Here is a 576,716-nt window from a genome sequence, read left to right as displayed (position 1 = left end):
AACATGGGCAACCCTCCCTGTGGCACCAGGCGAAGGCCATTACCAGACACAGGGAGGGATCAGGAGGAGGAGGATTCATCCGACGGAGCGTCACAGACATCGTCACGGACTGCTTCCGAGGGTCCCCGCAGGAAGGTGGGTCGTCCACGAAAAAGACTGTGAGAGTCAGCAGAACATCACCATCTCCCAGGTCACCTGGCCTGGCACCTGGCCCTCTGGCCCAATAGCAGCACATGACATTCTCTGCCACATGGACTTGCTGGTCACTGTCTGACCTATGTTGACGAAGACTGTGGCATGGACTCTGACATTTTGCTACGACAAGGATACCAACTCCCCCAGTGAACTTTGGATTCTACACTCCCGCTGTGCACCTCTTGTCATCCCCACAAACCCGTACCCCACCACAAATAAATTAATCACACTTACAAGATGATGCCGTGATTCTACATTATTACAATACATGTGTGTGTCGTACAGTCAAAGCATGCCTGATCTCAGAATTAACTCCAACCATCCAAACCGTGGGGTCGCAGTCTTGCCCAGGACACACATGGGTCCCAATGTCTCATCTGATACAGACATGGAGTACCAAACTCACCTGTGCTGGGCCCAACCAGCTGAGTGGTTCCCGCACAACTGTGGCTACAGACACATTCAGGGGAGCAACAGTCATGCGCAGAGGTCAGGGATCATGTGGAGTGACCTGGCTTGCCGCTCCCAGGTATGTCTAGACATGTGTCCCTACAATGTGCAGCATGCTTGCGTCAGGCGGATGTTGAGAATGGTGGCTAGGCCAAGGTTGGATGCATGGAGATGCCAGAATGCAGTTTAGGATCACTGTGCCACATGGTTGTGTTGGGGTTGTGGGCTGCATCATGAGTGTGGGCGTGGATCTAGAAGGTCATCCTGCAGCTGGCTGTGAAACATTCCCCCCATCCCGTTAGGACGTTGATGTGGCCTGGTTGCCCGACGCAGTAGCAGAGCTGTGCAGATGCACTCCGGATATGGACAAGTACCATGGGAGTCGTGAGGCACATGTCCGTAGACTGCAGGGTAGGATTCTACACAGATGTTGTAGTTTCCCTGGGGGATGGTCTCTCTTGCCTTGAGGTGGATGGAACTGTGCATCTTGTGCATAATACAGTTCCCACTCCCTGACAAACCCCTAGCATCTTGTCACTCTACACATAGACACATATGCACCACCTATGAAAACTATGCCAGACCTGCGGCACGCACAGTGGCAACAGGGCACCATTGACAGGGAAGAGGCACCTTGGAGACAGAGGGACAAATTTATTAGTCATGTGTGTTGGAATGACAATGATACTCTGTCAACACATACACAGGTCATGTGGATGTACATGTGGGAGCAACACTGGCACCCCCCATTGCAACACAGATGCTGGCATCCCATTGACCTGGCACACAAGTGACGGATAACAGCTAAACACCCCCTGCTGCCACGGAGAGGCCGCTATACACCATTGAGGCCCTGATGGGGCAATCACACACCATGTCAACCCGGTGCAACCTGTATGTTTCCGAGGCCAGTGTTACACACAATGATGGCCTCATCACAATCCCCAATCCCCTGCCACATGACAGTCACCAAGTCTGAGCATGGCTCCAGGTGAAGCCTGCCCCATGTCATGTTCCCCATGTAGGATCACCATGTATGCAAATGGAACACACATGAACCGGAGAAGTGCACACAGACTACAAACAATTCACACACCCAAAACGACGTGAGGCATCCCTTACCCTGAGGAGATTTCAACACTTGCCCGTGCATGTGACGCTGAATCAGCACATGTCGCTGTGTTCATGAGGAGTAGCAGGAGCACAACAATGCCACCAGCAGACAGCATGCACATGGACCTGTGGAAGAGAGACACACAAGGATTCAGCACAAAGGAGCACATCCGCAAGCATGTACTTAACACGTATCATGTTGTTAACATGACAGGTGACAATGATGACCCTCAGACAACATCCTTCCATTGCGCCATCACTTGAGTGACACTTCAATACACACCACTGACTCACTTGGCAGACATGCAGATGGACACACACATTGCAACACATGCCACACACGGCCCAATGCGTGCACACTCAGACACTGGAACTCACCACTAAGCAAAGAAGTTGCGTATGAGCCGACTCCGCATGTCCTCCACAGCCTCCTCCTCCTCCACATCACTTGCCCCGTCACCAAGCCCTTCATCCTCCACGGGTGGATGGTCCTGGTCATCTTGATCCAGTATGAGTGGAACAGCTTCCTCCACTGCCATGTTGTGCAGCATGCAGCAGACGATGATGATCTTGCACACCTTCACCGGGGCATATGGGAGTGCTCCGCCGGTCTTGTGGAGGCACCGGAATCGGCTCTTCAGAAGTCCAAACGTCCTCTCAATGACTCTCCTGGTCCGCCCATGTGCGTTGTTGTAGAGGTGCTCGGCAGCCGTGCTGGGGTTGCGGACAGGCGTCATCAGCCATGGCATGTTGGGATAGCCAGCGTCCCCTACAAGGAAACATCATGGACAGAAGTGTGTCAGCACAGGCAGTGAGATTGGAAGATGACGCCAAACACTGAACTGCCAGAGTCTACCCACCAACAATACATGCTCGCTCGTTCCGCAGCTGCAGCATCATTTCTGGCACCCTGCTACGCCTCATGATGAAGGCATCGTGTGCTGATCCTGGAAAGCGAACACAGACATGTGAAATCACCATGTTGGACAGACACACCACAAGGGCATTAATGGAGTGATAATGTTTGCGATTCCTATACACCACCTCCTGTGCCTGTGGTGGTACCAACGCAACATGTGTCCCATCTATGGACCCAATGACATGGGGCATCCCTCCCAGGGCATAGAACTCACGCTTGACATCTGTCAACTGCTCACGATTTGGGAATTTAATGTACTCATCCAGGTGAACCAACATGGCCTCTAAGAAATCATGCAGAACACGGCTGAACATCGTCTGGGACATGCCCCCGACATCAGCAATGGTATGTTGGAACGTACCCGTGGCAAGGAAATGTAGGGCTGCCATCACCTTCAACTTGGGTGTCAGTGCACTTGGATACCTGTGGCGCGGGAGGAGTTGTGCTTCCAGCCGGCCAGTCAACTCATCAATCAACCGTTGGCTGAATCTGTAGCGGCGTATACAGTCCCGTTCATGCAGGGCAGCAATGTCTGGCATACGTCGAGGGAGAGGCGGAGCCCTGCAGTGAAATGGAAGGAACACCTAAGAGTGAGCACTGTACAACAACATCGTCAATGCACTGAGCACATGTTACACAGCCAATACACATATGCCACGTTGTGAGTCAGGTCTGTGCCACAGTTCCTGGACACGAACGCCAGTCAGGTTACACTCCTACCAAGGGACAGCCACTAACGGAGGGGGGCAAGATCACGATGACATGGCATGAGACTAGCTGTGGGCCAGTGTAAGTGAACATGCACACGCATCACAGGATTCACAGACATCCACACATGTGCAGAGGTAGTATGCGTATGGTACAGACAGGTAGTTGGATGCGATATGCACTGGTCACATGTCATAGGAATAGGACAGGCCACACACATTGCCTTTGAGGAGTACATGTCGAGACAGAACATACATAGGGAGCATGTGGATATGTACTTGTGTTGATACTCCGTGTAGTTGGATACATACACACCTCATGGCAAATCACATATGTGGGCTGGTGTGCGGAACAGTGTGCCATGCCCATCGACACACAGACACATGTTGGCAGCAGCAACTGCTGACACATTGAATCACACACCTACAGCAAAATCATGGAAAGACATGCCACACACATGACATGGTTGCAGCATGCAACGCAGCCATACACGTGTCATATGTAATATTCCGTGTACCTGGCATCAGGGGACAGGTGCGGGTGTCCGTGACTGGGACATGCAAGTGACTCATGGCTCCACTAGTGTGTACGACATGCACACATGTCAAAGGAGTGCAGGGGATGTGTGGTACAATGCGCACCATCACACACGACATGTGTACACAGCTCATCGTACATGTGCTTTGCCCACACCTCAGGGGTAAAGTGCCACATCACATCCTGACACACCTGTGTCACACACAGGTGGTATTGCACAGACAATGCATTGGTGTCCACCCTTGGCAATACCTGTCCGCTCCATTCCTGTCTGTGTGCCGCCTGTCACCACTGACAGTTGTTATACGCACCGTACATACGCTCGGAGCGCGTGTATAGGGTCCCTGGGCCAATATTGCCGCTGGCGTATGCGTACGCCACAGTAGTACGGACTGTACACGCGCTTGTACGGTCCGGATCACAATATGGGCGCTGGCGTATGCGTACGCCACAGTAGTACGGACTGTACACGCGCTTGTACGGTCCGGATCACAATATGGGCGCTGGCGTATGCGTACGCCACAGTAGTACGGACTGTACACGCGCTTGTACGGTCCGTACTACTGTGGCGTACGCATACGCCAGCGCCCATATTGTGATCCGGACCGTACAAGCGCGTGTACAGTCCGTACTACTGTGGCGTACGCATACGCCAGCGCCCATATTGTGATCCGGACCGTACAAGCGCGTGTACAGTCCGTACTACTGTGGCGTACGCATACGCCAGCGCCCATATTGTGATCCGGACCGTACAAGCGCGTGTACAGTCCGTACTACTGTGGCGTACGCATACGCCAGCGCCCATATTGTGATCCGGACCGTACAAGCGCGTGTACAGTCCGTACTACTGTGGCGTACGCATACGCCAGCGCCCATATTGTGATCCGGACCGTACAAGCGCGTGTACAGTCCGTACTACTGTGGCGTACGCATACGCCAGCGCCCATATTGTGATCCGGACCGTACAAGCGCATGTACGGTCGGTATCACTGCTTGTGGGGTGCCCTAGGGCGTGGAACGCACCGTACCTGTGTGTAAATGTATGAAAACACATAGGGGACACATGAGGGACAAGTATAAGGGCCTAAATGCCTGATGGTTGCCATGGAGACTGAGTTAAATTTTTGAATTTGAGCACCAGGTGCACAGCAGAAGTCAGTTTGAAAGAATCTACATTGTTGCAATGTGGATGTTGACTTGACATCATTATCAAAACTGAAACCATGCAAAGCCACACACTGGGGTAGGTTTGAAGGGATTGGATGAAACGTAGGATGCTAATGTGACTGACCAATCAATCTGTACTCCTATACATGAACAGGCCAGCCAGGCATATATAAGGCAGCCAGGTCCCATGAGAGAGCACTTGCCTGCACATCCATTCATCCATGACCACTGCTGCTGATAGTGATTCCTCTGGCACCATGTCCAGGACTGTGGAGAGGTCACAGCCATTCACCCAGGAGGAGAACCTTGCCCTGATAGATGTGATCCTCCCACAGTTCCAGAGCCTGTATGGTCGACCAGGGGTTCAGGTGAGTGCAGACTCCACTAGCTTAGACTGTGCCCCTTTTGTGTGACAGTGACTTCTGGCATTGTGTCCATGTGTGACAGACATGCACTGTTGTTTGGAGTGGGTCCCAGGGTGTGGAAGGCCTCATGTCACCCATGCAGAGCATGCTGTGTTTCCTGTGTGCACTCCTCACTTGCATAGTGCCTACTGTGACAATGAATGCAAGGTGCATGCCACATTCTGCCTGCATACTCCTCCTGGGGATGTTGTTTCCACAGTCCTGATGTGATCCTGTGTTCCCCCCAGTGTGACAGGTGTCAGTACCCATGGATGTGTGTTTGTTCAGTGTACCTGTGCTGTGAGTGTCCAAAGGCCGTGTTCGTCCCCTGCACATTGGTGTGTGTGTTAGTCCCCTGTCATGTGGGTGAGTGCATATGGGGAGTGTTGCACACAAGCAGCATGAGGGATGGATATGGCCTGGCCATCGGATGTGAGCAGGGAGCAGTGCTGTGTGCATGCCGTGCTGAGCCAGCCCCACACCTGTGACACCCCCGTCTACTGGCACATGGGCAGAGTGAGGTGTGTACCCGCAGTTGGCAATGCCATGTGATTGTCCTGTACCTGTGTGTGTCTGTGTACTCTGCTGAGGTAGCATCAGTGTGCTGGGGCAGGTGACTGCTGTGAGGTGCTGTACATAATCCTGGTGTAGCCTGTGAGGCACAGTGTGATCCCTGGTCAGTGAGTGTGTGGTACCCCTCATGCCACCCGTGTGCTTCCACTGGCACGTAGTGCATTTGGCCTTCCACAGTGGATAATGTCCCTATGACAAAGGTGCAATTAGTTGCATGCATACCATGGCCTGTTCATAATGAGGATTGTTCTATATGTGTGTCTCTGTGTCTTTGCTCATGTGGATTAATGTATTCTCTCTTTTGCATCCTCACAGGTAGGCGCCATTGCCAAGGGGGAGATCTGGAGGGAAGCCGTCAGTGCCGTGAGGGGTACAGAGGGTCGGAGGCGGAGCCTGTCTCAGGTGAGGAAACGCTGGCAGGACATCCGGTGCTGGACGAGGAGGATTGCACGGCTCCTGCTGGGGGACTCACCTGAGAGCCGTAAGAACCGTGGCCGCCGTCGTCTGACCCACATCCAGAAGCGTGTGCTGGCGGTGGTCTTCCCCGATATGGACAGGCGCCTACAGGAGAGGCAGCAGCAGGAAGGGGGTAGGTACATGTGTGTCAGTTGTGTGTCCCCAGCCAATGTAAGTGTGCAGTTGCATGGATACACTGCCAGGGTTTGATTGTGCAGTGCGTCAACTTCTCCACAAAGTAGCACAGTGCTGTTCTCACTCCCTCCCTTCCCCTCCTTGCAATGTGTTCCCTGGTCTGTCGCCACTCTTGCACAAGGTTATTTATGCAGGCAGTTCATGCAGGTGCCCTATGCTATCAGCATCATGTGTGGGGGTGATGTGCCACAGGTATGGGGACCTTGCGTGTGCCATGGCCAATTTCAGTCATTGTGGTGTCCATGTCACTTGGCACTGATTGTGAATCACGACATAGGGGTGTGTCTCCAAAATGTACAGCCTTCCAGCATGCATGTCCAATTGTGTGCCCTCTGACATGATGTGCCTGAGTGGGAGGCCTGCTAAGTGCAGGGACGGTTGCTTAATTTGCAGTCATGTCCATCCTGGACCATGGAGGAGTGTGGGCACTACTGTGCCCTGGGGCACCTCTTCCTAGGTATCATGTGCGTCATCCAACAATATGGCCATTCACTGTGTCTTTGCCATGGGTTGCGTAGGGTGGCATTGTACCCTGGGCTCAACTGTTAGGACCTACAGGTTGCTACATGTGTCCACTGTACAGGGGGACCCATTTTGCTTGTGCATACTCACAGTGGGCATTACCTGTGTGTGTTGTTGAGACAATCTGATGATGTTTGCCTGTCAATGATGTGTGGACATGGCCACCAGGGGCTGTGTGTTTACAGTCATGAATTAGTGGAGGCCATGTGTTTCCATCCCAGAGTAAGAGGTGTACATACTTTCTCCGTCTCAATGAGATTGTCTCAGGTGTGGGTGGTTTGTGCGTACAAGGCCTACATGTCAGAAGCTTCATCCTCCTTGCTGGGTTTAGCCTGTGTGTGATGTTTGACTGGACATACGCTCAAGGTGCAGTGACCCTGTCATGTGTGGCCTGGTTTCATGTATTGCCTTTGCAGCATGCGGCAAGAGTAAATGGATATGATTCATGCTCATCCCTTTTTGACGACGCAGTGTGGTGCAGGTGCTGTGCACATTTGTCCCCAGAGGCTGACTCCTCTCTAAAATTTCAGGTGCAGTGATTTGCTGTTGTGTCATGATCTCCATTGTGTCTCAGTGGCATGGTGGGTAGAAAAACTGTGTGTTCCATGGCCTACATGTGTACATTGTTTTGTAGGTGTTACTCCTGTTGCTTTTCAGGCTATGCAATGTGACCTATGTATATTTGACTCATGTGACATAAGTGTACAGGTGTCTGATTTTCTCCTGTCTCTTCACCTTGCCCACAGCATCGCCGGGGGACACGGAAGGAGACACTAGCACGGACCGGGAGGAGAGATTGAGCACCAGTACCAGCAGTGCTGTCCTGTCTGGCACATGGAGTGGCACGGAGGCCGAAGGGAGTGAGGCGGAGGACCTGTTGACTGCCAACACAGACTATGACGCAGACGGGTCCGAGGCTGAGCTCCCAGAGGTGGCGGAGTCTGCCCCCCCAGCTGATGGCAGCCCTCCACATCCCCCCGCCACCTCAGGTTCCATCACCGGCCTCCCACATGCTCGTGGCCCTTCCCTCCGTGCTCGGTCCCCACATGTCTCCTTCCTGCCAGGCACCGCACCCCCTGCCCCTGTCACCACTGCTGCGGTGAGTGCGGAGTCTGTGGACATCCTGAGGCAGTTGCAGGTTGGTCAGACTGCGATGCTAAATGTCCTCCATGCCCACACCCAGGTGCTGACCCAGATGGAGGCATACATGGAGGGCATGTCGGCTGCGCAGTCTGACCAACGGCAGTTGCTGAGGTCCATAGACTCCACACTGACTGCAGCACTGGATCTCCTGCAGCGCTGCGTAACACCCCCTACCCCTGCCCCATCCACAATTCCCACTCCCGTGCCTGTCCCACGCACATCCAGACGTCAGCGTGCACGCACCCCAACAGACACAGGCACCACACCACCAGGGAAGTCGAAGCGCACACCTCCTGTCACGCACACACAGGGTGAGGAAGGCACACCCACTGGGTCGGGGGGGAAACGTAGAACACGCAGCCACAGTGGGAGTCCGCATTCCACACAACCCACTCCCTCCAAATCCACTCCCCTTAGCTCTCCTGGCCAACAGTCAGTGACAGCATCATCCACTGCGAGTGTGCCCCCCAGCCCCAGGATGACACCACCCCGCAAGCGGTGGAGGCGGGACCCGGCCAGGGGAGTTGAGTCCCCCACCCTGTCCACACCCTCCCCCAGTGGCGCTGCGACCCATCCCTTTGCCCCCCCCCCCTCCTTGGGGCCTGTGGTTGGATTGGGTACGGGGGAGTCGCTGGGGGAACTTGCCGACGTGTGCAGCGCCATTCTGTCCTCCACCTTTGGCGCTGGCACCCCCCCTGTGGCAGATTCATCCCTCCCTGCACCCACAACACCTACCCTTTCCCCTCCTGTCCCTGCGGTGCCTGTTTCCACCCTCCCCCCTGATGCCCCCTCTTCTGTGGATGAAATGGACTTGTGAACTGTGCAGGCAAGCTAGGGGACACACGTCCCGATGTGTACCCCCCCCCCGGACATTGCTGCTGGGCTGGCCCATGGCCCTTGTACATAGTGGACATTTTCTCTGATATATTTTCCTGCTGAATAAAGCCTTTTCTTTTTGTTTTGCACACTGATGCTTTCCTGGACTTGCTGTTGGTGCTGGTGCTCCCTGCGTTGGGGTGGTGATAATGTGTTAGGGGTCTGTGAAATGTTGGAGTGTGCTGCTCATGGGGTGTACCCTGCCATCTGCGTGCCATCACAAAGGTCTCTGCAAATGGTATTTGGTCATGTTTGCTCTCACTGTATGGTGACATTGTCCCAAGGTGTGTTCCGTCCTCTGTGGCCCAGGCCATTTTTCCTGCAGGGTGTCTCCCAAATGCTGTGCTGTGCTGTGTCTACATTTCCTGGATGTGTGAGGGTTGCCTTTCAATATAGCCATGCTGGCTCAGCGATGGCTCCGCCTGCATCTGGGGTATCACCCTTGTAGGTCACTGAACTTGTTGATGGGGTATATTGTCCGATGTCTGGGCACTGCTGGGAGTGATAGGTACACACCCCTCCTGTGTCTGGGCACTGCTGGGAGTGATAGGCACACACCCCTCCTGTGTCTGGGCACTGCTGGGAGGACCCTGCACCCACCCCTCCTGTGTCTGGGCACTGCTGGGAGGACCCTGCACCCACCCCTCCTGTGTCTGGGCACTGCTGGGGGTGTTTTGCACACCCCATTCTTATAGCAGGTTCGGTGCGTACATGCACGGGTGGGGGTTTGGTGCGTACATACACGGGTGGGGGTTCGGTCCGTACATACACGGGTGGGGGTTCGGGGCGTACATACTCTGCTGGGGTGGGGGTTCGGTGCGTACATACACGGGTGGTGGTTCGGTGCGTACATACACGGCTGGGGTGGGGGTTTGGTGCGTACATACACGGCTGGTGTGGTGGTTTGGTGCGTACATACACGGGTGGGGGTTCGGTCCGTACATACACGGGTGGGGGTTCGGGGCGTACATACTCTGCTGGGGTGGGGGTTCGGTGCGTACATACACGGGTGGTGGTTCGGTGCGTACATACACGGCTGGGGTGGGGGTTTGGTGCGTACATACACGGCTGGTGTGGTGGTTTGGTGCGTACATACACGGGTGGGCGTTTGGTGCGTACATACACGGGTGGTGGTTTGGTGCGTACATACACGGCTGGGGTGGTGGTTTGGTGCGTACATACACGGGTGGGGGTTTGGTGCGTACATACACGGCTGGGGTGGGGGTTCGGTCCGTACATACACGGGTGGGGGTTCGGGGCGTACATACTCTGCTGGGGTGGGGGTTCGGTCCGTACATACACGGGTGGTGGTTCGGTGCGTACATACACGGCTGGGGTGGGTGTTAGGTGCGTACATACACGGGTGGGGGTTTGGTGCGTACATACACGGCTGGGGTGGGTGTTAGGTGCGTACATACACGGGTGGGGGTTTGGTGCGTACATACACGGCTGGTGGTTCGGTGCGTACATACACGGCTGGGGGGGGGTTCGGTCCGTACATACACGGGTGGTGGTTCGGTGCGTACATACACGGCTGGGGGGGGGTTCGGTGCGTACATACACGGGTGGTGGTTCGGTGCGTACATACACGGCTGGGGTGGGGGTTTGGTGCGTACATACACGGCTGGTGTGGTGGTTTGGTGCGTACATACACGGGTGGGCGTTTGGTGCGTACATACACGGGTGGTGGTTTGGTGCGTACATACACGGCTGGGGTGGTGGTTTGGTGCGTACATACACGGGTGGTGGTTTGGTGCGTACATACACGGCTGGGGTGGGGGTTCGGTCCGTACATACACGGGTGGGGGTTCGGGGCGTACATACTCTGCTGGGGTGGGGGTTCGGTCCGTACATACACGGGTGGTGGTTCGGTGCGTACATACACGGCTGGGGTGGGTGTTAGGTGCGTACATACACGGGTGGGGGTTTGGTGCGTACATACACGGCTGGGGGGGGTTCGGGGGCGTACATACACGGGTGGTGGTTCGGTGCGTACATACACGGGTGGTGGTTCGGTGCGTACATACACGGCTGGGGTGGGGGTTTGGTGCGTACATACACGGCTGGTGTGGTGGTTTGGTGCGTACATACACGGGTGGGGGTTTGGTGCGTACATACACGGCTGGGGGTTCGGGGCGTACATACCAGGGTGGGGTGGGGGTTCGGGGCGTACATGCACGGGTGGCGCTTGGGTGCGTACATACACGGGTGGGGGTTCGGGGCGTACATACCAGGGTGGGGTGGGGGTTCGGGGCGTACATACACGGGTGGCGCTTGGGTGCGTACATACACGGGTGGCGGTTCGGGGCGTACATACACGGGTGGGGGTTCGGGGCGTACATACACGAGTGGGGGTTCGGGGCGTACATGCACGGGTGGGGGTACGGGCCGTACTTCCACGGGTGGGGGTACGGTCCGTACATACCCCTGCCCACGCTCTGCGTGCCTGGGTACGGGCCGTACCCATGCCTTTGGTGTGTGGGTACGGTGCGTCCCACCATTGTTGCGGGCCGTGGGGTCCGCACCGTACACAGGCCTTGGGGGCGTGGCTACGGGTCGTACCACGCGTACCCCTACATGACCCCAGCAATGCTGGTACGAGCTGTACCAAGGCCTTTCTGACGTGGGTACGGGCCGTACCGCTATTGTTGGAGTGACGTAGGGGGACGCGTGGTACGTTCCGTACCCACGCTCTTGCGGCCTGGGTAGGGTACGTACCGGTTCGCGTGACCATCCACTTCCGTTGTGGCGGACGCTTGCGTTGCTGGCCTTGCCCCCACCCCCTGGAAGTGACCAGGCCCTGATGGTCAGGTATGTCCAGGCCATGTGTGATTTGGTACCATGTGTTGGTGTTGTGTGTCCTGCCCCTGCCCCCCCCTTTGCCCCTGGTTGTTGTGCTGACCTTCTGCGGCGTCTGCGTCGGTTCCTGTACGCCAGGTGGACTGCTAGGAGGGCAGGGATGGCACGTAGGTTCGGGTCCATGTCTGTTCGTCGCGTCCAGCTGCTCCTTGCGTGTGTCGTCCTGATTTCCCGGCAGTTTTTGGCAGCCGGTAAATATTTTCCGTGCGGGATGACGTCGGTTCGAATCGTACTTCCTGGTTCGTGAAACGTAGGCTGGATGCGTACCGACGTCACGTCGGCTCCTTTCAGGATCGGAATTGTGTTTAGTTTCTGTTCGGTCGGTGTTTTGTTCGAATCGTACGGAAATGGTGTTTCCGTATGAATCGTACTTGCATTTTCGGATGGATTTCGCACCGGGTACGAGTCGGACGGAGAAAAGGCTCCGTCCGACGGTTCGTACCCGGTTTTTACCGGATCGGAATTGGCACCCTAGTGTCCGTATGCTTTCTCCTCGCCTGCCTGGAAGTGGATGAATGCGCCTGGTACTCGTATATATATATATATATATATATATATATATATATATATATATATATATATATATATATATATATATATATCTTTCCATCGAGAATTTAAAGTATCACTGCCATAGATTTAAGACTGACTTGGAACTGGAGATGTGGCCATCCAAGGCTTAGCCATGGCCTGGCTCAAGTCCTATCTGGAGGACAGATCAAAAATGGTATTTCTCCCCTCTTTGCATTCTCCGCCGAATCACTTGAGTGCGGGGTACACCAAGGATCTGCCCTGAGTCCTACTTTTTTATTATCTATGTGGATCCCTTGGCTAATTTGGTGGCAGCATAGGGCGAAAGGATCTTCTCATATGGCAAGGGCATGCAGTTGATGCTCTTATTCCAGAAGGATATGGGAGCATTGACTGTGTTCAAGGGATGTCTGAGGGCTGTCGGCCAATGGATGAATGTGAGCTGCCACAAAGTGATCTATCAAAAAACAGAGATACCATTTTTTTTACAATGAAATCCACCGAGACGCCTGCAGCTGGTGTACCTCTGAGCTAGGTTGCCCCACCACCCTTTCAACTGTGGTACGAAAACTTAAGTTCAAATTTGACTCCAACTTATCTTTTGAACCTCAGGTGAGAGCTGTGTCAGCCAGCAGTATCCTTATGGTGAAATCGTTCAGGAAGATGATCCACTTGATTCCTCAAATCCGCCATTTATGCCCTGGTAACCCCAAAACTTGACTACGCAAATAGCCTCTACCTAGGTCTTTCATCGTATCTGCTTCACCACTTAATTATGCAGAACACTGCAGCTCGGCTGAATCTGAAGGTTCTGGTCTGCTCCATTGTCACGGCCTGCCTATGTAATCTTCATCGGCTTCCCATGTTAGCAGCCGCATCAAATTTAAAGCCCTACATTTGCCTTCAGAGCATGCGAGCAAGAAGGCCCCTGCTATCTACAGAAAAGATTGCATCCCTACCATCAGAAGAGATCACTATGCTCCAATAGACAAAAACTTCTCTATATTTCTTGGGTCTGCAAGACAAGAAGAGGCAGTAGCTCCTTTTCCTTCCACCAAACTCTGGAATTCTTTGTCTTTGACTCTTCACTTCACTCCCACAGAATCAGTCCTCCATAAGCGTGTGAAACCCTATCTGTTTGCTCTATAGACCTCCCATTCTGGGTTTGATCAACTTCTTGTTTTAGCACCGGAACACATCTTTGGATGCAGCTGCATGCTTTACAAATTCTATTGTATTTTATTATAGTGTAGCCACGCATAGCATAGGTGGCTATGTCAAATGTTTACATTATGGCTTTGCCTTTTGTAATAATAAATGGAGCTTGGACAATCATGACACCTCTTTCATGGATGTGTACCATGGATAGTACCTGGATGGGATTTTCTTTTGGTGCTCTTATTCCCATTAATTGATATTTCTCTAGAATAAGGCATACAGAAAGAGAACCCTAAAACCTCTGTTAGTGAACTTGAGCATAAATTTAGACTGAAGGGTGAGGGCGTGATTGTTTCTATAACAGTACCAGCCCCTCATGCCTGTGGAGAAAAATAATGTAGTCGGTACGTTTAGCCCATAATTGCTGAAAACCAAAACAAACAAGATGACTAACTGGCACTGCAAATTGTCACGTCTTGTTGCGTGTAACTATGATGCCTTTTTATCTTAGTTCACTTTCAGAGTGAACACTAGACTATTGTCTTCCAGTGCACTTAGTTGCCATGTGTTTGGGTAAGTTTGTAAACTTTTTAAACCTACTTTTTTTCAACTGATGAAATATTTGATTAAAATATATCATGTTTAACTAAAAGAATGAACATATTTTTGTGATATATGTATGAGGGACGTTTGTGTGAATATATCCAACTTACTTTATGCTTTGTCTAGCTGTGGGTTTGTGACTGGAACAGCAAGAAAGGTATATAAATAAGTGTGTATAATGTATGAAATGTAACAGCTGAATGATGCAAATGCAACATTAGCGGTTTTAATTGACAGCACTTTTAAAAAGATATTTATCCTCTTCCCAGAACAATTTTGGGTAAGGCATTTGGTTGATAGCTGTCTCTACACAACTGCTTTGTATGTCTTCAGTAAGTTATCAATAATAAAATAACTTTGGTCTTATTGTCCCTTTTACACTACTTTGATTTAGTGTTTGGAACCCTTCGTGCCTGAAAACGCAAGGAGACGAGCAAAGTAAAAGCTTATTTTTTATGTCTGTTTTTTGGCAAATTGCCAAGAGAAAACACACAGAATTCATCTGAAAGCAGTAATACGATACCAAGGGCCTGATCACATGCTTGGCGGACTGGAATTCTCCGTCATAAATGTGATGGATATCTCATTCGCCAAATTACAGTTTCATTATATTGTATGACACTTGTAATATGGCGGACGGGATATCCATAACGTTTGTGACGGAGTATCCCATTCGCCAAACTCATAATCAGGCCCATCATAAACACAAGTATATTTTTATAAGGAACATTAAACTAGGCACAGCTGATGGATGCAAATGTGCGGTCATTATATCGTCACACATATGCCAAACACTGTGGACCATATTCACAAAAGGATATATAAATATTACTGCCCAGTGCTATGACTTGCCTGACCATACTTTTACATTTCTTTCTAAATTACAAAGCAGGTGTCATAGTATGTCTGAAAGTCACACCAGGTGCAGTTTTTCAACATGCAATTGCACTTGTCATGTGGCATTTTATTAGGTTTCCCAGTCCCCTTATGCACAGCTCTACAACATAAAATCCTGCATGATCAGAAGGGCAGTCAGCCAAATCTGCTGAAACACATTTCTCTTTACTTTTAAAGCCCTTCCCTTGTACTCACACCAACTCTGATATTGGTCTGTTGCCCTTCTCTTCCTAGAAATGGAGTTACTCCAGCTCTTGACTCAAACACCCACTCACTGACCTACCTATACAGCCACTCACACACTCACTCTCAAAGATTACAGTTAGGAAATACAATTAAAAACCCCTGTGTAATTCATAAAAAGAATACAAAGTTTACAGGGACATTATAGTTAGGAACTAGCATTGAAAAAACAGAAAAATTCACTACAAAAAACAAAGGTTACTGCAACTTTATGGTTATGCGCTGCTAAACGTGAAAAATATAATTGCCATTTTATTTTTCATGTTTAGCGCAATAGCAGGCGGGAGGGTGACGCCCCCTCGTCTTAAGGAAGAAACCGCTGCTGGGAGAGCATCAGGGTATGTGCCCAGGCAAAGACCAGGCCAAGAGCGGGCACGTCTGAGCCTGGAGGAGGCTAGGTTGGGCAACCCCTCTATCACCTTAAATGTGATTGAGTTTCTTCTTCTTCTTTGTGTACCATATTAACATCTGCAACTATGAGTAATCAGAAACAACCTTCTTCTTTTATTAGGAGAAGCAGTATGGGCTCCTCAATTACAAGTTACTTAACAAACGCTATGGGTGTCATTTATTCTGAGATCAAAAGAACTAGAAGGAATGCTTGTTACATCTAACCAGGCAACAGCAACACTGTTAACATCTGAAGCTGATCGGAAAAATCCTAAATAACCTGTAGTGGGTGTGTCCGCTAGTAACTCTCTACCGCTAAAAGACAGTCCTTGCATTATACTCAAGGACCTCTGCAATAATAGTTATTTAAGTGCTTCATCCACTGTGATTATATCAACCCTCCACCACTGGAAAGAAAGAGAAATAAAGATTTATCCTGTATGACAGCCTGAAGACTAAGGATGTGACTTTCTCTACCCTTCAATTGATAAGCCCTCAGAATCCCATCCAGGTTACTTTGGGGGAGAACTTGGATTCTATAATACTAAGTACATCCCAGCAGCCTAGCAGGGATGACAAGTTATCGAATCTTGAACACTTAGTAGAGATGAATTTTGATGCAGTTATGGGTAAGCTTCTTTGCATGAGATTACTAAAACACAGAGGCTGCACTCCTGTTCATCTTGTGAAACTATTCCTACCAGGGTGTCTTCTGATACTATTACATGCCCAATCTATTCTACATCAGTCACTTTTACAATGGTTTCTGTTCATCCAAATGTGCAGTTACCTCTAGTGGATGAGGGGAGGTTAGCATCAGGGAACCAATGTAAATTAAGAGTTTCCCAGTGGCCCGTCCGGAATCTTGGCGAAGACAACTGCTGCTTATTCAGGGTAATTGTGAAAGAATGGTGACAATCAATGTGTTATGAGCCATCAGGGCTCCATGATGTATAATCATATTTTAAAATTATCCCCACAGGTGACGACTTATGTTTTAATGTTGAAAAATGTGCAACGTCTTCTTCCTCATAATTATAGTGAGTCATGGTCATCATTAAAGAATAAAACTGTCCATTGGTTCTCTAGTAGGTTGGGTGCTACTGATCAGCTGTCTAAAGAGATCTTGACAGTTCACAGAGTAAATTGGGTGGGTAACTCAAAGAAAACACTTGAAGGAGATTTTATTGTTGTGAACTTTAAAAAAATTGTCCTTATTTTGTAAGATATGTTCTTGAGAAATGTAATCCCTCCTATGCTTTTCGTCCAAGTGAAATCATAGTTGTCCCACCTGTCTACTTCTATCATCATAATGATCTTAACTCAAAGAGGTTCTCTCTAAGGCATCAGGTGGCCGAAAGCCTTGAACATGTTTTATATAATGGTGCAACATCACAAAATAAAATGATGTACTGTGCGTTGAAACTTTTCAAACACTCACTGCCAGTCACAAATCTGGGTTTAGTCCATCGTTATTTTGCTCGCCACGTCACCCCATTTTCTTTTGTGATGTTGATATAATGTTGTAACCCATAATCGATTTGATCACTTAAGGTCAATTAATAGTTTAGAATAACTGGGTGAATCAGATATAGTCTTCTTTTACCCCTTCCCACCTATGTTTTGGAAGTTGTTGGTGGGATAGAAGGAGATACTAATATTGATGGTTTGGCAATTTCCTCCTTAATGGAAAAGAATTCTCTATATAAGGGTGATATTAATGTTGTAACCTAGAATGTAGCTGGAACATTGAATACATTAGGAAATCCCAACTGTGTAGTCAAAATAGAAAGGTTTAGGATCATCTGTCTCCAGGACACCTGGGAGTCGGATACCTTCCATGTGAATGAGTTTCTGTATTTGCTATCTTCTAGAGCAGGTAAAGCAAAAGTGGAAATAGTTACACTAATATCCAATTACAGTTTTCTACTGCTATAGATCTAATAATAATTATTATAATCACTGCTTTTTATTATACAAGAACAAAATAGATATAGTAGGGACTTTAAATATCGCTATGTGTAAATATAATACCCCAACAATCAGGATAGGTATTTTCTCTTAGCTGGAGATTGTAGCATCCAGAAATGCAGGCATGACCCTAAGGCAGGTTGTGTGCTGAAGGATAATAATGGGGATGGACTGCCTCACGTTATGCATTTATTTTATGGTAACGCTTTGAATGGTTCACTTTCTTTTTTACTTTTAGATTTGCTAGTGATTTGGTCATACATCAAAGGCTGATTGCCCAACTTTTATGGGAAGGGGTGCTATTAGCGTTATTGTACATATATGTGTCTACTAACTCATTTCCCCACATAAGAGGATCGGAAGTCATGCCATCCTATTCCAGTGACCATAACATTGACAAAGCGGCATTCAATATGGGGATTCCAGCAAGGGTATACATGACTACTGTAGTAGGTAATCTAAGTGCATCTAGACCTGACGGGTCTGAATTAAATGGTATGGGGTTGATTCCAAGAAATATTTCTCTGACTTAATCTGTGAGGATAAGGACACATTTGATATTCGCCTGTCAAATGATTGCAGTCCAAGAGTGAAAATTCCCTCACTTGAAGCTACTTATAGGCCATTGTTCTGAAATTAACTGAAAGTAGATACCCTTGGAAAAAGCATGTGAAGGGCTGGTTTTATAAGGCATGTATTAGAGCTTATTCTAATTTACAAAAGGCATTAGATTATTACCCCAGAGACCCTGCCATAGTGGACTACTGTAGATCTCAGTATAAACTTATTTTGAAAGATTGTAAAGCGGAAATCCGCAGATGCCTGGAAGAATTTGCCCAAATTTGGTAAAAGCCAGTAAACTAAAAGAACATGGTTTGCTTTGGCCACATTCAATTCTTCATATTTCAGAGATGGACATCATCCCACATCAGATCAGGGTGTCCCAGAACATGAATGAAGAGCCCTTTAGAGTAAAATGTTATGGAGAATGAGGTCAATAGACATATAGCAGCCCCTTTGTCCAGTTTCACGCAAGAGTAGGAGCAGGTAGCCCCTGCAACCGGTTTGAACTGGACTATGCACAGGGACACCAAGTGTGCCCCCAGTGCAGGACTTCAAAGCACTAGAGAGTGCTCCCGCCCAGCCCCAATACACATCTGCCTGTCTGGGGAGGTGGTTACACCTCCCTGGGACAGGAAACTTACTGTCCAGGCCTCCCCTGCCGGAGTTTCGGTCAGAAGCAGGAGGCCAGACTTATGTCTGTGGCAGTGACATCCATTTTGTGATGCCAGGGCTGTAGAAAGTCTCTACTGGGTTAGACCAGTGTGAACATGTCTCTCCCTCTATAAGGGTGGAATGCTACCCCCGCCGCCAGAACAGACGGGTGGGGGGTAGTATTCCAAAACGTTTGACACCAAACACGACATGTTTCCGTGCAGCCAGTCCAAAGTTAGCATTTACCGCAAGGTTATATTGCACTTAAGAGTATATGGTCAGGCTGCACCACAAACAGCATCAGAGGAGGTACTCTGAACGCCGCAGAGGGGCTATGCTCATGCAGGGGCACCCTCTCACATAACAGGATTGTTAAGGCCTGCCATAGAAGTGACTTATATGTTTTAAATGTGTGTGCAATGGTAGTGATATAGGTAGCCTATACCACAGTAAGGGGTGCAAGCACCACCATACCCAGGTTGCAGTAGCAGACCTGTGGTGTCATTTTGGAGTGCTTCCCAGGGGTGGCATAATACGTGCTTCAGACCCTGGTAGGCCTCTGAGGTATCTATGCCCTAGGTACATAGTATACCATATTCTAGGGGCTTTTAAGGCAATCCAGAATCCAATTAGAAATGTACCTAATGTACATGGAAACCATTTTAGAGAGGAAGCAGCTAGGCTGGTGTCCTAAATTAATTAGCAGGGCCACAGCCAGACCAAGGTAAAAAAACAGTGAAACACCAGCAAAAAGTGGGGGTACCCATGTGAAGCAGATCCTACTCTCCTACACCCTGTGATCGAGTATCTGCACAATGCACTTTACATTTTTTCTTTTTTTGTAAATTTCATAAACATCCCAGCAATTACTTTTTAAAACAACATGTTTTAGCTTTAGAGTCAGCTATTAGCAATGTGGTTTCTGGTTGTCAGAGTATGCTCCATGCACAAGCAGGAACCACCACTCTATTCAGGGTAAGCTATATACACTAAAAGTGAACCTATGCTCACCCTCTAGTAGGTTGGCAGAAGGGCATTCGGGCGAATCTAAAGAAGCAAAGTGTAAAATATTTGGGCAACACATACACACAGGAACACAATGTAAATACTAAAAAAACTACTCCACACAGGTTCTGAAAAATAGAGAATAATTGTATGAGTAAAACAAGATGAAAAACGACACAAATCCAATAAATAGAACAGGAGTTATATATTTATAAAGACTACATCAAAATTTTGTGCTGAGAGTCAAATAGCGCTTAGGGGTTACTTGAGGTTGCATGGGCCAGGGTAAATCCAAAGTTCAGGCCAATCGCAATGGAGGGCAGGCCGGCTACAGGACTACACAGGTCCCGCTGAAAAGTTACCTTGGATGGAGCAAGTTTTGACGTCAAAGACTCAATGCGAGGGCTGGATAAGGTGATGCTTCATCATCGATCCTGTGAATGCAGGTGATATGTTGGTTCCAATCCATGCAGTAAATGAAGACTTTGGTGTCTAACCTCTTCTCTATGAAGGTGCTGTGTCATCGTCAAGCTGCACTGTCTGTCGTCGTCAAACCACGCAGTGCGTTGAAGTGAAGTCGTCGATCAGCTCCTTTGTCGAAGGGTAAAGCTTTGGTTCCAAACTGTAAAAAGTGGCCACTGCAGCAATTTTGCTGGTTTTGTACAGCAGACATCACCTTTCAAGGGCCCATGACTGGATCGGCACCTCTTGCCAGGGCAGGACTCACAGATGGCAGAGTCCAGGTGCTGCTGCAGGGTTGAAGAAAGTCTTTGATGGCCCTGAGACTTCAGAACAGGGGGCAAGCCTTGTACTCACTCTGAGTTCAAGTGAGATGGACCCAGTCCTTGTCCTCAGCAGGGCAGAGATAAGCAGACAGTACGGCAGCACAGCAAAGCTGAAATGCAGTTCTTTCATAGCAGCAGTCAAGCAGAGTGGCAATCCTTGTAGCACATCAGTCTTTACTCATGCAAGAGTTCTTCAGAGCTCCAGTAGTGTACTGTCATGGTCGGATCTGAGGACCAGTACTTATATCTAGTTGTGCTTTTAAAGTGGGGATGATTTCAAAGCAGGCCCTTGAAGTGCACCGATCCCCCTTTCTTCTCAGTCCTGGCTCCGGACTATCAGTAGGGAGTAATTAGCCCTTTGTGTAGGACACATGACACTGCCTATTCAGGTGTAGGTGTCAGCTCCCCCCTTCTTCCCCAGGAATAGCTATCACAATGCAAATCAATGCAGATGAGTTCTCTTTCACACTTACCCTTCCTGTGTTTGTGGCTGCCTAGAAGGAATGCACAAAGTATAGCTGTCACCCATCCCAGATATGTATTGGAAACAGGCTGAAAGGCACAAAGAGCAGTGAGAGCAGAAAAATGTCCACTTTCTAAAAGTGCAAAAAGAACAATTGATGGACAGAATGCAGAATAATGTCATACAATCACCCCAGTACAGAGATCTGGGCCTAAATCCATCGTTTTTTTGCTCCCGATACCATTCCAGCTTGAACCTGGCCACATGAAAATCAGTCTTAACCCTGCGCCCAATATGAACAGTCCAGCCTGAACTGCCAGGCCAGGTCCTCCCTGGACTGGAAACAAGCATCCTAGGACCGGTTTCGGTTTTCACCCCTCATCAGCCAGGATAGCTTGACTCCAGTGGCATGGAGAGCACAGGACCCACGTCTGGGCATACCCATCCCGCTCGGGGTGACAAATGCAAAAACAACAATTGATGGACAAAATGCAGAATAATGTCATACAATCACCCCAGTACAGAGATCTGGGCCTAAATCTATCGTTTTTTGCTCCTCATACCATTCCATTTTGAACCCGGCCATATGCAAATAAGTCTTGACCCTACACCCAATGGAAACAGTCCAGCCTGAACTGCCAGGCCAGGTCCTCCCTGGACTGGAAACAAGCCTCCTGGCTGGGTCTAAACTGGGGTGGCATGGTGAGCAAAAGAACAACGGATTTAACCCAGATCTATTGACTGGGGCAGAATGTTTGATTTGCTCTGCATTCCGTCCATCATCTGTGTGTCTTTTACTTTTTAAAAGTGGCATTTCTGAGACAGCAATATTAAATCAAACTTTACCATTAAAGAGAATTTATCAGTACCATTGCAAAGATATTAAACATGATGCAGCTACTACATTCTAATCAAGAATTACAACTTAAAAGTGTTTTAAGGAATTCCCAACGCTAACCTATGAGAGGAGTAGGCCTCACTATAGTGAAAAAAGAATGTAGATGTTTGTCACTACAAGGACATGCAAATCTTAAAAGTACATGTCCTACTCTTTACTTACACAGAACCCTGCCCTATGGTCTGCCTAGGGCATGGTTGTATGACATAATTTCGACAGACAGAAAATCGACCTACAAATATATCGCAACAAAAATATCGATGTCAAGAATATCGACATCCTATCTACAACATGGTAAGTACAAAAATATCGAAAATTAAATATCGATGTCAAAAATATCGTTATTAAAAATATCGTTTTTTTTTTACTTTAAAAATATATGTAAAATAAACCAAATTATACTTAGAAATTAAATAAACATAATTAAATATATTGTATAATATTTAAAATGTATAATTAATATATATAATTTAATAAAACTTTAATTAAACATATACATATAATATATATATAGTTGGAACTCCGTTTCGTAAGGATAATATATAATATATATACTTACTTAATAATTAATTTTACTAATAATTTCTGTAACGTATAAATTATTAAATGTTTTTAAAAATTACCAATAGATCTATACACATAAAATAATAACATTAATAAATATTTAATAATTACATATAGCAAATAATAATCAATATTTTTAATGTGAATAATTTTTATTATTAATGATATATTACAATAGGAAAAATAATACAAAACATATGAAATATCAGACACAATAAAACTACTGGTCCAACTCCAACAAAAACAACAGAAAGTAAAATGTTGGATACTGTAGGGGTAAAAATTACTATTCCAACTCCAAAGAGTGCAACAGTAGGGAAAGCGTTGGATAGCGTAGGGTTAAAATTACTATTCCAACTCCAGAGAGTGCAATAGTAGGGAAAGCGTTGGATAGCGTAAAGGTAAAAATTACTATTCCAACTCCAGAGAGTGCAACAGTAGGAAAAGCGCTGGATAGCGTAGGGGTAAAATTACTATTCCAACTCCAAAGAGTGCAACAGTAGGGAAAGCGTTGGATAGCGTAGGGTTAAAATTACTATTCCAACTCCAGAGAGTGCAATAGTAGGGAAAGCGTTGGATAGCGTAAAGGTAAAAATTACTATTCCAACTCCAGAGAGTGCAACAGTAGGAAAAGCGCTGGATAGCGTAGGGGTAAAAATTACTATTCCAAATCCAGAGAGTGCAACAGTAGGGAAAGCGTTGGATAGCGTAGGGGTACAAATTACTATTCCCACTCCAGTAAGTGAAACAGTAGGTAAAGCGCTGGATAGCGTAGGGGTACAAATTACTATTCCCACTCCAGTAAGTGAAACAGTAGGAAAAGCGCTGGATAGCGTAGGGGTAAAAATTACTATTCCCACTCCAGTAAGTGAAACAGTAGGGAAAGCGCTGGATAGCATAGGGGTAAAAATTACTATTCCAACTCCAGAGAGTGCAACAGTAGTGAAAACGCTGGATAGCGTAGGGGTACAAATTACTATTCCCACTCCAGTAAGTGAAACAGTAGGGAAAGCGCTGGATAGCGTAGGGTTAAAAATTACTATTCCAACTCCAGATAGTAAAACAGTTGGGAAAGCACTGGATAGCATAGGGATTCTATAAACATAATAACCAATTAAATAATTAGTTATAAAAAAATAGCATATTAATAATTAATTTACAAAATATGTATTATTAAATACCAATTATTTAAAATAAATATTTATATAAATAACTTTAAATTACATCCCACACTATTCCCCCTTTAACACACAACACACTACACATACAAAATACACAATACATTTAAATATCAGTTTATATGTTATTTACAATTCATAATACATTCTTTATAATTAATATACTTATTATTTACAAATTTATACATATTAACTACCAAATTACAATTATTCACAAATTAATTATTAATTAACAATACATTAATTAGCAATAACAACAAATAACATGGAATAATAAATTATTTATATTTACTATATTTAACATACTAATAACAATGAAATACCAATTAATAATTAATTAACAATTAATTATTATTAATTACAAATAAATAAAAATTATCAGTAATTATTTGAATTACATTCCACCCTATTCCCCTATAAACCCACAACCCACTACACATAAAAATTCACATAATTAATTTAATCATCAATTAATCACTTAATAAAATTAAATCACCAATTAATTAGTAATTAACAATTAATTAATTAACAATACCAATAAAAAATATTAATATTAAACTAATTATAACTTATATAATTAACCAATTAATAAAATTAATTTACAATTAATAATTAATTAACAATTAATTAATCAATTAATATATTTAATTAACAATTAGTAATTAATTAACAATTAATTAATCATAAATACCAATTAAACAATACATATTAATTAATTAATTATAATTAAATTACTTCCCACCCTATTCCCCTATAAACCCACAACCCGCTCTGATACTAAAACGCTAAATTATATTTTACATAATTATTAATCTCTAAACATTTATTTTTAAATGTATTAAAATACATTACAATAGTCTTTAACATACAAATAAAATACATATTAAAATACATTACACTAATAAAATATTGATATTCTTGACATCGAAATTTTTGATTACGATATTACTTACATCTATATTAATGACTTCGATATTATTAACTTCGATAATACTTTCCTTGGGGTCGATATTCTGTCCATCGATATTCTTGACTTCGATATTCTTTACCTACGATATTTACAACTCGATATACTTGTAGTTCGAAATTTAAAACTCGATATTTAGACTGCTCACCCTAGGGCATACCTTAGGGGTGAGGTACGTGTAATAAATGAGGGATTTAAGGTTTATCAAATAGTTTCAAATGCCAACTCGAAGAAGCAGTAAACTATACACACAGGCTCTGCAGTTGCAGGCCTTAGACAGGTTTAAAGGCCTACTTGTGTGGGTGGCACAATTCATTTTGCAGGCTCTCTAGTAGCATTTAATTTACAGGTGCAGGCTATATGGTATACAACTTTTACAAGGGACATACAAGTAAGTTAAATATGTCAAATAGGTATAAACCAATTATACCTTGCTTAGAGAAGAGAGCAAATTCACTTTACCACTGGTTAGCAGTTGTCAAAGTGCTCAGAGTCCTAAAGCCAACAAAACCGAGGTCAGAACAAGAGGAGGAGGAAGGCAACAAGTTTGTGGTGACCCTTGAGAGAGGACCATTTTCAACACCAGCTCTTCTATATTTGCAGTCTTTGTCTTCTTTATCTATTTGGTCAGCTGCACTGATTTTTTTCAATAATGCAGTGAAGATTAGGGAAAGCTTGCCTGATTTACATGCAATGTATATCTAATTCGTTTATTGTTTTATTATATTTGCTGTATTTAATTTGATCTTTTATAGTTTTAATGTATTAACCGAATAAAAAATGGATTGACTTGACTTTACCCCTTTCAGCAATGAAGAGATTTGCTCTGGTGGTATCTTTGTGTAAACTATGGTTTCTGTCTGAGCAGCAATGAAACTTCCAGGGAAATGTACATCCGCTATTCAGTTAAACAACACACCATAGAACCAACACTGTTTATGAAATGAAGGCATTTGTGGTTCGGATCAGATTACAAAAAAAAGAAGAAACATTTAATAACACGTAATAACTAAATGCTACAAAAATAAAGAAACATTGGTGAAGTGTTCAAGAGGCGTTTACTAAAAAGCTGAGGAATAATGGGTAGGTTGTTTTATAGCATGTCAATTGAGAAAATAAAAATGATCTTACAATGATAAACTTCATGGAACGTAAGGTGAAACTATGGATTACATGTAGTTTGACAGGTGCTGATGCTTGGGCCAGCAAGGGTTTTACCTTCAGGATTGGAGAATGGTGCAGATGTAAAACCTAATGGCTCGACTAGCCTGTATCAGGCAAGATGGGTTTGAGGTCAGACGCATGCGATTTGAATCCTTGGTGAACCACAAAAGGCCACACAACAAAGTGCTGGCCTGGTCAGGGTACCTTTTGTCAGCTGTTGTTTGAGGCTTCTGTAGTTTTATTATTCCTTGTAAAGGTTCCAAGTGCTCTCACTTCTTGTCAAAAACAGCACCTGTGGGTATTTGGCCTTTATATGTAGCACAATCCTACTAAAGGTAGCAAGGATGCCTCAAGAATAAACTAGACTGCATATGTAAAATTTCATTTTACGACATGACCAGCTGAAAGACCTATTTATAGTCCATGCTAATGGAAACCTATAAAAAAATACATAGTGAATATAATACATCTTACTCTACATAGATTTTCTTTGCATACTTTCGGGCTCACAAAATAAAACTGCGCCCAACAAGGCAAACAAAAAACATTTTCCTTATGTATTTCTGTGCAACACAATGGAAAAATGACCTAGCAGTAAGCTACACAAACTACTATAAGGAGGAGATGATAATTGTCCATTAAGAAAAAAATACTAATCTTAATTTTCATAACAACAATGATTAGCTTTCATTCACTTTGGGCTTTATATGTAGCTCAATCCTACTAAAAGTAGCAAGGAAGCCCAAAACATGAACTAGACTGCATATGTAAAGTTTCAGAATTACTACATGAACACACACATAAGACACATTTATGGTCACATGATTATGTGAAACAATAAACAAAATATATAACAAATACATTAGATAAAAAGAAAGACATCGCATTAAATCTGTTTGCCACTCTGTAGTTATAGTTAACAGTCCTAAAGATAGGAATTGATCGGATATTGGCTCCCTAATAATTTTCCACCAGTTTGACAAATCACCACAAAACTTTCCATACCTGTAGCATTTTTGACTTTTTGAGAGGATTTCATTTTTTGTGGTGAATCGTTAAAGGGGTGCAAAGATAAAAGGGAGTATTTAAAAATATATTAAAAAACATTTTACATTTCCCTATCTATTTTCACTTTAATAAAGTGGTAATAGGTTGGACCTACAGCTTACCTATATTTAAGGCCATTACACTGAACACAGTCAAAGTGCAGTAAAAACCATGGCTGCCCTTTCATTCTCTAAAAACAGCCATTACCCAAGTATATTCTGGCTTGTCATCCCCGTGTACCACAGTATACTGCAAGGTTATCATGGTATACCATGGCTCAAAATATAACTAAGGCCTACCTGTATTATTGGAGTGTGGTACCCTTGTATCACTCACAATGTCTCATGGACAATGCTATACTGAATTCAGATTTACAAAGAAATGCAAGGCCACCATGCATGGCCCTGCATTGATCGGTAAAAATGGAGAAATGCATGGCAGTGCAATTCACTGTTTTGCGTTACTCTGCACACCATAAACTACCTTGTTGCTACATTCACATGCATTTTTAGAGCACGCCACGGTAGCCACTCCACTATACGCTATTCTACTCAGTGCTACTCCACTACACGACTTTCCACTGTATGAGACTCCACTCTACCCCACTCCACTATACACTACTCCAGCCTACACCATTGCACTCTATGCCACTACACTCTACTCTGTTCTACTCTACCCTATTCCACTCTACACTATTCTACTCAAAACCACTCCAATGTACTCCACTCTATGCTATACCACTGTACGCCACTCCTTTCTATGCTATTACACTGAACACAACTTCAATCTTTGCCCACCTACTGTATGATATTCCACTCTACCCCACACCACTGTACACCACTTCACTGTATGATATAACACTCATCCCCACCCCACAGTGCACCACTTGAGACTAAACCAATTCACTATACGCCACTCCACTGTGTTCTTCTACACTATACGCTATTGCAATTTATGCCACTCCACTGTATCTGCTACAGTTCATGCCATTAACTCTAAGCCACTCCAATTTATGCCACTACAGTCTAGCTACTCCACTCTACACTATTCTACTGTATGTCACTCCATTGTATGCTACTCCACTCCACACCACTCCAGCGTACTCTCCTCCACTCTATATAACTTCTCCCTATAAATCTGTACTACACCGTATGTCACTCTACTAATCTACTCCACTCTATCCCCGTACACTCCTTTGTCCAAATTTGCACTCAACTCTATGCCCATACACTCTATCATACAACACTCTACTCCACTCTACAACAGTTTCCAACACTGTATGACACAGCACTCCACTCTACTGTATGAGATGCCACTCCAATTTAGAAACATTTCCTTGACTCTACGCTATGCCACTTCAGTATATGCCGCCCCACTCTACGCTCATCCACTGTACACTACTCAACTCTATGCTAGTCTACTCCACTCTTCTGCACTCAACTGTACGCTATTCCACTGTATGCTATTCCACTTAACTGTAATTCACTCTACACTATTAAGTGCTCAGTGATGAGTTATAGTTAGTGTTGTCAAGTTAGTAAGCTGAAAAGAGTGTGTAATGAGGTCCGCAACTTATAATAATTCAAAGTGGTTGCTAAATTGTAAATGAAAGTTATACCTATAACTTTAGCATTTTTAAAGTTTGTGCAGCTTAAACTTGGTTTGTCTAGTAACAATAAATGTTTTCTTAACTACAACTAAGCTTTAATCTTTGTTTTTTCATTGAATATATATATATATATACACACACACACACGCACACACACACACACACACACACACACACACACACACATAGAAGAGTTAATAGGTTAAGAATACCTGCCTTAGATTTAAGACTGGCTTGTCACTGTAGATGTCCCTTACTAGTGTTGAAAACGTACAGAACCTAGGGCAACTCACATTTATTAATTTTCAACATGGTAACATTTACCCAATTATGGAGGGACAACACGTGAAAATCGGGTACAAAAGTATTTATTCCAATATATTATCAAAATCCATACAATACAAAAAATAATACATATCAATTCGCATACATATTCCAATCATGTCTACAGTCACACTCAATTCAACCACATGCTAAATGCAAGGTACGCAAACAAGGAGAAAACAAAAAAAGATAGAAGAAAAGCACTAAACTCTGTGATACAATGATATTATATAACATAACAATTGTGATATTTCATCAAGGAGCAGTCGGTGGCAATACAATAAACTGTGTTTTGTCATCTACAGCCTTACTAGTGTTGATACAGTACCCCACGCCACTCTCCTGGATCGGTTATTGAATGTGGGCATCCAAGGCCTGGCCTGGGCTTGGCTTAAAGCCTATCTAGAGGGCAGATCACAAATGGTCCCCCCCCTCCACCCCCCCTTTTATGTCCTTTTCCAAAACACTTGAGTGCTGGGTACCTCAGGCCTCTGCCCTGAGTCAAACTCTATTTATTATCTATTTTGCCCCCCTGGCTAATTTGGTGGAGGCCTGGGGCGTAAGAGTCATCTCATATGCTGACGGCATGCAGTTGATTCTCTGCTTCCAGAAGGATATGAGAGCATTGACTGCATTCACAGTCACCCAAACACCTGCAACTGGTGGACCCCTGAACTAGGTTCCCCCCCACCGCCCCTTCATCTGTGGTGCGAAATCTTGGGGTCAAATTTGTTTCCTCACGCTGACATTGGTCAGGAAGATGATCCACTTGATTTATGAGGAAAACCGCAAATCCGTCATTCATTCCCTGCTAACCTCAAAACCTGACCACATGAATAGTCTCTACCTAGGTCTCCAATCGTATCTGCTTCAGCACTTCCAGATTATTCAGAACGCTGCAGCTTGGGTGATTCTGAAGATTCCTGGCCGCTCCTCTGTCGTGGCCTCCCTATGAAGTCTTCATTGGCTTCCCAAGTTACTCGCATCAAATTTAAAGCCCTAATATTCGCCTGCAGAACGTTTGGGTAAAAGGACCCCTGCTATCTACGTAAAAGATTGCATCCCTACCATCAGAAGAGATCACTACGCTCCAATATACAAAAACCTCTATATGTTTCTGGGGTCTTCAAGGCAAGAAGAGGTTGTAGCTCCTTTTCCTTACCACCAAACTCTAGAATTCTTTGTCTTTAACTCTTCCCTTCGCTCCCACCGAAGCAGTCTTCCATAAACTTCTGAATACCTATCTGTTTGATCTATAGACCTTCCATTCTGGGTTTGATCAACTCCTGGTTTTACTCTAAAGTGATTAGCGCCGGGACCCCTCCTTGGATGCAGGCACATTCTTTACAAATTCTATTGTATTTTATTGTAGTGTAGCCAAGCCCAGCATAGGCTGCCAGGTATAAAAGTTTGCATTGGAACGTTGTCTTTCTTAATAATAAATGGAGCTGGACAATCATGACACCTCCTGCATGGTTGTGTACCATCGATAGCACCAGGGCTGTGATTTTCTTGTGGTGCTCTTATTCCCATTAATTGATATTTCTCTAGAATAAGGCATACAGGAAGAGAAACCTAAAACCTGTGTTAGTTAGCTCGAGCAGAAATGTAGGCAGAAGGGTGAGGACGTGATCGTTTCTATAACAGTACCAGCACCTGCGGAGAAAAATAATGTCGCCGCGACGTTCATCCCATAATTACTCAAAACCATAACAAACAAGATGACTAACTGGCATTGCAAAGTGACACGTCTTGTTGTGTGTAACTATGATGCCTTTCATCGTATTTCACTTTCAGAGTGAACACCGAACTATTGTTGTGCAGTGCACGCAGTTGCCATGTGTTTATGTAAGTTTGTAAACTTTTAACCTACGTTTTTACAACCGATGAAGTATTGAATTATATTATATCACATAGTGTTCCTGTTTAACTAAAAGAATACATATATTTTAGCGATTTCTGTATGAGTGACGTTTGTGTGTTATGCATATATCCAACTGGATTGGTGCTTTGTCTAGCTGTGGGTTTTGTGATATGAGCAGCAAGAAAGGTATGCAGATATGCATGTATAATTTATCAAATGTAACAGTTGAATGATGCGAATGCAGCATTTGATGTTCTTATTGATGGCACTGCTAGAAAGATACATATCCTCTTCCCAGAACCATTTTGGGTAAGGCATTTGGGGGCATATTAACAAGGAACAGGGAAAATTAACGCTAAGGGCTCTTAGCGTTCATTTTTTTAACGCCCGCTATCGCTGGATAATATCGCCTGGTTATCGCGTTATTAACAACGCTAACCGCCTAGGCGATAAAAAATCAAAAACACAAATATATTTTCATATAGAACATTAAACCATGTACAGCTGATGGATGCACATGGAAGGGTCATTACATGATTCCACATATGCCAGACACTAAGGTCTGTATTCACAAAGAAAAGTATAAATATTCCTGCCCAATACTGTGACTCTGCCTGACCATACTTTTACACTTTTTTCTAAATAACAAAACAGATGTCATAGTATGCCTGAAGGCCACTCCAGGTGGAGTTGTTCAACATGCAATTGCACTTGTCATGTGGCTTTTTATTAGGTTGCTCAGACCCCTTTTGCACAGCTGTATAACATACAATCCTGCACGACCAGAAGGACAGCTGAATGTGCAAAAACAATATTTTTCCTAACTAGTCCTTCCCCTATATCCAAACCAACTCTGATATTGGTCCGAAGTCCTTCTCTTCCTAGAAATTGAGTTACTCCAGCTTGACTGGAGTAAATCTCTGACAATTTCCAGGGTGGGAAAGGGATGGATTTTAGTTTTTGAATGTTCACTAACGTACATGTTCGTGGGCCTTCCCAAACAGACAGTTACGCACGCATAGCTTATTCTGTCCACTTTCCCCATTTTGCATGGGTGTTATTAACATGGATGTATCCACACTCGTGACAGAGAAATCCGCAGAAATTCAACTATTCATACCTGTCAGCAATCCTTTTGTGAATTCCTGATAGGTGTAAATGAAGGAATGGTCGGCCATAAAATTGAAATTGCTGAGAATTGTGCCCCAACTTTTCATCCTAGTGTTTCATTTCACAATCCTGTGCATTTCAAGAGATGCAGTCAGTGGCTTCAACCATTGATATACTTGAAATTATACCCATGATTTCAGTTATTTTCATACAGAAAGCATGTGACTAAATATACAATGATTGGCATAAGTGGGGCTGTAGGGGAACTCTAAGGCCCCATGATGAGTGTGTTGGAGGTTTAGGTGCTATTCATTGCACCTAATAAAATCTGACTCCCAGCGGTTCAGATTTCATCAGGTGTGATAAATAGCATCTGTTTAGAGTTTTTGGGGAATAGAAATTGTGATTTAGTGCTAACTGTACCTAAATCCTCATGACAGTGTAAATACCCTCCTGTTTCCCCTGTACCGCCTTGATTATACGTTGGTCAGTATTTTCTGACCCCCTATACAATACGTATTTGCACACAGTCGGAATTCTGAGTTATGTGGTGTTAGACCTGGGATCCTTGGCATGGTTTCACCTGACTTTTTACCTCCTTACGCCCTCTTTTGCTGACACAGTTTTGTTGACTTTAGGACTCTGGGCACTTTTACCACTGCGAACCATTACTAAAGTGCAAGTGCTCGCTACTTAAACCATGCTAACAGTGGCTTATCCACAATTGGCTTATTTAATTTTGTTGGAAAGTGGATTATTAGTGTTGATAAGTTATGAATTTCCACCAGTAACAAGGCCACAAACACAATAAAAGGGTCTCAGTAAATGAATCCCTTGCCCAACACTTGGTGGCTAGAAATCGGCAGGCAGGCTTAACTTAAGAGACAGGTGTGTAAACCATTTATAAACACCAAGACATTAAATAAGTAAGACACAACACACAATAAAAATCCAACTCCAATTTATAAAAATAGACTATATTTTTATGAACAAATAGACACCAATTCAATGTTGGGAACTGGAAATGTGAATCTTTAAAGAATATTCAATTTCTGGTGCTTAAAAACATACAGCCCCACTTCAGGAGATCTGGTCACCCTTCATAGGGACAAAGTCAAAGTTTGAGGCCAACCGCGATGGAGCCCAGGTCGGATACACTAAGCGGGAGGCCTCGGTCAACATTTTACCTTGAGTTGTTTTACCTCGACGTTGAGCAGGGCACTTTATCAGGCCGGATTCGGTGCGGTTAAATACTGGAAGTCTAGAGCTCCAGAGCTTTCAACTGGACGAACCTGAAATCCAGGCCGGGTTGCGGTTGAAGGTAGCCGGTTTGAGTCTCGACTCTTCAGTCATCTTATGGAGCTTTTTCTAAAAGTTGCTCCAAAGTTCTCCAAACTTCTGGAACTTCTTCCTGAAGTTCTTCTTGAGGGTTAAAGTGTCCTAAACACAAATCCAAGGGTCTGGAATCTCCTAGATGGTCCTTGAGATGTCTGGACTACAATTCCCACAATGCACCTGACCAAATTCTTAAAAGTCCATTTGATGCACTTCAGGATCGGGACACTTGGTGGAGATGATGCAGGTGATCTCTGTTAACCTGTAGCTTGCAGGGAGTCCACTCCTTAGACTTTAAGAGTCAGACAAAGTCCTTCTGGTGCTGAGTCCCACAGTGTGCTGCAGGTGCAGTCCTGGTGAATATAGTCCTCTTGATGTAGGACAAGGAGTTAGTCGGGCAGTCCTTCTTTTTCTTCTTGTCAGCGCCAGCAGATCTGAGGAGCTATGCAGCTCTCCCATATTTATTTAGAGTTTCTGGGATTCAAGCAGGGTGGCACCCATGACAAATGGGATGCAGGGTGCTACCCAGATGTTGCATATTTTTAGCTCAGATAGCACCATTCTCTCAAAATCCAAAATAGGGAAAATCTCTCCACAAGAGCTGAGTCAGGCTGAGACAATCTACTGGTGTGGCTAAGTTTTACTAACACTCCCCTTACACCCCTCTCCTTAATATAATTACTAAGGGTCCTTGCATGGCTGGGGGTGCAGCCTGTACTGTCCTCAAGTGTCATTCTCCCTTTGAAGACTACTTTGGCTCCCCCACCCCCTGCCTGCCTTTTGGCTGCTGCAGCTAAAGTTCTCTACCGACAGTAAATCTATTGTCTACTATGACAGGATACTTCACACTTCATCAAGCTGCTCTGGCTCAGCCTCAGGAAGGCTGGCCAATCAGGAGAGGGCACTGAAAATCTGGATTTTGGCTCGCAGAAAAGAAAGTTGAATAAGTTATTTTCTGTAATAGTTATTATACATCTAACAGTGGTAAGTTGTTGGATTTATCTCAGCTATTAATTTGATACATTGAAGTATATTTTTAGACAGCTCCTATTAATATTTATATTTAAATACAATATTACAATGTTAGCCTATGGAGCTATTCACTACAATGGAGGGGAAACATAATTGACAATTTTTCCCTCACCAGGACATATAAAACATCTTTTAGTTACAAAGCACCCTAACGCTGTGGTACCTAGGAGGACCTTAGGGGTGACTTATATGTAAAAATAAAGGTAGAGTAATACCTTGGAAGTACCTTTAAATCCAAAATCAAATTTGCATATAATTTCAATTTAAGAGCAGCCTGCAAGGCAGGCCTGTTTTTTAAAATGACTGCAGGCCACAGTTGCGCGCACTCCAGTGCAGGAAATCTACTGGGCCTTTAAACCTCCCTGCACTATTATAGACTAGGGACTTATAGGTAGTCTGAATCCCCTTGCCTTAATATATACTAGGAACTTTCAGGGGTCTGTCATTGCCAATTGTAATTATTCCAAATTACCATGTACTTTTAACACAGAGCACATGCCCTGGGTCCGGTTAGCAGAGCCCAGGGCAGTCAGAGTCCAAAATCAAGCATCTATTGGTCAAAATGGGGGCAGAAAGGGGGGACACACTGCAAAAAGGTCCTGATTTCTCACAAATGTACTTATAAATCCCCTTTAAAATGCACGATATGTGCCCACTGCCTGTAAATTAAATGCTACTAGTGGGCCTGCAGCACTGATTGTGCCACCCACTTCAGGAGCCCTTCAAACCTGTCTCAGGCTTGTCATTGCAGAATCTGTGTGTGCAGTTTTAAACTGCCATTTCGAGCTGGCAAGTTAACCTACCTGCTTGGCCAAAACCCTTTTTTTAGGTCTCGCTGAGTCAGCACGCATGCACTGCTTGGAGAGTCTTTAGTAGGTGAGTTTTCAAAGTGCTGCTGGCTGGCGGAAAGCTTGCGTTCACGAGAGCGTGCACGCGCGAACCGCCAGCCTTCAGCAGCACTTTGAAAGCTCACCTACTAAAGTCTCTCCGCGCAGCACATGCACGCTGACTCAGCGAGACCTAAAAAACGGCTCTTTCCTGTTGGCTTCATCCTGCTCCTACATCAGAGAATGGAAACTGAAAGTGCTCGCAGTGAGCGCAGACGAGCAGCTGAATGACACCGCATTTTGGGACACTCACATGGCTATTTTGTATAAACTAACGGCGGCAGCGGTGAGGCTGTGGTAGCGCTTGAACGGCGTAGGTGCTTCCGAGCCCCCAGTGCACATGGCGTGCTCTCCTCTGGGGACTGCTCCTGTCCCCAGGCTTCTGTACTTCGTTTTTGTGTTTATTTCATTTTGACACGCTACGTGCCACAGGGGTTGTTTCAAAAGAGCTTAAATAGACTGCGGATAGTTTTGTGTTGTCATCTGCGGGCGGAGGCAGGACCATGTGGAGGTTCCAGCAGGGCCTGTGCTTCTGGCCCTGGGCGTTGGTTGTCTGGTCCTCGGCTTCCTTCATCTTCTCCTTCATCACCGCCGTCCTCCTCCACCACGTCAACCCCCTGGTCCCCTACATCAGGTAGGTGAACGCCACGAGCACAACCAGTGTACAGCATCCTAAGGCTTTGTCTCACTTTCAAGAAGAATAACTACCTTATGTAATGCAAATGTAGGTAGCGGCTATCACGGGCTTGCCGTTTCGAAGCACTGTAATAGGTGATATTAACACAATTCATTGATACTTATGGATACCTCTGAAGATTAACATGCGCTCACTAAGATTAGAGTATGTTACTGCGTGACAGATCTTAGAGCTAGGTGTTTTACATCTTTACCTTATCTCGCCAGATATGTTTTTATGTTAACAAACAATCGAATAATGTATTTGAGAATCCCGTCTTCACAAAATGACTAAACACTGCTCCTGAAGAACTTTTTGCATGCATACATGTCCAGCTTATTTTATAGAGAGCCCGGAAGTCACTGAAGGTAAGGGGTGTCACGACCATGTTATAAAAATTCACTTCTTTGGCTGCAGTGCTTACAATGTAAAAACAATAGAAGTGCGGAGTCCCAAAATATGTATTTGGCAATTTAAACTTTGACCACTAGCACTGCTGCCTTCCGCCACTGCCCCCTTCCACCACTGGCGCTGCTCACTGCCTGCAGAAACTTAAAGCTGGATTGCTACGAGCACCACCTATTTTCAGCTGAAGTTTGGGCGGATTCTCCCATGATTAAAACAAGCATTGGCATAGCCAATAGGTCTCGCCTTTGGGACCTTTTAAGTGTTTAGCCATGCAACAGTTAGGTGCCGATTCTGATCCTGTAAAACCCGGGTACAAATGGTCGTACGGAGCGTTTTCTCCGTACGACTCGTACCCGGGAATTCCACCGTACAAACCAGCAAGTACGATTCGTACAGAAATACCATTTCCGTACGAATCGTAAAAAGCACCGTGCGGCTAAAAAGTACATACAATTCCGATCCTGGACAGCGCGTACGCGACGTCCGCACAGAGTCAGGCAGCATTTTACCGACCAGCAAGTACGATTCGTACCCACAGCACTCCGCACGGCTATATTTTTACGGGAGCCAAAACGTGCCGGAAAAGCTAATTACGCCGCGATGCACGAGGAAAAGGGGGCCCGGTACGCACCGTACCCCCCGCCCCCGTATGTACGCACCATACCCCCAGCCCCCCGTATGTACGCACCGTACCCCCAGCCCCCCGTATGTACACACCGTACCCCCAGCGCATACCCCAGCCCCGTATGTATGCACCGTACCCCCAGCCCCCATATTTATGCACCGTACCCCCAGTCCCCCATATGTATGCACCGTACCCCCAGCGCCCGTATGTACGCACCGTACCCCCAGCCCCCGTATGTACGCACCGTACCCCCAGCCCCCCGTATGTACGCACCGTACCCCCAGCCCCCCCTATGCACGCACCGTACCCCCAGCGCATACGCCCAGCCCCGTATGTACGCACCGTACCCCCAGCCCCCCGTATGTACGCACCGTACCCCCAGCCCCCGTATGTGCGCACCGTACCCCTAGCCCCCCATACGTACGTACCATACCCCCAGCCCCCATATGTACGCACCATACCCCCAGCCCCCCATATGTACGCACGGTGCGTACATACGGGGGGCTGGGGGTATGGTGCAGACATACACAGGAGGGGTGGGAGGCTGGGGGGGGCCGTACGACTCGTACCCCGGGCCCAAGTGTACCCGGGGTAGGGGTCGTACAAAACTTCACTCCGTACAGGATGTTTTCCATACGCTTGTGTATTCGGGACGCCGGTACGGATCGGACTTGTGCGCTCGGACTTCAGTTTTACGACTCGTACGTAAAACTGTCCGGGGACGTGTCTTAGACTTTTCCCGAGGTCATTCGTATGTATTTTTCACGTACGAATCGTACTTCGCCGTTTGTACGGGACTTGTGCGATTCGTAAGTAATAAAATACGGATACCAGTCGGTCGGTACATTTTTTTAACGGATCGGAATCGGCACCTTAATGTTGTTGCACCAAGGACATTGTGCTGCATAACTAAATACTTATAAGGTCCCAAAAGCGAGACCTATTGGCTAGGCCAATGCTTGTTCATATAAGTCACCCTTAAGGTGGGCTCCAGAAAGTCCAAAGGGCAGGGTGCAGTGTATTTAAAAAGTAGGACATGTACTTTTGAGTTTTATAAGTTCTGATAGTGAAAAACTATTACATTTGTGTTTCACTACTGCAAGGCCTATCTCTCCCATTTGTTAACATTGGGATTATCTTATTACCTTTTATAAGTGTAATTTCCAATTTGGAAAATATAGAAAATTCGATTTTGGTGTCTCTGGACTCGGACTCACAACTTAAAAACACAACTTATGGTGAAGTTGGTTTTTAAGTTGTAGGTCTGAAAAGTTCACTTTTAGAAAGTTGTCATTTTCTTACTTTAACCATTCTGTGCCTCTGCCTGTCTCTGAATACACATCTGGGGTGGGTGACATCTGAGCTTTATGCATTCCCTGTAGACAGTCACAAACATAGGACGCTTAGGTGTGCCTGATGGGCCATTCACTTCCTTATGGAACATCACCTGGCTGATGGGTCTTCCTGGGCTGGATTGGAGGGAGGAACTGACACTTGCACCTGAATCGGGCTGTTTTTGTCCCCACACAAAAAGCTGTATACCCCTCTGCAGTGAGTCTGGTGCCATGGCAGGAAGGGCAGGGACATTGTACACTTTAAAAGCCTCTCTTTGAAGTCTCCCCCATTTCAAAGGCACAATTGGGTATAAGTACTGGACCTCTGTCACCACCAACCCAGCACACTTTTGCACCTAGGATGCTGTGCCAAGGAAGAAGGTCTTCTGAGCTGCCAGAAGCGACATCCACTCTGCTGAACTGTTTTGCTGTGTTGGCCTGCTGCCTGCTGACCTCTTGCCTTGGAGAGAGAAGGACTGGACCTGTATCTGTACACTTCAAGGACTTCAAGGGCTTGCTGGTTTGCTCCCTTTTCTGAAGTCTCATGGATATCAAAGACTTCCAACAACCTGTCTTCAGCTGCTGAACTCTAACATCTGTGAGTCGTGCCCTCCCTAGAGGTGCCAAACCAGTCATCGGCCTTGGAAGTGGGTTCTGCAGCTGTTTCTCTTCAAAACCCACTCATTGCCGACTTTGTGCCAGTCAGAACTGGCGTATCCTCTTTGATGCCGATCCATCACCGCTTCAAGGACCTCCCAGTGCCGACAGCTCAGCTCGACAACAATGCATTGCCTTCAAAGCCAGAGGTTCAATGTTGATGCATCCCCAAACTGTGTGACTCGGAACTGACGCATCATCTACAATTCTTCAGATGGACATTGATGCATCGCCTTCGACCCGCCCCTGCAGCTGCTCCTCGACATCAATGCTTCTTCTGTGAAGGTACTGTTTGCAGCGGGCCCTGCCTGGCTCCTTTATCCCATGCTGCATTGCTGCCAGCCTGAACATTTGGATTTACTCCGGCCAAGTGCGACCAGATGTCCCAGCTTTAAGCACTAAATTGCTGCTTAATATTTAAAAAATCATATCTCAAGTTCTACTGATTGGATTTTTGTTGTTTTCGTCTTGTTTTACTTGTACAAATATTAGTTATTTTTCTAAACTGGTGTGGAGTCCTTATGTGGTGTTTTCACTGTGTTACTGTAATCTAAGTGTTGCACAAATACTTTACACATTGTCTCTTAAGATAAGACTGACTGCTCTATGCCACGCTATCAGAGGGTGAGCAAAGGTTAATCTAACCTAGACATGTTGTTAACACTATCCCCTATGGGGAAAATGGTGCACATTAGACGCAATTGCAGCTCTGAAGAGACATTTGTCACTAATATTGAGAATGCAAAGTATCGGTTTCTACATCATGGGTATAAAGCAAAAACATTGTGAAAGGCTGAGAAATTAATTTTAAAAGTGACCAGGAGTGACACGCTGAAAGAAAATCAATCCTTACGGACAAGACCAAACTCAATGACATTTACCACACAGTATAATTGATGCAGTGGTGATATGTATGGCATCTTGAGAAAACACTGGAATCTCTTAATTGATATACCTAGGCTTAAGGATGTCATTCCAAACAAACCGAAGGTCACGTACTGAAGAGGCATAACACTTGGGAATCGGTTGTGTCCTAGTTATGTTGTGACACAAAAACCCACTACCTGGCTTTCTGGCCTTGTGAAAGGTTTTAACACATGCGGAGACTGCAAAGGATGTACTTTGGGCAAAAATAGGACAAAGGCTTTTTGGTTCAATACAGTCAGAATGTATGACATCAGACACTATATAAACTGTAAGACTAGATTTATTACATACATTTTGGGCTGCCCATGTGACAAGATTTATGTGGGCAGCACCATCAGACCACTCAAACTACGCATTCATACTGACCAATTTTGACACCGCCTCCTTAATTGAATTGAATTATTGAATTCAAAACGTATATGGCGCAAAACTGCCACCCTACAGGTATCCTGGCGCTTCGATTGAAAAGTAGCCACTGTAGCAACAGAACCAATTGTCAGTGGGGGGATCTATCATTCACCCCTTGAAAATAGCCACGTTTTTAGACTCTTCCTGAAGCAAGTCAGAGAGCTAACCTGTCTAAGGTTTTGAGGCAGCTCGTTCCATAAGCGCGCAGCAACCACAACAAAGGCTCTACCCCCGATCCTGGATCTCTTAAATCTGGTGGTTGTAATCAGATTTGCGCTCGAGGAGCGAAGCTGCCTCCTGGGATTATACCAAATGAACATCTCCTGCAGGGGGACTGGACCCAGGTCATGTACTGCTCTGTGTACAATACAGAGAGATTTAAAATAAATTCTCTCCTTAATAGGCAGCCAGTGCAGGTCTCTCAAGGCCAATGTCATGGAAGACCTACGCTGTCTATTTAGCACCAACTTGGCTGCCATAGACTGGACTCTCTGCAAACCCTGCAGAATATATTGCAGTGCTCCCAAATACAGGGAGTTGCAGTATTCCAGTCCCCTGAGTTTTCTTGTGTGCACGTCTAGCCCTTGGTTTGGGTGTTTGTGTGCTGCCCGTGTCTGTGGGTTTGTGTAAATGTGCTGGTGTGTGCGTGCTTGGGACAGGTAGGATGCTAGGAATCATGGGTGGGGCAAGGGTAGGAGGGCTGCGGAAGTGTTGGAGGAGGGACACTGCTGCCATAAGGGAGGAGGCCACGGACTGATTGGTCCTCTGTAGAGCAGACATGCCCGATGAAATGCCCTCCATGTCCAACACCAGTTGTGTCAACAGACTGGTGTGTGCATGGAGGACACTCAGCATTGATGTCTGCCCTACATGGATCTGTCGAAGCAAGTCCACAGACTCCACACTCAGGGCAGCAGGGGACACAGGGGCAGGGGGTGCGCTGCCTGGCACAAAGGAGACATGCTCTCGAACATGGGATGGGAGGCGATGGGAGGGTGGTGATGGTGGTGGTGGTGGCAGTGGCGGGGACAGCCTCACTAGCTGGGGTTTGGTGGCTGCTGACACCCGCCTCCACAAGGGAGTCATCCTCCGAGCTGCTGTGCCTCTCAGCTGGGGTGGATGGTGCTGAGGATTCCTCGGTGTGGCTCCACTCGCCCTCCGTGCCACTGGGTCCCTCCAACTCCTCACCTTCTGTCCCAGTCAGGCTCTGTGGCTCCTCCTTGTCTGTGGAGCTGTCCCCTCCTGTGGCCGTGGATGTATCTGGATAGAATTAGGAAAAAAAGAACAACATCAGTCACCTGAACTGACTGCACACACCACAGTGAGTACAGCACATCACAGGGCAAGCCCTGGCATCATCAGCTGAACACTGCTCAAAGTGCTCACACTGTTTAGAATAAGCCAATTGTCAGTCTCACCATCAACCATGGCACTCATATCTCTCCTGGACTTGCACCCATATGTCTGTTGCATGTTGGATGCTAATACCCCAATGTGCAGACATGCACCACCTACACATTTGTTGGACATGCAAGTGAACATGTAGGAGTATGTCACTATACACACATCACATTTCTTGTCACTGACTCTGTACAGGTGTCAGGATGAAGGGATGGCCAGAGTCTAATTTTACATGCTTGTGATTCATACCAGCAACACACACTATGATGTTCTCATGTCCCGATAGTCAATGCCACAATGGGGTGCATGGAGCACATTTGACCTCAATGCAGGATCACTCATAATAAGTTAAATGCCATGGTACTGGTATGCCTGGAAAGTCAGTCATCACTGTCTCCTGTCACAGGGGCAGGGCATCCAGACAACAACAGTATGCACTGTGTCACAATCATAGCTCATGGGTGAAGCAAACTCGGCAGATGACAAGTGCACTTGTCCATCCCCTGCAAACAACATATCCCGGACCCAGAAGACCCCACACAATACAAAACAGACATATGAGTCTCTGCGAACACAACTCCCTGTACATGAGCACATCACAGTCTGCTGTGCATGAAACACAGCTGCCTGAAGTTCACAGTTGCATACAAAATTGTGCACTGTCAAGTGCTCACACACCTATATGTCACACTGGTCTTGTCTCTCATAGTCACATCTCAGATGTCCTGCTGACCCTCAAACTCATGAACACCCCGGTTGTCCAAAAAAGGAAGCCACACCACAATGACACAGAGGCAGACACCTGAAGGCACATGTCACTAAGCACAACCTGTAAATTGATACACAGGAGTGGGATTACAGAGTGTTTCTAAATGCCCTTGAGTAGGCATGAATGCCCAGGTCTACGTGAAACAGTGTATAGCCCTGGACAGTAGTCAGGTGGCTAAGCAAGTGTGACACATTTGATATACATACTCCTGAGGCCCACAAACTGGAGTCCCCTGCTGCATGGGTGTGTTTGGAATACCCCAGGCACATGTGGCGAGTCAGACCAGCAATTGGAACACATATCAAGGGCACACACAGATCATATGTCAGATCTCAGGCATTGTGTAAAAAATACACCCACCCATGAAACCCACAACAGAGTTATGGTAACAGATGCTGTCCGGAACCTGAAGCATATCTGACTGCAGGGACACAGTGCCCTAGTGACACAAGCCACAGACTGTAGGGTCCACACCTGTGGATCAGATGAGGAGGGTGGATCACACAATTGAGGGACATGAGTACTGGACTACAAGACCTAGAAAGACTGCAAATAGCATGTCAGACATAGTACACAGATTAGGCATGGACTTACCCCCTCCTTGCTGCTGTCTGGCCTTCAGCTGCTCATCCAGGTCCAGGAAGACCACCACCAGAATCCTGAGCATGTGGGGGGACAGGGTCCGGTGTCTGCGACAGCTTCAGCTGCACCCTTGTGATCCTCCGAGTCCAGCCCCGAAGGTCCTGCCACCTCTTCTGGCAGTTGCGGATCCGGCGCTTGTAGACCTCCACCGATCGAACTGCCCGGGTGATGGTCAGCCATATCTCCTGCTTCTGGTGGGCATCAATCTGTGAGGATGACAAGGTTAAAAGTCCATTAACACACATGGCCCATATTTGTGCTGCACACAGTTGGATATACATGTCGTCATCACAAAGGAAAATGAGTTACACAGGTAGTACACCCATGGAAATGGACAAATGCCCTGCATGTCTGACATGTTAACAATGCCTGGGAAGTTTAAGCTTGCACAAATGCACTTTAGCTGCATAACACCTGTTCATTACATGTACCTACACACTTTGGGGGATGAAAGTACTCAGTGAGTACGCTGGCCACTGGTGTACACACTGCTAGTACTGCTAGTCAGACAACATGCACAATTAGGAAGGCAGTGGACTGCACACTCACCTGCTCCCCTGGTTTCCCATACAGCTTGCTGTACTGTGGAAGGAGCCCGTCCAGCAGGGCCTGGTTCTCCTCCTCCTCAGTGAATGCTGGGGCCCTCTCCAGAGTTTGTGCCATAGCAGTAGCCAGAGGATGCAGAGACACCAGCAGTGGTAGCAGAGATGTGGTCCAATAGCATGTAGTGCAGGCATGTGATCTCCCTGGGGGCCATCCAGCCTTATATCTGTGCTGCAGAGGCAGAATCTGTGCCATGTGTCCCAAGTGATAGGTCCAACACGGTTTCATTCTATGAATCTGGCCAATCCATGGAATTGTGCGACTCGTACACGTCTTCCGCATCGTTCAAATCTTCACCTTCATAAAACCCTAGTAATTGCAATATTGTTGTAGGTATGCAACTGAATTTCCAGCACACAACTCGTACAAGTTTTGAATCCGCATCCGTCTCCATGACAGTCCAGAGCCAATGGGTGCGCATGGCTCGGTCAACTGACTGTACAACGCGTAGTTTGAAAATACGCACGCCCCCGTCTCCATACGATCAATGGCCAAGGCGTACGCAGGTCTCGGTCCATGCCTGCACGACGCGTATGCATGATAGTCACCCGCTTCGGTTCTCATTGCAATCAATGGCTAAGCATACGCACTGCTTGGTTATGAACTGTGCAATGCGTACGCATGATAGTCACCCACGTTGGTTCGCATTGCAGTCAATGTCTAAGCATACGCATGGCTCGGTCCTGAACTGTGCAATGCGTACGCATGATAGTCACCCGCGTCGGTTCGCATTGCAGTCAATGGCTAAGCGTACGCACGGCTCGGTCATGAACTGTGCAATGCGTCCCTGTAGAAGTCACCCGCGTCGGTTGACATTGGTGTGAATTTTTGACGGCTTCCACACACAATTACTTGCCAGGGACTCAGATGCACACCTACCACACTACAGCATGTTCCACACTGTGTCCCTTGGCATGTTTGGCTGCATTACCTGTGTGTTTTGGTTGGCAGAAATGTGGTTGGTTGTGTGGCACTTTTTTGCAGCCACTCCCAGGCTGTGCACGTGTTCATGAGGACAGAATCCTTTGTGTGTTGTGCACATTACCACTGTGATGTGCAACTGTACAGTTATGGTCATAAGTCATGGGCACAGTTGCAGGTTGGATATGTCTAGGACATGTCACATACACCCTGAGTCCTGGGTATGATGGTATGTACATCACAGTGAGACTTATAGCCCCAACTCTGATGTACACCCACAGTCTGTGTGCATGTTGTGTCTCAGATGTGGCTGATCAAATGTGCTCAACATCCATGTGGTTTGTGCATCAACATTGATGGTGTGTGTGTGTCTATGAGACGTCCATGTAGGGCCTGCAGAGACAACAGTGGCCACTACCTGTGGGACTCACGGTTGTTTTGTGGCGTGTACTTTATACGCCATTTCATGCCAGTGTCCATGTGGCAATACAGGGACCCTGGGTATCTGCATGTCAAAGAGCTGTGATGCCTGGGAGACATCAGGCCTTGTCACTGTGGTGTGTGTTTGTAACGTGACAGCAGTTCATAGGTACTGTGACACATCCCAATAATTGGCCATTGCACTACATGGAACTTATGTAGACATGTGAACTTGAGATGTGAGGTGATGTACATGTAGGTGACATATGTGTCCATACCCCACAGCACACACCTCAGGACATTGTGTATTGTCATGACGTATCATGTGATATTTTGCTTGGTCATAGCCACATGGGTGGATGAATCGACAATCTTCCTTTGTTCATCTCTGTACTGCAGGACACCAGCTGTCCATAGACCATTCCCAGACCTTGAAACCATGCAGGAACGCGACTGAATCCGACGGTACCACTTCACCAGGCCACTGATTGAGGAGTTGGCGGAGCAGTTGGCGCCACATCTGCTACCTGGCCGGACATACCCTACAGCACTGACCCCAGAGGTGAAGGTGATGTCAGCCCTGCACTTCTTTGCTACTGGTACCTTCCAGTGTACTGTGGCTACTGCTGATGGTATGTCGCAAACTATGTTCAGTTGTGTGCTACGCGATGTCTTGGAGGGGATGTTGCATTTCCTTGACCTGTACATCAAGTTTCCTAGCCCAGGTCAACTCACTGCAATAAAGGATGCTTTTTATACACTGGGGAGGATGCTGAATGTCATCGGATCTATTGATGGTACACATGTGGCCCTGGTACCACCACGGGCACATGAGCAGGCATACCGGAACAGGAAATATTTCCACTCCATCAATGCTCTGGTGGTATGTCTTGCAGACATGTGTATCACACATGTGTGAGCACGTTTCCCCGGTTCTGCGCACGATGCCTACATCATGAGGAGTAGTCGTATTGCAACGCTGATGTCACAGATGCCAGGCCAGCCTGCCTGGCTTGTCGGTGTGTACTGACTGTTTACCATGTGTGTGTTTGGCAATGTTGTATTCCACTGTTTTTCTAAACTCAGCTAATTGTTCAATTGTTTGTATGTAGGTGACTCCGGATACCCCAACATGCCGTGGTTGCTGACACCCCTCAGGAATCCTGTGACACCAGTCGAGATGCGCTACAATGAGGCACATGGTCAGAGCAGGAGGGTGATTTAGTGGACATTTGGTCTCCTGAAAAGCCACTTCCGCTGTCTGGACAAGACCGGAGGGGCCCTTCCATATGACCCTGCAAAGGTGTGCAAAATTATCCTTGTATGCTGCATGCTACGCAACATGGCAGTGTGGAAGAAGTTGCCTCTCATCCAGGATGACGATGACCTACCTCCGCCACCTGTGGAGGATCCAGGCCTGGGCCACGATGCCAGTGATGATGATGATGAGGGTGACGTCCGCACACAGCTCATCAACAACTTCTTCACCTGAATGTGAGTTTACAGGGTTGTTATGTCAGTGTATTGAGTTAGCCTGAAATGTGTTGGGGCTGCTTTGTTGCTGATTGAGTGTGTCTGTGTGTCTGTGTGCCACTTGACTGGATGCGTGCAGTGATGTGTCCTTTTCAGGTGGTCTGTACTCCACAATAGTGTCGAACTGCTAACTTGTTTCTGTGTAGGTTTATTTTGACATGTTTTGTGCATGTGTATTGCATTTCTCTCCTGTTCTGCTGTGCTTTAGACTGTGTCTTGTGTCTGTCCTTCCCAGGGTACTTTGCCTGTTGTTTGGTCAACACTGACCCCCAACACCCAGAATCCAACACCAGTGTGGAAGTTGTCAATTCCCATCAAGTGATGTGCCACACAACCCTGGAATTCAATTCTCCGACACTTTGTGACCGTGTGTCCACTGTAACGTACAATTACCTTGCAACTAATGTGGAATAAACATGCTGCTGATGTGTAATGAACCTGTGCTATGCTTTGTTAGGTGTGTTGTCTGTCTTCCCACATCTGACTGACATTTGCTTACCTCACCTGTGGGATTGTTACCACTGACTGTGGATAGGTGTGGTGTCTGTGCATACCAATGTAGCATCCTCCGGTGCTATCCTGGTACGCATCTATGATGCGTGCCAGTTGGGGGTCATCATGCAGTCCAGATCCCTCTGCAAGGCGCGCCTTCTGCCTACCACCCCTCCCAGCACCCCTATCTGCACGGGCAGGACCTGCGGCGGCATGCACAGGTGACACTGGGCCCCCTTGAGTGTTGTTGCTGGTGGTGTTGTCTGTAGCTTCATGGGGGTCCTGTGTCCCTGTGCTGTCGGTGTTCTGTGGCCTTGGTCTGTCCGTGTTGGCGGAGGTGCCCTGTCTGTTGCCAGATGCTGGAGGCATGGGTACAGGGGGTGCAGATGTTGGTACTGCTGGTGCTGCATGATGACTCAGGTTGTTATTCATCATCTGAAAAGGACAGAGACGGATCCACACCAGAGAGCTGAGGGTCCACCAGAGTCTGGGACAGGGACTCCTCTTCATTTGCTGCTGTGTCCCCAGCACCACCTGTGTTTGGAAGAGACACACAATGTAAGTTATGTTTCTACAGGCATCAATGGTTCACATACATGACATTTTCTACTGTACGTCAGGATGCGTGCCTGTACACTGCTTTGTCCAAAGTTGTCACAGACAGAGATTGATACTGTTGTGGCACATTGCCCAGCCAAAATGAAACATTTCAATGTGCTTGTCGAAGTGTGTGCATGCCCAGCTCATGTATAGATGTGGCTGTACATGGCCATTACTACTCAAGGGCCATCACGTTGCTGACACAGGGGTGTCATCCCGGTACACATTTGAGCTTTAACAATGACATACGTGCAATTCCACTGAGGAGATGTTGTAAGATTGGGGCATGTGTGATAGCAGATTTTGCTAGTCTTTGTGTGTCACATTGGTGTATCGGTACGACATGGTCACAGTCCGGTATGCCTGTGATCTCTTTGGAGAAAGTGCTTTTTTCCAGTGTTCCTAGTTCCCATCTCATTTCATACAAGTGATGATGTCACCATCATTAATGAGTCTGGTGCTGAATTTTGTATGTGCATATGTGATTTGACTTGTCAATGTTCTCCATGGTGACATGGATTGGGTAAGGTAGCACTCTGGCTTTTCAATGCTCATGACAATGAGAGCCGGCGGTGTGTGTGTTGCAGTTTGGCTGCTGTGAGTAGCATGTCTCCTCCAATGCAGTCCAGGTTAGACCTTGTGTCTACAGTGTTTATGTCAGTGAGTGGTGTGTTGTGTGAAGGATGCATATGTTGCAGCACGATGTAGGAGTGGAATGCAGCTCACAACAGCACCGAGTGTGAATGAGACCATGCTATGGTGTCAGCTATATTGGTGTGTCATTCCATTCACTGTCAGATGTCCCCTGTCAATGATGTATATGTGAGTTCCTGTGTGATATGTGGACTGTACTATATATGGCTCTCCACTCTTCTCATCTGCAAGACACACCTCCACAGCCAGGCCAGGGGGCACCCCTGAACACTGCATCCCCAGACAGTGAGTTTGAACATATGGATGCAATGGTTGTGTGTGCGACCGTGTTTGGTTTGGCCAGTGTGTATGTGTGAATTTTCAGCCACATCATTTATAGGGCCCACGTGTCCGACATCTTGCCCGGGCATCATCTTTGTGAGTGACTGGTACCACATGTGCAATGTGTTTTAGCATAGAAGGTGTGTGCATGGCCAGCATCGGTGTTATTTGTTTTCAAGTCAGGACCTCCTTCTCCCCGAGGCCAGTTATCCCATCATGAAGCGTGCCACCATTGCAGTGGGTGCAAGTTAACTTTCAGGATGTCAGTCAGTGCAGTCCTGGTGTTTGTTGGTTCACAGTTCGCAGCATGGGCTTGTGTTCCCCACAACAGAGCCTAGTGTCAGATATCTTGTCAGTCCATGTCAAACCTTCACTCACCTGAAGTCCTGAGTGTTCACCTTGAGAGACGTGAAGATTTTTCTCAGCTGCCCCCAAGAACTTACCTCCAGCAAACTGAATATTAAGACAGTTTACTAGACGCAAAAACTTAAGGGAAGGGGGAAGTGGGACAAAATAATAAAGAGAGAGAAACACTCCAGTCTTCTATTCAGTCGTGGTTCTTTGGTCATCTGTAGTGATGTATCTCTGAATATTAAAAAAAAAAGAACATATAAACCAAATATTATTCCTATAGATCAAGCAATTCGATAGAGTATCACTTTTGTCTGCTTATCGCACCTACAAACCATTATACCTCTTAATTCTGGTCTTTTCTCCACCAGAACTGGTTATGGTCTATATACTGTTTTACTCTTGTGAAAACACGCACTACAAGCTGCAAAAGAAAGGTCACATTATAACATTCTTCTTAAGAATCTAACTGATATGCTGTTGCACATTATTTTGGTTTCCCATCTCAAACTTACTAAATAAACTTGTCTAAATTACATTAAATGAGTGTCTTTCTCCTGAAAATATAAGTTCTCCTTTTTCTTTTCTTTCAGTTCTGTGAAGAAAAGATGCTGTTCTCCTTTCTGTGAGCTTGATGCCAAAACTGGCGAAGAGTTGCTAAAAGATAAGTTTTACTGCTTAGCGTTATTCTCTTTGTCTTTGTATAATGTCTTTTCCTTCCGTTTTTTAAAAAAAAAAACCAGAACTTACTTGCATTCTTGTAAGGCTCTGAGCGCAATCGCTAACTCACTCTGCTTTGTTTCTTTTGCAGGTCGTGGCTCCTTTAAGAGCTGCCCACGGAACGAAGAAACAGGTCCTCCGCTTGTTGCTGTTGGGGAAGAAGGACCGAAGGGAACAGGAAGCCCGATCCGAGCGTCCGGAAGCAGGAAGACGGCTTGGTACACTGGACAGATCCGGAAGACGACGATGAACTCCAGGTAAGCGGGGAAAATGACGAGCGCAAGCAATGCCTTGAGCTCGCATGGGGTTTAAATAGGCTTGGAACAGGGTGGGGTTGCCGGACAACGCACCGGAGACATACACGTGTCCTTAACAGTTTTCTGCGCAGCGAGCCGCAGGTGATTTGGAAACGTGTTAACTGTTGCGAAGCAACGTGATTCAAGGGCATATGCTAATTTGAAACGAGGCACGAACAAGTTTCGAGAAAAACATGTGAGCACAATTGCAAAGATGATTACAGAAGCGCCTGACTGCTCATTACTCAAAAAAAACGATCTGATGAATGTCCTTTAAAAACACAGACAACAATATGGAACAGAAAAGCTTTTAAAACATAAAAGGGTATTACAGAGTCATACAGAATGTAATATCATGGAACAATAATTTACAGAGTCACATGGGGTTTAGCCTGATTCTGAAGGCAGACCCTAACAGTCGCTCCCCTCAAAGGCCCCCCTACTGGACGTGGTTTGTGTGGGAATCTTATATAAAATTGTCTTAATAACCTAGGGGCATGCACAAAAGATGCTGGTTCCCAAGAGTTCTCTGAAGCATCATAACCTTTCCAGGCTATTAAATAATACAGTTTCCTCTGTATTCGTTTGGCATCTAATATCTTTCGGACTTCATACTCTAAATGCCCATCAATAGGAAGTGGTGGTGGTGGGGGTTCTGATCTAGTTTCTGGGTTATATGGTTTCAACAAGGAGACATGAAAGGTAGGATGGATTGAATACTCTGCAGGTAAGTCCAATTGCACAGTCACAGGATTTATTACCTTGTTTATAGAAAATGGCCCTATATACTTGGGTAATAACTTCCTAGTCGAGAGCCATACTTTCTGTCCTATTAGGTACTCCTGAACATCAGTTCTATGTTTGTCTGCTTGCTTCTTCATTACCTCTTTGTATTTATTAAGACATTTTGTTGCTTTTTCTTGAATTCTTAACAAAGAAGAGAGTCTTTCAGTGACTTCTGGGGGTGAAGAAGGACTAAGTGTGATTGGTAAAATTCTAGGATGGTAACCGTTCAAGAAGTAAAATGGAGAGCACTGTGTTGCTGAATGTACATTATTATTATAAATAAATTCAGCGATAGGTAATGCTTTATCCCATTCAGAGGTAAAGTCTGCCATTAAGCATCGCAAAGTTTGTAACAAAGTTTGATTCACCCTTTCCGTTTGGCCATCGGTTTCTGGGTGGAAGGCAGTAGAAAGGGCGATTTCCATTTTTAGAGTTTTACATAAATGTGTCCAAAACTTAGAAGTAAATTGACTCCCTCTGTCCGAAACAATTTTCGAGGGCAAGCCATGCAATTTTACTATGTTTTCAAGAAATATGTCTGTCAATTCTACTGCAGTTGGAAGTTTCTTTAACGGTACAAAATGTGCCATTTTTGATAAATAATCCACTACTACCAAAATGGTTGTGTAGGAATGAGTTTCTGGCAAATTGGTTATAAAATCCAAACTAACAGTATGCCAAGGATGTGGTGGAGTAGATAACGGTTGTAACAAACCCATAGGAGCCTTATGCAATGATTTGTTCCTAGCACAAATTGGACAAGCACTCACATACTCTTTAATATCTGCTATCATGGAAGACCACCAAAAATGCTTTTTACAATTATCCAGAGTTTTTTGATACCCTGGGTGACCAGCCAACATAGAATCATGATGCCATTCCATAACCTTTTCTTGTAACTCTTTAGTAGGCACCAACAACATCGTTTTGTGATAAAGTAACCCATCCTGTATGGAATGATTAGGATCTTTCAGCCACTTTTGTGCATTAATTTGTAAGTGTTCGACCCTCAGTTTTGTCATAAACTCTTGATGAACTAGTGGTGCTACTATTTTTTGTGGAGGGATTATGGGAGGTCCTGACAATTCTTTTTTAGAGTCCTGTGTATAACCATACCTTGATAAGACATCTGACTGTACCTGTTGAGTTCCTGGTCTATAAGTGATCACAAAATCAAAAGCACTAAAAAAATTTAACCATCGCATTTGTCGTGGTGTTAATGCTTTTACAGAACTAAAAAACTGTAAATTTTTATGATCACTGAAAATAGTGACTGGAAATCGTGTCCCCATCAGGTGGTGTCTCCATTCTGTGAATGCCAACTTAATAGCCAAAAGCTCCCTTTCAGCTACTGTATAATTCTGCTCTGCAGGAAGCAATTTCTTTGAATAAAAAGCTACAGGATGTAACTGCCCATCATGAGCATCTCTTTGAGAAAGCACTCCTCCTACAGCCATTTGTGAAGCATCTGCCTCTACAAAAAATGGAAATTCTGGATCTGGATGTTTTAACAGAGGAGCAGTAGTAAACTTTTGTTTAAGGGACTCAAACGCTAAAGCTGCTTGTTTAGACCAAGAAAATATCTGACCCTTGTGCAATAACTTAGTAAGAGGCAAGACTGTTTCAGCAAATTGAGGAATAAAGCACCTATAAAAATTAGCAAACCCCAAAACTTTCTGTACTTCTTTCACAGTCGTGGGTTCTGGCCACTCTCTTATGGCGCTCACCTTTTTTGGATCCATCATAATTCCATCAGGTGACAAACAATATCCAAGAAAGTCAACTGTATCAGCATTAAAAATACATTTTTCCAACTTTGCAAATAAGTGATTTTCCAACAATTTGTTTAAGACAGCTCTGACATGGTGAACATGTTGTTCCTTGTCTTTTGAATAAATCAAGATATCGTCAATATATACGATTACACACACATCAAGGAACTCATGCAACACTTCATTAATAAAATATTGAAATGCTGCAGGCGCATTACACAAACCAAAAGGCATCACTGTGTATTCAAACAAACCAAATTTAGTTTTAAAAGCTGTTTTTCATTCATCATTTTCCTTTACTCTAACAAGGTGATATGCCCCTCTCAGATCTAACTTCGTGTAAATGGTTGAGTGACGCAGCTGATCCAACAAGACAGGTATAAGAGGCAAAGGATATTTATTTTTAATCGTAGCTTTGTTTAATCCGCGATAGTCTATACAGGCGCGAAGACTACCGTCAGGTTTTGGAATGAAAAATAGTGGCAAAGACACAGGTGATGTTGAATGCCTTATGAAACCTGACGCCAAGAGCTCGTCCAAATACGTTCTTAAATAGTTAGTTTCTTCCTCAGTAAGAGCATACACTCTACTACTAGGCAGGGGCGCTCCAGGTATTAAATCTATGCGGCAGTCATATGATCTGTGTGGAGGTAAAAAGGCTGCTTTTACAGGATCAAAAACATCCTTAAAGTCCTGATATTCTATTGGGATAGTAGGAACAGAAGTTACAGTCTGTGCACAATGCAAAATAGTCATGAAGTCATTTGACGCTTCCTGATAACATAATTCCCGACATCTTGAAGAATCTAAGGTTACTGTTCTGGAAGACCAATTTATTTTAGGGTTATGTAAAGACAACCAAGGCACTCCTAAAATAAGGCCAAAGGTAGGTGTATCGATTAAATCAAAAGATATTTTCTCAGTGTGACCATTTTGACAAACCATGACAAGAGGAGTTGTTCTTTTGGTTATCATACCAGAAGATAGTGCAGATCCATCAACTGCACACACGGATTCAGGGTGGGTTTTCCACTCTGTGGGTATGTGTAAGTCTTGAGCCAACTTTATATCTATAAAATTACCGGTGGCTCCACAATCCAACAAGACTGGGATGGAATGACGCATATGAGTGCTAAGTATTAACACTACTTGAATAACAAAATGTCTAGGTATCCTTGGTACCATATTGGTCATGTTGGAGATCTGTAAACCTTTCCCACTCGTGCAAGTGACCTCCCTTCTTGACGAGTTTTCTAGTTTTCCCACTAAATCCACAAACTCGGAATAATCATCAGGGAGATCTACGATGTGCGCTAATGCATCTTTCAATTCGTCGCGCAAACCTCTATAGAATAATGAGGTGCGCTTTTCTTCTGGCCACTGAGTCTCGGTCAACAGCCTATTAAAAGTTGTGACATAGGTTAGCAAATCTTGTTTGCCTTGTTTTAAATTGAGTAGTTCATTATCACTAGCCTGAGTGTACGTATGTCGTGCAAACAATTTAGTCATTGTTCCCTTGAACTGAGGCCAGTTATGCAGAATTGGGTCATTTCTGTCGATATAAGGTATAGACCAATTGGCGGCTGTACCTCCTAAGTAAGAAAGTACGAATGCCACCTTTGTTGCATCAGTAGGAAATAGCTGGGGTTTACAGATAAAATGTAATTGGCATTGACTGATAAATACACTGAACTTATTACTATCTCCAAAGAAACGCTCTGGAGCAGATAGTGGAACTACATTTGGTACGGACACTGTGACTTGTACTGGAGATGTTTTGGTGTCTGAATCTAAAAAACCCCTGGATGGTTTAGTTTTCGTGTCATACTCAGAAGGCCCCGAGACAGAAGGGGAAAAAGGAACATCCCATAATGACTCTCTAGGCCTATACCGGACTACTTCTTGTCGCAAAACCAAATTTTCTTGCTTTAACTTATTTATTTCCAATTGCATATTATGCATCAAATTTGTGATTGTTTTATCTTTTTCTACATCTTCGTCTAAAGCCTGAGCCATTGCTCGACCATCGATTCCTTCATCTTCCAAATCCATGTCTCTCAAGGGGAACCCTGTTTGTAAAGGCTTGCACTTCTGTCAAACCTTCACTCACCTGAAGTCCTGAGTGTTCACCTTGAGAGACGTGAAGATTTTTCTCAGCTGCCCCCAAGAACTTACCTCCAGCAAACTGAATATTAAGACAGTTTACTAGACGCAAAAACTTAAGGGAAGGGGGAAGTGGGACAAAATAATAAAGAGAGAGAAACACTCCAGTCTTCTATTCAGTCGTGGTTCTTTGGTCATCTGTAGTGATGTATGTCTGAATATTAAAAAAAAAAGAACATATAAACCAAATATTATTCCTATAGATCAAGCAATTCGATAGAGTATCACTTTTGTCTGCTTATCGCACCTACAAACCATTATACCTCTTAATTCTGGTCTTTTCTCCACCAGAACTGGTTATGGTCTATATACTGTTTTACTCTTGTGAAAACACGCACTACAAGCTGCAAAAGAAAGGTCACATTATAACATTCTTCTTAAGAATCTAACTGATATGCTGTTGCACATTATTTTGGTTTCCCATCTCAAACTTACTAAATAAACTTGTCTAAATTACATTAAATGAGTGTCTTTCTCCTGAAAATATAAGTTCTCCTTTTTCTTTTCTTTCAGTCCTGTGAAGAAAAGATGCTGTTCTCCTTTCTGTGAGCTTGATGCCAAAACTGGCGAAGAGTTGCTAAAAGATAAGTTTTACTCCTTAGCGTTATTCTCTTTGTCTTTGTATAATGTCTTTTCCTTCCGTTTTTTAAAAAAAAAAAACAGAACTTACTTGCATTCTTGTAAGGCTCTGAGCGCGATCGCTAACTCACTCTGCTTTGTTTCTTTTGCAGGTCGTGGCTCCTTTAAGAGCTGCCCACGGAACGAAGAAACAGGTCCTCCGCTTGTTGCTGTTGGGGAAGAAGGACCGAAGGGAACAGGAAGCCCGATCCGAGCGTCCGGAAGCAGGAAGACGGCTTGGTACACTGGACAGATCCGGAAGACGACGATGAACTCCAGGTAAGCGGGGAAAATGACGAGCGCAAGCAATGCCTTGAGCTCGCATGGGGTTTAAATAGGCTTGGAACAGGGTGGGGTTGCCGGAACACGCACCGGAGACATACACGTGTCCTCAACAGTTTTCTGCGCAGCGAGCCGCAGGTGATTTGGAAACGTGTTAACTGTTGCGAAGCAACGTGATTCAAGGGCATATGCTAATTTGAAACGAGGCACGAACAAGTTTCGAGAAAAACATGTGAGCACAATTGCAAAGATGATTACAGAAGCGCCTGACTGCTCATTACTCAAAAAAAACGATCTGATGAATGTCCTTTAAAAACACAGACAACAATATGGAACAGAAAAGCTTTTAAAACATAAAAGGGTATTACAGAGTCATACAGAATGTAATATCATGGAACAATAATTTACAGAGTCACATGGGGTTTAGCCTGATTCTGAAGGCAGACCCTAACAGTCCATTCCCACTCCCTGTGAGGTGAGCATGGTTCAGTGTGAGCTTGCTGGGCCATATGGGTGGGTGGGGAATGTCTGTGACTGCAACTCCCATCATGCTATTGGCTTCACCCCCCTCCCAGCATGCCCATACTTCCTTCCTTTTGACTCTGCTTCCCTGTGAGGGAGTGTGACAGCAATGGCAAGATGGCTGACTGTGCAGTCCTGGTGTTTGTTGGTGCACAGTTCCCAACATGGCCTTGTGCTCCCCACAACAGAGCCCAGTGTCAGACATCTTGTCAGTCCATTCCCACTCCCTGTGAGGTGAGCATGGTTCAGTGTGAGCTTGCTGGGCCATGTGGGTAGGTGGGGAATGTCTGTGACTGCAACTCCCATCATGCTCTTGGCTACACCCCCCTTCCCAGCATGCCCATACATCCTTCCTTTTGACTCTGCTTCCCTGTGAGGGAGTGTGACAGCAATGGCAAGATGGCTGACTGTGCAGCCCTGGTGTTTGTTGGTGCACAGTTCCCAGCATGGCCTTGTGCTCCCCACAACAGAGCCCAGTGTCAAACATCTTGACAGTCCATTCCCACTCCCTATGAGGCAAACATGGTTCAGTGTGAACTTGCTGGGCCATGTGGGTGGGTGGGGATTGTCTGTGACTGCAACTCCCATCATGCTCTTGGCTACACCCCCTTCTCAGAATGCCCATACTTCCTTCCTTTTGACTCTGCTTCCCTGTGGGGGAGTGTGACAGCAATGGCAAGATTGCTGACTGTGCAGTCCTGGTGTTTGTTGGTGCACAGTTACCAGCATGGCCTTGTGCTCCCCATAACAGAGCCCAGTGTCAGACATCTTGTCAGTCCATTTCCACTCCCTGTGAGGTGAGCATGGTTCAGTGTGAGCTTGCTGGGCCATGTGAGTGGGTGGGGAATGTCTGTGACTGCAACTCCCATCATGCTCTTGGCTACAACCCCCTTCCCAGCATGCCCATACTTCCTTCCTTTTGACTCTGCTTCCCTGTGAGGGAGTGTGACCGCAATGGCAAGATGGCTAACTGTGAAGTCCTTGTGTTTGTTTGGCTGCAAGTCCAAAGAGAGCCCCTGTGCTTCACACATCAGCACCCAGTGTGGTGTATCTTTGGGTGATATTCCACTCCAGTGTGAGTCAATGCATTCTACCCGGTGAGTTGTGTGGAGTTTGTGTTGAGGGGTGTGTGTGTCTCCACATGCTGGTAAGTATGGTCAGAGCTGTCAGTCCTCCTTCCAACCTGGCCAGACATCCCACCATGAAACGTGCTTCCATTGGCGGGCGTGCAATTTGTCTTTCAGGATGTCAGGTGGTGGTGTCCTGCTTCTGATTTGCGCACAACCCCTACCAGGGCCTTGTGCTCCCCATAGCAGAACCCAGTGTCAGCCACCTTGTCAGTCATTTTCCACTCCCTGGGATGTGGGCATGGTTCAGAGAGGTCTTGATGGGCCAATTTGGAGAGGGGGCATTATCTGTGACTACAAACCCCATCAAGCTTTTGGATACACTCACTTCACCTGCATACCCACTATTCATTCCTGTCAGTCAGCTGCACTGTGAGGTAGTGTGTTTGTGGTGGCAAACTGTCTGACAGTGTTTATTTGGCTTTGTGCCACTGCCTTGCTCTATTTGTTGGTAGGTTTGTACATGTCATGACACAGTTACAAGTCACTATGAGATAGCAGGTATTGTGTTTGTCTGACTAGCATACACATCTTGGGATGATTATCTATTGGTTACTGTGGATTTGCTAATGGTGCATGGTTTCACTGTCCCCTTGCCACACAATATTGAGTATGTTGGTTGTGTACTCACCAGGTTCTGATATGTCTGCTAGACCATGGACGCTTTCTGGTGGTCGGATGTCCCGCACCTTCTCCTCCCAGGACCTGAAGCAGGAGGGCCACCACCAGTGCGCTGACTCAAGGCGTGATCTTTCTCGATGAGTTTCTTGACCCTCCTGCGCATGTCATACCACCTGTTCTGGATATCGTCCTTTGTGCGCAACGTTGGTGCTTGTGCGTTCACCTTGTCCACAATCCTCGCCCACATCTTTGTTTTCTGTGACATGGGGGTCCTTTGGACCAATGTACCAAACAAATGTGGCTCTACTCTGATGATCTTGTCTACCAGCCCTTCTAACTCACTATCTGTGAACTTTGGATTCTTCTTTGGGGGCATGGTGATGGGTGGTGGTGGTGAGTGATGTATGTGTGAGGGTGCAAGTGAGGGTGGGTGAGTGTTGGTTTTGCTAGCTGTATGTGTGGGTGCTTTTGGTGAGGTGCTAATGGTGTGAAAGTTGTGTGATGGGTGAGTTGTGAGTGTGTCTGTGGTTGCTGTGTTATGGTGTTTTCTGCTGGCTGTTGTATTCAATTTGCAAAGGATCATGGTAGTGATTGGTGTCCTTTATATAGGTGCAGTTGTGGGTGTGTCTTTGTTCCATGTTTTTTTTTATATTTACTGACTTTGTCATTGCTTGTTTGGTCCTTTTTTCTATTTTTTCTTTTGGGTTTTCTAGGCATGAAGGAGATGTTCTTCTGACCGAGATGGACGCTGATGTTGGCTCGTGCGGGCTTCTCCGGGTCTTTCACGCTGACTTTCTTCTGGGTTTCATAAGCGTCGGTCGTAGAGATCTCTATTGCTTCAGGTCCCGGTTTTCTGTGCATGTCGGTCATGCGGCTTGGGCTCCGTGCGAGTCGGTCTGGGTTTATACACATTGCATCGTACTGTGCGGATCGGACATCGCAGGTACGTTTCAATCGGGTTCATTCCTGGTGCGTGTCGATCGGTGACAATCACGTTCGTTTTCCGGGCGAATTACTGTTGTCACTATGGCTCGGTTGTACGGCTTGTATTCCGTACGTGTCAGTTGTAATTCACATGGGTTGCATCGTACTACACGGGTCGCACAGCACCGGCCCTGTGTCGGTCGGTCTCCGTTCCATGTTAGTGTCGGTCGGTGCGTTTTGCGGCCGGAATCGGAATCAGCCCCTAAATGTAATCAATTTTGTTAAAAATAATATCATATCTAATATGTTTAATATATATTATTTTATGTTATATATATTTTAAAATTGATTTTTTTTACATCTATATTTTTCGACTTCGATATTTTGGATTCGATATTTTCGTACTTACCTATCATGGTATAGGAGTCAATATTATGGCAGTCGATAATTTTTTGTGTTATTTAGAACATCGATGTTTTTAGCTTCAATATTCTATCAGTGATCCCTTTTGGACGGGGGAGTCACTTTTGAGTGTTTCCAGCTATCTGGGAAGGTGACTATCTTGAGGGAGGTGTTGATTATGGGAGTGAGTGCAGCACTGATGGTGGCTCTTCTTCGATTGCAGATATGATGGGTGGAATTGGTCTTTGGCCACCCCTGACTGGACTGTCTTCATTATTGCTGTAGTGTTCTCGATGGATAGAGGGTTCCATGCTGTCAGTTGTTCGTCTTTGGTTGATGAGGTTAGCAGGCTGGGAAGGTCGATGGGTGGCGACTGGGATTCGAAATTCCTGTAGATCCTAGTGATTTTTTTGTCGAAGAAGTCAACGAAGTTGTTGCAGAGTTCTTCTGTAGGGGTGATGGTGTTGTTTATGACTGTTTGGTTGGTGAATTCCATGATGATGAAGAAACGTTCCTTGCAATTGTTAGAGCTAGATTTCATTCTCTGGTCAAGGCTTTTTTCTATGTCTTTTTCTTGTGATGGTGTCTAAGTGCAGCCTTGTGGATATTTCTTGCGGTGGTTCCTCCGGTGGTTCATCTTTTCCTATTGAGTTGTTTTCAATCTCTCTTGAACTCTTTGAGATCAGAATTGTGCCAGCTAGCTTGTTTGTTTTGGGGTTGGTGTTTTTCAGGGGTGCCTGGGCATTGGCTCAGATGGTAATCCAGTTGTTGAAGTTTTTGTATCGTTGATGGGGTCAATGGTGGGGTACGGGTAGTTTAGTTGGAGGTCATGGAGCCATTCCATTTCTGTAATTTTCTTGCAGCAGCAGTGTGAGGTGTTGTTAAACTCTGTAGGGGTGGTTGGTGGTCCTGTTATGTGGAAATGGATGATGGAGTGGCCTGTTAATGTGAGTGGAGTGATGTGGCTGACTTTATCCTTGTTGCTGAAGGATAAGATGGGGTCCAGGGTGTGTCTGCCGATGTGGATAGGGCCTTGTAGGAGCTGGTGAGGCCGATTCTGGAGGCTTACAGGCAAGTATGTGGAGTTGGAGCATGTGGGGTTTTCAAGATAAAAGTAGAGATCGCCTATGAGTATGAAGTCTTTGGGTCCCAATGCACGGGGTGCGGTGAGGTCAGTGAGGAGGTTGCTGAAATGGGTGCCAGGTGTTGCGGGCCGGTATGCGCGCTTACCTTTGATAGTGGGTTTATTGTCTGTCTGAAGCTTGAAATGCATGTGATCCATAAAAGTGGCTTCTGGGTCAATGTAAGACACCTTCCTGCACACTAGAAATCCTTAAAGGGAAAATACTCTTTCTAGTTGAACTGTGGTGCATTGAGTGCTGCCTAGTTACACAACTTACATACCTCAAACAAATTGGAAGGGTGACTGCACTGCAGGGTTGTAAGTGTGTGCAAGATAACTTTATACCTCACCAAAAGGTACATGTAGAAAAAAGACACAGAGCCCGTGATACAAACATACAGGGGTTGGCTTGCCTTATACTCACTCTTGACACAGAGCACTTCAGTACCTGCATTTGTGTTACATGTCAACAATGCCACAAGTATGGATGTGTTTTTTAGAACAAACATACTAGTTGATATGTTTATTATGAACAGGTTATGCTATTTGCATAGATGGTGTGCGAGGCAACGTGGCCTCTCTAATTACCTCAAATACATAAACTTTAAGTAGAAACCCTATGCATTTTAAGTTGAGTTGATCTCAATGTTGTCTAATATGTTACATCTGCTCTAAGTTTTACAACTTCATTCAGAAACCAGAATGGAATTTAGGCTTAGATTTATTAATATTTCAGGCAGCGCAATGCAGTGTAGCAACTTGCTGCACTGCGTTAAATGTTGAGAGCAGGAATGCACCATATATACAAACATATGTTACATTCATGATCTCTATCTGCAGTGGTGCCTTTTGTGCTAGTGCCAATGCAAGCACTCTTCACCAGCACTCTTCACCATGGTGCGTTGCAGGCAGGATTGCTTTTGGGCAGGAATGGATTTCTTCTGCAAAAATACAGATCTCAGAGGTGTTAACAATTATGACTCATTAGCAGGTTTACTTGTCTTGGTAAATCTTGGAATGCAACAGAATACATAGGCCGAACACCCACTCTCCACCCATTTACATCCTTCAAGGAACAGAGCAAAGCAAGGCAGTGACTTGTGCTGCCTTTTGTTACTTTGGATTTAACAAGCCACACAGGGCAACACCAGGTGGCTTTGCGTGGCTTGTTAAATCTGACTTGCGAAGTGCGTTGCCCTTGCATCACACCAGCGAGATACAAGGGCAACACAATACATTGAGAAATTTGGCCCTTAGTGCTCCAGTGCAAGTAAGTGTGTGGAGCTTCAGTTAGCACTATTCACCCAAAAACTGTTAAAGGCTATCAACCAGCAAGATGCATCTCTCTGGTTTGGAAGCTGGTAAATATAGGATATCTTGACGAATATGTGTTTCTGTGAGTGTTAAGTTCAGAAATGTGTGTGGATGTCAACAATCCACTTATGTTTCTCTGTAATAATGTTGAAATAAAATCTTGCCTATTGATATGTGAGTGCTACTCAATGTAATGCTGAAGTGAAGGTCGACTATAAGTGTGCTGTAGAATGCAGCACACTTAGAAAGAGGAAACAACAAAGAGAAATGAAGATATTTGTCCTTGTTGGGTCTCTGTTGGAAAGGTGTGGTATTTTGATGCAATGTCAGGTTTACTTGTTTTGGTACATCTGGGAATGCACCAAAAAAATGTGTTACTCTGTATTTACCAAGTCATGAAGGGCCATTCATTATGGCTTTGCGCAACTTGATAAATGTGACTTAATGATTGCATTGCCCTTGCATCACCTAGTGTGATTCAAAGGCAATACAATACTTTGGTAAATCTGAGACTCGGTTGGTACAGAAAAGTTTCTCTACAGGTTTGTTTTAGAATGTAGATCATTTCTGAAGTTTGACCCATGTATTGAGGTGTATGCATTCTTAAAATGTGCGTGTCAATGCGTTACATTGCTGAACTTTAACAAAAATGTCACAGTACAAAAGTGTGTAGTGAAACCATCCAACATGCCCTTACTGATGGCTGTTGCCTAAAATACAATATGGCAGTCTTCACATGTTCGTATACATGCTTGTAATATACCTGTGTAGGATGGAGTGTAATAAATGACTGACATAATCAATGTAAGCTCATCTTCATCAAATACAGCCTCTGTAAAATGCTAACATATCTCATTACTTTTCCAGAGTAAATTACTACCTCTCCTGTACTACAGCCTATCCATGATGAGCAACCAGTCCTTGACTATTGACACTTCTCCTCAATCTTGGCAAAGGAACAAGGCGTTGTTGGGTCTCCAATTGAACCAACCCAGACTGCTCATCAAACATCTGTTTGCCACATTGTCTAATGAGCCCCAAGTCCACTTTCAATAGAGAGTGGCAGAGTTTAGAAACATATTGCAGAAGAAGTCAAGTTGGGAATGGAGACCATAGCGGGCAATCTAGTCTCAGCCCCAATAAGGAGTTGGCTGAGGCAATACGAGAAACCCATTCTTGGATGCGTAGAATTAATGGCTCCTTAGATGACACTGCTGGTGTAATGATGTTGAGGGGCAAGGAAGATGAGCCTTTAATATCTGACACCAATGATGTTACCGACCAGCTAGGAGCCATCACTACCTCTATTCAGTCCTTTGAACAAAGACTGGAGGCCTTAGACAGTCAATTGAAGTCCAAGATGGACTCCTTCATGGTATCACCTAGTGCCCTCAAAAGCAATGTTGTTGCTGTGTTTCAGAACCAGCAAACCCTTGCCAGGGAGTACCATGCAGCCTTAGAGGCGTTCACTAATGTTTTTGGGAAAATGGGCCTTGTATCTTTACCCTCTAATGTTCGTGCATTGGAGCCATGTGCCATCAATCCTCAGCCTCCTATTCCATCCCCAACCACAAGAGCAGCAGGTTGAACATTCATTAGAGTATGAAGATGTAGACTTTCCATATGTAAGTACTAGAATCTCCCAGTGAACATTAGTGAGTGTGTTCTTACTAGTTTATCAATGTGTCATATGTGTGACATTATGCCACCTTTTACTAAACTACTGCAGTCTTCAATTGGTGATCTTTTTGTGCTAATGCCAATGTTTAAAATTGCACTTTGAAGTTTTGTTGCTTTAAGTGTGAGCTCTTTTCCTCTTCACTATGTGATTACTTTTATGTATTTTTGGCTTTCTTCCTCTACAACAAAATTGCATTGAAATAAATTCCCCAATATTGAGTAAAATATAGATTATTCTAACATGAGAAGAGGTTTTGTATTTTACAGGTATGTAATGTGTAAGTTAAGATTCAATTGCACAATGCAGTTATGCCTGAGCAAAATTGAGACTCTGCACTCCACCATGGTGCCCTTGAATCAGCCACATGAAAGTAGATTGTATACATATGTTTTCTCTAAGGGTCACGCCCTACCTCGGGTCCAACATCATTAAAGATCATGAAGATCACAACTGCTAAAAGTTACCTAATGTAAATTGTTAGCAAGTCACTAGTTTATGTTGAATTTAAAGTCATCATGTACATACACTGAGGTCAGTTTTTTGTTTCAAAATACACTAAACATGGAGAGTTTGGTTCAATCAAGGGCTTGTGTTGACTATCGGGTATCCTGTCAGGTCTCGAGATTTTGTCCAAGTGGAAGATCGCCGAAATCCTGCCAATATATAAGAAGGGAAACAGGACAAACCCAACAAATTATCGCAGTTTGATGGATTCAATACAGAAAATATTTTGTAAACAACTACTGACCCACCTGCAGAATTGGATTGTTGAGGAGTGTATTTTATTTGAATTTCAGGTGAGTTTCAGAACAAGTGTTAGTACTTTGGATCAGGTCCTCAGGTTCTTGTGTTTATATTGCATGAGGTGTCCCTTCTTAGGGGAAAGCTGTGTGTTGCTTTTATAGAACTGTGCAAAGCTTTCGATCTTGTCCCTTGGGAAAAAATTGAAAGTATTAGAAAACCTGGGTATCCCCCCCTGCCTTTTGAATATTTTGGTGAGAATCCACATGGGAAATAAGGCACAAGTTCAATGGGGGATAGGCAGGTGGTTAACAAACCCATTTAGGCTCGTACAAGGCGTTAGGGCTGTGTTTAAGCCCCTTCCTTGTTCTCACTGTATATCAATGGAGTGATCGACCATCTTAGCAAAGAGGGGTGTGATGCACCGAGTCTAGGGGGGCGGAGGGTCCAGACCCTCCTTTTCGCTGATGACACCTTATTGATTTCTAGGACACCACAAGGGCGAACTTCAATTGCTCCGTGACCATTTCTCCCTTTTTTGTGAGGGAGGGGCCTTGAGCTAAATGGTCCTAAAATGAAATGCATGTTTTTCTCCAGGACAAGGGATCTCCATTGTAGCAGACAGATAAGGGTTGGAAACACGTGTATTGATTGGTTGTCCACCTTTGATTACTTAGGTATACGTATGACACTGAATATGAGTTGGACCCCCTAGATACAAAAGGTACACTCTATTCTTATCTAACAGTCCTCAAACCTGGTGAAGGTTCACTGCAAAACTTCCTCTAGGAGAGTGGCTCCTGCTCTGGAGATTTATAATCTCAAAGTTATTGGGTCTGTGCTGTATGGTACTGAATTATGGGGCTCGTCAAACACTAATAGCATTGCCAAGGCTGAACATAGGTTCATGAAGTCTCTGTTCTTTGTCCCAATGATCATGCCTCTTGTATCCCAATACCTTGATCTTGCACAGAGGAAGATTCTGCAGAAACTGCATGCAGAATACTATAATTTTGGTATCGTCTGTGTCCGACCGTTAAATTAGAATCCTATCAAGAAGGTGTTAAACATCTAATGGGTCACCCGGGTGTAGGAAAAATTCCATGGTTCTATGCTATTAGGACACTCTTGCAGAGCTTGAGCCTCGATATATATTGGTCTTCCTCTGAGCAATTGTGCCAGCTGTCTAGAGCAAAGAATACAAATCTATATTGGTGGGCTGCCGCCATGGATATAGCATCCAAGAGCACAGGTAGCCTTACATTGTCCTTTAATTATTTTAAACCAAGCATGAATTATGAGGTAACCATGAATGAGATTGAACCCCCTTTGAGGCGTAAACTAAATCTGCAGTTCAGATATGGCATCCTCCGGGTCAAATCTTTTACTACTAATTAGTCTGCAGATAGGGAGGGTGATAACCAATGCCCTGCATGTGGTGAGGAAAAAGAATATTTGGTACAAATTTTGTTCTTTTGCCACTAGAGCAGCAGATTTTGGAAAAAGTGGATGGTACAATTTGCACAAATCTAGGTATTAGGAGGCAGCAGGTTGCTTTTCGAATTTTGAGCACTAGTGCACATCAGCTCCATGTCTTTATTGTGGCAAAATTTCTTATGGCAATCCGGATAAGTTACTCTAAGGGCCTGATTCTGATGCGGTTAGGAAACCTTCCCAATCGCATCGGTTTGGAAATAGTTCCCGACCGACTCGGATCGGGAGAGTCCGACCGACTGAGTATGATGCATCGGGATGTTTCCAGATACAATTTGGTTGGACTTCCATTGGCTTCTATGGGAGCCTATGTTCCTAACCGCATTGTAATCTGGCCATCGGTCAGAAAGACACGTTCTCGATCCGATTTGGAAGGAGCAAATGCCGTTAGGAGGCCTTCCTAACCGCATCGTAATAGGGTGCTAGGTGTCAACAAAATGTGGTAGCGGTGGGTCTCCGCTCCCATCCCATGAGTAAATAACTCAGGAATGCGATTAGGACTACTAAGGATCGGACACTCTGTATTGTATTTATTGTAATTGTGTCCTGCTTTTACAATGGATTGTTAAGTTTTAACACTGCATCTTCTTTAATGATAACAGCTGGTCTGTTCTTTTTTATCTCTTATTATATTATGTATACTTTTTTTATACAATTCTTACTTTGTTGATCTGTGTGATCGAAATAAAGTATTTGACTGACTGACTATCTCAAATAAGGCCATTAAAATAACAAAGAGGGCTAGGTTTATATGACGTTGCAGTGTGACCTTGTTTTCGTCATGACCCTTCCCAATATATCTGAAAAGGCTCAATGTCTCAATATTGTGTCAGTGTAACAGCATGGTACATTTTAAATCACAATTTGTCATTAAATTTACAATCGGGGCAACTATGGCCCAAGAATGTCAGGATTTGCTCTACTCCCTGTAGACATGTGCTTAATTCGTTCAACACACGATAGCTTTGTCATATTCATACCGAATGTGTCAGAACATTAATCATTCTCTTCATGAATAACCCAGATACTCTTTAAACATTCATAACACTAACATATACCAACAATGAAGGTTGGTTTTATCACTGGCCAAGTCACAGTGTAATAGTCCTCTCACAATGTTTAAACGGTACCTCTCCAGCACTGTAATGAAAGTCATCTACTCTACGGGTTACACAATACAGCAATCTAACATGCAATTTGTGGCTGTATTGTCTAACAATCTGCAGAATATATGCATGTGTCCAATGTCAGAGTACGTGTGTTGATAGTAGGCCTGGGTGTAGGTCACAGAGATTTGCTACGTGGAACTCCATGAAGTGACAAAAAACTCTGCAGAGTTCTGCAAGTGGCAGAGTGCAATGCGAACTGCGATTTGCGCTGGTCTTCCTGCCGCTCGGGTAGAGATGCACTAGGCTGAGTAGAGTTTTCTGCACTCCAAGAGCTCGGCGGAGCTCGGAGTGCAGAAAACTCTGCAAATTCCATGAACGGAGCGAAGTTCACCGCCCAGGCCTAGTTGATATACGCCCGTGTACACATGACATTAAGTGGCTACATAAGTGCTCATACAGCAATGTATAATTGTAAATTATACCTTACCATACCTAAGTCAGATACACACCCTAAATTAACCTGTGCTTACTGTCTTCTAGCTTGGCACAGAGAAGACAGGCTTAACTTTGTAAGGTATTTGTGTAACACTTAAAACAGTAAAACAGTGTACACACCACACAAAAATAATCCACACCAAGTTAGAAAAGTAGAGCTTTATTTATTGAACAAAACAAGACCAAGCCGACAAGAATCCAATAAGTAGAACTAGAGTTATGACTTTTTACAGAATAAACTGAAATGTAGTGCTTAAAAGCATAAAGTATCAACCTGAGACATCTATTCACGCTTGACTGAGACAAAGTCCAAAGTTTAGGCCGAACGCTATCGAGCATGGGTCAGATACAGGAGCCACGCAGGGCCCGCTGCAAACAGGACCTTCTCGGAGGATGCATCGACGACGAGAAGGAAGATATGAGGAGCAGTCAGAGGCAATGTGTCTCCATTGTTCCTTAGGAGATGCGTCATCACTGAACCATTTGTCCACAAAAGCAATGCCTCGTCATAAAGCCATAAAGCCAGTGATACAATTTCCTCAAGCAGGCAATGCATCAGTGCTGAGCGAGATGTGTTGGTTCCGTCCGGAGCAACAACGGTAATGAGTGGAGTTTACCAGTTTAGCACAGGAATCCCACTTCCAAGGTTCCAGGACTGAAATGGCACCACTTGGCATGGTAGGACTCACTGATGGCAGAGTCCAGGTTCTGGTGCATGGATGCAGGAAGTCTGTGATGTCCCTGAGACTTCAGAACAGGAGGCAAGAAGACAAGCCCTTGGAGTCACTATGGGTTCAAGTGGCGTGGGTGCAGTCCATCTCACAGAGAGGGCAACAGGCATCAGGCAGGTCAGCAAAGCCAAAAAGCAGTTCTTCAAGAGAAGTAGTTCAGCAGAATTGCAGTCCTTTAGCAGTACAACTGTCCTTCTTCCTGGCAGAAGTTTCACAGGTCCAGAAGTGTACTGAACTGGTAGGGTAAGAGGTTCAGCACTTATATCCAGTTGTGCCTTTGAAGTTGGGGTAATTTCAAAGAGGGGTCTTTGAAGAATACACAGGCTTTTTCATCCTGCCCTGGCACCAGAATTGCTACAGGGGGTAAGTAGACCTTAGTGTTTGGTCAGAGCACAGCCTATTCAGGTGTAAGTGTGAGGCTATGTCCAGCTCCTCCCTTCCTTCCTTCCAGTAAGATTCACAAAGTCACACCCAGCCTTTGTTTGTGTGGAACTATCTAGAGGAAATACACAAAATAAACTGACACCCAGCCAGTTATCAGAGACAGGCAGCATACACCAAAATGGCTAAGAGCAGAAAAATGTCCAACGTTATAAAAGTGGCATTTTCAGAATGATAATTACAAATCCAACTTTACCATTAAAGATGATTTATCATTATGATTCCAGAGGTACTAAACATGACTTCTCTACCTTTTCTCAATCAGAAATTACACTTATTAAATGTAATAAGGAATTGTCAATGTTAACCTATGAGAGGGGTAGGCCTCATATTAGTGCAGTGAGTTTTTCACTATCAGGACTTGTAAAACTTAAAAGTGCATGTCCTACCATTTAGTTACACAGCACCCCGCCCTATGGCCTACTTAGGGTCTACCTTAGGGGTCACTTACATGTAATAAAAGGAGAGTTTAAGACTTGGCAAGGGGATTTAAATGGCAAGTCAAACTGCTCATGCAGTGGCAGGTCTGAGACATGTTTAAGTGGGAGGCATAATTAATGCTGCAAGCCCACTAGTCACCTTTACTTTACTGGGCCCTGGGCACATATAGTGCACTGTACTAGGGACATAATAGTAAATTACATTTGCAATTGTGGATACATCATTTAAACCATGTTCTAGGAGAGAAGCACATGCACTTTAGGACTGGTTGGCAGAGGTAAAGTGCTCAGGGTCCTAAGGACAACAAACAAAATCAGTAACAAAAAGAACCAGCAAAAAGAGGAGGTAAGCAGGCAAAATGTTTGAAGGAAGGCCATTCTATGAAAGTTAGGTCTAAAAAAGTATATTTCCAAAACATAATAAGCACTGAAGTAAAGATACAAAATATTTATATACAAAACACAGCACACTATAAAATAGCTAACTAACACTATCTAAAAGTACTTTATCTACTCTAATCTGCATCCTAAAATTCCTCACCTTAATCTTCATCAAATGTAGCTATGACTAACACATTACATAATAAACATTAACGCCCTACCCTCTTAATACACATGAACTAACACAAGTCCTATATATACTATGGCCTAAAAATATTGCACCAGTTTGGAAAGATTCAGGGTGATCTTTCAAGAAGGTTCTAAGAAAAAGGGGGCTTCCATAACAATAAATCCCCATTCATTTTCCATAGACTTTTTTAAGAAGACGAAGCAGAGTTGGGAAAATCGGTGATCAATGGCGGCCGTGCCGATGTCAGTACCATTGTGCTGATCACGACCTGCCTTTACACCAACCTGTTCTTGGCGGGGACCCTTGCCATCAAAAGGTCAGCAGAAAGGCAGGGAAGGGGCCCGAAACAGGGTCCAAGGGTAAATTTGCCCATGAGGGATTGTGCATGGGGGTGCCCCCCTCTGCTTGCATTGTCCTGCGTGAACTGTGTGCCATGCACAATGTGATGCATGATACACTTTGCATCGACGTGCAAGCAGAACTGCCATGGTGCCGGCATATGTGTCAGGCTCTTTCTGTGAGCCGAAGCATGCCACTGCCATGGCACCAGCCCGGCGGTGTTATTATAATATGGCAGTCGGGATGCCACTGGCTTGGAGGCGGTCCAGCTGGTCGGACCACCAAATGCAGAATAATACCATAAGTCTCAAAACTATTTGCATATCTGGATGGTTGGGGTTGAAAGAGTCCATTGAAACCAAATGTAATAAATAGAGCGTTCTAATTGTCCCAGGGTTTGTTTTTCCCGTGGGCCAATTCACTCCCATGGGAAACATGTTCCAATGGGAGTGAGCACTCTGATTGGCTGCCTGCAACAATGTTTCCAGTATCCATTGTTGGACTCTGGGACTTATTACCCTGACCAGAGCTTATTTTTGAACAATTTTATAAGGAGGCAGGGTAAAGATACCCTAACCCCTCTGCGGGGGAACGCCCCAGGGCCAAAATAATTTTTTTGTTTAAAAAACCCACTGCAGTCTCGTGGGAGTCCTGTTTTAAAAAAAAAGTTAATGCCAGCCTAGGGGTGCGATGAAACTCAAAGAGGTCGCCAGTAGTTAGTTATAGTTTGGGCCATGTTTCCATTGGAAAAGCATTTTGTGACTTGACTCTCTTTGGCACCGGTTGATAAATCTTCACAAAAGTTTTCAAAACAAGTGTGCTAGCGATTCTTGTTGTGCATGGAAAGTTTTGGGGCGATCCGTCAAGCGGGGAAGGAGATAAAGGAGGGGTCAAAAAAAGTGTTTTTCCCATGTTAATTTCCATAGAGATTTTTAGACACAACTGCAGACAAAACCGCTAAACAGAATTACACCAAATTTGGCAGAAAGGTGGCTCTTGGTCCGGAAAGAACTGTTTTTGTTATTTGGTGTAAATCCGTTCAGTAATTTGGGAGTAATTGAAGTAAAACCAAATTTGTATATCTAGGGACATGAAGGCTATCCGAACCATCCCAATCTTGTGCTGAGATCTGATTGGCTGCCAACACTTCAAGTAGGAAGTGTTGGCAGCCATATTGGGACTTGACTTCAACTGAATCTCTGAGAAAACATTAACAAAAAAGAAAAGGGGGCAGGGTAGGAATAGCCTGACCCATTAACTCTGGTTGTCGGGTCCCAGAGGGACACCGGCAGGGCAATGAAGATTGCTTTTTTAAATTTTCTATGAAAATCGCAGCAGAACTGTGACTCAAATAAAAATTCAAAAAGAAAAACAAGTTCGGGCTCCTGTGCTTGTTTTAACATGGGCCCCCACGTGGGCCAGGTCCTGCGGACATATGCCTGCACCTCCAGATGATATTCTGACTACTTATTATGTGTGCAATTTTTAAAAGAGGGATCAATTAAGAGCCTTCCAATTCTCACAAGTGAATTTGAAGGTGCTTCCAAAACAGAGCTCAAGGGGATGGGTGATCACCCCGGCGCTGAAAGCGCTAATGCTATCCCGCTGTGCGGGACAATACACTACCTGGACTTGTGGTCGCTAGCCCCTTTTGACCTCACCTGTGACTGGGGACCCCATTTCCCATCAGGATATGTACCAGGAGGCATGACTGCAGAACAGAGCCCAGGGGGGCATCACACCAGTGCTGAAACTACATCTGCTATCCACTGTCAATCAGTATTAGAGGCCACAAACAGAAAATGTAAGCTTTAGTGGCAGATGTTCCAATTTCTCTGATATTTGTTTACACCACAGTGACTTAGAGGTACCCTTCTGATCTGGGATGCTCAGTGGAAGACAAACAGCGGGTATGTAAGGTGGACCAGGGGTGCCTTACAGGGCGGGATGCCACATCTTCCAGTCCATCACAGGGCCATCTCAAATTATTGACCCCATTCCTTATCCTGGGAAGAGAGGTGGGAAAAGAAATAGTGTAGACCAAGTGCACCCCATGTCCCAAACTCTGTTGAGATCTGGAGACCTATAACATGTCCCCTCTGTCCTCACAATAGTGCAGGTCTGCAAATGACTTGAGAGAGGCACACATGTGGGGGTGCATGAGAGGAAGTCGATGAGAGAGGTGATGGGTGACCTCACAAGACGGCAGGTGAAAACCAACAGGGTCCCGATGACACACTTTGTTGATGCTGTGGTGCTTAACCAAACAAAGAAGCACTTACTTCATATAGTTAAGAGAAGGTATCCTTGTTTGGTAGAGATTTACCTCTTGCTAGTCTTGTTGTCGTCTCTATAGGAGAATTCATATTATTACAGATTTATGGATAAAGATGCTCAAGGAACAAGTACATTGCTGAAACGCTCACAGGGTCACCGGAGATATTTGCCCATGGTCTATTACGCAGACGTAATGTACATTACACACTGGATATTTTACCAAATAGGTAGTTCTTAGTAATTAACCAGAAGAAAGTACTCCAGTTAGGTAGACATTTTGTTGAAAACTGGGTTCTCTTGCAGGATAACAGGACAGGCGAAGTTCTGTTCTGATGCAGTCACTGACACTGCTACTGGAACTTCACACAGGTACTTCCATACTACTCACACACCAATTCTGCTACTCTCGCATTCACTCACAGATCCATACAGCCATTAATATCCACTGATGATCCATACACCACTCACATACCCACTCACACACCTGCAAAACCACTTAAACACCCACTTACAGACCCATACAATTACTCACAAACCCAATCAGAGAGCAATACATCCATACACACAAACACTAAGTGACCTATACAGACTACAACACACTTACTCTCAAAGTTCACAGGTTACAATTGGCTAATAAAATTTAAAAAAAACCTTAGAAATTCACTAAAAAAAACAAAGGTACAGAGCCTTTATAGTTAAGAAATAGAATTTAAAAAATCTTCGAAATTCACGGAAAAACAAAAGGTTTCAGGGCAGTTATACTTAGGAAATAGAATTTAGAAAACCTAAGAAATTCACCGACAAAAACCAAAGGTTACAGGGACATTGTAGTTAGGAAATAACATTTTAAAATCCTTAGAAAATCACTGAAAAAAGGTTAAAGTGATGTTATAGTTAGGCTCAGATTTCACTCGTACAAAACCAGTGAAATTTAGCAGTTATAGTCACCTAAGCTAACTATAACTTATACCCTCACAATGCACTGCTTAAAGATCACATATTACATCACTAATGTCAGTAACATCACTGATGACATCTCAAATGACAACACTAATGACATCACTGATGACATCATCCACAGAACCACTCACACCCCTTAATAACCCCTCATATACCAATCACATACCCATACACCCTCTCACTCAACCATAAAGCCACCCACACACCCACTCACTCACCTATATATTAACTTACACAACCACTCACTTACCCATATACTTACTCATACAACCCCTCAGTCACCCATGCAGTCACTTACACAGTCATTCACTCACCCATAAATCTACTCACACACCCATTTGTGTACCCATGCAGCTACTCACACACCCACTCACTCACAAGCCTCACAACAGAGCTACTCACTCACCCATATGGCCACTTATGCACCCACTCACACACTGATGCTAGCCACTCACCTGAAACTCCATGTGGTTCTGATGGGGTGACATTATTTCCTGAATTCCTGAGGTGGCAGCAATGAAAGGAACACTGCCCCCTCATGAGTTCCCAAGGTAGAAAGAGAATACCAACTTCTTCTTGTGTCAGAGACTACTGTGCTCTGGAGGATTTAGGTTCTTGCACTGGTCACAGGGCTACTGCACTTTGATGTCATCTACTGTGGAGTATGTATTACATCTGTAAGGGAAACTACCAATTAGAATGATGTACACCATAACACACTGGCATATTCACAGATCATTGATTAACATACTCATACAATTCCGTGTTAACTTTGTTAACTTTGGCAGCTCCTCAAGTTGTGAGTTGTATCATCGTGAGTTGTATTCTTAGAATACAAATAAAAACCAGCTTCAGGATAGAAAAGGTGGCCAAACAGCAATGAACCACCAAGTGCAGAGTCACTGATTCATAGTCTTTTGTACCAAACCTTGGCTAGAGTCCTTTGTAGCAATGACATTCTGATTCACCAAATTAGTCTATGAAAAATAATTATTATTTTCAAGGTACACCTTTTATAAGGAATATGGTGTTCCTGCAGAGAGTTCTTAATAGAGTTTTTTCTCAGGAACCAAGGATGGGGTAATGATGATGCCGGTGCAGATTTTAGAGTCCTTAAGCTACATGCATAAAATGGACGTTTATTGGAGAGGTGTGGCTCACTAGGTAGAGGCGGCAGAACCGTAAGCAGAGAATCGGCCAGGGACCAGGGTTCAATTCCCGACGCGGCAGGGTCTGGACCAGGGTCAAAACGGACTCGATAATTCTCGGCTCGGTACCTAATCTAACCAGGAACACACTCGGCAACTCTGGGCATTAAGCTTGCCTCATCTCTACAACGGCCCCCCACAGACGCCGGGGATGCCTGGTTTCACCTTGGAGATACCCAGAAAGGGACCATCTCACAGGGATAGCCAGGATGGGTTCCCCAGCGGTCTACAGCGCCGGGACGCCCCGTTGCTGGGGTAGCTGTGTGCTTTACAAGTCTACAACATTTACATTTACATTTACCTTGGAGGTGACGATTGGCCTCAGCGAGAAGAATGCGTTGAGAGTGCTATGTAGGTAGCAGACTTATTTCCTCTGTGCTTCTCTTACAGGAAATACAGGACTTCTGACAGCACAGTAGAAGGAGTGTGGAGACAAAAGGCAGGAAGACCGAAATAGAGGTACCACCATCATGGTAGGGAACAGGCAGTGACTGGAGCCAGGTAAATGCAGCTTTGAGATGAGGCTAAGCAAGTGCTGTTCTTTCCGCATTACTTAAATAGCCCTCGGTACATGTAGAAATGCATTGACTGTTCCTTACATTGACAACCGCCTCTGCAATTATGCAATCAAGTTGCTAACACTGCTGAAATTATGTTAATGATGCCACACATTGCTAATTACTCTGAAACTGATCTCTTCAAGTCCATGTGCAAATGAAAAAACAGTTGTTGTGAAGAGTGTTCTAATGATGTGCTTGCACAAGGACATGTGAAAACGGTGTTTACTTCTGCAAGTGGCTGCTGGAGCAAGGTTCTGTAGACATACAAGTGTTTATGTAGCATATTAAACGTGCAAGGTGCCTACCACTGCTACCAGGAATGGTACATGTATGTAGGGAAAGCCACAGTGGACAAAGGACATACTGTGCTACCTATAACATGTTTGTTCCCAACAAAGGTTGTGTGCTTATGCAGAGGCACTATGCACTTATGGTTTGAGCAGTAGCATGCAATATGACACACATAACACACATGCACACTAGTACCTAAATACCCATTCACACATCCATACAAACACATCCACAACCACTCACTCACCCATACAGCCACTCACAGAGACACTACCTCTCCAATACAGCCACTGGCACGCACAATCACTCCCATATACAACCACTTATACACACATTCACTGTGCAATACAGCTACTTGCACACCCACTCACTTACTGATACATTCCCTCAAACAGCCACTCACTCACCCATACACCCACTTATATACCTAGTCACTCACCTATGGAGCCACTCACAAAGACACTCACTCACTGATGCAGCCACTCACACAACTGCTCACTCCTCCATACAGCCACTCACACAGCCCACACACACTCATACAGTTGCTGGTATACCATTGCACTCCCCTATACAGCCACCAACACCCATTTATACTGCCACACACACACAGCCAATCACCCACCCATAAAGCAACTCACACACACTCACTCACCAATACAACCATTGATGCAGGCACTGACTCACCCATACAGCAACTCACACACCCACTTTTTTTTACCTATACAGCCACTCAACCACTCACACACAGATTCTGACAGTCTTTTAGTCCCTCAAATGACATATGTTAGAAATAGCATCAATCAATATTAGTACAAAAAGAATAGCATTTAAGTTATGCAGTAGCTTAGTATATATCTTTAAAATTCAAAAACGTTTACACAATGGTCACACTCACTGGATGATGTAATCAGTGATGTCATGAGTGATGTAATTTGAGATGTCATCAGTGACATCATCAGTGATATCACTGACCATGTCCTTATGAGGTCATAAACAGAGCATTGCAGGGGTATAAGTTATTTAGTTATAGTTAGCTCAGGTAAGTAGAACTGCCGAATATATATATTGGCTTGTTGAAGCATAATGAAATGTTATTAGGCCTAATAACCTAGTGTTTGTACAATAACTTTTTTCTTTTTGGCAAGGAATCATTCAGACAGATTAGAGGTGTAGCTATGGGGGCCTGCTTCTCTCCCAGCTATGCATGTTTATATGTAGGATGGTGGGAGGACCAGGTCCTCTGGAAGGCACACTCTGTCTTAATGAATAAACATGTAAAACAATAGATAAGGTTTATTGATGACATTTTTGTAATTTGGCATGGTGATCTTGAAAGTGCTAAACAATTTGTAAAGACTATCAATGAAAATGACTTTAATCTTGAATTTACAGCCAATATCAACAGTATGTCAGTGGCCTTTTTAGATGTCACTGTGTATGAGGCTGACTTACAACTAGAAACCACCTTACACCATAAGACAATGGCAGGAAACTCAACGCTACATGCAAAAAGTTTCCACCCTAGGCACCTTTTCCAGCATATACCTTACGGAGAGTTATTGAGACTAAAAAGAATATTTAGCACGGAGACAGAGTTTACGAAGTGTTAAAATGAAATGTTTACTAGATTTAAACAAAGAGGTTACAACCATAAGACATTAAACCAAGCAGTAGAGAGAGTTGCCACAAATATACCTATCATTGAACAAACCTCCTTGCCAATGAGCAACGATTCAGTGTTGACATACCCCAAAAAATCAAAAGGGAATAAAGACAATGATAATACTGTGAGACACAATTAGGAGTATCATCAACAAGAATTGGCCGATCGTTTTAACAGACACGATAATGGCACAAAAGCTTCCTAATAAACCAACACATACTTTTAGTAGGGCACCCTCAATGAGAACTACTTTGGTGAAAAACAGTCCGGAAATTGGAACAAGCACTTCATGGTTAAAACCCAAGAGAGGTTTTTTTAAATGTAAGACATGAAAGCGTGCAAACTTGGTATTAATACAAAGGAATACAGGACTCCTTTTAGTGCAGAGCCAATTCTTTTGAAAGAAAATTTTAGTTGCCGCACAGACCACACAGTTTATGTGCTGACATGCTCCTGTGGCTTACGCTACGTTGGCAACACAAAGCTACAGGTGCATGTAAGAATCCTTCAGCATCTGCGAGCGATCGTCAATTCAGACCAGACGTATCCTCTGGCAAGACATTTTAAAAGCACACACCACAGCAATTTAGATTGCCTCACATATTTTGTAATTGGCTCTATACCTCCACTTAGACGAGGCAGCAATAGAGAGAAGTTGTTGAGAAGATTGGAATCAAAAATGATTTTAGAACTAGATTCCAAATCTCCACATGGTTTAAACAACAGTGATGAAATGTATAACTTCCTGTAGTTACCATGGAATGACAAGAAGGTAGATGTGAGTAATTGATCGGACTATTATTACACGAAGTTTGTCATCATTTTTTGTAGGACTTTTTCATGAGGAGGAATCAATAATTTCCTTTGGGATTTTATAGGGATTTTATAATATATTTATGATTAATAAAATTTATATTTGTTGCTTAGATAAAATCTTTAGCACCATCTTCCCATTATAATCTTATAGTAATGAAATCAATTTTCTAGCATTTTAGAATGTTTATGTTTGATTTTTAGCTAAAAATCCATAATTATTTATGCTATTTTTGAACATTACTGTGGTGAATTCCTCTTATGTGTATTTATTTATGCATATTTGCACAGGCAGAAGCAGATATAGGCTTATATCACTTCTCTCCCTGAAATCTTCTAGCATATGATTTTTTTGCACATGAATTTCTTTGTACCGAGATGGGTCGCGCTGTTTTACTTAGACTATCCTAAATTTAGCCCATCAATTATATATCTCTGCTGAGTTTGTAAGAGCTGCATTGCATTTTTTAATTTTTTTTATTTGTGTCCAATTTCTGGATATTTGAGTTTTGTTCAATGTATTTATTATTTTATATTAGCACTTTATATCATTTAGCACTTTAGTCAGATTTAGCACATTAGCCCTCAAGGAAAGGGTGACTACGATGTGATTTACTTGTGTATTTAGACAGTTATAAGCATTTAAGCAGAATTATTTCATCATTTGTTTAAGCATTTATGCAGACATAAACAAAGCCAAAAGGCTTATAGAAAGGTGCGTGCCAACATGACCAATTAATCGCAGTGATATATAAAATATAAATAAAATATGGGTGAAACTGAATTTATGCACTGTGCAAATAATAAAACAGGAGACCCCATGTTACTTGGGAAATACCATCAAGTTCATTATGTGAATTTCATATATCTGGTGCACATAATTATAAATCACTTTATATATATATATATATATATATATATATATATATATATATATATATTTATCGCAGTGATGATTTTTAGCATGTTGGTCGCATATAAAACTGTTTTATGCACATTAACATCAAAACAATGGTATTAACTTCACAATAAGCACAGCACCCGGAAATAAGTTTATAATGTATGCTGAGTCTGTTTTCCATTCACATAGTTTTACTCACGTCATGTGATTTGACGTTATGGGGATTTAAGCTCTGAATGGCTAATGTTTCCTCATGTGATCGAGGTGACCGAAACGCGTCATGGCGAGCTGGAGCGGTGGAATTGAAATAAACTGAGTTTGCACGAAAGCGGAGTCTGTACCCCTTTTTCCATGCAAGTGTGGATTGCCTGGGGACGTTTTTTGGATATATATATATATATATATATTTATATATATTAACCAACAAAGTTCCCTTAAGCATTTAAAAGGCACTCGACTGCGCCCTCACCATCAGGTATGTCCATGTGGCTCACCTCGTAGCTCCGATAACTATATTATTTGCCAACGCGTTTCGAGGCTTTGCGCCTCTTCTTCATGGGCAGCTCACAAATGTGACATTGAAGACTCACACATTTTCCATTTCAGGCATTTTATTTCAAAAAGGCCCCCATCGGGCTTTGCTCAGTGCAACATATTGGTGACTCATGGGCACCGCCCACCACAATGCTGGGAATGCACTGTGCGCATTGTCATGCACAAGGTGACAGGCATCACGCAGTGCCTGCCACCTTGTTCGTGACTATGTAGGGGGTACCATAGGTACACCCCATGTGCACCCCCAAACTGTCCAATACCCCGGGGGCCCACAACGGGCCCCCAAAAGCAGACTCCGCATGGGTTTCCATGGCAGGGTCTCCGCCACGGAAAGCCATGCACCGCTGTCCATGCTAATATAGATGGCGGTGTCTAGCAGACACCGCCACCATATCTAGCTCCTTTTCCACCCGGTCGACTGGTGGAAAACCAGCGGACAGTCTTTCCGTCCTCCGGGGTCCCACCGCCATTCTAATATGGTGGGGAGGAAATGGGTGGCGGGCTGGGTAGGATGTAGGGCGGATCGCCACTCCCATGCGGGCGAAGGCGATCCGCCCTACATCCTAATAGACCCCTTAATCTTTTTTGCTAATTTACTTGTTTTGCGCTTGAAAATACTTTTCAAGTAACACATAGCAGCCCATAGCCCTGCTATGCATTACTTAGCGTAAAGGGGGCATACTCTGGGTGGAGCATGGGCGTTCCCCTGCAACCACCCAAGGGTTTTGATGTAAAACACTAATTACTAAAAGAAGTAGACAGGGTTTCTCCTTTCTTTTCTGACTTTGCATGTGTGCTGCAATGTACAGCTCACATACAAAGTGAGAAACATTTCAAAGTCAGTCTAAGTATTGCATTTTGTAGTGGAAAGGTAGTCCTCCAGAACAAAACCTATGCCACACTCATGCAGACATCCTTATACCATAGTGTAAAGGTGTGTGCTTGGTGCACGGCTGCCTGTTTGTACACCAGCACTAGGGAGAGGGGAGGAGAGTGCCATATCTCTGTAAAAATGGCATTCTCCTGCTCTCTCCTTCTCAAGCAGTGCAGCCTTTTTGGCTGCTGCACCGCGGTGCGTGAGAATTTAGTAGATCGACACACACGAACCCCAGTCACACCTGGCTATTGACCCCTTCTGAGGAGCCAAACAATGCCAGGGTAAGCCTGCTGCAATTAGACCAATGTGGTATCTGTGTAAATGGACACCACCTCAACTCATAGCTGAAGACCCTCCCTTTTAATAAACTGGTGTTGTGTCATCACTGGATATAGCATGGGTCTACTTGACTAGCTATATTTCCCCAGTCTTCGAGGCCAGAAATACAGTCACTCACATACTCATCAGCAGCAGAATCAACTACAGCAACGCACTCTTCACCAGCATTAACCAGACACTCCTCAAGAAAGTGTAGAACATTTAGTACTCCTCTGCCAGACTCATACTAAACATCCCTCACCGCAACCGCTTCACCGTCCACCTGAGAGACCTCCACTGGCTCCCAGTCAACAAAAGAAACACCTTCAAACTCCTCACGTATGCTTAGAAAGCTCTACACGACTCAGGACCTGTGTACCTTAACCACGCCTCGCATTCAATGCACTCACCAGCCCTTCGCTCCACCCAACTGTCCCTGGCTACCGTCCTACATTTCTGCAAGACCACAGCCGGAGAAAGATCCTTCACCTACCTCATAGCAAAGACTTTGAACACCCTGTCTCTCCACCTCAGGCAATCAGAGTCACTGCCTCAATTCAGGAAGGACCTTAAGACCTGGCTCTTCGACTGAACCGCAGTGCCTCCGGCGGACCATCTGTCTTCCTGCCCAGCGCCTTGATACCCTTGTGGGTGAGTAGGTACGCTTTACAAGTAACATGATTGATTTGCCCAGCTCAAAGATTTTTGTCAGGGGTTTATGATTTCTACCAAAGGCTTCACCAAGAAGGTGGAGCTGCAAAAGGTGCTGAGGCCTGTTTAGAAGGGATACAGCCCATGACGCCACCAAGGAAGAGGATGAGAAGACAGAGAATGATGAGGAGCTGGATTCAGTGGAGAATCTTGGACTGTCTGTGTGGCAAGGCGCCAACAGCCTGCAATGAGAAATGTTTCCCCAAAGTGCAGGGAGCAGCGTTTCATCCACAGGCCTGTCCCCAGAGGAGCTGGAGGACAGGAGGGAGGCGAGAAAGTTCAGGTTGGTGCTAGCTAAGCTCAAATCTGAGGAAACACAGAAAAGATTGGCTATGGAGGAGGATGAAAATGAAACAAGGGTCCACATCCCCATGGTTTTGGTGTCTGATTTTGTGGTGGGAGAAGACATAGACAGATGGTTTGAGGCCCATGAGATTGATTTCCAGATGCACAAGGTCTCTGAGGAGGATAAGGGAGCTAGTCTGTGGAGGGACATTCCTAGTGAGGGGAGGTACACCTTACTTGCCCAAGAGGGGAGTCACAGGATGAGGTATCCCCTCATGAAGGAGGCCCTAATGAGGAAGTTTGGTCTGACCCAGAAAATATGGATACAAATTCAGGGATAATCAGAAGCTTTCCCCACAGACCTGGGTGGATTGTGTAGATTACTTCTGTCGTGTAGTTCCCACTAGTCCATAAGATCTGTGCTTTTGTAGACAACATAAACTTTGGGTGAGGTGCATAGATTGATTCCATGCACCCCGCAGTACATGTTGGCCTAGAGACTAACTAGCTCACAGTGCCACCATAAGCCCCCTAACCCGAATGGTTTCTGGCAACCAGTGAACATGACAACCTTGACCGCTCAGGGACCGTGGTAACAGATCTGGGACCTTTTTGCTCAGTCACTCATGCATCCGTGCTCTCAGAGAAATATATTTAACATTGTTCTGGTATAGAGTACATGTGCTGCAATACTCAGTAGACAAAAGCAGATGAAGGTGATTACGAGCACCAAGAGAGTAAATAGGAGATACAGTTCCACCATGGTGCTAAGACAGTGAATATATGCAGCCATATAAAACAAGGTAGTAACCAGGTGTACTCCTACTATACAATCCCTACGCTGTCTATGTCTAGAGTGTATGTAGGTGTAGAGGCAAGAATCCCCCCTTTGGAAGATCCAAACCCATAACCTGGTGGGAAAGAATGTAGGACCCCCTCTTGGACATGAACTGGACCCCCCTCATGGAGATGTTAGCAGTTTCTTGTTGAAGCCTCACCCCTCGATGTCAGCTGAAGTGTCTCCTCTGCTAATCCCTGGAAATGCTTCTTTATTTATAATAAAAAGCATCCTTGCGATGTAGATGCAGATTAGCACTGTTATGAATATGTAGTTAGCCCTGTCACCCTGGGGATGAAGATAGAACAACATTTGGACATCATGCGTAAAGGCCTTGTACTCAGTATTCTAGGCTTCGTGGTAATCTTTTGCGAAGCAAGATGTGTAAGCAAAAGCAGTTTCAGAGTAACTAACCCAACATTGTCATGCACACGAATATGTGCAAAAGGTCACAGCAAATAATGTTATTGTGCAGAAAAGAGGACGATGTAAGGAAACGGGCAGTGTTGCTACATAGGCCTAACTCGGGCACATAACACTTCTGCTAGGCACTGGATGGTTGGGTGAAGGGCAGTGAGGTAAAAGATTATCAGGCTTTATACAATTTGATTTCACAAGACCACCTGTTCAGTCTTTGTTTTCTAGGTCTGCCCCAGCACGCTGTTGACAGTAAGCTCTCTGACCCCAGGGAGCTTGCTAAGGAGGAAGTCGTCTGGATCAGCACCAGGCTCAAAAGGAAGGTACCTAGGAGTAACCCCAAGAGAGGTGGTTCAGGCTCACCCTCGGGAGAGTAAGGGGGAGGTCAAGGGAGACACAGACAGGTCCCAGGGTTAGGCGGGAGGAAAGGGTTCACATGCCCCTTTTGAGAAACAGGGAAGAGGTTCTGGGGGGGGGGGGGGGGGTGGCCCAGGTCACCCTATTTCCAACCCGCTGCTTTCAGAGTTCCCAGCTAGTAAATAAACAGGGGGACTCTGTCCTCCCTAAGAAACCACCCACTGGTAGCCAATGTGGCTGTAAGGGTAAGTAGTCCCCAGGGGCAGGTCATAGACCTTGCCATGATCTTCCTTAGTTGAGAGGTGGACTCAGAGGGTGAATTGGTGATCCCTGAGGGTGGGAGTCGTAATTTCCACCAGTTGACAGTGAAAGGGGTCCCAGTCACTGCTCTGAGGGACACCAGGGCTAGCCGGACCATGGGTGTGGAAAAGCTAGATTCCCCAGAGCAGCACACCAGCCAAGTGTGTACGGTAAATTCAGCCCATGGGCAGGATTTGTTCTGCCCTATGGCCCTGGTATCCCTAGAGTGGGGTGGGGAGGTGATCCAGAAGAGGGTCATAGCTAGTCCCCAGATGCCCATAGACTGCATTTTGGGGGATGAGTTACCCCCGGTATCAGGGGAACTAGAAAGGGCTGCTGCCACAGGCACCCTACCTGTTCAGTTTTCTGGAGTAACACTCCTAAGTGGAGGGTGCAAAACACCAGAGGGAGGCACAGGGTGAGGGAGAGTCCACCCCTGTTTCCTGCTCAGCCTCAGTGTGCAGACCCTGGGCTGAGTGACGAGTCTCAGAATACCACCCCTGAACTGGTGGGAGGTATAGTGGAAAAAGGGTGCCAAGCACCCGGGTCTACTACCCTCGAATTTGAGAAACCACAGAAGTTAGACACCACTGGATGGCCTGGGTCCTGACAATGGACACTGACAGCTGCCAGTGGCCTCTGTTGGTTTTTGGCCTTATGGAGAGAGTTATCCCTGGGTTGGGGACAGTAGTCAGACCCAGGGGGTGGAATGGGAACATCACTTTGTTAACCATGGTGGTACTGTCTGTCTAATGGGATGCATCTTTGAGCAAAGTAATGTTTGGTGCTATATAGGTGGGGTCCACCATTGAGGAGAAGGGTCCCCCCGGGTCAGTTCAGTGGCTCAGGAGAATATGCACAGAGGGATCTAACTGAGTTCAATAAGGTGTAGAACTGACAAGTGTCCCTGCAGTAGTGGGCCATTCTCATGTTCTGTGGCCTAAGCAGGGATGTCCTTCAAGGTATTGATGAATTTACTCTGGCTTTTGGCTGGAGGGAGGTCATGTTAAAAATATCCCTTTCTGCAGGGTCAGCCCCAGAAATGTTTCCTGCCTCCTCCACTTTTTGCTGAATTCGTTTTTGTTGGGTCTAGGAGTCTGGGCACTTTACAACTGCTAATCACTGCTAAACTGCATGTGCTCTCTCCCTAAAACATGGTATAATTTGTGCATCCACAATTGGCCAATTTAATTTACTTATAAGTCCCTTGTAAAGTCCACTACATGTACCCATGTTCTGTATATTAAATGCTACTAGTGGGCCTGTAGCACTGATTTTGCAAACCCACTTCAGTAGCCCTTTAAACGTGTCTCAGGACTTCCATTGCATGTCTGTGCATGCACTGTAAACTGTCATTTCAACCTGGCAAGTTAACCCACTTGCCAGTAGCAAACATTAATTTTCAATACACATAAGTCACCCTAAGGTAAGCACTAGACTGTCCCAAGGGCAGGGTGCAGTGTATTTAAAATGTTGGACATGTACTACTAAGTTTTACATGTCCAGGTAGTGAAAAACTCATAAATGCGTTTTTCACTACTGCAAGGCCTATCTTCCCCATAGCCTAGCATTGAGAATACCTTATTCCATCTTATAAGTGTAATTACCAGTTGGAACAAGATAGATATTTCAAGTTAGGCGCCTCTGGACTCACAATTTAAAATCCCGACTTATGGTAAAGTCGGGTTTTAAAATGTAAGTCTGAAAATCGCACTTTTAGAAAGTTGGCATTTTCTTACTTTACTCATTCTATGCCTCTGCCTATCTCTGAATACATATCTGGGGTGGGTGGGTGCCAGGCTTTGTGCATTCCCTCTGGCAGGCACACACAAAGGGAGCTGAGGTGTGACATTTGCATCCTGAGGGCCTATCACCAGGTGATGGACCTTCCTGGGCTAGATTGGAAGGGAGGAGCTGACGCATGCAGCTGAATAGGGCTGTGCCTGTCTCCATATAAAGAGCAGCATGTCCTTATGTAGTGAGTCTTGAGCCAGGGCAGGAAAGGCAGAGACCTTGTGAACTTCAAAGGCCTATTCGAAGCCTCCTGCACTTCAAAGGCACAACTGGGTTTAAGTACTGGACTCCTGACACTACCAACTCAGTACATTCTGGACCTGAGGCCACTCTGTCAGGAAGAAGGACTACTGTGCAGCTGAAAGGACAGTCACTCTGCTGGACTCTGCTGGATTTACTGGGCTCCTGCTCTGCTGTGCTGCCCTGCTGCCCCTTGTGTGGTGGTGAGAAGGACTAGGCCTGAATCTCCACAGTGTGGCACTTTCTGAATAAGAAAAACTACGACGTATGAAGGGTCTTGGGAATTTTTTAAGACCTGCCGTGGATATACTCCCCAGACACAAGCTAGATACAAAACAACAGTATCCACGGGTCTATTCAAACATATAGAACCACAAGAGACCTAAAGAAACTGTAACAGCTAACCTATATAACTCTAGCAGGCTACAAAGAAAAGGCTACAAAGGAAAATCCTTTAAAAGGACGGATTCCCATCACTCACCAATGGTGACATGCTTCATCATCTTGGTCTCCTCCTAGTGCCACTCTAGTGGCACTAAGGGATGCAACCCTTTCAGAGGGAACGGTGAGCTCGTGGCTGTTTCATAAAACTATACAGATGGTTGCGATACAACACGCTATAGTTGGACCTACAGATGTGAGCGATTGATTCACGTGGGAGTGATAAGTGCAGTGCAGAATAATGTAGGATAGTGAGTTAAAATTGAACAGTGAGAGAAAATTTCTTTTATTAATATCTCTCAAAGCTCAAGCTTAAAAACAGTGCAATCGACAGTTTTCAACAAATGACTGTCTATGAATGAAAAAAAGTGGGTCAACATGTTTCACCAGAAAAGGACATATTTATCCTATGCCTTCTTCAGGACCACAAAATCATTGCTACTGCAAGAGTGAAATAAATATGAAAAGGTTGGAACAAATACAACCTTGTCACCTGTAATCAGCATTCAGTCCTCTACAAGTGACGGAATGCTGTTAGCTTCTGCAAAAGAGTAAGATAATGATCCAAATGTAAAGGTTGGCACGATCTACAGTAGGACTCATGAGTTCAAGACATCAGAAATATAGATATATAGTGACATATTCAATCATCATCTATAATTATGAAAATGCTTGTTTTTCATGCTGACCCGTGATGCACGAGGAAAAGACCTCACCTCGCCAGGCCGCGGCTCAGGAAGAAGGAGGCAATGCACTATGAGAGAACATGGGAAAGAACTAAAAATGTTCATGGTAACCTCCTATTCTCTTTACCCTCATTTGTCTCTTGTATAACAGGAGCACCGTGTACACAAACAACAACAGAACCCAGGCCTGACTTGAAAGTTACAAAATATTATAAAAGCAGACTTATGCAATGGTATCCGAAATTCTCCCATGATCTATATTTGGGTTATAACTATTGTTATTTTGGAGTATGAGCGTATACCGTCCAGTGTTCAACCTGTACTGCAAAGCACTTTACACGGACAGGACTTACTATACACCCACTCACTTTCTCTATGTTGATAATCTGATCATAATTCCAAATGCCTCCACGTATATACTCCTGGTTGAGGCTAATTGTTTAGCTCGAACTCATTAACCTGACACAGCCCATTTAATAGCGGACTCACAAATTACATTGCCCAAACAAAGTCTTTCAAGTACTGTTTCCAAATCGTGGCTCAAACTATGTTAATGCCTCACAGGATAGACCACAGCTTAGTGGTGCACTCAGCGCATAGCTGCATGTTTCAGAGCCCAAATATGGATCTATACTCAGTCTCCTCATGGCTCCAAATTTGATCATGCACCTCGCAGCCAAACCCGACCAAGTAGTGAAATGGACGCTTCATTGCGTGTTCAAGAGCCCTGCTCAATCTGCTGATCTACACATGTCACTGTGCTCAATAACGTGGAATACCAGAATCCCTCCCGCAACACGGAAATGGCTTTCCTTTTGTAGTCTAGACAATCATGTCAAACAGGCGTTATGCGCTGTGACCGCACACAAATCTTAAATGTTCACCTGTCCATCGGTACCTCTGGCGGTTCATTGAGCCGTCTGGGGAGGTACCGAACGTCGGGAGCCGGTATTTAAAGACAGTACTTTAAATAGTAAGGCTTAAAGGCAGAGGCCCTGATTTATACTTGGGATATACTCGTTTAGGATGACAGAGTAAAGTACTCTGTCAACCTGAAGTAGTACCCGCCCACCTAATTTAGAGTTTTTCATCAGCCCAGCAGAAATCTTCTGTACTGGCAAGAACTGCCATCACGGCGGGTCCTGTCATTGCATTGGAGGCTTAACAGATGGTTCCATCAACAGAATGAAGCGTATGCCATACCTTCAGTGTCTATTTATTTTCAAAAACAAAACCCTAAAAGCTGAGTTTTGTTAATAAAAATATAAAAAGCAATGACCCCCCCCATGAGAGTTTTCTACCCGGGGGTGGAGCAATTTGTGTAGTTTTCACTGCATCTTACTCCCAGATTTTACCTGATGGTGATGAACAGTAAAAACTTGTCATTTGATCGCCAACTCTAAATAGGGTGGGAGGACTGTTGGAAAAACCTGGTGTATGTCAATAGCAGGTATGGAGTAGTCTCTAAATGAGGCGGGCAGACCTTCAGGTTGGCGGAGAAGGTACTCCGTTGCCTTTATACCCTCTCTGCCAAACTCTAAAGCTACATCTACAAAAGCTGTGAGTTAAATTTAACACTAGAACAAAATGTAATTATGTTTTATTGGGATGTTTAGCAAGATTTTCTACTCCTCTTTATATGACAAGTTACATAGTCTTCTTCAGGATTATATTGTTAGAAATTCCAGATGGACTAATGTAGACATCTGCTCCACTTCTTCATAGACAATTGAAGCATGCTCATTTTATGCCTTTTTGCTGCTGCTTTGACTTTATTATCTTGCTGTCATTTCATGCATCATTTCTCTCAGCTGTACGCTGCAGCCTCCTTTCCTTATTGGCGGAATCTCACATAGCAATTGTCTCCAGTGCACGATGCCCTTATTAGTCTAATGAATGTACTTTTCTCTCACCAGCATACGTGTTTGCCCTTATTGGATAGCTTTGTTGTCTCTTACTTCATATATTAGTAGTGGTGTGCTTTTTCTCTTTGCTTTTTTCGCTGCCCTACACAACTCATAGGACTTTTTTTCATCATATTGCATGGCAGGTTTTTCAGGTTTTTCAGTCTAGCCTCAGCTACACTACTTTTGATATTTTTGCCTCTATGTTCATCATTATCATACAAGCAAAATAAAATTGTATTTATGATTTTGTCACAATAAGAGGCTAAATATTAAAATGGCCAACCACTCACTCATTCGGGCTAAAACTATTTCCTCTGGAGCAAGACTTAAGAGGTGATCCTCTGTCATCTGTTGCCTTATCTAGTCACCCAGTTTTGGACCTTTAATCAATAATACCAATGAAAGGTATAGCAAGTTGAATATAAATGAATCCTTATGGAGACTAGGATGACTGAAATGGAACTATGCATCTGTTCAAGAACTATTGTCTTTGAAACTTAAGCTTCAAACATAGGATTTGGAGTACTGAAATTGTGGCAATAATTTGAACTTGTACGGTTTACCCAAAACTGTCAAAGCTGCTGACTTTCTTAACTTTTTAACGAAAGTTATTCCTAAACATCTCCAACTCCCTTCTAATCAAACTAATATGTGCTCATCATCTGGGGAGACTTGATCCTTACTCTTCACAACCTTGAGGCATAATTATGTTGTTACTGGAAATTTACAGATATTTTATGTGGCCTGAAAGAAGCTAAAGATAAAATGAGAATTGTATAGTCTGGACAGCTACACATCAGATATGGAACTCTTCACCTACTTGTATGCAAAATAACTCATGAGGGCAACACAAAGTATTTCAATAATCCTGTTAAATTACAAGTCTTTCTTGACAGTATTTGTCATGTGATGTAGATGACTTCCTCTAAACAAAAGATTGTTTCATGCTTGATTTTCTCTAAATGGCTTTGTTGTTATGTTTAAATGTTGTCTTTAGTTTCTTGCTATTCCACTTATCTTTTCGTATTTCCTCCTTCCAGATCTGAGTTGCTTCCCATGATCTGCTTTTCCTTTCTTATCTCTCAATATGTCATCTCTTTTCCTCTTTTTTCCTACTCTTATGTCTATATTTTGAATGCTAATTCCTTACATAGTACAGTTTGTTTTCATCAACATAATTTTCTTTATTTTGGATACAATATTCTTTAAAACACAACACACCAAAAATGAAAAAATAAAAGCCATCAATTCAGTTTAGTAAATACCACCAATCACATACTAATTGACAGTGCTGCAGTCCTAAAAACAAATGGCAGGTAACAGGAAAAGACTTCCTAGCAAGATTAAAAACAACATTCAGCATAGTTGCAGATACAAACAGCGCGAGTATGAGATCAAGGCTCCACTTCTTCATTACTTTGACATGACAGATGCAGGTAAACCAAGTAGCATGCCAAATTGTAGTAATTCCAACAACAATCACCTCTCTAGTGTCTGAGCAGAAAGTGCATTGTGCAGGCACATAATGATGATAAAACCAATCAATCAATCAATCAGGACATTTGTAGAGCGCGCTACTCACCCGCGAGGGTCTCAAGGCGCTGGGAGGGTGCCGCTACTGCTCGAAAAGCCAGGTTTTGAGGGGCTTCCTGAAGGAGAGATGGTCCTGGGTCAGTCGAAGGGGGAGTGGGGAAGGAGTTCCACGAGTGGGCCGCCAGGTAGGAGAAAGATCTTCCTCCGGTGGTGGTTCTGCGAATCCGTGGGACGGTGGCGAGGGCGAGGCTGGCGGAGCGGAGCTGGTGGGTAGGTGTGTAGAACGTGAGGCGGGTATTGAGGTATTCGGGGCCCGCGTCGTGGAGAGACTTGTGTGCGTGGGTGAGGAGTCTGAAGGTGATCCTCTTGCTGACAGGGAGCCAGTGCAGGTCTCTCAGGTGAGCAGAGATGTGGCTGAGACGGGGAATGTCCAGGATGAGTCGTGCAGCTGCGTTCTGAATGCGCTGGAGTCTTTGCTGTAGTTTGGTGGTGGTCCCAGCGTAGAGGGCGTTCCCGTAGTCCAGTCGGCTGGTGACGAGGGCCTGGGTGACTGTCTTCCTGGTTCCAGTGGGGATCCACCGGAAGATCTTTCGGAGCATGCGGAGGGTGTTGAAGAAGGAAGATGTAACGGTGTTGACTTGCTTGGTCATCGTGAGGGAGGAGTCAAGGATGAAGCCCAGGTTGTGTGCGTGGTCCGTGGGCTTGGGGGCGGTTTACCTACAGGCTTTAGCCATTATTTGCATGACCTAGCATATGATTGGCTGGACACCAGAATAACTTTTGGCCCTTTGTTATGTTCAGTGGTAGAACAAAAGACTGCGCATAAATGTGTCAAACACGTCAACGCTCCCAGTTTAGGTGGGAGTCACCATGTAAACAGTGTTGGGGCCAACAGACAACCCTGTCAAACACCGGTTTTCATATTAAAAGGGTCTGTGAGCTCATCATTAATACCATACCTAACTTTGTCAGTATCATGCGCATGCAGTCTGACAAGAACAGACAGGATATTGGCGGGGACACCAGTCATTTTTAAAATCTCCCACAGCTTGGCCACGGAAATGGAATAAAGGCTGTTTTCAAATCGACAAAGACCACATACAAGTTACAGTTTTCCAATAAAGGGCACAGAAATCGGAAGATTTGATCCACTCTGCTGACCTTTTTCATAAATCCCGCCTGCATCACAGAGGGAATGGAATCATCCGCTACCCAATCCAGCTGCTGTCTTACAGTATGGTGAGAAAAGAGTTTCTGGGGTGTGTCAATATGGCTGATGGGCATGTAGTTCTCTATTCATCTTTGCCGCCTTTTTTACTTATTGGAACAATCTCAGCAACCTGCCAGGAGCCAGGGATTGGGCCGCCATCTAGAATGGAATATAAAAGCAGCTCAAAATAGGAAGCCCAGATCAGAGGTTCTGTTCTAAGGAGGGCCCCAAGGATAAAATCACGGCCTGTCGCTTTGTTCACCGGAAGCGCTTTAAGTGCCTCCAGTATATCTTTATGCTAGAGAATCAAAGAGGTATATTCACCTGAGAGAGGGGGAGAATCATTTAATGACTCTCTTCTCTCATAGTTGGGTTTGGCTGCATGCATTTTTTGGAAGTGCTACACCCAGGTCTGAAGTTGGAGGTTATAGTCGACACCTGTGGTGGCATTGCATTTGCCACTACTCTCCCCAAAATGATTTAGCATCCCCAGCCCTGACAGCTAAAACCAGACCCTCCCTCATCTTGGTTCATAATCTAGTTCAGCCTGCAAAAGTGCCCCTTTATAATTCTTCCTGGCTCTTACAATGACTTGCCTAATGCCAGCTTTTATGCTCTGAATAGGAGCATATCTTGATTTCGTGCAGCTGCTATTAAACCATGTGCAGTGGGTTTGTAGGCTGGCGCCTTGTGGGCATCTTTACTGAGTGAGGCTTTTAGAGTGATGAATAGATTTTCATGGGACTTGACGATAACATCATGATCAGCGCCAGCATATTTGGATCCTTCCAGACAAGCTTTAATTTAAGGGCCTGCTTATTATTCGAAAGTGTTGGAACGGCCCCAGGAATCAGGGTACCACTCTGATGGGTACCATTCCCAAATCCAGTAAGTTACCGATAAAGAGCATTATGGTCACTGTCGTGGCACTCAACAACCATCATATCTTTAAGAGATTACCACATTGGTAGTTACAAGAATATATAATCAATAAAAACTCTTGCAGCACACGCTTGCAAATGTGGGCACCACAATCATCCAAAAGAAACCTGCCATTACAGGCCCTAAGGACAAGACGGAGAAATAGGCTCAACACCTGGTCAGCAACCACAGAACATCTTGAAAATGGGTCCTGATCTAACTGAGGGACATCCCAAACTGCATCCTCTTCGTTCCTTAGTTGAAAGGGTCTAGGGCCTTATGGTTGAAAGGTAACACTAAAATCACCAGGGCAATGACCTTATCATTGTGTTGAAGAGTGTCTATAGCACCTTCTAAGACATGTGGGGTATTAGATGGCTTATTTGCCTCACTTGGCCTGTTGTAGACATTGAAAACATAACAGGAGGATCCACCCCAACAATAGACAGCCGAAGGACATCTTGGGAATTTATATCAAGCCTTGTGATGAGGAGAGCTAGCAAGTTTTTAATCCACATAATTAAACCAGCTGCTGGCCAGCCCCTACCGCCTGTAGTCGCTGGACAAAAATATGTGGTAAACTCTGATCTGTGAACTGGTTCAACAGCCCACGTTTCCTGTTCCATATATCAAATCAGTAAATGAAAATTCCCCAGTCCTGATCAACCAACTTGGTGTTGAGGCCAGCCACGTTCCACAAAAGTCTATTGCAAGCTTTGTTCTATAGTCTTGGGTTAGAGGATGGTAGGAATCAATCCATCGGGCCAGGCAGAACAGCAGTGCCTGAGAATGACCCCTTTAAAGAGGCCAGGTTTGTGATAGTTAGGTTTCAGAAAGGCGCATAGTACTGAGTCAGCTCTAACAGTGGTGGTCAATAATATCCGTGCTAAGGTCGACAGGGGTCAGACCACTCTCCTGATCCTGCTCGACCTTACAGCAGCGTTCGACACCCTGTCCCCCACTATCTTGGCCTCCCGTCTCAGTGAGATGGGGGTGGAGGGTCTGGCTCTCAGTCTCCTTATTTCCTTTCTCAACAACAGGGAATAAAGGGTTAAATTGGGTGACTTCCTCTCCACCGCCAAGCCTTTGCAGTGTGGGGTCCCTCAGGGCTCTTCTTTGAGCCCTACACTTTTCAACATTTATGTGGCCCCACTTGCTAAGCTTGTCAGGTCTTCTGGACTGGAAGTACTCTCGTACGCCGATGACACCAAAATCATGGTCTCCCTGTCACAACCTGCTGGCTCCACGGCCCTAAACTTTAGGAACTGTATGGGGGCCGTGGCAGGCTGGATGACATCAAACTTCCTAAAACTGAATGGGGAGAAGACTGAGGTCCTTGTGTTCGGGGGAGACAAGGAGGTTTGGTCAGCCGACTGGTGGCCATCGACGCTGGGAGTATGCCCCCAGCCATCCTCCGTTGCTCGAAATCTGGGAGTTCTATTCGACACCTCTCTTGCCTTTGACAAGCAAGTGAATAGGACCGTCTCCACCTGTTGTGGGGTCCTAAGGGTGTTGAGAAAGCTGACCCATTACCTCTCCCCTGACACCCGGAAACAAGTCTAGGTTGCCCTTCTATCTTCGCGCTTGGACTACTGCAACGCCCTTTATTTTGGGATGAGCAACAAACTGGATCATCGGCTGCAAGTGGTCCAGAACGCGGCAGCAAGGTTTGTCGTTAATGCCCCTAGATGCTCCTCAGGAACTGCGATCAGGAAACATCTTCATTGGCTCCCGGTGTATGCCAGAATAAAATTTAAAACCCTGATTATCATCCACCGGGCTCTTCATGACGCGGGGCCGAGGGCATTAGGTCTCTGCTGACATACTACACCCCAGGTAGGACCCTGCGATCCGCCAATCAGAAGCTGCTAATCGTCCCACGTGTTGCGAAAGCAAGGTGGGGTGGCAGGGCCTTCTTCACACTTGCCCCCAGACTTTGGAATGAGCTTCCCCTTGATCTCAGGAATCAGGAATCTCTTACTCTGTTTCGCAGAGGCCTTAAAACTCTGCTTTTCTCTGAAGCTTATCCTTAATGCTTCTTTCTCTCCTTATCCTGGATCTGGCTGATTGCTTTCCATCAGTTGCGCCTTGATGCCTTCGGGCAAAGTAGCGCATTATAAATTCCACTTCAATTAATCAATCAATCAAGGCCTCAATGACTTGTTCACCCTTATGCCCACTCAAGTGTGAGTAAGTTTCATATGCATTTCATGGAATTTGTTACTTTCATTAACTATTGACACTTGGCCCAGGGTGATACTGTTTGCCTTTCTAAGATTAATTATAGTGACTCTTGTGCTGTTGATTCTCTATACCCCGTCCCTTTGGTTTAACATTGGGGTAACTCCCTTTTTTTCTCGAATAAGTTTCATATGCACCAGGCTATGGGGAATTGGGGAGGAAAGGCTCTGTGAAATGGCAAAAGATGTCCTTGGTGGTAACTAGACCGGGAATAGTAATTGAAGCAATGTCAAGGTCTCCCTGGTGAACACTTGTGGGCAAGAAAGCCCAGCAGCACCAGATACCAAGTTCAAATGCCTTCAATCGAGGCCATGCAAGGACAAAAGAGGCTCAAAAGAATTTTCGGACGGAATATTCGGAAATGTATTGCCAGGGAAACCAGATCTACCAACCGTTCTGGGCACATCCCTTATGGACTTCAGAGAGGTGAAAGGCCTGTAAAACAAAATACCCCAATTGGACTACCTTAATTCAGCTTGACAGAGATGCCACCTGGTTTAGTCGACCCAGGAGAAGTTCCACGGTTAGGAGGGTCTTGAAGTTCACCAGTATACAGTTCCCACGGGAAATCTTTAGGATGAATACCAACTCAGGGTGATCTTTGGACTGATGAGACCTCTTGGGCCAGAACATAGGGCCACCTTGGATTTGTTTTCAACCAGAGCACTGTTTTATTCCTCAAGGTCTCAAAGTCTTCACTTGCATTGGGAGATAGCTCGGGAACATCTTTAAGGACGATTAGGTATGGTGTGCAATTTGGAGGAAGTTGTGGGTAACGTGTGGGGAAGGTTGCCATGGTGGATAGTTTGAATAAGCCTCCCACTTCTTCTTTGGTGTTCTACACTGCTATTAGCTTTGCCTTGCTCCCCCAATTTGTCCGCTAAACTCTGGCTGCCACTGGACTCTGGCACGGGTGGCAATTGAGAGGAGGTAGGTAAACTGGTTCTAGTTTGTTCCTGCTGCAGATGTGGATGCAGGATCCTAAGGTAGATAGAGTGCCCTTTCCCAGTTCCCACATCAAAAGTGACAGGGCCTTTAGAGACTTGAGCTTCCCCACGTACAGGTCAAGGTGAGCCACTACTGGAGCGAGCTCCAACCTTAATGTGGCCCTAAAGCTTTTTAGGAAATTCTCCAAGAAACCCTCCAGGAGCTCCTGGAAGGGTTTCTTGGGAATCTCAATGGGCGCCCCCAAGGATGATGGGGAAGTACGGTCATTAAACTGAGAGGATTTCTCTACCAGACCCATTGAATGGTTGTTGTTATCAGGGGCAAGAGAAGTAATCTGCTCGCCTGTTGACTCGCTCAAGGGGGCAGAGCGCTTGCTGCAGGGAAAAACACCATCAAAAGAGACCATGGTTGGAGAAACAGAGACGGATGTTAAAAGTGGGTCTATTTGAGGGATAGAGAGGGGTTCCTGTCCTTGTTTGTGAGATCTTATAAACATCCCAGAAACTCTCATTTGTTTGCACTGGGTGTTATTAGTGTGTGGACTGGTGGCACCAAGTGGGAGTGTTCGGAGCAGAAACTGAAATCTGCTCACATACACACAGTAAGACAGTAGGTTGTCTATTCTATCTAGGATGCAATTATCCCCAGTAGTATTTTGAGATTTATTAGGTTTCTTCGATTTTGCTGCACCTGACCCCCCTCCATGGTCTTTTGTTTCACTATGATCAAGCGCTAGCCGCACAGGAGCCAAAATGCAGACTGCAATTCTTGGACTAACAGTTTGACAAGGACAGGTAGAAAGGTAAAATTGCTCACTTGTTAGGAATCAATGCCAGGCAGATCCTCATAGGCAGTTTTAAGGCTGATATGCAGTGGTTGGAACATGCAGGTAAACTGGACAGCAAACAACAAGCAACAGTACCTTGGGTTGCAGTATCCTCCAGGCTCCGATGAGTCCTCCCTTGTCCTGGGCATAGCCCGTGCATGTCCCTTGCTGTGGGACTGCTGAATGCACTTTGTATCACGTTACTGGAAGCCCGCCACTTGCAGCGACTCTGGAAGGAGGCCTCCTGGTGCTGGGGCTTCTGGGGGCCAGAAACCATCTTGCAGGCAACACTGATGTCCCACGCTGCGGACTGCTGAATGCGCTTTGTAGCACAATACGGGAACAATTTGTTTTCCGATTGACTAATGTCTGTATTTAATAATTAACAGTGTTATTGTGTTTCCTCCCCATGTTTTGCATATTGTCATCTGTTAGAAACTGGGTTGTAGATAGACTTGGGTATGAGCCCTATTCAAGCAACATCCACAATCATAGTCAGGGTAATAAGCAGGCAACCCTAAATTAACGTGTGATTACCCTATGGTAGCTTGGCAGAGAGCAGTCAGACTTAGCTTAGAGGCAATGTGTAAAGTATTTGTGCAACAGTTCAAACAGTAAAAAAGTTAAAACACCACTCAAAAAGATTACTCACCAGGGTGGAAAATTGAACTTGGTTTAATAAATAAAACCAAAGTGACAAAAATCTAATAAGTAGAACTTGAGGTATGATTTTTTAACCCCTTGAGTGCCCATGACGAGATAGTCTCGTCATGGGCCGCGGTTGCGCTGTGCCCATGACGAGACTATCTCGTCATGAACCCCGCCCGCTAATTCAACGCCCGGCACAGGGCGGGGAAAGGGCGGGGCACACAAGGGGTTAAAGAATGAACTGTAAAATAGTACTTAGAATCAATAAGCTCTTACTTGTGGCATCTTGACACTTGGACAAAGTTAGACGCTCAGGCAGACCGCGATGGAGCATGGGCTGGATACAGAGACTCAGTGAGGCCTGCTAAACAAAAGTACCCTGAGCCTGGCTATGTCCACTTCGAAGATGTGGGACTCAGCCACAGCAATACATCTGTGTCAATTTATGCAGTGGGGGTGATGCAGAAAGTTCTGATCTGTGCAGAAGCGATGTTCCGTCTGGTCCGATGAGCAGGGAGCTGCGATGGAATGATTTGTTGTTGTCATTGACGATGCCGTCAATGGAGATGCAGAGACCTTGTACAAGGTTGGTTCCGAAGGATCGACACAGCAGAGGAGATGTGCCGGTTGTGGTCATGCAACAGGAGCGATGTGCTGGTTCTGATCCATGCAACAGGAGTGATGCGCCGGTTCCGATCCACACAACAGCGGCGATGTGCGGGTTCAACAGAGGATGTGTGGGTTTTGCTGAAGCAAGTATATTAGGCCATATTTCCAAGGGTCTAGGAATGGGGTGGCACAACTTGGCAGAGCAGACTCACAGATGGCAGAGTCAAGGTGCAGACGCAGGTAAGTTGGAAGTCTTTTATGTCCCTGAGACTTCAGATCAGGAGGCAAGCCCTTGCTAGTCCTTGGAGTCACTCTGGGTTCAAGTGATGCAGGTCCAGTCTTTCTCTACCAGGCATGAGAACAGCAGGCATCGAGGCAGCACAGAAAGGCAGGAGTCCAGCAAAGCAGCAGTCCAGCAGAGTGGTAGTCCTTTAGCAGCATGCAGTTCTTCTGCCTGGCAGAGTCTTCACAGGTCTAGAAGTGTACTGAAGTGGAGGTGCCAGACGTCCCGTACTTACAACCAGTTGTGCCTTTGAATTGGGGAAGACTTCAAAAACAGGTCTTTGAAGTGCGCAGAGGTTCTCCCTTCCTAATCTAGCTCTAGACTCACTACAGCCCTTTGTGTGGGGACAGGACACAGTCTGTTTAGGTGTAAGTGAGGCTGGGTCAAGCTCCTCCCTCCCATCCTGCCGGGATGATCCATCAAGTCACACTTAAGCTCCCATTGTGTGTGATTGTCTAGGCTGAATGAACAAAGTCCAGCTGTCACCCTCACCAGACATTTATTAGACAGGCACCGGGCACCAAATGGCTAAAGTAAGAAAATGCCAATTTTCTACAAGTGCCATTTACAGAACTGCAATTTAAAATCCGACTTCACCATAAGTTATGATTTTAAATTGTGATTCTAGAGACACCAAACTTGAAAAGTTCATCTCTTCACAATCAGGACTTATAGATAAAACATGTAATAACATACTCCCACTGTTAGCCTATGGGAGAGATAGGCGTTGCAGTAGTGAAGAATATGAGAGTTTTTTACTACCAGGACATGTAAAACTTAAACGTACATATATTGCCTTTCAAATACATTGCACCCTGCCCGTTTGATTGTCCAGGACCTACATTAGGTTTGACGTTTAGGTATAAAAAAATGAGGGTTTGGGCCTGGAAAGAGGTTTATCTTTCCAGGATGAACTGGCACTGTAAACTGAACACACAAGCCCCTCAATGGCAGGTGTGAGCCATGGTTAGAGAGCTAGTTAAGTGTGTGACACAACAAGTGCTGCAGGCCTACAAGTAGCACCTAATGTACAGGCCCTTGGCACATGTAGTGGACTTTACTAGGGACTTATAAGTAGATTACATATGCCAATTGGGGTTTGAGCCCATATTACGATGTTTAGGGGAGAAAGCAAAAGCACTTTAGCACTGGGTAGCAGTGGTAAAGGGCACGGAGTCCTAAAGCCAGGAAAAACGAGGTCAGAAAAGTCTAGGAGGTAGGCAAGTAGTTGGGAGGAAGACCTCTGTAAGGCTATCAGGTCTAATATCATCTTTGATCTCCTATTCGTCCTTCCACATGCCAGTTATGTAAATTTGTGTCTCATGGAATATATGTTAACTTTGAAATTTGGTTTAAAGACAAAGGGTAATTTCTCACTTATCTAGACTTGGAACTAAGATTATGTTTTTTTACAAGAAACACATTATAATAACACTAAATCCATCAAATACAAATGGGTTGGACATTTTATTCCTAGGAAATGACCGTGGAGGTGGGGAAGCTATCTGTTATCATGTGTTAGCCAAATGTTATTCTAGATAACATGGACCTCTCGTTGTTCCATGTTTTTTGTCCCATTAAGTCTGATCCTGACTTCTGGAATGCCAATGTCATTATGGCAGGTTATTTTAACTAGTTATTAGACCCTTTTACTGATAGAAGTATAAGAATACATTTACCCTTGATAAATAACATATGGCTTTCAAATCTACAATCTCCTCTATACCTTTATTTGAAGTTTGGAGGAATTGCAATCCAGATTAGTCAGCATTCCCTTTTTATTAAAGTGCATTACAATTGATTTAAAAGCCAGTAGATGAAGATTCAATAATTGTCTCCTGTTGAATAATTATTTGATTTCTGAAGCCACTACTTTTATTAAAGAATTCTCACATTTTAATAAGTCCTCAAACATGTGCATTGACAATAATTGGGATACCTCTAAAGCTTCTTTTAGATCTTTTACTACTGCTTTTCAAGCTAGAAAGAAAAAAATAACTGAAACAACCAGTCAGAAATAAATAAGATTGCTACTGTTGATGCTTGCAATTTCTTGTTGAAAGTTAAATCCAGATTTCCAAGCAGTCAACATTTGATTTTGGTTAATTAAACACATTTCACTAAATACAATAATTATTAAAAGGAATCACAACAACCTACAATAATTTTTCAATTTAAAGTTCTAAGCAGGCTTAACAATTTGTAGTTTTAAGGCAATTATTAATGTGTTGAAGTAAAGTACTGAGAATATATGTAGATATATATATGTTATTTCGGTCCAGAGACCATTAAAGTGCAATTGCAAAAAATATAGCATAATGATAAAAGGCATAATAAGAGTAATAGTAAAAAGGGAAGAAGGATACATAAAAACATTACAGTAGCAGGTAAACCATAGGCTAGGCATGATTGTACACCTCAGGGGAAACAATTACCCCTATCAACATAAACCTCCAAAGTGGCCTAATTTCATGCCAATATGTTGTCCTCCTTGTTTGATAGCCCAGTCTACCCTATCAAGAACGTATAACAAAGGTATTCTCCCATTCGTACTAACTGTCAACAGTAAGGGGTCCATTAGTATGTCGGGCGGATCGCCACCGCTCGCATGGCGGTGGCGATCCGCCTGACATATTCCCCCACCCGCATGCAAATTTCCCCCTGCTACATTACCATGGCTGGGGGGACCCTGGCGGACGGAAAGACCGTCCGCCGGTATTCCGCCCGGTCGATGAGTCGCCCGGGCGGAAAAGCTGTTAATGTGATGGCGGTGTCTGGTAGACACCGCCATCCATATTAGAATACATGCGGGGACATGCTTTTCTGCCGCCACGGAAAGGCATGCAGTTCTCAACATTGGGGGCCTGCAGCGGGCCCCCAGGTATTCTGGGGTGTGTGGGGTGCACATGGGGGTACCTATGGTACCCCCCTGCATTTGACAGTACAACGTGGCAGGCACCGCGTGGTGCCTGTCACGTTGTACTGTCAAATGTACAAATTGCATTTCTGGCATTGCGGCTGGTGGTGCTTTAAGCACCGCCCACCGCAATGTTAGAAATCCGGGATGCTCCCGCCAGTGTGGCGGGTGCATCCTAATAGGCGGGACCGCTGCATGCATTGCGGGCGGTTCCATTTCCCGGAGGTATGGCGGGCGGACAAAGTCCGCCCGCCATGCTAATGACCCTCTAAGTGTCCTATTCTACGAGTAAAAAGATTTAAAATGAAATAAAAGGTATTATGTGTAAGAAAAACAGCTTAAAAGCAATTCATAAAACAATTTTAGCTAATGATTCTGTGTTCATAAAGACATGATCTTTATATTACATAGCAGCAATGATAATTACAGGTTCACAGATATTAAACTTTGTTACTGAGTAGTTCATGTACTTTTTTGATAGTGCATGAAAGCCATTATTTTATGATTAAACTGGAAGAGTTCTAAAATAAGATACATATATATGAATTTACAAAAATTGGTAACATTAATTGCATTGTAAAAAAAAGGATAGAGGTCCTAAAATGTGTGCAAAGGTTTGCATTTACCAGGCTATGTATCAGGATTACGTAATCCGATCAATAGGATTGGCTTGCTAGCCATATATTGCATAAAGAGTTAAAATAGACAAGTTTAAGACCGATTAGCTAACACATTTAATAATGAAAAGCACAATAGCTAAAAAAATGTTTTCTGATTGAAGTGCAAAGTAAACTTGACAATGTAATATTTCAGGGCATGTACTACTTATTAGTCCATGTGGTTTCATGGCCATCTTTGGAGGGCATTATTTTATGAATAAACTGGGAAGAGTTTGCAAAATGAGATGGATGTGTGCAGTTTCATAAGGTAATTTGGAATATAAAACACCACAGAGAAAGCCCTGATAGCCGGTGTGCTCACTACCATAGTTTGATTGCCTCGCTAGTAGCCAATAAGTATAATGAATGAAGGAGAAGCACACATATGTGAAGTAGTGTATCTTGTTTGATTTTGTAAAAGTGCTGACAGTACAATGCATTGCCAAAAAAATTACCAGGAATCAACCTATGTTTGAGGCTTTTCTATTGGAGTTTCGAATGGTTTTTACATGATTGAAGATCCCATTGAGTGCTAATTGAACTATTACTTCATTGCCTCGCTAGCAGCATGTCTGCATGATTTATGTATGTGATAATTCTAGTACTACAAATGTATAATCTGCCTGTAAACAGAAGATTATGGAATGGCGGCAGGACTGAATACCAAACTGGTTAAAATGGTTTTGTAGCCAGAGTCTGTGTTAATTAGGTAGACTTGTGCAAGTGCCTAGAAGGTGAGCCAGCAATTCCAGATATTGTGTGAATAGCCAACAGTTTTGCGTATAAGGTCTTTCCGCCCATTCCGACGTAAAGTCAAGGGAGGAAAAAGTCCAATGCGAAGCTACATAAGTCTGATTTTATAATAGGCTTTGAAGGGTTCCACTTAGTAGCCTTGTGGTTAGTGATTTCAACATGAGTTCATTTGTCAGCCACTACAGACTTCTTTTATTCAAATTATGTACGTCCTTTGAAAAAGAAATAATGTTGCTAGTTTATTCAGAAGTTTCTTAAAGAGGTACCCACACATATTCAGCTACCAAAGAAAGAAGGCCTGTGGGTGACGGAGGAAGCCCAAGAACTTTTTGTTGGTGGCCCAGCCGGATTTGATCTCCTCCCAGATGTAATTTTTCAAGGTGGAGTCCTGTGAATTATGCATGTATTTTAGAAAAGCAGATTTTTTTGGACCAAAACTTGGTCCATTAGACCAAGTTCAGGTGTTATCTGGGCTTAGGAAGAATTTTGCAGGAGTTTGAATAAAAGTCGATGTTAAAAAAGGACTGGAATTTGTCAGGGTACACTTCGATTCTGTAAGCAATGGTGGGAGTGAGCTTTGCTTTGTTCACTTTCAAGATTGGTTTGAGTGACAGATTTCTAGTCTTAGGTAATAGAGCTTGAAAGGCATAAAGTAAGTCGGCGATCTTTGATTTAGTTGATTTAAATTATGTAAATGGCTTCCTTGATTGTCTAGCAATACGCCCAGATATATGCATCTTTTGTTTTTAGTCAGATGCATTTCTCCCAAACTCCAGGCCCCGTCCTTTTTTATTTTCCTCCAAAAAGCAACTATGTTTGTTTTTTCAAATTTACAGCCATTTAATTTACATTGCAAGAGATGTTAAGGGCATTTAAAACCTTTGAAAATCAGTGCCTGTTATGTTCCTAAGGACAACATCATTGGCGTACTGTGGGGATGTGATACACTGAGGGGCGATTTTTGGCGGGTGGGAATCAGTGGCATCCAATTGGAGAATCAACTGGCTTGATTCTCATTTAATTTGATAATACTATTGCAACTTCCAATGCAGATATTTCGAATTCTTTCTAAACTTTTTAGAAATCCTTGTAAACTGAACACATACACCAGTGTGATCATTTTGAAAATGTTTTGGGGGTTATTCCCAGAATGTCCACTCTACATCCTAACTTTGAAGATCATGAAGCTAATATAACATGACAGCACTAATAACTGCCATTAATTCACTAAAGTAGTAGATCTTGTTGGTTTCTCCATTGAAAGTATTTACATATTTCTCCATTGTCCTATTTTTTGCCCATAAATTGCTGGAACTGCTTAACACCTTTAATTCAGATTCCAGAGCCAGTGGCACCTTCCCCGAGAAAATAATGGTTGTTTCCCCTTTATTTTGATAGGTATTAAACAAGGCTGCATTCTTCTCTTTTTCTTTTTGTGTTATGCTTGGAACCTTTCCAGGGATCAACTTGTAATTCAAATATATCTGTTTTTCAGCATAGTTTGGAGAAAATGTAATTATCTGCTGGTGACATTCTAGTATATATGTCCAACCCTGTTTCGTCTCTGAATCCCTTCTTACAAGAAGCTTAGTTATATTGTAATGTTTCTGGGTACGAACTAAACTTCACTGAAACTGAGATGTATCTGTGGAACTCTCAGGTTTTTAATATATGATTACTAACTCTCATTTTGCATGGTGTCCTTCAAAGATTAAATAGCTCAGCACTTCAAATGTTAAGGAAACCAATAAACTTACATTTTTTACATTCAAATCTAAAACACTGAATTTATCCTCAGCTTACTCTACCATTTTTCCGATCATGGTGTGGTAGGCTCTACACTATAGAAAGATGATTTGTACATCAAATGTATAGGTTATTGTTATGCTCTCATTTAAAAAACCAAACTTTTATTTTAAACAACTCAATACCATCTTTTAATTTTTTTTATGGAATAACAAAACTTCTCATATTGCTATTTCTAACCTAAAGAGACCAGAGAATTAAGGTGTGTGCAATTTCTTGATTTTAAATTGTATAACTTGTCTCCCAAAATTCATGTTTTTTCTTTATAAAATGCTATTATTATGTCTAATTGTACTTATATTTTGAAATACTTCGGAATACTGTTAAATAGAGTATTATTAATAAATGTTGCCCTCAACAGTGTTTTATACTTCCATTAGTTTGGTACAATCAGTTTATGCAGACTCATAATTGGTCTTTTTATTTTAAGCATTGGAAGGAAAAGGGTATTTTAAATATTTATCAATTTTGGTCTGAAAACACTACTGCTACGTTTGTTATTTTACAGGATAAATATTAATTATACTCTTTTTTTAAAGAGCTGAATATAATCTAATATGTGGATTTAACCAACATCATATTTCTAAATCTCCTATAGTCTTTGACTCTAGTTTACCCTTACAGAATATTGCTATTGACTCTATTTGGAATGGACCTATTCCAGAAGCCATTCATATATACTGAAATGTATTATCTATGTTTTGATCAGACCTAAAAGTGAGAGATTCAAATGTTTCTAATTCCATTAAGTTTTGTAACAAGTTATGGTTGCAGCTATTTAACACCTATAGAGCAGCAACTTTTACTCACTTTTATAAGATATATAAGAGCCATATTCACCATAGTTCATGGTAATAAGTTTGACCATGCAGCTTCTTCTCCTTGTTGGTCATGTACTAATGATATTGGTTCCATAATTCATATGGTATTCCACTGGCATTGTTGAAACCTTTTGGGGTTTAGTATTGTTTAAACATTCTGAACGTTTAGATTGTAATTACCTCTGACCTTTTCTACTATATTTTTTTAGAATCTTTATCTCCTTATTTTCATGGTTCTACTAATATGCCTACTTTGTTTTATGTTCTTCTTGCAGTGTTGGAAAGACTGTTCCATTCACTTGAGCGCCCAGAGGGTATTTCATTGACAGTCATATACGAGACAATGATGGCACATAGAGAAGAGAGCCGGGCAGAAAGCCAGAAAACTCAAGACGCATGCAGGAAATTGCAGAATTTGATTCGGAGAGTGGCCAAATCCTGTTCAGAAATTGCGGAAAGGATATCCGAAGCCGAGAATCGAATCTCTACTCTTGAGGATGAGATGGCAGCACAAAAAATAGCCACTGACGCGCTGACAACATACAGGGATGACCTATCCTGGAAGATTGAGGACATGGAAAATCGCCTACGGTGGAATAATTTAAGAATTCTTGGCGTACCTGAAGGGGTCGAAGGTTCTGACCCCCGTAAAACTGTTGTGAAACTTTTTACAGAGGCTTTCCCGGAACTGGCTCAGTGGGTATGGGACACTGAGATACAACGGGCCCACAGATTTCCCTTTCAAATTAAACAGAATCAAACCAATTTGAGGCCCAGAGCTCTAATGATATGCCTGTCTAATTTTCTGTCCAGACAGGCGTTGTATGATTTAGCCAGGCCAGATAGACAGAGGAAAGCGCTTGGTGTAGAGTTTTTTGTTCGTCACGATTTCTGTCCTACAACTGTGGGAAAAAGGTGGCAACTACGGCAGTTAATTACACCGTTCCAAGATAAGGGTGCACAAGCATTTCTCTTAAGCCCAGCTAAGTTGAAAATAATATATAAAGAGAAAACGAGATTTTTTACATCCGAGCTGAAAGCAAAAGAGTATTTGCAAGAGATTAAGCCCTAGGATAGATAACACATAAGTAAGGGAAACCTTAGCTAAACGCCGTCCGGAATGATGTTTGTAGTCTCTGCAGAAGGTTGAAGATTTATGCTGATCTGCATGCTAGTGAATTCCCTGTCTTTTTTTTGGGGGGGGGGGGTTCTCCCCTACACTGTTTAAATGTTACTGTTTGGTTTATGGTGAAGATAGGTGTAATAGGCACTCGGGGGGACACGGGGTACAGAGGTGGGTACGAGGTTCTCCATCACTGTAGACCGTTGGGTCTATCAGCCTCTTTGCTGGGGAGGGCAGGGGGGTTGCCTTCAGTGGTCGAGGAGGCCGATGTGGGGGGAGGGGTGGCACCGCGTTTCAGGGAGGAGGGTGGCTATCAAGGGAGGCGGGGATGGGAGGGTAAAAAGTATAAAAAAGCCAGTAGTAACTACAAGATTTATGAAAGAAAGAGAGATGATGTTAAGAGAGACAGGAAACTATGTCTGTTTGTTTAAACCAGGATAAGATGGCATTTGTAACTGTATGTGCATTTGATGTGCGGGGACTCAACGAGAGGGGGAAATGGTAAAGAGTAGCACGTAAAATAAGGAATATGTCACCCGATGTAGTCTGTATCCAAGAGACACATGTCCCTTGGAGCAAACACATTATATTAAAGGAGCTACGTTATGAGCTATACTACAGGTGTGTACTTCTCAAGGGACTACCACTAGAGGTGTTGCTATACTTGCGAAAAAAGGCCTTTTAAAAATCACGGAAAGGGCAGCAGATAAATATGGGCGATGGGCCATGATCGAATGTATCACAGCTAATGAGAAGTCTACAATCAGTTCTGTATACGGCTCGAATCATGATGAATCACAAATCATTGAATACTTAAATATAGAATTGGCCAACTGGGCAACCCCTTTTATACTTACGGGGGATTTTAATATCCAATTAGGAGAAGTGACTCATAGGTTGGGGGGAGATAAATACGTTGGCAAGAAACCTAAGGTACACAAAGCCTTACAGCAGCCTCTTGACGAACAAGGCCTAGCCAATGTATGGCCCAGGTTAAAACATCCAGAACCAGGGTACACACATTATTCCTGCCCTCATCAAAAGCTATCTAGGCTAGATAATTTTTTTGTAACGACAACTTATCTAAAAGATGCAAATATACCGATTTTTTCCCGAATAACCTCGGATCACAACCCAATATTTTTGAAACTTGTAATGCATGGCTTAATACGACCCAGAAGTACACTCTCCTTTGACAGGAAACTACTACTAAATGAAGAGTTTATTAGTCACGTCCGAAAATGGGTAACAAAATTTCTAGCCATAAATCGTAACTCCACTAAATACGGTATAGTCTGGGATGCAATAAAAGCAGGACTTAGGGGAGAGATATTAAGCTTTGGACTACATGCGCAGAAACAACTCAGACAGCACCAAATGGTGTTATATGAGGAACTACGATGCTCTGAGTGCAATTTGATAGAAGCAGTAGAGGGAAAGCTAGATATTGCACAGGCACAAACAGAGGTGGCATGGTGCAAAGCTAAGATAAATGAAGAATGGGCCAAAGACATTGCAAAGAAATACCAGCTTTTTAAAAACAAGTGTTATGAGTTTGGGGAGGCACCAGGGAGATGCCTTGCGAAGAAGATTAGATCTAAAGAGGTAGGAAACTATATTGCGGCAATTCAGGATTCCGCAGGGAGCATAGTAGAAACATTGGAGGGGATTCTAGAGGTATTTAGGGTTTTTTACGAGGATCTGTACTCAGCAGACACTGACACTCAAAGAGGAGGGGAGGATTTTTATAGAGATCCTCTTGGGGAAACTGTGAAGGAAGAAGATCAGAGAATGCTAGAGGAGCCTATCTCAATGCAAGAGTTGATAGACGCTGTTGGTTCACTAGCTACAGGGAAAGCTGCTTGTCCCGACAGGCTTCCATTAGAACTATATAAACTTTTAATGCCAGAAATACAATCAGACATGCTAGCTGTTTTTCGGGAAGCACAAGAGGGTGCTCCCCCTAGATCTTGGGATGAAGCCAGTATCATTATCTTTCTTAAAAAAGATAAACCTCCCACACTGCCAGGGTCGTTTAGACCGATCTCGCTTATAAACTGCGATGGGAAAATCTATGGAAAGATGTTAGCATCGCGGCTTTCTCGCGTGATTACACCCCTAGTTTCGGTCCATCAACACGGATTCATATCAGGTAGAGGCACGGTGAATCATATAAGTAGAGTTACAACAATGCTAGATATCGCCAATACACGTAATTTGCCATGCGGGGTGATACTACTGGACGCAGAAAAAGCGTTTGACCGTGTCTCCTGGGAATTTCTTTGGGCAACAATGAGGTGGTATGGGTTCGGTGCTGGGTTTATTCAGGCAATTAAAACAATGTACAGATCACCAAAAGCGCGAGTGTGTGCGCTAGGGTTAGAATCGAACCCTGTGTCTATACTAAGAGGTACCCGGCAGGGTTGCCCCTGCTGTCCCCTGCTATTCGCGCTATATATCAACCAATTCTTGAATCTATTGGAACAAAGGCTAAACACATCATTACTAGGCCCTAGGCAAGAACGGGTTAAAATATTTGCATATGCAGATGACATAGCGATAGTCTATCCGGATCCCGCCATCAGGTTGATGGAGACCGAACAACTTGCATCAATTTCTGGGATGAGCTCCGGGTCCAAACTAAACCTAGCAAAGACACAGGTTATATGCACCGATCAGGCACATTTTAATGACCCAAGAGTTGTGGAGGAGGCAATATATTTGGGAGTCCGCTTGAACGCATCCCTTGACACGATGGTCATGTCTAATTGGGAGCCTCTGCTCTGTAAAAAATATTTGGACAGGATGGAGGTCTTCATTTATCAATGTTGGGAATATGTAATGTTCTAAAAATGCTCAATTGTGCTTCCAAAGTTGGTCGCATCCCCATGGGCACTCCGGTATTCCTGATATCAGGACTTAAGAAAGTTTCACAATAGAGAATAGATTTTTCACATATTTCTTTATTTCTACTTCCGTTCTCACTTCATTGAAATTCTCTTCATTTCAATTAATTTATGAAGCTTCCTGAATTTTTATCATTACATCTTTGTAGCTCCTATGCATTTCGGGCTACTCGCCCTTCTTCAGGGAGCATCACTACAAAAAATCATAGCACACATACTTTTCGTGAGATATTATGCATTCTGTTATTCCAGTTATATATACTTCAATCAGCAGCCTTGATATAGTCACATTATATTTATACACACTGTTAAATTTAATCTAAATTCATCAATAACCTATTTCACAGTTAATCACCCTGTGGTATACCCTTGAATAATGCTTCTGTCGACCTATAGTGTAATATGGTGCGTGTTACGTTATTGTGGTGATATGTGGATTTGTCAAGAGTATCCGCGTGTTCACTTGTGTCCAAATCCCATGAGCTTAAATGGTTTACTCACGATACTAAACGTTCAACATGTTGCGCTGTCCTAAAATGTAAGTGACAGCGATTAGAATTCTGGGAGTAATCTAAACACGTTATACCAAGCATATATAATCGCCGAAAAATCAGTTTACTAGTTTTTCTGTAGGCTGTCAGATACTGGCGTCTCCTTCGTAGCGTTCGGGCGTAGTATTAGACCTCCGCATTTCCGTGTTTGGAGAACTTATACTTCTTATTGGTTCTTATACCGAATCAGATGTCTGCACATCATTCGCGGTTGCCAAGGTTTCAGTGAAGCTTGGTAAATGTTAAAAACGGACTGTTCTAATTTCTACTCGCTGCTCGCGGTTCAACGAGTTCATGCAAGGTGTAATTACTATTGAAAACGGACTACTCTAGTGTGTAATGTCCTGACCTACTAGGCATAGATGATAGATTATTTATATACGATGGCGGCCATGTATACGCGTTCAAGTGTAGTCAAGCAATACTATTATCTCATGAAATCAAGCGGGACTATATTTAGATTGTTCAATCAACATATAAAGGTACCAGCAAACAGAACTCAGGAGGACATGAAATGTCCTTTCTACATTAAAGATAACATGCAGATTCAATACAATCATTGAGCCCATATGGCTTGTATGATTGCAGCTTCATTATCCAGAAGTTTTCTCGTCGCAAAAGATGTTTATTGTTGTCTCTTCCTTCCATCTTTTGGACGGTTTCCAATATTAGGAATTTTAGTTGCGATATATTGTGCTGTTGTTCCATGAAATGCGTAGCAACCAATAATTTCATGTTCTTTGCTCTTATGTTAGATTTGTGTTCATTTATCCGCGTCTTAATTTTCCGCTCAGTCTTTCCCACATAAACTTTGCCACATGGGCATTTTAAAAGGTAAATCACGTTAGTTGTATCACATGTGGCAAAGGTGCGTAGTTTGATGTTGTATCCCTTCATCGGGTGTGGTATACTGGTTCCTTTTATGATGTTATTACAATTATTACAGTTCATGCATGGTCTAGTTCCTTTAGCTATTTGTGGAGCAATTAGTTTCTGATTGAGGATTTCTCCAAAAGTTTTACTCCTGGTGTATGCGAACATAGGTGGCTGTACGAATATAGATTTGAAATCTGGTTCTAACCCCAACATTGGCCAATGGTGGTTGATTATTCTCTTAAAGCTGCTGCTTTGATTAGAAAATCTTGATACAATCACCATTCTGGTGTTTATTGGTTTAGTAGTATTTTTCAAAAGATCCGTTCTTGAAGTTGAAAGGGAGCACTGTTTAGCCCGCTCTACAATGGGTTCCGGATATCCTCTATCCAGGAATCTTTTTGCCATTTCATCTATTCTTTTTCTCAATTTTTACGGATCTGATGTTATTCTTTTTACTCTTAACATCTGCGATGTTGGTAGATGCTCTTTTAAGGAAGCTTGGTGAAAGCTGCTATAATGTAGCATGGTATTTTTATCTGTCGTCTTTTGAAATATATCAGTTTCTAATCCTTTGTTGGTTAAAGTGATTTCCACATCTAAGAAAGTAATCCTGCATTCTGATATTTCCGGCGTGAATTGTATTCGGTCATCTATGGTGTTTAATGTCAGCAGTGCCTTCTTTAGATCATTTTGTGTTCCTTTCCATAGGATAAAAATATCGTCAATATATCGCAAAAATAACCTAATGTTATCCTGCCATTCTGGTTTGGATAGTATGTGGTCTTCCTCAAACTTTTGCATAAAGATATTAGCATATACAGGCACAGCGCAATTGCCCATGGATGTACCCGTTAATTGAAAATACCAGTTGTCTTTCCATTTAAAATAACTCTGGTATAGAGTAAAATACATCAACTCCATCAGAAATACTTGCATCAATGGTTCTAACTCTGTGTTTGTTAGAGCTTGTTCTATAGCTTCCATACCATGAAGATGAGGAATTGACGTGTATAAGGATTTTATATCAGCTGTACACAAAATCATCTTTTCTTCTTTATTGATCTTGATACTTTGTAGTTTCAATATGAAGTCTGTAGTATCCTTCACATATGTTCTCATTTTCTTTATGCTAGGTTGCAAGTATTTGTCCAAGAATTGGCCTACAGGTTCATGTAAACTACCACGTGTAGATACAATCGGTCTAAGTGGTGGATCTTTCAGATTTTTATGGATCTTCGGAACCATATACAGTGTAGGACTTTTAGGATTTGATTTCAAATGACAAGTCTTCGTTTTCTCTCTGATCACTCCTGTATCATACGGTTTTTGAACGATTTCCTTTAGTATGCTGGCGAACTGTGTTGTTGGATTTTACTCTAGTTTCATGTATGTTCCAGTGTCGGAGACATGTTCCATTACTTTCGCCTCATATATTGATGAATTCATTATTACCAATGCTCCCCCTTTATCGGCTTTTGAGCATTTGATTTCCGCATTATTGGCTAACTTTTTTAGTGTATCCTGATCCTTCTGTGTGATATTCTTGGTGATTTTTTTGTTGTAATTAAGTTTTGATAGGTCTTGTTTAACCAAAATTTCAAACAGATCCAAGGTTTTGTGACTTATCGGTGCTTCATATGTACTTTTTGTTTTTAGCCCCCGTAGTTGGTTTGGCTCTATTGGACCTTGATCATTTAAAATATTTTCAAAGAAATGTCTTAGGCGCAATTTTCTCATTAATTTGCAGAGACTTACTTCAAGCTCCAATTGGTCTGTTTGTGTGGTTGGAACAAACGATGTGCCTTTTTGTAGAAGTTTGGTTTTTTGTGATGTCAGTTCATAATCAGAAATGTTTATGACTAACTGTCCTTCAGTATTGCTTTCTGCTTGTCTTTCTTGGGCATCGTAGTGCTCCTTGTGTTTGGATGCTCTTTCTCTTTTTCCCCTCCTGGGTCGCCTTTTTCTTGATGTTCTTGTTCTAAAAAAGTACTTGTTTTTGCAATATTTGTCGCTGTCACCTGTTGTTCAGTGGGGACTGTTATTGGTCTTTTTTGTATGGTTTGTGATCTATTGGTTTGAGGTCTGTCAGTTGCATCACTTCCTGATGAGGAGGTGTCTGTTTGTTGTGTATATGGTCGATTCCTCCGACGTTGGGCATATACCTCTGCCCATGTATATACTTCTCCCAGTTTGTAATCCAAAGTATCCCTTCGAAATTTCCCGATCTTTCTCTCATTTACTTCTTGGGAATGTCTTGCTTTTTGTTCATTAATTTCCTCCAACGTTTTTGTCCAATCCTCCGTTGGCATCATATTTGTGAGTTCGTTGGTTACATCTACTATTTCTTTTAATAAATCCTCAAGGAAATTTAACAATTCTTCTATGATCAATAGAATTAGGTCGAGGGAGAATTTGTTCAAAATAGCATACCAACGCTCCTGAAATTTTTTTGCATTCTTGCACAATGATGGTTTTAGTGCTATCCTAAGGCCACAGGGTATGCGCTGTGCTCGATGATATTTAATTAGCGTACTTGCATGTAACCTTTGATTTATTTCCCTCTTCGATAAATATAATAATTGTTTGATGTTCTGCTCCTTGGTACGGTTAGTCCTTGATTGAGTGGTTTCCTCATGTATGAGTGCGTAGATCCTAGATGCCTCTTCATTTGCAAATGCAAAGGTTTCAGCTGTTATATCCGTTGTTTTTGTAATTTCCTCATATGCCATGTTTATATGTTCGTGAGTATGGGTGTGCTGCTTACTGTTGGACGGATTTTTAATAAATACTTTAATGAAATCGTAGCTTGCGCACTACCTCTGTGGTTTTTGAATTTTTGTGTATCACTCTTTGAATTTTTTGGTGCTCCCTGGGTGGCGTCTTCCGTCCTTGAGACGTCTCAGTAAAGAATGCTTAATTGTGCTCCCAAAGTTGGTCGCATCCCCATGGGCACTCCGGTATTCCTGTTCTAAAAATGAACATCTTGCCAAAGGTTCTTTATTTTTTTAGGGCAGCCCCACTTGAAATTTCAAGAAAGCAGATTCAGAGACTACAGTCTATCTGTAGTTGTTTTTTATGGGCACAGGGCAAACCTCGTCGAGCATGGAAATGTATGACCCTTCCGTGTGAACGAGGAGGTTGGGCAGTTCCTAACTTCCAGTTGTATTACGTGTCTTGCCTATTGCAGTATGTGGGAATTTTATTGGTTGGGGCAAATGAGGAATATACAGAGGATACTCCTCACATTTTTCAGCTGTTACTAGGCTCTACAGCAGAGAGAACTTTCTTTAAAATCCTTGAACCCAGCTACTATAAAAAAAACTTGTTTTAAGGTGCTTCAGGCCGCCCATAAGGCCAGGCTCCAAATCAGGCGACATATGAAAATTGGTAGGATTAATTACTATACTCCTACGGATGCCACAACTTTATTGCCAGCAATTTTTTCGGATGGCATTATGAGCAGATGGAGAAGCAAAGGAATTCTGACTTTAGGGAACCTAGTTGACAGTAGTGGTACCAGGACATATACCTCATTAATGGCTAATTATGATCTTCCCAAAGCAGATTTTTTAAATACTTACAGATTAGGGACTATCTGAACAAAAGAGGGGATGCCTCACACTTAGCACATAAAAATAATCTATTAGAAGTTGTGAAGGGTTGGGGAAAAATTGGTAATTTATATCAAGCACTTACGGAAGTACAAAAGGATGATGTGAAGGCGCAAAATGCTAAATGGAATGCTAGACTGTCTGTAGAGGGTAATATTTTGCAAGAATCTATTACATTAGCTGACAAACTTCTAATATCCTCCAAATTAAAAACAGAGCAGTACAAAACTATGTTTAACTTATACTATACGCCGGCGAAAATTGCACGCTGGGGGGGATAAACGAGGACAAATGCAGCAGGTGTGGGAAAGATCAGGCAGATATAGTTCACATGTTTGCCACATGCCCTGATCTAAGATTATTGATTAATAGGATGCAGACTTTTTTAACGGAAGCCACAGGGGTAGAGATTGAGATAACCCCAATAGTTATGTTGCTAGGGGTGCTAGAGGAGGATATGCATATACATGGAATGTACACATTTAGATATTTAATATATATTGCTGTTGCTGTGGCAAGATTATATATAGCTTCTCTGTGGCGACAGAAGGAACCCCCTATGTTTGAGATGTGGAGAGGAAGACTGTTCGCTATATGCAAACTAGAAACCAATCTATATGCTATTAAAGGGCAACAGAAGCGTAAAATGGGCGCTAAAATGTGGGGGGCTTTAATTGAATTTATGACGCCCGCAATATAAGATTACAAGTAGTCCCTGCGGGCTCGGAAGGTACTTAGTCTGCCTGGTGGTAAAAATTGCATACCCCCTCGGTCAATGTAGTCATGGGCTAGTTATAAGACACTAGTTACTTTCTTTAGATGGTCCTTTTTGATACTGGCCTATCCGCATTTAGAACTTAATTCATGTGTAAGGGGCTGAAACTCCCATGTGGGGGCCTATATATGTATCTTCTATTACAGATTCTACAAATGTTATTTATCTCGTATATTCTTTTACTTGACTAATCTCTCGCTGGTGCTTTTCTGTCCTAAGTTTGTTATATGTTGATGCTCTCTGTAAATGTATACTGGCTTAATTAATTAAAAAAAAAAAAAAGAAAAAAGGAAAAGCTGTTCCAAATTATATGTTATCTGTCCTTACTTGCTGGAATTTTGTCTGTGATAATCACAAAATATATATACTGTTTCTGCTTTTAACCCTCGATAAAAAATGTAATCTGGTTTATTCTGGTTACCTTTTACTAACATTTTATCTTTGCACTCATCTCTCACGCCTTCAACTACTACCAACTTTGCACCATTACTCCGTTTCTATTTCTTTCCCGCTTCCTCCTACCTTTTTCATGCACTTTCGGGTTTTTGCCTATCCCACCTTTCTCTTCTCTTTTTATATAAAATCAATATTCTATAAAGTTTTCTGCAACATTTTCTTGGTTAATATTATACATGATTGTAACTTTGATTTCGTATTTGCTATTCTATTTTTTCAATAAAAACTATTTAACATAAACAAGTAAATTCAGACTGCCATATTCATTCTCACTCATCAATTTATTAGCATAATCTCCCACTGCACACAGCCCTGGTAAAATGTTCTTTATGCAGATGATCTCCTGCTGCACATGGTTCAGTTCTTTCTGCACATGTATTGGACTATAGGCTCTTCCTGCTTAAAGCTATGGTAATTTGCTGACCTATTGAAAATATTCTGAGGTACAGGCCTTGATGATTTGATCTTTCAACTTGAAACCATGGTGTATTGGCACATATGGTGTTTTGTTGCACAACGCCCTGTTGACCTGCTGTTTTTGTCCATCATCTCTTGTTGAATAGTGTCTTAGTGCCATCTTGTATGCAGAATTATTACTACATCTGGCCATGGTGACATGTTCCCTTCTCATGCGATCTCTTGCTGCACAAAGCCATTTCACACTACTGAATCTGCACTTGATCTTTTGCTTCACTGGACACTAGTAACCTGCTCTTGATGTGGGGCCACTAATGCCCTTTACTAGGCCCATCATGTGTACACTGTTTGAGGCCACTGGTGCTTTTTAGTCAGCTGATTGATACTTCGTCAAACCATTGACACGTTACTAAGCCCAGTATTGTAGGATATGCATGGGGCCACTGACAACCCTTGTTATGCCCTCTAATGCATGCACTCTGTGTGGCCACTGGTGTCTGTTACGAGGCCAATTAATACATACACTCTTTGGGGAGTCCTTACTAGGCCCATACACACTGCTACTGGGAGCCCTTGCTATGCCTTTTGATGCATGCACTACGCTCAGTCACCGACACCTGTTACTAAGTCAATAGATACATGCACTCTGTAAAGTCAATGAGGTCCCTTACTATGCCCATTTATGAATGCACTTGGTGGGGCTACTGATGCCAGTGCTTGCTTATACATGAAGTGCATTGTAATGATCTCCTCAAGAGCTCAATATACTACTGAAAGTTGAGCACTTTGGAGATTTTCTTTGAAGCAGCCTTCTATCCTATGAAAGAGCTTTAGAAGCCAGGTTTAAATTAGAGTTTTTGTATGTGGAGAATGTCAGTTCCATACTACCCTTGAGTGCTTAAAAGGGAAAAATGGACTAGAGAGTCCAAACTGGTTGGGGCAGGCTTTTTTAGAGCTTCCAAGCAGCAGCATCACTTCTAGTTGAAGAAGGTAGGACAGCAGAGGAGGATGTGGATGGTGGTGGTATGAAGATGCTGGGACATAGCTTCCGAGTGGGTATTTGGGGTGTAACACCCACCTAATAAATGCATTTTCTGGTAAATAGTTGGGTACAGGTGCTTTCAGTCAGGTATGGTGAGATGCCTGTAAGATTTTACCAGGAATGTTTAAATAAATACACACTCTCTCCCTCTCTGCTTTGAAATAATGTTGGTTATTTTACAAAATATTGTGTTTTCTCTATCTTAGCACCCTTACCAATCCGCATTTGTCTCCCTTTCCACTGCCACTTTAGCCCCTCCCATGCACCCTACTTGTCATATAAGGTATTTTAACATTAAATGCCAGCGTGATGGTTGGAAGATCTGAAGCTCACACCCCTCCAATCTTACTGACCAAGCTGCTCCTCTGTGTGGCATGACTCATCAGGAGCTTTGTCTCCAAGCAACCATCCCCCAAGGCTTCAAACAGTTATATAATTACTGTAAATGGTGAACCTTAGAATGTTTATTAATGGCCTGTAAGTATGGACAAGCCAGCTATACAGCATTTTTACTGACAATGGTTGACATTGACAGACATACTATTGTTGGGAACTTCCTCGTCTGTATCGATAAAAGGCACCAGCACAACTCGCTGTGTATTCAGCCCTTGTCAATTCATGAGCAGAGCGCTCTGTAGGTAGGTAACGGATTCATCTTTTTCTGAATAGTGACGCCATAGGACATTAACTATATATATTTATTCTATAAATTAGCAACATTAAATATATCACACAGGGTATGTATTGGGGAGTATGTATTGTTCTATATGGTTTGTTTTACTTGAGGATGCTGTCCACTCAGATGACAGCTGTGCATTTTAGGACATTCATTGCTGACATTTTCTTCTTGACTCCATAAAAGGTGCGACTGCATGTGACAAGCGAACAGAGACCCCGGCATCATGAATGGACACTGGCTGTGTTTTTCCTTGCTGCTGTTCAGCAACACTGGCGAAATGACGACTACAAGTAAGTGACGTTTAGAATATTCACCTTACTCGCGTGTGACGTAAAACACACATATTCTCTCTTTCTCTCTCCAGATATTACAAATCCCTGTGTTATTCTCTCTTACACTCGCTCGCTTCCTTACAGATCGGCGGCTGCAATTATGGGCACAGACTTCCCACTAATATAGCAGTTCCAGATCCTTACTAAAGAAGTATGCACCGCCTATTGCAGGGCTTGGAAATATGTATTCACTCTTCCATTGAAGCGGTCACAAAATCCCTGAATCTTAACCAAACTTAGAATGATGTCATTTAACACGTCATGACTGATGTAATATGTGAAGTCATAAGCACTGCATGGTGGGAATGCAAGTTATAAATATGTTAGTAAATTATAACTGGTGAAGTGGTGAATTTTAGAGTTTTCTGGTTTTTAACATTCGTTTTTGTCTTATTTCAACACTAAACTGTAACATCATTTTAGCTGGGGTGTTTTTCAGATCTCTCTATCTGTAACCAACATAGGGGTATGGTCAGAGAGACAGGAACAGTAAAAGCCATGCTGGTGAGACAAACAGAGAGACAGCTCGCGAGACAGAGAGACAGATAAAGGGAGAGATAGAAACAGAAGTAGAGAAAGAGATAGCAATAACGATAGAGATAGAGACAACGTTGAATATACAGAGACAGATACAGCTATAGATAGAGATAATATATAGATACATTCATAGGCAGATAGATAAATAGGCAGCTAAAGAGACCAGCCCAGATAGATACAGAGAGATAGATAGGAAGAGACAGAGAAAGCCTGAGAAAAGTAGAAACAGATATAGGAGATAGAAATAAACTGATGGAGATATAAACAGAGATACATTAGACACAAAGATAGAGATATAGGGACTGATTTAGGGTTTGGCAGATATGTATCTCTATTGCAAAGGCAGTTGAGTGCCCTCTCTGCCAAACTGGCCTTCTGCCTGCCTCGTTTAGAGTCAGACGGAATTCAAGCCTGCCAACAGAGGAGTCTACTGCGTCTCAGCTGCTGCCATACACCTCTGAGGGCCCAACTGAATAAGGGCCTTCCAAGGTTTGCTCATTTGATCTCCCGCCTAATTTAGACTGGGCAGTCACATTTTAATACCCTAACTCCATGGGAGACAAATCCCACGGTATGGGGGTCCTTAGTATTTTTTATTTTCAAAAAGAAATTCCATTTTGGGATTTTGCATTTGAAAATAAAGAAAAAAGATGGAAATTTTCTGCCAATGTAAGACGTCTGCATAGGTGACAGGCATCGCTAGATTTGGAGGATGGATACTCTGAACGCTAAATCAGCCTCGCATATATGAATGGCCGGCCACATTCATATACAGATAAAGATATAGACAGACCGAGTGATAATTAGACAGATATATAGAAATGGTATTTAGGGTTTGGCAGATATGTATCTCTATTGCAAAGGCAGTTGAGTGCCCTCTCTGCCAAACTGGCCTTCTGCCTGCCTCGTTTAGAGTCAGACGGAATTCAAGCCTGCCAACAGAGGAGTCTACTGCGTCTCAGCTGCTGCCATACACCTCTGAGGGCCCAACTGAATAAGGGCCTTCCAAGGTTTGCTCATTTGATCTCCCGCCTAATTTAGACTGGGCAGTCACATTTTAATACCCTAACTCCATGGGAGACAAATCCCACGGTATGGGGGTCCTTAGTATTTTTTATTTTCAAAAAGAAATTCCATTTTGGGATTTTGCATTTGAAAATAAAGAAAAAAGATGGAAATTTTCTGCCAATGTAAGACGTCTGCATAGGTGACAGGCATCGCTAGATTTGGAGGATGGATACTCTGAACGCTAAATCAGCCTCGCATATATGAATGGCCGGCCACATTCATATACAGATAAAGATATAGACAGACCGAGTGATAATTAACCAGATATATAGAAATGGTATCTAGGCAGATATATAGTTCAACAGATAGACGGAGATGAGAAGAAGATGTGTTGAAAGACAGACAGACAGACAGACAGACAGACAGACAGACAGACAGACAGACAGACAGGCAGATAGATAGATAGATAGATAGATAGATAGATAGATAGATAGATAGATAGATAGATAGATAGATAGTTAGATAGATAGATAGATAGATAGATAGATAGATAGATAGATAGATAGATAGATAGATAGATAGATAGATAGATAGATAGATAGACAGACAGACAGACAGGAAGGCAGACAGATATATAGTGAAATAGTATGACCTGGCTTGGCTTTTCTTAATGATACATGCTTTGTTTTTGTGTTAAGTGCTGCATATATCATTCTGCTGAATCAGTGGTTGCAGGAGAGGTTTATTTGTTTTTTCCCTGCATCTGCAGTAGAAACTAAGGGCCATATGTACTATATACTGTTTGCGGAAAGTTGGTCATAATGAACGGCCAGTATTTTTGTGACTAGAGAAGAATCACCCTATGTACTAACAGATCGGTTCTTAAAAATCTGAATCATGATGAGTTGGAATCTGACCTACCTAATGCATTATAATGCGTTCGGTCACACATTGAGACCCGCTATGATTTGTTGTCATTACAGGGATGGAAGCCTGCTGTGGTCACCAGACCACCATGTCTGTGATTGCCTTTAAATAATGCAAAGGAATTTATTTGATCATTCAAAAAGATGAAGGAATCTTTTGGGGACTACTAGATTTTCCGACTACTGAAAGGTAGAGGTGACCCATTCGCAAACAGTATGAGGCCCCTGTTTGCAAATGGGCTACCACTACCTTTCAGAAGCCAGTAAAACATAAATGATGTACTATCGGATTTTGGACACAAAACATTAATATATACCATAAAGATTCAGTATTTAGGAACAAACGCCCTCAACACACCCCTTCGATATAACAATTCAGTATGGGTCCTAAAAGTTAGTTTGAAATACATATTTACCGGTCCCAAAACCTGCGGTTTGCAAAATAGCAGGATTTGCGACAACTAAAGGCATTTGCAGAGCTGGCCCTTTGTTGATTGTTTTGTTTACTTAGCATTGTTTTCTGAAAATTGTGGGGTCTCTAAGGAATGTTGTGCAATTTTAGTTGTGGGTAACATGGATAGCTAAATATCGTATTTTACTGTGTAGTGTAGGAAGCTTATATTCCTAAATGTATGTTGTTTGTAGTAATATTATTTAAGAAAAAACACTTACTTAGAAAACTTTTAAGGTTTTTGCAGAAAAACTCTACTTGGCCATTTTTTAAATGTGGATTACAGGCAGCCCAAACAACAGTGTGCCCTGGTTGAGCAGTCAATATTGCGGTTCAATGAATATACTAAAATATATTTCAGAATGCTTAAAGCACAGAGTAAGACAAAACAGTAGTTCAAATAAAAATGTTAATAGCTAAAACCTATATGCCACCACAGTTCACCAGTTATGGAGAACGGTGCAATCATAATTCCCCAAACTAATGACTCATGACCTCTCCCATTGCGTGATTTCGCAGATTTCATCACAAATGAATAAACAAGTCAATAAAAAAATGTAGATTTTACACCATAACCGTGACATCGTTTATTGAATATATTTAAGAGGCATTTCTTTGTTTTTAATAAAAAATGTTTTTTGACTTCTGAGTAGTGAACCATAACTTCCCTTTAACACAGTACTTCAGCGATTTTGCTTATTTTTTGAATGATAAACGTTGGCTCCTGGGCAAAGTGAAAATCCACTCTCCATGATCTTGGTGGTGCCTATTGTAATTCAGGTACAAGTCATCCTGTAGGCTTTGACCAGTACCCAGACTTCATACCCACAGAGACCATTGCACCTGGTCATTGGCCATGTGCGGTGCGTTCTAGACAAAGGCATTTGACATTAACCATAGTCTTTACTCCGGCCCAGATATGTTGCAATTTTGCCCATTCTAGGATGCTCATAGCAGAAAACTGTTCATGTTTTTAATTAAATGGTGTTGAAAAAAAAAATCTCTGCATACAATTCTTGGGGTGTTACTTGAGAGAATGCCTGCATAATTTTGTGTAGTTCCCTGAAGAAAAATGAAAGATTAAGTTGTGCTTCCCCTTGCCATTAGATTTTTGTGCATATGTCTGCATGTGAGTTTTTCAGTTTGTGTAGGTATTCTAAAAAAATAAAACTGTTTTGTATGTCAACAATGCCATCATCTTCTCCTGCTTAAAGAGGCAGGTCATATGGTGTGGGGAGCTCCCTTGCTGGGGGAAAATGTCCCTAGGAGCGCCAGTGTTGGGGAAGTTGCCTCTCTTCTAACTCAACCATTTGTTAGTTTTCTAACAAGCCCTTATTTTCTCCAAAGAAAAAGAAACCTTGTCCAAGAAGCAAAAGTAGATCCGAGCCAAAAGGTCCAGAGGTCAACCAATGTAAATATTGAGCCTTTTCTGTCTGAATCAGGTTCCACACTTCTTATCAAGTCAAGTCAAAATAACTTTATTTCGACCATAAAATTATACATTAAATATAAGTTAAAATATGAGAATAAATAGATAAAATAATAACATTGTCAGATCGATATGCAAGTACAACATTGCCAGGCATAAGAGGCCACAGACGGAAAAGAACATCATGAATTAATACAATGCCCCAGTTGATCCAGAGCAATACAAATTAGGATAAAAGCCAATAAGACAGTACAATGTGTAGAACAATCATATATGTCAACTGAATAACAGGACATCCAGCAGATGCAATAGTAGGATCAATATACTAATAGATTGACCCTGGAAAGAAATAGACCGTGCTACTTAGTAGGAAAGAAGAGTCTTTCTTCTTATTAGCCACATTAGACCTAAATATTTAGCAATCATGCAAGCATACACTGGGCAGGGATATGTTCCTAATATTCATAGAGCAGTACCATGGGTGTGTGTGCCCAGTTGCCTGCAAATGGGTAATAACCAGGGGGATCGTGGACGAGCATACCCTGGACAAGCAAAAATAACACGCAAAGGGAGTTTCCTTCAAAGAGTTGCAAGCTGGGCAGACTGGGGATTCCAGTACCACCCATTTGCATGTGAAAGATTCCAAAAGTTCTTATCAAATAAAACAAAAATCTGTTTCTTTCACATATTTGCAGGCTGATTGGTAGTCCTATGTTCCCAAGCCTCAGCAAGGCATTGGATTTATGTCTGGGTTCCACAGTTATGTGAAGCTTTTAATTTCTCCTGGTAGTTGTATCCATTTGAACCACTTGTTCTGTGTTAAATGAGGGTGACAAAGCATGTCATGCACTTCAAAAACATATCTAGAATTCCCATTGGGTGCAAATGGTTTAGTCACTTTCTAGGATACAAATACTAGTGCACAATCTTATTGGTTCCCATTTGGAAATCTAGATGTTTTGTATGTGTGTTGAGGAGGACAAGTGTGTGTTCAGAACTGCACTTATGTGGTCGCTGCACGTCCTTTAAAATGTAAGGGTGTTTGTTCGCAATATGGAGTAGTATGTTTAAATTCCCCATCAAGTCCCTGAAAAAGAGAATGGAGGCAATCTTTAAATTATTGAATAGATGGTATTAGCCCATTGCCTAAATATACATATGACTCCGTATAATTCTTTTCTCTAGAATGTAGGAGATAATGTGGGGGTACATTGTGGAAGCTCTTGGTGAAATAATCACCAAACCCAGTGATATTGAGTTTTTTTCAGGTTTTGTTCTTAACAATAACCCTACGTTTACTAAAGATTTTTAGAGGAGAATTTCTGTGGCTGTCTACAACAAATGTTATTTTCTCTGCTGACTTAGGGACCATAACAAATATTTTTTAGTGAACATTGAATGTTTGCAATTACATACTTTGGATCATGGCCAAAGCAATAAACTGCTGACCATGGCCTTGACAAGCTAATTTCATGGTCAAAGCAATAAACTGCTGTACATGGCCTTTACAAGCTCATTGGACGTTGGGCAAAGGGCAAGACCGTTTTACAATTACTCACATTATATCTGCAAGACCTACATTCCATTTTAGTACTTCAAATGTTTTCTTTCTGCAAATGCATGTGTTTCTATGCAGGTGTAAGATGATAGCTGACATAACTTGTTGCATTTTGAATGCAGAATCAGTTCTTTTGTCATCCCATATACATCCTCCCTTGAGTTGCATGATGAAGTCCCTGCTCCTATTAACTCTCTCAGTTTCTTTTCTGCAGTGTTGGGTCTGTGAATCTTTGCGCGTCCCTCATTTGTGAAATGTTTGCCATGACAAGTTACAGATCTCCATCTACATACTCAAATTCCATAATGTGTTAGTAATACATGGGCATCAAATGGCAAGTGGAAAACAATCCTACCTCATCCAAACAGAATTGAATATTTTTCCTCATTTTGTAGCCTATTATTTTGTTGCTTCATAATTCGCAAATTAATGGTCCAAATATAAAAATATTTGAACCCAACAACGTTCCCTGACATCTTTTTATAATAAAAATATATCCAAAACTTACTCAAATAATTTACAACAGGCAGCACAAAGGGGCAAATTTGACTTCTAGCTTCATGCCAAATTTGGTGTAATTCCGGTCTGAAGAATTTGCTGTAGCTGTGAGTAAGCATTTCTATAGCACATTGTTTTTTTATTATAAAGTTCAGTTCTCCAGAATAACATTGATTTGAGAAGCAAATTTCATCTTATTAATATAATATTAAAACATCTCAACAATCTATACATTCATTTTTTTTACAGAATTCTGTTTACATAGCAATGAAATTGGTGCTGATAGGTTTTTATTATGGTGTGTTCAGCAAATATCGGAAGAAGCAAGTTACCTCTTCCATGTTGAATTATTGGACAAATAAATGCAACATGCATAAAGTCCTACTAAGAAAATGCACATAAGATGTGTTGCTTAATATTGTTAACAGGTCCGTCCTGTATCCAAAAAATGTTCACCAATTAGACGACCATCCATCCTAAAATTCACATAGAAACTTCACAATCCTGGCTCTAAATTAGCTCAGAGATAAAGCATCCAGGAAACAGTCTTTTCAAACAATGGTTTAAATTATTCTATTTCAAATGTATACCCTAATTTACATTTGAAATGATTTATGTGAGGTTAATTGTAAACAACCAACCACTCTAAACCAAGTTTAGGCAAAGAATATTTCAGCAACTGAATAAAATTATAGCTTCCAGCAGTTTCCATTATAACTTCCAGGTGCATGCAATGTTTTATGAAGCCCAGATGATCATGGCTCAATAAATTCCAAATATGCAATAACCTGGACAAATATTTTAAAATAAAGATCTGTAATGCACAGATCAAGACAGAGCTCCTCAATTGAGACACCTTGTCTTGATGACAAGAATGTTTTCCAAAGCTTCTCTTGCTTCATCAAACATTCTGAGGCTAAAATATCTAAAGTCTCTAAAGCACAGTGGAGTACCAAAGGTAATTTCACATTACATACTGTTGGAAATTGGGTTTCTGGTGGCAGAGGAATGTACCCTGTCTAAGCAGGAACCACAATCCTAGTCAGGGCAAGTCAGATACACTCCATACATTGAACTGTGGTCACCCTCTGGTTGCTTGGCAAAGAACAGGCAGGCTTAACTTAAGAGGCAATTTGCAAAGTATGTGTGCAACACTTCAAATAGTAAAACACTGAAAGCAACAAAGAAGACTCAACGGCAGTTTAGAAAAATAGGTTATGATGTAAAATCTAAGACCACCAATGTTTGTCAGCTTTAATGAGCACATTGTTTTTTTTGGTGTTGTCTGGGTATTTTTATTGTAGAATTCCAGCATGAGAAATTATCCAAAGTGCTCCCTGGAATATGGTTGAGCCCATCCTGGTTTTTAGGGACCAGGATGAGAGCCGATGATGAAGCATGATACCAATAGGGGTGTCAGAGTCTACCTAACAACATTAAGTGATGTCCTGACTAAGTTCAGTAATATATGAAACAATGGTCCCCGAAGGGGATGTGTGACCTCAACTTCCACAGAAACATAGTGTATAACCATCAATGGACTGGCTTTACTAGAAATAATATAGTATCTTGATTACTCAAAATTTAGAACATTTTGAGGACACAATCATTTAACTCTGTTAACATATACATTAAAAATTAGAGATGTGTTCCCAAATGACACAACAGTGAAAGTGAAGTGAGTAAGAAGTGTGCTAGTGCTATACAATATATACATAATTAATGACTGTGGGGTATGCACAGTTGTTTGATGTAAACTCTAACATAAAGTTGCAGGCTCCTGAATTTCGTAAACAGTATAGTACACTACTTTAGTGTCAATGGTTTGACCCCTTGAGCTTATTTGTATACAGTCCTCATCAGGACGAGGAATGGGAAACACCCACTAGGTAGTACGCATGCAGCAAATGGATCCATCCAAGCAGATCGGACGTGTACGTTGGTGCTCAGCTTTCATTAGCCAACGCGCAATTCCTATTCAAGCGTAAAGCATTACAATTAGATTGTGGCAGGCAATCCAAATTGATTTTGGGCTAAGACTGTGTTCAATTTGCGTGATTTCAAGACCTAGGATGTGTGGAGCCATTCCTGAATATACTGTTTGTCATTTGCTGCATGTGTGCTATGTAATGGGTAGTACTTCTCATGTTCTATGTAACCTGCATAGTGGCATTGGTGAGGCCAGATTGATGTTGTATGATTCCAGTCTGTTAAGAGCTCAGGGTGCATGCTACAGTTCTTAGAAAGCTACACATGGCAGCACAGGCTGACCCAGGCGGGTTGTGCTGCCTGTGAATCTAATGGTTAAACATAGAGCGAGAGAAGTAGGAGGTAGAAGACACATTGAGCAGATGGTCTGGAGACCTGCATGGCAACAGCTAACAGTAGCAGGGAAGACACTTAGCAGCAAGCAAGTGCAGGAAAAGATTAATACCACGCAGAAAAGCAAATGCAGAAATTATTAAGCTCTGATACCCAGAATGTAAAGATTGAAGTAAACAACACTATGGGGCTCTTAACAGGACTGGGAAGCAACCATAGGGAGCTGAATGTACCACACCTGCAGCCAGCAACCTTCAAGATGCAAGGAGCAATGTGGGAGGATTGCATGTAAAGGTGATGGGTAGGACAACTTTAAGTCACCTTCAGAAGAACGAATTGTTAGAACAGTCATTAAGTGATCAAATCTTTGGGGAAAGGGATCAAAGAGTCATTCGATACTTTTTCATGTCGACACAGTACAGTGATACTACAGAGTCCAATGAATAAATAAGATATCATTTGTTCCTGAGTTCCTGTGTCTGCTTGAAACGTTCAAGCCCAGTATGGCAATAAAAGGAGTTCAGGTTGAAGGACCTGAGATTAAAATCGTAGCATGTGTTTTTAAAGAGTTATTCTGAAACATTGAATATTGAGGGCAGATTTACTAAAATATAGCGTAATGTAGCGCAATTTAGCGCAGCAGCGAAAGTTACTGCACTGTGTTGCACATGAGGGAGAGAAACATAGCTTGCTGCACCTATCTTCCCATGCGTTGTCTCACAAACACCTTGGTGAGCCATCGTACAGCATGATGCCAAGGTGGGCCTGTGATATCTAGCATAGGTTTTGTACTGAAAATATTCCCTTCCGAAACCAAAGCCAATGCCTAAACAATTTTTTAAACATACCACATACTGGATGTGTACAGTAGAGCACAGCACGTAGGCAACGTTTGAGCTGTTTTGCAAAAAAATGATATTTCTCCAATTTTGCACCTTCCTCATTATGAGGCAAAACCTGATCTGACAATTAAAATAGATATAGCTTTGTGTCAAAAAACATGGAGGATAACTCTGGAACGCCCAAGTACAACCATTGTAATGCTCCCTAGCCACAAAGGAGCTTGTGTACAAACCTCTTGCGCCGCCCGTAAGTCACGTTTCCCCATATTAAAAGTGACGCACTGGCGGCGCAAGGGGCTTGGGAATAAGCCCCAAAGTGGCACAAAGCCGCGCAAATCGTTATTTATGCTGAAAGAAGGGACTGTTACCAGTGCAATAAAAGTTTTCTGCTGAAAAGTAAATAAACTTTCAAGTCTGTGCTGCTGTGCGTCTCATTATGTGACTTTTCAGCAACAATTTGATAAATTTGCTCCTATGTCTCTGGGTCCTCCTGCATTCTGTGTCCCCTCCCGAACAAACCCAGTCTGATCCCTTCAAAAAAGGTTTGGCCCTGTGCTGCCAGGGCCTTCAGACACAACCCAGGTCTGAGTACAGGTAAAGTGGGGCTTGTTTTGACTTCCCAAGTTCCATTATTCCAGATGAAGGTGAATTTTTCTCTTCTTGTGGTGTCCTCGATCCATTCTTCAAGGTTTTCTGCTACTCTCAGTGTCTCTAAACCCTTATGGTTCATGTTCAGTTGTCAAGAGGACTGAGGTTTTCTACATCAGTGATTTAAAGCAGGCACTATTGTTAGCTGACATAGTGTCATTTGTTGGTGGTCACTTGTTGGGGTGTCATCAACTCTGCTGCCATCGGAAAATCTATAGTATTGTTGTGCTCTCATTTGATATGTGGCGAAGGAATTCTCTTAAGCACCAATAATATGGAAGCAGTTCAGGACAATTAGAGTAGTCCAATAAGCTAAGTAAATCACACACAACAATGGAAAAACAGGCAACTTTGTTAGCAAGAATGGCCAAGCCACAAATAAAAGAACAAACACAAATCATCATGATAGTTGTCACCATATGCTAGAATACCTACATGTTAATCATGAAATCGGACATGCCACTCAGAACAACAAATAATTTATGCCAAATTGACACACTATTCTGTCAAATGCTCTTCTATGATAAAAGTTAATAAAAGATGAACAACACTACTACCTTACAATTTCACAGTAGCTGGAGTACAAAGACACAGTGCACCATGCATGACATTGTAATTATAGAAACACAAATCAGCAGAAAATGTCAGACTCTGAAGCAATCAAGTGGCCCGCTACTGCATACAGTTGGTCTAGGTCACGTGCATTAGTCTTGATACAAAAACTGAATGTATATCTCTGGTAGAAACTAACTCTCAAGTAAAATGTAATTTACCAGGGTGATACACATTAGAGGATACAGTCAACAAAGGCACAAACATGAGGCAAGTTGTATGATTGCACTAATTTGAATATGAGAAGACTTGTTCTTACAAAAAGACAAAAGTACTACTCCTTAAACAATGTATTTGTTCACCAAGGATCTCCACTGAAAAACTACACTAGACAAACATTGACAAAAAGCCAGTCCTTTGAGGGACATTTTTGGAATGTGAATTTGACAATGCAGAGAATTGACCAGAAGTACGTGTCAGCTGTGGATCATTAACAGCTAAAAATAAAAGCTGTCCTATTGCGGCACATGCTGATTGAAACAGAGATCCGCTGACAAGTAAAAGAGTTTGGGATATATTTCCATGTGGCCTATTACGAATGTCACATTGTGACCTACAGAGAGGAGATGATTTTGTTTTGTAGAAGCAAAAATTATAATTATTAGGGACTTGGGGTACACTGTGATATCCCTGGATCCAACTATCTGCTTTTGCTTGAGTAGTAAATTGAGATGCTAAATAATCCAATATGCAATGCTGCAAAAAACAATGTCAATTCTGACACCAGCTTCAAGAAGTTACACATTTTTAGCGGTGTGCACTAAATTCATGCCCCTCTCAATAACTAGCATATATTCCCTCCCCTAAAGTGTGCAATTATGCAGGCTATCAATAATTGACATTCCCACAAGAATAATAATTTTTTGAAACATCGCTTTAAAATCTACAAAAAAGACCATCAAAATTCACAATAGCACTCGTCATAGAGTAACCTGAGACAAAATTAAGCATCTGCCCGAGCATAGACTCCAGACACTGGTGACAAAGTACTATATTCAGTGGCTCCAAAGAGTCAGGCTCTTGGCCAGAAGTCTAGAGCACATGCATAGTGAAGGATTTGCCAACCAGGTACACCTAGCCTCACATTGTGATGGAGATACCAGTCTTGACACAGACCTAATCAGGTAGAACTGTCAGAGACAGGAACATTGGAGCCACTATTGGCAAAGGAGCATGTTCAAGAGTGGGTTCATTTGGGGTTAATTTGTGGGTTGATTTGGGGCCTCGTTCCGATAACACCATAGATGTAGGGCTAGTATTGCCATGCCCTGGAAAGGACTCTTCTGAAATGGGAGAATCCCTCAGAGCAGTGAATGGGGGCTGAGTTGACTGGGGCACCAACAGAGAGGGCGCTTGGAAGGATGGGAGGACATGTGAAAAGGGAGAGGGAACAACTGCTCAAAGATGGGCGCATGGATGTGGCATAATTGATCTGCATAAACTTTACAAAAATCATTGTAACCAAAGGATTTTATCTGAGTCGGTTACTCTGTAAATAGTGCAGATAGACATCCCATACATTAAAAGGTGATGTCACTAAAGAAGCTGGAGACAGTGTGAAATAAATCTGCATGGTAAAACTACAAGCTGTCTACTAATCTCCCTACCTATATAATCCAAGACCCTCCTGAACCTTAAGGATCAGTATGCATTCTCATCCTGCTATGGGAAAGGGATTATTCATGCATCCTTTCCCTCCAAACACTCACTGATTCATACTACTGAATTGATTTTCTTCCTGATAGTGTGTTGATATCTCCTGTTACTATTCTATCCCATAGAAATCCTGAAATTTTCCTCATCTGTACATATACCAAGCTGTCTTACATTTTCACTAGCTTCAGTGTAGAAGTCAGACCATAGTGAAGAAGTTAGGAGATGTACAATAAATATTACTTTATGCAACTCAAACTTTGTTGGCAAATAATATTTGTGGGGTGAGATTGCTTAGATATTTTTTTCCTTCAGATATTCTCATTGCTAGATTTCATTATGCTTATTCTTTTTTCGCTAGTTACCCTTCAAAAAAGTGAACAAGTGGAAACTGGTTATGATTTTTCCTTGATTGCTTAACTAAAGACTTTGGTAGTCAAATAGGCCTTATTAAGAGTTGAGAGGATGCAGGACATCCACCAAAAAGTGGCAGATGCACCATCAGCCATGTTAGGAGTTAATTGATGTGGTTGATGTTTCCATCATAAAAAATCAATAAAAGTTTATTTAAAAAAAAGAGTGCATTGATGCCAATGGCTTTCTAAATTTGGCAGACAGACCATCTGTTAATTTGTGTTGACAATCCTACTCCACCAAACTCAAAATAAGGCCCAGAGTTTTATTTTAGCCATGATAACGGTATGTAGAGAGAGAGATTAGGTATATCTTAGATAGCTTTAAAAAATAACCATCTTCCATATTAAAACTTATGGAAGATTAAGCATGTATTGAAGTAGTGCCTAAAATCAAAGGCAGATGATCCCATAATTTTACATGACTGTTTTCTGGGATGTCACACCTTCTCCGCTATTTGCTTTTTCATGTGTTGATAATTTCTTGTGCAGTTTGGATTGATGGTTATTTCGTGTTTTGGCAATTCATGTTGCTCCAATTACTTTTCCCCAATAAGCATAGTTTTGTGTGCTTTTATATAGTGCCCAAACTAATTATCACACAACCTGCATGACTGCCATAATTGACGTGGGCCTGGTCTCTAGCAAATAAAAGAGGCTTCTGATCTATTTTTCGGTATGCAAGGCTGCAACCAAAGAGATTTAACCAGAAAGATGTCCACGCTTCCCCCTGTCAGCAAGTAAAGATTGATCCTTAACTTCAGACCAGCTGCAAGTGCTCCCTAGATCTGCAATTGGGGTGGTGCAGAGACAGAATTGCTCTTCCATCCAGCTCTGAAAGAGAGTTCTCATAAAAGCTGAACATTTCCCAGGAAAACTACAGCATGCACAATGATGCCTCACAGATCTGGCACATTTATAGTGAAATAGAAAGTTGGGAATGCTGCATGGCACAGTCTACGAAATGCACTAATCAGGAGTTCACACCAAAATAGACCAAGTTAAGCAGGGACAGTGATTCTTAAGGAAGAGTTACAAAATAGTCTTTTTGACACAGAAAATACCTGCTCACATTAGGCAGCGGCTAGAAGGTGGAAATAAGAAGGTACCACACACACACACACACGCAAAGACACACTCACACACGCACACAAATCTCAGACTACCAGACATAAAGAATTGGACATTTTCTATATTTGGGGCTATGAGGAAACTAAATTAAATCCCATACACTAATTGCCGTGACAGGCTGTCTATTCTGTCTGCGGGACCAAGATCATTTATGTCAGATAAAATAACTTTTTAGATTAGGGATGTGGGGACATTTTCCCTAGTATTGGAGTAAGATTCAGATGCCATTATTATCCTTAAATAGGACCTTGATTGCATAAATACAATGGCTCTTTATTTTTATTGTATCAGGATTATTCTGGTTGTACAGCAATGATTGCCGAAGAAAATATCACCGAAAAAAGATCAAGCACACAAATATCAACTATACAAACTTTGTATCTAAAGTAGCACATATTGGCAACAAAATATCGAAAACCACAATACTCTCTTAAAATCGAAGTAAGTCTATCAAATTGTAACTATTATACATAACATTAACTTTAAGATATGTTAATTAAAAATAATCATACTTTAAAGAACAATACCTATATTATCAAATACAGCAGTTGAAGAAAATCAACGGTTGGGCGATCGTAAGAAGATGCTCCGCCAGCTTGAATCCAAGTACATTATTAGGCTGCGTACTAAGAATCCCAAAGGGATGAACTTAGATGAGGAATATTACGTACACTTATAGATCTGAACCACAAGGTCTAATTGTTATATGCATCCACTTCCTCTCATTGGCACTAGACCTAATAAATTGTCTATGCTCACACATGACCAAAAGGAATCGAGTTAGATATGCACAACAATACCCAGCCACTATGGCATTACCTCACATAGCCAAAAGAACTTGTACTATACGTGAAATATAGCCGATCAACTCAATAGGCACTCGCTACACCTATTTTCCATGATGCAGTACTATACAATGTAAACATCATCACCCAGAGCGATATTGTTGTGCTACATACTCCCTTTGCATATAACTAACTTTGAACAACACCTCTGGTATATCTGACAACAGTTTCAACAAAATACTAATTTCTTTTGGTTTGTTCTGTTTAAGGTGATTGTTGTAAACACATTTTTGAACTTCAACTCCCAGCATTCAATGGGAGTGATTTTTCAACAGGAAATGATATAAAAAGTCAGCTGACAGTAATGTCACCTACCGTGAAAAAGGCCGTCATGGCCGAAATACGTCGGTTGACAGACTGGGCTTTGTAACAATAAAGCTTTAAAAACAACTGTTTCCAGAGTGCGGCGTCTCTTGCTATAAAATTGAACTTGGCCTGGGTTTGGCCCCACGCTTGCACCCGCTGCTGTGCGATCCGGCATTGAACCCCATTGCTGCAAAAAAAAAAAAAAAAAAAGAAATTATCAAATACATATATAAACATAAATATGTGTATCTAAAAGATGAAAATATATACTTTGAACTAATCACAAAAAACACATTTAAAATTCTAAACATTATTTAGACATATATAATAAGAAAATACTAGTACCAAATAATTATGCTTACAATCACTACTGATTATTAAAAAATAAAAACATGTACAATAACAATATCAATATTACAAATAATACAAATAATATTACTACAAAAGCATATGATTCAAAGTAATTTACTTTTAAATGTAAGTAAATAATATGAACTTCAGAAAAGAAAATATCATTTTGTACATTACATAATTTATGTAAATATTGAAAAATGAAAAACACTAAATTAACTTACAAAATGATACACATATTTATAATACAAAATGATTTTAATTAGAAAAATAAAATAGATATAACACACTTCTTAGCCTAGCACCATCAATGTCTAACAAACTCAAAAGCAAATTAAATTAATTATAGAAAACACTAACAATCCATATTATATAAAAAAACTAATACCACTATAAAATTATTATTGAACCCTCACTTAAGTGTCATGAAGAAAGCATGCAGTCCAAAGACACATCTGCAAGGGGTGATTTATTCCAGTAAGTTCATGAAATATCTGCTAACCCAACTCATTTTGATGAGGCTGCCTCAGTCATGGGTGAAATTTGAATACCCAACACCAAAATAATATATAATTAGCATATATATTATTAAAAACAATTGAATAAGTAACAAAATCAATTCCTTAAGTTATCAATCAATGATGTGAAATATTGTTCACACTATTTGTAAAATATTAATAAGATGATGATAAAATACTACAAAATGAATAATCAGTTCAGTTCATAAACTTTATTCGACAGTTTAAAAAACGTCATAAAAGTACACAGATAAAATCATACATGTGACATTACACAGGGAAAGTACATATCATCATATCGGGCATACAAAAACCAGGAAAAAATAGCTAAAAAACCATACTTTTTCTTGCAGCAACAGATTTCAGGATAAAAGTTGCTATAAAAAAACACAAATCCGGGCTAGCAAGTGAAAATAACAATTTCATGGCATTTGAAGTAGAAGACACGGAATATTTTTTAAATAACGGTTTCAAGTAAACAATACGTAGGGCTTTATAAAGGGGGCAGATTAACATAAAATGGAGGGTACTTTGCTTGGTTAGTTCATCACATGGACAGGCAGATGTAGTATGGTATTTCATTTTTGGAAAGGCCACAAGTTTGTGGACAATACCAAGTCTAAGTCTGGATAGGACGAATTGGTGAGATTGCCTGTAGATTATTTTAAGATAGAAAGGCAAACCAGGACCCTCGTTTGCATTGGAGGAATAGGAAGCATGGGTTGAGTAGTTACTTGTATCTGCTTTCCGTTTAACGAATTTTACCCTCATAAATTCATCTTTCACCTCTTTTTTAGATAAAGAGGTTACAATCTCGGGATCTTTGCGTACATCCAAATCAAAGAGATCTCTAAAAGTAGTGGTCACATACTTTATCCATGGTATACTCTTAAAGTTATCCAAAGACAGACAATCTTTAATAATGCTCTTTGTGAAACTTGTTTCATCCTTCTGCCAAATAGACCTCCATACCAGGAGGGGTCTCAATTCGATTAAATCGGCTAAATGGTCCAACCTTAGTTCCTCGTGGACCAGGTAGTTAGATGCCGATGAGGGTAAACAAAGTAGCCGTTTCAAAAACAAATTTTCCAGAATTTGTAAGTCTTTGTTACACCCGTACCCCCACACCCCTGAACCATAAAGTGCTATTGATGAACATCTGTGTCTATAAATATTTAGCATTGCTGGAATCCGTCGGCTGCCCAGTTTGTTGGCAAATCGGAAGACACCTAGTGTAGCCTTCCCCAACCTTGCTTTTATGTTAACGTGTTCAGGTGTCCATGAGCCCCGACTGTTAAAAGTAATGCCCAGATAACAGAAGTTATCTACAACCTCAATTCTGTTATCTTTAAAATAAAAAGACTTGTGGTGATTCACCTTTTTGCCACAGACCATAATGAATGTTTTAGAATTGTTAATTTTGAGTTTCTTGCCCTGGATAAAATCATAAAAACAGTTCATTAGCCGCTGTAGGCCGATTGGGGTTCTAGATAATAAAACGGTGTCGTCCGCATATAACAACACTGGAATTGGTAGGCCACCTGCTTGTAGTGCATCTGCTTGGACCTGTTTTAATTCTTGTTCCATAGAATTAATAAAAAGGGAGAAAAGCAAGGGGGCCAATACGCACCCCTGCCTAATGCCTGATTTTACCATAATCTTTCTCGTACACTCTCCTGCTGGTCCGTATCGTATCTGAGTGGTAAGGTTGGAATATAACCTAGCTAAGAAATGGATAATAGCTGAGGGAGCTCCCATATCGAGAAGGGTTGTCCACAACAGGGAATGGTTCACCAGGTCGAAGGCACTAGAGAGGTCTGCAAAGCAAAGAAATAAGGAGCCCGATTTGACCTTGGTATATTTACCTATTAAAAGGTTGAGGTTAATGCACTGGTCAATGGTCCCCAAACCCTTTCTAAAACCATATTGGGATTGTGCCAGGATATTGTTATTGGTCGCCCACTCCTCCAGACGTAGTAGTAGTACCCGGCTCATGATTTTAAGGGAGGAGTCTAAGAGGGAGATGGGACGGTAGTTTTTGGCCTCCCCTCTATCTCCCTTCTTATAAATCGGGATAATAACGGATTCACTCCAGGTTGCCGGGGTGGAGAGATCAGTGGCAGCATTAAAGACCTGGGTCAATAGGGGGCTCCAAAGGGCCAGATCATGTTTGTAAAGATCTATCGGGACCCCGTCAGGTCCCGGGGCTTTACCTCCTTTACTAGAATTAATTGCCGTGACTACTTCTCGGATGGTGATTCCCAAAGTCTGCGGGGTCAGCTGGGGATTCATACAGATTTTAACATAAGACTCCTCAGGGGGGTCAAATATTCCTGAAAAAAATCGAACCCAGCTATCTTCGCTTACTAATGCGGTAAGTACTGGGAAATCTTCTTTCTGGAGGAATGGAGCATTAATCGTACTCCAAAACAATTTACAATCCCGGAGAGCTGCTGCACAATCCAGATTGTCCCAGGCTTGTTCCCGAAGTTCGTTTTTCCTGCGTTTAAGTTCAGTGTTATAATTGAACCGCAAGGTTTTAATCACTTCCCTGTCTCTTAGGGGGTTAGATAGTGCTTGCTTAAGGGTTTTTAGCGCTATTGTGCAGGCTTGGTCGAACCAGCCAACCTTATCCCGTCTAGAATTCATCTTATTGTTAGTAAAAATTCTATTAATAATAGTGCCTAGATCCTCAAAATCCGCTATAATACCCTTAGGGAGGGCATTGACTTCCAGACAGCGAAATATCTGCCTGGAACCACCTACCACAACTGCACTATGTAATTTTTCTGATTTTTCTGTGCACCACTTTATCCGGGTTCCATTAGGCCTACTTGGGACAATATTGTCAACAACCCTGCCTGTATGCGTAATTCTGGGGCCCCAGATAAGAATAGACATAGTTAGGGCATTATGATCGCTCAGACAATAGTCCTTAATTATTGGCACTGTGCAGAATGGCATCAAAAGGGTTGAAATCAACAAATGGTCAATAACCGACTCAGTGTCCCTCCCTTTGAACGTTGGGACAATGTTGCCCTTTTTATCAAGAGCTGGTTGGTGAATAACTAAATCAAATTTTAACAGAAAATCATTAAGGGAAATCCCATATGGGGTGTGTTGAAAATGTGCTAAATACTCCCCCGAATCCCCATCGAACCCACAAACTGGGGTTTGAGAGTGCGGGCACGTTCTGATATTGAAATCCCCTCCCCATATGATGTCATAAGATGTGTGGGATTTATTACAGATTTTATTTAGGAAGGCTTCCAGCTCGTCCACAACCGAGGTGCTGGTCGGATCAAATGTGTTATTGTAATGATTGATCAGTAAAGTGTTCCTACCCTTTTTGGATTGTAATTCCAGGATTTGTGAATGTGTGCCAACAGTAGAATACGAACCTACAGTTATCGGGAGATCAACTGAAATAAGAACAAGCAGACCCCCTTTAGCCCTCCCCATAGCAGATTCCTGGGCAACACAGTTATAAGAGACAAAACCATCAAAGTGAATGTCTAAGGTGGACCATGTTTCCTGTAAACATAGAATATCAAACCCAAGGATAAGTTCCCTCCACCCTAGAGCCGAAGCTCTCTGACGCCAGCCAGCTATATTCCAGCTCACCATGGAATATCCTTGATCCCTTGGGGTAGATTTCTCTTCCAAGGGAGAAATCATTGTACATCCCCGAGCAGCAATAGCCTCATCGAGTGGTGAAAGGTGGACTTCAGTAGGATTATCGAGAGTTAAGGGGGTCAGATCGAGTAGATCAGAAGTTATTTTACCAACCGTTACTGGTAAGGCATAATGCTCCGCAGTAGCCCCGCTATCGACATGATTAGTCTCGATGGGCAGCGGGGAAACAGTGTTGGAAGCATTGGATAGTCAGTCGACTCCCTCTAGCCCATCGAGACAACTATATCTATTATAATCCCAGAAGGTGTTCTGCGGGGGCTGAAATGGGGGCAATCTGGGGTATCTTGGGCGAAAAGGCCTTCCCCTACGTTCAACCCTAGTCCATTCATTGCTTTCATCATAGTACATGGGGTTAATGGGTGGGGGGAAGAAAAAGGAGACAGGGAGAGTCTGGATAGTGGAATCTAATGACCTATTAACACCCGCACATATGTAAGACACAGTACGTGGATCTCTAAAACTGACAGTGATACAGTCTCCCTTAATGGATTTAGGGGTTTTACCAATCCATGGTACCCTCCTCACCATGATGACTTCATTGTGCAGGTGGGCCGGTAAGGGTCGGTTCCAATTAAGCCATTTTATGACTTGGTTTTTAAGGGAGTTAAAGGTTTCGATTTCACCCCTATCTAATGGAGGTGCTCCTGCCAGAACTACCATGTACCGGTTGGCCTCGGGTGGTAGGTCAGGCCGTCTAATTCTTGGAGTTTTAAGGTCTTCAGGTGTGGGCCCTTGGGTATCGATAGACAAAAGTGCGGATGGGATATGCGAGCCTGGGGGGGGGGCTTGTATATTCTGAGAGGCAACTAGGTTAACAGAGCTAGGAGCTTGGGGATCAAGTTGGATGCTTGTGGGCGTTGAAACAGGAATTTGGGGCACAGTAGTAGGAGGGATAATTAGGGGGGCAGGCATGCTAAGAGGGAGACCAGAACTATTAGGCTTGGAGGAGTTAGCTAAAAGTATAGCGGTTGATTTCTCTATATTAGACATTCTAGAATCCAGCCTATCTAGTTTGGCCTCTAAAGGGAAAATAAACGATTTTAGTAGGGTTGCAATTTTATCCAAGGAGATATCATTGCTAGGTAAACTCCCTCCACCTTCGGAATTCAACGATGCAGATACTCCATCTATTCTAGCTGATTTAGATGCCCTCCCGTTATTTTTACCTTTATTGTAATACTGTCTCTTCCGTTTCTTAATAGCCCCTTCTTTGCCCCCCTGAGTTGTAAGAAGGGTAGAATTTCCATCATTTACAGTTGTAAGGGAAACATTTGCACGATCGGAGACATGGCTAGAATCAGCAATGACGATGGAGGAATTAGATATAACAACAGAGTCTACACTTAGCTGGGGGGCAGAATCGGGAAGTAAAAGATGGACATCCACCCCAGGCAAGCAGTCAGTAGGTCTTTCAGGAGTTTTGGCATTAGCAAAAGGGCCCATACTGGAACGTTTAAGAGACGTTAGTTCCTTGGACAAGCGTTTCTCCAGTGTGACAATTTCTTTGTCAATAATACTGTTAGCCCTAGTAAGAAACTTCTCCATACCTCCTGCGGCAGACTGTGAACCTCCAGCCAACAGGGATTTGCTCCTGGTTTCACGGCCGACCATAATCCACAGGAAATCAGGCAGCAGGCGGGTTAAGGGGGGTAGCCCGGTCCGGTCACTACCGGTCACGAACGGGCCCGCTCTTGGCCCGGTCTTCGCTCCGGGCGCGTTCCGCTGGCGCGTTCGGGGGATAGGCTTATACTAGGGGGAGGGGTCGATAAAGGGGCGGGGCCGGGAAGAGTCACCAGGTGTGCCGAGTAAGTTTGTCAGAGAGCACCCTGGTCCTCGCAGTCCCGGCCTCTGAAGCTCCGCAACGGCCTCTCCGCAGGCAGCGCGACTTCCCCTCCAGTCGGCGTAGCAGCAACAGGACACAGACCAGCTCCGAGGTATCCCACAGTCCGTGACAGGTTCAGCGAGCGGAATAATCAATAATAATAAAATTATCAAATAAAAGGTAAAGAAACATTTTTTAAAGATATCAAAGGAAGGGGCGGGGAGGATAATGGTACAGTATACAATTTCCCTCAATGATTGAAATGTAGTAGCAGTATACAGTTCTGACATGTTACAGCCCAGGGTAAGTTATCTCTAGCTCTCAGCAGGTCCCAAGGGGAGCATATGCTTGTAAGAGCCCTCACTCAACCGAAGGTGATATCATCTGGCGGTGCTCCTCCCCAGGCCAGGGCTGCAATACCTGGAGGACCCTGTGAGAGGGCTCTTTATTGGAGATCTTTTAATCAACATGCTGATAGCGCACCATAGGGCGAAGATTGGTATGTCCTACGAAAGTAAGAAGATTGGTGAATGGTGTGAAATTAAAATAAACTACCAACCAGATGCCTCCAAACTATTAAATGTAGAATCAATGGATAGTTTTGAGCTTACAAAAAAGGCAGGGAAACTCAGCAATAAAATGGTCCTAGTCCCTGCAAGTGAGTGGTAAATCGGTCATCATAGGCAAGCTATTAGGCTATGGTCTATCCAATGGGTTCACAAGTTTCATGCCTCAAGTAGCCATGAAGCGGTCTATTGGCGTTTCATCAGGACCAATGTTATGTGATGTGACCTAATCTTCTCTATAGAGTGAGGAGTACTATAAATCATAGCCCCACTCTGTATGTGGAAGGTAAGGTGTCAGATAACATCCTGCCATTGCTAGAGGGTGCTATGCTATTGAAGTGCTCGGTTATGAGTTACCTGCATTAAAAACATGAATAGAAAGTGAAGGTATAAATGCATCAAGGAAAAAATACCAAATGTATGTGCTCTCACCCCCTCAATCATATCATTAATCAGATTGGTAAGCTGCCACGACAGACTCCATGCGGACAAGGTGGTCTATGCCAGTCAGTAGGACACTGGCAGGCTGACGCTCAAATATCTGAGATGGGGTATTGGCATCCAAGCCGGTGATGGGCCTGGTAATGTCAAGAAGGGAGGATCACTCTAAAAGACTGATGCACAAGTATTTGAGTCGAGGGAGGAACCTCGTGGATGTGTCGCTAATAATATAGTAAATAACAGATGGCCATTACTCTAGACAATCTCAGGGGAAGAAATTCATACAGGGGGTATCACAATGTAAAATGTCCCAGCGTGTTGAATCCCTCTTGGCAGAAGAGGTGGATGGACTCAAGGGAGCAACTTTCCTTATATAGGTAAAAAGAACATATCAAATGTATAACAATGAGCCTGCAGTGTGTGTATTATGGGATCCACGAGGTGTGTCAGAGGGGCCAAGGTGACTATCTAGAGTCAGTCCAGGGAATGTTATCATTCAGACCTGAACGATCCGTCTAGAGGCAGAACACCCAGCGCTGTTCTTTCTCATGCTACCTCCTTGACACATCGTCTCCTTGCACAGTTTTAAAGATAGTCCATTTAAGGTTTGTGCTTATGTGATTTGTGATGACAAAATGGGTGCTAAGTTTGGTGGTTAGGCTCTTACATCTGATATTGCTCTGATGTTTACAGATCCTAGTTTCAACTGCGCGTGTGGCCATCCCTACACATCTGAGCCCGCATGGACAGGAGATTAGATAAACAGTTTTTGGATTGACAGTTGGTGTGTTTTTTTGGGAACCACTCCCTGTTGAGGCCGAGTTGTAGGCTTTAGAGACCTGCATAAGATGGCATACATTGCACCTCCCACAGGGATAATGTCCTGTGACTGGTGCCATCCACCATGCACTTTTGATGTTTGTCTGGGTGTTAACACTGTGGGTTATGGTGTGGACATTTAGATCTTGAATGTTATTTGTGCGTTTATAGGACACAAGAGTTTGGTCCTATATATTGGCAATCAACTACCGTTTCTTAAACACTTTCACAATTTGTTTGGAAGCTGGCGTGAAAGTCGTTATGCTGGTATATTGAGAATTAAGAGGTTTTTCTGTGGGAGCTAGAACGGTTTCACTGTGGTTGTTAGAGGCGTGCTGTCCTGACTATGTGCTGTGGGTATTCTCAGCCCAGGAGTTTTTGCTCCAGGTCGTCTGCATGTTTGTTGAAATGATCAATCTCACTACAATTCCACTGAAGCCTCAGGAACTGTCCATAGGGTAGATTAGTTATTAGGGAGAGAGGATGGTGACTCCCAAAAAGAAGGAGTCTGTTCTGATCCATGGGTTTGTTGTACGTCTTGGTCTTCAGTTGCCCGCCTTCCAGAGAAATGAGAAGGTCCAGGTAATTGGACGTCAGAGACATGCCCGATAAATTTCAAGTGGGGGTCGATGGAGTTGATCCATGCTAGAATATCCTGAACATTTGTGGTCTCGGCCTTCCAGTCGATCAAAATATTGTCTATCTATCTCTGCGACAATCAGATCCTGGTACTGAATGGGTTGGTCTTGGTCAAGATAGATGACTGCTCAAAAGTGTGCCAGAATAAACATGCCAAACTGCATAGATGCTGTCCATCAAAGTGCCCCCACATTGTAGGTACAATGTGTCTTCAAATTGAAAAATAAAATCCTAAGTGCTAGAGTAGCACAAGTCATCACAAAATCAATAGGAGTAGGGGGAACCCAAATTCCCAATTTCATGACCTCCTCAAGTACTTGGAAGGTGGCTTCTTGTTGAACATTTGTGTACAGTGCCTCCACGTCTAATGCAAAGAGGAGGTCAACCCCTCCAGTAATATTGATTGCCTCAATGAGGTTGAGAATGTCTTGGTGTCTTTGAGATATGTAGGAGTTTTAGTGACCACGGGTAGGAGGAATTTGTCACTGAAACGTGAGAGGGGCTCCAGTAGTGATCCGAACTGCTGTGCCAGATCTTCCCTGAACCGTAAACAAGCATTCTGGGACCTGTTTCAAGGTAACCCTGTCATCAGCCAGGCTAGCTTGAATCCAGTGGCAAAGTGAGCAAGGGACCCACGCATACCCAGCCAACTTAGGGGCTTATTAGGATGGTGTGCAGATGGCCACTGCCGGGCCGGCGGTGGCAACCGCGAAACGGCGGCAGACATCCGCCCGCGATCGCAACCCTGAAATCCGCCGGTCCCAGTAGTATGGCGGTGACGACCGCGGCAGTGAGAATCTCCGTCTGCCACTTTTCTGTCGGTACCAGTCCGCACGCATGCCTAGCGGGCGGAACTGGACTGCTACAATGATGCCGGTGCAGGGCAAGGCTCTGTCGGTATGATTATGATGCCGGCAGTAGCCAGCCTTTCTGCGGCGGTGGAACAGCCATGGAAAGGCATGCGGAAAATGTCTCCGGGGGCCCATTGCGGGCCCGCAATGTGTTGGGGGGCGTGTGGGTGCACTGGTGTTCCTGTACCAGGTGGCAGGCACTGTGCAATGACTGCCACGCAGTGCAGTGACATGCATGACATGCTCCTTTTCACACCACGGCAGTGCTGCTGGCAGCAGCAACCGCCGCAATGTCAATCGCCAGAATCCGACCACCTCGGTCGGATTTCGACTGCGGAGCATCCTAATTGGGCCGGCGGTAATGCCGTGGTCCTTGCGGGCGGTATTTTCCCACTACCATGGCGGTCGGGGAGATCAATAGGCCCCTTAGTGTGAACAAAGCAAACACAAGGAGATGATAGATGGAGCGCTGGGACTTTTCAGATACTCACTACCAGTCACAGATCTGGGTTGAATCCATCATCATTCTTTAGCTAACTTGCCCACCCCAGTTCTGACCCAGCCATATGCAAATCAGTCTTGACCCTTTCCCTCATGGGAATAGTCCAGTCCAAAATGCCAAGCCAGGTCTTCCCTGGACCGGAAACAAGCATCCTGGGACCGGTTTCTAAGAACATCCTGACTCCTGAGCAATGAAGATCGTGCCACATCAGGTAGCCTAAAGGAAAATTGGGACAATTTATCTGCACTCAAAAAGAAAATGGTAAAAACAGCTCTACATGGCACAAAATTCACAGAATATTTCAGGGCAAATACAAAAGCCAACTGGCTATTGGTCATCAATGTCCTAGGCATTTCCCTCGAGTATCTGGGCTTCCACAAAGACTGAGCTAAGATTATTTGAAAATGCACAAGGGAATGGTTGATGCTGATAATCAGCACTGCCAAACAACTTTCTGACGCACTCATGATTAATATAACCACTGCTGAAAATGCCTTGAATGCTACAGTTCAGATTATGCAATTTAAATCTAGGTTAGCTGAGATTAATTCCGAAGTGAATGAGACCAAGGAATATCTCACACAAAAGAAGATATCTAAATTGTAAAAAGATGTTAGTAAATTCAGGCAAGAAAAAGTATTCTCCTACATGCAGGATGAATATGAATGGGATTCCCAATGTAAATCTTCTGACGAGGGCTCCGTCCACCGCAAGAAAAACAGGAGCTTCAGTGGGAGCACAGGATCAGGCAACTGGAGCTGAGATTAAAACTGGACAGGTTATCAGGAACCCCCACAATTCACAGGTCCCCCTTTCCCTTACCAACAGCAACTGAATGAGGTAACCACCTTACCCTTTCTTCCAACCCCAGACGCGGAAGCTATATAACCTGACTTTTTTAGGAAGAAGCCAGGTATTTAGAAATATTTATAACCAATGGCAAAAATGAATATTTAAAAATACAAAATACTTTAATCATGTTCCCTTATAAACTAAACGACCTGCCAAAAAACAATTCCTTAAAGTAAATTAACCTTTTCATATGTTACAAAATCACAAAAAACAACTACACAAAAATAATTAAACATAGTTAAATAAAAAATAACGGGCCAGATGTACGATGCCCAAAATAGCGCTTAACAAATTGCGAGTTTTTTGCGACTCGCAATTTGCGAGGTGCTATTTTCGATGTACAACAGTGTGCAACACACTGTTAGCGATTCCCAATGGGGTCGCAAATTGAGAGTCTCATGAATATTAATGAGCCTCTCGCAATTTGCGACCCCATTGGGAATGGCAGGCCCTCCCAGGAATGGTGGCCTGCTGGGCTCAGCAGACCACCATGTCTGGGACTGCTTTTAAACAAAGCATTTTAAAAAGAAAAAATTCAACGTTTCTGTTTCATTTTGTAAGGGCAGGTAGTGGTCCCTGGGACCGCTACCTGCCCTTAAAAAATATTTTCCCATCCATTTGCAAAGGGGAAGGGGTCCCCTAGGGAGCCCTTCCTTTCTGCTAGTGCATTACCACCCTCTTGAAAAGGGTGGTATTTTGCAAGAGTTTTGCGCCCGCAATTGCAGACGCAAAACATTCATACATAGGCTTGCACACGCTATTAGGAAGGGAATGCCCCTTCCTAAAAACCTATTTAGCTAGTTGCTATTTAGCTAGTTGCAAATAAAACGCGACTCACTAAATAGACTTTGTACATGGCCTATGCCATTTTTGCATGTGCAAACGGGTTCGCAAACCCGTTTGCAAATGCAAAATCGATCGTACATATGGCCTTGTAATGCATAAAAGTAAAAATATATAAAAAACAGTATCATGTACAACAACATTTATCAAAAACAAGATAATTCTTACAAATTATATTCTTACCTTCAATGTTTTGTTTTAAAATACTTTTGACATTACAATATTTTTGACATAATATTTGTTTCAATCAATATGTTTGAAACAATATTTTTAAGCAAAATCAGTATTCTGCATATATGCCCATTCTTCAGTTGGCCTTTTACTATTATCTCAATATTGAGTTTGTACAAAAGTCTTTCATTCTCTTTCAACCTATGTTAATGAAACAGTTTAAGGGTCAAGACCAGTGGTCGAAGTCGGGGAAAAAAAGTAGGGGAACTGTGGGCAGAGAATCAGACGGCGGGACTAACCAGTTGATTGGGTCAGTGGGCGAAGTCAGAGGTGTGGCAGAAAGAGCAAAACATCCCAATTTTTAGTATTTGTTTCCCATTTCACTAACCGGTTACAGCTTATTACGTTATTTAATTTAACCATAATCTGAACTTTTTAAACAATCAATTGTTTATAGCTCAAACAGATCAAAAGTTACTAGAAAATGTGACTTGTGCTGCTGTGAAGTGGAGAGCCCTTTGCAAAGGTTGACTGGTCACCTTTCTCACTGCTGCAGTTGTATGTTCCACTGGTAATAGTAAGGAAGAATCTTTGCAGAGACTGTTAGCATGTGTAAAAATGTTTAAAAAATAATGTACAGCACCACTAATACCAGTGTAGGGTTTCAGAGCACTTTACATCACACATATTACACAGAGACAATCAATCATGCGTGTGTAAACCACTATATAGGAAATGTTACATAAGACAAAGGACTACAAGGTGTAGGAGTCACATTACAACCATGCTCGTAGGCAGCATAGTTTAACAGAGATTGGTCTGGAGAAACACAAACTCAGAATTTAAAACGTAATACCATGGTTAGGGGTTCTCTTTAAAAATCAGAATTGATTTCTACCCAAATGAACCCTTTTCTGCAACATTAGGATAATCAAAGAGTGGGGAAAAAAACATACCTTGCAGTTTGCATGCAGCTCTTACGTGACAGTTTGCATGCAGCTCTTACACGACAGTTAATAGCTCACTGTTTTTAACATATTAACTGCAAGTAACAATAGGGTCTCTCTGACAAAAGCAGTAACCCACTGACCTATTTATATTATGTGCACTTTGTGATTTGCATGGTACATGTTCTTAGCAGCAGGCACATTAACCCTCTGCACTTCCTTTCCACCAGTCAAAACGTCCACTGGACAAAATACCATCTCTCTCTACTAAGAACATTAATCAATGGAGTTATCATGACATTTTTATTGCTGCCGAAAATTGTTGGAGGCCAGGAAGGAGGCAGCAAGTGCTTTTGAAACCATATTATACTTGAAAACACGACGCCCACACCTGAAGTCAGCGCCGGCCGCGGTCCGTACAGGTAACAGCGGTGGGGCGCTGGGGACGGGTAAGGGGGGATTTGAAGTGACGATGCAGGGGGAAAATTAATGATTTATTTAATTTTCCCTCTGCATCGTCTCTCGAAATCCCCCCTTAAATGGCCTTTCTATCCCACCGCTGTTATCTGCACGGACCGAGGCTGGTCAGCGCCTGGTGCGGTGCACTTCCCTAGAGCCACCCTGCTCAAGGGTCCTGAGTGAGACCTCAGTGACTGAGTTACTGTCACTCTACGGTGTGCTGCTTTATAGGCCTGCCTGCAAGACTGGATGTGAACTTCAGAATAAATTGTGGTGGAAAGGCCTGCAATGTTACTCCACACTTGCCACTGCTAGGTCCACCTGCTGGTGATAAGACACCAGGGCTTTGAAGATCATGCGGGGCCTTATACGGTCTAGCATGGGAATGTGCTCTCTGAGGGGGGAGTGGCTTGGTGGGCTGCTCATGAAGGCTGAACCTGGTTCCTCAGTTCTAATTCCAGCAGCTCTGACCTTAGTGCCACATCCTCTCTTTGCCACTGAACACCATACTGCCCCACTGAGAGAAACTTCCACTGTACTGACCCGCTATAAACACGTGGATGTGACTCAATTCAAGTTACGCACTAGACAAGAGTAATATGCTGCCTAAAAAAAAATAACAACAGCCTAGAAAATGCAAACACTCATAGGGAATGCAAGATTAAATAAAGCATGTGAAATTTAAGCAGGAACAACATGGTTACCTTTTTCTTTTTACACTCATTATTCAGAAATGAGTGAGTGCTTTTGCCTGAAAAGTTAAGGCCATGACTAGAGGGCCCAGAAGGGAACCGTTTCAATGCCCATTGCTTATATCCTTACAAAATCTTAAGCAGTATGGTTTAAAAAGACCACATTCATGAACAAAGAGTGGCTGTACACATTTTGTTTTCCAATACACCCATCAAGCAGTTATTTCAGTCCCTCCAGGAATCGTGCACTTTCCCACCCAGGGAAAACAATGTTGTGACCAGAAAACAAAAGTAGCGCTTCATTGGCAAACACTGTAAAGTGGCGCTAGGTGTGAATTAGGTAGTGGCATTAGGTAGTGGAATTAGGTAGTGGCATTAGGTGTGAATAAATCAATCTGCCCCCCTTGCAACCAGTCTGTCTTGCTTTAGTTAGTTTTTTATTCATATTTTGAATGTTTTATTTCTCTCCACCCCGAGGCTGCACTTAGAAATTGAGAAAAATGTCAGAAAAAGACTACGTTTCCAGCAAAAGTGTTTTTCTTTTTTGGATCCATTTCACAGGGGAGCAAATAAACGAAAGAAGGAAAGAGAAGGAATGAATGGAAATACCTGTTTCTTGGAGTCTTGGTTTTCACTAAATGAGGAGGAGTGAAACAGAAAGAGATGGACAAGGGGGAACAAAGAGAGGGGGGGGGGGCAGCTGCCAGCAACAGGGGAACTGGACATTCTCCTTGTCTTCTCTGGACACGAATAGAAAGACAGAGTCCTTTTCCTTCTCTGCCCGTTCCGCCCGTCCCCAAAAGCCGAGCCATAACTATCGGCCTTGGCGATTTCTGCCGTCCGGGAGGCATGTTGTAAATAAGAAAGTAGGGGAACGGACTCTATGAAATAAAAGAAGTAGTGGCACACCATGCCCTGACGATCCCATCCACTTCGACCACTGGTCAAGACTGATGTTCACAGATTATTGCTATATGTTGTAGGAAATTCACCTTTTTTGTGTGGTCAACCCCGATTTTTCACCTTTTGCTGGACCCTATATTTTTGCTGGTTTCAGAACTTTACCTTTATTAACCAGTAGTAAAAGTGCCTGTGCTCTCCCTCTAAATATGGTTGAATTGACATACTCCAAATTAGCATATTTATTTTGACTATACATTCCTAGGATGTGCTGAAAGTGAACCCATGGCCTGGATGTTAAATTGCAGTAGTTGATTGCAGCACCTATTGTGCCGTTCTCTACGGTGGCAGTACAAAAATGGTTACAGAGCTACCATTCTATCTTGAATGTAGCAAACAGAAACACTGGGAAGCAATATTAAATACAAATACTGTATCTTTAAGAATGGCAATTACCAGAGAAGTAATTAAACAACTATTAGAAATCCAAGTCAATGATGAATTCGGGGAGGTGGTAGACCCCGGGGCTCAAGAGAGCCCATGGAGTGAAGCCCGCACTCCCCCTCTAATATGTAAAAAAGCTCTGTGGAGGTGGTGGTCCCCATGGCTCTAAAAGACCTCGCCCACTCAAGGGCTTCATGCAAAACAGGCGTGGGAGCCCATATCTATATATCTACAAATCTATCTATCTATCTATCTATCTATCTATCTATCTATCTATCTATCTATCTATCTATCTATCTATCTATCTATCTATCTATCTATCTATCTATCTATCTATCTATCTATCTATCTATCTATCTATCTATCTATCTATCTATCTATCTCTCTCCCTCTCTCTATATATATATATATATATGTATATATATATATATATATATATATATATTCACTTAAAAAACCATAGGTTTCACACATGTTATAGTTAGCTGGACACTTCACTCGTGAAAAACCATTGAAATTCCCCCGTTATAGTTAGTGCAGGCAACTATAACTTACGCGACCGCAATCCTCTGCTGATGACATCAGATATTACATCACTGTATTTAGACACTTATTTACCCATGTCTTCTTCCATTAATTTTTAGCTATACATATATTACAAATATTTTTTTTCAGAAAGACACATATGTCATCAGTGATGTAATATCTGACGTCATCAGCAGAGGATTGCGGTCGCGTGAGTTATAGTTGCCTGCACTAACTATAACGGGGGAATTTCAATGGTTTTTCACGAGTGAAATGTCCAGCTAACTATAACATGTGTGAAACCTATGGTTTTTTAAGTGAATTTGCAAGGTTTTTTAAATGCTAATTCCTAACTATAATGTGTGTGAAACCTATGGTTTTTTCAGTGAATTTGTACGGTTTTTTAAATGCTAAGTTATATATTTATTTATTTTTATTTTTTTAAAAGGTTTTTCACCGTGCACGCACTGTGCGCGCACGTTGCGGGCGCGCGGTGCGCTTTGCGCACTCCGCACCCACGTTACGCAGGTCGCGGAATTTTTCCGTTCCTACCGTGCGCGCACACTCCGCGATTTTTCGTAAAAAAATTAAAAGAAATTTTGGCCCTTGGGGGTCCTTCTGGGACCCCCTGACAAAGGCTAGGGGGTCAGGAACTGTCCACCCTGCCCCCTTTTCACGTTCTCCACCTTTGCTTTTCACCCCCTCAGACTGCGAGAGACAAAATGGCGGCCGACACTTCCTGGTTTCGACCGATTAGAATGTTTACTAAGATCTAACAACCAATCAGAATCGCGCTCGCGCACGGCAGCGTGCGAGTACGGCAAGTTTTACCGTGCGCGCACGGTGCGCGCCTATAGATATATATATGCTTTTAAATGCTATTTTCTCAGGAAATACTGAACAGATTTACACCAGACCTGCAAAAGGCACATCCCTGACCTGAGGACTACCTCTCTGCCAAATTTCAAGTAATTCTGTTCAGCTGTTCGGGCTGTAGCTTGGACTAAAGGTCCTATGGAAAAATGCATGGGGAAAACGCGTTTTGGGACCCCCCTTTTTCTCAGCCCCCGCTTGACGAATCCCCCCGAGACTTTCAGGGTAGGAGCGGAGCGCCCCACCTATTTTGAAAATTTCGCGAGGATTCGTCAATCGGCGCCAAAGTTATTCCAAATAGAATGTTGCGGATTTCCTATGGAAACACGATCCTAACTATAACTATCTACTGGCGACCGCCAGTAGATAATATATATATATATATATATATATATATATATATATATATATATATATATATATATATATATATATATATATATATATATACATATATATGAAAAACTCAAGACACCAGTAACTTTTTAAATATCTGGTAATTACAAAAGTACATGCAAATTCTTCCCAAACCATAAACCTCCATATATATATATCTGAGGTGAAACACTTAAACTGCCAGAAATTAGGAATTCATTTAAAAAAGGTAACATTATATTCTGGATATATTTGCAAAAGAAAGTTATCTACAATAGAGACTGGTATCAACATACATTTTATCAAGCACTTAGGGGCCGATTAGGATGGCGGAAGGACAACCACCGAAGGGCCGGCAGTGGCAGTCCATCCGCCATCACACAGCGATTTACCCACCGCCCAATCCGGATGGCGGTGGGTACCGCGGCAGACGCAATGTCCGTCCGCCACTTCACCGCCAAAGGCAATCATTCCGATTTCCTGGCGGATGGTGCAGGGTGCCTAAAATGGCAGCGGTGCCTAGCAGGCACCGTCCACCAAATTAGGATGTTTGCAAAAAACGGCCTTTCCATGGCAGTGGTGCCCCCATGGACAGGCATGTGGGGATTGGTTACGGGGGGCCGTTGTGGGCCCCCGTTGTGTCGGAGGAGGTGGGGTGCACTTGGGGGGTACCATTTCACTGCACCAAGTGGCTGGCACCGTGTAGTGCCTGCCACGTAGTGCAGTGAAATGCAAAACATGCGATTTTGACATCGCGGCCGGTGCTGCTGTTAGCAGCACCCGCCGCAATGTTAAAATGAAGAATGCGACCACCATGGTGGCGGACACATCCTAATTTGTATTGCGGGACCACCGCAGGCATGGTGGACGGTCCCGGGAAACAACAGGCTGAAGTCCGTCCGCCATCCTAAGGAGCCCCTAAGTCCTCAAAGCAGTTTATTAATGTTCAATTCAGAAAGTACTAGAGAAATCATTGATCCTTTTAAGAAACATATGCTCACCCTTGGGATTCACTATTTGGTTTCCTATCCTCAAGCACAGAGGGCTACTACACATATATCGTATATGTTACATTTCTTTGAAAATTGCTAAATGATACCCATATGAGATTAATCCCTCAGTTTGAAAAGTGTAATTTAATGTAATTACAGGGGTTAATTACAAACGCATTTAATTATATGCTCAATGGTTTGCCTCCTTTTTCCTGGTTTACTTGAATAAACAAAATCAAGAAAATTTGCTAAAATGCAACAAGAACGGAACCTAGATTCATATGATTTGGACCTGTAAATATTTACAACTGTTTTAGGCTAAACCCTGGCAGCTGAGGCCCATGCAGGTAAGAGCTGTGTGGTGGTGGGGCCGGGATGGGGGGATTTTGATGGACAATGACGAGGGGAAATTAATTATTTATTTAATATCCCCTCGTCATCATCCATTGAAATCCCCCCCCCCCACCCCCGACTGGCTCTACCGCTCTTACCTGCATGGGCCACAGCTGAATCCTGGATAATATCTGCAAACGTTTTGCTATTCATGTAACCCTCGATGCAGTGTCAATATTATCGTGTCATTCTAGGCATTTGGGATTAGCTGCTAAAGCATCAAGGAGATGGTGGATTATTGTGATTGCAAGGTCCATAATAACATCCAATTGCCAATCAAAAGATCCACCTCCTTTCGAGCTATGGGTGTGCAAATTTAGGAGAGTCTGTGGTGCATTTGGGTTTCACGCATTAAGTGCACCCAGATGTTTTTGCTTTTTGATCACCAGGTTTTGGACTACTCGCTGCAAGTGAATCTCACTATTTGAGGTTCAACCACTGTAATCAAATGGTAAATGGGCTGCACATGTTTACTGCCAGTGTCTTCTTTTTTAGATGAGGCTGCAGTGAAACAGCTAGGGTAAGAAGCACTTGGTTGGGTTCCTTTTAACACATGTGCACATGCATGCATATACGTGTGTACATGTGTGAAGACTGCATGTGTGAAACTACTGTAGTGCGCAGCCCGGTAACTGCACATGTAGCCTGGCACAGACGGCACTCTGCAAGGTGAGGTGTTGACCTGGGATATACCTTATAATATTAGTGGGCACTCAAAATTGAGGTCAGGAAGGTCCACTGGTTTTTCTGCAGTACCAATATATTATACACATGGGAGGGTCTGCCCTAAGTGCCATTTTGCTTCCCTTCAGCCTGCAATGTCCGTAAGGTATGACACTGGGGTGAAACATATGTGGCAAGTTTCCATATGAAGGTGCTAAGAACCTATCTGCACACCTTGTAGGTCATCCAGAATGTTCACATTTCTTTAACTCAGGATCAGATTCCAGGCTTTTTGTCACCCTGTTGGGCCAAGTTAATTACGCTATTGGAACAGAAGGAAAAAAGGGCTTCTCCTCACAAAAAGAGTAATTGACAGTGCTTTTCCCAGCTTCTGAGGAGGAAAGTGTGGGGAAGAAAATCTGCATAGGGTAATTAGCTCTCGCACAGTACCAAGGTTAGGGCAGCAAGGCAAACTGAACAAAGGAGGAAGCCCAAACTGACAGAGCCACCACAGGAAGGGGCTTCTCTTTAAAGTTTTGGTGGGAAAGTCACTGACAGGGATTTCAGCCGCAGGCGGGGCTGAGGCCCTCAGAGGAGATGCAAACAGAGTCCTGTTGACAGCATCATACTGAATTATCCCAGCTTGCTGTGCAGGAAGGTTGGGACATGGTATAGGGATGACGTGGCACCCTAGGATTGGCCATGCTTCTAGAATTTTCTACGACCCTAGGATTGGCCTTGATTCTAAAACTTTCTACTCTCATTTAAAAACTCTTGCACAAGGTAGAGAAAGCGAGTTGGTCACTGGGACTGTGACAGCAGCAACACCATGGAAAGATGGACAGACAGGCCTCCTGATGCCCTAATGGACTAAGGACTCTGACTACAGCTGACCCCAGGGCAAGTTGGTCTCCCCAGGTCAGTGAGGCTGGTTCCCTCACACCCCTTAAGGACCAGTTAGGGGAATACTTGGACTCCACAATCTCCTAGATTCCCTGCAATTTGGCAAGGAGGAGAGTGGTCTGGTGCAGGGAGCCAGTGTCCCTTTTGAGGCCAGAAAACCTGCTCCTTGTGGCTAGAACTTGCCACCAGGAGTAAAGTGAGCCCAAGATCTTAACAGAGCCAAAGTTATACACATATAAAATATGGGCCTATTTGTAAATGCCACATGCCCAAACCCAGTGACAGAGCACATGGGGCTCAATTGGTATTCTCAAAATTTCCCCCACGGAGGGTCAAGTCTCCTGGGGCCAATGAAACTATCATAAAAAATATTGGTGGGAAGGGCAAGTGTGGGATCCCCCTCCCCCATACTTGAAGGGCCCAGGCTTTCCCCTTTATATCCAAGGGCTGAAGACCAGAAGCCTGGGAATTCCTACCCGAAGAGAAGGAAGACAGCTCTGTACTTGCCAATTTACAGTCTGAGGACCATATCCCCTGGGCTATCTGCATATATTTTCTTGCTGTGTGGTGCCCTCGGATAGCAGGGTCACCACCATCGTAAATAAAAACTGAGGTGGGGGTTGAAGGTGGCTCAGCTGCCCCCGTATAACAGTTAAAATGTGAACCCTAACTCTCCCTTAACTGGAGAGAATTTTCATTCAATTGCAAACAATTCTACAGTTGGATTTTTTTGTTCTACAGTGATCTCCAGAAGACGTTCTAGGGCTGCAGCTTGTGGTCTAAAGATGTAAAAGAAAGAAACAAACAATTGTTATGTTAATTTCAAATGCTTTAGTGACAATATGTTTCTGACTGTGGTATTTAATAAACATTGAAATGCTGAATTGGTTATAATGATTGCTTTTAGACAGGATTATTGATTGTTGTGATATAATGATGGGATTGTTAATATGTGGTTATTGGTCTTTCTAATGTGGTGGCACCTCGATAAAGCCAATAGCCGTTCCTTAAATGCTGTGATGACAGTTTAACAAAGCCAACAGGCCTTTTTACTTAAAGTGATGCCCCCTGCTATATATATGGGTGTGCTGTGATTTAGGGAGTCATGACCCACTAGGGGTCAAACATAATTACAGAATGTCGTCAAAGGTACTTCTATCTGCCTGATGAATTTATCTGTAAATTAGTGCATATTATTGAGTAGTGAATGTGTAATAAATGTGCTTTTCCTACTTCAAAGAAAAAGCAGTGACTGAACAATCATTTATTGAGTGTTATTATTGTGCGCCAGCGAATGGTTATTACTAGCCCACGCCACCTTCTGCTTTGCTACGCTGAGAGAGTCAAGTGCTTCAGTGGGGTGCCTGGTTCCCAGGAAGAAGACATTGTGGACTTATAACTTGCACAGGCCTCACATACTGCACAAATAATAGCCTGATTTCTTACAGTCCATAATAAAGAGAGTTAATTTAATGGGACATGGTTGGTATATGAGGATTATTAACAAAAAACTTGATAATCAGTTTTTGGAATGTAGGCTTGATTATAACGATAGGAAATCTGTATATTTTCAGGAAAAAAAAAGTTTTGTGATATACAGTAAACGGATGCCTTACTTGTGAAGAGATTAAATAAATTTTTTGGCCATGTTCTTTAAATAGAATGCATCTTGAATCTGGGGGGTAAAAAAGCTGTTTTAAAATGCTTTTTGTGTGCCACACTGAGAATTTAAGAAAAGAGTTAAACAGATCTCTGATTGATCATAACTCATTTTATATTTTTCAAAGACTGTCTCCTGGATATATTACTTGTGCCAGTATTAATTTCTTTTTAATAATATTTTTTTACCTGAACACGTACATACAATTCCAATTAATGTACACAGACCTTTCTGAAAATTACATTCAAATGCATGTAATTATATTCAGTTAGTAGACAATAAAAACATTTCTTCATGTGCAATGTGCCACCCCGTCACCAGTGCTTTGTAAATATTTTAACTTTACTGTAAGAAAGTGGAAAATTATGTGGTATGGTTGGGTAACCTAGCCATGTAATATTATTACAATACCCCAAAGATATCGATCGGACACAACCCACCCTCGTCATAGAACTAGGTGAAAGGTTTAGTCCTTAAAAGGCGTCAGTCCTTATAAGGCGTTCAGTCTCTATAAGGCATTCTGTCCTTATTTGGAGTTATGTCCTTATAAGGCTCGTTCATATGAAATGAAGGGCAGATGATGTAGGGAAAGAGTACGATGTTCTCTAAACCTATATTAGGGTACCAATATGAAATATAACACAGTCTCTTGGTGTTCTGGCTGCAGTTGTGCCAGAAGTCACAAGAGATGACGAGCTTGCCTGCAAGATAGGTAGGGGTGCTGGAAGTGATGGCTTTCTAAATGATGCAGGCAGGTTCGAAAGGTAGTGTGGGCCAGAAAGGGAAACCAATTGAGTTCCTGGAGGATAGGGAAAATAGAAAAATAGAAACATTTTTGTCCGATATTGCCCATAAACTATTGCTCGTTTGCTGTGAACATTAATCTGTAACCTTTTGGGGCACAATTAGGAGTGTACAAATACTTCCTTTATGTATGAATGTATTTTAACATAAGATGTATCTTGCTAGGAGATACATAAGTATGAAAGAATGTTGAATAAATGTGATACTGGGCACTAGAAATCACAAGGAGTGTTCTTTCAGATGATTTATGAATAGAGGATATTTACCAAATGGTACCATTACCCACAACAGAGTTGCACTAGAGAAATATATCATATAAAAGCTTAAAACTTTCCACGTGATGGTGATGTGAATATATAATGATAAATGATGAAAGCCATGATTTATTTGAAATATTTTTCTTTTCAGGTTCTTAATATATACAAGTGTTTTTTACCCCCATAACAGGGAACAAAGGACAGTGTTTGTGACTATCAGGCATATGTACATTTATTGCATCACCCATTGAGGTGTAACAGGGATCGTTTTTTTTGGTCCAGAGGAAGAAAGCCAAGGGGATGGATTCTGAAACATGTCGACCTTGTAGGAGGTGACTCATTATAGTACACCATCTACACCTCCCCATTTTTACTATTCTCTCCAGGGAAGACAATAAAGTATTTTCGTTCCACTAGCCAGAGAATTTTTAACCATCTCACATTTTCTTTTCACGATCCCACGCACTACACATACTCACCAATCACTGAATAAAGTGCTCCTGCGTCTACGTAAGTCGTAGTACACCCCGTCCCGTAGAACCCAATGATGAAGCATGACACTGAATCAAGTTTCAGTGTGTGAGGGGTATTTTACAATTTTTTGAAACATTATCCTTCCCACAAATTGAGAGAAGGCGCTCTGATTCTTTTGCATCATTTTTCACGCATGACTAAACACTTCAAATAAAAATACAAATAGCAGCACACATGGGTGCATATATATTCACATAATACATGGTAGAATCCCTATGTTGGATAGCAGTATCAAGAGAGGACAATTCTACCTTTTTCCTCTTCACTCCCTCCTTTGATTTTTGGACTTTCTAAATCAACCCACACTGGAGAATATAATAACGAGGATTTAATCCAGTGTATAGATTGCCTTAATAAAAAATATTTATGATATTTAGGAAAATAGGCAAAGTTCACTCCAACTTCAACCTTGGGACGCTTTATATTGACTAAGGACATACAAGGTTTTTTGTTATTCCAAAGAAAAGAAGATAATATTGAATTAATTTTCTTGTACAACTCAATAGGATCTTGAGAAGAAAGTTAGAGAGGGTAAGGAGGATGATGGGAACTAGCATCATCTTGATAGTGTCAAGTCGACTTAACCAAGACAAATGGAGAAGATGCCATCTACTGGTCCGGGAAATGATTTTATGGATGCCGGTGTCGATATTAATATAGATGACAAAGGTAAAGCAATGGGTGAATTGAAGACCAAGATATTCAAGTTGATAATATTGCCATTTAAAATTGGAGAAGAAGAAATCCTGCTTAAAGGTGAGTTTGTTTAGGGGTAAAATTTTGCATTTGCCGGTGTCCATTTATTACCGGTAACAGAGGCAAAAGAGGAAACTTCTGATGTAAAAGCAGGAAGCAAGGAATGAGGTTGAGAAATTAATAACATGTAATCAGCATTTGCAGCTAATTGAACTTGCAGGGAGTTGTGGGTATAACCATGTATTTCTGCAATTTGACGAATCCTAAACAAGAAGGGTTCTAGTGCTAAGTTAAAACGAAAATGGGAGAGGGGACAACCCTGGCAGACTCCTCTGTGAGGAGTGAAACAGGAGGAGGTAAAATGTTAAAACAAATTGCAGCCAGAGGGGAGGTTTTAAAGAAGGCAAATTAAAGTTGTGATTTTTGGGCCAAAACCAAACCAGGTTACAGTATGAAACAGAAAAGACTAAATAACGTGATCAAAAACCTTTTCAGTGCTTAAGGCAATGGCTGCCATAGATTCACCGGTTGATTTGGAAATAATGTCAACAAGCGAGTATTATCTGAAAGATAGCTACCCTTAACAAAACCGGATTGCTCCTTTCCCAAAAGGTCGGGTGCAGTGGCTCTAACCTGAAGGCTAGTGCTTTAGTGAAGATCTTATAATCTAAACTGACTAGAGAAATGGGTTTATAGTTCTTGCAAAATTGAGTGTCTTTCCCTTCTTTCGGAATGAAGCATATGAGAGCATCCAAAAACAGAGCCTGATTAGGTGGCTGAGTTAGAAAAATATTGATTTAGCGTACAAGGTTTGGGGAGAAGTAATTTGGAAAAATGTGTGTAAAGCTCAGCTGTAAAGCCACCAGACCCTGGAGCTTTGTCTTTTGTAGGGAAACATTACAAGGTGAAGGTCTGTTTCAGTAATGTCTGTCTCTAGAGATAAAAAATCTATTTGGGAGGAGTCTGGTTTTCGAACAGAGGATAGGTATTGTAAACTTTTGTGATCCGAGGGGAGATATTCTAGTGTGTAAAGAGGAGTGTAGAATTTCTGGGATTGACCAAGAATGCCTGGGTTTTGTGATGAGTTGATCCAGAATTATCAATAATTTATTCAATGTGTAATTTGTTCTGCTTAATTTTAAGATAATTTGCTATCAGTTTTCCAGATTTATTTTGGCCCCCTTAATACTTAACACTAGATTTGAGAAGATACTAAGCTGCTCTTTTATTAGAGACCTCGTTCAACTAAAGGATGGCATTAATGAGTTGATTTAGAGAATGTTGTGAGTGAGAAGTGTAATAAGCATGTTCCGGGCCTTTAATTTCTTCAGTAATTTGTTTCTTTTGTGATTGAGAAAGCTGTCTTTTTTTAGAAATGAAATTAGTTATAAAGTCTTAGGCTGAAGCCTTGAATGCGTCCCAAACCATGTGAAAGGAGAGTTCTTCCATTTGGTTAAAGAGAAAAAATTCTCGGGCAAAAGTAGTGAACGAAGGGTGAAAGTGGTGTCCAATAGTAATGAGTTATTAAATCTCCATCTTTTAGGAGATGTAGACTCGGGTAAGATGTCTAAATGCACAGATACCATAGTATGATCAGAGATCAATATGGAGCCAATATCAGCTGAGCGCAAGGATTGGGTGAGATGATGTGAGATGACAAAATAATCAATTTGGGATTGTGTCTGGTGAACTGGGGAGAAGCACATATATTCCCGTAAAGTGGGATTGCATAGTCACCAAGCATCTGTTAGATGGAATTGTTGGAAAGCACCTGCAAAAGCTTTTTGCAAATTGTGTGATATGTAATGAGATAAGGGGTGTCTGTCAAGAAAATGTTCAGGAGGTAAGTTGTGATCCTTTGTGCAAACTAGATTGTCATCTGGGTACTGTAAGAGCTTCTGGGAAATCAAGGACCAAAATCAACAATCAGGAGCATTATGACATATACATTATAAAGAAAAATCAGAATCTTATCAATGTACAATTTGAGCAATAACCATCTTCCCTTCTCATCCTTTTCTTGAGACACCAACTGAACAGTGAAGGACTTGTGACACAATATTGCAACTCCATGCTTTTCCCCAGTTCCAAATGAAATTAAAATGTCATCCACCCACCCCTTCTATAATTACTCAGATTAATTATCGGAAAGGTGAGATTCTTTCAGGAAAGCTATATGAGCATTTCGCTTTGACAAATGAGTTAGAACTATCGTGCCGGAGCAAACCTTGTCGTTGTACTCATTCGTCAATTGTGACAAGCATATCACGGTCCGGCTACAATTGCTCAAATAAATTCATATATTGTTCTTTTAAACCTAACAAACGTACAGAGATTCTGTACACATTTGATTCAGTGAAGATATCCTCAGATGGAATTATGATCTAGAGAATATTATTTCTCTTACATCTTCTGTCAATTACGAAGCCATCTCTGACCTTGTTATACATTGCCCTGAAGAAGTCCTGTATCAGGACGAAACGCGTCGGCTGTATTGTGTTACAATGTCCAATTTTAAATGAATATGGAATAAAGAGACAAAATCAAGGAACTTCCATCCGTCTATTAATTGGAGTTGGACTGTATAACTGTTCCAATTGATCTGTTTTGCTCTAGTGTGGTGCACCTGTGCTTTTGTTTTACTTAAATGAGTTAGAACTGGTTGTCTTTTGATTAGGGAGGGCAAAGCTCTGACATTCCATGAAACCATTGTCAAAACCATTGAGGTAGATCACGTTGAAAAATTCAATCAAACATCAATTGAGAAAGGATACAACAAAGCCATATGTGTAGTGACGATAATATCTCCATGAGAAAGTTGAAAAAAGTAAGAAATCTAAAACGATAAAGGAAAATATGAAAATAGAGGAGTGGGAGACAGTAGAGAGAAAACAAAGAAAAGAAAGAAGGGTAAATCTAGAAATAGAGAAGAGGACGGAAGCCAAACAATTAACAAAAAAGGCGAACATACCTAACAATACATTGATGTGGATGGGGGGAACCACATGGAGTAGCCAGCATGTCCGATCCGTGGTGGGAAAGCATGATGCATGAAGGGAGGTGGGACATAGAATGCGTAACATACAAAACCAGAAGAAAGACAAAACACCTGCAATAGAAAAAGAAAATAAGATAGAACAAAGAACAACGAATGATAACTCATACCTACATAACAATCTGAATTCAAGTAAGGGAGAAAATATAAGTTCAAAACAGTGCAATAAAAGCTCTCAATTGCTAAAGGGTAACATCAATTTACCAACGAGGCAGTATAACATCAAAGTGGCTGATGTGGCAACGTTCACGTATATAGTTTCTGCTCTACAAGTTTTAACCCCTTCGACGCTTATGACGGAACGGTTCCGTCATGCACGTCGGTTGGGCTGTGCTTATGACGGAACCGTTCCGTCATGGCCCCGCCCGCGCTCAGAACCTTCAGCACTGCGCAGAAATCCGCGCAGCGCTGAAGGGGTTAAGAAAAGCTTTTAAATGTGATGGGTCCTCATAGGATGTCGTTTTGTTGTTATATGTGAGTTTGAATGAGACCAGGGTGAAAAAGTCCAAACCGTGCTTTGAGTGCAGGTCTCATACTCAGAAAGTCTCTTTGTCAGTTTGCTGTGCTCTTGGCAGAGTCTCGGGAAAAATATGTTGTGGTGTGACCAGGAAATCCATTTGAGATGCTTCACAGCGGAGCTTACTACATTAATTCAGTATTTTCTGGAAAATACAGGATGACGGATCAAGGTCTCTTGGGAGATGCAGGAATCGATGAAGGGCTGCCCAGCATGTGAACTTGCTGGATGTTAAGTGATGAACTCACTGGTAAATTGAAAAGCTGAGGTAAAAAGGTTTTGAAGAAAGATATGGGGTCTGCCCTCAGGAAGACCATAAATGCAAAGGTTATTGCTCCTATTATGATTTTCAAGGTCCTGGACCTTTTTCTGTAAGGAGGTGACTTATGTTTGAAGGGATTTCACAGAGAAAGAAGTTGCACTAAAGTTAGTGATTTGCTGTTCTGCAGTAAACAGACGTTCATCCACAAGTGACCAATTGTTACTGAGAGTCTGTTGCTTGGCATTAGTGTCCTCCATAAATGGGCGCAAAGCCCTGATCACTTCCAATAAAAGATCCAAAGAAACCACAGGTATACACTTTATGGGAGAAGGCAGGTCTTTTTTTAGCCTTTTAATTGACCCCTTTCTAATGGTAGATTGAGAAGTTGCAGATTTGTAAAAAAAACAGAAGAAGAGGCTGAAGTGGGACCCCTTAGTTGAAGAGGAGTCCTCCATTGTGGTAAATATTAATGACGCAGGAGAACGCTTTATCAATTTGCCTGTAGAGGACTTAATGAGTGGTTTAAGGACTTTTGATCTGCTGATACACTTAAATTGCTGCAAGCAAAGATGTAAGCAGAGATGTATAGCAAGTATCATTGAGAACTGGCATGTACACGCCAAAAGCAGCCAAAACATCCATTGATATGAGACAGAGAGCAGGAATGCCTTTAAGTACATCCTCACATGTTAACATAAAAATTAGTGAGGAGTTAAACAATATGAAGCAATGAGCACCCGCGAGGTCATCAGGACTTACCAAACAAGAGTCTTATCTGTGAGCTCAGGGCTAAAAAACTGCTGCAAGATGAGAAAAACGCCATTGCTGCTGGTAATTTGTCTTGTAATCAATATGGTGGCCGTTTCTGATGAGATTAAGCGATCTGCGTCCTCCTGAGCCTCAAAAAAGAAATGTGCAGTATCCGCTCTACTTCACTGTTGCATTTCGTACCTTAGAGACGGTGAAGGTCTCAGGAGGACGCAACACCGCCTGAAGCACCACTCCACAGATCTTTACACAGATGCTGCAATCTTGTCTGCGCATCAAGCCACACCTCTGCACAATCACGTGCAAGACTGTGTTTTATTGCTATTGTGGTTTCATGTCTCATTGTCACTAAGCATTGGATTGACTCTGAGCCTCTAAGTTTTGAATGTTGGTGGCCAGGATGTGCCATAGATCTGAAATCAAAAATGCTATGAAGCATATTGGACTATGGGAAAACGCTGAGTGGAGGAATTTCGTTACGATGAATGTATGGATGTATTAGGTACTGCTTTATTATTCTCATTGTTATTATTTGTAAATAAAATGAAGAATCAATGATATTCATGAAAATATACAATGTACCAGTCTGCTTTCTTAATTAAAAGTGAAAGAGCAGCAATATCTTGACACCTTAGAAAGTGGTAAATAGTTGTTTGTTACTAGAACTTTAAAAGACAGTTGTAGCCTTTGTTGACATTTCTAAAGTAAGCAACAGAAGAGAGCACAAAAACTGATAAAAATAGCAACACTTCAAAAATGTAACAGGAAGCAACACACAAAAAAAATGCAACGAAGCAATCAAACACAACAGCACATTACAATAATGCACCACAAAAACACAACAGAACAAAGAACAACACCACCTCAACGAAATGCAGCACAACGTGTATGCACAAATATTCTTGTCACACATTACCACCTCCTCAAGTCTACTTTCATTATATGGCAGTAAGATGTGTTGGCATCAGATACTGACTGCCCTACTTACCACTAAATATATGTATTGGCTTCAGTCTAAAATGTTTTGTGGTTTAGCCACTTTCATCTCAGTGCATGATTGAAAAGCTATTTTAAATTATTCTTTGAAATGACAGCCCCCCATTTCTCTAAAAGAAATTCAATTTCACATTACAACCACTGTGTGTCAACCTAAGGGTGTGATTTTGTTGAAAAAAGTTGAAAGATTTGGCAAAAAAAGGCTTCTAATTCTCGGCCCAAGAAAATCCTCTCTCAGGGGTGGGCTGTGTGTTTTGTAGGTTGGGTATACCCTGGAAAACTTGTGTACACTCTACTTCAGAATCATTGATACTATTTAAATCTATTTAAATTAAATTATTATTTTTTAATTTTAAATGAAAGCCACATTAATTTTCTAATCCATTTCACCTTTTCCATCCTGTGAGGTTATCTCTTTTGATGAAATTTCAGGGAAAATTTATTAAAGTTTGCGAGTGTGTTTGTGATCAATAATGCAATTTTATATTGCACTTTCGAGCCTTTTTAATGTGTAGAAAGTGGATAGGACATTTTATTGTGCTATATGCCATGCAAGACCCAAGGAAACATTTAGTAAATATACCACTCCTGATATTTTTGGGCTATGGAAAGTCTGATCATTAGTATCATTGATTACAGGTCTGCTTGTTATATTTTTGGAGTACTAAGACCTTATAAAGTCAAACCTTTGGTGTCATTTATGCCAAAGGTTGTATAATATAACTTCCCATGTTGTTTCTGTGAATAGGAAATACTTCACATTTAGTAAAAAATCGAAAGCTGTATGATTATGCAAAATATGGTATTCATTTACTCTTGCAGTTCCCCCCGAAACTTCAATAACATGGGGTAATTGATGTTGATTTTCGTCACATCAAGTTCAAACTTGCCAATATCTCTATCTGTTCTAGATTTCATGATTAGGCAATAGTAAGTAGAAGAAACAGTATTCTTTCCAGTAAAATTGTTATAATTTCTGGTTGTAGTACCCATTCCTTTTCTGATTTCACAAAGACTCTGAGCTAAGAAACTTGTTTACTTGTTACCTCATGTTTAGCTTAGGCCTGGGTGTAATTTTAAGTACTCTGTAGTAATTTTGGTAATTCCTTATTACTCTTTAATGCAGAATTACCAATAATTATGCGATAACACCTGTTCGCATAATTATGGGAGAAAAAAATTATAGAAACAACAGATTTATAGAGTGTCTGTGGCTGCTCATGCTGCTGTGCGTGTTGTTTTGCATTTGACATTATTTTCTTAGCGCAAAATGCATCCTTGCGTCATATTTGGACATTAGGTTTTTTTTTGCCCTATGAAAACAGGGCTCAATTCCATAAGTAATGGGTGAAGAAGCCTGCAACTATTTGTGTTTTGTTGCAGTTAGAGATATTTCTTAGCACAAAATGAACCCTCTGCTAAAGTTTGGACACGAAGGGGCATTTTTGCGCTGAGAAAATATTGCTAAATGCTGAATTACTCTTCTGGTGTAGTCACGTATAATATTGTATAATTTTGTGGTAAATACCAGTAATTATGCTGCAGGAAATTATGCAAATATGCCCACCGCTAATTTATTTCTGTAGTGTATGAGATACTTACTACATTCTCATTTGCCAATCTTGTATGCAAGCTTATGGAACAAGTAATTTTCATGGTCTAGCAGTAAGGGTGTTTACGTACTGCATGCCTCAGCAATTTATGTATATGAGTAGCACAATAAATTATATCAACACTTGTGTTTCAATTGTCAAATATATTTGCAAACATGTGCTGCACCATGATTCACCTACTGGATTTCCAAAATTTGTTATGGCATATTGATTTTGCCTTTATATTCGGCTTCCAAATCTGCAAGACTAGGACCACACAGGTGATTTTTTGAATGGGAGTTTAGCACATATAAGTGATGTTTCTTAGGAACAATTTCTCACAACCATTCATTCACAGTTCATAAATCCAGTGAACTCTGTTGTATTTTGTCAAAAGGTGTGATTCTTTATATTCAATCCTTGTACAGTTTGTATGCATTAATTTTCCAAAAACATCCATTCCAAAGACAGCAAATATGTGTGGAGAATCCTCTTTGTCAAGGCTTGTTCGCTGGGCAGCCAAGCCAAATCTTGAACTGTTTGATCTCCCGATACCTCGTTGTGGAGGAGAATACTATTACCATTAAGACAATTGTGTTAGAGTTAAGTGAAATTCCTCAACATTACAGAAAATCACATGTAACTTCATGAGCTTTAACATAATCATGAACAAGATAAAAGTATTTTTTAGAAATCCAAGACTTTAAAAATGTACCTATTGTTTTAATGCAAGCATTAACGCAAGACTTGTCAAAGGGGATTATCCTAAAAATATGTGTAGGCTGTCTTTGAAATGGCTGTGTTTGGACTGCCACAATCCACCTGGACCGGAGGAGGGGGTAGAGGAGCTAGTCCTATCTCCTAGACTGCACTATATATCGCAGACTGGTTGCCTGCTGCACGGTACAACACACAACTGCTTGAGAGGGTAACATCCCCACAATCCACATGGACCTGAGGAGAGGCTAGAAGAGCCAGCCCCACCTCATGGACTGAGCTATGTAGCATGAAATGAATGCCGCTGTGCGGGACAACACATGGCTCCTTGGGTGACTACTGGCCCCATAATCCATCTTGACTTGAGGAGGGGGTAGAGGAGCCAGTCCTGCTTGTGGACTTCGCTATATAGGGCAAAATGGTCACCTGCTTCACGGGATGTGCACAGGCAGCGCTGGAAGAAGCCTGGGCCAAGTGTAGGACCATCTTCACCTGGAAGAGGCTGAGCAGGGTCACCCCTCTTGGTCTTTCGTTAAGACAGGTACTATTGTGTTTGAGACAGTTCTTCTTCCCACAGCAGGTAGACTTGGAATATGCATGTAGCAAACTTGTGTTTATTGGTTGCTTACTCTGTTTTCTATATTGTTTTAAATACTGTTTGAAGAGAAGTTGGCCAGGTTCGACTGGGTAGTAAAAACTCTTTTCTGATCTCATACTGCTAACCAGTGCTACAGTGCTTGTGCTCTCTCCTCCAAACATGGTAGAATTGGCTTATACCCAATAAGCACACTTTCTTTGCTTGCAAATCCCTAGTAAAATGCAACTACTCATACACAGGGCCTGTAAATTAGAGGCTACTAGAGGGCATGTAGTACTGACTGTGCCACCCACTTAAGTAGCAATTTAAACATGTCTCAGGCCTACATTACAGCTTGTATGCAGTTTTACACTCCCATTCCAACTTGGCCAGATAAACCTCTTGCCAGGCCCAAACCTTCCTTTTTAATACACATAAGTCACCCCTAAGATAGGCCTTACATAGCCCAGAGGGCAGGGCGCACTGTATTTAAAAGGTTGGACATGTAATTTTAAGTTGTTCATGTTGTAGTAGTTCTAAATTAGTTTTTTTCTACTAAGAAGCCTCTCTCATAGGATAATACTAGGGTCACCTTATTGCTTTTAATAAGTGATAACTTTTCATTGGGAGCAGGTATATAGGTCAAGTTTGGTGTCTAAAGAATTGTAATTAAAATTCCTCTTTAATGGTAAAGTTGGATTTTTAGTCACAGTTCAGAAAATGCCCCTTTTCAGATTGTTGGATTTTTCCTGTACCTGCCTGTCCCTGCCATTTGGTGTCTGCTGCCACATGACTAGGTGTAGTTGGTAGTTGGTTTTTGTGTATTTCTCACAGACAGTGAGACAAACGGAAGCTGGGTGTTTGCAGGGTAGGCCACTCTGAGATAACAAGGATGGGGAACTGTCATCTATCCCACTTGCACATCAAAAAGACTCTGCCTGGGCACTCTCGCGAAAGGTTTGGCACTAGTCTATCGAGACACCAGATAATCTGGGACCAGTGTAGGGAGGCAGGTAATTCCAATCACCTCTGGGGGGTGGAAACCTCTGGAAGTTTATCCTACTTCAATGTGGGCACCAGGTATAAATATTGGACCTCAGACCCTAACGCTTTGGTACACATCCAAACCTGTTGAAAAAACAGTAGAAGGACTGCTGTGCTGCTTTGCTGCAAGAAGGACTGCCACTCTGCTGCCCTGTTGTTCTGCCCTGTTGTTCTGTCGTCCTGCCATAATGAAAAGGACTGAACCTGCATCTCGAACTCAGGACCACCAAGGTGACTCCACGGGCTAGTTGGCTGGTCTCTTGATCAGAATGCTCAAGGGCAGAGAAGGCTTCCTCACTCTTGAACCCAACTCCTGGGCACTTACTGAAGGAAATTGAGTTACTGTTTGAGTGGGGTGAAACCCTACTCAAGCAGCAACTACAATTTTTGTCAGTGTGAGGTCACGAGCAAACTCCAAACTACCCTGTGCTTAACCCTATAGTAGCTTGTCACAAAGCAGTCATGCTTAACTGAGGTAATGTGTAAAGTATTTATGCGGTGCTCAAACAGTAATAAAGTCAAAACACCAAATAATAAAAAATCCCAAACTGAATTATAAAAATAGAATACATTTTAATAAAAAAGAATGATAAGGATCACATGCTCCACACCCATGAAATGATGCACTTGTTAAATATGTTACCCCAATATTACTTTGCATTTTGAATGATAAAAAATGTGCATTATATTTTTGTTTTTATCTCACCAGATTTACCCATGACAACATTTTCATATCCAGAAGCTTTGTCAGTCTCCATGTATAGTGGATGTGAGTCATTAACAGGTACATTGCATAACTGTGTGTAATAATGTCTTATTTGCCAGTTGTTCCTGTTTTATAATGGGAGAAAGGTTTGATTATGATACCACTTGGTACTGGCAGCCACATCTCCGTCAAATACTCCACATTTAAAATAATGGTCTGATTTCACTACAATTGTATTGGCATAAATAGAGTGTGTCACAACTAGCTCTCTCTTCAATCCCTTTTAATTTTCCCTAGATGTAAAACACTGGTCAGGCTGTGGTGGTACAAGAGTCTTGCAGTACATTTTCACATTTATATGCTGAAGTCCAAGGGCCAGATGTATCAAGTGTTTTTCCCATTTGTGAATGGGAAAAAGCCTTTTGGCATGTATCATCCCAAAAGGCATCCTCAAAATAGAGAATCGCAAAAATTGTGATTCCCTATTTTGCGAATGCATTTAAGGAATCGCAATTTGCAATTCCTTAAGTGAAATGCAGGAAGCCCAAAAAAATTGTGACCTGCCTTTAAGGAATCGCAAATTACCACCAACTTCAAGTTGGTGGTAATCATCGAATTCCATGAAAAATGCACTTTTTTGCGTTTTTCAAGGTGCCATGTGGTGTACATCAACAACTCAAGTGAAAATGCTCTACCTTGACGTGTATAGATGGATCAAAAAGATCTCTCTGATATAACAGCCAAATCTGATTGACAGCAGCCACCATTGGGAGAAGAACACAAACACATGAATGGAAATCAGGGGTTGAAGATAATATTTTTATATCTTTATTTTTTTTGATACAAAAGTTCAACTAGTCAATCTACAAATAACTCATAGGTTAGAGATAAACAACACAAAAAATTATTATTGATAGTGATATATACACAAAATAATCAAAAATGGGCCCCCATCAGGGAATAGAGAGAGTATATGTACAATTAAATAACAATCATATTGTCAGGCACACCATACATTCATACACAGTCAATCTTAAAGTGTAAAACATACATTTACTCTTCTTTAAAAAATAAGAGAAAAAAGGTGAGCGGAGGGAAGGTCTCCTCGCAGTGTGAGAGTGTCTCGGAGTTAGACACCGCTGGGTAATTAAGGGGGATGCGCCAGATCAAAAACAACAGGACACGCCGACGCGCGTTTCGGTGCAATCACCCACTTAATAGGGTGCCACCTTCTTCAGGGCGTTTTCTTTAGTTTCAGGGGGCCTGCAGATTAGTGAAAATAGAAAGAGTAAAATAGAACAATAAAAAAGGGGATATATGAACCAAAATAAATCACATTTAAGACTCACATTGTAAGAAATCTAAATTTCTACTTAATAGTAGAGCAATGTTAGGGTGAATCATATTTCTTAATGGTACACGTTAGTTCACAGGTCACCGATAGACCGCAGTTTTGGTGGCATGCAGACAATCACATTGGGTATGAAAACAGAATGGATGGACGCTAAACATTTCGACCACAATTTGGTAGACAGTTTAAATCTGGAGTAAAAATGCACCAAGTTGGTCATCTCTCATGGGATGGGTCGCCCATGAGCAAACCAAAGACAGAAATCTAAGAAACTGAACACACAAAATACATCGGAAAACATACAGGTGCGTAACAATCCCTGCTTGAAAGAAATATGATAATTTAATAAAAAGAAAGGTGTTTTAAGTGAGTTTTGAAGTCTCACCCAGCTCGAATTAGAACGGAACCTCAAGGACGGTGGGGATCAGTAGCAACAGATGAGAGGGATAGTTCCACTTGCGATGGGTATCCTAAATGGTAAAAACAATTCAATAATGGGACAAGTGAGTCGTTGTAGAACTTGCTTAATGTCCGGTCTTAAAAGCAGAGTCGTAGGACCAATGAGGGATTACGCTTGCCTTTCAATTTAGGCGGCCGAGTTTATCATAGGTATAATCTTCGGGGTTCATAGAAATTCCACAAAGTAAGTTGAAAGCGGTAATTGGCTTTGTAGATACCTACAAGATTAAGAACACAAACAAGATAGTGCCAATGAGAATGCAGGCTGAAGGTGTACGAGTGCAGAGCATTAATTCACAGTTATAGATAAAGAGGGTGAATTAAATGGAGTGTAGATCAGTGGGAAGAGGTGCTAAACTAAGGAATTCGCTGAGTGCTGATGGTTTAAAAGAATAATGAGACCAATCAGTCTTACCTAGAGGTAAATATTGTAAGGGTTAAGAGGCGGCTGGATGCTCGATGATAAAAACTCTTAAGTCCTGAAGGGAATACTCCCCCGTGTTTGGAGGTCGGCACAGTGAATTCCGGAGATAGCTGGAAGATTACACCAACAACAAATTATGAATTGATTAATTATATTCGAGAAAACAGAAGAATTACAGGTTGGAGGTAGCTGAACAATGTTGGTAGATTGCCAAAACGCTATGATGAATAATTAAACAGTTTCGTTGTACCTTATGGGAGGAGGTACGATGTTCAAAGACCAGCAATAATCGTGTTCGGATCGCTGTAGAACCGATGCATAGAAAAAACCAGGGGACGGCCACTCAATAGAGGATGGGGTTAAATATCAAAAATGATGAAACTGTCACTGAAAATGAAAAGAAAAAGATAGAAAAGTGACATAATTGAAAAGAGCCTCGTTGGCGGGAAAGACTGCTACGTGGGCGTAAAGGTGTAAACAGGTAAGGTGATGGACTGCATAGCAAGATGCGGGGTTCAAAACGGCCCAAGACGACAAAGAAAACGTCTACGCTTCTAATCGTGTACCTGGATGTGAGCTTCATGATGTCCAGAGCCGACGAGGGGCACACGGGCCGAGGTTCAAATGGAAAGGTTACCGTAGCCGGGAACCGCGGGAACCGCAGATCACAACGTCAGAACTTTAAAAATACCTGTCGGCCAATCACAGGACAGCAGAGCAATGACGTGCATGGGCCAATAGGAAGAAAACATTACAATGCCGATATAGATGAAAACTTTAACTAGGTCGACAAATACAAATGACAAAAAAGAGGGTGTTTTGAATGAATTCACGAGTGTAAGTTATAACCCTACTTAGGGAGGTAAAAACACGACGATAGATCTTTCAGAGAGAGCGCCGATAAATCTGTTTCTACGTAGGCAAAGGCAGGTTACAGGACTGAGATAGAGAAACAGTTTAGAACAACGAAAAGCTTCCAAGGGACCAATGGACCTACCTCTGAGGTTGCGCATAAAACACGAACCCTATTGCATCGAGGGGTGGAAAAAACCAAATCTGCACAGAATTACATCGCTAGAGAAGAACAGAAGGATGGAATTATAAAATTGCGTTTTCCCATGGAAGGGATTCATTCAGGCCGTTTTTCTGGGAGTCTAGAAGAAAAATCCAAAAAACCTCCCGTTTCTTACGAATATTGGTGACGTTAGCGCCCTTATGGCATTGTATTTTTTCCAGAATTGCATAGCGTAAATCGCTTTCATTGTGGTTAGCCTCTTTCCAATGGGGGACAAGTGGGGCTGAGAGATTGTTCCGTCTGATGTTTGATTTGTGCTCTCCAATACGTATCCTGCATTCCCTACCCGTTTCCCCAACATAGGGTAATTCACACGGGCACAGGATAACGTAAATACAATTGGTGGTGCGGCAGTTGGTCATTTCTCCCAATTCAACTGAACGATGGCGGAAGTTGATCCTATCGCCTACCATGGTGTTCGCACGTGCATGGCATGTTCCACATTTGTGGTGGCCACTGACTGGTTGGTTGCCCGTGATGGATCGCTGTACAAGTGATGGCTTAGGGCTGTTGTATTTGGCCTTGACCAACAGATTCCTCAAATTTTTATTGCGTCTAAAGGCAAATAGTGGTTTGGGAATCCTGGGTGAGTTGGCATCAAGATTGAGTAAATGCCATTGGGAATTTACAATATGTCGGATTTTGTTGTTGAATACCGAATGTTTGGTGATACAGATCAGTTGTTCTGTTTGTTTTTTCTCTTTGGGGGTAAACAGAGTGTCTCGGTTGTAGTAGCGTGCTCGTTTGAAGGCATCGCGTACTACTTTTTTGGGGTATCCTCTTTGGATAAATTTAAGTTTCATGGCTTCTGAGTGATGAAGATAATCTTGAACAGAAGTACAATTTCTGCGCAACCGAAGAAACTGACCAAATGGAATGCTGTTTTTTTGACTGGACGGATGGAAACTGTCGAAGTGAAGGAGAGTGTTCCTAGATGTGGGTTTGGTGAAAAGTGTGACATTGAGTTGGGCATTTTCATGTTTGACTTCCACGTCTAGGAATTCCAGACTTATGTTGCTAATCTGGGCAGTAAATCTCAGATTGGGATCTGCTAGATTGATCCAGGTTAGAAATTGATCTAAGACATCTCTTTCGCCCTGCCACACGAAAAAGATGTCGTCGATAAAACGTGCCCAGTATCGGATATTCTCATAGTATGGGGCCACTTCATTATAGATATTCTTTTTTTCAAAGTGCCCCATGTATAGACAAGCTACACTTGGGGCACACGCGGCCCCCATGCTGACTCCTTTAATTTGATGATAGATGTCTCCATCAAATTCAAAATAATTTTCCTCTAGCACCGTTCTAAGGCAGTCAATGAGGAACTTGCTGTTATGTAGTGTCGTCTGGGTTTCCAAAATGTCTCTGATGACAGTGAGGGCATCTTTCTGCGGGATATTCGAATATAAGGATTCGATATCCATTGATACCGAATCAAAAGGGGAAAAAGAACATCAACAACTCAAGTGAAAATGCTCTACCTTGACGTGTATAGATGGATCAAAAAGATCTCTCTGATATAACAGCCAAATCTGATTGACAGCAGCCACCATTGGGAGAAGAACACAAACACATGAATGGAAATCAGGGGTTGAAGATAATATTTTTATATCTTTATTTTTTTTTATACAAAAGTTCAACTAGTGAATCTACAAATAACTCATAGGTTAGAGATAAACAACACAAAAAATTATTATTGATAGTGATATATACACAAAATAATCAAAAATGGGCCCCCATCAGGGAATAGAGAGAGTATATGTACAATTAAATAACAATCATATTGTCAGGCACACCATACATTCATACACAGTCAATCTTAAAGTGTAAAACATACATTTACTCTTCTTTAAAAAATAAGAGAAAAAAGGTGAGCGGAGGGAAGGTCTCCTCGCAGTGTGAGGGTGTCTCGGAGTTAGACACCGCTGGGTAATTAAGGGGGATGCGCCAGATCAAAAACAACAGGACACGCCGACGCGCGTTTCGGTGCAATCACCCACTTAATAGGGTGCCACCTTCTTCAGGGCGTTTTCTTTAGTTTCAGGGGGCCTGCAGATTAGTGAAAATAGAAAGAGTAAAATAGAATTATAAAAAAGGGGATATATGAACCAAAATAAATCACATTTAAGACTCACATTGTAAGAAATCTAAATTTCTACTTAATAGTAGAGCAATGTTAGGGTGAATCATATTTCTTAATGGTACACGTTAGTTCACAGGTCACCGATAGACCGCAGTCCATGTGGTGTACATACATGCCCTTAGGGCATGTATGTGCGCCACATGTGCACACATGCATATTCCAGGGGTGCAACAGGGTATCCATTTGGCCCCCTTGCACCCTTGAAATTGAATGCCCAATTTGCGAGTACCTATTGAGTACTCGTAAATTGAACATGCAATTCCCATTCATTCCTATGGGCCTCTAGGCCCATAGAAATGAATGGGAAGACATTCCTTATTTGCGACTCGAAATTTGCGACTCTCAAATAAGGAATATGTAGGAATTACAATTATTATTGTGAAACTTACATACATTGCATTTTGCGATTCCATAATAGCGAGTCGGTAAAATTCGCTATTATGGAATCTCAAAAGCCAACATTGATAATCTGGCCCAATATCTTTTGCTTTTCAAAAGTAGCAAAAATCCTTCTGTATTGAAATGATGCTGACCCACTGCTGCACTGTTTTTATTATTAAAACCCACATTTGGAGTCTACATTTGAAAATGTTTTTTTTTTCAAAACATGAGACAAATTGCATAGCTTCCAACTTACTCTTTTATGTTACCATAGTGATTCAAAATTCAAAACAGAAGCCTCTCCCATGCAGACTCACATAATTTGAAATTAATACTATTTATACATATTTGAAAATTACGTTGCACAAGTGCATGCACTGCAATTGTAATTTTTCAAAAATGGATATTATTCCGATGGTGTATTTGAGCTACTCCTGGTTAGTGGCTCCCAAAGTTCCATATTACCAACTTTTGCTTAATTTCAGAAGTGTTCTGGTATTAAATTGCATTTTTTAGTTTTCTCTGCACAATGGAGTAATTTCTATGCCACGAAAAGCCAGCCAAGTCAAACATTGCCCGCATAATGCCTTTAAGTCTACTTGCATGTCTGTATCACAAATCTATGGGCGAAAATTCATGCAATTTTTTTTCTACAGATTTATATTTTTAAGAATCTGTTCTATAGACAGTGGCATTGCGGAGGGGATAGAACATTAAAGGTGCAATATACACATTTTTTCAGTCGTTAGTAAATGTGGCTTACTTCTTTCCTATAGTGAGTTACAATCCCGTTCTAATTCACGAAGTAGTTCTGTCTTACTTCTAACATGCAAAATAATGGTAAAGTTCTTGAGGAATCATAAATATATTTCTTCTATGAGCACATTTAAGGAATCAGGCTCTGCATGTTTTCGGCAAAATATATATTGAGCAGAATCCTGATTAGTATTAAATAAAAATATGAAAGTGAAAAATTGGGACTCAAGGTAGTGATGGAGACATACAGAAAAGGAAAAAATGAAAACTATGTGAATTCGGTGATGTAGATCTCACATTAGAATTCAACATTCCAATTAAAATGTCCCTAATAACGTGTACTCTGGGTCTATTTTTCTGCTTCCCTTTTCATTCCAGCATCTACATAGCACAACTCATTATCTTGCTGTCCGGTTAAGACACTTCTACATTGTAGAACAGGATGACATTGATGTACCTCTTCCGCCTACAAGCCTTAGCAATGGTTCTACCACCCTAAAACTGCTCCTTTGTGGCTCGACTCAATTCATTTGCACTCTATCCCATCGAATCTTTAGCTTCCACCTGCCAAACCTGAAACCACTTGTGTAGGGCTTGTTTAGTTGCGGCCCATTTTATCAATTATTTTCTGGTGTTTTGACGACATCACAGATGCTGGTATTCCATTCAGATAAACATATTTTAAATTTCAAAAGCATCCAATGGCACTATTTTCTATAATGACCTTCAGTCATCAGCAGTAATTACTATTATTTGCTCAGTGAGTTTATAGCTCAGGTTAAGTTGCATGACTTTTTTTTCTTGCTTGTCAGTCAGGATGTGAAATTATTTAATTAACTGTTAATGTAGCACATGCAACAGTGAAAAGCCTTTCAAAAACTTAATATTATAGTCTTGCATGGCATTTCTTATACTTCTGAAATCGGGCTACAGAGAAACCTATAACCCATTGGTTTCTTGACTCTTTTATATATGATTCAAAAAATCACTTCAGAGTGGAAATCAAAATTAATTTCTTGTACCTCCCGAAAGAACCTCACACCATTGAATTCCTTGCGCTAAGTTTATTGCTATCAAGTTTAATAGTGCGACCAACCTTGGCAAGACAGGATAGCAACTGCCAACATGATAGCAACTGCCAGTCTTCTCAAATCCAATGACTTGGTCAACATTCCGTTACTTTATTGCATCATCCGGCAAATCAGATCAGCAGGATCTGGTTAACTATACACCAGTTGCCAACTTCCTCCTCCTCTTTACCTTTTTAGGAATTATATGTTTCTTAATAGGATTTGAACAGATTTCTGACTTTAAGCTTGATCATAAAATTACCAAGATTTCCCAAAGAATTCAATGAAATTGTATAATTCCATGCTTAATCCACCAACTCCCTTGTTACTCCTTAGATTGTTCACCGACTGGACAATCCACAGAAATGAATATGTTGGTAATGTGCATTTAGGATGCTAGTTGAAATTAGTGGAAATAAGCCATGGTCAAATATTGACAGATTTACCATTAGCACCCCTCTCGGTTACCCTACATCAGTTACCTGTTAGGTGATCAGTTTTCCTGGTGGCAAAGTCGTTGCCTACATTAATGCTAAGAAAACTCTTGAGAAAGACCCACACCCGTGAGATTGGTTTAGAAGGGCAGCCCTGCTTGAGGTGGCCCTCCATGGTCATTCTACTTTTGCTCATTCTGTCTGGGAAAACCAAGCCAAGTATGGTAGTTTCCGACAGCAAAGGACGACAAACTTTCCACCTACTGAGGAGAGGTCCAATATACAGGGTAGAGTAGTTATCTTTTTCCTACAAAAATACCCTTTATTTGGAGGACTGTCATGAGGTAAAGTTCTAATAGGTCTGCAATGTGGTCTTGTCTAAATGGGCACCTACCCTGGAGGCAGGATAAAAGACTGCATGTCCGACGGCAACTTGTAAATTTGGGGTTAAATGAGGCCGCTTTATTTTTTGTTACATTCTCTATCTGGAATATATACTTAAAAATATCATTTTCCTGCCGTTATGGAACCACATATACTCATAGATTTTGAAGGGGCACATTTACGAGTGTTTCGAGGGTAGGAATGGCCGTGCAAAATGCTTGTGAGAAACCCAAAGAGGTCTGACAACGACAGGGTTCCCACTTCTAGGTACACACGTACTACTGTATAAAAATCCTGTATGCTAGCAGATTTTTTTAATGGTAATAAATGCAATTTGTGGTCAGAAATTAAAAAATTCCTAATTCTGTTCAAGATTCTAGTAATCCAATCTAAATTTTGGCTTTTTGAAGACCTCAAATGCACGTCAATGCTCACACTTGTTATACAATGGACTATTAGTTTGCACAATGTTTACGTTTGTATATTGCTATTTTTTCCAGAAGAATAAGGTACATTTTACTTTATAAAGGATCATGGTACTAATTAGATTAGAATACATTAATATAATTTCTAAGGCAGATTTTAAAATATTAAATACGTATTAAACACAAATTAACATTTTTCAATCTTCAGAGGGATCTTCTCTGACATATTTGGTTGATACGACGGGCTCTATGTCTGACGACTTACAGCAGCTTAAGGTGGTCAATAGCTGGCTTCTGGATAGAATACTAAGAAAGTTCCCATGTGGTGTTCGCACGTACACTATGGTGGAGTTTAATGACCCAGGTAAGATAGATTTGTGTTTTTTGCACTAAATTGGTAACACTAACAGGTCCTACTGCTCCTAATGTAGTTCAATATATATATATATATATATATATATATATATATATATTCTATTGCCTAGTTCTTAAGTGTAATTCTATTGTGCATATATGTTCTATTCATCAATCCGGGCTTTTTTTTGGCACACTCTACAACTGTTTGTATTTTAAATGCATGTTTATTCATCTGGCTGTTTCAATGTGGGTAAGTTGGGACTAGGGAGCAATAGAGGATTGTAATAATAGCTGGGAGATTGATTTAGGATGTGTACAAAGTGGAGGAGGAATTATCTTCACTTATTGACTTGAAAGCATACCATTGGTTGACTCTTCCATTATCTGGATTAATTTCTGCTCCCACAGGGAGAAAAACAAAGCAATACATAAAGTGGTCTACAAACCGCAGCAAGAAAACAGCCCTGCCATTACCGTAGAGCCATCATCAAGAGTTTGGGACAAGTTGGGCAGGCCAAGAAAGCACTATTCTGAAAAGGCTACTAGCAGCCAATCAGAATGGTCTAACCACAGATTCCAGTTCTGATTGCTTGAGGGCAGTCATTTAAAATTGTCTAAATGGTAAACTTGGAATGTGCACAAATTGTCCAAATGAAGTGCACCAGGTTTTAAGTGCGAATACCCGCAGCATGAGTAATTTGCTTCTGAGATAAACGCCCAATATTGTGTGCCTGTAGTAGTTTGTACCGAAGATCGGATTTGCAGGCAAATTAGAATGAGGACATTAATGTTTGTAATATGTGTGATATGATCAATCGTGTTGGACTCTCTGATTCTGCAAGGGTGGTGGTGCTTACTTGCAACAGTGTTGCATTAGTAGCTTAAAATAAAAGCTGCAAATTAGACCATATGTATGGTGCCAGTCTGTGTGTGTGTATCTGCAGAATCATTGCAGTTGTGGCTTGTGCTTTAGGGTGTCTGGGCTGTGCCCCTCAAGTCTGCAAGCCTGTTTTATCATTTTTCTTTAATCTGTTTATGAAAAACATTACTCCTGTGATACATCTGGGTCTAACTGACTTAGCTGAGGTCCAATTGAGGATTAGACAGTCAGAAAGTCACAGGCCAGTCCTGTGGATATGCCCATGTGAGGACTTTCTTTGGCAAGGTGATATCATTACAGAGGGATTAGCTTTTTATAGCTCTTGATTCACATTAGGAGAGGTGGTGCCGTAGAGGTGTATGGTGCAAAATAAATCAAGTATAGGTGGGCACTGTACATTGCAACCCTGCGTGTTGGGTCCCAAATAACTCATGGAACATTAGTCCACTCTTTTCACTTGAGTTAGACTACGATTACCATTGTATTCTTTATGTGATGACTGCTTGCAATTGGAATACTGGCAACCTCTGTGCAATAGTCCTTGGCTCAGGAGAGTACAAATCCACTCGGTTGAAGAGATGGTTGTTAAACAGGCATCATTTCATTGTTGCTTGGAGGAGTTTGACATCATATACATATCAGTTTGCAATCATTCCCTGGAAACAGCACACAGCTAATCCTCAGGGTTAGGAGGCACTTGCACTGTCACTCATGCTGCACTGCCACCAGGGATGCAAGAGCCTTATTGAATAAGCGAGCAACTGACGCTAGACCAAATGCTAATTCCTTGAAAAGCACAAGATATGGTGATGGACATCATTTATTGGAAAGTCTCCAAGGACCAGAAAGGCCAGAAATGGCCTATGAAGGATCCATCATAAAAGGAAGAAACAGGCTGCATTTGGTCACTTCCATGAATCCATGAAAGGATGACATTTTCAGTGAGATTATCAGCAACATCTGCTTAAACTGACATTTTCCAGACCTCTGCAAAAATACTGGAAAACCCTTGTCTTAGACATTCCTAACTGCACTTTATCTTCATATGTTTTATAGGTGGCTGTGTTGCTAGCATTGCGAATCCATTTGTATCCATTATTAAAGATGGCCACTCAACCTCTTGGAATGACTCCACTATTTTTGTCAACAAATATGGCATCTTAATCATTCTGCATCATATTAAACAGGTGCTTGAGTAAAGATTGCATTGTATAGGATGCTTAGATCTCTAAAATGATCAAAACTTTCAGGCCTTTGCAGGTACACTACATAGTCATTTCCTTCCAACTGCATTGGCTGGCATATTCCAGTGCCATTAAGGCCTGAACCAATAAATGATCGCTGGAATCTAACTTCCACACTCCCTAGTAATGCTGTCTCAGAGCCCTCCAGTTGAATACCTTTTTGCCTGAACCTCAGTTAGGTAGTCTTCTTAATGGTCTTTTAATTCTTTCAGGACTGTGGTGCTCCCAGCTCTAAGAAAAGGCAGCAGAACAAATTCATATCTGGCCATTCACTAGCTTTCTCTTCTGTGCACCAGCACTTGCTTTCATAACCAGTTTAGGGACAGGCAGGAGCATTTGATCACAAGCTCCAAGTTTCTCTAAGGCAATGACTATTGCCGGAATAATGATGTTCGTAAGCTCCCATGGAGACACCATCTTTTAGAGGGGCTGTGCAACCTGCTCTTGTTATCAGGTGTTTGCAGTTTCCTGTGTCCTCTTCCATCACTGATTTCTAATTTTGTGCTTATATTTTCACATAATACTTGTTATAGCAGGTATCCTGCATGGATCTGTTTTCGTGACAAGGGAATCCTGGCTTAAAACCTTTTTCTTGCAGTACACAACATTACAACATTGTGGTATCAGCTTCCCAACTGACTTAGCACAGCTTTCTCACTACCACCACGAACTGACCCTTTCCATACCAACAACTCCCATGTCAGGTAAGAGATACAGGGCCAGATAAACGACCACAAAAAAGGGTGGTGGTATGTACAAATGCTATTTTGCGAGTCGGTGACTTGCAAAATTGTGTTTGCGATTCGCTATTAGGAAAAGGTGTGCCGAGGGCATCCCTTCCTAATAGCTAGTCGCACTTGTATGTACTATTGTATGTACTATTGTTTTGCGACTGCAATTGTAGTCGCAAATCACTGGCAGTTTACCCTTCCCCTTTGTGAAAAGAAGCAAAAATATTTTTTAAAGGCAGGCAGTGGTCTCATGGACCACTACCTGCTCTTAAAAAATGAAACAGAAACGTTTCTTTTTTCTTTTTTAAATGCATCCCGTTTTCCTTTAAGGAAAATGAGCTGCATTTAAAAAAAATTTGCTTTATTTAAAAAGCAGTCACAGACATGGCGGTCTGCTGACCCCAGCAGGCCACCATCCCTGTGAGTGCCAGCCATTCCCAATGGTTTGCATATTGCGACCGGCCTCATGAATTTTGATGAGGCAAGTCTTTTGCAACCAAATTAGGAATTGCAAACAGAGTCTGAGACACCATTGTACATTCCAAAATGGAATGGTCCTTCATCTGGCCCACAATTCCGTAGCAGGGTTTTTCCAGTGGTCCACTAGATGAAAGACAACATCAACTTCATGATCTTTGGTGTACTTCTCAGAGTGGGAGTTAGTTGCATGCTGAAGCTATCGATGAATGGCGTCAGGTGAGTACATTCCAACATACGAATAATGAGAATTTACAAAATAATAATAGAAAATTAGCATTTTGCTCTATTGATCTAACTGCAACGGGGGCATTTACACCTGTTTCTGGCAAAGACAGATAAAAAGAGAATGCAGCTTCAGGTTTCTGGTCTTTCTTGTAAGAGGAAAGAGATAAAAAAAAAGATGTGTAGTGACCTGTCTCTACTGTGTGGATTCACCCTTATAGAGAGTAAGCACTAAGAAAGCCCCTTTGCCTTTAAAAACAACAACTTTCTGGCATAGCTGTATATTTATCAAGTGTGTCATCGGGAACATTTGGTTTAATGTACCAAAATCTTTCCAAGACATATGGAGCTTAGTGAGTGGAAGGAGGAAAGTTAAGGACAGCAATACACAAGAGTAGAACTCAGGCCCAGATTCACAAAGGTTAAGCGTGGGGTTAGCATTGCTGCTGAAATGCTATCCCAACACTAAACCTATTTGGGGATTAACAAAACAATGCTAATTGGTTTGCATAGAAAAGTAATACAAAGCCCAGCGAAATGCTGCTTTGCATCACTTTGCGCCAAGTGGTCATTACATGCGTGGTACATGGTCGTTCCCATGCAACCACCCATGCTTTTTGATGCTGAACCCTATCTACTAACATTAGTAGACAGTGTTTAGCACCAAGAATTAACGCCGCTGTAAAGCAGGCGTTAAAAGGAGAAATGTTTTCATTTGTCCTGTATTTTCCAACTTTGTATGTGTTCTGAACTGTGCTGCACACATACAAAGTAGGAGAAGCATTCAAGTGTGTCCATGCATAGTATTTGTTACAGTAAGGGTACACTTCCAGTGCAAAACCTATGCTAGACGCAGGCACGCACCCTAGCACTATGGCGCTAAGGTGTGTGCCTGGAGAATAGCAGCTGAAATCAGCGCTGGCGCTAGGGAGAGGGGAGGAGAGTGCCATATCTTCGTAAATATTTTCTGAATCTGGGCCTCAGTGTATTGAAAATTAGTGGTCACTAAACACCAATTTCTTTGTTGTAATTGTCATGGTAAAATACCATACAGTAGCCGGTTTTTGACTCGACCCATAACAATCAACATATCACAGACAATGCATTGTTACCCTCTCAAAAACAATAAAAGTAACACATTCACAAATACATAAGCAACATATACTGAAACATCTTGAACAACTATGAAATCCAAACCAGTGAAAGGTGATTCCCTAACGCAAGCCTACTGAGTAGATAGATCCATTAAGTATCATGGCTATGCACAGAAAAGTTAGGACATGAAGACCTTATGGAAGTCTTTTCAAGATGCCCCTATAGTAGCAGATGCATAAAATACATTCTTTCAAGATGATAAAACATAGAAAGAATCACCCAAACTAACAGTTCAAGGTTGATCATAGTAACCTAAGGGTGAGCTCTGTCTCATTGAGCCTAGTCATTCCTTTTTCCATTTTGATGTTTCTGACCACTTCCCTTCTACCTAAATAACTTTAATTACTTTTTCAAACTTTCACAGATCTGCAGAAAGTTGGCAAAATGTTCATAATCTGGAGGAAATTAAGAAATCTGCAGGGAAATAATAACTCTGCAAGGGACTAAAAAATCTGTGTTTTCCCCAAAAATCTGCTTTACATTTGGGGACTGTCCATACCCATTACTCCTATTCCTATTCTTCCTCATCATAGCACTCATACATTATAAATAACCCACCTGTCAGACAAGGATCAGTTCTACTAATTCAGAATATGCATGCCCTGCACTCCCAACGTGGGTGGCTTTTAAAAGGGTTGCATTTTAAAGATTCCCGAAAAATAAACAATTCTCTAATGATTCAAAGACCATTAGTTCTCATGGGTGGCTTCAGGCCTATGACTAGAAAGAGTAGTTTTAGGAATAATGTTGATTACAAGTAAATTATCCTGGAATTTCTTTAACATCCGTCTTCTTCATCTCAGTGCTTATAATTGAGACATACCAAAAGGGAATCAATTTGCACCCCAGTATGCATACATAAATAAGTTATGACCAAGGGTGACATATTATGTATAAAATTGATTAAAAACAAGTAATAAGGATGTTCCATTTGCAATCATATGTATAATGCCTGATCCAGGACGGATCACTTTTTAATCCTCAGGCATTAATGTGTTTGCAAATTTATGGTAGAAAGGCTATGTTGCTACACTGCAAATTACAGCGACTGGAGTTTCCACGCTAAGTGAAATGCTATACCCCTGAACGAATATTCACAGATTTAAAGTATCCTTGAGCTAAATGATAATGTGGCAGCTGTATGACCCTGGTCAGAAGCTCCATATGTGACGGACAAACTATTAGTTTTCCTGAGTTAAGTGAACATTTATAAGTAAATGAGGTCTAACCTTTTGACATCAAATATGTGCAAATGCTACTTCTCTGAAGTGCTCATACTCCTTGTGGACTATGAAAGGTGAGCAGTGGAATCTTTGGTAGAAATGAAATCCCATATACAACAAAAGAATTACAACATTTGGCTGAACTGTCAAAAATGTTTTTTCTCAGAGCAAGGAACTCCACTACCCTTTTCTTCTGACTAAGGTAATAAGACTAACCACTTCATTGTCAGAAAATGTAATATTCACTTTATTCAGGGATTTTAAAGGGTAACTGTTCGACTTGACCCTTCTTAGGGGATTTCCTTAAAATTGTTCTGCTTTTTTCCTCTTGGTTTTTGATGACTCTCATTTTGTAGCATTAAGACTCTGGGCACTTTCCCACTGTAAACGTGTTAAAACATGAGTGCCCTTCCTACATATGCTAGGAAGTGGTGCTTACTTGATTGGTTTAGGTGCTGCACCTGTTAGTGCCCTGTAAAAAGTTACACCACATACCCAATGCGGGTAATGCACTGGCTATTAGTGGGACGCAGCCCTGATTATTCCACCAAACACGTAACATGCCTGCCATTGCAGGCCTTTGGGTGCGCAGTTGCGCTTTGGCTCAGGTTACTATTTCTCACTCATTAGCCAACCCTAAGTGGGCCTTCCACGACCAGTAGAGAATCCCAAGGGTAAGCTCTGAGGGGCGGAGCAAGTGGGTTTGCTGATTCTCTTTTAGTGGCCTTAGGGCTCTGGGCACTTTCCCACTGAAAATGCAGTGTGATAGTGCGCACGCCCTTCCTACAAGTTAGGAAGTTGTGCTTACCTAATGGTTTTAAAACATGTCACAAGCCTGCCATTGCAGGCCTGTGTGTGTGCACTTGCACCTATGATGTTTTTAAACTTGTGCCAAGCCTGCCATTGCAGGCCTGTGTGTGCGCAATTGCACTTATACTCAGGTTGGCCTTTCTAAACCACCTACCACTAAAGTGCCCCTAGGGTAAGTCCTGATAGGTGAGGCAAGTGGTAGGTGAAAGGCAGGGCAGGTATACATGCGTGTTCTCTACCCAGGTAGTAAAGAATACCGAGTGTGTTTTCACTCCCTATGAGGTTTTCTCTTTACATAGGTTGACACGGGGAAATGGTTGACATTACTTCAAGCTGCAGTAGTGGCTTGCAGCCTCATAATGTTTCCTATCATTGGATTCACAATGACAAACCCTCTCCCGTGTTAAAGGTGGCTTTCTCCTTATTAGGTGAGAAATGCCACTTCTAGAAAGTGGTCATTTCCCTGCTCTAAAACTCTTTGTGTGCCTTTTAGTTTGACTCCATCCCACACTGGAGGCCAGGGGAGCCTATTTACATTCTCCAGCGACAGGTATAAACATTGGGCATGCAACTGGAATGGCAGACATCTGTCATTTGAGGGCCTGGCTGGATAGATTGGAGGGAGATGTTTTGATACTTGGCCTTTAGAAGCCAGATAGTGTCCTCACTAAAGAATATGATCTGCATTCCATGGTCTCATGTTGAACAGGACTGAAATTTAGGGGAGACATCTGTGGTTCAAAGGGAAACCCTCTGAGCCACCACCAACTTCAAAGGCGCACTACAGTATAACTACTGGTTCCATACTTCAGCATGCCAGAGATACACTTGTGGGGACAGGGGACCAGAGATCCTGGAACTGCGTGGTGCACACTGCCAGAAGAATCTATTGTGCACAAGGAGGATTACTGCCATTGGAAAGGACTGTGCGCTATTCCTGAAAGGTGGCAGGCCTGGGCTGACTATCTGCTGCTGTGTGGAACCCAGAAGTGTGCTCTCCAAGGGCTTGTTGGCTTGCCCCCTGTTATCTTGTGGAGGTCCCAGGGACATCAAAGGCCTCCTGCAAGGGACCCACACTGTCTACTTGTGACACCTGGAGAGGGGTGCCCTCATAAGTGCCCACATCGCCAGCTGGATCCCAACAGACAGTACAGCATGAGCGTGGAACTAAGAACTGTGCCTAGAGACTGGATTGCCTTGTGTGGAGCCTTAAAAGTATTGCCCACATCTAAGGAGTGGGACCCCTACATCATGTGAACCTCATCACGCAAAAGCATCTTGTTGATGGTGAGCGGATTCACAGGTTGCGGGATCCAGCGTGGCGCACTTCGTCGATCCTGCCACATCTTTCTCGTGTAAACCAAAAACATGGAGGTGTGACACGCTGACTGCATTTTCATTTTGTGCACTGTTTGATTCACAGGTTGTGACCTTCAGAGGTGAGGGCATACCCATAGTAGTGCCACATTCTACCTTGGGCTATACTGCTAAACTTTTGCCTTTGTGTTTTCCAGAATTGTCTGGTGCGACCCGTATAAACGCACACTTCACTTTTTGCCTCATTTCCAGGGAGGTACTGAGTTTGCTACTCTTTATTGTGTGTGACTGGAACTGTCTGGTGTGACTCGGAGCAATGCACACCAGACATTGTGCCTCATTTCCAAGGAGGTACTGAGTTTACGACTCTTCATTGTGTGTGACCGGAATTGTCTGGTGCGCCTCAAATCAACACACACCAGAGGTTGTGTACGGATTGCCTGGGTACTACTTTGATTGACGTGTATCTGACAGGGTGCCATCTTCTACAAAGAGGCTCCCCTGCCTCATTCCACATTCCGACATTGTTGCTTTTGTGCTCTCAGTGTCGCAGACCAACTGACTTCTTCTCACCCGGCCCCTGATGACATTGTGTTGCCGGGTAGTATTGCCCGGATTGGGCCTGGGTGGTGAGAGTGATTGACTGGGCAGATGGAACGCTTCCAAGAGCATGCGAAAGTATGTCAAGAGACTGCGTGCCCCCCGTGCTTCACAGAACTGGTTTGGTGCTGGAAGGCACATTGTGGAATCATTTGAGTGAACGACTATCTCCCTCACTGCACTTCTGCTCCGATCCTGAGTGTGAACTTCCCGAGTGGTGACCAAACTCCCTATTTGTTGACTGTCTTCTAATTAGTCCTGCACATATCCCACCTTCTTCCCTGGGACCCTGATTAAGTGTGACCTCAGCTGTGATCGGCCTAGTTTCAGGGAGAGGGTATTTTATCTCCAACCCATGGGCGTAGGATAGTCGGGAAGAGGTGAAGTGTGGAGGAAGGTTTGGGCCACGGGATCTGCACTGTACTATCAGTTGACCTGCCTGATATCAGTTGCTTCGCATTACAGTGCTGTGTGCGTGTGTGTGCGAGTGCACTCCATAGGGACCTGCCTGACATCTGTGGTACCGCATATCGTTGCTGGGATTGACTGCATAGAAAAGGGACAAATGCACAGGGAAACTCATGAGTAACCCAGCTGCAAACAGTCACCTTTCTTCTAGCTCCGCTTGTCCACACACTTGTTCATAGAAAGCCTTACTTGCAGCCCATTAATTGTTCATAGAACCCACTAAGTAACGTACAGTGATGTCAACATCCTGAAAATGCTAAAGCACTATGTGAAGATAATCTAACCACTATTTAGCTAAAAAACATTTTTGAGAAAATTTGCAGTACTTGCAGCTTGATAGATGCCTATATGGATGGATGCAGAGGGGTTCAGGGAGACCTACCTATTCAAGTCCTTAACCAACACACACACTCTCAGGAGAGCTTAACCGAGAGGGGAAGATGTAAAGTCCAGCAAAAGATCTACTGTCTGCCATCTGCATAAGAAGAGAAAACTAAAGGGCCAAAAGGGAACTATCTAAATTATTACACCCAGTTCTGTCCTGAAGAGAATAACTACCTGTTCTATAAGGTCCTTATTCTCTCCACCCTACTATGATAAGCTTGTTAGCTCAGCTTTACTCATTCTGCCCAGAGTCATAACTGGAAAGCCGGTATTGACAGAGTACTTAAAATGTTCTCCCGATCTGTTAATTTAAGCAGTAATTAAGCATCCCCACAAAGACTGACTGAGGTTTTACAACAGGGAAAAAAAATAGAAGAACATGCCTTCTAGAGATACTTCTCAACCAATCTTCCCGGCAGCCAATGGCACAAACATCCAAAGTGTTGCTGAACAGAGCTGAAGATTTCAGTAGCACCACCTTAATCAATTGACTGTAGATAAAACACTAATGAAAATAATTACTGGCTGCCTTTGAGATTAAAATCTGGGCTTCAAAATCCTGGGACTTTCTCCTCCATTTTGCACCCAAGAAGGGGGGTTAAAAGTGGGGATACAGTGGTGCCTGTGGAACTGTGATGGGCACACTACTGTTTGGCCTTGTGATTCATTTCCTCCCTAAGACTCCCTGAGGTTAGACCAAATAAGAAAATTGCATTTTGAGTGTAGAGCCAAACCCCAGATTGGTGCAAAACTTTAGAACATTTAGATCAAGATCTAAGATTGGTACAAGGGGGAAATGTTCCATTTGATCAATAAGTTGTGTTCCTAATGACAATGACAGACATAAGTCAAGTCCTCTTTTCTGATGTTTGTGGTGTCCGATCATGCAGGGGTACCAATTCTTCAGATATGGGTAAACAAAATGCTACAATTGTGCATGAGCAACAAAGGGTGCCAATATGTTTGAAATGCATAATGATATATCTTCAGGATGAATTAAAATATTTAGATCTGTGAATGTTTGCCCTTCACAACCACTCTTAGAAAATTTGATGTGAGCAATGGATGGGGAAAGGGAGGTATATCAATAAGCTCCCACGAGAACCTAGCAGAATAATAGTCCAGAGGTGTACATCATAACTGTATGGTCCTGACATACAAACTCATTTTTTGCATCCAAGGAGGACCTCTTCCCATCTATAGAAACAGTAAACTGATGGAATTCACTACAATCCATTCCCCTCCTGATCTGACATGCCAATAACAGTGCTGGCCTTAACATTTTGCATATCAAAGAGCAGACCAGCAAACCATACAGCAGAGCTGCTTTATACCATTCATACAAAGGACAGGTATTGCCCATAACCCTTAACTCTGGAGCTGGGAATAGACATGATACTAGACTCTCTAGAAATAGGCTTCATGGCTTACAAATATGGGACATATGTTATTCAGATCTCAAGCATGAACCATAGGTAACCTCAAAAAAGACGTTCTGTGTCATCCAGAGTACCAATGACTAATACAAATGAGGGATGATGTGCTTTCCTTGATGATACCTAGAATTTCCTTACCTTAGAAATGGTACCAGAAGGACTCTCGTAGAGAGGATACAGATCACTGATGCTGCCACCTCTGAAAACATAGAGAGGTGTTTCTCTTTTTAAACATCTTATGGTCTGCATGCAAATTAACTCCCAGTGCTCAAAATCTTGAACCATGCGAAGATCTCATTGCCTTCATATGGCTACAGTTTTCATCCATGCCTATTGTGGGCTATGTGCCCTGTGACACAAGTGGGGCTCTGTTTCGATCATGAGAAGTGTGAGAAAGCTGGGGAGTAGGAATTGTATAGATCCCCACATATTCTACACTTCACAGATATGTGAGGAAAAAACCCCATACAAGGCAAGCCAAAAAGAAAATGGCTTCCATGTTTTCCTTTCGCTGGGAGAGCTGGTCACCCCATGCAAGTGGTCCATTCAGCCTTACTAGAGAAAGCAAAACTTCAGAAATGACATTAACAAAGTGAGTCTAGAATCTCAGCCGAGCAGTTGTGGTAAAAAAGCAACCACTGCATGATTCTGAGAATGCTAGCCTCATTGATAGCATCTGTGTCAGATGTTAGGGTTAACATTTTCACAACTAGTAGAATGGGGCTTTCTTGGAGATGGGATCCACATTGTTTCTCAGGACAGATATGATGAAGCAAGATTTTCACATATTATATATCTTGAACGGTTCATTTTCAGAGATAAATCAATATAAGGTCGGAGAAGATGCAGTGGCACAGTCAATATATATCATCTATTGATTTTTTTTCCTTTTATTCAGGTGTTGGTCCCAACTACAACACAACTTCAGTAAGCGAGTTCTCCGCCTTCTTCAATAATCTTGATGCAATTGGCGGTGGTGACTGTCCGGAACTGGCAATTCAAGGGCTTGAACTGGCTCTGATGACTTCTCCGCCTCATTCTTTCATACTCGTTCTCACGGATGCTTCTGCAAAGGACTATGATGACCTTGAGAAACTGGATCATGTATATTCATTGATAAATACTACACATTCCCAGGTATGGCATTATGTCCTTGTTTTCTATACACAGTAAATATACATATAGATATTTATTTAATTAAGTATTCTAACCAGACAAATTTCGGTTAATGTCAACAATATAAATCGGAACATTTTGATTATGACTCATTTTGTCCCTTCCAGATTTTCTTTTTGATTACCGGGCTGTGTTATGGTGTAAATGATCCTCAGTTCCTGGTGTACAGAGACATTGCAGCCAGCAGTTTCGGGCACGTTTTTCAAGTGGATGTCCCAGATTTGGAGAAAGTAAGTCGATACAAGCCCCTGCAATATATATGTTGTTTTGCCTCTCTGCTATTTGAATGTTATACTTATCAACCCATTTAGGTGAATGATCTGTATAAAAGAACTAGAATTTAGCACTAAAGTCATCTTACAAGAACATTTTAAATCTACTATTTACCCTCATTGGCTGCATCTTTTGTTCCAATACTTCCTCACAATGCAATTTCTCCCTTTCAAGATGGATGACTCGCCTTGCTTCACAAACAGAATCTAGGCTATATTTTCATTTAATCCCTTATGTAGCATGAGGCATTTTATTACTCATACATGTGGGAGCAGAACCGTACCTAATATTCTGGGCACCCTCCCCAAAACAGAATAATAATTATAAGTAATTGAGACCACTCAAATATTGAGTCGTAAATCAGTGAAACATTATAGAGTTTTAATATAAAAATTCGCAAAATCAAGCATTACAAAATAAATGCCATAATAGCTCAAATGCAAAGTTATACAGAGTAATCAGAAATTAATCCAAGTACCAAATGAGCAGCAAAATCATAAAGAAATTGAAAGGCATCCCTCATGATAAAAGAATATCTTCCAAAAATCTAGCTCACTCCCAGAATCATGGATTTCTTATACAAAATTCTTGTATAAGAAAATACAGAAAGAATGGAATCACCTTGGCATTATCGGAAGTAGCAACTCTCTTGTCCTCATCTAACTACATAAGCAATATCCCATTTTAAGAAATGCATCCAGCATCTTCCATGTTATTAACATACAGAGATGTTCAAAGTAATATGGAACATTTCAACAATGATACTTGTTAGACCTATCATCCTCAGGGTGGTCTTCCCCCAAATGTTTTGCCTTCTTACCTCCATCTTTGGTGCTGAAATTTGTTATTGTTGGCCTAAGGGCTCTGTGCACTATACCACTTCTAACCATTGTTAAAGTGCTTGTGCTCACTTCCCTAAACATGGATTGATTGACTTACACCTGATTGGCATATTTAATGTATTTATAAATCCCTTGTAGAGTAATATACCTTATACCCAGGGCTGATAAATTAAATGCTACCAGTGGGCCTGCAGCACTTATTGTGCCACCCATTTATGTAGCACCTTGAAACCAGTGGCGGCTCCCCGAAGGAGTGCTGCGGGGCGGTGGGGTGGGACAGGGGCGTGGGAGGGGCAGGGTGGGGGGTAGTAAACTCCAGCATATGGCTGTACCGAGTTAAGTACATAAATAAATAAATAAATAAAACAAATTACATTGCACTTGCTGCAACCCAATCGGCGATGCAGCATGCGCAATGTAATTTGTTTTATTTATTTATTTATGTACTTAACTCGGTTCAACCGTATGCCAGAGTTTACTAATCCCCACCCTGCTCCGCCCCCACCCCACCTCACCGCCCAACAGCACTCCCTCGAGGAGCCGCCACTGCTTGAAACATATCCTAGGCCAGCCACTGCAGCCTGAATGCAGTTTCAAACTGCCATGTCGACTTGGCATTTAAATCCCTTTGTCAAGTCTTAAACTCCCCTTTTATTACTTGCAAGTCATCCCTAAGGTAAGCCCTAGGTATCCCACAGAGCAGGGAGATGTGTAATTAAAAGGTTGGGCATGTACTTTTATTTTTTACATGTCCTGGCATGGAAAAACTCCTAAATCTGTTTTTCACTATTGTGAGGCCTATCCCTCCCATAGGATAACATTAGGGATTACTTATTACATTTAATAAGCTGTAATTTTCAATTGGGAGCAGGTAGCTATGTCACGTTTAGTATCTATGGACTTGTAATGATAAATCCTTTTTAATGGTAAAGTCATACTTTTGATTACAATTTTGAGAATGAAACTTTTAGTTGGCATTTTCTTTCCTTTAGCTTTTGTGCTTGCAGCATGTCTTGGGTCACATGAGTGGGAGTAGCTGACAGTTAGACTTTATGAACTCCTCTCAGACAGTCACACAGTAGAGGGATTAAGTATGCCTGAATGGGCCATCTACTGGCAGGATGGAGGAGGCGGAGCTGAGCATAGACCAACTTGCAACTGAATAGGGTGTGCTCTACCTTCACACAAAGGACCTCAAACTTAACCCTTTCCCCTGGAGCCAGCTTGGAGACAGGGCAGGGTAGGTGGGAAATTCCATGCACTTCAAAGACCCTTTCTAGAAGTTTCTCCCTTATTCCAGAAGAAGGAGACAAGTATATATGAATAAGACATACGGACTCACTCTTCAGTGCACTCCTGGACCTGCGGAAGGCCTCTCAGAGAATTGCCTGCTGCTGTGCATTCTGTAAGACTGCTTTGCTGTAACTGGACGGACTGCTTTGCTGTAATTGAAAGGACTGCTTTGCTGCCTGGAGCCTGCTCCAACCCTCAGAGGACAGCCCTGCTGTTTAGTCCTGCACTAGCACCTGCACCCAGGACTACCAGTATGACTACAAGGGCTTGTTTACTGGCCTCCTGTTCAGAGCACTAGAGACACAAAAGGCTCCCACCCTCTTGTCCTGAACCCCCAAGAGGTGTCCCATCAATCATGGACCCTTGATTGTACCGCTAAAAGTGACCAGATGGCCAAATTCCGAAACAGAGGACTTTTTGGGCCAAAAACTGCTCTGAGAACAAGAAGGAAACCAGAACCAACCTGCTCGCCTAACTGCCCGAGGTGCATCGCCGGTCAGATTGACTTCCGGGCTTTCCCTGCATTCTTCGCTGCAGCAGCAAATCTTTTACAGTGGTCCTTTGCCAAAGGGGTATCCGGCCTTGTGGGACTGTCTTCAGCTACAGCCCTCTGCCTCATCCTACTGGAGATTTTTGGCTTCTATTTCAGAGACTAAGTCCAAATGTAGAAATCTTTTCCGTGACTTTGACCCCAGGTTATCAGACGGCGATGTTCCCTCCTTCAAGCACCTCCTGCATCCTTGCCCCGCTGAACTTTACCATTGCAGAACATTTTTTCTGTATCCAAACTGCACTCCATCGACTTTGAACCAGTCTTGCGAGACTAGATATTGGCAGGTGGCGCTTTGATCTTTCAGGAGTTTGTTTTCACTAATAACTTCAAAAATGTATAACTCCGGTTCTGCTAATTGGTCAAATAATGTATTACAAATGTACTCTATTTTTTTTAATTGGTTTGGGATGTTTCTTGTGTTGTGTTTTCACTTTAATACTGTTTGTGTGCTGCATAAATACTTTACACATTGCCTCTAAGTTAAGCATGACTACTTTTGTGCCAAGCTACCCAGAATCAAGCACAGGTTGATATGGTGACTTTTTGTGGTTCACCCTGCAAGGGAATTGTCTGGGGCTCACATCCCATACACCCAACAACCCTGTTTCTCATAATGGTTCACAAAATTAAATAGAACCAGGTCCAGCAACAGAACTACAGAGGAAGGGCCTTAAAAAATGCAACAATCAGGAACACTAGCAAAAATCTACTACATTAGCTTGTCTTTGTTGTGCAGAACTTGCGAGGAGAGAAGGTGCATAGGGGAACCAGATGGGAGAAGGTGAATATAGGAGTGAATGAGAGAACTGCTTCAGAACAGCATGCATACTATCCATGGCACTACTAAATTACATTAATAAGCATACTTCCATATATCATATTATGCTTGTTTCAACTGCAATCACATTAGTTCATCACTTGCATTTTGGAGAAAACATAAAAAATATTATTAATTTATATTTTTTTTCAGAAAAAATATAAACCCATAAAAATAGTAACCGATACACAAGACTTTGGAAGAAACATAAAATACCATATATGTGCGGGTTGTCAATGGGTTGTTTTCCTCCACAGGTTACAAAGGACAAGTAGCGCTGGTCAGAAATTTCTCAAACAGTAACCAACATGCTGTATTCTTTCCCTGGTGACCAGTATAATCTCCAGACGTGTATCCATACATATCAGCACTGTACATGTTCTTACGCTGCCTAAAAAAGTGAAATTCATTTTTGTCTGGGCCCTTCCTCTATGTGCTAGCCATAGGTACTCACTTAAAATTAGGGACTAGATATATAAAGATGATGAATAGTGATTTCGAAATAGTTATTTTATCTGAATAACTATTTGGAAACTGCTATCCCTTATGTATGAAACTTTTTATTTCAGACTTACGATTCCTAGTGGGTCGCAATGAGACCTACCTCATGAATATTAATGAGGTAGGTCGCAGTTTGCGACCCATTAGGAAAGCCTGCTTTCACAGGGTTGGTGGCCTGCTGAGGCTTGCAGATGACCATGTCTGTGCTTGCTTTTGAATCAAGTTTTTTTTTTTTAATGAAATGTAACCCGTTTTCCTAAAATGAACACACAATGCATTTCAACAACAACAACAAAAAACTTTCTTTTCATGTTTTAAGAGCAGACTGTGGTCTATGGGACACTGCCTGCTCTTAAAATGTTTTGATTTCCATTTTCAAAGAGGAAGGGGTCCCTTGGGGACATCTTCCCAATTGCAAAAGGGTTACCATCCGCTTCAAGGAGTAGTTAAAATATTAATATTTTGCGACCGTAATTCGATCGCAAAACATTCATACATTCCATTCAGATTCAGTATTTGGAAGTGACACCCTAAACGCGCCCTCTCTAAATACCTCATGGCAAACACAAATTGCAATTTAGTAAGGAGTTACTGAATCGCAATTTGTGTTTTGTACATATGTAAAAGCATTTTTGCTGTCAGAGACGGCCTGATCGGCCTAATCTGACCGTAAATACTCTTAATACATGTGGCCCTAGGTTCTTTATATTTTGTGAAATATGAGAACGACTGACAGTTCTTTTGTTACTCTCTCCCGCAGGAACACATCAGAAGGAACAGTAAGCAAAAACATTCATTAGATAGGGTCTGTGAGTTAGTTCCTTGGATCAATGAAGAGCCAGACATATATAGGCAGTCAAATAGTTTAAGGTCTGTATAAAGCTAAAGAAAGGAACATTACTTTAAGGAAAGGGGTTTTCACACAACCCATATGATGACAAGCACAGAGTCTATGAAAACAGGAGCATATGGAACAATTATATATTTTACGATTCCTTGTACCACAACTAAAACACAGCGCCTTATACTTATCAGCAGAAATAACCTGAGATGATATATGTTTATATATTTAAACATTTTATATATAAAATGATATATATTTAAATACGGATTTAGAGAATCTGATCTCAACAGTGTTTCGTTGACTTGTCCTTGAAAAGTTTCCAACATAATTCAAAATACATTCTCCAGTTTTCCTGTCTTAAACAAACCTCGTACCATGAAATAACAAGCATTGGCATTGCCAATAGGTCTCACCTTTGGGACCTTATAAGTCTTTAACCATGCAGTATATTACCCATTACATTAAAGATATCAAAGTTTGTGGTAAATCAATGGGGGAGGGTATAGTGGTTTGTGGTAAATCAATGGCGGAAGGGCAAAGGAAGCACGGACACCTGCACTTTTCGTATGCAGCAGCACCTCCCAGCACTCCGCAATCTCTAGTGCCAGGTTGCGGATAGGCCTGTGAAAATGGCGTTAGTCAGGCCTGGGTGTTCATGAGGCCTGTAGGCCTCTGGAATGGTCAGTGCCTTTGTCAAGTACATATGTCAGGGAGAGAGTCAGTCCCATGGCAGGTTTGTGCCTGTGCCACCAAAAGGAAAGTAAGGCTGGGGCAAAGCAGTCATGTGCCAGACCTATGTCAGGCCTATGTCAGGCCCTTAATCTGCAGTGACACTGGAAATATGAGACAGTGCAGGAGTAAATTAAGTGGCAAGCTTGCTTAAATATATGGAATACAATGTTGCAGCATAAATCAGCACATCACGTGGAAGTTTTCAATCACCATTTTCCTATTTTAACACATACTGCTACTATAGTTTTGGCAAAAGTCTTACTTCATTAATACATGAATGCAGCAATCAAAAACTGTGGGTGACGAGTTAAAGTTTGCAAAGGGTCTGCCAAAACACAGCACCACTCGAGGCACTTGAGCTTGAAACAAAAAATAGTTTTTTTCAGAATCTGCAAATTATGCAGCACATGGAATATGTGGCAAAGGCGGTAAATCCATAATTATGTAGAAATCGCCATGGTTGCAGAACCACACTTTATGTAGCCCTGCTTACATGTCGCCCTGCTCATATGTCAGTCCAATGCCTCTGAATTGTTGATAGGCTGAGCCTGTCTGTGATGTGTGGCACCCATGATCGTCCTTTATCGGGTCGGCCAGAGGAGGGAGCCACAGTCCCTAGCTTGCCCTTTGGTAGCCCTGGCACTGCTCTCAGAGTTCATGTATGTTTATTGTGATAGAAAGAGTCACGAAATTGAGATTAAATAAAAAGTATTTATTAACAAATAAAAGCCTGCGAGCAGGCAGCATAAAAGTGTAGCTTTCAAGTCAAAAGAAATTGCTAAGAATGTTGTCAAGATTCTATGACATCATTTATATACCCAGGCAACATTTTTAATAATGACCTCATAATGCAACCAACATGTTGCTGAAGATAGTACGGAGTAAACAGATGGAAATACATTAGCATTATAGAAAAGATGATAGAGTAGTACAACATCTCCCTTTTATCATGAAATAATTAGAACAAAACAAAGTCCTCAAATTTCTTTGGAATTCTCGAAACCCTTCCAAAAGAGGTCGAAACACATTCAGAAGAGTTCTGTGAACTAACATCTCTGTTATTAATACTGCTAGTACTGTGCAGAATATTGGAACCACTAGCAATACCACTGTCATTTAAATGTACATAAGAATTAGCATTAGGTGATACAACATTTCCTGGAATTTCAAAAGATTGTTGATTGATGACTGCATTGTTTAATGAACCTTTAGCAGAATTAGCATTGTAATTTTCTACATTAACTGCTTGTCCTGTAACCAAATCATCCACTTTTTTTGTTTTTTAAAATCTACATCATGCCAGACCAAATCTTCTCCCTCCTGATGCGAACACGTTTTAAAACTTACTAGCACCTTGTGTTTTCCAGGTTTGAGCTTAATGACATCAGTCATATTCCACTAGCCTTTATCTTTTAACAATGAAGAGTTTTTGGCAACTTGCTCAACCAAAAATGTTTCCGAATAAACAGATTCGTCTTTCCACACTTTTATGGGTTTTTTAATAATCACTCAATCACCTTTTTCAAATTGTTTTTGTTTAGCTCTGTGAACTGTATTGTGATAACACTTAGACTTGAGTTGTTTTTTAACAATACTCTGATGAATCTTAAGTTTTTTGTCATCTAGAACTTCTACTTGTTCAATTCTTTCACAAATTGCCCCAAACTTGGGTGTGAGTACAGTATTACAAAACCTACCCCTCATTGAGAAGAATGGTGTATAACCATTGGTTGAATTGACAGTGTTATTATAACCATTACCTTTTTCCTGTATGAAATCATTAACTGGTAATGTGGATGCTACAGCAAGTTGAATTCCTTATTTTATGAATCTTTTGGCACGATCCACTTGACCATTGGACCAGGGTGAATACAAAGGAGTTTTTTCTTGTTTGATACCATATTTTCTGAAGAATTAAGTAATGTTTTGCTAGGTAAACTGCGTTTTGCTATCAGAATCAATGACAGTAGGAAGTCCCTTAGTTGCAAAACATTTTTCCAAAAACTTGATGATACAATCTGTATTGATTTGTGGTAATAAATCCATCTGCTGTAATAGTCACTTAAGACTATAATGTATCTACAATTACTCCCTAGAATTTAGTATGGTCCAGCAAGACTATAATGTATCTACAATTACTCCCTAGAATTTGGTATGGTCCTGCAAAATCTTGAGCAATCTTAGTCCAAGACATTTTTGGTATGGTGGCTAGTTCTATTTCACTTACACTTGGTTTCCAGTGTTTATTTAACTTCAAATATTCGGTACATAGATCTACATATGTGTTTATGTCAACATCTAAACCTGGCTGTTGCGCTAGACCCAAGAAGGGAGAACCTTCTTTTACGATTTCCACAGGAGCGAAGATGCTGCTCTCCCTACTTTCAGAAGACAATCCTCAGAGGGAGACAGAAAACACTCTCTCATGAGATCTTGTTATCCAAAAGTGAGGGGAATAACCCATGAGTGACCACCACTCTTCCCCTGAGTTTTGGGTGTGCGTGCCAGGTAATGAGGGAGGTTGATCAGGGAAGACCTGGAAAGGAATACAAAGAGAATTTAGATACTATGCACATTATCTCATGAATACAAGTCCACTCTTCTCATATGGCCCACTTACTCATGGTGAGTCCTTAGTATACCCCAAAACAGGAGTGTCTCTTGAAGCCACGGAGAGCTGAGGTAAGACCGAGTATCTCTCTCTAGCATAGGTCTTAGAAGGGGTTAACCCACAAGAGGACACTTACACATTCACACCCACACAGGGGTAACGGTAGAAATAGGGATGGTATGCTCAAGAACCGCTGCTAGAATATCTGGGATAGGTGAAGGGATGGGAGTAGCATGAGGCTCATAGACGGGGAGGAATTCAGGGTTCTCTCTTACAACTACTCTTTTCTACAGGCACAGACAATCCTGCTGACCGGCTCTATAACGTCAGCCGAAGAGCGGAGCAGCTGAGATCTGTCTGATGAAATGCCGTGTTGACCGGCTCCTGTCCAGAGTCTACAGGAGCGGAGCAACCACGAGCATTAACCCTGCTCACAACTGTCTGGGCGGGAGCGGAGCAGCCGAGGTTCCCTCGCTTCCCAGTATACGGGCTGCGCTGACCGGCTCAAAACTAAAACTGCGAGCAGAGCAGACGACATACGCGCTTACCTGGGAAGCTGGTGCACCTCTCTGGCCGGCTCCGGAGGGACTAATCGGACGCAAGGGCGGACGCCTCCAATGGGGTATGACGCTGAGTGTTTGGTCACAGCGAGTTGGAGTAGCGTGACCAACTCGGGCGAAAGAGCGAGGGGGAATTTCTCTCTCTCTAAAATCACGTAACAGTGAACTCAGCTATTCCAAAGGCAACACAGGAACAGTGAAGGTTGAGGGAATTCAGTCGGCGAAGCGATACACAGCGAGGAGCTGGAAAGTTGGGGGCATGGTCACCATTCACACGATGGATCAGTAAGCCAAGCGCTGATTCGTGGCAACTCCTTCGGTTTAAAGGAGTTAGGGAGCATCTCTAAAGTATGTACCTTCAGATCTAGGGATTCTATCAAAAGGCCATACTCTTGTCTACCGAACCAATGAGAGAGTGGTACATGTTTAATGATGTGATTCCTCGTGACTTCAGGGGGAGCTAACAGGGAACCCTAACACTGGCCACCAGTATTAATCTTTCAAAAGTTTCTTGGTCGATGTAGAACCAGGATGTCCCTTATGTGCAAGATGTATTAATCTTTTTCTTAACTTAAGAGGAGGAATAAATAAATCTCCTCTGACCAACAAACCATTCTGTATGTTCAATTCTTCCGAATAGTGCTGTTTAAATTGCAAATGGGTGGGCATTGACTAGTCGCGTATTCCATAACTTTACTTAAAACAATATCCTGTCAGATTCAGTGATGATACCATCTGAATCTTGAATGACATCAACACTGGAAACAACACACTCAGTGTCTTCAATCACATAAATAGGTAATCTTGACAAAAAATCAGCACATATGTTGTCTTTTCCAGAAATATGTTTGATAGTGAAATTAACTCCTGTAACTTGGCCAACAACCTAACAAGTCTGGAAGATACCCTAGCATTACCTCTTCCAGTAGCATCCATCATAAAAGTTAACGGTGTATGGTCAGTGACCAATTGAAAGTGCTTACCCCAAAGATACATTTTGAGTTTTTCAACAACCCAAACACAGGCTAATGTTTCTCTCTCAATAGTGCTATAAGATAGTTCAGCATTGTGTAATCTTCTGGAAATGAAATCAACTGTTTTAATTCTTCCCTTTTTGTGTGAATTTCAATTTCCAATTTCCACACACCTAGCATCTACAGTCACAACATTGCTAACCTCGGAGTCAAAAGGTTGCAAGCAGGGTGCTTCCATAATAGCCTTCTTAACTTCTCTAAAGGCATCATCTTGCTCATTTCCCGAATTGAACTTCACACCTTTTTTCAACAAACATCGTAAAGGTTCAACCTTCTCAGCATAATTTACCACAAACGTGAGTAATACTCACTTAAACCCATGAAGGACTTGATTGAATCCTTGTCTTCTGGTTTAGGTGCTTCAGAAATAGCCCTTACTTAGTCCAGTTTCGGTTTAATTTCAACTGGACTCAAAACATGGCCCAAATAATCAATCTCTGTCTTTAGAAACTTACATTTGTTCAGAGAAACTGTCATTCCTTGTTTCCTTAAGAAATCAAGAACAGTATCCAAAATGTTATTGTGTTCGTCAATAGTGATTGCGTGTATCAGTATGTCATCTTGGAATTTTTCAACTCCCTTTACATCTTTGAATATAATATCCATACATTCCTGAAAAAAGCTTGCAGCTGATGCAAGCCCAAAAGGTAACCTAATGAATCTAAATGCTACAAAAGGAGTCACAAAAGTGGTAAATTCTCTTGATTCATTTGAATGTTTAACCTGATGGAATGCTGATTTGAGATCTATTAATGAATCAGATGTTGCTGCCAACATTTCCTGAATTTTAGGTAAAGGATGACGGTCAACGATGATATTTTTGTTTATTGATCTCAAATCAGCACAGAGACGAATGTCACCAGCCCGTTTTTTAATGATAACAATTGCCAAAACCCATTGAGATTAATTAGTTTGTTCTATGACTTCTTCTTTTACCAGTTTATCTAGTAATTTCTTTAAATCATCTCTAACTGAAAGTGGACAGGTCTCACTTTATGCTTCACTGGAATAGCATCTTTTATTTTTTTTATTCAATGTTCAAATCCATTCACACAACCCATTAAGTCCTCAAAAATTGCTTCATATCTCTTTTAAACATTTTCTAATGTTTTAGATACTATCTCTTCTTGTACATAACAAATATCTGCATCACCCAAAATAATTGGTTCATCCGCACCTGGTTTAAGAATGATACCAAGTTTGGCCAAGTCCTTCCAACCAACTATGTTCCTGCCCTTTTCAGCTACATACATTTTAGTGTATAGTGACCTTCCTTTAAAATTTAAACAGTCTTCAAAATATCCATGCATTACAATATCATATTCCCCAAAAGCTTTAGGCTTCACATCAGATGGTAACAGTTTTTCACCTTCACAAAACTCCTCATACGTTTTGTCAGAAATAATGTTTATTGGTGAACCTAAATCTGCTGTTATTTTAAGATCAATAGATCCTATTTTTACATAACCAAGTGGCCCTTTAATTCTGCCAGTAGCTTCTTCTACAGTTAAAACAAAGTGATTACACATTTCTTCGTCAAATTCCTCTACGTTGTTAACTTTAACTTTTTGAAAATATTTGCATTTTTCGTTTTTGCAAACAGGTGCAAAGTAACCAATTTCGAAACACTTGGCACATTTCCTACCTTTAGCTCGACATGCTATGTAATCAGCTTTATGACTCTTAGAACCACACCTGTAACAAACAATACATTTATATCATTTACACTTCCACTTTTGTAACTTTTTCATTTCTAAACTCTTGCTTCTTCCTATCTTGTAATGCAAAAACACATGCAAAATGCACAGTTTCTGTAGGAAGTACTTTAAACGATTCAAGTGAGCGTTCTATTCCCTTCCCAATGTCTATGACTTCTTGAAGTGTAGGATTTCTGCAGGCCAATAACCTCTCTTGGATCTTTTTTGGTAAACAGTGGAAAACAAATTGGTCTCCGCTGTATGTATCAACCATGTCAATAAACTCACACTTAGTGGCCAAAACTCCCAAACTAGCAATATATTCCTCAATTGTCTAATTCTCTTGTTGCTTTTTCATGCAGAACCAATGTCTTCCTACCATGATGTTTGGTTCCTCACCAACTGTTTATCCATGCATTTAATTGCTTCTTGGTATTTATTGAAAGGAATAAACTGTCCTGGTGGACTTTCATACACTGGTAAACTGTCAAATATCTCTTGCCCTGCAGCTCCTAGTCAACAAAACATAATAGCTCTCTTCCATTCAGGCTCATATGCTTTGCCATCAATTGCAACTAAATAATTCTCAAACGATTTCTGCCAATTTTTCCATCGCATACTAGGTTTTCCTGGTTCATTAAGAAATGCAGCTGGAATACAAATTGTATTACTCTGTGCCATATTTTCTTGTGTAGAGCAGGTATTTCATTAACTGATGAATGATTTAATCTTTGCACAACTCTCAACGTTTTTAATAGAGAATAATAATGCCACCAAACTTGTTTCAAATTAGTCTCACCAATTTTTCCTCAAAATCATTAAAATTCCATTAAGCCGAATCCTTTTCCAGCTTTCTCCTTCGTTGCCGCTAGTAAAAATGCAGTTTAAGTACTTTGTTACGTTTTATGTCTTCTGACACACTCGGTGTAACTGACAAATTACACTGTGCCAATGCGTGTAAATCTGTATTTCCGTCTGACCTAAAGATGGCCTCACGCATACAATGCGCGTCTTATGTGGTGACGTGTGCTCTTCTTGGTATTAGTCTGCACATGTCACAAACAGCTGAGATAGCACGAGAGTAGCACACGATGGATGAAGAACTGTTGGGCCAACTGTCAGTTTACCAGTAAACGAGAAGCGCCGTTGAACTCCTTTAGTTTTAGCGTAGTCACGCAAAGGAAAAAGTGGAATTTTCTCATAAAATTCAGTTTCCCCAACCTCCTTCATCTTTCTTCACTAGAATGAGTCTTTCTTCCTTGACTACTGTGCCTAGTATTTTCTCCGTCAATTTTCCGTCCTCTGCTGCAAACCTTTTTTAACTCAAATTTCTTATATTTCTTTTCTTTTACAAGCAAAAATCGTCACCAAATTGTTGTGATAGAGTCACAAAATTGAGATTAAATAAAAAGTATTTATTAACAAATAAAGGCCTGCAAGCAGACAGCATAAAAGCGTAGCTTTCAAGTCAAAAGAAGTCGGTAAGAATGTCATCAAGATTCTATGACATAATTTATATACCTAGTCAACATTCTATTAGTGACCTAACAATGCAACCAACAAGTTGCTGAAGATAGTACAGAGTAAACACATGGAAATACATTAGCATTATAGAAAAGATGATAGAGTGGTACAACAATGCTGTGGCAGGAACAGATAACACTGCTGTAAGAACCAGGTACACTCTGTGGTTACACTTCTCGCATCTCCTCAATAACCCGTCGGCAGCAACCAGGAGTATGTTGATGGGCTGAGAGTCGCAGAAGACATGAACTCTGTGATATCATCAGGTATCGGAGCCAAGTTGTTTTTCTATGGAAGGCTGGAGTTTGCCCTACAACTAAGCCCTTTTGCCTTCATTCAGTTACTTTCGTGATGAGAGCACGTAAGACTCCAAACAGTAGTAGAATCCATTATCGCCTTCTAAGCTCAGTAAACAACTGTTATGTCTTCAAATATACTTTTGAATTGCACTTTAACCATGTACATATGTTGTGCATATTGTATACCTTTGAATATGTTCTTGCTCTGCTCAGCGCATGCATTACTGGTTCCAGAACCTCGACCTGGAGCTGGAAGGGCAGTTGCTGACAGGTGGAGATCTAAGCAGGATGTTCCTGTGATGCCATGCTTGGGGTTTCAACAATAAACCTTATTCTTGAATACCTGGACCACTTGTACTTCACAACAACATCAAAATACAGTAAATACAGTTACCGCCATTACCCCAAGGCTATTGATCCACCACAACCCCTAATTCATATGCCAGGGACCATGAAAACATGTCACACATAAACCACTTACCAATCAACAGGGCCCATCAGACATTACCCATAAATGATCTCTGAAGAAAAGCGCTGGATTAGGGGGGTTTAATTTTGTCAGTTTTTTGTAAATGTACAGTTCTATACTTCACATTAATAACACGTTTTTATATTCCTAACTATTCTTAATTTCAACTGTCTTCTTCTGGTCGATGGACCATTAGATGACGAGTTGATGGTGACTAGGATTAACTAAACGGTTTAATAGTTTATTTAAATAACCAAAAACTCATTTATTAAATGCTCATTTCAAATCATTAGTACACACACAAGACCGCTTACAAGACAAACAATTTATCAAGCAATGTAATCCAAATGAATATTTGCCTCAACGTCAAAGCGTGCATAAGGATAGGGGAAAGAAGGTACAGCAAAATTACCTTACAGAAATATATTGCAGAATTTAACCTTTTAAGGAGGGTGTTACCCACCAAAGAATCAGGAAACCACTTCCTTGGCTGAGGTTGTGGCAGGGGCCCTCAGAGATAGGCTTGGACGACAAAGTTAACAGGACAGGTGCAGTTTAAGTCTAGCAAATAAACTGGCAAACAAACAATATTCTCCCAATCTATCTACCTTTGATCTAGTTCTCCTCAGATGCAGTCTTCTCACCAGCACTCCTGCAACGTTCTCATACCTAAGGTGCTCTCTGACTTGGTGCCTGTCCGCTTTCCCTCATTCTCTATGTCTCAATATCTCTGTCTCTGTCTCTCGATGCTCTCGATGATCTGCCGCCACACCCACAATTTGGGATATCAATTATACCCTAATTTCTAGCACACTATCTTAAAATGTTGCAGTATCAGTAAAAACTCGGCCTGTGATTGGTTGACATGGGTCATGTTAGAGTATCCTTATCAGGTTCTCATCGAAAATCCATCCCATACTGGTTTTAACAAAGGAAGTATTAAGAATAAATAAATTCATATACTATTAATATTAATTGTTATACATTCTGCAACATTTTAATATTATGACATCCGCTTCACATTCAAATTGCATGTAGTAATGGCAGTTCCCACAGTAGCTGTTGCATCTTGGCACATAAACAATAGGACACAGGTTAACATGGCCTTCACACAGATTACATCAGCTGGTACACTCGACAGTTTGTGAGCAGGCTCTCCACACATGCGTACTTCATACAGACCAAGACAACCACATGCAGGCTCGGACAAGAGGCCATTTTCATGGACGCCCAATCTCGTACTAAAGAAAAAAGACACAAAAGAATATTAATTCATGAAATAAAACCCATTATGTTTACCTCCCACCATACTATTACCCTGTATTAGTTATTACCTAGCGAAAGCTATTTATTTAAAGCAGCTTTTCTGTTATTCATGCACAAGATGCAAAATGTGCAATGTACAATATAGCATAAACATTCACTAGTGTGATTTTCCACAGCGTAAACAGTTAATAAGTGCTCATGCAATCATAGTTTAATATATTAGGTAAAATGTGTTCGCCCCATGTGTGTGTTCAAGGTTGATTAGTCCATGCATTTAATACATTATTATGGAGGTACTTAATTTCATGAGGGTGTAATATTACAAACCTCACTCCATCAATCCCTGCTTTGATGGTTTACCATCATAAAATACCTAAACATGCGATTTGTCAAGTTATATAGCTGTTATTATATCTTCTGCCCCTTGCTCCTTACATTTTACATATCATTTTTCTTTAAAATCTTCTAACTCGATCTCGTCTATCTCTCTTTTTCTTTCTTTGCATTCCTTACTCAACTTTCTTTCTTTCTTTTCTTTATGTCTTTTCCTCATACAAATATCTGTCATTCTCATTGTTAATATTATAATTGCTACAAAAACTATTGGCACTATTATTTTTCCTACCAGGGAACTACCTATAGAAGAAAACCAATTGCTTATAGTAGAAAAACTCTTACTTAATCTCTCCTAGACACAGTCAACCTCCAGTTGGGCTACTTCCTTATGCAAATTTGTAATATTTTGAATATATCCTTCCAGATTCCTACTTGTATCTGGAATGTAAGTGCAACAATGTAGAACCTTCGGCATTCCACAGACGCCACCCTCTTTTGCCAATACTATGTCAAGGGCAAGTCGATTTTGCATAACCATAGATCTTGTTGCAATCATTTGAGTGTCAATCATCATGAATCATCCAGCAGTATCTGTTGATAAACGATCAACCACTGTGGGCAATTGTCGAATTTTATATGCATTCAGTGTAACCACAACTCCAGGTATCAATGCTCCAAATAAATCAACTACAATTTCTGAAAAACTTTCTCTTTTCACACGTTTCAGTCCTTGCTTTACTTCATGGATTCCATTCATTCTTTTATCTACATGTTAGATGTTTGGAAAGACAATTCCAAGATAACACGTTCCATACCAGTGATCTGGTAATCAATAATCAGCTTTCCTCCCACAGACATAATATATACCTGGAAAAACAGGATCAGTTCCTCCCTTTAATCCCCAACCGCCAATAATTTTATAAGTATCTTCACATTCACTGGAACCAATGAAGTAATTGTTGTAGTTAGTCTTTTCCCTATATAAGCATAATTTTCCCTTCTGAAGCCAGTGTAGGGCCATTGCAGCATAAGTCTCGCCTTTGTCATAATTGCCTTCTCTGAAAACCCAAGGTGGTGACTGTAATTTCTCCTTAACAGCTTTTCTCTGCAACTTAGCCCTTCTCTCTTCCACCATCTCTAAAAAGATCTTCTCCTCTTTCTTTGGTTCATACATTAATTATTCTTATAAGTGTACTCTATATCTAAGGGCTTGGCTGTCAGGAAAAAATCTCCCATGACATGTGTAGGTGCTATTTTATTTAATTTAGGTTCTACAGGGACTTTAGAAAAGATTGTATCTACATTGGAATAATAATAATCCATTTTACCTGTTCTATACAACAAACGCGTTAAGACACTACAAGTCACACCATATGTCAAAGGAAGGTGATGGTAGGTCACACCTTCTGAGACAGACGATGGTAATTGCATACACACATAACAGTCACTCACATCCATGGTTTCCACATACTCATAGAGTAATTTGGTGAATACATTCAGAGAAAGATTATGAACTGATTTATTGTGATGAAAACTACTAGCATCTATCTGATCCAAGTGAGTAATAGTAGTTTGCCTAGTATCAGTGTCTATTCTTGGGCTTGTCAAATTGTTAGGATGAGGTGTATCTTCTTTTATCAGATGTAAAGTTATGGCAATTGTTAGTATCACTCAAAACACTATTAGTATACAAGTACGACACAAACAAGCTTTATAACATCTACGCAAAAAAATACATCTAGGTCTTGTTACTTGTGTATCTGCCATAGCAAAATTAACCTTAAGTGAAGTTCTAAGGTAGTGTGATCCCACACTTCAAAGGCTTTCTTCTTTACCCCTTCTTTTATTCTAACTAATCCAATTTTTCCCAGACGTCTTCCGAATCTTCAGAAATGTTCTTCAATTTACCACGTTGCACCTTAATTTGTTCACAGTCTCTTAAGGTGGATTTAAATCACTCGTTTCAACCTGTTTGTTGTTAGTGTTGTGTCTTTCTTTGTTCAGATCTTCTTCATCAATCTCCTCCAACACTATGTAGATCCAGTCAGGTGACTTGAACTTTTGGTTTGGTTTTCTCACTCTCTTTGTTCGCAGCACTGATTCGTCATCTGACTCTCCGTCTTTTACTGACTTGAAACTCCCTTTATCTGTTCTAACCTATCCTCAGGTCTTCTTTTCACTCCCCTATATTCAGCCTTTTAACTCCGCTTGGCCAATGGTCGTCTTTCCTTGCCCTTTTCGGTTAAACTACTTCTTCTTCCTCGCTCAATTCGTATGTTCGTTTCTTTGCACCTACTCTGAATTTGTTTTCTTCTTCACTTTCTTTTTCTTCTTCTGTATTTCTTTCTCTTGTCTCAATTCTAAACTTTCCCTCGTCTACATTTTTTTTTCCTTCTTGTTCAATAGCAGTTTCCTCAGTCCCAGTAGCTGGTGCCCACTTTACTTGACTTGTGCTAGGTTGTTCACCATCAAACTGCTCTTCAGAGTCCTTTTGTTTGGACTCACCAGTTTCACAGTCTATTGCTCTAGCCTCACCAGTCTCTTGTACTTCGGTCTCTGATTCCAAGCTCGGATCTGAAATTTCCAGAGGCCGTTCTACTGGTCTTACAGGAGGACCTGGGACTCGCTGAGTATAACTGGCGTGGATCCAATTATATATGCCAGTACACTTTACTGCTGTAGTTGTCACCAATATGACCTGGTGTGGTCCTTTCCAGCAGGGTTCTAGGCAAGGCTTTCTTTTATGCATTTTCATGTGAACCCACTCACCAGGGCTCAGGTCATAAGCTTGAATGTGCTGTGTGGTGGTCATTTCTGCTCCAACCTGATGAAACACAGAACGCACCACATCAGCTACTCCTTTGCAATAGTCAAGGATGAGATCATCTGATATATTTATCAATTTGTTGGCAGGTATAAATGCTTGTCTCATTGCTCTTCCCATCAAGATCTCATGAGGACTCAACCCTGTCTTTGTTTTGGGAATGCTTCTGAGACTCATCAAAACTAGGGGCAAAGCGTCAGGCCAATTCAGTACTGTGGATTTGCACACTTTTCCTAATCTGTTCTTGATTGTACAATTCATCTGCTCTACTATTCCAGAAGCCTCTGGACGATAGGCACAATGAAGTTTTTGATGAATGCTCAATGCCTCAAAAATTAGTTTGATTGTTTCACTAGTGAAGTGTGTTCCTCTATATGTTTCCATAGTGACTGGAAAACCATATCTAGGAATGTATTCCCTCAACAGAAGTTTTGCCATGGTTAAACTATCATTCCTTCTTGTGGGATAGGCTTTTACCCAACAGTAAAACAAACACACAACAGATACTTAAGCTTGTTACATGGAGGCATCTCGATGAAATCGAGTTGTAGTCTGGTAAAAGGACCGCCTACTCTCCCTATTGTTTCCATACTAACTATGGTTTTCTTCCTGGGTTTTGCTGTTGACACGTCAGGCATCTTTGACCGAGACTCTCTGCAATGGTCCTGGACTTGGTATTAAACCACATTTGTTTGAATGATCTGACCACAGCATGTCGGCCGATGTGTGTCATTCCATGATACATCCTTGCCATGTGAGAAAGCAACTGTCTGGCATGACTGGTCTCCCATCAATGTTTACCCATACATCATCATCTGCTCGTTTCCTATATCGTGCTTTTTCCCATTCCTGTTTGTCTTCTTCACCTGCCTCTTCCTGCAATTGTCTCACTTCATCCCATGTTTCAATGTTGTTAGTAAACATAAGTTGACAAATCATATTTTCTTTTGTTTTTCCCCGATTTATGGAAGTCTCATTCTTTGCACAGTATTGTGCTACTTGGTCAGCAAATCTGATGCCTTTAGTCACATAATCATCTCCTAACTTATGTGCGGCACATTTGACCACTGCAATTCGTTTTGGCAACTGTAAGGCTTCAAGCAACTCTTTTACAAATTGCCTATTCCTGATGGGGCACCCTAAAAAGGTCAGAAATCCACTCAGCATCATAGTTCTCCAAAGTCATGCACAATGCCAAAGCCATATTAGCTATCTGTAATTATAGTAACCTTCTGATTTCTTCACAATTTGCAAGCTCGAATTAGAGACACCAATTTGGCAACTTGTGCAGATTTTAGCCCTTTTAGACAGGACGCTTCCAGGATTGCCTATACAGTACAGACGGCATCGGAAGAACTTAATACACCTGTTTCAGATCGCAAACATGAACCATCAACAAACATCACACAATCAGATTCTTCAAGGGAACCATCTTTTATGCCAGGACTCAGCTTAATGCAACATTCAGTCACATCCAAACAATCATGTTCTGCTTCATCTCTCACTTTTTCATTCAAAACATCTGGCAGTAATGTGGATGGATTCACATTTGTACATCTCACTATGGTGACATTTTGTGCACCCAGAATCACTCTCTCATACCTAGTCAGCCGACTATAGGTAAGGTGTTGAGTCTGTGTTGTTAAAAGGATCTCAACTGAATGTGGCACATACACTCTCACAGAATGACCCATTATGATCCCTTTACTCTCTTCCAGACTCACACATGTAGCAGCTGCTGCTTTCAAACATCCAGGTAATGCGGCAGCTACCGATTCCAAAGTAGCGGAAAAATAAGCTACAGGACGTCTCGCCATTCCATGCCTTTGTGTTTAAACTGCAAGTGCACATCCATCTCTCTCACTGCAATATAATGCAAAATCTTTTGAATAATCAGGCTTTCCCAAAGCATGCACCTGACACAGACTGTTTTTTTATTTTAACAAAAACTTCCATGCTCTATTCATCCAATTCAATTGGGACTTTCACATCATTTCTTGTCAACTTCTGTAGAGGTTTTGTAATTTGTGAAGAGCTACTAATCCACTGTCTACAGTATCCAACCACTCCTAAGAACATTTGCACTTCTCTCTGAGTGTTAGGTGGTTTCATGTCTTTGATCACACGGATTCCCCTGATGTTGCCTTTCTGACTCCCTTTTATATCTTGTGAGCTAAGTATTGGACTTCATGCTGACAGAATTGTACTTTTGCAGGGGACACTTTATGTCCACCTTCTGCCAAATGGTTCAGTAAGGCAAAAGTATTTGCCATACAAGCTTCTCAAGTTTTTGATGCCACCAGTAGGTCATCGATATACTGAACCGGAACTGACCCTTCAGGCATTCTCAGATCTTCCAGACACTTGTTCAAGATCTGGTTAAAGATTGAGGGACTCTCAGTGTACCATTGAGGAACTCTGCACCATGCCAAAACACGGTCTCTGAACTGGAAAGCAAATAGATACTGGCTATCCGGATGTAAAGGAATTCAAAAGAATGCATTACACAGATCAATCACCATATACCATTCTGCATCATGTGGAATTTGATAAAGGATCACTGCTGGATTTGGTACAACTGGGCAACAGGGCACAACAATTTTGTTCACCTTTTTTAGATCTTGCACTATTCTATTTGTTCCATTGGGCTTTTTCAGTCCCATAATTGGTGAATTGCAAGGACTGCTCATTATTTCCTGCAAAATTCCTTGCTCAATCGTTTGATCAATTACAGGAGCAATTCCCGCTATTACTTTGTATTGGGATATTTAGTACCATCTTTCACTGTAATTTTAATCGGGTCTACTTTTCTCACTAACCCAATCTCTTGTCCTGCAAAATCCCACACGTCCAAATTCACTACCGACATCAATTCTTCAGGCACACTTTTATCTTTCAGAAGCGAAAATAACTCATTAACTTCTGTTCCTTGCTTTGCTAGCACCATTTTAAAAGCAACATCCTCATCAAGTGTCTGGAATGCAATACCATCCGGTGTGCAGTAAATAGTGCAATTCATCTTGAATAGCAAGTCTCTCCCTAACAAATTTACTGGACTCGAGTCACACACTATGAGCCAAAGCATTTGTATGAATGGACCAATATGTACTTCGATTGCTTTAGTAACTTGAGTACTAATCTGTTTATTTGAGACTCCTACTACTTGGATAGTTTCTCCTGCAAGGGGTAGGTTTGGAATTCCTGCTGCTCTCACAGTAGAACGGGTAGCACCAGTGTCCACAAGAAAGGTGATATTATTACCTTCAACTTTTACATCAATAAATGGACCTGTCTGATCTACCGCCAGAGTAGAGCCAAGCACGCACTCTTCCTCCCCCCTCATGCACCGTCATTGACTTAGCTCATCATCACTTACATTGCATCCAAAATTAGGGAATCACATTTGTGTTAGTATTTTTAACAACCTGGTCTCCTCCGTGGAACCCTGCATCCGCACTGTATCTTTGAGCATTTACATTGTGTAGTAAATGTGGTTGCGGAACCTGATACTAGGTATTGACTACCTGCTGCTGCGGTGGTTGCTGCACGCCTACCTCACTCTGCACCTGTGGAGTTAAAATTTGATTTCCTTCATTAGTTCTCTGCACTGATCTACACTCATTCTTCCAGTGTCCATACTTTCCGCACGCATGACAAGGAAATTTGTTTTACGCTTCTTCTCTGCTCATTTGTCCTCTGCCTCCACGGGGTCTTTGAGCATTCTGCCTAACTCCTCCCATCCAATTCATGGGCTGAGAATTCAACTGGGCTTCCTGCTGCTCTGCTACCTTTACTTGCACCCACATAATTTTTTCTTTTAATTTGCGACAGCTCGACTCAATATAATCGCTTCAATACTTCGCATACCTTAAAATCTCATCAATGTTCTTAGCCTGCCAACACAACATGTGTTGTTGAGTCATCTGACTAATCTCAGGTCTCAATCCATACCCAAATCTATATACAAAATGGCTCATATCTTTGTCTCCTATGCTATCAAAACCACTGTACTGCTTAAAGACTTGCAATAACCTTTCAAAATACACATGAACAGATTCTTGCGGCTCTTGGGTGGTCTATCTATTTTTACCCAATCAGTTTCCTTGGGGGAAATGTTACTTTTCAAGAAAGTAATCACCTGATTGTACTTTTTCATCACCTCATCAGAAGGTTCTCCTGGTTTAGGATCTCTAGGATATTCTTCTTTTGGCCAATCAACTGTAATTTTACATTCTGTCGATAAATCTGTAGGGACCACAATCTCTAACAATCCATCTTAATCTTTCAGCAACACTTTCGAGACTTTCACAAACCTTTCAAAATGTTTGTACCATTCCACTGACTTGTCTTTCAACCTTGGGAACTCATTTGTAAAAGACAATATATCCTGTCTAGAGTGACCAAGGAACATGCACATAACCTCTTCCTGGAACTTCCCTCATGTTACATTCAAGAGCTACCTTTTCTGCTTCCCTTACTGGATGTAAATGTACTTCCTTAGCAGCTGGTTCTTCTTTCTTCCACATCCATCTACCTTTCCATCTCTCCACATCTCCCCATTTTCTCAAAACAACCATTAACTCTTTTATCTGCACTCGTCTACCATATGTGTTCATATTTTCTATATACTTTTCAGTCTATGTGTCTTCTGCAACTCCTTTGATCTCCCTTTGTCAACTCCTAATTCCTCAGTAGCTTCTACTAACCTTTCATGCAGATTTCTCGCTTTCCAAGTAATACTCTTGCACAAATACATCAGTTCATCATCCTGATAGGTCTTTAATCTATATGGACTTAAAATTTCAAGAATCATCTCTTCCAAATCTACCTTCAACTTACTCACATCTATAGGCAGTGGCTGTGTTTTTCTCCTTTGTAATCCTTTCACCCAATCATCTAACTCTTCTGGTGTCAAACCTGTTGAAACTTCACTTCTCGGAATTTCCTCTAGCTCTATTCTTTTTGGATGTAACTGCATTATTTCTCCAGGTGTTTCATTTACAGTTGCATTAGTCAGAGGGGTTGACCTAGTATATGTAATGGGTTGTTCACTTTGCACACTTACAGTGTTGATTCTACTACTAGTTGATATGCGGCAGAATTTAGTGAGATAGTCAAAGAAGGTTCATGGATCAGTTAATTTTTTAAATACAGGTTTTGCCGGACCTATAGTTACTGGCACAGTTATTGCATCTATTTTCAAATTAATTTGATTTAATTTTTCAACTAATTCTTTGGTTTTTATTACTAATTCCGCTTCCTTTTCCTGCAAATCATTACTTATGTTTGGAATATGTCTTGTTGAAGGTGTCATTGGAGTTTCCATTGATGGTGCATTTGGTGTCACCATCGCCGGATTTTCCTGATAAGGGGGTGGTCATTTGACTAATATATCATCCAGTAACTCGTCATCTGATTAATTAGGATTATATCCATATCCTACTGGTTCTACATGTTTCCTTTTCTACTTGCATTTACTTCCTGCAGTCTCTCCTACAGTTAAAACTGGATACAATCCTACAGTTAAATCTCCATTTCTCTATCCCTTCATCCTGTCCTCATGCATTTCATCAGGAAATCTTCCAAACATAAATCTATTACTTCTGCCACCTCTATGTTTTTTCCTTTCATACATTTCATCTTCCCATTCTACTAATGCTTCAAACTGTGTTGGTCTAGGTCTTGGATCTAATGTCATCATCTTATCTCTCAAATTGCGCTAAACTGCCAAATTAAAAGAACCATGCTCTGGAAAAGCCAACACACCATAATTCATCGTATATTCTACCCAATTTTCTAACCAAATGCATGTGTGATAACCATACTTCAACATCATATAAGACGCTGGTGACTTTGTGGAGGGATAGGAACTCCTTCTCTCGTTATTATGGGTTTGTCCTTTTTAAAGAACCTTTTAATTTTGCCAAACAAAGTCAATGTTTCCTGTCTTGGTTGTTCAAAATAAATGTTTGCTTATTATCTACAAATTTATCTAAAATTCTAATCTTCGTCAACACAATCTGCTATAATTCACCAATCAAATTTCTTCGCTTCTCTAGACACCTGACCAATGTCAGCGCAACACACTCTAACTCTCTAATCAGAGCTCTCTGCGTCTCTGCTATTCTATCCAATGCCAGCGTGGTTCACATCAACCAGCCAATCTGAGCTCACCTTGTCTCCACAGTCTGACCAGTGCCAGCGTGGCTTTCTGTGACGTCAGCCTCTCCTCTTACTGCTGACCCTCCCTTCACAAAATTAGTCGGCACTTTTCTAAGTTCTTTGTCTTTACATTAACCTGTTAGTTACAACATTGTCTGTTTACAAAATAAAGAGATAGTTTTTCACTTTTAAGAATTTTCCTTTCAATACGGGCAAGCATAACAATTCTGCTATCCTACCCTTCATTCAAGCTACTTCTTTAGGGATAAGGCCAAAGTTTCACAAGAGGACCTTTAGTTGAACGAGAGGTCTCGCTACTCGTCTGAGGATAAGGCCAAACTTTCACAGGTGGACCCTTCTCTATCTCACCCTCTTTCTACATACATACTAAATAGACCCTAAAATAACACATAGGTGTTACCACTGTTTACACAGAAAATGCACCTATTTCTGTGTGATTTCACTTCTCACACTTTTTCTCTGCTCTATTTCAGGCTAACTTTATTTGCTGGCTTCCCAGATATCTTTCTGTACCTGTTTTACAAAACTACATAGAAACGCAACACCAACTCACTTTACATGGAATGTTGAAAATATAATCAATAAATCACCAAACTAATCAATAATAACCATCCTCTGCTACCAGTAAAACGGATCCAGTGCAACCCCTAATTCATATGCCAGGGACCATAAAAACATGTCACACATAAATCACTTACCAATCAACAGGGCCCATCACACATTACCCATAAATGATCCCTGAAGACAAGCGCTGGATTAGGGGGGTTTAATTTTGTCGGTTTTTTGTATATGTACAGTTCTATACTTCACATTAATAGCACATTTTTATATTCCTAACTATTCTTAATTTCAACTGTCTTCTTCTGGTCGATGGACCATTAGTTGACGAGTTGATGGTGACTATGATTAACTAAACGGTTTAATAGTTTATTTAAATGACCACAAAGTCATTTAGCCGGTTAATAATTTTATCTTATTAAATTAAATGCTCATTTCAGATCATCAGTACACACACAAGACCACTTATAAGAGAAACAATTTATCAAGCAATGTAATCAAAATGAATCAATTGCCTCAACATCAAAGCGTGCATAAAGATAGGGGAAAGAAGGTACAGCAAAATTGCTTTGCAGAAATATATTCCAGAATTTAGGCATTTAAGGAGGGTGTTACCCACCAAAGAATCAGAAAACCACTTCCTTGGCCGAGGTTGTGGCAGGGGTCCCCAGAGATAGGCTCGGAGGACTAAGTTAACAGGACAGGTGAAGTTTAAGTCTTGCAAATAAACTGGCAAACAAACAATATTCTCCCAATCTAACTACCTTTGATCTAGTTCTCCTCGGACGCAGTCTCCTCCCCAGCACTCTCGCAACGTTCTCGTACCTAAGGTGATCTCTGACTTGGTGCTGGTCCGCTTTCCCTCAATCTCTGTGTCTCGATTGCTCTCTTTTTCTCTCTCTCGATGCTCTCGTTAATCTGCCGTCACACCCACAATTTGGGATATCAATTATACCTCAATTTCTAGCTCACTATCTTACCATGTTGCAGTGTCGGTAGAAACTCGACCTGTGATTGGTTGACACGGGTCATGTTAGAGTCTCCTTATCAGGTTCTCATCGCAAATCCATCCCATACTGGTATTAACAAGGATAAATACATTCATATACTACTAATATTAATTGCTATACATTCTGCAACATTTTAATATTATGACATCTGCTTCACATTCAAATTGCACATAGCGATGGCAGTTCCCACAGTCACTGTTGCATCTTGGCACATAAACAATAGGACACAGGTGAACATAGCCTTCACTCGGATTACATCAGCTGGTACACTCGGCAATTTGTGAGCAGGCAGAGCTCTCCAAGCATGCGTACATCATACAGACCAAGACAACCACAGGCAGACTCAGACAAGCGCACATTTTCATGCAGGCCCAATCTCGTACTAAAGTAAATAGACACAAAAGAATGATAAATCATAAAATAAAACCCATTATGTTTACCTCCCACCATACTATTACCCTGTATTAGTTATTACCTAGCAAAAGCTATTAATTTAAAGCTGCTTTTCTATTATTTGTGCACAACATGCAAAATGTGCAATGTACAACATAGCATAAACATGCACTAGTATGATTTACCACAGCGTAAACAGTCAATACGTGCTCATGCCATCAAGGTTTAATATATTAGGTAAAATGCGTTTGCCCCATGTGTTTGTTCAAGGTTGATTAGTCCATGCAGTTAATACATTATTATGGAGGTAGTTAATTTCATGAGGGTGTAATTTTACAAACCTCACTTCATCACTATCTTCTACCCTACCGTCAACTGGCATAAAAACACGGACAACCGGAAAGGAGGAAAAGGATTACAAATGCAGAAGGACAGCCATCATGTGCCTGTCCTCAGATGCTGCCTAGAAAGAGGAAACGCAAAGGATCATGATGGGACAGCTTGATGGACAGCAAATCAGTGAGAGTCTGGTTGCCAGAGACATCACTCCAAAACAACCCATTCAAAAGTATTAATATTAGCTGACATCTTAGAGTAGTGTACTTTCTAAAATCCTACACTCTCCACGCAGTCCCAGCCTCGCAGGCACAGACGAAGAATGAAAATACCACTAATTTAAACTAGAGCAGCTGATCTTGAAGCTTGAGAAGAGGGTAGAGTCTTGGTGAGAGGGTTAACTTCCTGTGATTCTGGGAAAATCCTTTACATTTAATCTCTCCTTGCCGAGTGTGTTGCGTGTAATGGAATGTGTGGAAAGCCCTCCGCTCCACGTGGCAATACATTAATAACAAATGCAGATTTCTTGCTGCACATGGCGCCCAGACCGGAGGTGTCTGTGTGTTGTAGGTAGGCGCGGGTCACATAAAGTCCTAAAGATGGACAACCAGATGGAACCCTGAGGCTGCGATGCCCATACGGGAGGCAGGACCATTGCACGCTGTGCCAGGAGCTGAACGCATTGACCTAAAAATAATATAAGCGCAAAAGAGGACCGGAATAAAAAATCACTGGCACATTGCAGCGCACAGGAAAAAAGTAGCTAAACAATTAGCCAACATGCTCCATTTAATATATAAAAAAACACTCTCTATGGCGCCAGCTATAAACAGTGAAAACATAACAACACTAAAGCTGCAATGCCCAAACAGTAGGAAAGAGGAGGGGCCATAAAATGCTGTGTCATTAGCTTATGTGTATTTGTACAAATGATTTATTAAGGAATTAGACAGCGAATAAGGCTTAAAACAAGTCACCACGAATGTTAGGGAGAAAGATGAAGTAGTTTATCCGACCCTCCTACACACTCTTATTGACTGGTAGTGTGACATTCATCATAATGGTAGATGCTTCCTTGAAGGGGATGATGTGATTTTTTGCCAAGGTCAATATTTATTGAATTTGATCTGATGATGGCCTACTCGTAGTGGTCAGTCTGCTGCCCAAGAATAAAGCTGAAAACTTGTAAACTCCTCTACAAACAGGCAGAACTTCCCTCCCAGATTGCAAATGTTATTACTTGGCTTCCTAACTTCAGCATGTGGTGACACAGCTAGTGATGAGCCCAAATAACAATGCTTATTGCTGGATGAATGTACTGGTGACTAGGCCTGGGTGGTGTACTCCGCTCCATTCACAGAGTTTGCTGAGTTTTTCACATTCCGCGCTCAGCGGAGCTCGCGGAGTTCTAAAAAACTCTGTTCCGTGTAGCGTAGTGGAGTGTTTTCCTCACTTGCGGTAAGTTGGCAAGCCCAAGCGAGGAAATTACAATGCTAGACTGGTTCCCAGTGAGCAGTGGCAGCTCCTCCGCTATGGTGGAGGAGCGTCGACCCACTACTTTCAAGCAGTGTGAGAAGAGGAAACATAATATGATAATAACTTTCAGTTATTATCATTATGTTTCCTTGGTGGGCGGGAGGGTGGTCGGCGCTACTCTGCTCATGGGGCAGGGCAGGGGCGGAGTGGTTTGCTCACACAACTGCGCAATTACTGTTTGGTTGGTCCTCTTGGGCTGCCGAAAGCAGTCAAGCACACTTTCCTGTTCTCCAAGCAGGCAGCATTACAGCCTGCATGGAGAACATGCCCACCCCTACAGCCCCAGACCAATCACAACACTCCATTTGGGGCATTGCGATTGGCTTAGGGGTGGGAGCCTTGCTGCCTTCTTCCTTTTCCTGGAAGCGGACTCAGGTGAGCAGGAGGAGCACAGAATACGCGGGACCCGGCCTCGGGGTAAGTTTTTTATTTTTTCTAAACCCCGCTTCCCACGCGCGACACCCCTGCGACACTAACTGAGACCCCCGCCGGCGAACCATGCTGGCTGCCTCTCCCTGAGAGATACCTCAACGTGGGCACTGTCGTAGATGGTTGCTACCGCTCGCGTTGAGAAACCTTCTGTTCCTTTGTGTTGATTTTACAGTGTGTGACAAACATTTAGCACTGAAAATCAGTGCGAACGGTGCAGGTTAACGCACTCCGTCACTCGCCTAACTCCGCGTAGCTTGGCGGAGGTTTTTTGTCACTTTAGGGAGTTCCGCATAGCAGAACTCTGTGAACTCTGCCCAGGCCTACAGTGGTGACACCACTCTTGGTTGATGTTTCTGTGCTCAAGATAACCTGATCCTGAAGTCACTTATTTATGTACTTAGTCTGGAAGAGATTGGTAAAGTCAGTCATGAAGAAGATGACATTCTTAAGTTGAACCGAGGCATGGGGTCTGCCACAATTCTTGCAGGCTGAATAAATACACTAGTGCCATAAGGTGAATCAAATGAAAGTGTTTCATAATAAATATACAGTGGGGAAATACTTATGCTATTTAAGAATGCCAAGGCTCAGTTTAGGGTCCAGTCAGATAATTTTTGGATGTGCACTAGACTGGTGCACGCTGCTTGCATAACATGCTAAAGTAAATAAAAAAAGTGATTGACAGAATGCCTGAATTACGCCCAGACCCTGGTAATTCCTAGGGTCCACATCCCAGTTCATCGTTACCTTGCACATCATGCTACCTCAGTTTGGACTCCTGCCATATGCAAATCGTTCTTGACCCCGCTCCAATGGGAACAGGTCCATCCGAACTCCCAGGCCAAGTTTTGCCTGAACCGGAACACAAGCAACCAAGGAATGGGCTTGTCCTTGTTAGGGCTCTTCCGCCCGATATAGCTTGGTTCCAGTGACACAATGTGCATGAGACTCAGATCCGGGAACACCTATCCCGCTTAGTGTGACACACTAAAGTATAGAAAAAAAGTGATGGATGGAATGCTTGAATAAATCTCAGCCACCACTGGTAATTATAATTGATTAGGGCTGCATCCCAATCCATCATTGTTTTGCACACCACACCACCTGAGTTAAGACCTCGCCGTACCCAAATCAGTTTTGACCCTGCTCCAGTGGTACCAGTCCAGACTGAACTGCCAGGTCCTCCCTGAACCACAACACAAGCAATGCAGGCCTATGTATGACTGTGGACAATTTGCTTTGTGTAAAGCAATATATACTTGGCACACATACTAGTCCAAAAACTAGTAGTCTGCATTCTAAGTTAGTGACACTATCACGTTTCCTGGCAAAAAGTCACATAGTCAGACATTGGCTGTAAAGTGCTGACCCATAGCTCAAAATGTAGCAATGAGCCTTGAGAGAATAGTGTTAAGGTGCAGATACGCATGTCGGGGGTTAAAATGGATGATAAGCAGATGAAAGACTTGCGTAGCTGCAGGGGACTGATTCATATGTTGGATGGCTGCACTGGTGAGGAGGGTCCCCCCAAATTGATACCCATTGCGGTTTTTAGCAGTAAGATGGTACAGGACAAATGGAGTTGAAAGATCGAAAATTGTCCACCATTCCTAGATGCATCCAGCACTGATACACTCTGCTTTGCATATATCACGCTCGATTTTGAAAAATATGTTGTTTGTACCTGTCAATGGACGGTGTTGTTTCTATACTTTTCCAAACCAATAGAAATAGCTCGACACAAAAAATACAAACTCAGCTTAGAAATATGTAGAAAGGAGAATAAGGAACAAAGGACAGGACATCTCTCTACATTGAAGCAGGAAAGCAGATGAATCTACATAGTTTTTGAGGATAACGCAGCAAACTCGGACAAATATTTTTTTCAAATTTGCAAGTACCAATAGTTCATGATTAAGTACTTGTACATCAACCACTCCCTTATTTTAGAGAAATGTTCAGCACGAGGGACAAAATGGTTAGAAGGGAAAGAAAGTCACAATAGGAGATCAAAGATGATGAAGAAAATTCTACAGTCAATATTTAGGGTTATCAAACGTCTAATTCAGAAAAGAAGCTATTTTGCAACGGCTTATCTTTCATTCATACTGCAAGGAATACTGGCAAGTAGTCAACGCCGCCTTAGCGGCACTTTTCCAACTGTTTTGCAGCGATATTTTGATCGCCATATGTATAAGCTTTCACTAACCTCTGTTAGCGGCAGTTTTGCGGCAAAAACGTCCATAGAAAAGATCGTCACTTCTGTTAGTAATAATGACACGCATGGAAGGCTTTCCCATGCAAAAACAGCCGATAACCCCAGTGCCATTCTTGAGGGGTGCTAGGGTGTCGGCGCAGTTGGAGATCCATCGGTGGCGGTAGCGCGCTGCGCTGTCATAGTCTGTAAGCGTTGTCGGAGTGGTGGTGCCGAGGGAGTTGACAAAATGTTCATCGGTGGCCTTGATCCAGCTGCGAGGGGGGGATGATGGCGGTGGTGAACGGTGGGCATGGTGAAGACGTAATGTAGACACTGATGGTCGGTCCAGCAGAGTCCGGTGGTGTGGCTGTAGTTGAAGTTCCCGCTGGCGGAGGAGATGTGCTCGACTGTGTGCCCTGCTATGTGGCTTACTGCAGTGACTAGCTGCTTGAGTCTGATGTTGAGGAGCTTCCCCAGGAGGGGGTGATGTTCTGGTCACTGGAGATGTCCAGTTGGAACTTGAGGTCACTGAGTAGTATTTTGTTGGTGGATGGGAGAGCCTGGGGTGCAACGAGGTCTACAATGGTATCGGAGCATGGGGGTCCATGGCCCGGGGGTGCCTGCAGGTGTGGGTGCCGAAGAGGATGGGTTTGTGGTTGGTCCGGATCTGGAAGTTGAGGTGTTTCATGGTCACCGTTGGGTCATTAGAGCGCATGGTCAATCGGAGTGTGTTTCTGTAGGTGATAGCAATGCCTCCTCCTGGACGGTCGGTCAGTCCTTGAGGGTGATTTAGTAGCCGTCAGTGATGGCAATGGTGATGTCCGGTCCGGAACAGGGGTTTCTCCTGGCAGGCGATGTGGCGTCTAGGGTTCATGGCAAGGAGGGTGCTGGGGTCGTAAGAGTGGAGTGTCTGAGAGGAAGGGTGCTTGGTGCTGAGCGCATTCCAGGGGCAGACAGACGCAGACAGGCTTGCATACGGCTTGCCTGTGGCATGGGAGATGTCCATTACAACGCAGGCATTGCATCGTAATGCCTTTATAACGCAATCCCAACAATGCAGGGACCTTTACGTCGCATTCCATTAAGGTGCATTGTGAGGTCAGTAATGAGATATTTTTAAGATTTAGGGTGGGTATGGGTTTTGGGTGTCGGAGATTAAATACGGGGTGTATTATGGGGTAACATTTAAAATTTGGAGTGTGTTTTCGGGTCAATTATGAAATTTGGGGTGTGCATTTGGGTCAAATATGAATTTTAGGGTGTGGTTTTGGGATTCAAAGATGAATTTTAGGTTTCAGGGTTTGCTTTGGGGTGCTAGGGTTAGTTTTAGGATTGCACTCACTGAAGTGGGAATAGTAATATTTACAGCTCCACTACAAAACACCTTGCCTACTTTTGCAATATGCATAATATTAGTATGCATTGTAATGGAATGCGATGTATTAGTATGTGTTGTAACTTCATATATACCTTTGGCACACCAGTGGTACACCTGCCGGCATGGCCGCACAGCAGCCGCCATTGAGAAGTGCTGCGGGGGGGACCGGACAGCTGGGAGGTGGGAAACGCCGGAAAAAGAATGCTAGATGGGACACGGGGGTGTGTGAGCGGGTGTTGTAAATATTTAAATGAGAGAAATCGTACCTCGAGGCCGGGTCCCATGTCTTTGTTGCTCCTGGTCTCTTGAGTCTGCTTCCAGGAACAGGAAGTAAGCAGCCAGGCTCTCTCCCCTAAGCCAATCACAACGCTGCAATGCGGCACTTGGATTGGTCATTTGCACCTGGACAAGGCGTTCAGCCAGGGGCTGGAGGGGTGGGCATGTTCTCCATGCAGGCTGTAATGCAGCCTGCATTGTGAAAAGGACAGTGCGCATGACTGCTTTGGGCGGCCTGAGTGGGCCGACCAAACAGTCATTGCGCACTTGAGTAGGCATGCCACTCCGCACCTGCCTTGCTCCGTGAGTGGAGCAGCCCTACCATCCCTCCTGCCCGCAAAGCAAACATAGCACAATTACATCAGGAAGTTACCATCATGTGATGATTTTTCCTCTTCCTGCACTGCTTGAAAGCAGTGGGGTGACACTCTTCCGCTAGAGCAGATTAGCCACCACTGGGGGTGCGCCATCTACAGGTGCTAGGCCTGGGCAACTCAACCCCGTGCCCCTACACGTCCCACCTTCTCCTTACCTGGACATTGACATTGTGGCGCAATCCACAGCACTCTCTTCATATCTGTGACTCAGCCAGCAGGAGCCTCATCCAAGTGGGATTTCACAAGCCTGGGTACAGCAGTCACCAACAAGTCTTCTGGTGAACCTCCCGATGGAGTTGATGCAGCAGGCCCTCCTTAGGCGTGAAGTTACAGCGCTCCCACCATACAGTTCGGTGCAGCTCAGGGTCCTCACCCTCCACAGTGTCCGGCTAGCGCTACATCATCTGGCCTGTGATGCAGAGAGGCGCCTCCCACCATTGGTAATCCCCTCTGTGCACCCCGGTGTAGTGGTGGATCATATTATGCGATGCAGACTTCCCCATGTTGGTGCACAGGAGCGCCTCTACCATTCACAGCTCCAAGGGACTCAAGGTGGTCTTCTCACACAGGTCAGCAACGTGTCTCCATGCGACCTGCCAGACTTCACCACCAGGTACGGGCGATCGCCGCTCCTCAATGTCTTCTGCCACGGCTCATTGACTCCACAGCTCCTCCGCATCCCACTTCAGGCTTCAGACGCAGGTCCAGTGAGGCATCCAGGCTCCAGACGTAGGTCCAGCGAGGCATCCAGGCTCCAGACGCAGGTCCAGCGAAGCATCCAGGCTCCATGCGCAGGTCCAGCAGGGCATCCAGGCTCCAGACGCAGGTCCAGCACGGCATCCAGGCTCTCATACTGGTCATCCTGGATGTTGGGTGACTTGAGGGGGTTGTTGATGTGTGCTGTACTTGGCCCTGGCTGCTCCATTCTGCATATCATTGTATTTTGTTGCCTCTTTTCTATTGGTGGTTGACTGATAGGCTATTTTTTCCATTTGAGGCAAAAAAAACTCACGTTGGGCTGACTAACAGGCATTGTTTTGCCGCTAATGGGCCTTTCTTTGGTTTTTGCCCACCAACGCTGGAATTCCTATCACCATCATGCTACTGTTACCAGAAGTTTTCGACGCCGATCCCTGAAGCTATTGCCATGTAGCGATGGCTTGTAAATATATCGCTAACATGGCAATAGTTTTCAGTGGTACATGGTGGTAAAAAAACTACTGCTAACTAACGTTAGCGATAGTTTTCACCAGTCATTGTACATATCCCCCTGAGTATTTCCCTACGGTGATAAGAAAACCACAGGTAATCTTTGACAGTTGAAGTTGAAAACTATACAGCATCTTAAAGACTACAAAGCCATTATATTAAAACCTGTTGATGAGGGTGGTGCAACTCTCAATATGAATAAACAAGATTAAATCAAGAAAACATAGTTTTAACTTAGGAACCAAGAAACCTACATGAAATATTTTCTATAACCTACCACGCAATATGTAGATCCTTCTTGTGAAGCCCTGAGTGAGGGTCTGAAGTCACTACACACTCACAAGTATCAATTGAAAACTCATCCTATAGTATAAAAGTATTGGACCTCATTTGGCAGTTTACAAATGTCTGACAAACACACCATGTACAGATTATTTGCATATATGCAATCATCTCAGAAACAACTCTCACTTTTTTATTGATCAATGTTTTGGCCATTGATAAAAGATATCCACGATGTAATGGATTTCTTCAAACTACTGAGAAAGCTTTAAATTCAAATATGCAATATTTGAGTGTTTACCTTGGATGTTGAAATGCTATATAAACTAGCGTGGACGGAACTTGTGAAGTTTCACTCCAAGAAATTCTGCAGAGTCATATGAAAACTGTGAGATTCAGCAGAGTTCCGCAAGCAGGTGGTATTGGCATATTGCATTGAATTTTAGTGGCGTGAGCTTGTTCCGTGCTGTAAAATCAGCACAAATTACATCATACGGTGCAACAGAGGGCGCTGCTACTTTGCTGCCTCTCGAGTAGATTTTCTACTTGAATGGCAGCTTTCTCACGCAAATGTTCCTGACCGCCCATGACCACCTGCATTGAGAAAATCTCTACATCTGCCGTCCTGCCATCCGAAAATCGTGTTGTGCACACCAATTATCGCTCGCCAACTTACCGTACGCGAGAAAAAACTCCACCACATGGCTATTGGCAGAGTTTTGCCGGAACTCCACATTACAAGCCTAACGCAGAGAGGGCGAAACTCTGCAAACTCTGCCGGCGGACTGAAACTTATCACCCACCCCTACTATAAACATCAATAATGCACACATTTATATCAGAAAGCATAGAGTGGCTGTTCATTTCAAACAATTGCGTATGTTTATGAACTACAATGTTTAAATTTTGAAAAAGAGAAATGCATGCCGAACTTCAGGGCAGTCATTGGTGCACAAATAGCCACAGCATATGCAATTATCTTCATGCATTACCCTAATTTTCAACATCTACTCAATACACAGGTTTTATGACAGAACCATGTATGCTATTACAACGCATGCCTTAACAATGCGGCCATTACAACAACCGCGTCTTTACCATGCATGCCTTTACAAACCATGCCTTTATAGATGTATATATATATATATATTTAAATATGTATATATATCTAGATATATATTGGCTTTATAGTTATTGTGAAATACTTACATTTTATTTGAAAAGGCTTGAATGGTAAAAGCATATGCGCTTTAAAATATATATGTTTGTATGTATTTTTTTATGCACAAACCTATAAGTATATATCTTTACATATATATATGTATGTGTGTAAAACATATAATTATTGTAATAAATACATATATGTATATGTAATAACATTAAAATATACATATATATATATATATTCAACCTTTTACAATCCTCAACCCTTAACCCCATACACACCCAAAACCCCAAGAATTCCTTACCACCAAAAACTGATACCCACCCTAAACCCTAGGAATGCATTACCACCCAAAAATCCATACCCACCAGAAACCCTAACAATTCCTTTCCACTCACAAACCCATTCCCACCCTAGATCCAAAAAATGCCCTTGCCACCTAAAAACCCATACCCACCCTAAACCCTGAAAATTCCCTTGCGCCCAAAACCCAAACCCTACCTAAACCCTACAAATTATCTTGCCACCCGAAAACCCATACACACCCTAAGCCCTAAAAATTCCCATCTCAATTAAAAAAACAACACCCACCTAAACCCTAAGAATGCCCGTCCCCTAACCTATATGTGTTATATATATATATATATATATATATATATATATATATATCAAAATTTCACGAAGATTCGTCAACCGGCGCCAGACTTATTGGGAATAGAATGTTGCGGATTTCCTATGGAAAATAGGTCCTAACTATAACTATCTACTGGCAATATAATATAATATTATGTATGTAAACACCACTTTCGAATCCCCCTAGAGAATCGGACACTGACACGGGGGTAGCTTTGGCAATTTCGTCTCTTGTTTGATCCATGTACGCTGTTGCGCGTTTCGACACACCTGCCTTGATGACACAGAAATCGCCATGAACACAATACATTTAAAAAGCAGAGTAACATGGTCACATGACTCGTGGTTTTCAATAGGCAGCAAAGACAGACTCCTAATGGTAAAGATAGAGCAGGTACAAAGAAAAGTTCCTAATAGCTTTTTAGCAAATCAATTTTTTTTTGCCGATCTTTCTGCAATATGCAATGATAAATTATAATAATACCTCATGATTAAAACAACAATTAAAACATCATTGTCATTAATAACCAGCTTATGTCTTTCTTAGAGTTATGATACATAAAGCTTAACACAATTTTTTGTGGCATGATAATAAAGGGCTCATGCCCGTGCTCTCATTTATCTATATTCTCAGAGTATATCATGCAAACAATATGCCGATATAAACTAATGCTTAATATTCAGCAATGTCGAATTATTCCATATAATGATACATCACATTGAGAATTACAAAATGGACCATCCTACATCATAGGTTCCTTACATATACTTCATTAAACACGTTTAACACCGTTGCGGAAAGCTATCCTCAGGATCCCCACTTGACCCTTTGCCTTAGAAAGTGTGGAAGACCTATGGCCAAATGACTTTTTCCTGGTTACGACAGATATGTAATCAGTCCCTGGAAGAAGGCACTGTCCCGGAGGGATGGAAGCAGGCGGTGGTGACACCCCTGATTAAGAAGCCCTCCTTGGACCCGACAAATCCGGCTAATTTTCGACCAATCTCTCTCCTGCCCTTTCCAATTAAAATCCTGGAAAAGGCTGTAAGCAGATCTTTATCATGCTTCTTGGAGGAACATCATCAGTTGGACAAGGATCAGTTCGGATTCCGGCCCGGGCATGGGACGGAGTCAGCTCTGTCCACCATGATGGACAACCTACGGATGCAGGCCGACAAAGGGAATGCCACGGTTTTAGTGCTTCTCGATATGTCGGCCGCATTCGACACAGTGAGCCACTCAATCCTGTTGGATAGTCTGGAGAGAATAGGGGTGAAGGGACGGGCATTGCAATGGCTGCGGTCTTATTTGACAGGGAGACAACAGACGGTAAACTTAGCACCATTTAAATCCCGTAAATCACCCATAGCCTATGGGGTACCGCAGGGTTCTGCCATCAGCCCTATTCTCTTTAACATTTATCTGCAGCCGCTTTTTCCCATCATTAAATCGTTCGGGGTTGACTTGGTCAACTACGTGGACGATACGCAATTGGCGTTCTCCTTGGAAGGAAAACAGGCAGTCTCTATGGATTTATTCCAAGAGTATATGCGTCAGACCGCAGACTGGTTGCGGAGGAACTCCCTGCAGTTCAATGGAGGGAAGACCGAGGTGTTATATCGGTGAGGCTGCCTATGCATACACCGGTGGAGTTTAGGATTACCCCCGAGGAGGATCTGCTGGCTCCGGCCAGTACGATACGTAACCTGGGGGTCCTAATAGATAAGAACCTCCAAATGGAGTCACAGGCAAACAAGACAGCCAGCGTGTGCTTTGGTCTGTTGCGCTTGTTACATCGGATACTTCCGATCCTACCGAAGGATTTGCGCTCCCTGGAAGTAAGCAGCACAGTGATGAGCAGAATGGACTATTGCAATTCCTTGTATTTAGGGGCCCCTCAGTACATCTTTCAGGGTTTGCAAAGAGTCCAGTCTGCTGCGGCAAAACTGGTGCTGAACCTGCGGTGTAATTCGTCTTCTACTCATGCCCTGAGAGAGCTCCACTGGTTACCAATCAAGGAAAGGGTCCTTTTTAAATCCCTCTGTTTGGTGTACAGAGCAATACACGAGTAGGGTCCGGTCCCATTACAGGAAAGGTTTGCCTGGTATCTCCCTCAGAGACAGCTTCGTTCCTCTGGCGCCAGTCTGCTGGTAATTCCGAGATTTAAACGCTCCAGGCTGGGGGGGAGGGCCTTCAGTGTGGTCAGTGCTCAGCTGTGGAATGAGTTACCACAGAGGATTAGACAGATTGACTCTCTAACTGAATTCAGAAAGAGCCTAAAAACGTGGCTCTTCCCGAAAGCTTGATCCTCCATGTTCTCTCTTTCTGATCCCTCACCATGATGGCTGTGTGTTCCTATATCTGAGCGCCAGGATACCCGTAGGGTGACAGCAGCGCTATATAAGAACTATTACAATTACAATTACATTACAATTAAAATAGCACGAAATAATCTGCACCCATTTTGTCCAGTGCAAATACTACATTGAGCTAAATACTTCTAGCTAAGTCATAACAATAATTGGTCCTAAACCAATTCAAAAAAGAAAAAACATATTCGTAATCATAAGTATAAAGTATTCAATAAAGTGCAAGTGACACCCATCAAGTGTCTCTGGACCTACGTTTGCTTCATACAAGCTGAATTCAGGTGTTTTCAATTTTGATTAGAGAAGTATCTTAGAATTAATCAAAGTGCAAATGCTGCATTATTGTACTCCCAATCTGTAATCTATATACTTGTACAAATTTATGCAATGAAGTGCAAGTGCATTACAGTACCTAGATATGTTTACATTTATGCAATAAAGTGCAAATGCATTACAGTACTTAGACATAGGCTTTTTATGGTCCATTAGTGAACCGAAAAGTGCATGTACATCAACCTACTATCTCCATTTGGAATACATAAATGTTCTCATTAGCATTTCATGTCATATCATCATACATAGAGAACCGCCTTGATGGATTACTAAAACCTTACTTTTATATCAATAAAACCTCATGTTCAATCTACATCCATTATTCTTATAGATTTCACCTGGATAATGTCTGTCTGTGCCACTCATAGTGTTTCGTTCTCTGCTAAAATTAAAATTCAGAATAAAAACCTCTGCAATGGATACCTCTACTAAGTTAAATGAACATGCAGATATTTGTCCGCATTTAATCCAAAGGGATTCTTGGAGTTAAACAGCAATACATATTTGGACTCCAGTTGGCGAAGTTTGCCCTCTCGATCACCACCTCTTCTGAGGTTAGGAACTTGGTCTATTGCAAAATATGACAGGTCATTTGTGTTGCCTTTGTGTATCTCATTTATATGTTGTGCAACCACATAGCTCTTATCATTATTTTTTACAGCCCTAAGGTGCTGAAGTATGCGGATATGCACCATATGGATGGTACTACCAACGTACATTTTTGGGCATGTGCATTGTAAGATGTATACAACGTACTCACTTCTGCAATTGAATGAACATCTAATCTTCCATGGGCTGTTCATAAGTGGTGAAATGACCTGCTTTTCGTTCCGAACAATCTTACACACTTTACATTTAAAGCATTTGTGGAAGCCGGGACTTAATTTCAACCAACCTTCCACTTTACTCACTTCTGGGCTATTATTAAACAAATCATTTCTCATTGACTTTGCCTTGTTGAAGGTGATCATGGGTCTACCTGGCACCAAATCATTCGGTATTGGGTCTCTTTTTTCCAGATACCAATGCCTACACAGACTATCTCTCACTTTAGACTGGTAGGCATTGAATCCGGTAATCATCCTTCTTTGGTCTCCTGTGGTTTTCTTCTTTCTCTTCAATTTTTCCACATCGGGCCTCAAGAGTGTCTCCCTTTCAATTTTATTCACTTTTTCACGTGCCTGATTCAATATTTCAGACTTATATCCTCTCTGAACAAATCTTTTTGTTAATGAGTCCTGTGCCTCTGCTAAAGCCAATGCCTCACTGCAGTTGTGCTTCATCCTCAGATGCTCAGCATAAGGAATACTCATTTTGAGTCTCTGAGGATGAAACTGTCCGCATGCAGGATGGTGTTTCCCGCTGTCGGTTTTCTGAAAGTGCGGGTATGGATCCTCCCCTGTTGAACATATACTTCTAGATCTAAAAATGAGATACTGGACTTACTGATATGGTCTGTAAATCTCAGGTTCAGGTCGTTATCATTAATGTCCTGCACAAAGGGCTTAGCTGAATCCCACGAGCCATCCCACAACACAAGCAGATCATCAATAAATCGGATCCAAGTTACAACGTGATTGTTCCATTCCCTGGTGAGCTTGGTTTTGAGCACCTGCTCCTCCCACCAGCCCATATGCAAATTGATGAAGCAGGTGCCCATCACCGTCCCTTGTAACTGTTTGCATGTGTGCTCCTCCAAACATGAAGTGGTTGTTATTCAAACACAATCTGCACATCTCCACTAACATGCCTGAATGTTGGTATAGGCTGATAGGTTGTGTATTCAAATAATGGTGTAATGCACGTAGACCATCTTCGTGAGCAATGCTTGTGTATAAGCTGACCACATCCAACGTGATCAGGAGATAGGATTCTTTCCAGACCACATTAGTAATTGTGTTCAAAAATTCCCTAGTGTCTTGGATGTATGCTGGTAGTGCCTTTGCAAATACCTGCAAAAAGGAGTCGAAGTACCTGGACGTGGGCTCAAACAAGTTTCCGATTGCAGAAATAATGGGTCTGCCCGGTGGAGTTTCCTTATTTTTTTGCAACTTTGGAATCAGATAGAGGATGGGCATGACTGGATTATCTGCCTTCATGAATAAATACTCTGCTTGTGATATCAGCCCTAATCCCCGCCACCGAGCTAGATCCTTCATAAATTTCTGCTTCACTTCCACTAGGTTACTTTGAGGTACATTAAGATAGAAATTGTGGTCCCTTAACTGCATTTTGTCCTCTGCATTATAGGACTCAAGGGGTCAGAGAACCACAATGCCACCTTTGTCCTACTGTCGGACCACAGTATATTTTCTGTTTTTTATCTTAGTTACAACAGCATAGTAATCTTTTTCTAGTTGATTGCCATCTTTCAAAAATGACTAACTAGAGACTGATGATAACTCTTTCAGATCTTTAATCACCAGATCTGAGACTATTTATATGGCATCTTTTGGGATGTTGGGTGTAAAAGTTGATTTTGGTTTAAATTGAGTTGCAGCACTGTCAAAAATATCCAAGCATAATAGATCTACAGTTTGACTCATAGTCACCAATGTAAGTAACCCCTCACCCTAACGTTCAAGCAGTTGTAAATCAAAAAGTACCTCCATATCTCCGACCTCCAAATTCCCTGGTTCTTCTCTTTCAAGTGACTTTTTCTCAAAATTGCCACTCCTATTAAAAATTTCTTGAGCTTTAGCTTCCTTATGAATTTAAAGAAGTCAATGTGGGTTTGCATGTAGTTAAAGTTTGTTCGAATGCAAAATGATAGGCCCAATGACAGTATTCTAGTTTCCTCATCCGCTAGCATCAAATCTGTCAAATTAATAGTTGTGGCGTCTTCCATCCTCTGCGGTGATATGATTCCTTTGTCTTCGTCCCCGACCTTAGTTCCATGCCTGTGCCCTGAAAATTCCCTTGCCACCCAAAAACCATACCCACCCTAAACCCTAAAAATTCCCATCTCAATAAAAAAAAACAACACCCACCTAAACCCTAAGAATGCCTTCCCCTTCCCCTAACCTATATGTGGGTATATGTGTATATATATATATATATATATATATATATATATATATATATATATATATATATATATATATATATATATGTATATTACCTACTGGCGGTCGCCAGTAGGTAGATATAGTTAGGACCTATTTTCGATAGGAAATCCGCAACATTCTATTTGGAATAACGTTGGCGCCGATTGACGAATCATCGCAAAATTTTCCAAACTTTTAGCCAGCTCCGGTCCGCTCCTATCCTGAAAACTTCACGGTGATTCATCAAGCGGGGGCCGAGAAAAAAGGGGGGTCGCAAAACGCGTTTTCCCCATGCATTTTCCCATAGGACCTGTTGACGCAGCTACAGCCCGAACTGCTGAACGGAATTACACCAAATTTGGCAAAGAGGTAGTCCTCAGTTCAGACTCGTGCCTTTTGCTTAAATGGTGTAAATCCGTTCAGTAGTTCCTGAGAAAATCAAAAGTAAAATCATAGATATATCTATGGCCTCGGAGGATCCGCGCACCCTCCCCGCACCCAGCATGCACCCTGCCGTGCACGAGCTGTATTCTAATTGGCTGTCAACACTCCAGATCAGGAAGTGTTGGCAGCCATCTTGTGCCTCGGTAGAACCGAGGCACAAGAAACCTATAACACAAACACAAAAAAGGCAAAAAGTGGGCAGGGTAGAAACACCCTGACCCCCTAGGCCTGCTCAGGGCGTCCCACAAAAACCCCCAGGGCCAAAAAAAGTATTTAAAAAAAAAAACTGCGAGATTCGCGCACCCAGCACGAATTTCGGCCAAAATGTTTTAAAAAAGAAGCACGGGGCTCCCACGCTTCTTTGGTAATTGGCCCCCGGGGGGGCCAAATCCCAGGGGCAGAATTAAAAAAAGTGTGGGGGGGTCCCGGGGTGCCCACCCCCGGGACACTGTAGTTTGCAATGACAGGGCGGGAGCCTCGCGGCTCCCGCCCTGTCATTGCAAACTGCTTTGCTTCATTGGAGCGAGAGCAGGGAAACCTGCTCTCTCTTCAATGAAGCAAAGCTGATTGCTTTTCCACATGGGGAGCAGCATGTTAGCTGCTCCCCATGTGGAAAAGCAATGCCGGCTCCCGCAGGACGCGGGGAGCTGGTTGGGACTGTGGGGGGATTGGGGACTCCCCCACGGCCCCCAACAGAGGCCAGGCCCCGGGGGATGGGGTCCCCGGGGCCATAAGTGGCCTAAGAGGGGGGCCACGCGGCCCCCCTCCCAGATTAAAACATTTTTTAAATAAAAAAAATGGCCAGCCCCGGGGGATGGGGTCCCCAGGGCCTTAAAGTGGCCAGAGGAGGGGGGCTACACAGCCCCCCTCCATAAATATTTTTTAAAAAAGGGCCATGCCCTGGGGGATGGGGTCCCCGGGGCAAATTATGGCCTCGGGAGAGGGGCCACGCGAACCCTTCCCGATTTTTTTTTTATAAACAAAAATTGGGGGCAAGCCCTGGGGGATGGGGTCCCCAGGGCCAAAAAATGGAGAAAGAAGGGGAGCTACACAGCCCCCTTCTAAAAAACAAGGCGAAAAAAAAAGACGGGGTTTGGCCCGGAGGCCACGCCCCCTCCTTACACCACTCTGCAAACGTGCCCCCTGGCGCGTTTGCAGAGGGGGAACTAATTCCTCTTGAATACTGGGGGTCCCTGGGGGCCAACTAGCCCACCAGGAACCTCCAGTATGTGCCAGGGGGCTGCATTGCAGAGAGGTGTAATGAGGCCACGCCCCTTTTCACACCTCTCTGCAACGCAGCTCAGTGGCGCTTACTGGAGGTACCTGGTGGCCTAGTTGGCCGCCAGGGGACCTCAAGATTCAAGGGGACTTGATCCCCCAACTTAAAACGCGCCACCGGGCGCGTTGGCACAGTGGTGATAGTAGGGGGCGGGGCCTGAGGTGATACTGTGCAAACACGCCCTGTGGCATATTTTAAGTTGGGGAATTCATCCCTCTTCATTCCAGAGGTCCCCTACGGGCCAACTAGCCCACCAGGTACCTCCAGTAAGCGCCCCAGAGCTGCTTTTCAGAGTGTTGTAAAAAGGGGCATGGCCTCTGAATACCTCTCTGCAATGCAGCTCCCTGGCGCATACTGGAGGTACCTGGTGGGCTAGATGGCCACCAGGGGACCTCAGGATTCAAGGGGACTTAATCCACAACTTAAAACACGCCACAGGGCGCGTTTGCACAGTGGTGAAGGTAGGGGGCGGGGCCTGAAGGGATATGTGTGCAAACACGCCCTGTGGTGCATTTTAAGTTGGGGAATTAATTCCTCTTCAATCCAGAGTTCCCCTAGGGGCCAATTAGCCCACCAGGTACCTCCAGTAAGCATCACGGAGCTGCGTTGCAGAGTGTTGTAAAAAGGGGCGTGGCCTCTGAACACCTCTCTGCAACGCAGCTCCCTGGCGCATACTGGAGGTACCTGGTGGGCTAGTAGGCCCCTAGGGGACCTCTGGATTGAAGAGGAATTCATTCCCCAACTTAAAACGCACCACAGGGCGTGTTTGCACACATATCACTTCAGGCCCCGCCCCCTACCTTCACCACTGTGCAAACGCGCCCTGTGGCCCCACCCCCTTCCTTCACCATTGTACAAATATTCCTCTAAATACAGCCGAACTACGAATTCCGATTTACTCACCTGTTATCACGAGAGAACCCAGGGCTGCATCTTTTAGCCCAGCACTGACCCTGAAAAGTAATTCTAAGCGTACTTACCAGTAACTTGCATTTCCTTCCATAGGAATCGATTGTGTGGTTTTCCCCAGAAAAGTTTCTAAGTGTCCATTTTTGAAACGTACAAATATTCCTCTTAAATCAGCCGAACTACGAATTCCAATTTACTCACCTGTTATCAGGAGAGAACCCAGTGCTGCATCTTTTAGACCGATATTTCAATTCAATCAATGATTACAAATTAATACGTTTGTAAATTAAATACACAGCATGTATTTACACAGGCCACATTCTGGATCACCATATATTTATTAGAATCAATTGGTGAGACCCAAAACAAAAGGTATTCAATACAAATGGCAATTTAGGAAAGGTTGCTCCAGGGGGAGACGTGCAGAAGACAGGGTGCTCAGAAGTGAGGTGAAAGAAGTGGATATTTCCACAGAAATGCGTAAAAGGTTTAATATGTCAAAGCATAACACAAGAGGACTGGTTGTAAATCACCATCCTAACAATGCCTGGCCAAAATAACACAATAATATATTTAATTTAATTTCAAAAATGGAAATTAATTCCAAGATGGCACGTGAAATCAGGGCTCAAGGTCCAAGCAAAACAAGGGGGGGAGGGGGGCGTCGACGTTTCGATCCGACTTGTAGCCAAAAAGGGGGGGGGTTTTATTCCTCAGCCTTGCGGATCTTCATCAGGACTGTGCAGGGCAACCTAAAATGGGTAAGGGACCAGATGTCAGGTCGATGCACTTGGGGTAAAAAACATACCTAAATTATTCCTATGTATGAATTCTCACCCAGATTATTTGTTTAAAAGGCAGTACTGGGGTCCGTGGTTCATATTGCAGAATCCAACAGAAGAAGGTACATTTATCCTGCGTTATCTTAAAAGAAGGGAAAATACTCAGGTGAGTATGTTTAACAATTCAGGGGTCATTAGGACGCTCATTCACTAATTGGATCGTCTGCATGGTGTCTTTTAGATAGGTAGATGTACTCTCGGCAATGGGTTTCAAAAATACGTCAATGTACTTGCAAAGTGGTTCCAAAATGGAAGCCTGTGAATGCCCTTTTTCCAATGCTTATTCTACCGCCTACAAGTGTGTACTACGGGGGAATTAACATCGTGTCTGCCTCAGGCTTGTAATCCAATTTTTACGGGGAAATAATTCCTTTATAATTTCTTTTGGTTGCCTTATGCCTCCAATCCCTTGACTTTACTTCATGTTTAGCGGAGAGTGACCTTTTATCCAATATAGTAATTACTATCTTTTATTAGTTGTTTTTTGACCTACACATAATCCCTCCTTTTCTCCATATAGAAAAATTCAGCAAGTAATCTGACGCTACGGGGGTAGATTCAATTAACCTTTTTTCAAGGTAAATAACTCCTTATGTAATGGATAACCCTTTATTGAATTCTGATGAAGATCCGCAAGGCCGAGGAATAACCCCCCCCCCCCCTTTTTGGCTACAAGTCGGATCGAAACGTCGACGCGCCCTCCCCCCCTTGTTTTGCTTGGACCTTGAGCCCTGATTTCACGTGCCATCTTGGAATTAATTTCCATTTTTGAAATTAAATTAAATATATTATTGTGTTATTTTGGCCAGGCATTGTTATGATGGTGATTTACAACCAGTCCTCTTGTGTTATGCTTTGACATATTAAACCTTTTACGGATTTCTGTGGAAATATCCACTTCTTTCACCTCACTTCTGAGCACCCTGTCTTCTGCACGTCTCCCCCTGGAGCAACCTTTCCTAAATTGCCATTTGTATTGAATACTTTTTGTTTTGGGTCTCACCAATTGATTCTAATAAATATATGGTGATCCAGAATGTGGCCTGTCTTTGCACTTTTTTAATTCCATGCTGTGTATTTAATTTACAAACTTATTAATTTCTAATCATTGATTGAATTGAAATATTGGTCCGGGACCATTGTCTTTTGTATCAAACAGTACCCAGGTCCTTGACCGGTTCCTTTTGGGTTACCCCGTTCTTTATAATGGCATCTTTTAGACCAGCACTGACCCTGAAAAGTAATTCTAAGCGTACTTACTAGTAACTTGTATTTCCTTCCATAGGAATCCATTGTGTGGTTTTCACCAGAAAGGTTTCTGTCTATTTTCACAAACTAAAAATATTCCTAAAAAATCGTCTGTATGACTTAAACACATTCTTTCAACTGTTTACATGAGATTGGCCAGTGCTGGATCCAGGGCCCACCACTGAGTAAGAAAAAGTAACGATAACACTACTTACCTGCTAAGTGAAGTTTCTGCCATAGGATAACATTGGCGATTCTATGTCACCTTTTAAAATACAATAATATTCCTTAAAAATCACTACTGTAGCCAAAAGGCTTTTACTCAACTGTTTACAGGGGATGTCCAAGGACTGAATCTAGGATCCAGTCATCTGGTTAGAAAAGTAATCCATAATGTAACTAATTGCATTTAACTAGAAATTCACATTGAGCTCAATGTTGCATTGTGTTTGAAATTGTGTTGCCCATTGCAACAACTGTAACTACTGTACTTAAAAGTCTATTGCCTATTTGCAAAGTATTTAAACTAAAGTAATTCATTCTGAGAAAGTATATTTTGTATTGTAATGTATAATGTAATTAAAAAAATAAAATATCTAAAAATAAACAGTTTACAAAATGTAGTAAATCAGTATCAAAATAATCAGTATAACAATTAATACATTAAAAATTGTCATTTACAAAACCTTTGAAATTCACTGAAAAACCATAGGTTTGAGGCCTGATATAGTTAGGAATTAGCATTTAAAAAACATTTGAAATTCACTGAAAAAACCATAGGTTTCAGCCCTGATAGAGTTAGGAATTAGCATTTAAAAAATCTTTGAAATTCACTGAAAAAACCATAGGTTTCAGGCCTGATATAGTTAGGAATTAGCATTAAAAAAACCTTAGAAATTCACTGAAAAAACAATAGGTTTTAGGGGTATTATAGCTAGCTGGACATTTCACTCGAACAAAACCATTGAACTTCCTCCGATATAGTTAGTTGTACTAACTACATCTTGCGCGCCCGCAATCCACTGCTGATGATGTCAATTGATATTTATGTCCATGATATTTCTACATCACGATATTAATGTGTCATGATATTAAAGACTCAATATTTGTGTAGCTCTGTAACTAAATATTATGTCCAAATACTGTTTAATAAGAATGTCTCCAGCCAGTTTCCTCTTCCTATGCAAGTGCCACCATCCTTCCTTCTTGTCTCCTCTACATCCCTCAAGTGCACTATCACATCCTTCTCCATGCCCCTATAGCCTTTGTGCAGCAGAGGAGGGACTGGCCAGTGCCGTGGACTTTTATAGATTCTGATTGAAGAAATGGCAATAGTCTGCAGCACCAAGCCTATCTTGTGCTGCACCCACGGGCTTGGAGAATAATGTCATAGCACATAAGAGGGAATCAGAGGAGGCAAAAGCCACAGCTTCTTGGCTCAACTCGCTTTTGGTTCAAGGGTCACAGAGGACCTCAAGCCTTGCAAGAGTTGGACCCCTGACTCGATCCAGGCTCAATCCTTCAATGGCTCACCTACCTCTAGTATCATAGCCCAAATGTGCTGATTACAAGGAGACATTGTCATGGCTTGGCAGCCCATCAAAGAGAGTTTGAATTATTGAGGACTCATTAGGTGTCAGAGCAGGAGCCACAAAACAGCTCTGATCCATATGATCCTCCACCTCGTGCGGGCAGAGCAGTGATGACAGGTATGAGTTGCACATTGTAGTGGCTAGGAAATAATCATTCTACATCCTTTAAGAAAGGAAAATCAGGCCAGATTTTGGCAACTAACACCTATTTAAATGTCAATTTTTCCTAGTGATATTTGACTTACAGCAAGTTAATTTGTAGTTTAATGTTGTGTCATTCACATTTTGGCGTTTTTTGCTTCGTCTGTAGCACTTATGTTGAGATATGCATCTATGTTAGTCTGAGACTCATATCAATGTCATATATTTTTTTTTAAAGATATCGGTAGGATTTTCTTGGGGGCATTTCCATGTTCACCAACACATGGTTAGAGCAGCGGGTCTGCCTTTAATCTACATGATATTTGACTTATGCATAAACTCACAAGTAAAGAAGTTCTGAGTGATGTTGTGTCTTTTCGCCCATCCATCCTGTGAGTCTCTGTCCGTGCTTTGGTCTGTGTTAATGTCATCATCTTGAGGTTCACTTCACTCTCTGTGTACTCATGATGTGCCACCCCCTACAGCTGAGTCGTATAAAGTGCAACACACAGTGATCATATCACATATCATGTTTGGTCTTTACAACAGTCTACTACCACACAGATCTAGGCATCTCAATCTTGATTTGAGGATGCCAGTGCACTGTTGTTTGATGCTATGTGTCTTTATGTGTGCAGTGTTGCATGCTTCTGCTCCAGTGATAGGATGGATGGATGGAATCATCAGCACTTATCCCAGTTTGTAGCCCTTGTCATGCAAGTGGCGGAGTTCTGAACATATTACTCATGTTGCATGTCAACCGATATCTGCTGTAAAAGTATTATTGTGCTCACATGCCTCATACATACCTAAAAGTAGGCTTCATCTGTTCAGCCCACTTTCAAACTATTGAACAATAGCACTTTGCCTGAAAATGCAGGAATCATGCGTAGTACCTGGTAACTTGGCTACTGCATTTGTAACATAGTAGTTTACATCACAGGTTCTCATCACATTGATGGGGTGCCTCTATTTCTTGTTCCTATAAATGTGTGCCCTACCAGATGTTGATAGAAATATGTCATGTGCAGTGTAGGACACCTATAAAGTGTGGGTAAATGGCTATGACATAAAAGCTAACCTTCGTTTGTTGCATATCGAGGCCTTTGAAACCTGAGGTGTGGTGGTGTTATGGTCACACCTGCCTATAAAAGACTTTACAGAAATGCATATAATGCAGTGTATGAGATCCTAGGTTCTTTGTAAAGGTGCTTTGGAGGGATCTTGAGGACTTCGACATGCTGGAATAGCTTGATAGTCACCTCTTGCTGATTCAATGGATAGTGATATTTCATCAAGGAGCTTTAATATAATTGATTTGTTTGTCTTTAACTATGCTTGATGGCATCCTCTGGTAACCCAAACAGTGGATTGTACTACTGAATATTGACCCCCAGAATATTGTGATGCAAGAATATCCAGGACAGAATATCGAAAGGTAAGTGCATATAGGGAGGTATAGATTAACTATTCCTAACTCCACATCTAAGTATCTTGAAGATATATGTACCGCTTAGGTACATAGAGGAGTTAGGTATGGGAAATTTAGATTTACTTGCCTGTGGACATTTTTCGCAAAATGTTGTCTTCGATATTGTGTCCCATCGATATTCTGTGGCTGATTCCCTCCAACCACCCTCAATCTTAATATGTTTAACTTCTTCTGGAATCATTTGTTGATTCTACAGCAGTGTGAATCTGTGTCAGTGAGTTATGACCTTCATTGTGCTTTGTTGTGGGATTGCAGCAGCAGCTTTATGTAGCATTTATATATCTCTGCCACTTGCTGGTCCCTGTGTAAAGACTTGCTACATTGTGTTAGTTTGGTGAATTGCGCTTGTCGCGTTGCTTATGGAACTTTGCGTCATATGGGCCGGGATGCCCACAGTTTGCTTGCACTATGGGGGATTCCGCACAATACAGAGCAATGCCACGTATTGCAGAGCTAACATTCAATTTCACAGTAATCTTTTAAGTGCATTTCTTTGCTCTGCCCTCGGACTGATTCTTTTAATAGGTCATGCCAAAGTGTCATCTTCACTTGAGTAGCCTAGCCAGCCTACACAAAGGAAGAACTAAAACAAGCTGAGATTTGTGTCTGATTACCATTTTAAGAAATCACTGAATGAGACAGGAACTTTAATGCACCACCTAAGGATTGGCATAATTGCAGCTGGTAGGCTCAGGACATTTTCAGGTAACAAGGACCAAATATACGAAAACATTTTGTGATCATTTTGTGATCATAAACCCAGCGATTCGCAAAATCACTGGGCTTGGGAATCTAAAATGCCTATTTCTGATATACAAATCCCCTTTAAACAACTCAAAAGCATTTTCCAAATCATAAAATGGGGTTTGTGACCTGTACTGAAATGCCCTTTGGATGGGACATAAAAGGGTGTTCCTTCCAAATTGTTATTCACTATACAATATTTCAATGGTTTGAGACTGCAATTCTGGTTGGATACCAATATACAGTTACTGATGCCTCAAAAGAAGTTGTAAATGATTGGCAAAGAAGAAGGACTCCCCTTGAAAGCCCTTTGGGAAGTGTGTGGACAGCCCTGGGGGAGTACCAGTGGTGGAGGGGACCACAGCCTGCTCACACTCATGTGTTTCCAAACAAAAGACTTGCATTTGTTTCAAGCAAAACTGGTGACTTTAAAGTACACATTTGCTTAAAAAAAGGCTTTCTGTTTGGAAATGCAAAAATAGGGAAGTTGGTATATTGTACCCTGTAGGCCATCATCCCTTTGTTTGTAGCCAATCACAGGGGATTAAATTGCGATCTGCTCTATTAATAATAATTAGGGAGGTCATTCTGCAATCACCTGCAAGTGATGATTTAGCAACACAATCTAGAAGTGCACAGGTTGGTTTGCGAAATCAGATACTAGTCACAAAAAGTTAGCACACAATTTGCAACCCCTTTTACCAACTGATTAATTAGTACACCGGGCCCTAAATCATTGGACTCTAGGATATACAAATGATTAGGACACAATTTACAAATTGTTAAATAAGTGTATTCACTGCTTAGACTTGTGGATGGCCTTAAAATATTAAATTAATTCATTTCACTAGCTTCCTTTCAGAACTGCGCCCATTATCAATAGCGTATTGGATCATACATTTTAAAGAATTTGCTACAAAATTCAGTTTATGGCCCTTATTTGAAAGCATAGATATCCTTAGGTCAATTACCCCAATATTACCCTTATAATTGTGTCAACATGATACCTGTGTATGAGAACGACCCATTTGCAGCTTAATGTTCCTGTTGTTTTGCAATGCTAATTCAGACCTTTTTCCGAGCTCTGTATGGGTCTGGGTTCACTGCAACATATATCAACATTAAATTGAACTCAAGACTGCCAATAGAGACCTTGCATCTGACTGCAGAGGCATGCAAACCTGCCAACTCACCTTGTGCCACTGTGTGTCACATGATTTCAGCTCCTTTCATACGGTCACCTGGTAAGAAGCCATATTCACTAGATGGCAGGGAAAACAATCTGAAACCCACTGAACACAGTAGATTTTCAGTTCATTTTCAGAGGAAGGAAGCAGCCGATTTCCATTAAGAGGTGAGAAAATACCCTAGGACATCAGCGACAGCCTCAATGACTGTTAGACCTGTCATCCTTAGGGTGGCCTTCCCCCACCTTTTTGCCTGCTTCCCTCCTCCTTTTTGCTGTATCTTTTTGTTGGCCGTAGGACTCTGAGCACTTTACCACTGCTGACCTGTGTTAAAGTGCATGTGCTTCTCCCCTAAACATTGTGACATTGCCATATTTAGTTTACCAGTAAGTTCCTTCTATAGTGGTATACCATATACCCGAGGCCTGTAATCTAAATGCACTAGGGGCCTGCAGCACTGATTGTGCCACCCACACACGTAGCCTTTTTAATCTGTCTGAGGACTGCAATTGCAGGACTTGGCTGTGCAGTTTACTGCCACTTTGACTTGCCATTTAAAACCACTTGCCAAGCCTTAAACTCCCCTTTTATTACACATAAGTCATCCCTAAGGTAGGCCCTAGGTAGCCCAAAGAGCAGGGTGCTGTGTAAGTAAAAGTTAGGAAATGTAATTTTATGTTTTGCATGTCCTCGTAGTGACATATGCACTAATTTGTTTTTCACTACTGTGAGGCCTACTTCTCTCGTGGGCTAACATTGGGAATTAATTAAAATACCTTTTCGTTGTAATTCCTGATTAGAAAGGAGTGGCTGCATCATGTTTCATATCTCTGGAATGGTAATGAAAAATCCTCTCCACTGGTAAAGGTGGATTTAACATTACTCTCTTGCAAATGCTACTTTTATAAAGTGCAAAAACAACAGTTGATGGACAGAATGCAGAACAATGTCATACATTCACCCCAGTACAGAGATCTGGGCCTAAATCCATCGTTTTTTAGCTCACCATGCCGTTCCAGTTTGAACCCAGCCATATGCAAATCAGTCTTGACCCTGTGCCTCATGGGAACAGTCCAGCCCGTACTGCCAAGCCAGGTCCTCCCTGGACTGGAAACAAGCATCCTAGGATCGGTTTCGGGGTTTCATCCCTCTTCAGCCAGGATAGCTTGATTCCAGTGGCATGGAGAGCACGGGACCCACGTCTGGGCATACCCTTCCCACTCGGGGTGACAAATGCAAAAACAACAGTTAATGGACAGAATGCAGAACAATGTCATGCATTCATCCAGTACAGAGATCTGGGCCTAAATTCATCGTTTTTTTGCTCACCATGCCGTTCCAGTTTGAACCCAGCCATATGCAAATCAGTCTTGACCCTGTGCCTCATCGGAACAGTCCAGCCCGAACTGCCAAGCCAGGTCCTCCCTGGACTGGAAACAAGCATCCTAGGACCGGTTTCAGGGTTTCACCCCTCTTCAGCCAGGATAGCTTGATTCCAGTGGCATGGAGAGCACGGGACCCAAGTCTGGGCTTTAGAAAGTGGGCATTTTTCTGCTCTCACTGCTCTGTGTGCCTTACAGCCTGTCTCCAATACACGTCTAGGCTGGGTGACAACTACACTTTGTGCATTCCCTCTAGACAGCCACAAACACAGAAAGGGCTGGGTATGACAGAACACTCATATTCCTCTGCATTCTGATAGCCTTCTTGGGCATGAAGGGTGAGAGGTGGCTCACAGTTACATCTGAATATGCTGTGTTCTGTCCTCACACAAAGGGATGATTTACCCTCACAGATGGGACTGGGTTGAAAGGGATCCTCGTGCACTTCAGCGAACTGCTTTGAAGTCTCCATCTACATCAAAGGCACTTTTGGGTATAAGTACTAGGGCTCTGACCCTACCAAATCAGTACACTGCTGGACCTGGGAAGAAACCTGCTGAAGAAAGCCTGCTGTGCTGCTGTGCTGTTAAGATTGGCAATTTGCCTGGAGTGACTATTCTGAGGAACTGCTTCTCTGCTTTGTTGAGCTGCCCTGCTGCCTGCTGATCTCTGCCCTGATGAGGACAAGGGTGGACACATCTCATTTGATCCCAGAGTGACTCTAAGGGCTTGCTAACTTGCCTCCTGTTTTCTGATGACTCAGGGACACAAAAGACTTTCTGCAATCCTCCTGGTGCTGCTGGACTCTGCCATCTGTGAGTTCTACCCTTGCTTGAGATGCTCCCTCCAGTCCTGAGCCTCAGAAGTGGGTTCTGCAGTGGATTTCTGCACAAACCGACACTTCAACGCCGACATAGAAGCTTCTCGATAACAGCGGATCAACAGCCTGCAAGGCTTGGCGCTCGGTGCCGCCCAACCACAACGCATTGCATACACTTCAAAAGAGCTTGATGGTGATGCAGGACCCCCTCTGCACGGCTCAACAACTATGCAGTGGGCTTTCGATATTTACAATCACTCCATCCAGGGTATTTATTCAGTGCGACCTGTCTGTGTCCTGTTACTTGCCCGCCCTCCATCACGGTCGGCCTGAACTTTGAATTTGCACCGGGTCCCTCGTGACCTCAAATAGCCTTTTGAACGCTAGTGACTTTTAAGCACTGTTTTTACATTTAAGCTTTAAAAATTCATACCTCAACCTCTACTGATTGGATTTTTGTCATTTTGGTCATGGTTTACTCAGATAAATATTCTCTATTTTTCTAAACTTGTTTGGAGTCTTTTTGCTGCATTTTAATTGTGCTACTCTGTGTGTGTGTTGCACAATTACTTTACACATTGCTGCTTATTTTAAGTATGCCTGCTCTGTGCCAAGCTACCAGAGGGTGAGCACAGGTAAATTTAAAGTGTATTTAGCTTATACTGACTAGAGTGGTGGTCCCTAATTGAACGGGGTGCATACCTCTGCCAACTAGAGACCCCATTGCTAACAATGACTCTTTGCTTTAGTTTTTTTTGAAAGGTGGTTTGGGGGCTTGGTGAGAGGCAAAGTGTCTCTAAATTAGCTCTCGGCATGAGGCTCTACCCCCTCCGGGCCGTGCACTCTCCTCACATGATGTCATTCATTTGTAAGATGGAAGGCATGGGCACAAGAACATTGTCTACCACTAATAATTACAAATCAACTATTTATATGGAGATTCCAGTCACCTAAATGACATTTGAGTTGCAATTGTTATCTGATTTGGGGCATTTTCCACCCCAGTCTGTACCACAGTAAACAAAGTCCTCAAAGCATATTTGAAATTAAACATGGCTTCCCACACCATCAACACTACCAATTTTCAGCCTTAATGCTTTTTAAAATTTCATTGGAGGTAACAGCCAGATAGCAAGATGGGTTAGGGAAGCAGGAAGTCAGATGCATTGAGTGTTGCATCTCCCACCTTTGCTCCTCCCCAATAAAATTGTACAAAGCTGCTCCTCTTTTTTATAATCCCTGTTCCCTGCTCCTGTGGTGGTAGCTGGCAGAATCCAGTCACCTAGTAATGTAGTGACAGAACAAGAACCTACCATATTTTGCCTGCTGGTTGGAGACAGTCCTCACTCTTCTCACCGTCATGAAGGACACATGCAATTCAAGGGGGTATTCATTGGTTTACAAATATGGTTGCCAGGATCTGAGCAGTGATGGGATCTTCATTACCAAAATACATGCTCTAAGTAGATTTCATAGCCTATCTCCAGCCATGTGTAGTGATACTTGTGACAAAGCATGATTTATAATATATCTGTATGACTTACACTAGGTGCGTGATATAAATATCTTCCAGTTTCTTCTTCAGACAGCAGATCAGAATTTGTTATACAGATTGATCTGCAATAACATGATGTACAGAGCCAGAAAAATCTTCATCATCCTCCTCGTCACTCTCAATTTATATAGCACTACCAATACAACCAGTCAACCAGGTGGCAAAAGGTATATAGCAAGAATCTGACACATTGTAAGATATGGAGTCTTAGCAAATCACCTATTCTTTTTGTAATTGAAAAGCAGTGTGTAAACCCTTCGACATCTTGACACCTTGTGAGACAGAATATCTGCCTCTTGTTCTAACTATATTGACTTTAGGCATAGCAAGAGGGGCATGTGTACTGGAGTAGAGTAACCAAGAAAGCTATTAAGGAATTAATCCAGACCTAAAATAATCAAAAGCTGACCTATGTAGTGTCTTTTTAGGTCGGCCAGCAACTTGCATCTATTTTTTGACTTGGTTGGAGACACTGAAACACATCATGGAGAATTTGTCACTTTTGAAGGATCAACATTCTGCATAAATTTCATCTTTTGCTGGGCTTGAAGAGGCCTAACTCGCTCCTACAATTAGATACTATATTACAATACTAAACCCACACCACTGACAGCTTCATTGTTTATAATCCCACATGTCTGCTTGCTGTAAACTTTAAGCATTTCAAGTAAAATCAGCTTATCATCCTCAATTACATCACCTAACTTTGTGAAAAGGGGAACTATGAGATGAATGTAGGTCTCAACAACAACTTTCTAGGGGATCCTTAGTCAATAAAGAGTCTTGCTGTCTCTAAGAGAGATTGCCTTCCCATTGTAATAGACCTCATGTGTTACATGCATCTGTTTTCTGCGATGAGAAGCTATGGAGTCCAGTGCCAGTGGGGTAAATAGAGGGCACAAAATAACTCATAATATACTTCTATGTTTTGCTGCTTGATTTTACCTAATCTGATACTGACACAAGTTCTGAGAGGCCTGTTTTCATGAAAATGAGGCAGTCAGGACTAGACTGGCCATTTATCTCATTGGGCATTTGACAGGAGGCTGTACCTTTTGGAGGCTGGTTTTTGATAGCTCATAGCTGCCACTGATACCATGTCTGCTCTCTGGGCATCATTGCAGCAGGAATACCAGGGACACAAGTGGAGCGAATGAGAGAGAGAGAAAGGGAGAAAAAGATAGATATATGAGGGGAAGAAAGTTGAAGGTAAGAGAAACAGGATGGGGAGACCCTAGAAGGGGTGGATGGAAAGAAAGTGGAGATGGAGGGAGCGGGATGGTTTTTGAACATTTTTTCCAGGGCTGCTCTTGGTTCTCACTCTTGTTTTGGAGGAAGTTTCTTTGAGAGTTGAAGACACGTTTGGAGACAAATATTAAGGGGCACCATAAAGAAAATGTACTTTCTTTAAGAAAGCAAAGCCATCATTATAGTATCTACCTGCACTACAATACTATTTTTTCAACTTTTAGAAACCTCGTAAAATTTGTTTTATTTATTTAAATGTGTACTTACCTCCGTTCATCCATATTCCGGTGTTTACATTTCCCCACTCTGCCCCTCCCCCGCCCCGCCTCACTGCCCCACCGAACTCCCTCCACGGACCGCTACTGTTCCTTGATCGTGTGTCGATTTTTGGAAATTAATATAGGCTACAGATTTCAGAAGAAATCTTTTATTTAGAAAGAACTTCAAGACAGATCAGTTTAACCGGTAACACAGACTTTGCTTTGTTATCAGTCTAATTTCCTTCCTACACTAAAAGACCCTTGGGTGAACAAGCAATCTTCTGAAATGAATTTAAAATAGCCTTATAGCCCGCCGTAGCGGGCTATATCGGCTATTAAAGACCCGCTGCAGCGTTAAAGGCCCGAGCCGAAGGCGAGGGACTTTAACAAAGCAGAGGGACTTTAAAAGTCGGTATAGCCCTGCTACGAAGGGCTATAAGGCTATTAGAACATTCTGCCACTAGAGGGCAGAATGTTCTAACAAATAAAACGAAGCCTTCAGGGAGCGCGAGGGGATTCAAATCCCCTCAGGCTCCCTGAAGCCTTTGTTCACTGCCAGAGCTGTGAACAAAGAAGCATTGGAATGTTGGAGCTCCAGGCTTACACCAGTCATTATAAGCCCGGAGCAGTCCATTGTTTTTAATGGAGCTTCCAACATTCCAGTGTTCTAATATTACATAACCCATTGAAATTCGTATTTATGTTTAGCTCCAAATTATGGCAAAAGGAGGACTTCCCACTACTCATTTTTCACAGCACTATGATTCTTGGAATATTTGCATTGCTTTTCTCTCAGCTCTTTCACTCTTTGGCTGATATTATTTATAGTATTTTCTCAGTGTTCCCAATGGTGTCTGATAGGGATACTGAACCCAATAGACATTGGGGGGAAAGGAGGACCCTGCCTGATGTATCATCATAAATCAAGTTATCAAGAATCGACCTTCCAGGGTTCCCTTTGACGTTCTACACAATAGTTTGAATGTTTTAATACAATGTCTGTTTAGTCTGAATCTGATATCACTCTGCAAAGGTATCAGAAACAGAAAATATTTAATAAATGGGATGAATACAAAATTCAGTTATAGTTACATGTAATTAAAAACAATCTTTAAAATGCATTCACTCAAGCCTGCGTTGTGTAAAAAAGACAATATTTAAAGTGCATATTGAAGTGCGTTAACTGACTATGCTGCTGATTAAGCCTCTACATTACCACATCTAAAAATGCGACTACACTAGATAAAAGTTGTGACTTGTCAGAAAACTAGCGCATATCAAAAGTATTAATTTTGTGTCTAGGAAATTAAAGTCACTGGAGTTTGTAAGCATAATCTGGAATCACCCTTCTTGTCCAGTTCTTGTCCAAATTGCCTTTTAACTCCTGAATCTGGATGAGAAGAATAGCAGGTGTATGATTTTATGTCTTGTGACTGAGCATACTGGTGTTTCTAAATATGCCTGATGCATTCTACATTCATAAGAGGGGATGAGTTATGGTCACTGTCCTTGTTTGAACCACAGTGCACCCTTAACTAGGTGTGTGGACAGAAACATGGGCAGTGAGCCCTCTTACAGAAAATGCCCTGCTCACATGGCAGCCGTGAATTGGCACCTGCCTTGGGAGCAGGAGCGACTTAGTGAAAGGCAGACTAGCTGTGTGAACCAGCCGATCCACCTTTACCAGTGCAGGCGGAACCTGACATGCTTTTGAAAGGGTAACAGAGATTCCCTCCTTCAGGTGGATGCAGTGAACGACTGCACCGAACTGCAGTGGGATGTCTAGGGGATCTATTTTTCACTTTACTCTGGAGCACAGTCAGTGTGCCTCCTCATGGTCTTTTTGCCTCTGTACCAATGTCCAAAATACAGCACAGGCACAGAGGAACATTGTTTCTCCTATTAACATGGGGCCACGCCCCAATGCTAATTGTGAGTAGTTGGTTTGTTGGTTGACTGGGGTGTGAACCCTGGTCAAGCAACAGTCACAATCTCTGGCAGGGTGAGCCATGAAAGTCACTAAATTAACCTGGGTAGCTTGGCACAAAAAGCAGTCAGGCTTAACTTAGAGGCAATGAGTAAATTATTTATGCAGCACACAAACAGTAATAAAGTGAAAACACAACACAAGAAGAATCCCACACTGATGTAGAAAAATACAGTAAGTTTTAATAAATTAGTTGACACCAAAGCAACACAATTCCAACCAGTATATCTGGGGTTTGGCTATCTGGGCATGTTTAGCACCACTTCCAATGGTCCATGACTGGAGGAGCATCACTTGGAGGGTCAGGACTCAATAAAGCTGGGTCCAGCTGAGGGATCAAGATGGAGGGAGCCTTTAGTGTCCCCGAGCCTCTTAATAGAAGGCCAGAAAACTAGCCCTTGTGAGTCACTCTGGAGGTCCCAGGGAGGAGAAGATCCAGCACTTGTACACAGGCAAGAGGGCAGCAAAGCAGCAACCCAGCAGGGCAACAGCCCTTCAGGGAAGCAGTTCATCAGAGTGGCATAACTTCCAGCAGCACAGCTCTCCTTCAGGGCAGAAAGTAGAAGTGGAAGCAGAAGTGTACCGAAAAGGTGGTGTCTGAGGTCCAATGTTTATGCTTGGAGTCAAATGGGACTGTGCTCCGCTCTGGCCTCCCATCCTGCCACTGAAGGCCCATTCAGGTACACCTAAGCTCTCCATTGTGTGTTAGCTATCTGGCAGGAATGCACAAAGTCCACCTACATGCAATCATATGAACCAGGCCGTGCTGTAGGCACTAAATGGATAAGGCAGGAAAAAGGCAACTTTCTAATAGTGGCTTTTTGCAATTGTATTTAAAATACAATACCTTAAAGAAGATTTTCATTACAATTGAAAAGATATTACACATGAACTGACTACCTGGTTCCAATTGAAAGTTACAGCTTATTAAATGTAATAAGCTAACCCCTATGTTAACCTGTGGGAGGGGAAGGCCTCACGGTAGTGAAAAAATAATTTAGGAGTTTTTCACTACCAGGAGAGGTTAAAATTAAATGTACATGTGTCACCTTTTAATCACAATACACCTGCTCTATGGGCTACCTGGGCCCTACTTTACGGGTGACTTATATACAATAAAAGGGGAGTTGAAGACTTGGCATAGAGGTTTTATTGTCCTGTCGACATGGCACTTTGAAACTTAATTCAGGCTGCAATGGCAGGACTGGGACATGTTTTAAGGTTCTACTGAAGTGGATGGCACAATAGGTGCTGCGGGACTACTAGTAACATTTAATTTAAGGGCCCTGGGTATATGATCTATCACTCTACGAGGGACTTATGAGTAAATTAAATATAGCAGTCCATTATAATCCAATTTAACCCTGTTTAGGGGAGCGAGCACAAGCACCTTAGCACTGGTTAGCAGGGATAAAGTATGTCCTAAGGCCAACAAAAACAAATTCAGCAAAAAGTGGAAGGCAAATAGCAAAATATTTAAGGTGATCCTGCCGAGAGGGCCAGTTCCAACACAACCCCCCTGTACCTTAAAGCCAGGGGAGACTAACCAATGCCTTGATGGGCTGTCCTTGCTTAGGTGATAGGAAGTGGACAATGGGCTTCTACTGCAGAGGCACTTATCAGTTCCACACCATTCTGAATTCAGTTGGATCCTTCTGTGTACAGTGTCCTAAGTCACAGAACCGACCCATGGGCAATCCTTCTTCCCACCTGTGGACCCCATCTATGTAGCTCCTAACCATAACTTTCTCACAGATGCATCCCAGTAGGCAGACAGTACCACCATGGCCAATAAAAGTGATGTGGCCCATTCCACTCCTTGGATCAGACTTCTGTCACCAATCAATCAATCAGTGTTTTGTAGATCACGCTACTCACCCATTAGGGTCTCAAGGCACTGGGGGGGGGGGGGGGGGGGAAGCAGCTCCGTTGGGATCAATCGAAGAGACAGGTTTTGAGGTGTTTCCTGAATTGGTTCAGTGTTGAACTTTTCCCGAGGTGGAGGGGGAGCTTGTTCCATGTCTTGGCAGCAAGGCAGGAGAGGGACCTTCCACCTGCTCTGTTCCTGTAGATGCGTGGGATGGTGGCTAGGGAGAGGTCGGCTGATCGTAGGTTTCTCTTGGGTGCGTGGAAGGAGAGGCGGATTGAGGTCTGATGTTGTGGAGGGCCTTGTATGTTTGTGTGAGCAGCTTGGAAGTTATCCTTCTTTCGAAGGGGAGACAGTGGAGGTCGCGCAGGTGTTGGGTGATGTGGTTATGCCTTGGGATATTGAGGATTAGTCTGGCTGCGGCATTCTGGACGGTCTGAAATCTGCAGAGGAGTTTCTTGTTGATTCTGGCTTAGAGTCTGCTGGTGATGAGGGCGTGAGTGACCGTTTTCCTGGAGACAACGGGTATCCATTTGAATGTTTTCCGTAGTATGCGGAGGGTGTTGAAGCATGCGGAGGAGATGGCCTTGATCTGGCGATTCAACCCAATGAAAACTCTTCCATTAAGAACAGCAACCAAAAGAGGCTACTGAAAGCTGCCAGTGTCAAGAGCCAGGTCCCGGGCCATCCAGGGATCCTTGACCTCTGTTGATTCTCAGAGTGGGGGGGCAATGACCCATAGTGGTAGGCACCCTTTTTCCACTGTCCTTATTTAATTTATTTATTTATTTATTTATTTATTTATGTATTTATTTATGTATTTATTTATTTATTTATGTATAATCTATAAAGTGCAACAGCTCCCACATAGGGTTTCCCGGCACTGATCAAGACGGTAAGGTGACATAGCCGCTGTTTGAAATAACAAGGTCTTAAGCTTTTTTTCGAAATGCAATAAGTGAGGTACACTTTCTCAAAGAGAAAGTGTACCTCTTCACTAACGTGCATGTTATAATGATTAGTGTTCCTGTTTTAATGCTATCTCAGCTTCTCTGGAATGTTGTACATGTTATTAGAACCTTAACATGTCATAGTCCTCGATTGTGGCTTGAGGAGTAGAAGGCAGTTGATGCCAGCTGCAGTTTATGTTGGACGGGATCTTCTTGTGATGGAATAAACTTCAAGTTTACATCTTTACCTTGTCCTACATTCAACCTGAATTTCGCATTGGCGTAGTCTGCAGAATAGTCATAAGAAGATCTCAACACATTTGATGTCTTATTTTCTACAAGCAACTATTGGTGAGAGGCAACCTTTTTAGACTTTTATGTGCACATTCCACAGTTTGGGGCCAAAAACAGTGAAAGAATGGCCGCCCATACAGACCATTCTAAACCTAGACACAGTACACAGGTCCTGGGTCATTGATCTTAGCATACATGTGGGCTGGTAAGTCACCACCAGCTCCTGAATATAATGTGGACCCAAACCAGCATTACCCCTGTACATATAGCACAAGGCTTTGAATTGGATGTGCTTCGTGACTGAGAGCCAGTGGAGCTTGTGGAAAAAATGAGAAACAGAAGCATGTTTTGGCAGCTGAAACAGAAGTCTGGCTGCTGAGTTCTGGACAAAGCCTTATCAATGCTTAAATACAACTCATTGCCGTAGTCTAGCCTTGATGAAATAAGGGCTTGAATCAGAGTTCTTTGAGCTGACAAAGAGAGCATCCAGATAATCTTTCTCACCCACTTGAGCACCCCGAAGCAGAAGGAAGTGACCTTGGCTACCTGATGCTTCATAGAAAGACTATCACCCAGTAAAAAGCCCTGGTTTTTTACTTTAGATGAAGGATTGGGGAGGGCCCCTAAAAAAGCAGGACAATGCTGTGGGCCCCAAAGAGAAGTATTCTTAGCCAGGACCATGACCTCCGTCTTATCTCCATTGAGCTTGAGTAGGTTATTATTTATCTATAAGGAGAGTTGGCTCAAGCCCTGGTTAAGAGTGGTGGATCCAGGGTCCTGTGCAGATGTCAAAGAAAAGATGACCTGAGGGTCATCTGCATAGGAAAACAGTGAAGACCACATCTCTCCACTACATCAGCTAAAGGTCGAATGTAGATATTAAACAACATGGGGCTTAACACCGAATCCTGAGGTACTCCTGAGGTGAGAATCCTAGATGCCGACGTCTCATTAGCAGAGAAAAGTTTGAACATCTGATCTTTAAAGAATGATGTAAACCAATTGAGTGCTGTGTTGCAAGGCCCAAGGTCCTCAGTCTTTCAACTAAAATAGGATGAGACACAATGTCACAGATCAAGTAAAATAAACGCAACCATTTACCCTTCATCTAGACATATTCTAAGATGTTCAGTGATGCTTAGGAGGGCAGATTCAGTGCTGTGGCCAGCCCTAAAGCCCACCTGTGAAAGGTGTATACAATTTTGGGCCTCAACAACTGAAGTTAGCCATGAATTAACATGTTTCTCCAAAAGTTTTGAAAAAATGGGCAACAAAGATATCGTACGGAAGTTTGACCAATTGGTCGGGTCAAGATTGTTTTTTTAGAATTAAGACGATCATAGCATGCTTCCAACTACAGAGCATCCTTCCTTCTGAAAGAAAGAGGTTAAGAAGGTCCAGCACCACCTGCAAAAGTTTTGGGTCTAGGAGCCCAAGCTTATTTGGTGGAAGAGGATCAAGTGCCGAGCCCGATTTAATCAAAAATAAGATGGCCAAGAAGGTTGAGCAATCCAACAAGGACCAGGACTCTATTTTAGATGTTGAATCTGAAGTGAATATAGTATTTATTTATTTATTTATTTATTTTATAGTTTATAACGCGCTAGAATCGACTCTATTAAGAGTATCTCTGCGCACAGACGGAAAATAGGAGGAAGAAAAGAGGAAAGCCGTAAAAAGAGACATCAACAGCAGCAGAGAGTGTGTCCTTCAAGTTTGTTAAAATAAGAAAGTTTTAAGTTTTTTCCTAAAATTTAAGTATTCTGGGCATTGCCTAAGTTCAAGAGGAAGAGTATTCCATAGAGTAGATCCAATAACCGAAAATGCTTTACCACCTTTTCTGACCTTCTTTGTAATCGGTATTTTCAGTAGCAGTTGGCTACTTGACCTAAGTGAGCGGATGGGGTTGTAAGGAATAAATTTATCCATCCAATAGGGGGGTCCACATCCATGGAGGCTCTTATGAATCAGACAGTACATTTTAAAATGAATTCTTTTACGAACTGGAAGCCAGTGTAATTTATTCAGGAGAGGCTGGGAGGGTGTTCTCAGAGGAGCATTCAGCACAAGCCTCGCAGCCGTATTTTGCATCACCTGGAGTCTTGCTAGGACACTTTCATTAGCTGACAGCAAGAGTCCATTGCAATAGTCCAGGCGACTCAGAACTAGCGCCTGTACAAGGGTTTTTCTGACAGAGTCTGGTAACATTGGAAAAACCTTTCGTAAGAGTCCGATAACATGGAAGCATTGGCCAACCACCCAGTTGCCGTGTTGCTTGAGAGTAAGCTCTCGATCGAGCCGAACCCCTAGGTTTTTTACTACCTGTTTGGGTTCTGGCACTTGGCCAAGCTCACATGGCCACCAATCAGGTGTCCACAGTGTTCTTACTTCCCCAAAGAGCACAACTTCTGTCTTGTTTACATTACATTGGAGATAATTTGATGTCATCCAATTTGCCACAGCCTTCATGCCTTCTGAGAAGGCCATCTTCACTTCCTGTGTGAGTTTTTTGAAAGGGAATAAGAGCTGTGTATCGTCTGCGTATGAGACGGGGATGAACCCAAAATTTCTCAGAATGTTAGCCAGGGGTGCCACATAGATGTTAAAAAGAGTAGGGCTAAGACAAGAGCCCTGTGGCACCCCCTTCGTAATACAAGTCTCCGTCGACTGAAATGTGCCCATGCTAACAGTTTGGGTACGATTAGATAGAAAGCTTTTTAACCAGGCTAATGCGGTGCTCTCAATGCCGATCATAGCCAGGCGTTCGATTAAGATTTTATGTGATATAGTATCGAACGCTGCCGATAAATCCAATAGGACCAGGATAACAGAATATCCTCTGTCCTGGTACATACGAAGATCGTCAGTCACTGATAGCAGGGCAGATTCGGTGCTATGTTTAGGTCTGAAGCCGAACTGAGAGCAATCTAGCCTACCAGTCTGTTCAATGTAATTTGATACATGTTTGTTGACATGTTTTTCTGTCAGTTTCCCTAAAAAAGGGAGTAAAGAAATGGGCCTAAGATTGGACATATCAGTCCAGGGAATGGAGGAATTTTTCCTGATCGGTCTTACTATTGCTTTCTTCCATTCCTTAGGAACTTGGCCATCCTTCAATGAAAGATTAACAAGACATTGGATCTGTGAGCCAATAATCTTGCCTACTGTTGGTACAATTCTCGCCGGTATAATATCTAGGGGGCTCCCACTCTTGATCTGACTTAGATAGCATTCACTTTCTAACAAAGAAATGGGGGGAAAAGAATCTAAAGTCGCCAATCCTAATTCTGTTCTTCCATCCAGGGGAGGGGATGTATCTACTATGATAGACAGATTTGATCTAGTAATATCATCATGTATCTTATTTATTTTATTGGTGAAAAACTGAGCCACTTCGTTACATAATTGTTGGGATGTTGACTCAGAAGTTTCACAGGCAGCCGGTTTCAGAAACGACTGGAGGGTTCGGTATAGAACTCTAGGATTATTACCTGCAGTCGTGAGAAGGGACTCAATATGGGTTTTTCGGGCACGCCGAATTTCTTTGTGATACGTAGTGAGAGCTGCCCAGTAATGCTTTTTGTCAAATTCATCATGAGTCACCCTCCACACCCTTTCCAGTTTCCTGGCTAATTGTTTAAGTGATTTCAGATGCTCAGTAAACCAAGCTTCTTGTTTACGTACTAAGCATGGTTTAAATGTTTTAATGGGAGCTATATAATCTATCGCTTTCAAAATGGCATGATTATACTTAGCCAACACCATGTCCACATCCTCTGTATAGCCAATAGAGGGTGCAACAAATTGCTCTTGAAACGATTTGGAGGAAACTTTGTGCCATTGCCTGCGTGTGGTGGAAAAAGTTTGTGCTTGCAAGGGAGCTTTACCTAAATGAGACGTATGGAATTCTAGGACATAATGGTCTGTCCAGCTCACTTGAGTAGGAGGAGCACATGTCATAGTAGTGGGTTTATTAGTAAAAATGAGGTCTAGGGTGTGACCTGCTAAGTGTGTCGGGCCCGAGTTCATATGGGTTAATCCAAACAGAGAGAGATCTGACAGTAGGGATTTTGCATCTCTATTATCCTCCAGGTCACTATGCACATTGAAATCCCCTAACAGTACGAATACATTCTCAGGGTCAATGTGTCTGGCCAGCACTTCCAACAGCAGGATGTTAAAGCTGGCACACGGGCCTGGAGGACGGTATACTAAAGCCCCTTTATAATTCATTTTACTCGAGATGTACACCCTAAAAACCATAATTTCTAGATCTGGGGTGCTCATTTCTTCTAACATGGTAATGGATAAGACATCTTTATATACAATTGCAATACCGCCTCCAATCTTGACAGGACGGTCTAACCTGACTATTTTATAGCCTTCCGGAATTCCTAGTGTAATTGCCGGGACGGAATGGGGTTTCATCCAGGTTTCCGTCAAATAGCACAGTTCCGGTTGTTCAGAGGAAATCAAGTCCCAGACTTCACTGTAATGTTTTGACAGTTATCTAATGTTGCACAATAGATTTTTACTATGATACAGGCTCTGTGCAGGAGCAATTTGTGTGGTAGATTCACGTGAAATACCAAGCGATTGCCATGCAGGGGCTTGATATTGGCAGGTAAGACAGGAAAGTGGTCCCTCTGGAGGTTGTACTCCCCCTCCTGAACAACCGTGAGGCGGTGGAGACCAAATACGTAGTAACTCCAATGCTGAATATCTTACCCTAGATTTTATCGGACAAATGGGCAAAGAGTCCATGTCAGCTGGCCCCTGGCCTCGTCCAGTCGCGGACGGGCGCAGACGGGCTTCTCTTTGGCTTGTCTTCGGCGCGTTCTGAGGCACACCCCTGCGCGCTACCGCTGCGCGCTTAGAGTGACGAGCAGCCTATGTAGCCCTCGCAGCTGGCAGTTCTAAACGCTAGAGCGCTAACCGCTCGAAAACGGAACGGTATTATCCTCCACTTCTTGAACGGCATGTGAGATGTCTTTACAAGCAGCAGAATCAGTAGATTGGGTGTTGCCCTCATTATCCCTACAAAAATGACAATGGATAGCTTCCACTTTTTTTATTAAAAAATGTGTAATCTCATCACATCGAGACTGCAATGATAGAGGGGGAGAAGACAATTTGCTTGGGTCCGAGAGTTCTCTGACCATATCGAAAAAAAAGTACCTCAGGACAATTTTGTGCAGTGGTAATTTTATCCTAGTAAAACCACATCTGAGCAGTTTTACAGAGCCCCTGATACATTTTTATCGCCAGCTTATAATTAACATTGGACTCTATATCGTAATACTTCCTCCAACATCTTTCTAGGGCCTTGCAACATTTCTTTTTGAGCCAAAGTGTTTCATTCAACCAAGGTGCCGGGACTGGAGCCTTCCAAAACGTTTTGCTATAGGTGGTAAAGCCATCTCTACAGCATTAGTAATCCACCTAACAACTAGATCCTGATCATCATCAACTATATGTTGGAGAGCAGGCGAAGTACTCTGAAGTTGAGCATTCAGGGTCGGAACGTCTAATTTGGACCAGTTCCTGGTCTTATTTATAGGGTGCAACCATCCTACTCCAGGGAAGACCGGGATACTAATGTGAAAAGGTACCGCTAGATGGTCTGGCCAAAGTAAAGAATAGGCGGATCTATAATCAGATCCTTCACATTGGAAAAGACCGGGTCTAGAAGATGACCTGCTTCATGTGTAGGCCCAGAGTTGCACAAATTCAAATTCAGAATATCCAGATCTTCAATAAAAGTGGTAGCATAACCACATTTCCTTCCCAACAGTCCAGGGTCGAAAGCCTGAGATTGGTCACTCAGCCCAGGATGTGTAACCCTGAGCCTGGGCAGGGGGCAGGGGTGAGTCCTTCCTCCCCTACCGCTCCATCTTGCCTTCGGTACCCTCCGTTTGGGAGTGGTAAACGCAGAATCCTCAGTTTTCAGGTGGCTGCCCTTCCAAGCTCTTCCAGCGCTGGTGGAAACTCATTCCCCAGAATACAGTCAATGGGCATCTGGGGACTAATTAATAACCTTCTATGGGTCACCTCCCCACCCCACTCCTGGAGTACCAAGGCCATGGGACAGGGAATGTTCTGCCCCTGGGCCTGCGTTACTCTACACACCTCACTGTGTTCTGCTCTAGTGAAACCAGCCTTTCAACTACCTTGGCCTGCCTGGCCTCCATGTCCCTCAGAGCAGTGACAGGACCCCATTCAACTTGGCCTGGTGGAAGTGATGACTCCCACTTTCAGGGGTCAACAGTCTATCCCTGATTTCACCCCTCAACTAAGGAGGATTAGGGCATGAACTTCCTTCTGCCCCTGGGGACTACCTACCCCAGAGGCCATATTGGTCATCCCTATAGAGGTCCCACTAGTGGTGGTTTCTTAAGATAGGCAGAGTCCCCCTGCTTTTTTCCTAGCTGAGACCAATCAAAGCAGCAGGGTTGGGAATGTGGTGCCCTGGTCCACCGCCCACCAGAACATCCCTCCTTCTACTCAGGAAGGGCATGGGAACCATTTCCTTACCTCTTGATCTGAGACTTGTCAGTGTCTCCCTTGACCTCACTCTCACTCTGCTGGTAGAAACGTGAACCAACCTTCCAGGGGTCACCCCATGTACCTTTTTGGACACTTTGGTGCCTGCCCAGAGGTCCATCTCCTCAAGAAGCTTCCTGGGGTCTGTCAGCTTGCTCTATATCAGGTGTTTGCGCAACTCTGTAAAACAGGTATTGAGGATGGGCTCCCTCAGAACCAGGTTGTACAGTTGAAAAAATGATCCACTTTGCTGCCCCTCACCCAGCCCTTCAGTGCCTTGCTAGAATAATCAAAGAGGTCCAAACAGGACTGGTTAGGGAGCTGGTGACTGTTTCTGAACCTCTGATGGTACTTCTCAGGAATCAGCCCAAAACTTGTTTTCATGGAGGCATACTTGATCTGATGCTCTGCCTCAAATGTACAAAGTGATTCCCTCAACACTGGGAAGCAAGAGAACACATGATGCACCCCAGGGGCACTTTTGTAATACATCTCCTGGAGCAATTGTTTTGTCTGAGGATTATGTATAATTAAAGAATCTAGATTTGATTGTTAACTGATCTGAGAAAAAGGCCTTAAAGTTTGTTGTACCATGTTCTGTTATGTTATGTTAAAGCGTCTTGTAAAGCGCACGTACACCATTGGTTTCTTGGCGCTGATTATGGGATCTGCTGAAGCCATGTTAATTTATCGTGTGCTTAAGTTTCAGCCACAGGCTTGGGTAAATAACCATGTCTTAAGGAGCTTTCTAAATCTCAATGGGTCCGTGCAGGCTCTAATATTAGCTGGAAGTGAGTTCCAGAACGTGGGTGCCAGCACTGCAAATCACCTTGGTGCTTCAGTTTGTAAGAGGCAATGGTCCTGAACCTATATTTCAAATGAATCAATCAAGGATTATGATTTAACATATTATAGAGTAGAGTACTCAACATAAAAAGTGCAACAAACGACCATAATCTGGATCACCATATATTTATTTAAAGCAATTTTGGTGAAAACCAGACAGTACATAATACAATTAGCAGTTTGAGAAAGGTTGCTCCAGAGGGAGACGTGCAGTGAAACAGAGTACTCAAGAGTGGAGTGATGAAGAGAGATACTTCAACAGAAATATATAAAAAATTCAATATGTCAAGGCAAAAACAGGGGGGACCGGTTGTAAATCACCGTCCTTAGGTAACCTGGCCCAATTATATTCACACAAGATTGTTATATCAGTTCTCACTAGAAATCAATTCTAGGGTGGCACGTGAAGAGACCAGAAAAGGGGTCCAGGTTAGGTTTAATTGGGCGTCGACGTTTTGATCCGACTTGTGGCCAAACGGGTGTTTGGTTCCTCGGCCTGGCGGATCTTCATCAGGACTGGGCTGGGCAACCTAAAATGGGGACCAAAGGTCAGGTCGTTGCACTGGGAAATTAAAAACTAAAGTCATCACACGATTTATATACATGACAGAGTAGTCTCACCCATCAATTCAAAGTGAGGACCGAGGTCCATGGTTCCTTTAATGAATCCAACATAGGGGTATGCGTCTCCAAACGTAATCTTAAAGGAAATAATCATACTTGAAATAAATGTGCTAACCAAGACACATGAGTTAACTGATAAACACTAAAATAGGTGAGGTCAATACCTTCACACTTGGTTTCAATAAATATGCCTCGGTGACCAAAAGGAGATGATTGCGAATCCAAGGCACCTACAGGGAGACAAGGGGATTTTAAATTCACGATTACCAAATAACATCTCTACTTATAGTGAAAAAAACGCCAAGGTTAGCACTCAATTATTATTCACAACCAACGAGAAACTACACTGTGTCCACTCTACTTAGTATATGTCACTTCTCAATTGGAGACTTTTCCCAGAAAAATTAACTAAAAGTAGAGGCTGGCATCTGTCATGTAAGGACTATGTGATCACAGACATGGAGACGGATAGGCTGTATACGATGAATTAATCGGCCATGAAAACATCATGGGTTAAATAACGCGGCTGTCTACAGGCTAGTAATGCTTGTGTGAGCGTTCTCGGAAGGAGTATCTTAAAAGTGCGGCATAACTCGCGTTTAAAATTGACGTATAGAAATTAAAGGTGTCAATTATTGAATAAGCGTCCATATGCTCAGGGATAAGCTAAATATCTGCTTGAACTTTGGCCGATAGAATATTCAGCGGCTGCAAAAAAGGGGGACAATGTTTACCTACTAGCAATAGTCGTACTTCAAAATGCTCCGGGGGTTAATCTGACAATAGTGCCTAAATAACACGGCAGTCTCCAGGCTAGTAATGCTTGCGTGAGCGTTCTCAGAAGGATTATCTTAAAGGGAGGCATAGTTCGCGTTTAAAAATTAGAGGTGTCAATTATTAAATAAGCATTCACACGCTCAGGAATAAGTTAAATATCTGCTTAAACCATGGAATATTCAGCGGCCGCTGAATATAATTGGGTCAGGTTACCTAAGGACGGTGATTTACAACCGGTCCCCCCTGTTTTTGCCTTGACATATTGAATTTTTTATATATTTCTGTTGAAGTATCTCTCTTCATCACTTCACTCTTGAGCACTCTGTTTCACTGCACTTCTCCCTCTGGAGCAACCTTTCTCAAACTGCTAATTGTATTATGTACTGTCTGGTTTTCACCAAAATTGCTTTAAATAAATATATGGTGATCCAGATTATGGTTGTTTGTTGCACTTTTTATGTTGAGTACTCTTCTCTATAATATGTTAAATCATAATCCTGGATTTATTCATTTGAAATATAGGTTCAGGACCATTGTCTTTTGTACCATATAATACCCAGGTCCTTGATTACTTTGGGTTACCCCGTTTCTTATAATGGTCAGTTTGTAAGAGGGTGTGGCCAAGAGGTTCATATAGGATGGGCACAGTTTGCGAGTAGGTATGTGCCTTGGAATAAGGCTGGAGATGAATTTTGGGCTTGTGCCGCAAAGGACTTAAAATTAAGGCAGATGACTTTGAATGCTGATCGTTGTTGGATGAGGAGCCAATGCAGCTTCCTCATAAGAGGGGAGAGGTGTTGCCATCTAGGCTGCTGAAAGATCAATCTTGCTGCCTGGTTCTGCACCAGTTGCAGTCTTTTAGTGAGATATAATGGGATGCCAAAATATAGAGGGTTGGCATAATCTATATGTGATATGACCATGGCTAGGACAGCCTGTATCAATGCCTCCCTAGTAAGGAGTCTACTGATCTTCCTTATTTTTCTCAACTGAAGAAAGCAGGTCGAGGTAACTGATCCAATCTGGATTTTTATAGTCAGGTCGCTGTTGATTATCACCCGAGGCTCTTGGCTGAGGGGGAAGGAATGGGGGAGGAGCCCAACTCACTTGGCCGGAAATGGGGGCTCCGTGGGTTCTGAGTGCCCCCTATCAAGATGAGTTCGGTCTTGTCTGGATTTAGTGTTCTTCCAAACCTCTAACATGTTATGTGTTCTTTTGCGCATTGCATATATGATGCCCCTAGATTATCTACTGTTTCTCTTTCCTGATTTATACAATTCCAAATTAGTTGTTCAAAAGCACTGGTGTGCCCTGTGGATTACTTTCTTAATCCATAACAGAGTTTTAAAACTGAAACCATAGTTACCAGGTCTTTTCTTAATCAGCTGAACTCTAGGGGGATGTGTGATTGGCTTGATGATCTTGCTTGAGAATTTAAATACTCTCTGGTAGATATCACATTGAGCGGTATCCATCCAAACAGACAGCGGACCTGGAAAAGATTTCAACCTGTATGTTACTGAAGGCAAACATTTTGCTCTGATTGCTTTCCTGATTGCAGAGGTTGATAGACTATACAACAGAGAAAGAGGATATGGGGAGAGTATGTAGCCTTACGGATAGAGCAGTCGACTTCGAAGATGGGGAACCGGTTCGAGTCTTGGCAACGAAACTCAACATCCTGTGATTCTGGGCAAATCACTTAATCTCCCGTGCCTAACAAAAATGAATATGTCCTTCTGTAACGAAACTGGTTCTTATGTAAAGCGCTCTGATACCCGATGTCTCAGGTCTAGTTCGCGCTATATAGAACTCTTTAAAAAAAATAAAACTGTGCCTGCACTCTACAATGGGCAAATACTCAGGATCTTCTCTAATACTTTAATTTGAAAAAGTGCTAATGTGGCATTCTAATCCCACGTAGCCAGATTCCCAAATAGATGTAAGTAATAGCAATGCCTTTGATTGTGTTGCCTTCTCTTCCAGTGCCCCAAGATATACATTTCCAGTTGAAGACTACTGTAACCTTTTGTTTCACTTGTCATTGGTAGCAGGGATCAAGATTCATCATCTCCATCTTCTTGAGGAACCACATTTGTTGTGGGTTGGATCACACCTTATTTGGGACCGTGTCTGTTATTCACGTTACTTGATTATTTTCACATATACAGTTAACATCTTTTCATCAAGACAAATATCTTGCACGCTGCAGAAAAGCTGTACATGTTGGTCACTCCTATCTTATTGGATGAGTCCAGAGCTGACCCGGAATTCAAAGCGTAGAAGCGGCGGCTGCAGAAGGTGGGACACAGCACTCGGTGCCCAGAGCTTGGCATTCGGCCGGCAGCCTAACAAATTGATTACTGGGTATCTGGAAGGCCCAGTCGTGCAGGGCACAGAGGGGTCGGGCAAGAGAGTAGAAGAGCCGTAATAAACATGGTGGTTCACCTTTGGATTGCTACACTAGCCAACGCCTCAACTCTAATTCCTGTTTATCAGTACGCTAGTGGCTTGTGGAAGTGGCTGGGATGCTCATGCTCTAGGCATGCCACATCTGCCACGTCACTGTCTCGCCCAGCATCTCTTTGCATCGCTCTGCCTGAACCCCTGCCCATCTTAAATTAGTCCCGCCTTCATTCAGATGTCGAGGCCACCAGTGATTATGGGACAGGTTTCTTGGGCAGAGCAAGTCAGGTCAGTGGGGGCTGTGGTGGAAGTGTTGGGTGTGGTAGCAACTGTTTGCCTTACAGGGTGTCTGGTGTTGGGGTGGGCAGGTGAATGCTGGTGTGTGAGCTAGTCTTCAGCTGACATTATATTTAACAATAAGGCACGCCCCGGCATATGGCCCTGGTGCGACTTGCGGCAGTCCTTATTTAATAGTCTATTCCAGTCCTATTCTAGCTCAATCAAACACCAGCCAGCCCCTGGCCTACCTAGATCATCAGACCACTATACCCCACACTCTACTTCCTGTGGTGGGCACTTTAATCCAGTTGCTTGAAAGCCCAGTGTGGAGAAATAGGACTTGAAAGTGTGTGATAAAACTAAGCAACAGAGCACTCATAACTAAAGTCCAGGTAAAAGGCCAGCCAAAAAGCCTGAGGCAACCTTAAGGTAATACAGGGCCACACAAATTACCTAGTCTCCATTCCTACTCCGTAAGTCGGATAACCCTCAAAACATCATAATGAGATATTGGGAGATCAAGGCCAGCAGCCCCAATGACAGCAAGGAAGCTGAAAAACTTGGGGATTGGAATCCATCCTAAGTCTAAGCCAAATGACCACAAGAGTGACCATACAGCAATCCACAGGCTTAGGAACTGCTCACTTCCTTCAACAATGCTAAACTTTTTCAAAATATTAACAGACAACTCAGTGGAGGATATAGTGGACAGCAACAGTAGACTTGATGACAAACGAGTCAATAACATCAATACCGATAAAATCATAACAAACAGAACTAAAACTATTATTAAGAGTGTAGATGCATGCCGGATGGTGCGACAACCAATAGGTGTGACAACCAATCGGAAATGAGTTAAGTAACGCAAACAACTATGGCATTTGTGAGCCAGTGGCCCATACTTCACCATAAACAACCCTGCAACTTCCTAATAAGCAGTCTACGTGTGTATGAGCAGTGTACTGAAATGACTGCAGGATATCCACCATGTGTTGTGAGTGCTTTGTGAGCGACGCACCTATGTGAATGAAGGATTAACACTGCATTTTTTGAGTGGTGGGTAAGTGGTCTCCAGGATGAAAGTTGTGCCTGTGTGAATGCAGAGTGAGGCATATGTTTGTTGCAGAAATGCAGTACAGGGAGTGTAAGTACAATAGTGTGTGTGTGAGGATGGTAGTGACTTTTGATATGGCAGAAGCAGACTCTGTCGAAAGAGGTTGAGGAGTGATGGGGCAGCAGACAGACTAAAATGTCATCCTAGTAATGGGGCCTACTTAAGGCGGCCCACTCACTTTGCTTGCACTAGGACTCTATGCAACACAGCTACACCACTGCTAGTGGTGCTGTAGCAGAGACGCCTTTAATTTTACCACGTGATGCAGTGACTCAGTCCCAGGGACAGACTGGCCTTTATGGCCATTTGTCTGCTCTAACAGTTCAGTGTGTGGGTCAATATTTTGCTGTTTGGTGTCCTGTTTTTTTATGTGGTGTGCTTGTTTGTACTGTTGATTTCCTGTGATTAACAGAACATTGCCTTCAGCAAGCACACGTGCATGCAGTCTCCTATACAGTGCAAATCACCTATGCAGCAAAGTTTTACATGTGCAATACTGACATGATTTGCAAAATGTGGGCCACTTTTTAGGCTACCGTATTTGCTACTGGAGACCATTTGCATATGTGTGTCCAGTCCTATTTTCTGCCCCAATATGCATATGCCCAGCCCCAGTCTGCTGTCACTGTATTGTCATCCTGCAGGTTACGAACTCGCCCTCTAATTGGTCATCAATGATCTGCATATCACCCTAAAAGTTTATCACTATTTGTTGCACTTATTAGAACTGAATGTCTTACTTCAGCTTTCATAGTGCACCCTCAGTAATGCTTTTTTTCCCATTTGTGCACCATTTGGTCTCTTTCCGGGGCAAAATAATAATTCCAGATTATATATGTTAATTTGTTTTGGGAGTGTAACTCTCTCTAGATGTTCCACCTGTTTAAAATAATCTGCACACCTCCAGAGATGTAGCCAGGACAGAACATGAGCTTCACATGACCATAACTTCTGGGGCCATATCATGATGGGCTTTGCTGGCTCTGTTTATTGCTCCCGCATTACTAAAGGGAAATCACTTTACCAGATATATCTCTGTATTAGTGCCTAAATTTCAGACAGCACAGCTCAGGAATAGAAAGAGCCAAACTTTGATTACTGTTTCCGAGCTATAGTATGTGAAAACAAAGCACGAACTCAGAGTAATGTCGGGTTACATGAATTCACTTTATGCACTACAGGCACATAAAACAGGCGCTATATACGAAGCCATCTTATCCAAAATTGTTCTATAATAACTTTCAGGAATAGACAAAAATGTACATATTTCATTCATTCATCTTTGGTACACAATGCCACTTGATGGGGGTTCTGCATCAATTTATATTCCAGATATGTAAGATAATGAAATGGTTTATATGTTGAAATTTGCATACTGATGGAGTACTGGGTATCACTACTTGTCCAGTCAAAAACTGACATTGTGTCTATCTATGCCCAATTAATGATCTGTAATGTAATGTAAGGTGGATTTGAAGTGCATTGCTTGTCACCCCTAAGGGTATCCAGGTGCAGCGCAGGGGAGCATGTTTTTAGAAACGTCATTTCGGTCCTGTATACTATAGAAATTAGATTCTCTGACTGTGGGTTGGAATTGGCCCTTTCTGTAGGGTCACCCCCAAGCCTTTTGCCTTCCTTCTCCCATTTTTGCTGCATTCGTTTTTGTTGGCTTTATGGCTCTGTGCACTTTACCTCTGCTAACCAGTGCTAAAGTGCTCATGCTCTCTCCCCAAAACGTGGTATATTTGCTTTACACCTGCTTGGCATATTTGACCTACCTATAAGTCCCTAGTAAACTGCACTAATTGTGCGCAGGACCAGTAAATTGAATGCTACTAGTTAGCCTGCAGCACTGATTGTGCCACCCACTTCAGTAGCCCTTTAAACATGTCTCAGGCCTGCCACTGCAGAGCCTGTGTGTGCAGTTTACACTGCCCTTTTCGACTTGGCATTTAAAACCCCTTGCTATTTAAACCCCGCTTTAATTACACATATGTCACACCCAAGGTAGGCCCTAGGTAGACCATGGGGCAGGATGCTGTGTAATTAAATGGTAAAAACAAATACTTTTAAGTTTTACACGTCCTGGTAGGGAAAAACTCCCAAATTCGTTTTTTACTACTGTGAGGCCTACCCCTCCCACAGGGTAACTTTGTGGAGACTTTCTTACATCTAGTAAGTTGTAATTCCCTATTGGACCTAAACAAGTAACCATCTAAATGGTGGATGATCAGCGCACCAATTTAAAAAAAAGCCCATTATGAAAAGAAACAGTACAATAACCTGGCAGGCGCAAAGCAGCATTTTTGATAAATGACAAGTGTATCATGACAATCATTTAAAAACAAGAAAAGGAGTGCAATGTGCAAAGGGCAATGGCGGAATATCGCAAGGTTGCTTCAAATATTGTCTCCTGTCATTCCGCAAAATGCATTATACAGTGCCAATAAAAGAGATCACTTTAAATTGCTTCAGAGGTTGTCACAAAATGATCCGCAAAGTACATTTTAGAGACTGCAAGAAAGCATAGAGTGTCCTAATGCAAGCAGCTAACAACAAGTATGCCAGGAGTATAATGACATTCGTTTGTGATGCACTAAAAAGAAAAGTGTAGTGTACATAGGACAATAAAGGAGTGTGCCCAAGTTGTGGTGCATAACAAGAGTGACAAAAGTATTGCAATATTCATGTTAATGCACCAAGAAAAAAAGTGCATTGTGCAATGAGCAAAAAACAGGAATATCCCAAGATTTCCATGGACAACCTCTCTAGGCATTCTGCAAAGTGCAATATGAGGAGGCAGTGAAACATTGTCCTATGGTTGCTTCAGGTGTAAACTCAGTGCGCTCCACAAGAATACCTTCTGAAGATGCAGGCAAGTATGGAAAGTGCTGGTAGTAGCAGTACACTTATCCCTGAATTAAATAAGGAGGCAAGTAATGTCCTAAGGATGCTTCAAGTATTGCCTCGAAGTATAAAGCAGCAGTTTGTTAAAAGAACCCAAGCAAAGTGCAAAAAGTGCTAAGGCAAGCAGCAGACTGCCCCAAGGTTAAGTGGCAGCTACCCAGAAGTGTTCCACGCAGAGATCCTTACTCTTTGTTGTCATATCCTCTAGCCTTGACAGCTTTTTTGTGTTGGCTGTTGTGAGCTTTTTAAAGACCTGCTGCGAAATATGCTTGCCCCATACCTCCATGAGTAAGAGTTCAGTTAGCTTATCGTGGAGGTAGTGCTTGTAGGAAAAGGTCGTGCATTTGTCTGCTAATTCCAGCCAGATTAAGCTATGCATAGTGTCGTACAGAGCAGGTCTAAGCCTGTGACATAAGTTTAAAAATGAACTGCTTCTGGCCCAGCACTGTTTTACTATATTGAACTCAAGCCTTATTTGCACAGGGGATTCTCTCTTTGGTAGGTGAAGGGCAGCTTTGTAAATTCGAGTGATGTGATTATCTAGAGCAATGGCCTCCCTGCCGGAGTAAATCTGTCATGTTTGGTACCCGTGGACTTGTAATAATACATTTGCTTTAAAGGCAAAGTTTGATTTATTATTAAGACTTTAAAAATGGCACTTTCAGAAAGTTGGCATCTTTCTACTCTTAAGCCCTGTGTGCCTGGTGCATGTCTCCAAAACACGTCTGGGGTGGGTGACAGCTGAGCTTTGTGCATTCCCTCTAGACATCCACACACAAAGGGAGCTTAGATGTGACTGATGGACCATCCACTTCCCGATGAGCCATCCTGGGTAAGATGGGAGGGAGGAGCTGGGCACAGCCTTACATTTACACCTGAACAGGCTGTGGCCTGTCCCCACACAAAGGACTGCTTAACCCCCTGCAGTGAGTCCGGAGCCAGGCCAGGATGGGTGGATCTCTGTGCACTTCAAAACCCCTCTTTAAAGTCTCCCCCACTTCAAAGGCACAACTGAGTATAAGTACTGAACCCCTGACACCACCAACTCAAAACACTTCTGGACCTGTGGATAATCTGCCAGGAGGAAGGACTACTGTGCTACTGAAAGTACTGCCACTCTGATGCACTGCTACTCTGAAGGAGCTGCTGCCTTGCTATGCTGACCTGCTGCCCTCCTGCCTGGGGAAGAAGAACTGGACCTGGAACCCATCTTGAATCCAGTACCTTGTAGTGACTCACAGGGCTAGTCTGTTGGCCTCCTGATTAAGCCTCGGGGACATAACAGGCTCCCCACAGCTCCTGGACCCGTCTTCAATAAGCTCCTCTAAGCTCCTGGGGCATTGGAAGTATTTTTTGGCTGATGAAATCAAGCTTTTGGGCTCTTTGCGAACACAAATGGGCCAGTTCGCTCCAGAACTGCTTGCTTGCAAAAAGGATCCAAGCGAGCTGGTTTTAAGCTTAGCTCTTCACACAACAAGCGTCGCTGCTCACGACCGAGAGACTCCAGCCGGTCTGTCTGTGACACCCGGCTGCTCTGTTCACCCAGCGGAATACCGCCAGAGACTCTCTCCTTACTCCCAGCAAACGTCTTCCCTGCGAATGGGACCAGCGCTCCATCATGTTTGGCTTGAACTTTTAGATTTGACCCATTCTGTGTGACCAGATATGTTTGTCACTTTGGTCTTGTTTTGTTCATTAAATGACGCTCTATTTCTTTAACTAGCTGTAGTATCTTTTTGTGTAGTGTTTTCACTTTTACCATTTACGTTTTGCACAAATGCTTTACACATTGCCTCTTAAGTTAAACCTGACTGCTCTGTGCCAAGCTACCAGAGGGTGAACACAGGTTAATTTAGGGTGTGTATCTGACTTACCTGACTAGGAGTGGTTCCTGCTTGGACAGGGTGCATAACTCTGCCAACCAGAAACCCAATTTCTAAATCTGTGCTTTCCTTGGGATAACAGAGATGTACAAAAAAATTATTGTGTACAATTATTCCTTTTTTTTCTCCTCAGGTGGTCAGGTACTTGGACTTCACACTTGCAAGGCCAGTCGACAGCTCAGTGCCGTTGTTTTCTAGAGATTATAGTGCGTCAGGAGACTATAATTCCCATTTTGAAGTTGAAGACACCTTTGCTGCATTCCTCCTGACTTTTGATGGTCTAATTTATTATTGTAGAATCTTTGGCCCAGATGGTAAGTGTTCTGCTGTCAATCTTTGAGAGTACACTTACACAGATGCACACACAAACACACACACCAAACAACAACATTGAATGGTTACCAGTTGTGGGCGGTCACCATGGAATATCTTGTTATGAAGTTATGTCTCAAAGTTTTGGCATTTTATGGAATGCAATAAAAGAAAATAATATAAAGAAAGTGATATAAAAAAGGAAAATGTATGGTAGGAAGGTGCTCAACTTCATCAGTTATTTGTCGTAAAGAAGGAAGGTAACAATGCAGTAATAGAGATTAGATATTCTCGGGCATGTGGTTCCCCTAATCCTGCCAGAGAGTAAGGGTTTCACATCATTGAGAGGCTCATTAGTGTAACAAAATGAAAGTAAACATGTAATAACATTACGATTCTGAAGCAGGAGAGTCGGAACCATGCACTCCTCCCCTTGTTATCTGCAATCGCACTGATCTTATCGCTGCTCATGAAAGTCACTAGAAACATAGGGGCACATTTATAAAGCTTTCATGCAGCACAGGAAGGCACTTTGGAAGGCACCTTGCTGCGCAGTGCTGCGTGAAAGGGCAGGAAGGAGCCATATTTAACATAATATGACACATTCCTGTCCTTTCCTTGCACCTGCGCTCTTTTGGCCGCCTAGCGCCAATGCAGGCACCCTTGCACCATGGTGCAAGGGTGCCTGCATTGCAGACAGGACTATTTTGGTGCAGGAAGGGATACCTTTCTGCACAACAACAATCCTCTGAGGCCTTTTCCTCTTTCTATGTGTTCTGCAGAATGCAGAAATAAAGATATTTCTCCTTGTTAAGCCTCCCCGGGGAAGGTGTAGCATTTTGATGCATTCCCAGGTTTACCAGTGTTGGTAAATCTAGTAATGCACCAAAACCCATCGTGGATGCATGGGAAAACACACACTCCACGCATGGAATGCCTCCCTGGGGCAGAGTAACACAACGCAGCGAACTGCCCTCTGTTGCACTCCTCTGGATTTATCAAGCCATGGAATGCGATGCCTAACCTTCATAAATATGCCCCATAAGCTTTAAATGGAGCCCATATTTTTGGGGTATTTTGCAGAGCGTTTCTAAATTGGATTTCAATGCACAGCTTGACGCACCACAAGTAAACTGGAAGAGGAAATCTTTCTGTCAGTAGCATAAATGTTGCAAGGTAGCTCTGTGGAGACAGCAAGTAGTAAACACACATACCTAAATACTACTATCACTAGGTCCATCAGGAGAAGCAAAAAATAGAGATTTCCTCCAAAAAGGATTGCTTTTGTGGATAAGACCAACATATATGTGCAAGCATACCCTGGCTACCTCACTTCCAGCACATATCTGACCCCTCATGTATCGCTGGAAGCCTTTCAGGCATTAGGAGCCGGCATAATATGATCTTGTGGGCTTTTTTTTATATGTCACACATAACAATAAACCGAGTGCTATTGGGAATCGAAAGACTCCTTTCCCCTTACCACTTCACTCAATAGATCTGAGACCAGGTAAACACGATGGAACAAAACCTTTTGTATAACAATGATACACCTTTTTTACTATACCTTTGTAAAAAAAAGTCTTCAATATAGGCAGCTCGAGGACACTCAGTGTCTTAGCTGTGTCAAGTAAAAGGTGTCTGTGGATGTCAAATGCAATTAATCCATGTATGTTGCCTGACCTCTAATCTGCCCCATGTCATATAGCTCCTTTTAAACCAGGGTGGAGTCAGTTTTCTATTAATGAAATCTGCTATCTTGTATCCCCCAAAGAAAGTGAGGGTTGATTGTCATCGGTGTTAATGGTGACGGGCAGCTAGCTAAGCTCCTATTTCAAATAACTAAATACCAGTGTTCCAAGACAGTTGAATGCATTGTAAACAGGTCAATAATAAGATTTAATCTATTTATGTATACAGCAAAATGTATATCTCAAGGACTATTTACAAAATTGCTGTTCCACAATGACCAACAGGTTCATCATCTCTGGAACTCACATTCTAAAGTGAGATGATCTGTGTAGCCCATACCGAATGCTCAACATAAGGTAACCCTAAACACAATCACCCACTGCCTGGGAAATAGTTGATCTGTTAACACTTGTTCTCTTTCCTTGCCATGAGATAGGATTTACATTTCTAGCGAATATGTTTGAAATTAAGTCAGGGAATCCTTAATGGGAAGAACTGGGTTACATAAAGGATTCTAGGAAGGACATTACTTTTCATAAAGACAATCCTGCCAAAGCACTGAATTTCTTATAGACCCCAGTTATGAAAGTCTTTAAGGAGAGTATCTAATGAAGTGGGGAAGTCTAAGTTGTAAACATTGGCAACATTTTCCAGAAAGTTAACACCTAGATTCAATCTTTAGTCATGAAAAACCCATGATGGAAAATAGCGTAGAACACTCAACTATAATGACAATGATTGCCACCCCAACAAACTTTGCATAGTTGACTTTCCATTCAGAGAGCAAAGAAAGATAATTTAGCACATGTAGTAAAGCCAGTAAAGATTTGCAATGGTTGGCTAAGAAGGACAAAATATAAATGTTTAACATAGCGGCCAGCAGTGGCCGGATACAGTCCTCACTCCACTAATTCACACTGCTGCAATCATCTTTTGGAGCACCAGTGGTAGGTGGAGGGCAAAAAAGAGGAGAAGATGGACAGCCCAGCCCTGTGCCATGAGTCAGATTTATAGATGGAGACAACATTACATTCGCTTTGCTCTAGCTTGAGGGGCATACAAAATTGAATTGTATCTCATTTGTTCGTTGCCAAGCATGTGCTAGCTCCTTTCTGTTTCATTAAACGCGTTCTCAGTGTCCAGTGATGACAACGGCCTCAAAGGAGCTTAAAGTTTTTGGCTACTTCAACCAACATTATTGCCAATCTATTATTATCAAACAAAGTTCCATTTTTTTTCATAAACCAGATTGATATGGTGAGATAAGTCGAGCCATGCCATGCTGTACCTTGTCACTAGAACCTTCATAAAAATAGCAATTGAGAAGAGTTCTCAGCTTATGCATTTGGATCTTTTTTTTATAACTCTTTTTATTGATTATTTCCATGAATACATCCAAAAGCATACTCGCAATAAACAATACAATGATATGAACAGTAACAGCTTGGGGTCCGATTTAGATGTCGGACAGACCTGAGTCCGTCTGACATCGATTGGGTACTGGGACCGACCGACCTCCTGTTGGCGGTCCCAACCCAGCAATTAGGATGCGACTGAACACTGTTCGGTCGCAGTCCTATTCTTTACATCGGGAGCATGCATTCCGACCAGAATGCATGCTCTTATTTTAAAGAGAAGAGGTGCAGTTCATCCCTGCACCCTGTGGCAGGCACCTCAAGGTTCCTGTCACGGGGTGCAGGGATCAACACGAAGGCACCATAGGTGCCCCCTTGGCCACCATCCGGAGGTCTTGCACCCATGGGGGCCCTGCCTGGGTCTCCCAAAGTCGACTTACAAAAGCCATTCTGTGTCAGAAAGGCCAGCACAGAAAGGCTGTTGGAATCCAATATTGTAATCCCTAGGGTGGAAAGATCCGCCCTTGGGATTACACGAGGCTTTCCAAATGGCAAACGGGTTCTCAGAGCCTGTCGGAAGCCATTCGTAAATCCAGTTTGGATTAATTTCCGACTGGTTCCATCCAAATGGGTCGGCCGGAAATGAATCCAAACTGCTGATTATGATGCCATAGGAACGGTTCCGACCGAGGGTCCCTCGTGTTCCCTTAGTATTCACACATTTGCCAAATCAATAAACCAATTAACTGTGTCAGGTCTGTTCTCCTACCTTCCCCCTCAGTGGAGTATCACATTTTTTATCCTTATCCCAAATTCGTGAATATGTCAAGGTTCTCGACCAACATCATGCAGTCTGGTAAGAATGCATTTGGTTCATTGTCAGCTTTTAATATGTCAATGTTGAATCCATCGTTTTAGGGGTGACTGACAGCATTGTGAAAAGGGAGTTCCACTGTGCTATTTCAAAAGACTTTATTAAAAAGAGGTAGTAAAGCCACTTGGGACGAGAGCTTTATTATTGGGAAGGGTCATGATTGTTTTCTTGACCTCTTCTGGAGTTATCAACCCTTCAAAAGCGTCTATGTCCTAGAGCTCTAAATGGGAAAATTAACATTTGCCAAATCTTTTTCAACTGTGTCATCCATTTTCATGGCATATAGACAAGACTAATTTTCCCCCCCAAAAGAACTGTCATTAAATCTTCATCAATCGCACAGCGAACACCTTCATCATCTTTAACCTAATGTATTTGACTCCGGCTCCACTGTTTATGTATTTTATAAGCTAGAAGTCCGTCAGCCTTATCGCCTGTTTCGTTATAATTTTTTGGGGTTTAAGGAAAATTACCGGGAGACTCTTGTATCTGTACTACTTTGAATACAGTCTTGGCTCACCTAAGGGCTCTGGAGGGCTTTTGAGAGTAATGTACTCGAAGCCTTTCAATTAAGCTGCTAATTTGTTTCTCCATATCTTGCCTTTTCTGATATTCCATATGAGTAAAATGAGTAGTGTGACAGAGAAGTTCACCCCCATTCCCTGCCTTCGCGGTGCCCCAAACTGTTCCCTTGACTCCTTACATTTTGAATTTGCTAAAAAATGATTAGCAATGGCTTCCACTATGGAGTCCCTTAAAACTAAATCTTGAAAACACGTTATTCATGATCCACAGCCATTGGCAAGAGAGAGGCAGAGAGGTATAGTCTAACTTACATTGCAAGGACAAATAGTGAAACGGAGTTGACAAAAACAGTCATTTAGGCTTACGTTTTCACCCTTAACTTCTAACTATGGCAGATTTTCAAAAGCAATATAATGTTATATCTGTTGGACCATTTTGGTAGCAGGGATATATAGGGCTTGTATGCTCAGCAAGCACCTGAGGTACCCAGAGCCAATAATTGAGCTGCACCTTGTAATGGTTTTTCATTGTGTGCCGGGTGCAGCAATTAATTTGGTAAAATATAAAGAGTGTCAAGGAAACCTATGTATTTGCAAAATGGGAACAGGATATGGAGTTTAGAAACAGTGGTTATTTGCACATCTCTGAATTTGTTGGTACGCATACTAGCATGCGAATTGGAGGACATGTTTCATAATGACTTCTTTTTTACACACTGTCTTACATTTGGAAGGCACAAGTGAGGAGAAAGACAATTGGTAATAACACTTGTTCTACTATTATTTGTTCCCCGAACTCTCCCAATAAAAATGATTCCTCACTTATGAGGGTAGAACTAGTGCCCGTGAGAGGAAACGGCCCAAAACACGATGTGGACACCACATTATTTCATTGAAAACTAACCCTTTTTTTGCAATGTGCCTAGCTGTGGATTTGGGCCCTAGCTCAGCCGGCACCTAGGGAAACCTAGTAAACCTGTACATTTTTTGAAAATAGATACCTAGGGGTATCCAGGGTGGGCTGACTTGTATGGCTCATTTTTTTACCCATAATTCCTTGCAAACCTCAAAATTTGACTAAAAAAACTCATTTTCCTCACATTTCTGTGATGGAAAGTTCTGGTACCTGCAAGGTGCCACAAACATCCATCCACCCGGCATTCCCCTAAGTCTCTCTATAAATAGGGTACCTCACTTGTGTGGGTGAGTCTAGTGCCCGTGTCACAAAACGGACCAAAAAGTATTTTGGAGACATCAAAATTATCTATCACGAAACGACCTGGTTTTGCAAGGTAGCCCGCCCACACAAGTGAGGTAGCATTTTTATTGGGAAACCTGGGGGAAAGCTGGGTGGTACGAAATTTTTGCCCGCCCGGGACCAAAATAAACAGGTGACCCCCTTGCAAAACCAGGTCGTTTTGGATTAGATAATTTTGATATCCCCACAATATGTTTTGGGCCCTTCCCTGTCACAGGCACTTTGCCCATCCACACAAGTGAGGTAGCATTTTTATTTGGAGACCTGGGGGAACACTTTGTGGTAGTAAATGTATGGTTTCTTTATGATTCTGGAAGCATATGGCACAGTAATTCAAGGAATATATGTGACTTTAGTAAGAAAACATGTTGGGATCCATGAGAGGCATAGCACTCTGTACTCCCCTGTGTGTTTAGTTTGTGAAAATTCTCAGAGTTAGGAGATTTTCCCTAGAGACAATGTACACCTTGGCAGAGAAAGACAGAAAAGACAAATATTACCGCCCATCCATCTATTCCATCTATTCCTCAAGTACACACACATACTGGTTGGATTTGACACAAGGGTGAGTAAAAGGTTCAAAATGTATATTTTATGAAAAAGAGCTTGTGAGCTGTAAAGACACGTCAAGGCACCAACTGCTTTACAGGCCATTCACACACCTTTCATATGTGACACACACGACCATTCACACCGCCAGCCATGGGCCCAGCACATCACAACACTCACATCAACAGACAGCGCCATTCAAGGGCCTATCACTTTCATATGGCCACATGACTGACACAGCAATTACACCAGCCAGCGGCTGATCGAGTGTGTGCACTAGCGTTTGACTAGCACTGTGTGTAATGATACACTGCCAGCCAAACACCAGTCCACGCACACAGCCAGTCAAGCGTCAGTCCACGCACACCACAAGCCAAACACCAGTCCACGCACACCACCAGCCAAGCGTCAGTCCATGCACACCACCAGCCAAGCGCCAGTCCACACACACCACCAGCCAAATGACAGTCCACCCACAGCGCCAGCCAAGCACCAGTCCTCACACACTGGCATTCCACGCACACCACCAGCCAAGCGCCAGCCTGCACACACGGCCAGCCAAATACCAGCTCATGCACACCAACAGTTAAGCACCATCCATGCACACTGCCAGCCAAATTCCATCCATGCACACCACCAGCCAAACGCCAGTCCACGCACACAACGGCCAAGAGCCAGTCCACACACAGTGTCATAACATTTTTTTTAACAAAAAAACCCACAAACCAATTGGAAGTAGATACAAAACTATAACTGCAAACACGACAGCTCTACTACATATATATCACACTAATGCCATCTGTGGTCTCTGAACAAAAAAATATAAAACGATACAGACCAATCAGTTTACTTTTACGCTCACAGTTACGCCCAAAAACTCTGTTGTGTGTGGTATTATCTAAAACATGTGGGCACACACAGCCCAGGCTTAGACGGACAATCGGGGCAGTACATACGAGTCTCCTTCCACTTTCCACTTCGGGTTCAGACACTACATCTACTACTGGGAAAGGTTTTTTGGCCGTGGGATGAATGTGATCAGGAAAGTGCTCCAATTCTAGGAACTCTTGACTGTTCCTGTACACCAAGGCGGCCTATCACAGACTGCTGAAACTGAACAAATGTCATCTTTGACTCTGGAGAACCATCCTTGAATACAAAAAAGCATTGAAGGTTGCTAAATGAAATAAATAGATAGACAACTTCTAATACCAAGAGTAAGCTTTACGAACTGCAGTATAAGGTTCCAACCTGTGATCTACTCTATATACACCACCCATGTGAACAACAGCTGAACAGGGTGATCATGATTTTTAGGTGTGTTAACAAACAAAGGGGGTAATTGCAGTGGAAGGGAGAAGTGGAAAATATAATAATGAATCTTGTTTTATTCTTGTTGGTATGCAGACGATGTGTGTCTACTAAGGGCAATTATTGCCACCAAAAGGTCCCCACCATACAGTGATAATACCAGGAGGGAAGTACTAAAAAGACATTTTAAGGGATCTGTATCCTGATGAATGCCATCGACCCTATGGGGCGGCAGTCAAGGGCTGAAACATGTTGGTACAGCTGATATGGTAACAGAAACATTGCCTCTCTCATATACCCATACAGTCTTTTAATCCTAAATGCACAACAAAGGACCTGTCTCTGGCGTCAAACTGGATTTCTACTTTTCTAAGCGCGAAGACTGATAGATGTTTTCTATTCTACTTGTAAGCTATAGGTGCAGTACGATATCCTGTAGCTAATAATACTAAAAATAGTAATGTAAACAATTCTATGGTCTCGAGCTCAGCCAATACTTGTGGACTAAGTGACTTTAATAAAGGTACCCCTAGAAGCCTGTGTGGCCCCCCCTATATATGTAGAGAAGGAAGGAAAGGCGGAACAAGAGAAAGCTTAAACAATAAGACCTTCCACCCCCAATGCTTGTTATCTATTTCGATGCCACAGAGGAGAAATATAGATAAAGTGAAAAAAGTGAAAAAAATGAAAAAAATGAAAAAAATGAGGGCGGCAATACCTCACGGACGTAACCCCCACGAGGTGTAAGCGGACAGGTACTCGTCCGTTACCTCACTTTATCATCATTGGTTACTGCCGTCCCCAGTGAAAAACACAAAAGTGACACAACAGGTATGGCGTTTGTCTCTAATGCCTATTGTGGAAAAAACTAATAACTTAACTTTGTGAGTGTGCAACCAAAAACAATGAGTGTCGACCCTAAGACTAGGGAAGGTGAGTCTGATCAGGACCCAACTATTCCCAATTTAAAACCGGGTAGCCCACACTGGCTAACGATACTTTTTATTCAAGCTGTGTGGCTATCCCCTTAAAAAACCAACATGTTTCGTTGCCTGTATGGATTGGCGGCAACTTCATCAGGGCTAGGGTCGACTAGCCTCTTAACTTTGTTAATGCTGGCCAATATGGTTTGTCAGCACCTAGGGGAAACATAAAAAATAGACATATACAGGTTCAGTGCATACCACAACTATACCCCAGCAGGGTAGACACACATTCATCCAGGCAATAGGCTTACTGCCCGATACAATCACAGCAGGTATATTTACCGTAAGGGTGTCCCTCTTACTGCGTACCTCACCCCCACTGATTTCAGTGGTCAGCGTTATCTCAGACACGTCTGGATAGCATAACCGCAACCTGCGGATTCTTATCTCTAAGATATATGGAAAAGGTTGAAAGGTTAGTGCCGCATGTGTTAAAAATGGCATCGAGCATTCCGTTATGAACACTAACATCCACGATGTACAAACCAGATACTTAGTACTTAGGGGTCTGTCAGTATCCCTTCTTATTCCCTGCACTCGAGGTCTGCTTACTCAGTGCCTGGCCTCGTGTGTGGTTACTCTTATGCTGACTTAGTATCGCTGTGTGTATCATTTCCACTCATCAACTTGACCCTCCTTCACTCTCAGTGCCCGCATCATTGTTGTATCATGTTGTCTGGGTCGTCTATGTATCGGGTCAACTATGCTGTGCACCCGCCAGTCTAGCTGTATACATGGATCCTATACAGGCACCCACTGGCTCCCCGTCCCTATCAGGGCTTAGTTCAGTATTTTGCTGACCCAACCACTACTCGTACCGGTTCTCACCTCGTCAGGGTTGCATTGCGTCTTAAAATCAGCCTTCATTACGAGTTCTGCTTTCCTAGACCGATTAAGTACCCCGCACCACGTGATGTTATGTGGGTGTGGTCTTAATCGGACGACTGCCGCGGCCATGTTGTGTAAACCGCACCGGGCTTTCCTATTGGCGGGAAACCACATCCCCTTCCGGGCATGCGCAAATGCGCAATGAGGGTAGCGGGGGCCATCTTGTGTCTACTTGAACTCGTCAACTCAAATTTATATTGAAATACACTTCTGAGATGAGATGTCCTATACTGATGGTATTATAATCGTTCTGAAAGATTCACCATCTAGGCTCGTCTATCATTTATCCATTGGTATGATTAACAATGGATAGTATGTATAGGTATCATTGTCCCCAGTGTACCTCCATTGCCTACACCCACCTGTCACTGGATTTGTAAGGCCCTGTAAGTGTGTTATCACGTTATGACCTGGTTCCATTCTATACAGTCATTCAAGCCCTGTCTGTCTGCTCCCTCTTGGTAAATCCAACGTGCTTCTTTGGTAGTTAGCCTGGTGTTCATATTATGGCTATCACCCCACACTCGTTCCAGTACCACCCATCGTAATTCACGGGGGCCATGTCTAGCCGTTCTAAAATGCTGGACTAGCTTAGTTGTTAGTTTGCCTGTGCGGATTGTACTCAGATGTTCTTGTATGCGCACCTTCACTTTCCGTGTGGTTAATCCGATATAGTGAAGGCCGCATGGGCACGTCAGTCTGTATACTACGTTGTTAGTATTACAGTTACTGAAAGCATTTAGATACCAACATTTGCCATTCGCCAATATAACGCTCTTAGTCTGGCGTGTTAGTTCACATACATTGCAACCTCCACACTGGTAATGTCCCGAGGGCACGCCTGTAGATTTATCATCGCATTTAGGTCGTGTATGCACCAGACGATCCCTCAGACTGGAGGACCGCTTGAAAGCAAATCTGGGTTGGGGCATGGTCATAGTTGCAGTATGGAGTAAGGGCCAATGTTTTCGAATTACTTGTCTGATCTGGGTTGATAGGGGGCCGAATGTGGTAACTACCGGGATACATTCTCCAGATGTTTTAGGTGTTCTCTCCAAAAGGGCTGCTCTGGGTGTATTAAGAGCTCTTTTCTTGGCCTGCCTGATAACTCGGACAGGGTAGGCGCGTGCCTCCAATTTGCCTGACAGTGTGTCTGCTTGTTGTACACACTGTCAGGCAAATTGGAGGCACGCGCCTACCCTGTCCGAGTTATCAGGCAGGCCAAGAAAAGAGCTCTTAATACACCCAGAGCAGCCCTTTTGGAGAGAACACCTAAAACATCTGGAGAATGTATCCCGGTAGTTACCACATTCGGCCCCCTATCAACCCAGATCAGACAAGTAATTCGAAAACATTGGCCCTTACTCCATACTGCAACTATGACCATGCCCCAACCCAGATTTGCTTTCAAGCGGTCCTCCAGTCTGAGGGATCGTCTGGTGCATACACGACCTAAATGCGATGATAAATCTACAGGCGTGCCCTCGGGACATTACCAGTGTGGAGGTTGCAATGTATGTGAACTAACACGCCAGACTAAGAGCGTTATATTGGCGAATGGCAAATGTTGGTATCTAAATGCTTTCAGTAACTGTAATACTAACAACGTAGTATACAGACTGACGTGCCCATGCGGCCTTCACTATATCGGATTAACCACACGGAAAGTGAAGGTGCGCATACAAGAACATCTGAGTACAATCCGCACAGGCAAACTAACAACTAAGCTAGTCCAGCATTTTAGAACGGCTAGACATGGCCCCCGTGAATTACGATGGGTGGTACTGGAACGAGTGTGGGGTGATAGCCATAATATGAACACCAGGCTAACTACCAAAGAAGCACGTTGGATTTACCAAGAGGGAGCAGACAGACAGGGCTTGAATGACTGTATAGAATGGAACCAGGTCATAACGTGATAACACACTTACAGGGCCTTACAAATCCAGTGACAGGTGGGTGTAGGCAATGGAGGTACACTGGGGACAATGATACCTATACATACTATCCATTGTTAATCATACCAATGGATAAATGATAGACGAGCCTAGATGGTGAATCTTTCAGAACGATTATAATACCATCAGTATAGGACATCTCATCTCAGAAGTGTATTTCAATATAAATTTGAGTTGACGAGTTCAAGTAGACACAAGATGGCCCCCGCTACCCTCATTGCGCATTTGCGCATGCCCGGAAGGGGATGTGGTTTCCCGCCAATAGGAAAGCCCGGTGCGGTTTACACAACATGGCCGCGGCAGTCGTCCGATTAAGACCACACCCACATAACATCACGTGGTGCGGGGTACTTAATCGGTCTAGGAAAGCAGAACTCGTAATGAAGGCTGATTTTAAGACGCAATGCAACCCTGACGAGGTGAGAACCGGTACGAGTAGTGGTTGGGTCAGCAAAATACTGAACTAAGCCCTGATAGGGACGGGGAGCCAGTGGGTGCCTGTATAGGATCCATGTATACAGCTAGACTGGCGGGTGCACAGCATAGTTGACCCGATACATAGACGACCCAGACAACATGATACAACAATGATGCGGGCACTGAGAGTGAAGGAGGGTCAAGTTGATGAGTGGAAATGATACACACAGCGATACTAAGTCAGCATAAGAGTAACCACACACGAGGCCAGGCACTGAGTAAGCAGACCTCGAGTGCAGGGAATAAGAAGGGATACTGACAGACCCCTAAGTACTAAGTATCTGGTTTGTACATCGTGGATGTTAGTGTTCATAACGGAATGCTCGATGCCATTTTTAACACATGCGGCACTAACCTTTCAACCTTTTCCATATATCTTAGAGATAAGAATCCGCAGGTTGCGGTTATGCTATCCAGACGTGTCTGAGATAACGCTGACCACTGAAATCAGTGGGGGTGAGGTACGCAGTAAGAGGGACACCCTTACGGTAAATATACCTGCTGTGATTGTATCGGGCAGTAAGCCTATTGCCTGGATGAATGTGTGTCTACCCTGCTGGGGTATAGTTGTGGTATGCACTGAACCTGTATATGTCTATTTTTTATGTTTCCCCTAGGTGCTGACAAACCATATTGGCCAGCATTAACAAAGTTAAGAGGCTAGTCGACCCTAGCCCTGATGAAGTTGCCGCCAATCCATACAGGCAACGAAACATGTTGGTTTTTTAAGGGGATAGCCACACAGCTTGAATAAAAAGTATCGTTAGCCAGTGTGGGCTACCCGGTTTTAAATTGGGAATAGTTGGGTCCTGATCAGACTCACCTTCCCTAGTCTTAGGGTCGACACTCATTGTTTTTGGTTGCACACTCACAAAGTTAAGTTATTAGTTTTTTCCACAATAGGCATTAGAGACAAACGCCATACCTGTTGTGTCACTTTTGTGTTTTTCACTGGGGACGGCAGTAACCAATGATGATAAAGTGAGGTAACGGACGAGTACCTGTCCGCTTACACCTCGTGGGGGTTACGTCCGTGAGGTATTGCCGCCCTCATTTTTTTCATTTTTTTCATTTTTTTCACTTTTTTCACTTTATCTATATTTCTCCTCTGTGGCATCGAAATAGATAACAAGCATTGGGGGTGGAAGGTCTTATTGTTTAAGCTTTCTCTTGTTCCGCCTTTCCTTCCTTCTCTACATATATAGGGGGGGCCACACAGGCTTCTAGGGGTACCTTTATTAAAGTCACTTAGTCCACAAGTATTGGCTGAGCTCGAGACCATAGAATTGTTTACATTACTATTTTTAGTATTATTAGCTACAGGATATCGTACTGCACCTATAGCTTACAAGTAGAATAGAAAACATCTATCAGTCTTCGCGCTTAGAAAAGTAGAAATCCAGTTTGACGCCAGAGACAGGTCCTTTGTTGTGCATTTGTTATTGAGTGGGGGGCGACCTGTCTCTGAGACCCCCTTAGCTCCTTTGTGTAAATGGAGTCTTTTAATCCTGCCAAGTGGGACTCCGAATAAAATTTAGAAGGGCCCCTACTTAGACAGTTTTATCATCCTTCTTTTCTGCAACAGGGATCCCTCTATTTGGATATTTCTTCTCTTTTTCTATATAAAAAAATGTTTTTGCGCTCCAGCCTGTACATTGGTCTGGCCGGGGTGTGTTAGCAGCCCTATGATGAAGCATGCCACTAAATACTGAGGACAGTTTTTGCAACCTTTTGGGTTTTCTCAATTAGATTTCTTCTCTTATTTCCCACTGCTTTCTCCTTTTCTTTCCTTTTACCCCCTTGGGAAAATTCAGCCCAAAACATTTTGGGGCCCATTTCTCTTTCCCCATGTCCGGAGTCCTTCTCCTGTGGTGAGTGATATAGAGCCTCAAATACCCAAGTACCGCTTCAAAATTTTAGGAACAGTCCAATGTACCAAGGCACATTATTGAAAGTCTAATCATAAACGTCATATGTTAGGCACATTCTGAAAAATGACTGGGGTCAGGCATAATCACTCAGGCACATGTATCATATGCCCAAGTATCTCTTTAAAAAGCCATGCACAGCCTCAAATGCAAAGCTGCAGCCTCTAGTGCCCTGTAAGCCTCCAATGCCCATGTAATGACTCATGCTCCCAAAGAAACTTTCATCTTCCCAGGGACAGTTTCATCAACACAAAGAAAGCTGAATGCAGCTTTTACACCCTTTGTCGTAACTTGTATGGAACTTCTGCCCTAAGTCTAGAAGGTGTTAGTTCAGTGGACTTATAAGCATGCAGCAACCCACTAATTTTCACTTATGCTTTAATCCATGGGTCAAAGGTTTGGGGCTGCAGTGAAGTGACACACACACACATCAGGTATGCTCCCTGTCTTCGTGCTGGGGCAGCTGCGAAGACAAAAAATGCTGGATCTTTTTTTCCCATCAAAGGTTTACTTCAATGAGGTGTGGTGCAGTCAGTAGAAAGAAACCTGCCTCGTGGCCCTTCCGGGCTCCTCAAAAGTAAATTGTTTTGCAGAGTTGTTTAGGGCAGAGGAAGATGCAGGAAAAACAACTTCCTAGATCACCTCAGTAATTTTCACTTTCACTGTGAGAAAGTAGATTATTAGTTGGGGGGATGGTAGACTACCACAAGTAATAGGTTTACTATTCTTGTTAGGTCTAGTAAAGATTTCAGTAATTTAAACCTGATCTCAACCCCTGGTAGCAATGGTACAGTGTAGACAGGCTTAACCTAAGAAGATGTGTAATGCATTTAGAAGTAACAAATGTTTAACAAGTCAACAATGCAACATAATAATAATTCCCTCCAGTTTATACAAATAGGGAGCAATTTACTGAAGAAAATGCCACTTAAAAGCCAATAAGAGTAGTCATCATAGTAGTCAAACTGAAGGTCCACCCACATTTAAATCGAGTGGGCGGGCGTTCATGTTGCCAGTACGTATACTCCGTCAATGTTGCAATGAAGTATACACACCACTGACATATAAACCCAGCCCTTAGTATTGAAAATGTTGGTCAAAGTCCCTCAGTGGTGCAAGGCAGCATGCTGTGTCCGAAAAGGGTTCCATGATGTTGGATAAGCATTGGACAATGTCCCAGTGAGGCAGTTGGTTTAGGTGAGAAAAGTTCTGAGTGGGGAAAGTCAACATTCGCGCCCTAGGAAGTCCAGCTGGGTACTTTGCCTGGTCATGTTTTTTACGTTCAGACTTAGTCACTATTTTTGGAGCTCAGCGAGGCAAGGCTGCAGGTTGTAGTCAAAGAAGGTTCCACAAGGCCAGACTCCTTTTCCATGAGGTCCTGCTGAAATGGATTTGCTGCCATGGAATGCTCCAAGCAGGAGAAATCTAAAACCTTAGCCCAGCAGCAGTGCACCTTGATAGGATTGACTTAGGAGGTTTGTCCCACTCCTCTGGAGGTCTTTGGAGCCAAAACGTTTCTAAGTACTAGGTTTTTCAGGATGTTGGGAGGAATACACTTTGACACAGCCAAAGGTCACAAGACCCCAGAATCTAAGGAGCAGCACCTGGAGGTCAAAACTCACTTCAGCCAAAGCCAACAGCAGGGTCCATGGCAGTTCCAGTTGGAACTGGTCAGCTGGTCTCTTCACAAAAAGGTTTCTTGCCACTGGTGTCCCAATAGCTTAACAGGAGGTCAGTCGACTGACCCTTATAGTCCAGTTCTCTGTCCTAGGTACACATGGATGTAGGCCCAGTTGCAGTACTTCCTCTGTCCTTCCACTGGTCAAAGGTGTACTGAAGAAGGTGCCCAGAGGGTCACATTTATGCCTGGCATTAGCCTGTGAGTGGGGTGGACTCCTGCCCACTCCCGATCCAATAGGGTAAAAGTATCTAGGGCTACCCATACCCAGTTTTGCAGCAGTTACTGTGTGCCTCACTATAAGCAATCCCATAGTCCCACTCACTCTCTAAATTCAATATGGAGAATCTCTTCTTCCCTTGGGCAAAGCCTGTGTGTGCTCCCTCCCAGAGATGGTAATGAGCAGTCCCCTCTTCCTTGGTCACTCCAAACCAGTTCTGGGGGCAGCTCCCCTGCCACTTTAATTGGAGATAGCATGGCTGGGTGGGTAAAGGAAAGACCCTGCTCATGTGTCAGCTAACATTTTCCTGTGATAGGGGAGTTTTTTTTAACTTAATCAAGCTCCTGGAACCAACCCCACTGGTCATCCCGTCAAGGTACGGTAGCAAGAACACCTCCCCACATGCAGCCTTTTGTTCTCTGCTCTGTACACAGTTTTGCAACTCATCAGGGCATGAGCACTCAGAGGTCTACAGCTAGAAGATAATGCAAATTAGCCTGCAGAGGCTTTATGCAGTTAGATATGCAGACTTTGCAGTGCATCAAATCAATTAAACAGCACGACAGTTGTAGGTGGGGTAATCCCCGTCAACAAGCTGGGGAGGGGAGCGGGGGTACCTGAGAGGGTGCAATCATTGAAGAGCAAACACCGGCATCAAGAGTGAGTCGTTGTCAGTTACACAGTGAAATATTGGCAAATTCTGCAGAGAAAAGGTAACTTTCTAAAAGTAACTTTTACTTAATCATTATTAAAATAATCGTCTTAACCATGCAATTAGATTTATAATAATAATTCTAAAAAAATACTTGAATTATATTTCTATATGTTTCCCAACCAGAGATAGCATTATTACATATAGTAGTTTACCCTAGTGTTTCTCTAAGGAACAGCTAGTCACTGTGAGGACATATGTAACATTAAGCTTCTACATGTCCTACTTTTAAACACCATTCACTCTTCCTTCTGGGCTAAAATGGCTACATGGGAGTGAATTATTAATATTTAAATGGAAGGTTTTGACCTGTCACAAGGGGTTATTTTGACAAGTTGAATTGCAGATTTTAAAATGCCACAATCAGGGTACAATGGTAGGTCTGAAGCCATGTTTAAATTATCACTGTAATAGTGGCACAATAGGTGCTGCAGTCCACTAGTCATATTTGACTTACAGGTACCGGATACAACAATATCATCAAAATATTCTGCAGCTAAAGGTCTCCAGCCCAGATAGGACCCTGTTCACCAACGTGTGGAAGGTGGCAGGGGCATTCTTCACCCAAAGGGCATTACTTAAAATTGTAAGTGGCCCTCATGTGTGGACAATGCTGATGTCTCCTTTGCTCCCTCAATCAGGGCAATCTGCCAGTACCCGGAAGTTATATAAAATGTGCTGAGATACTTGACAGCCAGTAACCTGTTGATTAGTCCTGCGGTCCTCCTTTTTAGTTGGTCTTGGGCTCTAGGATCACTGGGCTGGCCCAAGGACTGCTGAATGGCTCAATCGCCCCCAGAGACGACATTTTGGAAACTTGTTCCTTGATGCTAGTCCTTACTTTGTCTGAAAACCTGTATTTTTTTTCTTTTTGACAGTTAAGCCGCCACCAGTGTCAGCGTTATGAACAAATCACTTGGTCAGTCTAGGTGTCAGAGGGAACAGTATAGCAAGCTGCCCCAACAATTGGTGACAGTGCCTCAGGTACTGCTCTTTCACTGTAAGCGACAGCACTACTACCTCCACTGACCCATCCTGGGCATTGTTGGATAGGAGGTTTGGTAGACGCTCACTTTCTTCTTCCTCCCCTCCATCAGGGACCATGAACATGGTCATACCTGCTCTGTCAAAGTAGCGCTTCAGACTGTTGACATGGCTCACCCTCTGGGGGAGTCTGGGGGAACCAAGGTCCAGCAGGCAGGTGACCCCTATTCTTGTCCAGTACCATGTAGTGCCCAGTTTCTTTGTCCAGGAGGGCCTTGTGAGTCACAGGCTCCAAACCCACACTTTCGGACCTGACTGGTACTCTACCAAGGTTAATTTTGGTCATACCCATGCTTAACAACCTTCTTGCTGGACCCCAAGTTTTTTATTATTCCTCTTCAGGTACTGAGACATGAGGAAAAATAGGCCCAGTACATAGTCCACAATTACCTGCTTGGGTTCCTTGAAAGATTTCTCCCACCCTTCTCAGAAACGTCGTAAGGGACCTTTGACAGGGTGCCCATACAATAGCTTAATGGAGCCGAAGCCTACTCCCTTTTGTGGTACCTCCCTATAGGCAAATAACAGGTATGGGAATAGGACAGCTCACTTCCTATGTATTTTTTCAGACAACCCCATAATCATACCTTTTAGGGTCTTGTTAAATCTCTCCCTATGCTCATTGGTTTGGGGGTGATAAAGGGTGGTGACCATGTAAGTCATCCCACACTCATTCCGCAAAGCCTTCAAGTATGCAGATATGAAGTTTGTTCCCCTGTCTGAGAATAATTCTTTGGACAACCCTACTCTGGTTAAGATTAAGGGTGGGCAGAACGTTTCAATCTGCTCATGGAATTGTCAGAATTTGGTTCCTTTGTGATACTCTTGTAATGTGGAGTTCCAGCCAAATTCTGCGAATCGCTGCGTGGTGGAATTTATTTCTGCATGGCTCCAGAAATGCAAGCACGAGGTGGACTTGGAGTCCCCTAGCACCTAATGAGGGCAGTCGCGTGCGGTTGCGTTCAGGGGGCTGCTCCTTGAGTAGATTTACTGCCGCCCTAGTAGATTTTCCACTCGAGTGGCTACACAATCAACTTGAATGGCTGCATGCTCTTGTAAACTGCATGGCACTGTTTGCGCAGATTTTTCAGCGCTGCTTGAGCGACTGACACTAATTTGAAGCGCAAGACATGCAACATGCATTTTTCCACCCGTTGGTGGAACTCTACGGAATCTCGCAGACTTTTTATGTAACTTAACAGAATTCCACGAAGTGAAACTCCTTGAGTTCCGTCCACCCCTAGTAAAGATACCAATCCAGACCCTGGTCACCACAGGCACAGTTCCTGTCCTCAGAGCTATGGCTTCAGGGCACCTAGAGGAATGGTCCACAACAAATAGGATTACACTGTTCCCAGAAGCTGTTTTACAGTCCAGGACCCTGAAAATGTCAATCTCCACCATTTCAAAAGGCATCAACACCAAAGGTAGTGGGATCAGTGGAACCTCAGGTTGCACTCCTATCTTGCCACTGGCTTGATAGGTACTGCAGGAGTGACAGAACTCCGTCTCAGACATCTGTGGCCAGTAAAAGTGGTTGCCCAACCTGTCCTAGGTTTTGGTTTGCTTCAGATTCCCAGCAAAGGGAATATTATGGGCTTAGTTTAAGAGGAATGACCTGTATTGCTGGGGGGACACAGGTCTCCTGGTTACTCTTGGTTTTTTGTTCCTAGCCTCACTGTAGAAGACATCCTCTTTCCAGTAGGTCATATGGGTAAAACTGTTTTCCCCAGCTCCTGGAATTCAGAAATAATGCCGGTGCACAAAGCCAACACTCTCTCTGTTCCTGGTAGAGTTCTTCCCTAGAGGGTCCTCCTGCCCCATGCAACTCAGAGAGTTCTAGTAGATCTCACAGGGTGGGCTGTTTTTCCTCTTTAGGCCTCATATCTTCCATTTGGCCGCCAGATTCCTTTTGGGCCACTCGAAGTTTGGAAGTCAGTTTCTTGACCTTCCTCTTATTTGTTGGAACTTCGTCCATTGTTCCAGACTTCTGTCCTTGTTCTCTGCTCTGGAAACAGCTTTCACACCTCAACAGGACTTGAGTACTCAGAGGGCTGCAGCTGGAAGTTAATGCAAATGAGTTGCCAGAGACTTTAGGCAGGTAAAAGATAACTTTCTAAAAGTAATTTTTCTTTAATAGTTAAATAAAAAATTCAACTTTACCATTCAATTGTTTTTCTTAATTAATAAAAAAAATTCTGGAATCATTTTTCTAGCTCTTTACTAGTCGGAAATAGCATTACTAAAGGTAATAGTGCATCACGGTGTTTCTCTGTGGAACAGCCAGTCTTGCTAAACTGATTATAGCATGTTGGGGCCAGTCACTCTAAGGATATGTGTAGCATTACATTTTACATTTCCTACTTTTAAATTTCATAAACTGTACCTTCTGTGATAAAATGTCTATCTAGAGATGACTTATTAATATTTAAAAGAAAGATTTTGAAGTATCAAAAGCATTTATCGTGACAGGTTAAATTGCAGTTTTTTAAACGGCCACATTTAGGCAACAGTGGTAGACCTGAAGCCATACTTACATTGTCAATGTATTGGATGGCACAATAGGTGCTGCAGTCCACAAGTGACATTTAACTTGCAGCCCCTGGGTATACTTGGTACCATATACTGGAGACTTTTAAGTATGATAAATATTCCAATTAGCATTATACCTGTTGCAACATGTTTTAAGAGATCAGTGTGCATGCATGGGGGTTTAGTTAGAAGAATCCCAGTGCACAGCAGTAGCGGCCCGTGGAGGGAGTTCCGTGGGGCGGCAAGGCGGGGCAGGGGAGGGGCAGGGTGGGGGGTTCTAAAAACCGGAATATGGATAATTGCAGGTAAGTAAACAATTAAATAAATAAAACGAATTTCGTAGCGCGCGCTGCATCGATGCAGCGCGCGCTACGAAATTACGCCTTACCGCCCCACGGAACTCCCTCCACGGGCCGCAGCTGGTGCACAGAGTAAAAGAAATAAAAACAGCAGCATCAGTTCACAAAAAATGGGGGTGACCACACAAAAGGGGCACTTTGCTACAGCCACAGCGTGGTCCAGTAAGAGATCAGAGAGGGGAGTCCTTTTGTTTGGATTTGGGATTGCAGGGCAGGGTTGGGCACTGGAGGTTCTGAATTTCATTGTTTGCTATGTTCGTTTTTTGGTATCAAAGATGAAGGTTTGAAGGAGCCATATATGGAACTGTTGCATCTCTGCCACCACACCCTTGTTTACTACCTCACATCCATTTGTAACCAGGTGGGTGCGAGTTCAACTTCCACTCATTCTGCTTGACCTATTTCTGTTATCCTTTTCAAATGACTAAATGCCTAACCCTCAGTTCCATTATCCCAAAAGCTAGGCATACTAAGTAATTCAGTCCCTACCATGTGTTGTACAGGAATGATACATTCTCTACAGGTCCAAATTTCAATGTGTGGGAAGAGTCGATTGTCTGATTTGTAAAGCGTACATTCTGACATGTAAATTCTGTTTCAGTATTTTCTTTTGAACTGCATTGGACTAGTTGAATATAGTGAAAGATTATGACTGGAAACTGGACATTATGAGCGTTGAAAATTGTTCACCTTGGACACATGTTTTTGAGAGTTCAGGTGTTTTTTCCAGAGACCCTTTTCAAAACAAGAGGAATTCACAAATCTGAAAGATTGATTTTAGAGTTAATTCTTATGAGGAGGGGGTCATGCAGGACATACAAAAATAAGCAGTCAAACTTCTCCTGAAAATATATTGGTTTTAGCCTTAATGGATCCATATCTTCAACTATCCATGTTTACTGTTTTGATTAAGAACATTCTGCCATATACAATGCTGCAGTGTGTGCTAAAGTATCAGGATCAACACTGAATTGGGGTTTATTTTCTGTAATCTTATCAGAGTTGAAATAGCAGATCTTCACCTGTACCTTGCATTAACCATATGCCCTTTATCAATGTCAGTGGTAAATGTATTTTCAGAGTAAATAAAATTTTACAAGTTTCAGCCCCATAACAATTAGATCAATAGACTCCATTACTGGCCATTTTTATGCCGATACACCTGCTTACGCTTCACAGCCTTAACTAAAACATCAATTCAGCCCAATTACACTGAATCGCCTTTAGCATTTTCCTCAGACCATGCCACATTATTATGCTTGCCCATCACCTCTAACTGCAATAATGTTATTGGTCTGGTGGGCAAAAATATCCTTCCATCCTAACCCCACACCTTCTACAACCACACATATACTCGAAACACAAAATTCACTGGATGTTATGTTCCAGATCTTTCTTAGAGGGAACAGGATTTATTTTGGGCTGCTAGAACCCTAACCTATAATAGTACTTAATGACATTACCACATCACCATTGACAAAAACAGCTAAAAAAGCTCATCTTGGTGTGGTGGCTCAGTGTTCCATATTAGCCACTTTGGTCTAACAAAATGTGAAATGTTGCTCAGTGAATTAACCTCTTTTAAAGTAAGAGGTATTTTTACAGAATCTCTATTGCTCCTAGTATTGTAAAACTGGAGCATTGCTAAAAGATCTAATTGAGAAAATTGGTATGCAAAGGTCAAAGATGAGTAATGTTCTCTGATGTCCCCGAGGATAGCTGGAGGATACATTTATGCTGCTATAAGATGACTAGTAGTTACAGGCAAAATTAACTATACCACTGATATGCTAAAAGAAAAGATTTAGAACATGGCAGAAAATTGAAAAAGAACAAAACATACTATGTAGAATGCTTCACTTCATTTCAGGAACTGAATAATACTTGAGGTACTTTTCTAGCACATCATAATTTTCCTCAGTATCTCACTGCAAATAGAGAGCAACTTTTTACAGATCAGCTTTGGTCCTTCTGTAATAGTACCTATTTAAATTGACGTACCATGCTACCTCTATTTTGAATGGTACCATAAGCAACCTAAGCCTGGATTCAGCCCTTATTTGGCTTTATTGGTGAGGTGCAGTTGGACTCCTATGCCAAATTAAATACAAGACCCTGGGGTGGGCAATGTTAGACTTGGGGTATCTATCTTATTGTGAATACAAAATAATGATGAACGGATTTTTATCTAATTTAATTGCCAAGGAATATACACTGAGAAGAGAAGATTAGATTTGTTCTTGATTGTCCTTATTGTGAGGCAGAGGATATGGATTGGATACTTGATAGTAACTTGAATTAAACCTCTATCATCAATACTGGTCAAAGATTTAATCCTTCTTTGGTACAAAAATAAAGTGTTCCAGTTTGTGAAACAGATAATACAATTAATCCATTTTGGACCTTCATAAGTATCTCTTTGATTTCTCTGTTAAAAAGTAAATAAGACCAAAATTATTAATTGCACCAGGTTCAATTGGCATGGCACAACCACATTACCTATGAAGGGGAAATCAACAACAAAACACAAAGGGTAATGGGAGGAAAGTTTGCAATTTGTCAAACCTCTGACAATTATTCAGGGTAGCATTCTAATCCATCATTCTTTTGCCCATCATGCCACCTCAGTTCGAGTCCAGTCATATTCTAATGAATCTTGACCTTGCTTCAATAGGAAGGGTCCAGCTCAAACTGCCAGACCAGGATGTGTAGGGTGGATAGTTTCAATTAGAGCAGGGTTGTTGGACCTGGCCCTCTCTGCAGGGTCACCCCCAAACTTTTTTGTCTTCCTCCATCCTGTTTTCTGAACCTGTTTTTATTGGCTTTTAGGACTCTATGTATTTTGTCACAGCTAATCAATGCTAACATACCTGTGCTCGCTACTTTAAACTTATTAAAATTGGCTTCTACCCAATTGCAAATTTAATTTACTTGTAAGTCCCTGGTAAAGTGGTACTGCAAGTATCCACAGCCTGTAAATGAAATGCTACTAGTGGACCTACAGCACTGTGATAATCAGGCCTCCAATGGTGTAAGATTAAGAAAGGTGCAGGGGGTGTCGTCCATGCTGCAGCATGCCTGGCACATGACGATGGTGCCGGATATGGTGCTGAGTCTGACCGATAAGCAAATGTAAAATAAGACAATGTTCTTGTATTGTTTCATTTTGAATTTGCCGGCTCTTAGCCAGTGCTGTGGGAAGGGGCGAGGCCTAAGCATGGGAGGGGGAGGAGGAGTGCTACGTGCACTCCACTCCCTAAGTTCTCATGTGTATTTGGCTGGCTGTCTCAGGCCAACCAAAACACACATGCACACTTAGGTATTCTCCAGCCCAGCTGCATTGAGCCGCCGGGATGGAGAAACCCCCACAGACTCCCTGGTCGGAGCAGTGTGTCTTTTCAGCCTGCTCAGGCCAATCCCCACGCAGGGATTGGACAGGGAGTCTGTCCCAGGGGCTGCTGTGACGAGGCAGGAAGAGGAGAGGCGGCGAACACGCCGCAATGCTAGAGGCGGCTTAATGTAAGTATTTTAAAATATATTATTTCAACTCCCCCTCGCGCCCTCTCCACCTGGCCCACCACCCTTTATTTTTGGTGGTGGCCACTGGGCCATCTTGATCGCCGGCGTGGCCACGCCCTCTCAATAAGTCTATCTTAGTGTTGACTTATATATATATATCAAAAACAAAGGTCTAAACTATGACATTAGTTCAAATGGCAAGGTCGGATTAGCAGTTAAAAAACTGTTCTGCCAGCCACCAATGGCAGGCTAAAAATCTGTTTTTTACTTTGTCAACCTCGTGGTGGCACAGCAAGTACTGCAGTCCTCGAGGTACACTTTAACTTGCACGCCCTGGGTACTTCTGGTACCATATACTAGGCGCATATAAGTATGTTAACTTATGCCAATTGTGGGTGAATCAATCAGACATATGCCTTCAAAGGGTCAGAGCACTGGCACTCAGATCTGGTTAACAGGCCTCTGTGCACTGTCAGAGTTGAAAAACCAGCAGCATCAGAAGGATGGGCCCTCTAGGGACACGCGGGTTATATACATCCACCTGCTATGCCATCCCCAAAATGAAGAGTCGGTCAGACAGTAGAGAATGCAAACTTACTTTATTCAGTATATACAATGCAGAGGAGCCCAGTCAAGTCTTCACCCTAAGATGTCTGCCGAGGGGACTAACTCCCCAAGGTACGCTAATATATAATAAACCCTTCTGGAGACTTCGGCCATGTCTCTAAAGGAAAGTTACCGACTTGAGCCGGGAATGAACAAAGGAGGTACAGAGAGATGAACTAACACCTGCAAGATGGGCGCACCGTCAGTACTCCAAGGCCACTGTGCCAAGTCTCAGCGTCTCCTAACGTGGGAGCAGAGCTACACATTAAGATTGGAATGCAGAGAAAGAATATCAGTTCATTAGCAAGTCGGGTTACAGCCTTGAGCAAGAAAGAAAATAATAACAAAATACAGTGTTTTGCTGAGGCAAGCGAAAAGAAGAATGAGGCCTAGTACGAGCACAGCCCAAGCAGTCCTCTAATAATTGTGAAATACAAAATGGAGTCACACAAGCTAACTAAAACCTACATGTTGCAAGGTTAACCCAGTGGGTTGCATAACATGTATACAAATGGCGTTTATTTAGCCACATATTGCTAACCTAATATAAGTACACAACAGGAAGGGGAATTGCAAACCTAACACATCAGTCCAAATGTTTGGGGTGATCATGGAAAAAGAAGCATTTCCTTATAAATGCCACAATCTCTTTGGTGCTCTTCCGATCTGGTGCGCCACACTGATTTTGGAACAGTTTTCCAGGTGACCAGGACTTCAGAAATGCCAGCACAGTCCAGGTCAAGAATATGTTGCTTGATTGTGCAGTTTTGCACCATCTTCTTCTTGACACTTCCAAGTTCTTCTAAGCTTGTGGTAAAAATTGAACACTTATTCACTGATAATTACTGAGGGCTACACCCTAGTCCTTCATTTTGTTTGCTTACTTTGTTAACCTAGAGAAAAACTTACTGTAAATCAGACTTATAGACAACCAGCAATGAAGTGTGAGGCCATACTTTCTCCAAATGGGAACGCAAGCAACCTTTTTGGGTCTTATCAGTGAGATGCAACTTGAGACCTATGGCACCCAGAGCATGGGACTCACATGCGGGCAACCTACTTACCTATCACACCTAGGACTTCTGAGAAAAACAACATTTTGATAATTAGAGTGCTCAAACTAATCTTGTTCTTTATTACTACTGAGGGTTGCATTCAAGTCCATTATTTTTTGCTCACTTTGCCACTCCGGACAGAAACCAACCATATGCATATTAGCATTGGTCCTGCTTCACTAGGTACAATCTAGACCAAACTGCTGCTCCATATCCTCTCTTAACGAGAGAACAAGCAACCCCAAACCAGGTTTGACTTTTTTTTGGCATTATCAGTGAGAGCGGCAGCTTGAATTTCTTGGCACAGTGACCATGTGACCAGTGTTGCACCTCAAGGATGAGACAGGTCTTGGCATATCCCTTGAGCCAAGCACATTTCACAGTAGCTATGGTACCCATGCTGGCTGTGTTTCTGCTCAGTAGAGACCAGGCCTGGAAATTCAAGTTAAAACCTCCCATTTGGAGAGGGGTCAAGTTTGATTTGAATATGGATGGCCCTGTCTGTAATGGAAGAGACAAACTAAAAATCAATTGTCTGGATTACGGCCCATAGTGATTACCAGGGCGGAGATTAATTTAAGAATTCCAGCCATCAAGTTTTGTCCTGTGTAAGGGATATTGATTTTACATGTTCTGAAAAGAAACTGCATACCTTGAGTTTTGTCAATGGAAACTGCTCAAAAGTACAGCTGGTCTGAAATACCACCATTACATGGCTGGCCAACCAGCATTGCCCATTTTCACTGAACATGCCTCACTGGGCCAATTGAAGCATTTTCCTTTGGCATGTGAGGTGTTGCAGCAGAGGCAATACCTCTGACATTACAGCAGTTTGGCCACCAGACTACAATACCTTAGAAAACCCCCAAAGTGCTTCGAGCTGAGGTAATCTTTGGTCTATTTCTATCATTTTCAGCGTAAAATTGAGACAGATCAAAGAGAGACAGAGCAGCACCAGAAAAAAATTAATGCGGAGGGGGTGGAGGGAAGGCACAGAGCTAAAGTATGTGTGAGGTATTTGGGTGGGAGGGCATAAAACCCAGGCAATAGAATACATAGGAGGAAAGTGGGTGGGAGAAAGGGGCACATTCCTTGCCATTTGCTATATATGCTGCGCTAAGCCTTATCACCTTTTTTCCTTGCCTCTGGATGATATTGGTGGTTTTCGATCAGCTCAGGATGTAATGCTTTACAATACTGTGGCATGTGCCATTTGCTTTAGCCTCTGATTAGGTTGGCCCTCTGTTCCATTGACCCTTTTGTTGGCTGCTCATACGAGCCAAGTGTCAATGCCGATTTTTAGTTTTGAAGTTGAGAGCATGTCCACGATTTCAATGAGAAATTGGTATTGGATCTCCATTGCTCTTAACGTTCCTATCCATTCAATCAATCAGGGGTTTATAAAGCTCGCTAGTCACTCGTGAGGGTCTCCAGGCGCTGGAAGATAATGATAGATAATGAAAGATAATGGCCAACATTTGGCTTTCCTTGAATCCTGGCATAGGTGATGGAAGTAAGGGTGAGAGGTGCTGCAGGACCCCCCCAAAAAATGATGCTGGAGTTTGGACGGTGAATGAGCAATAAAGATGACTTGAATTGAGTTTTTATCTAGTCACATTTGCTGTGCCTTCAAAGACAGAGGTCAAATGTCAGGTTGTGTTTCCTGACAAATTGCTGCTTATTGTTCTAACACTGAGGTTGGTATTTGCCTTCTCTGACTGCAAAATGAGATGACATTCCAAAGTGCATAATGTGATATTATTATTATTAAAATTTTTATAGAGCGCGTAGTCTTGCTGGGGTACAGTGAGTGTGAAAGGAAAGGTTGTAGGATGGCAATTTTGTTAACACATAACAAAATGTAAATACCTGTACGTGAACTCCACAAATATTTCAAAATATATTAATAGTTAGGAAAGCACAAATGAAGCACATTTTTAGGAATACTGAAGTAATGGAATGAAGGACTTTAATAGGATCCAAACAAATTAAGACACTTTCCTAGCTGATGCTCCGATGAACGCTATAACCCAATATCCACTCATCGTTTGGGTGCTATAGTTTTATTAGTAAAACTGCACGTGTGTGCAAATTTAGAGGCCAAGTCAGTGGGAACTATGCTGTCTGTAAATGACAGTGTGCCACCACACCATGCTTTAGTATTATATTTGCAACTGTGTGCTCCAAAATACAGCAGCAACAACATTCCACACTCTTATCACTCTCCTGCTGAATGGGTGTAGCTCACTTGCTACACTTGTGTTTTTGTAGGAGGCTTTGATTTTTCATAATCCTCATGACTTCTTGCGTGAGAAAATTGTTCCAGCACCACTGCATCTTTTTTTTCTGCCAGGGAATAGATATTGCATTTCTGAACATTCATCAGTTTCTCTAAGATGTCTAAGGCCTGCAATTGGTGGTTCACACACCACTCTTTGGGCAATATAAGAAAGCTGTACCTGTGGTGGATCTCAGTTAAGGGCATTATAAAGTAAAGAGACCAAGGACTATGTCCATGTCTTTTAACATTTTCACTAGTTTTAATATGGATAGTTGGATATAAAAATCACTTGTATCTCTGTGCATGTATTTTTGATGGGATGCCTAGGAATCTAGTATTATTACATGATCCACCTGCCATCTGCATTCAGCAGTTGTAGCCTAGAGAAGGATTGCTGTAGAAAGCATTAGAAATACAAGTAACAAGACTGGATCCTGCTAGGATTGCCCCAGACTCCCAAATCGAAAAATTCATTCACTTCGTAGTGCAGATTTACATTCCAACCCGAAGCTTGGTGTGGAAATGCAAATCTAACCATTGACTGTCCTTCTGAAAGATTGTCCTAAAGGTGACCTGGGTACGGTGGGACAGACTTCTAACATGACAAGACGCCTGTCACCTTGCTCAAGCGGCTCATGGGAACGACTGAATAATGGTGTGTCTCAAAGTTGCCTACTACTGTCCTACCCATAAACTGCCATGACAGAAATGTGATACCAGCATATGAGTTCACTACCCAGCGAACCCCATGCTGCACGTCCCTATAGGTTCATTGAGAGATATGGCTATAGAAAGTGTGGAAGCATTTGTGAAGAGCATTTTTCTCCTCGCATATGTAGGAAACATGCTTGTGAACAGGCCCATATGTGTTTAGCTACATTGTTTCTAATCAACATTTAAAAGATGTAAATTGTCCACCACGCAATTTATGTGATTGAAATTGATACAAAGTTTTAATGACAATGTAACACAGAAAACCAGCTGTTATTTATTCCTGACTCCTCAAATCTGCCAATCAAAAACTTAAAGAAATATTAAAAGATATCATGTCCATTTGGAAATGCAGTCTATTTTTGGTGTAATGTAAATTTTTCAACCTTTAGCAACAAGCTATAAAATCCTATTCACGAGATGTATTGTTAAAGTAAAGGATTGTCTTTCCTGGTATAACATTAAACATGCATTTGTTTTCTTCTCAGACACAGAAGCAGAAATCCTGACTATTTTATCAGAGCAATGGGGCTCTATCTTCAAGGTTACAAATCCTCCCTCCGGAAGCTGGTCGCTCAGTGTTGGCGCTGGGAGTGCATTCGCGGTGCGAATTGAGGGTTTTACAGGTACAGTCCAGAGAAAAATAAATCATATTTCTAAATGAATCTTGGAGACCATATGTCTAATTGTTATTTTTTTTCTATTTCAGCGACAAATATATCAGGTATGTAGTCACAGCTATGCCTCATAATTGAACGTTATTTAAAACCAATAATTAACAAAAAAAATTGAACTTGGCTTATAAACATAAAATATTTCGATACATAAACCCATCTATCTGCATTATGTTAACTTTAATACTTTAGCTATAAACACAAGTACTATTGATGTAATTTCTCCCAAATCAGCCGATATCAGATGTGACAACGTCTGGCATTTGTTCCCAGATGACACTTGCGTGGCTTTTGACCCACATGACATCACAATAGGTATTATCAAGCACCTCTGTACCCTAATGACATTATATGAAGTGGATATGGATAAAAAATTAACTGATAATTAGCAAATGTTAAACACATTCAAACTCTGATAAAAGCAGTTGTCCGTTGTTGATTGCTATAGTACGCATATGGGTGTGACATTTATCAGGTGTGTTATTACCTATCCATTCTGAATTCCGCACCACAGGATTGGGTTGTAATGTGGTATTACTGCATATTTTCATGTTCCAGGCAGCAAGGCACAGAATGTGTGGTAGTTTTCCCACACAAACTGCACATGGTGAAATGTGTGTAGGAAAGGACCGCGGTAGCGATGCACAAGTTCTAATCCCAATTCGGGCACAAACTCCAGTTTGCACCCGAATCAGGATCACCACAGGACTCATAACGAGGCTTATAGAATCACAAAAAAATCCAGATGTCTTGAGCCGTGACTTACAGGTGAAAACTTTCTATAAAGCACTGAAGTGAGAGAGGGTCTAGTTACTCAGAAAGAAGGCCTTTCTTATACCACACTGTTGCATAGGGGCTTTTCCATATATATATTTTTTACCTTCCATGGTTGGAGTTATTATTAAAGTATGAGGAGGAATGAAACTAGCCCCAGGAGTGGATAATAGTAATGGTGGTTTATTTCCCTGTGATGTTTTATTTCCTTGTGATATCAGCAGAGGCATCAAAACCACCAGGTTGAACGGCACCAGGAAAAGACTAAAACCAGTTAGATTGCCCTGAATAGAGATGATGGCTCCCGAATCTGTGTTACGAGTTCTGTACAAACTGTAGAGTCGGTGCTCCCACCGATAGTTTGCAAAGTAACCCTGATGTGTGTGGGAAATGCAAGCTCCCAGCACGGAATGGGGGAAACATGAAGCATCACTATATTGTCCCGTTTTTCAAAATGTGGCACTGGTAATGAAATAGTAATATCAAATGTGAGAAAAAACAAAAACTCTTTTATTGGTAATTTCCTATGTTGTATTACCCCAGTCTTTTACTGGAGCCCTCAGAATAAACTGCAAAGTAGAGCATCATTTGTGTGGGATGAGGCCAGTCTATCAACATGTCACCCGACCTTAATTCATTTCTTAAAATGTTTGGTAGGACTATCACAACTCTTTTCGTTGAACTTTCAGTGCAGCCAAGGGTGACAACGGTTTTCCTTGTCCTTTCTTTCACAGCCACAGATGACTGCACTTCCTGTGCTCCCAACGCAACCTGCGAAGTTTACGCTGGCGTTGGAGAATGCACGTGCAACGACGGCTTCGTTGGTGACGGCTTCCGTTGCAGTGACGTCGATGAGTGCGCTTACCCGTGGACCCATAGCTGCTCCTCAGGCTACTGTGAAAACACGGTTGGGTCCTATGTTTGTCGTTGCAGCAGTGGCTTCCAGCCCTTTGATGGAGCCTGTATCGATCTTGATGAATGTTCTAGCCCTGACATGAACCAGTGTGATGAGCACGCAACATGTTACAATTACTATGGCGGTTATAACTGTTGGTGCAATGAAGGGTATTTGGGAGACGGCTACCACTGCCGCGTGCCAGCGTGTAGTCTGAATCCCTGTTCCTCTGACACTGAGTGCATAGATTTCCCTGACTCCTACACCTGCCTTGATCCATGTGAGAACCACACCGCACTGAATGAATACTGGAGAAGCTCGTCCTTTGATATTTCCTTTTATAATTGTGACCATTATTTGAATGGATGGTACCGGTTCACAGGCAGCGGCGGGGTTCGGATGCCAGAGACCTGCGTAGAACCCTCTAGATGCAATACCGCCGCTCCGGTGTGGCTGAATGGAATACACCCGACACCTGAAGATGGCATTGTTAGTAGGACTGCTTGTGCCTCGTGGTATAACGAGTGGTATAACGGGTGGTATTCGTACAGCTGCTGCGTGTGGTCATCCACTGTACAGGTCAGGCAGTGTCCTGCAGGATTCTATGTTTACAAGCTACAAGGTACACCATATGGTATATGTGATCTATCCTATTGCACTGGTAAGTACAACTAATTTAACGCTTTTAATCTGTTTTTAAAATGATTTGACAGGTGATTTGCTATTGTTCTTTACAAACAACACAGCACTTCATAAAATAGTTCGAATGTTTTCTCTCAATACAGTTGTCAACTCAATAAAGAAAACATGCCTATAGTGCGTGACTATCGGTATTTGAACACTGAAATGTTTCTAATACCTATCGGAGGCATCAGCGTAGTGGGAGTCAAGTCGTCTATGGTCAATCTTAACATTTGATTTGTAAAAATGTAAATATCTCCTACATAGCATTTACACATGTGCATCAAACGCATGCTGCCTTTCATTTCTAATGTTGACTGAAGGTAGGGCCCTGACTCACCGTCCTCGTGCGAGCCATGATAATTCTACCCGCCCTCCACAATGTTAATAAATAGCAACATATTTTCTGCGGATCTCCATGCACTGTTCAGTATTCCAGTTTGTCATCTATAAAAATGATGAGTAAAGGGAGCCAACCAGAAAGAGGCACAGGCGGCCAAAGGAATGCAGTGGCATTGAATCCAAGTGAATACACCTCTTCTGCGAGATAAGGTGTTTTCTTCAGTAAAGATGGCCTGCACTGTGGTAATGGGTTCAATTGGACTCTTGGAATGCAGTGATAAAGGTGTGAATGCTTTAATGCAGGTTTATTAGTACAGTTTCCAATAACAGGAGCAATGATGAAGTTCTGCAGAGGCTGACATAATGCAATTTCCGTGAAACATGAAACATATTTCATGGGACCCTTTGAAATATGGGTTGAGATAAATGACTTAAAGAAGCACCAATTGATGTCTCACACATTCAGGTATAGAATTACCTCACAAAAGATAACAACTGGGTCCATACTCACAAGTCTTAGTTATTCTGGTTTGATCTCTTTGTCTTCTGGCTAAGGTTATATACTTTTGTTTATAACTACTGCACATGAGAAAACAGCATGGCATTCATTCTACATATGTATATGTATGTTCTTCCCGGGGTATGCTGTTACCATTGTCCAGGAAGGGGTTGGCCATGCATTGCAAGTCACAACTAGTGAATTTAGGTTGGGGGTTGGTTTTGTGTTTGCAGAAACATATCAAACTCTTAACTGTGTTTTTTCAGTACATTTCTGTTATGTACTTTTGTGTGCATTCAATCGTATTCTTCCCACTCTGAAAGTGGTTGGAAATTTTATCCAGCCACGGGCAGGAGTGACTGCCCTTCCAGGATGGAAGGGTAACATATCATCCTCAAATTTGTTTGGGAGTGTAGGGTAGGGCTTTCTCCATGGGGAAGAATAATTTCCTGTGGAGAAAGACATGTGCAGCAGGCTTATTTCCCCCTGTTTTTAAATCTACACTATGCACAGTGGAATAGAAGGCGATGTCACATTACACCGCCAGCAGTAAGTCTGGAAACCTGCACCTGGTGCAGCTTTCCAGGTGCGCTTCTGGAGTGTTTGTGAACTAAAAAATACAAATGTAAAAGTACATTCTGGCAGTCCTAGCTTTTTATGTGCGGAGTCTCCGCAGTTATAAACTTGCTATTAGTTAACAAAAAAACAGAAAAATACTAAACACAAACGTGTACGTTTACCTTTATGTCTCAGGCCCAGAGATGCCAATAAACTTCCACTCATACGATTTTCCATGAATTTTGTATGTGTAGGTGTGTGATTCTATATAATATATAATATTATTCCTGAGCTAGAGTGATGGGAGGAGTTTTCACTGACACCTGAATAGGGCTGCGTCTGTCCTCACCCAAAGCTGTCTCCTCCCCTGTAGTGTGTCTGAAGCCAGGTGAGGAAAAGTCAGGGGCTTGTGCACTACAAAGACTTTACTTTGAAGTTTGCCTACTTCAAAGCCAGAAAGAGGTATTATTATTGGACCTCTGACACCCCTAAAGCAGAACACTTCTGGACTGAGAACAGTCTGCCAGGAAGATGAGCTGGATGCAGTAGGAGGACTGCCACTCTGCATGTTGCTTTCATGTGCTGGCTTGGTGCTTCTGTCCTGGTAGTGAAAGGACTGGACTTTGCTTCTGTATTCTGTTGAAAAGTCTCAGGGCCATCAAAAACTACACCTACCAGTGCCTGGGCTCTTCTGCTGAGAGCCCTGACTTGCCAAGTGGTGCCACATCCAAGTTCTGGTCTCTTGGAAGTGTAACCTGGTGAGAAAATCAACTCATTGACTCTCAGCAGCCGTTTTCTTGATGCAGCACCGCCGTGCGTCTAAAAAGCCTACACAGCGCCTGCCTTGAGGCTGAAAAGCCTACACAGCCCTAGTCCCAAGCACGGTGTCATGGATGTCCATGGCACCCACTCAGACTCCGACACAGCCCCTGCTTTGCCACTGAAGAATCGACACATTGCCTGCTTCGGGCTGTGAAATCGACACAGTACCTGCTTCGACGCTGCCGCTTCGACGCAGGGCGTCTGGATTTTTGACGCATCCTCCTTTGATGCCGTCTCTTCATTGATGACGTCCACATGTCTGAAGATTGATGCATCACCTCCTCTTGCAGTAAGAAACCGACATATCAAATCACCTGATAGTAAGGAACCGACGCATCACCTTCCCTGCCTAGCAAAAAGGAACCTATGCATCAACTTCCCTGGCAGTGAGGAACCAGCGCATCACCTCCTCTTGCAATAAGGAACCAACGCATCGCTTTGCTTTTCTGGCGCCTCACCTCCCCTGCGCCTGTTTCATCTTTGAATTTTGACACATCTAAGGTACTTTGTGCTAAAAGAAACGCATCCATATTTTTCTATGGACTGAACTTATTTAAGCTTTGAAAAGTGATATCTTAATTTGTGTATGTTGGATGTTTGTCATTTTGATATTGTGTTATTCAGATAAATATTTGTTATTTTTCAAAACTGGTGTGGACTCCTTTTGTAGTATTTTCATTGCATTACTGTGTGTATGTACAGATGCTTCACACATTGCCTCTGAGATAAGCCTGACTGCTCGGGCCAAGGTACCAAGGGGGTGAGCTGGAGTTATGTTAACTGTGTGACCTCCTTGCCCTGAAAATAGTGTGGGTTCCTACTTGGACAGGGTGAAAACCACTGCCATCTAGAGACCCCATTTCCAACAATGCACTTATGTACATGTAATATATGTGTGTGTGCTCATGTGTATATATTTCTATATCTATATATCTATCTATATCTATATTCACTGAAAAAACCATAGGTTTTAGGGAAAGTTATAGTTAGTTGGATATTTCACTTGTACAAAACCATAGAAATTCCCCCGGACAGAGTGAACTCCTGAGGCGGAAGCCGGGAGCTACGAGCATTTTTAAAAACTGAATATTTGTGTTGTCACTCCCTACCTGGCCGCTGCACCTTGCCACCAGTCTTGCCTGTACTTTCTCCCGCGCAGCCATCCCGTGGAAGCCCTCCTGCTCAGGCCACGCCCCCTCTGTGCTAGGCCCCGCCCCCGCCCTTTAAACGGCACGTTATCCTTCGCGCTGCCTGACAGAGTGAACTCCTGAGGCGGAAGCCGGGAGCTACGAGCATTTTTAAAAACTGAATATTTGTGTTGTTGCTCCCTACCTGGCCGCTGCACCTTGCCACCAGTCTTGCCTGTACTTTCTCCCGCGCAGCCATCCCGGGGAAGCCCTCCTGCTCAGGCCACGCCCCCTCTGCGCTAGGCCACGCCGCCCCGCCCTGTAAACGGCGCGTTATCCTTCGCGCTGCCGGACAGAGTGAACTCCTGAGGCGGAAGCCGGGAGCTACGAGCATTTTTAAAAACTGAATATTTGTGTTGTCACTCCCTACCTGGCCGCTGCACCTTGCCACCAGTCTTGCTTGTACTTTCTCCTGCGCAACCATCCTGGGGAAGCCCTCCTGCTCAGGCCATGCCCCCTCTGCGCTAGGCCATGCCCCCCGCCCTTTAAACGGCGCGTTATCCTTCGCGCTGCCGGACAGAGTGAACTCCTGAGGCGGAAGCCGGGAGCTACGAGCATTTTTAAAAACTGAATATTTGTGTTGTCACTCCCTACCTGGCCGCTGCACCTTGCCACCAGTCTTGCCTGTACTTTCTCCCGCGCAGCCATCCCGGGGAAGCCCTCCTGCTCAGGCCACGCCCCCTCTGCGCTAGGCCCCCCCCCCGCCCTTTAAAAGGCGCGTTATCCTTCGCGCTGCCGGACAGAGTGAACTCCTGAGGCGGAAGCCGGGAACTACGAGCATTTTTAAAACCTGAATATTTGTGTTGTCACTCCCTACCTGGCCGCTGCACCTTGCCACCAGTCTTGCCTGTACTTTCTCCCGCGCAGCCATCCCGGGGAAGTCCTCCTGCTCAGGCCACGCCCCCTCTGTGCTAGGCCACACCCCCTCATACTATATCATGTGTCTCTCCCGGACGCGCAGCGGGCGCGCCGACAGCGCGCCGAAGGCGCGCTTAAAGGCAAGCCCGTCTGCGCTCATCCGCGATCGTACGCGGTCCAGGGCCATACCTTTTGTCCCTCGGGAGGGACATATACGGTGGAGCAGGCAGGAACTGCTGACTTTTCGCATGTCTACCCCATGTCTACATAAATTGAGAGTGGAGGATAATATAGGCTGTGAACACTGCCACTTCTCTTTTGATCCTGGCAGGGATGTGGCCCCTAGAGACTATATCCTGGACTGTGGCCTGTTAAACGTACGTTCTCTGTGGAAACACAAATTAGATCTATACGACCTACTCACTGAGAAACAGTGGGATCTTGTGTTTCTTACTGAGACATGGCTAGATGAAGGCTCTACCCCTGATGCCTTAGAGGCACTACCAGAGGGCTATACAATGCTTAGGCAAGATAGACTCACCGGTAGAGGAGGGGGCATTGCTATTATAGCACAGAAAAATCTACATTGTCAATTAGACCACTCCTCCATCCTGGACAGTGAGGCAGGGAGCTTCACTGTTAAAGTGAATGAGAGCTGTACGCTGAAGGGCATGCTAATCTATAGACCCCCAGGCCCTATAGCCAGGTTTGGGGAGAGTCTGGTGGAAGGTATAATGGAGGCTGTGCTATGCAAAGACAAATTTCTGGTACTGGGGGATCTTAACCTACATTTAAACAACCCCACAGATAATGTTAGTAGGGACTTTTGCCAGGCATTGGGAGCCCTCCAACTGAATCAAATAGTAAGTGGTCCAACTCACCTGTTGGGACACTTACTGGACCCCATATTCGTCAATTGCGGGGAAGTAGAAGCTAAGACCCCCATTCCCATCCCTTGGTCGGATCATCACCTGGTACCATTCTCCATACGAATTTCCGGGGTTAAACCCCCGGAGCCAGCTACACTGTACCATCCCAGGCGGAGATGGGCTACCTTTTCCCAGGCTAAATTCAGTGCGGCACTGACTAAAGGAGGAAGCCCTGGGGGGGATGATGCGGATACGGCTAATACCAATCTTTGCCAGCGTATCAACGAGGCGCTTTATTGCACAGCCCCACTTTCGCACGCCAGATTGGGAGGCCGCCTTCAAAAAACTGCCCGTGGTTCAGTGATGAACTACGGGTCACGAAAACAGCATTGAAATGAGTCGAAAGACAGTGGCGGGGGGCTCCGTCTAAGGAAACTAGGGAGGCCTACCTAACGGAGAGGCGAATTTATCACGGGCTAATCAGGAAGTCCAAAGCAGCATATTACACCACTAGAGTTAGCGAAGCTGGTAACTCGACGAGGGAGCTCTTCTTGCTCTATAAAACCCTCTCGAGTGGGAAACCAGCCATGGCTCCAGATGACTGCTCGGTGGAATCCTGTGATAGGATTGCGGACTTCTTTTCCGAAAAGATAGCAAAAATCTATTCGGCATTTCCCAGTCATCCCATTGCTGGAACCGAATTTGCGGAAAGCCCGAGGGAATGGAGGGACAGACATATACTGACCAACTTTGTCACCCCGCCCTCGGAGGACCTCCTAAAAATCTGTATATCCGTCAAGTCGGGTTCCCCGCGGGATCCCACCACGCCGAAACGGCTAGTGGATAGCTTATCGGTGCTAGAACCATATATAGAACATCTACTGGATGTGTCTTTTAGCACCAAGACCGTGCCCAAAGCCTGGAAACAGGCGGTGGTTCTACCTCTCAGGAAGAAATCTAACATCAGCTTTGAGAAACTAGAGAACCTCCGGCCGATCTCCCTTCTGCCCTATCTGGCCAAAGTGGCGGAAAAAACGGTAAACATGCAACTGATGGATTTCGTGGATGAGGCTGCCCTACTACACGATACCCAGTTTGGTTTCCGTCCCCGCCACTCAACGGAATCAGCGCTTCTGATGGCTGTGGAGACCTTACGCCAGGGGGTGGATGAGGGTCATACTATGGCCCTCATCCTATTGGACCTGAGTGCAGCATTCGACACCGTAGCTCACACCACCCTGCTACGGTGTCTGAATAGTGGAGGAATATCTGGAGCTGCCCTCGCATGGATCCAGTCCTTCCTGACGGGAAGAAGCTTTCAGGTCCGCCAGGGCGAATGTTATTCCAGGGATATTGGATTGGACCAGGGCGTACCCCAGGGATCGTCCCTGAGCCCCACCCTGTTTAATCTTTATGTCTCCCCAGTGGCCCCTATTGCTGTGGGCCATGGTCTGCACATCGTGTCCTACGCCGACGACACGCAGCTGGTTATCTCCCTCTCGCGGGCGCCCGGTCTTGCGGCGGACAGTTTCAGAGCCTGCATGCAAGACCTTGCAGCCTGGATGTCCACCAATTGCCTTAAACTAAATGGCAGCAAGACTGAGGTGCTCGTAGTGGGGGGGAACCCATCTGTCTGGTCGTCGGCGTGGTGGCCCCCATGCTTGGGTGAGGCTCCAACACCCTGCCAAGAAGTTCGGAACCTTGGAGTCTGGTTAGATGCTGACCTGTCTTTTGGACCGCAGATAGGACGTGTGGCGGGCGTCTGCTTCAGCGTCCTGAAAAGTATACGGAAGGTTTTAGATCTCCTTCCCACGTCAGCTCGCAGAACGTTGGTGCACGCCCTCGTCACATCACGCCTGGATTATGGCAATTTGCTGTACCTGGGAGCAACTAACAAGGCCATAAATCGCCTTCAGGTGTTGCAGAACGCGGCAGCCCGCCTCATTCTAAAATTTCCCAAAAGAGTGGCCTCCAACACTACCCTTCAGACTCTTCACTGGTTGCCAGTGAGGAGCAGGGTTGAGTTTAAGGCCCTCTGTACCTGCCACCGCATCCTTACTGGGAAGGCGCCAACACCGCTCCAGAACCTGATCACCAGGTACGTACCCACACGCTCCCTTCGTTCTTCCCACGGAGGCCTTTTAAAGGTCCCGAGGATAAGGCGGGCTCACATGGGAGGCAGATCTTTTCGTTACCTGGTGGCTAAGAGCTGGAATGCTTTACCTTTGGACCTCCGTCTTGAGTCATCTGAACCTGGCTTCAGGAGGAAGTTAAAAACATATTTATATACACGCTAGCCTGCACAGACTCCATGGTTGAGTCTGTGGGAGTTCTTCTGTTCTAGCGCGGGGACACGCTTTGAGCGTAACCAAGTGCTCTATAAAATTCCCTTATTATTATTATTATTATTATAGTTAGTTCAGCTAACTATAACTCGCGCGCCCGCAATGCACTGCTGATGACGTCACATATTACATCACTCATGGCATGGGCAGTGACATCACTCATGGCATCACTGATGACATCTCAAATGACATCACTGATGACATCATCCAGTGAATGTTTGTCTTTCTGAAAATTAAATATTTTTATATATGTAGATCTCAAGGTCGATGGAAGAATAAATGGGTATATAGGTGTCTAAATGGATGATTTTTTTTGTAAAATTGATTGTATAACGGACGGATTAAGTGTATCTTAGTGAATACATGGGTTACTGAGTAATGTTTAAATATGTAAATATCTGTTTCAGTCTCTCACTTTGTGTATAAGTGACTGCATGGATTGGTGAGTAGCTACATGAGTGTCTATATGGGTTATTGCTTATTTTTTCGAGTATCAGTATGAGTGTCTGAGTGGTTCAGTGGAGGGTATTACTTAGTGCATAGATGCATGAATGAGTACGTCACTGTTTGTATGTGTTGAAGACAGTATGTGTGCAGGACTGTATGGGTGGATGAGTGTGTGTATGGGTGTGTTAGTGAGTGAATGACTGTCTCAATAGTGTCTTTATAAGTAACTACATATGTTTTAAACTACTATATGTGAGTATTGCTGTATATAAGTGAGTATATGTGAGAGTGAGAGATTGGAAGAGTTCCTGTATGAATAAGTATGTGTTTCTTTAAGTGATTTTTTAAAAGAGTAAGTATGTGTAACTTTCTGTAGAAGTAAGTGTGCTGGTGTGTGTATAACAGAATAGGCAAGTAAATGGATGTTTGCTTCTTTTTTAGCATGAGTGACTATGTGTGTGAGTAACTCTATGGATGAGTGGCAGTGTGTAACAGGATGTATAGGTGTATGAGTACATATGATGAGTGAGTACATGTATGAGTGACTACATAGGACTGTTGGTGTATGAGTGGATGTGTATGTAGATCTTAGAATTACTGAATAGGTTGTTGTAACTGGTATTGGTATGACCATTGTTTAGAAAATGTTAGTTTCTATTTTTGAGTGTGTGTATCAAAGGTTATATTAGGGTGAGAGGAGGTCTGCCACTCTATCACAAGGATGATGTCATCAGTGATGTCATTTGAGATGTCATCAGTGATGTCATGAGTAATGTGACTGACCATGTCATGAGTGATGTAATATGTGACATCATCAGCAGTGCATTGCGGGCACGCGAGTTATAGTTAGCTGAACTAACTATAACGGGGGAATTTCTATGGTTTTGTACGAGTGAAATATCCAACTAACTATAACTTTCCCTAAAACGTATGTTTTTTTCAGTGAATTTCTTAGGTTTTTTAAATGCTAATTCCTAACTATAACATGTCTGAAACCTATGGTTTTTTCAGTGAATTTCAAAGGTTTTGTAAATGACAATTTTTAAATGTATTAATTGTTATATTTATTTTTTTGATACTGATTTACTACATTTTTTAAACTTTTCATTTTTAGATATTTTAATTTTTAAATTACATAATAATTACATTATACATTACATCACAAAATATACTTTCACAGAATTAATTACTTTAGTTTAAATACTTTGCAAATAGGCAATAGACTTTTAAGTACAGTAGTTACAGTTGTTGCAATGGGTAACACAATTTCAAACCCAGTGCAACATTGAGCTCAATGGGAATTTCTAGTTAAATGCAATTAGTTACTTTATGGATTACTTTTCTAACCACAGGACTGGATCCTAGATTCAGTCCTGGGACATCTCCTGTAAACAGTTGAGTAAAAGCGTTTTAGTTACACTATTGATTTTTAAGGAATATTATTGTATTTTAAAAGTTGACACTTTGAAACTTTTCTGGTGAAAACCAGACAATGGATTCCTGTGGAAGGAAATACAAGTTACTGGTAAGTACGGTTAGAATAACTTTGAAGGGTCAGTGCTGGGCTAAAAGATGCAGCACTGGCTTGTCTCCTGATAACAGGTGAGTAAATCGGAATTCGTTGTTCGGATGATTTTAGGTGAATATTTTAAAGTTCCAAAACTCCACACTTAGAAGAATTTCCAAGTGAAACCAGTCAATGTTAGCCTATGGAAGGACATTCAAGTTACTGGTAAGTAGATTCAGATTCAGATTTAGTTTATTGTGCAGTTAATTAAAACCTTTACAATCGTTCATTACATATTTCCATACACTTAAAATTAATCATTGTTAAAAAAACACGTTAAAATGAGAAAAATCTCAGTAAAAGGAAGGCCCAAAAGTAGCATTGAAATACAAAGGACGTTATTGGTCAGGCTAAGGGTGTGAAAAAAGAGAAAGTACAGGGTGCGGACCTAATAATTGCAATTTTGGATGCAAAATGTGGTAATCTTTAACGTTTGCTAAATTAACAGTTCTACAACAGCTGTATAGTCCTTTAGAGCGCAGGGTCTGCTAGTCCTGATAATACTATGTTTCCTATTTAGGCCAACAGTGCATGCGTTAGCCTCTATGGGTTGGCTCAAGGAGCCGCAAACAATTCAGCTGTGATTCAATCTGTGACCAGGGGGCCTGCCTTTTTCTTGGTTATTTCTACAACAGATATGTATTTTACCAACCGACAGCTTAGTTGGACATCCTCACCAGAGAGGGATGCTTTTACTGCTTGCCTGCAGGTTCGAATGGCTTTCGTGTTAAAGATGGGTCTTAGCAGAGTTCGTCAGGCCGATTTTAGGGCCTTGCAGATTGTCAGTAGGTGCACTATGTACTCCTCCCCTTCCCCGCAGAGGCGGCAAATTGCAGGCAGCGGGGGGCGTAGCCAAGGTGACATATGGTATGCAGATGGTAGTATGCCTAAGTGGAGTTTCAGGAATTTCTCTTTAGTCGCTCTTGAGAAGCTAGTGAGGAGGTATGCTTGAGGTGAAGCCGTGTTGTAGGTCTGTAGGGTAAACCAGCCATGGGAGCGGTCTGACAAGTCCGCTTTATCCTGTATAAGAGACTCTTTTTTTATCACTTTATTTACAATTTTTTTAAAGCTGGTAGTCGTTGTTGGTAGCTCCCAGAGTTCCTGCAATCCCAGTTGGCAGAGTGATTTATCCAGATAATTTCGGGCTGGGCATGTCCCCTTGTTCTTCAGTTCTTCCCATAGATGCGTGTTTAGTGAGTCAGGCGGGCCCCTTTTGATTTTAAACCAGCTTTTGATGAATGCCTCTCTACGGGCAAGCTCTTGCCTTTGAAACCCGAACTCCAGCCTCAGTTGTGCGGGGGATGTATACCTTGGAAGCCCAAAGATCATTCGAATTGCTTTTGTTATTGTGTGGTCCAGTATACCTGCGTCTCTCCCTCTCATGGCTTCGCTTCCGTAAGTTATCGACGGTAGAAGTTTAGCCTGGATCACTCTAATTAAGGGAAGGAGGTTTGGGCCAGAGATGTTGTTCTTAAGATTTCTCAGTGCCACAGCGATTATCAGCCCCCTTTTTTTTATGGTCTCAATTTGCACTGTGTACTTCCCTTTGTTATCGATCATGATTCCCAGGTACTTGTAGCTTTGAACTGCCTCCAGTTTCCGTGACGCCAGGAACCATTGTGGTTGTTTCTTTTTTTTGCGCCAATTCACACAGAGTGTTTTTGTTTTTTCACTGTTGATTCTGAGTTTGTTCCCCTCAGAGTAGTGAGATGTTAAGTCAAGCAGGCGCTGTAGGCCCACCGGTGTCTGACTTATTAGTACCAAGTCGTCTGCGTAGAGTAAATTAGATAACTGGAGCCCGCCTATTTTTGGTGCATGCAAATTGTTTCCATTTAGGATGGTTGAAAGCTCTGCCATAAAGAGATTGAAGAGTAATGGGGCGAGTACGCAGCCTTGCTTTAATCCGATGGTTGTTGGGATCTTTTTTGATAGATGGTCTCCTCTGCCCAGTTTGACTTGGACCCAGGTGTTGCTATGCAAAAAGATTAACTGATTTAGGAGTAATGATGGAATGTTCATTTTTTCCAGTTTTTTCCACAGTAAATTCCTATTTATGTGGTCAAATGCAGCGCTATAGTCAATAAAGCATAGGTATAGGGGCTGTTTTTTGGCGAGTGCGGCATCTATCACTAATGAAAGGGTCATGATGTTCGTAGTAGTGCCCATGTTCTTACAAAAGCCTGTTTGGTTTAACGGGATTGCAGATGTTTCCGCCGCCCAAGTTGTTAGTTCTTGTAGGAGCAGTCCTGCGTAGTATTTTGCTTCGTTGTCAAGCAATGCTACCAGCCTATAATTTTTGGGGTTATCCCGGTTACCATTTTTATAGATGGGGGAGATGATCGAGCCCCTCCATGAAGGTGGTATCGTAGAAGTTCGTAGGATTGTTTCAAAGGTTGGTTTTAATATGCATGCCCAATATTCTGGGTCTTGTTTATATAATATGGGCGGGATCCCGTTTGGACCAGGGGCTCCCTCGCGCCTGCCTTTTGAAATTCTTTTGCAGATGTGTTTGCACGTAATTTTGAAAAGTTGTTCTGAAGGTAAATTAATGGATAGTTGAGATCTTAAGGGTTCACTTCCGGGTGAGGGAGCGTTGGTATAAGGTAGGGTTTCCAGGTCTTTATTGAAGTGAGTATGTAGGAAGGTTGTCCAAGCCTCTTCGGTAACATGTGAGTTAATGCCTGGGTTTGGAGAACTGTCAAGTGTGTTGACCTTTAACCAGAATTGAGCGCTATTGTTATTTTTAATATCATACAGGAGTTTTGCCCAGAAGGCCCCTTCAGCATCTTTTTTTAGGCACCATAATAGTTTCCTTCGTTTGGCTTTCAGAGCCCTCAGTTCCTCTAGGGCCGTGCGGTCCAGTTGATCTTTCTTTAGTCTCTGTAGTGTGCGGTTTATCGATGTTCTGAGGTTTTTAAGTTGCACGTTGTTTTCACTATGAAGGAATGGGCATTTCGGTTGGGCGAGGCCAGGCCTTCTCTTTTCGTGTGAATCCTTTTTTACACCATATTTGTTTCCTAGTTTCCTTGTAAACATCTCCCAGCTTCTTAGACTGTCAGAGTCTGCAAGTTGTACCTCTTCCATCAATAGTTTGCGAGGATGAGAAACCCTTCAGGGTCATCTATTTTGCATTTTATTCTCTTTTCCATAGCTGTGATTTCTAAGTTGTGGACGTTTGCTGGCAAGGTGTGTGGTGTGGAAGTTGAGCATATTGTGATTTCCTGTGGTAGATGGTCGCTGTAGTCAGAGGTTCCAATATGATAGTCAATTATTTTTGAAAACATACAGCGAGTAACAAATGTGAAATCTATTGTAGTACTTGCTGTTGTATTATGGAATGTTGCAGTCTGTGGTTGGTCTCCTGGAAATCTTCCGTTTAGTGATCTCAAGCCCAGCTGCTCGAGGATTGCTAGAAGCTTCTGTGGTGTTTTCGGTGTTTTAGATGTTTTTGTGTGACTCCCGCCTGCGTTGTTATCTTTTATTATTGCGGACCATGCAAAGGGGTCGTGCCCCATGTCGGTTTCTTCAGGTGTTCTCCTAAACATGTTTGCGTTGAAGTCCCCGGTAATAATCAGCCTATTGGTCTGCTGTTCCGTTAAAATGATTTCTAGCTTCTCCTTCAGCTGCAAGGTCCCTTTAGTTCTGGCACGCAGATGTAGGTAAAGGTTTATAAGAATTACCGACTCATTTATTTCCTCCCCTTGTAGAGTTAATCTGAGTGCTTGCATAGCATTTGGAAGAGTTAAGTTGTTCGATATTGGCTCCAGGGCGTAGATCCTCTTTATGGAGCTGTATGTTGCAAGCCCTCCCTTGCTGTGTCCAAATTTGGCACTTTTTATTGCAGGTGAGGAGAACAAATTGAATCCGTTCAGAGCTGGCGGAATTTCACACCAGGATTCCTGGAGCAAAATTAAATCGAAGCCTTCTAGATAAAGTTGCAGTTCCTGATCGAAGATCTTCTCTCCAACCCCATTGATGTTCCACGAGCAGATTTTAAGGGTATTGTTATTTGTTTCAACATTGGGTACACAGAGCTTCGAATTTCACAGGTTTTGATTTTTTGTGTTTATGGTCCTCGATAACCAGGACCACTCTTTTGGGGGTGTTGTTTTTATTGCATTGGGTATGGGGTGATGCTGGTCTCTTATTACATTACGCTCTGGGCTTTCGCTGCGGGCTCCACGTAGCACTGAGTAAGATTTATCGCTCAGTTGAGTCCCCCCGGGTCCTGTTTGGTTTAGCAAGATGTTAGTTAGTGGTTCCCGGTATCTTGGTTTGGAGTAAGGCCGAAGCTTGATGCCCCAGGTGTTAAATTTAGCATGTTCTTTTAAGATTTTATCTGCTACCGTGGGCGAGGCCCAATCTGTTTTAGTTGCTTCCACCCCCGGGTGCTCCGAGGACTCCACAAATTCTATTGACTCTAGGTCCTCGGATCTTAGGGTCTTAAGGCTATTGATCGAGTGTATTAGACGTAGTATGTTTCCTCTATTGAGTGTGTCTATTCGTCCCCTGGACTTGTATTCAGGGTGAAACATAATTATTGTAGGATTCAGTTGCGCAGTTTGATCTATAGATGGTTCTTGGATGATTTTAAATGTATCCACTAGTTCAGGAAGTTCTCTTGGAGTGGGTGGAACTGTACCGTCGGTTTTACCCTCTATAGCTTGACCTCTTTTCCCAGGGGGGTGGATCTTTTGTGTTTCTCCCCCATTGATGGATGTTCTAGGGGCGTTACTTCCCTGCGCTCCTGTCCCCTCTTCCAAGTGTTCTGTAAGTTCCTGGTGGCGTTCTGTCGCCTCGCTCACCTGGGCTGAAGTGTCTAGGGGATCTGTACTGAAGTTTTTCTCTGAGACTCGTGCCATAGCCCTGTCAGGGGAGTTTATTTCAATAGGCTCAGTAAGTTTCTGGTTTCGCCTCTTTCTCTTCAGCTTCCTTCGCTGCTTGCGGGTGAGCGAGCTAGATGATGGGGGGTTCGTTTTGTTGCGCTTTGTTGGCCCTGGCGAGGGTGTCCGAGGTCCAGACCTTGTTTGGTTGTTTTCCTCTGTGCTTGTTAGGACGAAGGCCTCTTCGCAGGGGCTAGGGTCTGGTTTCTGGTCTGTGGTGGCCTGCCTCACGTCCCCGGTTGTCAGTCGTAGTAGTTGATGCTCTGCTGTACTTGTTATTATGGCTGGCCCTTTCGGAGTTGCCTTCTGTGATACGGTGTCTTTTATATCAGATAAGAGATTGTCCATTGCCTTCAGAAGGGTAGCCAGCTTATCTATAAGTGTGTCACAGGTGCAGCTGACCTGTGTTATTCGTGTCTCTGCCTGTGCTCTTCTGATCAAACTGGTAAGATCTGCTAGTTTGTCAACTATATTCGCCACAAAAATAGAGTGGGAGTTCAAAACTGACAATTGAACATCCATCTTATCTGAGTGATATTGCATGGCGTTGACTGACATTTGCATCGTATGTAGCAGAGTAGTCCAGATGTCTTGTTTCCCCTGTTTTTCCTGTTCTTTTTCCTGTTCTTTTAAATGTTTTGTGTTGTTCCTTGGCGAGCAGTTTCTTCGTTGGAGTCCAATTTGGGGACCGAGAGAGTATGAGGCAACTAATTCCTCCCATTCCTCCGGTGTCAGATAAGAGCATTCAGGTTCTTCTTCCTGAGTTATTGAGAAGGGTTGCTGTTGTGTATTATTTTGTATAGTCGATTCGTCTTTTGCAGATCTTGTAGTCAGTTGGTCGTCACTGCCTTGCGGGCAATCCTGTGTGGATTGAGGGAGTCCTTCCGATAATGCCTTTGGAATGGTCTGAATTTCTCCCACCGCCAGTTGAGTTGGCCTATGCATAGGGTCTTTATTTCCCGTCATTGCAAACTTGGATCCAGGCCCTGGAAGAGGTGGGAGGAAAATTTATTTTGCCGTGTGTAGATCTGCGTTTTGCCTTTCCGTTGCTTTCTCCTCTTGTTGCGGTTGTGATTCAGGGGTAGCTGAGTCGTCCTTTTCGGTAATAATTTTATTGTGAGTATCAACAGTGCTATTGGCCATGCCACCTGAATCTTGTACCTCACACTCATAGTGAGTTGATCCCTTTTCTCTCTGATTATGTGATGTCCAGTCAGTCAGGGTTTCTTCTTTGTTGCCGCTAAGGAGTGTGTGGATATTGTAGTTTATGTTTTCTCCTTCTTTCATAGCCCTTGTAAGGCTGTGGGTCCAACTTTGGCCAGCTGTTTCACTTACTTTGATTTTTTGGGTATTTACCTGGGTGTTTGGTTTTGGCGTCGGGGTCAGCACTAGTTGATTCAGTTTGATGTTTTTTGCTTCCTCATGTGCCTTGTCCCCTTGTTTCCTCTTCCCTTCAAACATCTTGTGCCTCTTATCTTCTGAGCTGGTTTCGCACAGTCTTGTGGTAACCGGGCACTGCCCTACTGGACAAAGACCCCTCGTAGCTTTTATCTAGCTGCTGCTGTTGCTCATCGGAGTATAATGTTTTGATGGGTTGAAGGGGCGATGGGAGATTCTTCCCTTTGTTGGTGTCTAGGCATAAGACTGATCCTGCTTCTTTTAGAAATGAAAATTTGGTGTATATTTTTGGCTGGTGATTTTTGAGTTTGGTGATCCCGGCGGTTGAACTGTTTGTGTTAGCTGTCGGCGGTGCCTGCGTACTGCTGAAGAATGGGGAGATCTGTTCTGCTCTGTTGAGGGAGCTTCTGCGCTCTCTAAATTCTCCATGGCAGGGGTCTTCTTTGTCCTGCACGTTCTCCTATTGAGATTCGACGTTACCTGCTGTCTTGTCTTCCCTGATCTCATTGTTGCGTTCGGTGCGAAATGCGTTACGTTGCAAGTCCCTGTTTTTTAGAATTTTTCCGCTTTTCCTTAATTTGGTTTGGTTTGATTTTAGTTCCCTTGTGCAGTCCCAGTTGCCTGGTGTCCCAAGTCTGAAGTCCCAATTGCCTGGTGGCAGAGGATCCAGCAACCTGGGGCTTGTTGCTCTGCCGTCCGCTCTCCCTCTTTGGCAGAGACTCGGAAAACTTGGTCAAGGGAAGTGTCTCAAGTACTGGGTTCGCCAGTCAAAAGGTTGAAGGGTGGCTGAGTCCACGTGGACAATGTCCCAGGAGTCGCCCCCCCTGGGAACAACACAGTCGCCACAGTCACCAGCACCGTTCGCCTACCCTGCCCCCCCTGCCTACTGCTCCGCAGCACTGAGTCTCCCTCGCTGAGTCTCCTCCGCTTCCTGCCCCACCCGCTCTCCCCCAACCTCCGTGCGACAAGGGCGGGGGGGCAGCGGGGTAAGCATGCGGAAGGTAACGAGTAGCGCCAGGAGCAACGCTAGGAACAGCGCGGGAGATCAGCAAGCTGGGGTGGGCAGGGGGGGGCAAAGGGGGCAGCGCTCACCGCACGCACATACGCAATCAGCAGTCAGCCCTCAACAGCCAGTTGCCTCCGGGCCTAGCGTCAGGCAGCGATCCACTTCACCTCACCTCCCAGTACAGCATTACAGCAGCAGAGCAAATGGCAGCAGAGCAGATGGCAGCAGTGGAGATTGCCGGTGGCGCTTGCGTTTTGCTGGTAGTGATCGCAGAGCGGTGGCAGGCAAAGCGCCAAGAGGTCGCCAGGAAGTTGCTGATTTTCCACGGAGTCCTCGTTCCCCGCCGCAGGCCACTGCAAGTCCGCAGTCCACAGCCCGCCACGGAGTTCAGGGCTCCCCCACGCCTCCCCACACCTCAACCCGCCTCAACCCGTTTTAGTCTACTCAGGGCACCAGGCGGCCTTGTGGGGCCAGCGGCACAGAGCGGCACAGAGGCGGGTCGGCGGTGATTACAGCGGTTGCAGCAGCTTGTGCAAACTGTTCCGTTCCGCGGCTAGCACAGGCTCCTCCTCCTTCTCTTCCTAGTGCTTCATCACATTTCTGTCCATGTATGTCACCACAAACTGTGACTGGTGTAGAAACAGGCTGCACATTAGATTCTTCCAACAGGAGGTCACAAACGTAATCGCACAATCGCTTCAGGTCGTTCTCGGGCAGGTACTGGTAAGTAGAGTTAGAATTACTTTTCAGGATCAGTACTGGTCTCAAAGATTCAGCACTGAGGTCTCTCCTGATAACAGGTGAGTAAATCGGAATTCGTAGTTCGGCTGATTTTTCTTCGGTCCAGTATATATAGAGCCACTATCCTACACCATATCCTCCCTTCACCACTGTGCAAACACGCCCTGTGGCGCGTTTTAAGTTGGGGAAATTATTCCCCTTCCATCCTGAGGGTCCCTAGAGTCCAACTAGCCCACTAGCGTTGCAGAGAGGTGTAAAAAAGGGCGTGGCCTCTGAACACCTGTCTGCAACGCAGCTCCCTGGTGCATACTGGAGATACCTGTTGGGCTATTTTGACCTCAGGGACCCTCAGTATTGAAAGAGAATTAATTATAGTTGCACCCCAGGCACTCTCAGTATTCAAGGGGAGTTAATCCCCCAACTTAAAACGCACCACAGGGTGCGTTTGCACAGTGGTGAAGGGAGGGGGCGGGGCCTGAGTTCACATGTGTGCAAACACATCCTGTGGTGCGGTTTAAGTTGGGGAATTATTTCCTTGTCAATCCAGTGGGTCCCTGGGGGCCAACTAGCCCACCAGGTACCTCCATTATGTGTCATGGAGCTGCGTTGCAGAGTGTTGTAAAAAGGGGTGTGGCCTCTGAACACCTCTCTGCAATGCAGCCCCCTGCGCATACTGGAGGTACCTGGTGGGCTAGTTGGCCCTCAAGGACCCACAGGATGAGGAGGAACTAATTCTCTAACTTGAAACATGCCACAGGGCGTGTTTGCAGACATGTCACCTCAGGACACGCCCCCTTCCTTCACCACTATGCAAACACGCCCTGTGGTGCGTTTTAAGTTGGGGGATTAACTCCCCTTGAATACTGAGACTGCCTGGGGTGCAACTAGCCCACCAGCTACCTCCAGTAAGCGCCACAGAGCTGTGTTGCAGAGAGGTGTAAAAAGGGGCGTGGCCTCAGCCCACCTCTCTGCAACGCAGCCCCCTGGCGCATACTGGAGGTTTTTGGTGGGCTAGTTGGCCCCCAGGGACCCCCAGTATTCAAGGGAAATTTGTTTCCCCTCTGCAAACGCGCCAGGGGGTGCGTTTGCAGAGTGCTCAAAGAAGGGAGCGTGGCCTCCGGCACGATGCCGGTCTTTTTCTTTTGTGTTTAAGAAGGGGGGCTGTGCGGCCCCCCTTCTTTTCCTAATATTTTGGCCCTGGGGACCCCATCCCCCAGGGCCTGCCCCCTAATTTTTTTTTTTTTAAATACAAAATTCGGTAAGTGGGCCACATGGCCCCCCTCCCAAGGCCATACTCGGCCCTGGGGACCCCATCCCCGGGGCATGGCCCTTTTAAAAAAAAAAAAAAAATTGAATATAGGAGGGGGGCTGCCTTGCCCCCCTCCTTAGGCCATTTATGGCCCCGGGGACCCTATCCCCCGGGGCCGGCGTTTTAAAAAATAAATAAATAAATAAATACTTGAGCCTCCCCACACAGGGTATGTAATTATTTTTAAAAAGCCCCAGGGGTGGCTGTGTGCCCCCTGCAATGTTAATAAACTCAAGCCCCGGGGGTGGCGGTCCCCGGGGCTTGGGGGGGCCTTAGAGGCCCCCCCACATTAAACTATTAAGCCCCGGGTGGTTGCGGTCCCTGGGGCTGCGGGGGAGCTCTGTGCCCCCCCTCATCTATTCATACTTTGCTCCGGGGGTGGCGGTCCCCGGGGCAGTGTGGGTGGAATTGGGCCCCCCCACACTTTCTTTATAACACGCACCCGGGATTTGGCCCCCCCTGGGGGCTAATATTCATTGAAGCGCGGGAGCCTGCGCTTCGTTTTTTTCTTGGTTCGGCAGGATCCGCGCACCTAGCACGGATTTTGCCGATTTAAAAAAATATATAGATTTTTTTTTTGGGCTCTGGGGGTCCCTGTGGGACCCCCTAAGCAGGCCTAGTGGGTCAGCAAGGGTGTTTCTACCCTGCCCCCTTTTTGCGTACTGCGCGTTTTTTCTTCTCTTTTCTTCTGCCTCGGTTCTACCGAGGCACAAGATGGCTGCCAACACTTCCTGGTTTGGAGTGTTGACAGCCAATTAGTATACAGCTCGTGCGCGGCAGGGTGCGCTTAGGCTGCGCTTAGGGTATGCGGACCCTCTGAGGCCATAGATATATATGTACATTTAAATGTCATTTTCTCAGGAACTACTGTATGGATTTACACCATTTAAGCAAAAGGCACAAGTCTGAACTGAGGACTACCTCTTTGCTAAATTTGGTGTAATTCTGTTCAGCAGTTCGGGCTGTAGCTGCGGCTAAAGGTCCTATGGGAAATTGCATGGGGAAAGCACATTTTGGGACCCCCCTTTTTTCTCAGCCCTCACTACACGAATCATCCCGAGACTTTCAGAATAGGAGAGGACCAGAGCTGGCCAAAAGTTTTGAGAATTTCGCCAAGATTCGTCAATCGGTGCCAAAGTTATTGGGAATAGAATGTTGCGGATTTCCTATGGAAAATAGGTCCTAACTATAACTACCTACTGGCGACCACCAGTAGGATATTTATATATATATATATATATATATATATATATATATATATATATATATATATATATATATATATCAAACAACGAAGTTGCTCCTTCCGGATTACCGGGACCCTTGAAGGTTGGCATACACTCCGGCGGAGCCAGCCGGCGATTCAATATCCAATTCAAGCAAAAAGTCAAGTATGCTCTCAGTAACGTGAGACAACAAATCCAAGCGTGGTAGAAAGTCTAGTGATTTATTTCACACAACGCGTTTCGGCACGCAGCCTTGTTCACGTGTGAAGGGAAATGCTGGCAGCAGTACACATATATTGTTACGGTCAAGCAGATAAAATCAAAATAGGACTGATGCAATAAAACAGGTGAAAAACGATCCGCAATTGGCGGCCATCTTAGACTGTGCAAAAAGTAAACATTATCTAGTTTAAGGCAATACTTTAAAGAAATACTTTAAAATAACGTGTGCACATAGCAAAAGTAAATACAGTTGCTCAAAGTCACGTCATACAAATGAGGTCAAAGTAAGACTGATACAATGGGACAATCAAAAAATGATGACGAACCGCAATTGGCGGCCATCTTGGACTGTGCAAAATCAGTGCCTAACGAGAAATACACATACTCTAAAGTGTAGCAAGAAATGTGCAGAGCAAAAGATAAATCAAGTTGCATTCAGTCAAGTAAAATACATATACTGGTGTCTGCATCAAATACGCTGCATCTGAATATAAATAGACCGCCAAAACAACATAAAAGTCAAAAATGTGCAACACTTGTGAGGTATCTGTTATTATGAGCACGTGCCTGACAGTGATCATGTTAGCAGTATTGTACAAGGGTCAGTGTGGTTGTAATCAAAGTCTGCAGTGCAAAAAAGCTAACAGCATAGTGCGTGTGTGAGTACAACAAGTCAATACCAAGCCCTAATAGGCAAGTGAGTGGCAATTGCACCATGGGGTAATCTTGCCCAAGTGGGCTTAGACAGGCATCCTCAGCTAAGTACCACTATCACAGTTGAGTAATGCTGTAGACGTGAATAAAAAGGTTAATTCAATGACCAGATCACTGTCAGAAGGATACTAAAAGGGTGTCACACATGAGACTATAGAAATAAACTGCTGAGCAAAAAATGCAAACCGTGACAACGTATGGAGAGTGCATCTAAAGTCAGAGGAAAAGGGTAGGATGCCCGTGCAGGTGCTGTCAAGTGGTTGGGCCCCTTCCTTCTCTCCTGTAAGAAATACAAAAAAGAGAAAAAATAAATAAAAACTTGGTTAAAACCGTGAAATACAAAATTGCATTTTACATTCTGAATAGGAGGCTGAACATATTGGCATATACATCTGCAGCTAAGAGTCAGAGGTGTTTGAGAAGGTTACCATGTTACACATACAGATACATAACATACATTACTTCTGAGTATGAGACTGGGATTCAGTTTTGAGGTGAATTGACATTTCCTCATCCATGTTAAGCCCTCCAGGGGTCTTGGTTTGGAACTCTATGATGTATCTAGATTCCCTTTGTCTTAGGGCCAGTACTCTGTCCCCACCACGTGGTTTTTTTGGAATGTGTTCCAAAATCAAATAGCTCATTTCAGCTGTATTAGAGTAGTGGTGATCATAAAAGTGACGAGCAACAGGATATTTGGGATCATTATTGGTGATTGCTCTCTGATGTTCTAATATCATTTTCTTTGCTGTACATGTTGTGCTGCCAATATACCATAGATCACATGTACATACAATGGCATAAATTACAAAGTTAGTACTGCATGTCAGGAATTGAAAAATCTTTTTGGTCACCCCTCTGTAATCCAATGATATTTTGTATTTGCTGTACTTACACGCTTTACAGTGGCCGCATGGGAAAAATCCCACGAGGCCATGGTCAGTGGTGGTGGGATAGTTCATAATGTCATTTCTCACAACCCAATCTCGTATGTTTTTATCTCTTCTGTAGGTGATAGTGGGTCTATCTGTGATAAGATCCCCTAATGTGTTGTCCGCTTTAAGAATGTTCCAATGTCTGGACACCATGCGTTTTATTTTGTGTGAATCATTGTTGTAGGTAAGGATGAGACGGGTCCCCGTCTCTCCTTTTTGCACATCTTCTATGGTGGTGTCCTGTAGAGTATCAGTGCGTTCAACTTTGTCTGCCCTATCTCTTGCTTTCTTGAGGACCCAACTAGGGTAACCCCGATTAAGAAACCTGGCAGTGATGTTATCTCTTTCCTCAAAGTAGGACTCAGGGCTATTGCAATTACGTTTGGCCCTCAGTAGCTCACCATAGGGTATACTCCACTTGAGTGCCTCAGGATGGCTACTGAGGGCGTGTAAGACACTATTGCCCGCAGTGGCTTTGCGAAATAGGGTAGTGTTCACCTGTCCATGTTCTATATTGAGGCTAACATCCAAAAACTCTGCCTTCTTAGCATCAATACTACCAGACAAGATGATGTTGTAATCTTTGACATTGAGTTTGTCAATGAAGATGGCAGCTTCTTCTTTGCTGCCATCCCAGACAATGAACAAGTCATCAATGTAGCGAAGCCACATGATGACTTTGGGTAGATGTTCCTGCAATGAGCTCTTGCTAAAGTTCTCACGCTCCCAGTATCCCATGAAGAGATTAGCAAAACTGGGAGTAAAGCAAGAACCCATTGCAGTACCGTTCACTTGCCTGTAGAGGGCGCCGTTGAATGAAAAGATGTTGTTTTGGAGACAGTATTTTATCATCTCCAAAATCATGAGACTGTGGTCACGGTATTTGAGAGGTCTCTGTTTCAGAAAAAATTCACAAGCGTTGAGACCTTGCACATGGTCAATTATGGTGTAAAGTGATGTTACATCTAGAACAATAAAAAGATAGCTGGATTGCTATGTCAAATTATCAATTTTACTTAAGAAGTCTTTGGTATCCCTAAGGTAACTCGGCAGTGATACTACAAATTCCCTCAGGAAATGGTCCACGTATTTAGAGATGTTTTCAGTGATACACCCAATGGAAGACACGATGGGGCGCCCAGGAGGTTTAGTACTATTTTTGTGTAGTTTGGGTAAGAGGTATAAAATGGGTACCCTGGAATGATCTTTTTTCAGGTAACAAAACTCTTCCCACTCTAAGAGCCCCTTGTCTTTCCATGTGACTAGTTTGTCCCAGATGGTGATTATACTTTGATGATAGATATTCCAGTTAACATGTATGTAGAAATTGGTGTCATCAAGTTGGCGTAGCCCCTCCTGAATGTATTCCTCTCTGTCCATAATCACTACGTTCCCACCTTTGTCTGCAGGGCGTATAATTATCTCAGTATCTGAGACTAGGGATTTGAGTGCCTGTCTTTGCGCCCATGATAAGTTATTGGCCTTGATAGAATATTTCTTGTTTTTACTAAACCTGAGTTCCGTCAGTGATTTAATGATACATTCCTGGAACGTATCAATGTTGTCATGTGGCAGAGTGGGTACAAATGTAGACTTGGTTTTAAAGGGAGTTTTGGCTGTGGCACCTGTATTGATTTCCATATCATCAAGTGCCTGTGTCACATTAATCTCAGTTTGTTCATCAATATCATTACAGGCTAATTCAGTCATGGTAATCAGAGTATCAATGTCCCCGATGATAAGATTTTCATTGTTGGACACTCTACTGTCTCTATTGGTGTTATTAGAGCTATGTCTCTTCAATATGTGCCACTTTTTGAGTTTCAATTTGCGTACATAAATATGTACGCAAATTGAAACTGAAAAAAGATCATCCCAGGGTACCCATTTTATACCTCTTACCCAAACTACACAAAAATAGTACTAAACCTCCTGGGCGCCCCATCGTGTCTTCCATTGGGTGTATCACTGAAAACATCTCTAAATACGTGGACCATTTCCTGAGGGAATTTGTAGTATCACTGCCGAGTTACCTTAGGGATACCAAAGACTTCTTAAGTAAAATTGATAATTTGACATGGCAATCCAGCTATCTTTTTATTGTTCTAGATGTAACATCACTTTACACCATAATTGACCATGTGCAAGGTCTCAACGCTTGTGAATTTTTTCTGAAACAGAGACCTCTCAAATACCGTGACCACAGTCTCATGATTTTGGAGATGATAAAATACTGTCTCCAAAACAACATCTTTTCATTCAACGGCGCCCTCTACAGGCAAGTGAACGGTACTGCAATGGGTTCTTGCTTTGCTCCCAGTTTTGCTAATCTCTTCATGGGATACTGGGAGCGTGAGAACTTTAGCAAGAGCTCATTGCAGGAACATCTACCCAAAGTCATCATGTGGCTTCGCTACATTGATGACTTGTTCATTGTCTGGGATGGCAGCAAAGAAGAAGCTGCCATCTTCATTGACAAACTCAATGTCAATGATTACAACATCATCTTGTCTGGTAGTATTGATGCTAAGAAGGCAGAGTTTTTGGATGTTAGCCTCAATATAGAACATAGACAGGTGAACACTACCCTATTTCGCAAAGCCACTGCGGGCAATAGTGTCTTACACGCCCTCAGTAGCCATCCTGAGGCACTCAAGTGGAGTATACCCTATGGTGAGCTACTGAGGGCCAAACGTAATTGCAATAGCCCTGAGTCCTACTTTGAGGAAAGAGATAACATCACTGCCAGGTTTCTTAATCGGGGTTACCCTAGTTGGGTCCTCAAGAAAGCAAGAGATAGGGCAGACAAAGTTGAACGCACTGATACTCTACAGGACACCACCATAGAAGATGTGCAAAAAGGAGAGACGGGGACCCGTCTCATCCTTACCTACAACAATGATTCACACAAAATAAAACGCATAGTGTCCAGACATTGGAACATTCTTAAAGCGGACAACACATTAGGGGATCTTATCACAGATAGACCCACTATCACCTACAGAAGAGATAAAAACATACGAGATTGGGTTGTGAGAAATGACATTATGAACTATCCCACCACCACTGACCATGGCCTCGTGGGATTTTTCCCATGCGGCCACTGTAAAGCGTGTAAGTACAGCAAATACAAAATATCATTGGATTACAGAGGAGTGACCAAAAAGATTTTTCAATTCCTGACATGCAGTACTAACTTTGTAATTTATGCCATTGTATGTACATGTGATCTATGGTATATTGGCAGCACAACATGTGCAGCAAAGAAAAGGATATTAGAACATCAGAGAGCAATCACCAATAATGATCCCAAATATCCTGTTGCTCGTCACTTTTATGATCACCACTACTCTAATACAGCTGAAATGAGCTATTTGATTTTGGAACACATTCCAAAAAAACCACGTGGTGGGGACAGAGTACTGGCCCTAAGACAAAGGGAATCTAGATACATCATAGAGTTCCAAACCAAGACCCCTGGAGGGCTTAACATGGATGAGGAAATGTCAATTCACCTCAAAACTGAATCCCAGTCTCATACTCAGAAGTAATGTATGTTATGTATCTGTATGTGTAACATGGTAACCTTCTCAAACACCTCTGACTCTTAGCTGCAGATGTATATGCCAATATGTTCAGCCTCCTATTCAGAATGTAAAATGCAATTTTGTATTTCACGGTTTTAACCAAGTTTTTATTTATTTTTTCTCTTTTTTGTATTTCTTACAGGAGAGAAGGAAGGGGCCCAACCACTTGACAGCACCTGCACGGGCATCCTACCCTTTTCCTCTGACTTTAGATGCACTCTCCATACGTTGTCACGGTTTGCATTTTTTGCTCAGCAGTTTATTTCTATAGTCTCATGTGTGACACCCTTTTAGTATCCTTCTGACAGTGATCTGGTCATTGAATTAACCTTTTTATTCACGTCTACAGCATTACTCAACTGTGATAGTGGTACTTAGCTGAGGATGCCTGTCTAAGCCCACTTGGGCAAGATTACCCCACGGTGCAATTGCCACTCACTTGCCTATTAGGGCTTGGTATTGACTTGTTGTACTCACACACGCACTATGCTGTTAGCTTTTTTGCACTGCAGACTTTGATTACAACCACACTGACCCTTGTACAATACTGCTAACATGATCACTGTCAGGCACGTGCTCATAATAACAGATACTTCACAAGTGTTGCACATTTTTGACTTTTATGTTGTTTTGGCGGTCTATTTATATTCAGATGCAGCGTATTTGATGCAGACACCAGTACATGTATTTTACTTGACTGAATGCAACTTGATTTATCTTTTGCTCTGCACATTTCTTGCTACACTTTAGAGTATGTGTATTTCTCGTTAGGCACTGATTTTGCACAGTCCAAGATGGCCGCCAATTGCGGTTCATCATCATTTTTTGATTGTCCCATTGTATCAGTCTTACTTTGACCTCATTTGTATGACGTGACTTTGAGCAACTGTATTTACTTTTGCTATGTGCATACGTTATTTTAAAGTATTTCTTTAAAGTATTGCCTTAAACTAGATAATGTTTACTTTTTGCACAGTCTAAGATGGCCGCCAATTGCGGATCGTTTTTCACCTGTTTTATTGCATCAGTCCTATTTTGATTTTATCTGCTTGACCGTAACAATATATGTGTACTGCTGCCAGCATTTCCCTTCACACGTGAACAAGGCTGCGTGCCGAAACGCGTTGTGTGAAATAAATCACTAGACTTTCTACCACGCTTGGATTTGTTGTCTCACGTTACTGAGAGCATACTTTACTTTTTGCTTGAATTGGAGATATATATATATATATATATATATATATATATATATATATATATATATATATACATATATATATATATATATATATACACTGAAAAAACCATTGGTGTCTGGCACGTTATAGTTCGGAATTAGCATTTAGAAAACCTTAGAAATTCACTGAAAAAAAGCATAGGTTTCAGGGGCGTTATAGTTAGCTGGACTTTTCACTCGTACAAAACCATTGAAATTCCCCCGTTATAGTTAGTTCAGCTAACTATAACTCGCGCGCCCGCAATGCACTGCTGATGATGTCACATATTACATCACTCATGACATGGTCAGTGACATCACTCATGACATCACTGATGACATCTCAAATGAAATCACTGATGACATCACTGATGACATCATCCAGTGAATGTGTGTTTTTCTGAAAATTACATATGTTTTATATATGTATATCTCAAGGTCGATGGAAGAATAAATGGGTATATTGGTGTCTAAATGGATGATTTGTTTTTGAAAAATTGATTGTATAACTGACTGATTAAGTGTATCTTAGTGAATACATGGCTTAGTGAGTAATGGGAACCACTGAGAAAATTGCCGCCGGAACAAGGAGGAGGGAGTACTACCACTCCCATACTGCCCTGCTGCCCATTAGCCCACCTGCAGCGCCCGGAGGCGCATAAATCACAGCGCGGCTCCCGCTTCGCGGGAACCGCTGAGAAAATCGCCGCCGGAACAAGGAGGAAGGAGGACTACCACTCCCATACTGCCCTGCTGCCCATCGGCCCACCTGCAGCGCCCGGAGGTGCATAAATCACAGCGCGGCTCCCGCTTCGCGGGAACCGCCGAGAAAATCGCCGTCGGAACAAGGAGGAGGGAGGACTACCACTCCCATACTGCCCTGCTGCCCATTAGCCCACCTGCAGCGCCCGGAGGTGCATAAATCACAGCGCGGCTCCCGCCTCGCGGGACGCGCGCGGGCGCGCGCCATGCCAAGCTAGGGCAAAGGGCGGGCCGTCAGGGGCCAAGGGAGGCCGGGCTGGGCCACCCCCTTAACAACCTGAGCCAGAACTATTACTGTACCCTGCAGCGGTGAGTGTTGTGTTCCTCCATTGGTACTTTTCAGATGTCTGGGGGGTGTTGATATTATGGGTAAACGTAACGCTATTACCCCAGCACGCAAAACTACATCCATAGACACAATGTTGGAGCGGGTGGTGAATATGGTCAGCACCGAGATCGAGCTGACGGAGAGAAGATTGTCCTTGGGCCTCATAAAACCTCAATGCGAGCCACAAACTGATATAAGCGATCCAGAGGTACTGACACAGAGTATTACTGAACTCTCCCCTCACACCCCTATTGCAGATAATACGCCGGGCTTGAAAGGGTTTGACCCCATAGGATCAACTGTAAATTTTGAATCTGGGTGCAGTCCAACTATCTCATTGACACTAACCAGAGCCAACCTGGACACAACCCCTAACCCAGTAGTAAGCGGAGCGAGAAAGAAGAGGAAGGTGGTGAAACCAGCCTGTTCTAAACGGAAACAGCCTCCATCCTTGTACTCACAACGCACAACGTTAAATATGTGGATTAAGGGCCCCATGGTCCCCGCAGATCCAATTCCCAGTAGTGACTCTATTGATCTAGCTGATGTGGATACTCTAAATAATTCCACACAGACAAAGTCCACGCAGACTGCTTTTTCTAATTTTACACTTGGGGATACTGCTATAGACATCATAGTTGACACATTGTATGACCGTATTAAAGGGCTTGTGGATAAAAGTTTTGATAAGTTATGGAAGCGTTTAGATCGTCTGGAATCCCTAACTACTAAGGCAACACCACCTTGCAGGGAACACAATGAGCCAGTTCGACAGGTTAGTACCATGGAAAACCCACCACAGAATGTGCAACCGGCTCGACAAGTGCCCCAAACTGTAAAGTTGTTGCCTGTCCCCCTTGATTCTAATAACAAAACGAAAAAAACCCTAGCCTCTAAGCCATACACTCGATTTGCCAATACTCAAAATGTAAACCTTGATGATTCCCAAGATGGTCCGATAGCTAGCAAAAGTACTGCTGACATTGACTCGGAGGGGCATGCAGAACCAAACAAGGATGTTTTAAATGTACCCCCTGCATCCTGTCCATATGTGCTAACCCTTGCAAAGAAAAATAAATCAGAGTCCTGGGAACAACTACGGAATAAATGTGTGGACTGGTTGGCTAAACACAAAGGGTACAGGAGGTCTGATATACACGAAATTTTAATGGTACGAAGGGTAGGCTGGGTGGGACCTGCTGCGAAAACCATTATGGGTGATTGCATTGTTATCAATTTTTCCCGGCCTAGGACCATCAGACTCATATTAGCAGTTAAAGAGACCAAATGCTTTTCCTCTACAAACATCTGTGCATTACCCCTTGGTTTCTTCTATAAACCGCCATCTATACAGTGTCCACTCCTCAGCCCGTCTTATCAGTCGGCTAATAGATTTTTAGCTATTTCTGACTTAGACACCCTTGACTGACTCCCACCCAAAACTCAAATTACTGGATTGGTCCATGCGGTAGTCAAGAAGACTTCTAACACCAGCCCTGGGGTGGAAATGACCCAATTAATTGATTGCTCCAACTCAATATTGAAGGTGTTGAGTTGGAATGTGGCAGGTCTGGCCTCAAAATTAAATATAGAAGATTGGGCAAATATGATAAATACATATGATATCCTTATGTTCCAAGAAACCTGGGCAACCAAAGAGCTTTATCTCGAAGGGTATGAGTGTTTTAATATTATTTCCCCTAATCCCAAACATGGCAGACCTTCAGGGGGTTTATCAATATGGGTCAGCATCGCCTCAGGTGGTAGAGTAAAACTAATTCCCACCGAGAATGTTAATTTCCAAGTATTGATCTACACACAAGGGGCCTCCATCTGTTTTATTAATTTCTATAATAATGACTTTCTAAGCACACCAAATGCTAATTTTGTTCACCTTTTTCACTTTATCCAGGACCTGGATAATTTATTGGGAAAGTACAAATTGGCAGGGATATGCCTGGGGGTGATTTCAATGCAAATATAGGAGAAGTAACTACCGGGCGTTCTTCCAAAATTATCCTACCCAACCCATGCAAGAGAGGATACAAGCTATTAGACCACCTATCGAGTACCAGTCTTTTAAATGTGATGGATATTGCTGCTGCTGGAAACACTAATGACTACCCATTACCTACTTATAGAGGCCTAGGACGAGCCTCAACCATAGATTATGTCTTCATATCTCCATCATTAGAAGACTACTTAGTTGAGGCAGAGGTCAGAGCATCCACTTTTGGAGATCATAACCCTATTACAATCTCGTTAAGGGTAGCCCCGCGACCAAACATTAGAAGAGAACTGGGACCGGGAAATTTAGAACTCTCAACTGACAGTTTAAGAGTTAAATGGAAGGGTATGGATTGTAGTGAGGTCTTCCAGAAGATGGTAATAACTTTTCCATCTCTCTGTGAGACTTGTCTCACCTTGGCCGACCCCAACCCAGAGGCAGTCTCCGCTTTTATTCTATTATGTGCAGGTATTAAGGAACTGATTTCCAGACCTACAGCCCTACACACATCTGAACTCAGGTGGTTTGATAACACCTGCTCTAGGGCTAATAGGGATCTCAGAGCAGCTTTATCAGTTTCCCCTAGAGACCCCATTCTTATCAGAAACCTAAGGCACAATTATAAAAGTGTAATAAAATTAAGGCGAGACGTGGTCTTAAAAGGGTATTGGAACAACTTGGCCTGTGCAGCCAAACTTAACAAAACAAATAATTTTTGGTCTGCCACTAAGTCCCTGAGAGCTTTTGGGAATATATCTACCCCCCTAAGCTGCAATATAACTAGTGAAGTGTGGGTCGCTCATTTCTCGAAAATATATGCCTCCCCGCCCCAATGCGATGATACCTTGGAAAATTTCATGCCTACCCAAATTCAAATTTCTTTGATCGAGGTCGAGGAGGCAATATTCCAGAGTGCGGGAAATAAAGCCCCAGGCCTGGATGGGCTGCCTATCGACCTTATAAAATCAAGGCCAGTGTTCTGGGCTCCTCTGCTACTTAACGTTTTTAACAATTTAATCACAGCAAAAATCCCAAACACATGGTCCACATCTGTAATTATCCCCATTTTTAAAAAAGAAGATAGATCAAACCCAAGCTGTTATAGACCCATTTCCCTAATCGATAACACCCTTAAAATATTGGGGAGAGTTCTATTTAACAAGATCAGAACTTGTGTTATGTTTCAATGGGGTGACCCGATAGAGCACTGGACTCGGGTGTATAAATTGGTATATGAAAAAACAGTCACAGTGGAACAATTTAACTTAATTAAAACACAAGTATGTGAATATAAACTTAAATTGAGTTATGACAACACCTTATTGAGATACACAAATGACTTCATTTAATCGTATTGAGCATAGAAAAAGGTCAACATGTCAACCTATTAAATAGACAAATGCATGTCAAAATCATCATTTTCAATTACTAAGGGTGTAAGTGAAGTGAAAAGTGCAACATAAATCGGGATAAGTGCAGACGAAGTGAAGGGGAAGGTCGTGTGTTTAAGAACATCCAAAATGAATTTGAAGACCTAACCTGCCACTTGAATGGCAATAACACAAATGCAATAACATTAGCAAGAAAAGCAGTTGTAAAATCACTGTCAGTCTCGTGTATTGAACCAAGGGAAAAGTCGTCGACGTTTCGACCCCTAATCGAGCCAGCAATTAGGAAATCTTGGAAGCGGGGTCTTCTTCAGGACCAGCGGGGGATAGGGAAGATGGACTTACACCTAGGGATAATGAGTAGTATTAATACGGTGTGTCTATGGGATCATTAATTATCATTAGGTAGAAATAAGACAATATTTACCAGCAACAGCAAGGAAAACTCATGCTGGACTATTTGTGGAGTGGGCCCGAACGGCTCCTAAAACAAAACAGAAAGACGGAACAAGAGGAGATTGCACATCTGTATGGGGTCTCAATTGGGGCCTACTGGTCAAAGCAAAATGGTGTATTACTCACCATTCAATGTTGAGAAACCGGTGCTATTGATGGCAATATTCTTATCGGTATATGATGAATCACAATGGGCAGTGGTTCAAACGTAACCAAAGCTGGGGGGGTAAAAAAAAATTTGAATTACAATTCCCACAACCTAGTTTGGAGATGTACCTAAATCAATTAAGGTACAAACATCAAAGGACCCACACAAGTGAAGAGAAAACACAAAAAAAATATTTGGCGGCAAATGTATCTAAAAATATCTAAAAAGGAGTCACCGTGAGGGGACACCAAGGGTAAGTATGGACAGCGCCGCGGGGTTTGTTGAATATAAATCCGCTATATTAAGAAAAACACCCAGCGTGTTACAGACTTAACAAGGAACAAGCCTCAGCCTCTAAAAGCCCGGACAGTTAATATGAGGCAGGCGAAAGCCCATGAGGCGGCGTTAACATCAAGAACCCAAAGATAGGAGATTTGTCTCGCAGCGTTTTACAAAATCAAAATATAAACCCGCCTAACGGCTCTAAAGCATGGAATCTAGTTAAATATGGCGGTTATTATAACTAAACCCAACCCAGATGTGGCTAACAACGGGAGATTACCAAATGGAGAGGTGAAGAGGGGCAGCATTTAATCTCTTGGTGGAGCAAAAAGAAGGTGAGAAGCGCGGTGAGATGCAATCTCTTGGAAAACGCGCGCTTGCTCCGCGGTGTGACATACCTCCCAGGCAGCGTCGACAACATCTGACAGCTAACCCTGGGAAGTGTCAAGTCGCTCGTTAAGTAGCTGACGTAAGCAAGTACGTCAGCGAAAGGCACGTGACGCGCTCATTGGACAGGGGCAGGGGGTGTGTCTGTATCAACGCAGCTGAAAACTCAGATGCTGCAAAACTGAAAGTGTTATCCCACGAGCGGCAGACAACGTTCTGTGGCGCGCGAAGGGCACTTGAATGTGTCAATTGAAACTGCTGTATAACAGCTTACACTCTAAGTTTCTTGTTTACAACATTTGAGGCATAATAATTTCAGCAATGTGCGTGAATGCAAAAAAGGGTAAAGCCACTTAGTCAAATATACGTCAGCTTGAAAACCATAAACATGAGAACCAAATCATAGTGCAGCATATAAAATGGAGGCGAGCTTTAAAATATATGCACAGAGGTAATGACCTGACTGCAAACGCAGCTTACATTCTGAAGCAGAGATAGACTGCCCTCAACGAGTTAACAATAAATATCTAGATAGATTGTAGTTCAGATTTTGAAAGGGAATCAAGGCAATAGTAGGCCAAAGGGCGGAGATAGTGTGTCATGCAGCAAATGGTTATAAATGGTCAAGATTACCCCAAATTTAAAGGCTAGGTGTTATTCAACAAGGATAATTGTGCATATGTAGCGTCAAGTTCGTTAAGACCATTTAGGACAGAATCAAACCTGTCCATCCATTTACATTCACGGGTGTTGAGGATTGCTCCCAGGTCGCCTCCCCTGATACCCAAAGTGATGGCCTCAAGAACTAGCCATTTCATCGATTCAGGGGGGTGGTTAAATGCTGAAAAATGTTCAACCATGGGGGCCCCCGTGGTATTGCATCTTATTCTGCTACAATGTTGTAGGATACAGCACTTGATCCTCTGAGTGGTCTGACCCACGTATATCTTGTTGCAGGGACAGACAATGGCGTAAATGACATTTTTAGTGTTACAGTTTGTCAATGTTTTTAAGGGCACCGTGCAATTGTTGAATTGAAACACTTTAGTTTCAATAGTGAGACTGCAAGCTTTACATTGTCCACATTTGACATGGCCTACTGGTGCCGGTAGTTGCCACATTGATTCGATTGTTGGCTTAGGAGGTGTGTCCAAAAAGGACTTCACCACTTGATCACGGACATTTCTGCCTTTCTTGAAGGAGTGCATGGGTGGTTCGGGAAGATGTAGTTCCGATGATACCAAATGCCAGTGTTTGTTTATGATATGCCGAATTTCGTTGCTCCTGGTGCTGAAGGTGGTAACGCATATTAGCCTGTTGAGGTCCTCAGTACGATTCTTTGGAGTTAAAAGCATGTCCCTATGGTTGAACCACGCTCTCTTGCGGGCTCTCTTAACCAACCGTCTGGGGTAGCCACGTTCAATTAGTCTAACAATCAGATCATCAGATTCATTGAAGAAATCCTCCTTCCGTGTACAATTTCTCCTGATCCTCAGGAACTGGCCAAAGGGTAGATTATCCCGCAGGCCTCTTGGGTGGTGACTCCCATATCTGAGTAGCGTGTTTCTCTCAGTAGGCTTTCGATAAAGGGTCGTATATAGGCACTCGTCCGCAGTTTTGATAGAGATGTCCAGAAAGTCAATGGTGGACTTGTCTTTGTGAATTGTAAACTGGATGTCGCCTGTTCTCTCATTAAGCCATTTGAAAAAATTGTTGAGTTCTGAATCACTGCCTGTCCAAATCATGAGGACATCATCGATGTACCGCTTCCAGTACGCAACTTGCCTATTAAATGGATTTGTAATGTTGTTCACAAAGGTCTGCTCAAAATCGTCCATGTACAGGATCGCCAGGTCCGGTGCAAAGCTGGCCCCCATCGCAACACCTTTAGTCTGCATAAAATACTCATTCTGGAAGAGGAAAAAGTTTTGTGTCATCGCTATAGTGAGCAACTGAATTATGAACTCGGATGGAACATATGTGGGTTGTGTTCTTGTGTCCAAATATTTTGACATCACATCTAGAGCATGTTGTTGTGGTATGCTGGTATACAGTGACACAATATCCAGCGTGACAAGAATCTGGGTATCTGGATTGAAAGACATACCATCAATTAAATTGATGACCTGCATCGTGTCTCGTACATATGACCTGGTTTGTTCAGCCAAAGGTTTTAGAAAGAAGTCCACGTATTTACACAATGGTTCAAGAATAGACCCACATCCGGAGTCCAGTACGACATCTTGTACTGGACTCCGGACTCCATCCTCCTTTACTCCAACCTCACAAATGGTTTCACATCGGCTGCTAACTTATGAGAGTATTGTGCTCAAGGAGGCCCTCAACACGTGTTCCATCAAGAAATATGTAACTCATAACGTTACTAGTGGTGAAAGGAAAGCCCTTGAGAACCTAAAAAACAATCGCTCCATTGTCATCAAACCTGCGGATAAGGGTGGTGCCATTGTGCTTCAAAATGTGGAAGATTACAAGGACGAGATTTACTCTCAACTGAATGACGGTGTTAGTTACACCAGATTAAATTCCAATCCCTCCAAGAAAATCAGCAGCATGATTTTGCGGACAACTCAAGATGGCCTTGCCCAAGGTTTCCTTTCGAATTTGGAATTTGCCTACCTGAACCAGACTCATCCACGCATTCCAACGATTTACACCTTACCTAAAGTTCATAAGAATCAACAACGACCGCCTGGGCGCCCTATAGTTTCTGGATGTGGGTCTATTCTTGAACCATTGCGTAAATACGTGGACTTCTTTCTAAAACCTTTGGCTGAACAAACCAGGTCATATGTACGAGACACGATGCAGGTCATCAATTTAATTGATGGTATGTCTTTCAATCCAGATACCCAGATTCTTGTCACGCTGGATATTGTGTCACTGTATACCAGCATACCACAACAACATGCTCTAGATGTGATGTCAAAATATTTGGACACAAGAACACAACCCACATATGTTCCATCCGAGTTCATAATTCAGTTGCTCACTATAGCGATGACACAAAACTTTTTCCTCTTCCAGAATGAGTATTTTATGCAGACTAAAGGTGTTGCGATGGGGGCCAGCTTTGCACCGGACCTGGCGATCCTGTACATGGACGATTTTGAGCAGACCTTTGTGAACAACATTACAAATCCATTTAATAGGCAAGTTGCGTACTGGAAGCGGTACATCGATGATGTCCTCATGATTTGGACAGGCAGTGATTCAGAACTCAACAATTTTTTCAAATGGCTTAATGAGAGAACAGGCGACATCCAGTTTACAATTCACAAAGACAAGTCCACCATTGACTTTCTGGACATCTCTATCAAAACTGCGGACGAGTGCCTATATACGACCCTTTATCGAAAGCCTACTGAGAGAAACACGCTACTCAGATATGGGAAATGCAAAAACAACAATTGATGGACAGAATGCAGAACAATGTCATACATTCACCCCAGTACAGAGATCTGGGCCTAAATCCATCGTTTTTTTGCTCACCATGCCATTCCAGTTTGAACCCAGCCATATGCAAATCAGTCTTGACCCTGTGCCCCATGGGAACAGTCCAGCCCGAACTGCCAAGCCAGGTCCTCCCTGGACTGGAAACAAGCATCCTAGGAACGGTTTCGGGCTTTCAGCCCTCGTCAGCCAGGATAGCCTGATTCCAGTGGCATGGAGAGCAAGGGACTCACGTCTGAGCATACCCTTCCCACTCGGGGTGACAAATGCAAAAACAACAATTGATGGACAGAATGCAGAACAATGTCATACATTCACCCCAGTACAGAGATCTGGGCCTAAATCCATCGTTTTTTTGCTCACCATGCCATTCCAGTTTGAACCCAGCCATATGCAAATCAGTCTTGACCCTGTGCCCCATGGGAACAGTCCAGCCCGAACTGCCAAGCCAGGTCCTCCCTGGACTGGAAACAAGCATCCTAGGAACGGTTTCGGGCTTTCAGCCCTCGTCAGCCAGGATAGCCTGATTCCAGTGGCATGGAGAGCAAGGGACTCACGTCTGAGCATACCCTTCCCACTCGGGGTGACAAATGCAAAAACAACAATTGATGGACAGAATGCAGAACAATGTCATACATTCACCCCAGTACAGAGATCTGGGCCTAAATCCATCGTTTTTTTGCTCACCATGCCATTCCAGTTTGAACCCAGCCATATGCAAATCAGTCTTGACCCTGTGCCCCATGGGAACAGTCCAGCCCGAACTGCCAAGCCAGGTCCTCCCTGGACTGGAAACAAGCATCCTAGGAACGGTTTCGGGCTTTCAGCCCTCGTCAGCCAGGATAGCCTGATTCCAGTGGCATGGAGAGCAAGGGACTCACGTCTGAGCATACCCTTCCCACTCGGGGTGACAAATGCAAAAACAACAATTGATGGACAGAATGCAGAACAATGTCATACATTCACCCCAGTACAGAGATCTGGGCCTAAATCCATCGTTTTTTTGCTCACCATGCCATTCCAGTTTGAACCCAGCCATATGCAAATCAGTCTTGACCCTGTGCCCCATGGGAACAGTCCAGCCCGAACTGCCAAGCCAGGTCCTCCCTGGACTGGAAACAAGCATCCTAGGAACGGTTTCGGGCTTTCAGCCCTCGTCAGCCAGGATAGCCTGATTCCAGTGGCATGGAGAGCAAGGGACTCACGTCTGAGCATACCCTTCCCACTCGGGGTGACAAATGCAAAAACAACAATTGATGGACAGAATGCAGAACAATTTCATACATTCACCCCAGTACAGAGATCTGGGCCTAAATCCATCGTTTTTTTGCTCACCATGCCATTCCAGTTTGAACCCAGCCATATGCAAATCAGTCTTGACCCTGTGCCCCATGGGAACAGTCCAGCCCGAACTGCCAAGCCAGGTCCTCCCTGGACTGGAAACAAGCATCCTAGGAACGGTTTCGGGCTTTCAGCCCTCGTCAGCCAGGATAGCCTGATTCCAGTGGCATGGAGAGCAAGGGACTCACGTCTGAGCATACCCTTCCCACTCGGGGTGACAAATGCAAAAACAACAATTGATGGACAGAATGCAGAACAATGTCATACATTCACCCCAGTACAGAGATCTGGGCCTAAATCCATCGTTTTTTTGCTCACCATGCCATTCCAGTTTGAACCCAGCCATATGCAAATCAGTCTTGACCCTGTGCCCCATGGGAACAGTCCAGCCCGAACTGCCAAGCCAGGTCCTCCCTGGACTGGAAACAAGCATCCTAGGAACGGTTTCGGGCTTTCAGCCCTCGTCAGCCAGGATAGCCTGATTCCAGTGGCATGGAGAGCAAGGGACTCACGTCTGAGCATACCCTTCCCACTCGGGGTGACAAATGCAAAAACAACAATTGATGGACAGAATGCAGAACAATGTCATACATTCACCCCAGTACAGAGATCTGGGCCTAAATCCATCGTTTTTTTGCTCACCATGACATTCCAGTTTGAACCCAGCCATATGCAAATCAGTCTTGACCCTGTGCCCCATGGGAACAGTCCAGCCCGAACTGCCAAGCCAGGTCCTCCCTGGACTGGAAACAAGCATCCTAGGAACGGTTTCGGGCTTTCAGCCCTCGTCAGCCAGGATAGCCTGATTCCAGTGGCATGGAGAGCAAGGGACTCACGTCTGAGCATACCCTTCCCACTCGGGGTGACAAATGCAAAAACAACAATTGATGGACAGAATGCAGAACAATGTCATACATTCACCCCAGTACAGAGATCTGGGCCTAAATCCATCGTTTTTTTGCTCACCATGCCATTCCAGTTTGAACCCAGCCATATGCAAATCAGTCTTGACCCTGTGCCCCATGGGAACAGTCCAGCCCGAACTGCCAAGCCAGGTCCTCCCTGGACTGGAAACAAGCATCCTAGGAACGGTTTCGGGCTTTCAGCCCTCGTCAGCCAGGATAGCCTGATTCCAGTGGCATGGAGAGCAAGGGACTCACGTCTGAGCATACCCTTCCCACTCGGGGTGACAAATGCAAAAACAACAATTGATGGACAGAATGCAGAACAATGTCATACATTCACCCCAGTACCGAGATCTGGGCCTAAATCCATCGTTTTTTTGCTCACCATGCCATTCCAGTTTGAACCCAGCCATATGCAAATCAGTCTTGACCCTGTGCCCCATGGGAACAGTCCAGCCCGAACTGCCAAGCCAGGTCCTCCCTGGACTGGAAACAAGCATCCTAGGAACGGTTTCGGGCTTTCAGCCCTCGTCAGCCAGGATAGCCTGATTCCAGTGGCATGGAGAGCAAGGGACTCACGTCTGAGCATACCCTTCCCACTCGGGGTGACAAATGCAAAAACAACAATTGATGGACAGAATGCAGAACAATGTCATACATTCACCCCAGTACAGAGATCTGGGCCTAAATCCATCGTTTTTTTGCTCACCATGCCATTCCAGTTTGAACCCAGCCATATGCAAATCAGTCTTGACCCTGTGCCCCATGGGAACAGTCCAGCCCGAACTGCCAAGCCAGGTCCTCCCTGGACTGGAAACAAGCATCCTAGGAACGGTTTCGGGCTTTCAGCCCTCGTCAGCCAGGATAGCCTGATTCCAGTGGCATGGAGAGCAAGGGACTCACGTCTGAGCATACCCTTCCCACTCGGGGTGACAAATGCAAAAACAACAATTGATGGACAGAATGCAGAACAATGTCATACATTCACCCCAGTACAGAGATCTGGGCCTAAATCCATCGTTTTTTTGCTCACCATGCCATTCCAGTTTGAACCCAGCCATATGCAAATCAGTCTTGACCCTGTGCCCCATGGGAACAGTCCAGCCCGAACTGCCAAGCCAGGTCCTCCCTGGACTGGAAACAAGCATCCTAGGAACGGTTTCGGGCTTTCAGCCCTCGTCAGCCAGGATAGCCTGATTCCAGTGGCATGGAGAGCAAGGGACTCACGTCTGAGCATACCCTTCCCACTCGGGGTGACAAATGCAAAAACAACAATTGATGGACAGAATGCAGAACAATGTCATACATTCACCCCAGTACAGAGATCTGGGCCTAAATCCATCGTTTTTTTGCTCACCATGCCATTCCAGTTTGAACCCAGCCATATGCAAATCAGTCTTGACCCTGTGCCCCATGGGAACAGTCCAGCCCGAACTGCCAAGCCAGGTCCTCCCTGGACTGGAAACAAGCATCCTAGGAACGGTTTCGGGCTTTCAGCCCTCGTCAGCCAGGATAGCCTGATTCCAGTGGCATGGAGAGCAAGGGACTCACGTCTGAGCATACCCTTCCCACTCGGGGTGACAAATGCAAAAACAACAATTGATGGACAGAATGCAGAACAATGTCATACATTCACCCCAGTACAGAGATCTGGGCCTAAATCCATCGTTTTTTTGCTCACCATGCCATTCCAGTTTGAACCCAGCCATATGCAAATCAGTCTTGACCCTGTGCCCCATGGGAACAGTCCAGCCCGAACTGCCAAGCCAGGTCCTCCCTGGACTGGAAACAAGCATCCTAGGAACGGTTTCGGGCTTTCAGCCCTCGTCAGCCAGGATAGCCTGATTCCAGTGGCATGGAGAGCAAGGGACTCACGTCTGAGCATACCCTTCCCACTCGGGGTGACAAATGCAAAAACAACAATTGATGGACAGAATGCAGAACAATGTCATACATTCACCCCAGTACAGAGATCTGGGCCTAAATCCATCGTTTTTTTGCTCACCATGCCATTCCAGTTTGAACCCAGCCATATGCAAATCATTCTTGACCCTGTGCCCCATGGGAACAGTCCAGCCCGAACTGCCAAGCCAGGTCCTCCCTGGACTGGAAACAAGCATCCTAGGAACGGTTTCGGGCTTTCAGCCCTCGTCAGCCAGGATAGCCTGATTCCAGTGGCATGGAGAGCAAGGGACTCACGTCTGAGCATACCCTTCCCACTCGGGGTGACAAATGCAAAAACAACAATTGATGGACAGAATGCAGAACAATGTCATACATTCACCCCAGCTATCCTGGCTGATGACGGCTGATAGCCAGAAACCGGTCCTAGGATGCTTGATTCCGGTCCAGGGAAGACATGGCTTGGCAGTTCGGGCTGGACTGTTCCCATGAGGCACAGGGTCAAGACTGATTTGCATATGGCCATGTCTGAACTGGGGTGGCGTAGTGGGCAAAAGAACGATGGATTTAACCCAGATCTCTTGACTGGGGGAGAATGTCTGCATTGTCAGCATTCCGTCCATCATTTGTTTGTTGTAATGCTTTTCGCCCTAAGTGGGATGGGTATTCCCAGACGTGGGACCCGTGCTCACTACGCCACTGGAGTCAAGCTATCCTGGCTGATGACGGCTGATAGCCAGAAACCGGTCCTAGGATGCTTGATTCCGGTCCAGGGAAGACATGGCTTGGCAGTTCGGGCTGGACTGTTCCCATGAGGCACAGGGTCAAGACTGATTTGCATATGGCCATGTCTGAACTGGGGTGGCGTAGTGGGCAAAAGAACGATGGATTTAACCCAGATCTCTTGACTGGGGGAGAATGTCTGCATTGTCAGCATTCCGTCCATCATTTGTTTGTTGTAATGCTTTTCGCCCTAAGTGGGATGGGTATTCCCAGACGTGGGACCCGTGCTCACTACGCCACTGGAGTCAAGCTATCCTGGCTGATGACGGCTGATAGCCAGAAACCGGTCCTAGGATGCTTGATTCCGGTCCAGGGAAGACATGGCTTGGCAGTTCGGGCTGGACTGTTCCCATGAGGCACAGGGTCAAGACTGATTTGCATATGGCCATGTCTGAACTGGGGTGGCGTAGTGGGCAAAAGAACGATGGATTTAACCCAGATCTCTTGACTGGGGGAGAATGTCTGCATTGTCAGCATTCCGTCCATCATTTGTTTGTTGTAATGCTTTTCGCCCTAAGTGGGATGGGTATTCCCAGACGTGGGACCCGTGCTCACTACGCCACTGGAGTCAAGCTATCCTGGCTGATGACGGCTGATAGCCAGAAACCGGTCCTAGGATGCTTGATTCCGGTCCAGGGAAGACATGGCTTGGCAGTTCGGGCTGGACTGTTCCCATGAGGCACAGGGTCAAGACTGATTTGCATATGGCCATGTCTGAACTGGGGTGGCGTAGTGGGCAAAAGAACGATGGATTTAACCCAGATCTCTTGACTGGGGGAGAATGTCTGCATTGTCAGCATTCCGTCCATCATTTGTTTGTTGTAATGCTTTTCGCCCTAAGTGGGATGGGTATTCCCAGACGTGGGACCCGTGCTCACTACGCCACTGGAGTCAAGCTATCCTGGCTGATGATGGCTGATAGCCAGAAACCGGTCCTAGGATGCTTGATTCCGGTCCAGGGAAGACATGGCTTGGCAGTTCGGGCTGGACTGTTCCCATGAGGCACAGGGTCAAGACTGATTTGCATATGGCCATGTCTGAACTGGGGTGGCGTAGTGGGCAAAAGAACGATGGATTTAACCCAGATCTCTTGACTGGGGGAGAATGTCTGCATTGTCAGCATTCCGTCCATCATTTGTTTGTTGTAATTCAGATATGGGAGTCACCACCCAAGAGGCCTGCGGGATAATCTACCCTTTGGCCAGTTCCTGAGGATCAGGAGAAATTGTACACGGAAGGAGGATTTCTTCAATGAATCTGATGATCTGATTGTTAGACTAATTGAACGTGGCTACCCCAGACGGTTGGTTAAGAGAGCCCGCAAGAGAGCGTGGTTCAACCATAGGGACATGCTTTTAACTCCAAAGAATCGTACTGAGGACCTCAACAGGCTAATATGCGTTACCACCTTCAGCACCAGGAGCAACGAAATTCGGCATATCATAAACAAACACTGGCATTTGGTATCATCGGAACTACATCTTCCCGAACCACCCATGCACTCCTTCAAGAAAGGCAGAAATGTCCGTGATCAAGTGGTGAAGTCCTTTTTGGACACACCTCCTAAGCCAACAATCGAATCAATGTGGCAACTACCGGCACCAGTAGGCCATGTCAAATGTGGACAATGTAAAGCTTGCAGTCTCACTATTGAAACTAAAGTGTTTCAATTCAACAATTGCACGGTGCCCTTAAAAACATTGACAAACTGTAACACTAAAAATGTCATTTACGCCATTGTCTGTCCCTGCAACAAGATATACGTGGGTCAGACCACTCAGAGGATCAAGTGCCGTATCCTACAACATTGTAGCAGAATAAGATGCAATACCACGGGGGCCCCCATGGTTGAACATTTTTCAGCATTTAACCACCCCCCTGAATCGATGAAATGGCTAGTTCTTGAGGCCATCACTTTGGGTATCAGGGGAGGCGACCTGGGAGCAATCCTCAACACCCGTGAATGTAAATGGATGGACAGGTTTGATTCTGTCCTAAATGGTCTTAACGAACTTGACGCTACATATGCACAATTATCCTTGTTGAATAACACCTAGCCTTTAAATTTGGGGTAATCTTGACCATTTATAACCATTTGCTGCATGACACACTATCTCCGCCCTTTGGCCTACTATTGCCTTGATTCCCTTTCAAAATCTGAACTACAATCTATCTAGATATTTATTGTTAACTCGTTGAGGGCAGTCTATCTCTGCTTCAGAATGTAAGCTGCGTTTGCAGTCAGGTCATTACCTCTGTGCATATATTTTAAATCTCGCCTCCATTTTATATGCTGCACTATGATTTGGTTCTCATGTTTATGGTTTTCAAGCTGACGTATATTTGACTAAGTGGCTTTACCCTTTTTTGCATTCACGCACATTGCTGAAATTATTATGCCTCAAATGTTGTAAACAAGAAACTTAGAGTGTAAGCTGTTATACAGCAGTTTCAATTGACACATTCAAGTGCCCTTCGCGCGCCACAGAACGTTGTCTGCCGCTCGTGGGATAACACTTTCAGTTTTGCAGCATCTGAGTTTTCAGCTGCGTTGATACAGACACACCCCCTGCCCCTGTCCAATGAGCGCGTCACGTGCCTTTCGCTGACGTACTTGCTTACGTCAGCTACTTAACGAGCGACTTGACACTTCCCAGGGTTAGCTGTCAGATGTTGTCGACGCTGCCTGGGAGGTATGTCACACCGCGGAGCAAGCGCGCGTTTTCCAAGAGATTGCATCTCACCGCGCTTCTCACCTTCTTTTTGCTCCACCAAGAGATTAAATGCTGCCCCTCTTCACCTCTCCATTTGGTAATCTCCCGTTGTTAGCCACATCTGGGTTGGGTTTAGTTATAATAACCGCCATATTTAACTAGATTCCATGCTTTAGAGCCGTTAGGCGGGTTTATATTTTGATTTTGTAAAACGCTGCGAGACAAATCTCCTATCTTTGGGTTCTTGATGTTAACGCCGCCTCATGGGCTTTCGCCTGCCTCATATTAACTGTCCGGGCTTTTAGAGGCTGAGGCTTGTTCCTTGTTAAGTCTGTAACACGCTGGGTGTTTTTCTTAATATAGCGGATTTATATTCAACAAACCCCGCGGCGCTGTCCATACTTACCCTTGGTGTCCCCTCACGGTGACTCCTTTTTAGATATTTTTAGATACATTTGCCGCCAAATTTTTTTTGTGTTTTCTCTTCACTTGTGTGGGTCCTTTGATGTTTGTACCTTAATTGATTTAGGTACATCTCCAAACTAGGTTGTGGGAATTGTAATTCAAATTTTTTTTACCCCCCCAGCTTTGGTTACGTTTGAACCACTGCCCATTGTGATTCATCATATACCGATAAGAATATTGCCATCAATAGCACCGGTTTCTCAACATTGAATGGTGAGTAATACACCATTTTGCTTTGACCAGTAGGCCCCAATTGAGACCCCATACAGATGTGCAATCTCCTCTTGTTCCGTCTTTCTGTTTTGTTTTAGGAGCCGTTCGGGCCCACTCCACAAATAGTCCAGCATGAGTTTTCCTTGCTGTTGCTGGTAAATATTGTCTTATTTCTACCTAATGATAATTAATGATCCCATAGACACACCGTATTAATACTACTCATTATCCCTAGGTGTAAGTCCATCTTCCCTATCCCCCGCTGGTCCTGAAGAAGACCCCGCTTCCAAGATTTCCTAATTGCTGGCTCGATTAGGGGTCGAAACGTCGACGACTTTTCCCTTGGTTCAATACACGAGACTGACAGTGATTTTACAACTGCTATTCTTGCTAATGTTATTGCATTTGTGTTATTGCCATTCAAGTGGCAGGTTAGGTCTTCAAATTCATTTTGGATGTTCTTAAACACACGACCTTCCCCTTCACTTCGTCTGCACTTATCCCGATTTATGTTGCACTTTTCACTTCACTTACACCCTTAGTAATTGAAAATGATGATTTTGACATGCATTTGTCTATTTAATAGGTTGACATGTTGACCTTTTTCTATGCTCAATACGATTAAATGAAGTCATTTGTGTATCTCAATAAGGTGTTGTCATAACTCAATTTAAGTTTATATTCACATACTTGTGTTTTAATTAAGTTAAATTGTTCCACTGTGACTGTTTTTTCATATACCAAGATCAGAACTTGGGCAGAGGAAGAAAATATAATAAATAAATGTCAGCTGGGTTTCCGTAGTCATCTGGGCACTGTGGAACAGTGTTTGAATCTTAATTTAATCATACGGAAATACACTATCGCCCGACAGAGTCCTCTTTACCTGACATTTATGGACCTTTCGTCCGCTTTTGATTTTGTCAACAGATCTAGGCTCTGGCAATGCCTTCTAGATTATGGGTTAGATAAAGATTTGGTGTATTTTTTAGCTTATCTCCACAGGGACTTAAGGGCCAGGTTAAGGATAAGTATGGATGGGGCAGTGTCAGGAGACATAGTGGTTGGGAGAGGCGTCAGACAAGGGTCGTTCTCGCCCCACTCCTATTTATTTTATATATTAATGAACTTCATAACGTCCTGTCTAACCAAACCACCGATGTCCCTATAATTAATGGTAACAAACTGCCCGCCTAACTATACGCAGATGACGCTGTTCTAATGGGCCGAACACCTAATGCCCTGAGAATTTTAGTTAGGGGATTTGCAGTTTTTATGAATAATTTGGATCTTTGCATAAATTTAAAAAAATCTTTTTTCATGTGTTGTGGCCCTAAGAAACGTCTCATTAATACTATTACCTTGGGCCCTGATTCCTTGACATGCACTCGCACTTCCCCTTATTTGGGCATACAATTCTCCGACAATGGGTCCTGGACATCACATTCGGCTTACGGACTGACTACATTTTCAAGAGCCATAAACTCAGTAATAAATCTCCCCCAACCGAAAAGAATTGAGGTGGTACTGTCCCTACTCAAAATCTATAGGACACAATGTGTACCAATCATGACCTATGGGGCTGAAATTTGGGGCCATACAAATTTAAAGAGCGTCCAGGCCGAAGAAAACAGATTTTGTCGGAGGCTTTTGGGCCTACCAATCTCATTGTCCACTTTTGTATGCCATAATGAGTTAAGAATGTCATACTTGGAAGATTACATTAGGTCACGCCCTGTTTTATTTTGGCTAAAGGTCTGGAAAAATCCAGCAGCCCTATTAACAAGGGAGATCTTGGCTGATTGTCTAAAATGCGATAAGGGCGGTGACATCCCTTGGCTGGCTCAAGTACGGGCAAACTTGACTGCGGTCAATCTAGAGCATATTTTTAACAATCCTGAGCAACTAGATGGAACTGACGAAAAAATTATCCGTAAAGTTTTATATCAATACTACGGGGATGCGAGATATGCCCAGGAATCCGCCAAAGTGTCTGTGAAACAATATATCCTAATGACAGGCGAGGGCGGATCCCCATTATGCTCTCCTATTAGTTATCTCTTAAGAGATATTACTCGTTGGGAGCGAAGCCTTCTTTTTCGTCTTAGATCGGGCTCAATAAAGTATCTGTTGTGCTTTCCCATGGGTTATCAACCTAACATTGAGAACTTGGTTTGTCCATGTGGTAACTCAGGGAAACAGTCCACGCTTGTTTTTCTGTTCTTTTTATCAAAAATATAGTATGCAGTTATTGATACAGTTTTTCAGGGCAAAGGGCACAATGGATTTGAAGGATGCATATAAAATTATTCTCCAGCTTAAAGATGATGATTTAACATACAGAGTGTGCACTTTCTTGAAAATGGCCATCCGCTCACTCTTTCTATGAATTAATGATTACTGGATTAGGCTGAACAATATGCATTTTTGGATTTTGTATTGCTTGTATTTATATTTTGTACTTTGCACACTTGCACCTTCACCTAATGCTGCTAACTGTAACCTTTTTGAGATTTAAGGATTTGCTCGTCTTTAGCTGCTTTTCTGTGAAATATTTGCACTTTGCACACTGTCACTTTAACATCGTTGATGATATCAAGATATGAATAATTTAGTAATATTTTAATTGATTAGTTTTAATGTTGAGTTTCTATTTTAATGATGTTGGACTATGTATGTGATTATGAGTAATATTTGTGCTTTTATGGATAATGCATATCCGAATAAAGATAACGATGATGAGTAATGTTTAAATATGTAAATATCTGTATCCGTCTCTCACTTTGTGTTTAAGTGGCTGCATGGGTTGGTGAGTAGCTACAAGAGTGTCTATAAAGGTTATTAGTTGTTTTTTTGAGTACCAGTATGAGTGTCTGAGTGTCTATGGTTCGGTGGGGGGTATTACGTAGTGCACTGGTGCATGAATGAGTGACTCACTATTTGTATGTGTTGAAGACGGCATGTGTGCAGGACTGTATGGGTGGATGAGTGTGTGCATGGGTGTGTTAGTGAGTGAATGACTGTCTCAATAGTGTCTTTATGAGTAACTACATATGTTTTAAACTAGTATATGTGACTATTGGTGTATATAAGTGAGTATATGTGAGAGTGAGAGATTGAAAGAGTTCCTGTATGAATAAGTATGTGTTTCTATAAGTGATTGTTTAAAAGACTAAGTATGTATAAGTTTCTGTAGAAATAAGTGTGGTGGTGTGTGTATAACTGTATATGCAAGTAAATGGATGTTTGATTCTTTATTAGCATGAGTGACTATGTGTGTGAGTAACTCTATAGATGAGTGCCGTTGTGTCACAGGATGTATAGGTGTATGAGTACATATGATGAGTGAGTACATGTATGAGTGACTGTATAGGACTGTTGGTGAATGAGTGGATGTGTATGTGGATCTTAGAATTACTGAATAGGTTGTTGTAACTGATATTGGTATGTCCATTGTTTTGAAAATTTTAGTTTCTATTTTTGAATGTGTGTATCAAAGGTTATATTAGGGGGAGAGGAGGTCTGCCACTCTATCACAAGGATGATATCATCAGTGATGTCATGAGTGATGTCACTGACCATGTCATGAGTGATGTAATATGTGACGTCATCAGCATTGCGGTCGCGCGAGTTATAGTTAGCTGAACTAACTATAACAGGGGAATTTCAATGGTTTTGTACGAGTGAAAAGTCCAGCTAACTATAACGCCCCTGAAACCTATGTTTTTTTCAGTGAATTTCTAAGGTTTTTTAAATGCAAATTCCTAACAATAAAGTGCCTGAAACCTATGGTTTTTTCAGTGAATTTCAAAGGTTTTTTAAATGCTAATTTCTAACTATGCCTACAGAGATAGGACATGTGAAGAAAGAAGAAAAAACAAACAGAAAGAAAAAAAAGAAATGCAGAAAGAAGCAACAGAAGTCCTCAAAGACGAAGAAAAGTGCAGGAAGAAGGATAACGTGCAGAAAGAACAAACAGAAGAGCAGAAAGAAGCCTTGTTGCAAAATCATCCTGTACCCTCAACTTTTTCAGACGGATACTGGTGGTAACTGAGTCTGACTAACCAGTCCTAGAGCCAGTGCTATGTTAAAAGACACTCAGAATACAGTGAAAACACCTACATACACTAGGGAACACTATGCGTTGGGGTCCCCCTGTGATCAGCATGACCTCCTCTGTAAGCCCCTAGTATATAATAGTGCAGGGGATTAAAATTACCTCTTAAAACGCGCCACAGGGCGTGTTTGCACACGTCACCTCAGGCCCCATCCCCTCACTTCCCCACTGTGTAAACACGCCCTGTGGCCGTTTTAAGTTGGGAGATTAAGTCCCCTTGAATCCTGAGGGTCCCTAGGGTCCAACTAGACCACTAGGTACCTCCAGTAAGCTCCACAGAGCTGCGTTGCAGAGAGATGTAAAAAGGGGCACGGCCTAGACCACCTCTCTGCAACGCAGCGCAGTGGCACTTACTGGAAGCACCTGGTGGGCTAGTTGGCCCCCAGGGGCCCTCAGGATTGAAGGGGAATTATTTCCCCAACTTAAAACGCGCCATAGGGCGTGTTTGCACACGTCACCTCAGGCCCCGTCCCCTCCCTTCACCACTGTGTAAACGCACCCTGTGGCTGTTCTAAGTTGAGAGATTAAGTCCCTTGAATCCTAAGGGTCCCTAGGGTCAAACTAGCCCACTAGGTATCTCCAGTAAGCGCCACAGAGCTGCGTTGCATAGAGGTGTAAAAAGGGTCGTGGCATCAGAACACGTGTCTGCAACGCAGCTCCCTGGCGCATACTGGAGATACCTGTTGGGCTAGTTGGCCCTCAGGGACCCTCAGTATTGAAGGGGAATTAATTCCCCAACTTACAACTGGCCAGGGGGCGCGTTTGCCGAGTGCTGCAAGGAGGGGGCGTGGCCTCCGTCGCGATGCCGGTCTTTTATTTATTTAATTTTTTTAAGAAGGAGGGCTGTGTGGCCCCCCCTTCTTTTTCTAATGTACTGGCCCTGGGGACCCCATCCCTCAGGGCCTGCACCCTAATTTTTTTTTGTTGAAAAAAATAAATTTGGCCCTCCCTAGGCCTTAATCGGCCCCGGGGACCCCAACCCCTGGGTAATGGCCTTTTTTTTTTTTATTCTTTAGGAGGCGGCTGCGTTGCCACCCTCCTCAGGCCACTTATGGCCCCGGGGACCCCATCCCCCAGGGCCGGCCTTTGTTTTTTATTATTTCTAAAAAATATATATTTATAGAAAAACCTAGGACATGCTGGACAAACCGTATGTACCTATCACCATTACGATTTGCGTGATATTCATTAAAAGGCGACTATGCATAGAATGAATCCACATGGAATGTATTTACACCGCTAGTGAAGCTCTGACGTGTCTGACGCCCTACCGTGCCTAATCCCGGCACCCCCGCCGGTGGGTACTCTCCAAGTAGACACCCTTGTCGTTTATTTATACAAACATGGGTAGCTATTGACGGGCACATTTAATATACACGCACACCAAGCCATTCAAAGGGGATTCGACAAAAATTCGACCAAACTATGCAAGAAACCCCCCTCACGTTAATAAAACACACATCCCCCGCCGGATGTGTAATACTTTTTATTTTACTCTCTGGAAAGGAGACGAACCTCACTTGAGAGTCACAGCGTGCTTCTGGCTGAGCCCAATGCTATGTTACACCCACCAGTGCCCGCCGAGTGCCTCACACCTCTGTGTTGTATTCCACCAGCTAGTGCGTATGCTATGACACTCTCTAGCCCATGTGCACTGTAACACCACCCCGTGAATATGTCGTGCCACACTTGCCTTCGCACGGGTTATATTGCCCCATCTAACGTGCCTTCCTCGATGCCTATGTTATAAAGCACAGCGCTATGCCATACATATTACAATCTGGGATCCATATCTTTGTCACAGTGCATATGCAACGTTACACTCCCCAGCACATATTTTATATTACAACTTTAGAGACTAGTTAGGTTACACAACACTGCCCTGTGCATATTACACTCCAAGGCGCATATCGCACGCGCTAGTGCCTGTGCTATCTCGCGCTCTCCAATGAATCTGTCATTGCGCACAATGTATTGCATATTATATTTCATACCCCAGTTCATCTTATATCACACTTTTTGGTGCATAGTTTATACCATATACTATATCTAGTTTTCATTTGCAATCGTGCTCTCAGGACTATGTTCTATATAACACTGCGTCCACCTACCTTTTTCACGGGCATTACATTTTGCGTTGGGGGGTGGAGGGTCAGGGGGTGTTTCTGCCAAGTGAGCCCGAAGTCACAGTCACAAACGTCCTCTTCTTCCTGAATAAAAGTGAGATTATGCTGCATACTTGTTCATATTTTAAGTAGTTAACACAGACACACATTTAAAAACAATAAAGTTCCTAATACCCACCTTCTGTGATGATGTGCCAGTCCACTCCTCCTGCCCTCCATTGCCCAATTCTATGGCCCATCATTGACTTCCTGGTTAGCCTCTGTGCTTAGCTTGCTGCCCCATTCTCCTTCCCCCTGCCCTCCGATGTCTTTGTGCATGCCCCTGCTCCATCCTTTTTGCCCACCATGTTCCATGGACCTGCCACTCCTATCTACTCTGAGTGTTCTGTTGAGCTGCCAATCCCCTCCCACCTGCCTAGCATTGTCAGATGACTGTAACCTGTCCCTGCCACCTCCACCCTGCCTGTCCAGATGCCATGCCCCTATCCCCTTCCTCCTGTCCTCCATGGTCCATTTTACTGCCACACCCTTCTGCCCTCCCTGGTCTGTTGTGCTGCAACTGCTCCTCCTGCCTGCCCCACATGGTCTGTTGTGAGGCCCCTTCCCCTGAACTGTCTGGTCTGTGCCCAGGTCCTGACCCTCCCTTCTATCCTCCATGGTCCTTTGTGCAGGACCCTGCACCCTCCTTCTTGCCCATCATAGCCATTGTGCTGCCACTAACCCTCCCGCTTGCCATGCATGGTCTTCTGTGCTGCCATGGCCCCTCCCACCTTCCCTGTGTGGTCAGCTAGCTGCCCCTGACCCCCTCCCACCTTCTCTCCATGGTCTGTGTGTATGCCATCATAGTCTCATTGTTGCTCTCCATGGTGTGTCTTGTTTCTAGTGCCCATCCTGCCTGACCTCACATGGTCATCTTGCTGCTCCTGCCCTGCCCCCTTGCCCCCAGCCCTCTGTTTCCATGTGCAGACCCCTATTCCCTCCCTCCTGGCATTGTAATGCCCCTGATCCGTCCCTCCTGCCCTTTATGGTCTGTTATGCTGCAGCTTTCTCTCCTGTCTGTCCATTATGGTCAGCTAGCTACCATTGCCTCTTTCCCCTCTGTTCTCTGTTGTCCATGTGCATGGTCCTGTCCCCTCCCTATTGCTTTCTATGGATTGTTGTGCTGCACTCCCGTCCCGCATGCGCTGTGTGGTGTATTGTGCTGCTGCAAACCCTGATGCCTGCCCTGTAGGGTCAGTTTGATGCACCTCTCCATGTCCCTCCTGTCCTCTGTTATCCGAGTCCATGTCCCTACCCCAATTCCTCCTGCCTACCAATGTACCATACTTGCGAACATTTTGAACTTGGTCAGAGGGAGATTTTGAAAAAAAACTGGGGTATTGATTTTCCCCTTTGAGTTACATTGAAAAAGAGGAAATTGTAGATAGGAGACAGATCAAATAAAGCCCATTTGAGCTTAAAAACATTGGACGTTTCCTGGCTGAAACGGGTCTGTTGGCATGTATGGTTGTACTACCACTACCACTGCCTCTTCCTTCTGCCCACAATGGTCTATTATATTGCCACAGCCTCTCTTGCCAGTCCTGTATTGTTGGTTTGTTGCCCCTGCCCTCCTTTCCACTGCCCTCCATAGTGTGTTGTGCTGCCACTGCCCTTCCTGCCATCGCAGCAGCTTGGGATTCTCGCCTCTCATTTGCATTAACCACCGCAAAGGCCGGTGGTCGGTCTGGACCCGAAAGTGGGTACCGAAGAGATAGGGCCGGAGCTTCTTAAGGCCCCACACTACCGCGAAGGCCTCGCGCTCGATGGTGCTCCATCGTTGCTCCCGGGGCAGCAGCCGTCGGCTGATGAAGGCCACTGGGCGGTCGAGTCCCTTCTCATCAACCTGAGACAGGACGGCCCCGATCCCATATTCGGAGGCGTCTGTCTGTACGATAAACTCTTTACTGTAGTCAGGGGCCTGGAGCACAGGGGCAGTGCACATCGCGGCCTTGAGAGTCTCGAAAGCTGATTGGCAGCGGGGAGTCCAGTGCACCTTCTTGGGCTGCTTCTTCGAGGTGAGTTCCGTGAGAGGCCCCACAATGCTCCCATAGTCCCGGATGAACCGCCGGTAGTATCCGGTGAGGCCAAGGAAGGCCCGCACAGCGGTCTGGGTAGTGGGAGGTTCCCATGCCTGGATGGCATCGACTTTTGGCTGGAGGGGGGCCACCTGACCGCTTCCCACCTGATGGCCCAGGTAGGTCACCGATCCTTGGCCGACCTGGCATTTGCTGGCCTTAATCGTGAGCCCAGCCCTTTGGAGGGCGGCCAGGACGGCCTTGAGGTGAACTAGGTGCTCAGCCCAGTGGTGGCTGTACACGGCGATGTGATCCAAATAGGCCGCGTTGAAGGCCTCGAGCCCGGCCAGGACCTTGTTTACGAGTCTCTGAAAAGTGGCCGGGGCATTCTTCATGCCGAAGGGCATCACCCGAAAGTGGTAATGCCCATCAGGGGTAGAAAAGGCGGATCTTTCTCGGGCGCCGGGGGTAAGCTGAATCTGCCAGTACCCGGCGGTGAGGTCCAGCGTGCTCAGGTAGCGGGCGGACCCCAAGCGATCGATGAGTTCGTCGGCCCGGGGTATAGGATGGGCGTCCGTCTTGGTCACAGCATTCAGGGCCCGGTAGTCTACACAAAATCGCAGCTCCGGGGGATGGCCGGGGGCTGCGGCCTTTGGCACCAGGACGACAGGGCTGGCCCACGGGCTGTCAGAGGGCTCGATGACCCCGAGGGCCAACATCTTCGCTACTTCGGCCTGGATGCATGCCCGTACTCGGTCGGGTACCCTGTAGGCGCGGTGTCGCACGGGGGGGCTGTCCCTGGTGTCGACGTCATGGACGCACCAGTGGGTCACCCCCGGGGTGAGGGAGAAGAGGGCTGCGTAGTCCTGCAGCAGTTGTTGACAGTCGATGCGCTGTTCCGGGGTCAGGGAGGAGGCGAGCTGGACACCTTTGATGGATCCGTCGTGGACGTCGTTCTGCAAGAGGTCGGGTAGGGGCTCGGAGTCGTCCTCGCCCCCCTCGTCAGGCGCCAGCAGCAGGCTCAGTTCGGTCCGGGCGAAGTAGGGTTTGAGCCTGTTAGCATGTAGAACCCGGAGGGGGTTCCGGGGGGACTCTAGGTCAACTAGGTAGGTGACGGGGCTCTTCTTTTCCACCACATTGAAGGGCCCAGTCCACTTGTCTTGGAGGGCGCAGGGCTCAACAGGGGCCATGACCCAGACTCGCTGGCCTGGCTCGAACTCGATGGTAGAGGTGTTCCGATCGTACCACCGCTTCATGTCCTCCTGGCTGGCCTCGAGGTTGGCTTCGGCCATGGCTCGGAACTTGCGGGTCTGGTTTCGTAGGGTCAGGAGGTATCGGTAGACGTCAGGAGGGGCGCCTTGGAGCTTCGTCTCCCAGCCCTCCTTGACCAGGCTGAGCGGTCCGGGGACCGGATGTCCGTACAATAGTTCAAACGGGCTGAACCCCAGAGACTTCTGCGGGACCTCCCGATAGGCGAACAGGAGGCATGGTAGTAGGACATCCCATCTCCGCCGGAGGGGCTCTTCCAAGCCCTGAATCATCCCCTTCAGGGTTCTGTTAAAGCGCTCGACCAGCCCGTTCCCCTGAGGGTGATAGGGGGTTGTGAATTTGTACGTGACCCCGCACTGCTGCCACAAGGACCGCATGTACTTGGAGATGAAGTTTGTGCCCCTGTCGCTCACCACTTCGCGGGGGAATCCCACTCGGGAGAAGATCCCCATCAAGGCCCGGCCTACCACGGGGGCCGTTACAGTTCTTAGCGGGACCGCCTCCGGGTACCTGGTGGCATGGTCCACGAGGACCAGGATGAAGCGGTGGCCCAGGGCGGTCCGGGGGTCCAGGGGCCCCACGATGTCGATCCCGACCCGTTCGAACGGGGTGCTGACGGCTGGAAAGGGCTGGAGGGGGGCCTTGACCCGACCCCCCGTCTTCCCGCTGGCTTGGCAGGTCCGGCAGGACCGGCAGTGGTTGTCCACGTCTCTCCGCATCCGGGGCCAGTAGAAGTGGGTCACCAGACGGCTGTAAGTTTTGTCTTGCCCTAGGTGTCCGGCGAGGGGCACGTCATGTGCCAGGTTGAGAAGGAACTCCCGGAAGCGGAGGGGGACCACCAACACGCGGCTGGCCCCGAGTTCTGCCACTTTCTGTTCACTGTACAACAGGCCCTCGGTCCAGTAGACCCAGTGGGTGCCGGTCTGGTCCCCGTTGGCTTGTGCGGACGCTTGTTGTCGGACCCCTTCGAGAGAGGGGCAGGACTGCTGTTCTTGCTGGAACTGCTCACGGGTGGGGCCCCCTTTGTGGCGCCATTGTGCAAGTTCTGGTAGGGCGCCGAGGGAAGCAATCTCTTCGGGGGAGGGTTAAGTAGGTCCAGTGTCGGTGTCCGCCTCCCCCTCGCTGCAGGCGGGGGGTGGTGCGAGCCCCTCGGGCTGGGCGGCACCGGGGGCCAGGGACGAGCGGGGAGCCTGGGCGGTCATGGACCGGGTGATGGCGCAGGCCCATTCGGATAGTCCCAGCATTTGGAGGTGCTCTCGTCGCTCCACTTGAGCCCAGGGGGAACTCTCCAGGTCGTTCCCCAGGAGGCAGTCTACTGGTGCATCGTCGCGGACAGTCACTTTTAGTAGGCCTGTCACCCCTCCCCACTCGAAGGGGACCAGGGCCATCTGGCACAGGCTTTCGCTGTTGTCGGCCGTCCGGACGGGGCACAGCACATTGGGTAGGATCTGTTCGGGGGTCACCAGGTGGCAGCGGACAGCGGTGACACTGGCGCCGGTGTCACGAAGGGCTTCGGCCCGTTGTCCATTGACGGTGACCTGCTGCCGGTACTTCTGGGTGTTGCTTGGGATGGGGGTGCGGGGCACCATTTCTCGGCTGCCCAGGCAGACCAGGGACATGGCCGCCGGTTCCCATTCGGTGGTTCCTCGGTCGAGGGTCTCTTCTTCTTCTTCTCCTTCCCCCAGGGCGGCGGCCGCCAGCTGTCGGGGCAGGGGCCCGCCGGCCCCGCTTCTTCGGTTCAGGGGGCAGACCGGATCGCTGGCATAGTGTCCGGTTTGTTGGCAGCCGTAGCATGTTACTGGAGGCCGTGGTCCGGTTCTGGCTGGGGTCGCCCCTCTTCGGGCTATGCTCGGGGAGAGGGGTTGCTGCAGCGGCCCGCGAGGTGGGCTCCTGGGGGCCCCGGCGGGGGGGTCCCGGTTCCTGTTCGGCCCTCCCCCTCCACCGCGTTGGCGGGGAGGTCCGGTGGGGTTCCTCTGGTACTCCCCCATCGAGTTCCGGGGGACTCGGGTGTTGACCCATCGATCGGCCTCTACGGCGAGTTTTCGTGGGTCGGTCATCTTGCTGTCGAGGAGGTGTTGCCTTAGCTCCACGAAGCAATTGTTGGAGAGATGTTCCCAAACAATGAGGTCGACCAGCTGCCCGTAGGTGGTGACTTTGCTACCCTTGATCCATCCTTCTAGGGCCCGGCTGAAAAAGTCCACATATTCCACCCAGGTAGTACCCGGGATCTTTTTGCAGTCTCTGAACCGCTGGCGGTACATTTCCGCGGTTAGCCCGTAGCGGGTGAGCAGGGCCTCCTTCATGTGGTCGTAGGAGGTCATCACCTCCTCTGGTAGCTGAAGCAGTGTGTCTCGATCTTCACTCAGGAACCGACCCCACAGGCCGGCGCCCCAGTCCTTTCGGGGCACCCGATGGGAGGTCATGGCCACCTCGTATGCCTTGAACCATTGACGGATGTCGTCATTCTTATAGTACTCCCTGACGACATCTTTCGGGATATGTACCTTGGCCTCGGCAGGCGGTAGGGTGTCTCTATTACTGGGGGTGTCGGTCCCCCCGTTCTTTGCCTTGATTTCGAGCTCTTTGAGACTTCGCTCGTGCTCAAGGGTCAGTCTTTTTTCCTCCAACTCTCGGTGCCGTCTCTTCTCTTCTATCTCCTCTTGTAGCCGTAGCTGCTCTAGGGCCAGTTTCTTTTCCGCCAGCTGGAGTTCGCCGTCCAGCCGCAGTCGTGCGAGCTCTAGTTCGTGGTTCCGGACCTTCTCCCGCTCTCGTATCTCCTCTTCGGAGAGGCCGGTTTCTAGGCTCTTTCCTCCTCCGGTTGCCGGAGTCGGTGCGGTTGATGTGACCACCGTCAGGGGCAGGGGACCTTCTTCCTGGGAGTGGCCTGCCTCGGCCTCCAGCCAGGTCCTCAGGGCTTTCTGCATCTCCTCTTTGGTACCTAGGCCGGTGGTTGCAAGGCCTTTGTCCTTGCAGAACTGTTTCAATTCTTTGTGCGTGTATTCCTCCAACCGTTCGGGCTGGAACTCCGTGGTCGCGTTGTTTCCTTGGTTGCTCATGACTTCTGTTTGTCTGGATGGGTAGCTAGTGGGTTACTGGCTGGTACGTACTGCGTTCGGCTCGGATCCCGTCGCTGGCCACCAAATGTTGGAAGGCGGACCTCGGGGAGTCGGAGAGACCACCCAGAGGGGCCCCCACACTGTACGAAGTAGCCGAGCGCTGCAGAGAAGCCTCCTGGGAGATCCTTCTCCTATTATGTACTAGCACAGTAACACCACCACACAGGACTCAAGGAGGTTGTCTCAAGACGAGCAATTCTTTATCAGCACTTTACGGGATCAATATTTACACGAAAAGGGATCAAGGGATCCACAAAAGTCTCAGTGTCTCTTTAGAAGGGAAGGGGTAGCGGGACAGTCTTTGGCAGGAGCTTGGTACGAGGGTACCTGGGGCCCAGTTCTTATCCTCAAGCTGGAGGGCCTCCGGTACTCGGAGGGGTCGAGCCGCGACGGCGTCAGCAGGGCTCTGGCGTTCAGTTCGTGGAGAGCCGCGACCAGGTCAGCGGGGCTCTCAAGATGGTTTCTGCTCAGCTCGAGCCGCGACGTCGTCAGCAGGGCTCCGAGGGAGGTTTCAGCGAGGTTGGGCCGCGACAGCGTCAGCAGGGCCCCGATGTTCCGGGGGGCTTCAAGGTTTCAGCAAGAAGGAGCCGCGACGCAGTCTGCAGGGCTCGTGGTGGTTTCAAGCAAGAGTTCTTCTCCGTAGGGTCGGCCGCGATTCAATCAGCAGGGCTCTCGACTCCGGGATACAACTGCCGGTCTGTTGCGGGGTCGCCCCAGATATAGGCCTGGAGCCCTTTGAAGTCCGGACCCTTGCGCCCGGAGGGGCGGAGAGGCCGGGTTGGGAGCGGCCAGACGCCCAGCAGGAGAGGCGCCGGGCCCAGGAGAGATGGAGGCCGATCACACCTCGGTGTGTGGGGACGGTTGGGGGTCCCATCGATACCGCCCTCTGCCAGGGCAATGAGGTGTTCACGTGATACCCCCTGGCCAGTTCTTGGTGCCTCAATGTCTGGGCCTCGCTGGGGCCGAGGCCGGGTTGAGCGGAGTCAGGTGGACTGGTGTGCAGGGTCACGTGGCAGGCAACAAAATGGTGGAGCCCCGAGGTGTATGCGACCTCGTGCGGCTCAAACGGGTGGCCCGTGGAGGCCAGGGCGGGGAACGGGCCCAACCCCAGGGAAGTCAGGACCACGCCACGAGGCCGGGTCCAACAGGATGCATTGAGAAAATCTGGCTAAACGGGATCACCGCGATGCAAACCAACTGCATGCTGGGAGCTGTTGTCTTCAAATGTCGAACTGTTGGTGATTCCCGTGAAATGAACCTCAGGTGTGCACCATACTACTTCAGATGAGCCGACATAAAGAACATACTATGGAGCCTCAGCGTCAGTGGCAATTGAAAAGGAGCAGCATCTGACGAAGGCGAAAGCCGAAACGCGTAGTTCAATTCCTTTTAAAAATTAATAAAACAATGATCCCTTTAACCCCGCCGTGCCGCCTTGTCTGCTTTGATGGAGGAAGACTGGTTTTTGGATATTAGCGTGTAGCTATAACACGCAACGGTGGCCCTTCCGCAAACGTCTTGGGAACTATGGCATTGACCCAGACCGCCTCTCACCCCAGAGGTATGGAGAATCCGCTATCAACGATAGTCCATGACTACATGGAGAGACTGCGTTACTTCAACGACGTCCCGGTTCTGCAACCAACGGGACTGCGAGGTTGGGAGAGAGGATTCGAGAGGTTAATTTTTGCCCAGGGATACGCTGTGACTCTTACCTGACGACGTTTCCAGCCAGCCTCCAACTGGATGCATTGAGAAAATCTGGCTAAACGGGATGACCGCGATGCGAACAAACTGCATGCTGGGAGCTGTAGTCTTCCAATGTCGAACTGTTGGTGATTCCTGTGAAATGAACCTCAGGTGTGCACCATACTACTTCAGATGAGCCGACATAAAGAACATAGTATGGAGCCTCAGCGTCAGTGGCAATTGAAAAGGAGCAGCATCTGACGAAGGCGCAAGCCGAAACGCGTAGTGCAATTCCTTTTAAAAATTAATATAACAATGATACCTTTAACCCCGCCGTGCCGCCTTGTCTGCTTTGATGGAGGAAGACTGGTTTTTGGATATATATATATATATATATATATATATATATATATATATATATATATATATGAAGATAAGCGTTCCTGGCTCGCTCCTTATCAGCAGAGAAAACAGGTAAAACAGGTACGGACCACAGCGTGCGTTTTTCAGTGCAGGTTTATTGCATCATCATTCAGCTAAAATCGTACAGCAAGTGCCCGGCATGACGCGTTTCGACAGCAGAACGCTGTCTTGATCATCCGGTGGTGATTTAATTTTTGTTCGTATGAACAGTGGTCCATATGTTAATAATTCCACTCCAGCCCCTAAAATATACAGTTAGGGAAAGCCCACCGGAGGGCGAATCAATATAACTGTAACTGGGCTTACAATCGGTGAAAGTGTACTTACACCATCACCTGATACCGCATAAGGTGTCGGCCATATAAAAATCGGAGCTCCGATCCCCTCCTTTATGGAGTGGAATTATTAACATATGGACCACTGTTCATACGAACGAAATTGAAATCACCACCGGATAATTTTAAATAATAAACAGAAACCAACAATATCTTATAAAATATGGGCAACAGACTCTTTGGGTTTAAGATGCACACAGGTATAAATCCGAACATTGACATAAACACATATTATACGGAGACGGGTAGAATTTTTCGTTAATCAGAGTATAATGGCTTTGAATGTTAACAACACGGTTGTGTTTTTCAAACATAATGGTTCAGAGGTTTTCCTTACAAAGGATTGATAACAAATGTATTATGATAAAAAGACAGTACTTGTTAAATACATTAGGAATTGGCGTAAAAATAACTTAGATGTGCAAACTACGAGGACCATAAGTCCATGGGAAACAGAGATGTGACATCATCTAACCACGTGACTATGCACCACCTTGTTTTTATTGGGTGATTTGAATTAGGTTCACTGACCGTGACCAAGCTATCGGCTGATAGCGAAACGCATTGGTTGTCCCTCAATTTTGGATGCTTAAGGCTGAATAAAGTAAATTTGGGATATTAATTTCAGAACCCGTGAGTGCGTGCCGATTCATTTCCAAGGAGGAAATTGTATGGTGAATTTGTGACGGCTTGGCTCTGCTGGGTTTCGCACCGGAAAATAGAAGCGCCAGGGGTCCATAACATGGAGCCAGTTTTGTGCAAATATATATATATATATATCTCCACAATACTTCGCCGCCACAATCACCTGGACGAAGGCAGACCCAGGTATCGGTGCAATAAGAGTTTATTAACAGATGCCCTGCACCACCACCATTATGCATTTCAGTCTCGCAGAGGCCTTGATCACATGATACCATATACACATATATATGTCCACTTCAACAAAATCCGGAGACCAGGGCTGTACGTTGCGGCGGTCCTGGATGGGCTCCAGCAGCACTATCATACACACACAAATCCACACAGATGACCATACACTCCGGGATTCTTAAGTACTTTATTATATTTGATGCCTCGTCACCAGCGCATTTCTGCTTTCGCCTTTCTCACGGTGTGCTGCGAGATCCAATACGGCTTGTTACATAAACAGAGTCATTACAATCCATAATGGACTACAAATTTGTTCAGGGTCAAGAGAGTTTTGCATAATAGGCGCCATCTTAACATGTATATTCTGTCCATCCCAAGCATTAGAACTGGAATCATTTTGCTCAATATTATTGCAAGATTAAAAAGTAGTAAATAAGATATTAACATATTCAGGTCACAAATTGTTTTCTCCCTGTTTACATACAATTGTGTAGTAAACATTACCTATTCACTCTTTTTATTTAATTTCTGTCTACTCATACAATGTATGATCGTAGCCTTCCATAAATAACGCATTGCTGGTGAAAGCAGTCGCCAAAACGGGCTTCAGTGTGGTATCAGATGGCACCCATATAAACTAACAGATATTAAGCATCACAGACCTATGGTCTATAGTAGGCATGTAGCCCAAGTGGTCTGGAGTACCAACTGAACTATTTCAATGGAGTTCCTATAATGGCATCCCACATTCAAAGTACACTGGGTATCTGGTCCCATACTGTCTAGGTACTATGTTACTGACTCACAAAATTATTAAATGAGATTTTCCTACCAGTCACCACTCACAGTAGCTCTGTATGCCCGTCTGCCAGCAAAGCAAGCAGATGTCTAGCCCAAGTGGGCTAATCTTGTAATGCTTTCTCAGAACTGAGCTTGCTACAATGTTCTTCCCCCTTGAACAGGAACGTTACTCCTCTCTCTACTCTGCATATTCACTTTAGTGCCCAAAACCTAGTGTAAAAGAATAGAAAATGAAAATTTTATGTGATACCATTTATCTTAAAATTTAATTTCATTATGTCAGCTCTACAGAAAAAAACACAATGATAAGGAGTGCATAAAACTTTACAAAGTGAAAACATAATATTAAAAAAGAGAACAAATTGTATCTTACACAAGCGGATCATATTTACATTGTTAGAAATGGTGGTCTTAAGGCATACATTATTTAATAACCCATACTGTCCAACTGGATTGTATTGTATTCATAATATCTATATACTTATCCCAGGTGCACTGCTAATTCTTTACTGGAGTTAAGTCCTATAGGTGTAAGTGTTTCAAAGTCAATAATAAACCTGGATTCTAAAATCCTCAGTTTACGTTCCCTATCGCCCCCTCTCTCTTGTGTTCCTATGGAATCTAACACAAGAAATGACAAAAGTTCATCATTTTGTGAGTGTTTTTCCATAAAGTGTCGGGCTACTGGGTAATGTTCATCATTCCGTCTTATGGCTCTCTTGTGTTCCAACACCGTCTTCTTCGCCTTGTGGATGGTACTGCCAATGTAGTACCAAGGACAAACGAGACAGTGGATGCAAAAAACTGTGTTGCAATCAAAGCTCCCTCTAATCTCATATTCTCTGTTACTATTTGGGACCTCGATTTTGGAGCAGTTAGAACAGTTTACACAAGCCTTGCATCTCATGCAACACGAGAAGCCTGTTCTCTCTGTATTAATCTGATGGCGGGCCCCATTGGATGTATTTATGTTATGAATAATGTAATCTTTTAGGGATCTACTTCTTCTGAATGTTATTTACGGTGTATCGTGTAGGTATCTGTTCAGGACCTGATCACTTTGTACAATGGGCCAGTTCTTGTTGAAAATCTTTCTAATTTTGAATGACTGATAAGAGTATGTAGTAATAAACCTAATGTGGGCTTGCTCATCTTCTGTGGTTCTCTTGTTCGGGTAGGGAAGTTGGGCCTCGGTAGAGTGTCCCCTCTAGTACTGGCTTGGTGAATGACTTTATTATTGTAGCCTCATTCCCTGAATGTTTTGGTCATCACCCCTTTTCCTGCTCATATTCTTCCTGGGTGCTACAGTTTCTATAGATGCTAAAAACTATCTAGTAAGACTGAGGTGTTATCCTCTAACTTAAAGTATGTAAAAATGTTTGGTGATTCGAAGGATAAAGTCCGGGATGGGGTCCCTGGGACCATAATCGGCTGTATTATGTGCATATTTATGTATATGTATATTATAGAGTGGTGGGAGCCACTCTGTATTTATATTCTGATGGATACATCTGCCAGTGGATTCCTCACCTTGTGAATATCCCCTGCGCCAGCATTCCACGGAACTTTTCTTCCCCAGCATTCCACGTCGACGTGGGCGACGTCACAATACATCGGCTCCGCACGCGACTCCGTGCGACGTCATCGGAGCCATAAGAAGCCCACGTCGGCGTGATGACGTCAGTTCCCTTTTTTCCGCGCCGTCGACGCGCAACGGTTTTTTCCCAGTGCTCTCTAGATACTTTGTAATCTAGTGGTGTATTCTTGTTAAAATCGGTATGTCTTCGACGAGGAAGTCGGGCTTTAAGCCCTGTAGGGAGTGCGGAGGCCTGATGTCCATGACGGATCCGCATCAGAATTGTTTATGGTGTCTCTCCTCTGATCATGATGTGGATGAGTGCGGGTGCTGTAGGAGCATGAACCCTAAAGCACTGAAGGAGAGGAAGACCAAACTCTTCATGAAGAAGATCGGTGAGGAGAAGAGAGGGAGGAAAAAGGAGAAGTCCAGGCGGGAGTCTTCGACTTCGAGGTCGTCGAAGTCGAAGAAACACCATAAGAAGAGGAAGCATTCTTCTCGGCGTCGGTCCTCGAAGTCTAAGAGGTCGAGGTCGGCTTCGCCTCGTCGACATCAGAGCAAGGTCTTGTCTCCTTCGTCTTCTCCGGATAAGTCTTCGAAGTCTCCCTCTCCGAAGCGGACTCTGGCTCGTTCCCCGACGCCGTCGCCGGCGCCGTCCAAGGCTTCGACTCCGGGTCGGGTGGAATCTGATGTGGAGCAGGAGCAGGAAGAGTCTGTCCCGGTGCCTGATGACTCCGCTGTTCTGGTGGAGGATTCGGAGGAGCCGACGCCGGTGGCTCCACAGGAGGATACAGGGGCAGTTCCTTATCCCCAATTCCCGGCTCCAGGTACGGATCCTTCGGGATTTCTGAATGCCATGTATGGCATTTTTCAGAGAGCATCTTTCCCATCCGGAGCACCAGCAGGTCCCGTGGGTCCGATGGCGTTTTCTCTGGGAGTGCCGCAGCAATACGCTCAGGCTCCTTTTCTGCCTTTTATGCCGATGGCGCCTTCTTGGCAGTTTCCGGCGCCGGTTGGGAATCCGGCTCGACCTCGGATGGATGGTCAATCTTCTTAGCCTTCTTTGACGCCGAGGCCGGTTCCATCGACGCCGCATCCGGCGCCGTCGACTCCACCTGTAGCGCCTCCGACGCCGATGCCTTTGGCTCCACCGACGCCGCGTACGACGTCGACGACGCCGGCTCCCCGGAATCGATCGAGGCGTGAGGCCCAAAGGGTTTTGGAGGAGGAAAGATTTCGTGCTGAGGTGGAAGAAGGTGAGGTCGACTCTTCTTCGGACGAGTTTGGAGGTATAGAGGTAGCAAGTGGTTTGGATACCACCCCGGAGTGGGAGCATGCTTCTTCAAGGTCTTCTCCACCACAGGAATTGGCGCCCTACCATGTTGTGATCAAGAAGGCCGCGGAGTTGTTAGATCTGCAGCTGCCCTCTGTGGAGTACAAGTCCAATCTGCTCACAGAGGTGTTGCACTCCCTGACGTCGGCTTCGGAGCCTTTGCTACCTTTCAATGAGGCTCTCTTGGAACCAGTGTTGGAGGTGTGGAAGAAGCCTCTGTCAGCTCCAGCAGTTTGCAGGCAGGTGGCAAGGAGATACAGGGTTGCGCCAGGAGACCCGGATTTTTTATCCACGCATCCTTCTCCGGAGAGCCTAGTGGTGCAGGCTTCATGTTCTAAACATGCTTCGGGCGCTTTCCCCCAATCTCCTGCTGATAGGGAGTCAAAGAAAGTTGATCAGGCGGCCAAAAAGTCTTTCTCCTCAGGAAGTATGGCATTGAAGTCATCAAATGCTACGTGCTTGCTGGGGCGTTATGTTCATGCCCTGATGGACTCTATAAAAACTCTGGCCCCTAAGTTACCTGAGGGGGATAAGTCGTCCTTCATGGAGGTTGTGGCGGACACTCAGGCAGCTGCCAGGCAGGTGATCCAGTCTGGGCTGGATACAGCGGACTCTGTGGCGAGGATTATGGGGTCGTCCATTGCCGCAAGGAGACAAGCTTGGCTCCGTTCCTCAGGGTTTTCTGCAGATGTCCAGGCCACGCTGGTGGATCTGCCCTTTGATGGACAAAAGTTGTTTGGGGAGAAGGCAGATTCTGCTCTTCAACGTTTTAAGGACAGTAGGTTAACGGCGAAGTCCTTGGGTCTGCAGGTTCCTGTGAGAGGTTCAACTTTCCGTAAGGCTAGGGGATTCGGAAGGTCATCCTTTCGCTCCTTCCGACAGCCACAACAACAGCAGCAACAACAGCAGCAAAATCCCCTCTATCGCTCCTATGGAGGGAAGCAAAGGGGTCGGAGAGGTTCTGGTCGTAACCCCTCTTCTTCCTCCTCCTCCTCTGCTCCAAATGAGGCTTCAGGGAAGCAGCCCTAGATCCCCCATCCCGGATCATGTAAGACCTGTGGGGGGTCGGGTGTCCTACTTTCTACGGGGTTGGAAATCTGTTACAACCGACCTTTGGGTTTTGAACCTCGTAGAGACTGGGTACGCCCTTCCCTTTCGGGAGTTTCCTCCCCCTTACCCTCCTTGCCAAGGTTATTGCTCGGAGGACCACCTGCTTCTCCTGCAGAAAGAAGTTCAAGCTTTGTTTCAGAAGGGCGCAATAGAGGTGGTTCCGGAGCAGGAAAGGGGTCAGGGATGCTACTCCCGGTATTTCCTGATCCCCAAGAAGGACGGCAGATTGCGTCCGATTCTGGACCTCAGAATCTTGAATTTTTACCTGAAACAGGAGAAGTTCAAGATGCTGACCCTTGCGCAGGTTCTTCAAGCGTTGCAGCAAGGAGACTGGATGGTGTCGCTCGACTTGCAGGACGCGTACTTCCATGTCCCAATCCTGAAGTCGCACAGGAAGTATCTCCGTTTTACGGTTGGGTCGCAGCATTATCAGTTTGCGGTCCTCCCGTTTGGTCTTACTACTGCACCTCGAGTCTTCACAAAGGTGATGGCAGTGGTGGCTGCTCATCTCAGGAGGTCGGGGATTCCGGTTTTCCCCTACCTGGACGACTGGCTTCTGAAGGCAGAGTCCCCAGAGATGGTGCAGCGTCATCTGCAGGTGACAACTCAGCTGTTATTCGACTTGGGTTTTTCGATCAATGTGCCCAAGTCTCACCTGGTGCCCTCTCAACGCAACCTGTTTATAGGGGCAGTACTGGACACTACTGTGTGTCGAGCATTCCCTCCTCCTCAAAGGATTCTCGACATTCAGGAGATGGTCCCTTTATTCCACAGTGGAGCGGTTGTTCCAGTTCTGAAGGTCCTTCGCCTGCTCGGTCTATTCGCTTCCTGCATTCTGTTGGTCAACCATGCACGCTGGCACATGAGGGCGCTCCAGTGGTGCCTCCGCAAGCAGTGGTATCAGCACAACGGGGATCTCGGGGAGTCGATCAAGATCTCCGGAGAAGCTGCGGCGGATCTGTCTTGGTGGAGCGTGGAGGGCAATCTGTCCCAAGGAAAGCCTTTCCATCTACCTCCATCGGTGGCCACAGTGATAACGGATGCCTCCACCCTAGGGTGGGGGGCTCATCTGGGGGATCTGGAGATCAAGGGTCTTTGGTCTCCAGAGGAGAGGTTGTTTCATATCAACCTTCTGGAATTGCGGGCGATTCGTTTGGCACTCAAGGCCTTTCTCCCTTCCCTTCGCGGTCAGTCAGTTCAAGTCCTGACGGACAACACGACCGCGATGTGGTATATAAACAAACAGGGAGGGGTAGGGTCTCTTTGTCTCTGCAGAGAGGCCCTGCGGCTGTGGTCCTGGGCTCAGGACCATCGGATTTGTCTGATGGCAAATCATCTGGCAGGGGTGCTGAACGTGCGTGCGGACAGTCTCAGTCGGCAGTTCTCCGCCGACCACGAGTGGAGGCTCCATCCGGAGGTGGTTCGTCACGTCTTTCGGACGTGGGGGACTCCTTGGGTGGACCTGTTTACCACCCGAGAGAACGCGCACTGCCCGTCATTCTGCAGTCTCCAGTATCCGATGCAGGGGGCGTTGGGGGACGCGTTTCAGTTGAGTTGGAGCTCACGACTCCTTTACGCGTTTCCTCCCATACCCTTGATTCCTCGGGTTCTGAGGAAGATTCGCCAAGACCGGGCCCAAGTCATTTTGGTCGCCCCGGACTGGCCAAGAAGGGTGTGGTACACGGATCTTCTCCACCTCTCCTCGTGCCCTCCGCTCCGTCTCCCTCTGAGGGCAGACCTCCTCTCGCAGTCGGAGGGGCAGGTTCTACACCCCCACCTCCAGAGCTTACACCTTCATGCCTGGAGATTGAACGGGGCAACCTGAGTTCCTTCTCTCTCCCACCTGATGTGGTGGACGTTATTTTATCGGCCAGGCGACACTCCACCAAGTCCATATACTCCTACAGGTGGTCTAAGTTTGTAAAGTGGTGTGGAGAGAGGTCCATTGACCCTTTAAAGGCTCATCTTTCTGATGTGCTTCAGTTTGCTCTTTCCTTGGCTCAGCAGGGCTGTGCTGTGGCCACGGTCAAGGGCTACCTTTCGGCCTTATCGGCATTTCTGTGCCTTCCAGATCAACCTTCCTTGTTTAAATCTCCGGTTGTTCTGAGGTTCATCAAGGGCCTTACAAACATGTTTCCTCCTACTCCATTTGTAATGCCTCAGTGGGACCTTAATCTTGTCTTAACCTTTTTAATGGGGTCCCCATTTGAGCCTCTTCATAATTGTCCTTTGAGGCTGTTGTCCTTTAAGGTGGTTTTTCTTGTAGCCATAACCTCGGCAAGGAGGGTAAGTGAGCTTCAAGCTCTTAGTTCCAAACCTCCTTTTCTTACCTTACATGCTGAAAGGATGGTTCTCAGGACCAGGGCTGCTTTCCTGCCAAAAGTTGTTACTCCTTTCCATTTGGGGCAGTCTATTACCCTCCCTGTTTTTTATCCACCCCCTCATCCTTCCAAAGAGGAAGAAAGACTCCATCGCCTTGACCCGAAGAGGGCTATGAGTTTTTATTTGGACAGGACCAAGGACTTTCGTGTTGATGACCAGCTTTTTATTGGCTACGTTGGTCGTTCTAAAGGTAAAGCGGTGCACAAGCGCACGCTGTCAAGATGGATAATACTGACCATCAAGATCTGCTACGCCCTGGCTGGTAAGACTCCTCCTGAGGGTATTCGTGCTCACTCTACTAGAGCTAAGTCTTCAACATCTGCTCTGGCCCGGGGTGTTCCTGTGGCAGATATTTGTAAGGCCGCGACTTGGGCCTCCCTCCATACTTTCGCAAAGCATTATTGCTTGGACTCTGAGATGAGGAGGGAGGGCCACTTCGCGCGCTCTGTCTTGCAAGGCTTTCTGGTATAGGAAGGTGGACACCCTCCTCCGGGAGTGGGGACTGCTGTGGGAATCTATTCACAAGGTGAGGAATCCACTGGCAGATGTATCCATCAGAAGAACAAGTTACTTACCTTCGGTAACGCTTTTTCTGGTGGATACAGTATCTGCCTGTGGATTCCTCACCAACCCACCCGCCTCCCCGTTGTCCACCTTTTGTATACCATGAAATTGGTCTTGTTTGAAATGCTTATATTTTCTCTTGTACATTTGTAGGTAATGCTTCTTTGATTAGCATTCCTTTATTTTGTATGCTATGTATATGTATTGGTTTTTCTATATACTGTGTATACTTGGGATTGTCGTTGGTTCACCTGTTCGCCTCGAAGGCACGGAAAAAATGGGTGGAACTGACGTCATCACGCCGACGTGGGCTTCTTATGGCTCCGATGACGTCGCACGGAGTCGCGTGCGGAGCCGATGTATTGTGACGTCGCCCACGTCGACGTGGAATGCTGGGGAAGAAAAGTTCTGTGGAATGCTGGCGCAGGGGATATTCACAAGGTGAGGAATCCACAGGCAGATACTGTATCCACCAGAAAAAGCGTTACCGAAGGTAAGTAACTTGTTCGTTAGGGTTACCAGAGATGGAGATTTCTTGGATTTTTGTCCCTTAATAACTTTGCACCCATTTGACAAAACTCTGTGAAACTTTGCAGACCTGTTGCAACCGCTACATTGTCAGAGAAGTGAAAGTTTCACTGCGTTTGGTTAAGGTGGAGGGGAAAAAAATGGTGGTCCCAAAACATGCTTGAAATCCAAAGCATTTTATATAGACCGTTGTATTTCAGTTAGAAATAAAACGGCTGAACGGATTATAATGAAATTTCACAACAATGTATATTAGACTAAGTAGATGATTATTTTTGCTATTTGAAGTAATGTTATGATGTGGTGATGGAGTTATAAAGGCCAACAACTAAGTGATATCTTGTAGCACAATACTACTAAAAGTAGCAAGGAAAACCAAAAAATAAATTAGAGTACATATGTAAAGTTTCAGATTTACTTCATGAACAGCTGAAAGACCCTTTTATGATCACATGCTGATGGAAACCTATAAACAAATGTTTAACAAATAGAATACATCTTAATCCACATAAGTGGTATTTGCATGCTCTCTGGCTCACAACATAAAACTGTGCGCAACAAGCCAAACAAAAAACATCTTCCTTATGTACTCCTTTGCTACAAAATGGAAAAGTGAGCTAGCAGTGAGCTACACAAACTGCTACATAAAAGACATGATAATTGGCCATTAGCAAAAAAATAATGATCTTAATTTTTATGAGGCAATGTTTGGCTTTCATTCACTTTGGGCTTCATATGTAGCACAATCCCACTACAAGCAGCAAGGAAGCCCACAAAATAAACCAGACTGCATAGGTAAAGTTTCAGAATTACTACAGGAACATCTAAAAACACATTTATGGTCACATGTTTATGTTTACCTGTTAGAAATTGTATTGTTGGTTGACTAGGTATGAGCCAAGTCAGGCAGCAACCACAATTCTAGTCCGGCTAAGAAGCAGGCAAACCTTATATTAACCTGTGCTCACCCTCTAGTTGCTTGGCGCAGAGCAGTCAGGCTTAACTTTAGAGGCAATGTGTAAAGTATTTGTGAAACACTTTGAACACTAAAACAGTGACAACACCACGTAAAAAGATTCCACACCATGTTAGAAACATTGAGCTTGCTTTAATACATAAAACAAGACCAAAATGACAAAAATCCAATAAGCAGAACTTGAGATCTGAATGTTTAAAGAATAAACAGTAAATAACACTTAAAAGCAATAAGCACTTACTGGGGATATTTGGTCGTGCCAGACTGGGACAAAGTCAGAAGTTCAGGTCAACCGCGATGGAATGTAGTCCAGATACAGGAACCCAGAGAGGCCCACTGAACCAAAGCATCTTGATCTTGATTGCATCAGTTTCTAAGAGGATGTGAGAGGCAGACAATGTTGATCTTCGCATATGCGCTGTCCTGACCTGCGCAACAGTGACAATGTGTTGGCTCCAATGAGAGTGTGGTGTGGAGCTGTCAGCGTCGAGGCAGCAGTCGACGGTGATGTGAAGATAAAAGCGCCATATAGGGCTGTTTCTGAAGGGAGAGCGGTGTCTCCGAGCCACACAAGGGCAGCAATGTGTTAGTTATGCTCCGCACAACAGGGGTCGTTGCACCCGTTCTGTCATGCAATCAGGGGTGATGTGCTGTTCAAATTGACGCAGTGGCACCGATGCACCCTTTCGAGAGCGAATGCGTGGGTTTTACTGGAGAAAACACCTTAGGTCTCAATTCCAAGGGTCCAGGACTGGGGTGGCACCACTTGGCAGGGCGGGCTCAATGATGACAGAATCCAGGTGCAGCAGCAGAAGAGTTGTAAGTCTTTTATGTCCCTGCAACTTCAGATCAGGAAGCATGCCCTTGAGCCACTCTGGGTTCAAGTGATGCAGTTCAGTCCTTCTCACCCAGACAGGGGAACAGCAGGCAGCAGGGCAGCACAGCAAGATAGGAGTCCGGCAAACCAGCAGTTTTGCAGAGTGGCAGTCCTTCCGCTGCACAGCAGTCCTTCTTACTGACAGAGTCGTCACAGGTCAGAAGTGTACTGAATTGGTGGTGTCAGAGGTCCAGTACTCATACCCAGTTGTGCCTTTGAAGAGGGGGAAACTTCAAAGACAGGTTTCTGAAGTGCACAGAGGTCCTCCCTTCATGCCTTGGCTGCAGACTCACTACAGGGTGGCATGCAGCCCTTTGTGTGTGGACAGGACACAGCCTATTCAGGTGTATGTGAGGCTGGGTCCAGTTCCTCCCTCCATCACACCTAAGCTTTCGTTGTGTGCAGCTGTCTAGGAGGAATCAACAAAGCCCAGCTGTCACCCTCCCCCAGACGCGTATTAGAGACAGGTAGCAGGCACTAAATGGCTAAAGTAAGAAAATACCAACTTTCTAAAAGTGGCATTTTTAGAATTGCACTTTAAAATCCAACTTCACCATAAGTTGTGATTTTAAATTGTGATTCCAGGGACACAAAACTGGAAAAGGCTATCTCTTCACAATTTGGAATTATGGTTAAAATTTTTTATAAGGTAATCCCAATGTTATCCAATGGGAGAGCTAGACCTTGCAGCAGTGAAAAAACAAATTCAAGAGTTTTTCACTACCAGGACATGTAAAACTTAAAAGTACATGTCCTATTTTTTAAATACTTTACTCCCTGCCTTTCGGGTTGTCCAGGGCATACCTTTGTGGTGACCTATATGTATAAAAAGGGCAGGTTTAGGCCTGGCAAGAGGTTTGTGTTGCCGGATCAAAAATTAAATGGTAGTGTAAATTGCAAATAAAGGCTATCGAATGGCAGGCCTGAGCCATAGTTAGAGGGCTACTTAAGTGGGTGGCACAAGGAGTGCTGCATGCCCACTAGGAGCATTTAATTTACAGGCCCTGGGACATGTAGTGCAGTTTACTAGGGACATATACAGGAGTGGCCCATTCAGGTAAGAGCGGTGCGTCAGTAGGGCGGGGTGGGTGGCACTCAACAGACGACGACGAGGGAAAATTAAATAAATATATAATTTTCCCTCGTCGTCGTCTGTCGAGTCCCCCAACACCGCTCTTACCTGCGTGGGCCACTCCTGGACAATAAAGTAAATTAAATATGCCAAATGGAGATGAGCCAATATTACCATGTTTAGGAGAGAAAGCACAAGCACTTTAGCACTGGTTAGCAGTGGTAGAGTGCACAGGGTCCTATAGCCAGCAAAAAACAAAGCCAGAAAAGTGGAGGAGGTAGGCAAAATGTTGTGGAGAAGACCACCCTAAGGCTCTCAAGTCTAACATTACCAATAAACAAATACATAACAAATACAATAGATAAAAAGAAAGAAATCACATTAAATCCGACTGCCACTCTGTAGTTATAGTTAGTATTCCCAAAGATAGGAATTCCTCAGGTATTAGCTCCCCAAAAACCTTCCACCCATTGGAGGAATCGGCACAAAACTTTCCAGACCTATAGCATTTTCTGCATTTTGAGATGATGTAATTTTTTGTGGTGAATCATTAAGGGGCTGCAAAGATTAAAGGGGGTCCAGAAATGCTTTTTTCCACAAATGCATTTACCATAGACTATTGTAGCTGACATAGCGTAAAAACAGCTGAGTGAATTTACATGAAATTTGACAGGATTATACATTATGGTGCAGAGATGATGCTTTTTGGGTACTTCAGTTAAGTAGAGTATGTCTTTTTTACATTTTAAGGCATTTAAACCCAGCGATAAATGTCACTGTGGTAGTTTCGCTGAATTTCACAAAGTTGTGTGAAACTTTCATGGTACATGGCCGTAAACTTAATTAACAATATATTAACACAATATAAATAAGTTTCCCTACCGATTACCACTTTAACAAAGTGGTAATCGGTAGGGACCTACTATTTACCAAAATCTAACACAGCCAAAGTGTAGTAACAACAATATGGCTGCCTTTTCATTCTCTAAAAACAGCCATTACCAAATTATATACTGGTTTGTCATCACCATGTACCGTGATATGCTACAAAGTTATCACAGTATACCTTGGCTCAAAATATAACTAAGACCTAGCTGTAATATGGGATTGTGGAAACCTTGCGTTAGGCATGGTGCCACTTTGGCAGGTAAATCTTGAGAAACAAAAGGCAGCGCAGTTAGCTGTCCTGTGTTACTCTGCACACTATAATCTATAGTGCTGCTAAATTTTACACACATCAGTATGCCACGCCACTGTAGCCACTCCATTATACGCTATTCCACTCTACACCGCTCCACCCTACACCTCTCCACTGTATAAGACTCCACTAGGCTATTGCACTATGCGCAATTCCACTGTATGCCACTACATTCTACGCTTATACTGTACAAACCTCCACTCTACACCACTCCAGTCTATGCCATTACACTCTACGCCACTCCACTGCACACTATTCCACTATATTCTATTACACTCTACGCCAATCTACTGTACACCACTCCACTCTACTCTATTCAGCTGTATGCCACTCCACTCTACAACACTCCGCTGCATGCTATTCCACTGTATGCCACTCCACTTCAGTTTATGACACTCCAGTCTACACCACTTCATTTTACGCTGTTTGATTGGATGCTACTTTAACGTATGCTACTCCACTGTATGCTGTTACACTCTACACCACAGCACTGTATGCCACCTCAGTCTACACCATTCCATTATACGCCACTCCAATGTATGCTTCTCCACTATAAACTATTACTCTCTACACCTCTGTACTTTTCAACACCTCGCTCTACGCCACTCTATGCTGTTCCACTTTACACAACTCCACTCTATTCAGTCCACTCTCCGCACTGTATGCAACTCCACACTACGCCTCTTTAGTGTACACCATTCCACTGCATGCCATTCCACTATATGCTGCTCCAGTATCTGCTATTCCAATCTATGCCATTCCACTGTATGCCAATCCACTGTATGCTGTTCCACTGCATGCCACTCCACTGTCTGCTACTCCAATCTATTCCACTCTAGTGTATGCCACTCCACTTTACCCCACTTTATACCACGCTATTCCATTGGACACCACTCCACTGTACGCCACTCCACCATATCCTATTACACTCTACCCCATTCCAGTGTACGCCACTGTAGTCTACTCTACTCCACTTTACTGTACGCCACTGCACTTGACGCTACTGTACTATATACTATTACAGTCTATGCCACTCTACTGTACACCACTCCACCGTTACACTATTCTACAGTATGCCACTTCACTATATGCTACTTTACTCTACCCCAGTCTAAACAATTTCTATTCTATGCTAGTCCATTGGACGCCACTCCACCTTATGCTACTCCACTGTACCCTATTTCACTCTACCGCACTCCAGCCTACACCACTCCACTGTATGCCACCCCACTCTATGCTATTCTACTGTATGCTATTCCACTTAATGTAAATCTACTCTACGCCACTCCACTCTATTCTACTGTACGCCACTCTATTCTACTCTATTACACCGTATGCTACTTCAGTCTTTGCCCCTCTACTGTATGGTGTTCCAATCTACCCCACTCCACTGAATGCTGTTATACTCTACCCCACCCCACAATACATCACTCTAGTCTACACCACTTCACTATATGCCACTACACTGTACGCTATTACACTTTACTCTTCTTCACTGTATGCTACTACACTATAAGCTATTGCACTCTGCTACACGCCACTGTGCGCCACTGCAGTGTACTCTCCTCCACTCTATATAATTCCATACTACAAAACTCGGCTACACTCTATGCCACTCTACTAGACTCCACTCCACTCTATCCCTGTACACTGTCTAAATTTGCCCTCAACTTTATGCCTGTACACTATTGTACAACACTCTACTCCACTCTGACAGTTTGCAACACTGTACAACAACGCACTCCACTCTACTGTATGAGACGCCACTCCAATTTATAACAGTATTTCTACTCTACGCTATGTTACTTCACTGTATGTCATCTCACTCTACGCAAATCCACTGTCCCCTACTCCACTCTATGCTACTTCACTGTACACCACTGCACACTATTCCACTCTATGCCACTCCACTCTTCTACACTCCACTGTACAGTATTACACTGTACACTGTTCTACTGTATGCTGCTCCACTTTACGGTGATCTAATCTACACCACTACAGTGTATGCCACTTCACTCTATCCCACTCCATTGTATGACACTCTCCTCGAATGGAGGCTCGAATGGAGGCTCTGGCTGGAAGCGGAGTTTTCGTCTGTTTTCCTGCCTGCTGTAATGCAAGCAGGAAAACAGATGAAAGATTGCTCCCGCACGCAGACAGCTGCATATTTAGCAACTTCCTGCATGCAGGAGCAATGCCGGCTCCCACAGGATGTGGGGATCTGGCTGGGACTGCAGGGGGGCTTCCCTTGTGGTCCCCATCAGTGCACCTGGTTGTGGCTAGGACACCCAGGTAGATGTAGCAAGTCCCTCTCCCTATTGAATTTTGGTAGTACAGTGCTGAAGAGTGGAGTTGCATACAGTGGAGTAGAGTGTCGGACAGTGGAGCAGCATAGAGCAGAGTTTGGTACAGTGTTTCCTGTAGCCGGCCTGCTGTTGATCCCGGTCGGCCTGAACATTGAATTTACCCCGGTCCCTTGCTACCTTAAGTAATCTTTTAGCGCTATTGACTTAAGAACTGCTTTTGCGTTTTTTCTTTAAAACGTCATATATCGAATTCTACTGATTGGAATGTTGTTGTTCTGGTTTTGTTTTGATCAGATAAATAGTCTCTACTTTTCTAAAGTGATGTGGAGTCTTTTTGTGGTGTTTCCACTGTTACTGTAATTTAGGTGTTTCACAAATACTTTATAATTTGCCTTTTAAGTTAAGCCTGACTGCTCTGTGCCAACCTACCAGAGGATGACCACAGGTTAATTTAGGGTGTTCATCTGACTTACCCTGACTAGAGTGGTGCTCCCTACTTAGACAGGGTTCATACCTCTGCCAACTAGAAACCCCATTTCTAACAACGGTCCACCTTTATAACTTGTGCACATCCATATACTGTGTTGTGAACTTGCTAGCCACACTACATTAAATATAACTCACCACTCTACCATGCACAGTGTTCTAAGAAATTATGTCCAAAGAACTTTATTTCGGTTATGTAATAACCATAAAAGACACATAAAAAAATATACAGTACATTGTCACAAAACACCGACCATTTCGTCAAATACAAATGCAGTAAAAAAGTACTTTGGAAATATAGGGGAAAAAAAAGTAGAGCATGCGTTCACTGGTCCAGACAATTTCTAAATCTAATACATAATTTTAAAAACTCCTTGAGTTGGAGAATACTGTCACTGTGCAAAAGCTGTAAATACAAAAGTGCCGGCCTGATTTGTTTAAAACCAAGTTTTTTTAAAAGAATCACTAAATATTGTTTACGTGGAAATTCGTAAAATTTACATAAAAAGATAAAATGCAGCATGTCCTGCGGAGACTTTCCGTCGCAGCCGCAGGGCGCTGCCGATTTATTAAAAATATCACTCTTGGGTCGAATAAGCAGGTGATGAAACTGGTTAAACCTAAATCTGGTCAGTAAAAATTTCTCATGAGAAGACAAGGACCCTTCCAAATATGGCTCAATATCCGCATTAGTCTTTAACATAACAAACTTTCTTACACTTGGTTTCTGGAGTTCCACTTCTTCTCTCAAAATCCTCCTGTCCAGCAAAAAAGCTTTTTTAATGGACTCCAAGTGTCTCATAGTAATTTGTTGTGGATTTGCAAAGAGTTCTGGGCGACCAAGATTATCAAAGTTTGATTTTATATAGCTTAACCAGGGAGAGCTCAGTGCTTTGTCCAGTGACAGGAAATCCTTAATAATTAAATGTGTTAGAGGTATGTTCTCATTTAGCCAAATTTTAAGCCAAAACGTCAAAGGGCGTAAGGAGAGCAAATCACATAGGTATTAGGACCCCAACTCCTCATGAACAACATAATTAGCTGTACCAGTGGGGACACACAGAAGACGCTTCATAAAATGATTTTCAGCAATCTGTAGTTGCTCTCCATTGACATACCCCCAAATTTCACTTCCAAAGGATACAGTTGCCACAGACTTAGCATTGTACAATTTCAACATAGCACAAATAGGCTTTTTCCCCAGTTTAATAGCAAAGTTAAAAATAGATGCCTTTACCCTCACCATTTCTCCTTTTTTCCTTACAAGATGAGCTTCCCAATTTAATTTTGTATCAAAGAGAACTCCTAAGTAGGAAAATGTTTTAGTTAGAGGGATTATATCTTCACCAATCCTAAAAAGGAAAGGTTTTTTTGGTTGCTGACCAGCTTGTAATACAAAAGATTTAGAATTATTTATCAAGAGGTCTCTATCACTCATGAATGAATTAAATGCAGTTAACAGTGATTGGAGTCCCCTCTCTGTTCTAGATATAAGTACTGCATCATCTGCATAAAAATGTATTGGAATTCCACGCCTGCCAACTCTTGGGCAGTCAGCGCATACATCCTGTAGCACACCATCTAAGTCATTGATATAAAAGTTAAAAAGAAAGGGGGCCAAAATATAACCCTGCCGGACACCCTTTTCAATACTAAAATTGTTTGATACACTCAGATCCAGGGAGTATCTCACGTTGGCCCTGGTGTTACAGTGTAGGGCAGTCAAAAAATCTACCAAGCCGCTATCAACCCCTTTCGACCTCATGGACTGCCACAGCTTTCCCCGGTTGACACAGCCAAACGCGGAATACAAGTCCATAAAGGCAAGATGAATGGTGCCTTTCTGTGTAATAGTATATTTACTTAAGATCAGGAAGAGGTTCAGGCATTGAGATATTGTCGAACGGCCTTTACAGAAACCGTACTGTGAGGGAGACAGAATATTCTTTTCCTCCGCCCAATCTGACAGTCTTTGCAGTACAATTCTTCCTACGATCTTGACCATGGAGTCTATCAAAGAGATTGGTCGATAGCAGTGTGGGCTACCCCTGTCACCCTTCTTAAAAACCGGGACAATTGTAGAAACACCCCATGATCGTGGGCATCCTTCTTTTACAGAAGCATTAAAAACGGACTCCAGGATGGGTGCCCAAAAGCTAGGATCAGATTTAAATAAATCAGGAGGGATCCCATCCGGACCAGGAGCTTTTCCGCCTGTAATACCCTGTATACCCTCCTAAACTTCACCTCTATTAAAAACAATATGTGAACCAGTGTAGCTACAGGCAGACGTCTTATCCATTTTCCCTGCACAGCAGTACAACTTCTTAAAGTACCCTTCCCACTCCTCCTTGGTTATACAGCTTTCAATTCCATCTCCTGGGTCCTGAGCCAAGAATGGTTTCCTTATCAAGGCCCAGAATTCTGAGCTACTTCGAAGGGTGGCAGGATCTAAGATCTCTGACCACGCCTCTTCCCTGAGAGATTCCTTATGTCTTGCGATAATATTTTTATAAATCTTTCTACACTTCTGGACATCAGCTTTTATCCTAGGTTTAGACGCCAATGCAACTCTTAGATTTCTGGCGGCTTTTGAGCAATCCTGATTAAACCACCTAGGACCTTTATTGAGATCAGATTTTTTTTTGGTGGGAACTGATAATAGCTGAGATACCTTCGTCGCCAAACAATTGAAAGCATTTAGAACAGTGTTTGGAGGTGCGCCCTCTTGTGTGCATAGCGTAATTTCATCAACACATATGGTTTTGATTTCGTTGTACAGCCGCTCAGGGGCTACCATGGACCATCTCAATCGTCGTCTGCCATCTGTGGTATTCACCCTACCAATGAGGGGATCCACTCTTTCTTTAGCTATCAGTGGGCCCATCATAAGAACAGAGAGTGGGTTATGGTCACTAAATTCACTAGCTTCAATAGAGAAGGATCCCACAAAAGACTGCATTAGAGGTGATATCAAAATAAAATCTATAAAAGTTGCCCTGCCGTTCCCCTTAAATGTTGGGTTATCAAAGCACTTATTCGGGGCCGACAACGCCATCATAGGAGTCAAATCTAACTCATTGAGCATGTCATTGAGGTTTTCCCCCTCAATTGAGTGCTCAAAGTGGAAATTCTCGCAGTGCTGGCAATTAAGTTCCATAATTATTTTAAAAAGAGGGTCTCCACAGGGGTGGACATTATAATCCCCCACCACCATGAGGTTATGAATACAATCCTTCATGGATTTACTAATAAAAGTATTCAATAATACTATCTGACTAGAATTAGTACTATAGTTAGTGGCGTTATAAAAGTTGACCAGGCCGGCCATACAGTTATCTCCTGTTAAAACTAACCCAATAATGCCAGTGTGATTTGTTATAATTCTCTGTACCTTACAGCATAGTACAATAGAAATAAACACAACCATACCCCCTTTTGGTCTTCCCCTAGTAGTTACTACTGCCGGGACATAATAGGCCTTGTAGCCTTCAAGGAAGTGATTACAGTCAATTGACCAAGTTTCCTGTAAACAGATAACTTGGTACTTCTTAATATACTCAACCCAATTACAGTCCCCCATTTTATTACCTAGACCCGCAATATTCCAGGAAATTATGTTATTAGAATTTCTCACAGCCACGTTACTCTCCATATGTTCCAAAATCTCTGAGATCCGAGTTGCTTGCCCAGCAGATACCTCATGTCAGTCACACAACTCTAATCCCGAGAGGGCATCAAATCTGTTGCGAGTTACAATATTAAAGCCATTACCACTCTGTGATCCCACATTGTGTAAATGTTCTCTATTAGGAAACAGTGACTGTGAGAGTATACGTGATCTGAAAGGGCCAGGGGTTGGAGGATTTCTAATCAAATGAGAGTAAAAAAAACCCAATGGGCGTATACAAATATTATTAGGTGTGTTAGCCAATGCAGCAGCTCTAAGTAGAACTGTGGCAACATGTTGGGGATGCCTAAAATTGATGATAATGCAATCACCATTTAGTGCCTTACTAGATGGACCAATCCAGATAACCCTTCTTGTTGTTAATATTTCATCAGCAAGATTAACGGGAAACCCACAATTCTTATTGAGCCAAAAGACCGTCCTATTCTTTAATGAGTTATGATTTTCTTCAGGCGCCTGATATGCGTGAGGGTGAATGGGTGGAACATTTATGAGTACCGCCACATAGGGTGCACAATCAGGGGGAAGATTTACATGACGATTTTTCTTTACATGACTGTAAGCCAACTTCCCATCAAGAGGTCCAGTATCAATGTTATTCTGCATAGTTAATCTGTTGGGATCCGCTGGAACAGGTTCGGCAGCAGGTTCAGCAACAACCACTGTATTCAGCCTGTTAATCTGCCTATTATTTGGTAAATTGTTTGATAAATTTCCTATATTTGTACCCAGATCCTCCACAGTTAATTTTTTGTTTGCTACGTCTGATTTGCCTAATGCTCCACCCAGGTGCGATTTTAACAGCCCACCTAATCTATCCACTTCCAAGGCCAGTGTATCTAGTTTGGCTAGCAAGGGTTGCATAAGCTCAGTGATTTTTGCCTCTATTTTTCCCTCTAGGGAGTGAAATAGGAGAGTTAATGGTTCCGGGGCGATGTTAGTACTAGTTCCATACAAACCACTACCTTCCTCTAAATCCTCCAAATCCTTTTGCGATACCCCCTTCTTAGAGGCTTTATTAGCCATCCTTGTTTTAGGCTTGCAGTTCTTCCCCCCCCGCTTAGCTTGTACCTTCCTACACGATCTCATAGGTCTATGCTGGGGTGATAAGAGTGATGTCTCCTCATCTAATAGTTCAGGTGCTGGATCTACATCAGTTACAATCTGATCTGCATGCGTTTGTACTTCATTAGTTACAGCGACCCCCCTACCACCATCCTGTCCATCTATAGGAGCTAGAGAAACCAAAGGAGAGAGCAACTCTGTACAGTCGTCAAATTCATTACCTCGCCCTAGGGATGCTCTGCGAGTATTATTAATTAGAGTCACCTTCTGTACAAGATAGTTGTCCATGGAGCCCATCCCCACGATGGGTTTGTTCGACTTTACCTTGGCCATATTCGAAAACCTTACAATACTCTTTAGATTACAGAACTTTTACCTAGGACGATACCTACCAGCTAACTTATAATAGCACTAATAGGTATGTACGTAAGCAATAACCATATATTAAATGCACAAGTTCGGCATGACATACATACAGGGTCTGTGGCCCAGTCCAGTCTCTTCTGGCCTCTGAGGGCCGCAGAGGGCCCGCCCTTTGTCCGGCCTTCGTCCGGCACACGTCCGCGCGCGTCCGCTGTGCGAGAGCGGCGAGGCGCTATAAGTGCGCCGGCAGGCTGGTTGAGTGGCTCCAGGTGCGGGTGATGACAGCGGGCCCCCTGGGAACTGTAGTCCTCAGCGTGATAGTTATCCTCGTGAGCAAAGCGGCTCCCGCGGGAGCGGCGAGGCGCTATAAGTGCGCCGGCAGGCTGGTTGAGTGGCTCCAGGTGCGGGTGATGACAGCGGGCCCCCTGGGAACTGTAGTCCTCAGCGTGATAGTTATCCTCGTGAGCAAAGCGGCGAAATTATGTCATTTGAGATGTCATAAGTGTTGGTCAATATTATGATTTCACATGGTACAAGTGATGTAATATGAAACGGTACATGCAGTGCATCGTAAAGATACATGTTATTATTGATGTAGTGTGGCTAGCGAATTGACAACACTGTGTGCAGAGGTGCACGAGTTATGTGAAGGTGGAGCGTAAATTATAAATTTAAGGTATAACTATAACTTTAGAATTTCTAATATTTGTGTAGTTTAAGTTTGGTTTGTATAGAAAGAATATATTGAGTCATAGTAATTTGAAAGTGGTGCGTAAATTATAAATTTAAGGTCTAACTATAACTTTAGAATTTCTAATGTTTGTGTAGTTTAAGTTTGGTGTGGATACAAAGAATAAATACAGTTTTCCTAATTATAACTAAGCTTCACCATTTTTTATTGAATTTCTATGGTTTTAATTTTGCAATCAAAATGTTAAATCGTAGAGGGGAGGGGAGTGGAGTGGAGTGTCGTCAAGGGGAGACTTGTTAAGTGGAGTGTCCTAGAGTACAGTAGAGGATAGTGTCATAGAGTGCAGTGTCGTAAAGTGGAGTGTTGTACAGTGGAGTCCAGTGGAGTAGAGTACGGTGGAATGACTTAGCATAGAGTGGAGTAAAGTGTCATAGAGTGGAGAGGCATGGTGTGTCCTAGAATGGAGTTAAGTTTGTGGAGTGGAGTAGTGTGTCGAATAGAGTGGAGTGGCATGTGGCACAGTAGGGTGGAGTGGCGTGTTGTAGATTGTCTTAGAGTGGAGGGGTGTTGAGTGGCATGTTGTGGAGTGGTGTGGAGGGGAGTGTGGTAGAGTAGAGGGGTGTATCATACAGTGGAGTGGCGTGTCTTACAGTGGGGGGCTGTGTGGTAGAGTGGAGTAGAGTGGCGTCTTGTACAGTGACGTAGAGTGGAGTACAGTGGCGTGGAGTGTAGGGGCATAAAAAGGAGTATAATGTTTTAGAGTGCAGTGGCGTAGAGTAGAATGGTGTTTTGTAGAGGATACTGCCATGTTATATGGTGACATGTTTTACAGTGTCATATAGTGGAGTAGATTGGCGTAGGGGGAATAGATTAGAATGGAGTAGAGTAGTGGTCAGTGGCCTAGTGGAATAATGTGTCCACCGTAGGGGCCTGTGTTCGACCTCAGGGTCACAAGTTCAAATCTCGGTTGGTCCACTCAGTCTTTCATCCTTCTGAGGTCGACAAAAATGAGTACCATTGAGATGGGTAACAATAAATATCTGTTATTCAGTGCCAAGATACCCTTGGGTGAGTGTGCACTTTACAAATACAAATATTATGTTATGAGTGTAGTGGTGTCTCGTGGAGCAGAGAGGAGTAGCATGTCACAGAGTGGCATGTTGTACACTGTGTTACAGCGGAGTGGCATAGAGTCTAGTAGTAGTGTCTCATAGACCACAGTGGAGTAAAGTAGGTTGTAGGTGCATAGAGGGAGTTGCATAGAGTGTCCTACAGTAGAGTACAGTGTAGTAGAATGACACACAGTGCGGTGGAGTGTCATAGAGTAGAGTGTCATAGAGTAGAGTGTCATAGAGTAGAGTGTCATAGAGTGGAGTGTCGTAGAGTGGAGTGTCATAGAGTCTCATAGGTTGAAGTACAGTAGAGTAGAGTGGTGTAGAGTGGAGGGGCATACACTTGAGAAGAATCTTTTTGACCAGAGCGATGTAATGTACAGTGAATTGGCGTGTAGTAGAGAACAGTGGAGAGTCATACAAAGGAGTACAGTCTTGTACACTGGAGTAGGGTGCCATAGAATGGAGGGGCATACAGAGGAGCAGAATCTACTACAGTGGATTGACATAGAGTGTAGTGGCTTGTTCTTGAGTATTGTGGAGTGTCATCGAGTGGAGAGGAGTGTCATCGGGCAGAGTGTAGTCAGTTAGAGCATAAATTGTTGTACAATGGAGTAGAGTGCAGTGAAGACAAGTGGAGTGGTCTAGCGTACAGTAGAGTAAAGTGTCACAGAGTAGAATGGCGTGTTGTAGAGTAGAATTGTGTTAGATTTGGGGGTCTCTAGTTGGCAGAGGTAGGTACCTTTGACCAAATAGGGGCCCTTGCGTCTAGTCAGGGTAAGGGGGTACACTCCTAAAATAACCCCTGCTCACCCCCTTGGTAGCTTGGCACAAGCAGATAGGCTTATCTCAGAGGCAGTGTGTAAAGCATTTGTGAACACATACAGTAACCCTGTGACAACACTACAAATGGACACCACACAAGCTGTAGTATAAAAATATGTATATTTATATAGACTTAACACAAGACCACAAGTGACAAACATCCACAATACTGTACTTTAAAAATGGTAGAAATAGCTTAGTTCTCTTTAGATGTAAAATGAGACACTTTGAGTTCAATGTACCTTAGGATGCGTAACGCTATACAACAAAAGTGTTGCAGGAAACGTGATGCGTCGGTTCCTTACACGCAAGAACGGTGATGCGTCGGGTCCCTACTTATGCGTAGGGGATGTGTCAGTTCTTCTCTGCGAGGGGAGGTGGTGCGTCGGTTTCTTACTGCGCTTTGGGGCGATGCGGCTCGCAACGCTGTGATGTGATGAAGATCTGGTACTATACAACAAAGATGGCGTCTTCTTCTTGATGCGAGACGATGCGTGCATGCCCGATGGCCGTGTGGCTACTAAACAATTCTTCTGAGCTGTGACAGGCCCTGCGGCACACTTCCCGGTGATGCGGCGACGTCTGATTTGACATCGATCCTCTTCTCCGGCGATGCGAGGCGCTTCGGCAACGATGCGACAACTGCAGCGGCGACACGCTTTCCCAGCAATGCGACGGCTGTGGCTGCGACACGCTTCTCCGATGATGCAGTGGTGTCTGGTGCGACGTTGATCCTCTTCTCCGGCGATGCGAGGCGCTTTTGCATTGTGAAGCGACAGCGGAAGTTCGGCGATACGCTTCTTCGTGCGCGGCGCTACCAGCTCCTTGTGACACGCAGTCCCTCAGAAAGCCTAGCACAGCAGCAGGCACTTCCAAAAGACTCTTGTGGAGCTGATTGGTGAAGTCTGTTGTCCCTGAGACTTCAGCAGGAGGCAAGCTCTTTCTCAAGCCCTTGGAGATCATTCACAAGTTGAAAAAAATACACACAAAGTTCCTTTCTCCTCTCTTTGGCAGTCAGGCAACCACTGCAGGGCAATCCCTCAAGCTTAGGGATAGTCTCTCCTTAGTCTCTCTGGTTCCTCTCCTCAGCAAAGGTTTCTTCTTGTTTCCCAAAAGTGATCTTAAGTTCTTGGTTCTGGGTCCCAGTATTTATACTCCTGTTTTCTTTGTTCTCTGAAGGCAGAGAGGCATTTGCCTAGTCCAAACCAGTTCTGGTCAGTCCTGGAGCACTTTCTTGACAAGACTCCTTCTTTCCTTTCACAATGTAGGCCAGGGACATCAGACGTACCACAGGAGGGGGCGCTAGGTGGCGCTAAACCAAGCTGGCCGCACTGTAGTGAGGCTCCTGCCCGACCGGGCATTCTCAACATCCTTCAAGCTATCCTGACCGGCCTGTTCCTACCACAACCCTCACCGATGCACTGGTGAGAGCCTGCGGAATCCAACGGTACGAAAAACGGAGCGCTCGCACACTGGCGAGCCGAGATACTCGCGGGTGTGCTGGAGAGCGGAGGAAGGCCCCAGCGCGGGACCTGACCTGGTCGGCTGCTGCCCGCTGGGAGACCCCAGGGATCGGGGGCCTGCTTCGGACTGCGGAGGCGGAGGCCAGCTAAGGGCACTGAAGTACTGCGGAGAGGGCACCGGGCTGCCTACGGCGCCGCTGCCTGACTGATGCCGGGGTGAGAGGAGCTGAGGAGCGGGACGCATCGCGGATTCTTACCGGCCGTTGGAGGCCGCTCCTGACCGCTGGTTGAGGTTCCCCCATCCCGGAGGTATTCTCCTGCGCCGCGAGGCGTTGCGCCCTGTTGCACTGACCCTGTCCACTCCGACTGGGCTCGCCTGCTGCCAGTCACCCTGCGGACCCTGGGGGGGAGCCTCGGACCTTGCACTACCTGCCGCTGGTGGGGGAGAGCGGCGCTGCCGCTGACTTAGGGAGCGTGTGGGACCCCCGGGAGGCGGCCGCGTCCTAGCCGCCATCTTGTCTGTCCGCATGCTGCATCGTGCTGCCTCCCCCCGGACTGGCTGGACCCTCATTGCCCCCACCGCCCCACACGGATTGAGGCCTGGGGTGCTTCCTTGGCCTGGACTGGTCCCCCCCCCCACGGGGCGTGGAGGGTGCTCCCCCAATCACTGCAACCTCCCTGAACATCGCCCTTGGGTGAGTGGCGGACCCTGAGGAGCGACCGCGTCGCGGGAACTGCTGTGGTGTCCGGCCACCTGGGACTGCCGCATGGGACCCCTGATAGGCTCTGGCCCTTTCTTCCACTGAGCCTACGGCCCGCATTGCGGACGGTGGTGCCCCCGACTGGAGTGCGGCGGAAACCTGGCAATACTGCTGTCTGCCCCTGGGCCATAGGACCTATACACCCGGTTGGGCCCGGGCTGCGCTACGGACTCCCGGCTGGGCCTGCGACGACCCCTGCTATCCAAACCCCTTCGCCCTCATTGGTGTGGCTGCCATTGACCCTACCGGACACTTGCCGGAGCCTGGACGGTTTCGGACCCCCGTCACCTGCCAGTTGCTTTGGGGCCGGACTTGATCGCCGTCTGGACGGCTGGGGTCGGAGGGCTCTCCCCGTTGGGTCCTGGCCGAGCCTCCCCCCCTGACGGAACAGATGGATTAACGGGGGGGCCGACACCTCACTGCGCCATGGGCCGCAGCGACACTCGTCAGTACAAACTGCCCTATGGGGCCGAAAGAAACCCCCCTCCGTCGGGTGGCGCGGAGGGGGGACCTCCGCTCACCGAAGCCCCGGACGCGGACTGGAAGTCCCTCCTGCTGGGCATGAAACAAAGCCTCTCCTCCATCGACTCCAAAATCGACACCATGAATGCCCGACTGGATGGAGTTGTGGCTAAATTAGATCAACATGACGCCCGTATCCAGGAGACTGAGGAACGAATATCTTCCCTTGAGGACGGCGCTGCCTCCTCGGGCAAGCAGCTGACACAAATGGACAGGCTCCTCAAAATCATCGCGTACAAGAATGAGGACCTGGAGGCCCGTTCCCGACGCAATAACGTTCGCATTCTAGGCCTGGCGGAATCCACTAATACTGGGAAGGTTGAGACCTTTGTTGAAAACCTGGTGATTGAGCTCTTTGGAAGGGACTCCTTTTCCCCACACCTTATCGTTGAGAGGGCACACAGATCCTTGGCCGCCCGCCCTCCACCTGGAGCTCTTCCGCGGCCCATCATCGCTCGATTCCTGAATTACAGGGACAGAGATACCGTACTGCGCCGGGCGCGGGAAGTGGGCACCGTGCGCTACGGCAATGAAACCTTATCCTTCTTTCCCGATTTCACCGCCACTGTCCAGGAGTCTCGGCGTAAATTTGCTGCTATCAAGAAGAAATTGCAAGCACAGGAAATACCTTACGCCATGCTGTATCCAGCGAAACTGAAAATAACCCACCATGGTAAACAACTCTTCTTTCAGCAGCCTCAGCAGGTGGAGGACTTTCTTAAACGCCACAAGAGAGACAATGCTCGAGACAGAGATGGACAACATCGCTCTAGATCGCCCTCTCCGATGGCACAGCAGGATTGACCGCTCCCGCTGTAGTGACACTGACATTCTTCTGTATCACTGCTGCATACATCTGCTTGAACTGCTACACATCCCGGTGAGGTAACCCTCTACTGTTATCAATGCCTGGGCTGGTCACTGTAGATGTATTTGCCCGGTTACCCATCTCCGTCCCACATTGAGATGCTGGACTAGCTGTCTGGTTCTCGTGGGTGTAAGTAGGGAGATGGGAGGCTGGTTGGGCGCCCCCTGGGCACTATCCCCCCTTCGGGCGAACCCCATTGCACCCCCCCCATGCGGGGTAGGGGCTGCTGCTCTGCTCGTTTTTTTAGTTGGGGTGGTATTGTTTGGGAATGGGTGGGCAGGGTGGGGTCCTTATTCCCGGCCAGTTGGGGTTGCCGGTGTGGGTGGGCATGTATTCTGTTTTCGATTTCCTATCACGAACTCCCTAGTTACCAAGGGGTGGGGTTGGTTGTTTGAAGTTGTCCCCAGGAATGTCCTTTCATTTCGTTGCCATGCTTGCTATGATTTGTCCCACGCTATGTCTACCGGTTGGGTGCTATTGGGCCTGGATCCATGGGGAGCGTAGAGAACACTGAACCAGCACAGCAGTTTCAGATAGTCTCCTGGAACGTACGGGGGCTGAATGACCCGAGAAAGCGTCGCCAAGTCCTGGGCTACCTAGATAGGCATAAAGTATCTGTTGCCTTGCTTCAAGAGACGCACTTGCGGCCGGGGGGGAACCCTCCCTTCGCGTCGCGGTGGGCTGCATGCAGGGTCTTTTCATCTTATTCGACTTATGCGAGAGGGGTGACCATATTGGTGCGCCGTGGGGTGGGGTTTATACCAGCGGGTACTGAGGTGGGGACGTGTGGCAGATATTGCATGATATGGGGGAAACTACACTCACACACCATACTGTTTGCATGTTACTACGGCCCCAACGTAGATGACCCGGCATCGCTTCTGAATCTGTGGGGGAAGATACACACGTTGGGTATCTCTCATGTCATCCTGGGGGGAGACTTCAACACCGCCCTTAGCCCCGCGATGGACAGGTCGCACCCACAGCCGTCACACTACTCGCAAACCCAGCGCAATTTGGCATACTTAACGGACGAGCACCAGCTGGTGGACGCGTGGCGACACCTCCACCCGACTCTTCGGCAGGGCACGCATCACTCCGCTGTACACTCTACATGGGCCCGTCTCGACTATATTTTCCTCTCAGCGGGCATTGCCCCGTGGCTGCTTGGGGCACGTCACCTAGCCCGGACTTTCTCCGATCACTCCCCTGTCTTACTGTCGCTCCACATTCCCCTGGATACCTCCCCATACCTGAGCTGGCGTCTTAACCCCGCGCACCTCACGGATCCTGCCTTTATGGCAGAACTGGAGGAAGACATGACTGACTTCTTTGACCGTAATGCTGCCTCAGTCTCCCAATTCACTACGGTGTGGGAGACTTTCACAGTTACCGTGCGGGGATGGTGCATTGCGAAGGGCGGGGGGGTTCTTAAGGTTCTACGCGGGGACGTGCGCAACCGTGAAGCTGAACTCCTCCTCTTGGAACAAGAAATGGCACGGGCCCCACATGATCGCGCTGTCGCGGCACGTCTCAAGGAAAAAGTGACCGAATACACTGACGCGGCAGCCAAAGAGTGTAAGTTTCTAGGGAAGCCTTACGTGGCACGGATACATGGGGAGGGAGACAGACCCGGCAGGGCATTGGCCGTTGCGATCCGTCCTCCTAGGTATCGAAATTACGTATCCACCCTTCTGGATGACCGGGGTGTCCCACAGAGGAACCTTTCGGCCCAGCTTCAAGTCCTTACCGACCATTACGTAGGCTTATACACCTCTCACAGGACTACTCCGATAGTCCTGCAGGATTACCTGGAGGACACCGCGATAGCGTGGCTGGGCCCATCCCAGCAGAAATTCCTGCACCACGAACTAGAACTTGATGAGATAAAGGAGGCGATCATGTCTATGAAGTCTGGCAAGGCGCCGGGATCGGACGGCTTGCCGATAGACTTTTATAAGGCCTTTATTCATGTTCTTGCCCCTATACTGAAGAGGGTGTATTACTCCGCCCTGGAGGAGGGCATCCTGCCAGGAACGATGCGCGAAGCCCTAATCACATCTCTGTTGAAACCGGGTAAGCCCCCGGAGCATTGCGACTCTTATCGGCCCCTCTCCTTATTGAACACGGATAGCAAGATCCTAGCTAAGGTGCTCGCTACTCGCCTTAATCTGCTTATGGAGCGTCTAGTCCTTCCCGACCAGGCCGGTTTCGTCCCCAATCGGGCGACATCCCACAATCTGCGCACCCTGCAAGCGGTGCTGCAGGATATCGACCCCAGTTGTGAAGCCGCGGCGGTTTTCCTGGACGCCACCAAGGCGTTCGATACCCTGGAGTGGGACTACCTTTTGGCCTTGTTAGAGCGGATGGGAGTGCCCTTTAATTTCCTAGATTGGATCCGGTTGTTATACCGATAACCTCAGGCCACGGTTCTGCTGAATGGTACCCGCTCTGCTCCCTTCACTATCCACAGAGGCACCCGACAGGGTTGCCCCCTCTCTCCCGTCTTATTTGCCATTGCCATAGAGCCGCTGGCGGCCAAACTACGCCAACACCACAAACCCCGCTCTCTTATTTATCCGGAGCGCCAACTCCTTATCGCGTTATATGCGGACGACATGACCCTGTTCGTCCACAAGCCGCGAGAAAATCTTAACCCACTACTGCGTGAGGTAACTAAATACGGAGCCATAGCGGGCATACAAATTAACTGGGCGAAGTCTGCTTTATTCCCCCTGACTGACAGTACTACGCGGTTCCCGTTGGACTGTCCCTTGGTGTGGGAAGCGGACGAGCTCACTTATCTGGGGGTTCGGGTGACCAGGAACAAGGAAGCCATGATAAGGGCTAACTACGGGACTGTCCTGGATAAACTCACGGATCAAATCACACAATGGATCCACCTCCCTCTGTCTATGGCGGGACGCATCTCCCTGATCAAGATGGTGGTCCTTCCCAAATTGTTATACCTATTTACCAACATCCCCTATAACCCGGGGGCATACTTTTTCAAGACCCTGAACTCCCAGATTTCTCGGCTAATCTGGGGTGGGAAACAGGCCCGGATCGGACTAAGGACACTTATGTTGCCCTATCATCAGGGAGGGCTCGACGTCCCGAATTTTCAGAAATATTATGACTGCGCCCAAGGCCACTTTGCGGTTTACTGGCTCCACCCCCCCCTTTATGGCCCACCTTGCAGTTGAAGATGGGTACATGAGGCCTGCGCAACCATCGGGGTATCTATACACAGTGGTTCAGCCGGGGGCTCGCGACCCCACTACGGTCGATTGTACAGTGCAGGCCTGGAGGCGCTTGGCGGATTACATGGATGTCAAATTTCTATATTCTCCCCGCATGGCCCTGGCGCATGATCCCAGACTGAGTGTCACTTGCGAGGAGCTAGGACGCCGAATGCTTACGCGGTTGGCGATTCACACGTGGGGAGATCTATACCATCGGGGGAGTTTTCGAGCGGCGGCACACTTTTTTGGTGACGATACCCCATCAGCAATGGACACATTTCTCTACGCTCGCCTTCGGCAAAATATCAGGGCTGTCACGCCGCAGTTCCCTGCTGAGCCGGAGACTGTGGCGCCACTGCACGCTCTGCTCCAGACACCTGCCCCGACGCATGTGGTCTCTCTGTTATATACACATGTGCGGGCGGCTCCCACCCCCCCCTCGCTCAGGGCGCGGAGGGATTGGGACAACGATCTGGGCGATCCCATGTCGGATGACCAGTGGGAGGAAAGCTGCTCCCACATCACTGCAGTGACGGGAAATGCACGTCTCCGCTTGGTGCATTATAAATTTTTGCATCGCCTTTATTACACCCCTGCAAAATTGCACCGCTTTGGACTCCGTGATGGCGACCGTTGTCAGCGGTGCCGGGAGCCGGGTGCGGATTTCATACACCTGGCGTGGTCCTGCCGTGCAGTGGCTACGTATTGGACTGAGGTGTTCGCTGCCCTTTCCGTGATGGTCGGGATGGACATAGCGCCCTGCCCTGCCGTTGCCCTCCTGGGCCGCTCCTGCCCCGCGCTAAAGACACATCGGAGGTTCCTCGCGCTGGGGCTCTTGCTGGCTAAGCGACACGTGGCGTGCAGATGGGGACGAGGACGAGCGCCCAAATTTAAGACTTGGCTGTCAACGATGTCGACCTGGCAGGAACAACTTCACAATTACGCGGACTTGTTGCCCCGCAAGTCTCGTCCCAAAGACTTATGGGGGCCCCTCAAGGCATATCTTCTACGCTCTCCGGACGCGACAGAGGCGGGAGGGAACCCGCGCGGAGATTCGGGGGGGATGGCCCGCCCGCTTCGAGCTGACCTGCGCCTAGCTCCAATTGCGTTCCTCGTTGACGCATCTCCTCACCCCGCTTGCCCCCTTCCTCCTGGCACGCACCTCACGCGGCGCCTCTTGACACATCCGGGTCGGCTGCATGCTCCCCGGGGCACTCACATATCGCAGGCCTGAGACTCGGGGGAGATGGGCGGGGGCTCTGCGATTCCCCCTGGCTCCGGGGTCAGGGGACCCTTGTTCCCTACCGGGGTAGATGGCATGGCATCCTAGATGGTAACTCCACTTTCTTAGTTTCCTGACTGGTTCATACCGCCCCCCTCCCAGAGCAGCGGCGTTGCGAGCCGGGACTGCGTAGCGCCACTTCATGCTCCTACTTGCTTCCGTGGTGCGCTGCGCGGCGCCGCAGCCCCGTACTGTAAGATACGGCATTCCACATACTGTGTATGGTGGACACACCCTGGGAGGGTGCTGATGTTGTGTTTTCTTTGAGTTAGTTAATATAGAAAATGAAACCTTGACTACTCCTTGTTTGACCTCTTCTGGCTTTATACTATGCATTCGCTTCCTACATAAGTAGCCTGTTATTCCTATTCTGCTGCCGGCCCTTAAGGGTTGTAGGCATAAGAGCTGTGTTAATTGATCGATACTTACCCTGTAATGCCTACCACTCTAGGTACTGAGTTGTCGCTACCGGCCTGTATAGATGCAGGATGTAGGTAACAAGCTGTGTACACTTTGACTTTTACAATAAAGGTTTTCAAAAAAAAAAAAAAAAAAAAAAAGACGTACCACAGGAGGTGGAGCCAGCATTGTGGAGGGAAGGCAGAGCCCTATTCAGGTGCAACTCCTCCCACCCATCTATATGCAGATCTCTCTATTAAGCCCTGTGCTGACTCACCCTGTCTCCTGGAATCCCCCAGCCCCTGTCACTCAAACTCCAGACAAGGAATACACAACCTAGCAAAGGCAGCCTTGGATAGTAAGGCAAGAAAATACCTACTTTCTAAAAGTGGTATTTTCAAACACAGAATGTTAAAACCAACTTCACTAAAAGATGTATTTTATCATTCTGAGTTCAGGCATACTAAACTCTACTTTCTACCTATTTCCCCGAGTCAGTTAGGATTATAAGATGTAATAATCAAACTGCCCATTCTGGCCTATGGGGTACAGTTAGCCTTGCAATAGTAAAAAACGAAAATGGCTGTAATTCACTATAAGGACATGCCACACACCCCAGGGCATGTCCTACCTTATACTTACAAGGCACCCTGCCCTTGGGCCTACCTTAGGGGTGTACAATATGAAGAAAAGGGAAGGTTTAGAGACTGGCAAGTGGGTGCACTTGTCCAGTCAACATGGCAGTACCAGACTGCACACAGGCTCTGCAATGGCAGACCTGAGACACATTTTTACAGGCTGCTTCTGTGTGAAGCACAACCAGTGCTGCCAGCCCACCAGAAGCATTTGATTTACAAGCCCTGGGCACACACATTGCACTGTACTAGTGTCTGACAAGTAAACCAAATAGGCCAATCATGGAGTCACTAATCCATACATCAATTTACAATAGGGAGAGCATATGCACTTTAGCACTGATCAGCAGTGGTAAAGTGCCCAGAGTCATAAAACAGCCAACAACAGGTGAGAAAAAATACAGGAAGAAGGCCAAAAGTTCAGGGATGACCCTGCAAAAAAGGGCCAAGTCCAACAAATGGCATCCAGTGCAGAGGATTGGCATACCACAGAGCAGAGTAAAGTGTCAAAGTTGAGTGGTGTTTCATACAGTGGGGTGGTGTGACATCTCAGAAAGTGTCATAGAATGGAGTGGCATAAAGTGGAGTAAATTGTTGTAGAGTTGAGTGGCACAGAGCAGAGTATGGAGAGGCATAGAGTGTCATAGACTGGAGTGGCATACAGTGGCATAGATTGGAGTGGCGTAGAGTGGAGTAATGTGTCATAGAGGATAGTGTGGTGAATTGGGGTGGAGTGGCTTTGGGTAGTTGCATAGACGGGAGTGTAGTGTGGTACAGTGGCACAGACTGGAGTAGAGTGTTGGACAGTGGAGTGCCATAACGTGGACAATAGTTTGGTAGAGTGGAGTGGCATAAAGTGGAGTAGAATGTCATAGACCGGAGTAGAGTGAAGTGGCATACAGTGGAGTGGCTTAGAGTGCAGTGTCATACAGTTTTGTGTTGTAAAGTGTCAGATCATAGAACATCGAGGTGTACAGTGCCATGGCATAGAGTGTAGTGACATACAGCATAGTGGCGTGCAGTATTGTGGTATTGAGTGTCATGGCGTAGAGTGTTGTGGCATACAGTGTCTTGGCGTAGAGTGGAGTGGCATAAAGTGGAGTGGCATACAGTGAAATTGCGTAGAGTGGACTGGTCTACAGTGGAGTGATGTCGTTTAAGTACAGTTGAGTGGCATGGAGTAGAACGACACAGAGTGGAATAGAGTAGAGTCGATTGGCATAAAGGGGAGTGGCATAGAGTGGCATAGAGTGGAGTAGCGTAGAGTGGAATAGCTTAGAGTGGAGTGATGTAGAGTGTCAGGCGTACAGTGTCGTGATGTAGAGTGGAGTGGCGGACTGTGTGGCAGCGTACAGTGTCACAGTGTACAGTGGAGAAGCATAGAGTTACGTGGCATAGAGTCAAGTGAGGTAGAGTAGAGTGTCATAGAGTGACACAGAGTGGATTAGAGTGTTGTGTAGAGTGGCATGGAGTGGAGTACAGTGGGGTAGCGTGGAGGAGGTAGAGCATCGAAGAGCGACTTAGAGCGGAGTGGTGTAGAGTAGAGTGGCATGTTGTAGAGTGGAGTGGCAAGGTATTATATTAGCAGTATCTTTACGACTGCTAAGTTTCCGCATGTAAAAAGGTAAGACATTCCTAACGTTTTATGTGTAGAGACTCTGCTATCGTAAAGCGATTACTAGTAAAAATGCCTTCGCGAATAGCAAACAATGGTAAACTTACACAAAAGTGTACTTTACCATTGTGAATCAGGCCCACAATGCACAAAAACTTAGTGATATATTGTTCTGCAGTATACAGCTGTAATTTTGCGGTATGCCTCTGTACATCATAATGACAAAACAGTATATGATTGGGTAATGCAATTCCTTACAAAATTAAAAACGGACATATTTTTAGATCACACGTAGGGGCTCATTTAAAAGCCCCTTGAGCCGCCAATGCGTCACTACAGCGCAAGGTGCATGTAAATAAACCCCTCAGTTTGCGCTCTGGTTTTTAAGTGTAAACATAGTGTACTACTGTTTTATAAGTGGATTGGAAGGGATGAGTCAGTTTACATAAATGTGTAAAGGTAGGTAAAAGTAGTTTTCTTACTTTGCATATTTGAAAAAAGTTCATGGAGTACGGCGGTACTACCTAGAAAGTAGTGCCATTCTTACAGAAACTAAGCAATAGCAAAGAAATAAGTTGCCCCCACCTGGGCTGGAGCAAAGGAATGGATCTGGATTTTTCTTGCACCCATAAAGGGTGCTGGCATGGATGCTTGCTGGAGAGCCAGCAGGGGCCTTAAGGCTTCGTCCACAGCCCCCCAAAATTTCCATATTGCGGGTGCCCTGAGTGGGCACTGGGGTACCCACTGTAGGTGCTGGCTGCAGAACTGGCAGAGCTTTGTGTGCCTTGGGGCTCCCACCCACCCCCAACATTAATATAAAGTTGGGTGTCCTGGGTGGGACCAGGTCCCCCAAAATTAAAAATGAATAAAAAAATAAATAAATGAGCCGCAGGAGCCATTCATTCATAATTCATTGACCCAAGCAAGGAGTGCCTGATAATGCCCTGCAAGGGCATTTTATTTACCGTCACGCATTGTTTTCAATGTTGTGGAGAGCTGCAGCAGGCGTAGCAGCCCCAGAGCAACATTAAAAATCACAGAAAGCCTCCTGAGTCATGGACTCTATAACCCCAGGAGAACTTACCATATTGTTTAAAGCATTCCGAGCATTTCAGAGGGCATGTAGGGACCCCTTATGGTTGGTTCTATGGCTGAACTTTGTGGCCTGAAAAATGTTTTATAAAGTCTCAAAGATATGTTTTATGGTTTTTTTAAAAATAATGCATTATTGAAGATATTTTGTACCAATCACTATTATTAAACATTACAATTAGTGAATTTATGCAATATACATTTGATTATAATTATTGGTGATTTTTTTGACAAAGCCAATAGGTCGTTTTATATCTGTTGTTGATATGCTGATCCCCTTGATAAGGCTAACAGGCACGCTGCTTTTTATAGTTTGGTATTCTGACCATTTGTCTTACTGAAAATGTCACCCTTTATATTGTTACATGGCATGCTCAGTCGTGCGTGGTGGTGTGAGATGGTCAGCCGAGAGGTTGGGCACCTAGAGGGTGCTGGACACAGGGCCTGGCCACAGGCTAGGCCCTGTGCGTAACCACGCACCTTGTATGCGAAGAACATTTTACTTTATGTTCAAAAACCATAGCAATTCACTGAAAAAACCAAAGGTTAAAGTGATGTTATAATTTGGAATTGTAATAATATCTTACTATACATTGACAAAAAAACCTTAGAAATTCACTGAAAAACCCCAGGGTAAAGAGTAGCACCCTTGCCATGCACTGCTATAGCCTTATAGCCCGCCGTAGCGGGCTATACCGGCTATTAAAGGCCCGCTGCAGCGTTAAAGGCCCGAGCCGAAGGCGAGGGACTTTAACTAACGCAGCGGGACTTTAAAAGCCGGTATAGCCCAGCTACGAAGGGCTATAAGGCTATTAGAACATTCTGCCACTAGAGGGCAGAATGTTCTTACAAAAGGAAGCCTTCAGGGAGCGCGAGGGGATTCAGATCCCCTCAGGCTCCCTGAAGTCTTTGTTCACAGCCAGAGCTGTGAACAAAGACACATTGGAATTTTGGTGCTCCGGGCTTATACCAGCCATTATAAGCCTGGAGCACTCCATTGTTTTCAATGGAGCTCCCAACATTCCAATGTTCTAATACATATTACATATTGTCTAAGCCCAACGCTTTTTAACATCTATGTGGCCCCCCTGGCAAGAGTGATGCGTAAATTTGGCTTCATCCCCGTGTCATATGCAGATTACACGCAGCTCCTCTTCCCTTTTAAGACTCTTACCAAGGAATTGAGGAGCTCTTTCTCTGCAGGCATGGAAGCTGTAGCATGTTGGATGTCTACTAATTACTTACAGTGTAACGTCAACAAAACGGAGGTCATGTTGTTCGGAGAAGCCAAAATACTCTGGACTCCAGACTGGTGGCCACCTGGTCTAGGCGTAGTACCTGAGCCCAAACAGATCGTTAAAAACTTGGGGATTAGCCTTGACCAGGATTTGTCACTAAAACAACATACAAATTATGTCGCAGGCGTATGCTTCCATACTATCAGCCTGCTACGTAAAGTCTTTCCATTACTGCCGGACCTCTTCAGGAAGACTCTGGTGCAGGCCCTTGTCATGAGTCGGATCGACTATTGCAACAGCCTGTTGCTCTCTGCAAATGAGGGAGTGTTGAACAGACTCCAGGTGATACAAAACACTGCGGCTCGCCTTGTTCTTAATGCCCCTCCAAGAACAGCATCAAAGCCACTTTTAGATGAATTACACTGGCTCTCAATCCGCCAAAGGATAACATTTAAAACTTGCTGCCTGATACATAAGAGCCTAAATAGACAAGGTCCACTATACCTGGAAAAGAAATGTATTCCATACATTCCCTCCAGAATTCTCAGATCCAGCAATGGGCATCTACTGGTAGTACCGCGTGCCAAGAAGGCCAGGCACGGAAATAAGGCCCTATCAGTGTTGGGACCCAAATTGTGGAATTGCCTCCCTGTAGCTATTCGTTCGTGCTCTGAACACTTGATGTTTAGGAAACAACTTAAAACCTTGTTGTTCATAAACGCGATTTAGTGACTCCCGCTTGTTTCACTCTTGATAAGGATTAACTTGCCAGAAGCGCAGAGATACTCCAGTTGGAGTCGATTCTAGCGCTATAAAAACCTGCAAATAAATAAATAAATAACTCATAACGTTCTATGAGACTATTAATAACATCATTGTGTATAGTGCGGATACAAGCTATAGTTATTTTATTGCAGGACTTATAGTTACTTGAGATAACTGTAACTGGTTAATTTCAGTGGTTTTGTTTTTTTGTTTGTTTAAAATGGTATGTTTTAACCCCTTCAGTGCCCGCCCCTTTCCCCGCCCTGTGCCGGCCGTTGCATTAGCGGGCGGGGTCTATGACGAGCTGGACTCGTCATGGGCACAGCGCAACCGCGGCCCATGACGAGTCCAGCTCGTCATGGGCACTGAAGGGGTTAAGTGACATTTTCATCTAACTATACCTTCTCTTTAACTTTTATTTTTCTACTAGCTATATATATATCTTTGGCACGGGTTGACAAATCTTCACGGAATGTTCCCAAGAAAGTGTGCTGCTAATTCTAGCTGTGCATGGAATGTTTCGGGGTGATCTGTCAAGCAGGGGCCGAGAAAAAGGGGTGTACATGACTACAGGCCAAACTGCTAGACGAAATGACATTACATTTGGCAGAAAGCTAGCTTTTGGTCCTGAACGAGTGCTTTTTGTTATTTGATGTAAATCCATTCAGCAGTTTTAGGCTTATTAAAATAAGCCCAAATGTGTATATATAGGGATACAACAATCCCCATGCTCATATCTGATTGGCTGGCAACAAATCAACCTCAGCCGAGTCCCCCAAAAAAATTTTAAAAAAGAAAAGGGGACAAAGTAGGAATACCCTGACCCCCTAGCACTGGTGCTGGTGTACCCTAGGGACCCTGTCGAGGCAAAATAGCATATTTAAAAAACAAATTGCTACGAAATTGCAACAGAGTCACACATCAGCAGGAAAATTAAAAAAAAAACAAGCATGGTCTCCCACGCGCGTTCCTTTTTCAGCCCAAGGGTGGGCCAGTTCCCGGGGCATCCATTTATTAACAAATGAGGAGGGGGTGCATGCGGCTCCCCTCCCCAAGTTCAGTTTGGCCCCCTGGGTCCGCCACTTCCCCAGGTCTTTATTTATTAATTTGGAGGGATGTTGCATGGCCCTCCACCTCAGGCCTTTAAAGGCCCCAGGGGCCTTTACCTTCCTGGGGGTTATAAATAATAAAAGAAGGGGGCAGATTGGACCTCCTCTTCCTTAGTAATTGCCCTGGGGACCACTACCTCCCTGGGGCATGGGCAATTTGAAAGGGACGCGTGTCCCTCCTCCTGGGCCACATATGGCCTGGGGACCCCCACCTCCCCGGGGCTTGCCCATGCATACTAAAGCCCCCCTTTTGGAGACCTTAATGGCCCTGGGGACCACCCAGGGCTGTGGCTCCTGCTTTCTCCCGAGGTGCCCACTCTCAGGAGATAGCATTTTGCTTTCTCTTGGTGGGACCTGTGACAGCTCCCTCCAAGTGAGAGACAAAATCTAACTCTGCTCCCAGCAAGCAGGAGCTGTCAAACTGCTCCCGCTTGCTGGGAGGGAAGTTTTGATCTGTTACCCTGCCAGCTGCTATGTGGACAGGGAAACAGATAAAAGATTGCTTCCACATGCAGGGAGCTGCATATTTAGCAGCTCCCTGCATGTAGGAGCAATGGCAGCATCCACAGGAGGAGGGAAGCCAACAGGGACTGCAGGGGCATTCAGGCTCCCCATGGTCCCTAACAGTGTACAGTGGGTGCCCTGATTGGGCCCAGGGCACCCAGGAGCAAGAGGCTGGGCCTCGGGGAAATTGACCCAGGGAGGAGGCTAGACAGCCCCCTCCCCCATTAATTTGAGGGCAGGCACACAAAACGTCGCTGGAGATATTTGCTCATGGTCCATCATGCAGCTGTAGTGTAGAATAGACACTGGATATTTACCAAACGAGGTATCACTAACCAACCATTAGAAAGTACTCCAATTGGGTAGACATTTTGTGCAAAACTGGACTCTTTTTGCATAAAGAGGCAGGTGTGGTTCTGTTGTGGCCCAGTCACTGACACATCCATTGACTTACCAATAAACACTAAAACTCCCTCACACACCCACATACTCACTGACTGATCCACTCAGACACTGATACACCCACTCACAGACCCACTCGGACACTCATAGACCCACTCACAGACCCACTCAAACACCCACTCACACACCCACTTACAGGCCTACTCAGACGCTCTTACACGCACTCGTAGACATTTTGTGCAAAACTGTGGACTCTGGATAAAGGGGCAGGTGTGGTTCCGTTGTGGCCCAGTCACTGACACAGCTACTGACATGCCTACACAGACACTTATGGACCCATTAACACACCCAGGCTCTCATATACCAAAAGACAGACCCACTCAGACACTCATGCACCCCCCTCACAAACCCATTCAGGCGCTCATGCACCCACTCACAGACCTACTCAGAAACTCACAGCCCCATTCAGACTCTCATACACCTACTCACTGACCCTCTCAGACATGTTCACCCACTCACAGACTCACTCAAACACTCATGCACCCAATTACAGAACTAATCATACTCTCACAGAACTAATCAGAGACTCATGCACTGACTCACAGACACACTCAGAGACTCACCCACCTACTTACAGACTCACTCACATACACACTCCCACTCACAGACCCACTCGGACACTTATACACCCACTCAAAGATACACACACCCACTCACAGACCCACTCGGACACTTATACACCCACTCAAAGACCCACTCAGATACTCATATACCCACTCACACACCCACTCACATACCTACTCAGACACTCTCGCACACACTCATAGATCTACTCAGACATGCATGCACCCACTCACAGACGCACTGCAACACTCTCACACACACTCATAGATCTACTCAGACACTCATGCACCCACTCACAGACGCACTGCGACACTCTCACACCCACTTATAAACTTACTCAGGAACTACCTACTCACAGAACCACTCACATATTCTCACAGTCACCCAGACCCATTCAGAGACTCATACACCCACTCAAAGACCCACTCAGACACTCATGCACCAACTTACAAACACACTCATTCTCTCACAGACCTACTCAGAGATTCATGTACTGACTCACAGACCCACTCAGAGACTCACATATCCAGTCACAAACCCACTCAGAGGCTCACACACCCACTTACAGACCCACTTAGACACTCTTGCACTCACTCTCAGACTGATTCACAAACTCATATGCACTCGCAAACCCACTCAAAGATCCGCTCAGACACTCACGCACCTATTCACATACCCAGTGAGACACTTATGCAGCCATTCCAGACCCGCTCAGATACTAACACACCCACTCGCACATCAATTGAGATACTTACACACTTATTCAGAAACTCATTGAGACACTCAGGCACTCACTCACACACTCAGTCTTAAAGGTTACAGCTTACAATTAGGAAATAAAATAAAAAAAACTTCAGAATTCACAAAAAAAACAAAGGCTACAAGGACGTTACAGTTAGACAATAACAAAATAAAAAAAATCACTGAAAAAACAAAAGTTGCAAGGACGTTATAGTTAGGAAATAGAATTAAAGAAAAGCTTAGAAATTCACAAAACAAAACAAATGTTACTGGGAGGTTATAGTTAGGCTCAGATTTCACTCGTACAAAACCATAGAAATCTTTAGGAAATCTGTACAGTCCTTGATATATGAAGGTAAGCTTGATACCAATGGTCTTAAGAATTCATCTATGTACTTAGAGGTGTTTTCAAATTGGGAAAAGTCACTTTCAATATCCTCACTCACGCCTACAAATGCCTACACAACAACGGACCCAAATACCTCAATGACAGAATCAACTTCCATGTACCCAAAAGAAACCTCCGCTCTTCCAACCCTCGCACTGGCCAAAACCCAGCGCATCCACAGAGCCAGAGCAGGTGGTAGATCCTTCTCTCACATTGCAGCCAAGACCTGAAACAAGCTACTGGCAGACATCAGATGCGCCCCCTCCCCAAACACCTTCAGGAAGACCCTCAAGACCTGGCTCTTCGGCTAAACAGATCTGCGGACCCCCCCTTGGTGCCTTGAGACCCTCACGGGTGAGTAGCACGCTTACAATTCCCTTATTGATTGATTGATTGATCACTCATGACATGGTCAGTGACATCACTGGTGACATCTCAAATGACATCATTGATGACATCATAAGTAGGAACCTGGACACCTAGCTTGCCATTTGCCTGTGCCCTCTAGTTCCTGCTTGTGCCAGACTGACCCAGTGACACCACAACTGCCAGGGTTTTCTTGCTGGGGTCTACCCAACCAGGCTTTTCCACTCACCGTTCTTTCCACCAGCAGAAGCCCCATCCACCCCAGGACCTACTTAATGCAGGCTGCAGTGTGACCGTGCAGCCTACACGCGCAACAGGTGTGCCATTGGTGCACCAAAGGCAAGCCCGCCTGAACTTGGACCGCACCCAGCACCACAACCCCTGGCCCTCCCGCCCCCCTAAAGATATACCATCACTAAGCTGGCTTAATGGGTCTATCTGGAGGTACTTTGGCATCCTTGTGGACTTTGAGAATCATGTAAAAAACCAAACTGGAAGGTTAGGGTGGCCTGCTTTTAAAAATCTGTATTCTTCAGTGTTAATAAGACCTTGGTCTCTCCATCCAAATTATTCTTTATGAAAATCATCCTTAACCTGCAGATAGTATTCCTTTTCTTTTTTTTCTGCAACATTAAGTATCATTGAGATGTTTGTAGGCCTCTTTCATGTACATATCCAAAGGCCACAATGCAATGTTACTATCTTCATTGGAGCTGCGTACTACACATCTCTAATTTCCCGTGATTTAACTTAGTTGACTGATACACTTTTATAAAATCATTTGGATAAAATCTTTCCTTGCTAAGAAAAATTTGCATCTTCCTCCGTTCCTTAATTACTACATCTTAGAAATGATCTAGAGAGTCATAAGTGCTACTAGGAACATATTTTGATTTAGGTTTCAATTCTGTGGCCCCTTCCTCCTAGGTGAAGCCATCCAACACTTGAAATACCTCCTCCACCTTGACCTCTCTCCCTACTCCAGCATTTTCTTGTTCAAGTTCCAATAACTATTTTTCACTTTCCCCACCTTCAACCTACAGATTAGTAGAATCGGTACCTTTCCCCCGAGGAAATTGAATAACCACTCTGTTTGCTTTCATGTCAAATACCTTTTTCAATTTAAGTTTGCATATAAACCTAAACGAATCAATTATGGTCTGAAAAAAATTAGAATCAGCCACTGGAGAGTATGATAAGCCCAAAGAAAGTATCTGGATATTAGTCAGTAAGACTTATGTCCATACAATTAATTATTATTTTATCGTATGTTATGATTTCTTGCTTTTCGTCACCCTCCCATTCAAGTTATCTTTACCTTAGTTTATATTTCTTTTGCCCCTGGGGTACCTTTGTATTTTTCTTGATATTTCCTAGGTCTGTGATCGACCTTTGATCCAAACCATAAAAAACAAAACTTATCACCAATAGTTGAGGGTGTTCTGGTGTTGCCACCCACTTTACTTTGGTCCTCCACATCTGTACCCAAGCTTAACTCAGTACTAATGCCACTAATCAACCCCCCTTGTAGATATATATTATGTTCACTAACCTGTTGTTTCCAAATTATTTCAAATATGTGTATTTTTGTCCTTTTTCACAGTAATCTATCCCTGGTGAATTTCCGCGCCTTATTTTTTATAGATTCTTCCCATATGTTCATTCTTTCAAACAGAGCTTTCTTATATTTGCTAATCTCCTCTTTTCTCCTTTAGAGTCTAAATACTCATTCATGAGTATTATTAGTACTCATTCAAACATCAATTTGGTGCAGAGTGTCCTCTCTTTCAATCTTTGCATACTTTTCCAGAATTTTAATCATCCCAACGGCGCTCTCATTGTTATGCTGTGCCCATTCCTTTAACAAGTCCGGATGTGGATTTTCATAACTGGGTTTGATGAGTATTCTCAAACTCTGAGGTACGTGTCCAACCTCAACGTATTTCTTCAGGGAGACGCTCTCCCACCACTTAGTAAGTTTGTTTATGTCTAATTTTTCCAAATTGAGTAATTGCATTTTTGTGTTCACAGAAGATCCAGAGAACAACAGTCCTCTTGTGCCCCCTACGGGTTGTCTGTAGAGTTATCAATAAACAGTTATTCAGCAACCATCTCTCTCTCTCTTTAACATCCATTGTGGCTGTTACAATATCACAACTCACACTCCTACTGTGTGTTAAATGGAGTCTCCCTCCACACAGAACAGTTCCCACTTAACGCTATTCATTTAGGGGAGATATGATACTACCCCAAAAAGGAGAACGTATAAAAGATGATAACAGATTTTAGTTACAATATAAATCATTTGTTGATGGTACCATACTAATTTTAGGAATTATGTTGTGTTCTGAGGTGAGTTTCCCCTGTGAAAAAGCCTTCTGCTGGGATTTTTCATAAATCATGTTTGAGAGAAAACTGTTTTCTCATGATTTTCCCATAGACGTTATGGAAGTTGCTCCAGAAGCTAAAATGAGAGCATTTTTCTGTAAATTCACACCATCTTTCTCAGCCATATGAAAATGAAGTCTGACATTGTCAGTTAATCATGTACTTCCAAAAGGAGCAGCCTGTCAATTGATTCTCTTGTGTTCTACTGCAGCCTCCCAGAGTGTTCTAAAGAATAACTAGAGCGATAACAGTGTTACTTATGACAAAACTATGGCACACTTGAAGACATTTAATTTTGGACAGGAACAAAGTGAGGCGGTTCAGTTTGTCATAGAAATTATGGTTAGTGCTGGAGAAAGAAAAATTAGGACACATTTTAAGTGAGTTATCAAATATCTTCCTCTTCTGTTTCATTAAACCATTCTGACATTCAGAATGAAACATGCACTTTCAACACCAGCAGCAGACTACAAGTATACTCCCTGGTGAACAGCAGCTTTACTACAGTGTTCTAATGCGCAGCTAGAGTGCTAACATTCAGATTTGATGCTAAAAGTGTGGCACATCTGAACGCCATCTTGATTGAATCAAAGTAGAAAACTGAAAGCATTTTCTTCTGAGGATACTGGACTAAATGAGAAAATTAAGGAGCTTCCCAACAAATAAGTCTCTCAAGATGGCCATCAGAGACAAAAGAGCCCAAATATAGCACAAATGTTACCCAAATGTAGCTGAGGTATAGCCCAATAATAGAAATGTGCAAAACACTTAGGGCCAAATTATAAGTCTAGCGGTCCAGCCACTGCCGTTGGTCTGACCACCCTATTACAACTTGGGCTGTTGGACTGTAATTGGACCGCTGGCTTTGTCAGGGAACTTCTATTCCCTAGTGGTGGCTGAGCGGTCAGGGGCTATGAAATAAGCAGGTGGTGCTGCTGCGGAAATATTGCAAGTTTCAGGACAGCCAGTGTTTTCATGGAGGTCTTTCCTCCATGAAAAGGCTGGTGGTGCCGAAACAAAAGGGGCCCTACAGAGCTCTCTGTGCCACCTCAGCCTGGGGATGCATGCAGAAGGGCACAACACGCACCCCCGTGTGCACATACCCGGATTCCGGCACGGCATGGACTGTCAAGTCCATGCCATTCAGGAACGCCGTGCGTCATTTCCCATTGTGGTGCCTCTTGCAAAGGCACTGCAGCCTTTGAAAGACACACTGCAGTGAGACCGCCACTCCGCCTACCCGCTAGTCCACGAAATTGGTTGTAATCTGGCTGGTGAATGGCAGCGACCTTCGGTGGAGTGGTGGCGCTGCAGTTGGCATCGCCGGGCCACGGCTCCGCCAAAAGTCATGATCAGGCCCTTAATTTTTTTGTCGTTTTATATAGTGCAGACTTCCCCCATAGGTATTGGAGTGCTTTACATGAGCATCAGTTACATTACACAATAACACATTTGTTTTGGTTTTAGGCATGGGATGTTAAGTGATTTGCCCAGAATCACAGGATCTTGAGCAGATGTTGAAACTCGAACATGGTGTCCCAGCTGCAAAGTCTGCAGCTCTGGCCTTAACACCACCACATCCTTTTCCTTGAGTGTACCATATAAGCAAGTGATCAACTGGATAAAAAACATAAAGATAGCAAATTATTTAAAAGTGCTTTGTCGCTTTTTTAGAACTCAGAAAATATGTCCTCATTTAAGATGTTTAGAGCACTAACCATAATTTCTATGGGAATAAACCCTCTCATGGGGGAGGTTGCAGAGGCAACAAGTTGACGATGCTGGGCAGGCGGAAGGTAGAATCCTAACAAAGGTTCAAATCTAACAAAATAAACATCAAAGGAAAATACTTCTACTATTCAAAAGAAAGTTTCAAAGAAAGGAAAAAGAATATACATATGTACAATGCAAAAAGCAAATTGCAAAAAGTCCATTTATAAATTCAATTCGTAAAAATGTAGTAATAGGTGAATAATTCGATTTTTAATATATACAAGAACATTTGCGCTCAACACGGTACACAAACAAAAAATGAACAATACAAAGTGTAATCACAAAGTGGCTGAGGGAATAATTATACACAATGGGAATTTCAGAACTAGACAAAAAACAACACAAAGCAAGAAATGCGTCCTCTTCAATTTGGGCCACATGTATGCGTCAATGGCGTTTCGACCCTAGTTTGATTAAATGGTCATCATCAGGACGGAACCACAATTATAGGAGCATCCAAGTTAATTAATTACAAACATCTAAAAAGAAGACAAATATGTACATGGGCATCAAAAAAAATTCTTTGAGGTTATGTCACAGTATATGAAAAATATATCTTAAGATGAGTGATTAAAGAATAAATCACCAAACCCAGAAAAAGAAAAAGGAAGAAGTGAGAGAAATAATAATTGGCAGTGAATATCAACGTGAATAGACCCTTCATCCAACCAAAATACAAAGTGCAAAAGCAATCTAAATGTGCATGAGGGCAAATAAGTGTCAGTATATGCCAGAGAAAACAGTCAATAACCAACACCTTCACAAAAAAGAGCTAAGAGCCATAAATCACCTATTCATAAGGTTGATCCAACCGTAAGTAATACAAACGTATGTAATCCTCAATATGGAACACTCAAGATTCGGATGCTGTTGGTCAAATGAACAATTCAGTCAGTAGCCACATCTGCCTCAACAGATGGACAAACAAAAACCGGGAGGCCTTAAGTCATACTCGCGTCCAAAATGAAATATAATAGATCCAATGGGCATGATATGCAAGAAATGATGGAGCTCAACAGATGGAAGAATTTTTCAACCTACTCCTTTAGGATATAGATGCAACTGAAAAAGGGGGTATACATGAATTAAATAATCTGAAAAAGTTTGTTTCTACAGTCACTAAACTGGAATGAGTAGATGCCTCATTTATTAAAATGTATGACCAATATACATATATATATACATATATATATATATATATATATATATATATATATATATATATATATATATATATATATTTTTTTTCACTGAAAAAACCATAGGTTTCATGCACGTTATAGTTAGGAATTGGCATTTAAAAAACCTTTGAAATTCACTGAAAAAACCAAAGGTTTCAGGGGCGTTATAGTTAGGAATTGGCATTTAAAACCTTAGAAATTCACTGAAAAAACCAAAGGTTTCAGGGGCGTTATAGTTAGCTGGACATTTCCCTCGTACAAAACCCTAGAAATTCCCACGTTATAGTTAGTTCAGCTAACTATAACTCGCGCCCCCGCAATGCACTGCTGATGACGTCACATATTACATCACTCATGACATGGTCAGTGACATCACTAATGACATCACTGATGACATCTGAAATAACATCACTGATGACGTCATCCAGTGAGTGTGTGTTACTGTAAATTTTAAATATGTTTAATATATATATAGGGAAAAACCTATGGAAGAATGAGTGGGTGTATAAGTGTGTGAATGGATGATTTAGTAGGTGCGTGACTGACTCTATAAGTGAGTCATTAAATGTATCTTACTGCAGACTAGTGACTAAACTGTGTGAATGTCTGTATCTGTCTGTCTGTTGGTGTATAAGCGGCTGCATGTTTTTGTCAATAGCTATATAAGTGTCTCTATGGGTTATTGATTGGTTGTCTGAGTATCTGTATGGGTGCCTGAGTGTTTGTGTGGGTGGGGTGTGTGTGACTCTGTGCATACATGTGTAAGTGGGTGATTCTATGGTTGCATGGTTTTAAGAGTGCATCTGTGATGGACTGTATGGTTGGGTGAGTGTATGTATGGGTGTGTTAGTGATTGAATGTATATCTCAGTGGTACATGTGTGAATAACTACATATGTGAAAGGCAGTATATATGTGTATAAGAGTATATAAGTGGGTATATGTGAGAGTTTGTGATTGTGAGAGTGGCTGTATGGATGAGTGTGTGCTTGTATCAGTGATTGTATACGAGCGTAAGAATGTGGTACTATTTTTGAGTTAGTCAACTTGTGTGTGTATAACTGCATAGGTGAGTAAATGGGAGTGTGATTAATTATTTGCACGACTGACTAGGTGTGAGAGTACCTCTATGGATGATTGGTGGTGTGTGAGTGTCTATGTAGGTGTATAAATGCATATGATAGTCCAGTACTGAGTGACTGTAAGTATGAGTGACTGTACAGGTGAGTGAGTGGATGTGTGTGTAGATCTAAGAGTCAATGAGTGGGTATGTAGCTATTGGTATTGGAGTATCTATTGTTTTGAGAATGGATGTCTGAAATTTTGATTGAGTTTATCAAAGGGTGTGAGAAGATGCACTAATTTATCACATTGATGATGTCATCAGTGATGTCATCAGTGATGTAATTTCAGATGTCATCAGTGATGTCATCAGTGATGTCACTGACCATGTCATGAGTGATGTAATATGTGACATCATCAGCAGTGTATTGCGGGGGCGCGAGTTATAGTTAGCTAAACTAACTATAATGGGGGAATTTCTAGGGTTTTGTACGAGGGAAATGTCCAGCTAACTATAACGCCCCTGAAACCTATGGTTTTTTCAGTGAATTTCTAAGGTTTTTTAAATGCCAATTCCTAACTATAACGCCCCTGAAACCTTTGGTTTTTTCAGTGAATTTCAAAGGTTTTTTAAATGCCAATTCCTAACTATAACGTGCACGAAACCTATGGTTTTTTCAGTGAATTTTAAAGGTTTTTTAAATGCTAATTCCTATCTATAACTTATCTCTAAAGATATCATGTTTAATGATTTTCATTGGATTTCTATATTTTTCAATTTCAGTGTGTCAATTTCATTAATTATGTTTTTTTGAAATTCTTTTTTAACACTATTTTTGTTACCTATTTGTTCATTAAAATCTTTTCAAAATTAAAAAATATTATTTGTTCTTATTGTGTTTTTCAAACATATATTTTTTTATATTCTTAAAAATATTTTTTTAACTATATGTTCAAAACTTTATTTTATATTTTTTTCCATGTTTTTTGGATCCGCGCACCCTATGCGCACCGTTCTCGATCCCTACGCGATAGCATCCACGCATGGTATGCGTTGGGTACGTGTTTAGTGCGCGATCGTAATGCGACCGGTACGCGACTCCCAGCCTATACGCGACACGTTCGATGTACGTAACGCGACGTTTACGCGGTTCCGCGATGCGTCATGTGCGTGCAAGACGCGGTAGGTGCGCGGATCCCGTGAAATATTTAACATTTTAAAAAGCATATATATGTATTTCATGGAAATATTAATTGAAGACAAACTCTAAACTAGTCTTAAAAGTAATATATTTTTACATCTACTCCTATATTTCTTTTTAATTCAATTTCGCGGATGCACGCTGGGTGCGTGCTGCGTAAGCGAAGGGTGCGCGGATCCCATGTGACCTGCAAAAAAAGAGATTTGATTGGTTCATTACACTTCCTGTTCTAACTATTGAAAGACCCCACCCATTTCAATCATTCTTCTTTCACCTTCTTTAGAGGAGCATCTATTTGCAGAGAAGAAGATTTTTGGGACTAAGTTTACACTTAGCTCTAACTTTTTTCTCCTAAAAATGGTTTCAGGGCAGCAGGCATCACCTGCATCTCCTAATACATCCGAGGATGAATTTTTGGAGGAGCCAGCATGCAAGCCCCACGTTTTTCTTCAGTGGTGTGGAAATTTTTTAATTTTCCCGAGGGGCAAATGAAGACCAATGCCACCTTGGTCACATGCAAGATTTGTAAAAGAGTGCTGTCTCGAGGGGATCCGACAAAAAAATACTCATGCGGGACAGCCAGCATGCTGAAACACCTACGGACCTTTCATCCTGTCAATCTTGCACGAGAAGAATGCCGACGGATGAGAGACACTCCTGCTCCTACGCCTTCCACCTCATCGCAGCCGAGCACTTCAAGAGTGCATCCGTCAGCCCAAAACTTGGACATCCGTCCTCAATTTCTATTTTTAAAAGTGCTCTGCACTAAGTGCAATGCGACTTTGTGCTACGGTGAGCAGTCTATCGATCTGATCTGCCGCCGGCAAGAAAGTCACCATTGCTAGTTTTTTTTTTTTTGTTCCCTGAAGTTCATTGTTTGGTTCCTCCTGTTTTTTTTTTGTTTTTTTTCCAGAAAAATCACAAAATTGTTGAAAAAACCACAAAAAAAAATATAAAAGAAGAAAGAAGAAAAAAAAAGTTCTTCTAAGAACTAACTTTCCTGGTTTAAAAAAAGGGATACATTTCTTTGTTAGTGTGTGAAAGTTTAGATGAATGTATGTGTAGTACCTAATTGACCGAATGAATGCATTAGTAGTGTATGGTGAATGTAGAAGTGCAGAACTATGAGGAAGTGCTGCAGCATCACACAGTAACCTCTTTAACTGCAGTGTGCTGTAGTACTTCCGAAGCACAGGGATGCAACATATGTACATAAATATGTTGCAAATCTGTGCGTCTCTCTGCACAGCTGCTTAAACTGCAGCCATGTGGTGACACAGGCACCCTTGCACCATAGTGCAAGGATATCTGTGTCATGTGCTGTTTGTTTTTCTGCAGGAAGACACACCTTCCTGCACAAAAACAATGAGAAAATGCATTTTTCTCCTTCAATGTATGCTGAACATTTTAGCATGCATTGAAGATATAAAAATGTGGAGAAATGAAAACAATTCTCCTTGTTGTGCTTTCCTACACCAATTTTAGAATGGTGCAGCATTCACATACATATCGAGATTTATGATTTCTGATAAATCTAGAGATGTGTCTTGTTCTATGAGTATTCAATGCAATCGTGCACAACAGCACTTATAGAACACCATTTCAACGCAAAGTGGTATGTATGATGAGGTTGTATTTACATGGAGTGGAAAAAGTACACAGAGTGCCTTTTCCTCTCTTTGTAAATATGAAAGAATGTCTTCCGCAATAACTATGTTACAAAAAGTGACATATTTCCGGTTTTAAAATTCCTTGCGAATGATAGAAGGTAAGCACAGAGTTTTGTCTGCAAAGATGTTCAAAGAAGAATGATTGAAATGATTGCGGTCCTTCAATAGGTACAATGGGAAATATTATGAACCCCTCAAATCTCTTTTTTTGCAGGTCACATGATATCTGATTATGGTCAGATTTCAAAACTACATAGGTATAAACAGAGTGTTTTTAGAAACGTGTTTCAACTTTGTAGCTTCTTGCAAACCTCCTCAGTCTGCATATTGAGACTTAGTTAAACTTACCTTCACAGTAATAGGAATAAAAAATGGTATACATTTTTTTCAGATTTTCATTGCAATCTAAATTGAAATAAATTGCTTATTTTAAAATTTGGATCTGTGAAAGAAAAAAAAAGAAAAATTATAACATGTAATAATACATTTTTTACAACACAGCATAATTTCCACAAAGTCATTTGTTTGCCTTTTTTGCTGTTCTCAGAATATATTGAATTTCACTAGAAATAGTGATTTCAATCGTACTCATCACTTAACAGCGGGCAAAAAAAAAACAATCAGAAAGATTGTTAAAAAAAAAACAACATGCTATGCTCAGTAAAATACCAGAAAATACAAATCACACATATATGAAATGCTTGCGGCTAACAAAATTGTATAACTTTAACTTTAACTGTAAATATTGGCGCTTTAAAATATTCACCGAATCAATGACCACCAAAAAGTCCATAATTAAAAAATATACCTTTCCTTGAGGCCAAATGGTATTTTTGCACTCCTTCTTTATGCAAATTGTCCAATTGTAGTCCTATTAAATTATAATGATAAATTCCTCAGAGAATGAATTATCTTCCTAAAACTTTGACTTTAAAAATATTAGGTAGGAATTTCGTAATTCCCTAGGCAAACGTTGTTTAAAAAGCAACTGAGAATCATTACAAAGTGTCCAGCCGTTGTCACATTTTAGATAGGCAGTGTAATGTCCAGATGTGGTGGAAGGACCATCATGGAAAATTATAGCAATTGCTACAAAAGTCCTTCCTGATAATGATAGTTGTGCTGCTACAAATTGCTTTATTAAAGTATCCAATTTTCTTCCGTCAGCTGTACAACGTTGCATCATTAAAATTATGTATTTTCCATATTTTGTTAAGAATAATGTGGATAATATTTCTGATTTACATTGGCTACACTCCACGTTTTGATTTGCAGCTTTAACTAATTTATTGAAAGACACTGATTTACAGTCTGGTAATGTTAAATACAGAAATCTCTCAGTGTCTACATTGGTGCTACATTTATACATGCAATTTTCACAATGATGTTCCCATTTGTAAGAAAGGCCAAAAATATTTTCTATTTCTACACCTTCATTTTCAAAAATGGTAAGCATATACATTAAAAATTCCTGAGCATCTTGTTGGATATTTTGTGAAAATTGTGTAGAACCAGAACACACATCCAAAACACTACGAACATCTGAAACAGATTGTATTTTACTTGTATCTGTTGTCAATTTTTCATAAACAGAATGCAACAGAGAACAAAATCTTTTTTGCCGATTCTGCATAATTTGTTCTTGCAAACCTTCCAGATCAAAAAACAACATTGACCACTACATTAGCAAAGCAGTTGACACCTGAACTATTTTCAAACTGATAGCCAACAATCTCTTCCACAGTGTACAATTTCTTTTTACCTGCAATCACAACATTATCTTGTTCTTTTCCCTTCTTGACATCTTCAGTACAGATATTCTCAAACCTTCTTTTTCGACCAACCACACGCTTTGCAAATACAGGATATTGACCTAAATTGGGAGCATATACCCTTCTTAACCTATTATATTCTTTTACACAGTTTGCATCTGCAGTAACCTTCGTCTCATCAAAATCAATCAAAAAAAAACAGATAATGTTCTGACTCGTGACAAAGCAACATCTGCCATACCCTCTTTAAATACGGTAGATCCAATGTTCACCAATGCACTGTCTACACTTAATCCTTGAGATTTATGAATAGTCACTGCGTATGCCAGAGAAAATGGAAATTGTTTCCTATGAACATATAAATCTTTAACAAGCAAAAAACGAACTGAACAACGACCAATTTCTGTAACTTCATCAATCTGATCAAATTTAATTTTTAAAAATTCAATTCCTTCTTTTTTCTGATAATTCACAAAATCCACCACTTTACCCATTGCACCATTAACTAAACCTTTCTCTACATCCAAATTACGCCTTAAAATTACCCGACAGTTTACACACGCATATAGTGTCTTTTCTAAACCAGCAGTGTTAGATATTTTTTTTCCTGTGATTAATTAAATTTCCTTTCCGTTGTTTCACCAGACATCCTTCGGAACCAATCACTGCATATTTTCCATCGTTGATGTTCTCCGTAGTATTCCGCTTAAAAGTGTAGTTTTGCAGCACTTCATAGAGACACATGTTCTCAAGACTTCTATTTGGGTAGTATGTGTCCAACATATTCGTTTTCAAAATATCTGTACTTTCTGGTTCATTTTCTGCTAAATATTCAATTTCTTGAACAGATTTCAGTACCCGATTTCGCATTCCTGCAAGACCTAGACTCACCCAAATGATTCTTCTACTTTTGGAATATAGACTTGCAGATGATAACCGATCTGAACATTCATATGCTCCAATTTCACGATGCGATAACATCTTCAAACTGAAACTGTATAATTTCTTACTTAGAGTCTTCTCGTGAGAAATCTCTTCCCACATTTCTTTCAATTCAGTCTTTTCTGATTTAGTAATGTAAGACGTTACATATCGAGCAACAGCAATGGAATTGTACGCAACATACTGAATATCCATGTTAGCGTTCCACATGGATAAAATGACTGGATTGTAGTCATTTATGTATTTCGATTCTTCGCTTCTTCTTAAGTTGTAGGTGTTTTTCGGAGACTTTCTTGTGATGGTATGTCGCATAGCTGACATAAAACTGTTCACTCTTCCTTTTGATAATACAGGACGTGGAAATCCAAAACAACATTTGGTATAGAACTTATCCTTTGACTTGTACTTTCGTCGACAGTATTTCCCACACCTGTGGCTTTGAAATCATAAGAATTGTTGTTTTAAGTTTTTATCTTCTCTGCTATTGGGAAGAGCACATGTAGCATAATCTTCAATGAAAGACAAAACAGTTTCATCTGAATCTGTTCCAAATTTGGGGGCGTCCTTGATCCACAACAACATATGTATGTGAGGAGCACCTCTTGCTTGATACTCCTTTCTCCAAAAGAAATCCACAACTTCTCCAAGTGGAGGATTCTTTTTATTGCAGATGAAAGACATCATAGCTTCAAATCTATGATTAAAATATCTGTATACATTGACAGGATCCAAAGAGCACAATTCTCCAGGTGTCTTGTATTCAATATTTTTTATATTGGAATTTGCCTCTCGAAGAAATTCAAGTAAATCATCCCAAGCATACTCAGCACAGCTTAGTGTAACAAACCATGTAGGAGTTCCCAAGTTCCGTAGCATACATTTCAGTTCTCCATGTCGACGGTACCAATATTCATTAGTCCCACGCTGACATGCCATCAGATTAATCAACTGAGATTCTAAATGATCATCTCTCTGATGCACTTTATCCATAAAATCCTTTGCAGTTACAGTTGAAGATGCATTCCATTTTTTAAAATGTGATTTACTGCATATGAAAGTCCAGACAAGACCCTTTCAAACAGAAGATGAAACATATAAGGAAGGGATACATTGTCGAAATCTTGGATCTTCTGCATATAATCTTGTTGTCCGATATTCAGATGCAGGAATCTGCACAGGACGTTCATCATATCGTCCACCTTTTCCTGTTGGAAACAACTGCGGGAAACAACGAGCTTCCAAGCTCTCTTCCCATACACTCATGGGACTTCCTGTTGCTTTTTTCATTTGAAACAACTCAATTGTATTCCCCATCACCTCTTTGGAATGAAGAGGATGTACACTGTAATGTTCATAGATCTCTTCACATCTGGACATGTCCACTTTTTCTATTTGTCCACTTATTGTTTCAGTATCTCCTGCTAAATCTATTTCTTCTTCTCCAACAAACACATTTGTATAGTACTCATTTTTTAACAGATACAATGACGCCTTTTGCACTTTTCTAACATCCACTAACTCTTGCCAAATGTTCTTATTCTTAGTAGGAACACCATTAACTAGAATGACTAGTGGCTCATTTTCTGCATGGTCTACACCAATAGTTTCAATATTTTTCCTTAAATCCTTAAATCTAATGGTAAATACACAACTCTTCCTTTCAATCCTCTTTGCAACTCTGATGGAGGTAATTTACCTGTTTTGGAATCCATACGAACAATAGCCTGAAATGGGTGAACACATTGTATGAGAATAGACTCATACATATTTAAATCTACCAGCTCTGGTGGAATGGCAACCAACTCTAGATTATTATGAACAGCTCTAGCAGGCATTTTATTCTCATCTAATTTGTTATAACAATATTTGCAAATACGCTGCTCAGATCCCAAATCAAAACAATCCTCTACCAACAAATAAGTTGAAAATTCCATCCACTTATCATTATCTTCTATTTCACTTTTTAAATACAGATTGACACCCCTAGTCTGATTTTTATAGGGACTTCGCCGACAACAAATACAAGAAACATTTGGAATTTCACCTGAAATTACCTTAAACTTTGTAATTTCATCCTCACATTTTTCTGTAATTACGGGTTGTACATTGTCTTCAACATTTTGTTCTACTAATGTGTCGGATTCTTCACTCTCTTGCTGAGGACCAAAGTAACAAAACTCAATATCATCACAGACATGCTTCACATCTGATACTGACCCACGCAAAAGAGCACTGTTCAACTCACTTAACTTTAGTGCTGGACTTTTTGCATAATACAACCTTCTCACTAACTTCCGCTTTTGAGTATGATGTACTGCCAGCATTCTGAAATGGTGAAAAACACTTTGACAAACTTTCTTAGAAAGACAAGCCAGAGAATGACCTTGCAAACCAGTATGTTTTCTCACTCTGCAAGGGTCTAGTCCTTGCAACAGCTTAATCTTTTGTTTTACACTTTTTTAGTATAGGCTCGTAAGAAACTACATAATTTTTCAATAGATTCCTGTCATACACTGCAAATACTAATGCAATCCCAAGTGTACACAGGGTTTTTAGCATGTCTCCCTAAAACTTCATCAGCTATCACTTCTTCTGCATTTCTTTCAACTATTTTCTCTTTCTCAATTGGACAACCGTCTCTAACCTCATAACCTCTACCACTGGTGTCAACTGAATACAATAATTTTTCGCTCTGTGAATAACTCTCTTCGTTAAAAAAAGGCTCTGAACTGGAACTGTGTTTCCATTCTCCCAAAAAACATCAGAACATTTTTTTTTATTGATAACTCTTTTCCTCCTACTTTTGGCCTTCATTACATGGATTGGTTTATCTAGTGATCGAATTCTGTTTACTACTAAAATAAACAGTTTCCTTTTTATTTCAAAAGCCTTTTCCACAATGTTTTCAATATGCTTCTTCTTTTCATAAAATAAAGCTCTCTTTTTATATTTCTTCACATCTTTCAGCAAATTATGCACTACTCTCTTGTAAAATATTTTGTTCTTAGTTGAAGCATTCTCAGTAGTTCCAGCATTATGTACATTCTGTTTGGTCCTACAAACATTTTTAATAAATTGCTTTGTGATCTTACCCCATTATTTTTTCCTTTTAGCCACATTATCTTGTACATTCAATACTTGTGGTTGATGTTTCTTCAAGTAATCCTCCTGTCTATGTTCTTTTCTTTTTCTTTTTTTTCCGGCATGATTTCTCTATTTTAACGTTGAAAAACAGTATCTGTAAAAAAGAATCACAAATAAATGTATATTAATAACTTTCAAATTTATACTATTCTATTACTGTAGAAACATATTTTATATAAAAACTGACTAGGAAACTATAGCCCTGAAGCACAAGTGTGACAATGGTTAAAACACTACATGCATAGTGCATACTACTTTGAAGCAGTTCATGCCCTAAAGCCTACGTCACTAAAAGACTACATGCTAACTGACTGAATGATTACAGTAATATAAGGAAACACACTGGGTGAGTGACAGGGTGTTTGCTAGAAGTGTATGAATACTGACTGGGGAATTGAAGGTGTGAAAGACAAGTGTGAAGGTGGTAAGAGGACTGCATGCATAGTGGAGATGCGTTTGAAGCAGTCCATGTGCTAAGGCCTGGCTCACTGCATGAGTACTTGGGTACTGACTGAATGATTAGAGTACTACAAGGAGAGTGCCTGGGTGAATTTATAAGTGTTTGGGTTTTGGCACAGTGAATGGATTAGTACATGGTGCTGAATGGGTCACTAGAGGAGTACAAAAGGAGTGACAGGGTGTTTGCTGGAAGCGAATGAATACTGATTGGGGAATTGAAGGTGTGAAAAACAACTGTGTAGGTGGTTAGAGGACTGCATGCATAGTGAATAGGCATGTGAAGCAGTCCATGTGCTAAGGCCTGCCTCACTCCATTAGTACTTGGGTACTGACTGAATGATTATACTATTGCAAGAAGAGTGCCTGGGTGAATTTATAAGTGTTTCAGTTTTGGCGCAGTGAATGCATTACTACATGGTGCTGAATGGGTCACTGGAACAGTGCAAGGGGAGTGACAGAATGTTTGCTGGAAGTACATGGATATTGACTGGGGAATTGAAGCTGTTAAAGATAAGTGTATAGTATGTTAGAAGACTGCATGCATACTGCACAGACATTTGAAGCAGTATATGTGGTAATGCATGGTTCACAACATGAGTACTTGGAAACTGACTAAATCATTAGACTACTGCTAGGACAGTGCCTGGGTAAAACCTTTACATTTTCAGTTCTGGCGCAGTGAAGAGAATAGTACATGGTACTGAATCAGTCACTGGATGAGTGCAAGATGACTGACAAGATGTTTATTGAAATATAGTTAATTAAAGAAGTGAAAGACAAGTGTGTAGGTGACTAGAAGCCTGTATGCATACTGTATAGGGTTTAAAGCAGTCCATGTTGAAAGGCCTGGCTCACACCATGAGTACTTAGACACTGACTGAATGATTAAAGTACTGCAAAGAGAGTGCCTGGGAGAATTTATAAGTGTTTGGGTTTTTGCGCAGTGAATGGATTAGTACTTGGTACTGAATGGGTCACTAGAGGAGTGCAAAGGGAGTGACAGGGTGTTTGCTGGAGTGTATGGATACTGACTAGGGAATTGAAGTTATGAAAGAGAAGTGTATAGGTGGTTACAGGACTGCATGTATAGTGGATAGGGGTTTGAAGCAGTCCATGTGCTAAGGCCTGTGTCGCTGCATGAGTACTTGGATACTGACTGAATGATTAGAGTACAGCAAGGAGAGTGCCTGGGTGAATTTATAACTGGTTGGCTTTTGGCGCAGTGAATGGATTAGTACTTGGTACTGAATGAGTCACTAGAGGAGTGCAAAGGAAGTGACAGGATGTTTGCTGGACTTTATGGATACTGACTAGAGAATTGAAGGTGTGAAAGACAAGTGTGTAGATGGTTAGAGGACTGCATGCACAGTGGATAGGGGTTTGAAGCAGTCCATGTGCTAAGGCCTGGGTCGCTGAATGAGTACTTGGGTACTGACTGAATGATTACAGTACTCCAAGGAGAGTGCATGGGTGAATTTATAAGTGTTTGGGTTTTGGCGCAGTGAATGGATTAGTACATGGTACTGAATGGGTCATTAGAGAAGTGCAAGGGGAGTGACAGGGTGTTTGCTGGAGTGTATATATACTGACTGGGGAATTGAAGGTGTGAAAGACAAGTATGTACGTGGTTAGAGGACTGCATGCATAGTGGATAGGCTTTTGAATCAGTCCATGTGCTAAGGCCTCGCTCAGTGCATGAATTCTTGGGCACTGACTGAATGATTAGAGTACTGCAAGGAGAGTGCCTTGGTGAATTTATAAGTGTTTGGGTTTTTGCGCAGTGAATGGAATAGTACATGGTGCTCAATGGGTCACCAGAGGAGTACATTGGGAGTGACAGGGTGTTTGCTTGAAGTGTATGCGTACTGACTGTGGAATTAAAGGTATGAAAGAGAACTATGTAGATGGTTAGAGAACTGCATGCATTGTAGATAATCATTTGAATCAATGCATGTGCAAAGGCCTGCCTCACTCCATTACTACTTGAATATTAACTGAATGTTTACAGTATTGCAAGGACAGTTCCTCGGTGACTACATAAGGAATGACTACCTTTTAATTCTACCTAAACTTGAGAACAGGACATTTTTTAAGCAGTTATGCATGTTCAAAGAAATGAAGTTCTCAAATGCTTCTCTCACAGTGGTTACACAAATGCACACAGACACACAGTGTGATTCTAGACAACAACCACTATCCCTAGGAGTTTACCAAAACTCATTCACTACTGTGGAAGTGGTAAGGGAACTGCACACAATTTACATATTTCAGGACTGCACTTTTGTGTCAAAGCCTGACTCATTTAATCAAAGCATGAGCAAAAACTGCGTTCTAATGCTACTAAGACTTGACAACAAGACAGGTTTTAAAGCAGTTATCTCTCAGCAAATACACAATGTTACCAAATGCTTCTCTCACAGTGGTTCCCAAATGCACACAAACTCACAGTGGGATTCTAGACAAGCAACACTATCCCTACCAGTTTACCAAAACTCATTCACTACTGTGCAAGGGGTAAGGGGACTGCACACAATCTACATATTAAAGTACAGCACATTACTGTCCAAGCACGACTCATTTTATCAATGCATAAGCAGAGACTGGCTTCTAATGCTACTAAAACTTCACAACATGACAGGTTTTAAAACAGTTATCTGTCAGAAAATACATGATGTTACCAAATGCTTCTCTCACAGTGGTTCCCAAAAGCACACACACTCTCAGTGTGATTCTAGACAAGCAACACTATCCCTACTAGTTTACCAAAACTCGTTCACTACTGTGCAAGGGGTAAGGGGACTGCACACAATCTACATATTAAAGTACAGCACATTACTGTCAAAGCACGACTCATTTTATCAATGCATAAGCAAAGACTGGCTTCTAATGCTACTAAAACTTCACAATATGACAGGTTTTAAAACAGTAATCTGTCAGAAAATACACGATGTTACCAAATGTTTCTCTCACAATCCTTACCCAAATGCAAACAAACTCACAGTGTGATTCTAGACAAGCAACACTATCCCTAGCAGCTTACCAAAACTCATTCACTACTGTGCAAGGGGTAAGGGGACTACACACAATCTACATATTAAAGTACAGCACATTAGTGTTAAAGCATGACTCATTTTATCAATGCATAAGCAAAGACTGGCTTATAATGCTACTAAAACTTGAGAACATGACAGGTTTTAAAAAAGTTATCTGTCAGAAAATACATGATGTTACCAAATGCTTCTCTCACAGTGGTTCCCAAAAGCACACACACTCACAGTGTGATTCTAGACAAGCACCACTATCCCTAGGAGTTTAACAAAACTCATTCACTACAGTGGAAGAGGTAAGGGGACTGCACACAAACTACATATTTCAGAACTGCACTTTAGTGTCAAAGCCTGACTCATTTAATCAAAGCATAAGCAAATACTTCCTTCAAATGCTACTGAAACTTGACAACAAGACAGGTTTTAAAACAGTTATCTCTCAGAAAATACACGATATCACCAAATGCTTCTCTCACAGTGGTTCCCAAATGCACACAGACTCACAGTGTGATTCTAGACAAGCAACACTATCCCTAGCAGCTTACCAAAACTCATTCACTACTGTGCAAGGGGTAAGGGGACTACACACAATCTACATATTAAAGTACAGCACATTAGTGTCAAAGCATGACTCATTTTATCAATGCATAAGCAAAGACTGGCTTCTAATGCTACTAAAACTTGACAACAAGACAGGTTTTAAAACAGTTATCTCTCAGAAAATACACGATATCACCAAATGCTTCTCTCACAGTGGTTCCCAAATGCACACAGACTCACAGTGTGATTCTAGACAAGCAACACTATCCCTAGCAGCTTACCAAAACTCATTTACTACTGTGGAAGGGGTAAGGGGACTGCACACAATCTACATATTAAAGTACAGCACATTAGTGTCAAAACATGACTCATTTTATCAATACATAAGCAAAGACTGGTTTCTAATTCTACTAAAACTTCACAACATGACAGGTTTTAAAACAGTTATCTGTCAGTAAATACATAATGTTACGAAATGCTTCTCTCACAGTGACTCCCAAATGCACACAGACTCACTGTGTGATTCCAGACAAACAACACTATCCCTTGCACTATACCAAAACACATTTCTTCATCTAGAAGGAGTACTACATTTTAGTGTAGAAACATAACTCATTTCACAAATTCATAAACAATCATTGATTTCTAATTGTACCAAAATATAAAAACAGCACAGTTATCTCCCTGCAAACACATGAAAAACACAAATGCTTATCACAAAAGACCTCCTCTCAATTAAATAACTCACCTTTCAAGTAGTTTTGTAGATTAAGAAGTATATCAGTCACACACCAGATTTTCTTATACAGAATCTCTGCACTGTGCACCTGTCAGCAAAACCAAAGAATGGCAAAGTTTCCCTCTCATTTTCCCCACATATACATGTAAACATCAAATCATATTCCTTCCCACATAAATTCAAAACCAAACACACATTTCCATTGGTTAAACATTTCAACCCTTTCCAAATGACATAAATAAGAATCATGCGTTTAAAAAACAGAAATATGCACCCTACCTTTCAGTGTAGAAGGTTGTCAAACAACCAATGATTTCTTGTCTTTTTTCAAAACTGCATCTTAGCCACCATTTTCGAAAAATCTTACTTTCCAAACTGCCATTTCATTTACAGAGACCATCTGAGTGCATCCAGACCTCCTTTCAAGATGCTTAGAGTGTGGATTGTGGGACACAGCTATATTTTCTGGAGCCAAAGGTATGCAGAAAACAAAGGCATTCACAAAGACCTAGGTTTGCCAAATGTAGACATTAAATGGATTGGACAGAGAGGGTTAAAGTGGCACCAATTGTTGCCATTGGTGAAATCCTTCATGCATATCCAACACCCTGACCTCATAATAGTGCACTGTGGTGGCAATGACCTAGGCACTTTGACTGGGGTAGGTCTGGAAATGCTTATAAAGGACACCCTTGCAGAACTGATTTCACTTTTCCCCAAAACTGCCTTTGTGTATTCTAACATATGCCTAAGGCAGAAATGGAACTGGTCCGATCATTTTTATCCACAAATTGAGAAAGCTAGGAAACATGTGAATAAATCTGTTTCTGCTTTTCTCCGAGACTATAGAATGGGGTCCATTTTCAATAACAATCTGCGCTTTCATATGCAAGAGATGTATAGGAGAGATGGAGTACACTTTACTGATGAAGGAAACAGAGTCTTCCTCAACAACTTTAGACTCTGTATAGGTACTTACTTATAAGTACCAAAAACTCTCAATGAACACAACGGCTCTTTTTAGAGCCACTCAAGAACAAAACACTTAAGCTTGATGTTTATCTCCCAAAAATGTAAAAAAAAAATTCCTTGGATCCGCGCACCCAACGCGATAGGAACCGCTCACCCAACTCGAGAGAATCCGTGCACCCAACGCGATAGGATGCGCGCACCCTGCGTGCATTTCGCCGTTTTTTTTTTTTTAAAAGGGGGGCGCCAGGGGGTCCTTCTGGGACCCCCTAAGCAGATCTAGAGGGTCAGAGTATTTCCACTCTGCCCCCTTTATATGTTTTACACACTTATTCCCCTTGCTTCTTCAGCCTCGCTTCTACCGAGGCAGAAAATGGCCGCCAACAGTTCCTGGTTTCGAATGTAGACAGACACTCGACAGCCAATTAGCATTCAGCGCGTGATCGTCAGGGTGTGCGCTCGGTTCGGGGAGGGTGCGCTTACGGTGCTGGTAGGGTGCGCGGATCCTCCCCGGCCATAGATATCACTAACTTTTTTACCCTAATTTTCTCAGGAGCTACTGAACAGATTCACACCATTTATGCAAAAGGCATGAGTCTGAACTGAGGACTACCTCTTTGCCAAATTTGCTGTAATTCCGTTCAGCAGTTCGGGCTGTAGCTGCGACAACAGATCCTATGGGAAATTGCATGGGGAAAACGTGTTTTGGGACCCCCTTTTTTCTCGGCCCCCGCTTGACGAATCACCACGAAACTTTCAGGGTAGAAGCGGAGTGGAGCTGGCCAAAAGTTTGGAAAATTTCGCGAAGATTCGTCAATCGGCGCCAGACTGATTGGGAATAGAATGTTGCGGATTTCCTATGGAAAATAGGTCTTAACTGTAACTATCTACTGGCGACCGCCAGTAGATAATATATATATAATATATGATCAAGCCTGCTGTGTCAGGCGAAACGCGTTACCTAATAAATTAGATCTGGTGAAAGATAGCACGGTGGTGGTCGTTATATTTGCTTCAACTGAGAATATATATATATATATATATATATATATATATATATATATATATATATATATATATATATATATATATATATATATATATATATATATATATATATATATACACACACACACACACCACTCCTAAGGTACTTATAGCCAAACAAATAGCATAGAGAAGGTGTAGGAGTATCTGCATCCATCAAAAATTCAGATCTTTCCATACATCGTGCAGCAAGTTATAGAGTCAGCATCAAATGGGACATTATTCTGCATAAGTGAAAGGAAACTAAATTAACAAGTACAAATTACATAAATATTGAATAGGCTCGAATAGTGCACAATAACCAATAGATATTACCTTAAATGTCAATGAATTAATCAGGCAAAATGTGGGCTGTGTACAATGACCAAATCCCACAGAGTGGGCATTGCAGGCAAAAACTTACAATATATGTAAACTTCCACATGACTATCCGAATAGCACTTATGTAGGAGCACCCAGTATTCTAAACGTGCTCCCAAATAAATAAATAGATGGCAAAGGCTCAATAATAGGTCAGACGACATCATATCTTATATAGTATATAATTACTTAACAGGCATCGGCAAAAATGCACTTACACCATAATCTCATTATGGTGTAAACTGACCTAGTACCTCATGTTACTAGAGTCATAGGCATCATGGACTGGCTATGCCCAAATCCCCAAAAAGATCTGAGAGTACCTCATGCCCAAACCAGTCTTTTCGCAACAGTGCATACTTCATAATGAATCCAGTGCTGTCATAAAATATATTCCATATAAATAGCATCATAGGCCGTACAAATTAAAAATGAGTAGAGTCCCTAAGAATACATGAAGTGAAATTCCTTATTAAGATATACATATACCACATTTGTTTAAACGCCTTTGAAAAGAAATAACCGGGCTGTAGCTTAAGATCAAATATATGTCTAGATGGCCAAATAAATGGTCCAGTATAAAGACTTCCCGATCAACTGGAGCGGCCATGAAATAACAGAAAAAATCCACTGTAACCGCAATGAAGCGGTATTTAAAATTAAAAAAATGTGATTCTAATGCTGTAAAATTAGGAAAGTTCCGCAATAACAATAGTAATGAAAACACGTTTTGGGACCCCCGTTTTTTCTCGGCCCCCGCTTGCCGAATCACCCCGAATCTTTCAAAATAGGAGCGGACCGGTACGCGCCACATGAGTTTTGAGAATTTCACGAAGATTCGTCAACTGGCGCCAAAGTTATTGGGAATAGAATGTTGCGATTTTCCTATGGAAAATGGGTCCTAACTATAACTACCTACTGGCGACTGCCAGTAGGTAATATATATATATATATATATTTTTTTTATTTTCACTGAAAAAAGCTAAGGTTACAGGGACATTATAGTTCTGCACAGATTTCTTTCCTACAAAACCAGTGAAATTTAGAAGTTACAGTTAGCTCAGCTAACTATAACTCGCGCCCCCGGAGTGCACTGCTTATGACCTCACATATTACATCACTCATGACATGGTTAGTGACATCACTGATGACATCTTAAATGACAGCACTGATAATATTATCCGGTGACTGTGATTGTTTTTAAAAAGTTTATGAGTGTTAAATATATATACCAAGGTGTATTGCTGAATTAGTGGGTGTATGAGTGCCTGTATGGATGATTCAGTGGGTGCGCAACTGACTGTAAAAGTAAATGATTAGGTGTCGAAGTGAATGTATGGGTGAGTGACTGGCTGTGTGAATGTTTGTATTAGTTTATTAGTTAGTGTCTATGTGGATGTATGGGTTTGAGTGGGTATGTGAGTGGCTGTATGGATGATTTGTTGTCTGAGTACCATTATGAGTGTCTGTGTGAGTAGGTGAAGGGGTGTGTGGCTGCCTGTATGGATGAGTGAGTGCATGAGCCAGTGGCTGTATGGGTTATTGAGTGTGTGTGTGAGGGGCTGTATGGGTGAATGAGTGTGTGTATGGCTGTGCGGGTGAGTGATGGGGTATATGAGTGACTATGGGTGAGTGTGGTAGAAGCTGTATGAGTGAGTGTATGCTTGTGCCAATGACTGTATAGGTGAGTGAGTATGTGTTAGTATATGTATGAGTAAGTAAGTGGGTATGTGTGTAACTGTATGGGTGAGTAAGTGGCCATGTGATTGACTGTATGGGTGAGTGAGCAGGTATGTGAGTAGCTCTGTGGGTGACGTACTCAGTGTGTGAGTGGCTGTATTAGTGTTTAAGTGGATATATCAGTGGCTGTATTAGTGAGTGAGTGGGTGTATGAGTGGCTGTATGGGTGAGTGAGTGAGTGGATTTGTGTGTAGATCTATGAATCATTGAGTGGGTGTGTAAGTGCTGGTATGGGTCTGTGAATGGGTTTGTGAATGGTTGTGTGGGTGTGGGTGTATGAAAGGTACTATGGGGGTGTGAGTGGGTTCGTTGGTGATTTTGTGCATGATGTCATCAGTGATGTCATTTGTGATGTCATCAGTGATGTCACTGACCATGTCATGAGTTATGTAATATGTGAGGTAATAAGCAGTGCATTGCGGGGGCGCGAGTTATAGTCAGCTCAGATAACTATAACTGCTGAATTTCACTGGTTTTGTACAAGTGAAACATGAGCCTAACTATACTGTCCCCATTTTTTTCAGTGAATTTCTAAGGTTTATAAAATTCTGTTTTATAACTATAACGTCCCTGTAACCTTTGTTTTTTTCAGTGAAGTTCGAAGGTCTTTTCTATCATTAAGTAAGATGCCCATTGCAATGCACAGTGGGGGTGGGGTTGAACGCAGAGCCTGGCCTGGCACTGTGCTGCCCCCAACAAAGCTTGCTGCTCCTGCCCCCCTCCTCCTTGCCATCCATCGTCCATGTTGCCACATTAGAGCTGCTTGTGGCTGTTGTTCTGCTACTGCACGTCCTGCCTTATGTAGACAGTTAGCTTGCTGCTCATCCACCTCCTCAATGCCCTCTGCTGTACGAGTCCATGCACTAGCCCCTCCCTTCTGCCGCACATGGTCCGATGTGCTGATACAGCCTTCCATTTAGCTCGATGCCCCTGCCCATGCCTCCAGCCCTCCCTTCCCCACTTCCAAGCAGCATCATTATCCCCCTGCTTAGCCTCTGTGCTTAGCTTGCTGTCCCTACTCTCCTTCCCCCTGCCCTCTGATGCCTGTGAGCATGCCCCTGTTCCCTCCTTTCTGCCTACCATATTCCATGGACCAGTCACTCTCCTATCTACTCTGAGTGTTCATTTGAGCTACCACTGCCCCTCTCACCTGCCTTGCATAGTCAGATGGCTGCCGCCTGTCCCTGCCACCTCCACCCTGCCTGTCCAAGTTCCATGCCTCTGTCCCCTCCCACCTGTCCTCCATGGTCCAATTTGCTGCCACTCCCTTCTGACCTTCATGCTCTGTTGTGCTGCAACTGCGTACCACCAAGTCAGCTGTCACAATTAATGTGGTATGCTCAGTCACCATTGTTATATATTTTTTAAAAGCCTGAGTATCCGTAGTTCAATTCGGAGGCTGGGTCCCCTTACAGAAACTGAGACCGTGCACATAAGAATGAATATGATTTGCCATCTTTTTTAAGGGGGCTGTAAAATCAGCAAAAAACAAAATTCTCTTGATAAGGGAATGCATTCTGTCATTTTATTCTGTGAATTTTGTATTCGCGGTATGTGTCCCGAATTGCATCCTCTAAACTAAGTAATCATATAATCATAGTAAGTACAAAGGGTACAACACATATTAATGCTTAGTTAATGAAAACAATTGCATGTAAAAACTGACACTAGTGGTCAGGCCAAAGAAATAATTAAAATGATTTGAAAAAACAAGCAGATTATGCATACTTATTTTGCCCCTGCCAGTTTCTATCTCTTTTTGCAATGATCAGGAATTTGACAAAGCTGGCACTTAGTATAGCATTGGTTCCTTGCATTGATACCACCACAGCATTCCTGCATGAGTGAATACCCAGTGTGATGAACAGCTATTTTAACATTTTTTTTTTTATTGAATACAGGTTCATCTTTCCACAACATGGTTATATAACATGACATTGTTGTTCCATTTACTCTTCTCCATACAATTGAGACATCCGATTTAGCTACTGCAGTACTTCCACTATTAACACAGTGAACTGCTTAAATTATTCTCGCCCCTCATCTGATCAACTAGAGTCTACTGTCAACTCACTCGGGGGTGGGGTACATATATTCCCTATATATGAGTTCCATTTTTCCCATACGCGTTCCCATTTCTTCGGGCACCCCCGATGTATATATGGCACCCTTTCTGCCACCATTGCTTTGTCCATATCCCCATGCCATTCTCGGAATGTCGGAGCCAATTGCGCCCCCCAGTGTTTAGCTATGTTGCCTTTGGCAAGCATGATCCCTAGCGTCGTCCAGTCTTGCACTGCATGATTAAGGTCGGTAGGCTCCCATATATTTAAGAGACACCTCTTGGGTTCAGGGGTGACCGTCACTCCACAAACTTTGTGATTGTGCGCTAAATTGGTTTCCAATAGTGCATTATTACAGGGCATTCCCACAGCGTATGATAGAAGTTGCCAACTGCCCCACACTGTTTTCAACAGTATTGATTCTCTGCCTTCCCTATTTTATGTATGGTTTGTCTCGTGTAGTAAATACAATGGAGTATTTTCAACTGGACTAATCTTAATTTTGAGGACATTGCCACGGTCCGGGGGAGGAAAGGGCCTTTTGTTAGTCTGTCTCGTGGAGTTCCCCAACCTCTACCTGCCATTTCTCACGGAGCACTGTAGTTGGGTTTGGCTGGTTGTTAATAATTATACGGTATGTTAGGGAAATGGCTCTCTTGTCCATATGCTCTGTTCGTAGCCATTCTTCTAATGGGGATGCTTCTGGGAGTACCGTACCCGCTGGAATGGCTTTTGTGAGTGCATGCCTAATTTGGATATGTCTAAACCACTCCATGGGTGCCATCTTGTATTGTTCTTGGAGTTGTGTAAAGGTGAGTATCTCCCCCTTCTTCCAGAGGTCTCCCACTGTTGAAATACCAATTGAGTCCCATGTTTGAAGCCTTTACTAGAACTGAGCCTACCTAACTTTTGAGTTTCCCGGAGTGCAGTCAGTTGTGTGATCAGACCTCCCATCCTAGCTTCTTGAGTGGCTTATGCCAAATCTGAACTGTGTGTGCCATCGGTCCCAACAGTGATGTTTTGCGAGTCTTATTGTATAGTGCTCTCATTATTCCTCCCTCTCCCAATTCGTGTCTGTCAGAGCGGAAAGTTAGGTCAGTTTGGGGGGCGTGAAGCCACTGATTTAGCACAATCAGCTGGGAGGCCCAATAGTATACTTGCATATTCGGGAGAGCGATTCCACCATCATACCAGCCCTTTACCAATTTAGTCATAGCTATAAGGGCCAGTTTTCCGTCCCATAGTAGCGTAGTTACTTTGGCCGTAATCGCCTTAAAATAAGTTTGGGGGACCGGAAACGGTTTTTTTTGAAGGGCATAGAGAAATCTGGAAAGCGCCATCAGTTTGAATAGTGCCGCTCTTCCGAGCAGTGCCAAAGGTAGGGATCGCCAATGTTTTGTATCTTGGCGTAGTCTTTTCAGCGGCACCAAGAGGTTTTGTTCCGTAAATTCCTCTGGTATTGGTGTGATGTAGATTCCCAGGTATTCAAAGCTTCCTTCTGCTGTTTGCAGAATACATCCCTTCGGAAGCTGCGGCGGGGGACATGCAGGATGTACAGGTTCGATTTTTCCCAATTAATAGTGTACCCGGAGAATTTGCCATAAGATTCACAGATGTCCAGGAGTCTACTGATGGATTTCTTGGGGGAGGCTACATATAATAGTATATCATCCGCATATAAAGATATATGGTCCTCCCATCCCTCTGCCCATTTGAGGCCCCGAATGGTCGGTTCCCACCTAATCCAGGCAAATAATCGCGGCGACAGGGGGCAGCCTTGACGAGTGCCACGTCCAAGGGGGAAAGCATCCGAGAGGCGGGCGTTAACCACTACCTGTGCTAGGGGTTTGGTATATAGGAGACAAACCCAGGCGCAGAATTTGGGACTAAAGCCCAGATGTTTGCGGACAGCGAACAGGAAGGGCCACTCAACCGTATTGAAAGCCATACGGGCGTCTAAGGAAAGGATGGCCGTCGCTTCTCGTATCGTGGGTATACGAGCCATAACACTGTGCAGGCGTCTCAGATTGAGAGCTGTGTTCCAACCCGGCATAAAGCCGGATTGGTCCAGGTGTATTAGTTTAGTGAGATGTGGTGTCAGCCTTGCCGCTAATGTTTTCGCTAGTATTTTCGCTTCTGCATTCAGCAGTGATATGAGTCGATATGGCACACAGTCCATGGCAGGTTTCCTGGGTTTGCGGATAGCACTTTAACCATTTTACTGTCTATTAACACTGGGCAGGTACTTTCAATATGTTCAAAAGATTCTCTAGCATAGTCACAGAGCCTGCATCTCTTTCAGGGGTTGCTATTAAGTAATTTTGAGAAAAATCAATTGATGGGAGCCCTCTGAACTGACACAGCATAAGTTTATTTTTTAAAACCTTTGAATAGCTAGGTCTAGGTAAGGTTGTCTGATATGCGAGGAGTAGCTGTTGATTGCCATTGAGTAGTGAGCACACTGCTAATTTGAGTTTTGTCCTCAAGTTGAGAAAGAGTTTGCATGTTCATCGTGAGGTGTCTCTTGAAATTTCCAAAGCTAACCAGAGTGTTCCAGAAACTCCTTATTCGCAGTGCTATCAGGGGTTTCTCCAAGAATTGTCGTACTGGAACTTTTTTGCTTATAGTCAGGGAGTCAGGTTGTTCTTGAGAAAATGTAAAGCACATCATCAAAAAAGCCGCTTGCCGGGCAATTGCTTGGTTAACCAATCCGAATTTAATATGAATTTGAGTGGGAAGCATGGTGTGGGAGGCGGAAGATCCTCCTATATGTGTTGGAGATTATATCATCAAAGTATTTTGAGTCTCTTCCCAGCAGAACCGGAGAGCAATAGTTGGAATTAGTTCAGCTCTAATAATGTTTAGTATTGGTGTCACTGTTAGGACCTGAAGTTGGTTTGATAGGACCCAAAACGTATGGAGGAGTGTAGTGGCTCTGTTTTTAGAATATTGTTTGTGAGGCGTAAAATGCCTTGGTTGATGATCGGAATTTCTAGGTTTTCATTCAGATACCAGGCATTGTTTTATTTTTAATGAATGTCCTATGATACTGGATTTTGATTATCTTAAAATTTACTTAAAAAGATTGTTGGTATGTGCATAATTATGAATGCCATTCAACAGGCTTTGGAGACCGATTCCTGTTTTGCTCAATAATAGGACACTGTCTGTGTGGAAAAGACTGACAATAGCATGTTCCCCTATTCTTGGTGGGCAAATGTGTTCAATGCTGAAGATAGATCTTTTAGAAATATATTAGCAAATGTGGTGCAGGATGTGTATAATTATAATAAGTATAATCATAATTAGTAATCATATTATGTTGGTAAGGAAAGTCGTTCTTACTGCATGCTTTGTATGTGATCTGATATGAAGGGAAAATAAATGGTACCGTGAATGTCCCTGTCAGCATGGTTAGGATCAATCCTCTCTTGTTGAGTGCTAACCAAGGGATGCCATTGTTTAAGCCATTCTTGTGTGTCTGAAGCCTGTATACCCATCTCTGTTTATTGTCAAACAATATATGGAAGATCTGGTCTTTTGAGGAGTGCCAGTAATTTTTTTCTTGCACAAAACATCTGATTATGATTGCTGCATGGCCTGCAATCATAACATTTTGGGTCATTTTGGTTCTGTTTTTTTTTACATCTTATATTGCTTTTATATACACTTATATGGGTTTTTACCCTCCTTCTCATCATTCCAATGTATCTCTATCCGCATGGGCTTGTGATCATATATATCAGATATCTTATCTTGCCTCCGTTTTGTCTTATAAAAGTGCCATCACAATTCCAGTTCATTATAGCCACTGTTAAATGTAATAAATAGTATTCAGACTAAGTCATGATATTTTACTGTCCTTGTTATACCCATCCCATGTTTTCTATCTATCTTTAGCAGTTAGTGTAATTAATTATTTATCTCAAAATCTCTCTTCTGTTATTCAGTCACTATAAGCAACATACTATTGATCACAAAGATATATCAATTGCAATACCGTTATCACCCCAGACTTCATTCATAACTTGCTCTCTCCTTACTCTCATTCCCAATTATCTTTCTCTATCTCATTAGTATGATGATGTGCTCTATCTTACTTATTTTTATAAATCAGCATTATATTTATTAACACCTACCTATTCATATTTGAAACCAACGATGGATATTTTGTACCTATTCAACTACATTCTCATAATCTTAAAATACTCATTCGATTATTCTGTCCCACTCTTTCCTGTTGTTCAACCGATTTTATCAGTTGCAAATTTGGACATGAAAAATTGTTCTCCATATTTCATCTTTTTATTCAGGTCAACTCCTCGCATAGTGCCCTCTATTCTTTCCAGAATAAACCATATAATATTGTTCTCAGATTATTTCTTCTCATACAAGTGTTCCACTAGGAGTGCACTTTTTTTCTTCAACCTTATTGCTGATCCGTGTTCAATTATGTTGATTCTCATCAACCCATCTTGTTTCACCTACATATTGTTTATCACACAGACATAAAAGAAAGTAAACAATACTCACCCTGAAATTCACCCTGATGTTTACAGAGTGTCTGATGCTGTCCTTTAATACTTTCTAAGTCTCCTTCACACAAACTACAATTCTGCAAGGAAAAGTACCCAAAATCAGTTTTCCATTGAAGATACTTGGCTCTCTAGTTCATATCGTCCACCTATGGGTGTGTGTAGGAAGGTAGGATCTGACTGCATGGTTATCCCCACTTTTTTCTTGGTGTTTTACAGGTTTATGACTAGTCTAACTGGGATCCTGCTAATCAGGACCCCAGTCTATCTGCTTTCTCCCTAAATTGGTTGTGACATGTACTAGGTACACTCCAGATTGGATACTGTGGTACCCTTATAAGTCCCTAATATATGGTACACATGTACCCAGGGCATAGGTACCCCAGAGGCCTCCCATGGGCTGCAGCATGTATTCTGCCACCCATGACAGGCCATGCAAAAATGAACTACAGGTCTGCCATTGCAGCCTGTGTAAGCTGGTGCTTGCATCACTTACAAAAGATATAGGTTTACTATATCTATAGGTCACTACACTTAAAACCTATCATTCACCTCTATAGCAGGCCTTATCAATCCTGAAGGCAGGGTGCTGGGTTTTACATGAGAGGTTGCCCCTGCATGAGCAGAGCCCCTCTGCAGCCTTTGGAGACCATTCTCCCGAGTTGTCTCTGACACAGCCAGAAATATAGGTAGAGGTACATTATATGTTCGCGTAAAATGCTATTTCGAAAAGGGTTGTATCAAAAAAAATTGTGTTTGGTATCTGACACCTTGGAATCATGCCTCCACACCAGTAACTGGTGTGGGAGGTATGATTCCACCCTTCTGAAGCAACCTTAGTTGGGTCCTTGGTCTTCCCAGTACCAGCCTTCTCGACCTGGACAGCACAAAATGGTTGCTGCCAGCCAGAGACAAATTTCTGTCCTACTGCTGATGAGCCAAGCTCGAGCAGGGGAAGGCAGCACAATAGGCATCCTGTCATAGGGAGGTGTGACCACCTCTCAGACAGGATTTAGTGTATTGGGGCTGGGTGGGTGCACTGTCTCAGTGTCAGAAAGTTTGCACAAGGGGCACATTTGGTGTCCCTGTCCATAGTCCAGCTCAAACCAGTTCTGGGAGCCATTGGCTCCTGCTTTGGCGCGTAACTGGACAAAAGACATGGGTGTATCCTCTCCACTGTGGGTACAAAAGGGCTTACCTGACTACAAGACCCTAGATTCGATGTGGACAAGATTCTGAACCATAAATCACTGACCTTCGACCGTCTGGAGACGCTGGACTTCAACTGGGCCCGACTTCGTCTCCCGCTCCGTCCAAAGCCTCGTCTGTGCCCGCTGCACCATACAGGTTCCGTGCAGGACCCTTTGGAGCATCAAAGACTAAAGAAGTATCTCCCTTGGAGTGAAGGAGTCACTCCCCTGCATTGGCAGGCACCATAACACATCTGACCGGTTGGTTGATACTGAGCTCCTGTGGACTCCGAAGGCACCAGGAACACAGGAGGTGGGTTTCTACGTTCCTTGTGGTCGAGCTGCCCTCTCACCAAGTTTGGGGCCAATTATCCCTCGTGGTTACCACATAAGCTGAACCCCTGTGCACCATGTTCATTTGCAATTGCATATGCTTGTTTGCGTTCTACAACTTAGCGCATTGGGCTGTAGATAGACCCCACCTCTCTGCACATTTCCTACTAAGCACTTTGGCCTCTTCACACTCTATGCCCTGCAAGCTGAGGTTTTGTGAAACTGCCTTAGGTCCCCTCGCGACTCCTGTGCCTCCAGCCTGAGGGTCCTCCTGAGGGTCAACATTGCTTCTTATTTGGGCTCCCTTGGTTGATCCAGACCTGACTCCTCTTGATGTGGTGAGTCCCCTGGTCCTTGCTGGGCCAGATCGTAACCAATCTTGACCATCCTCGTGGGTTTCCGCTGCCAAGGGTTGTTGGTGCTCCCTCCGGACACCGACCCCTCACCACTCGACATCCTTCGTGAGACAGCTCGTATCCTGCTCCTGGTCATCCTAGACGTCTCCTGGTCCTTGCAGCTGAAGAATCAAGATCCCCCTCATCGCACCTGAAGCACCCTACATGGGTGGGCATTTGTATTCCGAGCCCCTGGTCACTCCTGAGTGACCCAGACTCTGCCCCCTCTGCTTTCGGATTCCTTCCTTCAAGAATTCACTTGTGGGTTCCACCGGACATTCTTCTTTCTTCCAGCAGTGGCATTTCTTTGAAGTCTCCAATTGAGAACAACAGCAGTTTCCGACACCACATCAGACTTACGCACCCGGCTCCCCTGGGATAGGTAACTCTGGTACTACGGTATCCACGGGTGGGGTGGCTCTCCAACCTCTTAAGTTCCAAAGGGTTTCCTCGTAATCCACTGGGAAGGGTTCTGAATCTTCAAATCTTCAACCACGACTCTCCCATAGAATTGTACGGCACACGCGGTCGTGTTCTCACACTGCACCTGTCCTCTGTGGGATCCCTACGTATTCACCAGGGGTCCCAGCGATTCTACACCTTCTAGACATTGTCTTGGCTCAAGTTGTGGTTCTTATACCACTATTTTAGTATATGTTTTGGGCTCCCCCCTGGAGCCCACTATGTATTGTGCTACTTACGATTGTTTCTTTGCAGCAGTATTGTGCGCTTTGTGCTGTATCCTCGTGTAGAGGATACTTGACCGTGTTATATAAATAAATACATATTTTTATAACTACTGTGTGGTTCTCCTTTCATTTAGTTAATACTAAAGGTGATATTCTGGTAAAACAAGCTGCTTTACATTCCTTCAAGATTAAGCCTGAAGGCTGCTCTCCACAGCTACCACTGGGATAGCTTTCTAAAGGTTATCTTTGACCTCATACAACATAAGGGTCGTTTGGACTGGTGCAAGGTGCCCACTTTAATTAGTGGACAGCATATACCAGGCCAACTTCTCACAGTGTGGACCAGATTATTCTTCAATGTTTTGTTCTTTATGAATATAAACAGTAGAGATTCTAATTTCAGTAGAGATTGACCAATTTCTATTCCTCAAATATTTTAATATATTACTAATGTTTTAAATATTGAGTAACTCATACAATTTGTTTGTCATTTATTTCCTTCTTTTTTTCTTCAAAATTGATATTCCCATTGAAACATTTAGCTCTTTTATAAGCATGTCTCACTAACCTGTTTGAATATCCTTGATCTTTCAATTTCACCTTCAAGCATTCTGCATGTTTCCCAAAGTTCTTTATGTTTGTGCAGTTCCTTCTTAAATGTAGGTATAATGCAGTTTTTTTGTTATCATCTGGATTTTGAAAGATAACTTTTATAATAGAGTGTGGTGTTCCTATCTGTAAGTTTCGTAAAGTGTTCCACCTCTAAATGCTCTTCTACTTCTTTTGTCTTGATAGCTTTAAAAATCACACTGGACTCTATTATAAGTGATGATGTGAACTTCACATTTGGATAGCTCGTTGTAGATATTTTTTTTCTCAAACTTCCCCACTTATAAACATACTGGGCTTGGTGCACATGACTCCCATACTGGTGCCTTTCATTTAATGATAAAGGTAATTCTTAAATAAGAAAATAAGATGTTATTGTTCAGGATTATTCTCACACATTCTACTAGAAAGTCTACATTAAGGACCAAATAATTTCTTTCCTTAAGAATACTATCTGGATTGTGTTTTCTTGTCGTATATTCGTGTATAGCTTCTCTGATTGTCTTCGTAGGTCTTCCATGTTATTCCACAGTGCTTTTTTATAGTGATCACTCACTTCTAAAGGTTTGTGTATGTAGGCATCATAATCTTCTGTATCCATAATAACTATAGTCCTGCCTTTATCTTCTGCCTTCACAGTGATTACCCCACATTCACTAAGGTTCTTCAAGGCTACCCTGTGTCTAGAAGATAAATTATTAGTCAAATATGACTTCTTTGCAATAATCCCTTCCATACCTTTCTCAATTGTTCTTTCAAAAACATCAACCTCTTTCCTCACCATACCTCTTGTGTAAATAAATGTAGACACTAGTCTAAGACCACCGGATCTGTTGATATAAGGTACATGTTTTCTATATTATTTAACTTGATTTTCCTCCTTAGATCTCTTTCAATGCCATAGTTGTTAACTTGTGCTGTAGGTGAAACACTCCCCCTTTTCCATATGTTCTTCTTGATCTTTTATTAAACACCTATTTGATGGGTTAATAACGGGGCTCTCCTACTTCCCTCTCTTAATGCCACTGTTTTTGGCTCCTCATTGACATATACTCTTGTCATGGTTGGCCTGAGTTCTGATACTGTCCTCAGGCCCTTCCCTGAATGTTGCCTGGTTGCTTCTTCTGATGTTGCTCTATAAAAGATTGATATTTCTTACTCATTCCAGATTGATATTCCCTACATACTCCATATGGACCATCCTGTCTTACTTCCCATTTCTCTTCCATTCAGAAGTGGTACATGAGGAATCAGAACATTTGACAAACTTCGTTTGTCTCTATTTTTTTTACCAAAACTTCTACCCCATGTTAGATTTTGATCAGTACACATGTTTTCATAGTAGTAGCTAGAGAGGGCACCTGAGAGATTGTTGATTAAGAGTGAGGGAGAAATTTATGAAAGATTAATGAGTATGTTTGATTTTTAGGGCCCGAAAAAACTGGAATGCTAAAGGTTATAAAACAGAATTTCGAACTGCTTACACCATCGCCAAGCAAATGTTTGCAACTGAGATGAGATCTATGAGTAGTTTAGGAGTACCCCGGGTAATAGTAATCAGCCAATGACTAAAGAACTTCTTATATCTGTAGGTATGCCACAAACATCCCAGTTAAAATGTAGTGAACATGAGAAAGTAGGCCATATAGATTTATTAAACACGGGGAGCTCAGTTGAGAAAATGAAGGCTTCACAGTCTATGTGATACCTGGTGCTTTCTGCCTGCGATAAATAGGTCCAGTGACACAGCAGGAGATAAAAGAATATAAGTGCATGGCATTATAGAAAAACAAAGACCCAAAGTGCCCAATATTAAGGACTCCATTATGTAAAATATGCATGCAGATCATATAAATATTAACAGAAAGGTAAATACTGCAAGTGACACGTATTATATAGCTCTGTCTCCCCAGCATAAAGGATCTGTCACTGTGAGAACCGTGATAGAACAAATGAAATACAGCGATCTGGAGATGGACACCATTTGTGTGTAGCCCAAAAGATTATTAGTGTATGGTAAGTGATGAAATAAATGAGTCCATTATGACTGTGGGGATATCCACAGATAATCACAAACACAAAATCAGTGTGTCATTTATTTATAAATATGGGAATAATAACACAGTAGTTGCTATTTATAAAAATGACCGTAGAGGAGCGGGAGCTACATGTGATCATTGTAAAACTATGTAGGCAACATAATAATTAAATGTAGGATAGATACGCTTTGGTACAAATAGTAACACTTCCTCTGAGGTAATGGAATGCCCAATTGAAACAATTAAAACAAATATAGAATGGGACTCTATTGGTGAAGATAATAGGTTTTGACCGGAGAATTAGGGAAAGGTATAAGATAATTCAAATTAGCATGTCAGAGAACTGATAAGTAGGAGAAAAGAGTTAGTGTGTAATACTATGATATTTTTGTTTTTTAGTAACATTGTAACATTGTTTTAAAGAGATTTATTTAAAGAGATTTATGTGCAATATATGCCCTGAACAAGGCCGATTATACCTTTGATTCCACCGAAACGAGGCAGCTACATTCTTCTACTCCATTCACAAATAGCTGACAAGACAAATTGCTAATATCAGTTGTAATGAATTTTATGTAAAATGGAAGAACTTGGGTTTAAATGTTTATTGTCTATTAATGTGTGTTTTTATACAAAATCACATAAGTGTTATTTGTAATACACAGCATATGAAGTAAACATAAAATAAAGATTTCATCTGAATTCTTAATGTTCTTTAAGTACAAAGGGGAGCTACAATATAACACTTAGCACATCAAACAAGACTTGGTTCTAGGGCCATGCCATTTCTATTATTTATATATTTATGTACATACATTCATATATATATATAAATATAAATATATATATATATATATATATACTCTCTCTCTCTCTCTCTCTCTCTCTCTCTCTCTCTCTCCCTCCCTCCCTCCCCTTTTATTGCAAACCTTGTTTACGATTTAAGGGTTTATGGAGTAATGCGAATAGCAAAATCATAGATGTCAATAGCGATGTCATTTGAGATATCCTCAGTGTTGTAATTTAACTTGTCATGAGTGATGTGAGCTGTGAGGCCATCAGCAGTATATATTTCACTGGAAAAAAACAAAGGTTAAAGTGATATGTGTTTAAATGAGAAATGAGCTAACGTTAAAAAACAAAACACTGAAATGCACCAGTTATAGTTAAGTCAACTAACTATAACTTGTGCTCCCATCATTGACATTCGGGCAATTATTACACCCAGCTCCTCCTACTTGTGCTTACACCTTTGGCTATATGCTGTATGGGTCACCCAGAGGTACTGCACTCATCACTCCTCAAACTCTCAAACCACATTCGTGTTCCTTTTTGAAAAAAAAAAAATACAACGTCATAAGTGAAGCAAAATGTAAGGTTACGACCAGGGCATGATGTGGTTTTTTTTAAATGTCAGTGTGACTTTTGTTCATGTCAGAGCACAAGTGGGCAGGTGACTGATTTGAAGAAAGGCATAAACAAATCTTCTGAAACAATCTTACACATTTTCTAAAGCGGATGCCAGTTTCTTGACAAAGCCTTGTGTGTTGATGTTTCACAAAGAACTGCTGTGACGTACACAAAGGTCTTTCATTATTTTTTTCCTTTCGAGTAAAGGTTAGATGGTCAGAGGACTCAGGAATACACTGTTGTCATTAAACATTTAGCAGTGTAATGTGCTCACTTACGGAAAGGCCTCAAACTAAAGGCCTTCTGTTATTGAAAAAAATAACTGCTGACAGACTCCTCTTTGACTTTGATTGTGAGAGCCTATACCATAGGGTTACAGTGAAGAAATATTGACTGACATGAGACTATAAATGGACAAATGAGGCACCCGGAAAACTCCTGGACTCCAAGATTAAGGAGGTTGTTTTATGTGAAATCTAGGACATACATGAAAGTTCTATATGATATGCCCTGTACAATAATATTCTGCATACCATATTACATGCATTTGCTGTTCAGGACCCTGTGGAAGTTCTAGTTTAAAGAATGTTCCATGGAATTTCTTTAACCTTTGCAGGAAGACGGCAGTCCTATTGGTTCACTACCAAGGCTGGGTCTGTGGGCGTTGTCTCACAAACTTTGAATTGCAGCCCTGCCTACTTCTTTAGATGTTCTCTGTTTGACACCTCATTGATCCATTTACTGATTGGCCCAGAAAGCAGCAGTCTGTAAAGTAAAAGCAGATTAGTCAATGACACTCTCTTACCTACAGCAGGATGCCTTGGTTGAAGAATACACACAGGTGCAAATTAAGTCTTTGCAACAGAATTGTAATGACAACCGAAGCGTTTGCTTAAAACCCTGAGATTGCCTCCATACAAAATGTGAATTGCCTCCAGAGACAGTTCATCAAGCACAACTCTACTTTTTGAATTCCAGAAGGTGCAGTGCAAGCCCCTATTGTTATGTCAGCTTGCTGTGCTTATATGTTAGGTTTGCCATTTCATACAAAGTGAGGTACTGTTATTATCAAAGACAGAGAACCTTACTGCTACGCAAATGTATATTGTTTCATATATATAAAGCATACTAAAATAAATCTTCCCATCAGGATTTTTTACATAACGAGATCAAATCATGGTGGTTTCGAAAGGCCGGTGAGGGCTCTTTGGGGTGGGGGGGAGGAGGGTAATAAATCTCTTTTAAAACAAGGTCTGCAAAAGTCAGAAAAATGTTGGTTAGAAATTATACAATGTTTTTGACCAATGAAAGCATGATCTACACAGATTGTAGGAAACAGTTACCATAAACATTTTTTAAAAATTATATTTTTTCTACTGCAGATCCGAATTATACTTCACCTGGATGCTTTGACTGTACTGAAGAAGAAGAATGCAGGACCGTCAATGGTGTTGAAGAATGTCATTGCAGGAATGAATTTCCTAGTAGTGGTACGTATGGAAGCAATTATTGCATACAGAAAGTAACACTAAATCCATCACAATAACATTTTTTTGCTGTATGGTTTTATTTTCAGACACAGAGACAGACTATTTTCTGTAATAATAATTGTTGATTCCTTTTAACCAAATAGTTCAAGGGAGGGTATTGAATGGTATTTCAAGATGTGTAAGGGTTGTCTTATTTGTTGTTCCCTCAAGTGTCCCCATTGGGCATTGTTGGACCTGACATCGTTGGCATGGTCCCCCCCAAACATTTTTGTCTTCAATCCTCCTGTTTTAGCTCACTTTGTTTTTGCTGCGCTTAGGAGTCTTTGAAGTTAACACAGCTAACCAGTGCTAAAGTGCTTGTGCTTTCTCCCTAAAACATGGTAGCATTGACTTAAACCCAATTAACATATTTCATTTAGTTGTAAGTCTCTAGTAACGTGGTGCTTCCAATGTCCATGGCCTGTAAATTAAATGATACTAGTTGGCCTGCAGCATTGGTTGTGCCACCTACCTAAGTGCCCTTTAAACATGCTGTGGGCCTACCATTGCATCCTCTGCGTGCAGTTTTAAACTGCCATTTTGACCCGACAAAATAAACGTTTTGCCAGGCCTAAACCTTCCTTTTTAAGTACCATTAGTCCCTTCTAGGGTGAGCCCTAAACAGCCCACATCGCTGGGCTCAGTGCAATTAAAAAGTCGGACATGTACTTTAAAATTTTACTTGTCCTGGTAGTGAAAAAATCTTAAATTCGTTTTTTACTACTGCAAGGCCTGCCTGTCCCATAGGATAAAATTGAGTTACCTTATTACATGTGATAACTTTCAATTTAGTGCAAGTAGGAGTGTTGAGTTTGGTGTCCAACGAATTGAACTTTAAAAACCCTATTTAATTGTAAAGTTGGATTTTAAGTCAAAATTCTGAAAATGCCACTCTTGGAAAGCTGGCATTTTTCTTGTCCAAATCATTTAGTGCTGCAGCCTGTATCCTGGGTCACATAAGTTGGTGTAGCTAGCAGTTGGTCTTTGTATGTTACTCCCAGACCGTGGGACAAAGGGGAATAGGTGATGACAGGATCGGCTATCTCTGACTTGATTGGGGAGCAGAGATGTCACCTACCACACTTGCACATCACAAAGGGTTTCACACTAGTCTTTTCTGCCCACAGACAAGCTGGGGCTAGGGCAGGGAGGCAGGAAATTCCAGAAACCTCTGTAGCGGGAGGACTCTAGAAGCTTCCCCTGCTTCAAAGTAGGAACCATGTATAAATAGTGGAACCTCAGACCCAACTCTAAAGTGCACCTTTGGACTGTCGGAAGACTCAGAAGGCTTGCTATTCTGCATGAAGGTCTGTTACTCTGCTGTCCTACTGCCTGAGTGAGAAGGCCTGGACCTGCACCTTGAACCAAGGAACACCCTAGTGACTGCAATGGCTAGTTTGCAGGCCTCCTGATTAGAACACAGGGGCAGAAAAGGCTCCACTTCTCTTGAACTCTGCTCATGGACTCTGCCTGTTGTGAATCCTAACCCCTCAAGTGGTGCCCCTCCAGTGTTGGACCCTTGAAAGTGGGGATAGAGGTGCCTTGCCAGCCCATCTGTGGTTTTTGACAAATCCAGCCTGAAGCGAGGAGAACCCCACAAAGTCTCGCCCCACAGCTACAAGCTTCATTGAAACCCACACCGAGCAACTCGTAGCAAACCTGCAGAACCTCACCACACACCTGCCAGCCACAATGGAATCGACACCGAGCGAAGCGAAGTCTCAATAAGCCTTACTGCTCAGCTGCCAGCTTCATCGGAACCGATACGACGCAACACAAAGTCTTGCCGCACAGATTCAGCTGAACCAATGCAATGCAACCCAATGTAGGACCTCACATCGCAGGCCTCACTGTCCCTTAGAGTTGAAGCCGTATAACGCAAAGCCTCGCAATGCAGTGCTGCACAGACCGCGCACCATAGGCATAAGGTACTGTCCAAGGGACTCAGCTGGGTCCCTGTAGCCGGCCAGTGCTCCATTGTGGGTGGCCTGAATTTGTGACTTTGTCCTGGTTCGGGGAACCAAATAACCACAGTTGACAGTTTCTGCTTTTATGCACTATTTTTATTCAAGTCATTAAAATTGCATATCTCTGGTTCTAATGATTGGATTTTTGTTGTTTTGGTGTTTAATAATTTCAATTTTACTAAATTGGTGTGGGATTTTTTGTGTTGTGATTTCACTTTATTGCTGCTTTAAGTTCTGAATAAATACTTTACTTATTTCCTCTAAGTTAAGCCTGGTTGCTTTTGTACCACGCTACCAGAGGGTTAAGCACAGGTTAATTTGGGATTTGCTTCTGTTTCACCCTGACCAGAATTACAGTTTCTATGGTTTCACCCCCTCCACCAATAATCCAATTTCCTATAGGCATTGATTTACAAATCCCATGCACAAGAAAGGAGGCTAGGACCTTAAATTAGGAGGGAACACTAACCCATCTGTTGTGTCTTAGGATGGGTCCCTACAATTTGTAAATCCCATTAATGGTTCCCATAAAGAAACAAGATTATTAAATAAAGAAGCAACAGTACAGTTGTACGGACATAGCAACATTAATGCTTGTTCACACCCTTCTCTCTGGATGACGCTAGGTATAATATATACTGCCAGTTCTCATGTCTTTGCTAAGACAGAATGATGTTCCTAGCAAAGGATGAACTGTTTAACAGAAATGACGATAGTCCATCAAGACCTGTGGTCAGTGAGGTCCAAGTTCATCCTATTTTATGTACAGCTTGTAATAAGGGACAACCTACACTTGTTGACTCAAAAAGAAACAGATGAAAAAGAAACAGAGCGCCATCAGATTTGAGTAACCTGAAAAAGTATTGGCAGCTAGGGAACTCAGTCACTGCACCACCTAAAGTAATCACCCATACAGAATTGGATGAAAATTACTCGCTCCAAGTGACCAGCTACCAGATGGTCATATACTAGATATTTTAAGACACAAAAGATGATAGGCAATTGTGAAATAGAGAGTCATATCCACAACACTTCTTTTGGCTGAAATATGCAATAAGTCGATTCATTCTTGCAATTTATTTTCTTTCTTTTTCTTTCTTCTCAACAATAGACAAACACATGCAGCCAATGCGTTTCACCCAAGACATGGGCTTCTTAAGGGATGCAAACATGTCAATAAAACAAATTCATACATTGGTTAACTATAACATACATGATGAAACATTAAGACAATGCATCTGGACAATAAAGAACACATAACATCTTTAAAACCAAAGCCACAAAAACAGTACATATCAATGGGATAGCGAAAAGAAATTGGCCTAGTGATCGTAAATACAATCACTATATAGAAAAAAACATATATCAGACACAAAATGAGAAGATAACAGAGGCAAAAAAACAAGCTATAATATTAACATCACCTAATGAGAAGACTATCAACATGTATAAAAACAACATTTAAAACCCAACATCTTAAATACAATAAACAAATATATATTTTACACACATGAGATTCCCTCATTTTGACTAACGTATTGTGTACAGACCAATTGGAAAAAAGGAATTCTTCAAAAGGCTCATGCCAGCAAAGGTCTGAAAATTCACTTAGTAACAGTGAGAGAATAAGTCGCAAGGAAGATCTCTAAAAAAATCTGTAAATGATGAGAAGAGGAAAGAAACAGAGGAGAACAGAAACACAATACAAGTAACAAAAAGAGAGAACAAAAGGAGAGAGAAAAGGTACAAAAAAGGAGATGAGAATGGAGAAAATTACAAGACTTCGGACCACCAAGTGTGACAAAGGTCACAAGCCTGCCCAGAGTCAAAAAAGTCAAAAAGTCCGCAAAGTGCACTAAATATATTGGCATGAAAGTTTTGCAAATACTACGTCCCAAGAAATGGCAAGAAATTTCTTACCAATGTGATTCTACTGGCTACAGTAGTGCATTTAAAGAATGGTCAGGTTGCACCAAAGTTTGGGAAATGTGTTCCATGCTAAGATGAAATCAGACACATTAGACATGTCCTAATTCATCCACTAGTTGTTAAAAATGTAAGCAGGTTTAGTGACGTGCAAAGTAAAGGACCAACATCAAGTCTATGTTCTTATACCTAGTGCACCTAAAAAGTTTCTACATGATCAGAATAGATACCTCATCAGTGTCATGCAATTAAAACACTCTTTGACCTCGGTACAACTCTAATGTTCCTCGTGCTCAGAATCAGTGAGGCAACAGAGTCATACATTAAAAACAATCCATCATCCAAAATGGGTTACAACACATTCCTTGCTAGCAAAGGGAATAATAGTGCCTTCACCATCGAATAAAGGAGGAAACAAATGAAAATACCTATTCACAAACACTTGGGGTAGCAAAATATCAACAACCAATAAGTGTCCAAAAATCTCAATGTCTTTACAAAGTTCCTGGTCCCATATTATTAGCACATTTTTAAACCAATATGCTGTAAACAGGAAGGAAAAGAAATTGAACAAGAAACAAATGTAAATTAAGGGCATTTAGGAACATTCACAAAATTATACCTGAATTCACACTAATTAAACTTTTGATTTCTAGAATCATTTTATATATCGACCGAGTTATATATACCTCGACCATTAACCACACCAACACTGCAAAGTGTACAAATCGCTGTTGCTGATTTCACAACTCCAAACAAAATATGTTGTGTCAAAGAGTTAGCGGGCAAATATATGTTTCATTGTCAATGATTTCAGTAGCATCGGGCCATGGGCCGTATTTGTACACAGAGAGAACAATGTAAAGAAGTAACTACATGCACAATTCAGCATAATGTCAAACAAAACAGGTGAATGTTACGTCCGCATAGCACCTCAAAAAAAGCAACACACGTGTAGTGACGTGCGCAGTCCAACGATACTGATAGCTGTTGTGTCCTGCGAGACACGTTCTAGTGTCTCGACAGACACTGAGTTAGCAGCCACTCCCCTATGGGAGTGGGCACACTTGCATCCCCACACGCATCCCTCACAGGCGTCACAAGTGACGTGAGCATGTCAATAAAAGGGTCCGGGTGCACGTGCTCGTGGCCAATTCCAGTAACCCACTATCGTGTATGTGTGGTCTTTGTCCCAGCATGTGGGCCTAGGGCCAAGTATACAACAATGGCGCAGAGTGGGTCAATCCCCACATGTGTGCTGTCGGCCGTTCTGTGGTTTGTGGTGGGGGGTGTAATGGCCTGAGTCTGCGGCACCCCCGGACCTACTGCTTACTGGCGCCCAACAGCAATGCCCTGCAGTCCTGCTGAAATGACTGTGGACGGAACAAAGGAAGTCTAAGCCGTGCTGGTGGTACGTGACCCGTCAGACGGAGACCACAGGAGACAGCCACAACCCAAAGCGCGTGGGCAAGTGCCTGCCATACAGGAAGGTGAGAGGAGGAGACCATCGGCCCTGCAGCGGCTCCCGCCCCTCCCGCAAGCAAACTGCGCACCAGCTTGATACAGAAACAGCCCGTCCTGGTGTCTCCAACGGAGCCGGTAATCACACTAAACAGCCCTATGAGAGTGAGAGCAACCCCTGTGTACTGAATAAATCACAACACCCTGTCCGCAAATTACCTGAGAGGAGGCGGCAGGCGTAACCAGAGGGGTATAGGCCAAAACAGTGCTGCAGCAGGAGAGGCCTGAAAGCATACGTGTGGTCGATCCGGCTCACAGCATCCTAAATAGCCAGCAGCCCTCCCTCAAAGATGCCAAAGCAGTAGCACAAAAAAAAAGGGGGAACACTTACGTTCACACTCACACCTCACCTCACCCTGACATCTGGTTCCAAGGCGCCATGGGACAGTAAAGCCTGCAGCATGAGGACAGCTGCAGGTGCTGTGTGAGAAGCGTCTACGCTCCCTGATGGTCAAACGGAGCGCCGCATTCCGTGCTGGTGGGAAAGTGACTGGCGAGTGCGACCCATATACTGAAATTCCCTGGACCTGCAACACCGCTGTGGGGTACTGGCTTGCACACAAAAAAAACACCAGTAGCGCGACACCAGTGAATGTGCCCCCAGCAAGAGCTCCCAGGTCCGGGAGTAAGTGAAACTACCCACGGAGAGGAGCCTGCAGTGCCACCTAGCGGGTTTTGTTGCCATACCGCACCCTGGTCAGCAACCCCTGTATGCTCTACACCAATGCAGAAATGGCCCCAGAGTGTGAAACTGACTGCCTGGGTATCCCCTGTCAAGAGGCAGCACCACTAACTGCAGTGTAACCTTCAACACCTGCCTGAAAAGGATGGCTGAGTCCCCGCTTTCACCAGCCTCTGATAGACCGCACCTGCATCTCCACTCCAACGCAACTGTCAGCCAAGCCTGCTGCGGCCGGGAGAAAAATAGCACTGCACTGCCACCGTGTGGCCATCAGTAGTCACATCGCCCTGGTGACCTTACTCAAGAGCCTGAAGCAGAGCCGCAACAATGTAAGATCAGGGTCCTTCTGCATTCACCAGACCAAAGAGGCAGGCACCCAAAAATGCATCATGCAATGGGCCTCAGCTAGATTCTTCTCCGTTGGGTAACATGAAGCGGGCCACGTAGTCTGCATCTGAGGAGAACTGAGGTGAGTTAGGGCCATGAAGCCGACAGGCCCCTGCTCCTGCCCCAGACTTTGTCACTTAAAACCCCTAGCGGGGTCAGTTGGGGCGGGTCCCCCCACAAAACAAGGGTGGTGGACGAAGGGCCATGAGAATTGACAGGGGGAGCTTGATGAGGGAGGCTCCCCCTCCAACCAAGTGACAGCTGATCCAAAAGAGTGGATGCAGGTATCAGGTAACGGAGGCCGCCTGCTCAGCTAGTGCGGACCGCATCAACCACATTGATCTCCTTCACCCAGACTCCCAGGCCCTGAAATCTGTGGAAGGTCCACAACAGCAGTTTTCAGGCAGTTGGCTTTTTCTCTAACCTCCAGTGGAGCATGTTACATATTTCTTTTGCCACAACCTGGCAACGCAAGGTGAGAGGCAGAAAGACCCATTGCAAGGGAGCAGCTCTCTCTCTCAAACAATAGTTCCTGGTATCTAGTGGGTGGATCCTTGCTTGGGGATCGCCCTCCTGTGGCCATTCTCAAGCAGGTACCCATTATGGAAAGGTACCATTGGAAAGGGGAGATTCCCCTCTTTACAAGAATACCTCTACCATCTGAATCGGTGCTCAGGGGCTTAGATACTTCTGAGCACTGATGCAGTGTAAGTGAAATTTGCCAAGAGGCTAATTTCTTTTTCATTTTCTCTGAAATTGTGGGTGCGGATCTTCATTTCAAAGTAAAAAACCACACCAGTATTATTGGAAGACAGGATGGTTACTGTCAGATTAATGCCCTCACCCGGCACCACAGTGGTGAGTGTGGGGAGAATCTATCAATACGAGATCCCACACAGAAAAGCCTGAAGCGGACCTGCAGCAGTGTAAGATCAGGGCCCCTCCGCACTCATCAGACCACAGAGGTGGTCCTTCAAATGTGCGTCCTTCAACGGACCTCAGCTGGATTCTTCTCCGTCATGTAACTCAAAGTGGCCACGTAGTCTGTATCTGTGGAGAACCAAGGTGAGTTAGGGCAGCGAAGACAACAGGCCCCTGCCCCAGCCTTTGTCATTTAAAAGAGCTAGCGGGGTCAGCCGGGTTGGGTTCCTCCCGCAACGCAAAGGTGGTGGTCGAAGGGCCACGACAATCACCTGGGAGGGAGCTAGATGAGGGAGGCTCCCCGTCCAACCAAGTGGAAACTGCTCCGAGGGAATGGATGCAGACCACATCTACCACATTGATCCCCTGCACCCGGGCCCCCAGGTGCTGAAGACTGTGGGAGGTCCACAACAGCAATCTTGAGGCAGTCAACTTTTTCTCTAACCCCCATTGGAACGCGTTACATGTTTCTTTTGCCACAACCTGCAAACCAGGTGGAGGGGGGGCAGAAAGACCCTTATCTAGTGGGTGAATCCCTGCTTGGGGATCACCCTCCTTTGACGATCCCCTAGCAAAAACCTGCTAGGGAAAGGTAGCATTAGAAGGGGGAGAATCCCATTTTTCTAGTGATACATCTCCTGTCTAAATATGTGCTCAGGGGTTGAGATATTCCCCCAAACACCGATGCTGTGAAATTGAAATGAGCCAGTCGGCTCATTTCACTTTCATTTTCTCTGAAATTACGGGCGCAGATCGTCATTTCAAAGGAAAAAACAGCCTTGGGTGCTGGGAAAGCTCTTCTCCGGCACCAGAGGCTGAATGCAGTAAAAGGAAATCCCTCTAGTGCTCGCACCAGAGGTATTTCCTGCCTCGGTGCCTGGAGCAGACGTCAGCACACGAGGACTGCTGTAGAGAAGGCACAAAACCATCCTCCACACCGAACTGGATAGCCTGTAAGGTTTGGTTGTATCCAATTCAAAGTTACTAATGATACACAAGGTACAATGTATTCATTTCATAGCTTCACCAAGTCGGTAGTACTGATTTTTACCTAAAATATGGAAGCAGAATACAACAGCGAATCACATAAGGAGCATAGGCAGCCATAAAGGTATGGTTAAAAAAATCAGAAAGTCTATACTAACCCAAACAGGGATGAAAAGGCACAGAGAGAGAAGAGTGGGGTGATTCATAGGTGGATAGATCAAGATTTTTACAACACTTGTGAAGGACTGATTTAGCACTTTGATGGGTCTAAATTCACGTAATCCCACTTAGAACGAGTTGTTACATCTGAAAACTCACTGTCCACTGCAGATGATGAGCATTCTGGACAAAAAGGTTCTTTTTTAGGTGGATGGCATTATAAGTGATGTGGCAGATTTAAAATGTGATCCTCACTTAGAAGGCTAGCTGGTGTAAAACTCCCAGGATTGGGAAGGTTTTACAAAAAATGTTCACATAGAGATGAGTCTGGTCGTGGAATGTAGGAAGGAGATAGCTATCTCTTATACATGGCATTGTGCAAACCCTGGATAAAAACCTGCCTCTAAAGCTTTATATTCTGTGAATTGTAACACATACAGCTGTAGAATATAAAGAAATGATTTTGCCGCTCAACTGTAATAACTTGTTACAGTTGAGTGCTGACTTCAGGCAGGTCAGGTCACAGAGCACAATTAAAGCAGCTGTTTAAAGAACGCAACAAAATGCGGCTTCCATTTGAAAATCTTTTGTCCTGACTGCCGTCAGATGAGTGTGGGTGTGAGAAAAGAGGGTCCTATGTGAGTGGTAAGTGGGTGCGTGAGAGATAAAACTGACTAAGAGATACCAAAAGTCAGTGAGATTTATTGTATAGGTTCCCTTGTCAGATTAAAAGACCCCGAAGGTCGTGAGTTACTAAAAAGGGCGTAAGGTGCCTTTGTAACTAAAGGTCAACGTGTTTCGCACCTGATCGGTCAGAAAGATCCATGGCGCTTCATCAGGACCAAATGTTGTGATAAAAAAAAGTGAAAGGAAGTGGAGGGGTCAAGAACCCGACTAAATCAGGGCAGGCTATACCTGTGTGTAGCTACAAGGTGGCTCTAACTAAATAGCTTTGCCGCTCCTGTTGCAACCTAGTTGTAGGTAGAGAGATGCTCCATAGGCTAGTGCGTGTGGAGACCTGCACCATTTCAGGAGTTTCCCGCTGGGTGCATCGTCGCTCAGCACCTACCCTTCAGCACGCCTGCCTGTATGTGGTCTTTATCCCATTTCTCTATTGCGTAGGCTGCTGCTTTCACTTAGACTGGTGATAGCAGGCATTTGACACTTTTGTGAAAACAAGGTAAAAGTTACCAGACTGAGCTCATCTGTTTCTGTGAGGGGAGAGTGAGTCGCATGAACAGTAAAATTCAGTCATTTCATTGAAGAGGTATCTGATGACGGTGCTAGACACGCCCGTGTCCCAATTGCATATGTATATGTAAATTCACTGACTATATTATTCACAAGATTTCCAGAGAAGTGTATGTGCATCTACTCTGAGAGGTTATAAAAAAATATTACTCATACATACATTTTCCTATGTTTTCAGATGTGAGCAGTTTAGAGCCTCAACTCCAATGTGAATCAACTTACATGAAAATCTCATTCAGCACGTGTCAGCTGAAATATTTGGGGCTTGACACCAAAAACATCCACCTAAGAGATGACAACTGCGTAGCCTTTGAGGACCGCAATGGCACTGGTTTAATGTCTTTAGTGACTACAGTTCAGAGTGGGACCTGTGGAACATATTTTTCTGTGAGTGCAATCCGAATGTTGGCTGCAGTGATTTGTTGTGGCAACTCTGCCAAATGTGCATTGCTAGTAGCTTGTAATCAAGAATTGAGTGATATTATGAGGTACTGGCTGAATCAGCTTGATAAAGTGTGCGGCAACACTACACTCCCATTTGTTTAATTTTTCATCAGGGGAAACCTGGCAAATGGATCCGGGACAAAGTGACCGGAATGAGGGAAAAACGTGAAACATGCCCAAATTAATGTGTAAATACCACTTCCCAAGTGCCCTCCAAATTACAGTACCCTGTGGTCTTCGTATTTTTGTGTGCAGCTGTGTAACCTCAACATAGAGCCAAATAGAAGTGTAATGAAATGTTGGGGGGTTCCACAATTAATTTATGAAGCATTGAACCTGAATTTTTGTATGCACTCTTCATTCCTTTATCGACCCCAGTTGCAACAATTGCAGCAAGCTTATGTTAGGTACACTGGTGATGCTTCTGTCAAATGTAATATTAACAAAAGGCCGGAGATAAATTTACATTACAATGATATCATTTGCATTATTTGGGAATTTTGCATTACTCTGTTTACGCATTATTCCAGAAATTACACCATATCACATATTCATGCCATACCGTACACAACAGAATTATAGCATAAGAGCTCGGTAACAATGTGAACAACCGGAACGTGAGATGCTATTGTTTGTGGCACTTGTATTTTCACACTATTTTTTTAGCATGAAACGCACCCACGTATCAAAATTTGACTCAATAGCGTATTCTACTCTAAAATATAGTGCAAAATTACAAATTTGCATTTTGCATAATTATTAATAATTTTGCCATGAATTTGCATAATTACGCAAAGTATGTGAATTTCACACACACTTTAACTCTGAACCATGGCTAGAGTTTTTCATACCTGATCACCTCGGTAAGTTATGGCTCTGCTGGCTAAACCCAAAAATACACATGGTATATATACCATTGACTGTCACCTTCAGAGAAAGAAACGGCGCTCTGGGATAGAAGAATATTGCAAACACAAGGAGATGATGGACGGAGCGCTGAAACTTTTCAAACACTCACCACGAAACCAGTCCTAGGATGCTTCTTTCCAGTCCAGGGAGGACCTGACCTGGCAGTTCGGTTTGGACTGATCCTATGAGGAACTGGGTCAAGACAGATGTGCATATGGCTGGGTCCAAACTGGGATGGCATAGTGAGCAAAAGAAGGATGGATTAAACCCAGATCTGTGACTGGGGGTGAGTGGTTGAAAGGTTTCAGCAACTTGTTGTGTTTGCTATGTTTACCCTAAGTGGTTAAGGGTATGTCAAGACGTGGGTCCCTTGCTCTCTGTGCCACTGGATTCACGCTAGCCTGGCTGATGAGGGGTGAAATCCTGAAACCGGTCCTAGGCTTCTTGTTTAGGATCCAGAGAGGACCTGGCCTGGCAGTTGGGCATGGACTGTTCCCGTGAGGAACAGCGTCAGACTGATTTGCATATGGCTGGGTCCAAACTGGGCTGGCATAGTGAGCGAAAGAACGATGGATTAAACCCAGATATGTGACTGGGGGTGAGTGGTTGGAAAATTTCAGCACTCTGTTCATCATCTTCCTATAGAAAAATATAACCACAGTTTATTCCCTCAAAACACCCCAGACAGGATGTTTCCCCTGTACAACAGCCTTTGTTACCTAAAGAGCACTATATATACTTTTTTCTATCATAGACATAAACAAAATACTATTAGGTTCATTGCATGCAACTCAATAACAACAATTATCCAACAATGATTAAAACCCAATTACATATGAAGCTGAAATAGCTAGATACTGCCATATGCATTTACTTTCAGCAGTTAAAACACATTATTGCACACGTAAAAATAACTTTCATGAACTCTCTTCGTTTTATGTCAGCTCACTTAGCCACGACTCTATATGCATAGTGATAAAGCAGTTCTTTATAGTCCGCTAATGTAACCACTTCTGCCAATATTTGAGTGCTCAAAATTCCCCTTGTTTTGGTTAATATGTCAATGTAAAGAATCATATTGCGTTTGCTGGGAAAATGTAATCCCAAGGAAAAATCTCATTCATTATAGTCTGTTGTTGCGGCAGGAGCTTGAGTAAAAGTCACTTTTCACGTGAAAACAGAACAAAACAGCTAATTTAAACCATTAATGCAGCCTTTGATGTGCAAAAATTAAAGAGTCAAATCTTCTCGGTTCCTTCATTTCCCCAACCAAAATTATTCAGAATACATCGTTCCATTTTACCTTTCTTCATTGTCCTGACGATAATCACAGTTTGCTATTAACTGGCTTCAAACAAACTCCCCTTTCTTTTGTCCTATCAATAAGGCAGCATATTGATATTATTTCTCAATCATGGTGCTTTTCAATCGCTCAAAAATGCATGTAGACTTCCATCCCCACCACACGGCCATTGCCTCAGTGTCTAGATCCGCAATAGAAAGTCATTCCTGCAAAAGGGTGATGGAATAAACTGTGGTGATATTCTTCTATCCCAGAGTGCCCGTTTCTATCTCTGAAGGGGAAAGTCAGTGTTGGATTTTGTAAGCGCTAACGGTAGCACTTCTATGTGCACCACCAGCGTTCTGGATGAAATCTGACCTAACAGCAGCCTGTTGGGAGTAGGCAACGATGTCATGTGATCAAGGCTGTTGAGGAGCTGAAACGCGTAATGGCGACATCCAAATAAAATTTAAAATACAGCACTTACTTTGCGGTCCGTGTCCAGGTGTGGCACGGAGGAATCTCGAGTGCCATCGGAGAGCGAAATATACATATATTTAGCTCAGATTTTACTTGTACAAAGTTAGTGAAATTCAATAGTTATAGTTAGATGAGATAACTATAACTTGCGCCACCCACAATGCACTGCTTATGACCTCACCTATTACATCACTCATGACATGGTCAGTGACATCACTCATGGCATATTTAATGACCACATTTCTGTATGCCCTGCTCCCACCCAGGGCACCCAGTTCTTACGTTGGGCATCGTGGGGGGAGCCTCAAGGCCAACGCAGTACCGGCTGGCTCCCTGTCTCCTGCAGGAGCTAGCATTTCTTTTGGACAGAGAGAGCTGCTAACATACAGCTCCCTCTGTCCATAGCCATAGCAAACTGCACTGTTCTGGGGTTGGGCACCCCTGGACATTTGCTGGAGCCAGCCCTGGTTGTGGCGGTCTCCAGGGCCATGTTGGCTCCAGGAGGAGGGCCACGCGGACCCCCTCCATTATAGCATACAGCCCCAGGGAGGTGGTGGTCCCTGGGGCTGCGGGAAGGCTGAGCCCTTCCGTTAATAATAGATTTAACCCTGTGGAGATAACAGTCCCTGGGGCTTTGGGGGCCATGTATCCACCCACAGTTATCTTGTGTTTTGGCCCGAGTAGGGGCTGGGGGAGGCTGCATGGCCCCCTCATTATTAAAACATTTCCACTGGGGAGGTGGCGGTACCCAGGGCATGGGGGTAGCCTTGATGGCATCCCTCGCAGAAACTATAAAGACTGCCCCGGGAAGGTGGTGGCCCCAGGGCTTTAGGGATCATAGGAAGGGGGCCATGTGAATGCCCTCCTACATATTTGCACATGCCCCCAGGACCTGGCCCATCTGGGGACCGAGTGGAAACAAAGCACGGGAGCCCTGCGCTTCATTTTTCTTTTACATTTCGAGTTGTGGCTCCAGCGTGACTCCTGCCAATTTTTTTTTATGCTTTTTTGGTCCAGGGGTGGGGGGGGGGGGGGGGCTGCTGGATCCCCTGAGTCATAGGGAGTCAGGGTGTTTCGACCCTGCCTCTTTTTCTTTTTTAAAGGATTTTTCATGTGACTCGGTTCCTTTTGTTAAGTGTTGGCAGCCAATCAGATCTCAGGTACGAGTTCGGAAGGGGTCGCGAATCCTCCGCATCCCCAGATATACAACTGGGGATTTCTTTAAATACCTCCAAACATACTTAATGGATTTAAACCATTTAACAGAAAGGGTGCTTTCTGGACCAACAGCTACCTTTCTGCCAAATTTGCTGTACATCCGTTCAGCAGTTCAGGTTGTAGCCATGTCTAAAGTTTCCTTATGGAAATTAACCTGGAGAAAAAGCGTTTTGGCCCCCACCCCCACCTTTTTCTGAGTCCCACCTTTACTGATCAGCCCGAAATTTCAACACATCAGTTGTATTGACTGGCAAATTAGTTTTGAAAATTTCTTGAAGATTTGTCAAACAACGCTAAAGTTATTGCCAAATGAAAAAACGCTCCTCCTATGGAAACTACATCCTAACTATAACTACCTACTGGCGACAGCCAGTAGGTGATATATATATATATATATATATATATATATATATATATATATATATATATAAATATATATATATATTTATAGTTTTTTTTGTTCTAGGGTCACGTTACAGCCATATAATATTTGTGTCACTCCAGTAAAATGTTCCGACCAAAATCACTTCTTGGGATAAACCTAATATCCCTGAATCACAACATTTTTGTTGTAGGGTGAACATAGAAGTGCCACAAATGTGAACTTAGAAATGTAGGTTGTGATGTCAGACATGTTTGGTAACACCCATAGGCAAGGATTCCTCTGATAACAGTACTGCAACTAGTCTTCAGCTAGAATTATTAAGTGCCAGTCAAGGTTTGTTTGTTTTTTGGTTCACAATCAGACATTTCATAACAATATTTTATCATCATATGGCATCTGTTATCATTGAATTTTGAAAAATGTGAGTTCCAAGGCTTGATTTGTAAAAGAATGAGTGCTGGTGCTCAGAGCTCTGCTCAGTAGCCCATGGCCAGTGCTATTAAATGTCAGCCACCCATGGCATAGTTTTGATTTCTCCTCATGTCTTTTTAATCCACTTCCAGACAATTCCTGCCGCTTTATCTCTCTCTAGCAGGTTCCTGCTTTCTTCCTTTGAGACAGTTTTTCTCGCTTTCTCTTCCTCCTTCTATCCTTTGTGTTTCTTTTTATCTCTTATCCTCGGTCAATGTCTGATGAGGAAAACTAAGTGCTGGTCCCCAAAAATGGATGGTGGTGATTCCACCTGCACCACCAGCTCCGATTAAGCACTAGTAAGATTACAGCCATGAGCAAAGAAATAATCATTAAAAGCTAATATTTCTATCAGTCACCGATGCCACACACTATAAAAAAGAAACAGTTAACGAAAAGAAGCCAAAATGCACAGTTTAAAAAAAACGCTTACATTTGAGCTCAGTATCTACTCTTAGGAACCGAGTTGACGCTTCGCAAATTGTCTTACGTACAAAATCCCAGAAGCATCGCCTCAAAAGAAGAGATTTCCACTGAATGACATCAGAACATTTTAACAATATGTGCTCAGCCATCTGCAGGTTGTAATTGTGCAATAGTCAGCGTTCCTTCTTGAGCTGTTGTGCTTTATTTTCCCAGCAGCTATTTTCAGGAGTATTCGAATCTGCATGATAGTTCAATAGTATTCAACCACACTCCTCAGAGATGCGAAGCTGGCACAGGGCTGTTTCTAATTCCAAATATAATCCATAAGAACAGACGCCCATGGTGCGAGATAGTCAGGGTGGGGCGTTGCGGGGGGTGGGGGGGTGGTGCCACACTCTTGAATACACTGAAGTGGGATGTAGCTGCATGAGTGCCAGAAACGAGGGGGAGGTTGCATCTGGCTCTGGAACACTTTGACACTGCCCTGTTCAGCATCAATATTATCTCAGGAAGAGTTGCCCAAATACTCAGGTCCTCATTTATGAAAAGTGTTGCATCACTGCGAGAAAACAGCGATGCATCACGTTTCATTGCGCCCAGCGTGCGACACCATTGATGCGTTATATTTACAATATGACACATCATGTTGCAAGGAGTTACATATACGTCAGTTTTTGTGACGTATCTGTAGGTGCAAAAATGATGCATTGCTGTAGTGTGTCACAAAAGTGAAGCAACTCCAGCAATGGGTCATTACACATGGGCAAGTCCCATGTTAAGTGTGCCTGCATCAGTCTTACGCCTGCAATGAGGTAGCCTTAAGCTATTGACGCATTTGCGTCATGGAAGTGATGCAGTGAAATCTCATAGATTTCACGTAGTCATTTCTACGACCCTTTCTTGCGTTGAAACACCCCCCTGCATACATTGTACCTGGTGCAGGTATAATGTGGCTCAAGGGTTTACAAAGTTACGCATCTACCTAGATGTGTCTCTTTGTAAATATGATGCAACATGGTGCATTTTTCACACCGCTGGTGCGTCACAAACAGTGACGCACCGGCGGCGTATAAGTGACACAGGCCTCATAAATAAAGCCACTGTTAAAAATGACACAAGTGGTGCAAGGGGCTTGTAAATCTGCCCCTTAATATTGACTGCCTCAATTACCTGACAAACAACTGTTATTTTCTGGTATGATTTGCTTGTATTTCTGAATTCCTATGTGGTGAATTACTAACCGGTATCTCTTTCTCTTAGACAAATGACACGTATGCCACCTATATAAATACAGTTTTCTTAACATCTGACACGAGTGGGATCATTATTAGAGACCGGGAAGTCAGGGTCAATTTCAACTGCTCCTACCCCTTGGACATGCTGATCAGCCTGGATGTCGCTTTTCAACCCATAATCAGGTATGGAACTCAATCTATGAACATAATGCTGTTACTAACATGTGCATGCCTTTCTCGCATGTAATAATAAACCATAAAACACAGCCAGGAAAAAAAATACAAGTTTACTAAGTGTCTGCATATTTGTGTAATAAATCACTAGTGCTGAGCAACCCTTTGCCACTTGTCTGAATTTCTGCTTGTGCTCTGGGTTTTTAAGATTCAGAAAGCCATGGGAAAGCACAAGAGGTCAGGAGAATAGTAATACAAGTTTGCTTAATTATCTGTTGTCCACAGAGAAGAGTGGAGAGAACATTGCCCTATATCCTATAGCAAAGCAAATTGATTACTGAATATCACATGTCCCAGGAAACACACAGCGATGCAAAAAAAATAATAATTAAAACTATCCGGCAAAATATGTTTGTCGGTTATCAGTGTCCAGATCACCCGGGGGCTGTCATTAGACAACATAAACTATATACTTCTGATTTTCCTTCTTTGCCACAATATGCTGACCCATTAAACTCCCCCCACTAATATTTTTTCGTGTATTTTGGTCCTAAAATATCAGTCCTGGCTTGAGTTAAAAAAGCAGCTGCAGCAGTACCTTTCATAGTGACAGACAGTAGACTCTTGGATGCCATCTTTGTGCAAAGCAGAGACTCATCACAGACAAACACAATTGGTTCATTTTGTCCATGGACGTCACAAGGGGGGAGCAGCAGGGGCTGGTTGTCCCAGGTCCACTCTTTGCAAAGCTCCATCCACTCTGCCTCTGCAAAATGTATTCATATGTCACAAAAGCCATCCTAGTCTGCTGTTATGATATAGGGATGAAGAGGCCGGTAACTCCAGCCACCACTACATGGCAACATATACTGAGACTTCCTAAAAACATGTCCAATGACACTGTTGTAATTTTAGAACGAGGTCCTCGTGCACCAGTCAGGGGCACCACATGGTGTTGTGGACCCAGACCCCACAAAAGCATTTGACAGGCCTGGACCTGGTATTTTACTTCAGTCTCTTGTTAAGTTCTTTTGATTATTTCTCAGACGGTAACAATTCAGCTCTGCTTCAGATGCCAAAGGGGCTAAGCTTTTGTACATATAAAGGTTTTGCCCCGTTTAGTGCTCTGCTCTTTATACATCTGTCTTATTTAAATACACCCAGTGCCCTCATAAATCCAGCGAAGCTGAATGAAGTATAGATACATATTTATGCTCACTTTACTTTGAAAATAATATCATCTTTATCATAGACATCATGGTTGTGATGTCATTACGTGTACAAACGTATAATAAAAGCAACATTCTGAAGATGATTGGTTGGGCCTAGTGTGCATATTCATTGTTTTTACTGTCGTTAGTGTCCACAACAGGAGGCTTCTTGCGTCAGTATGTTTTGCTGTGTATGTTAGAAACTGTGCACGCAACACACGGCCTAGAGGAGAATTGAAAGTGCATGCAAAAAAATCTGTGAGAGCAAAGGTTTTAGCAAAAATTAGATATCCTCGCTGCTGTGGCATTTTGTGCACCTCACAGTTTGATTGGGTGAGGGCTCTGGAGACCAACACGACCATGAATTCAGTCTTCTCATGGTGTTCGATTACGTTCTCTGGATTTCACCAGACCTAGATACAATTTAATATAGAAACCAATGACAGCCTCCACACAGTACAATGGATTGCTTAACTCAGCTTTTTTGTTTATATCTTATGCAAATGATCGAGCAAATTACTCAGCAGAAAGCATTAAAGCCGTCCAATGAGACATTATAGATGCTCAACTGTCATATGGGTTTTTGGAAATACCTAAATTACAAACAATGGGGCAAATTAGCAAGGGCATCATCGCCGCTTTAGCGGCCCTTTTCGCCACTAAAGCGGCGATATTTTCATCGCCCTATTAGCAAGCTGGCGCTAACAGCTGTTCGCGACAGCGTCCTGGCGAAAGTGACCAGTTTGCATGCCGCTTTGCATGTCAGCGATATTTATAACTAATGACATGCAAAGGAGGCGTTCCCAACTTGAAAGCGACTGAAAGCAGTCGCAAACACACCTTCCGCCTATTACCAAGGCCCTGGAAGCGTTAAAAAAACGCACGCTAACCGCGTTTATTTTACACCTGGTAGAAACCTGACTTACCCATTATAGTCAATGGGAGGTGGATTCTACGGTTAAGTCCTCACCTGCCTATTAGCAAGATTTTCATTAGCGATGGGATTTTTATCGCTGGATATCTCTCGTTATTGTTGGGATTCGCCGCTATCGCTGGTTTATTATCACCTTGGAGATAAACGTTGATAAGAACGCGTTATCTCCGCGATGTAAACCAGCGATAAAAAATAATACAGCACTAAGCGCGCTTTGCGATAATTATCGCACTTTCTTGGTAATATGGGCCATTGTTTGCCTGGGTGATGCATGAATTGTCATAGAAAATATGTATCTTTGCACTTCAACAAACCTAAATCAAATCTTATTTCACTTAAGTATATGGTTAAAACCCTATGGAGCATAAAACCCACCCCACGAGAGGACTAATACCTCTGATGTGGTGTGTGGTTGGGCCATCTGGTCAATGGAGCAAATATTGCCTTGCTGGACGAGTTGACATGGTCTCCTCCATATAAGTCAAGACACACAAAAGACCAGTAACAAAGCAGAAATGTTTTTTTCTGAAAGGTAGTACCGCTGATACTCTCGGCTGTAAAATAATTCTAACGTTACGATTGTGGAATCTCCACACGCATGGCGGGATCTCCGCACTTGGGGGGGGGGGGGATCTCCGCAGGCGTACTCTCTACAGTGCGCTGTGCTGAGATTCCGCCTGAGTGCAGAGACTCCACTTTGAGTATGGAGACTCCACACTAGTATCTTTACTACACATAAGTATCTTCGTGAATCGTGCCCAGAATGAATAGGTGGCATTTTGGAGCCAGGTGTAACAAGCCATGTCTGACATGATTTGGTTGAGAGCTCCCCTGTGGCATACCTACGCAAATGGTAGAAGTAAAGTATCAAGGCCCTGATTTACAAACACTTTGCTTCAGGTTTGAATTACTTTTTTAACGTAAACCTGTCGCAAAGTGCTGTGGTGGGATTTACAATATAAGGGACATCACGATTTGCATTCATTTGTAATCCGCTATGCACTGCCTTGCGTTACTTTACATCGGGGGGGCATATCATGGGTGGTGCATGAAATGTGAAATGTGAAATGAATATTATAATAAACTCTAACAAGCATTGGCAATGCCACTAGACCTGGCTCAAATGTGAAAATGCTTCTTCATTTCCAGTTGAGTTTGGGCACTAAATAAGTCATCATACGTAACTATGTGTCATTCTTTTTTGCACTAATGCATCATTCATCCACCCAGTGAGTCATTCTAATATAACCCATGTACATGCACAATAAAACAAACACAAACTCAACAAACATATTGTAGATAAATTAAGAGAATGAAAGCAGAAAAAAGTAAACATTCCACAGCCTAAAGGTGCTAGGCACATTTTTACAATAAAAAAAACATAAAATCAAACCTAGCAGTGGACGCCTGCCTTGCTATGGTTTTGGACATACTGCATTATTGTTATAAAGTTCCAAAAATGCCCCCACATTTAGAAGCAAAGTGTTGACCATCTGGAATGATAAACCATTGAGCACTTTGAACAATGCAATCCAATATGGGCTCCCGCTTTAGAACCAGTGTCTGTGCAAATTATGAATTACAGAGAAAGTGAGCTGCAAGTGAGCAATCCACAAGCATTGTCTAGGAAGCTGCAGTCTGCAGTAAGTTCTGACACAATAAACAAAATCTAAAGAAAGAAGTGAAAGGAGACCTATAAAATGTGAAAATGGAAACCTGAACCCTGGGACTAAACGCTCTCAATTTCAGGTGTAGGTGCACATGTTATCAGGTAAAGTGCCATCACTCACAGGCTAATTGAGCCAACGACAGAAGAGGGCTAACCGTAGATTATCTTCATTTATGTTTATGTATTTTCTAAATTACTTATTTTTTATCATAAGAGCTTGTCAGACGACTAAACCTGACAGCCCTCCTTAGAGGGTCTAGCAAGGATTAACACGGAGCAAAACGTCTATCCAAGGGTTTGTCAAAAGGGATAATCAGCCCCAAATCCCTTGATTACCAATGTCATCTCTAAGATTCTATGTTACAGAATAACTGCTTACATGCTTGAACATGGTGTTATGACAATCTACTTTTCAGGTCAATTGACTTTAAGATGTTGTTTTCATAATAAATATGGTAGTTCTACTGCCTTTGTCACAACTGTTCATAATAAATAGTTTACTCATATGGCATTAATGCATGTAAATTAACCTTTCCCAATGAACCATCTAAGCCTATCGCCTTTACCATTGACTTATCATCATAACCACTCAGGCCTACTGTACTGAGTGTGAGCTGACCGTGATGGAGTGTGAGTCGAAAACTTAGCTTCATACTTGAAATATTTTCAAGAGGTTAAAGTCCTCAGCGGGGCTTGGTTGAAAGCTGAATCCAGAAGTGGGTATGTTGATGACATGTTTACAAAGGACGAGGTGTCGGTTAATCTGTCAATGAAGGCGTGAAGAGCTCGAAGCGGAAAAAGTCCAGAGTTCGCATCCAGGAATCCTTCAATGTTGATTGGATGCTGTTAGGAATTGGTGCGGTAAAGATCTCTACTTTGTACCTCAGACTCTTTCTGGATGTCAGACCTCCTCAGTGGGGCAAGACTGCAAGCTGTAGCTGAAGAGTATTCAACAGTGTCGGATGCCGGTCAGTTCAGCTGAATCAGATTTGCTGCTGCAGAAAAGAAGTCGGGCCTACCGGCAATGAATCCTTGGTGAATCGGCTTGGCAGGTTCGGCCCAGTTTTTTGATGGTTCTCCAGGTAAATATTCTTGTAGCAATTTCTTAGTCCCAGGTTTGGGATTAGGAAGGAGGAGTACACTCTAACAGTAGTCAAGAGTTGCAGAAGCCTAGGAACAGCATTTGTGGTCAGAACTCACTCCAACAGAATCCACCAGCAGGGTCCAGTGCAGGTCCAATTGGAGCTGTTCAGCTTGGCTCTTTCAGGAAGTAGGCATCTTGCAGCTTTTGTGTCCCTGCAGGTTAAGAGGAGGTTAGTCAACTGTCTCTTGAACGCTACTTCTTATAAATAGGAGCATGTCCAGCCCATATGGTCCTCCTCACAGGTCTCAACAGCAGGTGAAGTCCTTTTTCTGTCTTCCACAGATACAGTTGTGTCCTGAAGAGGGAGCTGAGGGGTGCCGCATTTATTACCTGCCACTAGCCTGTGGGTTGGGGAGACTCCTGACTCTCCATGACCAATAGGGAAAAATGCTCCCAGCGGTAACCCTAGCAACTTTTTTAGCAATTCCTGTGTGCTTTACTACAAAAAATCCCACTGTGTTCTTCTCCCCCTAAAATCAATGTGACTGAAGTTTTTTGCCCTTGTGCTGAAAAGCACTGTCTACCTTGTGATTCTATGCCCACCTTAATGGTGTGGCCAGGGAAATGACCAGGCCCTCTTTTGTGGTCACTCAAAATCTGTTTCGGGCGCAGCTACTCTCCCTATAGGATTGGTGCCTCGCTGGCTAGAGGGACAAAAGAGGGGCCATGCCAAGATGTTAGCTATGTCTGTCTTTAGCAGAGTAGGCACCCTTGAAGATAAATAAATAGTTAGGCACTGCCCAGATGGTCATCCTCTCAGAGGAACCAAACACCTCCTCACACTCATTTCTTTTGTCCCAGCTCTGGGAGCAAGTCCAAACTTCATATAGCAGCTATTCAGCTCTTGGGTAAAAGTTGGAAGCTCTTGCAAATGGGCTCTTAGAGTTTTTGGGCAGGGAAAAGGTAACTTTTAATGAACTTCCAACGTTTTTCTCTGAAACAGCCAACCCTACTACAGTGAAAATAGCTTTAGTAGACTTGTCATTGCAAGGACTTTTTTTACACTAAATGTTCACATGTCCTACTTTTAAATATCATTCACAGTCCCTTGTTAGTAATTTAGGTTTACTTAGGGGGTCAATTCTTCATATTGAAAAGGCGTGGTTAGACTTGTCAAAAGGGGTTACTTTGAGAGGTTGAATTTGCAATTTGAACCTGTACAGCCAGGCTACTGGTGGTTGGCCTGCAGGCATGTTTTGTATTATCACTTTAGCGGTAGCTCAATATGTGCTGAAGCTCACTAGTGACATTTACTTTACAGGTCTGGGGTTCACATTGTACTATATACTAGGGCTTATAGGTAAGTTCAGTATTTCAATTATGAGTATAGGCATTTTCAACAAGTTTTAGTGGTCAAAGCACATGCACTGGGCCTGGTTGTCAGAGTCCTATTGCAAAGAGTAAAGAAAACATCAGCTTCAGTCAAATGTGCTTGATTCTGTAAAACAAGGCATTTTCCTATTTTTCATGACTTCTTGTAATAAACTGATCAGTTCTCCAGCACCTGACATACTTTTACCAATGAATCCATCCAGCCTGTAACCTGTATCTAAGGTCTACTATATTGCTCATAAAATGGCAAGCATTAGGCAAACAGTCATAACATTACAAATGTGTACAATAGAACAACTGCCAAAACAATATTCAATCCCTTCTAAAGGACCTGTCAATGATGCTCACATTGCAAAACTTCAACCCCACAGGTTTGTCAGAGGGGGTAATCAACACCAGAATTCTTTCCTACTTTAGTAATCTGTATGTCAACGCAACAAAATATTTGCCCACTGGCTTTAACATAGTGAACAGATATCCACTCTTTAAGGCCTTTTGACATTTATGTATGTTTTCCACAATAATTAAGTCAGTGCTACTACATTAGTCATTACTTTTCGCAATAAACAAATCAGACCTATGCATCCTACATAGGATTTCCAACTGAACTCATTAGGCCTATAGCTTTGATCATTGCCTTGTCACCATACACAGCTCAGACTTATTGTATTTATGCTTGGAAGAAGTTCACATTTAAATTACGCATAGTTTGTGTAATTTCAAATTATGCAAAATTACGTCATTATACCATGTTGTGTAAGTACACCTCAGTCACGGCAAAATTATAGGGTGGGAGAGCGGGAACATCAGAAACAACTAGAACGTGAGAGGTAGTTGTTCACGGCAAATATGTTTTTTTTGTGATTTTTAAGCATGTAATGTGTCCTCACGTTAAAAATTGATGCATTTCAGTGTAAAATATAGTGCTAAATGGAAAATTTGCTTGCTGCATAATTATTCGTAAATTTTTGTAATTTCCCTGCAATTTTGCATCATTATGGAAAAGCAAATTATCTAAACTTTGTATACCCCTATTTAGCATAAACTTTCCCACAAGGTAACATCCGGGATACAGTCATAAAATAAAAAAACATACAAAATAACAAGTGGCAAACAAAATACATTCTCTCCAAGAATACCTAGCAAGAGTTATCACTTGAAAATTCTCTACCATCAGGGCTTGTCAGAGGGGGGAGCCAACACCAACACCTTGTCTGCTACACTACTGTGAGATTCCATGGAACAAAATGCTTATTTACGAGCTACAACACAGGGTAATAACAATACACCTTTAAATGTACATTGGTTTAACGTTTGTTTTTCAGCATAAATATATGAGGCCTACTGACTTTGTTGTAGCTATAAATAATAAAAATATTTGGCTTATAGCCTTGATCACTGACTTCTTACCATAAATATCTAATTCCCAGTGTATTGAACATAAATGCAATACAAGCACTCTTTTTCAGTGAACCACGTAACTTGTGATCATTGGAATTCTGCTCCCAAAGAAATCAGAGTGTGGGTAGATCTAAAGCACCCTTCTTAGTAGTTCTTCTGAAAGCTCTTTTTCTGTTGAAAAGGTCTAATGAATGAATGAATGTCGTGCCAGACCTTAAATGGAGTTAAGCACAATCATAGACAAAACTGCTAAAATTAGTGGTTTTGCCACCATAAATCACTAGAATCAGAATCAGACCCAGCAAAAATGAAGATGATGAGGTGAGCAGACTTCAAAAACCTACTATCCAATATCATGTCTTTGCTAGCTATACAAAAGGTAGAACTATGGTCACTGACCAAAGGTTGGGTGCACAAAGGTTATAGGGTCATGAGTAGAGAAGAGTGGTAAGGATGAACAGTACAGGAACACGAAAAAATTTGATTAGGCAGTTTAGGCGGTTTTGTGAAAAGCAAAATATGTATTATCATGGCTAGTAGATGTTGATGATATGTTTCAAGTATCAATATTATACTTTGAACTGTCAGCAGGTTTTGAAACCTTATATAACAGGAGGCTAATAGCAAGGATATATGACGCTGAACAACTTGAGCTGACTTGGCATTTAGCGTATAAAAACAGAAAGCTCTTAGAACAAGTCCACAGAAGTGATTTTGGGTAGCAAAGTAAGATGCACTTATTAGGGGGTAGTAATGATAGCTGTTAATGTCTTGGTCCAGGTGAAAAGAGAGCCACAAAAATGATCACGCTGTTTCTTATTTTACTTCTACAAGCTCACCACTTCCATGCTACAGTGTCCTTTGCTCACTCTGTCCCAACAATGCTGATGAATGAAGGCCACATTTGAAGAGCAACACAATATAGATGTTGATTTTACTTGCTTTGAGGAGAAGTCCAGATAGCATATGGGGTTGCACTCTGGGGCCTGGACAGGTGAGGAGCCAAAATCAGCCCATGAGAGAAATGTTTAGAAGATGTTTCTCCGGCTACAAAGAGTCTTTTCTTCTTTGGTACTGGAGACTTATGTCTGCTACAGTTCCATCCTGGATAGATGTCACCTGTCATCTGTAAAACATGCATTGAAATGCTTGATGCTTCCTACAAATTGACTGATAGACAAGGCATGGAATGAGAACTCAAAGTGAACACTCACAATACATGAATGCCTGGAAAACAGAAGCATCTCCCAAGGATTTGAGCATGCAGCTTTGGTTCAAACCTTAAGATTATACTCAATTACAAGGAAAAGGCTTGCACACTGATGCCAAGTGAGGAGACTGCAGGTTTCAATAGGGACTGTGAAGGGGACTAATTAACATCTCCGTGCCTTAGGAGCCTTTCAAACCTCCAGGATAACAGGTTGTTCTGTCGGGCAATGAATGGTTCTCTCATTGCTGAGAAAGAGAAAAATTGCCTCAACAGATACTTGTGAATGTGGTCTGAACGAAGATCTGTCACAATTTATCCTGAGTTGTCTGCTCTACTCAGAAATGATAGAAAACTCTTTAGTGTGAGCTATTGTAAAAGAGTGTTTATGTTATGCCAAAACAAGATTGATGGGTTAGTATCTGGAAAAAAGCTGGATAAAAAATGAGTATTCAACTGCAAGTCAAGTAGTGGACACTTAATTGGGGAGGGCCAAGTATTCCCCTAGCAGAGAAAAAAGAATGTTCTGCACTTTAGCCCAGACTAACTAACATTGGGAGGCGGGCAAGATCTAATTATCTTAAAATGTCAACAGATGACTTAACCCCCACCTTGTGAAATTAATACAGTTGCTAATTTGCACAATTAGGGGCCAGGAAAATTGCCACTTTTTATCATTATGTTTCAATACTTTTTTCCAACCTGTTTTTACTCATAAGCTCAATGGGTATTTCAATTATTTTTGAACCTGTAATGGGTGCATATCTTTATTCTGTGATTATTTTAACTCTTGCACAGTCTTGGGTGGGCCTATTTTTTAGAACATTTACTACCACTTATTTCCACTCCTCTCTGGACATCCAAGTGAACACCACCGATACTAAATGTGTGGCATCCATGCAGTCAAGGCTGACGGAGTTCCTGGAATTTAACATAGTGAGTGCTCATGTAATCTATGTGTCAAAAGACCTAAAAGGCACAAATTTAAGGATTCTGTGCACGTTTTGTCAGAAAAAGTCTGGAAAAAGAGACGCGTAGGAGCTTTGAGTCAATGAGAATAAACTAAATAATTTACACCACAGAAAATGTACCTCAACAACAGAAGAACTCCGATACCGTTTGACAGGTTAGTGGCTTCAAAAGCTGTTGGTATTTAGTAATTCTAATTACAGAATCAAGAAAAAATTAAATTAAAGGAAGAATACGAAAAAACATGAGGCTACATTAGGTCGTAGAGGGCAGAAGTAGAGAATGATGATAGCAGAGTAGTCCGTGTAAAATTTTAGGTGTTGTCTGTTACATCTTCTGTGTCTACTGATTCTCACACACACAGATGGTAGACCATTTGCGACAGACACATTAGCCACCAGACTCAAAATGTCTTGTTCTGAAGGCTTCTGTCTCCTGCTCACAACCATCAGTGTGTTTCCCATTCTCCACTCAATTTCAGCGCTCATACTTGCACCCTGTTAATTAGCGGCCATGCAGTAGTGCAAGGGCAAAGGCATGGTTCATTTACCGATTACAGAATCCCTGTGTTGCAACATAAAGTACCTGATGAGTAATGGTGCTGATAATCTTGGGACGAGTAATCAGTCGCTGACTTACTGTTATGACCTAAACTGGGGTGGCATGGTGAGCAAAAGAAGGATGGATTTAACCCAGATCTCTTGACTGGGGGTGAATGTATGATTCATTCAGCATTTGTCCATCATTTGTTTGCGTAGCACTAGTCGCCCTATGTGGGATGGGTATGCCCAGAGGTGGGTCCCTTGCTCAATGTGCCACTGGATTCAAGCTAGCCTGGCTGATGAAGGGTGACATGCCCTGAAACCGGTTCCAGGATGCTTGTTTCCGGTCCAGGTAGGACCTGGCTTGGCAGTTCGGTCTGGACTGTTCCCATGAGGCACAGGGTCAAGACTGATTTGCATATGGCTGGGTCTGAACTGGGGTGGCATGGTGAGCAAAAGAACAATGGATTTAACCCACATCACTTGACTGAGGGTGAATGTGTGATTCATTCAGCATTCCGTCCATCAATTGTTTGCGTAGCACTATTCGTCCTATGTGGGATGGGTATGCCCAGACGTGGGTCCCTTGCTCACTGTGCTACTGGATTCAAGCTAGCCTGGCTGATGAAGGGTGAAATACCCTGAAACCGGTTCCAGGATGCTTGTTTCCGGTCCAGGGAGGACCTGACTTGACAGTTTGGTCTGGGCTATTCCCATGAGGCACTGGGTCAAGACTGAATTGCATACAGCTGGCTCTAAACTGGGGTGGCATGGTGAGCAAAAGAACAATGGAGTTGACCCAGATCTCTTGACTGGGGTGAATGTATGATTCAGTATTCTGTCCATCATTTGTTTGCCTAGCACTATTCGGCCTATGTGGGATGGGTATGCCCAGACTTGGGTCCCTTGCTCACTGTGCCACTGGATTCAAGCTAGCCTGGCTGATGAAGGGTGACATACCCTGAAACCGGTTCCAGGATGCTTGTTTCTGGTCCAGGGAGGACCTGGCTTGGCAGTTTGGTCTGGACTGTTCCCACGAGGCACAGGGTCAAGACTGATTTGCATATGGCTGGGTCTAAACTGGGGTGGCATGGTGAGCAAAAGAACAATGAATTTAACCCAGATCTCTTGACTGGAGGTGAATGTATTATTCATTCAGCATTCCGTCCATCATTTGTTTGGGTAGCACTATTCGCCCTATGTGTGATGGGTATGCCCAGATGTGGGTCCCTTGCTCACTGTGCCTCTGGATTCAAGCTAGCCTGGCTGATGAAGGGTGACATACCCTGAAATCGGTTCCAGGAGGCTTGTTTCCGGTCCAGGGAGGACCTGGCTTGACAGTTCGGTCTGGACTGTTCCCATGAGGCACAGGGTCAAGACTGATTTGCATATGGCTGGGTCTAAACTGGGGTGGCATGGTGAGCAAAAGAACGATGGATTTAACCTAGCTCTCTTGATTGGGGGTGAATGTATGATTCATTCAGCATTCCCTCCTTCATTTGTTTGCGTAGCATTACTGTAATGACCAGCCACTCAATGAATACATTGAAATGGCATAAGATTTTGTAAGTCAGGTGAAATGATTATACAAGGAGGAGGCCTCAGCAAAGGATATAGACTTCAGCTACTTTCAAATGTAATAACTGGGGGCAGTTGAAGCTGTGTCTTTGATCAAACCGGTTATGTTGAGTAAGCCAAGCCTTCAGGAATCTGCCATCTAGCAAGGCTGTTGGCTGTAGTTTTCTAAGAATAGTTCAGGATTTATTTTTGCAGGTTGCAAGGCGTGTTCAGAGTGAGGGTAAGAAGAATGGAACATAGAGTCAATATTGCTATTTTACAAACAAGGAAAGGAGTGTACCAGATGACTGTCCTGTTGACCAATTCCACTTCTTAATTTCCTTCACAAAAATTCTGTCTAGCTACCTTGCTCTTCAGTTGGAACAACTGTTCTTGGTATAGTTGCATAGATTTGTTCCAATGAGAGTCACATAGTATTTTACAAACTTTACAGTAAAAGCAGTATAGTATATTGTCACAAGTAAACATTTACCTTTGCCATCATTTTTCCAGGCTGCAGATAGGGCCTCTGAGCCGACCCAGTGACATTTGTGTAGCACATAGTGGAAAGATGTGTGTTACCTTCCAACATCAATAAGGGTGTGAGTTTGCACAAATCTCTCTCTGTGGTTGTAGTGGTCAACATGTTTAGAGACTCAACGTGTGCGTTATTAATGTTTTGATATAAACTTGTGTTGTTTTGCTTTGCCCTATGAAAAATAGTAGGAAGCAAAATAGCTCTGGTGATATAGTCATTCTTATGATGCAAGGCCGTGGGGCAGCATGACTTTTCCATTGGATAATGAGTTTTCTTAAATTTTCTCATTATACCACTTGGAAATGCATGAATTGTTCCTAACAAATTGTGATCCATCCATTTCACTTCCGCTAAAAGCATGTGAACTATCATTAATGTTAATCATATAAATATTGATCTTTGCTAAATGGTAAAAGAAGAAGGGAAGAGTAGATTTTATAAAGAAACTTTATACACATACTTGTACACATTGTGGCAGATGCAAGTTTTGTGACTCAAGCAATTGGGTGTACAGTGAATTGGCATTGTAACTCTCCTGTTTACTCCAAATCTCCTCAGATCCAACACCCACATCAAACATGACTTCACAAACTATTAATCAATCAAATAAGACTCTTGTAGAGTAGGACACCATAGTAATAAACATTACGAGAAGACAATTAAAGTATACTTCTATTGGTCAACTTTCACAAGAACCGAAATCCTTGCTACTATCTTTTAGTAAGCTGCATTCTGTGGAAGACATCACAGATTTCTGCAGTAAGGCCATTCTAAACACCACAAACAAACGTGTCTCTCTATTATATGAATCAATCAAGAATATGCTCTCTACCCCTTGGTGCACTGAGAAACACAACACCACTAAGAGCAGAACAAGAAAGGGTTGCAAAACAAGGAGAAGAAATTAAATTACTGAAGCTTTTCTACCATTGAAACTAGTGATGTAGAGTTATAAGGAACATGTTCTTTTCATCAACGTTTACTACCTCCAAAATCAAACTAATGAGCGTTATGATCAGGCCAAAGATTTCTTCCAAATGATTAAACACTGCATCAAGCCCACAGCAAAATTAAAAATTCCAGGTTAAACCACGATAGCAATCAACATTGTCAACTTAATATTCAGAGAAGATTCTAAGACGTTAAAGATAACTCAAAAGTGATTCATAAGTGTCGCACTCGCCAAACATTCCAAAAGGGAACATCCCACAGTAGTCTTCCTGGAAGAACTTTGACTTTGAATCCCTTCTAAACATCACAGAACACTTCATCTTATTTGGACAATCCTGTAGAAGAAGACATGATTAAAAAGTGAGCTCAGGGCATTATCCCCCGTTCCCTACATTTCTGATTAATCGCGTGAAGAAGCTGCACTCTCTGTGACTCTTAAATCTGGTCTGATTGCACACTTACTAAAAAGTTTAATCTTAACCCCAAACATTTACAGAATGTAGGACCAGTTTTCAAACATCCCCGTCTAATCTTAGAACTCTCACTGTAACTTTTCTCCCCCCTCTTATCAAATTAGAAACATGATAAGTTCCTTTCAAACTGATTTCCATCCCCACAGGCAGCATTCATTAGAATGAGCGGTCTATTTCTGAAATCGTTTTCATCCTTCATCCCCTCAAGAAGGCAGTGTGCAAAAATAGAAGGCTTCAGAACTCACCCCATGCTTCTGAAGTGTGGCATTCCATAAAGTCACAATAGATATTATACCTCTCTTTATGGAACCAGTGGCTACAAGGGACTGGAGAAACAGATCTCTGTGTCTCAATTGTATATTGCAATATAATGCGAATATGCAATATAAAGTTGATGAACCTGTTTTCATTGGAACTAAATCCAACTAAAACAACCATTTCCTCCTATACTTTAAATAGTGTTCACTCTCATGTTTTGCTTGGAAATCTTTCAGAATGTGGCATCACCCTTAATTTGCTCCCTTTTCCAAATCACTAGACTTCATCATAGGTCAAAATGTCTTTATGACTTTGCACAATTCCATTTTTAATGGATAAGCCTCCTGCAAATTAATTCTCCAACCAGTTGAAACCCTCCATTCCTCCATCAGACTTTAAAACAGTTTTATAAGCTTGGGTTCTCTTCGGCCGAGAAACTGGTAAATTGCTAGCTGTTCTCCCAAAAGCTGTTCTACCCCCCTGAAAGCCATCCTTTACGCTGTAGTTTGCCTAGTAAAAAGAGCAAATAGATTGGATTATACCACTTCCATTGTACACACTTGGGGTGATTGCTTTCTGAACAGTAACATATTATTCAACATCACCAACATTAAATATTCACTCAATCGATATTAACATTAAAAAACAAACTGTCATAAAAAAAAGGCTTACATCATGGAGATTCAATCAATCATTTTATTCAAATATTATTGCTCAGTTGGTTGAAACCATAACTATGAAAAACTATATAGGGTTATAGGTATATGAAAAACTATATAGGTTTAAAATACAATAAAGTGAACATACAGGAACGTATGCTAATAATCATATAATAATAGTAAATTTATAATAATATTATGTGCATCGCATATGGAATTCATGCTTGTAAATGCATACTCAGCACTTTGAATTGGGGTTAAAACCATAACAAAATTGAATCCAATTGTATGACGCTTGATATAGGCAGAACATACCTCTAATCTAGGTCAAAATACTGCAAAAAATAATCCTAATACTTTAGTGGCATTTGCATTGCCCATGAGAAAGGATATTTAATAGTACTTTCTGTAGAGAACATAGGAGCAGGAATTAAGAGTAGGTGAAACATTTCAGTTTCCTTTTGGTATTTTGTGTTTTAAATTGGAGGCCTATCCAAATTAAAAAATATTTCTTCAAACTGCTGGATAGAGACATCAGATATTTTTCAATCCCAGGAATGGGCTTAAATTTATATTCCCCTAAAGTTGACTTTTGACTAGTTATAAACTAGGTGTCATTGTTAAAAGTAATCAGATGTGAATTCCTTTTTTCCTAATAGATCCATATTTATTTCTAAGTTATATACCTTGATCAGTTTGATAATGCTAAGCCAAAGTCTTTTTATTGTCAAGTGTTTAATCTTAAAAATATCATTCAAACACATAGTGGCTACAGAGTGAAACGTTTGTCTAGTAAATGTATTCCAAAAACATCAGCTTCAACATACAAGGCTTAAAATCCTGTTTCCAACTTTCTACATCCACTCAAGCAGAGATAGGCAAACAAAAACCTTTCCTTGGGAGCTTGTCGCTTGTAATCAAATCTTTTTTCTAGCACTAGGCCTGCAGCACCATAGGTGATAAATGCTACAATCTTTTCATTGTTGTTGCATAGGCTGTACCAACAGACATCCATACATGGTACTAAAGCAAAATGTCCCACTCATTGCCTTCAGTGAATGGACATGTACCACATTCTCTCATTTGCTAAAATATATCTCAACATCTTTCACTACTCTCACATTTTGTTATGTGTTTACTACATTTAATTTGACCCTAGCGATGCACCATGCTTAGTTAGGTTTACGTTTGCCAAGAAGCATTATTTGGGCTTTGCGGAGTTAATGAACAATGTTTTTGCCTACAATAAGTATTAAAAGCTATAATTGCCTCTGAAAATCTTTGGGCTTGGTATCCATGAACATAATGTGATCCTTTTAATGCAAAATATTAATTTTATGCCCGTCCATCTTTGGATGTAAGCTCCTTTCTTGTTTCAAAACCCAGCCAAGCAAAAATGAAGGCCACAAGGCATGGATATCTTTTTAATATATAATATAGTGTGTTCACCCTTCACCGTAAACCAGCCTGCTTTGTAGTTATTAAATATCTTTCAGTCATCCAGTCTATCAAGAAGGTGAATGAAATGCAGCCGAAAGATAGTAACCTCTAGGAGGGTAGGTCATCATGATTCCCACTTTTATATGAAGATTTAGTGATTGAGCCTGGGTATTGTTGCCGTCTTACCCTTTTCACTATAAAGGTCTATAAAAGATCAACACCTATAGTTGTGGGTCTTGCTTAAGACCAAAATCTGAATACTGTATGGTCTTGGTGATAGACTAAAACTGATTTCAGCAATTATTCTAGCTATTTCAGATGAAACTCGTTCATTTGACAATTAATTATCTTGATTACCTTCAACTTAATTAGTTTACTCAATTCCTGAGGTGCGTGTAATGTGCCTAGGTGGAGGTGCGTGTAATGTGCCTAGGTGATCCATCCACTACTGTTCTGGCACATACAAATCATCCTTGTCCATGGACTGTCTCATCTAATCTGAAGCAAGCAACCAAAAGTGCTTTCAATCTTTTGTTTTTGCAAGCTTTAATTATTTCATCCATTTCTCCTAATAATCAAGGTTTGATAAGTCTTCTGCTTGTGTTGGAATAGTATAAACAATCCACACAGTACATTCTTTGAAGGCAACTGTAACAGTTTTCAATACTCTTTACTCTTAAATTCACACTCTTGATGAAAACCAGAGCTTGCAATGGTTTCCTTCTCCTTCTCCTTTTTACATTATTTTTTTAGCTATCTCAAAACTGAAGGCATCTTCCCTTCACATCATTCAGTTTAATTAAATGTATCATGCCCATTGTCCCTTACAATCACCACTGCTTTATCCCAATGACACCCCATATCACTAACGTATTTAATTGTCTCCTCCATCCGATGATGTCCTCACAACTTTCACATTCCTTTCCTAGGATATTTATTTTGGTTTCCAAACAGAATACAACCAGCATGGCTAGATGGTTGCTTTCAAGCCTTGGAAATCTATACACACATTGCAGATAGAGCACATCTATCCATGTATGTATAGTCAAACTGACGCAATTAGTCCCGCCTTACATAGGAATACCAGGCTGGTTAACCTTTTGCGGAACAGACAATTGCCATATTTATCCCTAGTGAAGTAAGATGTCCTATTAACTTTCCCCTCCTACAGCTTTTACTTCTTTAGAAAATTGGGTCCCCAATATCCATATCTCTTTCAATTTTGCTCATATCCCTATTTCATTGACTCCTGCATTCAGCTACCATACTATGAAATGTAAGAGAACGAGGTAACAAGCTTCTAGATTTCGTCATCCTTGTCAATTAAATTCAGTTACCCCACGATTGCAGTCATGTGGGGGAAGGTAAATGGTCTCATTTACTATAACATCAACTTTGAACCTGTGTCAAATCTAACTGAAAGGGCTATTAAAAGAACAGCTGTAGTGAAGATCAGATAACAGGAACATATTAATTTAACATTAGCAAATAGTTTGAGTCCTCCCATAGGCCTGTCTTTTGTCCCTGAAGAGGCTGATCTGTGAAAATGAAGGTAACCATTGAGATCTTGAACTGACAATATACTCCACTGCAAATCCTCACATAAACAGCACATAAAGCGGAGTCAAGAAACAACGGGAGGTGGAAAGTATCATAGGAAATGAGCACCTAGGAGATTTACGGAGAGCAAGAGTGTGGCTGCCATGTCTTCCGGCTACCATGTCTGTTGTTTATCGGAAGCAGCAGAAGTGGTCTGTAGCCACAGAAAGTAATTGCTGTCTCTCAGTAACAAATTGTGCAGTGTGTGTGGGATGATTTTTTAGCCTTACATTTATGAATTCTGAAGTGGCCAAAGTTGGGCCAGGAGGTCTATTGTCATCCCAGACGTCCGGAATATATATATAATGAATCTCAATAGAAGTAAGTTACATAGTCAGTGGTTAGCCACACAATGTGGCATGGATACAGCCTCTAGTCTATATCACTGTTTGATACATGATGCAATGCAATTAACTTTTGTCATGCATCCCATTTTTCTTTTTGAATGTGTTATGTGCAGCACATTGGACATCAATGTAGGAAGTACTGGGAGATTTACCTTAAAGATGGCCGCCTACAGTGATGCATCATTCAGTTCCCCTTATGAAGGTACCGAAATCCAGTTGTCCACAAAGAGTATGCTGTACGTTGGAGTGATGATTACTGGAGGGGACACATCCCGGTTCAATCTGCTGATGAAGAACTGTTACGCAACACCATCAAGCAATCCCCAAGATTCGAACAAATATTTCATTATTAAAAACAGGTAGGAAAATAGCCCTACTTTCCTATTTTCTGCTTTAGTTTCCTAATATTTTGGAACTATTTCAAAGTTTTGCTACCCTAAATGTGTATTTGACACAGACCAAGTGGATGGATACATTTCATTATTTAAGTGATTCTGAGGTTTGACTGAACGGTGTTATTTGTTAAGTGTTTCAGATGTCATTTTGTACCACTTAGATTTTGGTTTATTTCCACGTGTGCAAATTTTGGGTCTAAAATTACTACTACGGTTGTTATTTCTTGGACATTGACTAAACATCAATGCAACAAAGACCACAGTACGTACATAAAGAAAGTATGTGCATTTATACGAAAACTTTATGCTGATTACAAAGTGCTTAATGTATGCATCTGTCACTAATGACATTTACATCCAAACTAAAAGTTTTTTTTAAACACATTTTTATTGGCACTTATAATTTGCAAGTGATCTATACAAAAGAATTTCGATTTATTAGACAGAGTAATAAAAGGCCAGCATCATGTCTGATGTAAACGGGTAACACAAGCATTCAACACTGAGACTGTGGGCTCTTCTGGCCCTGTCCTAGATACCTCGAAAAGCATGCCCAGCGTCATATTGTAAGTTTATCATGAAGCGTCTCCCATACCTTACATAGGGTATCCAGTAGTATATAGGTTCTCATGATCGCAATAGCAATATCAAGCCGAGCATCCTCATCCTCTGTTTCCAGGGATGTTATAATCATGTCTACTCCTTAGTGTTACTTATGATAATATGTAAAGCTATCACTAGGGGAGTCTGCAATGGCCATTACCTTAAAACTTCCAAGCAAGAAAAGATTAAACAATAAAACAAGATGTCCTGGGGATCTATCACTAGAATCAATTCCTTATTATCAGGGGGATGCAAAGGAAGTAAATGAAGGGGTGTTTAGTGATTTATAGTGTTGAGGGGGGGGAGAGGGAAGGGAATGGGTCCACCTTCATTTGGTGCTAGATTAATTGCCAGGTGATAGGTAGGGTGGCTACTAAGGGAGTTAAGGGGGGGGGCAGGATCTACACCTGGCCATGTATCTATCTCTCTCGGGCATAAAGCGTCTCCCTCAGTTTTTGCAATCTGTTGTTTTCGTTCAGTGTGTAACAGTGCTCTCACTCATGTCACCAGTAGTTGTTTCCGTTGATTGGGCATCTGTGGACCCCACGAGCATCTTCTCTGATCAGGGCTCCTTCCTCTGCCCTGGCCCAGGTCATGACATCCCTTACCCATGACGTTGCCCCAGGGGTTGTTGCAGACATACACATCATTGCTTTGTGTCTTTTAGCTAAAGACATGGCTAAGTCTATGAATTTGGTGCCCACATTCCTTTTCGGAGTCTGGAGAACAACCCCAGGAGGCAGGTTTCCTGGTTACAGTCGAGGGTGAGGCCCAGACCAGTGTGGAGAGTCTGTATCACCGTTTCCCAGAATGGCTACAGGTGGGGGCAGCTCCATGTCATGTGGCCAAAGTCTGCATCTAGGAAGGCACACCTGGGGGAAGGCAGCAGTTCTCCTCCATAGACCACCTGCAGTCTGTGGGCTGTCAAATATGTCATTGGACATAATTAAATTGGGTAAATGTCAGTCTCATGTTTCTAGAGACGTTCTTGGGGTAAGCTATTATTTTACTCCCTTCAGAATCTGTGAGCTCTCACCCCAGTAGTGTTTCCCAGCGGTTTCCGGACCATTCCCATAAAAGCCCTATAGAAACATCTCACCTGATGTTGTGCAGTGCCCATGGACACCAGCAGTTGCAATACTGTGTGTGCCTCTGGTTCGTCTCAGCCTCCTAGCTACAGGTCCTCAAAAGTCCAAACTGATGCCTCGTAAGTGAGGAACAGGCCCGGGGGTAGTTCATAGTTGGTTGTAGGTTATCCAGCTGGATCAGAGTGCCCAGCTGATTGCAGTCTCCCACCATTGTTATTTCAGCATCAGTCCAGATTGCCGGTTGCACATCTGTGAAAAAGTAGAGCGGATCTCCATAAGAGAGTCCCACAAATGGTAGCGCCAGTGCCCACGGTCCTCTGTAAGCACTGCTTCCAACATTTCAGGACCACTGTCAGAGTATCACCGGGAGAGGGATGTCCACCGATCAGCCAAGCAGTTTCCCTGTCAGAGTGCTGAAAGGGCTGTATGGCCCCGTCGGGCCCAGCTCTTCCCGAGGTGTTCCCTCAAGCCACTGGGCAACCCACTGAAGCAGTGACACTAATAAATGCAGTTAAAAATCAGAGGCCCCTAAACCTCCTTCATCTGTGGGGTGCCAAAGAACCTCTAAAGAGACCCTGTGACATCTGTCATCTATATAAATTCCTTAAGGATGGTGTCTAGTTGTATAAACCAGGAACCCGGTTCCTTTACTGGAAGATTAGTAAACAAATATAGTAGTCTCGATAGCGTGACCATTTTGGACACCGAAATCCGTGCCATGATAGGTAGCTTCAGAGATCTCAAAAGAGGACACAGGATTTAAGGGATCTAAGAGTGTTTCCCAAATTTCCCTCCCGTAGGTCCTCTAAGGAGTACTTCCTATTGCTTTAAGAAGGCAGGGACAGCTCAAAGCCAGGATGCGAGTTACAGAGATGCCCTAATGTGTTTGCTTCATAACTAAACCTGTTACAATCATGAACCTGATTGTCTGCTACAGAATATTGCTTTTGGAGTAGTGTAACTAAGAGCTTCCTCAGTAGAAAGATGCTGAGGACGTTGAGGCAGAAGCAGCAGCAAGCAGCGAGCTGAGAGGGAGCGCTGTTACTTTCCTCAGCTCTCCCGAGCACCCTCGAGCACCCCGAGCTGATCCCAGTGACCCAGACCAGGGCCAGGTTTGGGACCAGAACCTTGTAACCGAGACCCCTGTCTCTCTCTTTGTGAGTGAAGCCGCCGACAGTCGGCGGCCACCGAGAGTGCGCCACAGGTGGTCTGCGGAGGCAGCCCTGTTAGTTCTGAGTGCAGTCTGGGGCCAACTAGTATGCCCCACTTCCCCAGAGCACCCCGACCCCCAGAGGAAGAGGGAACCCTTGGGTGGGTTTACCCCCATTGTTCGCTTCATTGCCTCATTGCCTCCCTTGACTGTGTCACCCGTTGCTGGCTCATAGTGTCGGGCAGGACACATCAACCTCCAGAATTGTCGAGGATCAACGAGCGCCCAACGCCAATCCACACCTCAGTGGCGCCAAAGGTTGCCGGTCAGCACCCAGCCTTCAACACCTCCGGCAGGGAATCAGCAGGTAGAGCCAGGATTGGGGTAAGTGCAGCTTCGAAAAAGTGCACTCTGACCCTCCCCACTGTTTTGAGACAGACTTGGCCCCGGGTGCTTACAGTGGTCATGTTTGATGACTATATTTGATGCCCTCCCATCCTTCTTTTTTTCTCCCCTCCTGCTGTCCTCCCAGCGGATATCGCCTCAGCCTTTGCCCTAGCCCTAGCCAAAGTTTGACCGCTGCTAATTCAGTCCAATTCAGATAAAATCCGACTACCTCTGAAAATGTTGTCCTTGAGCAGCACGCTGTATGGACTACGAACTATAGCCTTTTCTACTGCTTCTCTAAAACCTGCTGTTCTAGTTGCAGGAGGCCAGCACCAATTTGTCTGGCGTGTGAAGAGGCTACCAGAGGCCCCTTCCCAAGGAACAGACTATTGTCACTGGCAACTCTACGCTTATGTTAGAAATAAAAAGCTACAGGCAGCTTGGCATGAATATTGAAATAGGCACTCAGACTCCCAGGTCCTAGAGGGTCCCTGCACCACCTCCCTGCATCGCTCCCCTTGGCTTAAATCAAAATAGAAGAACAACACTAAATGATTTCAAATTATCTCAGAGTCTCACAGTTTAGTGGCTCAAATAAACAAGGTAAGAAAGGGAAAACTCACAATATTAATAAACCAACAAACAAAATTCATATAATTGAGTGCAGAAAACAATGCGTACAAAATATTCCATCCAGGCACAGCATCAAGTTCATTATCGTCCACACAAAACAGCAAAGAGGCAAAAATCAAAAATGCAATACCCTCTAGGGGGAGGGCGGGGAACACAAAGGTCGACACTTATGGAGGGCCAGCAAGACAAACCGCCGCCCATCGCGACCAGGACTCTAAGTTTTAATAATAAAAACAACAATAAAAATAAGAAAACTGCTAATTGTAGCGGAGACATAATAGTCTACCTGTGCCCAACTACTCGGAAAGGAAAAAAGGCAAATGAACCTTAAGGAGACAGGGTGGACAGAGTTGACAATAAAGATGATAAATCCCAAGAAAAAACACTCTAAAAAATTCCATTATCTCCAGAAATAATCATCATAAAGAAAGGAATGAATGCCATAACAGACGACCAAGGCTCCCAAGAGGTTAAAAGCCCTGAAAACCGACCCACTGTCTCCGTAAAGGTGGAACAACTCAAAGAGGAGAACAGTTCTCCAACCAAGGACGAAACAGAAGCAAAAACTGATCACACGTGGCATCACTTAGATTCTCCGATAGCCCTGGAATGGTGGCGCAATCAATGATAGCAATAGGTAACCCAATCAACGCCCTCTTGGTCTCTCCGCCCAACCTAAAGAGCCCCTCAAATACGATATTCAAGGCATTGCACCTACAGACTAATAAAATGGTAGTAAAGGCACTAAACTCTAAATGTTACACTTTGAGAAGCTTATTCCAGATCACAAGACAAAAATGAACATCATCTTAGTGTCTCCTCTCAAGTCTGCCAACAATCAATCAGCCAACAGCAATACACCATTAGTAACCTCACGGAGTCAGACCACCCTAGCTAACAGCTCAGCACATTAACTTCCATGACAAGAGATGATGTCCTGTCCTCGCCAGTAAACAGCTGTGGAGAAATCAGCTCTGGAGAAAATAGTACTGGAGAAAACAGTAATCTCCCAAATCTCCAATTCGAGGTACTAGCCACCGGGCCTGGAAATAATGCTCACCAGCTAGCTGGTGTTCAAATCTTTTGAATGTATACTCCTTCACTCATGATAATGAGTATTCGAAATCTGGATCACCGTCAAATACAGAGGACCTCCCAGCACCGATTCTCCAAATTGAGAATCACCTCACAATAATCAATAACACTTTTACCTAAATGGCAAATGTTGCCCTTATGTACGCCCACAAGCTTGACACCCACATAAATATGCTACAGACAGTAGCTGGCTTAATATCGGGCCTTGATGCCAAGCTTGAACGACTGAACTCTCTGATGAATAGAGCTCAGAGAATCGCAGAGCTAAACATCAAACAGGAGAGATGTGGATGTAGCTCCAAATTACAGAAATTGGAAGAGCTTCCCAAAATAATGAGCACCCTAGTAAATGATGTCAAGATAGAGGCAGCAAGATGGCCAATAAGAACAATCTACTCTCTCCTGAAAGACAAAGAAGACAAAAATTCAAGTTTATATCAACCACCAGAACCAACCCTAAATGACAGGAACAAAGAGCTCCCAGGGATAACAGGAGCATACACAAACAAAGCAAGAGGAATAGAAAAAACTAACATCTCACATAAATCCAGAGAAAAAGGCCGATGGCAAACAAGATGAGCCTGTAGAGACCGCAGGAAACTGGCCAAAATGAGGAGAGTGACACTAAACAAACAGCTAGAATCAAAAAATGCCACACAACCTGAAAGAAGTATCCCCCTTTATCAAACATGAAGCCTAGAAACAACAGCCAGCCCCCCCCAAAAATCTCAGCATTTATCCATAAAATATAAGAAAAAATGAAGAAAATTAAACAAGTTGAACAAAGGCAAACACAATAAGGAGGGGCCTTTATTGCACTGGCTTCAGAGAGTAATTAAGGAAAACACTGGGTATGCTGTCTCTCCCGCAAATCTAAATCATAGAGCACCGGGGCACAGGGCAACAGAGCAGAATAGTAAGAGAAACAAGAAACGTACATGATCCTAAGGGAACCAAAGAACACTTAACCACAAAGCAGGATATAAAAGAACAAGAGTCACAGCCAATCACGGAGGAATATGCACAAGGACTATCAGTCAGAGCGAATGGCACAAGAGCAAAGAACCCCTTAAACCCAACCTAGTTGATCACTTTCAAACCAGAGTTTCTGAGGAAAAAACATCCAAATTAGAAAAGAGCCCTGGAAAGTCAAAAGGTGACCCAACAAGCCAGTACCATCAGCAATTAGAGATTGAAGTGGCAATCCAAATAAAAATAACACCTACCAAGGAAAATCCAAAGTTAGTCCCATAAAAGGATATGGCTTGGCAGTTCGGGCTGGACTGTTCCCATGAGACACAGGATCAGACGATTTGGCATATGGCCGTGTCTGAACTGAGGTGGTGGAGTGAGCTAAAGAATGATGATGGATTAAACCCAGATCAGTTGACTGGGGGTGAGTGTTTGATTTGCTCAAACGCTCCGTCCATCTTCCCCTTTGGTATCACTTTGTTCGCCCGAAGTTGGCAGGGTATGCCCAGACGTGGGTCTCTTGCTCACTTTGCCACTAGATTCAAGATAGCCTGGCTGATGAGGGTTATGAACCCGAAACTGGTCCCAGGATGCTTGTTTCCGGTCCAGGTAAGACATGGCTTGGTAGTTCGGGCTGGACTGTTCCCATGAGGCACAGGGTCAGACTGATTTGCATATGGCCGTGTCTGAACTGGAGTGGTGGAGTGAGCTAAAGAATGATGATGGATTAAACCCAGATCAGTTGGCTGGGAGTGAGTGTTTGATTTGCTCAAACGCTCCGTCCATCTTCCCCTTTGGTATCGCTTTGTTCGCCCTAAGTTGGCAGGGTATGCCCAGACGTGGGTCCCTTGCTCACTTTGCCACTGGATTCAAGATAGCCTGGCTGATGAGGGTTATGACCCCGAAACTGGTCCCAGGATGCTTGTTTCCGGTCCAGGGAAGACATGGCTTGGAAGTTCGGGCGGGACTGTTCCCATGAGGCACATGGCCAGACTGATTTGCATATGGCAGTGTCTGAACTGGGGTGGTGGAGTGAGCTAAAGAATGATGTTGGATTAAACACAGATCAGTTGACTGGGGGTGAGTGTTTGATTTTCTCAAACGCTCCGTCCATCTTCCCCTTTGTATTTCCTTAAAAGGATACAAGCATAAACCAAAATTAGACACGGAAAAGACTTCAACCCAGGTAAAACCGAGAGCTTTGATGGCCACAACCTCAGATACAGGGAAATAAATGCCTCTAGAATAAGCAGTGATGGCCCGTCATCCCGTATTACAGACCAAGGAGTGACAAACCCAAACAGGAAGCACAGATAATTTACTTTCTGGAAGAAATGAACATCTGGAGGAGCTCAATCCCAAATGCAACGAAGGACCCGGGCGACACAAATATAAGTCCTCTGCAAAAAACCATCCATCTAGGATCAACTCGAAAACCCAGAAAATCTAAAGTTGAGGTAATATCCCAAGTACACTTCGCAAGGGAAGTGGGATATCCTTAACAGGAAAAATCCTGAGGCTCTGTTAAAAAATGCTGGGTTTAGAGAAAATAAAATCCACAGGCATTGATAGTGTTTCCTTGCCCCAGAGCCCAGGGACACAAATGAGATATCAGAAGTAATTTTCTCGAATCAGGCTATGGCAAGTGCCCTAAGGGACAACAAAAATCGTTTGGATGACTGGGGGATCCAGGTTCGAAACCCAGTAATAACAAAATACCCAGCAATCCTGAAAAAAGGAGCTGTTACAGTGCAACATTCAAAACAAGAAAGAAAATTACAATACAGAGAGAATAGTAAGAATGTGACAAATCCTGCAACTGGCTCCATCCTGCATGGCACCAAAGGTGGACCAAGAACTAGGCTGTGAAGTGAAGGTCTAATACAAATCACAACGGATACAGAAAGGGGAAAACGCACAAGCCTGGTTAAAGGGAAGAACACCAAACACTGGTCCTGGTTATTCCGTACCCTAAATTCTCATCCCGAACAATCTGGACCACATATTTAACACGAATCATCCCGCTTCCAAGCTAAAAATCTGCTCTTGGAACATCCGGGGCCTAACCAAAGATGAAGACAAAATGGACGCAATACAATTCTTGAAGAGATACGACATCATAGCAGTGCAAGAAACCTGGGCCCTGTGTTCAACCCCATGGCTAGACTATACCGCCTACAAATCAATCGCAACATCCTCACAAGCAGGGAGCCACTTCTCGGGAGGTATGGCAATCTATGTCAAAAACAACTTGGCAGTTCAGGTATCCGAACTTTGTGAGGGAAACAGTGACTACATTTTTCTTAAGGCAAGGCTCTTTAAACCTGACATACCGAGCCATGACCAGCACAGGTTGCATTTATCTTCATCCGTCTAAGCCCAAAAGAAAAATAACGCTAAGTAGAATGCTACCAGTAATCAGTGATCTTCACTCTGAATGCCCAAATGATCTATGGATAATAATGGGTGATTTCAATGCCAATCTAATGAAATCAGACCTAAGCACCTCCCTGGCAGCTTTGGACGACTCCACCAGGTCCATACCAGAAATAAGCAGTCCGTACCAACAAAAAGACAATCACAGATTCAAACTGTCAGCCTATTTAAACCACCTGGGCCTTCGAATCCTAAACAGATGATCAACTACTGACTCACCAGCAGCTTACAAGCACTCCTCTCACTCTAGACTGACCACACTGGATTACATCTGGATTTTTATTGCCCACTTTCACGCAACACAAGATTTTGTCGTAATTCCCTCAATGGCAAGCAACCACACAATTATTGCCTGCAACCTACTCTCTTGTCGTTGTCACCGGCCAAAAATCAAACTGATCGGTGAGGAGGAAAATCTGGAACCAATAAAAAAAAATAAGGTGGTCGATAGAACATAAAGAAGAAATCAACGAAGAAGTAGAATCATTTCTGAACAGAACAAATCAGGATAATGGCGAATTAGCCTTGACTAAATCTTGGGAACACCTTTTGGAAGAGATAAGGTAAAAATAACCACTGGGATGAAGCCAAGATCTAATAAATCACCTTCAAAAGATGATCGCCTCATAAAACAAAAAAAATAATAGCGAAAATAAAGCACAAATTAATGATGCGTCTGAACATAGATCAGTTCAGGCAATGGTTGCTGCAATTTGCTGGAACTACAGGAAAGCAAGATTCTACCTCCGGAGAATGAATGAAGAAAATCACTGGAATAAAGCATATGAAATAATAAAGTCACGAGATCAGAAGTGATTTTGGAAGTGGGTGAATAATTGCTTCAAATCAAATCAGCGACCCACAACCACAAATATCTCACCCACAGTGTGGGAAAACCACATAGAAGCCCTCTATGTCTACCTCGAGTCATTTAGTGAAAATAGCACAAACCCTAAAATGAGGGCTATCAACAACGTACGAAAGAGAATGGAGTCAAAAAATCGACCCACTTGACCAAAAAGCAATAACTCCAGACATGGTTATGTACCTCATTAACAAAATGCAACCCAGAGGGGCGCTTTGCCAAAATTGTATATGGGCCGCAATTAAGACGCCCTATTTTGGGAGAACAGGTTTGGCAGAAACATCCCCGAGTCATGGAGGGGCTCCCTCTTAGTCCCAATATACAAAAAAGGCTCTTGATCTAACCCAGCAAATTACCGAATGATTGCTCTCCTAGACGTAGACAAGAAGTGCTACGCCAGCACACTACTAAAAGAACTGACGGAATGGGCAGAAGCATGTAATCTGATCCTGTACACACAAACAGGCTTCCAAAAGGGATCCAATATTGAAGATAATTTGGTCTGTATGTTCCATTTGATTGAAAGTAGGCTCGCAAGAAAAGGGAGGGCTCTGTATCTAGCATATCTCGGTTTTCAAACAGCTTTTGATAATGTGGCCCGTCCCAGTTGTGGATGAAATTATAAAAATGGGGCATCGACAACACACTGTTAAACGCACTGTTCACCCTATACTCAGAATTCTAGGTAATGATCAGAGTGTCTACTGGCTGGTCCACAACCAAAGATATAAAAACCAACAAAGGATTAAAGCAAGGATGCATACAGGCCCCAATGCTCTTTAACCTGTACTTTGCGGATTTACCAGATTATCTGGCTGATCGACAAGCGGTTCCCCCCCAAAATCGCCGGAACTAAAATCCAATCTCTGCAGTATGCAGATGATACCATATTGCTTGACCAAACTCCGATTGGGCTTCAGCGGCTCTTAACTGCATTGTCATTATATTGTAAAGCAAACAACCTGAAAGTAAACACGGCAGAAACAAAGGCGATGATAATCTCCAGACATATAAAGAGGGGAGGCTCATGGTGTGTTGATGGTAAACCCATTCAGATAGTCACAGCATAAAAGTACCTGTGAGTATGGATCGATCACAAAGGAAGGCAGTCCACTCATATTAGCACAATGCAAAGTTTGGTACAATTGCTGCAGGGGGTCTTCTGTAGAGCAAGGAAAACCATGAGCTCACCTGATCTAACTCCTCTAATTCAAGCAATGGACGCAAAATTTGTACCATCAGTGGCCCATAATGCTATAGCCTTCAAAGATAAGAAGTCACCGTGACTGGACAGAGCTCAGTCAGTCTGCTTTCGTAAAGTATTTTTCTTACCTTCCTCTACCTCCCATATGCAAATGTGCATGGAATTTAATTTGTCATCCCAAAAGTGGATACTAAATACCAGGTTTATAGCATATTGCCTAAAAGCCAAGCAAGCACGGGACAACTCACTAAAGAAGCACTTCTGGTTGATGATAAACAACCCTGGGTCAACCTGGCATTACTTTTTACCACACTCTGTTGAAGTATTGGAAGCTCATGAAATATGGTCAGCCCCGTACCCATACCCTCAGCAGCAAAACTCTTAACAAAACAAGCAAAAATAATGTCAGCTCACAGTGATGCAATAACCTTGAAAAATATAAGGCATGGAAGCTGGGCAAATTATATAACAGCGGGGGCCTGTCATATTACCTGCCCTCGCCCTTAAAGTCAATAATGAAGTGTCAACTAATGAGGCTGCGGTTCAGCTTGATTCCACTATTGGCATACAAGTATGGCCGAGGATAGAAATAAATCGTAGCCACACAGTGCAGAGTATGGGGGGGAGATGAGGAATCATTAATTCATATATTGTGCATCTGTGAGAAACTGCGCCATTTGAGATTCTATTGGCTGCGCTCCATCTGGGGTATTTTAAACATTCCGACATGTCAGGCAGCAATGGTAGAATGCATGAAAGGAGACTCAGCACAGCTGGTGGCACGTTTCTTGAAATTCTTGACTGCTTTAAAAGTCATGCTGGACTCTGACAATTATATGGAACTATAAGATTCAATGCTATGTTAATTGTTTTAATATTCATGTTCATATCGCCGACAGTGGGATGTCTACATTTACATTTTCTTTAGACTAACAGGACTCTATACTGTTACTTTTCTTTTAATATTAAAATTCACGATCTTTATATTGATTCTAGCCAAGTTTGATTGCAATGATTTTAAATAATTCTTCAATAAAAAAATTATCTATTTATCTATTCTTTAAGGAGTGAAACACTCAGATTCCCAAGTATTGAAAGGCCACTGCTGACCAATTCAAATCCTGTGTGATATTCCCAGGGCTCTGGGTTCCTGATGCCATGGGGAACAGATTTGGCTTAGATTTGTAGACGGGGAAGCATCGCAAATTTGTCCAGTAGGGTAATCGCATTCACGGCTCCCACAAGACCTTTGTCGAGGTAGAGCAGGAGGTCATCTGCAAATAGGGAGATTATATGTTTCCTACCTTCTATCATTACCATGAAGCCCCACCCGCCTTGACGAAAAAGTTGCCCAGTGCCTCCATAAACTTTAATTGCGCAGAAATTATGTAACTTGATTTGATCCTCACAGTAGGAGCCAAGTATAGTAGTCTGACCCACTTGATCTAGCCTTCTCCCAGGCCCAACTTACCCATGACCTCAAGAGAAAGTCTCATCTTCTCAAATCACGCAGGCAGACCAGAACATCTGAGTGATAAAGAATGTGATAGAGGTTCAGTGAAGTACTCAGATCCAAAATAAAGCCATTTTGGCAATGATGTACCAACACAGGCATATTCGGGAGCAATCGGAGAGCCAGAACTTTGCTAAGGATCTTAGGGGCATATTATTAAGGATGGCGGTAAAATTATCGCCGCTTTAGTGGCAGGAAACTGCCGCTAAAGCAGCGATAATGGGCTTGATAATATGCCGCAGAGAATTCCAATAGATGCCTATGTTCACACCAGAACATGAGCTTCTATTGGAATTCTCTGCGGCATATTATTAATCCCATTATCGCCGCTTTTAGCGGCAGTTTCCCGTCGCTAAAGCGGCGATAATTTTAACGCTGTCCTTGATAATATGCCCCTTAAAACTCTGTTCAGCATGGATAAATGGCGGAATTCGGGGTAAGGCCCCAGTATCTTGGATTTAGGGAGTGAGATTACTACTACGTCCCAGATGGATGCCGGTAAGAGTCCCAGCCATAAGGATTCAGCATATAGAGCTTCCAGCCAAGGAGCCAGAGTCTCCGCAAAAGAGGTCTAAAATGCAGCAGGTAGTCCGTTAGGGCCTGGAGTCTTCCGGAGGCCATTTCTCTGATGGCAGTCCTGATCTCTTGTGTTGATACTGGGCAGCCCAGGCTTTCTCGGACACTGCCATTCAAATCCTGCAAGGGGAGGTGATCCAAAAAGGCTTGCCTGGTTCTCCTGCGTGAGAGGCTCAGGAGGGAGGTACAGTTACTCGTAATATTCCCGAAACAACGTATTGACCGCCCTAAGGGAATAGAGTGGTGTGCCCTCACCTGTCAGGATCTATGTGATTGGTGCCCAGCAGGATTCAGGCCCAATCAGCCATGCCAAAAACCTGTCTGGTCTACCTTCCTTATCATCCTTATGCTCTGGTAATATACTCTCTGCAGTCATGGCAGAGCAAGCGATCAAGTGCAGCATTATACTGTAGTTTGGTTTCCTGTGCCTCTGCATCAGGCCCCAGAGCATTGTCTAGGTCATGGAGTTTCCAGTCTAGCAGCCGGGGTTCTCCATTGAGCTCCCACCACACGCCCACTGACTGCCCCAGACAGTGTCTCGCACCACCACCTTAAATGCCTCCCATTCCAGGAGGCTGGATGACACAGATCCTTGATTGTGGGTGAAATATTCAGTCATAGCAGTGTTGAGTGAGTCTCTGAAGCACATATCTTCCAGGGGCAGGGAGTTAAGGTGCCACGTAGGAACCTCTGAGTGCTCTTCCACTTGTCGGAACCCCAACAGGAGGAGGCTATGGTCGGACAACGTACGTCTCAGATATTCCATGTGGGTCACATACTGGCTAAGTCTGTGGAGTAAACAAACATGTCCAGTCTGGTATGCAGGTGATAGATGTGTGAGTAGTATGAGAGTCTCGTGTCTGACCATGCTGTACTCTCCAGATGTCTGCCAATGCCCAGTGCCCCAACCAGTTCCGCAGGCCTTCAGAGTTCTTAAGTGCCACTGCTCAAGGCATGGGGGAAGTAGAACGATGGAACGTAACATCCATCACGCAATTAAAGTTTCCCCCAATAGGAGATAATCAGCTATTATTAGGAATACCAAAGGGGTGGACACCTAATCTTGATTCAGGGCATGTATACTCCCCAAGGTGACATCCCCTACCTAGCAGTTTACCTCTAATCAGTACATACTGTCCCTCCTTGTCTATGGTGGAATGGGCAAGAGTGAAAGGTGTTCCTGCCCATATTCTGATAAGGGCCCCTCTGAGTACGCTAAGTGGCATATAATTTCCCTCTCCATCTGAGCTTCAAAATTTCCACCTCCTCCCCTGTGAGGTGCATTTTCTGCAACATAGCCACCTGCACTCCACACCTCTTCAAATATCTGTGGATGTTGTAGCGTATTATGGACAATCCCATCTTCCTCATGTTCCAAGACATGAAGGCCACGGTAAACCTGGGGTCTGTCATATAGTCAAGTAATATGAATTCTCCCTCGAGCTCTCATACCCACCTTCTGAATAGTATTGCCCCCCCAGCAGTGCAACAAAGACAAGGAATGGCTGGCCTCACCAGTCAAGGACCCCGCCCCCCGTAATCCAGGATCTTCTTTCCCCACGACCATCAACTGCCCCCTGCATGGGGCACGGGGTTTTGAGCCACAAATTTCGTTCTCTCATATCAGCTTATCTATGGATTGTGGGCTCACACTCGGCAACTGTTCCTCATGAAACAAAGAAGTGTCCAACTCTGATGCCATGGACCTCCATTCCGAGCATCTGTCTATTGAATCATTGCTATCTTGACTACTGCAATCAGCGCTGCCATCAGTTCCTATTCCATTTGTCAGGGAGATGGTTTCTTCAGGAGCCTTCCCTGGTATGCATCCCGTGTTCATTTCCTGAGTCTCCATTTGGTGTGCCCCATCCTGGCCCTGGGGAGCGTCGACCCAGCCCTGTAAGCCTCCAGCCATTCTCATGCGGTGCCTGGGTCTTCACAGAAGTGAATAGTACAGCACAGGAGGATCCTAAGCTTTGCAGAGAACATCAGGGGGTAAGACAGTTCCTCAATCTAAGGGCTCTTTTGATTACTAAAAAATAGGTCTGCTGTGTCTGAACCGCCGCTGTGAATTTAGGGAATATGTACACCCTTCCATTGTCCACCACAAAGGGGCCTTCAGTTTGTACTCTTTGGAGGATTGTATCTCTGTCCTTGTAGTGAAGCAGTATAGCCACGACTGGATGAGGTGGGTGATCGGGCGCCAGTGGGCCCGTTCCAAAGCAAAGAAGGTGGGGAGTTGGTTAGGTGCAACTTCTGTCTTAAGCCAGTGCTTTAAGTAAGACAACATATTGCTGCCCTCTACCCCCTCAAGGAGACCCACCACTCTAATGTTGCATCTTCAGCTCGCCGCTCCAGGGCACGGACTTCTTCCTTCAGGTCGTCCACCTTGTGAGCTTGAGATTGTTTTCTGGCTGTAGTTTCTCCATTGTGGTTTCCCCTCCCTGACCCTCTCCGCTAGTTCACTGTGTTCGGCTCTTAGAAGGCCCAGACCCACTGATACTGCACTGATTTCTTGTTGGAGGGTGACCTTGGTGTTATTATTACGGCAAGCACTTTATCAAGGTGTACATGGAGAGACATCCGCAGGTTCAGGGCCCTCAGTTTCTCCATTTGAGGACAGGGGTTTTCCAGTGCCATGTGGTGTCCCGGTCTATTTGGTCTTTGGGTTCCCCATAGCAGCGGCTGTTGTCCACTCCTCCAGTACAAATGATCTCCCTAATGATCGGTGTGGAGGTGTTCTTCTGTAGTCAAGTGGGGTGTACACTCAGGGTTCCACCCCAAGACGTCTCCAGCGGGCCGCAAATGGGGCAGGGTCCATAGTAGTGTATCCCCAACACCCTAACTACTAGTTAAGAGTAATACTGTGGGAGGACTACTGTGGGACATTGATTGCACCTGGGTTCGCGTTACATATGGTAATAAAATATTACTTAAAAAAAAAAAACTAGAAATTCACTGGGAAAACACAAAGGTTAAAGTGACGTTATAGTTAGGAATTGTACTTTTACCTTACTTTGCATTAAAGGAAATTTAAGATAACAAACGTTAAAGCAACCCTATAGTTAGGTGAAAATTCCAGTGACAATGAAGTGTTTTAAACTTTTAAAAAACGCTGAAATTAACCAGTTGTTATCTCAAGTAACTAACTTGTGCCCTAAAGTAACTATAACTCTTGCCCTTGCCATGCACTGCTAATGACCTTGCATATCACAACACTCATGGCTCATGACATATTCTACAACATGATTGATAGCATCACTGCAACATCTGAAAAGACGTCTTTGACGACAAGATTGTGCATGTTGGGCATAAGTTATATTGATTTTATGGCACAAGTTATTTACTTAAGATAACTATAACTAGTTAATTTCTGTGGTGTTTTGATTTTAAAAATGTTACATTGCTACTCAAATTTTCACCTAACTATAATGTCGACGACAAGTTCATCTCTTCCCACGTGAATCTACTGGATCTTCACCATTCTTTTGCTTGATATTTATGGTGCACAGATGTTGACATTGATTGGAGTGGACTTTACGGACATTAGTATTTGGTTTCACAATTCAAACATTGAAATTGATCTGACAAGTTAATATTTTTGTGGATTTTTTTTTATTTGTATCCCTTGATTAATTATCCACAATATAAGGATTGATCCAATTTTTTGTGTGCGCCTTTTTCTTCAGAATTAATTTCTTCAAAATATCATCCTATTTTGGTGTGATTTATTTCAAACTGTTGTTGAGACAGATTTCCTATCCAAAATATTGCGAAAAACTATATTCAAATGAGTCTCTGGTGAGCCCCTAACCTTTACCTATAGTCCATACCCATGCTCGCCAGGGATTATTGGGCTGCCCTTTTTCTTGACTAACTTTTAGAAAGTTTGAATGTTTTTGCCCCTAGCCCTTTTGAGTCTGTAGCCTGGCTTGGGTCACATGATTGGGTGTAGCTGACAGACTTTGTGAATTCTTCCCTGACAGTCGCACAATAGAGGGATTGGGTGTGTCTCAATGGGCCATCTGCTGGCAGTATGGTATGGTAGGGTAGGGAGCGGAGCTAAGTGCAGCCCCACTTATTGCTGAATACCCTGTGCTCTGCCTTCACACAAAGGATCTAATGAACCTGTATTGTCACTACAGTCATCTTGGAGCCAGGACATGGGAGTCAGGAAATTCAATACACTTCAAAGAACCTTTCCAGAAGCTTCTCCCACCTTCAAGAAGTAGGGCAGCAGGGTATAAGAATAGGACCTTCAGACCCACTCTTCAGTTTACTACTGGATCTGCGGTAGGACTCTCAGAGGACTGTGACCTGCTGTGCACTCTGCCAGAGTGCTGCTGTTCCTGGAAGGACTGCTTTACTGCCTTCAACCTGACTTGAACAATCATTCGCCGCCAACCCTTCTGTTCGAGCCCTACATCTTCATCTGCACCCAGGCCTACCAGAAGTGACTCCAAGGGCTAGTTTGCTAACCTCCCTTTCAGAGCCACAGGCACATAAAAGACTCCCACCATCTTGAAATTACATTAGGACCTGGACCCAGACTGAGTGAATCCTGAACCCCCAAGAAGTGTCCCACCAGTCCTGGGCCCTTGGTTGTGGTGCTAAAGGTGTTTAGATTAACAATTTTCAAAACTGGAGACTTAGGAAGATGTTGGCCAAAAACTGCTCTGAGAACTAGGAGGAGACCATTACCAACCTGCAAACCTATCTGCCAGAGGTGCATTGCTGGTCGGATTGACTTCACAGCTTCTCCCTCTACGTTCTTCTCCGCAGCTGCAAATCTTTTTTAGCCATTTGCCATAGGTGCATCCAGCCTCGAGGAGCTGTGTTTGGCTACAGCCTTCTGCCTTGTCCGCTGGAGATTTTTGACTTTCATTTCGGCTACTAAGTCTGAACATAGAAATCTTCACAGCAGCTTCAAGCCAAGGCCATCCGATGATGACGCTCCCTCCTCGGACACCTCCTGCAGCCTTGCCTGAAGGTAAGCGCTGACCGGACCCAATCCATTTCTTGTATATAAACTGCGCTCCACCACGTTTGGGCATATTTTTCAACTTTGACCCTGTCTCATGCTAATAGGCCTTCGTGGTTGGTGCTTTGATCTTTTAGGCACTAATTTTCCAGAAAAACTTAAAAATTAATTGCTCCTGTTCTACTGATTGGAATTTTGATCTTTTTTATTATTAAAAAAATTATATAAATGTACTCTATTTCTCTAAATTATTGTGAGTTTTTTTTCTTGTGTTGTCTTTTCACTTTATTAATGTTTGTGTGTGGCATAAATACTATACACTTTGCCTCTAATTAAGCCTGACTGCCTTTTGTGCCAAGCTACATAGGGTTAAGCGCAGGTTAAAATAGTGACTTTTTGTGGTTCACCCTGCAAGGGATTGTTGCTTGACCAGAGCTTACACCCTAGTCAACCTTCAACCCAATTTTTCATAGTTACATTTGTTAATCAAGATCTCCAATTTATTAAATCCAATCTCTCCTGTTTATTAATCCAATAAAATAGATTATTGTTTTAAGCTAAGAAGGTTAGCAAGCTTTTCCAAAGGGACTGGCTATGTGACCCACCTCCTCAATGAAGCCTGACAGTACATTGTACATTTGGATAGACATTTCAAGATTTTCTATACTAATTTTAACGCCTTTGAAAAAGTAAATATGATAACTTAATTGGCTTGGAGTGGTCTTTGACTTGCAGGTTGTGAATAGATCTCTGGAGCTCCCAGTTGGATGCGTGGTACTGTGTTAGCAGCTCAGCACAGGTTTTATTTTTACTTAAAAAGCACACTTTTCTAAATAAATGACAGTTCTGTCCACATGAAGGATACTGCTGAGACATACTGCTCAGTGACCCAAAACGTTTCAGTCAGCGTTTCAATTCCACCTATGTCAAACTAATTCTATATACTGTGGTCTTAGTTCTGCTTGATCATCGAATCTGAAATTTTAACCAAAACCGAACCTCTATGAGGGCTTGGTCAGTTAGACGCAGTCTTCTAGTTTTTGCAGGCAACCTGTAGGCCACAGCGTCAAATAATGGCCACCTGCTTAGTCTTTCATCCTTCAAATGTCAATAAATCGAGCACCGTTGAGTTGGGTAACAATAACCTATTATGGGCAGCATTGCTACATGGTTAAAAAGTACAGTATATTTACGCTTTAAATATTGAGGTTGTAGGTTGCAATTTAAGGAGCGAAACAGATCTCTTTTCATCAATTGCATCTTCAAATAAGTGTAAAACATTTATGATTGTGTATCCACAGGTGTCCAAATCCTCAAGATAGAACCATCAAAGTTATGCAGAATGGGGACTATCCACTGGGAAAATTCGCTGTCCAGTTGTTTAAATTTAATGGTGATTACAGCTACGTTTACATGCACTGTGAAGTGAGTTTCTGCGACTCTGGCAGTGGCTGCACCCCAGTAAGTGCCAAAGTAACAACAATACCATGAATTACTGCAGTTAAATGAGAAATGGTCGGGGTGTCTATAACAGAAGTTGTGTTTTTTTTATAGTATTGTTCTGGGTCAAGAGCTCTCATGGATGCTCCTGCATTAGCAGGAAATTATACACTGAAACTTGGGCCGATCAAGAATACAGGTAATATATGATTTTTTACTACCACTCAATGTATTGTATTGTATTGTAATTGTATTTATATAGTGCTTGCTACCCCTGACGAGGCCTCAAATCTTTTTTTTTGGCAAGTAGCACGCTACTCCGGAACTCATAAAGGATTAGTGGTGAATTAGTATAGTGAAATATGAAAATAATTTGAGGTGGGAAAATATTAGTCAGTTATATGGATTGAGAAGGATAGTGGAGGCATAAAAGAGGGAAAAAGGTTTGCATTTATTTAGAGCTTGCTATCCCTGATGGGGTGCTGAAGCGCCATTTCAGCGAGTAGCACGCTACTCCAGAACCCATAAAGGATTAGTGGTGAATTATTATAATGAAATATGAAACTTTTGAGTGGTGGACATGTTAGTCTGTTATTTGGACTGGAAATGATAGTGGAGGGATAGAAGGGGGAAGGTTTCAGGATTCTTATTATTAATATTTTGGAGCTCATAGCAGTAGGAGGAAGCTTGGGATGAGTAAAAGGGAGGTAGAGGGGGAAGAGTCTGAGGGAAATGTTTAGAAAGGCTTGTTTGGGAGATCTGAATAGTAAGAGAGGTAGGAGATGATGCAAGGGTTAGAGTAGGGAAGAGTGTAGAAAGCGTTATTTTGAGGATCATAGTAGTGGTATGAGGTTTGAGATGAATGAGAGAGTGGAGGTAGATCATATATTGATAGATGTATAGGGTGAGAAATAGGTAGTTCATTGGAAAGAGTAGTAGAATGAGGTTTAAGATGCGTTAGAGTTGAGGTAGAGGGTATATCGGGAGCGGTATAGGGTGAGAAATAGGGTAGTGCATTGGAAATGCTGAGTTAGAAGAAAAGTAATAAATATATAGATACATTAAGTACATGGAAGGTATATATATGCATAAGGAAGGTAGTATATGTAGATTAAAGAGGCATTTAATAAACTCCGGCTTTCAAGTGTTGTTGTACTTAAACGTTTTGTTTTTTGTTTTTTAGGTATTCAATAGTGAAGCAATTGTAGATAAATAGTTATAATAAAAGATATACGTATTTATGCAGTCACTTATAAACACATTAAAACATAGAATAATGTAACTATCAGTAAAATGTACATTTGTTAAGCAGAACTAATGAATATTTATATTTTTTAAAACATAATTATTATACACGTTTGTAGAAAGCAGTACACATATATAGGTACATATCTATAGTGCAAATAACTGCTTTGAAATTTAATGAATTTACATCTATTAAATCAAATGAACATTATTTTTCTGAAGTTTTATTTAAAAACTTACTCCTAAAAGTAAAATATGTATTTATTAATGGTTATGTATTAAATTAATTTAAATTAATAAAAAAAAAATATTAAAAAGTAATATGTTTACTTAATAAAATAAAAAATAGGTTATTAAAATATTTCATTTTTTATAGGTTTTGTAACTATAAATTAAATGTATTTGTATTTCCTAGGGGATTTTATTTTAAGTCCCTGCATTCATTATTTTCTGTGGGAGGGTGTTGCAGTATCGCTGTATGTTGTGTTGGACTTGCTCCAGGTCTGGGCTGGCGTACATTAATCACGTCTGTGGGTTCTTTTTGGCTATAGTAACTATAGAAGTGGAGTTTATGGATGGTGATGGGTGTACTTTTTGTGGGTGGATGCATGCCCATCCCTAATCCCCTCCTTACTCCTACCTTAACCCTTCCCATTTAGTAGTAAGTATTTCCCATTTTTACCTTCTGACTTAGGGCCTGAATTTGCCAGAAGCCCCTACTCTAGCAGGGCAACAGAGTAAATTAATCAGTCCCCTTGATGGAGGTGCTACCTGTTAAATTATAAACTGTCCAATTCCCCATGGATATTCCAAGCATTGACAAGAACTGCTGCCATGGCCTTTTCTGCCAATACATTGTAACTTTGCCATCAAACATGATGGAGCTGTGTGTCAAAGTTACATAATTTTTCTATTTTCAACAAGAAAATCAAAGAGCCGGATTTTCTTTTTTATATTGAAGAAAAACAATGCCCCCCTTCGCCATGGGAGTTTCCTCCCATGGTGAATGGAACATTGAGCTCTTCTCAGTGCCCCTTAGTGCCAGGTTTTTCTTGGTGGTGATAGTCACTGAAAAATAGCTATATGTCCTCCCATATAAATTAGGTGGTCGGACACATAGCCAAACCTCCACCAACCCTTACTCCATTGGGTCTTCGGATGAGTTTGACCATTGCAGAGAAGGAGTAATCTCTGCTGTTGTCAAACTATGGTCTACTCAAATTAAAAATTAGGCCGGTGGACGATAGGGTTGGTGGGGAGGGAACTCTGATGCCATTGTGATGGAGTTCCCTCTTTGGCAAGATCTAAATCAGGCTGTTAGTCTTCTCCATGTTGAGAAATCTTCATCCATGATCCAGTTGGCAGGTTTGGTTGCAGGGTGGATCTGAAGAACAGATCATCATCAACGGTTGGATGAAGCCCCAGTCACCGGTCAGAACTTTGCATTGGCGAGATACGTAGGACGGTTGTTGTCAACGTGAGGAGCGCCATGGGGGAGAAATCTGGAGTCTGTATCTCAAAAGGTCTCATCATTGTCAGGGTACAGGTCCCGCTCTGGACTCAGTGAAGTCTATTTGCATTTGCAAGGAAACTGAAGATGGCCGGTGTTTATGTGAGGAACTCTGAGCAGAGCACCTGGCCAGGTGAATCAGACCTGCACTATGGCAGGGGTAGCTGTGGCTTCAGTGACATACCAGGATGAGCCTCTGATTCTGTTTAAAAAATGGTGGGAAAGAGTTTCTAAGTGTCCAGGTCTTGCAGTCCTTAAGATGAAGGAATACACTCAACACTAGCCAAGTATCTAGGAAATTTTGTGCATCTCTCCCCAGAAGCCATGTCTGTATTGGATGATTGGGCAATCTGTGTCCCTTCTTTTCTTAAGACTCGGGAATACAGAAACAAGGAATACCAATACCTGCAGAAAGGGAGATTCCTATTTAATTGAGAAAAATCTGAGGTGGTTCCAACTTGAGAGAAGATTTTTCATTGGAGCCTGGACCTACAAAGTTGTTTGTCCCATTGAAGTAAATGCTTCTTTTCCAGAGCCATTTCAGAGATCTTGTGCCTTAGAAGAGTGAGTTTGCAAGAATTTTTCTGTTGTTTAAAGGCCTGATATCAGCAACAACTGTGGTAGTCCCGTAGGCTCAGTTGCTTTTCAAACCCTTGGTTTTGACATCTTGGGACCTTGTATGATTGAACATGGACTGCTTAATTCCAGTATCTGCTCAGCTTCAAGACCAAATGTTGTAATGTCTGTTTGAAGTGCACCTCAATAGGGGAGGGGGGGCATATTTTGAATCTTCCACACTGCAACATAGTGACCACAATACATTAGAAGAACAGAATGTTTTTTCCCTAGATGTTACATATCAAGCAAAGATAGAGAAAGCAGTGGCAAATTGCCTGAGTAGGGTGTTTCTGTCTACAGAAGACACCACCTTCCCCCCAGAGTGTTTCATTTGATAAATGCTAGCTAGGTTGGACCATTTTGTACTTAAGAAGGACACTCTCAAGTTTTCTTTATTTTGCTGTGGAACAGATTGCTTTGAGCCCTTGGTAGTGGATGTGGTATCCTTTCAGTTCCCACAAGGTCTCCTGCGCGCTTTCCCTCCAATTCTCCTCCCCTAAATGGTACTTCGAAAGATTCAGAGGGAGATATTGCAGGTTAATCTGGTAGCTCCATTTTGGCCACACCGGACAGGGTTATCTCTATTGAAGCATTTAGTCTTGAGTTACCCACTGAAAATTCCAGACTATCCATATCCTTTTTTTTGGCAAGATCTGCCTCGAACGTCTCTGAACCATCTCAGTCTGAAGTCTTGGCTGTTGAAAAGCTAGCACTTCAGCAACTGGCCATCTCAGTGTATGCAGCAGACTGTATCCAACAGAGTCATAGACCAATAACCAGAGCATTCTATGCCTGGAATTGGTTACATTTATCTCAGTCACGTTTTGGGAAAGTGTTGACGACTATTGCTAGTGACCCTTTTCTAATTTTAGATTTCTTGAGAGATGGGTTTTCTGAACGGTAGGGGTGTCTCAACACTTAGAGTACAGTGGGGAGACATTCAAGCCTGTAGTGGAGCAGTGAGTTCCTTAGCTGCAATTGAGACATTAGGTAGCCATCTTGAGTTATATGTAATGTTTGTTTTATGTTTGGAAGCCTGGAACTCACTGTTAGCCCTGAAAAGTCTTCAGCATTCCAATTGTGAGCCCCTTGACTCGATCCTTTTGCTCTATTTGAAATTTAAGGTTGCATTATTTTTTGCTATTACTTCTGCCGGGCATTCTGTGTTTTGGCAATAGGCCTTCCCTATCTCCAGATTTTATGGGAAAGGGTGATTCTCAGGTCAGGTCCTGGATTTTGTCCAAAGGCACATTGAAAATTCCATCTTAACTAACAGATTATCCTGCATAGATTTTGTCAGTTTCCTTCTATGACTGAAGAGTAGGACCTATAAAACCTAGATGTCAGGAGAGTGTTGCCTTTTAACTTGGGAGAACAGCTGTTTTCATTATTCTAATTCCCTCCTACTGACATTTGCTTTATGTTAAAATAAGACTAAGAGCTTGATTTACAGTTTGGCAGACAAGGTATTCCGTTGTAAATGAGACAGCGTAACCTGCCTCAAATCCTTAAATCCATTGACGTCTCCATGGAATACGTTGTCTGATAGCCCAACGAGTAGGGGTCATAGGAGGACACACATTAAGCCATCTGCTCTATTTAGGGTGGACAGTGTAATTACTTTTTTATCCTGTCATCCCCAGTAGAAACCTGGTGCTGAGGGACAGGATAAAAAAAGAATGACCCCCACACCGTGGGAGTAAACTCTCATGGTGTAGGGGTAATTTCTTTTTTCTGAACAAAGTCTTGCTTTGGGAGCTTGTTTTAAAAAAATATATATTTGAAAGGTTTGATGAATGGTTGTCAAATCCAATGGTGCACGTCCATCAAACTTTCAGTACATTGAAAGGAACTACCATGATGTTTTTTTCAGTGTATAGAGATGACCACGGGGTTAGTGGCCATCTCAAAGTTTGGTTGGCGGAGAGCTCTCTGGATGAAGGAGGTACTGTCCTTTGCCAGGCCATCCCGACGGACACTACTCCGTCCGTTAAACTGTAGATAAAAAATAATATTTGTTTACATCATTCATTCTACATTTGTTCTACACTCTTCATGCATTACTCTTTGAGCAGAGTTTGCACACATTGGGTTCAAGACTTAAATCCGTTTGAACTTACTTTTACAAATGGCTTGAGTTATCAATACAGTAAATTTACAAAAAGCGTGAACGCCTTTCCATGGTAGGAAGCGGTATGGAATAACTCCAAAATTGGTGCGGGTTTAATGAAGATGTTTCTGAAAAAGCAAGATAATTTCCAGTGTGGAAAAACACAATAGTGCAATTTTGCAAATGCAGGGCCATTTCCCCATGCAAACACAATTGCACTCTATGTATAATTACGCATTCAGAATTCCCATTGCATATTCGTAACTTGGAATTCATTGAACTCAAAAACCTGCAACTGGCTTCCATTTACAGGAGTACTCTGAGAACTATATGTGATTTTTGTTTACATGTGCAGATCTGTACAATGTTTGTTCAGATTTACGAACATCCTTGAGAATCGTCCTTGCAATTTTACCCAGGTGAACAATGAATTAATATATGTGTAGGTTGTAAGTTTAAGGATTGCCCAGACAAGAAACGACAACTATGCATTCACATAAATTATCTATGTTATTTTACTCTTGTAACTGCTCAGTTTGGTGAATTGACTCCATGCTCAAAGTTATGTCTCAAATTCCTCAGTTGCTGCCTTACTCTTTTCAATACCAGCTTTCATAATCATCAACTTCATTAAGGTCTTTCAAATGTAATGTCTTTTACTTGGATTTTGCACTTTATAACTCACTTCAGAGGTCAGTTGTTCAGTCATTAAAGATGCTGGTCACAGCGACCGATGGGTGGTAAACTCCACTCCACCGCCTGAGTTTGCGGAGTTTTATTGCTCTGCGCTCCGCTAGGAGCATGGCGTTCGGCAAACCTCCGCCAACCGCCGGTGGAGCGGAGTAAACCTTCACGCACTCAACCCTATTCAAAACCTTTGTGGCATTGTGTCCTTGTACAGTGTCAATGATAGCCTGAGACAAACTGACCTAATTCAGACTCAGCGCTGCAGCAGCCGCCAGAGAGTAAATCCGCCAACTGACCACCCCACCTTTGCACTGGAGAGAATAATACCCAGCTCCACCACAATAGGGCGGAATTCTGCTCCCTCGTAGACCATGCTTAGGTCACAATAACCTGCCAGTTGCCCGTCCACAACGTCTCTATTTACCAAAAAAATGCTTGCCAGTAGTCTTCCTAGGAAAGAACTTGTATGACAAGTGACAATAACACTGGTAAGCACTTCAACTCACACAAAGATGGTCTGCATCACCCTCCTCCATGCAGTTTACAAATGTAAAGAAAAACTAGGCTACATAAATCTAAGTCCACCCTTTGGCACGTTATTCAAAGACACCCTGATGACATCACATAACACAGGAAGCTTCCACGTGATTGGGTACAACCCAGTATTTCTATTCACATTACAGCAGTTTTAAGTACATGTGCAGTGACCAACCATCGAAATAATAATAAACAAAATAAAAGCAAAATGAGTAAACCAACAACAAAACTTCATCAAAGTAGACGGATTACTATGAGAGGCAGTGACAAGTTCAGCAGAGATTGAGGGAGCTGTGGTTGAGGGAAAGACTGACCCTGAGCCCAGCGGTATGCTGATTGCTAGTCACGGTGTTGATGAAGGCATTGAGGAGAGTGGCTGAGGTGAGACGGAGGGACAAGACACCACTGTGGTATGCCAAAATGTTGTAGAAAATTGCAGTTGGTCCGAGTGTAGAGACCGAGCAAAAAAAGCGCAGGGTCTGACTGGAGGGCTGGTAAGTAGCAGAGGTGAGATGATCTGTGTCGACCATAAGACAGGCTGCTGCATTGTACACGCCACTTTCTTCTTTCTGTAGTTCGGCATGTTTACATTAGGTGGTGCGATTTGCACACATTATCAGTCTTTCACTCGAGCTGAATTGTGGAATCCACTGATTGCGTAAAATTAGGCGTGCTGAGCAATACTCCGCCCTCTTGGCGAGTTTTTTGTAGGGGTGGGCGGAATTTGCGTAATCGCGTTACGCAAGTCTCCGCGAAACGGTAAAAAATCTCCGCGAACATGCAGAAATTCCGCGAACACGCGGAATTGCTTGTTCACGATGCTTTTTTCCTGTTCACAGTTGCTGTTTGCGTGCTCGGGGAGAAATACCTCGCGAACACGCATTTTGAGAACGCGAACAAGAAAAGAAATTCGCGGAAAGCAGACTTTTGGGCAATTTCGCGTTCTCCGCGGAACGCAAAATTACCGAAATTCCGCAAATTCCGCGAGCGGAGCGGAATTTACCGCCCAGGCCTAGTTTTTTGGTAATGCAGCGGGATTCCGCAGAGTGAAACTCTGCAAGCTCCACCCAAGCCTAGTCACTGCTTAAAGACAAAGTGGCTCTCATGGAAACAGGAAACAGTCCTCCATAAACAGGCATGTCAGAGGCTTTTAAGGGGTCTGGTTTAATAAACTGAAGCAGGCCCTTTCATAGGTGGTGGACCTTTTTCTGGGTTTAAATAAACTGTCCTGTTGAGAAGTTGAAAACATTACAGATCCAGCGACCAATGTCATTTAGTAGAATTAACAATGAAAGGTGCTTTGTCATTAATAAAACAGACAGCATTGCATTAAAATCTCTAACTTAATGTTGGCAGAACGAGTTTGGGGCTAACAAAAATGTCCGGGACGGATGAATAATGACACCCCTGCTCTTTCCTTCTGGCGGGCATTTACCAAAATGAAAGAAGCAATGGTCTAATGACTAAAACATTGAATTCCTGCTTCATAAATTATAATAATACCTTTCCTTTTCATCTTTCAGAGTGGGTACAAGCACACATTGCTGAACCTGCTCAAATGAACACTAAAATGTTTTTGAATGGGTAGCTGCATGGCAGCAACATTTACAGAGAGAGTACATGGATAATTCAGTTGCAGTGTTGCTGAAAAACTAGTCCAAACAGCATTGACCCAATATTACGATTTAAAAAAAAAAACAATTGCAAAACTACATCATACACAGGTGAGACCAAAGACTAAGCATGCTTCTGATGAAAATATGGAGCAGAGTGTCCCCAATGTGTCTGATTGAGGATGTTGGCTATAATATGACAACTGTAGTGTTTCACTACTGCCTGCAAGAGGTGACAACAAGAGGGCAGGCTGAAAACAGGTCTCAAAAGGCCCTCAAAAGGTCTAAAAAGGCCCTGTTGCTGAGTGCACCTGAGATGTTACTGGTGGCTTTCCCCTATTAAAGTTCCTTCTCTGCTCTTCTTCCCCAGACATTCTCCTATTCTGTTCTTGTTCCTTGCGCAGTACCACCTCTCAGATTTTTTTTTATAACTCTGTTTATTACATTTTCCAGTATATCACAGTACATTTGGCTCAGAACATAAATCCATATACTTCTGCGCACAATTCAGACAACAATGACCTAATATGCATATGCTTGTCATACGATTCAATACTCTGTATGGACTGGTGGGGGTGTCTGGAAATACTGATTCAATTTTCTATACCCGTGCTAGTCTAACTACCCAACTAATAGCACAGAAGGTCTACACATATAAGACACTGGTATCTGGTCTTTTGTGATACAACATATGTCATCCCATGTTCTCAGGGGGGTAATTTTGCAGGCTTCCTGCAATTAAAGGTCTAGATAAGTTCCTCAGTTATTGCGACAGGGCTGGCGCAAGGTCCGGGTACTCATAGCATAGGCCATTAAAATCTCCCCCAAGCTCTGCAATCAGACATTTCCTACTGCTTCGGTTTTCCTCTTGTTGAGCACTAAATGTTCACTATGGGCCCACCGAGATACATGTCGCTTCCAGCGACCCAGTAGTGGCGCATGATCTGCCTTCCAGTATATAGAAATGGTCTTCCTTAGTAGTGAGCAGACCCAATCAAAAAACCTATTACTTGCCCTTTTTCAATTTAGGTCTGGCTGTGGTTGCTATCAACCATATCACAGGGGTGCTGTGAATCTTCCTCCCCAAAGCTAAGGCTAAGTACTTTGATGACTCCTCTCCAAAACTCATCAATGATCCCACAGTCCCATAATGTGCATGAAATCTGCACCAACTTGATTAAGCCATGGGCATTTTTTAGTGGTAACTCTTTGCCTGAAGTTTAGTTGCTTGGGTGTTAGGTATGTCACATGAAAATAGTTAAGCTGTATGTACGTAAGTCTAGCGTTCAGAGAGACTCTCTGTGGCATATGTACAAGCCCCTATCGCCACAGGAACGACAGTTTCACTACCGTTGTGGTGGCGATAGGGGCTTAGCCCTATTTACAAGGCCGCATTAAGACACTTAACGTGGCTTAACGCCGCCTTGTAAATAAGGCCCCCTTTCACGCTATGGTTAGCGTGAAAGGGGTGGGCAGTGGGTGTTGCGGTTGGTGTTCCACCGCAATACACATTGTTTTTTATGCTGCCCCTTATGTACAATGGTGGTGTACATAGGAGGCAGCGCCAAAATTAAGACCAGGGGAATCCTGGTCTTAAGTTGGCGAAACAAGGAAAAATGCATTATTTCTCCTTGTTTTTGCTTTTTCCATGTGTGCTGCCTTGTGCAGCACACATGGAAAAAGCAAAATGCCATGGATTGTTTATGTACAGGAAGGTCCCCTTTCCTGTACATAAACAATCTTTAAAACAAATGCCAATGAAAGTGACAAGATGGCATTTCTGGATTGTTAATGTGCACGAAGGGACACCTTTCTACACATAAACAATCCTCCCCTGCAAGGAAACACCCTTGCACTATGGTACAAGGGTGCCTGCATTGGCATCACAGGGAGAAACGGAAGGCTGCACCTTATCGTTGCAAATATAGTGCAGCCTTGTCATTCAGAAGTGGGGGAGAGAGGCGTTAAGCCAGGAAGGCTAACACCTCTCTCCACCACTTCCTTGTAAATATCCCCTTCTGAGTGCTTTCCATGACTCTTCCCAACTCCCTGTCTGTTAAAGCTCTGTTGACATGGGCTTCTAATTTGGCCCAGAGAGGCTCCAAATCCACTATGAGCATACATGTCACTAACTTATAAAACCAAGAGACTAGTCTACTGCCCCTCCCATAGTGTAGTGGAGCTGCAAGGCATCATGCGTTCAGGGCTTCTCAACTCCAGTTCCACAGACATCTTTCACAAAACCCTTAAGCGTAAGTGACGAACTGTGTCAGGGGGAGTTCCAACTCCTTCATCACCTCCTCAAAGGGGAGGATCTTTCCATCTTTGTAGTACTCCCCAGTCAGTGTGTCCATCTCCTCTTACCCTCATGGGACATCCAACTGTACAGGGGACTATGCCTGTTTTATTCCCAAGAGCGGAATTGTAGTAGCTTATACAGGAGTATCTTAGTTTTGTAGATGCACTTATTCCAGCATTTCATTGCTATTATCCCCAGCCAATGTAGCCGCTTACTTCCTCTTCTATGCTTTAATATAAATGGGATCAAGTCCCGGTCTGGGTTACTGCTTCCCAGTGCTGTCAATTCAGAGAGGTTACTGCCCTCAGCACATCTTGCCAACCATTGCAGCTGGTAGGCTGAATAATAGGCCTCAAAGTCTGGGGTTCCCAGCCCTGGCCACTCAACACGAGACTTCAGAACACCAAGCCCACTATGTGCCTCCCCACTTCTCATCTAAAATCGCAAAGGAACATGTTAAGATTGCGGAACCAACTAGGTTTGACCTAGATGAGTAGATTAATGAAATTGTACAACAATTTGGGCAGCATAATCATCTTTGAGAGCGCTGTGCAACACTTTACAGATAACAGCAGCATCCACCAAAGCTCCACGTTATCTCTCAAAGATCGTACTGCGCCTCCAGATTACCTTCCTTATGATCCTTGTCAGAGTGTTATATCGTCACCCCAAGATGTTGCAGGTGATTTTGCACCACTCAGTAGTCCTGTATCTAATCAACACAGCTCCACCCTCCTTTGTGGATCTATCGGGAGGCACAAGTCTTCCCCAGTTAGTGTGGCAGCCTGAGAGACTTCCAAGCTATTCCAAAAGGGGTAGCGTGTTGCCAATGTCAGCCTGGCCATCTTTAAAGTATAGTAACATGTCATCTGAGTAGAAGGAGACGGAATGAACACCATCAGCCAGCTGTGTTAACGTTGGTCTATATTTAATCTTTACGATCTCTGCAGATGGCTCAGCGGCAACACAAATTGCATCGCGGATAGTTGTCACATACAGCGGGAGATTTAATAATCCTTAGACACCACCCTTCCTGTTCTCACAAGGGTCAACAGGTTTGCACAGTGCTTAATTTGAGCTGGTGGTTTCCGGTGCTCAGCACCAGCACTTAATTGTGAACCCTGCCACTTATGACACTCTGTCACATGGTGGTGCTGTCTGTTTAATTTTGAAAAGAGCACAACAGCAATTGTTTATTAATTCCATATACATTAAAAATGAATTATACTTGCCACCCAAGCCATTCTTATAGCTTTGAAGGCCTGGAATAGTCTAAATTGTCACACTTGTAGGAAAGTGATGTTTAATAGTGGGCTGGTCCTGTCATTGGCAGTGCTGGCATGGCAATGGGTGGTGCAATCTGCAGTGGCCTCCTGACAATGGCCCTAGTACTTGTGTTTTTTTGGCGCAAATTAAGTACATGGTTTGCATATATCAAGCTCTCCCTTATATTAATTTTCCTTTGGATCACCTGTGAGAAATGCCACCTAAGCATGTCATAATTCTTCTCCAGGACAAACGACAGGACCATTGCAGTATCTTGTTCTCCACAGGAGTTGCCTTCAAATTTTGAAACAAACACCTGATGTTAGTTGGCCTGTTCCTGCCCTGTATGAAGTAGGACTGATCTGAGTGAATCACCTCAGCCGCCGCGGTCCATGCAGGTAACAGCTGTTGGGCGGTGGGGCTGGGTAATGGGGGATTTCGAGGGACGATGGCGAGGCAAAATTAAATAAATAATTAAATTTCTTTCTGCATCGTACCTCGAAATCCCCCCTAACACAGCCCCACCGCTGTTACCTGCACGAACCGCGGCTGCACCTCAGGCATCAAAGGCAAAAGACGATTCGTTAGCAACTTGCCTAATATTTTATAGTCTAAGTTGAGCATAGACAGTGGCGTTTATGACGTTGCATTCCCAGGGGATCTCGATGCAGTTTTGGTAAGGATATTACCAGGGTCTCCATCATTGACCATGGTGGTATTCTCAATTCCTTAGCTGCTGTATATACCTTAGTCAGATGCGGCGATAGGATGTCTATACAGACACTATATAATTTGCCTGGAAGTCCGCCCTATCCAGACATCTTGAAAGGCACCAGATCCTTGATAAACACCTTGATTTCCATCTTTGTGATCAGGGCATCGAGTTTACCCTGCATCTCAGCAGTCACTTGACATAACTTGCAGATGGGCATTGATATCCTCCTACGATGCCAAGAGGCCTCTCCCATATAAGGGCTTATAACAGTCCTAGAAAACACATTTTATCTCCAGTTGAGTGCTCTGAACAGAGCCCTATCTGTCTTTAACTGCATTATTGCCCCCCCCACCCCCCCTTGTGTCAGATTTTATTAGCCAGGTAAAAGCATTCCTGCCTTATCTCCTTCAATATGTTGCCACACAAGATACTCCTTGTATTTCATGAATCTCAGATGTTCCATAAGGTTGGCATTTGTTTTTCCTTTGATCCTAAGTAAGTCCCTGCAGTTGGGGACTGTGATCAACTCTATCTCCAGGTTTCTCAGGGAAGTATTCTGGGAATCTAGCTCCCGTTCTGTGACCCTACATATCCAAACTCCCTCCCTAATACAGTGACCTTGCACCACAGTATTGAAAGCTTCCCTATCCACTGATGGTGAGGAGACTTTGCCTTGATTGTTATCGAAACATTCACTTATCACTTGGCGGGGTGGCTTTCCCTGAATGTGCTATCTTGCGGAACTGTGCTCTGTAGTCTCCAAGTAGACACTTGGAGGCAGGGTGCTCCCTACTGTACATTTAACAGTAAGAGTTTGTGGTCTGATATGGTCCATCCAACACTCCACATGTGCTGTCATCAAGAGGATTTCTAGTGAGGTCAGGTATCCATAAAGATGGCAGTGTAGGTCATGTGGTACAGAGTAAAAAGAATATTACATTGTAGCCACAATCCTGTAGCCATTTCACAAACAAGTGCACCACTTTGGCAAAATCGGCACTAGGCAAGGGGGGAGGGTAAGAGTGGTTCAGTGGCACATCTAGAACAAAATTAGCATCTCCCCAAAGAATGAGGAGGATAGTTCTTCTTGTGGCCAGCTTCACTGAGAGAGTGTGTAAAAATAACAGCTGATCTATATTTTGAGCATAAATGCAGCCCAGTGTGACCTCTTTGACATCCAGTTTGCCAGATACAAGAATGAACCTACCATCGAGCCTCTGTCGATGTCTGAGATAGCACACAGAATACGTGGGCAGATCCACTCAACACTTCCCTAACATAACAGGAATATCTTTTACCGAACTTTGGCCCTTTCCATCTTCCTGGAGTTTTGCATGTCTTGTGTGGTCAAGATTGTTTCCTAGAGTAACACAATTTGTACTGGGCTCCTCTGCAAATATGTATCCATTCCACAGAGTCTCTGAGGCTATACCACCTGCCTAGACCAGTGGCGTTAGCAGTGTAAACTAGTAACAACCCCTGACTCACAGTCCCCAGGAACATTGGTAAACGGCCACACGTCGAAAAATAACAGTAATCTGAAACCTTTTGCATCTTGCAACTCTTCTCCCTTACCGTAAGGAACAGATGGAGGGTTTGCTTGAAAACTTTGCCTTCTTCTCAGCCCCCCTGCCCAGCTCGTCAACAGCATATACTTTGTTCTGTTTTCCCTCTCCAGCACCCTAATGCCTCCAGCTTCACACTATCAAGCACTTATATAATTTTCTTCCATTTTCACCCCCTTGCGCAAACCAATCTCCTCATCCCCTGTGTTTTTCACGTTGCAAATACCGCAACCTTTATCTCAAAGTGGACAGCCAACTACTTTGTCTACAAGTCATCTCCAGTTCTCAGGTGTAAGACCTGGAAGGCTCCTCATCACATGCATTTAGATCAAGCTCATAGTAATCCCGTGAGGCCTTGGGAATGAGGCTTCACCTTATGTGCCACAGTCTCAGTCTCCCAGCGCCATTGCTGCTGCCATAGTAGCCTCCATTCTATCTGCCTCCTGCACTTTGCTCTAATGCCCTTTCATCGACCTCTCAGGTTGCACTTCCTCTTGGTTCAGCTTTGTATGTTTCCAACCAATCCCAGGTCTCAGTGGCCTCCATGAAGAAAACAGTTTTACCATCCAACGTGGCTTTCAGCTTGGCTGGATACAATAGAATGCACTAGATGTCATGTTCTCTGAGAGCCCGCTTCACCTACATGAATGACGCCCTCTGTCTCTGCATGGCCATCGTTTAATAATCCAGAAAGATGGATACCTTATGGTTACCGATAGTGAAGTTTACAGCCAGCTGTGTTGTCTGCAAGATAATGTCTTATTTCTTATAGGGCAGTAGTTGGGGCATCTCTGTTCGAATAATACTAGCTCACTAGTGAAGGGAGGGTGGTTGTATTCCACTGTCATTTGTAATATGATTTCTCCCTTCATTTTCTATGGTATTGTAACAATGCTCATGGTTTTGATTTTAATCATTTGTCTGCTTATGTTAGCCAAAGTACTGCATCTTAGGACACGTAGTTTATAAAATAACATTTTTAAACTTTACTGTGTCTTTGATTACTCTTGTTGTGGACTGTTATGAGAATAATAACGAACAGGTGTTTCTGATTCCCACCATTCCTGAGAGTACTCTAAGTCGCTTGTTCTGGGTTGTCTATACATTGGGAGCTCCGAGACAATACGGATAACGAATGGGACACTGATGCTAGTCGGATTGGGGTTCTGGGTACAGAGGTGAATTTTTGGTACACCGCAATTCACCGAGGTCCTGGTTTCCGGCGCATGAGCAGAATCCCTGCAACGGTGAGTTCCTAGTGCTACTGCAAGCGAGTGAGCAGCAGCCTCTGTTGTGTTTTCATGTACATATTGTAATGCTGCAAAAGCACTGTATTTGGTGTTTTGGTTAGTTTTCGGTGTATTGGTTCGATACAACATATCCGTTGTACTTCCTGAATCTGTAATAAGGAAACAAAATATTTTGACCGTGATGTCATAGTCAAACAAGTTTGTGTGAATCCACTTCATATGTAATGGCATCAGGAAGCACCTATTCCTAAATTCCACAGCATTCCGGCTTCAACAAATCTGAATGGTGGAAATTAGCTAGCATAACCGGGAATTTGCACCAAGGAACTGTTTTTTGGGCTCAACTCGCCTCGCCAAACTACTTTAGCAAACACATTTGTCTTAGGCGCAGGGCAAGCTTGGTAGTGTAAGTTTGTGAACACTTTCCACTATGGGTATATTTAACCACTTACTCCAATTTGTTATGATGGGTTATAAGAGAGGGTATGTAAACAAAAGGAAGGACTAATGGGGCTTATGGAGGTCCAGCGTACAGGCCCTAACCAAAGTCAAAAAAAGATAAGGGGACACAGTTCCTTAGTGGTATAATAACCAATATATTGTGCTCTAGGTGGTGAGGAGGAAAGGGGATTCCTCCTGTCGGAACTAAGGCCCTCACACACCCAGCAAGCTAGGTGTCATTTTTCATCATATGGGTCTGCTCCTCGTTGGGCCGGCGCTGCAATGCCGATGGGCTCCCATAGAGGGGCTCTTTGTCAGAGATCTTCTGTTCCTTGCCGTATGGGAGCCGTGAGTGTGAGGGGCCTAAGTGTGTGTAGATGTGGGGAGTGAATATTAAAATATGTAAGGGAGTCCTCTGTATTCACTTTTATTCTGAGAAGGACCCAACCTGACTAAAAGAAAGAGGGGGTGACTATTTTGTTATAATGTGACAAAACTTGCGCTCTTCTCCCAGATGGTCAACATGTTTCTCACCTCAGTAGTGTCAAGATTTGATCAGGGGCGATTCTTCAGGACCGGGTGAAATACAAACACCTACAAAAACTGGTGGTGAGGTGCTATGCTACCTACCATTTACTAACCCTTAGGGTCAAATTTACCCAGAATGGGGGGCAGCCAACCTAGAGAAACATAAAATGAAAATAAAACCAAGTAGTAGCACGATAACCATGTATATTCAGTCACTATGACAATAGTTGAACGTGTAATAGGTATATGTGCTGTCAGATTATTGCATTGTCATTTAGAAACCATACATTGCTAACATGCAATTCATTGTAGCTCTGCATTTGACTCTATATGCAACCCCTGTACGCACATGCTAAAAACCGTGGTGATCAAGCATTACAGTGAGTGGTTGGAAGCTCACCTATTGGAGTTATCTAGTCGTGCCTCATCAGTAGCAGCGAAGTAATGTGACACAAAAGGTGGTGTCTCTGAAGTAGGGAAGGAGACAATAAAAAACACAACAACCAGCGTTGATGTAATATGTACATTGATTTGTTACTCATGTAATGACCCTGGCGCAAAAAAGACTTCAAAGTATAGAGGGCCGGTGCGGGACACGGATTATGCCTTTGAACGTGCCTCTACATCACCTAAACAATCAATTGTATACAAATGTCTGTGCAGGTACCGAGTGTCTAGGGGTCGAAATTGTATGACTGATCTCGAAAAGCTCATAAAGCATCTCCGGAGTCATGGCCGCAATCGACATCCCCCCAGCACCCGACCAAGTTAGGAGCAAAATCACGTTTAAAATTGAGGCGTTAGTAGCATTTTCAATAGCCTCCTTATGTCAATCCCACATGCAGGAACCCCTTACCTTAAAATGTCGTAGTTGTTACGGGCAAGCCTTCAAACCGTGGAACATACTCACCTACTCCCGTTCGGAGCCTTGCGGTCGACCTACCTGCTCTGCTGCAACCAGGAAGGTACCTGCTCACGGCGGTGAGTTGGTTTAAATACCCGCCAAAGTTACGGTGGAAGCGTGCATTAGGAAGCCAAGTGGCTACAGTGCCATGTTGTGCAGCATGCAGCACACGAGGAAGATTTTGCAGACCTTCACCGGTGCATATGGGAGGGACCCGCCGGTCTTGTGGAGGCACCGGAATCGGCTCTTCAGGAGGCCAAACGTCCTCTCAATCACTCGCCTGGTCTGCCCATGGGCGTTGTTGTAAAGGTGATCTGCAGCTGTTCTCGGGTTGCGCCAAGGCGTCACCAGCCATGGCATGTTGGGATAGCCAGAGTCCCCTACATGGAAACATCATGTAAAGAAGTGGGTCAGGAGATGCCGTCACATACTAAGATAACGCTGAATACTGGACAAACAGAGTCTACTCACCAACAAGACATGCTCGTTGGTTGTGCAGCTGCAGCATCATTTCTGGCACCCTGCTACGCCTCATGATGTAGGCATTGTGTGCTGACCCTGGAAAACGTGCTCAGACATGGGAAATCACTAGGCCTGGGCGGTAAATTCCGTTCCGTTCGCGGAATTTGCGTAATTTGGGTAATTTCGCGTTCCGCGGAAAACGCGAAATTGCCCAAAAATCTGCGTTCCGCGACTTCGCGTAATTTTTGCTTGTTCGCGGTCTCAATATGCGTGTTCGCGAGATATTTCACCCCGAGCACGCAAACAGCGATCGCGAACAGGAAAAAAGTATCGCGAACAAGCAATTCCGCGTGTTCGCGGAATTTCTGCGTGTTCGCGGAGATTTTTTACCGTTTCGCGGAGATTTGCGTAACGCGATTACGCAAATTCCGCCCACCCCTAGAAATCACCATGTTAGCAAGACACACCACAAGGGCATTAATGGAGTGGTAATGTTTACGGTTACGGAAGGCTACCTCCCGTGCCTGTGGTGATACCAGTGCCACATGTGTCCCATCAATGGACCCAATTACATGGGGCATCCCTCTCAGGGCATAGAACTCTCCCTTGATACCTGTCAACTGCTCACGAGTTGGAAAATGGATGAATTCATCCAGGTGCTCCAACATGGCTTCTAAATCATCATGCAGGACACGGCTGAACATGGTCTGAGACATGCCACCCACATCAGCTATGGTCAATTGAAACGTACTGGTGGCAAAGAAATGTAGGGCTGACATCACCTTCATCTTGGGGGTCAGCGCAGTCGGATAACTGTGTCGCGGTTGGAGGTGTGGTGCCAGCCTGTTTGTTAGGTCCACAATTAACCGTTGGGGGAATCGGTAGCAGCGTATGCAGTCACGTTCCCTCATGGCAGCCAAGTCTGGCATTGGTCGGGGGAGAGGCGGTGCCCTCCAGAAAATTGGAAGGAATAACGAAGATTGAGTACATTACTACACCAATGTCAATGAACTGAGCACATGTTCAACAGCTAATAAACATATGCCACATACAGAGTCTGTCTGTGCAATACATCCTGCACACGTATGCCATCCAGGTGATACTCCTACCAAGAGCCAGCTACAAACATGGATTGTCACGTTCTACATGACATGCCATGAAAGTAGCTGTGGGCCAGTGTGAGTGAACAGCCAGACACATTATAGGAGTGACATACATCCACATATGTGCATTTGAAGGATGTCATCTCATACAGACAGCTGCCGGCAAGCTAGACGCACAGGTCACATGTCATGGAAAAAGGACAGACCACACACCTTGCCATGAAGGGGTACATGTCAAATATGATCACACAGACATTGAGACTACGCAGATATGTCCTAAGCTCGCAAGTCCCTGTTAGATGCATACAGACACACGTCACATGTTATTCCACATGTGTCCTGGTGTGCGTAATAGTGTGACATGGGCATCTACACACAGACACATGTTGGATGCAGCTACAGCAGATGCCGTTGACGGAACACCAACAGCAAGATCATGGGAACACATGACACACACATGACATAGTCACATCGTGGCACGCTGGTAGTGAGATGTCAGGTGTCATCATCCGTGTACCTGGCATCAGGGGACATTTGCAGGTGTTGAGGACTGTGCCATGCCAGCGATGCAGTGCTTGACAAGTTTGAAATACATACACACATGTAAAAGGTGTGAAGGGGAAGTGCGCCACATGGTGCCCCATCACACATGACATGTGTACACAGGTCATCACACAACTATTGGGTTAAAACATGAGGAGACATGTGCCAGCTCACTGCCTGACGCACCTAGGCCCTACACATGATGCACTGCACTGACAATGACTTGATGTCCATCCTTGTGCGAGTCATACACCTCCATTCCTTTCCTGTGCGCCTCCTATCACCAGTGTAAGCTGTGAAACGCACCGTACACACGCTCTGAGGGCGTGTGTACGGTCGTATCACAATATGGGGTTTGGGTAGGAGTACGCGTGTGTGCAAGGACCGTACACGCGTATGTGTACACACTGGTCCTATCCCCATGGTAGTGTTGGCGTAGGCGTACGCCATAGAGATACGGCTCGTACCCGCGTATGTACGGCCCGTAGCACTATGGCGTACGCCTACGGCAACACTACCATAGTGCTACAGGCCCTACACAAGCGGGTACGGCCCGTAGCACTAGGGTAGTGTTGGCGTAGGCGTACGCCATAGAGATACGGCTCGTACCCCCGTATGTACGGCCCGTATCTCTATGGCGTACGCCTACGGCAATACTACCCCAGTGCTAAGGGCCGTACCCGCGTGTGTAGGGCCCGTAGCACTAGGGTAGTGTTGCCGTAGGCGTACGCCATAGAGATACAGGCCCTACACACGCGTGTACAACAAACAAATGATGGACGGAATGCTGACAATGCAGACATTCTCCCCCAGTCAAGAGATCTGGGTTAAATCCATCGTTCTTTTGCCCACTACGCCACCCCAGTTTAGACATGGCCATATGAAAATACGGCCCGTATCACAATGGCGTACGCCTACGGCAACACTACCAAAGTGATACGGGTCCTACACACGCGTGTACGGACCGTATCACTGAAGTAGTGGTGCCCTAGGGATACGTGTGGAACGCACCGTACCTGTGTGTGGATAGTGAAATTACATAGGGGACACATGAGGGACAAGTATAAGGGCCTAAATGCATGCTGGTTGTCATGGAGACCGAGTTTCCAGTTCAAAATTTTGCATCAGGTGGCCAGCAAAAGTCGGTTGGAGACAATATACTATGTTGCAAAGTGGTTGTTGACTTGACATCATGCTCAAATTTGGAACCATGCAAAGGCCCTCACTGGTGTAGGTTTAAAGGGATTGGAGGAAACGTAGGATGCAAATGAGATTGACCAATCACTCTGTACTCCTGTAAATGAAACAGCCCAGCAAGAAAGATATAAGGCAGCCAGGACACATGAGAGAGCACTTGCCTGCACAACCTTTCATTCCACACCACTGCTGCTGCTCGTGATTCCTCTGGCACCATGTCCAGGTCTGTGGAGAGGGCCAGCCTTTCACCCAAGAGGAGAATGAGGCGTTGCTGGACGTCATCCTCCCACAGTACCCCTGCCTATATGGGAGACCAGGGGAGCAGGTGAGTGCTGACTCCACTAGCTGTGACTGTGCCCCTTTTTGTGTCTGTCACTTCTGGCATTGTGTCCAGGTGTGACAGACATGCAATGTTGTTCAGGGGGGGGGGATGCCTTATGTCTCCCATGCAGAGCCTGATGTGGTTCATATCTGCACTCCTCACTTGCATTGTGCTTACTGTGACAATCACTGCATGGTGCATGCCACATTCAGCCTGGCTAATCCCCTTGGGAATGTTGTTTCCATAGTCCTGATGTGATTCTGTGGTCCCCCCAGTGTGACAGGTGACTGTACCCACAGATGTGTGTGAGTTGAGTGTACTTGTGGTGATAGTGTCCAAATGATGTGTACGGCCCCTGGACATTGGTGTGTGTGTGTAAGTCCCCTGTCATGTGGGTGAGTGTTTTTGTGGAGTGTTGCACCCCAGCTGCATGGAGGATGCATATGCCCTACCCATCTGATGTGAGCAGGGAGCTGTGCTGTGTGTCTGATGTGCTGAGCTAGGCCCACACCTGTTACTCCCCCCAGTCAAGTGGCACATGTGCAGAGTGATGTTTGTACCCGCAGTTGCCAATGGTAGGTGATTGTCCAGTGCTCTGTGTGTCTGTGTACTCCGCTGAGGTTGCGTCAGTGGCCTGGGGCATGTGACTGCTTTGAGGTGCTGTCCATTATCCTGGTGTTGCTTGTGATGCACAGTGTGAGCCATGATCATTGATTCTGTCGCACCCCTCATGCCACCTGTGTACTTTAAATGCCACGTAGTGCATTTGGCCATCCCCAGAGGATAATGTCCCTATGACAAAGGTGCAATGAGTTTGCTGCATGCTATGCCCTGTTCAAACAAGCCCAATTGTTCTAATGTGTGTCTCTGTGACATGGAGCAGGTGTATTGATGTTGTCTCACTTTGTCATCCTCACAGGTAGCCACCTATGCCAAGGGGGAGATTTGGAAGCGGGCCGTCAGGGCCGTGAGGTCGGTGGAGTTTCGCAGTCGGCGCCTGGCCCAGGTGAGGAAACGCTGGCAGGATATCCGTTGCTGGACCAGGGGGATCGCCCGGGTCCTGCTGGAGGACTCACCTCCACGCAAACACGGCGGGCGCCGGCGCCTGACCCACCAAATGAAGCGTGTCCTGGCGGTGGTCTTCCCTGACATGGCTAGGCGGCTACAGGAGAAGCAGCAGCAGGAAGGGGGTAGGTACATGTGTGTTTGTTGTGTGTCACCAGCTTTTGGAAGTGCTCAGTCGCCTGGATACACTGCCAGGGTTTATATGTGCAGTGCATATCCTGTTCCCCAAAGTCAACTGGTCCTGTTCTTCCTCCCTTACCCTCCTTGACATGTGTTCCGTGGTCTGTGTGTAGTCACTCTTGCACAAGGTAATCTAGGCTGGCAAGTAATCCAAGTGCCGAATGCTTGCAGCATCATGTGGGGGGGTGGTCTGTGACATGTGTTGGGACCTTGCCTGTGCCCTGTCCAGTTCAGTCATTTTGGGGTCCATGATTGTTGGCACTGATGCAGAGTCTCAACATAGGAGTGTGAGGCTTAAAATGAACTGCCTTGCAGCATGCATGACCGATGTTGTGGCCTCAGACATGATGTGCATGAGGGGGAGATATGCATAGTGCAGGGACGGTTGCTCCTGTTGCAGTCAGATCTATCCAGGACCATGGAGCAGTGTGGCCACTACAGTCCCCTGAGACACCTTTTCCTAGGAATCATGTGTATCATCCAACACTGTGGACATTCTCAGTGTCTTCAGCATAGGTTGGCCTCTGTGAAATTGTACCCTGGCCACATTTGTATTTACGTAAAGTGTGCTACATGTGTACACTGTACAGGGTGACCCAATGTGGCTTGTGCATCCTCACACTGGCCAGTGCCTGTGTGTCTGTGTACAACTATCTGATGATGGTTGTTTGTCAATATTATGTGTGGTCCGCCCCACGAGGGGTAGTTAGAGTGCAATTAGGATTTAATGGAGCCCATTTTTGTGATCCCTGATTAAGGGGTGTAAGTCCTTCCTCTGTCTCAATCACATTGTCTCAGGTAGGGGGGGGTTTGTGCGGGCAAGGCCTACATGTCCAAAGCTTATGTCTCCTTGCCAGGTCTGGCCTGTGTGTGATGATAGTCGGAACAGACACTCAACAAGTATTGACCCAGTCATGTTGTGCAGGGTTTAATGTTTGTGCTTTGCAGCATGTGTCAAAAGTTAAAAGACATGGTTCCTGCTCATCCATTTTTGGCAACGGTGTGTGGTCCAGATGCTGTGCTCGACTGTCCAGAGACACTAGCTTCTCTTTATAATTCGATATCAAGTTCTTTGCTGTTGTGTCATGCTCTCCATTGTATCAAAGTGGCATGGTGGGTCAACCAACTGTGTAGTGCAGGGCCTACATATGTGCGTAGTATTGTAGATGTTACTCATGATGCTTTCCATGCTTTGCACTGTGACCTATGTAGTTTGGACTCATGTGTCATATGTATAAAGGTGTCTGATTATTTCCTGTCTCTTCACCTTGCCCACAGCATCGTCGGGGGACACCGAGGGAGACACCGGCACGGACGTGGAGGAGGGATCAAGCACCGGTGCCACCAGTGCTGGGGAGTCTGGCGCAGCAAGTGGCACGGAGGGCGAGGGGAGTCAGGCGGAGGACCTGTCCAGTACCAACACCGACTATGAAACTGACGGGTCCGAGGCTGAGCTTCCAGGGGGGGCGGAGGCTGCTCCCACAGCTGAAAGCAGCAGTACATCTCTGGCCGCCCCCTCCATTCCCATCACCGCCCTCCCACGTGCTCGGGTCCCTTTTGTCCGTGCTAGGCGACCACATGTCTCCTTCGTGCCAGGCACCACACCCCCTGCCCCTGTCTCCCCTGCTGCCGTCAATGTCGAGTCTGTGGACATCCTGCGGCAGTTGCAGGTTGGTCAGACATCGCTGCTTAATGTCCTCCATGGCCACACCAGACTGCTGACACAGATGGTGTCGTACATGGAGGGCATGTCATCAGCGATGTCTGACCAACGGATGTTGCTGAGGTCCATGGACTCGTCACTGACGGCAGCAGTGGGTCGACTGCAGCGCTCCGTCCCCCCCCTACCTCTGCCCCATCCACTCCCATGCCTGTCCCAAGCACACCCAGACATCCCATGCATGCACCCCACCAGACACAGGCAGCACACCAACAGGGAAGGCCAAGCGCACACCTCCAGTCACGCACACACAGGGGGAAGTAGGCACACCAACTGGGTCGGGGGGCAAACGACAGCCACGCAGGCACAGTGGGAGTCCGCAGTCCTCACAACCCACTTCCTCCAAAACCACTCCCCTTAGCTCCCCTGCCCAACAGTCGGACAAAGAGTTCTTCATGGCCAGTCTGTCCCTCAGCCCCAGTGTGACACCACCCCGCAAGCGGTTGAGGAAGTCCCCAGGCATGGGAGTTGAGTCCCCCCCCTGTCCACACCCTCCCCCAGTAGCGCTGCAACCCATCCCTCCGACCACCCCCCTCCTTGGGGCCTGTGGTTCCTTCGGGTGCAGGGGAGACGCTGGCAGGCCTTGCAACTGTGTGCAGCGCCATCCTAACCACCACCTTTGGCGCTGCCCCGCCCCCTGTGGTGGAGTTGTCCGTCCCTGCACCCACAACACCTACCCTTGCCCCTCCTGTCCCTGCGGTGCCTGGTCCTTCCTCCCCACATGATGCCCCCCCCGTGGATTGAAAGGAACTCTGAACTGTGCAGGCAAGCTAGGGGAGACACGTCCCAATGTTTCCCCCCCCCCGGAATTCGCATATGGACTGGCCTATGGGCCTTGTATATAGTGTACATTTCAAATCCACTCTTTTTTTATGCTGAATAAAGCATTTTGTTTTTCATTTGCACACAAATGCTTTTCTGGTATTGCTGTTGGTGCTGCTGCTCCCTGAGTTGGGGTGGTGATAATGTGTTAGGTGTCTGGGAAATGTTGTAGTGTGCTGCTCATGGGGAGGACCCTGGTATCTGCGTGCCATCACAAGGTCTCTGCAAATAATCTTTGGTCATGTAAGCTCTTACTGTATGGTGACATTGTCCCAAGGAGTGTTCCTTCCTCTGTGGCACCTGACTTCTTCCCTGCAGGGTGTTTCCCAATTTTTGTGCTGACCTGTGTCTACATTTCCTTGCTGTGTGAGGGATCCCTTCAACTTTGGCCATGCCTGCATCGTCTGTGCCATCCTTGGTAGTCACTGTACTTGTGTATGGAGTATGTTGCCATGGCTTAATGTGGACATGGTCCCTTTTTCGCACTATGCATGTGTGTACTCCCAGCCTAGCACACATGTGTTACTTGTTCTGCAGGGTATTTGGGCACCTGACTGACAATTGTGGGCATTGTATCTGTGGGTACTCCACCCTTTTCCTTCCATGGGAGGCAACAACTTGTCGGCTGCCCCAGCACCTGTACATTCCTATCAGTCCTGGAATGTGGGTGACAGTGTGTGTTCCCTTAGGCTCTCTTAGTTTAGTGGGGTTTCACATGAGGATACAGTCTTGTTGCATGATCTCAGTGTGTGTATTGTGCTGCCACCGCCAGGGGTGGGTATGCATGTGTAATTTGTCATCACACCCATATGTGGTGTGTCATGCAGTGGGGGAAGGACATCCATCCTCATGGGAGTGGGACACTGCTGTCAGTGATGTGTTGTCATGGCACTATCAACATAGTCGCACATTGTGCATGCCTTCATGCACCCATGGAGTTTTGCTAATGGGAGGATGATGTACACACCCCCATGTCTCTGTCCACTGCTGGGAGGCCTCTGCACCCACCCCTCATTTGTCTGGGCACTGCTGGGAGTGATAGGCACCCACCCCTCATATGCCTGGGCACTGCTGGGGGTCCTCTGCACCCACCCCTCATATGTCTGGGCACTGCTGGGAGTGATAGGCACCCACCCTTCATATGTCTGGGCACTGCTGGGAGTCATCTGCACCCACCCCTCATATATCTGGGCACTGCTGGGAGTGAAAGGCACCCACCCCTCATATGTCTGGGCACTGCTGGGAGTCCTCTGCACCCACCCCTCATATGTCTGGGCACTGCTGGGAGTGATAGGCACCCACCCCTCATATGTCTGTCCACTGCTGGGGGTCCTCTGCACCCACCCCTCATATCTCTGGGCACTGCTGGGAGTGATAGGCACACCCCCCTCATATGTCTGGGCACTGCTGGGAGTGATAGGCACCCACCCCTCATATGTCTGGGCACTGCTGGGAGTGATAGGCACCCACCCCTCATATGTCTGGGCACTGCTGGGAGTGATAGGCACCCACCCCTCATATGTCTGTCCACTGCTGGGGGTCCTCTGCACCCACCCCTCATATGTCTGGGCACTGCTGGGAGTGATAGGCACCCACCCCTCATATGTCTGGGCACTGCTGGGAGTGATAGGCACCCACCCCTCATATGTCTGGGCACTGCTGGGAGTGATAGGCACACACCCCTATGTCTCTGTCCACTGATGTTATGTTATGTTATGTTAAAGAGTTTTTGTATAGTGCCTATCACCGCCGGTCTCTAAGCGCTTAAAACAGAAAGAACGTACAGTCACTCCGAAACCCCATGCCGTCTCTGATTAGGCCGAGGAGATAGCTTTCCTAAAAAGGAATGTCTTAAGTTTTTTCCTGAAGGAGAGTAGCTGTGAGTCCTCCTTCAGATTAGCCGGTAGCTCATTCCAGAGTTGTGGAACAATCATCGAAAAGGCATTGCCTCCTTTGGTCTTTAATTTAAATCTGGGTTGAAACAGATTGGAGGCCTGACCTGAGCGTAAGGTTCTGGCAGGGACGTACCTCCTCAGGCGCTGCTTGATGTACTCTGGGGCTTTGCCAAAGAGTGCCTTATGGGCCTGCAGAGACATTTAAATTGAACCCTAAACTTCATGGGCAGCCAATGCAGCTTCCAGAGGAGTGGAGTTGCATGGGAATTTCTCGGTAAGGAGAAAATCAGCCTGGCAGCATCATTCTGCAGGACCTGCAGCTTCCTTAGCAACTTCTGTGGCAGACCAAGATACAGAGTGTTGCCGTAGTCTAGCCTCGAAATGATTGTGGCGGAGACGATGGTTTGTAGGGTGGAGGCTGAGAGAATGGGAGTCAGCTTGCGTAATTGCCTCATCACCCCCATACAAGAGCCCACCACGGCCGACACTTCAGGGGCCATGGTGAGATCTGCATCAATCTTTAAACCTGGACTTTTTACCACTGTACCAGGAGAAGGAGTTTTTCCTAACTCCGGGGGCCAGTACAGATCACCCCAAGGATTAGCCAGGTTGCTAAGCACCAGTACCTCCATTTTCTCTGCATTTACCTTCAAAAAGTTGTTAGTCATCCAGTTGACCGTGAATCTGAGCAAGTTCCTCACTGATTCCTGAGCCTCCTTTGTGTCTTCTAGCTACACTAGCAGCTGAGTGTCATCTGCGTAGTTGAAGATTTCACAATTCCTACGCGAGAGCTCCTCCATCAGCGGTTGTAGGTAGATGTTAAAGAGTAAGGGGGAGAGTGCGGACCCCTGGGGCACACCCCATGTCACCTCATTTATCCCCGACAGCTGGTCCCCCATCTGAACCCTCTGAGTACGTCCTGACAAGAAGGATTCTAATCACTTGAGCGTCTGTCCTGTTATCCCCAGCTTAGCGATACGGTCCAGCAAGATGGTATGGCTGACCGTATCGAATGCTGCCGACAGGTCAAGTAGAATCAGGGCGCATGGTTGTTTCTTGTCGGCTCTGACTCTTAGCTCATCAGTGACCATGGCCATAACAAGTTCTGCGCTATGCTGTGGCCGGAAACCAGCCTGCCTGGCATGGAGTAGATGGTGTTCCTCCAGATAGCCGGCTAAGAAGTTCAGGACGTGTTTTTCTAGGATCTTACTCTTTACCTTGGCATCAGCTCCTGTTTTTTTGAGGAGTGGGGAGACCCTAGCTTCCTTCAGCTGGATAGGGAGGTAGCCCGCTTCTAGTGAGGCGTTCAGAAAGCTCAGCAACTGCGACTGGATACCCGGCAAAGGCAATTTAACATTTTTTGGGGGGCAGGGATCTGTACTGGAGCCCGATTTGACATGGCCAACCAGCTCCACCAGTTGTTTTTCCTCGATGTAAGGGAAGCTGTTCAGGACCCCGGTTACCAGCCGACTGTCTATACCGGGTGACCCGGACAGACCGGCAGGAATCGTGGTAATATCTGTCAAGATGTTCTGAACCTTCTGAAGGAAAAAGCCTTGAAAAGTATCACAATCAGGTAGGTCGTCCGTGAGCCTTTTCTCACCTAGTTGCGTAAGTTCCCTAAGAATTGCAAAGGTCTCCCTTTGTTTATTAGTGGCCTCCCTAATTCTGTTTTCATAGAAGGCGGATTTCCTCGCCACAATATCCATCTTATAGCTGGCCAGAAGCGATTTAAAGGTTAGTGACTCTACTGGACAGTAGTTGAGTCTCCACCTTCGTTCCGCCTTCCGAAGGGCTTGCTTCTTTTCCCTAAGCGAAGCGTCAAACCATGGGGCTCCCTTACCCTTTGCTCTGGTCCTCTCCAGTCGCTCTGGGGCGAGCGGATCCAGAGCAGACCGGATCCAGGTCATCAGAGCAGTGGTGTCAGAGTCCAGGTTCGTCTGTGTCAACTTGGGGGAAGAGGAAAGCAGGGTCGAGACTAAGGAGACGGCCTCAATCTTCTTCCAAGACCTCACTTTCCTCCTCATTTGCGTTGAGATAGCCAGCTGAGGATCTCCCGGAACCCAGCACTTGATTAGGGAATGGTCTGACCAGATGCAAGGGCTGACCTCGATAATTTGCATAAGGGACAGGGAAGACCAAACAAGGATCGTGGGATCGTAGCTGTACCCACGCTCTTCAGGCCTGGGTACAGGCTGTACCACCATTGTTGGGGTGCCGTAGGGCTATGCGTGGTGCGACCCGTACCCACGCTCTTCAGGCCTGTGTACGGGCTGTACTACCAATGTTGGGGTGCCGTAGGGGTACGGCCCGTACCCAGGCCTACAGAGCGTGGGTATGGCTCGTACCACGCGTACCCCTACGTCACCCCAGCAATGGTGGTACGGCCCGTACCCACGCTCTTCAGGCCTAGGTACGGGCCGTACCACCATTGTTGGGGTGACGCAGGGGTACGCGTGGTGCGACCCGTAACCATGCTCTTCAGGCCTGGGTACGGGCTGTACCACCATTGTTGGGGTGACGTAGGGGTACGCGTGGTGCGACCCGTACCCATGCTCTTCAGGCCTGGGTACGGGCCGTACCACCATTGTTGGGGTGACGTAGGGGTAGGCGTGGTACGACCCGTACCCACGCTGTTCAGGCCTGGGTACGGGCCGTACCCCCAATGTTGGGGCGTCGTAGGGGTAGGCGTGGTACGACCCGTACCTACGCTCTTCAGGCATGGGTACGGTGCGTACCACAATTGTGGTGGTGACGGGACGCGTCCACATCCACTTCCGTTGTGGCTGGACGCAGGCCTTGATGGGAACACCCCCCCCCCCCCGAGTGACCAGTCCCTGGAGGTACGGTATGTACAGGGCATGTATACATTTTGCCTTGGGTGGGGGTTATGTTTCCTGCCCCTGCCCCCCACCTTTGCCCTTGGGTGTTGTTCTGACCTTCTGCGGCGTCTGCGGCGGTTCCTGTGCACCAGGTCGTAGGCTATGAGGGCCGGGATGACACGTAGGATGGGGTCCATGACTGTCCGTTGCGTACAGGTGCTCCTTCCTCGCGTCCTCCTCAATTTCCCGGCAGTTTTTGGCTCCCGTAAAAAATGCTACGTGCGGAGTGATGTATGTACGAATCATACTTGCTGGTTTGTAAAACGCTGCCTGACTCCGCCCGGACGTCACGTATGCGGTGTCCCGGATCAGAATTGTGGGTATATTTTAGCTGGTCGGTGTTTTGTACGAATCGTACGGAAATGGTATTTCTGTACGAATCGTACTTGCGGGTTTGTAAGGTGGTTTTCCCAGGTACGAGTCGGACGGAGAATACGCTCCATACGACGGTTCGTACCCGGGTTTTACAGGATCGGAATTGGCACCTAAATGTAATTCATTTTGTTAAAAATCTTAATATTATTTAATATATTTAATTTAATTTATATGTCTTTTTTAAGTCAATATTTTTTACCTCTATATTTTTTACTTCGATATTTTTGTATCAATATTATTGTACTTACCTGTTTAAGTATAGGGAGTCGATATTTTTGTATTCGATATTTTTACCACAATATTTTTGTAAACTATATTTTTTACATCGATATTTAATCAGAGAATCGGAATATTGGCAATTGTATACAATACTATAGGAGAGAGAATCTTTTTAATGTTATTAAGACACCCCCACCATGACAAATATAGACGATGCCATATGGAGGTTAATGTGGAAATTAACTGTATGCAATTTTCCATGCACAAAGAAAGAGTTGTTGGAATTAAAGGAGCAAAAAACAATCTCAGGTATTTTATATGTTTAGAATACGAAGTAAAATTTGAGATAGCAAAATCTTCTTTAAATGTATATTTAGTCAAAGGTAATATTTTACATTTATCGTCGTTTAGTTTATGGCCAGAGACGGCGGCAAATAGCTCCACCTCATGTAAGAAGGCAGGAATAGAGGATAGTGGATTGGATATAAATAATAATAATTCATCAGCGTAAGCTGCCAATTTAATTTTTTTATCTTTACCATTAAAGCCCTGGATATTTTTTTTTTTACGGATTTTGGATAAGAATGGTTCTAAAGCTAAGTTAAAAAGGAAAAGAGACAATGGGCAGCCTTGACGCACACATCTTCCCAACTCAAAATAAGAAGATCTGTCACCATTTACAAAGACTGCTGCTCGAGGATTAGAGTACTGGTGCGAAATCAAAGATATGATCTTTGGACTGAAACTAAACTATTGGATCACTTAAAAGAGATATGATCAGTTGACGTAGTTGAATGCCATCTCTGCGTCTAGGTCCACAGCTGCTAGTGAATGAGGTATATGAGAAGACTTAGATAAAACGTCAAAAAATAGGTGAGTATTGTCTGAAATGAGGCATCCCTTTATAAAACCAGATTGCTCTGCACCTAATAATTGTGGAAGATAGGATTCAAGACGTAATGCTATGGTTTTAGAGAACATTTTGTAGTCAATGTTGACCAAAGAAATAGGTCTAAAATGTTTGCAGAGTTCGAATCCTTTCCGTCTTCAGAATTAAACATATTAGTGCTTCTAAAAAAGAGCCAGAGGATTTGCCTGACTAAAGAAAAGAATTAAAAAGGGTGTGCAGTTTGGGAAGAAGCAGTGGTGCGAAATGTGTAAAAAATTCTGCTGTCAACTCGTCTGGTCCTGGAGCCTTATCTTTCTTGAGTGTCTGTAGTGCACTGAGGAGTTCTTGTTGTGAGATGTCGGATTCTAAAAGAGTGTAGTCTATTTGGGAATCGTAGGAGCGTTGAATGTCTGAAAGGAACTGAGAGATATCAAAATTTGAGGGTGTGGATTCTGGCGTTTGTAATTCTTGGTAAAAGAGGAATTCATCCAATATTTCAGAGTCTTTAAACCTTAATGTGTTTTGCTTATCCAGAATTGATTCGATGTCAAGCTAGTTATTCTTAACCTTTAAATAATTCGCCAAGAGCTTACCAGTCTTCTTTTGGCCACCGTAACATTTTGCGTAGAGTGAGGCATTGTCAGTGGAGTCTTTATTGAATTGAAGTTTGGCCTCAATAAGATGAGCTAAACATTCCTAGGATTTTGAGGAATAATATGAATGCTCCAACTTCTTTATTCTTGCCAAGAGATCTTTAGTGATTTCACGTGAAATTCTGTGTTTCTTTGAAGCAAACCCCATAATAAAATCTCTGGCAGCTGCTTTAAATGTGACTCAAAGGACAGAAAACGGCAAAGTATCAGTCTGGTTTAAAGAGAAGCGTGCATTAGAAAAACAGATAAAAGAGGAATTAAAGGTATGATCTAGAAGGAGAAAGTTATTAAAATGCCATTCGGTGTATTAGATTTTGATAGAGTATCCAATTTGATAGAAATAGGGGCATGATCAGATATCAAAATTTTCCCAATATCCGCGTCTCTCAAAGATTGAGCAATGTTATGAGATACAAAAAAGTGGTCTATTCGAGAATATGTGATTGGTGAGTTGGAGAATAAAAATTACATTCCCTTGTAAGAGGGTTAGAAATTCTCAATACATCAATAAGCTTATATTGTTGTATGACGTCTAAAAACTTTTTATGGGACTTATGTGATTTAAAGGAGACTAATGAGTTACGATCTATGAAAGGTTGAACAATTTGATTGCAATCTCCAGCGAGGATAAAATTATCGCCAATGCAAGACAAAATTTGTTGGGATAGAGAGGACCAAAAAGAAGGGTCACCGTTAGTGGGAGTATATACATTGAGAAAGAAACTGGAGCATACCCAATTTGCTATTTAGTATATACCATCTTCCATTGTCATCAGATAATTGAGAGAGTATTTTAACAGAAATGAATTTCTGGCAAAGTGTCACTACACCATTTCGTTTACCATCTCCTGGGGAGAACAAAACCTCTCCTTCCCAGTTTTTTTTTATATGTAAAGACTCAGTTGCCATTAACTGAGACTCTTGTATAAGAGCAATGTCAGCTTCCAGTTTAGATAGATATGTTAAGACACATTGTCGTTTAATGGGAGAATTCAAACCTCTGACATTCCATGACACAATTTTCAGAGGCATGGAGATAGTGATATGAATGCATAAGAAAAAAGATAGTGATCTAGGCAAACCAACCAACAACATAGAACAGCTGTAACATCAACCAAGTCATGTGTAATTATGATATGAATATATGAATATATACAAATCTTGAGAGGGTATAGTTCAAATACAAACGTGAAACATAAAATCGAATAGAGAAAAAAAGGGGAAGGAACAGGAAACAGAGAAAAGAAAGAGAAAACAAAAGAGAGATGAGGAGGAGAGAGAGGAAGGCACAGCAATTAAAAAAAAGAACAATACGTTTAAAAAGTATCATAAGAAGAAACAAAAATGAAAAGGGGAACAGAGATGAGACAAACAATGCAAAAAGAACAAAGGTGGAGAACATACCTAAGAATCCAATTAGGAATGGGGGGGGAGAAATCACAAGTAGTAGATGAGACGCCCGAGCATGATGGAGGGGAGGACGAAGGAAGGTCACTGCTCACAGAACAAGGGGAATGACAAACAGGAACAAGCATGAATGGGCCTGTAAGGGAAGGAAAAATAGTTCATCATCATAAACAATCAAGTTACAGTTCAGTCCAAATAGCTTTATTCGACAACATGTATCACAAAAGCATCATTTGACATCTATACAAGAAAACAGTATCTGTTCAGTGATAAAAAAAAAGGTTTTACAAAACAGAAGGTCGTTTGTAAGTATCTTGGCGTAACATTAGTAGCAGCATATTTGAATAAAAACATAAAACAAATTTCATAAAAGACCTAAGTCTAGGACACTATGTACATGTTGCTATCTACAGGTCACTTCCACCCCAGGTACACAATAATTTTAATAGTAATGCATAGAATAAAAATAAAAAATAAAAAAAGAGTAAAAGGGCATATTCCACCATGGTAATCAATATATAAAGTGCTAGTGCTATCTCTATCATAAGCAGTGTTCAGAAGTTATAGAGCAGCCCAATATAATCTATGATCTAATCACGTATAATGAGTCATAAATATCTACATTGGGGTCACACCTTGTAGGGCTCTGATTCTAATTAACCAAGCTTGGCCTAAAAACTTGGCCACTCCACATGAAAACAGAACACTGGGATCAGATTTTAAAATTCCCAGAGTAAACTGGTAATCGTGGATGCACATATCACTGCATATTGGTTTAAGCCATTTGCTCCTAGCTTTATTATAAGCAGGGCAAGCAAACAGGACATGGGCAACACACTTCACCGGAGCTCCACAGCACGGGCTACTCTCTGTCATGTTCTCGACTGTATGCCACTTTGCCATTCAGCTGTTAACAGGGAGCATGCCAAACCTAAACTGAATATACAGAGTCCTATCTCGTGGAACCTGAATCAAGTTACAAGAAAGAACAGATTTAGAAAAAACACATTGCATTAACCAACAACATCGTCTCGAGGACAAGAATATATTTGTTCAATTAAAAAACAACTAAAGTCAAGAAAGTTCTGGAGCTCTACACAGCCTGAGATGTAGACGTTTCGGTGAAATCCATAGTCTCTATCTTGCATGAATTAATAAAACTTTTCAGTCTGATCGGGTCTTCATAAATCGTTGTTTTGTTCTTATAGGTGACTTTAAAGAGGCATGGGTCGAGAGATCTGAAATCTGATCTCAAATTGAGAGATTCTTTTTGTCTGTCAGCTGTGTTTTTAGTGTAATCCTGAGTGAATTATAATTTATTGCCAGACCAAATGACTTGCTTGGTTGACTTAACTGCTGAAGGAACTTAAAATAAGTCAGTGTATTCTAAAAAGTATTTTAAAAAAACCTTTAGGATGCCGTGAGTTGGCAAAGGAAGCTTGCTGGTGTCCTAGGCGATCAGCACGTTGAATATTAAGAGAGGTCTCAGCTAGCATATTTAGAATCCTTGGAATGAAGGATTTGCAAAAAGTGAGAGACTAATTTCCTTCGTAAATTATTTTGCCTATTTCTATTTTCAAGGACCTACACTTGTTTTTGAAGGGAGGCGACTTGAGGCGACTTGAGATTGGAGAGTATTAATTTTGCCATGAGCGAGTCCAAGTGAGGATACATTGTGTTCCACCACAGTTAGTCTTTCATCCATTTTTGACCAATTTTCTGTGAGGTATTGCAGTTTGACATTAGTTTCCTCCATATAAGGACGTAATGAGCGGATTTATTCCAGTAGCATGTCTAAAGAGAGAGGAGAGGATGACTTCGGAGGAGATGGTGGGTCTTTTTTAGATGTTTTGTGGAAGCTTTCCCTGCAGCAGCAGAAGCAGTTGTCGAATAGGAAGAGCCCTTAGATAAAGAAACCAAAGAGTCTTCCATTCTGGAGGATTTCAAAAAAGATTGTAGAGTTTTTAACAAATGACTGTGTGGAGTGAACCAGAGAAGGACTCACCTTTTTCAACCTTCCCATAAAAGAGAGGTTGTAAATTTTTGCGATAACTCAGAAGGAAGTAGGACTGAGCCAGTACACAGGTTTTGAAGAATATTGTAGGCACAGACGATGACTCTAGCAGGAATAAGTACTACATGGATGAGTAAACCTCCTCATCTGAGGCAAAGTTCATAACATGTTTTGCAAGTGACAATAACCTTCGAACAAAGATACTTCACAAAGCTGGCAAAAAATGTAGAGATAAGGAAACTTAGCTCATTAAGTCATAGGAACAAGAAGCAGTCTATTACCAAAAACCAGAATGAGAAAGAAAAAACAAAAAGCAAAAAACTTCTAACACTCCTGTGGCATATCTGCAATAATATGAGGTGAAAGCATGTCCAAAATGGTGGCCATTTATAGGGCTGCTCCAAGGCAAAAGGATCTTAATAGAAGGAGGCTGTATAAACTTTTCTCAGTTTTTAGCACCAAAAGAAAAAGAAAAAAAAGAAGGTATTCCATTAAGGAAGAGGAGAAAAGAACTGTTGTTGCATGTTTATTCGTGGAAAGCTCACCTCAGGGAAACATCATACATAAAATGGTGGACGCGATTGGTGTGGAGCTGAGACAGGAGCTCTAATTAACAAAAGTGGAGTCCCTGGTCCGTGAAAAGTGCCGCAAAAGCTGCCTCCTTAGACTAGCATCCGAGTTCAGAACCACCCTTCCATGTAGATGGAGAAACAATGGTGCTGTACAGCCTGCCCACGTCGTCCCGCGGAGCCTCACTCAGGCGCGGCAATCTTCCTCGGCGGTCAAGCCACGCCCCAGAAATCTGAATTTCTAATAAGTCCAAATTTCACTCGAAGCGCAGAAGTGGTCTCCATTTTCTCTCTGATATCTTTGTGAATCAGGCCCTATGTCATCTTGGACCTCTTTTAAGTACACTGACGTGACAGAAAATGCTCATGAAAAATTAGGTTACTGGTTGTGTGGGGTGAAACTCTACTCAAACAAGCACCACAATCCTTGGCAGGGTGAGGCACAAGCAAACCAGAACTTAACCTGAGCTCAACCCTCTGGTAGCTTGGTACAGAGTAGTCATGCTTAACTTAGAGGCATGTGTAAAGCATTTATGCAGAACTTCAAATAGTAATAAAGTAAAAACACAACACAAGAAAAATCCCACTCCAATTAATAAAAACAGAGCAAAATGTAATAAATAAATGAAGACCAAAATGACAAAAATCTAATCAGTAAAACCGGAGAAATGCCATTTTAAACACTTAAGGGAAAAAAGCACCAAAAATCCTAAAGCACCAACTGTGGATATCTTGTTGGCTAGACCTGGCCAAAGTCACAAGCTCAGGCTGACCATGATGGAGTGCGGGCCAGCCACAGGGACCCAGGTATGCCCACTGAATAAGAATACCTTAAATCCTGGTTGCGTAGCGTTGCAAGGTCCTGCGTCAAATATGCGTCGCGAAGCTGAGATGATGCATCAGTTTTGAAGAGCTGAGAAGCTGTGATGAAAGGTCCTGCATTTTCATTGAGGATACCGTCGATGACGGCTTGTGGTGCAAAGTCCGGAATCAAGGATGCGTTGTGCAGTAAATGCAATGCATCAGTTCCAACGGGATGTGAGGTTGCGATGCATGAAACTGCGTTGTCGACGAGGCTGAGGTAACAAGAGATTTGTGATTCTAGGGCCTGCCTTGGGGAACCTTTGCACAGTGGCAGTTCCGATGCGAGCTGCGAGGTCAATGCAGAGTCCTTGCTCTGAGATAATCCTTGCAGCAGAGGTGATGCATCAGTTCTGCTCAGTGCAGCAGAGGAGATGCATTGGTTCTGATGGATCCACATATGGGGTGTCAAAGCACTTTCAGTCTTACTTCCACGGGTCCAAGACTAGGGTGGCACCACTTGGCAGGGTAGGACTCACAGATTGCAGAGTTCAGGTGCTGGGATGAGTGGAAGTCATTTGACCAGCATGGTAGTACTCCTTCCTGGCGGAGTATTCACAGGTCCAGAAGTGTACTGAAGAGTTGGGATCTGAGATCCAATATTTATACCTGGTTCCCACTTTGAAGTGGCTGAAGCTTCAAGAGGTTACCATCTCCCTGAGGTGTCAGGCATTGCCTTGCTCCATATCCCGACTCCAGATTTTCTGGGATCAATATAGACTAGTGATAAACCCTTTGTGAAAATGCCCAGGCAGAGGCTTGTGATGTGTAAGTGTGGTAAATGAAAGCTTCTACCCTTCACTAACTCAGAGTGGCCCATCCTGCCAACACCTATCTTCCCTTTGGCTCACTGTCTACGAGCAACACACAAACACCAACTTTCAGCTATAGCTAGTTATGTGACCCAGGAACAGGCTGCAGGCACCAAAAGGTTTGGCCAAGAAAATGCCAGCTTTCTAAAAGGGTGATTGTTTGTCTCCCAAATGTTATCAACCCATTTCACTGATAGACAGTGCGATTAAAATTATCGGAAGAGTGTCCTTTAATTGTTTAATTACAGGGGCTAGCGATAGAGACATTCTCCCACCCTTTCAATTTGGATTCCGGCCACACTTGGGCACAGTGGAGTAGTGCTTGAATTTAAGCTTTTTAATAAGTAAATATATCCATGCTTGGCGCTCTCCAATTTATATGGACTTTATGGATTTGTCCACTGCTTTTGACTCACTGACCAGGAATAAGCTGCAGACAATTATGTTGGACTTAGGTGTGGATCTCCCTTTAGTGAATTTCTTACATTCTTTGGATGCAGATTTAATTGTAAGAGTGCGCATGAGTGCTCATGGTCAACTGTCCCCAGAGTTCTCCTAAAAGGGGGAGTTGCAACATTGTACATAAACAGTTTATCCACTTACTTGATCTCTAACCCTCTCGACACCACAAGTTTGCAGGTGCCCGTGATACTTTAACCTGATGATGCAGTCCTCTTAGCATGTACGCCTAACACCTTGAGACTACTGGTGGATCGTTTTGTCCTTTTTATGAGTAACCTTGATTGGTTGACCAACTATGGCAAATCAGACATTATGGCGTGTGGGCCTGGTAAAGCCAGGTTAACCAGACTTAACATCAACGGCCAGCTACTCACTAGTTTTAGAGACTTTTGTTATTTAGATTTAACTTTTAATTGTCTAGGAACCTGGCACTCTCAACTAAATAGCTTCTGCCTTAAACTCAGTGGGTGAGCAGGCTCAGTGCTTAATCTGACCAGATCTGGAAGTAGAGGGGCTATTTCCCCCCTGTTGAAAGTCTACAACTCCCTGTGTGCTTCTACAGAGATACATGGAGCCGGGATTTGGGACTCCCATAAATCTTCCTCTCTGCGGGTGGAGGAAACCACATTCCTTGCAGATTTCTGGACCTACCACAGTCTACCCCAAATTTTATCATACATTAAGGGTTACATCGCAGACAAGGCTTAGGTGGATCCATTACTGGTGTGGGTCAGTATATGGACTAACCTTGCAGAATCTTTATGCAGGGACATTATTCTGGACTGTCTCAGCGTGGAGAAGGGTTCCTCTATTCCATGGTTGAGCTATAGCCATAAATCATTAGACACCCTGTGGTTGTCCCATTTTCTCAATGATCCTGGTAACATCAATAGTATGGACAAGCTAAAGGTTAAAGCCACATTCATTGAGCACTGTAAAGAAGGCAGAATGAAAGTTGAACTACCCAAATGCACTGTGCTGACTTATTTTAGATTATTTGCCTCAGTGGAACCTGTTGTATATTTAACCTTAGATCTCTCTCGTTGGGAGAGATCGCCTTTATTCCGTTTTAGAAAGCACTTTCTGAAGCCCCTACTTAATAAGTTAGGGCACCGTCAGTGTAGAGAAGCCTTGTTTCACCTGCAATTACTGAGTACTCCTGATGTATGGTTTAGTCTGACTTCTTTTTTTAAATCTGCTATCAGAATTAGAAAATCAATGGATGTGAGTTGTTAATGGAGGAAAATAATGACACGATATATTAACTATTTTATTATGTGTGATTTTAGTGTCAAGGTGTTTTTATTAAGGGTTATTTTTTACTGTGTTATGTATTTATCTTGTGTTTTCTTTTATGACCTTATTCAGGTCAAATAAAGATTTATCTGATTTGATTAGAAATCTGACTTTACCTTTAGAGGGTTTTTTATTGCAATTCTTCATACAACAAACTTTTCTTGTCTGGAAGTTGCAGCTTATTAAATATATTAAGGTAACTCTAATGTTATCCTATGGAAGAGGAGTTTTTTACCATTTTGGACACGTAAAACTTAAAAGTACATGTCCAACCTTTTAAATACACCGCACCTTGCCCTCTGGGCTGTTCAGGGCCTACTCTAGGGTTGGCCCATATCTATTAAAAAGGAAGAATTAGACTTGGCAAAAGGTTTACCTTACCTGTTAGACATGGCAATTTAAAACTACACACACAGGCTGCAATGGCAGACCAGAGATAGGTTTGAAGGGCTACACAATCAGTGCTTCAGACCCACTAGTAGCATTAAATTTACAGGCACATGTACTCCCACTTTAATAGGGACTTACAGTAAATTACATAGGCCATCTCTACTACATTTTAAGGAGAGAGCACAAGCACTTAAGCACTGGTTAGTATTGTTAAAGTTAATAGAGTCCTAAAAGCCAAAAAAGGGTTCAGAAAACAGTGGGGTGAAGGCAAAATGTTTGGGAATGACCCTGCAGAAAGGGCCAAGTCCAACACAACTCCTTCCAGCCAAAAGCCAAGGTAGACTAATGAATACCTTGATGGGCTTCCATGCTTAGGTCAGAGAACATGGACGAAGGCCCTTTTATGCAGGTTTTACTGTCGGTTCTATGCTTCTCTTAACTCAGCTGTATCCCTCTGGCTACACTCTGCTGAGCCACAGAATGGTATCTCTTTCTTCCGAGAGGATCCCCTGCTTCCTTTCCCATCCATTGATTGTTCCTTTTGGGCCCTCAGTGCGGCGGGCCGACTGCCCTCACCTCACCGGGGCCCAACAATATTGTGCTGCCAGGTATTATTACCCAGATAGGGCCTGGGTATGAAGAGTGACTGCCAGGGTTAAGGGTACACTTCAAAGAACGATCAGAAGTGGGTCAAGAGACTTTGTGACCCCCATCTTCTATGCTTTTCAGAACTGGACAGGTGCCAAAAGGCCCCTTGTGGAACCCTTTTTAGTGACCGACTATTGCCCTCAGCCAGCTCTGCTCCGCATCCTGTGGGTGAACTTTCCAAGTAGTGGTGTTAGACCTGGCCTCTCTTGCCGTGGTCTTCACTCACTTTCTTGTCTTCCTATCTTCTGTTTGGACCTTGTTTTGCTGGCGTAGAATTTGCTCAATTTGCCACTGCCATTCATTGCCAAAGCTCTGTACTTGTCATATGCATGTGAGTGGTGTATACATGATTGGCTGATTTGGGTTAGCTGTAAGTCCCTTGGCTATGGGTAGGACATGTACCCAGGGCATGTAACTCAAATGCTCCTGCGTGGGCCTGCAGCACTGGTTGTGCTACCCATGGAGGTAGCTCTTCCAACGTGCCCCAGCTTTGCCATAGCTGAGCCTGTGTGAGCAGGTTACTGTTACTCTGCTTTGCATTTAAAAAGCTACTTGCCAAGTTTCTGCATGTCTCTCCCTACATCAGAATACTCCCTGAGGACAGGGTGTGGTGTTGGGCAGAAGTAGGTCTTGTGCACATATGCGATACATTCACGGGTAGTAAATGGCACCGGATGGTGTGTTCGGTATGGTGGGGCCTGCTTCTCTTATTGATTGACATGATGGATCTGTGGAAAAGCTATTGAGCGTTGTTTCTTTTGTGCAGATGAGTGGCAGTATAGTGTTTGATGTCAATGAGTTAGTAATGGAAAATCCTCCCTGATGGTGCAACTAGATTCAACATTACTAATGTGCAAATTCTCCTTTGGGAAAGTGGGCATTTCTGTGCTTGGGGCTCTGTGTGCCTGTCAGACTGTCTCCAATCTACATTGGTGCTGGGGAAACAGCTATAAGCTGTGCATTCCTGATATGTGGCCATAAACTAGGGACTCAAGGTAAACTGAAGACCTCTGACTCTGAGGGATATTCCTGGTATGGATAAGAGGTGGTGAAATTGGCACCTGCATTCCAAACGGGCAGGATCCTGACCCCACTAAAGATACTGATCAAGCCTCCCAGGCTAGGGTTGCAGACAGGACAAAATTTTGAGAGGACTTGTGCATTTCAAAGATGACCTTTTGAGCTGATCTCATCATCAAAGGCCATTGTGGGTATAACTAATGGGACGCTGCCCTTGGGAGTTAGAGGTTCTTTTGGGATTAGAACCATACTACGCTGGTACGATGCTAGGAGATCAACAACAGGAACCATTGGGGCAAGAGGGACTGCAACTCGATTATCTTTCTTCTTGGGGTGACCTGGGGCTTGTCGTGCTCCAGGAAGGGTTTTATTACTTTGTGGATTTTGCCTGGATGTTGCTGGGCCGCAGCTAATTGCCAACTGTTGTGGACCGGGTCTCTAAGCACTCCAAGGGTCGGTTTACTGGCCTCCTGTCCACAAGATCCCAGGGAGAGAAAAGATCTCCCCATTTTCTGGAGAACGTAAGGACCGTGCAGGGTGTGGCAGAAATGCGTGAGAGTGATTGTCGGTTGGGACAAGGACAGTTCTGGCATATGCAATAATTACACTGTGAAGAGGAGTGTGTTCGTAAAGATCAGTGGCCCACCTGGGTGTGCCGTAACATGAGGAGTTCGAGGATTGCTGGGGAAGTTTGCTGAGTCTGAGGAACCAAAGTTTACAACCAGAAACATGTGCTAGCTCACACTTTATAGCCTGTGGTGTCCAGGGGTGTTGTGGGAAGTTTTCCGAGACCGCGGTACCCCAGCTGGAACCCTAGACTGTGTCTGACCTCCAGATCGGGAGGACAACAGTGCCTGACATTGTGGCCTCAGTCGAAGGTTGTCGGCTCCCTCTTGCCAGACCCACGCCACAAGGGACTCTGTTGTTGAAAATATTGTGTCTGAATCTGAGGGGTCTTGTTGTGCCTTGTGTGCACCCACGGCTGGCTGCCTTTAGTAACTGCAGCTTGCACCTCCACCAAAGGGGAAACATGTCTCCAAATTGGAAGCATGCCAGCTTCTGTAGTCACAGTCTTTTGCCTATGGGGGGATAGTGATCCCGCACTCATTAAGGTGCTGCTGGGTGCCTGAGGAGCTAATCTGGATAGACGAAGCCACGCAACTGTTTCCTTCTGCTTTAGGTGGTCCTGACAATCTAATCAAAGTGTCGCCAGCTGGTGCAACGTGTATCGTTGGCTGGTGTGGTTTGAGTGTCTGAGGGGTGAGTCACGAGGCATAGTCTAAACCTGTGATTTCTTGACCATTACAACTGTATAGGGTATGCATATTTGTTTCTGTCATTGTTGATGTGGGAGGGATTGCCTGGCTCGCTAACACCTCAAAGAAGTACGCACATGGGGTTATTTCACTTACAAAGCTGAGGGGATAACGGGGCAAGTGAATACCTATGACTAGAATTGTTATATATTTAGGGGTTCCCCTGATGCTAGATGCAGTGCCTAAGCCAGGATAGTAAAGCAATTGTTTGAAACAGTGTATAGTATTAAAAAAACAAAGAAGGATGAATGAGAAAGTATGAATGCATGATAGGGCCATTTTGTTATACAGCAATGAAAAATCATTTTTTAATTGAAGTGCATATAGATTAAAGTATGTCTACTTATATAATTTTCTTCTTTTTGCTGATGTAATAAATTGATCAATTTCTATCTGTTATTTGGGTTTGGTACTTAAATTTTAGATGCGCATATTTTGAGCAAGATATTTAAAGATATAGTTACCTAAGCATTTTTTGTACAATTAATACCTATGACTAGTACAGATATGTTCATGCCGTTCTGCTGCTAATGGGAGGATTAACTGTAAAGCCGGGGTATGTCAATATGTGTGTAATACAAAGGCCAATGTTTTATACATTCCGGTGGGGAGTCCTTTTTGTAGTGTACATAGTGTGGTGCGAGGGTGGTGTTGTGCCAATACTTTACACTTTCACCCTGAGGATAAGCCTGACTGAGGGTAAACATGCATTCTAGAGTTCCTTTGTTGTTTTGTATAAAGATAGGAGATGTTTTATACCTTCTGCTCAGCCAGTGTGACTGTGGTGGTGGAATGTTGGTGTGTGAGGTGGCTGTGGAAGGTTGATGAGTGAGAGTGTCAGTTGGAGGATGGGCTGGGCAGCAGGAAGGCTGCTCTTGGTGGGGTCCTTCATGACATCTTACTAAATGAACCTTCTTAACTAACCTACCTTGGAACTGGACCTTCTTTCTTCTACAACAGTTTTGCGGTGAAAATAGGGCATTACTTGCAGAATTGCTCTTCACCGCACAGAATTCCCCATGTATCACATTTATGTAACATATTTCTCTTTGATAAACCTTGCCAGTTGTTTGTTGCCTAAATCTCTCAAGGAGTAATTGTAGGGGGTGCAGTTAGTAGCCCATGCTGTAAATATCCCACATTAAGGCAAATGTGCATTGCAGTAATTATGACAAAATTCAGAACTTCGGAGTTGTAATTACTGCACTGCTTGCACAGGGGTCGAAGTTTATCCGTCTGCTCACAATCAGGTCTGTTCACTCCATATCCCCACCTTGGATTTCAAATATTCCTTTGGGAAACCGAAATTCCTTTCTGAGAGAACTGATATGTTGAATAGATAAAACTTTCTTTGTGGTCTGTGTTGTCTGTTGATATTAATTTATATTTCTATTTTTTAGAGTTTGGTCAAACCCCGTCTGCATCAGCGCCTTTAGCCAATGATGAAACAGTGCCTGCAGCTCAGTTTCCTACCTCTCATGGTAAGATTAACTTTTGTGATTAGACGTTCAATCAATTTTTTACCCTTTATTTCATTCTAACCTAGTTTTACCTAATTCCCTTGTTTAATAGGAGTCTTGGAATCATGTCCTAATATAGCACACTGTGGGATCTACATGTCAGAAAGCTTTCTGAAAGAGATAATGATGAACATTGTTTGTATTTCATTTTCAATTATTTGGTGAATACATTATTATATAGCAATAATAGAGAGTAACTTCCAGTATGTTAGGAGAATTCCCTACATTAATTTATATTAGCTCATGTACACTTTAAATAATTAAAACCAAAACAATAGGGTGATGGAGGCCCCAGGTCACTGGCCCTGTGGTGGCGCACCAACAAAGTTAGCATTTCACCAATATTCCCCCCACAGACATGGTTACATCAATTATAATAATCACATTTATATGCTCTCAGGCCCACTGTTTCGTGATTGCTTGGTGAAAACTACCAAATTGGAAGTTTGCATTTGGAAACAATGGTCCTCATTTTCAATGTCCCTGCGCCGCCGGAACATTACAGTCTGGCACGGCACTCAGCAGGGCCATATCTACAAGGCCACGTAAAGTCACCATGCCTGGCTTTACATAGCCTTGTAGATATAGACTGAGGCAACGCAGCACAAGTTGCTGCGTTGCCTCACCCTGCAATAGGAAGGCGTGCCATGGATGATATGGTAGGTGTTCCCACGTAACACCCATGGCATTTGACTCATTCTCAGATTTACAAGATTTCGTAAACCTGGGAATGCGCCAAAAGCCTATGCCTCCTCAGGAGAGGTGTAAGGGAGGTGCAACTAGGATCTGAAAGAAACACGTTAGTTAGATTCTTCACCTTAGAATATCCCCAGGCGTCAGACTGGATCCGGAAGATTTTTCGTCAGCAATACCCCTTGCGCGTCGCTAGGCGTCGTCTGCGGCTCCGCGTCCGTCGTCGGCGTCGTGCGCCGGAATGACGTCGGCGTACTTAGACACCGCCCTCGTGCGCTGACGTCAGTTCTTCTTTTTTCCGCGCCAGTAAGCGCAGATCCGGGAGAGCTACCCCTTTAGTCACTTTTTGACTAACTTTTTTCGATCCTTTTTGATCTTGTCTCGACTCCGGTGCCGGTAGGATGCCTGGTTTTAAGCCTGTGCTGACTGCAACCGCTTCATGTCGGTTACGGACCATCACCGCCGGTGCCTTTACTGCTTGGGCCTCGACCACGACGCGGCGTCGTGTTCGGACTGCAAGGCCCTGACCTCGAAGGCTAGACGGGAGCGGTCCCGTAAGCTTCTCGAGCTTCGCCACTCGGCTCCGCGCCCCTCTCGATCCCGGTCCAGGAGGAGGTCCAAGGATCGGTCGCGGAGCCGCAGCCGACGTCATCATCGATCGTCTGGCTCCAAGTCTTCGGGTAAGTCGAAGCACTCCAAGAAGTCCTAGAGGCGACACCGCTCTTCGGACTCCCCTCGCCGGTTGCGCGACTCGGCCAAGGGTCAGGGTGGATCCAACCCCGCGGCTCCAGCGGAGCCGCAGGCGCCGCGCAAGTCCCCATACCCGCCGGTCCCTGGGACTGACGCGACGCCGGCGGAAGTCAGTGCCTTCCTCTCGGCCATGAGGAACCTGGCTCCGCCGTCGAAGCCCGATGGCGCGCCTTCGGGCCCCGCGGACCCGACTGGGCAACCTTGCCTGCCGGCGGCTCCGGCCCCGGCGCCGTCGACGGCTCTGGCCTCGACGCCGCAAGCGCCCGAGGGACCCGTTCCCGAGTCCCCGCCGACGTCGGCGTCGACACCGGTTCCACCCCCGACGCCGGCTCGGTCCGGGCCCGGCGCCGTTACGGCGTCGATGGACGCCGCGTTCGGCGCCGCTGGAGACACATTTTGTCTATCGCCCGGCTCCGATCCTTCCTCCTGCATACCAGGAATCGGATGATGGGGGCGAATGGGAGGGATCCGAGGATCCTATGGCCGTTCAGGCTCAACTGTCACAGGACTGGGCAGAGGAACTGGGGGAGGCCAGTGGTCTGGATACCTCTCCAGACACTGGATTCATCACTCCTCCGACTGTGGCTTCGGAGGAGGGTGCTGCTTTATCTGTGGTGCTGCGCAAGGCGGCCGCAGCCCTTGGGCTCAAGCTACCTGCCGTGGCTGTGAGGAGTAACGTCCTCACTGAGGTGCTTCAGTCTGCAGCAAGCTCCACTGAGCCTCTGCTGCCATTCAATGAGGCCCTCACTGACGTTCTGCAGGGCACCTGGTCCAAGCCCTCCACAGTCCCTCCTGTGGACAGGAACGTCGCCAGGCGCCACCGCCCTGCTCCGGGTGACCCCAGTTTTCTGTCCCAACACCCTACCCCCGAGAGCCTGGTTATCCAGGCCTCTACCTCCCAATCCTCCTTCCCGACCACCCCGCCGGACCGGGATTCCAAGAGACTGGAACAGTTTGGCAAAAAGCTGTTCTCCTCCCTTAGTTTGGGCCTGCGGTCTTTGAACACCGCCTGTATCTTGGACCGTTATTCCCACTCTCTGTGGGATACGGTGGAGGACGTGCTGCCCCTGTGTCCGGAGGAGGTCCAGACACGACTTACCCAGGCTCTGGCCGATGGGAGGGATGCAGCACGACATGCTATCAGATGTGGGCTTGACACTACGGACTCGCTGGGTAGGGCGATTTCTACCTCAGTGGCGCTTAGACGTCACGCCTGGCTGTGGTCCACGTCCTTTTCGGGCGATGTCCAGAGCACCACGCCAGTGGGCGGCAGAGTTCGCCATCACCTGCTCCACTGGCGGTCCATCACATCGGACAGGTGGGTGCTGCAAATCGTCCGAAGGGGCTACTCCCTCCCCTTCGAGACGACCCCTCCAGCCATGCCACCGCAGCACCACCGTATCTCGGGGGATCATTTGAATCTTCTCCATGAGGAAGTTTCAGCCCTCTTGGCCAAGAGGGGCGTCGAGCGCGTTCCGAGCCCAGAAGTAGGTCGTGGTTGTTATTCCCACTACTTTCTGGTTCCCAAGAAGGGCAAAGGGGGCCTACGCCCTATCTTGGACCTCCGGAACGTCAATGCCTTCCTCCGGAAGGAAAGGTTCAAGATGTTGACTTTGGCTCAGGTTCTAGCCTCCCTAGACCCGGGAGACTGGATGGTAGCGTTGGACTTGCAGGACGCATATTTCCACATCCCCGTCCTGCCGGCCCACCGGCGTTACCTGCGGTTCACGGTGGGTCAAGAGCACTTTCAGTTTACCGTGCTCCCCTTTGGCCTTACCAGTGCCCCTCGGGTGTTCACGAAAGTGATGGCGGTGGTCGCAGCTCATGTGCGCAGATCAGGGGTTCCAGTCTTCCCCTATCTCGACGACTGGTTGTTGAAGGCGGGCTTGCCCCAGGCAGTCCTCTCCCACCTCCAGACTACGGCGGATCTCCTGCATTTGCTGGGGTTTTCCATCAACGTGCCGAAGTCACACCTGAGTCCCTCTCACAAGCTCCTCTTCATCGGAGCGGTTCTCGATTCGGCGCAGTTCCGGGTCCATCCACCGGAACAGCGGGTCCGGGATATTCAGGCCCTGATTCCCATCTTTCGGCCTCTATCCTGGGTTTCGGTCAGGCTAGTGTTGCGGCTTCTGGGGCTGATGGCCTCCTGCATCCTACTAGTGCATCACGCCAGGCGGCGCATGCGGGCTCTGCAGTGGGACCTGAAGTTTCAGTGGGCCCAGCATCACGGCAACCTGTCCGACCATGTCTTGATCTCGGAGGGCACTGCACAGCAGTTGCAATGGTGGCTCACGGACCGCGATTGGGTCAAGGGCAAGAGCCTCTCCCTTCCCCAACCGGAGCATGTCGTAGTGACGGATGCGTCCCTCCTGGGATGGGGTGGCCATATGGGAGAGGCGGAGATCAGAGGCCTCTGGTCTCCGGCGGAGTCTCGTCTCCACATCAACCTGTTGGAGTTGAGAGCGATCCGACTTGCACTGAAAGCCTTCCTTCCCTCTGTCAGGGGAAGTGTCGTGCAGGTGTTCACGGACAACACCACCGCCATGTGGTATTGCAACAAACAAGGCGGGGTGGGGTCGTGGACCCTTTGTCAGGAGGCTCTGCGCCTCTGGACATGGCTGGAACACCAGGGCGTCACCCTAGTGGTTCAACATCTGGCGGGCTCTCTGAACGCCAGAGCAGACGAACTCAGCCGCCGGTGCATGATGGATCACGAATGGCGTCTGAACTCCGAGGTGGCGCAAGGTCTCTTTCAGCAGTGGGGAGAGCCTTGGTTAGATCTATTCGCCACCGAAGAGAACGCGCAATGTCAGCAGTTCTGCGCGTTGGAATTTCCAAGGCGGCACTCGCTCGGCGACGCTTTTCGTCACGAGTGGAGTTGCGGTCTGTTGTACGCCTTTCCGCCTATACCACTTCTGCCCACAGTGCTGAAGAAGATCAGGCGCGACCGGGCCCAAGTCATCTTGGTGGCTCCGGATTGGGCACGAAGGTACAGGTATCCCGAGCTACTCAGTATGTTGACCGATCCTCCGATACGTCTGCCCCTTCGGGAGGATCTTCTGTCGCAGCAGCAGGGGACAGTCCTCCACCCGAACCTGTCCAGCCTCTACCTCCATGCGTGGAGATTGAGCGGCGGCAGTTGATGCCATTTGACTTGCCTCCTGAAGTATGTGATATCATTCTGGCAGCCAGGCGTCCCTCCACAAAGACGGTATACGCCTGCCGGTGGAACAAATTTGTGGCATGGTGCACAGCAAAGGCTGTGGATCCCCTTTCCGCCCCTCTTTCTGAGGTTCTCCTCTTTCTTCTTTCTTTGGCCCGGCAGGGCTCTGCCCTGGGCACCTTGAAAGGTTATCTTGCTGCCATCTCTGCCTTCTTGCGGCTTCCTGATCAGCCTTCTCTTTTCAAGTCCCCTGTCGTTACACGCTTTCTAAAAGGCATTACTCACACGTTCCCTCCTGTCCCTTTTGTAATGCCTCAGTGGGACTTGAATCTTGTTCTCACATTTCTAATGTGCGCTCCCTTTGAGCCTCTTCATAATTGTCCTCTTCGTCTGCTGACGCTTAAGACTGCTTTTCTGGTAGCCATCACCTCGGCTAGACGGGTGAGTGAGCTCCAGGCTTTATCTTCAAAGCCTCCTTTTCTCTCTGTTCATCTGGACAAGGTTGTCCTTCAGCCTCGTCCCTCCTTTCTTCCGAAAGTGGTGATCCCCTTTCATCTTGGGCAGTCTGTCACCTTGCCCACCTTCTTTCCGCCTCTGCATCCTTCCAAAGAGGAAGAGAGGCTCCACCGTCTGGACCCAAAACGTGCGCTCTCCTTTTATCTGGACCGCACAAAGCAGTTCCAGGTGGACGACCAACTTTTCGTTGGATACGTGGGTGCTAAGAAGGGGAAAGCTGTGCACAAACGGACCATCTCTCGGTGGGTCGTTTTGTGCATCAAAATTTGTTATTCCTTGGCAAAAAAGGACCCTCCTGTTGGGCTGCGCGCCCATTCTACTCGGGCCACAGCGGCTACTACTGCTTTGGGACGGGGAGTCCCTTTGCAGGACATCTGTCAGGCGGCAACGTGGGCTTCGCTACACACGTTTGCCAGGCATTATTGCCTTGACAGCCAAGTCCGGAGGGATGGCTTCTTTGGCCGTTCTGTCCTCCAGGACTTTCTGGTGTGATCTTGGTTCGCAGACCCACCACCGGGGATGGTATTGCTTGGGTATCTATTCTAAGGTGAGGAATCTAACTAACGTGTTTCTTTCAGATGAACAAGTTACTTACCTTCGGTAACGATGTATCTGTAAGAAACATTAGTTAGTTAGATTCCTCACCGACCCACCCATCCTCCCCGTCTGCGAACTGACATCTATGGTTAAGGCTATCCCTTTCAGGGCCCTAGAATTTTTTGGCACGAGTGTCGGTCTCTTGCATGGCTCTGCGTTCCTGGCGCGGAAGGCTATGTACAAGAACTGACATCAGCGCGCGAGGGCGGCGTTTAAGTACTCCGACGTCATTCCGGCGCACGACGCCGACGACGGACGCGGAGCCGCAGACGACGCCTAGCGACGCGCAAGGGGTATTGCTGACGAAAAATCTTCCGGATCCAGTCTGACGCCTGGGGATATTCTAAGGTGAGGAATCTAACTAACTAATGTTTCTTACAGATACATCGTTACCGAAGGTAAGTAACTTGTTCAGCAATACCTTTATTTCTCACCATTTTTCCTTTCCTCTATGTGTGCTGCATTCTGCAGCACACATTTTAAAACATACTTTATTGATTTTATCTTTTAGTGAGCAGCGTGGAATCGTTAATACAGTTGGTACATAGGTAGATTGGTAAAGGCAATTGATCATAAATGCATGAATAGCAACAAGTTACTGCCAGTGGTTCTGCAGCACACATAGAGAAAAAAGCTTTTCAGGATTGTTTTTGTGCAGGAAGGTATTCCTTCCTGCACAAAAACAATCATCCCTGCACACGGGTACAGTGCCTGCGTTGGAGCATGACAGCCCAATATGCGCCACTGCAGGGGAAAAGGGCAGGAATGTGTCATATCTGATTGATACAGCGCATTCCTGGCCTTTTCTTTTGCCGTAGAGCAGTGCAGCAAGAAGGCTTGCGACACTGCCTTACGGAAAAATCTTGCCAATGAGGCACAGTGTTCCTAGTGCACAGAATGTTTTTTCTCTGTCCATTAGGGTCATTATACATTTTCTCCTACCTTGGATAACCATGAGTTGAGTAGTTGTCCCAGGCAGGAAAAACCACTGGCAATAGTTGCACCTTAAGGGGATGGGACGTGTTTGAAGTTCCACAGAAGGCAGCATTGGATCAGATGTACCACTGGAGAGTCATTTCGAACAAGAGAACCCAATGAGGTTGCATCATTTAAAATAAAGCAGTTCTACAACTCTAAATGAGCGGAGGAAGCAGGAGGCAAGTAGAAAGGGACATCTGTCAATTTATGGCCAATGTCCTTTTGATGCCCACCTCTGCATGACCTAAATTAGGTAAAACATCACACCATCTAATCGGTTGAGGTTCACAACTTCAGAGCTACAACACTTAATAAAAGTATTCATAGATACCCAGATGGTTTCCTTCTGCCCAACTAACCATCCAAGAGCCCAATCTCCTTTCTTTATCAGCTTTATTTTTAGTTTTTTTTTTACAACGGAGATGATACTGGGGAATAATGCAGATGACAATGATGATCAACAAGAAACAAAATAATTCATCCACCACAAGGAATTATATTTTTACTTCATAATGCAACAGGCAAATAGAAAAGTAAAGAAAGAATGTTGAATCTCAGCCTTAGGTGGACCATCAAGAAACAAATAAGCATTTAAGATGGTCCAGGTCTGAGAAATGATGTGATTCTGTGAAGACCAGATTTACAGTACAGCATCAGATTGGTGTTAGGCTCCTGGCCAGGGTCCCCTTCTCCAACATAGCTGTGCCTTGGTGAGTGATGCACGGTGTGTGCACCTGCCAGCAGGGAGAATGATCGAGGCTGCATTTGACAAAGAGTACTTGCAATGGCAGCTCCAACAGAGGCAGAACCAAGTTGTAACACCCCTACCCCCGAAAAACACACCCTGAAGTGCTGGGAAGGCTGCCATGGCACCTGCATTTGATGTGGCAAAATTACTCAATGACTTGTATGCAAAAGCCCAGAGCTTACTTGGTGAGAAGAGCCCGTCCGGCCGTTCCCGCATTGTACAACCTGCACCTGCATTTGTGTGCCCCCATTTGCAGCTCTAGCACCCGCGCGGCGCGGTCTGTGTGTGACGAGAGACTGCCGCGGCATCAGTGGAGGAGCAACAGAGCTGCGGCACCGCATCAAAGGAAACAATTGCAGTGCGCACATAAACGGCCCTCAACAGAATGGACACCAAAGATAAAGCTGGCATAGGTGAAAGCCCTGAGCTAGCACTGATGAAATCACAGCCACCCGCACCTGAATGTCCATCTCCGGGGTGACTGGGAGAGTGGCTGCAGCACCTCAGTGAGCGACGAAGCCTGTGGCGACAAGGAAAGCTGCTGGGACCTGTGCTGTGAATAGTGCTGCACCGTCACCTCGCTGCCGTATGGTGGTTGTAATTAGGCAATAGAGGCATGGAGGTAAATAGCAAAGCTGCCTAGAGTAAGGGACAGCCCTGCAAAGACTTTCTCACCTCGCTCTGTTGGTCAGGGGGACAGCCTCCCCTTTCAGCGAGGGGCCGCTAAATGAATTGTAGAGGAGAAAAGCTTCTGGTGCCGCTAGAAAGTGTTGCAGTGCCACCACTAGCCATAGGTGGTTACTGCACCTGATCCAAGTGAACACTTTCTGAAAAGACTGGCCCGCAGCACTCAGAAGATAACAGTGGGCCATAGCTGAAGTGATGGGAACACTCAGGGACATGAACTGTGAAGGGGAGAGAGACTATGTACCCCAGTGCAGAGAACCTCAACAGTTTCAAGGCTATCCCCAGCCACGAACAAGCTGCACCCAAGGAGCAGGATTTAGTGCAAGCAAGGGATGTCCAGTATCAGGTAACCAGGAACGGTCCAGCAAAGGTAGTGATGTCAAGTGCCTAAGAAGAAAGAGGAACGAAGAAAAGTGATTCTCCAGCCAGGGAGTGGAGGAGCAAGAAGATCCCTGAAGGAAGGGATAGGATGAGAGGTCCATGACGAGAAGACCTGTGAGAGGTCCACGATGATAACACCTGTGAGAGGTCCATGAGGAGAAAAGTCATGTCCGGCAGACAGGACTTGACCAGGGATGTCCCTGTGAAAAGCAGATCACAGTGAGAAGCCTGGTCAGGAGACAGGGAGAATAGAGTCAGTCCTAGGGATAGGACATGACCAGGGAGGTCCATGTGAAGTGCATTCCACATGGAGAGGCCTGGTCAAAAGGAAGAAGAACGTGACTAGATTGCATAAGGCCACATCTTGAAGAGGAAGAGGAAAGTGGGGAAGAAGAGAGTGGCCTAATGCCACGTCGCAGAAGAAGAGAAGAGTGGCACGCTGCCACAGTGCAAAGGAGAAGAGAAAGACATGTGTGACGGACCCGTTACATGGAAGATCCTGACCAACATAGGTGTGCAGGAGGAAGAAATAGGAGCGAAAAGCATCATTACTCTTAGCAAGATGTCGCAACCTGCAGCACAGGTTGTCCAGTGGTAAAACTCTTCACCATTTCCACTTGTATCATATGTCAACTAAGGAATCACACCACCTGAGTGAAGCCGCATGCCTGCAAAAAAACCCTCGAGAGTAACAAGGTGTGCCTAGTGTCTTTAGTGGCTGGCCACCCAGAGACCTTCTGTTAGACTCAGTGTACCTAAAGCCTGCTGATGAGAGCATACTTAGCCATTTGTACCATCCACCTTTAGGGTTGCACAAGATACTTGGTTGTGGTCCTGTTCGGACATCCACAGTGACCTCGGCTGGGGGTTGGAAAGAGGCTCAGAGCAATCCACACAGGCCAGTGGCAATCCAGAGGCAGGGGCCTCAGGGAATTCCAGTGAGAGGGGAATCCTGACACAAAAGATACGTCTGCAGCAGCTCTACAGCCTGTACCAGGAAGTACTGAGGTAGGAGTCTGGTTGTCCCAAGACTGGCAGATGCCTGTGCCCCTAAGCCCTGATGGCAAGAGCACACAGACCCTGAGACAACCACTCTTTCAGTGGAAAGAGTGAATTTTATGTGGTCCTGTAGGTGGTTCCCCAGTGGACACTTTGCGTGATCTGAGAGACTGACCACACAGACACGACAGTCCCATGGAAGTCCATTGAAAAAGGGCCTCAAAGAAAATCCTGTGAAGGAGGAGTCCTTGCAAGAGAAAGAAGCTTGAGAATGCTCCACCAATTGGTCCCAAGAAGCACCACGTCTTTCGAGGAAGACCTAACCACCACACTGTCATCTTTGGTCTTAGCAGGTTGACCATCCATGGAGCAAGGGGGTTTTCAAAGATATCGCTGCAGCAGACTCTACCACTGCTCTGGATGTACCATCACAGTGACATTTGTGAACAGGCTCCAACACTGTGAAACCAGGAGGGACAGGACCAACAGTGCCCAGTTGGACTGTAACCTCATGGACAGGTGATTGCATCATCCAGACTTCATCCACACTGCCATTCATGCCCAGAGTACTCTGGTTAAACTATGGAGGCATGCTGTGATGCCCGGTGCTCCCAGCTGCACCTGTCCACTCTTCCTATCCGGCAATCAACCTGAAGACACTCAGTGGTGTTTTTGTTTTGTTGTTTTGGTCTCTTCCACAGGTTGGTCTTGTTGTCTAGTTTCAATAAAGTTTAGGAGGGATAACCGGCTGGTAACGGTCTAGTGTTTCTACACTATGTGTTCCTAACAGTCACTCCTTGAGATCTGGCTTTCACACTCACCCCACACTCATCCATCATAGGTGTCACCGGTCAGGTGACCCTGCAAATAAAAGGTGCCGGGTGAAAGTGCCCTGGGCCAGTTACAGATTGTATGACTCTGTGTCTGTATCATTTTTACTGCTGCATGTGGGCCTAGGGCCCGATCCATTACAGTAATGACTCATAGAGAAACTAGTGATGTGGCCAAGAATTCAAGACATTCCCATCTAGGAATGCCTAATCTCCACACACTGCCTGATTTTTGAAGTAGACATGCACTCACATGAACATCTTGTGAGCAAATCCTTTTGCAATTGTAAAATGTGATATGCATTCATGGAGGTGCATACCAACTGAATTTTTAGCGGTCAAAAACGTAATGCTTCCAAAATGGAAGTGTTGTTTGTAGAGCAAAACCCACATGCACGCCTCCATCACTTTGCATCCTCCTCCTACTTTGCTGCATGTCACCTTTAAATTTGCTATGAAGTTAAATAATCTAGGATTCTTTGGGGCGCAATCATGAGTCTCCCCAACTCCAATTCACAAGGATACCCTAACTGCTTGTTCAAGCGCTGCCAGCTCCAGAAGATACTTTACTATCATTTGCTGGAATCCTACAAAAATATAGTAGGAGCTTTATTGAATTCCAAACCGAATATTGTTAATGTCTTTTATTTGACAATTCACCTCATCTTAGACTACGGAAAATGAATAGAATTTCTGACTTCCAGAAATTGACCCATTGGCTGTCTGTTAAAGGTCTGTTAAAGGTAGCGTCACCTCAGAATTTTGACACTGGTACAGCACCATGGTGTCTCTGACAAAAAATAAGAAGACTCCCTATAGGGCTGTGTTGTCAGCTGACCGGCTGCCTCTAACAATTCATAGATGAAAAGGCAAATCATGAGGTGACCAGAAATGTTCTACATTAGGACTGAGATCATGGAACAAAGTGCTTTGCAGAAAAAGAACAATATTTGCCATCTTTTCATACTGCCTTAATACTGTGTTTGCACCCGTTAATTTGTTAGGGCGCCTGATGTCTTTTTTCTCTTGCTCCCACTCTTGCTGCCTTGTTTGACACCTCTATATACTTTGGTTTGTTTAACGAGTCGCAATGATAACAAATAAAAATAAAGCCACCTTTTGTAAATTGTTAAACATAAGCAAGTTACCTGTGCTTGTAAGCTAAGCGTTTCTGGGTATATTATTTGTGAATCAGGCTCTCTATTTGCAAGGTAAATGTCTTACCCATTCGATGAAAAAGTTTAATTTTGCTGTCATTGCTATTTCTTCAGGTGTAACAGTACCTGCAGCATGGACAATCGTTGGGTCTGTCTTTGGAGCCATCTTCTGTTTCCTACTCATATAAATGGATGCCGACCAGCTTGAGCTATTGGCAATGATATACCATCTGCTTCTCAACTAAGTAACATGTAGCACATATTTGCTCTATTCTGTGCGTTTATATCTTTAGGTCAAGAACTGGGAAATATTGTTTTGGAATCAGAACTGCAGATCTCTTTATCATGTAATATCTTTTTTACAGAATATATAGTAGGGATTGATTATTTAGTGTTTTTTTCTGTCATGCCATCATAGTTGCTATTTCACTTTAATTAGAGGTCAATACTTTCTACTTCAGCAGAAGAAATCTTTGGGATCATCCTCTTTCTTGCACAAGTAATAGAATAAAAAATACAGTAGGACTGAAGATATCAAGATCACTCTTAGTAGGTCAGTGATCACCACTGATTGTTTAGTTGTTTATAAATTAGACAAAAATGCTGTCTCAGAATAATTCAGTGTGTAGTGAGTGAATTCAGTATTACTGCTAAAGCACTCCTGTAAATTAATTTACTATTTTTGCATTATCAGATAACTCTATTGTACCAGTGCTTAACAAATTTAAGTGCTATCAACCCAAGATCTTACAATGTACTTTGAGACAACACCACACTCAAGTGACAGATGAGAGGAGTTCACAAACAGCAAGGCATTACCACGCTAGGAGGGGTCTTAAGGACAGCCACTCAGATACTAGAACCTATTTACACAGTGTGTCCACAAGCAAATGAGAAGAATTGTGGCCTTTTTAAATTCTGTAAATCATACAAAGAAAAAAATTCTACTTCCCACCAATATGGGTTTTAAATCATTATCTCAGTTATGTCTTCCAGCATTGTTAGATTGGTACAGGAAGAAAGAGAAGCATAAACATTATGGAACTATTCCCTTAAATTGCTGGGGTAATGTGCTGGCCAATCCAATGTGCCCTTCATGCCACAGCGCCCCCGAGACACTTGAGCACTTTTTTGTTGTTGTCCCTCCTATGCTGATTTTAGAAGAACCTGGATAGCTCCTGTCTGTCGTATGCTTTCCATTAGGTGCCCTTTGGAAGCCACACGCATCTTCAAATCAGACACCAAAGGATGGCTAGTGTTTGCTATTTCGAGATTCTTGCTCTTGCTATTTGCCTGGTGGAGAAGATCAAAATGTGTGAAGCAGTTTCTGAACATTGTTGCACCTTTTTAGCTCTTGCTCGTTATGTTTTTAAGGGGCTTATAACATTGCATTTTATTGGATATTTTAATGATTTTTTTTTAAATGAAATATTAATTGTTTTTATCCTGATGTATTGTTTTTTACAATGTAAATGATCATATTTTTGATTGAGTAAAGTATATATATATAACATTCTGGAGTGTTTCATTCGGATAAAGACCAAATTTGATTAGGGTCATAGATAAGGTAAATTTAATATCTTCAGAAGGGATGGTGGAAATGCTCATCAATCTTTTTTTTCACTGCCTTCATGAATATGCTGCAGACAAGAAGTTGACCTAAAAAGCAAGCTCTTAACATTTATTTACGTTGGATAGAAAAGTGACCTTGCATCGCCCTCACCAATTCATGAGTCAAAGTAATGTGTATTTATGAAATGTTTGGAAGCAGCTCAGCATCTTAAATAAAATAAACTCCTGAAAGTAACAGTTATTATTATAAAGCTTCAATGTGCTACAACCCGTTCAATATATAATTTCTTTTCTCCTACGAAATGTAATTTCTTGTCACAATCATGTTAGGACAATCATCCTGAATTGTAATTCCACTATCAATATATGTGAACGCTGCTTTATAAAATGATACAATAAAGAATTATGTCATTACCTACTTGTTAGTGGAGTGATATTTTTTTCAATGTCATTGTGTATCTGTTATGAAATTTATAGATGAACTCTCACCCTGGGACTTCATAGGATGTAATTGTCTATTATCATCCTCTGTTGCGCCCATTATCTCAGAGTCCATCAAAACATGCTCCTACCGGCATTGTCTAGCACAGTTTATGGAATCATGAATGAATAAAAATAATAGTGCCTAATATGAATACTCACAAAATAATTATTTGACCTCATGACACTGTCACAAACACGGCTCACCATGGATCTCAGCTGCTTGCTCATATTAGACCCTGATTTAGGTTCTACAAGGGAGTGTCTACGTCAAAACTCAGCCACATAGTTGTCAAAAAATGTACAACTATTGTAAAGTTAACTTCTCTTTTTAAGGGCTGGCATCGCCGAGCAAATCACAGCAAATTTCAGTTCTGATATCTCAATGAGCCAGTTTCACATTGAGCCTCAAATATGAACCATATGCAAATACGCCAATAATCTCCTAAGTAGTATGCTTTTGGCCATGTTACATTATGGAATTGGATCTGCTTGAAATAACTGAGTTTATCAAGATGAGCCTATACCAAGGACAAGCAATGGTACTGTTCAATCGCTGTGCTGCCTTTGACACCTTCCCATTCTTATAGAATGGCTGGCTAAGAGTGGCATATGTAGTACTACCTTGCTTTCGCTTAAATCTTTTCCACCTGATCACCACCAGTCTGTTCACCGTCCACCTAAAACTTTCTTCTACTGAGTTTTTGAGACATGGGGCCCCTCGAGGATCCTCAAAGTCCTACTCTGCCCAATGTTTACATGGACTCTTCATCCAAACATTTGGCTCAAAGATGGGGTCATATGCGGATGACACTCAACTCTTGTTTTCCTTCCATGATGTCAACAATGAGCTACAGGACTCATTCAAATTATGCCTTGCAAAAGTAGCTGAAAGGATTAAGAACAGCTGATTAAAATGTAAATCAGACAAAAAAGAAATATTGTTCTTTTAGTGCTTGCCTTCCATCGGGACCAGTGCTTGGTGGCCACCTGAATTTGGGCCACATCTGACTGTGGTGGATGAGGTGAGAAATCGTAGAAATAAATTTGACAAGGATCTCTCCTCTAAAAAATATATGAAAAAGTTCCTCAGCGTAGCCCCAGATTACACTACAAAAATAATTCGTTATATGATCACCTCCTGGTTTGACTATGCAAATGCTTTAGTTTCTGTATATTGTTCCTCCAGATTTTGGAGCTCATCTTGTCCGCTTTTGTTGCAAGTTCCTGGAGTGTGCTGTTCCCAACTGGGTGTCCAGTCTTCTTCTTTTCTAGCCTCCAAATTGTAGAATGCTCTCCTGTATGGTATCCATGCTCCCTCAAATGAACAAGCCTTTAAAGAACAACGGAAAACCTGGCTAATTCATGTTATCTAGTAGCTCTCCGTGAACTGCCCACCTTTTAGCTATATTAGCACCAGGACCTCTTTTTGGCAACTGTGCGCTATGTAAATGGCTCATTCATGCATTCAGCGTTCAATCCTGCATTCATTTATTCATTCATCACAACCACCACAGTAGATCATCATAGGTCAATTTGTCTTATTCATAGTCACCTTAAATATCCTAAAAACAACCTGAGTTTTACTGTTCAGTGTATCATTGTCCTCAGCCCATCTAGTCATGATCTGCAGATTTGTGATATTTGATGGAATGTGGAGATGCATGAAGGTGAAGAGCTCAAACGCATAATGATGCTTTTCTGGATTAAGAAATACTGGGCTTAATGGGTCACACATCTCTATAGTGCATCTCACCAAAGCAACACATTTCAAATGTGTAGAAAATGAATTGTGTCCCTATAAGTAGAGTTGATCCCACTCTCTACAAATACACACATATGTGATTTAAAAGGTTATGAAAAGTGTTTGGGTAGGTGCTTATTCAATGGATTACTTACACATTTACTACATTTGATGTTGGGTTATTTTTGTGCCATTTTCATTTGCACGAGTGTGGTCCTAGACCAGTATTATGGGGCAGCCCTACTCCATTGCTCGGCAATGTTTCTTTCATGAAAATGTTTTGTAAAACACTAATTGCAAGCTTATAAAACACAACACAAGAAAAATACCACACCAATTTAGAATAATAAAGTAAATTTCAACAAATACGACAAGACTAAAATGACTAAAGAAATCCAATCAGTAAAACCGGAGCTAGGCAAGTTTAATGCTATATGTGAAAATAACCCTAAAAAGCACAAAGCACCACCTGTGGTTACCTGGTTGTGCTGGACAGGGACAAAGTCCAAAGTTCAGGCTGACCTCGATGGAGCACAATCCTGCTACATGGACCCAGTTAGGCCCACTGAAGAAAAGTACCTTAAATACTGGTTGAGGAGCTATGCAAAGTTCTTGCGTTGAGTTCCACTGGCCTGCGCCAAGAAACCCTCAAAGTGGAGCTTACAATGCGAGGTCCTGTGCCAAAATGTGTCATGCAGCAAAGTCAGTGACTATCAATGAGAGCTTCCTATGCAAGGTCCAACATCATCATCAAGAAAGCCACTTGGGCTTGAGAAAACTTATGAAGTAATGTGTCCATCTTGAGGTTGAGGTGCATCAAGGTGGACCAGTGCTGGTGAAGCAGCTGGGGCTTGTGAGGACTCACATCAAGATGCACGGTATTGCACTGAGCTGGGCCTTTTGTCAGCGTTGAGGTCTGTTGTGCTGGGTTGGGCTGGCATAGCCGCTGAGGCAATGAGCTGTCCAGTGTCGGAGCTACGGGAAGTTGGGCAGGTTGGTGACATTACGTCGCACTCGATCAAGCTTGTGGATCTGCCAAGGTAATGTGCATGCCTGTACAGAAGATGCATGGCGCACAGAAGCCTATTGTGTCCCTGTGGCCTGAGCACAGGAGGCCAGCCGACGGACCCTTGGAGATCTTGGAGTCCTGGGACACACAGGCAGGCTGCTTTCAACAGGGCAGCTCACAGCAGAAAAGTCCTTGGGCAGCAGAGCTGTCCTTGGGCAGCAATGCAAATCAGCAGGGCAAAGTTCACAGGTGGGCAGTACTTCTTTCTGGCAGAGTACACTGGTCCAGAAGGTATCTGAAAAGTTGGGGTCTGAGGTCCAATATTTATACCTGGTGCCCACTTTAATGTAGGTGAAACTTCCAGAGATTTCCACCCCCCACCCCCGGAGGTGCTTGGAGTTTACTGCCTCCCTGCCCTGGTCCCAGATTGTCTGGAGTCACAATAGACTGGTGTAAAACCCCTTTGTGAGCATTCTCAGGCAGAGCCTTTGTGATATGCATGTGGGGTAGGTGACAGCTCCTCTCCCTCGTTAACTCTGAGTAACTCATCCTGCCACCACCTAGCTTCCCTTTATCTCACTTTCTGGCAGCAATACCCAAAGCCCAACTGTCAACTACACATAGTCATGTGACCCACAATCAGGCTGCAGGCACCAAATGGTTAGGGCATGAAAATATAAAATTTCTAAAAGTGGCATTTTCAGAATTGCGATAAAAAATCTGACTTTACCATTAAAGAGGGCTTTTAATTACAATTCTTTAAACGCAAAACTCGGCCTGTCTACATTCGCCCAATTGAAAGTCATCATTCATTTAAAAAACGTAGTAAGTTACCCCAATGTTATCTTAGAGGAGAGGTAGGCCTTACAGTAGTGGAAAACGAATGTAAGAGTTTTTCACTACCAGAACATGTAAAACTTTAGAGTACATCTCCAAATTTTAGTACACTGCACTGGGCTGTTTAGGGCCTACCATAGGTGTGACTTATATGTATTAAAAAGGAAGGTTTGGGCCTCAGACATGTTTAAAGGGCTACTTGAGTGGGTGGCACTGTCAGTGTTGCAGGCCCGCTAGTAGCATTTAATTTACAGTCTCTGGCCACAGGTAGTACCACTTTACTAAGGACTTACATGTAAATTAAACATATTGGCTGTAAGTAAATTCTACCATGTAGAGGGGAGAGCCCAAGCACTTTAGCACCCTTTAGCAGGAGTAGAGTGCACAGAGTCCTAAGGCCAGCAAAAACCAGATCAGCAAAAAAGTGGAGGAGGAAGGCAAAACATTTGGGGTAGGTCCACCCTAAGGCTGACAAGTCTAACAGGATAATATGTGTTACTTATCGCACACAAAAAATAATGTACCCCTTGGTACTGTTATTTATCAGGAGCTCTAAAGCGTGCCTACACTCATAATCAGGGGCATAGTGGAGTATTTTTATGTACTAATGTTAGGGAGCTGTACCACGCAGAGAGCTGCCTAGAAAACAATAATATATAAGCTCTTAAAACAAATCATTCCATTCTCGACTGCATAGAGCAACATGTCTATCCATATTATTAGAGCACAAGTGCTAATAGTTGAATAGTATCTTGCAATCTCTGATAATTTGCTGAGCATCCTTACAATATCAGCATTTTATTCCAGAATCCAAGGGGGATCTGAACAATTCTAGACTGTCTTTGTAAATTCTTGAAAAATTACAAAGGAAAGGGGCCTTTAACCACTGGAATAGCCAGAGGCAGAAGGACTATGAGTCTATTAGAACATTCTACCCACTGAGAGTAGAATGTTCTACATTAAAAAAAAGGGAGAACAGAAAGACAAATATTGGAATATTAGAGCAGAAGATTTATACCAGCCATTATAAGCCTGGAGCCATGTCATTGTTGTTAGATCTGCAATCCTAAGGGTCATCTTCTCCCAATCGGTTTGCCTGCTTACTTTCTCTTTTTGCTGATTCTTTTTATTGGCCTTAGGACTCTGAGCACTCTACCACTGCTGACCAGTGCTAAAGTGCATGTGCTTCTCTCCTAAACATGGTTACATTGGTGTATACACAAGGTATATTAAGGTTACTTGAAAGTCACGTGTAAAGTGGTATACTCTATACCCAGGACCTGTAACCTAAATGCTACTTGTGGGCCTTCAGCACTGATTGCTCCACCCACACAAGTAGCCTTTCAAACCTGTCTCAGGCCTGCCATTGCAGGGCCTGTGTTTGCAGTTTACCGCCACTTCAACTTGGCATTTAAAACCCTTTGCCAAGCCTTAAACTCCCCTTTTGTTACACCTAAGTCACCCCTAAGTAGCCCATATGGCGGGGTGCTGTGTAAGTAAAAGGTAGGACAGGTAATTGTAAGTTCTGCATGTGCTGGTAGTAACAAACACCCAAATTAGAAAGGAGTAGCTGAATCACGTTTTGTATCTTTTAATAAAAAAATATATTTTTATTCGCTTTTAAACAATAAACACTTAAATCATGAGTGTGAAATATCCAGCCATCAATACACTTTGACAATCGATGATAGATAAAACAGGTCGCAACATCTCCCCCAAACAAAGACGGGGCTCTCCAATGTAGGATTACATATGTACATATACCGGAGGTCCCTTCAATGTCCAGCAACAGTTCAAGCATTATAACATTCAAGGTGCAACTCCCGGCTCCCTCCCTGACAGGCCCCCCCCCTCCTCCCCCAGCTCAATCTCCAAACCATAATACCATTGCCAAGGAGTCCATATTTTACGACATTTTCGCGGACAGCCCCACGCTGTATATGTTGTTTTCTCTGCCACCATATACAAATTAAAACAGTTTCTCCATTCTTGTACGGTAGGGATTTGGGGAATGCCCCAGTAGCAAGCAATGTCTCTTTTAGCTACTACCAATCCCAAATTGACCAATAGAACCTTGTACCGTGGAAGATCCACTTCAGTGTTTATTCCCAATAGAAGGGAGCGAGGTTCTACCTCTAGTTGAGCCCCCAGTATACTACTCAATTTGCGCACCACTGTGGTCTAATAAATTTGTATCTTAGTACGCTCCCAGATTGTGTGTATGAATGTACCCCGATCTGCATGGCACCTAAGGCATTTCGGGTTTTCTGCTCTACTGATTGCATGTAGCCCCGCCCTATCAAAATAGGTCCTATGAAGGATTTTGTATTGTATGAGACGCAGTCGCAACTTGATCGCCACTTCACGAGGATAAGTAACGGCGGCCTCCCAATCGAGGTCTTCTAGCGGGCCGGTAGTGCGTTCCCATCTAACCCTCAGTGGGACCAGGTTATCAGGAATATTATTAATTTGTGTCCTATAAGTTAGTGAGATAGCCGTGCAAGGGATCTCTTCCTGAAGGAGTCAAACTTCTAAAGGGGCATACTCCAGCAGCATCACCTCAGCTAGCCCTTCGGCTCACTAGGCATGCTGGAACTGGAGATAGCCATAGTGTCGATTTGAGTGAAGTTGGTAAGTGGCTTGTAGGGAAGCGAAAGACGCCAATTTGCCTTTGTCCAGGATGTCTTCGGCTTTGGAGATTCCTATTAAGTCCCAATTACAGAAACCTTTCAGCTTCCCAATTTCCTTCAATCGGGTCCCCTCCCATAGTGGAGTCTGCCTAGTGGGTTTCTTGTCCCATTGCATCTGTTTCTGCGCATTTCCATGCCTCTACTATGCGTTGCGTGGCCGGGAGGAAGCGGGTGGCACCCCTCCCACATACAGGTAGTGTAGATATGTACGATCTTGGAATTACAGTTGCTCCAACCTGTAAGTGGGGTGATCGCCCGGAGCTTGGCTCCATTCATTGACCATAATAAGATGTGCTGCCCTATAGTAGACCCTGATATCCGGTAGGGCGAGGCCCCCGTTATAAGGATTCCATTGCAGTTTGTGCATGGTTGGGTCCCATCCCACAGGAGCGTACAGAGTTCCCCATCAAGGGATGCAAATATAGCATCCGGTATTTTGCAATACGTATTTTGCAAAATATATAACAACTGAGGAAGAGTGATCATCTTGTCCATTGCCGCCCACCCCATGATCGTTAGAGGGAGTTTCCTCCACCTATTAACGTCTTCCTGAAAATTGGAAAGGATACGTAAAATATTATGCTTCAAGCCAGACGGAGTATTAGTAGTGATGTACAGTCCCAGGTATGTAAACCCATCTGGAGACACCTTCAGGCAACTCGGATAGGACTGTGGTGTCACCACCCTGCCACTGGATATAAGGTGGATTTATTCCAAATAATCTTATATCTCTTGTGACAACCATACTCGTCAAAGAGCTGAAGAATCTTGGGAAGAGTCCCGGCTGGTTCTGTCACATATAGCAGAATATCATCCGCATACAACGATATGCGCTCCTCTCCTAGGTGGCCGGAATCTTCTATAAAACCACCTAAGCCCAAGGTAGATCGAATCGTACAGGCCAGGGGCTCCAAAATTAGTACAAATAATAAGGGCGATAAAGGGCAACCCTGCCTGGTACCGCGCTGGATAGCCCAGCTTGATGATAATATCCCATTAACTCGTACTCTAGCCTCCGGTGCTTTATACAAGAGAGACAGCCACTCCCTGAACATGGGGCCGAAACCAAATTTCTCCAAAGCACACCACATAAAGGGCCAGTGAATGGTGTCAACTGCCTTCTTGACGTCTAAGGAAAGGAGCAGGTGCGGAGCCTCGCGGCCCTGAATCGTGTCCATCCAGTTCGTCACGCGTCGCAAATTAAAGCAGGTAGCTCGCCCAGACATGAATCCAGATTGGTCACTGTGGATCAGGGGGCCAAGGACCGTCAAGAGGCGCGTCACAAGTACTGTAGCCAAGATTTTGGTTTCGACATTGAGCAAGGATATGGGATGGTAAGATCCACAATCCTCCGGTGGCTTCCCAGGTTTATGGATAACCACCACAGTGGCCGTCCGGAGATCCTGAGGCAAGCGTCCTTGCTCCTTTGACTCCAGGTACATCTGTAATAATTGCATGGCTAGTATTCTACTGTTTAGTTAAATAAATTCCCCCGGGAGTCCATTCGGACCAGGGGTCTTTCACGATTTTTGCCGGCCAATTGCCTCAGTAATTTCCTCAAGATTGAGGTCTTCCTCTAGCCTCTCTCTGTCTACTTGGGACAGCAATGGCAGTCGGATTGCTTCCAAATATTGAGTGATGTGCTCCATGCTCACCTGTGTTTTGGCTGTATAACAGTCTTTGTAATACCTAGCAAATGCCCCTGCTATATCTGTTGGTGTAGTATATGTCTGTTAGTGGTCCCTAATGGTGAGTACCCATCTCGCCTCAAGCTGCTTTCTGCCCAACCATGCAAGGAGCTTCCCCACCCTATCCCCTGTTTCATACAGTTGGTGTAAGACAGCCAGCTGTTGCGACCGGACCGCGTGGGTCGCCAGCGACTGATACTCCTGTTTGGTTATTTCTAGCTGGGACAGCGTGTGGGCATCCTCCTTATCAGCAATCTTACTTTCTTAAATGAGCAGGGTGGCCTCCAGAGCACCAGCTCCTGAATTTCCCTTTTCTTTTCATGGGCCACAATATTCTGCGCTCTGTCCCGGAGTACCGCCTTATAGGTATCCCAAATAGTAACCGCCGATTGGACTGAACCAATATTTTCTTTAAAGTACAGTTCCGATTCCACCCGTTACTCATCCACCACCTTTGTATCTTTTAGGACCCAGGAGCTTAGTCTCCAGTTTGTTGCCTGGTAGCCAGCCTTTCTGCCCACTGTCAGCAAGACCGGGGAGTGGTCCGAAATGCCCCTGGCTAAATATTTTATTGTTTCTACCTCTGCGATCTCTCCTGCAGGTGCAAAGAGGTAATCCAGCCTCGAGAACACCCTATGTGCCCCTGAAAAATAATGTAAGCCTGGAGTCTCGGATGGTGTCAGCTCCACAGATCCGTCAACCCCAGAGTGTGTTGGAATTGTGCCAGTGCCATGGGGCTATGCTGTCCTATTCGTGCGTGTGTGCGAGCAATCATTGGTTCGATAACTTCCTTAACATTTCCCCCTAGGATGTGTGTAGCTGGCCCAGATTGCAGGAGAAGCCTTGTAAGTGTATCAAGCGTGCGTTGCTGCAGCTGTGAAGGAGCATATACACTTGCCAAGAAAAATTACTTGTGTCTCCAGGTGCCCTGTACCACTACATAAGTCCCATCTGGGTCTACCCACCTTTGGGTGATATGAAATGGGGGGGACTTTTTGACAAGAATCGCTACCCCTCATGAGCCCTTGGTGAATCCAGCATGTCCCAGAACGGTGTAGTGCCCTCTGGCCAGAAAGGAACAACTCGACCCACTCAGATGTGTCTCTTGTAGGAAGACAATGTCAGGCTTAATTCTTTTAATAAAAGCAGAAACCAGACCTCGGTTAATTTTGTTGCCCCATCCATTGACATTCCACGTAAGGACCGTGAAGCGTTCCTCAGCATTCATAACCTTACAGTAAGTTTACATGGTCCCTCCCCCGTTCACGAGGAGCGTCCCTTCCCATCCCATCCCTCGCGGGTTCCACACTCAAGCAATAAAACAGAACAAACAAAACATATGAACCCCCATCCCGTGCAATAACCACGTCTCACATTGATCATGCATGAGTAGCTTACCCCCTCCCTACGCTCTTCAGGTACCCACACCATCCCCCAATCATCAATGTGACAACTCAGGCACAGATATTCCACAAGAGGTCTGTCACCCCCCTGTCTCCCCCTCCCCCCCACAACAAAACTAAAACAAAAGAAGTATAATAAATGTTCACAGTATACTTCCCTTTGTTAGGCCGCTTTCCCACAAAGTCTAGGAGCCTTAGGGTCGTCCTACTGTCCTTCATTGTTCGTCCGACCCCACAGCAGGGCCCTCTTTGCCAGTATTAAGTGGGTGTGTCTGATGCGTCCCATCTTCTTGTGAGCCAGGGTCCGTCCCCTTCAGTTGTTGAATGTGCTCGAGCAGCGGGTGAGCACCATCAGCATCGCCCGAGTCGTCCTTCTCGGAGTATTCAGTGTTCAGGTTCTCACTGGAGAGCTGTATAGCCCGCGCCCCATGTTCTTTAGTAGTGTCCTCATCAGTGTCCGATGGTTGTGACCTCGTTTCCCTGGACTGTAGAGATCTCCCCGGCAGTCTCTTAACCGCATTCCATGCTCTCAGTGTACGTCTCCTTCTTATCAATCAAAAAACGAAAGAGGGACCCTGAAATAATAAATGGGTGCGGAAGTGATCAGGGAGAATACAAGTAAAAGAGACAGACTCTTGGTCTGTGGGTATATTTAATTTAATGGACTAATAGCCTATAAATGATGTATTAGTGTGAGGGAAGCGTCTCCTTCTTTTCTCCAGCGGTTGTTCACGACTGAGCGTCGCTTCTTTTCCTGTGGGTGTTTTCTGCTTTGGGGGCAGTGGGCGCCTCAGGATGAGGCGTTCCTCGATCCATGCCCAGGCCTCCTCCGGGGATTGAAAAAACATTGTGGAACCCTGGAAAATGACCTTGAGCTTGGCGGGGAATAACAACATATATTGAATCCACAGCGTGCGGAGCTTTGCCTTAACCACTCTCATCCTCTGCCTCACTGCAGATCCTTTGGGTGCCGGAGTCCTGGGGGCAGAGAAGTTTCAAGCGCCTCAGGGCCGGTCAATGGCTCATTGCGGGTCCTCGCCGCCCCCACCGGCTTTGACTCTTTGCCTCACCGCCCTTCCCTCAGCCCTGAGGGATCCAAAATCAGCTGGGAGAACGGGAAGGGCCCCCACCGCTAGTTTGCCGCCCACACTCGCTCCAGAGCTCCCAGCAGGCCAAATCACCAGGAACAGATCGTGCGTTGCTCCGGTCCTCCTTGGGCGGGGAGGGCAGACCCCCAGTCACTGCGGGCACTCACCGGAGGCAGGAGCAAAGGCAGGCTCCGCCGAAAGGCGCCTCACACCACTGTCTCTATCGTCACTTGGGCACTGGAGGTGACGCTCCCATGTCCCTCGGGCCGCTCCAATTCTGCAGCCGCTCTCGGTTGCCCCCAGTGGGAGGAGCCGCGGGTGAGTAGTCTTTTAATTAGCCCATCAGGGCCTTCACCAGTGCCGCTGCACCTCCTCCGGTTGCCGCCTCTCCTCTGCCTCTGCTCTACGCTTTTGTGCCTCACTGTCAGCAGGAAGCGAGTTGATCAAGCCGGGGAAGGCACCATCTTGTTGAGGGGCCTGCCGGCACACCGCAGCTTAAAGTTCAAATTTCGGAGCACCCGTTCAAATCCACGGGTCCCGCCGCTCACAAACAGCCCCCAGGAGCTTCTGACATAAGTAGGACCTGTTTTCTGGCATCAAGGGTCAGGATATCAACCAGGATTACCTCGGGGCCAGCGGAGCTCGCGCAGCGGGCAGCTACTCAGCCATGATGCTGGCCATGCACCCCCATGTTTTGTATCTTTGGAATGGTAATGCTTAATCAACTTTCCTGGTAAAATTGGATTTAACATTACTATTTAAGAAATGCCACCTCTAGAAAGTGGACATTTCTCTGCTCTTACTGCTCTGTGTGCCTGCAGCCTGTCTCCAACATATGTCTGAGGTGGGTGACAGCTATACGTTGTGCATTCCTCTAGACAGTCACAAACACATGAAGGTTAGATATGTTGTCATACTCATCTGCATTCTGATGGCTCTTCCTGAGCAGGAAGGGAGGGTGGAACTGACACTTGCACCTGAATAGGCAGTGTCATGTTTCCCACACGAAGGGCTCATTACCCCCTACTGATAGCCTGGAGCCAGGACTGGGAAGGAAGGATCTGTGTGCACTTCAAAGATCCTTCTTTGAAGTCACCCCCACTTAAAAGGCATAACTGGGTATAGGTAGTGGGTCTCTGACCCTACCAAGACTGTACACTACTGGACCTGTGAAGAACTCTGCCAGGAAGAAGGGCTGCTGTGCCGCTACAAGGACTGACACTCTCTGGAATGTTGCTTTTGAAGAACTGCTTTTCTGCTGTGATATGCTGCTTTTTGTCAGCTACTTTCTACCTCTGCCCTGCTGAGGAAAAGGACTTGAACCATCTCACTTGAACCCAGAGTGACTACAAGGGCTTGCTGCCTTGCCCCCTGTTCTGAAGTCTCAGGGCCATCAAAGACTTCCCATAACCCTGCAACAGAACCTGGACTCTGACATTTGTGACTCCTGCCTTGCCAAATGGTGCTAATCAAGTCCAGTGCCTTTTGAAGTACCTTGTTCTGTGCTGACCCAGCAGATCCCACATATCGATTACTTTGCACCAATTGTAAACAACTCATTCCCTTCAACACAGACGCAGCTGCTGCTTGATGTCATTGCTTCAACAGACTGTGCAGCATGATGACAACAGACTAAGAGGTTCAATGAAGCATCGCCTTCATCGAAAAATGCAGGAATTAGAACTGACACATCACCTCCGTCCATAGGGTCGACAACAATGCATCGCCTCCTCTGCTCCTCACATCGAGTCTTCAATGTCAATGCTTCCTCCATCCAAGGTACTTTTTCAGCAGAACCTGATTTATTTCAGTAGCCGGCTTAACCTTCCTTCGAGTTCAGCCTGAAATTTGGATTTATCCCAGTCTAGTGCAGCCAGATGTCCGGAGCTGTAAGCATTATAATTTCATTGAATCTTTAAAAAATAATAACTCTAGTATTACTTATTGGATTTTTGTTGTCTTGGTCTTGATTTACTCATAAAATTATTATCCATAGTTCTAACCCTGTGTGCAGTATTTTCGTGGTGTTTTCAGTGTGATACTGTGTGTATGTTGCACAAATACTTTACACATTACCCCGATAGATAGGCCTGACTGCCTGTGCCAAGCTACCAGAGGGTGAGCACAGATTATCTTTTACTGTGTATCTAGCTTACCCTACCTACAGTAGAGGTTTCTGTTTGGACAGGGTTCATACCTCTGCAAACCAGAAACCCCATGTTTAACAATTGTCTTCAATGGAGTTCCCAACATTCCAATGTTCTAATACACTTGAAAGACCTGAAGCAATTGCCAACTAGGGCATCATTAATGGGCAAGATTCCTTTTTGCTAGGCATGTCAGAAATGTTTGTGAAGTTTGGGTCAACAACTTCAGCTGGCTTTCCAAAAGATGAGGACCTTTTTCTGACTTTAAAAAACCTGCTGAACAGGTTACAAGAAAGCAAGACAGATCCCACATTAGTTGTCATCTTGTGGTATTAGCTGTGGTAGCTATCTCATTATTTTTTTTTTTTTTTTTTTTTTGAAACCGTTTATTACAATCTCAAATAGTTACAAGTATGGGCCTACAACCTTCTGGCCGGCCGCTAGAGTAGCAGTAGCATATGACATACATACAGAAAAATCTCTTGGCGGTGCGAAAAGAGTAAATCAGGAGATATCAGTAGTGCAGGCCACATAACTCCGAACCAACAATACGGTTTCCTTTTGTCAAAACACAACAACACAAAAACAACCACACCCGCAAGGCAACCCGCAATCCCAAGTGACAGCACGCGCTCCTTAAGTGGGGGACCCCAACCAATCGCCAAACTCTGAAGAGGGGAATGAGAACAGATCAGGGACTGGGGAACCACGTGCCCATGGCTGGGGGAGGGGGTCGGCTAGGGGGACGGAGCTGGTGAAGCAGCCGGCAGCAGCGGGGGCTCGCAAATACCCCCGCGATAGGCGTTCCAGGGGCCCCAGATTTTCACCCACGCCCCAGGCTTACCCCTCGCAACATACACCACCTTTTCACGAAACATACACCAATCCATGTGTTCTTTCCAGGCCGACACCGCCGGAGGCCTCTGGGATCCCCACAATTGAGCAATGTCACGCTTAGCGATCATGTATCCCAGAGTCACCCACCGCGTCTGCGGAACCGAGTAGTCAGTTGGCTCCCACACATTCAGCAAGCATCTCCTCGCTTCAGGCAACAGCACGACACGCGTAACCACTCGCAGGACCTCATGCACACCACGCCAGAATCGCTCCACCTTTGGGCATTCCCACAGAATATGCAAGAAAGTTGCCAAAGCACCACAGCCACGCTTACACAGTCCATCCTCAGCTAAGCCCATACGTAGTAGCCTTGGCCCCGTCACATAGACCCGGTGGAGGATCTTAAGCTGGACGAAGCGAAGGCGAGCCGGGATGGCCACCTCCTTCGGAGAAGCCACCGCGGACATCCAGTCCTCGTCGTCCAACTCCAGCCCATCGGCAACCCAGGCCTCGCGGAGGCCAGTCAGCAGGCCCGATCGGTCGTTAATCAGTTTTTTGTATATGAGGGAGATCGTGCTGTCTGGGACATGGCCATCCAGCACTCTGTCCTCCAGGGGGGAAGACTCCGGAATGGACGCGACATCCGGGAAGACGGAGCCCAGCGCGTGGCGGACTTGTAAGTACCGGAAGTACTCACTGCCTTGCAACTGAAACTCCGTCTGCAGCATCTCGAAAGTTTTGAATCCCCCCCTCGTCCAGAGATCTCCCACTGTGCTGATGCCGATCGTATCCCATTTCTCGAAGCCCTTCGAGTTCCACAAGGAGCCCAACCTCGCCGATGCATATAGCGGTGACGCCCGGGTCAAACGGTCCTTCCACCCCATAGCTGCGTTAGCCGCGTGCCATACACGCACCATGACATGCGTCGGTCCCGTCAGGCGAGGGTCCGGCGCGCCAGAGTAAAGCGCCCGATTGTAGTCGCCACCGGGCAGGAGCATCTTGTCCATTTCAAATGCCGGGTTCAGGGCGGGCCCGTAAAGGCCATGATTAATCGCAGCTAGCTGGGAGGCCCAGTAATACCGTTTAATATCCGGGAGGGCAACCCCCCCATCGTACCACGGGAGCGTCAATTTAGCCAAGGCGATACGTGGCCTCCCGTCCCAGAACAGGCAACGCTGCAAACTCTCCACCTCTCAGAAGTAGCGCGCCGGAACCAAATCCATAGTGTTCTGGAGAGCGTACAGAAAGCGCGGCAACGACATCATTTTAAACAAGGCCGCTCGGCCAAGCGGCGAAAGCGGCAGACGCCGCCAACGCACCACGTCCTCCTTCAAGCGCTGGAGGGGGGGCAGCAAATTCCGCTCGTAGCGGGCCTCCGGGTCCAGAGTAATATATATACCCAGGTACCGAAACCCCTGGGAGGCGATCTGGATCGGACAGTCCTGTGGTAGGACCGGAGCCTCCCCGGCAAGCACATATACACAGGATTTCGCCCAGTTGATGACGAGGCCTGAGTTGCGACCGAATGAGCGCAAAACATCAACTAGGACGATCAGTGATTTACGCGGGGAGGCGAGATATAGAAGGATATCATCAGCGTAGAGGGACACACGGTCCTCATGCTCGGGGGTCCAACGGAGACCACGGATGGAAGGGTGCCACCGCAGCCACTCCGCCAGGGGCTCCAGGGCCAGTGCAAACAGGAGAGGCGACAGGGGGCAGCCCTGTCGCGTACCCCGTCCCAGTGCGAATGGGGCCGAAACTCGTCCATTCACCACAACCTGCGCCAAGCTATCTCATTATTATGAAATATTCAGCCTTGTATTAAAATCTATAATTATAAATTGCACGCCTTGCAGCCTGGAAAAGGATGGGTCCTGGGTGATAATGCCCACTTTGTTGTCCCCTTATGGTGGCCTTGCTGCTTGCTCCTGCAATAGCCATAGATGATCCAATAAATCAGATGGCATCTGTATGTCCTAACAGAGAGGATTATATTTGGCTTAAGATCTGGAACTTGGCACAGATATCAACATCCCACACACGTGCATTTGCATCCAGAGTCATAGGACCGGAATACATACATATATTTTAAATGAAACTTTACACTATTTATTTTTAGTCTAAATACTGAACACAACTAATAGAAACACGTCATCTAATTTAATTTAATTTCTGTTCTTAATTTCTGCTGACTGTATTTGAAGTTGCAAACAGTCTATTTACAAATCAATAATAATACATAGCAAACATTAGTTATGAACTAAATTGTTACATTAATCTATGGCTACATCTACAAGAGTACACTGGGAGCTGGTAGGGAATGGGGGTGACAGGGCGGGGGGGCTGAAAAATATTTTAAAATATAGTTACCTCTACCGCTGTGTATTTTCGTTGTCTTCGGTTTTCTTCTCTTCCTGACACCAGTCTGGAAGCATCAGGAAGCAAATAGGCTCCCCTAAGCCAATCACAACCGTGCAATGCAGCGTTGTGATTGGTCTGAGAGCTGATGGGGACAGGTAGCCTGTGCATGTTCCCCACCAGCTGTGCATTGCAGCCTGGTGGGGAAACATTCAAAGTGTGCATGACTGTTTGGCCGGCCCAAGACGGCCGGCCAAGCAGTCATGCGCACTTAGGATGGCGGTCGGAAAACCACCCCGACCGCCATGGAAGCGGAAAACAACCGCCCGCCTGTACCGTGGAAAAACTGGCGGCCAAATTAGGATCATCCGCCCAAAAACACTGACCGCAGTGGAATGGGGCCAAGAAAAACCACCCGTAGCAGGTGGTGATTGCCAAAATCCATCTGCGGCAGTCACATACGCAGCGGAAAAACACCAACCCACCGCAAGCATAGCGGAGACACCGCACGGGAAATTAGGATATCCCCAACGGTCCCGCGGTAGGTACCGCTGTTTCCGACCACCGCGGTCGCACACTGGGATGAATGGGAGAGCCAGCGAAAGAGCTGCAGCACAGCCACCGCTGCAGACGATCCGTAAAAAACATGGCGGATGAAGCAAAAAGGCTAAAAAGTGCACAAAGCAAACTAGCCATGCCCCCAATACACAAAACACACCCCAATGACACAACCACATGGCAAAAAGAAAAATACATTTCCCAGGACAACACACACACCACACACACCACACCTGACAGCGATACCCTATTTGGATACACCCACATAGCTGAGTACAAAACCAGCCCCTTCCCTGATCACAATCCTTTGCAATACTCCAGGAGAGAAGGGACACACACCCCAGCTTAAAGGAGAGGCAAAAAACACAATTTCACTAGCCACACCACACACAGCACCACCACCACTTCCACACCTGCACCACTAACCCCCCTGCACATCACACACCATACACACCACAACCACACCCAGCACTGACACCCCTGCACCCACAACCACTTTGCACACCACACACCATGGCAACACAGACAATGCTCAAATTCACAGAGAGTGAGTTGACAGTCATGGTAAATGAGATAGTCAGAGTGGAACCACAACTGTTTGGTAGCCTGGTCCAACAGACACCATTAGCCACAAGGACACAAATGTGGGCAAGGATAGTCCAAAGGGTCAATGCAGTAGGGACCACCCCAAGAGCCAAAAAGGAGATCATGAAGTGGTGGCATGATCTGAAGAGGGTTGTCAAAGAGAGGAGAAGCAAGAACCGTGAGCCGGCTCAGAGGACTGGCCCTCCCATTCCACCAAAACCATTCACACCATGGGAGAAGGTGCTTGCCATACTGCATCCAGAGAGTCTCACAGGAGTAGCCGGGGGAGTGGAGGCTGGTAAGTACAAACAAATGACTACCACCACATTGATATGTACTGTCTTGCACAACTACAAAGCTACACCACCTAGGACAAATCACATCCACTGGCACCACACACTCACAAAAACATGTCTCACAGATCCAACGATCACACACTCCCATTCACCCCAAACGTAGCTAACAACATTACCATGGGGGCATGTGTACAGGCAGAACCACTACAACTCCCACCAGGCCCCCTTGTCCCACAGCATCAGCAAGATGGAGCCCTCCCCCCACCCCACCCAGAAGCAAGTGTCAGCCATTACGTTACCCTCATAAACTTACACAGCCAACTTCACAGTGAGGATGTTTGTGGGTGGGAGGCCTGTACCACTAATCCCACCATGCACCCTGTCCCACACCTCAGCAGGATGGAGCCCTCCCCCACCCAGAAGCAGTTGGAAGCCATTGCAGTACACCAAACAAACTTACAGGTAGGTATCCATCTTCACATTGAGGATGTTTGTGGGTGGGAGGCCTGTACCACTACTCCCACCATGCCCCCTGGCCCACACCTCAGCAGGATGGAGCCCTCTCCCACCCAGAAGCAGTTGGAGCCATTGCAGTACACCAAACAAACTTACAGGTAGATAGCCATCTTCCCTGGGAGGGTGTTTGTGGGTGGGAGGCCTGTACCACTACTCCCACCATGCACACTGTCCCACACCTCAGCAGGATGGAGCCCTTCCCACCCCACCCAGAAGCAGTTGGAAGCCATTGCAGTACACCAAACAGACTTACAGGTAGGTAGCCATCTTCCCTGGGAGGGTGTTTGTGGGTGGGAGACCTGTACCACTACTCCTACTATGCCCCCTGTCCCACATCTCAGCAGGATGGAGCCCTCCCCCGCCCAGAAGCAGTTGGAAGCCATTGCAGTACACCAAACAAACTTACAGGTAGGTAGCCATCTTCCCTGGGAGGGTGTTTGTAGGTGGGAGGCCTGTACAACTACTCCCACCATGTCTCCTGGCCCACACCTCAGCAGGATGGAGCCCTCCCCCACCCAGAAGCAGTTGGAAGCCATTTCAGTACACCAAACAAACTTACAGGTAGGCAGCCATCTTCACATTGAGGGTGTTTGTGGGTGGGAGGTCTGTACCACTACTCCCACCATGCCCCCTGGCCCACACCTCAGCAGGATGGAGCCCTCCCCCACCCAGAAGCATTTGGAAGCCATTGCAGTTCACCAAACAAACTTACAGGTAGGTAGCCATCTTCACATTGAGGGTGTTTGTGGGTGGGAGGCCTGTACCACTACTCCCACCATGCCCCCTGGCCCACACCTCAGCAGGATGGAGCCCTCCCCCACCCAGAAGCAGTTGGAAGCCATTGCAGTACAACCAAACAAACTTACAGGTAGGTAGCCATCTTCCCTGGGAGGGTGTTTGTGGGTGGGAGGCCTGTACCACTACTCCCACCATGCACCCTGTCCCACACCTCAGCAGGATGGAACCCTCCCCCACCCAGAAGCAGTTGGAAGCCATTGCAGTACACCAAAAAACTTGCAGGTAGGTAGACATCTTCCCTGGGAGGGTGTTTGTGGGTGGGAGGCCTGTACCACTACTCCCACCATACACCCTGTCCCACACCTCAGCAGGAATGGAGCCCACCCCCCACCCCACCCAGAAGCAGTTGGAAGCCATTGCAGCACACCAAACAAACTTACAGGTAGGTAGACATATTATTCTGTCTTGTGACCCCACTGAGCAGGATCTAAGCCTCCACCACGCACACACAGATGTGTCACATAACCAAGCCAAATGTGAGCACATTACAGGTATGTAGGTAGTATGTGCACCCACACATTCGTCACAAAAGAAATGGTGCCATATGACAACACCAGCCCTCCCATTGCACAAATATGCACACCTACCCCATTGCCATGCACAGTGTGCACACAGGTAAGCTAAGGAAACTGTCACAGCTACCAAAGTGTGACACACCAATGCACATGTAGAAGAAAGTCTGGGCACAATCATGCACAGCACCTATTGACATGTGCATCGCCATGGGGCAAGTGCAAGAAGGACCATTCGAAAATTACGAAAGCATGTGTGGTGGTACAAATCAAGATATGCACATGACAGGACAGAGGTATGCAGGAGATGACAATGGCCAGTCCATGGCCAGATGTGACGCCTGCCAGGTCAGACAAATCAACAAAGAGTCCTCAATGAAAAACATGTTGTGCCAGTCCCTAGATGGCAACAGGTCCCTGTAATCATGAATTATGCACGTGTCGCATGGTATGCCTTGACACCTCACACCATGGACAAGTAATGCATGTACCACTGCTTCATGTCAGGAAGCACAGTAGTGCACATAGTAAATGTGATGATCAGTCAATTGTGCAGTGTACAAAAAGTGAATGACACACAGCTAACCCAAAGCTTGTGGGGTGCACTACAATGACCATTTTCCATCTGATCCACAGGTGACCAAGAACTCACTGCAGAGGACAACACCAGCATCCTGCGGAGCCAGTCTCCTCCCCCCCCCCGGTACATGGACTCTCGGATGTTGACTCCCAGGATTCCCTGGACGATGAGCTCAAAGCCGGCCCATCTGGTGTGCCAGGGAGCAACAGGTCCCAGGACCCCATCGTCCCCCCACCACATCTGCAGCAATAACAACTTCGCTGCAGACCCCTGCTGTTACGGCCTGTGTGGCCATCACCACCACCACCCCCACCAGTGCTACCTGCAACACCCTCCCTGTCCCAGAGGATGACCACCCCACACCACCGATGGAGGAAGGCAGGGAGAGGATGCGGGTGCCCACAGTGGTGAGGCAACACATCCATGGTAGCAGGGCAGGTGGGATGGGCAGGGTCACCCACAGACACCAGGAGGCCTGGACCCAATCCCTGGAACACATCACCATAGTCCTTGACGCATACGGACAGGCCCCGGGACGTACGGGCTGGTCGGACGAACTGTTGCACAAGCTCATCCTGCTGATGAGGTCCATCGACACCCGCATGGGACAATTTGTGGACCTCTTGGGCCAACAAGTGGCGGTACTGAGGGACAGGCCTGCTCCACAACCAACACCTCCACCTCCCTCTGGTGGGCCGCAGGATGACAGTTCACCATCCTCCCCTGCGCCCACAGAGAGGGGTGAGTCCTCCGACCCCACTGGCCCTGCAGCAGGGCCCCCCCCTGCCAAACGACGAAGGGGCCGTCCTAAGAACACCCTGGGAGTATCTGGAGGCCAAGCACCTGCCAGATGCCAGTCACGGAGCCAGCCATGATGGCAACCCTCTTCACCACTGCTTTTACTTTTTGGACTGTCCTTCACCACACTGCCTTGTGAATGGCATCTGTGGTGACTACTCGATTATCTCATTTACCATTCATGTCAACTCACTGCTCCACCACCACCTCAATGGAAATGTACACCCCCCTCACATGTCACCATTGCAAATAAAATATCCTTACACACATGATGTTGTGTTTGCTCCGTCTTTATTGCAGGATGCACAGCCTTCAACATGATCTCAATGTACCAGGAGTATGGGCTGTATGTAGGCATGGAGAAGTCTAAGGCACCTAGGGAAACACAACAGAACAACATTCACTGGTCTGGGTGTGGCATCACAGACATCACACAACACCTACCATCAGGATTACCCAACATGCACACGTCACAATGGGCAACAAGTGTCAACATACACATCCTGTAGATGTTCCCAAATGACCTGTCCCAGAAACATTGCCAACCACTGCTGAGTCTACAACTGGCTGCTGTTACAATTCTCACATACCCCTTCACGACAACAGCAATATCAGCAGACAATGGGTATGTTGTACATTGTCACCCACCGTCAAGTGAAGTAGCGGGTGATGAGCTGTTCACACAGGTCAAAACCTTCCTCCTCTCCACTGTCCTCATCACTGGACACGGGTTGGTTTGCAGGCTGGGGCCTTGGGTCCTCACCATCATCCAGGAGCAGGGGAATCTCCTTGCGAATGGCTAGGTTGTGGAGCATGCAGCATGCCACTACAATCTGACACACCTTCCCGGGCGAGTATGCCAGTGCACCTCCGGTCTTGTCCAGGCAGCGGAATGCTGTTCCGCAGGATGTAGGAGTCATGGGCCGAGCCTGGGAATTTGGCACACACGTGGGAGATGATCATATCTGCCAGGCACACCACTTGCACATTTATGGAGTGGTAATGTTTGCGACATGGGTGCAATCAATGGCACCAACAACATTGGGGATGTGTCCAAGGGGATAGAAGTCTCCCTTCACAGCTGGCAATTCATCACCCCAGGGGAAATGGATGTATCTGTCCTTGTATATCATCATGGTGGACAGTACATCATGCAGCACCATGCTGAACATCGGCTGTGACATCCCACCAGCGCTGGCCACTGTCTCCTGGAACGATCCAGTGACAAAAAAATGCAGAGTTGCCATGACCTTTTAAGTAGGGGTGAAAGCTGTTGGATATGCCCTGCGAGGCTGCAGGTGGGGCTCCAACAGGTCACAAAGGGTTTTCAGGGTGGCTCTAACCAGCCGGCATTTCCGGATGATCGCCACATCCTCCATGTCCTCCAGCACCGTCAAGTGACGAATCAGATTTGGCCTCCTCCTATTTGAGATGAAAGTGGACACATGTCAATGCAATACATCGTGAGATGAGCACAGCATCTCACATTCTGGATGACACAACAACAACAATGACTGCCATCAAAATTGAGTTACAGACCATCTTACATGTAGGGACACCTTCAGCTACACAAAGGGCACACCTGTCAACTTACACAAAACAAGTACCTCAAAAAGCACCTTGGTCAATGTGAATGCACATAGGGATATGGTCACATTTCACACGGAGCACTTCGTCTCCGTGAGGCCCCGGGCGATTGGCATGACAGTTGAGTGCTAATCCACTGAGAGGACTCATATATGGAGCCTTGTGTGTGACCTACAGAAAAGCTGGTACGAGGAATGTTGGCTCATTAAGGTCCCCGGAAAAAAGCCATTTAAGTGTCCATTACTGGTGCCAGGCGACCCTGTTTGCCCTGAAGAAATTGTCCAAAATTGTCGTGGCAATGAAACATGTTGGCTCATTATAACGGTATGCATGATAAGCAACCTAATTTTAATTTGAATAAAGTGCACAGGGAATAATAAAGTTGGTATCGTGAAAAGTGCAACTTTCTTCAATTTTAGATTCACATGGTCGCTTCGTGGGATGTGATTATTTCACTACTTTTCACAACACTAATTTCTTTTTCTTTGTTTTGGACACTATATATATTACATTTTATTTTTAAAAGTACGACGACTGCCAATGATGATAAAAGTGGGCATAGCTGGTGAGTACCAACCAGTGAGCTCGATTGGTGGTGTGCACGTGAGGTGTCATCTTGCTTTTTCACATTTTTTTTACAGTGATGTTTAAAGTCTCTTGCACCTGCCACATTATTCCTCCTGTACGTTGGTCAGGGGTGATAAAAAGTGAGGACTTCCAATTGTAAAATCATTTTAGTTTTTTTAAAATTGAAGGTAAAAAGCTGGAGGTTACTACCTCACATTGGTAAAGAGAGGTGTATATGGAAATAAAGAATTGTGAATCCCTACCTCAGCTTATATAGATATATTGTTTGGCACCTTCAGAGACCGGGCCTATTTTGTATTTACCTTTGAAATGGCCCCAGGGAGCTATATATGTGTGGAAGTGAGCCTCACATTTCCACTGTTCCCAGAGCCTGCTGCCAGAGACCCCTCACCTGCTGCTGCCTCCAGGGACTGCTGCCTGAGACCCCTCACCACCCAATTCCGCCGCTGTTATCTCATGTCCACAGTGAGGGCAAGGACAGAGAAGATCCGTGCCAGTCCCTTCACGAGTGAGGAGCTGGAGGCCCTGGTGGATGAGGTTCTCACACAGTACCCAATGCTATATGGTGCCCAAAATGTCATGGTAAGTCCTCAACAGTGGGGCGGTAGGGCAGGGGGGGCACACATGTAGTTGGACTGATGCAGTATGTGCCTGGGAGTGTGGGGTTGTGTCATGCACTGCCTGACATGCTGTTTCTAGGGGGAAGGTGTTTGTACCCAATGCCACAGGTTTGCCTGCCTCCACATGTATGTATGAGTGACCTGTGTTGTGTTGTCAGCCATACAGTGATGCAGAAGGTTGTTCATGCAGGAGTCAGGACAGTGATTGTTTGGCTGAATTGCTGAGTGGGCCCCTGTAGTCCATCTCAGTGTGAGCCCAGCTGGTCAGCACAGTCCCCACCCACAAAGACAAGGACACATCACTTCACTTACAGAGATTACATCAGTCTTTTCACATTGTACTCCAGCTATGGGCCATCTCAGCACTGTAGATTGCACACGACCGGCCATGTGAAGAGGATTTTGGATTTGTGAGATCATGTCCCTCAATGTGACATCCATGACACAGTCATCTATTCACAGGGCAGGGACATTGTGGACTGCACAGTCTTGGACACAGTGAGGCTTCCCCCAAACACAGGTTGACATGTGATGTATGTGTTGCTCAAGTTAACAATGGACTGGAGATGTGGGCAGGCTACATAGGTTTTTCAGTGCTGGCATCCTGCATGTGTGTGAGATGTGCAGGGACTGTGTTCCCCCTCACACCTGCATGCTTTTACATCAGCTTTTCCCATGCAAGTGTACCATGTGAGATGTACTATAGTCTCTGATAGACATATCGTTGGCTATGTGATGAGTTTGTATCTTGCTGCTATACTGATAGATGTCGGTACATGACACTGTGTCACTGATCATTTCCCCTTCTTGTCTCCCATGCCTGCGGTTCAAGGTAGACCAGCGTAAGGCCGGGTGGAGGGCCATTGCAGCGAAGGTGGGAGCTCTCTGGGTCTCAAACCGACAGCGCACCCACTGCCACAAGAGATGGGACGACATCAGCCGGCTGGCAAAGAACGTGGTGGAGATACCTTGGGGCTGCTTCCTCGCACTGGGCATTTGGCACAGCGCAGCATGACACCACTAATGGGGCGCATCTTGGCGGTGACACAGCCAGAGCTGGATGCATGTTTGAAGGAGCATCAGCAGCAAGCCAGGGGTGAGTATTTGGGAAGTCTGACTTTGGATGGGAGTGGCTACATGTGTACAGAGCCTGTGCCAGCACTGGCCTATGTGATGTTGGCAGTGTGATGCTGTGGCATGTAAGTGGCTGCTGGGCTGGGTGCCGGTGGCATGCATTTGCCCTACCTGTACTTACAAAGGTGATTTGGATGCTGTGCATTCCCATTACATTCTGAGCTGTGCTCTTCAGGTTTCTTCTGCATTGGGGTAGTCTTGGGAATCCCATGGGAGGGAACGGCAGTGTGCCCGATCTGACTGTGCCTTCATAAATGCGTCCATTGCATGCACCCATATTGGTGAGGCCTACACATCTGACAACAATGTGCACCATTCTATTGTCCCCAAAGTACAACATGGTGGGTGGCATGGGCTAATGTCCATTGTGGACTGTCATGTTGTTGTCTGTGTCTGTGTTGTCCCCTCCTGTTCTATCCAGATCTGTCATTAGCAACAAGTAGTGTGCCCCCATCATGTCCCTAGGTGTGCTCAGGGCTAGTTGTGTGTCTGGTTGAACAGAGCCACAAGCAGGGTGTTGTGCGGTGTGGTCATCACATGGCTCACTAATGCCTGAGTTTCCAGTTTCCA

At 43.9% G+C, this 576,716-nt stretch overlaps 1 protein-coding gene across 1 annotated transcript; it reads left to right on the top strand.

Moving 5' to 3' along the window:
- Nucleotides 1-116,663: 116,663 nt before the first annotated feature.
- On the top strand, nucleotides 116,664-551,695 carry LOC146796475 (uromodulin-like). Its single transcript, XM_085629080.1, has 18 exons — nucleotides 116,664-116,780; nucleotides 117,005-117,111; nucleotides 166,758-166,832; nucleotides 175,868-176,023; nucleotides 187,865-188,103; nucleotides 188,250-188,372; nucleotides 268,086-268,266; nucleotides 297,270-297,407; nucleotides 297,491-297,505; nucleotides 298,964-299,785; nucleotides 439,749-439,856; nucleotides 449,875-450,083; nucleotides 456,572-456,729; nucleotides 475,065-475,310; nucleotides 494,151-494,310; nucleotides 494,404-494,488; nucleotides 538,100-538,180; nucleotides 549,833-551,695. The coding sequence occupies exons 2-18, from the start codon at nucleotides 117,045-117,047 to the stop codon at nucleotides 549,904-549,906; spliced, it is 2,937 nt and encodes a 978-aa protein (XP_085485206.1). The 5' UTR covers nucleotides 116,664-116,780; nucleotides 117,005-117,044; the 3' UTR covers nucleotides 549,907-551,695.
- Nucleotides 551,696-576,716: the final 25,021 nt, after the last annotated feature.

Source organism: Triturus cristatus, chromosome 10 (genome assembly GCF_964204655.1).
Source record: "Triturus cristatus chromosome 10, aTriCri1.1, whole genome shotgun sequence".
Taxonomy (NCBI): Eukaryota; Metazoa; Chordata; class Amphibia; order Caudata; family Salamandridae; genus Triturus; species Triturus cristatus.
The sequence above is the reverse complement of the archived record's forward strand: the minus strand, read 5'-3'. Positions and strand labels throughout refer to the sequence as shown.

Excerpts from the sequence above, each read along its gene's own strand:
- LOC146796475 (XM_085629080.1), top strand. The coding sequence starts at position 117,045 with ATGAATGGACACTGGCTGTGTTTTTCCTTGCTGCTGTTCAGCAACACT. Across the intron at positions 176,024-187,864 it reads GGTGGAGTTTAATGACCCAG|GTGTTGGTCCCAACTACAAC; the intron begins GTAAGATAGATT and ends CCTTTTATTCAG. Across the intron at positions 456,730-475,064 it reads GCTTTTCAACCCATAATCAG|CACATTGGACATCAATGTAG; the intron begins GTATGGAACTCA and ends TGTTATGTGCAG.